The 487,375-nt window shown below is 44.5% G+C and overlaps 3 protein-coding genes and 1 long non-coding RNA gene across 11 annotated transcripts; 1 reads left to right on the top strand and 3 right to left on the bottom strand.

The window, feature by feature from the left end:
* Nucleotides 1-7,858: 7,858 nt before the first annotated feature.
* On the bottom strand, nt 7,859-427,081 carry ATPSCKMT (ATP synthase c subunit lysine N-methyltransferase). 8 transcript variants are annotated; one of them, XR_007133449.1, is made up of 8 exons: nt 426,695-426,786; nt 425,274-425,348; nt 422,428-422,732; nt 420,242-420,379; nt 418,291-418,341; nt 159,625-159,739; nt 71,282-71,422; nt 7,859-7,962 (listed from the first exon to the last, which is right to left on the bottom strand). XR_007133449.1 is itself a non-coding variant. In XM_047769461.1 (6 exons), exons 2-6 carry the CDS (start codon nt 425,287-425,289, stop codon nt 411,290-411,292), a joined length of 666 nt encoding a protein of 221 aa, XP_047625417.1. In that variant the 5' UTR covers nt 425,290-425,348; nt 426,695-426,786; the 3' UTR covers nt 410,395-411,289. The 8 variants fall into 8 exon arrangements, 6 of the variants coding, with proteins under 6 accessions (XP_047625417.1, XP_047625347.1, XP_047625303.1 ...); XR_007133391.1 differs by lacking the exons at nt 7,859-7,962; nt 71,282-71,422; nt 159,625-159,739 and adding exons at nt 409,311-409,546; nt 409,921-411,460; XM_047769461.1 differs by lacking the exons at nt 7,859-7,962; nt 71,282-71,422; nt 159,625-159,739 and adding an exon at nt 410,395-411,460 and having other exon boundaries at nt 422,443-422,732.
* On the bottom strand, nt 407,513-408,208 carry LOC125121466 (uncharacterized). The gene is made up of 2 exons (XR_007133477.1): nt 407,917-408,208; nt 407,513-407,678 (listed from the first exon to the last, which is right to left on the bottom strand). It is a non-coding gene; the product is annotated as an uncharacterized LOC125121466 (long non-coding RNA).
* On the top strand, nt 426,846-438,692 carry CCT5 (chaperonin containing TCP1 subunit 5). The gene is made up of 11 exons (XM_047769284.1): nt 426,846-427,347; nt 430,233-430,293; nt 431,075-431,239; nt 432,137-432,335; nt 432,783-432,975; nt 433,051-433,200; nt 435,445-435,564; nt 436,084-436,269; nt 436,875-437,012; nt 437,299-437,479; nt 438,355-438,692. Exons 1-11 carry the CDS (start codon nt 427,243-427,245, stop codon nt 438,480-438,482), a joined length of 1,626 nt encoding a protein of 541 aa, XP_047625240.1. The 5' UTR covers nt 426,846-427,242; the 3' UTR covers nt 438,483-438,692.
* A 7,361-nt stretch (nt 438,693-446,053) lies between these two features.
* On the bottom strand, nt 446,054-480,183 carry CMBL (carboxymethylenebutenolidase homolog). The gene is made up of 6 exons (XM_047769834.1): nt 480,020-480,183; nt 459,301-459,534; nt 456,866-456,973; nt 452,677-452,819; nt 449,547-449,638; nt 446,054-446,774 (listed from the first exon to the last, which is right to left on the bottom strand). Exons 2-6 carry the CDS (start codon nt 459,513-459,515, stop codon nt 446,595-446,597), a joined length of 738 nt encoding a protein of 245 aa, XP_047625790.1. The 5' UTR covers nt 459,516-459,534; nt 480,020-480,183; the 3' UTR covers nt 446,054-446,594.
* Between the last annotated feature and the right edge of the window lie 7,192 nt (nt 480,184-487,375).

Genomic DNA, 487,375 nt, shown 5'->3' on the forward strand with positions numbered 1-487,375 from the left:
AACAACCCAAATGTCCATCGACAGATGATTGGATTCGGAAGGTGTGGTATATATACACAATGGAATACTACTCAGCCATAAAAAAGAATGACATAATGCCATTTGCAGCAACATGGATGGAGCTAGAGAATCTCATACTGAGTGAAATGAGCCAGAAAGACAAAGACAAATACCATATGATATCACTTATAACTGGAATCTAATATCCAGCACAAATGAACATCTCCTCAGAAAAGAAAATCATGGACTTAGAGAATAGACTTGTGGCTGCCTGATGGGAGGGGGAGGGAGTGGGAGGGATCGGGAGCTTGGGCTTATCAGACACAACTTAGAATAGATTTACAAGGAGATCCTGCTGAATAGCATTGAGAACTATGTCTAGATACTCATGTTGCAACAGAAAAAAGGCTGGGGGAAAAATGTAATTGTAATGTATACATGTAAGGATAACCTGACCCCCTTGCTGTACAGTGGGGAAAAAAAATAAATAATTAAAAAAAAAAAGAAAGAAAATAGAAACAGCTTAAGTGCCCATCAACAGATGATCAACAGATGATTGGATTAGGAAGAAGTGGTATATATATATATATATATATACATACAATGGAATACAACTCGGACATAAAAAAGAACAAAATCATGCCATTTGCAGCAACATGGGTGGAACTAGAGACTCTCGTTCTGAGTGAAGTAAGTCATAAAGACAAATACCATATTATATCACTTATAACTGGAATCTGTTATACAACACAAAGGAATCTTTCCACAGAAAAGAAAATTATGGACTTGGAGAATAGACTTATGGTTGCCAAGGGGGAAGGGGAGGGAGTGAGAGGGACTGGGAGTTTGGGGTAAATAGATGCAGAATGTTGCTTTCAGGATAGATTAGCAATGGGATCCTGCTGTGTAGCACTGGGAACTCTGTCTAGTCACTTATGATGGAACACGTGATATGAGAAAAAAGAATATATACATGTATGTGTAACTGGGTCACCATGCTGAGCAGTAGAAAAAAATATATATAAACAAATTAAAAAAAAAAAAAAAAGGTTCCTGCCTCAAATCTATCTTCTGCACAAATGCTAGCCCAGTATTTAGTATGGAAACCATACTGAAAGAGGACAACCCATGATTCTTGCCTCCTGATATTCACAGCCTTGTGTAGTTCCTCCCACATTGTTCCAGGGTGGTATGGGCAGCCAACATTAGATGACACAAGTGACAGGATTTCACTTCTGAGGTTAGATTAAAAAAGGCACCATGGCTTCATCTTGGTCTCTCTCATCCCTCACTCTGGGGAAAGCCAGCTGCCCTGCCTTGATGATGCTCAGCAGCTCTATGGAGAGGTTCACACAGTGAGAACTGAGGCCTCCTGCCAACAGCCACATGAGTGGGCTTGGAAGTGGATCCTCAAGCCCTCAGCTGACACCTAGACTAACAACTCATGAGTAGCCCTAAGCCAGAACCATGTACCTAAGTTGCTTCCCAATTCCTGATCCTCCTGATTTGTGGAGACCGGGAGATAATAAATGTTAAGTCAGTAAGTCTGGAGATTATTCGTTATGATCATGAATTCAGTTAAAGTGAAATTTTCCTGCCTGAAAACTGAGTTGTCCTCACAACTTAGAGCAGAGGATCTAGCATTGCCGGCAGATGAGTTTTGGTCCGCAGGTTTAAATATTTTGCTTTTTGTTTCTTTTTATGGCTACCCTCAGCACATGGAAGTTCCTGGGCCAGGACTGAATGAGAGCTACAGATGTAACCTGAGCCAAAGCTGCAGCAATACCAGATCTTTTAACCCACGTGCCAGGCTGGGGATCAAACCTTCACCTCTGCAGCAACCCAAGCTGGTGCAGTCAGATTCTTAACCCACTGTTGCCATGGAGGGAACTCCCAGATTTAAATATATTGAACTGACATTTCAAATTAGGAGAGGTCATATAAATATCAGAGCATCTGGGTCACACTAGCTCCACATGTGCATAGAGCACCATGGGCTGAACCAGCAGGTCGGCCACTTCCTTTAAAAATTCAATGCAGGGGAGTTCCCACTGTGGCTCCCACTGTTATAAACCCAACTAGCATCCACGAGGATGAGTTTGAACCCTGGCCTTGCTCCGTGGGTTGGGTATCCGGCATTGCCTTGAGCTGTGGTGTAGGTTACAGATGTGGCTCGGATCCCTTGTTGCTGTGGCTCTGGTGTAGGCCAGCAGCTGCAGTTCCAATTTGACCCCTAGCTTGGGAATCTCCATATGCTGTGGGTACAGCCCTAAAAAGAAAAAAAAAAAAATTCAATGCAGTTCCAATTCACTATTATTCTTTCAACAGTGGTAAGAACACATGATAGCTGCAATTTTTTATTCCCCACTTGTATCATTATTTCAGGTATAACAGAGACATACTCTTGTGCACCTATGTACTTATCAAAAATGGGGAAAGTGGAATTCCCTGGTGGCTCAGTGGGTTAAGGATCCAGCATTGTCACTGTTGTGGCCTGGGTCACTGCTGTGGTGCAGATTTGATCCCTGGCCCAGGAACTTTCATATCCCATGGGAGCAACTAAAAAAAAAAAAAAAGGAAAAAAAATATAGACCAAAAGTACTTTGTTCAAAAAGCAATTGGGGTGGAGTTCCCACTGTGGTGCAGTGGGTTAAGGATCTAGCTTCAGCAACTTAGGTTGCTACAGAGGTGCAGGTACTATCCTCGGCCCAACTCAGTGGGTCAAAGGATCAGTATTACCGCAGCTGTAGCATAGGTCACAGCTGTGTCTTGGATTCAGTCCCTGGCCTGGAAACTTCCATATGCCATGGATGCGGCCATAAAAAAAATTTTAAAATTTAAAAAGCAAAACATTCTCTGACATCAACCTCATGAATATTTTCTCAGGTCATTCTCCCAAAGCAACAGCAATAAAAGCAAAAATAAACCAGTGGGACCTAATCAAACTGACAAGATTTTGCACAGCAAAGGAAACCAAAAAGAAACCAAAAAGACAACTTACAGAATGGGAGAAAATAGTTTCAAATGATGCAACTGACAAGGACTTAATTTCTAGAATATACAAGCAACTTATACTACTCAACAGCAAAAAAGCCAGCCATCCAATTGAAAAACGGGCAAAAGACCTGAATAGACGTTTTCCAAAGAAGATGTACAGATGGCCAACAAGCACATGAAACAATGCTCCACATCCCTGATTATTAGAGAAATGCAAGTCAAAACTGCCATGAGATACCACCTCACACCAGTCAGAATATATCAATATCTATATATAGATAGATAGATCAATCAATATCTATATCCATAGATACAATATATAGATATAGATGCACATATATATGTAGTTCTGTTTCTCTGGAAAATCCTGACTGCTGAATTGTGTCCGATACGTAACAAGGACCCACTGTATAGTACAGGGTAGTCTATTCCACGTTCTGGATAACCTACATGGGAAAAAAGAATGGCTATATGTATATGTATAACTGATTCACTTTGCTTTAAACCTGAAGCTAATACAGCATTGTAAATCAACTATACCCCAATAAATTGCTTTAAAAAAGAAAAAAAATGTGTCTCCCTCCAATTCATAGTGTTGAAGCACTAACCCCCACTGTGATGGTTTTTGGAGTTGGAGACTTTGTGAGGTAATGAGGGATACATCAGGACCACTGTGACGGGATGAGTGTCCTCATAAGAAGAAGAAGGGGGAGTTGCTGTTGTAGCACAGCAGAAACGAATCTGACTGGGATCCATGAGCATGCGGGTTTGACCCCTGGCTTTGCTCAGTGGGTTAAGGATCCAGTGTTGCCATGAGTTGTGGTGTAGGTCACAGATATATAGGCTCAGATCCTGCATTGCTGTGGCTGTGGTGTAGGCTGGCAGCTATAGCTCTGATTCAACCCCTAACTTGGGAATTTTCATGCTGTGGGTGTGGCCCTAAAAAGCAAAAAAAAAAAAAAAAAAGAGAGAGAGAGAGAAAGAGATTAATCTCCCTCTCTTTCTCTTTCTCTCTCACTCTCTCTCTCCCCAAAGACAGAGGAAATGCCATGTGAGCAGATGGTAAGGAGGCAACCTGCTACAACCCCAGAGGAGAGCCCTCACTAGACACCAAGGCTGACGGCACGTTGATGGTAAGTATCCAGCATCCAAAACTGTGAGGAAATAGATGTCTGTTGTTTGAGCCCTCCGGCCTGTAATTTGTGATGGTAGCCCAAGCAGAGTGAGACACCTACTTCCCACAGTCCTCATCCTTTCTCCTTCTATCCCTAGGTCGCTGGTCACGCCACCCGCTTCTACGCAGGATATCCTGCCCCACTCAACCTCACCATCTCCTGCCCCAAGACTCAGCTCGGCCATCACCTTTCCCAGGAAGCTTCCCGTGACCGTGCAGCCTGGAACACGCGGTCCTCCCTGATGCTGCTGGCTCTGCACCACCCTCTCTGTCTGTCCACATGGTCGATCGGAATACAATGATCCTTTTTATGTGGGTGACCAGAGTAGGAACCATCTCGTGTTCTGTCTAGTGAGTGAAAAAATGAATGGATGAATGGATGAATCCTAACATATTATTGCCGAGGAGGACAAACAGACAGAGGATAATTTTAGACAAAAGTAGTTTGATGGGATTAACATGTAAATCACTATAGAATAGAACGAATGCCTCATAATTTAGGGGGAAACAGAAGGATTTTCTGGGCTTTGGGCAGAGCTCTTTTCCTAACTAAATCATTTCATGCACAGCTTTTGCAGACTCGTCTTCTGCTGGTCATAATTAAGCGTCCCCCACCTCCCACTGTTTTGAATTACTTTGTGCTAACACCAAAATTGTTCCACAGAGAGTCAGATTTATTTGCTGAAATGTGATGAGGAGAAGTGGGATAAGAGACACACTTCACATGCAGCGCCCGTTGCTAGCACAGCTGTATTTCTGAGAAATATATTTTGGTCCTTTTGCTCCATTTCTTTTGTAATTTAATAACTGAAGTACAAAGCTCATGAAAACTGGGAATGTGTTGGAAGGTCAGTGAGGAAAAATGTGCGTGGCACAGTTAGGAGAAACGAGGGAGTTACAATAACAGAGGAAATTGATCTTTCTGACCGATGGTTTATGGCTAAATGTCTGTTTCAGCTAAAGACCAAACATTGGCTTCTGTCCTCAAAATGGTGGAGCAATGAACAAATTTAGAGTCAGAATTCTTTTTGCACTTCTATCATCAGTATAATTATTTAAGAATTATTTCATTTAAGGCCAATAGAGTAATATCATCATGTCAACATATAAAAGCAAAGGTAGGGCTGGTTCTGCTCCTTAAATGACAGACCTAGTCACTCAGATACTTTTTCTCTCCCAGCACTGAGCCTTGCATGAGCACATGCCACGTGCACAAATGCCTTTATGTCAAAAATCAACATTCACTGAGAAACTAGAAGTTTGACCAGGTCCCGAATGATGGGTTGGCTGGTTTTCCTCCTTGTTGGGGGGGGGGGGGGCGTAGTTTGCAGTCTTTACTTGATTTTGCACCTGTAAGTGGGATGTAGATGATATCTTGATTTTCAGGGAATCTGGTGTTATCCACACCAGCGTTCATGGTAACAAACCCCATGTCCCAACTGAACGTTTTAATCAGCACTTTCGGAATGAAGCCTGTTTTCCTTTAGCAGATGCATTTGATGCTATCGAACCATCTGATGCTGTGAGGAAGGACAGAACACAGGCTCTGCAATCAGACAGAGCTCCAGCCATATCCATCTTTGGCCTCCCCAGATGTGTGATCTTGGGCAGGACGTTTTGCCTCTAAGAACCCCAGTATCCTACTCTGTAAATGGAGGTAAATAAAAACCACCTTACGGGAACAACACGAAAATTAGTTCAAGCATTTGGAATAGGGATTGGCACATAAGACATGATCAAAACTGGCAAAAAGTGTTTGTAACAGAATCTGGTTGACACCATTCCCTTTGGTTCGGGATTCTGGCTGAGACTTCAAAAGAACAGGATGAAAGCCCCTTGTGTTCCAAAGCAAAGGACTTAACACATTCCTTCTGGACTTATTAAAAGACTGAAGAACTAGGCTAGTCACCAAACGATGTGTCTAGCATGATATATGCAATATGTGTGTGATGTGCAACTTCTATATCTATAGTACACGTACACATGTCATATATATATATGCTACATAGAATATTTACATAGAAAGATACATATATGAGAATTAATGAGTTCATTGACAGGGATGAGCCATAATAAGACTTGTCAACCAAGGAGGAGATTACTGTGGACTGTCTCTGCAGGAGAGCGGGAAGTAGGATGCTAGCCCGTCCTCTCAAGCTAAGGAAAAGGAGGCTCCAGGAAGAGACGTCAGAAGAAACTATACACACTTTAAGAGGGAGAGATTGGGATCTTACAGCCAATTCCCTAAATGCTAAGTGAAGCATCTAGGGGAGATCCTGGGAGGGCTAGATGTGTATTTCTTAGAATTAGAGGGTGTATGTAAGAAGAGCCTGTTGCTTGCTTTCCCCCTGGAGAATGTGGAAGAGGAGAGGCTAGCTGGAGCAGTGCAATGTAAGCCCTGGGAAGAGAGGACCCACTTGGGGCCCATCTTGCCTAGCAAGGGTGCTAGAGACGGTGACCAAGCCAGGCAGTTTGGAAGCACCCACCCAAGAGGGAAACCTACTGAGACAAGCGGTCCCATCACTAGGAAGCTCTGGGTGTATGGTCAGATCAAAGCAGAAGAAGGATTTTAAAAGGTCCTCCACAGAGTTCACAGATGTGTTTGCAGAGACCTCTGTGGGGCTGCCAGACAACCACGAGGGTGTCTCCCAACGAAGTGCCAGCTTTGGGGAGACAATCACATAGAGGGGCCAGTGGGCTACAACAGCATCAGCCTCTGGAGATGTGTTGCCTTTCTTCCATTCAGCGTGCCCCGCCGCTGTCCTGCAGAGATGGGAGCGGGAATGTGGCAGGAGGAGGAGCAATGGAGCGGGCACACCTCCCTTCCACTGCGGGACCTTTCGCTGAGGTTGGGGAGCAGCTCTGCGCCGAACGTAAGCTTAGCGCTTTTCATCTATACGTGTAATACCCAACAGTGAAGCTTCTCTAAAGATGAAGCATCGAGAAAGCTATATGCACCTGCCTAAGATGTCTTCAATGGGCAGGGACGGAGCTCCAACAGAGCAAGATTGACAACACGAGCTGGAGCAAAATGACGTCATTTCCTGTTTGTGTACTTCGGCGTTCAGAGGTCACAGTAAACCAGCTCCACACCAGCATGTTATCATGGCACCCCGAAATAGGGAGCCGCATACCCAATTTCACAGGTCACATACTTTTTATTGCCAAAAATCAGGACGGCGGCGGGGGCCATCCAGTGCCATTTATTTGTGAGTCATATTCATTTAAACACAGCCTAATTTAAAGTGCCTAAATTATTACAGTGGGACAAAGCCCCAGGGCCTACAATCAAATTAAGTCAAAGCCAGGTTTCCACCAAGTCTGTTTTGTAGTTTTTACTTGCACTTAACTTCTGTAACATTTTCCTCATTATCACCCAAACATGGACTAAATGCACTCCCTAATTTCTGCCCTCAAGATTTCCCTAACAAGCCTCTTTTGTGCAGAGGCACAGAATTTCTTCATCGGTTGAAAGGGTACCTTCTCTTTACTTCATAGTCAATGAAGAATGGGGGAAAAGACAACTTTTGGTTTGAAATTTACCTCCGGATTTGCCTAGATATCGAGCTTGTTAAAATACTGGGAGAACCATGATGGAAAGGTTCTGAACCTTGGCCTCCCTCCCAAACGGCCGTGAAATCAATAAGAAAAACAACTGAAACTAGAAAGGACTCAGGCCCCCCAAAACACTGCCAGAAGACAGAAAGCCACAACCTTTAGATTACCTGAGAGGAGAGAAAAACAGCCACAAATTCCAGCGGTGCTCCTCTGCCAACTCTGCCTCTGGGAGCCTGTGGACGCAGAGCAGAGAGGAAAGAGCTGTGAGAAAGAGCAGAGGGAACAGAGGGCTTAGAAGACGTACAGACAAAAATCACCCCCTGAAAGAGGAACTGAAATAGTAAAAGCAAAATTGCTCAACACCAGGCAGGAGTTGGAGACGCATAGCACTGCTATGGAAAAAGAGCTTGCAGCCTCAAAGAAGCTTTGCTTGTAGGAGAGAAACTGATATGCAGGAAGGACACGGTACCCGTTAGAGATGAGGCAGTGAAGGGAAAGAAGGAAATGACAAGGGAAATAAGCAGAATAATTGAACAATAAGAACAGCATCCCTGGTTCTTGGCTTAGATGTCTCAATGTTATCCAGATGTCAGTTCTCCCTAAGTTAATTTATAAATGCAGTGCGGTCCCAAATAACATTCTAAGGAGCTTCTTAATGGAGCTAGACAAGTCAGAAAAATAAACACACAAAAATAGCTAGGAAAACACTGACAAAGAGGAGCTTGGGGGTAGGGGGAGGCTAGAGGGAAGAAAAGGCCTACCAGATATTAAAATATAATATGAGTCCTGTACAATTAAAACAGTGTGGTACTGGTATATGACTAGACAGAACAGTGGAATATTACACAAAGTAAAGGAAAAAAATGCAAACAGTTATCTCAGATCACTGAGATAACAGCAATATTAATGATATTTATATATATGATGTTGGGACAGCTGGGTAGTCATTTGGAAAAAAATAAAAATAAGATCCATTTCTCAACAACACATAAAAAAATAAGTTCCCAGTAGATAAGGGATCTAAATGTAAAAAATAAAACTATGTGCATATACATACTAGAAGAAAACGGAAGTAAATTCTCCTATAACCTGAGTATTACAAAAGGCTTGACTTGACATTAAATGCCATAAACAATGATAAGTTTAACTATAAAAATAAATACTTCGAATGGCATAACTACAGCATATGCAAAGTAAAAAAATGACAAATGAAAAGATTATAATATTATATTACAGATAAAAGGATTAATACTACTAATTTATTTTAAAAATTGTTAAATTCAATTTAATCAAAAGCCTAATGGAAATTTTTACCGAAATAAAAAAAAAATCCTAAAATTTATAGAGAATCAGAAAAGACCCCAAATAGCCAAAGCAATTTTGAATAAGCTAGAGACATCACACTTCTATCTTGAAAATACATTACTAAGCTATAGTAATCAAAACAGTATAATACTGGCATCAAAACATACAGCCAATGTATGGACCAATGGAATAAAATAGGGCATCTAGAAATACACCCGCATATGTGTGGTCAACTAACCTTTGACAAGGATGCCAAGAATATACAATGGGGTAAGGGCAGTCTCCTTAATAAATGGTGTTGAGAAAACTGGATATCCACATGCAAAAGAATAAAATTAAATGCTTAACTTAAACCATCCACAAAATTAACTCAAAATAGATTAGACTTAAACATAAGAACTGAAACTGTAAAACTCCTAGAAAAAATATAAAGAAACAGTTTCTTGACATTGGCTTTCACAATGTATTTTTTTAATATGACACCAAAGCCTGGCAACAAATGCAAAAGTAGACGAGTGGAATTATACCAAACAAAAAAGCTTCTGCCCAGCCAGGGAAATAATCAACAAATGAAAAGGCAAACTATGGAATGAGAGAAACTATTTTTAAATCATATATGTGGTAAAGATTTAATATCCAAAATATATAAGAAACCCCTAAAGTTCAATAGCAATAAAACAAAGCAAAAACACACACCCTAAAACCTCTCAAATAACTCAATTAAAAAACAAGCAAAGAAATAAACTAAACAGACATTTCTTCGAAGAAGACATACAAGTGGCCAACAAGTAAAGTGCTCAACATCACTAGTCATCAGTGAAATGCAAATCAAAACCACGATAAGGTATTATCTCATTTCTGTTAGAATGGGTGTTACCAAAAAAGGAGGGAATGTGAATTGGTGCAACCACTGTGGAAAACAGTATGGAGAGTCCTCGGAAAACTAAAAATAGAATTACCATTTGATCCAGCAATCCCACTCCTGGGCATCTATCCAGAGAAAACCATGACTTGAAAAGATACATGTACCCCAACGTTCATTGCAGCTCTACATACAATAGCCAAGATGTGGAAACAACCTACATGGCCAGTGACAGAGGAGTGGATAAAGAAGATGTGGTACAGATACACAATGGAATACTACTCAGCCATAAAAAGGAAAGCAATAACGGCATCTGCAGCAACATGGATGGACCTAGAAATTATCATGCTAAGTGCAGTTAGTCAGACAGTGAGACACCAACATCATATGCTATCACTTACCTGTGGAATCTAAAAAAAGGATACAATGAACTTCTTTGAAGAAAGAGACTGACTCACAGACTTTGAAAAACATAACGTTTCCAAAGGAGATAGGTTGGAGGGGAAGGGAGATGGGCTGGGAGTTTGGGATGGAAATGCTATAAACTTGGGTTGTGATGATCCTTGTACAACTATAAAGGTAATAAAATTCATTGAGTTAAAATTTAAAAAAAAAGAGAAAAAAGTATTGGCAGGGTTGTGGCAAAAAGGGAACCCTTGCATCCCGTTGATGTAAATGTAAATTTATTCAGTCACTATGAAAAAAAAACATGGAGGGTCCTCAGAATATTTAAACTAGAACCATATTATGATGCAGCAATTCCACTCCCAGTATATATTGAAAGAAGTTGAAATCAGGGTCTCGAAGAGATATCTGCACCCCCATTTCATTGCGGCATTTTCCACAATAGTCAACACATGGAAGCAATCTAAATGTCCACTGAAAGATGAATAGAGAAAAAGAATGTATATATATGTATGACTGGGTTACTCTGCTGGGCAGCAGAAATTGACACAACACTGTAAATCCACCATACTTAAATAAAAATAAAATACTTTAAAAGATAGGTGAATAAAGAAAACGTTTTATGTACATAACAAAGGAATATTATTCAGCCTTACGAAAGAAGGAAATTTTGTCCTTTGTGACAACAGGAATAAATATAGAGGACATATGGTAAGTGAAATAAGCTAAATACAGAAAGACACAGGTTTTATTTATCATAGTGATAGGGAAAAAGAAAGTCTGACGCTACTTTAGATGTATTACAGGATTGAGCAACTTAGTAAATAATGCTAATATTTTGGGGAGTCAGCGTTCTCACCATGGAAGAAGGAACCTGTGTATATGGGAAGTGCAAATGGCAGGAGAGAATCTTACGAGAATGGATTGCAAGTGGAAGGATTAGTGTGAACAGCTGATGTTTTCCAAATGCGGTTGTGTACGTGTATATGCAGGCTTAACGTGCACGTGCTTATATGTATGTATGTATGTGTACGTATGCGTGTAAGTATATTTATATGTATTTGTAGACACATGCATTTATTTCTTGGTTCTGTCCTCTGAAAGTCAATAGTTTTCTGTGGTTAAAAAAGAAATATCCTGGAGTTCTTGTTGTGGCACAGCGGAAACGAAGCTGACTAGGAACCATGAGGTTGCGGGTTCCATCCCTGGCCTTGCTCAGTGGGATAAGGATCTGGCATTGCCGTGAGCTGTGGTGTAGGTTGCAGACACAGCTTGGATCCCACGTTGCTGTGCTGTGGTGTAGGCTGGCAGCTGTAGCTCTGATTAGAGCCGCAGCCTGGGAACCTACATGTGCACAGGTGCAGCCCTTAAAAAAAAAAATCCCTATTCTTAGGAAATACGCACTGAACTATTTAGGAGTAAAGAACCGTGATATATGTAACTTTGGCTCAAATGGTTCAGAAAAAAATTATGCATGTATGTATGTATGTGTACACAGAGAAAGACAGAATGATAAAGCAAATGGGATAAAAACAGGTGAATCTGGATAAAGGATATAAGATTGTTTGCACTATTTTTGTTTTTGCAGCTTTTGTAAATTTGAAATTATTTGCAAAGAAACATTTAGAAGCAATGACAGCCTCACTCTTTCCCAGCTCCCTCTCTCCCTTTCACTCTCTCTGCCTGAGCCTGGTCCTCCACTCCTCCGCTGAAATCAGGGAAAAGACCCCAAGATCCCTGAATGGAAAATCCACGGGGAATTCGTCAATTCCTTATCTCGCTTGGTGCTGAATGTGGGGGTAGCATTCTGCTCTTCTGCCCCTCACTTCTTAAAAATCGATATACTCCCTTGACTTCTCTCCATTTTTTCCTTCTCACCTTTACAATCACCCCGCTTGGGCCTTGCTTTTTTTTTTTTTTTTTCCTCCTCTGCTCAGCCCTAAAATGTGAGAATTTCCCAAGATTCTTTGCTTGGGTCTCTTTTCACTCAGCATGTTCTCCCTGAGAATATTCTTCCATTGTCAGGGCTCCAGATACCACAAACTGGATAATCAGTTCAATGGCTGATCATGGAAAGCTGGTTAACCTAGTATATCATCTAGCTCTCACTGTGTAACAAACACCTATACAACCTCTGAGGCATTCAAGGAGAAGCGTTTACCCTCATGGGTCTGTGGGTTGGCAGGGTTTGGCTGACTTTGGTGGAGATGTTTTTGGCCATGGCTCTATGCTGCGGGCTAGTCTGGGTCTGCTCTGCGGGTCCCTCACTCTCCCTGGAACAGGGAGCTGGATGACACGCACTCTAATTGCAACTGGGCCCGAGCCCAACCAGCACACAGATGGGGACTTGTGAACCCACACTCCAGAACTCGAACCCAGCCTAAACCCAGACTGGGACTTGAACCCACGGTTTTAAATTAGAATCACTCACCTGGGTGTCTGGACCTAACTGAGGTTCAGGTTCTTCATGCCTCAGCACAGAAGGCATTTAGCAAGAGACAAAGTGATAGGCAAGAAATAGATTTATTAAGACAGGACCCTTGCGAGGGACGCCAGCGGGCAGGGAAGGAGACTCTGCCCTGAGGTTCCGGTGGGCTCCTGTTTTACCCTCCAAGGGGAGCGGGGGTCGGAAAAGCCCGCCTCTTCCCTTCCTGGCTCCTCCTTGGTATCCGGTGGGGGTGGGGTGTGTATTCAAATCAGCGGAAGGGCGGTCCTCAAAGTCCTGCCTGTGGTCTGAACCTGAATGCAGGCCTCACCTCATCCCCCAGCCAACGACCTGAGGCAATTCTTGCACTTCCACTAGTCAAGCCAGCCTGCCTTGCTCTGATGGCGTTTTCTGAGCACTTATTAACCCACAGTGACCTCCCACAGTCCCCTGGATTTCCCTCCTATACTGATCTTTACTGCGACCTCTACAGCCCCCTGTGCCTACTCCGTCCCTATCACGGCAGCGGCAGAAGGGAAGAAGGCCAATAGAAACCTGTAACGTCTCTGGAGCCCTGGGTCCCGAACGGGCTCACTGCCGTTTCCACTCACATCCCACTTGCTAAAGAAAAGCCCGTGGTCGGACTCCGTCAAGGGTCAGAAAAGGAGAACAGCCCAGGCTCACTGGAAACAGCAAGGCCACCTAGGAGGGCCACTCTGGAACCTTCTGGAAGAAGAAGGTTTGAACCTTTTTTTGGAAAGTGTGTCAACGGGTTCTTGGTACGCGTACCTCCTCCAAGGTGGCCGCAGAATCATGCAAGCGTCTTGGAGCGGAGCCACTGGGGACTGACCAGTGTTCTTCACGGTGGGGACATGGCTCAGTGCAGATGTCAGGGAAGAGGCAGACGGAAGCTGTCCACCTGAAACACCCATTACCTGGAGGTTTGGAAAGAGCATTTTTTCTGCGATAGAAGACCAGATCTTCCATGGTCCAAGGTTTTTAGATTTCTTTCCCCACTGAGCATTTCTGGGGAACTGCAGGGGTGTCACGCTGACTGACCGTGGGGGTTGCTGTGCCCACTCCTCCTGGCACAGACATTTCCTGTTCCCTGGGGCATGCGCTGTTGCTGCTGGGCTGCCCTGGACCCTACAGGTGATGGGTGGCTCTGCTGTGGCCCCTGTGGCCCCCTGGCTGCCCGAGGCTACAGCTAAGAACCGGAAGTGTGTGGCATGTGTGGTTTCCCTTTCCCATGTGTGTAATCTGCTTACATTGATGGCTGAGAAAGCCTAATTTGGCAAACATTATCCCGCAGGCTGGGAGCAAAGTATATTCCCACAAAGAACAAAGGACCTTTCCAAATCATGGCTCCCTGGGGCTTCTTATGAGAATGGTATGTTCGATACCAAGGCTGCGTACACTTTTAGGTGCATTTGTTTTTTTTAAAAAAACATAGTCCAGAAGAAAACCGTATATGAAAGGACGTTCCAAACCCAGAAATATGGAGGGGCTTTGGAGCATAATGTTTAAAGCTACAGGCTCTGGAGTGGGGCTGCGTTATAACCCTGGTGCTGCTAACCAGCTGTCCTTTTAACTCCCCTAAGATCCCATTTCTTCATCCATAAAATACAGCTGATCCTAAACTCAGAGTTCTATAAGAATGAAACAAAAGACTATTAAAAGCCCTCAGTGTCCTAACAATAGGCACTGACAGAGTAAATAAAACTTTTACAAAAATGTCAAACGAAAACTATTATCACAGTCTTATTTTGAGGGTTGCTGAATTCTTTTTCTTTCTTGCGTATCCCTACAGATGTGTTACTCAATTCTGACAGATTGGGTTTTGAGTTCTTTTTAGCCTGTTTGTGTCACCTCCTTCCCTTGCGGGTGGGCTGGACACCACGTGCTTCTCAGGAGTGCAGGACACAGGCTGACGGTGTGTCACACCTGAGATTCGGGTGCACGAGCCCGAGTTTCTTCCTGCTTTCACTTCCTCTCTCTCTGGTTCTTCCGGCTTGTTCTGCTGAAACAAGCTGCCATCTGTGAACCCAAGGGCTAAGGAACGGGTGGCCACCTGTGGTCAGGAGCCAGGGAGGAGCCGAGGCCGCAGACCAACAGCCCAGAGGGAAGTTCAATGTAACTGCTTACGGTGCAGCAGTAGTTAACCGATACATCTACACGGTACTAAACACTACACGAAGGTTGAGGTTTAATCTCCAAGAGGCCAAAGGGCTGGATTTGCTGCTTTCTAGAGAAACTCAATGGACTGCTTTCCTGCCAGACTCTCTCTACCCTTGCCTTCTGAGCAAGGGCTGTTGTGGTGTTCTACCGAAAAATAAAAACAAACAGAAATGCGAAGGCTCATCATTGTGAGTTGACTACACATTTGCAAAGCAAAACTTTAAAGTCCCATATTCCTTTCACTTATATCTAGTACCTACGGTTCTGTCTTCTTCCTTTCTGTTGCTTATGCTATCTTCTGCAAAACAGATCCTTCACGCAACCGCCTAAGCTGACCACGGAGATGTACCACCTAGTGCTTAGAATGTGGAAAGCACATGGTGAGTGAACAGTCATAGTCGCAGCCCCTAGTGATGCCAAGGCTGAAAAACTGATGCTTGGACTAGAGCCGGCACCATCACTCCAGATGAGTCCTTAGCCAGCTGCTGCCAGCCCTGCCCTGCCCAGACTGCTTCCGCAGAGGTGGTCATTCAGGCTGGGAAGTGGCCCCACAGAGCAGCCCGCCACAGTGCTGTGTGGCAAGGACCTGCCCAGTGCTTGATGGGCAACCTGCCTCCGAAGCAGATGGGTGTGAGGGAAGGCAGGATGGCGATCGGGAGTGCACACAGAAGTATTTCAGTCTGGGGTCAAATGGGCTTTGGGGAGCTTGCCACCATCTGCTGTCCCCGGGTTCCAAGTCTGCTCATCCAGCTTGCAGATGGAGTGACATTTTAAAATTTCTTCCATCTTGGGAACTCTCTCAATGGTCCTCTTTGTGGCCATGAAGAGCATGTCTACTCGCTATCAAAAGGCTGCTGAGTTGGTAGCGCTAAGGCGCCAACATTTTACCATCTGATTACTGCGGGGAGAGTGCACTGCCACTGTGGACTCAGAGGCACAAAATCTTATTACCCATTTTTCCATTGGGTCACAGGGACCCTACAGCACATTTTTTTTATGAACAGAAGACAATCGAATTGCAGACATGAGGCCAACCTCAGCTCCACCACCCTTATTCCCTGTGGTCCAGCCATCGGTGATTCCTTACACACCGTCGCAACCACCGCCAATAGCAGTAACAAAACCACCAGCAGCACAACCACTAAAATGCAGCACAACCACCAGCAACAGCAAAATCAACAGCAACAAAACCACCAGGATGGCCGACACCAGTAAAACTGAACAGAGCCACCCCGCAGTCTCCTTCAGCAACAGCAAAGCCACCAGGATGGCCGACACCAGTAAAACTGAACAGAGCCACCCCGCAGTCTCCTTCAGCAACAACAAAACCACCAGGATGGCCGACACCAGTAAAACTGAACAGAGCCACCCGCAGTCTCCTTCAGCAACAGCAAAGCCACCATGGCCTCCATCCACCACCAGAGCCAATCACCACCGCGTCCCTACCAAAACCACAACCACCAGCAACAACAAAGTTACCCTCACCACAAATAACCAAACCCTCACCCTGCATTTATCAGACACCTCCTTTGTCAGGTACTGTACTAAGTGTGTAAGTATTTATGTGCATGATTGTACTTAATTCCTACTTACTAGGGTTCTGTGAATGGCTCATGCACTCTCAAGCCGTAGCACTTTTGCACACTTCCTGCCTCTGCTTAAAGCCCAGCCAATATCTCTATTATTTCACTCACCACCCTGCTGCCGACTCTTCGACAAACTCTTTCTACTCATCCCTTAAAACTTGACGTAAGCATTAGGGAGAAGCGGCTGCCTTTTGTCTAGTCTGTGAACACCTCTGTCACAGGAGTTATCAGGTTGGAAGGTAGCTGCTTATTCCCATGCGTTTCCTCCAACTGTGATTCAACTTCACGAAGGAGAGAGGTTGTGTCTCCACTGCATTTGTGTCTCCACTGCCAAGCACGCCGTTCACTGCAGGGAGTGGTAAAGCCATGTTGGAAGGGTGCAAAAGGGAAGGTAGAGCGCGTCTGAGCTAAATTTGTATTTATCATAATAGAAAATCCACAGTGAAAGTCTAATATTTACATATCAGTAATAAGTGAGAGAAGACATATTTTTAAAGATACAGACACACATACCAGAGGAAATAGCTCAAAGAGGTAAAATACTTTTCCGGGAAAGTGGGTCTGGATTGAGAAGAGGGGCAATGGGGAGATTTCTTGCTTTACACTATAAGTAGATAGAACTTGGAGAGCATATTTCCATATGAAAAGAAACGCTACTGTTCGCCAAATACCACACCTTTGTGTCTTGTCTTTGTCAATCGTTCTAACCCCTTAGACCTTCAAGTCACTAAGACCCCCAAGCTCCAGGTCTCCAGCAGGAGGCAGCAAGGAGCGTGTGTTTGAAGTTGGATCCAGGCACCTGTCCCAGTCAGCCATTTACCTGCTGTGTGATACTGGGAAAGCCATGAACCTCTGTGAACCTTAGTTTACATGTCTATACAGTGAGGATGACAAGTCCTACCTGACACGATGCTTGTGGGAACAAAATGAGGAGATAGATACAAACTACTCAGCTTAGAGTAGGGGTCCCCGCAAATGCACCGGCGCCAGTCCTGCCATACTGATGGATCACCTGGGCAAAGCCAGTGACACTCCACATGGGCTATGCACATCCGATTTGTCTTAAAGACCCACAGTGGCAGTTACTGAAGTGTGTAAATCTGTCTTTCCTTTCCATTGGCTCACGTGTGCGTGTGGTGCCAATTTCTTTGATAACAATTTTTTGCACTGGGGGGTCTCCGTGCCTCCTGCTGCTTTCCCTTTGTCATCGGCACAGTGTCCCTGCTTGAAGCCCCTCCACCTCCATGCCCGGCTCAGCTGTCTCTGTGCTTCCTTCTGGAGCAGAGTTTCCTTCTTTCTTTCTTTCGTTTGTTCACTCGTTCTTTTTCTTTTCTTTCTTTCTTCCTTTCTGTCTGTCTGTCTATTTTTCTTTCCTTTTTAAATTTTGTTGAAGTAGACTTGATTGGCAAGCTTGCGATCATTTCTGCTGTACAACAGATTCAACCAGTCCTACATGTACACACATCCATTCTCTCTCAGATTCTTTTCCCACATAGATGATCACAGGATATTGGGTAGAGGAATCTGTGCTATACAGCGGGTCCCCTTCAGTCGATCATTCCACATACCTCAGTGTGCACATGCCGGTCCCAAACCCCCAGTCCACCCCTCCCTCCCACGCCCCCAACCAGCCCCCTTTGGAAACCATGTTTTTCAAAGTCTGTGAGTTTGATTCTGTTCTGCAAATAAACTCATTTGTATCTTTTTTTTTTTTAAGATTCCACATATAGGTGATATCATATGAAGTTTGGCTCTCAATGTCGGACCAACTTCACTCAGTGTGATAGTTTCTAGGTCCATCCATGTTGCTGCAAATGGCATTATATCATTCATTTTTACGGCTGAGTAAAATTCCATTGTATGTATGTACCATGTCTTCTTTACCCACTCCTCTGTTGTTGGACCTTTAGGTGGCGTCCATGTCTTGGCTATTGTATATAGTGCTGCAAAGAACACTGGGGTGCATGTCTTTTTTCCGAATTATGGTTTTCTCTGGATAGAGGCCCAGGAGTGGGAGTGCAGAATGGAATGGTAGTTCTATTTTTAGTTTTTTGAGGAACCTCCATACTTTTTCCATAGTGGTTGCACCCATGTACATTCCCACCGACAGTGTAAGAAGGTACCCTTCTCTCCACACCCTCTCCAGCACTTATTTGTAGACTTTTTGACGATGGCCATTTTGGCTGTGTAAGGTGGTATGTTATAGTAGTTTTGATTTGGATTTCTCTAATGATTACTGATGTTGAGCATCTTTTCATGTGGTTTTTTTTGGGGGGGTGCATCTGTAGGTCTTCTTTGGGGAAATGTCTATTTAGATCTTCTGCCCATTTTTTGATTGAGTTGTTTGGTTTTTTTGGATATTGAGCTACAGGAGGTGTCTGTGTATTTTGGAGATGACTCCCTTGTTGGTTGCTTCATTTGCAAATATTTTCTCCCATTCTGTGGGTCTGTGTACTAGGGGCCTCATTTCACTTTCCTGGTTCTGTTAAAATGACTTCTCTTTAATAGAATACATATGAAAGGTGGAACTTTACAGTCCCTGCTTGTATATAAACTAACATCCCTTGCAATTATATTTGAAAAATAAGACACATTATTGAGGAGAAAAAAAAAGTGCTCCCCACTCTCGCGGTCTTAGGGGGGGCTTTTATACTGGATTCAGAGATAAAGAAAGAAAATGTAAAGTCCCAACACAGTACCACTGGGAAGAGGTTCACGGAAATAAAAAAGAGAGTGGCCTCTCTCTCGGCTTTCCTTCCTCCCTTTGGAATGAGCTCACCTCCCTTGACCTGTGGACACGCAGCACCTCTCAGACTGTCTCCCGCAGGCCTGTGATTGAAAACCACATTCACCCTTTGCAGAAAGCCTCCCCATGAAGACGGAAGGAAGAAATCGCTCCTCCCTCCGTGTCAGGAGTAGGTGTTTTTCTGACCCGTCTACCCCTTTTCAAAAATCAGCTCTGAGAGTGATTTCATTTGCATCTTCTTTTTAGCCTCTCTGGGCCCAGAATTAAATTTGTAATTCACCCCCTACTATGTGGAAGACTGTCTGACTTGCCAGGAGCCCTTACTGCCAGCTCTGTTTTAATTTCAGACCCCTTAATCTTTATTTGGCTTTCTGAAAATACTTCTCTTAGATATTCCTAAATTTTTTATTATGGTGAAATAGTGTATCTGTGTAAGCCATTTCCCATCTTCCTTTGCAAGGAGACAGAATATAAATAAATTACTCAACATGCAAAAAAACCTTTTTTTCCCAATTTTTATTTCCAAGGGGGGTGGGAAACCTGTTTAAATTCTGCTGCACCTCAAATGGACTACAAATGCAGTCTTTGTGTTGTTCCGAAGCAGATCTTTTGATAAGACATAGCGTGTTCTGGTGAGGCATGGAGTCAAATTATATTCTTGTGCAAAACGCAGGTAATACGTGCGACAAGTCCTGGATGTCATGGAGCCTGGCTGGGTACAAGAATGACCCCCTTTCTTCAGCATGACTTTTCCTTGAAGGAGTTTTATAAGCAGGTGTTCTCTGATGTATTGGCTTCAGGGCCAGATCCTAAGTGCGAACTAGTGCAGCCACCTGGCTAGGGGCTGGGCAAAGAGTTGAAAATGGTTCTGGGAGTTCCCATTGTGGCTCAGCGGGTTAAGAACCCGACCAGTATCGATGAGGATTCGGGTTCAATCCTTGGCCCCGCTCAGTGGGTTGAGGATCTGGCATTTCTACAAGCCACAGTGCAGGTTGCAGACAGGGCTCAGATCTGGTGTTGCTGTGGCTGTGGTGTAGGTGGGCAGATGTGGCCCTGATTTGACCCCTAGCCTGGGAACTTCCATATGCCTTGGATGTGGTGCAAGGAAAGAAAGGAAGGAAGGAAGGAAGGAAGGAAGGAAGGAAGGAAGGAAGGAAGGAAGGAAGGAAGGAAAATGGTTCTGGAGAAACTCCTCTCAGAGGACTTTACAAATTAGGAAAAAATAGTGATTGCAGTGTAATCTTCCAGAGCAGTGATAAGATCAATAAATTCAGATTTACAGAATCCCAAGAAAGTAATGCCTTAAGCCCTGGAGTTAGGAGGTATTTGGCCAGGCAGTCCATTTTGAACATGCCTGTGTGATTTAGCGATGGACAGCCAAGTGCTCCCTGGTCACTGAGCTGCCAAAAGGCGTGTATACGTAGTGATGAAGGGTGACTTCTAAAAGAATGGGGCGAACCTATTCATGGAATCCTAGAACCTGCTGGGTGTGATCTCTTGTAGATTTTCCCAGTTTAAAAGTAGGAATTCTAGGCATTGTCGCCATGGCGCATTAGGTTAAGAATCTGACGGCAGTGGCTTGGGTTGATGCGGAGGCATGGGTTCAAACCCCAGTGTGACATCAGTGGGTTAAAGGATCTGCTGGCATGGCTGCAGCTGTGGCTCAGATTCAATCCCTGGCCTGAAAACTTCCATACACCTCTGGTACGGCTATAAAATAAATAAATAAAGGAAAGTGGGACTTCTACACAGAGAGGCAAAACAGGAAGGCTTCATCAAGCAATTTTCCCCATGACACGAGAGTGTTCATCGGCACAATGCATCCTCCATGGAAGACCTGTTTTCAGCTGGTGTACCAGCCTGTGGCCGAAGTTCTCCATGGAAACCGTGAGCAGCTGAGCAACACAGTTTCAATGTTTAAAACAGGATCTGCAAATCGTCTTCCTCATCACTTTGGGAGGCTCGCCCACTGCTTCACATCCGTGGTAAAGCAGTAATTTCAAATTCTGGACACAGCGATTCCTGAGCCCCAGTGACATCCAAGAAACAAGACGGATGCTCCGGTAGCCCCAGATGATTTCACCTGCAAGACCACGGGGCTCCGTTTACACCCTATTATCAAGCTTTTTACACTGAGGCAGCACATGTTTTTCATTACTTTCCCAAATTGTTAGACCTTAAAGAGATGAGATATTGTCTCATATTCATCTATGCATCCTAAGCCCTTAGAACATTTCCATCAGAAGGCAGATAGTCTCTAAATGGTCATATAATTAATAGAGCTGATGAAAAAGAGAAACTATGTGTCTCTGATAATACCTTTTGTTATTAACTGACATGACCCATCCATATGTGCTTGGACTTTTTACCCTTTTGTTCTACTGGGGAGACCAGAAAGAGGAGAATTCATGAACTCACGTATGTAATGTCATAGCAGAAAGCAGTGAAAAAGCCTTGAAGTTTTACAAGTCTAGGTTCCAAATAAAAAAGTCTGTCCACTCTTGCCACCCTGGAAATATAAGCAGCCCCAGGCTGGAGGGAAAATGACCAGTGTGAAAGCAATGGGAGGTAAGATGCTGGGAGGGCTCTGAGCAAAGGAGGGCAGGCCAACTCTCCCCAGTCTGAGCCTCAGAGGTGCTGACAAGGATTCCAGGTGGTTGGGGGTTTGGGTCTAGCTCTAGGTAGAGGTTAAAGAAGCAGCAAGACCCAGAGTAGAAGGCCTTGTGTAGGGTGTCTTTCTGGAAGGCCTGCAGCTGCCTTGCAGAGTTCCCAGGACCCCAGCGAGGTGCAGGAAGGACTGAACATTCCACGCACACAAGTGTGGCATGAAAGTCACTGAACTCAGCCTCATGGGGTGGCTCTGGCCCAGTGCATGTGAAGGAAGAAGCAGAATGAATCCTGGGTACAGATGTAAGACCGTCAGATCTACAGATGTGTCCTGCAGAGATGGAGGATGCTGCAGAGACATGGGGTCCTGGAAAGCAAAGGCCAGAGACAATACAGGAGATGCTGAGAATTCTGGACATACAAGTGTCACATGTTATGAGATCTCTCCCACCTTCTCTTGCATTCCTCCCAGAACTTAAATATAACTCCAGAAATGGTGGGATAATCCTAATTTGGCAAACATTTCTAGCACCTCGATGCAATGGAGACATGAAGGTGAATTTTAGAGAAACAAAGAAACATCATTTCTTGCACACTGAGACAATGCAGACTGAGATCTACCCACGTGCTATGAACATCTCTACAAACGGAGGTAAAGGCAAGTCTGATTTTAGCACAACTCTCCCTGGTACCATAACTGGAACATCTAAAATAAATAAATAGATAAATAATAAGGGGGGAAGTGAACAAAGTTCCAACAACAACATTTTATTTACGTAGTGTTTTCACTGCCTAAAATCCAAATACTTGTAGACAAAATAGTCCAACCTTCCCTACACTGTCACTGCTGAAGAACGCCATGAGTATCCTGTGTTTTCAAATATTCAAGGGAGAAAACAGAACAGGACTCTTAAGAAGTCTGGTGGAAGTCAAGCTTTCACAAAAGTAGTTACTCCAACTTTCGAAAGCTTGTCTTACCCACGTGGCCCTTTCTGTATGGCTGTAAGTGGTGAACAGGAAGTGGGAGCTGCTGGGATGCAGATGCCGAAGGAATAGAGATGCCCATTCTCAGGTAAGCTCAGGCCAAGAAGAATGGAAGCAGAGGAAAGCTGACCCAGCCCTAAGTGGCAAGATCTGGGGGCTAAGAGTTTGAAAAACTCAACACACCAGCTTCTTGGAAGAAACCAGAGTCTTCCTGGAACCCAGAGAAGGAAGACTCTCACAGAGAAACTGAGGCTCAGACAGGCATGACTTCTTCTCTTGTTAAGGACCAAGGAGGGTGCCCTTCACACAAGCAGGGAGCAGGTCCCCAGACCAGGCTACCCTCTAGCTCGGGGAGGGAGAAAACAGCACCCACCTGTGCATACAGGTGCCTCCATCTCCACCTCTCTTGTCCTCCAATCTTCACCTTTCTGTCCTACCTTGTAAAAACCCACACTCAGGGCAAAGCCAGTATGGACCCAGGTCCGAACGACGCACGGATACAGCGCACCATGGGTGTGTGCATGTGTTTGGAGGGGTGACTGTTGGATGCTGCAGAAGAGAAGGTTTAGTGAAGGAGGGCTCGTCCCTCTGCAGGGGCAGCGCTCTCCCAGAGAGGCCCACAGTCTCTGACATCGCAGACGGGGTGCTCACTGAGGAGTAAATGTCCGTCCCAGGGGCCTGGCCTCTGCCTCCTGATCACATTGCAGCTCGGAGAAAAGATGCTACGGTCGGTCTTTCTGACACCGCTTTGCTCCTAGCGAAGGCGCCCGTTTATTCCTGGGAACACCCCCCTCGGACACATCAGCACCACCTTCCCTGTCAAGGATGTCTGGGAAGTTGTGAAGAAGCTTCCAGAAAACAAAAGCCAGTGAACGGTCTTTCCTTGAACCAGGATGGAGACAACTGGTGTAGCGTACGTGAATTAAACCAGAGACAGTATGGAGCATGTAGGCACATGCACTTCTTTGAATGCTGTTTTGGGGTTGGTAGATGCAAACTATTACGTTTAGAATTAAGAATACTCTTCTTTACTTACAGTCAAGGGTATTAATCACGTCAAACCTACAAAATGCCCTTCACAGCAGCACTTAGATAAGTATTTGACTAAATAACTGGGTAGTATAGTCCAGTCACATTGATAAAAATTGACCATCAGAGCTCCAAATAATTGCTATAGAAACCATTAGACTTCACTACTGATCTAACTCAAAGGCCAGCCAACTACAGTCAGGGGGCCATATCCTGCTCACTGCCTGCTGCTGTGAATCACATCTTTTGGAATATAGCCACACCTATTCATTCCGGCATTGTCCTCGGCTACTTTTGCGTGACAACTGCAGCCTTGACTGTGACAGAGACCAAATGGCTTACAAAGCAAAAATATTTACTCTTTGGCCCCTTACTGCAAGAAAATGTGTGGCGTTAAGGAAGGCCACTGGGACTGCTTGGTGGAAAAGATTCGGGGTTTGGATAGTCAGCAGTCTGAACTCAGGGAAGATCTAGGAGCACGTCAAAGAATAGTCAAGCATGACCTGGGGGGAGAAACCCCACGCATCAGCATTTGGCTTCGAAGCAGTGCACAGTCTGGCAGTGGGCACCTGTCACCTCACTGCTCAAAAATGGAAGCGTGGGGCCTCTGGATGTCAGGTGACCCCTGAGAAATCTCACAAGGGAGTGAGCACCTGAAAGGCAAACTCCAGCCAACGTGCTTGGTTTTGCAAGTTGCAATTGGCTCAGGTTTTCCTCTAATTTTTAAGCAGCTTATCATCACCATGAAAGGGAGGGAAAAGAACCTTCAAAAACTTGTCTTGCCTTTAAAATACGTTGTCTTATCCAGGAAAACTCTCCCCTCGCCCGCCCTCTCCTTTCTTTTTTTAGAACTTTGCTGAAATAAACTGACTCTAATATTTCAATTCATCACCCTGTATCTAAACCAAAATAATGTTTGTTGTGAACCTCCTTTAAGTACCAACTGAAAGAAAAATTGAGATTTTTTTTTTATTGCCAAGGGGTGGGAAAATACATAATAATATAGACATGTGATAAAATTAATTTTTACAAAAGGCAAAAAAAATCCTACAATGCATGATCAAATAAAATTAACTCTCATATTTTATCTACCATATATGGTACCCCTAGTATTTACCTGGTGCTGTGCCGTGTATTTAGCATATAAAATCCCCTATAATCCCTACAGCAATCCTGGGAAGTGCATACATTTTTATGTGGGGTTTATCAATGAGAAAGCAAGCAGGCCTGAAAGCCAGACCGACCTCTTTCCTCCCCAGCCCACACCCCAACCACCGCATGAAGTGCTGTCCCTAACGTCACAGAAATTGCTATTCCGAAATAATCAGTTCTATCCTTGCTTGTATTTCCCTTGACTGACCCGAATAATGTTTGTTTTTATTTAGGAATCCAGTTTCTTAAAGAATGCATGATTTTATTGAAGACCCTGCACAGGTCTCCCACGCAATGGAAAGAGGCCCGTCATTACGCTCTAGACAGAGAGCCGGAAACATGCGTCATCCCTCCAGGTGTGTTCCACGTCCTCGGATGGGTGACAGAGAAACGGAAGAGCTTAGCATCTGAGGGTCAGTTTTCTCTGTCACCCCTGCCAGTTCTCTATTCATCCACTTTGCAGACCTTATTCTTGTTTCCTGAAAATGCTTTATAAATCCTCTAGTGTTGTTTGCATTTTAACTAGTTTCTTCTGACTCTCAAGGTACACTTTCCTATCAAAGCACAGCAGAAAGTTCCACTGCTTGTCCCCACATGTCACACAGGTACTGCTGAAATGAGAACCCCTGCTATTGTCCCTCTTTCCCTTCCTCACCTGCTGGGGCAAAGTCAGAATTTACCCTGGAGAGACCCCAACCTTCTTGAAAAGACTTTCCTTTTTTTCCTGTTTTATTACTCAGATGAATTTATCACATCTGTAGTTGTATAATGATCATAACAATCTGATTTCACAGGATTTCCATCCCACAGCCCAGGCACATCCGCCCACCCCCCAAACTGTCTCCTCCAGAGACCTTAAGTTTTTCAATGTCTGTGAGTCAGCATCTGTTCTGCAAAGAAGTTCAGCCTGTCCTTTTTTCAGATGCCACATGTCAGTGAAAGCATTTGATGTTGGTGTCTCATTGTATGGCTGACTTCACTTAGCATGATAGTTTCTAGGTCCATCCATGTTGCAAAAAGTGCCTGTATTTTGTTCTTTTTAATGGTTGAGTAATATTCCATTGTGTATACATACCACCTCTTCTTGACCCATTCCTCTGTCGATGGACATTTAGGTTGTTTCCATGTCTTGGCTATTGTAAATAGTGCTGCAATGAACATCAGAGTACATGTGTCTTTGCGAGTCATGGTTTTCTCTGGATAGATGCCAGGTGTGGGATTGCTGGATCAAATGGTAGTTCTATGTTTAGTTTTCTGAGGAATCTCCATACTGCTTTCCACAGTGGTTGCACCAATTTACAATCCCACCAACGGTGTACTAGGGTTCCTTTTTCTCCACACCCTCTCCAGCACTTATTGTTTGTAGACTTTTGGATGATGGCATTCTGGCTGGTGTAAGGTGGTACCTCACAGTGGTTTTGATGTGCATTTCTCTGATAATGAGTGATGTTGAACATCTTTTCATGTGTTTCTTGGCCATCTGTATGTCTTCTTTGGAGAACTGTCTGTTTTGATCTTCTGCCCATTTTTGGATGGGGTTGTTTGTTTTTTTGGTATGGAGCTGCAGAAGGTGTTTATAAATTTTGGAGATGAATCCCTTGTCAGTCGATTCACTTGCAAATTTTTTCTCCCATTCTGTGGGTTGCCTTTTCATGTTGTTTAGGGTTTCCTTTGCTGTGCAAAAACTTCGAAGTTTGAGTAGGTCCCATTTGTTTATTTTTGTTTTTACTGTCAGTAGTCTAAGAGGTGGATCTGAGAAGATGTTGCTGTCGTTTATGTCAGAGAGTTTTCCTCTAAGAGTTTGATAGTGTTGAAAAGACTTTCCTGAAGCTTCTCTGGCTGGGGAACCAGAGGAAGACAGTGTTGTCTGGGTGTCACACGCCACCCACCCGCTCTGCTCGAACTCTGGTCCAGGGTCAGCCATGGGCCCCATCTGCTCTGCTGTGGAGGTGACCAGAAGTGTCCAGGAAGCCCTCAGAGATGCAGCTTCAGTGCAGATGTGTCTTCAGACAACCCTTGAGTATTCCCTGGAGACTCTCTCTCCCTGTGTGCACATACACTAAAGCTTGAGTTTAATTTTTTTTTCACACTGTGGACATAAGTTCATATAATTCCCACATCAAACTGCTGGAAAAGCCAGTCTAACATCACCCTATTTTTATGTTTTAACTCAGTTTGAAAAAAAAAATCACACACACACACACACACATTTTTTTCCAGTGCCTGCCTAGTTGTAGAAAAAGCTCACTGGAAACTAGAAACACAGAAGACTGCCTTTACTTCCTTAGTAATGGAACTTGGTCCCTTCCCTTCCCCAGACACTCGTCAATATTCCCTTACTCATAGAAGGCAAGCCCCCTCGCTCCTAGGGATTCACATCTGGGGGTCTTTCCCCTTTGGCACTTTTTCTCCTGAGGTGGGTGCTCTCACAGTGAACAGAGAATGTTCTGGCTCTTCTGGTCCAGTCCCCTCCTCCTGCTCTTGTCTGCCCTCTGCAGGTTGGGAGAGTCAACAGTGTCCCGAAGGGGAGGGGCTTGGCCCCACCTGTCCCAGGAGGGACTATATATTGGGCATTGGGGAACCCAAGCTAGATTCCAGGTTCACTCACTTGAAAATGAAATCAGTAAAGGTAAGGAGTAAAAAATAATGATATTTTAAAAACAGTTACAATTATAACTTGAGCCATGTAAACCCATAGTAGCATCAAAAAAAAAAAAAAGCTGGAATTCATTTTTATCCTTGGTGATACCCAGCCTTGTTATATCTTAGCTGAAGAGTCTGTAAAATGCAAGTACAATTCCCAACAATTCCTTAGAGTTATGGTGAAAGTTATTCATGCAAAAATCATTTTTAAGAGATTCAAGCATAAAGGTTTTTCCATGCTTATAAAATCTCTTTCTAACGCCCTTCTCATTGCCCTTCTTTCAAGGCCTGGTACCAAAGCATTCCAAATTGTAAATACATGAGTACTACTTGAATTTAGGAAAATTAAGATATCGCTAAATCAGGATGGGACTTATAACCCAAGCCATGTCCTAGTTTAACTAGCAGCATTTTTTTTTCTTAGAAGTACATAAAATAACGGTGCATTTTATAACCAGTGGAACTTTAGATTCTATGAAATATAGCAACTAAATGTGTCCCTCCAGAATTCAAGGTCTTTTAAAAAAGCAGGTTAACTTTGTTATTGGATTTAATTCATATCTCAGTAGCTTTTCTCAAAATTTGCAGAAATTGTACCTTGCAGACCTCCTCATGGAGCTGGGAGAGATGATAGAGGGGACCTGGCCCCTGTTCCTCAAGGGTGTTCCTTGGTCAGAGAATTTAACCCAAAAAGATTCCATTGTTTAGTAAGTTTGGGAGATGTTGCATCAAAATTTCTCAGACTCTTTGATACACTAGTATAAATTACAGGTGTTCTAGTGTTCAGGATTTCCCTCACTTATTTGACCACTAAATCTCTTTCCTAAAAGCAAGTTGTAGATGAATAGAAAGGCTGAGAAAATGAGACCCCAAGAGATTATACAAACTGCCCCCAAAGATATAGCCAATAAGTAAAATAACAAAGCCAGGAATACCACCTGGATCTCCATTCTGGTTCCCACGCGTCTACCTCTCAGCACTATTTCATGCCTCATTTTCCAGTGAAACTAGTGAGGCACCATGGTAAGGTTATTGCTTGCCTAACGCACTTCCTTAAGATTTCGTAACCAGCAAAGTAACAGAATCTAGTCACAGATTTCCACTGGCGAGCCACAGCTGTGGAATTTTTTAGTGCAGTGTGATGTCCACTGGAATTTGTCACCCAGTTGCCTTTTAACACCCAAGAGCAGATCTTTGGAGCTCCATTTCAGAGCAGGTTAAGAGTCAATCAAATACCTTATGATATCACTTATACGTGGAATCTAAAATATGGCACAAACGAATGGTCTATAGAACAGAACCAGACTCACAGACATGGAGAACAGATTTGTGGTTGCCAAGGGGGAGGGGGAGGGAGCGAGAGGGACTGGGAGCTTGGGGTTCGTAGATGCAAATACTACACTTAAAATGGATAAGCAATGAGGTCCTGTTGTATAGCACAGGGAAATACATCCAGTCTCTTGGGATAGAACAAGATGGAAGATAGAATGAGAAAAAGAATGTCTGTATATGCATGACCAGGTCACTTTGCTATATAGCAGAAACTGACGGACAGAACCTTGGAAATCAACTATGCTTTAATAAATTGTTTTTTAAATGAGACAAAGACACCTCTGTTATTACAGGTCCACTGGGCTTTAATCTGGTGAAACTCTTGAGCAGGTAATACTCACCAGAGGGTCCACCGCTTCTGGCTTTGTGACTCCCTCACTTCTGATTATGAAAATGTCCTTCCTACATGGCACTGCACCATCATCATTTGCATTTTTATTGTTTTGCCTCAAAAGCTCCTAAGTTGTTTAGATAAGCACTATTAAACGAAAATCTGAGTAATTCGTTCTTTTGATGCATCCTGGTGGCAGCAGAGAAACTCAAAGATGTTTATTAACAATACAACTGGTCTCAGGTGGGACTTACTATAAACCGAGCTTAGCCCCAGAGCAACCTCTTATGAAATTCTGAAGAAGAATTAGGAATTTCTCTCTTCCCACCTCATTCTTCATCAACCAGCTCCTGCCACTTGGGTAGGATCATTATATCTTTCCCTCCACTAAAACACCACAAATCCTGCTAATGTGGTGTCCCAGGCAATGACCAGAACACAACCACACACTCGGTCAACATCCACGGTCTCACAGGACTTTGAAATCAGAGGGAACCCAGAGCTCATCCACCTTACTTCCCTCACTGGATTCGCTAGGGACAGAGATTTGAGTACATTGAGATTCCCCAAAGGCCCACAGCTGGCAGCGTGACCCACATTTCCCACCTCTCACCCCAGGGAATTTTCTAGCATCCAACACTCCAAAGTGTCCCACTGACCAGCCCCTGAAAGTCACCAACAGATTCCATCTGTTCTAAGTTACTGATCTACAGCAAAACCCCCACACTTTCCCCAGAATGACAAATGTCATTCATGTCAAATAGTGACATGAAATGCATTAAAATAAGGACACTGATGGGATCTCAGAAAATGACCCAAGGAAAGATCTACATGAAGGAAAAAATGATTTTTTGTGTGTGTACATTGGGAAAGAGAACTGTGAGTTGATTGGCAGCTAGAGCAGATAGGGGACCTGTGGTCTTTTTGGTTCTTAACCAGTTTTAAGATACCCAGCACATGTTGGACCTGTTGGGGTCTCAGACTTGAATGCAGTGGGGTCAGGGGAAGGGGGAAGCTAGCCCCCAGCCCCTGAAAGCGCCTTCTGGCACCAGGAGCTCCTCTTCTACTCAGATGCCTTCCCTCAATCCCGGGTAGGAGTGAGCTCCAGTGTAAAAGTCCTTGTGAATGTGGCTTTCTCCCACGTGCCATGTAACACACAGCAGCGCAAACAAGAGTTCAAATAAAAGATTTCCTCTTAATCTCTCAACGTTTTGTTAATGCACAATCTCCAAGGAATAGACAGAGAAAGAGAGCATCTGCCTGCTTCTCTCACTTGCTGAGACTCACGCTCCTGAAAATGTTAGCCGGGTGCCAGGTGTCACAGAAATACACTTCTACCTGAGGCATCACATGAAACACCCGCTCTGAATCCTTAGCCAAACAACTGTACTCCCTCCAAAACATCTAGCCACCTAATCTGTGTCTCTAACATTATCTTTGCTATGTGCACATACAGGAAAACCCAAGTTTTGAGGGGCAAATATTTCGGATGGACAAAATATCTCTGAATTTGACCCTAACTTCCTAGTTTTTCTCACTTCTATAGCTAGGATCTGTGAAAAGCAGTACAATGTTTTTGGTATGGATTTTCTTAACAAGTGAAAATAGGTGTTTTTCTTTTTCCTATAGATGGGCTTTATTTTAACTCAAATTCCTGCTGTCACCATGTACCACATTAATAACTTCACACGCTGAGAAGATTTGAAATGGGAAGTGTCATCAGTTCCAAGAGGCTTGGGTGAATCTAATTTAGTGTCATTCACAGGAGAGGCTGAAAATCTTTATACCTGCCTGTGGCCCTAAATGGTTAGGGAGGAAGAAACCCAAAAGATAATGAACGATGCATGTCTAGATTAGACTTGAAAAGGAGAAGTTGATGAGTACAGAGTCGGAGAGGAGAGTGGTAAATTCAACTGTGAGGAATGACCCAGCAACCTTATTAGCATAAACAAGAGCCCACTGGGAACCAATCAGAAGAGCAAAGTCAAATTTGCTGACACGTGAGAAGTGACACATAATGCAGAAAAATGCCTCTGCTCATTTCTTTCCCATTCTCTCCAACCAGACATCCTACAAGAGAGATGGTACTTGCAAAAAGTTCCAGATTAACTTTACCAACTGTGTTGTTTGACTTTATTGTTAATTAGCGCCAGAAGCAACTCCCTTTTTCTCTCCTCTCTCCCAGGATTCCCCTCTGGATGCTAATAAAGTTGAGAGACTTCTAAGTTTCACAGCCTCCGTTGAGAAGTGCTGTTTTTCTCTATTGGCAATAGGGGGGAAAAATAAATTAACTTGGAGGATTTCTTATGGAAACAGTTTACAATCAAACACCCCACTGTTGACAAAATCATCATACTGTCACTTCGCTCCTCTCTGCCAACTGCATAATTAGTGCCATTACCAGTAAGTCATGGAAATATAAATGAATGTGGATTATACAACACAAAATTGCATAAATATGAATATTTCATGGAACCTAAGCAATATCACAAATTGTACATGACACACAATCGGCCCTTGCTTCCAGACGATCTTAAGATCTCTCACACAGACGAAGGAAACCCTTTTGATAGAATGTTAGAAAGATATTTCTGGGTGGGTATTCCTCAAGGCAAATGCTGAGAAGAGGAGGGGAAAGTGTTCTGTTTGGAACTGATTTTAAAATACACGAATTTGTTAGCACATTTTTTTTTTATGTTTGGGACATGCAATTTCATTTTTATATTTTCCTAAATGGAATGTAATTTCCAGAAGAGTTTCAATAAGAGTTCAAAGCCAAATGCATCTAATGTGGTATCACCTCCTATTTTGGATCATTCTTGTTTGAATCCTTTGGGAAAATGTTAGACCAGACCACTCTGCACCCAAATTGCCTGTGATCCTTCCAGTAGGAGCACCCTTCTTCCTTTTCTCTCTGCCCAAGACCAGCTCAAGACACATTGCTTCTACCCTTCTTTGAACTTAGTAAGTCTGGATCCTTGAAAGTATATCCTTTGACGTTTCTTAGATTCTCTAAGATATAACTCTTAGACTTTCTTTGCTCGTGTTAGTGACACCTTCAGAATTCCCATGCTTTTGCACACCCTCCCTTCTCAGTATCCAATACTGGGTTCAGAAGTCCTAGGCACTCCCTATGTATGTAAAGGAAATTATTAAATTAAGGAGCATGTTCTTTAGTTTCTATAGAAAATGAGATGGAAATGGGAAAATAGCAGAGGAAGCCCGGGTACCTTTGCATAGCAGTGAAATCTCAACCTTGAAAACCAAAAACATTCATATATATATATATTTAAAGTAGTGTGGTCTGGAATTTCTAGGTGGCTTAGTGGTTAAGGATACAGTGTTGTCACCTTTGTACCTCAGGTCTAATCCCCAGCCCAGGAACTTCCAAATAGCCAGAGAAAGAAACGGGAAATTCAGTGTTATGACAGCCAACAGGCCATTTCAAGACTGTGGATATATTCCAAGGTACCAAATGCTGCTGAGAGATGAAGCCAAATAGAAGGTGGGCACTGGATTTTCTAAGTCGGGCAACTTTAGGGACCAGAGTGAGAATATTTTTAGTGGAAAAGTGGGGACAGAGACCATTCTGAAGGCTGTTAAGGAGGGAAGAGTGCAAGACGAGGAAGAGGGAAAACAAGTCAAGAAGTAGGACTGAAAAAGAGGAGGAAGAAATTGAATGGTAGGGAATTGTGAGAGAACACCTTTTTTGAAATAGAGAGACGCTGATCTGAAGAGGGCAGTAGAGGAGATGAGGTTGATGATTTAGATTGACAAGGAGATAATGATTTTTAGGAGGTTCTTAGGAGCTTCCCTTAGGGGAAGGATCCAGATCAGAGAGGTGATGGTCTGAGACATGTCCTCTACTCTAGTGAGAAGGACTGAGGAAAGGATGGATGTAGGAGCTTGAAGGTCAGTTTTTAGATCTGATGAAGGAAAACTGATAAAGTTACCATCTGTTGGCTTTTTATTCTTTCGTTAAATAGGAGATTCGGTTATCTAAATGCTTAATTTTTAAAAAAGAGAAATTCTAGAATTTGAAACAAAAATTTTAGGACAAATAAATCCAAAGTTCTCAAGTGGTACCATCTTAGCATGGGTCTGAATTTTTAAAACCATAATCCAGTAGTTTGAAGTAATTTTAAAAGGGGTTGCAAACTTATTTGATGTTCACCATATGGAGAAGCTCATTCATAATACAAAGAAAAAACTCTCAAACCTCTTTTTTCTCCTCCTTGAATCTCTCAACACTACAGCTTCTCTAAAGTTTCTCAAACTTCAAACACCAGACATGTTTCTTCATACCCAGCCCATGACCACTTTCTTACCCTCTTCCCATTTCCTGCTCTCTGATTGTCTCTAATGAAGATAAATGGAAGCTCCTTTGTTAGATTCCTTTTTCATTTCTCCTACTTCTAAGGCTTTTTCTATCTATTCTCCAGACTCAAAGTTTTGTATCATGAAAGATCCGGGAGCAGTTCTGGAAAAAAAAAGTTTTCTTAGAAGGCTGGGAGGGAATGTAAAAAAGGAATAGAGGGAAAGAATTCACTCATCATGAAGTTGTAGGACAGCTATTTAAATACCACTAGAGTGGCTTTCATGGAATGTGAAGTGAACATTGGAGAATGATCCAGCATGACCATCGCATTGGAGTGTAGACCCAAGCACTCAAGGCTGGCTCAAAGAAGGGCAGAGGTTAAGTGGATAAAAGAATGGTCAATAACTGAAAAACTGACCATGGCACAGTACTGCGGTTGACACTGGACAAAATTTGAATTATTGACTGGCAATGTACATTGCATGCATATGCCAGGCATACTAATCCAGATGCTGAAAGAGCCAAAAGGAATGAAGAGCAATGTTGACTGCATGACTCACTGGACACTTGAGGTTAGGTTGGGTCATAGCAAAATCCCCTTTGGGGGCTTTGAATTTGATAATGAAGCTAGTAAATCCACAGGTGAACCAGGAGATGCATTTCACTCTTCCATCCAGCCATTGAAGTGATTATTATCTTTGACACAAACAAGAGGAATGCCCAAACTCCTCCTTTGCAAAGTGCCTATGTGCCTATTTTGGGAGGTTGTCTTAGTCAAGGACAAAGAAAAAAATCTTCCTGGCTTAACAGAACAGGATCATTTCTTGCTCATGCCAAGTCACTGGATCCACCAACCCTTCAGAATGGCTGAAGTATAGGGGTTGAGCCTTCCAGGCTGCTCTGAATCTGTGTCTCCTCCATTGTTCCCACTGCAAAGGAGAGAATGTTGACAGGTTCTGTACTGGATAGTTCCCTTGGCCCTTCCAGATCCCCTCGCCAGCGTTTCCAGCCTGCTCAGAGTCAGAAGGGTCTGATCCCTACGATCTTGTCCTCTGGTCCTCATTGCATTTGACCAATGTCGGGCAACACATGAGCAGATGCAGAGTGAGTTCAGGGCGTTTATTTCTGCACTCACTGACTGTGAGGTCACAATGGCCTGACTGCATTCCTCTACTGAGAATCAGGGCTGTCTCTCTCTCTCTCTCTTTTTCTGCATTCTGATAACTGTCTCCTTCTCTTGTCTTTCCAAGCCCAGGTGTTGCAATATCTCCCACTGTGACTATGCCCAGGGTGTAGCACCATTCCTTGCTATTCTCTTAAAATGTAGCCCACATCTTTGCAGACATTTTTGCAGAATTAAAATCCAATGCACTCCTTTAATAAACTCTTTTCATGGAGTTCCCATTGTGGCTCAGTGGTTAATGAATCCAACTAGGAAGCATGAGGTTGTAGGTTTGATCCCTGGCCTTGCTCAGTGGGTTAAGGATCTGGCGTTGCCGTGAGCTGTGGTGTAGGTGCCAAGACGCAGCTTGGATCCTGCGTTGCTGTGGCTGTGACGTAGGTTGTTGGCTATAGCTCCGATTCAACTCCTAGCTGGGAACCTCCATATGCCACAGGTTCGGCCCTAGAAAAAGACAAAAAACAAAAAACAAACAAACAAAAAAACCCAACTCTTTTCAATTACTCAGGTTTCAAATGCTTTGGTCTGAGAATGGCCCACATCACTTCCACCAGAAATCATTGACCAGAATTAGTTGCATGCCCTGCTTAACTACAAGGGGCCTGGGAAGTTTAACTTCCCCCACACCCCCAACCCCCTGTCAATTACCCAAGAGAAAGAAGACACCAGTATTGGTGAAGACCAGAATCACAGAGGGCCGGCAATCCGTGTAATATGATTTACGTTAACAATTAGAGACAAAATGGTCCCTTTGCCACTTTCATCATTAGAATCAGCAGGTAGCTCATGACAATTCCTTTTTGGTCTGATTGCAGACTGTTGGAGCACTTCCAAAGCAGTGATCAAATACAAAATTGTCAAATTAACCCCCAATTGGCAATCAGATTGAGATAGCTGCTGTCTCTCCGGTTAGAGAAGATGAACTATCAGCTCTAGAAGAATAAGCAAGGCAAGTCACAGACCTTAGGCAGTATTGGCTGGATGTGTCCTCACATACAAAATGCTGTAGAGTAGCTTTCAAAGATCTATTATACACTGTAATAGGAGGGGCAGAAATGCAACGCTATCTTCGAAATACTCTGCTGGTTGGTTAAGACAACTGGATAGAGGTAGACATACACTTCTATCCTGAACAGATGTGCCGAGGGCATGCAAGATGACAAGAATAGTATTAGAGTCAGGGGAGCCAGACCATGGTCTCCTAGTAACCAGCTAGGTGCCCCGGCCACATCCAGTCTGGCTTCCTATGTGTAAACTGAGGCAACTGCATCAAGAGCTTTTTAACTCGTGATACATGGATATGTCATAAGAGCTGCTCAGCTCAGCTGTTAAAAGGAACGAAATACCGGCATTTTTAGCAGCACGGATGGACCTAGAAATTATCATGCTAAGTGAAGTCAGTCAGACAATGAGACACCAACATCAAATGCTTTCACTGACATGTGGAATCTGAAAAAAGGACAGAATGAACATCTTTGCAGAGCAGATACTGACTCATAGACTTTGAAAAACTTATGGTCTCCAGAGGAGACAGTTCAGGGGTTGGGGAGATGCGCTGGGGTTGTGGGATGGAAATCCTATAAAATTGGATTGTGATGATCATTGTACAACTACAAATGTAATAAATTCATTGAGTAATAAAAAAAAGAGCTGCTAAAACTGTGCAAATTTTGGAATATATTTGTACCTGTGATTTTTTTTTTTTTATGGAAAGGATTCACAGGTTACGTAAGAGACCAAAACATCGTTTACCTCTCCCCTTAAGAAAAACGTTAGAACCAGTGGGCGAGATGATGTCCGATGATTCTTACAGACCTAACATATGATGATCCTGTGGGTCATTTCTGGTCAATACAGTGGTCAGACGAAGAGTATATAATACAGTCTCATAAAAATGAAATTGTAAGTGTGAAGTATGAAGATGGAGTATAGTTGATACTCAGTAGAGGTATGTAAATCTAAAACTGCATCTTATTTTTTAAAATTTCTGAATGTCATCTTCAGAAGGCCATAGAAACGTTTCTCACAAATGATGTTTTCTTTCTTTTTCCATTACCTTCTTGATAATGAGTCCCTCCCCTGCTTTACATTTGGTATTTTGACTTTACTCGGAGTCACTCTATGTAGAACAAGAGGTTGAGAATAATTTCCTCCAAATGAAGTAGGCACATTTTAGATCAACTACTCAACTTGAAGCCTAGATCCTAAAATACCCTATTTATTTTTCAAAATCCTACTGAAGTTTGCTGATGTACAATGTTGTGTTAATTTCTACTATATAGCAAAGTGACTCAGTTAACATATGTATTCTTTTTCATATTCTTTTCCATGATGTTGGAATATAGTTCCCTGTGCTACACAGTAAGACTTTGTTGTTTAACCAATCTATATCTGAGAGTTTGCCTCTGCTAATCCCAAACTCCTAATCCTTCCCCTCTCCCTTAGCAACTACAAGTGTGTTCTGTATATCTGAGAGTCTGTTTTTGCTCAAACACCTACTTAAATAACCAGCAACTGTTCTGGACAAACACTTGTCCAAAGGACAAACTTTAAAATGACTATGAGCAACTCTCAATGGACCAAATTTCTAACTTAAATGTCCTAAGGTAACTAAACTGCCGGCTCTCAGCTTCACTGCCCAGTTGCTTTAATTAACCACAGGTTCAGTTTTACTTACTCTCTAATTGGGTCCTTGACTAATAGTGCCTTAAATACTTGGCAGTGCATGACAGCTAATATTACAAAGACTTCATTTCTCCCAACTTCAGTTGGGAAGGTTTAGGATGTCAGTGTATTACTGTTGCTAGCTTCCCAAGGAAACAAAGGGAAGAGGAAGATTCAATATGACTCAAAAGCATGATCAGTACCTACAGGCATACATCAGAGACTGGAATCTTTTTTAAAACAAGACTTTGCGTCAGGAACACTTTCCATCCTAGCATTTTCAGAGTGTACTTGGGTGAGGCTGAATACATCTTCCGTCTTGAGAGGGGGGTTGAATGTGCAGATTCTCACAAGGACAATGAGTGTGCATCCTGTCATTCCATTCCTGTTGGCCAAGACTAGCTTTTGACAGTGGCAGAAATAAGTATGAGGGACTTCTCTATTTAGTTTTGGACGTCTCACTTAACACACACTGTTTTTGTGCTTAAACACACAACTCCCATTTAGGGATTCTTAGCTGTCAGTGTTAAATTCTTGTCCCCCATTTCCTTCCTATAATTTTCACTTCCATTTTAAAAAATTTTTTGATGAAACATGGGATTGGTCAGGCGGGTTCATTCCAAAGTTGATGGTTCATTACCCCAGTTCTGCATACCTCAAAAGCGGAATTATCAAGCCAGTGCTTCAAACATGGTGTCAGAAACAGTCTTCTCCAATCAGCTGCTTGGTGTTAGATGAACGAGATGAAGTGGACTGACTTCTAAAGGATGATTTTTCCAAAGGGATCATTTTCAAGTTCACAAAATCAAAATGGTGTACAATAGAAAAGGAGCATATGTCACTGGTTCAAAGGAGAATCTCAAGATCAGCTATATATATGTAGAACATCAAAAATGCTGAATTTGCTGATGTATGCAAAACTAAGCACAAAATGGAATCTTTGTAATGACGTTCGGATCAACTTTTCTACAGGGTAGAAATCAACTGTATCACTCTCAAAGTTCATCTGCATTTCTGCAGATAAAGGTCATTTGCATTTCCACCAGGTTTCTACAACTTACAGAGCTGCATACAGCCCAGACAATGGCAATCAAGGGTATATCCCGCTATCAAATTAATAACCCCGGAAGATCTGGTAGATAATTCCCAGCACTCTATTTAAAAGACAACCTTAAAAGCCTTTCAAAAACTTTCCCAACAAGCTTGCCCTGGGTATCATAAACACCATCTCCTACTATTATGGTTGATCACAACTGTGCTGGCCCCATTGGGTCTGGCTTTCTTATTTCTACAGAGGCTGCAAGAGTGCTAATTAACCATGTATTTGCTTTGGAAATTGAGCACCATGCATTTCTGAGCTACTACTGAATTAACTTCTGCCTGGAAGTTTTCATAAGGAGATTGAATTTTATTTTTTAAAGCCACTATCATTTGCTATCCAGAAGCTAGCAAACCAACGCAAAGAAGTTCTCTCCACAGATTTCCCTTGCTGTACCTGCAGAGTTGGGTGAATTCCTCCCTTCTCAATGTCCCCCCAAATTGCTGAGTTTCCTGTCCAGTCAGCAAGTGACCTTTCCCACTATCTGTAAGGCCAGGACCCTAAGTCAACTTAACCCGAAGAAATAAATTTTCTTCTTTAAAATATCTCATCACTCTTGATTAAGTAACAGTTCTTTTCAAATATGACACTTCTTGAATGGCTCTAATTTTATTCTGGTAAAAAAAAAAAAAGTGGATAGATTTACATTCAACTCTATGTAAATAACTATATTGCCAGGAAGAGACTCAGTAGGCATTGGCGATTTCTCAGGGATGAGTCAAAATCAGATATCATTTCAAAATGTTTTATTTCATTTTACAAAAGCAGAGTCTACCTAATTGTTAGTGATGATTCAGAAAGAAAGAGAACGGACCTCTTAAAATGAACGTGGAAAATATCAACAAAATTTCAAGCACCTAATCACACAAAATTCCTGTCACGAGTTCATTCATCTCTTCTGCTGGATTGTAGGTCGCTAGCCTGTTTCATGAAGCCATTGGCCTCCAGACGGAAAAGAGCTATGGATGTCCTGCCTCAGGACAGTGGTAGAATTTGACAGCCTTTAAATGAAGTCAGTTTAGAAATCTGTACGCAAGCATCTTGACTTGGAAGAATTAATAGATCGATGTACTTGCTACAGTCCTTTCCATGAGGGTCTAAGACTTGAAGGCAAAACTGTTCACCTGTAGTTTAGAGCCTTCGGCCAGCAGAACAAAACAAAATTACCTGTATTTGGCAAAGACTTAATGATTACCATCATCAATAACATCGGGAAAAAAAAAAAAAAAAGGAGTTCCTGTCGTGGCGCAGTGGTTAACGAATCCGACTAGGAACCATGAGGTTGTGGGTTCGGTCCCTGCCCTTGCTCAGTGGGTTAAGGATCCAGCGTTGCCGTGAGCTGTGGTGTAGGTTGCAGACGCAGCTCGGATCCCGCGTTGCTGTGGCTCTGGCATAGGCCGGTGGCTACAGCTCCGATTAGACCCCTAGCCTGGGAACCTCCATAGGCCGCGGGAGCGGCCCAAGAAATAGCAACAACAACAACAACAAAAGACAAAAGACAAAAAAAATAATAATAATAATATCGGACTGCAGGAGGATGAACTCCCTGTTGGAATACAGTTCATAATTATTTCGTAAGGGTTGGATCCATGCATCTCCCTGTGAGTAAGACAAACGTCCAGAGTCTTCTCAGGAGGCACAGACTGTCCAGAATATTTCTACTAATAGCATTGTCCCTCAACAAACTCAAGAGGAGGCTAAATGTCTCTTCTAATTTGATGACTTTTCCCATGTAACTCTTGCAGTAGCATTGAGCTAATTGAAGAGATATATAGCACGTTAGACAAACTTAATTATTTCTACTGTTTCTCTTTTTACAAGGTAAAAAATAAATCTTGGAGATTGCTCTGGGGCCTTTGTGAAATCTCAAACATAGTTCTGGATGCAAAAGGTATCCTGAAGTTTTTATTTTACTTTTTCTAAACATGGGATCCGATCTTGGTAAGGGAAAATCGCAACAGCTGTCAGAGGAGATTTGGGGCACTTGATTTTGATTGGATCATAGACGCCTGTATCATGGGATCATACATCACTTGATTTTAATTGGAGCACAGGGGCCTGGATCATAGGATCATAGGTCACCAACTGCAGGGTGACCTATTTAATCAAAGTGACAACAAGATATTTTGAAACACACATAAAAGGTAGTAAACTCTTAAAAAAACCTCAGCTTTTTCACAAGTGAGAAAATTTGTTCTTTGGGTTTTTTTTTCCTTTAAACAATCAAGGACATAATAAAGTCAACATAAAGCACAAAAAATTGTTTTGGTAGACAGTTTCTCTGCTATACAGACAGATTTTGCAAAGGTAAAGAATCATCTTTCATCTTGTAAACTATTCAGTAAACCAATGAAACCAACCCATCTAAAATAAGCAAACTTAGCTAAAATTTTATGCTTTCTGTTTATGACTTCTGTTATGCCTTCTGTTTTTAATTCAAAAAATTAAAAAAAAAAAATTCAATGGCTGCATTTGTGGCATATGTAAGTTCCCAGGCCATGGTTGAATCCAGCCTGCAGCTGTGACCTACTCCACAGCCATGGCAACACCACCAGATCCTTTAACCAACTGTGCTGGGCTAGGGACTGAACCCGTTCCTCCTCAGCCACTTAAGCGGCTGCAGTCAGGTTCTTAACCCACTGCACCTCAGTGGGAACTCCTATGCCTTCTTTTCAAATTATTATAGTTACCATAAACTAAATCAAAATTTAAGAAATGTTTTCAGGCCTCATTTTTTTCAAGTTCCTTCATATTCTGGAAGAAACTGACTCTTACATGAGAACAAAACCACTCCTTTTCCTTAGAAAATAAAGGCATGGAGTTCCCGTCGTGGCGCAGTGGTTAACGAATCCGACTAGGAACCATGAGGTTGTGGGTTCGGTCCCTGCCCCTGCTCAGTGGGTTAATGATCCGGCGTTGCCGTGAGCTGTGGTGTAGGTCGCAGATGCGGCTTGGATCCCGCGTTGCTGTGGCTCTGGCATAGGCCAATGGCTACAGCTCTGATTCGACCCCTAGCCTGGGAACCTCCATATGCCGCAGGAGCGGCCCAAAGAAATAGCAAAAAGACAAAAAAAAAAAAGAAAAGAAAAGAAAGGCATACGCACCCACTTGCATTTCTCCATTGTCACTGCTTGTAGAGGACTCTCAACCACATATGTTAATTGTAACTCCTGACCAAGGTGAAAATTTTCCATTACACAGAGAGAACTAGAGAATACATCACTGAGAGACGTCTGTCATTCTGCAGCTTTTTAGCAGAATAACGTAGCTGGTAAATACACTTAATTCAGCTTTCTACAGTAACACCTATTCTTTTTATGCCTACTTCAGTAACAGGACCTAAAGCTATGGACCCTTATGACTAATAGGAAGCTTAAAATTATGCTTAAACATTAATATTTCAGTATCCCATATCACTTAGAAAATATCTAGCTATCCAAGAGTTATCCATTAATTAGTTCAACTTAATATTAGTTTAAGGTTTTAAATTACATAAAGACCTTGGAAATTATGTTTAAGCTGACAAACTGAAAAACATAATTACTATTGATATAAAAAGTTTGTTGGACTAATGATTCAATTTAGTCGAGCACAAATTACTTTTCATAATCTTTAACACGGTGTAGGAGTATTATTAGCTTATTTGATCATGAAGCCAGCAGAATTTTAGGAAGTTCAGACTAATGATTCTCTTCATGAATGAGAAAATTGATGAAGTAAAATAACCCATATGCTTATATCAAGTTAACACTGATAAATCATACGAGACCTAGATTTATTTTGAAAACTGTAAGTATTAAACCAAACCAGTTTGCCAAATCTATATCTCAATTATGTAAACTTGGATTCTTAAAAAGTTTCTGATCTATCAGAATAATCTTTTAAGGACACCGCTCTTAAAGTATTAGAAATTAAATTTTGTCACATTGAGGGAGCTTTATAAGTATTTTATTCATATGTATATATTTACCTCCATAAATATTCAGAAGAGAGCGCCTTTAATTTAACTGACATAAAAATCTAATTAATTGGACTTCCCTTCATGGCGCAGTGGTTAATGAACCTGACTAGTATCCATGAGGACACAGGTTCAATCCCTGACCTTGCTCAGTGGGTTAAGGATCCAGCGTTGCAATGAGCTATGCTGTAGGTGGCAGACATAGCTCAGATCCTGCATTGCTGTGGCTGTGGCTGTGGCTGTGGCTGTGGTGTAGGTCAGCGGCTACAGCTCCTATTCAACCCCTAGCCTGGGAACCTCCATGTGCAGCAGGTAGGGCCCTAAAAAGAAAAAAAAATCTAATTAATATCCTCTGGAGATGGGGGAAAAAAACCCTACTAATACGATGAGAGGAGAATGCCTTTCTCAATTATATACATGGACACATAGACATAGAGACATGTAGCGAACTTATAGCTTCAGTTCCATAATATTAACCCCAGGTCAAAAGTAAACACAGACACACAAAAACCTCTGTGGCCCACATCTCAAAGAGCTATTCTGCCTCCTAGAATTTCTTAACTGATTACAGTTCAAAATAGACAGACAAAAAGGACCAAAAATATGAATTCTCTATTGTCTGTCATCCAAGAAAGAATTAATCATTATCCTCCATCTCTAGAAATTATTAAACCGTAGATGATAGAGCCACATTCTCTATTGTGGCTCCAATGGGAATTAAATTAGCTTCTATATGAAACATCTGTGTGAATGAGAAACAAAGACAAAATACAAAATCAGAGGAAAAGAAGAAAATGAAACAGAGCATCAATGATATCAGCATTCTATAGCCACTTAAACTCAGACTGGATGCCAAGAAAACAAACAAACAAACAAACAACCCACAGGTTTAAGTGGTCCAAGATGCATGCTTCTCCAGCAAGACAGCTTGTCAATGGTACCTCCAAATTCGTAAACAACAGTTGTAAATGGTAAAGTCATAACTCTCCTATGAACATAAAACGAACAAGTGTGAAAGACTGTGTTTTCCTCCTTAAGTAATGACGGAATCTGATGTGTAAGCAGCTGTGTCAAGAATGTCATCTGGTTGATAGACCACATCATTCTGCACAGCGTCCCCGAGAGGAGGGTACTGACCCTGCAGATGTCAAAGCAGAGAGTGGTGACCCTGTTCTCTAATCCTCTTGATGAGACATCATATCTGCTACATGTTCTTCGTAATTTCTAAAGTAGTAAATATGTTTAAGAATTAAAATTTTATTTTTATAATTGTTAAAATACATTCAAAGTTTAGTTGGCTAAATAAGTAGGGTAATCAAGCTGGGCCATCACCACCATTGCACAGGAGGCTGAAATTGTGGGCTGTTTCCAGCACAGGCACTGACTAGCTGCACTGCCCCCTTGAAAGTGCCAGTGTCTCATTCATAAAATGAGGGATCAGGAGGGACACGCTCTGAAGGTCAAAGGCAATATAGTGGAAGGTCAGCCAGATACTACATTGTACTCACCTGAGGGGCTTGTACCATTAATAATTTTCTGACATGTTATTTTTACTAATAAGTGACTTGGCCTAAAAGGCCTTTTATGTTTGCTTAAGATAATTTTTTTTCAATATCTGGAAGTCCAAATATTTCTGTCATAACTGTAAACAAACCTATCCTAAGTGTGTTATTCTTGGCTCTTCCATATGTGCATCTTTCAAGCCCTTAAAATCTGAAGGCTAATCCAAACTGGCATGATTTAGAAGATCCAAGTAGAAAAATGATTACTTTTAATGCAAGCCTTTTAAATTTTATGAAGATTTTGATGAGGAATAATAAGTATCAACAAAATTTTGAAAGTTCCTTTTTATAAAATATAAAATACTCAATATCTAAATCCAAGTTGGGCTTGGGAGATCTGTGGTTAACACTGGATGTTTTGTGTTTTATATTTATATTGTAATATTTAAAATGCAAGTATAACACTTAAATATTGGTCAACTTGCTTTTACAGAAATCCTAAATCACTAAGCTTTATTTGTTTATATGGTCTTTTTCAAATCACTGCAAGGAATTATTTACTGTATATTAAAAACTCCCTTAACAAACCCCTCTCAAAATAATAATAATTTTCTGACCCCTTCCAAAGATACACCAAGTAGATTTTGGGTGAGATACATAAATCTTCATTTTATATAATCTCCACATTATTTTACACAAACTGAAGTACAAAAATCATTAGTGGATGGAACTTTTTTCCTAAGGTATAAATAATGTTATGATTGAAAAATAGTTTAATGTCTCTGGTAAATGATACATTACTCAGTGTCTCCAAAGCAAAGGTCACCTATATTGAAAGTTTTCTGGAATGATGTAACTAGTTACTTAAGAAGTAACTAGATTGTCACTATTTTCTAAGTGATAGTTTATCATATTTAATTATACCTGGTGTAAGATTTAGAGTGTATTCTCGGTTTCACCAAAGAAAAGCTGTGAACAAATACAGTTCCCTTTACTCATTCCTCTTGCTTTCACTTCCTTCTTTCCTATAAGTGGTTTGAAGAAAATGGATGAAACCACAGCTGGATCTTTGAAAAGATCAGTAAACTCGATAAGACTCTCGTGATGCTAACTGACAGAAAAGAAGAAAGATACAAATCACCAATATCAGAAATAAAAGTCATCACTACTGACCACATGTGCATTAAAAGGTTAGCAAAAGAACATTGTGAATAATTCTATGTCTGCAAACTTTATAACTTAGATGAAATGGACGAAGTGAGCAAATTTTATTTTGAAAAATACAAACGACCAAAACTTATACAAGAATCTGTTAAAATAAATGTGTATTCATTGACAAAATTAAATTTACAATTTATAACTTTCCAAAATAGAAAGCACCAGATCCAGATGTGTTCACTGGTGAAATCTACCAAATACTTAAGGAAAAAATAATACCACAAAAGGCTGAAGAAGAGGGAATACTCCCAAAGACATTCTACGATGCCACCATCACCCTAATTCCACAACCAGACAAAGATACCACCAAAAAAGAAAATGATAGGCCAATATCTTTGATGAATATAGACACAAAAATTCTCAACAAAATTTTAGCTAACTGAATCCAGCAACATATCAAAAAGATAATACACCACGACCAGGTGGGATTCATCCCAGGTGCACAAGGATGGTTCAACATATGCAAATCAATCAACATCATACACCACATTAACAAAAGAAAAGTCAAAACCACATGATCATCTCAATAGATGCAGAAAGTCCATCTGACAAAGTCCAACATCCATTCATGATCAAAACTCTTACCAAAGTGGGAATAGAGGGAACATACCTTAACATAATTAAAGCCATTTACAACAAACCCACAGCAAACATAATACTCAATGGAAAAAGCTGAAAGCCTTCCCACTAAAATCTGGAACAAGACAAGGATGCCCACTCTCACCACTGTTATTCAACATAGTACTGGAAATCCTAGCCACAGCAATCAGACAAACAAAGGAAATAAAAGGCATCTAAATAGGAAGAGAAGAGGTAAAACTGTCACTGTATGCAGATGACATGATACAATATATAGAAAACCCCAAGGACTCAACCCAAAAATTTGATCAAGAAATTCAGCAAACTAGCAGGATATAAGATTAACATTCAGGAGTTCCCATCGTGGCTCAGTGGTTAACGAATCCAACTAGGAACCATGAGGTTGCGGGTTCGATCTCTGGCCTTGCTCAGTGGGTTGAGGAGCTGGTGTTGCTGTAAGCTGTGGTGTAAGTTGCAGATGTGGCTCAGATCCCACATTGCTGTGGCTCTGGTATAGGCCGGCGGCTACAGCTCTGATTAGACCCCTAGCCTGGGAACCTCCATATGCGGCAAAAGCAGCCCTAGAAAAGGCAGAAAGAAAAAAAAAAATTAACGTTCAGAAATCAGTCGCATTTCTGTATACTAACAATGAAATATTAGAAAAGGAATACAAAAATACAATACCTTTTAAAATTGTACCCCAAAAAATCAAATACCTGGGAACACGCCTGACCAAGGAGGTAAAATACTTATATGCTGAGAACTATAAAACATTAATCAAGGAAATTAAAGAAGATGTAAAGAGATGGAAAGATATTCCATGCTCCTGGGTTGGAAAAATGAATATTGTAAAAATGGCCATACTACAGATTCAATGCAATCCCTATCAAATTACCCATGACATTTTTCACAGAACTAGAACAAACAATCCAAAACTTTATATGGAACCACAAAAGACCCATAATTGCCAAAGCAACTCTGAGGAACAAAAACCAAGCAGGAGGCATAACCCTCCCAGACTTCAGGCAATATTACAAAGCTACAGTCATCAAGACAGGGTGGTACTGGTACGAAAACAGACATACAGACCAATGGAACAGAATAGAGAACCCAGAAAGAAACCCAGACACCTATGGTCAATTAATCTTTGACAAAGGAGGCAAGAACATAAAATGGGAAGAAATAAAAATCATTATATATATGTGGGGAAAAACAATAAATAATACCAGTTCTCTATAAAATCTTCTACAAGATAGAAGTAGAGGAAACAACATTCTAACTTATGCTGTGAGGGCAACATTTACCACAATGTCAAAACCATACAAAGATATTACAAGAAAGGAAAACTATAGACTAGTATCTCTCATGAACACAGCCAAAAGTCCTCAGAAAACAATTAGCAAATAATATCCAACAATGTGTAAAAATAAATATACATTACAATCAAGTGGGAAATGCTTTAGATATTATGCAAGTTTGTTTCAACATTCGAAAATCAATCATTGTAATTCATCATGTCAACAAGTTGAAGAAGATAAATCATATAATTACGTCAACTGATGCAGAAAATGCATTAAAAAATTCAGTATCCAGTCAGTCATGAAAAAAATTCTCAGCACACTATAAAAAGAGGGGAACTTTCTCAACTTCATTTAAAGATACCTCCAAAACCCAGCAGCTAACATCATAATTAGTGATGAGATATTAGATTCTTTCCTCTTAAGACTAGGGAAAATGTAAGATGTCCTGTCTTACCATCCCTATTAGATTCTGCCATACTAGAAATTCTAACTAGTGCAATAAGACAAGAAAAATAAATAAACTTTGTACAGATTGGAAAAGAAGAAATAAAACAATCTTTATTCATGTATGATATGATAGTCTCTACAAAAAATTCCAAGAATCTACAAAATAACTTCTGGAACTAATAAGAGCGTATAACAAAATCAAAGAATAGAAGGTTAACACACAAAAGGCAATTGCTTCCTTAAAATAGTTCTGAAAAAAAGTTAATCCAAATAAATGAACACTGCCACTCTGAGAAAATTGTGACTAAATTAAGGAGAAAATACACTTTCCCCTGAGGAATTAGTAATATTCTGAAAGAGTAACACAACTTATGCTTTTTAAATTACTTTATACTCATTTTGGATTTTCCTTAGAGTTGGATGAGGGAAAGGATTCTAAATAAGTCAGGTATTAAATGATAATAGACCTAAATGGAGAAGATGGTCTTGATGGCTATATTTTAACAACAGAAAGAAAAAAAATGTACAGTTTGATGAAGGAAAGTGGGAATTTATCCTTCCTTTATATACATGATAAAATGGACAACTTAAATCTCTATGCTAATTCAAGGGTTCATAAGGATAGAAAAAATTGTGTTAAAGCCTTTTCAAAAATAATTTTGACAATTTTCTTCTTTCCTATGCTCATTTAAACAAGAGCTATTTGTCATTTTCTTTAAACTCCATCTGCCTTTTGAAATGTTTTTATATAGAGGTTTAGTGCCTTTACTCAGTTATCCAGTGGGTTATGACTCTCTGTGCCTGCTCTCTCATGATGTGTGTGTGTCATCAAACATGAGGGTTAGAATAGTAATTGCTACTCTGTTACTGAGCAGCCCAGTAATAGCTGCAATAAAACCAGGCATAAATGTTCAGACCCCATCTTAATCCGGCTCCAGACAGTTTTCATTCATGAAGCCCACTTTACCCAGCTTTTTATGGAGCTCCACTGAACAGTTTTCCAGAACTCTGAAAACTAGCAAAATCCACACATCCTGGAGTTAGTGCCATGTGCTCCTCTGGAAAGATGCAGCAGTAGAAGGCTGGAAGACTTTAAGGGGCACTATCTTTAGGCTGGTTCATGTGGGTCCCCACAAGCTGGTACCAACCACCAGCATGTTCCTGAATGCCCAGAGCCTCGGAATAGCTAAAAGAGCTCACCAAAGCACCGCAACCCTCTTCCATTACGAAAATGTGGAGACCCTCCCTTCAGCCTCACTTTGCTAATGATAGGAGAACATCCTGTCTAAATTCTGTCCACCCTTATGGAGCAGGCTGAAGCTGTCAAGGGTGGATCTCTAGCCAACCCAGCACTCCTTTCACTATTCCCTCACCTACCAACACAAACCCCCAAATAAAAGAATCCTAAGAAGCAAAATACTTATTCGAAGGAATTTTTACACATAAAAGTGTGAACTGGAGTTTGGTACTTGCCATCAGCCTCTACATGGATTAAATCATGAGCCACTGCAGTGACCCTCAACACCTCCTGAGTGGGCTCAGAGTGGAGACCAGGAGTGAGGCACTCTGCGCTCTGGGAAAATTGGAAGAACGAGTCTTCAGATAGTGAGATATTTTTAAGAGAATATTTTATGAACTCACTTCTTGCAGCTCCTCATATCTAAAAAAAGCCACTAAAATCCTTCACGGTGATGTCTGCCCCTCATGACCAGTAGTCACCTTCATGAGACCAGCAGCAAGCTTTTGTGAAATGGGTGCATGCCTGTATACACCTCCCCCTTCATCTTTATCCTATTTATCCTGGATTCCCCCTCTCACCTCCTCCGAGTGGTGTCTCAAGGCTACCTGAGAGACTGTCTCCCAGGCTTAAGTCCTAATTTTGCCCCAAATAAAACATAACTCTCACTTTTCAGGTTGTGTTTTGTTTTGAGTCCACGAAGGCGCAAAACAAGATATTGTACATTTTATATCTTTCAGGAGAATCAAGGACCCCAATCTTAGATTATGACAATTACTAAAACCTAGCCTATATCATTAGCTTCACAGAGAATAAAAATATATTATGTCTAACTAAATTATATCTCTGATAATGCATCATTCCCCACACACAACAAAGACACCATTTGTTTTACTATGTGTATAAGTGTGTATGTCCCAACACAGAGCTGGTACGTTGTCCTGGGAACTTTCATTTTTCCAAAACGAGTTTCTATGCTCTGAGTCTTTTCCTTTCTTTCTTCATTTTTAAGAGAGCACAAAGTCTGCTCACAAAGCTAGGCTTGACACCTACTCGTTAGAATTCAGAAAGGAAAGGGTGACAAGATTCCCACCACTCAGAGAGAGGATCTCCTTCAAAAACACCCTTATGGCAATGGGGAGTGATGTGCAATTTGTCAGAATTCCTTGTCTCTAAGCTTATGCTGGAAATATTTCCTCTGGGACGAGAAGTTATGTCTAAATTGGAAACAGAAAGAATTCTCTTCAGGGAATTCCTATCAAAAAAGAAAGACAAAAAACCAAAAAACAAAAAACACGTCCCATCGCCATTTCTCAATGGAAATCTATCCTTTACAAATACACACTCAGATAACAAAAAATAATATTCTAAAAAGCTCTTTATATGTGGCCACCTCAGAGAAAAATATATAGGGATTTGGGAAAACAGAAGGTAACCACTGAAGTGCAAATATAAATTCATTTTTGCTCTTCCTCAATGATGTCCATATCAAAACCTTGTTTAAGCATAACCTCTGGAGAATTAGTTTTGTAGGAGTTAAAATAAACTGAAGAAGTAGAACCGAAAAAGTCACAAAGAGGGGAGCGTTAGATTTACATATGAGAGAAAACAGAGATGCCAGCCATCATTCCATGACTCCATGAATCCCAACAAAAACCTGGACAAGGAAACACTGACAAGTGATAGTCGGTACCCGGACTAGAGGCGCAGCCATGTCTGAAATCCTGCCCTGCCAAAGGGCAGAGTGGGGAGGAGAGTGAGCACCAGGAGAACATAGGCACGCACAGGAAGAGAGCGCGTACCTGGAGCCCCGTCGTGCGCAAAGAAGTAGAGCCATCCCAACCACTGCGATGGGCACTGGACTCCGCCAGGAACAAAGGAGGAGGAAATAAGCAGGAAACAGATGACTTTCAAACGAACTGCCTTGTGCTCCTGACCGTCTAGAGCAGCACTGCTTAGCTAGTAATGCAATACAGAAAATAAAAGTGAATGTTGGTAGAAGTTCAAAAAGGAACATGATGCAAGAATCTAATTACTTCAGAACTTAGGGAGCAAAAAAAAAAAAAATTATATATATATATATAATAAAAAAAGGAGTTCCCGTCTTGGTGCAGTGGTTAACGAATCCGACTAGGAACCATGAGGTTGCGGGTTCGGTCCCTGCCCTTGCTCAGAGGGTTAACGATCCAGCGTTGCCGTGAGCTGTGGTGTAGGTTGCAGACGCGGCTCGGATCCTGCGTTGCTGTGGCTCTGGCGTAGGCTGGCAACTACAGCTCCAATTCGACCCCTAGCCTGGGAACCTCCATATGCCGCGGGACCGGCCCAAGAAATAGCAAAAAGACAAAAATATATAAAAATATATATATATATAAAAGAACTTAGGGAGGAGAAGGTACACAAGAATGAAGGGAAGATTGCGATCACCTCCTAGCCTTTATTGCCCCTAGATTTCCAGAGGGATGCGACTCAAAAATAAGTTAAAAGGGGGAGTTCCCGACGTGGCGCAACGGAAATGAATCCGACTAGGAACCATGAGGTTGCAGGTTCGATCCCTGGCCTCCTTCAGTGGGTTAAGGATCTGGCGTTGCCATGAGCTGTGGTGTAGGTCGCAGAAGTGGCTTGGATCCCACATTGCTGTGGCTGTGGTGTAGGCCTGCAGCTGTAACTCTGATTCGACCCCTAGCCTAGGAACCTCTGTTTGCCACAGGTGTGGCCCTAAAAAGCAAAAAAAAAAAATTAATAATTAATTAAAAGGTCGGGTGTTTGATAGACAGAGTGCAGAAGAATGATAAAGGACTTTGGGAGCAGAGGGGTACTAGACAATCTATGGGGGACCAAGACAGGCTTTGAAAAATTAAATGCAAAATCCACGATTATTTTACCCTAATTCTGGGAAGGACTATAAATCACTTATGCATCCGAAATCGCCATAAAAATGTGTCAGTTTTGCAAGCATTTTCTGTCCCCTACAGAATTTACTTCTCATATTTGGCCCAACATTTTTCATTGCTTTTTAGGAAAACACTTTTTATAGAAATTTCAAAAATCGGCTTTGAAAGTCTCTTTCAGATTAAAATGCTCTGGTAGGATTGGGGCTTTTGAGATTAAAATAATTTCTGGCTAGCCTCTTTGAGCTGCTCCCAGCATCTTATTTAAATACCCGCGAAGACTACCTGGAAAGAGAAAACTCGCACTTCCAATGAAACTAAGACCCATGGTCAGCATATTGCTTAGGTCTAGGAAGAAGCTCTGCTAAGGAAAAGGCAAATTTAAGAAGAATTAGAGGGAGTTCCTGTCATTGCTCAGCAGAAATGAATCGAATTAGTTTCCATGAAGATGCAGGTTTGATCCCTGGCCTCACTCAGGGGGTTAAGGATCTGGCATTGCCGTGAGCTGTGGTGTAGGTCACAGAAGTGGCTTGGAGCTGGTGTTACTGTGGCTGTGGTGTAGGCCGGCAGCTGTAGCTCCGATTCGACTCCTTCTAGCCTGGGAACTTCCATAGGCCATGGGTGCGGCCCTAAAAAAAGCAAGAAAAAAAAAAAAAGAATTAGAGTATTTATTAAGATGTATATCCCCTACATGTATAAGCATACCTGCAAACACTGTTAACCTCAAGGAAGATACCTTGGCTGGATGGTCTTATAACTCCTGATAAGGCTGTGATGTAGGATCCACATCCAGCCTCCAGGTCATCCACCTGTCTGCATCCTATGTATGGAAAACATTTCCTCCCTATGTATTAAACAAGGGCAGATGGCACAGCAACCAGGGATCCCAGTTTTAGAAGCCAGATCTGAAGAAAGAGCCAGAGACTTTAACCGCGACTTTTGCATAAAATTGTTTATGGAATCTTTTAAAAATCCAGTGAAGAAACGGGCAACCCCCTGAACAGCCACCATCAAGGAAAAAGTTAAATAAATCAGGATAAAGCCATGAGACGTCTAGGGAAATTCTAATAACATGGGAACCAGCCTACCATAGAAGATTAAGTGATGAAAAGTAGAATATAAAGTTTATTTAGAGCACAAAACTAAACATGCTAAAATAACACACTCACCCTCCCTCCACCCGGACACCCCACATCTAGCAAATGCCTGAAAGTTAACATATAAATGAGTCCACAGTGGTTGCCTCCAGGTGGCAGAAACCCATCTTTAATTGTACTTTTTATACCATTAAATTTTCTCTATAATGAGTACGTGTAGCTTTTATAATAATAAACACAGTATATAATTAATTTAAATAAAAATAAATGAAGTGCCAGACACAAGGCTCTGAGCAGCCTTGAACTTGGGACTATCAGTTATTCTTATGTTAACACAGACAAATGTATGGCTTTTTTATGAATCTCAGATAATAATATATGCCCCCTGGGTTGAGATGGAATTAAATGGGATGACAATTAAAATAACATATTCAAATAAAATAACATAAAATAATAATAAGTGCCAAAACCAACTCTAGCACAAAGTGGGTAAGAATAAATGCCAGCCAATTCTGCACATGGACAATACAAGTAGTCAGCGATCTGTTGAAAAAAATAGCCCATTTCAGATGAGTATTCCAGCCGCTGCTTCTCCACAGCCACGGGACTATTACACCTGCACTGTTGATCTTCAGGGCCCCCACCACTTAGGAGGTGTTTCCAAACACAGGAAGCCACCCTTCCTCAGCTGAATGCCACAAGGCATGGAAAGCTTTGAAGATCCCCTTCACGACGACGGCAGAACATGACAGCAAGACAGATGGTGATGAAAATAATGGAAGACCTAATACAAGAATAAACGATCCAGTACCTAATTCTACAGCAAGTTCTCACATCAGTGCCCCTGGAATAAATTTAGAGCATATCGTTACAACTGTGTTTTCATGTCCCACAAGGACATAGACTAGATTACACTGAGACAAAAGCATCAATGTGTCAAATGCATGGAGAGGTGGCCTAAGGCAATGAGAAATATGTTCTCATTTCGTTCTATTAATATTTTATCTGAATTGCATTTCCTCTTTGGTGCTCTGTGATCGCATAGGGCCGAGTTATTCATAACCAGATTGCTACTTGCCCTTTCAGATTTATTCTTCATTCTCTCCAAATAAAATAGGATTTGTACAGGAATATAGCACAGAAAAGCCAAAGATATTTTTCTTCCATTTTTAATTTTTTCCCATTTTTCAAAGTCTTATTGAAGTATAGTTAATGTACAATTTTTTTATTTTTATTTTTTGCTGTTAGGACTATGCTTGTAGCATATGGAAGTTCCCAGGCTAGGGGTCAAATCAGAGCTACAGTTGCCAACCTACACCACAGTCACAGCAATGCGGGATCCAAGCCACGTCTGGACCTACACCACAGCTCACAGCAACGCCAGATCCCCGAGCCGCTCAGCAAGGCCAGGAGTTGAACCCACATCCTCATGGACACTAGTCGGATTCCTTTCCACTGTGCTACAGCAGGAACTCCTTGATCGACAAGGTCGTGAGCCTGTCTGCTGGACAACCAAGTGGTTCAGTTATACATGTACACTCATCCATTCTGCTTCAGATTCTTTTCCCATACAGACCATCACAGACGGTAGAGTTCTCTGTGCTATAGGGCAGATTCCTGTTCAAAAGCCAAAGATCTTAAACGCATTTTTTTTTCTTTTTTTTTTTTTTGGTCTTTTCAGACCCGCACCCATGGCATAAGGAGGTTCCCAGGCTAGGGGTCGAATCAGAGCTGCAGCTGCCGGCCTACACCACAGCCACAGCAAAGCCAGATCCAAGCCTCATTTCCGACATAGACCACAGCTTACGGCAACACTGGATCCTTAACCCACTGAGCGAGGCCAAGGCTGGAACCCGCATCCTCATGGATACTAGTCAGTTTCATTTCCACGGAGCCATGGGGACAGGTACTCCATAATGCGTTTTTTAGAGTAAATCATCATCCTCTAGAAAAGCAACATAATGGAATATTTCAATTTTGTCAACCTTCAACAAACCTAGATAATCCCATGTAGGTGTTTAATGTTTTTCGTGCAAAAAGATGTTAAATAAATGTTTACAGATGCTTGCTTTAGATTCAAAATCAGTTTCATGTGAAACCAAAATATGTAGGGAAGAGTGGTCAAGAATATTTTTTAGCGTTTGAAGCTGGCAGAGAGTCAAGAATAAGACAGACTTCAGACCTCCTCCTCGGGGATTTCCTCAGGGAAACAAAACAGAGGTGTTGACAGAAGGTGGGAGGCAGAACAATAATCATGAATAGCCCGGGATGCAGGACTTCCCATGGCAGATCTACCTGGGCCAGTTCTGAATCCCCCAGAGGGTCCAGGAGTCGCCTTGGCTGGATGGATCTCATAATCCCTGACAAGACTGTGGTCACGGAAACAGCCATCCTCCAGCCTGCGGTGTCCCCATACGCAGCTACCAGACCAATACAAGATCAGGGCGGTGCTCCCAAGGTGGGCTGGGCCATGCACCACTGTGTTGATGCCTTTGTCTGGGTGAACCTGGGTTTCTCTTCTGTCCCAGCAAACCCTATATCCTGGAGGGGTGACTTAGACCAAAGGTCACTCCTTGTCTCTTCCCCAATTTGGGAGATAGCCAGAGAAGTAGCACCATGGGCTGAAGAAGCACCCAATACCGGCAGAAGTTAAAGCACACAGAGAGAGGAGGGGTAGCACCCAGGGGTGGGGTGACTAGTTACAACCTTGGCAGAGCTGGGAGCTCAGAGAATCCTCTCCCTGCTTCCTTCCACTTCCCCGGCTGCCTCCTCTTAGTCTCTTACTGACACCCCCTCTTGTTGACACAGGTTGGTGTGCCCCAGACTCAGTCCTCATTTCTCTTGTCCTCTACCCCAAGTGCCTTCCTTCCCGTGGGTCTGAACACTATCTACATGTGGGCGACACCCCAAACTGCCTCTCCAGCCCAGCCTCTCCACAGCTTCAGTAAATGCACGGGACTCCCTACTACACAGATCCACAGAAGTTTCTGGAGGGCGTTCTTAACATATCATATTCAAAGCTTATTATTTTCTCCTCCAAATCTGCTTTTTTCATTGGACTTCCCATCACGGAAAATGATACCATCCACCCAGTGTCCCTGGACTCCTTTCTGTTCCTTATATGACATCTCCCACCTGCACAGAGGGCATCGGCACTTGTGGAAGGACCGTGTCATTTTGTGAATGTATCTTCTCCGTGCACTTATGCCTGTCTCTCTCCCGCATTAGAGCAGAAGCTCTGAGAGGAAAAGGACTTGTCTATCTCATTCAAGCATCTCAAACAGTCCACAGCTCGGGGAAGACAGCTTGTCTTAGTCCATTCAAGATGATAGGGCAAAATACCACAAACCATACTCTAAACCACCAAATTCTATTTCTCACCGTTCTGGAGACCAGATGTCCGAGATCAGGGCACCGGCCTGGTTAGGTGGGGGTCCCCTTCCAGGTCACAGACTTTTCCTTGTGCCCTCATGTGGTGGGAGAGATGGGGGCTCTCTCTAGAGCCTCTTTTATGAGGCATGAATCCCATAGTTAATTAATTAGCCCTTAAATATCTCCCAAAGTCCCCACCTCCTAATGTCATCCATCACCTTGGGAGTCAGGATTTCAATGTATAAATTTTAGGGAGACACAAACATTGAGCAGAGCTTCTCTAACTAATGAGGTCTTGAGAGATGAAGGGAGGCTGGTCCATGTGAGTTGTACTAACTCATCAGCCTCTTGCCCAGTTCAGTGGGCTGGGCTTTGCTGGTTTCTGGAAGATTTAGAAGTGAGCATTGTTGTTTTTTTTTTACTGAAATATAGTGTACTTACAAAGGTGTGTTAATTTCAGGTTTACAGTGAAGTAAATCAGTTATACATACTCATACATCCACTCCTTTTCAGATTCTTTTCCCATATAGGTTATCATGGAGTATCGAGTAGATTTCCCTGTGTTATACAGTACATCTCTGTTACTTGTCTATTTTACATAGTAGTATATGTATGTCAATCCCAACCTCCTAATTTACCCTTCCCTCCACCACTAATGTTTCCCCTTTGGTAACTATAAGTGGGGTTTCAAAATCTTTGAGTCTGTTTCTGTTTTGTAAGTTCTATTGTATCATTTTTTATTAGACGCCACATATTAGTGATCTCATGCGATATTCATATTTTTCTGACTTACTTGGTATGATAATTTCTAGGTACATCCATGTCGTTGCAAAGGCATTATTTCATGCCTTTTTATGGCTGAGTAATATTCCATTATATGTATGTACCACATCTCCTTGATCCAATCCACTACTGATGGACATTTAGGTTGCTTCCCTATCTTGTGAGCACTGTTTTTAACAACACAGTATCCAGTTTACTGATGCTACCCACTCGGCTCTTTCCCCTTCAAAACCAGGTGCTCATATTAAGCTGAATTCTCCTGGGCAGACATCCTGAAAGGGGGGGGGGGGTCCTCACCTACACAATATGTTCTGATCTTGCTGAGATTGACATGAACATCTGAGCCACAGAGCAAGTCAAAGCCAGGGGTCCCTTTAGAACCCTGGATCTATCAGCTGCTCCCTTGCCAGACACCAGGGACTGTCTTCCCATCAATCATGAGCCCAGGAACCAGAGGCTAAAAGGTATGTGGGTTAGAATCTGCATCTATCTCATCACTTATGATTTCAAAACACTTTTAAAGGCAATAGCTTTTTCTTTTCTTTCTTGTGCTGGAACTAAATGTTGCATTGTCAAGGAAAAGGATTCCTACTTATTAAGAAACATCCTTTGGGGAAAGGGGGAGGGATTCTTATCTGGAAACCAATGGGGCAAAGGGGCTAACATTTTACAAGCTGCAATAAAAACCAGGAAAATCCCAGAATGAGGACAGCTGGGGAGAACAGAAACTACTGAACAAGGACGAAGTCAGAGTCCTGGCTCTCAGGTGGGTGTCACTGGACGGACGGACAACAGACATTCTGCGGTTTGCAGATTCTGCCCCCCACCCCCCGACCTGGGGTGGCGGGGGTTGGGGGGCGGCTGCTGTATGAGGGGCTTGTCTCCGGCTGCTGCCATCAGTCCCTACAGCCTCGCTGCCTGCCCCTCTCTTCCCTCCATGGGCTTCTGAGTACTTCATTAACTTTTAAATCCAGCCGTTTAAGCGCTTGCATAGCCTAGTTCCCCTTCATGTAAAAGAGCCATTACAACCTCTGTCTCTCCTCGTATACTTGACTCATCTCATGCAGGTATCCAGAAAGATGGTCTCAATGATGCTACTTTAATTCCTTGGCAATTAAGAAAGGCAATAAAGTCAGCAGGCCAAACTGGCCCTCAAAACAGGAGGTGCTTCTAAAGAGCATCTGGTCCGCTTAGCTGATGCAAAGGTCTGGCTGGCCAGAGAGGGGCACCCCAGCCAGAGCCGTCCTCTGGGAACCAGATGGCCTCCAGAGCGTGTCCATCTGCACTCCATGGCGGGGAGGGCTTTGGGGGGGCTTCCAGCTAGTCGCCTTTGGGCTTGTCTCACCCACATGCGAAGTCCTTCCACAGGTCTGACTGGAATTCCTCAAGCCCATGTCCCCTTCTTTAAGCAATCACACTTCAAATTCCTGGGTAAGCTTTGGGTCTGATTTCCTCTAGAATAAAAGTATTTTATATCTTTTTAAAGGAAAAGGAATAACCTTATCATTATTATTACTATATTATTATTATTACTGTATTATTAGAAGTTATTCCTCATTCCTTTAATATATATATATATATATATATATATATATATATATGAATGACTAGGTCACTTGGCTATATAGCAGAAATTGGCACAACATTGTAAATCACCTATATTTTAATAATATAAAAAAGATTATTCCATGTTTTTTGGATTTTCCCCCCTCTTAGTTATTTCTAGAGCTTTAAAATGTGAGCACCAAAACCATGTTATCATCTCAGAAAGGCCACATTGTTGTCAAAAACACCGTAGCCAAGATGAGTCTCAGGTCAGAACTTTGTGTCTTGGAAGAAACTGTGCACAGCTGACAAGCTGATGAGCCTGAAGCCTTTAGAATGGGGACTAGCTTGCCACTGGGGCCCTGGGGATGTGTCATCTAGTGGTCACGATCCAGCCCCTGGGAGCCCAGCTGCCTAGGTTCAAATCCCAGCTCCTCTTATTAGCTCTGTGACCTGGCACAAGTGGCTTCCCCTCTCTGTGCTTTAGTTTTACATCAGTCAGATGAAGATAATAACAGTACCTGAAACTGAGTCTCTGTAAAACTGAGTTCCTCTGCTGAGTTTCTGATGAACCTCTCTGTCCTCAACTTGACTCCCTTTCTTTTCCTGAACCTGTTCCCCTCAAGATTGAGGAATATCAAAGAAAAGGGAGATTGCAGCCATATACAAGTGCCTCTGTCCCTTTCCTTTGAAGTAAAATATTTTTGCTTTGAAGTAAAATGCTTTTTGTCTTCCTTGAGTCTCAAGAAGCTGGCTCAAGAGTGAATGATTAGTAGACGTGAAGATGGAGCATCAAAGAACACTTGTTGGACTGGGCAACTGGTCACAATGTAGACTATAGACCAGCCACACAGCAGTCTCTGAACTCTCAGTTCCTTGAAAGGTAGAGACAAACGCCTCACACAAATCCCCAAGCTGTTTTTCCAGGAAGCAGACCCCCACCAGATGAAAACGGCTGACTATAACAACATAGACGCTAGACTGGTTGAAACCAGAAAGTTAATGATGCTTGAAACTTGACCTTGATGCTAGCCAATCTGAGAACTGTACAAGGGCTGATCATGTATCCTGCAGACCCCTCCCTCACATTGCTTTTAAAACCCCTTCCCTGAAAGCCGTAAGGGAGTTTGGGTCTTTTGAGCAGTAACTGCCCATTTTTCTTGCTTGGTGCCCTATGATAAATGCTGTGCTTTCCTTCACCACAACCCAGTGTCAGTAGATTGGCTTTGCTGCAAGTGGGTGAGTGGACCCAAGTCTGGTTCAGTAACATATCTAGGTCATGGGGAGGTGGTGAGGTTTAAATAAGTTGATAAATATAGAGAACATATACTGAACATTTTTGCCATGGAACAGTCTACTATGAACATTAGTTCTTAATTCTCCATAAATAGATATAATTTTGATTCTGACTCACTATCCAACCAGACTAGCAGGAACTTACTTCTGACCTTCAGGGGTTCCTCCAGACCTCTGCTTGGACCAGACTTGGACGTCGGCACTCTGCCTGAGTCTCCCAAGAGTCCACATGCCAGGACGTATTTCTCAGAAACTCTGACATGGGTGGTATCCCCAGAGCCTGAAGTGAGGTCTGGAGTGCCACCACTCAACATAGGCAAGGAGACATGAGAACAGACAGGCAGCAGGAACAGAGCAGAGGTCCAGCCTTCCACCTAAGCATCTGCGAAAAGGCTCCATCCCCTATCTCCAACCTGCCCTTGAGAAGCCAACTGGAGCAGAAAGGCTCACAGTTCACTTTATAAGGTCAATTTGCAGGATACAAAATGCAGCATACTTTCAGAGTAGAGATAAAATTTAATCTTGGATATTGCAGCCAAAACTTTAATGACATGGAAAGATATTCACAATATTTTGTTAAATAAAAAAGGTCAGGTTATAAAACAGAATCAAGGATTGTGTCTATATTAATTGTCCAGGGCTGCTGTAACAAAATGCCACAAACTTTGGGGCTGAAAACAAGAGAAATTTATTCTCTCAGAGTTTTGGAGGCCATAAGTCCAACATCGAGGTGTGGGTAGGGCCGTGCTCCCTGTGAGGTGAGAGGGGAGGACCCTTCCTCACTTCCTCTAGCTTCTGGTGGTTGCCAATCCTTGGTGCTCCTTTGTTGTGCCAGCATCATTCACGTGGTCCTTTCCCTGTGTGTCTGTCTTCACCTGGCCATCTTTGTATAAGGACAGCAGTCATATTGAAATAGGAACCCGCCTTCCAAATGACCTCATCTCCATCTAGCCAATTTACCGGCAATGACCCTAATGCCAAATAAGGTTATAATCTGAAGCTAGGGGTTCGGACATCAGTATATCTTTTTGGAGAGACATAATTCAGCCCATGACAGTCTCCCATGTTAAATTAAAGAACCTATATCTTTTTCAAAGAACCTATATCTTTTTCATCTCTTTATAAAGCCACACCTACACATACCTGAATGCCATTGACTCTATGTGCTGTTCTCACCACAGCTACCACCTCCTCTCCAGCTTCTCCCCTCCTCGCTCTCCCCTTGCCCCGCCCCCCCAGGTGAGCTCTGTTGACACCTGGATCCTTCCATATGCCTCTGTTTACTCAGAGGTTCCTGCTCAGACCTTGGGAGGCATACACCCATCATGTAAAGGTGCATGTTCGGGGGAGGGTTTGCCTGTGTTTTGGTTTGGTTCCGTTTGGTTTGGGCTGTGCCCATGGCATATGAAGTTCCTGGGCCAGAGATCGATCCAAGCTGCTGCAGTGACAACACAGATCCCTAGGCTGCTGTGCCACAAGAGAATCTTGTCAGTATTTTTTAATAGAATATTTTATGTGTATTTTCTGAATCTTGCTTTTCTCACACAATAACATCTAGTAGAACTCCCTTTAAGTCATCTAAGATAATTGCTCTAAATCTTTATTTTTCTTGATTGTGCAATATATTTTGTACTATGACATATACTCTAACATACTACATACATAATACATACTATAGTATATACAGATAATTTGGGGGCACCAGCCAGAAATTAAGTGATTGTCTTTTTTGTTTGTTTGTTTTTTGTTTTGTTTTTTGCTCTTTAGGGCTGCACCCACGGCATATGGAGGTTCCCAGGCTAGGGGTTGAATAGGAGCTATAGCTGCTGGCCCACGCCACAGCCACAGCCGCACAGGACCCAGCCATGTCTGTGACCTACACCACAGCTCATGGCAATGCCGGGTCCTTAACCCACTGAACAAAGCCAGGGATCAAACCTGCAACCTCATGGTTACCAATCGGATTTGCTTCCACTGCACCACAACAGGAACTCCAACAGTGATTGTCTTAAGATACTTGGGGACAGGGATGCTTTTCCGTTATCTCTGTTTATTCGAGCCTAGTACATCCCTGAGATATGATAGCTTTCCAATAAATATTTATGTCTTTGATTTGCAGCTGAAGAATTTTGCAAAAATTTCAACTCTTAACTCCAGTAGAATTGCTACCTACGTAATCTTATTTCTGCTTGAGAAAGACACTGACATTTTAGAGTCCTAGAAACTAATATTTAACATTCTACATAAACCATCACAATAGGTCATCCTGGCAGTGCAAGGGATTAAAGTGCACCTACAGATAAGGAAGGGGGACTCTGAGATGTGAACACTAAGTTGTGCAGACTAGTGGTTAGACAGAGGGGGTCACACCCTCATCTACTGACAACCCCCTTCCTAGACCATCACTCTGTGCCACTTAAGGGTCCATAAAAGAAACCTCATCTCATTTGCTAGAAGTGGTTCAGAAAAATTTAGATTTGGTTGTTCCCAACACCTCCACTGCAAAGTTTCATGACCATTGAAAATAAACAAAGCAATGAAGCAGACCAAAAAATTGTAAAGTTCTAGCAGTCCAGGACCCAGCCACTGTGCAGAGAACTGTTCTAACTCTTCTTTGCTTATTTCAAACCAGTGGCTTGACTTTAGAGCCAGATGTGTTAAAGCCAAAGGGTGTTTGGCTCTAAGGGCATGATAGAAAGAGTCACTCATTAGTCATTAGGCAGTGGTGAGAGAGGCAGAAACCTGGAGTTTCAGGCACTGAATTGAGGGAGCCCAGTGGTGACCTGTGAGATTTACCAGGACTAAGTTTGCTATGTGTGCCCACCATTTCTAGGAGGATATTTCCTAGGAAAATGTTTGAGAGCATTTGACAGAGAGGCTATTGGAAAGCTCCACTGCAGCATATTTTTCCTTTAATTACCTATAAATGGGTGTGTGATTTTGACAGATGCTGTAACCTTTGGTGTACAAAGTGACAAAGGACCACTGCAGTTAGGAAAAGATGTGAATTTCAAAGGGGAGTGTTGCCTAGAGTTTACCTCTCTTACCTTCCTTAAATAGCAGATTGCAATGTGGATCTCAACCTGGGATGAACATTGTAACCACTTAGAAGGCTTTAAAAGTACTGATGCCTGCATTCTAATTATTTGATATTAGATGCAGATGAGCATCAAGATTCTAGAACGCTCTTTGAATGACTCTACCGTGCCACAGAAATTGAGACCCACATCCCTAGAAGATTAAAGGATTAAATCTTTAAGACGTGGAAAGGATTAGGATTGTTAAAAAGCTAGAAGGGCTGCTTGTGAAATAAGATAAAATTAAGAGTGAGAAATAACCTCTTCATGTGGCAACGTAGCCTTCCATGATCCACTTCACAGCTTCGCCTTTGGCCTGACCTCCAATTTTTCCCTGCACTTTGTTGCGGCAGCTGAACTGAATTTTCTCCACATCAACCACACCATTTCTCTCCTCTGTGGCTTCATGACTGCTTACACTCTTCCAGGAATCTTTCCTTAAGTGAATTGGGATCGTTCTTGGCAACTCAACCCATGGTCTATCTCACTGAAGTTTCCATATGACCCCACATGAACTCACTGTGTTGCATTCAATGACCTGTTTTGGTTCAGGTTCTTCACTTGACACCAGTGAACATCCTAAAAGCAGGGATTCTTCCCATTCATTTGGGTTCCCATCACCTATACCAGTAGGTGACCCATCAAGGAATGACTATAAGATGAAGTCAGAAAGTAGGACAGCATTAGGAAGCATGTATCAGTTACTCATCAGTTGTAATATTGGGAAATGTATAGTCCTGACAGGTACACACATTTACGAGAAAAGTTGCTTTGTAGATGATAGCACCCAAAAGATTAAAAGAGAACATTTATGGAAAATGAGAGCAACACAGAGTTTGTTGCATCCTTATACCCAGAAAGAAATTACATTTCAAAAAGATACATGCACCTCTATGTTCACTGCAGCACTCTTCACAATAGCCAAGACAAGGAAATGGATTAAGAAGATGTGGTTCATATATACACTGGAATACTACCCAGCCATAAAAGAGAATCAAATAATGCCATTTGCAACAACATGGAGGCAACTAGAGATTCTCATACCAAATGAAGTAAGACAGAAAGAGAAAGACAGATACCATATGATATCCCTTGTATGTGGAATCTAAAATATGGCACAAGTGAACATATCTACAAAACAGTGACAGACTCACAGACACAGAGAACAGACCTGTGGTTGCCAAGGGGGAGGGGGAGCAAGTGGGATGGACTGGGACTTTGGGGTTAGTAGATACAAACCATTTAGAAAGGATAAGCAATGAGGTCCTACTGTACAGCACAGGGAACTATATCCAATCCCTTGGGACAGACCATGATGGAAGGTAATATAAGAAAGGGAAAGTATATACATATATGACTGGGTCACTTTGCTGTACAGCAGAAATTGGCACCACACTGTAAATCAACTGTACTTTAATTTTTAAAAATAAAGAATTAATTGCATCTCATACAGTATTTATAAATTTGTCTGCATTTCTCCCCTTGTCCTTATTTTTAAAAGCCAAGTAACGCTCTGCGGGGAAATCCTTTTGCAATGTGTACAGGTATCAAATCACGATACCTTTTAAATATCTTACAATTTTATATATCATTGTACCTCAATAAAGCTGACAAAAAATGTAAAACCAAGTAACATAAAAGTATCCTAGTAGCCAGGATTTTTTTTGAGCCTGAGGAAATACAAGGTACTCCATTTCTACAAGTGGCCCCACAGAAGAAAGGCCTTCCCTTGGGGAGATCGCAACGCCCTGAAACACAGCTGCAAACGTTTGCTGCCTCACCAATCATCTCTTGCACGCGGAGCGGCCAAATGGCACTGACACTTCAGAAATATCAGAAACTGGTCATTTATTCTTTGACTATCTTCCCAGACAATCAAACTCTGAACATCTCCTGTGTGCTAAGCAACCCCGGCTACTCCTTTCCAGCAACTTTGCAAGAGGCACTGTCAGAACTCCTTACAAACAATCAAGTCTGAAAGGTCTCTGGAGAGTGTCTGCACGTGAGCAAATGGTGCCGGAGCGGAAGCAAGGGCAGACGTCTCCTGCCAAGAGCAGTGCGTGTTGTGCAAGATGAAGTTCTTGTCCAGGGAGCCTCACAACTGTGTGGCACTCCGGATTAGGCGTTGCAGAATGACAGCGATTTGAGCCACGGCGCTTGGCTGGCAGAGGCTTTTACGTACGCTGTCAAGCTTAACGTTGGCATGCGCCGGGCGATTCTGTAGTGCTGGGTACACAGCGAGCCTGCTGAGGGCTGTCAGTGTCACACAGAGCGAGGATGGATCAGAATCCTGGGGTGGTCAGCATTCAAAGAGGGTCAAGAGACCTTCCTTCCTCTTGCAGATAACGAAGAGAGATCAGAGGCTTAGTGGTTCTTGCTGAAGAATCACACAGATAAATAGCAACATGCACACCCAATCCACATTTGCAGGCTTAAGCTGGGGTTCTCTGCTTCCATGCTCTGAATTGGCCCTTTGCACTGTCCAAATGCACCTGTTGTTTTTCAGCTGACTCTTGACCTTATAGGCAGCCTAAGGATGACTGTATCAACTCGGGCAAGTCGACTTGGGGCTGTGCCACGGCCTCTCCAGGCACTTCCACTGGGCATCCCTCACACGGCTCAAGTCATCTCCACTGGCATCCAATTATTATCACTATTATTAAAGTATAATTTATTTACAGTGTTGTGTCAATTTCTGCTGTACAGCATAGGGATCCCATTATTTTTCTGTCACTCACCACGTCTGGCTGACCTTATCTTTGACCTAAAAATCTTCAAGACTTAATTCCTCAAATTGAAAGGGTTTCCAACAGGTATTTGAGAGTAGAAGCACTTGTATTAAGTTCGTTGTCTCTTTCAAAAAAATAAATGAATAAAGGAGGCGATAGGAAGCCAAAAGGAAATATAATTATAGTTCTCTTTGCCTCGCCTTTCATCTCACAGAGAAATGTGAAGTCTTATGTAGCCTGTGGGTTGATTTCAGCTGAACAACACTCAACTCATTAGAAGCTATTAGACGGGGTATTTTGGAAAAGAGTACAGAGGGGAGGTTGTGAGTAAAAAAATTAAAATGTTTTGTATTCCAAAACAAGAATAAATTTTCTTCCAAACACAGAGATAAAATTAAGGGGAAAAAAATAGAAGTACAGGCTCAGATTAATTATTTTCTCCCCAGCCCATAAGTAAGGGCTATGCATTAGCAATGCGTGAGTTTACACACGCCCCTGTGTACCCCAAGTATCTATTATCTGCATCATGACTTCATAATGATAATGACTGTCGTCTCCTATTCGGAAGCAAACGCAGCAAAAATGAGTTGGCAGACACTCCTCTCCTGCCCTATTCCTCCCTCACCCCCAAATAACTTATCCATTGTTTTCAAAGAATTGCCATCAGATAAGAAAAAGGAGCATCAACCAGGACAGAGGAGAGCTGCCTCCCCAGCACTGGCTACAAAGTAACCACTTCAGAAGAGAAGAACCAGGGGAGGCTTTAGATCTTCCCTCCAGGAAGAGTTTGACATTTGCTTTTAAAAATGGCACAATCCCTTCCTTGTTTGGCATATATACAGAGGCATAGTCCATGTCTTCATTAAACTGCCATGAAGGGAACACATTCTTCGACAGATTTTTTTTTTTTTCTTCCCTTCTGGCTGTGCCCACAGTATACAGATGTTCCTGGGTCGGTATTGAACCCAGGCCACTGCAGTGACCCGAGCCGCAGCAGTGACAACACCGGATCCTTCACCCACTGAGCCACCAGGGGACTCCACTTTGACAAATTTTTGACTCAGAATGCTTGAGAAACGGACTCAAGTGATTCGGCATGAGCACAGGATGGGATCCTCCCCCAAAACATGGCACCCTAGAGGTGGGACCCTAGGGATGGGCCCATGGATTCTAAGACAGCGGGATTGGAAGACACTCTTCTATTTTTCAAATGACGGAGAGAAAGAAATTCTAAGTGAAGCTGCGGCAGGATGCCTTAGCGATGGCCTGCGAATAAGATGCAGCAATTGCAGGTCACACCCTCCAGTCCCCAGGTCGATTGCCTTTGTGCCACTCTCGGGGATTTGACCATTTCTCTTGCTTTGCGCTGCAGTGGTTGCTCTCCATGAGGCAATCCTTCTGCATTTATCTCAGCAGTAATGTATACGCACCGACTTCTTTTTTGAGGTCCCTGTATCAGCTTTTGCTCAGTTATGTTGTGGTAACAACCGGCACCCAGGAGCTTATGACCTCAAAGGTTTGGTTCTCCCCGGGTTCCGTGTTGGCTGAGCTCAGCTCCACAGGTCTTCATGCCAGGGATCAGGCTGAGGGATTGGCCCCTAGCAGGGCCTTGCCCCCACGTGGCGGAGAGAAAGAGGAGCAGAAGAGGGTGATGGCTCCTAAGTCTTCTGTTCGGGAATATGTGTATCACTTTGCTCACCCATCACTGACCAAAGGAAGTCACATGGGCAAGTGTGACATGACTGGGCATGAACTGAGCTCCTCCCACAAGTAGATGCAAGAAGGAGGGATCCTGTAGAGTAGAGCGGGGCAGTGAATGTAGAAGTTCCAGGGCAGGGATTGCACTCCCGCCACAGCATCCACCAGAGCTGTTGCAACGTCCACATCAGATCTTTAACCCACTGAGCCACAAGGGAACTCCCAACATCTTGAACAAATATTATAATCTGCTATTCAGCCTTTGGTGGTCACTTTGCAAGAAATAAAAGAACATGGCCATTCCACTAAAAGCCATATTTGCTCTACTAATAACACATTTATACCTTGATATGCCATTTTCATGCCTTTTTGTGTATTTAACAAGCTTTCTTTTAAATATCAAATTATATGTAACTTTCAGAGATACTTTAAGCATCAGTTAAACTCAACCATACAGTTACCAACCACACTCGTGACTCACTGAAGTGCCATCAATGTGGCAGCCTGGACCAAGTCTACCCAGACACAGGCAATGTCAGCTGGGTCAGCTGTTTCCTGGTTGGCAGCAAGCTCAGACATCATCATTTGGAAGACGCATTTCTACCGCACATTTGTTGAAACATGGGAAAAACTGAAATCTTACCATCAGTGAAATTCCTTATTTGTGTTTATAAAATAAGATTTGTGGTTTAGTCTTTAAATATTCTGCATCTGTGGAGTTTCTGCTGTGGCACAGCGGGTTTAGGATCCAGAGTTGTCTCTGCAGTGGCTCCAGTAGTTGCTGAGGTATGGGTTCGATCCCTGGCCCGGGAACATCCGTATGCCATAGATATGACCAAAACAGAAAACAACGACAACAAGTCTGCATCCTTGCTCCTCAAAATATGGTCTGAGGCTCAGAGCTATTGACATTCCCTGGCAGCTGGTTAGAAATGCAAAACCGCTGGACTTTAACCATCGCCTCAGATTAATAATGTCTGCAGGGGATCCCGTGCTCATTAAGGTGTGAGAAGTGGTATTATAAATGGCATTGGTCTCATAGCTAGAGCGAGTACACACACGTGCGTGGATCATGGGGACAACAGGATGACCTCTCCCCACTCCCCCTGCATCTGCACCCTCAGCACACGAGGCAAGAGGAAAGAGCATCAGAGGGTTGTCCCATTCACCAGAGTAAGTATGATGACAAGGACAGACTGGATAGCTCCGCCCCGGCTGCACAGTAAAATCACCTGGAGCCGTCTTTTTAAAAATACTGATGCCTTCCACCTCCCCCTGCCCTGCCCCCCCGCAGAGATTCATTTGGTTTGGGCATCCACATTTTGAAACACTTCCTCAAGTGATTATGGGTAGGGGCTTCCCATACAGCGGGGGATGGAAGGTCTTCTTGCAAAGTGAGCTATTTGTGAGCTGGGAGCAGAGCTCTCCTGCTCTCCCGTGAACATAAGAATCCTCCTTGTCACTCTCAGGACCACAGCATAAATGCATTCTAATTGAGGGGGCAGGAAAGAGAAAGAGGTTGGGTACTGTTTAGAGCCACCAGGAGCCAGGATCTGAGTAGCACAGATCCCAGATTTGGTTTGATTCTTCTTGAGCCTCAGTGCTCTGCTATGTTAAATGGGCTTAATTAAACCTAATAACTGTCACTTGCCATCCTCTGTCCACACTTCCTGGGATTCTGAGTTTACAAAGATGCTCTTTATGCGATGAAACTTACTAAGGTGCTATATAGATACAAACATGTGTTAATTTTTGTACACCTTTTAAAAATTATTCTTGGATTATTTTATCTTTCTAAAGACTTACCGATTATTTGTAATTAAGAGATTGCTTCCTACTTCATGTCATTTGAATCTGGGTAGACAAGCTAAAATCAAGAATTTTCAAAGTGGGTTCCTTGAGCCATGGGGATTTACTAAATTTGGGTTCCAAGGAGTATTTTTCAAGTACAACTAGGGTTTTTTTTTTGGTGATTCTATTTCTACCCTTTAAATTTATGAGAGAATATTTTATCTGAATTTAGTTTTTTCTTCTACTTCCAAATTATGTTTCTATATTATGATGACATCACATGGTTCTATGTAAGGGAAGCCTAAGATTACATCAGAGAATAAGCAGTAAAAGTATTGCCATTAATGAGCAGAATATTTAGAGTAATATTTAACTGTTTTGGAATTATTAATTTTTTTCTGAGTTAATCTAAGTATGTTTGCTATATGTACATACATATACACATAAAATTGGTAGCATGTGCTTTCACATGTAATTAAAGCAGTAGAATTTGAGAGTTTCATGTATGTACATGTATGCACATCTGTATGTAAGAAACATCCATATTCACGTATGGTAATTTTGAAGAGATGGTGAGCCTCTGTCATTTTAAAAGCCTCTTAAGTTGTCAAGGTCACAGAGATAGAGAATGAACCCATCTGTTCCAGCTGGAAGCCTGTAAATATAAAGACCTGGGATGGATGACATTATTACCGGAGCAAGAAGACTTCCTTCATGTCTTCTAACTTTGAAATGTCTAGCCATCTTGAGTTGGGTTTCAGATGCTGGCAGCAATCCACCAGACTTTTGAAGAGGAAAAATTACTTGCACTGAAGCTACTGACAACAGGCCTTTTATTCCGAAAGGATAAAAAATTCACAAGTGAGTGCGAATGTGGGCAATCCCATATTTCTTTGCTCAGGTGTCAATACTACATCTCCGGAAGGCTCCCAAATGACGACTCCTGCTTGACAGCTTAGGAAGAAATGTGGCAGTGATCATTAATCTCATGGGGAAAGTGGTGTGTGTAATGAGAAAAGATCTACATATGAATCTTTACTTTGGGAGATAAAAAACAGACATTGTTGGGAGGAAGAAGATGAAGCCCCCTCTATAATCTTTCTTCCTCCAACCAGTTCCACTTTTCATTCTTAGAATGGTGATACTCTGATCAAAATGTCCCTTTTACCTCAAATCCAAGTGTAGGCTCTTAGAAGTGAAGACAAGCTTACAATTAAAGCAAGAAGTCATTTATAATCTCTTTTAAAAACTTATTTGCAGAACGGAAACAAACGCGCAGACTTTGAAAAACTTATGCTTACTAAAGGGGGCAGGTGGTGGGGGGAGGGATGGACTGGGGGCTTGGGATTGCATATGCACACTGAGATACATGGAATGACTGGCCAGTGGGGACCTGCTGTGTGGCACAGAGAGCTCTACCCAGTATTCTGTGATCATCTATGTGGGCAAAGAATCTGAAAGAGAACGGATGTGTGTACATGCGTAACAGAATCATGTTGTACTGCAGATATTATCCCAACCTTGTAAATCAACTATACTGCAATAAAACTTTAAAAAATGAAGAAACAAACAAAATAAGTAAGTAAAAGCTAGAGGTCCAGCTCTCTTCCCTGTGCTGGTAGGGATAGCAGAGCATAAAAGACAGCACCTTCATGAAAGTGACTTTCCTTGGGCTGATCCTCAAATAGAGCAGGAAGACACCCAGGAGACTGCAAAGGCCCACATTCAACCAACTCAAGTCCCAGAAAGAAGAGCTCACCAGAGTAATGGAGGCATTTTTTTTTTCTTTTTTAGGTTTTTTTTTCTTCTTCTTCTTCTTCTTCTTTTTTTTTTTTTTTTTTGACAAATGGTACGGGATCCAGGGAGATAGAATATGTGTTGAGGTATATTCTAGAAATCAAGACTTCCATAAGGTAAGCAAAGATAAAAGGGGGTAAAACAGTCATGTTGGGAAGTTTTTGTTTTCAAAACAACTCAATGCTCCCCATGGTTTTAAGGTATAATCAGTAAAATAGGTGGTTCTTTCAACTCAAGTAACAAAGAGAAAACAAAGCTTTGATCTCTTCAAAGGAAACCAAATACCGCAAATGGGAAAACCTTAAGGACAGATGGAAAAGGACAGTCTTGGCTTGTGAGGGTGTAATAATAAAGCAGCCCTTGGAAGACACATTAAGATAAGCCCACATACCCTCTATGCATGCGTGGTGTAGATGTTCCTCGGCAGTATTCAGTTAAGGATGGCGAGGATGGCATCGAGCCATCTGGGGGTGACGAACCTTGTGGCTTTGGATGCAGAATGTCCTCAAACAGAAGAGAAACCAGATGCAACCTGCAGAGAGGTAGAGTCTTATCAGTTGAAGTGAAAGCATTAAAAGCTGTGCATTATTAGGTTGCGACTTTTTAAAAAGTTTTTAAGTTGAAGTATAGTTGATTGATAATGTTTTGTTAATTTCTGCTGTACAGTAAAGTGATTTGGTTATAACATACATATACATTCTTTTAAAATGTTCTTTTCCATTATGGTTTATCACAAGATAGCAATTATATTTTCCTGTGCTCTACAGTAGGACCTTGCTGCTTATCCATTCTGTAGACACTTGTTTGCATCTGCTAATCCCAAACTCCCAGTCCACCCCTCCCCTATCCCACTCCTCTTTGGTAGCCACAAGTCTGTTCTCTATGTCTGTGAGCCTGTTCTTGTTTCATAGATAGGTTCATTCGTGTCATATTTTAGACTCTGCGTATAAGTGATAACACATGGCATTTGTCTTTCTCTTTCTGACTTACTTTGCTTAGTATGATAACCTCTAGGTCATCCACCTTGCTGCAAATGGCATTATTTCATTCTTTATATGGCTGAGTAAATATTCCATTGTATCTATGTACCACATATTCTTTTTTTTTTTCAAAGATTATAGTTGATTTAGTGTTGTGTCAATTTTTAAAAAGTGGGTAGGGAGATATGCAACCTGAAAGTGAGGTTCTAATGAATTCTATAATTGTTGCCTTAAAAGTGCAATCATTCTTATATTTATACCAAAATTATTCAATTTATTAGTTGAAACAAAATTTGTCATTTTAATAGCTTAAGAAAAAAATTAATTTTCAACCTTAAAAACTGAGCACTGATTTAAGTAAAAATTATTCTAAGTAGTCTCTTTTGAGATAAAATCTTTATGAAAATGTCCTTTAAAAAATCTAAATTTGGGAGTTCCCATTGTGACTCAGTGGGTTACAAAACCAACTAGTATCCATGAGGATGTAGGTTAGATCCCTGACCTTGCTCAGTGGGTTAAGGATCGGTGTTGCTGTGGCTATGGCCTAGGCCGGCAGCTGCAGCTCCAATTTGACCCATAGCTGAGGAACTTCCATATGCTGCAGGTGTGACTTTGAAAAGCAAAAATATATATATATATATATATAAATTATTGTATATCTCAAATAGACTCAGAAAGGGGTCACATTTTTGCTCTGAATTATCAGTAAAGTTGTTTTGGTTTTTTAAATAGTCATTTGAAGAGTGATCCTAATATTGCAGCTAATCGTGAAGCCCCTACTGCATCAAAGATGGTCTTTTTTGTACAGTATCTATGTTGCAATCATTCAACTTCCACTCAGTAATAATATAATCATGATATTTTTAGCATTCTGGTTCTTAAAACACGTCCACTGGCATGTCTAATCAGCGTTTTCTAATAGTGACCAGAAGCAACTTATCATCTGGCTCGTATTTATATCCACTTGAAAACTAAAGGTGCGTGCACTCCACCAGCGTCATTGTCAAGTGTCCTCAGGCTTGACAGATAAAACTATTTCATTTCCCCCCTCTGGGGCTGGACAGAAAAGTAATGGCTTCAAAAGCTAAAAGCTCTTTAGCACAAAAAAGGGCTTTAGCACCACACCTATCACGTAGTGGGTGCTAAGGGGTCCCTCTATGATCAGCTCCCTGCATCAAGCCTCCATTGCCTTATTCCTCCAGGAGAAAAAGCAGCCAAGGCGGGAGGCAGACGTGAAGCAGAAGCCTTGGCGCCGGCGGCGGGCGGCGGGGTTCAGGCAGTGTTCTCAGGACTCAGAAGATGTGGTACATGAAGGCTTCGTGCTTCACCTGCCTTCCCCGTTACACTCAGCCCCTGGAGGACCCACCTGGGTAAGGTAGGGCCACTTTTCTTGAGCACAGTGCCTTTCTTCAAGTTTCTCCCCTCTAGTTTTTCCTGTGCTCTCAGGGGTCCCTCATATGGTACTCTGCCCATCTCATAGAGCCTTCGAGGTCTGGGTCAGAATCCTTATCCTGATTCCTGTTCCCAGGGGACCATGGATGGACCTCAGGGGGAGTCCTTGAACTTGTGTGTCCAAGGGGATCCATGCAAATTCTTATAGGGAGAGGCCTCATGGTGGCCATCCTGTTCTTTAAGGGTCCCGCACTCAGAAAGGGTAAGGTCACCACTCCAGGTATGTCCCAGCTCTGCCCACTGCCAAACATCCCAACCGCCATCCATTCCCGGGGATCCCTGTGAGCTGGCTCTGCAGGCAGGTAGATAACCAACCCAACAGAGATGCTGGGGGCTGCCAGGGGGCCTCAAGATTAGTCTTCAAGAGTCAGCATCAACTGCACAGCAAAGGGTCAACCATGGGGTGTGTTACCCACACAGATGGAGACATCAAAGGTGTTTGAAGACGACAGGTTAAATATTTAAACACCATAGGATGATTTGACTGGGACAAGAGCACAGAGTAGGCACCAAAACACTCGCTGTTCTGACGAGCCTTCTATCACCCTCTGCTCTGGACAAAGCTCTTCATGCTGACTCTGCTCACAGCCACTGCCCACCTGCCCGCCCATGTGCCGGCCACAGCAGGACTGCAAGAATGTGTCTCCTCATCCATGATCAGTGAGAAGAGCCTGCAGCTCAAGGTAGGAAAGGGCTCTTCAAAGTGAGAGGGCCAGCCAGAGTCACAAGTAGGAGATGCTGAGGCACGCTGAGCAAGGTGACCACCTGTCCTGGCATTAGCATCGCAAGTCCTGCATCCTGAGAAACCTGTCAGTCCCTTGAAATGGGGGTTGTTATTTGCCCTAGAAATGAAAAGCCCCCAGAGTTCCCATGGTGGCTCAGTGGTAACAAACCTGACTGGTATCCATGAGGATGCAGGTTTGATCTCTGGTCTCGCTCAGTGGGTTAAGGATCCAGGGTTGCTGTGAGCTGCCATGTAGGTCACAGATGCGGCTCAGATCTGGCATTGCTGTGGCTGTGGCTATGGTGTAGACTGGCAGCTACAGCTCTGATTCAACCCCTAGCCTGGGAACCTCCATATGTTGCCGGTGTGGCCCTAGAAATAAAGAAAAAAAAAAAAAGGAACGAAAAGCCCCAAACATGAAAAGCCAAAACAAGGGTGTGGCCCAGAAGTCTTTTAAAAGCGTGTCATTGGGAAATACGCAGGAAAACCTTCTGGGTGGAGAACTCTTGCAAAAGATCAAAGCATCCCTCTGCCAAGGACACGGAGCACCAGACCCTCACTAAGTGGTAGGCCTGGCCGTCTGGTGGGCAGCCGCTCTCTGACTCAAGCAACACTTGACTTCAAGACAGAGCTAAACAAAAAGTTATTTCCCCTTTAGGCTGTTGTGTTCTCATCCATGTGTTTCCTTTAATAACCTCCTCCAGCCCAAACACATTTCCCTTCACAGTGAAGCTGATGTCACTTGGTCATGGGGTTACACAGGTCCACTGACAGACCACACTGTCTCCCAGCCTTCAGTGCCCTCCTGGGACCCTCCAGGCACTGGGAGAGTCTTGGCTGGCTGGCCAATCCTCAGGCCCTCCAGAGGAAGAGCAGTGCAGGAAGTGACCTCCCATCCTATCCACCTCACCCCTGCTTCTGGTGGGATTTTGTGCCCCTCCCCTGGGGACACTGGACTCTATCGTCATCAATGGGAGGTTTACCACTGGCCTCCAGTGGGTAGTGGGCTGGGAAGCTGCTAACACACCCTGCAGTGTACCGGTCAGTCTCCCCCACCCCCGGCCCCCGCTGCAAAGAATCCAATGTCACGAGTTCTAGTTGTGGCTCAGAGGAAACACATCTATCACCCCCGAGGATGCAGGTTCAATCGCTGGCCTCGCTCAGTGAGTTAAGGATCCGGTATTGCCGTGAGCTGTGGTGTAGGTTGCAGACATGGCTTGGATCTGGCATTGCTGTGGCTGTGGCATAGGCTGGCAGCTACAGCTCCGAATTTACCACTGACCTGGGAACCTCCATATCCCAGGGAAGCAGTCCTAAAAAGACAAAAAAAAAAAAAAAAAAAGGGAATCCAGTGTCAGTAGTGCTGGGGGTAATGGTGGCTGGGAGGGGGCGTCTTGGGGGCTGGACTCCGGGCACTTAGAGGACTTGGAGGACCACACAGCCCAAAGCTTGCACATTTATCAGCTTGTCTGATGAAGATTCTCACTGTTTCTGAGAATGAGAAAAACATAGGGAGAGCAAAGAAGCATGAAGTAATAGCAAAAACTTCAAGTCTATAGAAAAAATGTGTCTCCTGCCCATCCCGGGTATTAGGAAGAATCAGAGCCTCATCAAGGCTGTTGCAAATGATCTAATGATGCTGGTGATGTCACTGATGGTTTTGCAGCTCCTCTCCCTGTTATAATTGTGTAATGATACCCTGTAATGAGGGGAGGGAGGAAAAAAAGACCATTGTATAGGGAGCCGTTTTGAGGGTGCTGCATAGGGTGCTGGCATTACATTGAACTCTCTCTGAAACACTTTGCAAATTCACTTAAAAATTTATTGATATGTCCACACAAAGACATGTGCACACAAAAAAGGAGTTCGTAGCAGCATTACTGGTAATAGGCAAAAATGGAAACCAATCCAAATGTCCATCAAGTGATGAATGGCTAAATAAGATGCGCTCTAGCCATATCCATACAAGGGAATACTGTTTGGTAATAAGAAGAGATGAGGTACTCATACAGGCTACAGTGTGGATGAACCTTAAAAACCTATGCTAAGTGAACAAAGCCGAACCTCAGACTGTTAAAATTCCAGTTAATATGAAATATTCTTACAAAAAAAAAAAAAGCAAATCTATATACATGGCAAACGGTTACAGCTGCCTAGAGTTGGGAGGGAGGACAGAAATGGATATTCCCCCAAAATTGGCCTTCGGGATCTTTTAGGGGTAGTAGAAATGTTCTAAAACTGAATTGTGGAGATAATGGCACAAGTGAGTAAAATTACGAAAAACCGTTGAATTACGCACTCAAAGCAGGTGAACTTTATGGTATGTAAATTATACCTTAATAAAGCTCTTAACAAAAAAATCGATCCGACTTGGAAGGATTTTTTTCCTCATCTTTGCTAGAGAGTGTCACAGGAAGAACACTTAATCGGAGAGAAAACAGCATCTATGTCCCCATTCCACCATAATTAGCTTTATTTCTGAAGGGAAGGCACTGATTTGCTCCTGGACTCTGTTCCCCAAACTGTAAAGTGACAAATAGCCCCTAAGGTACTGTCTGTCTCTCATGCGATGAGATTTGGTGGACTGGCTTCTCACATCGCAATCGGAAAAACATCCTCCTACAGCTTAACTCGTGGTCTGGTCATTATAACATTACATCACGTTTGGAGCCCACTTTGGCTTAGAGAGAGTGGGTGACGGTGCAGATAGAGGTCAGGTCCAGGGCCACATGGATGGCTGAGGCGCTCTCTCTCCAAACTGGCCCCATTAGCAGTCACGTTACCCTCGTCTCATACAGGGATGTCTGCTGTCAGACCAGAAAAAGACCGGCCTGGGTCTCCTCAGGCAGGTATGTCACACCCAGGGGGTTCCCTTCCCCCTCAGGCCGTGGTGACACTTCATCCACTTTGGACAAGAGATGGGGACCTGCAGCATTAACTCAGACCTCACTGCCTGAGGCAAGACAGCTGCCCCACCCTCACCAGGCTCATCCTGCTTGGGAGACAGTGGGTGAAGGTGACAAGCAGGATCGCCCTTGGCGGAGCTCTTGCCTCTTCAAAGGCTCCAGGACTACAAGCCCCTCACCACTGTTCTTTGCCTACTTTCCCAATGAGGAACTAGGAAATGGCCACCCCTCCTCCTTGGGGAATTCCCCAGGCAGAACTGTAATCCCACCAGGGAGCCTGGGACACCAGGAACTCCACAGGCAGTTGCCCAGGTTGTTGACTGCACATGGATACCCAGCCAAGAGGACTGGGGCAGAAGGTGAAACCCATCTGTGCTCTACTTCCTAAGATCAATACCCTCATGTAAAATAATGACCTTGACGAGAAGGAGCATCTTTTCCTAATTTGAAAACAAACAAACAAACAAACAAAAACACTGTAAGGCCAGAGGCAGCCCTGTACATCCTTGTACCACCATGCCCAAGGGACATCAGATCATCCCTGCTCAGTGTCTTCCGGGATCTCAGGAAGGGCTGCCCCTGCCCTCTGGCTGCAGCCTCCTCTCCAGCTCAGACATGGTCTATTGACCTAGAAGGACTCAGGCAGCTCCTGGCTGGTTGAGTTCCCAGCCCAATCTCCTATTTCCCACCATCCCATAACTGATGGTCCCAAACTCCCTCCTTCCCCTTCAGTCAAATAGAAAAATCTCCACCTAAGTTTTCAAATAAACCAATGCCTCTGAGTTGCAGCTGAGAGCTCTTCATGCTGCAGAGGTGACAAAGACGAGAGTCCTCGTGAGTTGAGGGCTGGGTGCAAGCCCTGTGCCAGGATCATAAGGGAGTCCCAGGACAGCTTACTCTCCATGTTTCACAGATGGGAAAACTGAGCCTCCGAAGGTTAAATAACTGGCCAAAGCCACAGACCCCAGTGCGGTGGCAAATCTATCTAACCACCTCTCTGGGTCTCTTTGATTCACTACATGCTCTAGAATTTGCTTTCCTCTCCTGCTTGTCTTTCAAAACCCACCCAAGCCCCATTCCCCACTCAGATGATGCCTCACCTGCAGTGACCTTCACAACAAAACCATGTCCAGGGGCCTCTCCTGCTAAGCTGCTTTCACACAGCCCTTTCGTCATGCAGGCCAGGCCCATTTTGTGCTTACTTTTCAGCATATGCATCTTTAAAATAATTTAAATGATGCCAAAGATGAAAACTTTTTTTTCTTCTTTTTAGAGCCACAACCATGACATATGGAAGCTCCCAGGCTAGGAGTCAAATCGGAGCTGCAGCTGCCAGCCTACGCCACAGCCACAGCAGCAAGGGATCCTTAACCCACAGAGCAAGGCCAGAGATCGAACCTGCATCCTCAAGGATACTAGTCAGATTCTTAACTTGCTGAGCCACAGTGGGAACTCCCCAAAGATGAAATATTTTCATGAGAAATTCTGAGAAACCCAATTGTATTTTCCCAGCCCCTAAGGATAAGCAACCAGGAAAGTTCCATATTTCTGAATTGTGCAAACACATGGAAAAACACCTTCTCACTGCAAAGGTGGAAAAGCGTTGGTCTTACCTTATATCTTTTTTAGGTCATTAAAAAAAAAAAATGGGAGGCCACCCTAACTCAAAGTATTTTCCAAAATACAGTCACTTTCATTACTGAATTCCCACTCATGTCATACAGAGTGTAAACTATTTAACCAAGCATCAGTGATAACCCCTTCTCCCCAGCTATCTAATGCGGTAATCTTTCAAGGAGAGTTCCCTTAGCAAGTACAGTAGAGGAAACTTAACCAGGATGTACGGAATTGGGGAAATTTGTTAAGAAGGCCAAAAACTGGGGGCACCATCAGACAGAGCGTCCACTCTTTACCCCAGCTGGCAACTGACAATACATAGCATCTTGTTTCCATGAGAACAATAAGAGATGTATGGCAGTCTGGAAATAACTCTTTTGCTAAAACAATCCAGCTGTGTCTTTTTACACTACGTTACTTTGTGAGTCCTCTGAAATAATTTGTGACTCCGTCATTGCATTACTAAATTAGGGGGCATAATTCTCCCAGTTAAGTATTTAAGTCAGAAAAAGAAGAGGAGAAAGAAAGAAATATCTCATGGCATCTTTTGCTCAACTTTAAAGAAACTGAAGACTTGTTCTTGCCAAAGAGTGAGTGCTAAACCCTGCGGGCTGTCACAGCTTCAAACGAGCTAACAGATGTTTGTTCTCAAGTGCGTTTTCCTCTCAATGGCATTTTGAGGGTACTGTAAACTTACTGACACAGTGTTTTGGTGGAAACTTTTTAAAAAGATTATTTTGTTATTAAAAAAAAATTTCAACAAATGTTTTTGAATACATGTTGACCCATAGGGAAGCATAGATGAGTTTAGAGACTTACGGAAAATGTAGAAACAGCAAAGGTGTTGCCATCACACACAAACTTGGCTGTGAACCTCAGAACAGGCCTGCTTTCTTTCCTCATTTGGCCCTCTTCGTCCTGAGTACCTCTCATGTAGACCAGGGTTCTGAGCTGATTTCAACCCCAGTGGGACATCTGGCAATGACTGAAGACATTTTGGTTGTCCCAACTGGCGATGCTACTGTCATCTAGTGAGTGGAGGCCAGGGACCCTGCTCCACAACATACAATGCACAGGACAGACCCCAATGACAGAATTATCCAGCCCCAAATATCAGTAGTGTGGAAGCTGAGAGATCCTGGGGTAGACAGAAGGTAATTTTATCTGGTTCAGGTTGTTGTAAACGAGACATATCTTCTGCCTGTGCTAAGCTTACAGTCTACGCAGGACAGGCACATAAACACACCTTCCCAATGTAATGTGGGAGAGCTCGCCAGTACAAGGAGTGCTGTGCTGGACTCCATCTTGTCAGGACCAGGGAAGAATGAACTTGACACAACCTAAGGCTAAGGACGGGCTTAGAGAATTCAGGAAGATGAGTGAGAACTGGCCAAACTGAGGAGAAGGGAAAGGAAAAGCAGATATGGGGCACCTCCAAGCAGCTCTTTCTTACCAGGTGGGAAGCAAGGGAAGGCAGTTCAGCTCCATGGTACCTTGGGTGGATACCAAACTGGAGCTTTGTCTGGTGGGTCATGGTTGTGAGGTCATGAGATGAAGGTCATCCACCAGGTACCTCTAGGGATATTTAAGAGAAAAGATTGGAGACAAGGAGACTGGTGTGAGGTTACCTCTGGGGAGAGAGGAACAGGGCATGGGAGGTGAGTATGGAGAGAATGGATCAGAAGCAAGAAACAGGAGGTAAAATCTTGATGAATTTGTGAGTAGGAAGTAAAGACAATGAAGGCTCTAGGATGACCTCCAATATCGGACTCAGATTACTCGTGTTCCTTCCAAATGATTCATCAAACTTCCTAGCCTCTTGGTCTGTTGACCTCCTCATCTCCAGTGACCTTTCTTCCCTCCACCTTGGCTACCTATACAAGAGTCATTCTTGTAATGACCAGAAATTCCAATTAGAACTCTCAATTTTGGTCAGCCATTCTTTGACTTTCTCCTCTTCTGCTTCTAGAATATTTGCTCAGCCCTCTTGGTGCACCAAGACACCTGGTCCCTCTCATGCCACCTCTTTCTCTCTATCTACTGACCCTGTACATGTTTCTGCATGCCCAGCTTAGAGTCCCTGATCCACTAATAAAAACCATCACCTCAATGACACTCTCCACCCCTTCCATCTCTCTCCTTACATTATCAGTGCCTATCAAGACCTTCAGCCTTACACGGGAGCATTCTGTATTTCTGCATGTGATTCTACAGTTGCCTCAAAACAAAAGGTTTAATTTAAAAAGCACACCTTAATCCTGAATGATGCCGACTCTCTGGCATGCTTACCAGCGTGCAACTAAAGTTACCACATTCACAATCAGGCTAATTCATCACCATAAACATTATGTGGAGTCTCTCCTCTTTGTCCTTTTTTTTCCTCCTTCACTCATCCCACCTTTTATTATTGATTCACATGTGTGTGAAACATATGTAGACCATAGGTCAATTTTGCTTTGGTCTCTGGGACAGAGCAAGCCCACTTTTAGCATGTGTGCTGGAGGAACTTATACCCTAGTCAATCTTCAAAGACCCCAATCTGTCTTCTGCTTCCACCGTTCAAGGAAACTTCTCTCAACAAGGTCACCAAAGTCTTCATCTCCCAAATCCAAAGGAAATGAGTGAGACGTTACTTGACCTTTTGTTAGAATTTGACACAATCCTTCCTCTGAAAACATTCTGCTTTCTTGGCTGCCATGAGTTCTCTGCATAAAGGTTTCAGCCTGTAGGAATACAGGAACTTAACCACTCTGTATTTTTCTGCTTATTTTGTGTGGCGTGTGACATCTCAGTCACCACCATTTTCCTAGCTTCCACCAAGACCTCCTGCCCAGACTCCTCTCCCTTGTCTCCCACATGGTTCAGAAATTTTAAACATGGAAGAGATGCTGGCAGAAATGGCAATGGAGACTCTTTATGCATTCTCTGACCCTGCAACATTCCAACAGAACTGGACGGAGCCTTCGGGGTGTCCATATGCACACCTGTTGTGAACTTTCATCAAAAGCTGAGGGTAGAGAGTGAGACTGACCCCTCATCAGGGCACGGAGGATGCTTGCATCTGTTGTCTATCATCAAAAAATGGGGGAAACCCCTTAGCTATTCGTCACCATGGTAAGTAGAGGCCATGATGACCTGTACCAAAGCATCATGGTCATTGCCCACAGACAGTTCATGGTTGGTGAAAGACAGTGGTTTGTTAGCAGAGACTATGCTTTCCAGTAGGTGCCTTTCTCTTCCATCTTACCTGGGCGTATAGCTGCCCAGGTGAGCTCCATTTCTCAGCCTCCCCTTGCAGTTTCTTGTGGACCCGGATGAAGGTTTAGTAACAGGATGTGAGCAGAAGCGAGGCCTACCATTGCAGATTGAATTGTGTCACCTCCCAAATTCATATGTTGAAGTCCCAGCATCTCAAAATGTGACCTTAATTGGAAAAAGGGTCTTTATGGAAGTAATTAAGTTAAAGTTAGGTCTTTTGGGTAAGTCCTTATCCAATAAGACTGATGTCTTGTAAAAGAGTACAATTGGACACTGAGAGATGCATAGAAGGAAAATGATATAAAGAGATAATAGGAGGAGTTCCCATGGCACAGTGGGTTAGAACCTGGCTGCAGCAGCTCAGGTCACTGCAGAGGTGCAGGTTTGATCCCTGGCCCGGCTTGGTGGGTTAAAGGATCCTGGCCTTGGAATTTCCACATGCTGTAGGCACAGCCATAAAATAAAGTAAAAAAGAGAGAGAGGGAGACGATGGACTTCTATAAGCAAGAAGAAAGGGCCTGGGATATATCTTTTTCTCGAAGTCCTAAGAAGGAACCAACCATGCCAATACTTTGATTTTGGACTCTTGGTCTCCAGAACTGAGAGACAATAAATGTCTGTTGTTTAAACCACAACAGAAGGTACTTTGTTACAACAGCCCCGGAAAAGGCAGACGCCACTCTCAGGTCGTGACCCTAGAAGGGGATACAGGTGAACTTTCCGGCTCACTTCCATCCCCACGGGCCTGCACACGGCTCAGTCTAGAGCAGACGTGGATGGTCCAGAGTAGAAACCACAGGCTGATTTGCCAGAACCACACTTCTGTTAACAGGGCGCCCCAGACTGCTCCCCTCCGAAATGTTACGGAAGATAGTCTATCCTTTCTAAGCCAAGAGGCTCAGGCTCCCATTGTTACAGCAGCTTAGCCTATATTCTAAATAAGTCTTACACACAGACCATGGCTAGCTGTAGACAGACTCACATGCGACTTCCAAAGAAAGCTTGAAAGTGAATTACACTTGACCTTTCATGCCTGTTATACATTATCCATCATATTCGTAGAATTTAAAGTGCCTGTCATATCCATTCCTGCCTCTTAAACCTCTGATGTCATCGCTCTCATCAACTAACTTGGTTTTCATTGCCAGCCTCACTTCTCTTTCCATTTGCAAATCACTCAGAACATCGCTTCCAAGGTTTTTGTTTCTTCTCATCTCCTTTGCCACAATATTCCCTTTATTTCACTCCGGTCTGGTTTTTGAGTTCAAAATACTTTCTGGAATACAAGCCTGCCACTGCATGGTTCTTTTCTTTTCAACCCAGGCACCACCGAATGTGACTCAGCCATCATCATTGCAGGTAGAGCACTTTCCCAAAATACGCGTCCACCTCTTCTCTTCTATCTTTTGCTTTGAAGTAAAATCCCCTTTGAAATTAAAGAGACTTCTTCCCATAATAGAATCCAGTAACAATAGGACTTGGCTGGACATTTTTGGCCTTTTAAAAATGTCGACATTAAAATGAAAATTTGCTGTTAATTGATACCTAAATGCCTGACTTTTCCTAATCATTAGAAGTATAAGAAAGAAAGGCTAAAAAACAACACTAGCACAAAATGCTAATTAAATTCTGTCTTACTCTAAGGTAACTCCATGGCAAGAATTTTATCTAAGCTGGAACATCTGGGATAAAAATTTTCAACATCAAATACAGGTTGCTTTAGGGTTTTCCTTACGCTGTGTCCTGTTGTTTTTCTTGTGCAGATATCCTAGGGAAGTTCAAATAGGGGATCTGTTTTACATTCCAGATAAAAATTAAAAATCACTGAAGCATTTGTCTACAAATGCAAACTAATCAGTCAGTCCTACTTCTGTTTCTCTCTAGAAAGGAGGGCACCATGGATACATTTAAATCATCCGGCAGTGACATAACTTACCTTCTCTGTGAGCCGTTTTTCACTTACAAAATTTTAGTGGTTCAATGCACTAAGCAGAAGGTAAAATATGGAAACATCGTATTTCTTTCCCTGCTTCTGTCAGAGAAAGAGCTGTGACCTTGGGAAAAGAAAATATCCTTCCTCTGACTTTGCTTCCTCATTTGCAAAGCAGGGAAATCAACGTCCCACTCATTTACTAATAAATTATCTCATTACTGAGTGTAAACACTGCGATTGTGTAGCATTTATTTCTGCAATCTGTCAGGACGTTTCGAAATTTCTGCATGAAATCTACAACTTAATGCAGTGTTTCTCTTTCTCCCTCTCCCATGGCGTGTCAGAGGAAGCAAGGCTGAATGGCGAACACATGGGCGGCGTAAATGGAATGCTATTGAATTTACTTCGAGATGGATAAAAGGAAATGTGATTAAGTTTCCTAAAAGCCTTCCAAATAAACTTCACTTAAAGACGCGATGGAAAAGGAGGTTTTAGCTGATCAAAGTAGAGCCTCAGATTCCTTGACACTGGAAACAAAGGGCAGATTGGGGTAAGCACCAGAGAATCGAAGCGGTGTAAGCCAAAGACTTTACAGGACAGAGAGGACCCCCCGGAAGTGTGGACGAGAGCAGCTCCTGTTGTGGCTCGGGGGTGGGGTGAGGACCTGACATCGTACCTGTGAGGATGCGGGTTCTTCCCTGGCCTTGCTCAGTGGGTTAAGGATCCAGGGTTGCCACAAGCTGCAATGTAGGTCACAGATGTGGCTCAGATCACAGATGTGGCTCAGGTGTTGCTGTGGCTGTAGCGTAGACCCCAGCGGCAGTTCTGATTCGACCCTTCGCCCAGGAACATCCATATGCTGCAGGTGCGGCCAAAAAAAGAAAAAAAGAAAAAGTATGGATGGGATGCTTGCGAGCACGGAGAAACAAGCTCCATGTCCGAAGCCTTGAGTTCAGATTGGCAACTGGTGTAAGTGAACTAATTCTTTCTGTCTGTCTCTCTCTCCTTAATGTAAGTACAATGAAACATATAGAAAAACCTATGTTTTTATTTAGTGGTGAAAAGCCATAATGTCTCACAAAAAGGAGAGAAACAGCCCTACAGATCTGCAGCCCCTTAGAGAAAGATTTCCTTCTGCGACGCACACAAGCTACCAAGGATCACAGAGGATCCACAGCAAGCAACCCCTCAAGAGGTCTGGGTTGTTCGTGGACTAAATTCTAGTCTCTGGCCAAAGAAAGAAAAAGAAAAAAGGGACCATAGTAAAAAAAGTACAAGCATAAATATGCTCAACAGCCCACATATACTTTTGGCTTATCTTCAGGATACATTCGCAAACTCATTCACAAACACCACAAAATGTGTACACTTTATATCTGTCCCCAACTTTTTCACCCTTCAGGAGACTCAAACTAAAGCAACATGATGTTTATTTCCCAGGACTCTGTAATTCCACTTCCTTTGGAATTACACATCTGGTAAGTGGTAACCCTCTCAGGGTCATTAATGTTCCTGAAATATATTGTCATAGAAACTGGCGTCTTTATCCTTTTTTAATACATCTGCCTGCCCCAACTTATCAATAACCTGAACACATGCAGGGACCCACTTTGCACTGAGTGGGAGATTACCGTTACATGCCAAAAGAGCCGAATTTATCAAGATGCAAGTCTCCTCTCTCAAGAATTGTGTGTCTTTATGGTAAAACCAAATCGTGAGTTTCCATTCAAGTGGATATTTTGCGATCTATAGTTTGTCAACAGTCACCTGCACTCCGTTTTGATGATTTTCTTTTCCCCTTTGCAACGTGGTCAATGATGTTATTGAGTCTTCCTCCATGAGCACATTATTTTTGAAAAGCCCAGTGTTAATCTGCCCATAAAATAACGTATTACCATGCGGGATAATCAATTCCAATGGATTATTTAGGCTCATTGTCTTTCACACAAAGACAGAAGATCTGAGACATTCTCTTGTTAAAAGAAGATTTGAAAAAACTGAAATAAACAGAAACAACGATCAGGAATGGAGCGAAATGGAAGCAGGACATCAAATCCCTGTAATCAAACAGCCTTTGAATCACGGATGAGCATAAACTGAAAAATCTCCTGCTTTTGTCTGTAGATATTCTTCGAGATAGTATGCCACGCTGCTCTTCACTGGAGATACTTAGAAGTTGCCAGAAGTAATTAATCTCAAGGAGAAACATTTCACTATGGGGTGTGATAAAAAGCGTTATTACTACAGAGGCATTCTAACCATCAAGTTCTCTCAGCCTACTGAAAGTTTTTAGTAAAAAGTGTACACACACACGTATGCATGTGAACCATGAAACACCAAAGCAGTTCATAATTGATAACCCATACATTTTAAATATAATTTTTGACCGGGCTCATCACAACTCTCAAAGCTTAAATTAAAACGTGAAAAATAAATGTTTAAATGAAACACACCAAGTTGATAACAGTGCCCAATATACAGTGGGTCTGATTAAGGGTGTTTTTTTATTTGTTTGTTTTATTCGCTGTCGTTTCTAAATTTTCTGCAATATAGAGTTAGGATTTTTATAATAAAATATTTCAATATTATATTCAATTTTTCCAAACCTACTAACATTTTCACTACCTACAAAGTGTCTCCTTATATAAGGCACTTTATGTGAGTCAAGGTCTTTAATAAGATTCTGAGGTCTACAAAAGCAAACAGAATACGATGAAAATTACTTTCAAACCCACACGCCACAAGCCAAAGGAATGTGTGGATGAACATTACTATCTGTAAAAACATCCTCTTCTCCTAGAAAAATATACCCTAAACTGAAAACAGCAGTTGTCTCCATGGAATTGGGACTGAGGGTGGCTTTTACTTTCTATTTTGCACATGCTCATTTTTAGTTTTTGCATTGTTTCTATTTCTGTGTTTCTTCTATTTGATAAAAAAAAAAAAACAACTTCCTGTTTCCCTTGAAAAAGTTTGACTTTTTAATGAAAATCCTGCTTGACTCATAAATGTACACATTTTCTGATTGCACGATAAGAACCAATATAGAAAAATTAGTCTTTGAGACACTGAAAACTGAAAAAAATGTTTAAGAAGTCACTGTGGGGGGACTGTGGGGTTTCTTTGGGGAGTGATGAAAATGCTATAGAATTAGATAGTTGCACCACCTTGTAAATAGACCACTGGACATTATACTCACAGAGTGAATTTTATTGTCTGTGAATTATAGCAGAAGAAGGAGGCGGAAGGGGAGAAGGAGAAGAAGAGGAAGAGGAGGAGGGGAGGAAGGAGGGGAGGGGACTAAGTCACCAGAGCACGTTCCCCCAAATCTCTGTGTCTCCTTCCCGCCCAAAAGTGGAAGATGAGGAGCAGACAGGGGAAGCTAGCGGAGGTAGCTAGCCGAGGCTGGAGAATTCTCAAGGCCGTCTTACTCGCAACAAACACCTCTTTTAAATCCAATGGCCTTGTACAGGCAGACACCTGGGCTGCACCAAGAAGAGACTCTCTGTGAAGACATTACACCTCGTCAGGACAGATATTATCCTCCCTCGCCCAGAGTTAGTGACTTTTGTGAGATGAGCCCTGCAGAGCGTGTGCCTTTGGTGTGGTCACCCTGAGCCTTTTCTCATGGTCTGTAGCCATGCTGATACCTCTGTCAGCTGGCTAGTGCTGAACAATGAACCGTCTCCAAATTTAGTGGCTGTATCCCCCACCAGTGTGTTCCCCTCCTGTTCCTTAAAGCTCCTCAGGCACAGTTTTAGGAAGATAGAAGGGAAGAAAGGCTGTAGCCCTTATGTTACCTTAGACGAGGCAGGTCTACGATGGTCAAGGTAGAGTCGGAGACATCTCACTGAGTCAAGGGAAGGCACTGAGTTTTTGCTATTTAAAACAAAGGACTCTTTAAGAGTTCCCGTCGTGGCTCAGTGGAAATGAACCTGACTAGCATCCATGAGGATGCGGGTTTGATCCCTGGCCTCACTCAGTGGATTAAGGATCCGGCGTTGCTGTGAGCTGTGGTGTAGGTCACAGACATGGCTCAGATGTGGCATTGCTGTGGCTGTGCTGTAGGCCAGCAGCTACAGCTCTGATTCAACCCCTAGCCTGGGAACCTCCACATGCCCCGGGTGCAGCTCAAAACAAAACAAAATAAAAAACCAAAACAAACAAACAAAAAAAACCCCATAAAACAAAGGACTATTTATATGCTTGAGTTCATCATTCCACTAAGATGAGACCATCAGGTCAAGTTGTATGTTCCCTAGATCCATTTCATGTGGCTTGATTTTATAGGGTGAGAACTAATAACTGGGAAAACAGCAATAATCTCAAAATAAAGAAGAATTGAGCAGAAGCACATGAGAATTTGTCAGTAAATTTATTTTTAAAAATGCTCCCTTTGGGGCTTTATTCTCAGACACTATGACTCTGAAAGTTTGGGGTTTAATGCCAAAAACTGTAATTTTAGCAAGTGTCCCAGTTAGGTCAAGTTCAGTTGTATTGTGTAAGAAAAGGGACTCATTGTATCTGCTCCATCGCATTTGAAGAGATGAACCAATAGGCGGGAATGGATGTAGCATGTTGATCTGAGGTGCATTTAAGCTGATTTATGAGCCAGGCTAATCATAGAGGGAAAAAAAATTTGCAATAGTCAAGCTTATATCAGGCACAGTTCTCCCTTACTTTCCAGGATCTCTATTTCCTTTTTCCATCTATCGATCGCTCATTAAAATCTAGAAGCTTCATGTTATCCCAGGTATCTTGTAGGATTGCATACAAATGCAAGTTACAATGACCTCCCAAATAATACCTAAGATAGAAAGAAATGCACTTATTGTGAGTAAGGAACCCAACAATGACCTGAACCCATGTGGACCACACTTTTCCCACCTCACCACGTTGCCGTCTCTCAACTTCATGGTGTAAAAGGTGGAACTGGGTCTCCAGCCATCACATCCCAGACAGAACACTGAAAGAACGAAAAGGAAGAAGCAGATATCCCTTTCCTTTAAAGAAACATTCTGGAGTTTGCACATTTCACTTCCACTCACATCTCATCGGAACTTGGAATGAGATGCCTGGAAAGGAAATCACTAGAAAGGAAGACTGGAAGAAAATATCTCTGTTCCAGACTAAGAGATGGGGGCGCAATTCCCAAGGAAGAAGGAGAAACGAACCATGTGACAAGAAGAAATCCCTGCTTTAATCAGGCTATGTCAGAACATCTACCTGCGTTCACAGCCGGTAAAAAGTTTTATGCCCAATGGTATTCATGGTAATTATTTATAATAATAGTAACTATTAGTAAACACATTACATGGTCAACAACAGGAAATCATTAAGTCAACTATGGTACATGAGTTTAATAAAGCAATATAGAATCATCAAAAAGGTTGGTTACCAAGATCATTTAATCATTTTCAGCTTGAAACAGTGTCTAGATTCACCCACATTTTCTTTTAAATACCCAAGAAGCACAAAAACTCAAAACATTAGAAACTAAGACTGAGAAATGGACTGATTCCTCATGCTTGGAGGAAATAACCACAGGCAGCACAATGTTTGATTAAGGTAAATCTACCCAGGCTTTGGTTCACGGAAACCTTGAACTCTATAAAACAAATTCCTTCTAAAAGTGAAAACAAAAGAACTAAAAGAAGAACACATTTTCCATCCCCCACGAACAGTGTCCCAAACACTATCACTCTGGCCCACCGTCCCAGGCCACCCTTAAGGCACTGGCAGATGAGTAGGCTTTACTTCCGACCAACATCGCTAAGCTTTCCTGCCATTTTCATCCTATATCTATGCAGAAATGCAAATCCCAGGAAACAGCTGGGCAGGAAGCAAAGCAGAAGATGCTAGCAGAATCCTGGTGCTTTCTGGCTGATGATGCCTCAGGGGTAAAGCTTTATAGATGGAGGCAGAGACAGAGAGTCTTGACAGCAGCAAGACAAGAATTGTCACTTTTCATATACTTCGCTGGGTCTGAGTATAAGAAACGACATAGGCAGGGTCTCTCCTGGGAGAACAGATGCAAATGGGGAGAGTCTCAGAGACTGGGAATCCAAGCAGGAGCCCTGCACATCAACAGCATCTTCTTCCAAACGGAGATTCAAGGAGGAGTCCATCCATTTCACAAGTTGGTAGATGCAAACTATTCCATTTAGAATGGGTAAGCAATGAGGTCCTGCTGAACAGCACAGGGAACTGTATCCAATCTCTTGAGATAAAACACAATGGAAAGCGCAGCAGAAATGAATCTGACTAATATCCATGAGAACGCAGGTTTGATCCCTGGCCTCACTCAGTGGGTTAAGGATCCAGCATTGCCTTGAGCTGTGGTGTAGGTTGCAGATGTGGCCCAGATCTGGCGTTGCTGTGGCTGTGGTTCAGGCCAGCAGCTATAGCTTCAATTCGACCTCTAGCCTGAGAATTCCGTATACCACTGGTGTGGCCCTAAAAACAACAACAACAATAACAACAACAACAAACAAATCGCAAAACATGATGGAAGGTAGTATGAGACAAAGAATATATATGTATGTATGACTGGGTCACTGTGCTGTACTGTAGAAAAGGGCACAACACTATAAGTCAACTATACTTTAATAAAAATAGTGAAAAAAAAGAGGACACCCCCACTTGCCTCTTTGCTTCACAAGCACTCTATTAGAAGTGATGTTTCCTTACTTAATGATGAGTATCAATGAATCACCACTTCGAATCTGAAAGATCAATGGAGGAACAAATTTTTGATGAATGTTATGCATTGAACAGATGAATTTTGCAGCCATTATTTGGTAATTTCAGAGGAAGGCAAGGTCTGGCTATTTGGAAACACTGGCAGAATAGCCATAAGGCAAAAATGAACTAAAATCAGAAAGTAAGAGCATGATAATAAGCAAGAGATGGTTGAATAGGACTGCAAAGAGATTCAAGATACTATGGCACAGTTAAAATTTGCAAGGGGGATAAATACTTCTGCTGCCATAGAAAGTAGACAATGATAAGTAGGCTAAAACTGCACTCCTCTCTCAAAATGAAAGCACCCCCTCCACCTCCTAAAAGTATCAGAACTTGGAAAAACAGAACAAAAAATGTACGGAACTCATGCTTTTCAAAAATTACTACAAAACATCACTACAAAAAGAAGAAAGAGCTGAACAAAGACAGGTTAGAAGATTTAATAATACGAAGGAAATGTCTCCCTCTGTTGGTAGGAGTGTAAACAACTTTTTTTTTTTTCATTTTTAAAGTTTTATTGAAGGGTCATTGATTTACAAGGTTGTGATAATATCTGCAGTACGACAACATGATTCAGTTATACATGTACACACATCCATTCTCTTTCAGATTCTTTGCCCACATAGATGATCACAGAATATTGGGTAGAGTTCCCTGTGCCATACAGCAGGTCCCCACTGGCCATCATTTCATGTACCTCAGTGTGCATATGCCAATCCCAAACCCCAATCTCTCCCTCCCCCACCACCTGTTCACTTTGGTAACCATAAGTTTTTCAAATTCTGTGAGTCTGTTTCTGTTCTGCAAATAAATTCATTTGTATCCTTTTTCAAGGATAAGTGATATCACAGGACGTTTGTCTTTCACTGTCTGGTTGATTTCACTTTGTATGATCATCTCTAGGTCCATCCATGTTGCTGCAGATGGCATTACAGGAGGCACTTTGAAAGTATATCCCTATGTTTCCCAACTCTTTTTCTTTTCTCTTCTTTCTTTTCTTTTTTTTTTTTTTTTTAAGGGCCGCAGCCACAGCATATGGAGGTTCCCCAGGCTAGGGATCTAATCAGAGCTACAGCTGCCAACCTACACCACAGTCACAGCAGTGCCAGATCTGAGCCGTGTCTGCAATCTACACCACAGCTCACAGCAACACCGGATCCTTAACACACTGAGCAAGGCCAGGGATCGAACCAGCAACCTCATGGTTCCTAGTTGGATTCGTTTCCACTGCGCCAGGGCAGGAACTCCCCCCAACTCTTTTTCTTTTCTCTCATCATCCACTCTTTAGACCTTTCCCCCCAGTCACCACCCCTCCCTGTTTGGACCCTACAGGTTTGCTGAATATGTGTTTATGTACTGTCTGTGTAACTGTTCTCTTCACATAGAAGAAAGTTTCTTTTCCCACCTCCTCCTACAAAAATATTGTTAGAGATGCATGGATTTTCACTATTCACTCTGAAGAAATCAACTAAAATCACTTTTATGCTCAAATAGTTATGATTTTGACCAACGGGAGCATTTTCTAGCTTAATTCTACGTCTGTTTTGTCAATTAATCTGAGAAACCTTCCTTGATTTCTGGCATAACAAGCTGTTCCAACCTCAACTTGTACCTGAAATAAGCAATTTCTCTAAGGAGTCATGATTCCTTATGGGGTGAATTGTATTAAAGGCCAAGATCTGATTGTTAGGGGTGCTCATTACAAGTGAGACGATACTGTTTCTAGGTCATATCAGTGGTCATAAACAGAAAATGTAATTTTTAAATGATGAATATACATTTTCAATTTAATTTTACCATTAATGTTCTTAGCTTTACCTTACAACATGCATAAAATAAATTTTAAATAATAATACTAATATTATAGCTACAAATAAAACCACTGAATGAAATTACAATTTTTATAACTCTTTTATCTTTAGATGCATTATATTAAAGATTTACATTTGGTACAACATATTAAGCCATTTGAAATAAATTCTTTCTCTGTTAGGTTAGCAATCTGATACACAACTATATCAGTTTCAAGTTGCTTTAAAACTGGCTGATAGCTATATGATTCAAAAGTTAATGTAGTTGTTGTAGAGATGGGATTAAAATGGTGGAATAGAAGGACTATTCTCAACTTCTCTCCTAAAAACAACAAAATTTACAACCAAATGCTGAGCAATTTTCAACCAAATGGACTGGAAACTTTCAAAAAGATATCCTACCCCAGAAGACAAAGAGGAGGCCACATCAAGAGGTAGGAGGGGCAATTACATGATATAAGCAACCTCATACCTCCCTGGTAGGAAGCCCCACAGACTGGAAAGTAACTGTTTCACAGAGACTCACCTACAGGAGTGAGAGTTCTAGGCCCCACATTAAACTCCCATGTGTGGGGATCTGGCACTGGGAGAAAGAGTCCCCAGAGCATCTGGCACTGAAGGTCAATGGAACTTGTGCACAGGAGCTCCATGGGACTAGGGGAAACGGAGACCCCATTCTTAGAAGGTGCACACAGACTATCACGTGTACTTGTTCCCAGGGGAAAGCATCAAGTCTCCATAGGAATCTGGGTCAAACCTGACTGCAGTTGTTGGAGGACCTCCTGGGAAAACAGGGGTGAATGTGGCTTGTTGTGGGGGAAGGACATTGGAAGCAAAGCTCTCGGGAATATTCAGCAGCATGCCTTTCTTTGGAGGTGGCCATTTTGGGAAAATCTGGCCCCACCCCTTGGTCAGCCTGAGAAGCCCCAGGGCAAACAACAATCCAGGTGGGATCATAGCCTCGCCCATCAACAAACAGCCTGCCTAAAGACCCCCCAGGCACATGCCTCTAATCTCACACAGAGACAAAGCTCCACCCACCAGAGGGATAGGAATCAGCTCCACCAAGCAGTGGACAAGCATCAGTCCCTCTCATCAGGAAGCCTACAGGAAGCCCCTGTGCCAACCTCAGCCGCAAGACGCCAGAAGTAAGAGAGGCTACAACTCTATTATCTGTAAAAAGGTTACCACACCAAAAACCTATAAAAATGAAAAGACAGAGAACTATAACTCAGATGAGGGAGAAAGGAAAAAACCCAGAAAATCAGCTAAGTGATCAGGAGATTATCAGCCTCCAGAAAAAAGACTTTAGACTGTTGATGCTGAAAATGATGCAAGACATTGGAAATAAACTGGAGGCAAAGATGGATAATTTACAGGAAACACTGACCAAAGAGATACAAGATATAAAACTTAAACAAGAAGAGATGCAAAATACAATAACTGAAATATAAAATTCATTAGAAGCAGCCAAAAGCAGAATGCAGAAGGCAGAAGAACGAATAAAGGAGGTGGAGGACAGATTAGTAGAAATTATAGATGCAGAACAGAAAAGAGAAAAAAGATTGAAAACAAATGAAGAGAGTCTCAGAGAACTCTGGGACAACGTTAAATGCACCAACATCATATTATAGGGGTGCCGGAAGGAGAAGAGAGAGAGAAGGGGACAGAAAAAATATTCCAAGAGATAATAGCCGAAAACTTCCCTAACATGGGAAAGGAACCACTCACTCAAATCCAGGAAGCACAACGAATTCCGTATAAAATAAACCCAAGGAGGAACACCCCAAGACACATATTAATCAAACTGACCAAAATTAAAGACAAAGAGAAAATATTGAAAGCAGCTAGGGAAAAGAAACAAATATCATACAAGGGAACCCTGATAAGGTTATCAGCAGATTTTTCAGCAGAAACTCTGCAGGCCAGAAGAGAGTGACATGATATACTCCAGGTGATAAAAGGAAAAAACCTCCAACCAAGATTACTTTACTCAGAAAGGCTCTCATTCAGAATTGAAGGAGAAATCAAAACCTTCACAGATAAGCAAAAGTTGAGAGAATTCAGCAACACTGAACCAGCTTTACAACAAACACTAAAGGAACTTCTCTAGACAGAAAAGAAAAGGCCACAACCAGAAACAAAAATACCACAAATGACAAGGCTCACCAGTAAAGGTATATATACAGTAAAGATACGAAATCATCCACCCACAATTATGCCACCAAAATCAGAAATCATGAGAAGAAAAGGGTACAAATGCAGGACACTGGAGATGCACTTGCAATTAAGAGACCAACAACTTAAAACAATCCTGTATATACATAGACTCTTATATCAAAACTTCAGAATAACTGCAAACCAAAAATCTACAACTGATACACAAACAAACAAGAAAAATCAACTCAAATTCAACACAAAAGATAGTCATCAAACCGCAAGAGACGAGAACAAGAGAAGAAGGGAAGAAAAAAGAGCAACAAAAACAAATCCAAAAAAAAAAAAAACCCAGAAAACAAAAACTGGCCTTTCATTAGCCGCCTGAGAGCTGTATGCCAGTGCACAGTGCTCTCAAGACCAGCTCAGAAGTGTCTGGTGAAAGGGCCAGGACCCTGTGCTGGTATGAAGCAACGGGTATTTGGTGACAGTCAGACAGTCACCAGCACTCAAAGCTTAGTCAGCACTGGGATGTGCAGTCCAGCATTCCAGCACCATGCCCCCAGACAGTGACGGAAAGCTGCAAGCCAGGGTGCTCTGAACAAACGGAGGGCAGAGACAACTGGAGTTTGTTTCCTATCATACTTCCTCAGCAGCAGATTAAGGAGCAGCTGAGGCCATACGCAGGCCTCAGACTACCTCTCCTCCTGGCATCCACTGCTTCTCAGGAGTGCCTTTCATTTCTGCTGAGCAAACAAATTCGGCATAAACCTGGCTGAACCTCCGTTAGGACCTTCTGGAAAACAGACTACTAAGGACAAAATAAGATCAGACATAATTTAAAAAGAAACTTGGTTTAAAAAAGGGAAAAGTTAATGTAAAAAGGAGCACACTGAAAGGTCTCAATAGGTATCTATGTCATTGGTTTCTCATTTATTCTTCCACTGATTGTTTTTACAAACATGTACATAATTGATAAAAATATATCTTACTTGCTCTTGCAGAGCTAACTTCACCAGTTTTTATTTAATATATATTATAGATAAGCTAGTATTTTAAAGAAACCTGCACAAGATATATTTATAGCCACACATGCTTCCCTTTTTTCAGTGACTGTGTGCTACATTTGACCTTAAAACATTAAAATTTCTTAAATTGAGGAACACATTTTAGCTTTAACCCTGCTTGTCTCCAAGGCAGCGTTTGGCTTTTTCCTGCTTTTGGAAACATTCTGTTTTTCATTTCCATGGAACATACCCCTTGATTTTCCTGCCACCAAATTGAAGTCTCCTCTTCTCATCATCTCTTACGTGTTAGTGTTCTTGGGGAACTTACTCATTTGATTCATATCCTCATTATTCTGTGCTTGAAGATGAAAAATATGTGAGTTCCTAACTTGTAGAGTCATGTAGAGATAGGGGAAGATAACTCATTCTGAATGACACAGTTAGAGTCCAGAGCATTATAAACAGCTGTCCATCCTTAATTAAATGCAGTAAATTATACTTTATCATATATTCATATTCCCAAACTGCTGTAAATCAGAAAGATGATGTGTTAACCTTGGAACATCACACTTAATCACAACAAGACCCCCAAATAAGGCATAGCCTCATATTATTTCAGGTTAGTAGAGAATAGTTTTATTTTATCTACTTCATGCATGGACCTTTCTCTGTAGGAATGAACATTCACTGTGAGGCTAAGATTATAGAAGTGCTATATCATGAATACAGGAAAAAAATGTGTTTCTACAGAGTGTGAGTGATAATTAGCCATTGACAGAGAACCTCAACTATGTCAAGAACTTGAAATAAATAGATTTATGTCAGAAGGGAAGCCAGCAAATGTAAGCTTACATACTGCTAGGGAGAAAAATGATTGAAAAGTAATAATTGTTTAGCCATAGGCCAAAATTTCTGCAAAAGCTCTGAAATAAAAATTTTGAATAATCAAAATTTTGAATAATCAAAATTTTGAATAATCAAAAATTTTGAATAATCATTAAGCCATAGGTCTGATAATTCTTACTAGAAACAAAATAATGCCATGCCATGGCAAGTGGGTAATAGAAAGAGAGATAAGAATCATAGACCAGAGAAGGGGTCCAGATATACCACTTGGTCATGCCTCTGAGAACATCTCAGGATGTTGAGACTTTATCCTCGCCTTGCAGTTATAGACAAGACATTTCTCACCCTCCAAAACCATTTATGCAATTCAAAATAAAAACCTCCTCTTGATGGCCAATTACTTTCACTGTAACTGTTGAAATTAGAATACAAATACATCTCTTTTTCTGCTTTTGCAAGAGAGAAAAATGACCCCTACTAATATCTGCCTCAGCACTCTGCTGGAAAGGCAGGACCTTTGGCTGCTAACCCCCAGCTGAGGGGTCAGGTCCTGGAGTGGCAGGCACTGTCCCTTCAGTTCTAGAACTGTCCAAGTAACCCAGACATGAAGACCCTTCAGCAATTAGGACAGAGAACTTTAGCCAAAGTTTAAGCCAAACTAGAGGCAGTACACCAGCAGAAACAGGGTGTTCAAAAAAGAAGGAGACAGAGATAGAGGAGAGTACCTGAGCAACAGGTGTGAGGCTACAAGGACCATTGTGTAGAATGCTTATAGCTTTGTCTGTGGAGGGAAGTAATAGCTCTTAAGAGGACTAGGCTTGCCCAAAGAGTCACTGAATAGAGACAAGAGCTAGGCAGAGAGATGGCTAGAGAGATAGATGGATAGATAGACAGAGGAGATAGAATAGATAGATAGGATGGATAGATAGATAGATAGATAGATAGATAGATAGATAATAAAAACAGACATCTGGGTATCAAATTGTCAACTTTTTCTTGGAAGTTCTCTTTGCTGGAATATTGCTGGAAGGGATCTTGAGGTATCTGATACCAGAACAAGGGCCACTGTTCTGGTATTTCCAACCAATAGAGTACTAAATCTGAGATCTCTTTACTCCTTCTTCTCCAGGAGTATGTGTGCATGGTCAGGAAGGTGATCTCATTTGATGCCTATTTAACAGAATTGCATGGCGATGTGGAGAAGCAAAGTGAGATGCATTCTCGAGATGTGGCATTTTCCCTGAGACTGTATTCACTCTGTCAACTTAAAAAATATGCACAACCTAGGAGTTCCCATCGTGGCGCAGTGGTTAACGAATCCGACTAGGAACCATGAGGTTGTGGGTTCGGTCCCTGCCCTTGCTCAGTGGGTTAACGATCCGGCGTTGCCGTGAGCTGTGGTGTAGGTTGCAGACGCGGCTCGGATCCCGCGTTGCTGTGGCTCTGGCGTAGGCCGGTGGCTACAGCTCCGATCCAACCCCTAGCCTGGGAACCTCCATATGCTGCGGGAGCGGCCCAAGAAATAGCAACAACAACAACAACAACAAAAAGACAAAAGACAAAAAAAAATATGCACAACCTAAACGCTGAGAGTTAAACTTTCTTTTGGGCAAAATGAGGACTATAGCTCAGAAGGCAGCATTTCAGGTAGCTCTGAAATATCACTCGAAAAAGGCAAGGTGAAGGTCAGTATATATGTGATTTTGGTGAAGGGAGGGGTACATGCAACCAAACACCCATTTTGCAGAAGATTGCTGATAGTCTCGTGAAGGTTACTGCCTGTTACAAGGAGCAGACATCACTGTAAAGGATTCTGTGCTTTTCTAGATATGAGGAGATGCAAGAATTGGCCTCATAAAATCTTCTGAAAATATCTATCTGAAAAAGGAAAAAAAAAAAAAAGGAAATATCTATCTGAAGCCCTGTTCTGCCAGTTTTCCCAGAGCACAGAGCGCACCACTCCTGCTCTCCACCCTGAGCTCCCTTTGGGGCATGTTGAGGATTGGCAACTACAGTGGCTCATGATTCAATCCATGTGGAGGCAGATGGCAGGTGCCCATCTCCAGTTCACAGCTCAGAGGTTTCAGTCTTTCCAATAAACTCTGATCCACTTGGATTTTTAAAAATCATCTCAAGCGCGCATGTCCTTGAGAAAATCTAAGTTCATCTGGTGACTGGTCAAAACCACTAAGACATCAACAAATAAATGGGAAAAGGTCAGGAAGAGACATTTACACAAAGAAGAGACAAACCTTGTTAACAAACTATGGACAAATATCCGTGTGTGTGAGAGAGACAGAGAATGAGAGACAGAGACAGAGAATTAAGCAAGTAATAGTTCTCTTTATCAAATTAGCCTCTAATAATAATTATGCAATTAAAATGATATAAAATTACATAACTAAAATATAATTGCGAGCGAGTACACTGCAGAGATGAAAGCACATTTCTTTTGGGAGCACAACTTGATAGAACTCTTCTGGAAGATAATTTAACAATATTATTCACAACCTCAAACTTGCTCATTTCCATGGATCCAGGAAGCTCAGGAGTCATGTCGCATTATGGAGAAAGGGTAAGAATCCAGAGTAAAGAGTTATGCAAGACTTTTCCTACTGGGTTATGATGAGAAGCAAAAAATTTTATGACAATACAAACAGTGACATAATTTCACAAAAGAATAATATGGAGCCATACAAACGTTCACAAAAAATAACATTTAGAGATACTCATTTCAATACAAATTGAAAATAACAAGATACTGACTTGTATAATATGCAACATTATGTAGACTTTTTTTCACCAGAGGAAATGCTAAAAGAAAATCCAATTTAAGGTTGAGTTTGAAAGATTAAAGGTGAGTTTGAGGGATGCAATTATGTTTTTGCTTTTGGGTGTGTGAATCTTTTGGCGATTTTATAGCTATCTTTAATGAGCATATTGCATTTTTTTTCAAAGCCTAACATACTAGCTTTTTAAAAAAAAAGCCAAGCTTCTTATTAGATTCATTTTTTTTTAGATTACTGTGTTATCTTAAAATTATTATCAACCTCTTGTCTTGTCTCTGCCAAGGCAAAATAATTTTTTCTTTTTAAACACTTTCTTCACAGGTTTTACCTACAAACTCTTTAATTATATTTGTTACTCTTTTCTGAAAAGGTCTCAAGGTCCTTCTTTAAGAACTTTCCAAAGAAAATTCTGACATATTAGGGAGCTCAGGGGACCACTAAGTTGTTAGTAGATTCTTAGAGTACTTTAGCCTTGATTTTTTTTTAATGATTTTTATTTTTTTCCATTTTAGCTGGTTTACAGTGTTCCATCAATTTTCTACTGTACAGCAAGGTGACCAGTCACACATTCATATATACATTCTTTTTTCTCACATTATCATGCTCCATCATGAGTGACTAGACGTAGTTCCCAGTGCTACACAGCAGGATTTTTTAAATAATAGTCAAAGATATTTATTGATGCAGTTACCGTAAATAGATATAAATGCATGTATATACAATAAATAATAAAGATACTATACATTTTTAAAAAATCTACAAGGTTGAGGTATTTATAATTATGTATATATTTAAGATTTTAGCATCACTATGGACTTACTGATTCTTTTTTTTTTTAATGATTTTTTATTTTTTCCATTATAGTTTGTTTATAGTATTCTGTCCATTTCTACCATAGGGCAAAGTGGCCCAATCACACATATATATGCATTCTTTTTCTCACATTATCCTCCATCATGTTCCACCATAATTCACTAGATCTAGTTCCCTGTGCTATAGAGCAGGATCTCATTGCCTATCCACTGCAAATGCAATAGTTTGCATCTATTAACCCCAGACTCTCAGTCCACCCCACTCCATCCCCCTCCCCCTTGGCAACCACAAGTCTGTTCTCCAAGTCCAGGAGTTCCTTTTCTGTGGAAAGGTTCATTTGTGCCCTATATTAGATTCCGTATATAAGTGATATCATATGGTATTTGTCTTTCTCTTTCTTACTTACTTCACTTAGTATGAAAGTTTCTAATTCCATCCATGTTACTGAAAATGGCATTATTTTGTTCTTTTTTATGGATGAGTAGTACTCCTAGATAGATGGATGGATGGATAGATAGATGGATGGATGGATGGATGGATGGATGGATAGATAGATAGATAGATAGATAGATAGATAGATAGATAGATAGATAATAGATAGATAGATAGATATCACATCTTCGTGATGTTTTTTAATGGAAAAAAACGGAGGCTAAGAGCAATGACATACCCTTCATGGTTTCACAGAGCCAATCAGCACCATGGCCAGGTTTTTCTTTTATTTATGTAAAGTAACTGAACTTGTTAACAAGTCCAATTCGCCCACAGGTTGAATTCTCATCTCTTTGATCTATAACCTACTCTGGGTCTCATTCTCATAGTTCTGTTATTGATTAAACATAAGAAGAAATGAAACGATGCATATTATTGACCTCTTCGCATCACATTAGTTCTCAATAAAATAAATGAGGAACGTTTTCCTTTACTCCCAGGCATTCTCATGCTGCCCTTATGCACATATAGAAAGGAGCAGAGATGAATTTTAGCAGAATCCAGGAGGCAACTCATCTAAAAGACACCTGTGTTGGAGTTCCCGTCGTGGCTCAGTGGTTAACAAATCTGACTGGGAACCATGAAGTTGCAGGTTCGATCCCTGGCCTCGCTCAGTGTGTGAAGGATCCGGCATTGCCGTGGGCTGTGATGTAGGTCACAGATGCAGCTCGGATTCCATGTTTCTGTGGCTGTGATGTAGGCCAGCAGCTGCAGCTGCAGCTCCGACTGGACCCCTAGCCTGGGAACTTCCATATCCCGAGGGTGTGGCCCTGGAAAAGAAAAAAAAAAAAAAAAAAAGGCACCTGTGCTAGTCCTGAAATATGATTGAAGGCCCATGATTCAAAATAGGTATGGATTAATGTTTGGAAACTTTATGAAAAAGATGAATTATGAAGTGAAGCAAAAGCAAAACTCTTAAGAAAGGAGAAGGCTGACCATTCTGCCAATGTCTGCTGCTTGCTCTGCAAGCAGATTCTCCCTATAGCTGCTCCTTGCTGGAAGAGTAGTTTTCTCTTGGCCCTAATCTGTGGGATGACTATGCATTCTTTGAAGCAGAGGAGAAAGGTAACCATGAAGATTCAAAGTTTCCCTCTAGGACACATCACCTACACCTAAACAGAGTAAAGGAAGCAAAAAAAGATCATGACATGTCAACGAAGCTGGAAAACTTTGAAATAAGATTAATTAAAAGAAAAGACCTAACAAGCCAAAATATTGATAACAGAATTGAAGGGCTCTAAAACTATTTCCCTATGATGTGTACTTCCTTCAACTTTTCCGGCATTTTTTGTTTGTTTAATTTTTAAAAATTTTTATTTATTATTTTTTTTAATTACTCAATGAATTTTGTTACATTTATAGTTGTACAATGATCATGGAAATGCTGTAAAATTGGGTTGTGATGACTGTTTTTCAGCATCATTGCTAAGAGTATTCTCTATATAGAAGACCCTTGTTGATAAGTTGTGACAACACTAATGTAAGGTAAAAATAACAAAAAAGGGTTAAAAATAATTAAAGGATAACCTAATGTTCATGGGTAAATGCAAACTAGAAGACAGCTGGGTGACAATTAACATCAGGAAAAAAGGAATGCTGTTATCCCACAGAGAGGAAGAGAACTATGATGAAGAAATATCTGTAAAAGAAGAAAAAGTGCTGGATGGCACAAAGGAAAATTCATCCCACCAAATCACCAAATCTGATTAAGGTTTGTTTCCTATGTATTTATAACTATAAATCCAAGCATATATATGGTGGCGTCATATGTAATTGCTGTCTTGATAGGTCAAGAACAGTTCAATAGGCATTTTGAAATGGTTTACAAATGAATTGCTATGTAAGATGCATATGCTTCCTCTGGAAGCGAGCATTGGGTTCCTGCAAGCCAATCTTTTTGTTATACCTCTAAACTCCTTAACTTAAAGAGGACCTTTAGGCATCAGTGTTGGTTGGCTCCCCCGGGTTCCCAAGTGAGTCAAACAAGAGGGTAGATCATCTTAAGTGAGTGATTCCTGTTGTGAGGGTGGGGGAATGGGCTGATGATTCCCTGGCTCAGAATGGAGCTTATTTGGCTCCCCACATCCTTCCCTCATCTCCACATTCACTTTCCAGGCCCCCATGGCCTGGAGCTCACAAGTTCCATAGCAGCACAAGATTCCCTCCCAAGTCAAGAAAGGGAAGCAAGCAGAACACAGTCCAGTTCAAGGTACTCAGAGTGTGGACTCAGGAACTAGACTGCGTGGGATCAAGTCTCAGCTATGCTACTTCCCAGCATTGCCTCAGCATCTTCCTTCCACTTCCTTCCTTGGAAAACCAAACCGAGACACAGAATGCCTATCTCAGAGGATTAAGAGCCCTGTGTTAGCAGGCACACACACATACCACAAAGGCAGAAGATCTAAACAGACAATTCTCCAAAGAGGACAAACAGATGGCCAAAAAACACATGAAAAGATGCTCAACATCACTAATTATTAGAGAAATGAAAATCAAAACTACTATGAGGTACCAGCAAGAATGGCCATCATAAAAAAGTCTACAAACAGTAAATGCTGGAGAAGGTGTGGAGAAAAAGGAACCCTCCTACACTGTTGGTGGGAATGTAAATTGGTGCAATAACTGTGGAAAACTATGGAGGTCCCTCGAAGACCTAAAAATAGAATTATTATACAATCCAGCAATCTCACTCCAGAGAAAACCATGACTTGAAAAGATACATGTCCACTGCAGCACTATATACGATAGCCAAGACATGGAAGCAACCAAATGTCCATCAATAGAGGAATGGATTAAGAAAATGTAGTACATATACACAATGGAATATTACTCAGCCATTAAAAAGGGTGAAATAATGGCATTTGTAGCAACACAGGATGGACCTGGAAATTATCACACTAAGTGAAGTTAGTCGGACAGTGAGGGACAAACATCAAATGATATCACTTACGTGGAATCTAAAAAAGGATACAAATGAACTTATTTGCAAAACAGAAACATACTCACAGATTTTGAAAAACTATATAGTTACCAAAGGGGACAGGTAGGGCGGGGAGGGAGGAGTGGGCAGGAGTTTGGGATGGAAATGTTCTAAAACTAGGTAGTGATGATGGTTGTACAATTATAAATGTAATAAAATTCACCGAATTGTTTTCCCAAAGTGCACAGCCTGTGAAGAAACTCAGTAACTATTAGCTATGGTGATTCTAATCTTTTGATGGACATGCACCATTCCGGAAAAGAAATCTGCATGCATAGACAAGCAAATATCAAAATGTACCCAAGCACAGAGTTTCTTTATGTTGAAGAATATGCCAATTCTTTACAGTAACTCACACCTATGGACAAAAAGTTCATAGCATGAAAAAAGTTATAAAGAGCAAACACAGTAAAGCAAGCACAGCAAATACTTGCATTTGTCTAGTTTCATCTCTATAGCCATTCTCCAGGGACGCGGAATCCCTCTCCCCTTGCCTCATAAAGATGACTGTCAAAATTAATCTGCAGTATTAAGGGCAGTGTTGACAGCCTCATCTCTATAAATGTTATTACCGTATTTTTTTTAACCCACAAACCCTGCCCATCTTTCTCCGTCCAGGCACTTGGAGGGCTCTGCTGGGAGAGAAGCACTTCTCATCGATAGAAATTCAATTTGCCACACAAGTTAAGATGCCGTAAACTCCTCTCCCCCTTGCTATACTGCTGCTTTTGCAATCATAAAACGAGCCTAATGTTTAAATGTTAGAAAGCACTTAATGTTTAATCGTTGGAGATTAAGTCTCTTTCATGATGCCTGAGCTGCCCGGCAATAGGTTAGAAATTGATTGCCGGCCTGCTCCAGGGGCTCTGCCACTGCTCAAAGAAACATCTGCCCAGCTTTCCAAGGCTCATAAATGCCAAAGGAAATGAAAAGTGCCCTTTCTCCAAGGCAGTCGTGAGTTTCGAGGAGCCAGGACAGGGCAGCCCTGGGCAGGACTGGGGCTGAGGATGCAGAGACATGCACACAGGAATTTGTGATGTGCTGGGACCCAAGAGTCTGGGCCCCAGGCCAGGGGCCTCCCAGAGCATCCTTCTGCTGTGGCAGGAGGAGCCCTCGGTCACCACACTCATGAATTGAAACAAGCAGGCAAGCCCTCTTGTGAGAAATGCCGGGACCTGGCCTGTTCCACACTCACTCCAAGTCACGTGACTCAAGCCATTCACTGCCATCCACTGGCACGTCTGCCTATAGAAATCTTATTCTTTTGTGCCTGTGAATAAGATCAGAGAACACAGGCAGAAGACAGAAAGGAATAATTGCTTGCTGTCACCCATTCAATCTCTAGCAGAGCCCACTTGGAAAGAAAAGAATTCAGCACCACTTGGCAGCAGGCTGTTGACACCATGAATGATGTCGCATAGCCAGACCTCAAGCAAACCAAGGCCTCGTGAACGAGGAGCTCTGCCAAATAAGGATCCCGTGATGCCCCAGCGACAGCTGTTTCCTGCTGAGTCGGGCCTTGGAAGCAGAGATTCAGAGTTCAAATCCCCACTCTGCCACTCAGGGACGCCCTGACCTTGGGCAAGAACCTCTCCACATCACTTTCCCCTTTTAAGAAGAGGCTCCTGATGTCTGGATCCCAGGGTGTCTGGGATTATTGTGCAGGAAGTCATTCAGGAGAAACCCAGTAGATGTTAGCTGACACTGAATCTATAAATTCATCATCAGAGCCCAGACACAATCAGGTTCTTGTGTGTTGTTTGGCGTTTCAGCATTAAATACATTCTATCTTGATGCAATCTGTTTCTATCTGGGTTTCCCAGCCTCGGCACTACTGCCTTTTGAGCCTGGATAGTTCAGCACTGTGAGGAGTGCTTCTGTGCACAGTAGGGTGTGGAGCAGCACCTCTAGCCTCCAGCCGCTAGATGCCAGTAGCATCTCCCCTCCTCAGTTGTAACAACAGACAAATGTCTCCAGACACTGTCCTACATCCCCTGGATGGGAAAATAACTCAGTCAAGTATCACTGCTCATTGCTGCATTCTGAACACATGGAGGTAACAGTCAGCAGCAGAATCAGGATGTTGCCTTTTCTTGCTTGTTAATAATAACCTTTTCATAAAATACACAAAGCAGCCACCGCTGGTGCCCTTGGACCCATAACTAGAGTCAGACTGCAGCATCCCTAGAGGCATAAACAAAATCTTACCAGAAGGAAATGACCTGTACTCAAAAAGAATTCCAATATTTTACCCATTTATATTACCATAAACCTGGGGAATGTACAGGAGGATGGAGCATAAAACGTAACATGGGGTTGGCCCTAATTTATCAATAAGGGGTTTTGATGAAGGGTTCTAGATTTGTTGATGTAGATGGAAGCAGCTCTAACAGTTTACTTGGTGGGTTGGTCGGCTGACTTGCTGGCTGGTTGGTTGGTTGGCTAGCTGATTGATTGGTTGGCTGGTTGGTTGGTTGGTTGGCTTGTTGGTTGATTGGTTGGTTGTTTGGTTGGTTGGTTGGTTCGTTGTCTGGTTGGTTGTCTGGTTTGTTGGCTGAGTGCAAGGTCCTCGAGAGCAGGGATCTTGCTATCTTGTTCACTGCTCTATCCCCAGCATCAAGAAAAGCACCTGGGCCACAGGTACACAGTAAGTAGGTACTGAAAGAACCACTAGACTATCTTCTTGCTGTTGAGTAAGACAGTGTGTGTGTCTCTCTGATGGGCTCCCCTTTTCTCTAATATCTTCGAGCCGAAGGCTTGCTTCCTCCATCTGATCAAACCACAGACCAAGCCTTGGCTATAGAGAGCATCTCCATCAAGTCCATGGGTGACAGGCAGGGGCAGCTGCCCCAGAGAAGTAGTTTTCAAACATAATGAGGATCAGTACAGGTTTGGGGAGCATTTGAAGAGCACAGACTCTGGGCACCGTCCCTGAAATTCTCTAGTCTGGAGCTGGCGTCTGGGAATCTGTAAAAGTGTCCAGGAAATTTGGGGTACTATGCTCTGTCCCACTCACACCCTGCATCCCTGTTCCATCCTTGCCTTTCTCCAGAAATGTCAGTGGGATCCTGGTTCTTCCTCAGAACCCAAGTCTGAGAACTTGGTGTAGGAACAAGACTACCTGAGAGTGTGCGGGAGCACAGGAGATTGGAGAGGGGAATAGAGTATCTCTCTGCAAAAGCAGAGGCCTTATCTAAGCAGCCTGAGGAGAGGTCCATCCATCATAAAAGCCAAGACATCTCCCAGCTGTATTTTTTCACTCCAGGTACACCAAGAAAAAGCAGCAAACAGGACTTGTGGGTGTGCCAGTTGTGCACAAATGATGTGAAGTGGCACGGCAAGACGCAGAGATCTTTCTTCCCCAGCAACTTGGGGTCATCTCTGACATTTGCCTCTGCTTTTAATGTCCACAGTTCGCAAGATGGAATCAATCAGAAGTTCTGAGAGCTTTCAATGCTAAACAGCACTCTTGTTCTGGAAGGGCAGCCCTCCTCGGCATCACACCACAGCAAGCTAAGGGAGAAGGATTTTTTGATATGAATGTTTTAGGAGGGGAGTAAGGCGCAATGATCTCATTGTGAAGAAAGCTCAGTCCCATAAGGTCACCTTCAGAGCTGGAAATGATTCACATTGAGAAAACTGACCTTCAGCGTTTTTCTCTGCTATGTGTTTAAACAGCAACCATGGCCTCAACCAGCAAACTAAAATGCCATGAGAGTGGGGAGGCTGGGAGGCTTGGGTTTCAGACCTGGACTAAATAGATATACACATGCAGGCTGGAGGGATTATTATAGAAGCCTGTGAGACTGCAATTCTTAACTCGGGACAATGACACAGCATCAGACAGGGCTCTGTCATCACTGCCGTGATGGAGCCTGAGCTGTGCAGACACAGGAGAACGAGGGCTCTGTGCTGGCCTGCGCGAATCCAAGGAGACAGACGTGCCACACAACCAAGTCTGTTACAGCAGCAGAGCAGGTGGGGGTGCAGATGGAGGAGAGGACGATGGGAACTCAGTGCACACATGCAGAAAGGAAAAATAATTTAGGTGGAACTCCCAGGTTTCTGACACTCAAGCTGCCGTGTGAAAAGCAAGAGGTAAGAATTCAAAATAATATCAGCAATAAAACAACATCGGTGCTTTAGAAAACAATGAAATACTCTAAAGGCAAGTCTTTTTTTTATAAAGCCAGCAGACCTCATATGTGAATGAAAATCAAGTCCATTAATTTTTTTTTCTTTAAACAAATAAAGAAGAGAAGCTCTCGGGGAAATGATAGAACTCCTTGAAAGTCTATCACAACACCCTTGACAATCTCAACATGGGAAAGGTGTTTTTCTCCACCCAAACATGAGAAATTGTGCTGGGAGAACTCAATAAGTGCCAAATGCCTCAAAGTGCAATTGTAGCTGTCAGTAAAGAATGAACGAGCAAAATTCTTCACAAACTTCGCACCAGAAGTATTGAGTGTTTCACAAGACTCAACACCAGATGGATACATTTTAATGTACAGTGTTCTCAGAGGCTGTAAAGATAAACACACCTGTGTAAAAAAAAATGTAGTCCATTATAGGAAAGTACATACTTAAAATTATAATTATTATTCTTGCTTTCCACTATTGAGCAGTTAAGTGCTTATGTCTTGGCTATCTTAATACAGAATGTTTAATGTGATATATTACTTGTTATGGCATTTTTAGGGGAAAAGGAACTTTCCACCCCTTATCGTACCAGACCCAGTTCTATTCGCCATTTCAAGACTTCTGTCCTCCTAGCAGTGTTCTCTATCCAACCACCAGCAAGTGAGATGACTGGGCATGTTGGAATCTTGTGCTTTTCACTTCCTTGCATTTCAGCTGCCTCAGGTTCCTTCCTGGGGATCTGCTGCCCAATCAATCTGTCACTTCACCGTAAGCAGCAGAGAAGGTGGGATACACTAAGGACTGACCTGCACAAGTAGGAGAGCCCTCACGCTTCTTCGATTTTAGCTGGAAAGCAGATGTTCCCCCCCTCCTCCCAATATTTTATCTCTGGCCTAGACATCTCTTCTGTGAGCCACATTAATTCATTCAACCATCAAAGTTACATCTCTGAAAACTCTTCCAGGAGTCACCATCTGAATGAATGACCCCCAAATTCATCTTGTTTTCATATTTTCCTATCTTTGTCCTGTTTTTAGTTATACATTATGATACTTTCCACTGGTAACTGAAGATCACAGCATTCACCCTTGATTTTTTAAAGTGTAACATGAATTAAGATTTTTGTCACTTTTCATATAACCTTACATAACATTAACTCCATTTACCCATGCATGTCTTTTGAAAAATCGTCATGCATTTTGTTTCTACATATTCTCATATATTTTAGACCCCAAAACTTTATTTTGTGCAGTTAATACTTATTAAGTATAAGTCCATTTGTACTTTCTGTTGCTCTCTATTTCTCACTAAATTTGTGTTTTTCCCATGGGGTTCTTTTTCTTTTACCTGAAGAAATCTCTTTAGATTTTTTTTTTTTTTTTTGGTGAAGGTCTGACAGTGGCAAAATCTCTCAGATTTCATTTATCTAAAAATGTCTTTATTTCACATTGACTTTTAGAAGACATTTTCACAAGGCATAGACATCTAGTTTGGTCTGTATTTTCTTTTGGCACTTTGAAGATGTCATTCTATCATCATCTGAATTCCATCATATTCATTGAGAAGTCAGTGTCTGCCTTATTTTCGCTCCTTTGAGAATAATGTGTTTATTTTCCTCTCTGGTTGCTTTCAAGCGTTTTCTCTTTGTCATTTGGTTTTTGCAACATTACTTTGAATTTACCTAGACTGAGAATCACATAGCTTCTTGAATGTGTTTGATCTCTCATTTTCTCTTGGAAGATTGCCTACACCCCTTTCGCTCTCTCTTCTTCTAGGACAACACTTACACATTAGTGCTTTTCACGGTAAGTCATGATTCTTACTTGATTCACATTCAACTTTCTGCCTTCCTGTGCATTGGCTTGGTATTTTCTGTTGGTTTGGTTGCTTGGTCTTCTGTTGATTACATGTGCTATTAAATTCATCTAATGAGTTTATAATTTTATTTATTGAACATTTTAGTTCTAGAGTTTCAAATTATTCTATTTTATAGATTTTAGTACTTGATAACATTCTCCACTCAGTTGTCTATATTCTGAAATGTCTTGAGAGAAGCAATCTCTTATGGGCTTTAAGTATCACTTCCTCTTCTTGCTAGAGATGCCAAGAATGAAAGGCTTGGGCCACCCTTTACCTGGACCATTTCTCAAGAGTGCATTTTCAGCCAGCAGTTTTGAGGAATAATGTAATATCTTTCTCCAGGACAAAGAGCAGGCTTTCTTACTGCTAGCAATAAAGCAGGGGATTCTCTAAGCTTAGTGTTCCTCAGCTGTAATGCAAACCCACTGCATATGGAGCATCCATCTGAGTTGTATCATTGCCCCTGTGGAACTTGAGAGGAAAGGAGCAAAGCAAATATGCCAATGCTCTGCTGCTTGCTGAGCCAAGAGCAATAAAGTCCTTTCTCTGACCCAGGAGACTCATGTCTTTTGCCAGCATTCACAAAACAGTAATAGATGAATGTGTTATTTTGAAAGTTAGGTAAAGTCAAATTCCAGCCCAGACAATCAAGCATAGTTTTTCTTTCTTTCTTTTTTTTTTCAATTCCAAATGACTTTATTTCTACTATGGCTGAGGATTCTGAAATTCATAGTCAATATGAATATGAATATGGCATAGTTTTTCTTTATTGAGATATAGTTGTTTTACAATATTAGTTTCAGGTATATAGCAGATTGATTCAATATTCTTATAATTATACTCCATCTAAAATTATTACAACACCAACATCAAATGCTTCACTGACACGTGGAATCTGAAAAAAGGACAGAATGAACTTCTTTGCAGAACAGATACTGACTCACAGACTTTGAAAAACTTATGGTTTCCAAAGGAGACAGTTCAGGGGTGGTGGTGCTGGGGTATGGGATGGAAATCCCATAAAACTGGATTGTGATGATCATTGTACAACTATAAATGTAATAAATTCATTGAGTAACAAAAACTTAAAAAATTCTGAAAAAAATAAAGCTATTACAAAATAATGGCTATCCTCCCTGTGCTGTAAAACATACCCTTGTAGCTTACTTATTTTATACATAGTAGTTTGTACCACCTAATTCCTTACCCCTGTCTTGCCCCTCCCTCCTTCCTTCTTCCCACTGAGAACCACTGGTTTGTTCTCTACTCCTGTGAGTCTGTTGTTATTTTGTTACATATGTTCATTTATTCTACTATTTTAGATTCCACATAAAAGTGATAACAGAGTATTTGTTTTTCTCCATCTGACTTCACTAAACATAACACTCTTTTAGTTCCACCCATGTTGTTGCAAATGGCAAAGTGTCATTGTTTCTTATGGCTGGTTAGTATTCCATTTTATGTATATCGCATCTTCATTATCCATTTCTCTACTGATGGACACGTAGGTTGGTTCCATATCTTGGCAATTGTAAATAATGCTGCTATGGACATTGGGGTGTAGGTATCTTTCTGAATTAGTATTTTTGGGTTTTGGGGATAAATACCCAGGAATGTAATTGCTGAATCATGTGGTAGACCCATTTACAGTTTTTGAGGAACCTCCACACTGTTTTCCATGGTAGCTGCAGCAGTTTAAATGGAGGCTGGTGGCGGGAAGTCTATCCTCACTGGTCAGCTGTGGATCCAACTTCTAATTAGCCATAGTTTTTTTCTATAACAAAACACTGTATAAATTCCCATGTACTCCTGGCAGTTACAGATTTCACACTTGTCTGCATTCCTCGCGAGAAAACAAAAGCTGGGTCTCACTCCTCAGCATGAAGATCTCTCTTGAGTGTCCGTAGTTAGCATGGAGCAGCCATGCTTGGGCAGGAAGCTACATTGCAATCACAGGAAGAGGAGGGAGAGAAAACCTTTATTTTGTGCAACTCGAATATTTGTAAAATAGCTGCCACCATCACCAGCTATGTATTTAACTCAATGACTGCAGTGAGCGTCATGCCTCGCTTGGAAAGTGGATGTATGTCTGTGTTTATCACGAAAGCTTACCAGCAGAAACCTTCCTCCCTTTGCTACAGACTTACCAAAACTTGTCAAGTCTTTTCAGGTTAGTAGTTTCTTTAAATACATAGTATTTTAGAAAAAAAATCAATAAAAAGTTCATCTTTAAAAAGTCAGGAAATTATAGTCATTTTAATGTACATGTGTGAAAACGCTATCATCAGCAAATCTGTTTCCATTGTCTTTTTCCTTTCTCTATCCTGTTTCTTGGTATGTCTGGTCATTTTTTTATTGAAAGGCAGGTCTTACCTATTAAAAACATAAAAAGCTCTAAGCACATTATCTTCATGCAGGAAAAGTTCACCCTACTTTCTAATAGGTAATCTATACTGAAACAGACCACCTTAATATAGTCAAAGCTTGAATCCCATGCTAAGCTGATTTGAGGCAAGGTTGCAGTTTTTGTAAGTCTCTGTCTATATCTGGTTCATTTCTGTTCCTAGGATCTAGTTTCCCATGGGTCCCAGTTGGAAGCCTGGGATATCTACTGTTTAACTGGTGTTTCTTCTTGGCAGGTCCTGATCTAAAACAACACAATTTATCATTTCAGTTTCCATGGGTCATAGATTCAGACGCAGCTTAGTCGTGTCCCCTGCTCAGGGCCTCACTGGGTTGCAGTACAGTTGTCAGCTGGGCTGTATTTTCATCTGAAGTCTTGGCTGGGTAAGAACCATTTTCTAGGATCATTCAAGTTGTCGTGGAATTGGTTTCCTTGCAGCTGTGTGACTGAGGGCTCCAGGTTTTTGCTGGCTGACCCCTAGAGCCACCTTGGGATCCTACAGGTCTCACTGAGTTCCTTGCCATGTGAACTTCCTCGACACACCTGCTCACTTCATCAAGCCAGGGGGATAACTTCACTCTAGCCCCCTGAGGCAGAGGCTTATACCAGGTAATGTTATCATGGGAGGGACAACCCATTGCCTTCCCCACGTGCTACGAGGTAGAAGAAGTCATGGGTTCTACCCACACTCCAGGAGAGGGGATTATATAGGGTGTATTACCAGGGGGCAGAAGTCTGATCATCTACACCAGCCTCCCCTGCAATGGCTTGTCCTGACTGCCAGGAAAAAAATTTCTTAGAGTGACTTGTAAAAAGAGCCACATGATCTGAACCCAAACTCTCCAAGTTCACCCCATGCTATGCCATCCCTTATGAGCTGTACCCCAGTCTTTACGTGTGCCCCACTCCTCCGGATCACTGGGACATCACACAGACACTTCCTCTACACAGGTTACTTTTTACTTAGGTAATGCCGATAGGGAACCAATTGCTTCTAATGCCTTTGTAAGAAGAGGAAGAGAGGTCTCTCTGTGTCCTTGCACTCGCACAGAGGAAAGGCCATGTGAGCACAAAGCAAGAAGGCAGTTGTCTTAAGCCAGGAAAGGGGCCCTCACCAGGAGATGAACCTGCTGGCACCTTCACGTTAGGCTTCCCACTTTCTACAACCTGAGAAATAAATTTCTGCTGTTCAAACTACCTGATCTATGGCATTTCGTTATAGCAGCCCCAGCTAAGACACATCTCTCTAAATCCCAGGCTCCTCTGGGCATTTTGCTGTTCCTCACACATAAATTGGTCTTTGTTATCAGCTCCACCAACTTGTGTCTAGGTCTTAGATTCTTTCTCATTATTAAACTCATACAGACCTACATCAATCCTTAAAGACTCAAGTATGTGAGGATGCTTGGGAAAGGATAAGTGAAGTAATAGCAATGGTAAAAACAGGGCAAATAAATACGATATTCTCCATGAATGTCACTACACTAAAGTATACAATACAGAAATAAAAATTAAAATAAACCGTCACTAGATATTCACAGTGGGGATTTTACATTTTACATGAAACCATGGGGTTTTCCCACTGTTACGCATGTAATAATATGTCTAGAATTCACAATAATAAATTATATTAATGTTTAATGACCAATATCTAATATTCCCTGGGACACATTTAAGCCCAGAGCCCACTCCTGTCACCAGAAGTTACGCCATTGCATTGAGTTTTCTTCCTGGAGGTCGGTCCAAGGCCCCCAAATTACGTCCACTGACCTCACTTCTTTTTCCTATTTCCACCCAGTCTTCATCTCAGGATATAAAGTGGTAAATGAAATCCAGTAGAAAGATGTGATCTTTCCTTATAGCTCTGGTTATACAAAACATGGGGTTCTTTTCTTTTTCCTTTTCTTTTTCAACTATTTACAACCATTCCTTACTGGAAACAAATAGTGAATTTCGAAAAATTTTAAGAAAATTCAAAATATTCTATTTGTAGTTTTTTCTGGCTCATATTCTGGTGTGATGGAGCTGGCTCGCACTGGCCCAGGAGAGTCGCATGTGTGCCTTTCTTCCCAACTTTGTGCTCAGGAAGAGCAGACTGATAGCCTGAAGTCAGCTATACTGGGAGTATTTACACCAAGGAGATGCACAAACTGCTATAACAGGAACTCCTTCTCCCACCCCCTAGAGAACCCACAGATGAACACTTACCAGCTACCACTGTCTGTTCTGAAATATAAAGGGGGCGGGTTCAGCTGACTTGAATGATCAGCAAACTAAAGTCCTCCTTCATCATTTGCTAAGAAACAGTCATTTCCGATGAATTCCATCAGTTCTTTTTCTCAACACTCCACTGTCACTGAATTTGTACACCTCATCGAGTCTCAATCCAGTGTTGCCTTGTACTGGGTATTATTATTATTTGGCTTTTTAGGGCTGCGCCCACAGCACATGGAGGTTCCCAAGCTAGGGGTTGAATCAGACCAACAGCTGCTGACCCTATGCCACCGCCACAGCAATGTCAGATCCGAGCCTCATCTGCAACCTACACCGCAGCTCAAAGCAAGGCCGGATACTTAACCCACTGAGCGTCCTCATGGATAAAAGTCAGGTTCGTTACCACTAAGCCACAATGGGAACTCCTGTACTGGGTATTATTGATAGAGTGTTTGTCTGACAGAGTCATATGTGCTATTAAATAAAAAGCTCAGTTCATTCTACTTTATCTCCCCCATAGAACCTGGGCTTGGGCTGTGCACTGAATGATATTTCTTGAATAAATTAGTTGCCAGTGAAATTAGTTTCTGCGTAAGCTCCTAATGGAAGGCTGAGGACATGTTAGTGCCCTCCAGGGCTGAGACAATCCTTCAGCCTGTCTTAGTTGTCAGGTTTGAAAAAGATGCAGGGCACCAAGTATGGTGCATTAATTCAAAGGAAACTGAGCCTTAAGTACTTCAGAAATGTGACAGACAAGAGCTGGGCATATCCCGAGAGCAAAAAAGAAGGAGGACCCATAGAATCTGAAGCCAAAGTAAAATGAGCCTTTTTGCAAATGCAGCCGAAACTAAGGACCAAATTGAGTGAAGAAATGAGGAAACCCTTGGAAAGTGTTCTGCAAGTGCTATGGATTTTTACTGCCATTCTTTTTAACTCGGTTTCCTGGTGGACCTAATGATTATTGATAAGAGAGTCAAGAAGATCCTGGAAACAAAAGAGTAATGTTCTGGGAAAACAATCCAAAAGAAGAACAAAAAAAAAAAAAAAAAAAAAAAACAGGAGAGGCAATGTCAAGTGCTAAATAAAACCTGAAAGAAGAAGCGAAAAAATATTATTCATATATTAGCATGAGCTTGAGGATAATGTTTCACTCTGGGACCAATTACTGCAAGGAAGGAGCTAGACAATGGAAGCAATAAACTATATTTTAAAAGAGTGAAAAAAAAGAAAAGACATAAATATAATTAGATGAGATTTATATGAACCAAGATTTCCTATGGAAGGCTAGAGAACAAAGAAGGTCTTTGGAGAAAATGGGAACTTCAAGGGGAAAAGAGCTGTATGTAAAAGTTTACTAGATCCCGAAACTTTGCACACGTATTGTGTTTCACTGTTTGTTTTTTGTCTTTTTAGGGCTGCATCTGCAGCATATGGAAGTTCCCAGGCTAGGGGTCGAATTGTTGCTGTAGCTGACAGCCTGTGTCCCAGCCACAGCAATGCCAGATCCAAGCGGTGTTGTGACATACACCACAGCTCACCACAACGCCGGATCCTTAACCCACTGAGCAGGGCCAGGGATCAAACCTGCGTCTTCATGGATACTAGGCAGATTTGCTTCCACTGAGCCACGGCGGGAACTCTCGAACACGTACTGATTAACATCTGTACATTGTTTCCCTTATAGGCCCCTGACTCTTGGCAACAGGAAAACAAGTCTGGAGGGAGCCGCCATGTCTCACCCATCCCGACTCCTCCTCAGAGTCTGGGGTAACGCCCTACCCACAATACGTGTCAGATAAACTTGGAGCCAGGTTGCCGGTGCCTCCCTGACACTCTGGTTCTAGGGATTTGCCTTTGTACACACCTTCCCCTTCTCTTGAAATAAGATAAAAGGGCCAGAATCAAGGCCATTTGAAATACTCTTCCCACATCTGCTCATCACTGTGTGCCTATCTCCTCTTTAAAAATGTTCAACGCTTACCTCCTCCGAATATACTTATTTAGTATTCTGAGAAAGCACATTTCGGTGAAAATGTTTGCTCCTGTCTAGACCAATCACTGAACACACACATAGAGACAAAAATGAACACGACTTGCAGAGTCTGAAACTTCTCAAGGGAGGGTTCGCATTATGGTTTAGTGGGTTAAGAACCCAACGCTGCCTCCATGAGGGTTCAGGTTTGATTCCTGCTGTGCTCAGTGGGTTAAGGATCCAGTGTGGCCACAAGCTGTGGCATAGGTTACAGATGCAGCTTGGATCTGGTGTTGCTATGGCTGTGCTGTAGGCCTCAGCTCTGATTCAACCCTTAGCCTGAGAACCTCCATATGTCGCATGTGCGGCTATAAGAATAAAATAAAATAAAATAAAGTAAAGTAAAATAAAATAAAATTTCTCAAGGGCTCAGAATTTCATCACATTAATATTTCAGCATGTGCCAAATAAAGTTAACCAATTGAAAATAAAACTATGCCCACACATTCCAGCCTCACTGATCCATTTTGGAATTCCATGTAGATTCTCCTTCACCTTATTTTTTTTCGAAGTCTGCTTTTCCCTCAGGTGTAACCGTGGGCAGCCTTGAAGTTTCTGTCCCAGGCCATCTGCTCTTTACTGCTCATGTCTCAGTGACCTCATTAACCCCCATGATCTAACTACAACGTGTGAAAATGATTCCCAAAGCCCTGACAACTCACCCTCTCTCAAGGCCTATATATGCAGGTGCCTACAGGAAACCTTTACCGACATCCCTAAAATATGTAAAAATCTCACAAGCTGAAATCCAAGTGGCTCTTCTCTCAAAATAGCCTTTCCCAGTTGCCCTTTATTACAGAAAGCTTTGTCTTATTCACAGACTTCAGGTTTCACCCACCTGGAAACCCCATACATCTTCTTTGCCCCAGGTCTAATCTTATATAAAATGGTATACGTGGTAAGTGGATCCATTTCAGCTCTTCTTTTTAAACAAAAGTTCTTTGGATTGTCCCATTTCTGGTTCTATGTCCTCAACACCTAATGTCTAAATCCTAAAACAGTCTACAAACAGGTTTCCTTGTTCAGGGCTCTCCCAGCTCTAGACCATCTGTCTTAAGTCAGTGTCACTAGAAGCAGAATCTGAGATAACGATTTCTTGATACCTGTGACTGACCAAGGATGCTCTTAGGAGAAGGGGAGTAGGGACAGCAGATACAGCAAGGGCAAGATGCTAACAAAACTGGGCTCTTGGCCAGAGATTAGCTTGAGTCAATGTCTCAGGGAAGCTTTGGATAATCCATGACATGACAGGGTTGATCCCATCTTGAGACCAGAGGACTGGCCATCTGTAAGCCTGTGATGGTCAGTGTACCTGTTGGGTGGGGTGCTTTAACTCCCAAAGGGGTCCATTAGCCAAGGGCAACTCCTCAGAGACAGGACAGCCATGAGGTGCTGCCATACTCAGAGCAGACGGAGATAGATGACGGCACCTGGGCAGGGCACCAACAGCATCCCCAGCACCAGTGGTTCTCAAAGGGCCGTCCCTAGACCAGCAGCAGCAGCATCGCCTGGAAACTTGTTTGGCATGCAAATTTCTGAGCTCTATCCAAGACCTACTGAATTAGAAACTCTGGGGTGGGACAAAACAATCTGTTTTTCACCTGTCCTCCAGGTAATTCTGCCACACACTAAAGTTTGCATCATCCAACAGAGCTTATGAATATTTCTAAGTCCTATATGAACATTTCTCCACTAATCAAGAGCCTACAGTAACCCTGACTCAAAAATAAACTGCCACGGTTAACAATAAATGCTTTCTACCACGTTATCTTCTCCTATTCTCCCAAAAGTCCATCTTGGCAACCCTTCTTTCTCTGTAGCTATTAGTTATCACAGAATACTGGAAGAAAACTTTGAGGTTAATTAATCTAGCTCCCTTTTTGTGGAACCCCAGAGGCTCCCAAACTGTAAGCATCTTAACAGGGATTATACAACTGGAACATGGGTCTCCTTATCTCGTTTAATGTTTTTTTTGGTCATACGCAATACCAACTTTACACCAAATTTAGAAAATCTGTGACAACACAGGCACAAGTTGCTCAGTTCTGCCTCTTTATACTTGTGGTTGTGTTTTCGCCTCTAGTTCACATATTTGCCCAACTTTTTTCAAGCTGTTTTTGTCACCTCTTCCTGGAAAGCTTTCGCGACAGATGTGGGATTTGTTATTCCTTATCAATACCCACTCCCCCCTCCATGGGGAGTACACCTCTCCCTGCCCCACTGATGACGGTCCTGTCCGTGGAATGTGAGGACGTGTGATGTATGCTGAGTAGGGAAGGTTGCTTGGCCTGGACCCCCGCACCACTGCTCTCTGCCCTGGGGCTCCTGGGATCTGGACCACGGAGACTGTGGATCAGACTTACACCAGACCGTCTGTCCGGGTCAACAAGTCAAACCCAACAGAGACATTCCCCAGCCCACAGACTCAGGGGAGAGAAAGGAATACCCTGTGAGACCATCCTGCTTGTGTGTTTCAGCACTGCTACAACAATAACAATAGTAACGTGTACGGGTCCGACCCTGGAAGATGATGGTGTTTCTATGCCCTGTTTCAACCCATTTATTTATTTTTAAAAACTTTTTGTTGATTTGTTTTTTTAGGGCCTCACCTGTGGCATATGGAAGTTCCCAGGCTAGGGATCTAATCAGAACTGTTGCTGCCGGCCTACGCCAGAGCCACAGCAACGCCAGATCCAAGCCACGTCTGCGACCTACACCACAGCTCACGGCCACGCCAGATCCTTAGCTCACTGAGCGAGGCCAGGGATCGAACCCGCAACCTTGTGGTTTCTAGTCGGACTCGTTTCTGCTGTGCCACGACAGGAGCTCCTAAGAGTTTTTAATTGCAGTAGAGTTGATCTGCACTGCTGTGTCAATTTCTGCTGTACAGCAAAGTGGCCCAGCCATGTATATGGGAACATGTACACATTCTTTTCCTCAGTCTAGCTTCCATCATGATCTGTCCCAGGAGACTGGATATAGTTCCCTGCGCTGTACAGCAGGGCCTCAGTGCTTAGCCACTCCAAATGTCATAGTTTTCATCTACCAATCCCAAACTCCCATTTATTTTTCACACCAACTCAATGAGATGGGTGCTATTTTTAGGCTCATTTTATAAATGAAGAAGCTGAGGCAAGAAAAGCTGATGTAACTTGCCCAATGCCAAACTGCTGGGACACACCCAGGACACCCAGCTCTGAAGGTTGTGCTGTCTCCTGCTCTATGGGTGACATTTCAGGCATTTGGCTGCTTCTGCATCCCTAGCTCCTTCTCTGGATACCCAAATTTCCACAGGAATTCCTGTAACTTTACCTTTTTCTCATTGAACTGAGTTGCAAAGATGTCCTGATTTCTCTCCCCACCTGGGAGATAAATGACGACGTGGCCACATAAGGAGCCTGTGGCAAGGAGCTCGGGAAGTGCTGGCTAAGTGACAAGCAATGAAGCCCTAACGTGGCTCTCAGCACTGAGGGTCAGCACTGCTGCTGTGGGCTCTTTGCCAAGCTCCCATCTGCCCCCTACCCCTCTCCCTGCACCCACGGGCAGCGTAACTCTGTCTTGACCAGCTCTCCAAGGCCAAACTCTCAAGCTGGTGTCTTGGCCTCCTGTGACCTGTCCTTAGACTCTTTTCTGCCTCTTTTCGCATCTCCCTGTGTTCGCTCCATGTTCCAGTCAAGTGCTCCACGCCCTCGCTCCTGCGTGAACACACAATTCTCTCCCTCCACCACAAGGGGTGCTTGCCTCCTGACCGCATGTGTACAGTCCCCATCCTGGTAGCCCAGGCCACACACTACTCCCCAGAGCACCCTCTTCCCTCCTCCAGGCTCTGATGGCACATCTCCGTGGCTCTGGTGCATATGTCTCTATGCTCATCATGTTCCTCTGCCATCAACCAACTCTCTACACGTGTCTGCCCCTGAAAGCTGGGATCCAGGTCAGACTCATCTAGATCACCCAGGAGCACCTCGCACAAAGACTTGCAAGTGGTAGGCACTCAATAAATGTTCCCACAAGTGATGTTCCTACAGGCTCACTTTCGTGAGGTGGGCACTGCTAGCTAGTTCCATGGGGAGCTGGGTGGGATGTGGGGGGACCAGCCACAGAGGGTACGACCCCACCAGCTCCCCATCGGCAGATGTTGGCCATCGCTGAACAGCATGCCACCCTGTTCGAAGCTGTTGCCAAACAGAAGGTTCTCTTGGCAGGAGTGTTGGCACACGCTGCCTTCTGCAGGCTATGCCCCTCAACCAGCTCCTCCACTGGCAAACGAGCCTCCTCAGAACTGGCTTGTTCCACCCTGCACAGGCCTCCTGCCACACAAACAGATGGGCCCCAATGTAAGTATTCTGGGGAGCAAGCGTGCACATCAGCTTGGAGCTCTCGATACAAGATTTGGCGCTCGTACACGGTGTCATCCCTCCAAACAGCAAAGGCACACTGCTGCGTGATGTGAGCTGCTGCAGAGGAACTGGTCTCATAGTCTAATGTGAGAAACCACTGATTAAAGAGTCCCAGACCTGGAGGAGGGACGGAAGATGAGAAATAGATGGAAGGAAACATTCTGTCTCCCTTTAAAGCTTGGGCTGGTGGCACCCGAGGAGCTAAAGAGAGATGCTTTTCTTTGTCTGGGTGGAATTCAGATTGAAGACACTTCAGGCAGCAGCCAAATCCAGGAGTGGGACGTCTAGGGCTGCCAGCGGGGCAGCAGGATGACAGACACTGCTCTCGGGGCCTGGTGTGCCTCCCCACACAGGGGTCAATAAAAGTTTAAAGTCTTCCCATCTGAGCCAAAATCTATAAACCATGTTCCAACAGCACAGGTTCAGAGAGAAGAATAATGGGCTCCACGTCCCGCCTTATTGATAACCTAGTTGCAGTCATGTCCCAACCCAGCCTAAAAACCTTTATTGACTCAGGGGTTATCGTAATCGTCTGATGGCCTGAGCTGGCTGGACCACACAGTCAGCGGTGGGAGCAGCCAATGCAGCCAATGTGGCCTTGGCGTATGTTACAATTTTAAAAGGCTGCAATTGACAAAGAAATAATACCACCTACAACTCTGAAGCACTTTAATTCTGGTCTTTTTTTTTTTTTTTTTTTTGAGACACTAAAGACAGATAGGTACTGCATTGATCTTGGGCGGCAGATCTCACAAGAAATTTCTTCCACTGGGACTTGTGTTTTTGCTTTCACTTTGCAAACTCGAATGCACCGAGGACTCACTTGGAATACATGAGGCACAGCTTGAACGTCCCAGGCACGCATCGGCAGAACGTGCCAAACGGCTCTCGGACCACGGGGCAGCCGCATGATGGAAAGCAGATCATCTGGCAAAACGGCCCAACGGCCAGCAGGTGACCCAACTGCTAGAGCAAGATGTGCCCAGCACTGGAAGATGCTCAGGCTCAGAAATGGGTTATAAATGTTCATTCTCTAATATTTGGAAGCTGAGAGACTTAAATACCCCAAGCTTTGCTGGTCACACTAGGGTGTCAGGTGCTTCTCTGCAGATAAAATCCATCTAGTCTGTTTATTGTCTGCCTTTTAAGTCATGTCTTGTTTCCAGACAGCTCCATTCAGAGACTTGACTAGGGATTAAGCATCCATCGTGAATGTGGCTCGGAGACATTGAAAAAGAATAAGAGAGAAGTTTATATATCTGCTGCAGAAGAGTTATCTTACTGTGACAGCTTGGAGTGTCATGTTTATTAAACAATGAATGGTAGCCTATAGCTCCATCACACATCGCAGTTGTGCCTGAAATATTGTTCTACAAGGAAAAAAGGAAATTTATTTTTAATAATGAGTCAAGCCCTCTGGAATATTTTATATCAAACGTTTTGAAGCAATTAACCTATAATTTTATTTACTGAGGTACACGCATTTTGAGAGCTTCAAAAGTATTCAGAGTCCACTGGTTTTTCAGTCAGAATGAGTCCAAGAGTTTGACTTTAGCATCTATGGATGACTTCATTGTAGATCATAAGTGTATCCAAACTCGTCTTCACTGCCCAGAAATTTTAGTTTTCATTCTCTCCTCTGGCAGGAAGTCACTACAATGTTCATTTGTCTGAGAGCGGGATGAATGGCTGACTCCTGGCATGAACAGGTTGAGGAAACTGTAATTTGTTCCCTGTTTCCCTTGAAGGTCACCGAATTTAACACTGTGATTGAAACCCAGTGCCTCCTATAAATTTCCAAAGAACTCTGTTTCCTAAGAAGGCAGATAATTCGGAGGTGGGATGTGTTGACCGGTGCACACGTTAAACAATTTTAAATTGTTTCCTTTCATCTGTCTCAGAAGTAATCTATAGCCAGACTCCGATATATAAATCCTCTCTAAAACGAGACAGTTAGAAAAGAGCCCGTGAGGACCGGTGGGTTCATCCACCACGCTGACACCCCAGTATGGCTTCCAGTGGTGACAGATGACACTGATTTTCAGCCTTGGCTTGACTTGAACGGGTCGCCTCTATCTCTGGCTTCCCTCTTGCAGGGAAAACATGTCTCATTTATCCCCTTGGCGTCATTCCTAGTCAGTGAATGAGGGTGACATTTCTCCCGGGTAACTATCTCAAAGTTTTCTCACTGAGCTAGTTAAGGTAGAAATGTTTTGGCATTGGAAAACACACGATAAAAATCATTCTTTCACCCTGTGCCTGGGAGGGAGGGTAGAACCTCTACCACAAAATACGCCTGCCTTTGCCTCTCCTAGTTCATGTAATCTCTGGTATCCCAGAATGGAAAATTGGTTTTATCCCTGGATACATATAAAACCATTGGAGGTCTCTGGGTCCTCTAACAGGGGATACCTAGGGGTACCTCTGTAGGAATGTAACTTCGTAGGGGTAGCAGTGGCTTCTGGCAAAATGGGAATGGGCAGCTAAAGGTATTTGAGTCCGAAGAATTGAGGCAGAGTGACTAATGATGGAGGCCACAGCAGGGAAAAGCATGCTTGAGAGTGATGAGAGGGTCTAAGATGCTGACAAATACTGAACCCAAAACACAGCTCCTTATAATTTCTATTGGTCTCAGTCGAAAGGATTCTCCCTGCTTTTAATAATCTTTTATTTCAATCTAACTCACACAATCCCCTGTATTAGTTTCCTAGGATGGCTGTAACAAAATAGCACAGACTGAGTGGCTTAAACAACACAATTTTACTGTCTTACAGTTCTGGAGGCCAGAAGTCCAGAAGCAAGGTGTCGGGAAGGTTGACTCCTGAGGCTGAGAGGGCCTCTGACCACGCCCCTCTCCTGGCTTTTGGAGGTCCGAGGGCTGGGATCTTTGGTGTCTTTGGCCAAAGAAACATCACCCTAATCTCTGTCTTCATATCCACGTGTCTTTCTTCCCATGCATGTGTGTCTTGGTGTATAATTTCCCTCTTCAACAAGGGAACTACTCATATTGTCTTAGTGACCCACCTTGCCTCAGTATGACGTCATCTTAACAAAATCCATCTGCAACAACCCCCTTTCCAAATGAGGCCACATTCCACGGTACAGGGAGTTAAGACTTCAACATCAAAATCCAACTCATAACACCCCCTACACAATATTTCTGTAACATTCTGCCTCCTCTTTCTCCTTAGACAGAGGGCTCAGGGCCTCACCAATCAGACTTATAATAAGGAACAGAGGCTGTTTGAGTCAATATAAAACCACAGAAGTAGAGACATGCTCAAACTGCAGAAGCCAAAGGAAAATCAGAAACCAATTAGAAAAAAAAAAAAAAGTCTTGTGTATGGTCAAACTAAAAGGACTAGAAGGACGTATCAAAGTTTAAGATAAGAACAGAGGAAGTCATTATATTGGATTCAACATAAATACAAAAAAAAGCAGGGATGGGTAAATAAAAGAGGTATAATTATCAAAACTAAAGTTCTGGTAAGTTTTTTCTCACTCCAAAGAACTAATCACCCTTCTGTGGAAAAACTTTCAGCCCAACTTAACCAGGAGTGAGAGTCCTCTATAAAAGGAGTGGAGAGCTTTTTTCTCAAATCATCGGACACTCTCCCTTCATAATGAGTCTGGCTGTACTGCATGGGATGCATGAGTAAGAAGTTAGTACATTCCATTCAAAGGATGCCTTCAAGTGTTAGGTCTTAATTCTTTCCCAGAACCCTGTTTAAGAAGTACTTAAGGATATTAATAGTACTACATTCTGATAGGTATCAAGACAAATTTTCCATTTTAAAAAATAACTACTTTCTAGCTTTCTATATGCTTATTTTTATAGAAAGAACTGAGTTTATATTTTATTTCTAGCAAAGCAGACAGTGACTTCTGTTTCCAACAATGGTTATTGCTGAAACAAACCTTCAGACAAAAGCAACTTGAGATTCTGGATAAAATATTAAATATAATCTTCCAGGAAAATTTAAACCTGAGAAGATGAAAAATTGTAATAACAACCTAAACAAAATCTAGGGGAAGCTGAAATCCGGAGAGCCAAGCACAGGATACTTAATCTACTTGGACCTGAAGGCAGCTGCCCATCCCAACAAGCTCCCCCTTTGGTTGTGCAGCACAAGGGACTTAGCCTCTGCCCTAAGGGAGGAATCTAATATGAGACCCTCCTCACACTTAGTTGGAGGCAAAGAAAAATATAACAGGGAGTTAAGTTATAAGTAAACTTTTTCTACACATCCATGCTAGAAACTGCAGCAGAGGTTGTCCTGGCCATGTTTGGAGCAGGTAGAAAAAGAAAGGAAAAAAATGCCCCTGAAATATTATAGCTATAGGATAACCTTTACATTAGCATTCCCTGGGAGATCCAAGTATCCTCAAGTTACAAACCTCCCAGACCTGAAGTATTTCTGGAACTTGACACTAGCAACTGTATATACTCTCTGGAGAAAATCACCTTTCTCCTAGCCCTCAAAACATTACCGTAATAAAATGCTGAAAGCAACAAACAGCACATCAACGACAAGCTCACAAGAAAAGAAATCACCACGAGAAAGTTAAGAAGATGCAATAGACAACAGAATTATACTCACAAGACTACAGTATTAAAATTGTCAGAAACAGCTTATAAAGTAATGATGATTACTCTATGTAGGGAAAAGGAATTTTTAAATTTTTATTTATTTGCGTATTTGTTCCTTTTTTGCGGGGGGGGGGGGGGGGCACACCCACGGCATATGGAAGTTCCCAGGCTTAGGAGTCAAATCAGAGCTGCACCTGCCGGCCTACACCACAGCCACTGCAACACCAAATTTGAGCCATGTCTGCCACCTACACCACAGCCCAGAGCAACACTGGATCCTTAACCTACTGAGCAAGACCAGGGATCAAACTCATGTCCTCATGGACACTAGTTGGGCTCATTACTGCTGAGCCACAATGGGAACTCTTGAATTTTTTTTAAGTGACCTAGTACACTTGAAAGAGAACCAAATAGAACTTCTAGAAATAAAATATATATATATGTAGGAAAGAAAATTTTAAATGAATGAATGAACATATTAGAAATAGACAAATGGAGACTTGATGATCTGGAGGATAGGCCAGAAGAAATTATCCATGATACAGCGCAGAGAGACTCAAATCAAAAAAAGGGTGGGGAGGAAAGGGAGAGAGAATGAAAAATGATGTGGTGGTTAGTGTGAGAAACACCCAATATCTGTTTAAACAGAATTGAAAAAAAAAATAGAGAATAGAGCAGAAGCAACATTTGAAAGTAAAATTACTGCAGATTTTCCAGAACTAGTAGAAGATTAAGGAAATCCAACAAATCCCAAGCAGGGAAATAAAAGAGAAATTCAACATAAAGATTTATCATAGTAAAACCAGATAAAAACAAAAACAAAATCTTAAAAGCAAACAGAAAGATAGAATATCATCAAAAAAGCAACAGTTAAATGCAGCTGATCTAGTAACAGCCATAACAAAAGCAAGACTACTGTGTAGAGGAAATAACTTTCAACCATCAAAATACTATCTAGGAAAGAAAATGAAACATGTTTTCACTAAATATAAGCTGAGCTAATTTACCACCAGCAAACTTTCACAAAAGAAATCTTGAAATGTGTAATTCAAGCAAAGGAAAGTAATGACAGAAGAAAAGTATGGAATTGAAAAAAAAAACAAATAAAAAAAGTTAGAGGGCAGATATAATTAAATATTGGCTGTATACAACAATAAGCATGCCTTGAGTGGATTTAAATAAAACAATAATGCTAATTCAAATACTGTTCTGTCCAAGAGAAGAGGAAAGAGTTGATTAAATTTAAAATGTGATTAAATTAAGTATGTAGGTTGTGATTCCACCCCCCTACCCCCCCACCCCCCGTTTTTAGGGCTGCAAAACAAATCAACTTTTCGTTGATTTGTTTTTTTAGGGCCTCACCTGTGGCATATGGAAGTTCCCCAGGCTAGGGATCTAATCAGAGCTGCAGCTGCCAACCTACACCACAGTCACTGCAACACCAGATCCGAGCCGCATCTGTGACCTACACCACAGCTCACGGCAATGTCAGATCCTTAACCCACTGAGCAAGGCCCGTGATCGAACCTGCAACCTCATGGATCCTAGTCGGATTTGTTTTCACTGAGCCATGATGGGAACTCCCTGTACGTTGTGATTTCTTTTCTTTTCCTTTTTTTAAATTTTATTTTATTTTTATTACTCAAATGAATTTATCACATCTGTAGCTACTAAAAAAGCTAGGGACAAACTATATCACTTCAAAATAAGAAGATGGAGAGTTCCCACTTTGGCACAGGTTGGTGTGGAGGTGCGGGTTCAATCCCTGCCTCAGCGCAGTGGGTTAAAGGATCCACAGCTCAGATTCAATCCCTGAGAAACTTCCATATGCCATGGGTGCAGCCATAAAAAACAAAACAAAACAAAAAGACCAAAAAAAAAAAACTCAAAAAACAAAAAAAGAAGATGGAAAAAATGGATTGATAAGAAATACTCAGCCTCACAAAAACAAAACAGGAGATGAAAAAGAAACATAAATAGGAAGAGGCAAATTGAAAGTCCAATAAAATTATGATACATTTAAATCATTGTATTAAATTTAAATCATTATATTAAATGGATTAAAGATTCCAGGTAAGAACACAGTCCAATAAATTTCTAAAAGACCAGCTGTGAGAGTTCCCTTGTGGCTCAGTGGGTTAAGGATCTGGCATTGTCACTGCTGTGGCTCTGGTTACAGCAGTGGCTTGGGTTCGATCCTTGGCCCTGGAACTTCTGTGTGTTGCAGGCGCAGCCAAAAAAAAAAGACCATCTGTATGCTGTGCATAATGGATACATTCCAAAAATAAGGACCCAGAGATGCTGGATAAAAGGATTTATATACGTATCTGTTATGTATGTATGTATGTATATGCCAATAACTGCTAACCAAAAGAGAAAAGCTATGGCTCTTTTAACATTGGATAAAATAGACTTTAAGGCAATAAATATTGCTAGAGATCAAGAGAGTCCTCTCATAGTTGTAAAGGATTTACTTCACCAGGAAGACATAAATATTTTAATTCATGTATGCCTGCAGTGGGCTGAATGGCTGCCCTCAAAAAGGCATTTCTCAATCCCAATGCCCAGAACCTGTGAATGCTGCCTTATTTATAAACTTCTCCTGAGGTTAATTAAAAATAAATAGATAAAAAACAAGATAACTCAAATGATAGTATCAAGAATTTGAAATCCTAACAAATATTAGTAAATTGATTAAACAATTCATTTTTTAAAATAAAGTACATAATATCCAAGAATAAATCACTAGGCTATTCTAGGAATTAAGCTTTGTGTGTGTGTGTGTGTGTGTTTGCCATTTCTAGGGCTCCTCCCGCGGCATATGGAAGTTCCCAGGCTAAGGGTCGAATCGGAGCTGTAGCCACCGGCCTATGCCAGAGCCACAGCAACGCGGGATCTGAGCCGCGTCTGCAACCTACACCACAGCTCACAGCAACGCCGGATCCTTAACCCACTGAGCGAGGCCAGGGATGGAACCCGCAACCTCATGCTTCCTAGTCGGATTCATTAACCACTGCTCCACGAAGGGAACTCCGAATTAAGCTTAATTTAATATTAAAAATGAAATCACTGTACCTTATTTCCAACAGATACAGGTTATCTCTGTGGAAAGTAACACAATGTCTTTTCTATCAAAGGAAATCTTGGTGACTCCATTTCGTTCCGGTTTTGGTTTGGGCGGAAATGCCCCTGCCACCCCTTCCCGTTTATCTCTTCTCCCAGCAACAATCTGTTTCAATTAGCCAACTGGGAAGAATGTGCGCCCTGACCTGACCAATGGGAAGGGGACAGCTAAATCACCTGCGTTAGGGACAAGTAGGGGAGGGTCCTTTGTTTGGGGCAGGGGCTTTTTGGAGTGCCTGCGCCCTTTTGCAGAAGGAAGGAGCCTTGTCAAGATTTCTCCTTGTCCACGTGTCTCACTTTCCGACACTGGCAACCCGAGCCAGAGTTACCTTAATTGCCAACATCTCAAGAGATCCTGCCAAACTGAAAAATTCAACATCTATTCATAAAATCATTTATACAAAATGTAGAAGATAATTTCCTAAATACGACAGAGGAACTCTAAACATCTCTTGATAATAAAATGACGAAAATTTTCTCTTGGTGGTCAGGAAAAGAACAACGCTTGTAAACACTAATTCTGCCTGAGGTTATGTTCTAGATGTTAAATCTAGCACAGTAATACTGTAAAGAGGGAGAGGATATATTTAAAAATTTAAAAGGGGGTATCAAAGATCCCTTCATCTTCAGACAATAGAGTTGTATGTTTAGAAAATCCAAAATAAACTAAAGATGCTAGTCAGAAATTTTGAGTTTAGTAAGTTTGCTCAAAAATGAGAGCAACAGGAGTTCCCGTCGTGGCACAGAGGTTAACGAATCTGACTAGGAAGCATGAGGTTGCGGGTTCGATCCCTGGCCTCGCTCAGTGGGTTAAGGATCCGGCGTTGCCGTGAGCTGTGGTGTAGGTGGCAGACGCGACTTGGATCCTGCATTGCTGTGGCTGTGGCATAGGCTGGTGGCTACAGCTTCGATTAGACCCCTAGCCTGGGAACCTCCATATGCCGAGGGAGTGGCCCTAGAAAAGGCAAAAAGACAAAAAAATAAAAATTAAAAAAAATGAGAGCAATATATAAAAAATCAATTGTACTACACAATTGTGCACTGTACTGCCATTGTGCAATTAGAAAATTAAAAAATATTTAATTCCACTTACAAAACTACAGTAACATCAAAAAAACCTAAAATATCGAGGGATACATATCACAAAGACATCGTGACCTATTCAACAAACACTACAGACATTGCCGAGAGAAATTACAGAAGAATTAAGCAAATGGAGAGACATGCCACATTCATAAACTGGAAAACCCAATATTGTTAACAGAGTCAAGACAGTTAAATGCCAGTTCTTTAAGATGAATGTAAAGATTCAATTAAGTGCAATCTCCGTCAAAATACCAGCAGGAGAATGCGTGTGTGGCCATGTGTGGAAACTGACAAGCTGATTCTAAAACATATAGAATAATGTAAAGGCTCGAGAGTGGCCAAGACCTGATGGAAATGCTATAAAATGGGATTGTGATGATCGCTGTACAACTATAAATGGAATAAAATTCAATGAATAATTAAAAAAACAAAGTGTGGCCAAGACGCTGATGGAGAACAGCAGGGTTCAGACTCGCCCCACCAGATATGGAGACTTGTTATAAATCGTTGCTGATGAAAACATGGTCTTGGGGAAGCAAAAGATTTGAGAAGGAAATGTGAAGGCTGCTATGTGTGTATCTTAAACTGTGTGGGGCTGTTACGGGGATGTCTGCTTTGCAAGTGTTCATTGAACAAACGGTTCATATAAACTGCAAGCACTTTTTGTCTGTGCTATATTTTAAAATATAACAAAGAGAAATAATTGACAAAAGAGAATGTCTTTAAGAAGTCTTAGACTTCAGAAATGAAACCAAGAATTAGTAGGTAGCAGGGAAGCCACAGGCAATCTTGCACAATTGGGTGTAAGAAGTGGAGTCGTTGGCCAGCTTTCCTGACCTCACCACTGAGAGGCAGGCAGGTTTAATAGCTGTGTTTAAAGTGTCAGATGTAAGAACAATAGCAGTCTTTCCTTAAATGATGTTCAACAAATTTCCTACCAGCTCAAGACTCTTTTCATTACAAGGGTTTTTTCCTGACTATCAAAGACAATTAAACTCCTACCTAGGAGCACCCTGTGTCTTAGGTCAGCCACTTCCTTTGGGCCCCCAAAAATAGACCTCCAATTCTATCTAACCTGGGCTAAAATCGCCACGTGGTCAAGGGAGGCAGGGGGAAAGACAGAAATCAAACAGAATGCAAGAAGATGTAAGCGCATAGAAAGACAAAGCATAAGGCACTCAAAACGACCACACGAACCCTCTGCCCGGCAGTGGGTATATTCCACTTAGAAACCACATTTTGTTTCTCGTAGGGTGGGTTCCTCCTCATTTAAGAACTGAACATTCAGCACGCTTTGTAAGGTGCATTTTCTTCAAGTTGATGAAGTGCCCCAGATGGTTTTGCTTAGCATGTCCCATTGACTGCTGTGTTCTGCTCCCTGCAGGACATAGAGCTTTGGGAACCTAACTGACTGTGGTGCATTTGCTGTTTTGGTTTCAAAGCCATTCTGTCCCAAGTCACACACTCGCCGGCAGAGCAACACTGAGGGACCGCATCAAAGCTGCCCATGACAAAAAATTAAAAAAAAAAATAAATAAAAGTTAAAAAAAAAAAAAGAAAAAGAAAAAAGAGTTCCCGCCGTGGTGCAGCGGAAATCCGACTGGGAACCATGAGGTTGCAGGTTCCATCCCTGGCCTCTCTCAGTGGGTTAAGGATCCAGCATTGCTTTGGCTGTGGTGTAGGCCGGAGGCTGTAGCTCCGATTGGACCCCTAGCCCGAGAACCTCTACATGCTGCAGGTGCAGCCCTAAAAACAAACAAAAGACAAAATAAATAAAAAATAAAAAAATAAAGTTGCCCATTAGAAACCTCAGTGACTATTTCTTCCACAGGATTGAATATATTACTCCAGCTTCTGTCAGCAAACACGCATCAGCAACAGTCTTTGCACCCCCTGGACAAAGGGCAGTGAGTACTGGAGTGAGTGGGTTCGAGTCTGAGTCACAATGATCACTGCAAGGACGATAATTCTTACCTCTCACAAGACTCAGTGAAAAACTGAGCCAATAAAAATAAATTGAAAACATCCATATAAAGGAGCAAAAAGTACCACCTGCATTGGTGGCCTCAGAGTAAATGTGGGCCTGGATAGGAGGAGGAGTGAAAAAAGCAGGCCATTGGTCAGTTATGCTTCCCACAGCAGTAGGGAGACCTAAGCAGCTGCTTCTCAAGCACTATGTTCCCTTATCTATTGGTCACTTGAAACTAAAAAGCTCATTTTTGTTGCTTAATTGAAAGTCCCAAACTGACTGCAAAGACAATAGAATCTGGCCAAGACAATTATTTTGGGTTTTTTGGTTTGTTTGTCTGTTTTTTTGATTTAGGGATTAAGCAATGTTTTAAACACTTTTGAGCTAGATACCAACATTTATGAAGCCAGAAATTTTGCATGTTAAAAATTAAAATTTCGGAGTTCCCGTCGTGGCGCAGTGGTTAACGAATCCGACTAGGAACCATGAGGTTGCGGGTTCGGTCCCCGCCCTTGCTCAGTGGGTTAATGATCCGGCGTTGCCGTGAACTGTGGTGTAGGTTGCAGACGCGGCTCGGATCCCGTGTTGCTGTGGCTCTGGCGTAGGCCGGTGGCTACAGCTCCGATTCAACCCCTAGCCTGGGAATCTCCATATGCCTCCGGAGCAGCCCAAGAAATAGCAACAACAACAACAACAAAAAGACAAAAAAAATTAAAAAAAAATAAAAATAAAATTTAAAAAAAATTAAAATTTCCAGGGTGTGTGTGTGTGTGTGTGTGTGTGTGTGTGTGTGTTTAGGGCCACACTTGAGGCATATGGAGGTTCCCAGGCCAGGGGTTGAATCGGAGCTATAGCCACAGGCCTACACAAGAGGCATAGCAATGCTGGATCCAAGCTGCAACCTCCACCACAGCTCACGGCAACACTGGGTCCTTAACACACAGAGCGAGGCCAGGGATCAAACCCCCAACCTCATGGTTCCTAGTCAGATTCATTTCCGTTGTGCCACGGTGGGAACTCCCCCCCTTTTTTTGAGATGGATGCAAAGGGCTAAACTTCCCTCATGCTGGCAGAAAAGCAGGTGCATTTTCCCTCTCTGCTTGGCCACAGTCCCCACCACTCCTTTATGCTGACACCAGCCCATACCAGTCATTACCGACTGGCCCCTCCCATCATTTGAGCTTTTGATTCACCTGCCCTCTTGCCTGTGTCACTGGTGGAATATAATCTCTCTGAGGGAAATGATTCTGCTCTTTGGATCACAGATGTAAATCAATGGTCTGGAACAATGTCAGGCAGAGAGTAGCGGCTAAATAAGTATTTGGCCAATGAAGTGGTGTACTGTCTTCACAGAGGGTTGGAAGACACTGTTTACATTGGCCATGGCAAAGAAAAAGAATTTGTTCTAAAGGGGCTAAACTTGCTCAGCTCACACAGAACCAAGTGGGCATCAGGAAAGAAAATGAGACTTCAGACAAAGCAGTAGAATGAATTTGTTCTCAGGAATGGATGGGAGCAAGGTGGATACTGAATGGAGCAGAATGGGTGTGCATCCAGCCACAGGCGCTCTACAATTGCACATCCTTAACTCTCATGCAGAGATTCTTTCTTTCTCTCCTACACTCAAAAGGTGAGAGTGGGTTTGCACAGGGAAACAGTGCTTATCTCAGTTCCTTCGCTGGGCCTAGAGCAGCCCAAAGCATTGCTACAAAATACTCTCCGGGAGTTCCCGTTGTGGCACAGCGGAAACAAATCCAACTAGGAACCGTGAGGTTGCAGGATGGATCCCTGGCCTTGCTCAGTGGGTTAAGGATCCGGCGTTGCTGTGAGCTGTGGTGTAGGTTAAAGGCACGGCTCGGATCTGGCTTTGCTGTGGCTGTGGTGTAGGCCGGCGGCTGTAGCTGCAATTCAGCCCCTAGCCTGGGAACCTCCATATGCCATGGGAATGGTCCTAAAAAGACAAAAGACCAAAAAAAAAAAAAAAAACCCAACTCTCTGGGCCATGTTCCAGGGCAGCCAGGCATGCGGGATCTTCACCCCGGAGCTAACACACACTTAGGCGTAATGGAAAGAATCAAGCTCGGTGATGATGTGATGTGCGTTCCTCAAATACATAAAAACGCACATGGACAAATGATGCAAATCAAACAGAGAGCTGCCTGCCAGAAGCAAGTCCCCCGTGGTGTCTCACTAGCTCCAAAAATGACTACCAGATGATAGAGGAGAGTGGGCCCCATGCACTCTGATTACCAGGAGAGACTGACAAATCCATTAGGTGCAAATAGGTCTCCTTCAAGTCCATTTTACTTGCTAAAAACAAGCAACGCTAAGTTTAAAAAATGAGTCAATTTTTCATCTCATTTCGCACTGTCTTACACGTGCTTCATCCATCTCCAGCTAAAAGACTAGAGAAGGTTTGTGTTTTGAAACCAAACTTGGTTGCTATTAAAACTCAAAGTTAGATCTAGACTGGGCACGAGGCAGAGAGATAGAACCTTCAGTTTGTGGGCAACGTGCTCTGTCAGACTCATCTGTAGAAATACGATTGGAGAGGAAGGGAGGTAACTCTGATAAACCATCTTCAATGCATCAGACCGCAAAGCCCTTTGCAAGTTTTGCCACTGAACTCTGTATCCCAAGGAATGAGGAGGTTTATAAAGAACCCACTAGAATGCAAAATGGGGCAGCCCTATTATGGAAAATAGTATGGAAGTGCCTCAAAAAGTGAAAAATGGAACTATCAAATAAACAATCCAGCAAATCCCTTGCTGGACATTTATCTTAATTTAAATGAATTTAAATCAAGATCTCAAAAACAACCCACTGAATGGAAGAAAATATTTGTAGACTCTATATCCAATAATGGGTTAATATCCAAGATTTATAAAGAACTCATATACAACACAATTACAACAGCAACCACAACAAACAGTCCAATTAAAATATGGGCAGAGGACCTGATAGACATTCCCCCAAAGGAGACATACAGATGGCCAATAAGAACTTGAAAAGATGCTCAACATCACTGACCATTGGGGAACTGCAAATCAAAACCACAGTGAGATGGCTCCTCACATCTGTTAGAATGGCCACTGCCAAAGAGACAAAAGATAGCAAGTGTTGTTGAGAATTAGAAGAGGGAATCCTTATGCACTGTTGGTGGGGATGTAAATTGGTGCAGTCACCATGGAAAACAGTATGGAGATTCCTCAACAAATTAAAAATTTAACTACCAGTGAATTCACTCCTGGGTACTGCAAACTGTTATATTTGGAATGGATGGGCAATGGGACCCTAATGTACAGCACAGGGAAATGTGTGTGATTGGGTCATTTTGTTGTACAACCAAACTTGACGAAACATTGTAAATCAACTGACTTTAATAATAATAAAAAAAGAAAATGAAAATACTAATTGGAAAAGATATAGGCATCCACAGGTTCATTACAGCATTATTTACAATAACTAAAACATGGAAACAACCTAAGGATCCATCAGTGGTTGATTGGATAAAAAAGTTGTGGTACATCTATGCAATGGAATACTTTTCAGCCATTAAAAAAAAGAAGGAAATGTTGCCGTTTGTGATAATATGGATGGACTTTGAGATCATTATGCTAAGTGAAATAAGTCAGCTAGAGAAAGACAAATACTATTATATCACTGATAGGTGAGATCTAAATCAAAAACAAACAAACCAATGGAGTTCCTATTGTGGCTCAGTGGCAACAAATCTGACTAGTATGAGGATGCAGATTCAGTCCCTGGCCTCGCTCAGTGGGCTAAGGATCTGGCATTGCTGTGAGCTGTGGTGTAGGTCACAGACATGGCTCAGATCTGGTGTTGCTGTGGCTGTGGTGTAGGCCAGCAGCTGCAGCTCTGATTCGACCCCTAGCCTGGGAACCTCCATATGCTGCAGGTGTGGCCCTAAAACAAACAAAAAACAACAAAAAAACCCAACTTAGTCACAGGTACAGAGAACAGATTTGTAATAGCCAGAAACAGGAGGTGGGTGATGGTCAAAATAGGTCAAGAAAGTCAAAGCATATAAACTGTCAATGATAAAATAAATATGTCATGGGGATGTAAAGCACAGCATTGTGACTATAGTTAACAAGTTGACTAGTAATTGCATATTCGAATGTTGCTAAGACAGTACATGTTAAAAGTCTTTATCGCAAGAAAAAAATTTTGTAACCATGTATGCTGACAGGCATTAACTAGATTTATTGTGGTGACCCTTTCACAATATATACAAATATTGAATCACATACTGTACACCTGAAACTACTATAATGTTAAATGTCAATTATACTTCAATTAAAAGAATAAAATATCTCAAAGAGCTATCAGCACTCCTATGTCCACTGGAGCATTATTCACAATAGCCAAGATATGGAAACAGCCTCAATGTCCATCAACAGATGAATGGATAAAGAGACTGTGGTATACACATACAATGGAATACTATTCAGTCTTTAAAAAGAAAGAAATTCTGCAATGTTTAATATGGATGAAATAAGAGGACATTATACTAAGTGAAACAAGCTGGTCATAGGAAAACAGACTACATGATTCCACTTTTATGAGGTATCTGAAATAGTCAAGTCCATTGAATCAAAGAATTGAATGATGGTTTCCACAAGCTGGGGGTAGGAGAAATGAGGAATTACTAATCAGTAGCCATAAAGTTTCAGTTAAGCAAGATGAATAAGTTCTAGAGATCTGCTGTACAACATTATACCTATGGCCAACAATACTTCATTGTAGACTTGAAATTTGTTAAGAGATCTAATGTTAAGTGTTCTTTCTAAAATTAAATAAAAAATTAAATTAATAAACAAAAAAGGATCCACTTTATTGGGGAAAGGTTTTAATCAGCTGTGTTGTCCATCTTTCTCCTAGACTTATTTAAAAATTACTTTTTGGAGTTCTCTGGTGACCTAGTCATTAAGAATCTAGCATTGCCAGTACTGTGGCTCAGGTTCAATCCCTGACTCAGGAACTTCATAGTTCACAGGTACAGCCAAAAAAGAAAGAAACAAACAAACAAAAAACTGCTACATTTTAATAAGTACAAAAATTATGCATGCCCTAAAAAGAGGCTCACATGTCTCCCAGCTCTCAAGAGTCTTGTTGGGAGGCTCACATGTCTCCTACCTCTCAAGAGTCTTGTTGCTCTATATGCCCAGCGGCCAACAGATTTATTATTCTATATTTTATACAGTATGTAATGGAAATAATAGAAGCAAGCTTAGTGAGAGGAGGAGGGGTGTGTAGAGGTCTCTGAGCCCCAATGGTTAAGAACAATTTCAGTAGACATAAGGGTTTTAGACCAGAGAAGAAATGAGTGAAACATGGGTGGAGGAATGAAGAAAAGGACACAGACCCAGGAGACCAGTAGGATGTAAAATCAACAAACAAGGTCATGGATTGTGAATGGTTGTGTTTTCCACTGTGCCTATGGGTTCATAATGCAATGAAGTGGACTTAAAATACTTTACCTTATTTTGCATAGGTTAACTTCATTTTTATTTACAGATGGTTATATAAAATATAAAGAAAATCTATTCATGTTTGTGTACTTAGAATGTACATAGCCACTTTGAAAATTTCCCTTAAGAGACCTACGAAAATCTATTCATGTTTGTGTACTTAGAATGTACATAGCCACTTTGAAAATTTCCCTTAAGAGACCTACGCCTTTAAGATTTCTTAGGTTTCAGTTTCTATTTAAAAATATGGATAATTTTACTCTTCCAAGGTCAGTACTGATTATTTAAAGTTATTTTCTTTTTTTAATGATTATTTTATTTTTTCCATAAAGTTCTTTTCTTATTGTATTTGCTAGCATGTATTTTTTAAGTTAACTAATAATAGTCAAAGTGTACTTATTGTTTACAAGTGAAAATTATTTATCCTTATCTTTTTTTAAGATAGGATATTCTAATAAAATTTCTTTTCTATCTTATTTTAGTCAAGGTTTATTAAAAACATCTGCTAAATTTCATCAAATATCTTTCAGCATCTAGGGCTATATTCATTTGATTTTCTCCATTAACATCATGTCATCATAAAATGGGTTAAATTTTCCAAATTTGTATTCACTCCCTTACTCCTAGAATTCTACCTGTGAATATCTCAGTACTAAATTTTAATTGACAATATTTAATTTGCATCTATATTTCAACTATCATTGAGCTACATTTTTGTTCTCTGTGTATTCTTTACCGTGTTTGATATTAATTAATATCTAGATTTATGTAATCTAGAAGCTTTCTCCCATTTGTTTATGGTTTATAATTTAAATAAATTGGAATTATCTGTTCTCTAAAAAAAAACAAACAAAAAAACACTTCAGCTCCATTTGCTCACCTCCCAAAAATTGCGCTTTTCTTCCCATGTTTGTAATTAACACATATTGTTAAACATCTTGATATACTATTTTTGTTATTTTTATAATCAATTACATTTCCATTTTCTGTTGATCTTCCTTTCAGCATTCTGTGTCTGCTTGTAGGGTCATTTTCCTCCTGACCGAAGAGCTCCCTTCATGTGCTCCTAGAAAGTACTCTTAATTTTTGCGTCTCTGAAAGTGTTTTTATTTCACCTTCATTTTTAAAGACTATTTTGCTGATTAAAGAATTCGAGGTTCACAGTCACTTTCATCACTTTGAGGGGATTGTTCAATCGCCTTGTGACTCCCATTGTCTCTCATCAGAAGTCACTTGTAAGTCTTGCTCTTTCAAAGTCCTCTGCCTCTTCAACACCATTGACTGCTTCTAATATTTCCCTTTCTTTGGTATTCAGAACTTACAGTGATGTGTTTAAAGCTGGATATTCTTTATTTGATTCTGTTAGGGCTCATAGGCTTTGGTTTTGAAGATTTCTGTCTTTCCTAAGTTTTGAAAAATATTTGGCCTTTATTTCTTCAAGTATTGCTTCTGTCCATTCTCTTTCTTCTTTTTCAGGAACCTCAATTTATCTTTTCATTATGTCCATATATCTCTTATTTTCTTTTCCTTATATTTAGTCATTTTTACTTCTGTGCTTCAGTCTGGATATATTCTAAAGCTTATTTCCAGTTCACTCAACTATGATGTTACACTCATCAACTGAGTTCTTCCTTTTACTTGTTTTTATTTTTCCATTATAGGATTTCTTTTTTATTATTATTGTAATCCATTATGGGATTTCTATTTTAATCTTTTTATGGTTTCTACTTCTCTACTGATATCCCTCATCTTGCAGTTTTATTTTTGAACATATTAATTATAGGTATTTAGTGTTCATGTACAATAACTCCAATTTCTTGATTACCTATAGGTATGTTTATATTACCTGTTTTTCTCTAGTTTTGGGGTCCAGTCTTATCTTTATGTATCCCTGGTTTTTTTAAAATAGAGTGCCAAATGCTGTGTATGAAAAATTGTGGAGACAATTCAAGGCTTTGGATAAGGTTATCACTTTCCCAAGTGTATTTAATTTTTATCCTGGCAGATCATCTTTTTCTTATCTAGGATTAAGATAGTTGGGAGTTGGCTTTTTGAGTTACAGGATGTTTTAAGTTCAGCCTTACTCTGAGGGTGTAAGCCTGCAGTGTAATAACCAAAATCCTAGAGAAAATAATAAGACTTCTTCTTAAAAGATCCTTCACTACAATTTTTGACTTTCCAGCCTTGTGATATTACCAAAAGCTTTGCTCAGAATCTTAACTTGTCACATTTTTTTTTATTTTGCATTTGCTTTGTGGGCATTAGCATGCCCATATGCCAGACACCTCTTTTTACATCTCATTTTTTTTCTGTATCTTAGGTCCAGAAATTCTCACAGTCTTTGTAGCTCTTTGAAACCTTCAAACATGTATCTGCGTGCATATGTATTAGAAATTTTCTCTCTATTCCTCATGGATCCAAAATCAGCTAAAAGCAGAGTCAGCACTGTTTAGCACAGTCAGCTAAAAGCAGAAAGTGGCTTAGAATGATGCTTAGGTTTCTGACTTGCTTAATCAAATTGGTGATAGTATCATTCACCAAGATGGGGCTTCTAGAAAAAGACTCTGTGAAAAAAGGAGTTAACACAGCAAGCCTACCTGTTATCCAAGCCTGGTCCTTGACTTGAATCTGAGAACTTGATTTCAGGAGGGTTTCTGCCATTAACTGGTAAGAGTTGCTTGCTGCACCAAAACATTTTGTAATAATGTTTATGCTGAACATCTGCTTTTCTTCTGGGAGTCTTAAATTTCAATACATTTTAGACAGGGGGTACCAATGTGATCAGCCCCCAACAAAAACTGGATAATAAAGCTCTATTTGTTTCTTTGGTTGGCAACATTTCACATGTGTTGTCATAACTCATTTCTAGGGGGAATTAAGTGCATCCTGTGTTAATCTTCTGGAAGAGGACTCTTGAAAATTTGCATCTCATTTCCTTCAGACTTTTCTCCATATGCCTTTTCTTTTGCTACTTGTGACCAGGATCCTTTTTCTCCATAATTAATCATAACCATGAATGTGACTATATGCTGAGTCCTGTCTATCTTTTTAGTGAATCACCAAACCCTGGCTATGTGTGAAGACTTCTCAACACAGACCAATTGAATTAGGAACAAAAATGACTTCAGATTTGGATGGGTTGAGTTTGAAGTACTCTTTATCTTACTTGATCTGTTATTTATCCATTTCTTTGGTTCTCATTTGATCTTTCAATAGCACTAATGTTGACCATCCATTGCCTGGACACATGACTGGCTTTGCTTTTTATTGCACATTTGTCACCAGGTTTAGTTCTTATTCTCTCCTTCTGGCAAACTTGTAAGCACATGATTTGAGATTCCTGGGCCCTCTTCTTTCTTCGCAATATCCTCCCTACCTAGACATCCACTCTTATCCACATCTACAACTTCAATTACCTCCTATGTACAGTGGACTCACACATTTATAGCTTTGGCCTCTATCTTCCTCTCAGGCTCTAAAATTGGATGCTAAACAGGCTGCTTCTCTCAGGTAAATCAGAACTACCCCAAATGCTGGGTGACTCCAACATTCCTATTAAGTGCCTCACAGCACTTCCTCTTCACCTACACACTTTTTCACATTTTTTTCTCTTTAGTCTTAGTTAGCACATGGTGTGTCTTCTCTGTCCATGATTCATTTGAATCCTGGGTTCAGACAATAAGGCTTTACAACATACATCCTACTAGGCACTAGGAATATGAAGCTAGTTAACACATGGACCCAGTCTTCAAGGGCTTTATTAGCTAATTAATTATTGCAGACACGGAAATAAATAAGTATGATAAAGAAGGATAAATGTGAATAGAACAAAGTCAGGACATGTGATCAGCTCTCAAAAGAGGAAGCAATCAGATCTCCCATAAGATGGAGGAGAGGCTGCTTAAGCTGCATCATGAAAGCTCAATGGGTGTTCTCCATAAAGACAGAATGGATGAGAAGATGAAACACTCACTGCAGGGAGAGAGGGACATGTCAAAGTCACTATGCCTGTGAAACACCACAACAGAAAATGTCACAGGAACCAAACCAATTTAAAATGCAGGGTATTAATTTTCCTAAAACATCATTCATTTGAAAACCTAACTACCAGGAGAATCTAAGGAAATAAAAGAACTATTGTTTCTAGAGTTTTGCTGACTGAAGCAGGGTTTGAATGATGAAGTCTCTAGACAAGTCTGTCTCCATTAGCTCTCCTGAGAGCAGCTAGTACACACCCTTTCTTTCATGAGAGCAAGAGACCAGAGCCAGATTCAAGTTCCAGGAGACATGAGGGGAATGAGAGCAAAAAGGATTGTCAGGGAAATTCTTAAAAAGGAGGGAATTAGGATAAGGAAGCCAGTCAACGATCCCAATAGACAGGGAAAAATCTCTTCCCCAGATAAATCTGGGTGATTACTGAGTGGATGGAGGAGAGGCACTTGGGGAGTGTGTGCTTGACCACGTGCTTTTCAAGGTTGTCCAGAGGACAGTTAGCAGTTGCCATTTCAGGTGTTGGCTGCAACCATATCAGCATCAAGTCTTCCCAGAGTGAACGCCACAGTTACTACTCCAGGAAGTGTGGGTGGAGAATGACTGTCTGCTCATAGCATGGCATAGCACAGGGTCCACTCTACCTGGACCGGTGCATCCTTGCGCACAGACCAAGGACCGCCGCAGAGCAATCACAGAGATCCCCATCATCACCTCCACCACTGCTCAGGCTTGGCCATGTATTCACAGGAGGAATTTTAACCCAGGACTTTTTCTTCATGTGCAAAAAGGGGCCACCTGGAATTCTCCCTCTGCCCCAAAGGGTACCCAGACAGTCAAGTGGTAACAGATGTTCAGTGTAACAACTGTCAAGCATTTTCTATGGGTCAGTGGCTGCAGTAGTTACCACTGAGCATTTTAATGTTTACAAGACATGTTCCTTGCCCATCACAGAATACACACATCTTGGGAAATGGGCAATTTAACCAAAGTGTCATAATTAGCCTACTGTTAACAAACACAATGATCAAAGAGGAAATCTCCAATATGGATGTACACTCAGGGCAGAAAAAAGAAAATCAATAGGAATAAAGTGGTGGCAAATACGCTTGCCGAAGTCACTGATGACTTCAAAAGTGTAGATCTTATTGCATGATAAAGTTATATATATATATATATATATATAAATACAGTAATATAACATACAGTCTTTTTCTCCAGCCAATAAAAGTAGCTTTATTTATACACACTTACCTTTGTTTCCAGCCTTATAAATACTTTTTATGGTGTTGTGGCCTTAAAAAAACAAGAAAGAAAATATTTCCTGCAATTTCCCCAAAAGGTTCCATGTAAGGAAGGGAACTCAAGGAAGACAGAGTAATAGGAAATTAGACATGGAACTGCAGTTCACACCCAGCTGTTTAGCTTTTACTTTCTAGGCTATCACCATTATCTGCATTAGAGGATGATTTATCCAAAGTAGTTTAGACTAGCAAAGAGAGAACGACATCTATGGCCACAGGATTTTTTTGTTTTGGGTTTTTTATTTTTTATTTTTTATTTTTTGCTTTTTTAGGACCATACCCGTGGCATATGGAGGTTCCCAGCCTAGGGGTTGAATCAGAGCTGTAGCTGCTGGCCTACGCCACAGCCACAGTAATGCCAGATCCAAGCCGCATCTGCAACCTACACCACAGCTCACGGCAGTGCCAGATCCTTAACCCACTAAGTGAGGCCAGGGATTGAACCTGCATCCTCATGAATCTTAGATTCGTTTCCGCTGCACCACAATGGGGACTCCCGCAAGTTCTAATTTTTATAATTTCCCCACTTCAAAAAAGCCCATTGTTCAAAAAAAAATTAGTAATAATAATTCAAAAATCAAAACCCTTCTAATTTCTCTCCACCCATTGGTCTGGGTAGCAGAATGAGCAGGCTGGAATTAGATAAGTATTTCCAAATGGCCTTCACACTTGCTATTTTCCAAGACCCTTATGATAACTTTGGGATTTTCTATCTAAAATTGAAATATGAGGAGTTCCCATCATGGTGCAGTGGAAACGAATCCAACTAGGAATCATGAGGTTGCAGGTTCGATCATTGGCCTCACTCAGTGGGTTAAGAATCTGGTGTTGCCGTGAGCTGTGGTGTAGGCCAGCAGCTGCAACTCCGATTAGACCCCTAGCCTGGGAAACTCCATATGCCACAGGTGCGGCCCTAAAAAGACAAAAGCTCAAAATAATTATAATCATAAAATAAAATAAAATTGAAATATGATATGTGAATGCAGATAAATACCAATATGTCCAGAAATTAAATTTCACCTGTAAATTTATCCCACCCCTGTGCCACTTATCAAAGATTATTTAATTAAATAGTTTAATTCCAGTGCTTGAAGAAATGACTTGTTAATTAAGCTGGGGAAAATAATATATGCGGGCAACAGAAGATAATCAGACTGTCCGTCGGGCACAAATACATTGACTTGAAGAAACAGCACATTTAATCCTAAAATCACCAGTGCCCTGTTATCATTAGATTGTTCATTAATTCCATCAGCCATTAATCTGTCAGACAACACTCTGGCCTAGTAATAACCGCAACTATCTTTTGAGGGTTTATGCCACGTCAAGAGTGGCCCCAAGAACTTCAAAGGTATCACTCCTCAGATAATCTTCACAGCAACCCAATGGGATGGAACTATTCTGATTTCCACTTTATGTACAAGGAAACAGAGAATTCAGGAGGTTGAGCAACCTGTCCTGAGCTTGAAACTAACAAGTGGAGGTCCTGACGTCAACCTGGGCACCAGCCTCTGAGCCCCAAGCCCCGTCTGCTGTATCAGATTTGTGCCATCTGCTGGGCCCTGGTATCACTCTCTGGTAGGTTCTTTGTGATGGACCCTGGAGGCCCAGATTGGCAATTCTAAAAGGCCCCCCAGGAGCCCTAAGCATCTGGCCTGCTTTCTCCCTGCCCTGCACAGGGAGAGGGAGAGAAACCACTAGAAGAAAGAGATCAATTTTGGAGTTCCTGTCGTGGCTCAGTGGAAATGAATCTGGCCAGTACCCATAAGGACACAGGCACTATCCCTGGCCTCACTCAGCGGGTTAAGGATCAGGCATTGCTGTGGCTGTGGCGAAGGCCAGAAGCTACCGCTCTGATTCGACCACTAGCCTTGGAACCTCCGTATGCCGTGGGTGTGACCCTAAAAAGACCAAAAAAAAAAAAAAGAGAGAGAGAGAGAGAGAATGAGAGGCCATTTTTAACTTCCTCTCAGACTGCACAGTGTATTACAAATATGTAAAACATTATCAAACTCCATACCAACCCAATTCTCAGCATCAGCTGTGATAAAAACAAAGCATCACATGGAACAAGTTGGGTATTTAAGAGTCACTTTATTTCACAGCATCAAATACATCTTCCCAAACTGACAAAATTATTCTAAAAGCAAAATATAAAACATAATGATTTAATGCATTTTCTGCATTTGATATTTCAAATGATATCCTTTATTTTTCTTACACTATTGGTATAAATTTGCCAACTATTTTTAAGTCCTTCATTTTATAAAATTACAGCGATAATAGATGGTATGAGTTTTAATTTTATTTTCAGTATCCTATATGGCACAGTAAGATGTTGGCAACTTTAGGTGGATCACGAAAAGCAACTGTCGTAGTTGTCTTTAAACAAATCTGCAAAATCTGAAAGCCTAAAAAATGACTTAGTTTCGCTTCTGACTCCCCAGCAGCCGTCGCTCAGGTGGAGACTCTGAGGTCTCATTGCATGCTTTGGGTCAGACCTTTAAGGCCAGAGTGGAATCGCAAAGTCTTATTAAGACCTCAGCTCTGCCACCTTCTCGAAGCTGCAGGACGTATTGCCATAGGATTTTTCTCCTCTTCCTTTCTTTCTTTGAAATTGTTTTTATTCCTGGTCCAAAGTTTAGCTGGATGCATCGAAGTTCCCACACGAAAGGACTTTTCTTCTTCTTTTAATTGAAATACAGTTGATTTACTGTATTTCACCAGTTTCGGGTGTATAGCATACAGTGATTCAGTAAACGTACAGATTTCCTCCACTTAAAGTTATTACAAAATAATGACTGTATTTCCCTGGGCTGTACAGTATGCCTTTGTACCTTATCTATGTTGTATACGGCAGTTTGTATCTCTTGGTCCCCTTCCCCTTCTGGCCCCTCCCCCTTCCTTCTCCCCGCTGGTACCACTAGTTTGTTCTCCACACCCGTGAGTCTATTTCTGTTTTGTTATACATATTTTATGGTTTAGATTTCACATATAAGTGATAACACAGGGTATTTGTCTTTGTCTGACTTATTTCACTAAGCATGATATTCTCTAGGTCCCTCCGCATTGTTGCAAATTACAGAATTTTAGGGCTGAGTAATATTCCATTGTGTGTGTGAGTGTGTGTAATGTGTGTGTGTCTGTGTGTGTGTGTATACACATCACATCTTCTTTATCCATTCATCTGCTGATGGACACAGAGGTTGCTTCCATGTCGCGGCTATTGTAAATAATGCTACTATTAACATTGGGGTGCATGTATCTTTTCAAATTAGTGTTTTTTGTTTTCTTCAGATATATACTCAGGAGTGGAATTACTGAATCATATGTTTGTTCTTTTTTAGTTTTTTGAGGAACCTCCATACTGTTTTCCACCTTGGCTACACAAATTCACACTCCCACCAACAGCGTATAAGGGTCTCCTTTTCTCCATCCTTGCCAGCATTTGTTATTTGTGGTCTTTTTGAAGATAGCCATTCTGACAGGTGTGAAATGATATCTCATTACAGCAGTGCTTTTTGGATCTATCTCTCAAGGCAAAAGAAATAAAATCAAAAATAAATACATGGGACCTAATTAAACTTAAAGGCTTTTTTGCACAGCAAAGGAAGCCATCAGCAAAACAAAAAGGCAACCTACTGAATGAGGGGAAATACTTGCCAATGATATGACCAATAAGGGCTTAATATCCATAATATATAAACACCTCATACAGTCCAATATCAAAAAACAAAGCAACCAGATTAAAGCTTGGCAGAAGACCTGAAGAGTCATTTTTCAAAAAAAAAAAAAGACATATAGACGGCCCACAGGCTCATGAAAAGAGCTCAGTATCACTAGAGGATTTTTTTGTGAGAGAGGTAAAAATCCCCAACTTGGAGTCAAGAGATCTGGGCATAGATGCCAATCCACTCTGCCTGAGCCTCATTCAATCTCCCTCAACTTCTCACTTTCCATTTCTAAGTCAAAGTCTAAGATCTCTAAAGGCGATGCATTGATATTACCTTATATGTGACTCCATCAATTTCTCACATTCAAGTCAAATTAATCAATTTCAAGCAGAAGAACCTTATCCTTTGGACCTGAGTTTATTGGCACTTGCACAGTAATAGCACTTCCAAACATCTCCTTGTGTGTTAAAAGAGACAATATTTTGGGGGATGTGGCTCCTCTCTGATGCTATAAAGTCCGAAAAAGGGCATGAAGACTTACGTGTATAATGATGATTTTCTTTTTTTTTTTTTTTATGGCCACACCCATAGCATAGGAAGTTCCCAGGGAAGGGACTGACTCCTAAACCGCAACTGCAGCAATGCCAGATCCTTTACCCACTGCACCTGGCCAGGAATTGAACCTGCACCCTGCAGTGACCCAAGCTTTTGCAGTTAGATTCTTAACCTGCTGCACCACAGTGGGAACTCCTAACAATGCTTTTACAGACTTCAAGAAAGAGGAGATGTTTTGAAAATTAGGAGGCAGTTAGGCATCCTTTCCCTCCTCCTTTAGATCACAAATTCATGTGACTTCAGAAGTTAACGGGGCAGGTCAAATCAAGGTGGGAGAGGGCAGAAGCCAACAGGGAATGGTAAGGACCACAGTAAAGTGGAAAGGGGACGTCTTACTGAGAGGCACTCAAATTCAGATATCTTCTTTTTTTTTTCCCTAGGGCCACACCTGTGGCATATGGAAGTTCCCAGGCTAGGGGTCCAATCGGAGCTGCAGCGCCGGCCTACACCACAGCCACAGCAACACAGGATCCGAGCCACGTCTGCGACCTACACCTCAGCTAAAGGCAATGCCAGATCCTTAACCCACTGAGCGAGGCCAGGGATCAAACCCGCAACCTCATGGTTCCTAGTCAGGCTCGTTAACCACTGAGCCACAACGGGAACTCCCAAATTCAGATATCTTTACAATACTGTGCCAGCCAAACTGAATGAAGCTGTCACCTGAATTTAGTCCCTGTGCTGCCAGCTTGCAACTTCCAATCTGAAGAGATTGGTCCTTGAGAAAGGGTGTTGGTCCTTGGGAGACCCACCTGTGAGTTCGGCCCAACTGTCAGATAGGAAAGGCACAGCATGCAGGCACCCACAGAGGTGTGGGAGCCACAGAGGGTCTGTATTCTCACTGGTCCATCATCGAGTGTGAAGTCCCAGAGCCTTCCCCCACATCTGTTTCAGGCTTCATGGGGAGGAGGGTGACTGAGCACCATGGGTCAGCACTGACCATTCTGCTGACACTCCAAGGTGCCAGCCAGGACGCAATGTCTCAGGCATGAGGACTGCTCAGACAGCAGAAGGATGCATGCAAAAGGGGGGAGTGTGTGTGTGACGATTCCCCAAAAGTGAGTAGAAGTTCCCTTGAGATAGATTAGAAAAAAAGAGATTTTTTTTTTTATTAGAGTATAGTTGATTTCCAGTGTTGGGTCAATTTCCTACCATACAGCATAGTGACCCATCGTGGTCTGCTTAACAAGGGACACGCTGGAAAGAGTAGCAGGTAAGTCTTGTGGGAGAGAGTTTATGATGAACTTTCTGGAAAGGGTTTCCCCCCTTAACTGCTTTCTAGTAGACCTCGGGAGGCTGTCCTACTCACACCTAGGCATGTCCTTTCCATTCCTGCATGTTGGAATTCCCATCTTCAGTTACCCCATCGCCTCAGCAAGGATATGTGTACAGCCAGGTGTGGTGGCAACTCGGGGGGCTTGAGACACCAGGTTGGAAAAAAGAAGTGTCCGTGTCCCCCTCCCTGCTGCCGTCCCTCTGCTGAGCCCATAGGGAAAGCACCTGCACCCTATGCATCCGGGGCTGAGTGGGAACTCAGCCTCTCGGGAAGGGCAGACACGAGCAGGGAAGGACCCTTTCCTGCCTAGACAACTCTAGGAGGACAAGGACCTGGGTGTCAGGGAGCCAGCCATCTGCTGGAGGAAGTTGGCCTCTGAGAACCGTAGGAGGGAAAAGATGACCAGCCGAAAGATGCAGAGCAGGTTCAAATATGCATTAAATGTCCTGAAAGGGGGACCCAGTGGGGCTGCCGAGTAGAGAAGACATGGCGAGGTGTAGCTTAGAATAACAGATTTTCTTGCATTTGTGTCTTTATATGATTGCTAAAATGAGAACTCCAGATCTGTCTGTCTCCTTTTTCTGTAGTTATAACTGTTGAAGTCCATAAAAACTGTTCCCTCGCACATTTGGCTAGGAAACCCAGGCTTCACAGGAGCCGCACGGAACATTCCATCTCGTCCTAAAGCAAAACCTGTCACATCCCAACAGCACAGTCTTTCTCTCCTTCTATTTGTAATAAGTGTTGCCTTTCCTGGTGGGTTTTTAAAAATATTATTAAATAAAACCTTGCCAAATTTACTTTGCAGAAGTATCTTTTATGGAAAGCAGATGGAAAAAGCTAACTTAAAATGCAAATCATAACATTATAATGACTTCTTAATTTTAAAAGTTATAGCTACAACTTCCCAGGAGGGACTGGAAGAGACGGTGACAACAGCTGTGGAAGAAGCATCAGAAGTGGGAGGTGCCTGGAAAACAAAGAAAGGCTGCAGAGTGGCACAGATCACGAAGAATATTCCTTGTTCTTAGATGTGGCGGCCTGAGCACTCACGCATGTTCAATTCTGCAGCGTTTTTTCAGGGGAAGGAAAGGAACAGAGACACCCCCGACCTTCAGGAGACAGATTACTCCCCAACGTGTCTACACATGCCACGAGGTGTACAGAGTTCTAGAAAAACACATCTAATGTCCTCCCTCTGCACTTTCCACCAGCTCCTCAGACAGGAATATGAAACCACCATTCTCAGGTTCTCCAGATTCTAATGTATTTACTCAGATGTTAAACGCCTGAAATGAGTATTTAACAAAGAGGTTTCGTGCTATTCCCATAACCAGCATCTGCTGAAACCCACCATTCAAGAGGGGTGAACTCCTTTTTTTTTTTTTTTTCTTTTTTAGGGCCATACCTGCGGCATATGGAAGTTCTCAGGCAAAGGGTCTAATTGGAGCTTCAGCTGCCCGTCTACACCACAGCCACAGTCATCCCGGATCCAAACTGCAGCTGCGACCTACACCACAGCTCACAGCAGAGCCGGATCCTTAACCTACTGAGCGGGGCCAGGGATTGAACCTGTGTCCTCATGAATCCTAGTCGGGTTCTTACCCACTGAGCCACACTGCGAACACCCAAGGGTTGAACTCTTAAGCAGGTGCTTATTTTTGTAGAAAGTGATGGGGTTTTCTCCCCCAACTGTGTTTCCTACTATTAATGACCCCCTCCCCTTCCATCTTTCCTGGGATAGAAGAGATTTTAGAAATATTTTCAACTTACTGGTAAATTTTAATACTGCCCTTGTGAATAAAATTCAATATGTATGCAAATATATATCTTTCTCCCCTACGATTCTTTGTACTTTTTGAATAGCACGTCACCCCAGGTATTAAAATACACGCATCCAGGAACAGATCCTGTCATCAGTGGCGTCACATCTCCCACATGCTCTCAGGGCTGCCTGGCCTGTGTCACAGCATTAACTGCTGTCCTCTGGGTGAACGGCTGACACGCATTTGCTCTGAGCAGCCCTGGTCTCTATAGAGCCGACTGAAATTAAACAGCTGGAAGTATTTTCAGATTTCTGTCTGGGGACTGCTTAATATATCAGAACTCAGCATGAATTTCCCACTGAGATAAAAGTATAGAAGTTGTTTTTCCTTTTTCCTCTTTTTTTTTAAGGCCCCTCCATTCTCCCCCCAACACAGAACATCAATAGACTCCCATGTCTTTCAAGTTCTTATCATAGGTTAGAGAAAAGAAAAGGAGTCCTAAGCTCAGCTGTCCTTCTCCTCCAAATGGAAAGATGGATCAAAATCTCCCTGGGGGCAGAAAGCCGAGGAGGAGGGCATGCAATAGCTGCAGCCGCTCTTTCCTGCCCCCAGAGTTAGACACAGTGCCTTAAAAGGGCTCCACTGAAAGCCAGTGACGGGAGGCACTTTGACTGTCATGTGTGGGGAACACGAGCCCTTGGAGGCCCTCAGTCAACCCTTAGTTTCAGAAAACAAACACAGTCATTGCCACATCCTACCGTTCAGCAGAGAGTAGGATGTGACATGCAATGTTTCATCTTGAACCACATCCAGGGCATGAAGTTGCTGGAACACTGAGCACTTCCTTGCTATTTCTCCACTTTGGTGGACTTCCTACCAGATACCCCACCCCACCCCCAGCACCTCCCTGCACAAGACCCTGCCACGAAGTGTGATTCTAGGAACACCGATCAGGATCATCAGGTGGATTTCTCTCATTAGAGCCTTGAGCTACTTCAGCAGACTCAACATGCTTAAGCATCCAAACGGAACTGGAACATCTAACGGATAGACTCCAACAGCATTTGCATCTAGCCGACTCCAAAAACATTTGGACATGAACCAGGAAGCCTTGCAACCAAGCAGCACTGTCTGATGACTTAGACAATACAAGTCTTTCAAATCTATCTATCTGTCTTTAGTTTTGAGTCGTTTTTACTTAGGCCACATGGCTACATCATCTTTCTTGGTGTTAGTTACAGTGGGTTCTAGACACAGTAACTGCGTAAAGGGGAGGGACCCGAAGAGAAACTGAGGGTCCTGTGGATGCATTTTTACAGAAATCTTTGGAAACTAGAGATGCTCATCAACATCTTTCACAAAGAATAAAATTGAGCAAAACCTTGGAATGTTCTAGTGCCCCTGACCTGTGTCAACTAAGCTAAGCTAAAAGCACATTTCCCAGTGCTCCCATCCCTGTGTGGTCCTGGTAGTGCTGGCCACGAGGGGTATCTTGCATGAGATTTGGAGCGCAGAAGTGAAGTGGTGGCTTTGTCTTTTTTATGCTCTGAAGGTCCGTGAAGGGCTCGGCGCATGGGGACAGCTCACACACCTTGTCACTGCCTCGCTCACTCACCTTGATGATAACCACAGCCCCTCCAGTCTTCAGAAAACACAGTCATCACCACATCCCACCATTCAGCAGAGAGTAGGGCGAGATAGAAAATGTCTCTTCTTGAACCGCATCCAGGGCGTGAAGTTGCTGGAACATTGACTGCTTCCTCACTATTTCTCCACTCCTGTAGCCCCTCCAGGATCCACCAGCAGGAAGAGACGGGGATAAAGTGAGTGAGGCACTTGCCTTGGGACACTCAATTTAAGGTGACATCAAAAAGTCAATAATCAAGATAGTGTATTAATGTGCTTTTTAAAAAAAATGAATGCAGAAAAAGATATGGTGAACAAATTATCACAATATTAAACAGAAGGAGGGGTCACAGTGTGGGAATGAGCCATATTTCAGTATGAGGCAAAAGGAAACATCAGAAATACTGATCTTGGAGTTCCCGTCGTGGCGCAGTGGTTAATGAATCCGACTAGGAACCATGAGGTTGCGGGTTTGGTCTCTGCCCTTGCTCAGTGGGTTAATGATCCGGCGTTGCCATGAGCTGTGGTGTAGGTTGCAGACGCGGCTCGGATCCTACGTTGCTGTGGCTCTGGTGTAGGCCGGAGACTACAGCTCCGATTCGACCCCTAGCTTGGGAACCTCCATATGCCGTGGGAGAGGCCCAAGAAATAGCAAAAAGACCAAAAAAAAAAGAAAAGAAAAGAAAAGAAAAGAAATACTGATCTCGCAAGCCGTGAGGTCTCCTACAGCTTGTTCAAAGCCTGGGTCCAGCACACGAACACCTGTGTAGCAGAGGGCATCTCCATTCATGGCATTGATGGAAACAGGTGGTAACATCTGCAAATTCCACCTTACCCCCCATTTGTCCAGATCTTCATCCTTGGGTGTCCCAGTCTGTCAATACTCCCTTCAATATCCAGATGTCATTCTGCTGGACCCAGAGAAACTTCATGCTCAGCCCTCAATGCATAAACCAGATACTATGGCAACGAGCCGCACAGAGGCTCTAGCAACAGCCCCATACTCTGCATCGCTGTTGTGGTTCCGCTTCTTTGACTGATAAAGGCATGAATACTGTATACGAACTAGATTATGTCAACTAGGAATACAACACAAGTTCCAGGTGTGGTGAAGTCAAATTTTACAGAGAAACATCTACAGCTTTTTCTTGGTTGGTACAAGCCATCTCTTAGACCTGGTCAAGATGTTGTCTGGTGCGTTCTTTTGCTAAATGACCAAAGGCTTCTTATCAATGGAGCCTACTGGTTATATCCCTTAGAAAATAGAAAACTCAGATGTCCCTGTGTCTCTACCAGGACAGAAGTATTCCTCTTCCAGCTTAGTTTGGTTTTTTCTTTATCAGCAATAAAGACAAAGCCATAGTCCTTGGAAGAAGGCATAGAACATGGTTAATAAACTCAAATTCCACAAACCTGAACCCCCTTGGAGGAAGGTATTGTTATGTTGCAAAGTTCAGTTATACTTAAAATACAATTAAAAGAGAAAATTGTTTATCTTCTTTAAGGATTTTTGTGAGGGTTCCAAGCTATGAAACCATGGATCCATCTCTGAGTAATCCTGACATTGTTATGAGTCTTAGAGCTGGTTAAGGAGGACAGACTAGGCTCATGATCATGAAAAAACTCTCACACAATCTTTGGGGAAGACACCAGATTTTTTAATGGAATTTGGACTCAGCTGGATAAACTACAGTTGATGCAAATCCTTGCTCCTAAGATTTGCTATGAGAAGAACCAGGACACAAAGAGGCAGACACCCAAAGACAGCTGTTGAAGCTTAGAGACTTCACTGTCAAGGGAACCATTCTCGACACATCTAGACCAGGGTTTCTCCATCTCAGCACGATTGATATCTTTGTGGGAGAGCTCTTAGGCGGGTGGGGGCTCTTCTACACACTGTAGGATATTGAGCAGTACCCCTAGCTTCCACCAGCCCCACCTTCCCCAGTGATGCAACCAAATGTAACTCTAGACATTGCCGAATGTCTGGACAAAACTGCCCTCGATAGAACCACTGGTGTAGATGACAATACCGTCTCCTAGCTACCAGGGCCGATGCTGGGGTAGCAAAGCCAGAAATGAAGACCAGCCCAAGGGTGGATATGGAGAGTTCAGAGGCAGATATGGATGAAGGCTGCCTACAGAATAAAGGCAGATTGGAGACAAGGAGGGGCTGACACCAAGTCCATCACCAGGATACCATTTGCCAGAGAAGAGTCAAGTCAAGCTCAAAGGAGGGACAAACCAGAACCTGGCACCATATTTCACGCTGATGTGGTAGACACTGCGTACTTGGTAACAGATTGAAGAGACTGAGTTCTTGAGAACATAGTACTAATATCTAAGGCCAAAGTTTCTCAGCCCTTACAAGTAAAATCGATTGAGTCAGCTAGCTATTGTTTTGTAACAAGCTACACAAAAAGTATTTTTATTTCCCTTGAGTCTGTGCGTCACCTGGGGGTTAGTCCTTCTGGTCCTGGCTCGCCAGTTCCGAGGCTCTTAGGCTTTTCATGCTTGGGAAAAACATAGTGGCATACCTAATGTGATACCTTTTAATCTTAATTGTTTCACTATGTAACATAAATCACTATTATGGATTACTCAGGTATCATTCCAGAGGAATCATAATGGCCAGATTCTATTTGTCTTGTCACCCCCAACCATTATTATGCTGTCAGCCTGGCAATCAATAATAGTCACTCTCGCCAGCTCTAATTTCTCTGTCTCAGCTAATAACCCTTATTTAAACGTTAGCTCCAAATAACTTTGACCTTTTTCCAGGAAGTAGCTGGATGTTAAAAAAAAAAAAAAAAATTTGGATGTCCAAGAAAAAAAAAATCCTTTCTTTTTCCACATTCCCTTTCACTCAAATTGTGCTTTTTGTTGTGATAAAACATGGGCCCTTCTACACACACACACACACACACACACACACACACACACACACACAAACAGCTTTGCTTTTTAAAACTGACATTCACCCTCAGTCCTAAATAGTAGTTCACCAGTTGTAACACCAGTGAACAATGGCAACAAAACAACTAGCATATATTGAGTACCTACTGTGTACCAGGCACAGAGACTATACATGGATAATTCTTTTCATCTTCACAATGACTATTTTTTACAAAAAAAGAAACTAAGGTACCAAAAGGATAAATGCTTCACCAAAGTTTGCTCCACTGATATGAGGGCTGAGACTCAAATCTCATCAGTCCCATCCTGAGCCCGTGATTCTATCCTTACTCTGCTGCCTCTCCAATGTTGAATAAATTATAAACATTCAATGGAATTTTTATTTGTTTTTTATGGCCGCACCCATGGCATATGGAAGTTCCTAGATCAAGGACTGAATCCAAGCCACAGCTGTGACCTATGCCACAGCTGTGGAGATGCTGGCTCCTTAACCCACTGCACCAGATGGCGGATCAAACCCGCCCCTCCACAGTGACCAAAGCCACTGCAGTTGGTTCAACCCACTGTGCCACACCAGAAACTCCAAAATTTTAATTTTTTGACAATAATTATGAAGTTACCATTTCTCTTTTTTAAGAAAAGCTAAATATAAGTGCAGTCATTTGCTTAAAAATACAAGATTTGCAATGACTTTGATATTCCAAGACTGCTGACTTGGCTAACTGGAGAATATTAATTCTTTCATTTGCTTTATGTAGATATCACTGTAGGGGACGCACAGATTATTTAGTGTAATGGAATCCAATCTCCTGCTATAATACACCATAACTTTGTTTCTGCAACATTGCTCTGACTCTGAGCAAACATTTTTCAGTTATGTGGTGCTGTTAAATTTGGATGCGTGAAGAAATGGAACTAGAAAGGGTATAAGTCAGGGGGACAAAGAAGCTAAAGTATGAGAAGGAGCAGTTTCATCAATAGTTGTATACAGCATCCAATTAATGTAAATGCACCCTTTAAGAGAAAAAGAAGGATTAATCAACTAAAAATGAATGTGGGAGAAGAACATGTGTCACTAAGTCAGAACAGCTGGGGTGGGGGAGGGGTGACGTGGCAGCAAACTGGTCTTGGGAGGAAGGGACTCACTGGTACGATAAGTGCATATAAAATATAAAACAGGGAGTTCCCACTGTGGCACAGCGGTAATGTACCCGACTAGGATCCATGAGGATGAATGGATGCTGACCTCGCTCATTGGGTTAAGGATGCAGCATTGCCGTGAGTTGTGGTGTAGGTCCCAGATGCGGCTAAGATCTGGCGTTGCTGTGGCTGTGGTGTAGGCTGGCAGCTGCAGCTCTGATTCAGCCCCTAGCCTGGGAACTTCTATATACTGTGGGGCAGCCCTAAAAAGACAAAAATAAAAAATAAAATAATACATAAAATACAAAGTCAAACTCTTTTTAACAAAACTAGCAAAGTGGTCGTTTGACAATCCATTTGCAAATAAAGATAGTACTTTGGGCAAGAAACATTAATAAAATTATTAGCAATATCAAAGAACTGGTTTCTCATAGAGAAATCATATTAGGGAAACTGAGGATGGTACACTTTTTTTTTTACTAACTTAAATATATAGCATTACTTACATTTTTGAAATAAGTTATTGCAGTTGAACACACAGATGGAGGCCCTATGTGTGCATTTCGACGATTACCAAGAAGTAAAACATCCATATAACCATCACCTAGGTCAAGAAATAGAACACTTCCGCACCCCAGAAGCCCCTTTAAGCCTCCTCCCAATTACCACCTCTCAATTTTCCCCCAAATGCAACAATTCTCCTCGCCATTAACACCAAAGTTTCTCTTTTTCTTAAGCTTTACGCAATGTGGTGAATCTCACTGCCCAATATCCTTTTCTAACTTCTTTCTTTTCACATTATGTTTGTGAGGTTTAGCCATGTTGTTTCATTCTGCAGTTTTTCACTGATTTTCATGGCTATGTTGAAGTTTATTGCATTGTTGCATTGCATTGTTGAATTTACCAAAATCTATCCATTCCACTATTAATGGACATTAGGGTGGCTGCCTGTTTAGGACAATTATGTCCAATGCCACTGGGGACTTTCTCACACACGTGTGCATGACTGTTGGGGTGAAATTGCTGGCGCATAAAGTATATGTGTGTTCACCTGAGTAGAACGGTTTTGCAAAGTAATGGAAACAATTTAGACTCTATCAGTAGGAAGGGGAGTTTCTGTTGTCCATATCTAGCATCGCTTTTATTTTAACGGAAAGGTAACTTGGTCACACCATGTACTAATGGTCACAAGCAGTGGTTTAAGTCCCAGCAAACCTAATCTTGTCTTTCCCAGTTTCAAAAGCACAAAGAAATTCAAATCCCTTTCTCTCCGCTTCCCCTACCACAGTGGGTCACTCCACAGACGCTGATCATACACATGCTGCCTTTGTCATCCCCCACACTCGTCACATAAGGCTTGTCCAGCACCTGCACATCAGCGGTGGTGGCCCTACTCCTCCCTGGATCACCTGTCATCATTTACTCACTTGCTCCAAATAACAATCGTTTATGCAGCATTGACTGTGTGCTTGTCACTGAGCTCGCACTAGGGATAAAAGGTGATTAAGACCTGGACTCTGTCCTGAAGAGCTCACAGTCCAGCAGGGAAAAGAGGTATGAAAATGAACAAATGTTATAAACTGTAACAAGCATAACTAAGGAAATAGAAAAATTTACGGTCCTAACACTGGCATCAAAAGAAAGGAAGAAGGAGGAGGAGGAGGGGGAAGAAGAGGAGGAAGGAAGGAAGGAAGGAAGGAAGGAAGGAAGGAAGGAAGGAAGGAAGGAAGGTAGGTTGGTTGGTTTGCCTGAAAAGAAAAGACAATGGATCAAACTTTGGGCAGAACTTTGAAAAACTAATTAGGAGTGCTCCAGGATAGGGGTTAGGATTCAAGCTATCTAGCCAGGATGCAGGAGTAGAAGCTGAAGAAAGGAAACGGCCCACCACCCTCGACCTATCCTAAGTAGATCAGCATAGCTGGGGCTTAGACAAAGCTGGATGGTCCAGAGAGACTCAGAGACGTGACCCATAACGTCTGAGTCTCCCACTCTCCACTCCTACAGTGACCTCGATCCACCCAGAACGCCCTTCCTTCTCCAGTGGCCCTTCCTCCTTCCCCTCTTCCCACCGGGGGCAGCCTCTTCCACCTGCTGCAGGTGTGGATGCATGATGCTGAGATCCCCCCATGGTCTTCCTTTTCTCCCTCTTTCTCTAGATCTACTGACAAAGGGTAAACAGTAACTGAAAAATGGATTTAAAATCTCCCAAAAAAGGATTCAATTTTGCCTGCATTTCCTCTACTGAGTCGCTTCCCCAAAGCCCAGAGGATTCTTAGTGCTCTGTCAGTTCTAAAGCACCTGAGCAATAGCAACAGGCTGCTGCTGTCCTAAACCTTCCACATTCACGATGGATTATTTTGAAAATGAATCAATGCACAATGTGTGCGTGGAGAGCCTCGTGTGCAAGGCATGCAAGTTGCTGGACAAACACTTCACAGGGAGGACCTGGCGTGACACGCAGGTGCTGAGAGGACTCGCTGCCACCTCCCCCGCAATGGTCCCAGATCTCACCAGCCTACGGTCTGATTGAGGAAATGACAAGACTCAGAGTGGCAGGAATGAACCCCAAATTACACCCGATACAAATGCACCAAGGAAACATCCATGGTGCTCACCGTATGCAACAGGAAGGACCTGGAAGGGATACAGGGAGCCTCTTCTGAGGTCACAGAGCCTGACTCCACTGAAAGAAGAACATCCATCTTCAACTAGGTGGAGCTGAGGGAAGGGAGAGGCACGTGGATCGTGGGAAAGAAAGCAGGGGCCACGCCAACGTGGCGGCGGGAGGGCGGCACCTCCGAGGACGTGAACACAGACAGGTGCGGCCAAAGGGAAGAGGCGCTGGGGGAATGCTTCTGGGATGAAGAGGGAGGAGCCCATGAAAGACCAGCTACGCAGAAGCTTGAAGCTCAGCTGGAGAATTTTCGACCTGAGTTTGCACCTCTGATAATGGCTCAGTAGCTCCTATGGGGTCAACCTCCCCTCAAATTATAAAAAAAACTCCCTTGGACTTTGAAAAAAAAATAATAAAACCTCCAAACTTGAGACCCGAAGGTGCTGGAGATGACTCAGGCAGGCAGATACCAGAGGGGCAGTGGTACTTGAAAAAGGGACAGGAGCTGGGTCAGTTTCTTGCTTGTGTCCTTTGCCCCGAGGACAGGCCAAGCAGATGAAACTCTGCAGTCTGACTGGACTGAAGACAGAAGGACAGAAACGGAGCGACCCCAGCAGCTGGAAACCAAGGGTGGTTATCTGGCAGGACAGAGCCCTAAATTCTATGCATGAACTGCCTGCATCTCTGGCTGACTCAGGACCATTCAGGCCCAGCTACAGCTCCAAGAACCAGACTCAGAGTTCTGGGCTCTGCCAGGAAATCAGTCTCCACTCTGAGTTAAGGCGCTAGGCTTACAGCTTGAATTAAATCATGACAGTGGGTCTTCTGGGTCACAGCTTTTTGGTAGGAGGGTGGCCTGCATGACCATTTGGTATTCTTGCATTTTCCAGGGGTGATTCTGATTTCATTGTGTGGAACAGACTGTGTTGGGGCAACAGTGGAGGCAAAGAGGCCTTAGGAGGCAGCTGCCGAGAGTCTCCACGAGAGGGGATGGTGCCTCGGGCGGGACAGGAGGAGGTGCGGGGTCTGAGAAGTGGACATGGGGTCACCAGAATGCTGGATGGAGTTACACAAGGCTGAGGCCGCCTGAGGGCAGAAGGCCTCCGAGGTTAGACTAGACAGTCAGCAGTGATGTTCACGGCAACACACAAGGCAGGAAGAAGACAGACTTGGGGAGGAGTCTGACAGGTGCTTTCAGACACGTGGAGTATGAGGGATAGCTGAGCTGTCCAGCAGAAACGCCAACTTGGCTGTTTAATATGGGAGCCAGAGAAAAGTCAGAGCTTAAGATGGAAATTTGTGAGACAAGTGGGTTTCGGGATAACGAAGCCGCGGGTACAGGCGAGACTTCTAAAGGATAGACTATGGGGTAGGGGAGTTCCCGTCGTGGCGCAGTGGTTAACGAATCCGACTAGGAACCATGAGGTTGCGGGTTCGGTCCCTGCCCTTGCTCAGTGGGTTAATGATCCGGCGTTGCCGTGAGCTGTGGTGTAGGTTGCAGACGCGGCTCGGATCTCGCGTTGCTGTGGCTCTGGCGTAGGCCGGTGGCTGCAGCTCCGATTAGACCCCTAGCCTGGGAACCTCCATATGCCGCAGGAGCGGCCCAAGAAATAGCAACAACAACAACAACAACAACAACAAAAAGAATATGGGGTAGAAAGCAAAAGGGACCTGAGATCCAGTCTTCAGAAATCCCACAGTTTCATGGCCAAGTTGAGCTGGATATGCTTGCAGAGGATTTGGAGACAGCAAAGCCAAAAGAAACAGAAGTTCTGCTCGAAAGGCAGTTCCAAGGTGGCTAAGGGCGCAAAACCCCTAACCCACTAGTATCCCCATAAACTCGCCCCGGCCTGTTCTAAGATTTGACCCTCAAATGCACCTCCAAACCTAATCTTCCTGGGCTCTGAGGAACCCATGCCCTCCTGACATCCAAGAGCCCGTGACTTCAGTACATCCTGCCGTGTTCTCACCCTCCGTCCATTCCTACCTGGTGTCTGTTCAGAGCCGCGTCCTCCTCCCGCAGGGCTCACGCTGTCAGCCCAAGATGATAAAGAGTATCACACTGTCACCTGGAAGCCTTATTTGAGAGTCTGATCTGTTCCCTTAAAAGAGACATAAAGAAAAAAAAAATGTTTGGCGTGAACAAGACTGAGAGTCTGAAAAATTTAACATTTAAACATGTGAGAGTCCACAAGAAAGAATTGTTTTTAGTTGGCTTTGCTTTACTGAGTTTTTTGTGGTTTTTGTTTTTGAGGGTTTTTTTTCCTTTGACCAATTCAAGTTTATTTTATTTTATTCTCTTTACGTCCACACCTGAGGCCTATGGAAGTTCCCAGGTAAGGGGTTGAATGCAAGCTGCGCTGCCGCCCTACGCCACAGCCACAGCAACACTGGATCCGAGCTGCACCTGTGACCTATGCCACAGCTTGTGGCAGTGCCGGATCCTTAACCCACTGAGTGAGGCCAGGGATCGAACCTGCGTCCTCACAGACATGATGTCAGGTTCTTAACCCACTGAGCTACAACAGGAACTCGTGAACAATTCAAAGTTTAAATGACTGACCTGGTAAAATTGCCTGTCTGGTTTTGAGGGCCACTGTGACCTACATGTAACCACCTATAAGCCTCAACACAGGATTCCAAAAATAAGAAACAACCGCACATGGAGAGAAGAAACACAGAGGTGCAAAATCGTAACCAAAAGTCAATTATACAGGGTTTGCCTGGAACCTGGCTCTTCCCCGTCAACGTCCCTTCTGGGGCATCAGCTGTGGCTCCTCCCATGACCTCAACCACCCTCCGAATGTCATCCAAGCATCTCTTGAGGCCCCATGACGCTCTCAAGGGGCCACGAAGTCAAAGCTATTTCTCTACCAGTATTAAGTCAATATTTGACTTTTCGTGCCCTTTTTTTTAAATGCCTTTTTTTTTTTAATGCCTTCGCTAGTCTTTAGTGGAGTTTTGATGCAGTGTCAAAGAACAGCCACAGTTATCTGGTGGGGGAAAACAACATTAAAACCCCTCCTTTCTCCAGTGACATATCTGAAAAACAACCAATTGCCAAGACTGAACACAGAAGCAGATGTGAGAAGGCAGCTGTCTTCCATCAAAGAGATGGAAAAAGAATGTAAAGCAATGCCAATCTCTCACCAAATTTCTTTTGTTTTGGAGCCTATTGTTATTTTTCATAGAAATATGGTATGTACGTGGTCATGTAACAGAGGTATCATTAATATCTTTAATGAGTTATTAAGTAAATATTTTAAAAATTAATTTTGAAAACAGTACACTTTGCTAGATATAACACACACAGATAAGCTCTCTGGGGGCAGGGCCAGGGGAACTCTGGCCCCACCCACAGGTACGGGTCCAGAAGGGACTGGAGAGGCTCAGCTTGGGCCCTGCTGCCACTAGGCCCCAGTCACTCTCCAAGTGCACTTATTTCTGTGTGGCTGCTGTCTTTGCAGAATCCAAGAGCCAAACTGGGCAAGAGCCCACACCCCATGGTGTCACCACCGGCTCATCTAGAACGCTAACACGCACCTCTTCCCCTGCAGATAGGAACCTGGAAAACAGATAGTAGACCAAGGCTCACATTCAGCCCGGACCCACCAGCACAGCTGGACCAATTACTAAAATATGAAAGCAACTCCTTGTGGCTCAGGAGTTCCCATTGTGGCTCAGTGGTAACGAACCCAACTAGTATCCATAAGGATGAGAGTTCAATTCCTGGACTCACTCAGTAGGTTAAGGATCCCACACTTCTGTGGCTGTGGCTGGCAGCTGTAGCTCCGATTCGATCCCTGGCCTGGGAACTTCCAAATGACACAGATGCAGCCCTAAAAAGAAAAGAAAAAAAATATTAAAGAATGTCCATAACCCAACATCCAGAGCATTCCTCCCCAAGAGCCCCACAGGCAGAGCACTAGCATCTGCCAACAAAAAAGGGAGAACCTGGAGAGCCAGCTCCAGCATATCCCACCTCACCCCCTGTGGCTTCCCCAGGACCCCGAGGTCTGCCTACCCTCCTAGTCCACCCCATGGTGGCCTGGTTGTTCCACCTGGAGGACCACCGCCCATCAGAACCCATGTGGTCCCAACACGCACACTCCTTCTCCATCTTCTCCCTCAGTCCTTCTCCCCACAAAACTCCGACCCAGCGGAGTCAGCTTTCCGGATTTTCCTTCCTCTCCGTCATCTCACCTGCCTCCTCCAAGGCAACCAGCCTCTTGACCTAGATTTCAAAGCAGGAGGGCCATCCTCGTAGACAGGCTGTGGAAGGCGCCCTGATCTGGGTGCCCCAGCCGTGGTCTTTGAAATGCTACATGAATTTGAATGTGCCGAAGGCTCCAAATGACTCTTCTTCCCCTACCAAGACCCAACAGCCTCATTGCTTGTTTCTCAAGCTTTGGAGAACTCTTGCTTGCAATACTTGCCAGACATTGCCATGTTTTTCTTCCCACTCCTTTCTTTCCAATTGCATCACTGATAAGCCAGTGGGTTTTAGACTTCACTGAATATTAGAGTCACTGGGGGAAACTGGAGAAAATGCTGGTGCCCAGGGTGAGCCTCATACATATGTGCCAACCTCAGGGAGATACCCAGGTATTGGCAGTGTTTAAAGCTTCCCAGAGATGCCAATATACAGCTAAGACAGGGAACCAGTGGTCTAGGCTAGAAATCTACTGCCTATCTTCTCCCTGACTCCCTGCCCTGGGCACCCCACCACCACTCCATATCTAGAAGTGCCTGGGAAAGTGTCTTCTTTACCCTTTCTTTCCATTGGAAGCGCCCCTCCCTGGTGGCTGGGCCAGTGGGAGCAGGGTTTGGGCAAGACCAGAGTCTTACCTTCAAGACAGACCTTCTCCAGAAGACTAAAGCTCTTTTCTATTCCCTTCTCTCTTTAGATGATAAGGAATAAACTGATCAAGGAGCCCTGCATCCACTTATCCTGTGGTCAATCCCAGGAGTGTGCAGGGCAGGCCTGATCACGGATTGTGCACCAGCCAAGGTCGTGTGACCCACATCGGAATCACCTAGGCATTTTTTTATCTATTAATTTATTTTAATTTTATGGCCGCACCTGAGGCACATGGAAGTTCCCAGACCAGGGATTAAATCCGAGCCACAGCTGGGACCTTCATCCCAGCTGTGGCAATACTAGATCCTTTAACCCACTGAGTCAGGCCAAGGATCAAATCTGCACCTCTGCAGCAAGCGCCCTGAACCGCTGCAGTAGGATTCTTAACCCACTGCACCACGGTGGCAACGCCACCGAGGCATCTTTTAGGAAAGCTGGTCTCTGCACCTCTACCCAGACAAGGTCCATCAGACTCTCTGGAATGGGGCCCAGGGAGCAGTATTTTTAACGTCCTCCAGCCAAACCTGATGAGCAGCCAGAGGCAAGAACTGTTCGGCCTCATGGAAGGAAGGGCTATGGGCTGATTTGCACTCTCCCAAAATTCATATGTTGACATACCAAAACCCAGTACCCTAATGGAGCTATATTTGTTGACGAGGTCTTTAAAGAGGTAATTAAGGTAAAATGAGGTCTTCTGCACAGGCCCTACCACAATCTGATTGGTGTCCTGATTCGAAGACAAAATTTGGACCCACACAAAGGGACAGGAGAGGAAGGTCTATGTGAGGGCAAGGTGAGAAGGAGGCTCTCTCAAGCCAAGGAGAGAAGCCTCAGAAGAAACCAAACCCTTGACACCCGCATCTTGGATTTGAGCCTCCAGGACTGTGAGAAATGTACATCTGCTGTTTAAGCCCCCCGGTTTGTCATGTTTTAGTACAGCAGCCCGAGCAGACTGATGCAAGTCCATGACCTTCATTCCACTCTGGTCAACTACAGATATTAAAACAGACTAGAGAGTTCCCATTGTGGCTCAATGGGTTAAGAATCTGACTAGTATCCATGAGGATGTGGGCTCAATTTTTGGCCTGGCTCAGTGGGTTAAGGATCTGGTGTTGCTGGGAGCTGCAGTGTAGGCCTGCAACTGCAACTCTGATTTGACCCCTAGGGCTGGGAACTTCCATATGCTTTGGGTGTGGCCCTAATAAGATTAAAAAAAAAAAATGAAAGCAGGAGTTCCTGTCATGATTCAGAGGAAAGAAATCTGACTAGTAACCATGAGGATGCAGGTTCAATCCCTGGCCTTGCTCAGTGGGTTAAGGATCCGGCATTGAGGTGTGGTGTAGGTTGTAGACATGGCTCAGAGCTAGCGTTGCTGTGGCTGTGGTGTAGGCCAGCAGCTGCAGCTCTGATTTGACCCCTAGCCTGGGAACTTCCATATGCTGTGGGTGTGGCCCTAAAAAATAAAATAAAATAAAATAAAATAAAATAAACAGGCTAGAAACAGAGTTACTAGATACTGGAAACTCCTAAAATGATGCTGTCAGCCTCCATGCTAGGAAGCCCTCCCAGGAGATTTGCTGGTGTGATTCAGTGAATACATTTTTAGCCAAGATAGCAAAGCAAATCTTCCTTATACGTTCTTCTAAAATTTAAAACACAAATGCCAAAAAGTAGTCCCCATAAACAGCTAACATAAATCGGCCATGTAATGGTAGGGATTTTTCTTGAGGAGCGGTAGTGTGGCTAAGACTGAGGAAGAATGTTCTGAGTAGTTCTGGACACGTTGAGCTCACTCTGCACCTTTAGACTAAAGCCTGCTGCCTCCCCACGCCTAAGCCTGCGTGATGGACTGCGTGGGGGAGAGACAGGGGGTGGGTGTGAGAGCTCAATGGCTCCTGCAGAAGAGCTGGGGCTGCAAAGTGAGTGTCTTCTGGTGGAAACCTAACTCACGAGGCAGAAGCCCATGGTTTCCTCCCTGCTTTGAAAGTGGACCTGGCTTTGATCAATAAGCTATTATAAATATGACGCACAGTTGCGAGAGAAAATAACTTCTGTTTCAGAGGAAGTGATACAGATGAAGGCGCCGCCATAGCCTTTGAAAGTCAATACCCCCTGCAGTGAGTAGAGGCTGCAGGCCACGGGCAGCATTGCGGGTTATCGGGGCAGCGGGCAGCCTGGCTGATTACTGGAAGAGCGCTGCCTGCCTTGAAAAGCTTGCAGGAGATAAGGTTTTCTTTGGCATCAGTGCAATGGTCAACTTAGTTGTGTTTTTTTGTTTGTTTTTTGTTTTTTTCTTTTGCCAAAACTCTTAGAGGTGAACAATAAATATTCCAGACCTGTTCTCTTGCAAATCCAATACAGGCAGCCTGCCCTTCCGGGCACTCTCTAACAGGTCTGCCCCAGCCCACCGACCTTTTATTACACTGTCTGGAATGCTCCTAAAAATATTTTATCAGAGCCAGTGTGATGCTGTGTGGGTGCCAATTCACTGAAAGGACAACTCTAGAGGCGGCAGTTGCCCTAATAAAAAAGTGGAGCATTCAGCAGTGGTCTGAGGGGTTCCAGCCAAGAAGCCAGCATTCCAGAACTGCTTTGAGGGTGTTTGTTACCTGGATCTCAATCACCACCCTGGGCTGTGCATAGTAGCATACTCAGTGCCAGAGATGGGTTTTTAGGAGTAAAAATGGTGGCTTCTAAAAATTCTATGATGGGGAGTTCCCTGAGGCTCAGTGGGCTAAGGATCTGGCACTGTCACTGCAGAGGCTCGGGTGGCTGCTGTGGCTCGAGTTCAATGCCTGGCCAGGGCGTGGCCAAGAAAATTCTTAAAATAAATAAATAACAATTCTGTGATGAATGTCAAAAATGGGTTCTCATTGGCAAAATTAAAGGTAGTCAAGACAGGTGCATTGGCAAAATTGTTTCAGAGATACCCCCTCCCCCATCTAGAGTACAGGAACCCAAAGAAACCTATTGTTTCCTCTTAGGACCGGATCCCTCCCTCAGCATCCTAGGTTTAGCCATCGGCGGGGGGTGGGGGTAGGGGGTTCTGGTTGCGAGAGAGCAATTGCAGAGATAGCAGTTCTGAAAGGTTGTCTCTCGCTAGCAACACTGAAATTACGTTAGGCACAGAGACCTGGGACATCACGGGTCTTACAGAGCAGGCTGGATCTCCTGTGTCTTTTGCTGATAGGCATTTGTTTAGCAAATGAAGATACAGGGGCATCTGGGCTGAGACTTGCCTTCATTAGAAGCTGGTACTGACGCTGAAAGAGAACAGCTAACCTGCAGCCACCTCTAAGGGTACATGTCGAAGGCTACATTATCTACCACAAAGAACCAAGTTGCCAGAGTTCCTGTTGTGGCGCAGTGGTTAACAAATCCAACTAGGAACCATGAGGTTGCGGGTTCGATCCCTGGCCTTGCTCAGTGGGTTAAGGATCCGGCATTGCTGTGAGCTGTGGTGTAGGTCACAGACACGGCTCGGATCCTGCGTTGCTATAGCTGTGGCGTAGGCCGATGTCTACAGCTCCAATTAGACCCCTAGGCTGGGAACCTCCATATGCCATGAGTGTGGCCCTAGAAAAAAGACAAAAAAAAAAAAAGGAACCAAGTTGCCCCAGGTGGTTTTCTCCAAACTGGTGGGCTCTCTCCAAGTCCTGTTGTTGTTACCTGCCCTCCCTCCTCCAAGCACCAGTTCAGATCTAGACTCTCCTCAACCACCGCCTTCCACAGAGTCTTCTTTGTCTAAGGTCTTTGCACCCAGAAAACAAGGGCTAAACAAACTATCCTAGATTCTCTCGCTGTCTTGCTGTGACCTTTTTGGCAATGTTTTCCATGTCTAGGTGTTTCAAGCCGATGTCCTAAGACCTCATTTTCTATGCTTGGGAAATATTTTGTATGTCTTTAAGCAAAGAGCCCAGTCCCATGAACACAGAACTTCTTGCGAAGTTCATCCACCATTTTTGTGCCTACTCTGCGTCTGACTAACTTCAGGGCTCAGAGGAGAGACCAGAGCTTGGCTCCCGTCCCCCAGAAATAATGCAGGAAGAGAGCATGGACACCCTGATTCAAAAGGTAGGTCTCCTGGTGAGCCTTTGCTTTCATACATTTTACAGGGAAAACGTCTGCAGTATTAAATTTCTAGAACACTAAGAAAGGTGGCCGCTTCCCCAGAAGGCTAAGGATGATCTCACTTTTTCCTCCAGTTAATGCTTTAAAGAGAGGCAGTGTGGTTTTTTTCCTCAAGAAAACTGGATTTGCTATATATGGGTTCAAGGGGACAGTCCACTACTGCAAACCTAACATTAGACAATATATTTAATTTCTTTGAGCCCCCAGACACTCATACATAAAATGGGAAATACTGTTTATCCAACAGGGTCATTGGGAGGATTGAATCAGTAAAGTGCTCTGTAAACTCTAAAATGTTCTACAAATGCAAGTCTTCATTATTTTCAAGCATTCACTTTTTTTTTGACACCAAAATAATCTTGAAAGTACCATTTCAGTCTGAAAAGTCCACTGAACTTACACAAATAACCTACTAGAACCTTTAAGTAAAAAGAAAAACTCTTTTTAAAAATTCCTTCTTGAGTTAAAAATGCTGCATTTCAGAAAGCCTTTTGTTTTTATTAGAACAGATGGTAAACACGGCATTTCTCGCAGACTTGCCATCTTACATCTGGGACGTTTTCATTTCTTCGCAAGGTAGAGACAGAAGTCATAAATTAGCAGCAAGACGGCTGACTTCCGCTGGCGGCACAGGTGATTCTAAAGGACAGGGTACAGCTCTAAAGCGAGCGTGTTGACCTCAGCCAACTTGCAGAAGACCCGCCACTGCTCATGCTGCTCATTTTGTCTGGTAAGACGCAAACAGCACTTTCACCCCCAGAACCTGGAGAGACACTTGCTGTTTCCGAGTGCAATAACTCTCTGGGAATGACAAAGTAGGCACGTATCTCCGCCTAAAGTCAAGTTTTATGAGACCATCCCTTCCCCTTCTTAGGAGGGTTCATTTTTTACCACATTAACATTAGGAAGAAGTCATCTGGCTTTATTAAGCATGTTTCTTCCACTTTAGTAGACTAAGCCGTTCAAAATGTGCCAGGAAGATGATGAAAGCAACAAAACCATTTATCTGAAGGGAAAGAAAGATAAAATCACTGGAAGCCTGCAGCTTAAAGAACCCATTTTCTGTTTTAGATTGATATATACACGCAACACTTGGAGACAAAACACAGGTGAAGGACGTATCTTCAATGTTCTCCCTCCAATTTTAACTTTAATTAATTCTCTGTATTTCATAACAATGTATTTTCTAATTACACAGGGGCTTGCTCCAGCATTCTAAGCAGGACCGTTACCGTTCACAAGTCGTCCTTGTGTTTCTAATGACTCCGTTTTAAACTATTAATACATATCTCATCTTAGGTTAATGAAATAGGCTAATTTTCCTTGCCTAATAATTGCTATAATAATCTGATATTTTTCAAGCTCTACAATAACCATCTGGAAAATATACATCCTTGACTTTAGTTTGTATCTGTGTTAGTACTCTCCAGAGAGATAGAACCAGTAGGAGGTACCTCGACATTTATACACCAGGAGATTTATTACAGGAATTGGCTCGAGCAGTTATGGAGGCCGAGTGGACCCTCCAGTTGTCATGTGCAAGCTGGAGAACAGGAGAGCCGGTGATCTACTTCAGCCCAAGTTCAGAGGTCTGAGAACTAGGGGAGGGGGAGGGGGGTTGGTAAATGTCCTACAGTCTGAAGGCCTGAGTATCAGGCACCCCAACATCTGAGAACAGGGAAAAAAAATGGATGTCTCAGCTCAAGACGAAAGACAGAATTTGCCCCTGCTCCCACCTTTTTGTTCATTTGGGTTTTCAATGGAATGGGTGATGCCCATTAGCAAGGACCCTCTTCCCAAGTTTACTGATTCAAATTCTAATCTCTTCCAAAACCACTGCACAGACACACCCAGAGATAACATTGTACCAGCTCTCTAGTCATCCCTTAGCCCAGCGCAGTGGACACGTAAAATTAACCATCACAGTATCTATCCCATTATTACCAATGGGAAAGATGTGAACGTAGATGACGAAGACACAGTTGCCAGGCACAGAGGGTCCCAGATTTCAAAGTCCCTCCCCATTTGCGGCACAATGACCTTATCCTTGGCTCTTGGCTCTGGGATAAGAGGGAATTCTTTCAGCAAACACAACAAGGTAAAAACAGTATGTGCGTGGGGGTGGGGGGGGGGTCCTTTTTAGGGCTGCACCTGCAGCATACGTAAGTTCTCAGGCTAGGGATCCAATTGGAGCTACAGCTCTGCCCTACAGCACAGAAAGATGGGATCTGAGCCGTGTCTGAGACCTACACCGCAGTTCACAGCAACGCGGATCCTTAACCCACTGAGCAAGACCACGATTGAACCTGCATCTTCATGGATACTGGTTGGGTTCATTTCCACTGCACCACAATGGGAACTCCATGGGTGTGGTTTTGACAATCCTCCTAAGCTAAGCTTGCCCTTGCCAGTAGATGCTGGTGGTCTCTAGAGATGAGAAAGGGCAAACAAGGCCCCTTCCCCAGGGCCTTGCTGCCCAGACAGCACATCACCAGACAATCAGGTTTCAGACACAATTCTTTCACACACATATTTCATGTTTCTTGGCAAACAGGCCTGAAACAGACTATTCCTGGAAGCTTGATGGAGTCCCAGCTCTCAGCCACTTTGGCACTCCTGGGGTATCTTGTGTGATCTGGACACAGAATTTTCAGTTAAAAGACCAGAAGTGAAATGCAACAGAGCCTTACATCGAGAGCAACACTCTAAAGGGGTACAGGGCCTGCTGGGCCCCCTGGTTCCTGCACCCTGTCCATGGGAGGGCGGAAGGACCTACGGTTTAACCAAACCACATATGCCGATTATTCCATGGACTCCCCATAGCCCTCAATAAGAATCATCTCCTTACACGAATTAACTGATCCCCAGGGCAGAGATTTGCAGACGAAGATGGTTGAAGATTTGAGGCAGAGGATACTGGCCTATGTTCTTCCATTCAGCATCTTTAAATGTGCCTGTCAGAGGACTGTGCATTCCTCCTCAGGTCACGCAAATGCAAACTAACCACCTCCAGGGTAGGGTAAAACTAACTAGCCCCCGCACTGTCCATGCTAAAGCATTTTGCAGGAAGATCACGCGTGTGTGACCAAGGCACTTGGAGTGACGGCCAACAGAAAAATGCAGAGGGCCTGGTGAGACCATTTTCTTCATTTCTCTGGTCCACCCCCTTTCCCCAGCCCAGGTTTTCTGAACCGAGGGACTGGGAGGGATGTTCCCCTCTCGGTTTGAACACAAGGTAAAAAATAGCTAGAAAGGAAAAAAAAAATCTTCCTTTCTTTTTTCTTTTTAGGGCCAAACCTGCTGCATATGGAAATTCCTAGGCTGGGATGGAATTGGAGCTGCAGCTGCCGGGCTACACCATAACCACAGCCACTTGGAATCCAAGCCTCATCTGCAACCTACGCTGCAGCTCAGGGCAATACCGGCTCCTTAACCCACTAAGCGAAGCCAGGGATCGAACCCACATCCTCACAGAGACTACACAGGTCTCTTTCTTTTCTTTTTCTTTTCTTTTCTTTTCTTTTCTTTCTTTCTTTCTCTCTTTCTCTCTCTCTTTCTTTCCTTCCTTCCTTCTTTCACTTTTTAGGGCTGCACCCACAGCATATGTAGGTTCCCAGGCTAGGGGCTGAATTGGAGCTACAGCTGCCAGCCTACACCACAGCCACAGCAACGCAGGATTTGATCCACATCTGCAACCTACACCACAGTTTACGGCAACACGGGATCCTCCACCCACCAAGTGAGGCCAGAGATCCAACCCGCATCCTCATGGACACTAGTCAGATTCATTTCTGATGTGCCGCAAGAGGAACTCCCAAGACTACATTGGGTTCTTAACCCACTGAGCCACAATGGGAACTCTGAGATGAAAATTTTAAATAAGCGGGCCCCTCACAAAAGATGAAAACTGGGGTCAACGCAAACAGACATAGAAAACAATGTCCATCATGAGTGCTTTCTGCTGATAAATGTTCCAGAAAAGATTTACATGGTCCCTTTACAATCTTACAGGGCTTTTATCTGAGGAGTAACCAAAGGTGAGATGAGTCCAGGGAGCTCAGCTGGTCAGGATGCTGCGGGAAGGTGGCTCATGGACCAGAGTCCAGCTCCCAAATAGATTGAGGATTCCGCTCTGTTCAGTTTCAAATGCAACACCTCATCCCAGAACGCTCCAACACACAGCCCACCCTCAGGGAAGAACACAGCCGACTGACACAAGATGAAGATCTGTGTTTCATTCCGTACAGGTTATCGCTCTCTATTTTAAGATACACTTGCTCAAAGGGATTTAACCCGTGTGGGAAAGAAAAATGCCAGGTGTGCTCAGCCCCAGCAGAACTGTTTATCAGGGACGGATGCTGGTGGAGGAGCGTGTCTCTAAAACTCAGTTTTCCCACTTGGAAGGTGAGGCACCTGAACTCAGATTCATGGCTGCTCTGCTCCGTACGGTCTGGTTCATCATAGTTGCTGAGAGCCTCCCCGTACGGAATGGGGGCAGACCTGAGAAGACACCAAGGAAAGGGAGGACTTGGTTCCAGATCTCAAAGAGTTTTGGCTCTGAACTTGCTTTCCAAGTCAGAACCAATGGCTGCAAATGGTGGTGAGTAACTCAGGACAAAAGAACGTCACAGTCCAGAGATGATGTAGGAGCCAAGACAGATCATGAGAAAAACTCCCCTGTTTCTCGCTTTTTCTCTAGTACCACCCTTCACTCTGACACCTGCTGTGTGGGGGTTTTTCCACACATCATTCACTCAGACAGGAATCAGAGTTAGTCCAGCTCCATCCCACGAGGCTGCCCTCCACCTCCAATGCCAATGGCAAGCAGTGGGTCCCCAGGTTCCCCCCAACTTCAGTCCGACTCGGCTACCATCAGAGGTTCTCACAACCCCTCCGTGAATTAATTCGTTTGCTCGCACAGCTCACAAAACCCAGGGAAACACCTTGTTTTTATGTAATAAAGGATATGATAAAGGATACAGAGGAGGAGCTCCCGTTGTGGCTCAGTGGAAACAAATCTGACTAGCATCCATGAGCATGCAGGTTCAGTCCCTGGCCTTGCTTAGTGGGTTGAGGAGCCGGCGTTGCCATGAGCTGTCGTGTGAGTCACGGATGTGGCTCGGATCTGCCATTGCCATGGCCGTGGCGTAGGCCAACAGCTACAGCTCCAATTTGACCCCTAGCCTGGGAACCTCCATGTGCCGCAGGTGCAGCCCTAAAATAGACAAAAATAAATAAATAAAACTAAAAAGATACAGATGAACAGCCAAAGGAAGAGATTAGGTCTAGGAGGGTTCCAAGTGTGGGAGCATCTGTACCACGGAGTTGAGGTTCATCGGGTGTGTGGGGAGGCGCACCAACCTGGCACGATCTATTATTAACTCCATTTCCAGCTGTTCACCCCCCCCTTGGAGGATGGAGGGAGGAGCTGAAAGTTCCAAGCTTCTAATCATGGCTTGGTGTCTCTGGCAACCAGCCCCCACTAAGAGTCAGCTTATTAGAACAGAAGATTCCATCACCCAGGATCTTTCAAGAGATATAGGAGCTCAGTGTCAGACGCTCCTGTTACTCAGGAAATTGCAAAGGTCTTAGGAGCTCTGTGCCAGAAACCAGGTTCAAAGACTAACTATTAGAGCAAAAGAGTCCCTCGGCACCTCTATTTCCAAGGATTTTAGGAGCCCTCTGTCAAGAACTGGGGGCAGAGACCAATACATACATATTTGTTATTATCTCACAGAGACAGTGGAAATTGAAGTGACAAAAAGAAAAAAGAAAAAAGAAAAGAAAAAGAAAACAAGCTTGTTAGAGAGGTTGATTCTGGAAGGAAATGATGATGGTATGGAATCTGGGCCGAGGTGAGAGACTCCACCAGGGGAAAGAGAAGGCACAGGCAAAAGACAGCCATGGAGAAGGACATTTGGTCTTCTGGAAAACAGCATGGCCAGAAGTGAAGACAGGCACCAGTAAATAATAAGAAAAATGATTGATAAGGCTATTGTCTGAACACAGAAGTTCTAGTGTATTGGGTAAAGTTTACACTTTGTCCTGAAGGCAATGGGGGCATTACTTTGTGGGTATTGACAGACTGATTTTTAAAAGGAATTACACAAGATTAATAGGGTATTTTTGGACATACACTTTCCTGCAGTAAGAATGCATTAGAAGGGAGAAAGACGGAAGGCAGGACGAGCTGTGGAAAAACACCTTCAGTTATACAAGCCTGAAGTACTGCGGCTCTAGGCCAGAGTGAAGCAGCGAAACTGGAAAGAAAACTGTTCTGCTCATTTTTGGTAGGAAAAACAGAAATAAAAGCACGACTGCCCTAGGAAAATAGCTTGGCAGGTGCCCCATATAATAGATCATCCTTTACTTATGTCACCCGTGTTTTGTTTTTGTTTTTGTTTTTTTGCTTTCACTGACCACCAAATAATTGCTTCAGCACCAGCCTATTTATCTTCCTCCCAAGTCCAGTCCAGCAGACCCGAATAGAATGAAAGGATTTCAGAAGTGGTGGACTCACTGGACTGCAAGACCTCATTCCTATTGATTTTCCATTACTGCTTGATATAATATCTGTCTCCCAGATATCACAAGCCAGGTGCCAAAGGAGCACAGCTGACGCCTGGGGCAAGCCAGGTTTTTACCCCCAACATAGTCGTACAGCTCTTAAACTGGGCACATCATTGAATACCATGCGGTACCACTGAGCCTCGCTAAGGGTCTGTGAAGCTGTAACAGCTCTATTATAATTTTTTAACTATTTTTTTCTTTCCACAGCCCCACCCGTGGCATATGGACGTTCCCAGGTTGAGCGCTTGAATCAGAGCGGCAGGCCTATGCCACAGCCATGGCAACACCAGATCCGAGCCACATCTGCAACCGACACCACAGCTTGCGGCAACACCAGATTCTTAATCCACTGAATGAGCCCACGGATCAACCCTGCATTCTCAGAGAGACAGTGTCGTGTCCTTAACCAACTGAGCCACAATGAAAACTCCTAATATAAAGTTTTTAAATCATAATTGAATGCTACCTGTGCAGATATGAACTGAATGCAGCAACTGCTGTCTCCAGGGTGTGCACTAGACATGCAAGAGTGCTTTTGGTTTCTCCCCCAAATCCAAAAGCACAGTTGATCACAACCTTGTAAATCAACTATATTTCAATAAAACTTAAAAAAATAAACTGAAAAAAAAAAAGACAAAAGCACAGAAACCTGCTCCTACCCATTCTATGGAATTACCACTATCCTAATACCAAAACCAGATTAAGAAAAAAAGACAAAATAATATCTTTCATGAACACAGATGCAAAAATTATTAACAAAATATTAGCCCATTGGATTTCCCACTGTGGCTTAATGGCATCAGCAGCATCTCTGAAGTGTGGGGACAAAGTTTGATCCCCAGCCCAACACGGTGGGTTAATGATCTGGGATTGCCACAGTTGTGGCATAAGTCACAAGTGCAGCTATCTGATCCCTGGCCTAGGAACTGCATATGCCATGGGGTGGGCAAAAAAAGGGGGAAAAATATTAGCAAATCAAATTCAACAGTGTATAAAAAGAATTAAACATCATGACAAAATGGGATTTATCCCAGGTATATAAGAGTTGTTCAACATTTGAAAATCAGGAGCTCCTATCATGGCTCAGCGGTAATGAACCTGACTAGTATCCACGAGGACGAGGGTTCAATTTCTGGCCTTGTTCAGTGGGTCAAGGATCCATTGTTGCTATGCGTTGTGGTGCAGGTCACAGATGCGGCTCGGATCCTGCGTTGCTGTGGCTGTGGTGTAGGCCAGCAGCTAGAGCTCCAGTTCAACCCCTAGCCTGGGAATTTCCATATCCTGCAGGTGTGGGCCTAAAAAAACAAATAGACAGAAAAAAAAAGACAAAAAAAAATTTGAAAATCAATTAGTGTAATCCATCATATGAAAAAGCTAAAGAAAAAAACTATATGATTTTATCAATAGATAGAGGAATATCATATAAAATCCAACATATTCATGATAAAAATTCTCAGTAAACGAGGAATAGAGGGGAAATTCCTCAACTACATAAAGAACATCTACAAAAAACCTACAGCTAATATCATATTTAACAGTGTGAAACTAGAAGTGTTGCCACGTGGTCATGAAAAAGGCAGGTATGTGCCCTCCCATCATTCCTTTTCAACATCATAGTGCCAGTACTAGCTAATGCAATGAGACAAACAAACAATCAAAGGGAACTAAAATGTATATGGATGGGGAAAGAAGAAATAAAACTGTCTTTATTTGAAGATGACAAAATTGTCTATGTAGGAAATCAGAAGAACCAGCGAAAACCTCTGGCAGTAGTAAGTGATCATAGCAAGTTTGCAGGATGCAAGATTAACACCAAAAAGTCAATCATTTTCCTATATACAAGCAGTGAACAAATGAAATTTGAAATAAAAAATACAATACCATTTTACAGTAGAACCACCCCAAATGAAATACTTAGATATAAATCCAATAAAATATGATTTACTAGGTTTTTAAAATAAAATCTAATAAAAGATCTCTGTGAGGAAAACAGTAAGACTCATAACATATCAAAGAAGAACTAGTTGAATGGAGATATTTTCCTTGTTTATGAATAGTAAGACTCACTATTGTCAAGATATTGATTTTTCCCAACTTGATCTATAGATGCAAAATCCCAGCAACCGATTTTGTGGATGATTGACAAATGGACTCTAAAGTTTGCATGGAAAGTCAAAAGACCTAGAATGGTCCACACACTACTGCTGGACAGCCAGGTCAGAGAAGTGACCACACCTAACTTCAAGCCTTAATACAGAGCTACAGCGATCAAGACAGTGTGGAGTTAGTGAAAGAAGAGACCAAATACATTGATGGGACAGAATAGAGAACTCAGAAATAGACCCACATAGGAGTTCCCATCGTGATGCAGCGGAAACAAATCTGACTGGGAACCATAAGGTTTCGGGTTTGATCCCTGGCCTCGCTCAGTGGGTTAAGAATCCCGTGTTGCCGAGAGCTGTGGTGTAGGTCACAGACATGGCTCGGATCTGGCATTGCTGTGGCTCTGGCGTAGGCCAGCAGCAACAGCTCCGATTAGACCCCTAGCCTGGGAACCTCTGTATGCCGTGGGTGTGGCCCTCAAAAAGACAAAAGACAGGAGTTCCCATTGTGGCGCAGTGGTTAACGAATCTGACTAGGAACCATGAGATTGCGGGTTCGGTCCCTGCCCTTGCTCAGTGGGTTAACGATCCGGCGTTGCCGTGAGCTGTGGTGTAGGTTGCAGACGCGGCTCGGATCCCGCGTTGCTGTGGCTCTGGCGTAGGCCGGTGGCTACAGCTCCGATTAGACCCCTAGCCTGGGAACCTCCATATGCCGCAGGAGCGGCCCAAGAAATAGCAAAAAGACAAAAAAAAAAAAAAGACAAAAGACAAAAAAAGAAGAAGAAGAAAAGAAATAGAGCCACATAAATACGGCCAACTGATCTTTGACAAAAGAATAAAGGCAATACAGTGAAGTAAAGATAATTTTTTCAACAAATGATGCTTGAACACCAGACATCCACATGCCCCCCCCCAAAAAAAACAAAAATAAAAACAAAACAGAATCTGGACACAGACGTGTTCTTCACAAAAATTAACTCAGAATGAATCATAGACCCATTTGTAAAACACAAAACGATAAAACTCCTGGAAAGTAACATAAGATGAAATGCAGGTGACCTTGTGCACAGTGGGACTTCTTAGATGCAACACCGCAGGGTGGATTTCTGTTTCTTAGGACCTAAAGAGCCATACTTAGAACAGATTGAAACCTTCTTGCATCTCATGGCAAATGGGTTGGAAGACATGCAGAGTTAGCTTTGAGTCTTGATCCCACAACTCCTCAATGAGGTGAAACAGCACCTCATGAAGAGTAAGCCTCGGGGTTTATTTGGCTTTTTTTCCCTGTAAAATTAGAATGAAATATCTCCTGTGCAGTAGACACTTTTTTCAAATGATATATGGTATAAAAGCATACTTTCTTGGAATATCTGGAGGCTCAGCAGGTTAAGGATCCAGCATTGTTACTGCTCTAGCATGAGTTCAGTCCCTGGTCCAGGCAGGTCGGCATGCTTCAGATGCAGCCAGAAAGAAAAAAGAAAACATATCCTTTCTTGTTTTATCCATTCTTCTTTTGTTCACTTTTTTCTTCCCACATAATATTGCCTTAGTTTTCTAGGGCTGCTATAGCAAAGTGCCACAAATAGGGTGACTTGAACAACAGAAATTTATTGTCCCAGAGTTCTGGAGGCTGAAGTCTGACATCCCAGTGTCAGCAGGGTTGGTCCTTTCTGAGGCTGGGAGGGAGAATCTGCTCCATTCCTCCTTCCTTGGCTTGTCCTCAGGTTCATACAGCCGTTCGGATGGCTGTCTTCAGGCTCACACGGCCTTCTCCCTGTATGTGTCTCTGTGTCCAAATTTCCCCTTCAATAAGGACACTGGTCACATTGGATTAGGGCCCACCCTCATGTCCTCTTCCTAATCAATTCCATCTCCAATGAGTGTAGTTCCAAATAAGGTCACATTCTAAGGTAAATGAAATTTTCAGTTCATTGACAATCATGACACAATTCAAGCCTTAACGAATGTGTAAAACACAGACTCTATTAGACTATTCTCCTAATACATCTATTCAATTCTGCAAATGTAAGGGTCTCACCTAACTTCTCATCTAAACACACAGCTGTACATGATGGCTTCTCAGGAGTGACAGCAGCTCTTAGCTAACCGTCACGGGGGCTGGCTATGTGACCAGCACTGTTAAATGAATTCACTCATAAGAGAAAAAGTATTTTCTCTTAGCATCTGATTCTGAGAAGAAAAAATGAAGAGTAATAGAGCAAGTAAAAGATCTGCACATGGAGGGAAGTGGGAGATCTGGAAGGCATGCGAGACGTGCACAGGCGTTTGCGGAGTCTCTTTGCACTGGTCGCTTTTCCAGAGGATAAGCAGTGAAGTCTAGCATCTCTGACAGCGCATCTTAGCATTCCTGTAGTTGCACACAGGAGGATATATTGAATCAGACACTATTCTTCTAAGCCACTGAGCCACAGATGAGGGGACTTAGGAGGGAGGCTGGGAAGACAAGAGGGGGAAATGCCTCTGTGGTCTCCATACTGCAAGGAACTGCTGTAGCCTGTTATGCAGTAGATCTATATCCTAAATCGGCTCACATTCTGGCGTGGGCTGATGAGCTAGGTGGGGAACTTCCTATGGGGCTGCACCTACCACGTCATCTCCTGTTCAAAGACAAGGGACACAGCACAGGATAGGGGCGAACACATAGGCATTGAGAGAATATGAAGAGGCCTGGACAAAGACCAAAGATGAAGGCAGTGACGAGAGAGAGTCAGGGTCCCCCTGAGACCAAACTACAGGAGACTGATCGCCAGGATTGGAGAGGATCATGGCCTCTACCCATGACTTCTTCGCTGGTTCTGCATTTTAGAAATTTATCCTTTAGTTTTGATGACTTGGTCTGAGCTGAGATTGCATTGTGATTTCCATTCTCCAACATAATTCTGTTTCCTTATCTCAGTTGGAGAATCGAAGAGCATATTAATATAATGTATTATGCTAGATTTCACCTAGAGCACACAGTACAAGCTATTTCCCAACATTTTCAGCCTGAGCCCAAATAACGTTAATCAAATTTAATATGTCATTAATAAAAGTTGGTCTATGAACCAATTGTTATTTGGGGGTGGGGGTTGGGGGAATAGTTTGAAGGATAATTTAAAGGTCGTTTTGATTTAAGATGAGTTCAAGTTTAGCAATGCAATTTCACTGCATTTACTATACATCTCTGTGATGAATGTAAGGCAGGAAAACCAACCTTTATGTTTTCCATCTATAATTAATGAGTGGCTTCTAGCATGGTTGGGGAGAGGAGAGAATTGTGATTACAAAAGACCAAATCAACTGAGCAGTGTCGAATCTTCTAGAGGCCAATTTAAACCAGCTCAGGTGTCAGCTTTCTCGCTTTTGCATCATGAGGTTTTGGTCTTTCTTTAAAGTCGTGATTAGATGAAACATGATTAGAAAAGAGACAGGAGAAACTAATGATCAGACAATGGTTTAAATTATTAAAGTTGATTTCAGGACCTGAATGCCACCAGTCACAGTATGGTGGGTTTTCTAAGGAAGTAGTGGGGAGCAGGAGTGACCTCAGCCCTTCTCTGGCTCTGAGAGAGAGAGAGTTCCCCAGTGACCTCTGTCTGCAGATCAAGTCCACCCCAAAGGGGACACAACAGTTGGAAATTCCAAGAAGAATCCTTAGCCTCACTGGGCCTCCAGGATTTGATTTCTCTTCCAATCAGATGAAGCCCAGGGTCTGGGGCTGCGGGCTCCTGGGCATCTCTCCCTCTCCTCCCTGTCACTTGCGAGTTCCCTTCCGAAGAACTGGAGGGATCTGCGATTCCATCCACACTTGGTGGGGAAAGTGCCGTGTGGCATGGAAAGTGGGAGGCACCCACACTGCAGTCTCTCATCCTCACCATGACACCACCCTTCCCAAATCCAGCTTACCAGAAGGCCATGCCTAGCCTTCTGGCCAAAACAGTTCTGCTTCTGCACCTCCATCCACTGACAAGGCCCTCACTTAGAGAGCACAGACTGGCGGAACTACAATCCAACCTGGCCAAGCATTGTCCACCAGGTGGCCTTTCCTAACTAGCTTGCCACACCTCTCAGAATGGATGCCATCACTCCCTGTGACCCACATCCCAGGCAAAGGTGTGTCTCCCCCATTCCTGATCTCTCCTTCACAGTGGACACCACACAACCTGTGTGACCCAATCCTTTAATAAAAGAATCCTAACATAGCACAGTTTTATTTCATTGAGGATAAATTTTTTTTCAGCACCTTGGTCAGTGGCTGTTGGGTCTAACTGTGTACCTGAAACTGTTTTTTGGGTTTTTTTTGTTTTTGTTTTAGTTTTTTTTTTTTTTGGCGGGGAGAGGAGGGAGTGGGGAGTGTTTTGTTTTGTCTTTTTACTGCTGATGCCTAGGACTCACTTCCTGAAGATTATGATATAATTGGTCTTCAGGAGGCCAAAGCATTGGCATTTTTGCTGTGAACTACAGCCAGGGGCAAGAATGTGAGCAGTGACTTTAGGAGTTCAAACTCTGGTCACCACACAGCTCTCGCATGAGAAGGACCCTTTGGCACCCCTCTGGTCTCTTAATCCTAAATGACGAGCTTATGTGGTAAGGATCCTTCTGGCCTGTTCCCAAAGTGAAGCAATGTGATTGTGGGGAGGAAAAAATACGAATGAAGCCATTACAGTGCTCCTATGGAAATGTCTGACCAGATTACTGGAGCAATCAGAATGACCAAACTAATGTTTCAGGGTGATGCCTTATGGCAGGGAAATTACGCTAAGAAATTCATGATGCTTGAAAGGGGTCTTGTGAGGCCCTTTTGTCTGTGGCCATTCTGCATGGATGGAGAGAAACCTCTTTGCTGACTCCCAAAGGAAGGCACTGCAAAAGAATTCGTCCAACTGGCTCCAGAGCAGAGCACTGCCACTACCTAGAAACTCCTTCAGCTGGGTCCCGCTCCAGAGACTGCAGGGCTAGTTTCCTGCTGAGAGGGAGAGAGAGGAGCCCAGTCACATAGCAAACAGCAATATACCTGAGTTGGACAAATAGCATCTTACTTCAGTTTTGTCGTATTAACAAAATATTAACACCTTAAAAAGTCTGCCCCACTATGATGCAGCATTTCAAGGCTTTATGCCGGGAAATGGCAAGAGCCAATACAATACGTGATAACACCCAGAAACAACAACAACAAAAATAAAGCACAAAAAAAAAAAAACACCGAGAAACAAGAGTCCAAAGACTCTCACATTTGATCTTTTATTTTCTACTATTGCCAGCCACTTCAAATCAAAGATCTGCTCATAAGATGAGGGAATAAAATGATGAAAACACAGAAAGGTGCCACCTATAGCCAAACATGTTATGAACTTCATGAGAATTAATCATGTAATCATCTTCCAAGAAATTTTGCACCTCTTTCTTGTTTGAACATATATGTGAACCACAGTGGAAACAAAATTCATAAACTTTCAAGTTTATGAAAAGTAATATGACCTCAATTAAAACTAAAAGAACCTCCAATATTGGTTTCCTGGTTTTGATATTGTACTAGAGCTGTGTCAGACGTTACCATGCGGGGAAACTCATGGGAATAGCCATAGCAATGGATGTAGTTGTAGTGATTTTACTAGTAGCAGTACCAGCACCACTAGGAGTACTAGTAGTACGAGGCAGTAATAGCAGTCGACAGGAAGCGTTTACATCCCATGACAATGGGGCACAGTGAAGAAAGAGCCCAGTTAAGGTAGAGGGGAAACATCTTTAAATTTAAATCTATGGTAAGATCTGTCTCTTGTTATTTACTGAGAGAGAGCTAGAAACTTCCCAAAATAATTCAACCCCAAACTGTATGTTTCTCACTCAAGTTCCCAGAAATGCAATCTTTAATTTGAAAGCTTGTGAAGAGCTCAAGGCATGTGAAGTAGTGCCTTGTCCATTAAACCTACAGATGTGTTTAACATAGGACACATGTGGAATATGTTTATTTAACGTACAAATTAATTCCTCAGCCTGGTACTACTCGCCCCATCCTGTATAAACGGTGAGTTCCTCTAGTATTCAGGAAGCATCACACCCTCTGGGACTGACTTAGCCTTCTCCTTACAGGCCAGCTTGAAAATGAATAAGTACTCTAGCAGACTCAAGCCTAAACACAACTCAAAGTTTGCTTCTTTGTGAAGAGTCTTCCGCTGTTGCTCCAGTTGAGAGACAGGGTCACGGGTCTGGGCCCTGGAGGTGTTCGGGGTGTAAAGCGCCTGCTACGCACAGATGCCCCTCTAGACACAGAAGACTCAGCAATGAGCAGGACAGCCATGGTCTTTCCTGTTCTTAAGGAAGAACAGCCATAAGCACACAATCCAACAGATAAAAACCACTTCAGGCAGGGTGGAAAACGATGAAGAGGAGTTCCCACTGTGGCTCAGTGGGTTACGAACATGGCTAGTATCCATGAGGATGCGGGATCGATCCCTGGCCTCACTGAGTGAGTTAAGGATCCAGCGTTGCCTCAAGCTGCTGTGTAGGTTGCAGATGTGGCTCGGATCCCGTGTTGCTGTGGCTGTGGCATAGGCTGGCAGCTGCAGCTCCAATTCGACCCCTAACCTGGGAACTTTCATATGCCACTGTGTGGCCCTAAAAAGCAAATAAGAAAGAAAGAAAAATAAATCTATGACGAAAAAAGAACGCAGAGGATGTGACAGAAAAGAGTGGTTTGCAGGGGCCCTGGGTCAGGGAAGGTCCCTCCAGAGATGACATTTGAGCTGAGATTTGAGAAACAAGTAGGCCAAGGGGAAGGAAAGAATTTCCTGGAGTAGAGAAAGCAAAGCCCCTAAAGTGAAAATCCATCTGGTCTTTGCGACAAACAGAAGTGGCCAGAAGGATAAAAGCTGAGTCAGAGGATCCTGGGAGCCCAAGGCCTGGTAGGATGGCAGTGCTCTGTCACAGGGAAACTGTCACACATGTCCCTGAGCCTTCTCTGCATGGCACATAGGAATCACTGAGAAGGACGAAGAGCTGAGACACGGCTGGGTTTACAGAACCTGCAGGGTGACCTCTGCTCAAACGCTTCCTGTGGATGGCAAACTTGATTTGAGACCAGCTTCCTACAAACCAGTAGGCACATTTGGGAGGCATCGCTAAACTGCCACAACCTCTCACTGTGACCGGATATTTCTGACTCAGCTGCTGCACAGAGGGCCTTTGGGGTTAAGCCTTGGTGCTGTCCCTGTGGATCAGAACAGGTTTTTGAAGAAACTCTCCAAACTCCAAAGCACTTTGCAGAGTCGAGGGACTCAAACCTTTACATCTGTCTCCCTCAACATCTGCACAGATGTGAACCTTGTAGTGGCTCAAAAGAAGTCCTATTTTCTCACTGACAAACTTCATTTAAAAAGAGTAGGTATGGGAGGAGGAGTTCCCGTCGCGGCTCAGCGGCTATCATTTTCTAGTGAAGAGCATGTCAGAGCTGCAGAGGGCGCAGCTGGCCCAGGGCGATGCTCAACTGTGAGACTGAGGGGCGGCCCACGATGTGCCAAGTCAGGGGCCCCGAGATGGGTCCCAGGAGCAACTCCCCTTTCAAAGCGGGCTCCCCTCCTGTTGTCAATGGTCTGGCGGCCTCATGAGCTGGGCAAGACCAGCAGTATGACCTGGACAAGCACCAATGCCACCATTTCCAAGAGGAGAAGGAGAAATCTGGCTGCCACCAACCTCTGAGGGCCCAGGTTACAGCGCAGGAGTGCACGGCCCAAGGACAATCCCATTGTCCACCTCTGGTCTCCGGGCCTGGGCTCTCCTACCTGGATGAGAGTCCTAGGAAAAGGCCATTGCGAAAGGCAGCACACATCCTCCAGATCGCTGCACCGGGGGTCCCCAAGGAGGACAACCACAGACCTCTAGGGTTTGCAAAGTAAGACTATGCACTGGCCTGTGGGGGGAAAATGCCACAAGCTCACAGAGGGGAGTCCTGTGGGCTTCACTGGAGAGAGGAGCTGTGAGCGTCCGTGGAAACAGTGACTGATGCACAGACTACAAGAGGAGAACACGCAGGAGCTTACCTGGAGCGAGGGCACACAGGCTGGCAGGAAGGGAGTGTATGCAGGCACATGAGCAAAGGGAGAAACTGTCGTATTTCCCACGGCTCCCAAGACTCCTGCCTAGAGCATGTTTGCAAATGATTCAAAGGTGATGGAAAACGACATGACGATGGAATCTGTCATCTTCCTGACAAGCTGTCGCAAGATCAAACGCACTCCACGACGGTGGTCTTCAAGCTCACTCCGCGCTTGGACGGTTGTGTCAACACCCGCGCGATCTGGGACGGAGCTAAGTCCAGGGCGTCTGTTTCTATTGCAAGCATCTGTAGTGGGTCTTCCGTAAACATTCGCTGGGCTGCAGGATTCCTCCCAGGGGTGCCCACATCGGTGATAAAGAGCCTGAGTGAGAAGTTACCACCAGCTGGTCCTTGGAGGACACCCTGGCAAGGGCCCGAGTGGAAGGTGTAAACCTGGCTACTCAGGCAGGTCCCATTTCCCACAGTGTCAAATGGACGTTTAACACAGGCCACTTTGTCAAAGTGGCCATGGTGCCCATCAAGAAACTGCTGCCCTTGAATGGCCAGGAAGCAATATGATCCTTTCTGTGAGTTTTAAATCACGTCGAAGGATAAGCCACTACCCAAATGGCCAACACTTGTTAAAGCAGAACCCCCATCCCATCTTTGTGAGACCTCCATGCTGAGACAGAGGAAGTCTCCAGACCTTAGAAACTCCCTACAGGGTCAGCCTTTGTGTACTTTGCCCCTCCCCCCACCACACACATGCCATCCACACAGAAAAAAAGCCTCTACCCACAACAGCCTCTTTAATAAAGAACGCATCATGGAAAAGGGAGCCAGAAATTGTTATCTTATTATTCTGCCCGCACCCAAGTGACAGGAGAAAATATTTCCCAGCCTTCACATCCCTGAGATGCTGAAACTTGATTTGCAATTAGTTTGGTGCTGAACACAAGCGCCTAACGAAAAGGCATTGTAGCAGGACCATGATGCCACGGTGCAAAACCATTCAGAGTGCACTTGTTAAAGACGAGGGCTTGTCTTTAACTTTTTTAAAACTTGTTAAAGACAAGTTGAATGCAGAACAAAAGGGACCTTGGAAATAACCATCAGGCTAACGAAACCACATTCCTGAGTGTCGAGGCCTGAATTTAATGAAATGATGTGAAGTATGCTGGAAGTATTTAAAGGGTTTGAAATGTACTCCCTAGTTCTCTTTAGAATGGTTTGGGTTTGCATTGCTAATTAATACAAATTCTCGGTGAGATCGTGTGTGTGTGTGTGTGTGTGTGTTGGGGGGGGTAATAGCAAATACCTACACCAAACACACAATGCCAGAAACTGCATTTCTCTGGAAAGGAACACCGTTAAACTTTAGCAACTGCACACAGAATTTGAATATATGCAGGAGGCTGCTTTAGGGACCAGGATGGTCAGGATTCCATAATGATCACTTTCTTTCCACCACTGCCAGCCTCTGCATGCAGAATTGTCTAATGGAAGTCCACAGAGAATCATCTGGAAGCTAGCAGGCCACAGGGACCTCAGCACACAAGCATTAAGACATACAAACAAACTCGGCAAATGCTGAAAGAAAATTAAATTACCTTTAAAAGGATTATGAAGCCAGCTAGGAATGCTAAGGACATTCACAGAAGCCTATTGCCGGCTGTCTTTGCTCCTAGAATCTTAATTCCAAATGATATTGATGGGTATGCAAGCCAAATCCTTAAAACCACACAGATTCCTATCACACAGGGATGAGAGCTGGATGAGGAATCAATATACAAATCTCACATGAGATGGAAGAAGACTTCAGGAAAGACACAAGTTAACAGACTAAGAGACGATAGCTTAAATTTGATTTGGAGAGAACCTCGGAAATTGTTTGCACAGACGTGAAGTTATGTACACGATAATTTCATGCTTCTCAGCACATAGAAGAAAATAAAACTTGTTAGATGACATAATGGGGCCATTAATTCTATTAATGGATCAAGAGTTGTTTCTAGAACTTTTCCGTGGCTTCATCATCTTGATATAATTGGCAATAGTGCTGCATCTGCCTTTCATCCCTCACTGGGAAAGGCGTCAGAGAGAAAACGAGTTTGCTAGCTTGTCCAGAAATATAATGTTTACTAGTGTCAAAACGTTTGAGGCACTTAGGTTCATCAGTCTGGAATGACCCCTTAGCCAAAGTATTGAAAAAAAATGTTTTAGGACTAAAAAGCTTCCCACTCACTGAAAAAAATAGAATGAAGCGATTTGTCTACAATGCTTATTTCAGAAAACACCGAAGAAATAAGCAAAGCTCAGTCACAAAACCACTAAGCTTCTTCAAGGTGATGTTGCCACTGTTTCCTCAAACTCAGCTGAATCAGCTCTACTCCAGTGGCAAAGCTCTGAAGCAGAAAAAAAAAAAAAAAGATAGATTACAGTTGTGGCAAAAGCTCCATTTCAAAAGCACAGGAAGATCGCTCTTCCCCATGCACCCACATTTCATCACTTACGGGCAATTTCCATGGAGTTCTCTACAAACGGGAAAGATGAGGAAGAGGCCATGGGATAGATGCAGATTCAAGAGATCTGAGACTCACCCTTCACCCTGAAAAATAGTCCACGTTGTCAATCCATAAATGGAATTATAGCCCCACCAACAACCAGCGCTGATGCAAAAGTGCCTGGGTGAAAAAAAACTAAATGCCTATGAAAAATGGTTCTCTGCCCACCGGCATCTATCTGTTCTGGCCCTCTCTGCTTTTCCCATTTGTCTTTATTTTCATTTAGAGCCGTGCAGTATGCTGCCTTTCACTCCAGGCACAGTCCCGCACAGCCCTGCGGGTGTAGGCATTGTCCTTGTCACTTCTGGAGCAACATGGGGGAAAGAAATTACTTATTGATTTTCCTTCCTGTAGAAGGGTGTCTCTGGAAGAGTTTCTTGAACCAGGTCAGGTATGCCTACATCTCCGGCGGTAAGAACCTAGACCCTGCTGTGCCGGGGGCGTCCTGTTCACCCACGAGCCCCTCCCAGGAGCACCAGCTCTGGGCTCTTTTAGTGAGACAAAGAAAAAAAGAATGCACTTCAGAAGTTGAAAGAATGAACCAAAAATGGTGTTTTTCCATCTGAATGGTCGGAACAGTGTGGCGTGAGCTTTGCTGTACTCCTTTATTCTAAGAGAGGTTGGGGACAGCCCGTTCTGAAATGAGGGTGCAGCTTAGATGTGCAGGGAAAACAGAAAAGGGCAGACGCGCACATGGAGGGGCCAGTGCTGCTGGATCAGGATCCAGCACATGGAGGGGCCAGTGCTACAAGTCACCGTGGAGCAAAAAACCGAGTCGGAACTAAGAGAGGGAAAATCCTTCACAGCAGGCTGAGGTGTTTGTGCTTTATCCAGGGAGTGGCAAACTGCAGTCTGTGTACCATGTCTGGACTACTGCCTGCACGTTTTTTGTGTAGTTTTTGTTCTGTTCTGTTTTGTTTTGAGGTATCATTGATTCACAACATGTAAGTTTCACACATTGCAACATCATGTTTCTACTTGTATACCCTGCCCAGTGCTCGCTCACCACCCTAAAAATTTAGTTTCAAATAAACTTTTATTGGATCAGCTAAGTGAATCCAAAGTGGCCCAAGCCGTGGCCCAGGTAGACCTGTCCCTCTGTAGGGACGACAGCTATGTATGTGGCAGGGGGACAATGAATCAGATGGCAGCTGGCACACACCAGCCCCAGGCCCCGGCCCACAACTGAGCAGGACCCCACAGGGCCTTCTAGGGACAACACCCACCCCCAACCTCAGGTTCTCTGCCTGCCTCTTATCTGCAGAAAAACTTTAGCCAAAGAATACATTTTATCAGAGAAGTGTGAAAATGCCAAAGCAAGAGGAAACAGTCAGTAAGACACAATAATGATAGTTCAGTCATTAAGCAAAGTCAAAGATCTTTAGCTCCTCCTTAAGGGCTAGAGAGAATATTCTGAGCCCCGTCCTTTAGGCTGTTTTACAGATACTGAAAGTCCTTCCAGGTGGAAGACATTAAATATATGATGAACAGACTAGTAGCCATGACAGAAGCTGCTCCATCTTGCACAATTCCAAGAACTTGCTTCTAGGAAATGGGAACAAACCGACCCTGGAACTGAAAACTGTGCTTAAACCAATCAAGATGCGGCTGGTCAGAGCACAGCATGACAAATTTCAAGACACCTGTCAGAGCTGACTGTGCTGTTCTGCCTGTAGCCCCCATCCCTTCACCTATGCACCTGCAAATTCCACTTTGAGAGCTCTGGTTTTCTGGAGCTCTCGCTGTGGCACAGTGGGTGAAGAATCCAAATGCAGCAGCTGGGGTCACTGCAGAAGCAGGAGTTCCATCCGTGGCTCATTTCCTTGTGTTAAACGATCCAGCATTGCTACAGCTGCGGCACTGGGTTGCATCTGCAGCTCGAATTCAATCCCTGGACAGGGAACTTCCATGTGCCTCTGGTGTGGCCATTAAAAAATTTTTTTTTTTAATTCTGGCCCCCTGATCACCAGTTGGAAGTTGGTTCTTGGACATGAGTCCACCTTCTCCCCAGGTTGCCAGGATCCTGAATAAAGAAAACTGGCCTTTCCTACCAACACTTGTCTCTCAAGTATTGGCTTGCGAGTGGTGAGCAGGCAAACCTGAGTTTGGGAACACAGCCCTGGCATTCTCTGTCTTTGCCCCCACCCTGGCTCCATCCCAGTGCCCCTGAGGTGACCCCACTGGCCCTCAAAAGGGAGCCTCAGCCTTCTCATCAGTCTGACAAATCCTCTTCCTGCTGCCATGACTCTCCCAACCCCAGCTTCCTGCCATCGGCTCAGAACACTCTGGAGGTTCCGGAGGGTGGGGTGGTGATATATATATATTTTTTAATGATTGTAATAAAAGAAACCTCTTTTTCCAAACCATCCTTTAATTTTTTTCACATGGTCTGCTCTCCGTAAGAGAAACAATAACCTTTGAAGAAGACAGTTTTTAAAAGTAATCTGACTACCCTATCCTTACATAGTAAGCTTCTGCTGCAGCTTATTGAAGAAATAAACAAGTGTCTTATGCAAATAAGGTTATGCTTTGTTTTAGTGAAAGAAGATAAATTGCTAAGGGGAATGAGTCATGAACTCTTCTAAAAACAAAATTACATAGATGCAGATAGAGATATATGGATATATACTTCCTATTGGTTCTGATTCTCTAGAGAAAGAACCCTGGTGAATATAGGCATATATAGTGGGATCTCGTTTTGTTAATTATTACCACTGTGCAGATTTACTTGTGGTGAATTGATTGCAGTATGTCCCCAATTCGTTCATGTCTCCTTGTTTCCTAGCTTTTGATTGTCCCTTTCACACTGACTCTAGGCTGAGGCACTTAACTTGACCTTTACCAAGGAGACAGTGGGAAATGCGATCTAAGCAAAGACTTGAAAAGTGTCCGTGTGTTAGAGCGTACCATTCTTTTTTTTTTTTTTTTAATCTTTTATTGTTGTTGTTATTGTTGTTGTTGTTGTTGCTATTTCTTGGGCCGCTCCCGCGGCATATGGAGGTTCCCAGGCTAGGGGTTGAATCGGAGCTGTAGCCACCGGCCTACGCCAGAGCCACAGCAACTCGGGATCCGAGCCGCGTCTGCAACCTACACCACAGCTCACGGCAACGCCGGATCGTTAACCCACTGAGCGAGGGCAGGGACCAACCCCGCAACCTCATGCTTCCTAGTCGGATTCGTTAACCACTGCGCCACGACGGGAACTCCAGAGCTTACCATTCTGCTGCTCTTGAAACCTGAGGTTGCCATGTGAACCATCCTAGGGTAGGCTGTCGAGGGAGCAGAAGCCACTGCCAAAAGACCCCGGGTGTCCCACCCGTGCTTGTCAAGGCTGATCCACCAGCTGACTGCAAGCAAATAGCAAGCCCAGGTGAGGTCACCTGTGACTTGCCTGGGCCAGAATGCCCAGCTGAACCTGGCCCAAACTGCCAACCTGCAGAATCATGAGTTAAATAAATGATTAGTCTTTCCAATGACTAAGTTTTGGGATGGTTTCCTATAAAGCAAATAGTAACGAACACATTAGAAGAGAACAATAAAGCCTAGCAGTCTACATCCTAAAAAATCAGTAGCAGTAATTTCACGCAAAGGTTATAGATGACTTTTCACTTAATCTTCTCGGCATCTTTTTACAGTGTTAATAATGAGCATGTGTTATGTCTTTGAGTACAATAAATAAATAAATAAAAGCACATTTTCTTTTTTTTTTTTTTTTGCCATTTCTTGGGCCGCTACCTGGAGTTTCCCAGGCTAGGGGTCTAATTGGAGCTGTAGCTGCCAGCCTATGCCAGAGCCACAGCAACGCGGGATCCGAGCCGCATCTGCAACCTACACCACAGCTCACGGCAATGTTAACCCACTGAGCAAGGGCAGGGATCGAACCCGCAACCTCATGGTTCCTAGTCGGATTCGTTAACCACTGTGCCACGACGGGAACTCCCACATTTTCATTTTGAAAAATTAATTTTAAGTGATCTCTCTCTTCTCAGATTTTCTGCAGTAATTACTGTTTGCACAACTAATTCTCCAATTAATCATGAAGTGTTTTGATGTCTTGAACTGATATTTAGGACTTTCATTGCTATTTGGCTATGTAAGCAGAACAAGGAGTAGTGCCTATTTGTATGTGTATTTCCCATAGTTCTTAACCTATAACTGGCATAGAGCATAGACTCATAAATGATTGGCTTTACTTTGATTTGAAATCACTTTTTTTTTTTTTTTGGTCTTTTGTCTTTTTAGGGCCATACTTGCAGCATATGGAGGTTCCCAGGCTAGGGGTCAAATTGGAGCTGAAGCTGCCGGCCTACACCTCAGCCACAGCAACTCGGGATCCGATCCGCGTCTGTGACCTATACCACAGCTCACAGCAACGCCGTATCCTCAACCCAGTGAGCTAGGCCAGGGATCGAACTCGAAGCCTCATGGTTCCTAGTCGGATTCGTCTCCACTGCGCCACAACGGGAACTCCAAAATCACTATTTTGCATTAACAAGTCAGGCAAGGTGGGGAACAGAATATTTGCAAGAAAAGCAGAGTCGCTGGCTATGGCAGTGTCCAAAATTAGTGAGTTGCCTTAAAACCCAGTTCTCACACATTTAGGGTCATTTGGATTTGCCTGAGTCCAGTGTAAACTGGGGGCGTTTCTTTGTTTACACAATTCCCTGCTTCCACTTCCAATTTCAAGCTTAACTCAGATTGATTTAAGCAATAAATATACATACAAACCTGTACATTAACAAATCATGGAAGTTTAGAGAAGTCAAGTTCTGTTAGAGAGCTAGCCTGGAAAGAGAATAGTTTTTAAAGACAAGTTAAACAAGTAACATGGAAAAAGTCACATAAGGTGAAAGAGTTCAAATGCAGATGAGATCATCTGCAGCTAGTTTTCCAGAATTTAATTTTTAGATAATATAGCCAAGAAGCCAACAATTCCCCACCTTCAATCAAGTTAATAAAGAAGTACAAAGAAAGCAGCTGTCGTGGAGTTCCCTGGTGGCCTAGCAGTTAAGGATCTGGCCTTGTCACTGCAGCGGCACAGGTTCGATCCCTGACCGGGGAACTTCCACATCCTGAGAGCACGGCCTAAACAACAGCAACAACAACAACGAAGAAAGCAGGCATTGTTCAGCCTTCTTTGATTTTTCAAGAAGACTCCCTGTCAACTTTTAAGAGGGAGATGATACCGAGCAAGATAGCAGATGATTAAAAACAAGGCAAATTGCTAGATGAGAAACGAAGCAAGACTGTCACTGCCTTCAACTTCAAGAGGGTCACTTGGGTGCTTTGAGAACTGAAGTGGATCATAAAACCGAGTGGCTCTGACACAGATCGGAACACTGGGGCTCTAAAATCTGCCGACACTAAAGAGGGAGGTGGAGAGAAGAATGAGGAGTGGTGTGACCGGGATTAAGAGGTTGAATCATTTAGGTAATTGGGCCAGCAGATGGCAAATGCAGTTCATTCTGAAAGACTGTGAAATAATTAGTCCAGGAGAGAGAAGCTAATCTAGTAGTAACGACCCTCCGTCTATGTAGCCTCTTCTTTACAAAGCGCCTTTCCCCAAGAGCTTCCCACAATACCTCTGCAATGGCCCTGCGCAGCGCGCTAAGATGTTAGCAGCGACGGAAGAGCCCTCTCCAGGAGACGGATAAGCCACAAGACCAGGGCCGGAGGAGAAGGCAAGGCTCAAAGGAGAAGCAGGGAAAGTCCAAGGTGAGGCGCAAATAGAAATGTCTTTTGGACACCCAGTGGAGAGAACTAAATCAGCAGCATGATTGCTCGATTCTGAATGACGACTCATGAGGGATTAGCGTGTTATCGCTTTGGGGTATATATATATACATATACACAATCAGATTTTGAGGTTTTTCTCTAAGTAAAATTTAAAGAGTTTACCTTTATCTTCCTAAAAATGGTGAAACACACACACCTTTCAATTGGCCAAAAGAAACTTTTCAAAGTTTTGTAAATGATCCTGAGGATCAAACAAGTGATTCAGTGAGTGGAGGTCTCGGGGACTGTTTTTTTTTTTACAGCCGCACCTGCAGCATATGGAGGTCCGTCCCCAGGCTAGGGGTTGAATGGGAACTGTAGCCGCTGGCCTACTCCACAGCAATGCCAGATCTGAGCTGCATCTTCAACCTACACCACAGCTCACAGCAACGCCCAATCCATTGAGTAAAGCAGAGGATCAAACCCATAGCCTCATGGACACTAGTGGGGTTCATTTCCGCTGAGCCACAACAGGAACTCCTTTCCTTTCTTTTCTTTTTTCTTTTCTTTTTTTTTCTCCAGTTTCTCTAGCTCTTAGTGGAGCAGAGGGTGTGATGGGACATGGTTAGACTTTAGTGCAATAAAGAACCAGCTGTCCAGTCCTTCTCGCAACCCCTCCACCCAGACACCTCAAGTAAATAAACATGAGCCTCTGGAACATTTTAAAAGCTTGAATTTTCTTTTTTTTTTTTTTGTCTTTTGTCTTTTTTGTTGTTGTTGTTGTTGCTATTTCTTGGGTCGCTCCCGCGGCATATGGAGGTTCCCAGGCTAGGGGTCCAATCGGAGCTGTAGCCACCGGCCTACGCCAGAGCCACAGCAACGCGGGATCCGAGCCGCGTCTGCAAGCTACACCACAGCTCACGGCAACGCCGGATCGTTAACCCACTGAGCAAGGGCAGGGACCGAACCCGCAACCTCATGCTTCCTAGTCGGATTCGTTAACCACTGCGCCACGACGGGAACTCCTAAAAGCTTGAATTTTCTATTCGTCTAAAACAAATTGACATCCCTTCTAGATTATGCATGGCTTAGGCTGAGTAGGTTTATGGGGAATTGTTGAGCCATCGAAAGACCAGAAAACAGAGAAGATGGCACTTGCCCTGCACAGCTTTGGAGGACTCGAAGTTAAAAACACAGCACCTCTTGTTTATGTGACTGGAGCAATTATTTACATGAATCATCTCTCCCAGGGAGTTGGTGGGGGAGGGTCCGCTTGAGTCTACAAGTCAGATCACTGTAAGAATTGAGGAGAAATGGAGGCCTGCAGATACACAGAAGGAAGTATGAGTAATGTAAGTGAGCTAGCGCCCTGGGGGGGGCGCCTGGGCACACAAGCCTTTCCGTGTCCCCCATTGCTTGTTTTTAGGGAATAAGCCTCAGCCTCCATGACCTTCCCTGAGTTCCAAAGGGCAGGTGCTGATCCGGGAAGGGAGGGGATGCAGAGACCAGGGAGGAGCAGCCAAGAGACAACACAGCAGCCTCGGGGCAGGTCCTGGCTCCTCCTCAAGGAACACACAGAACAAGAGCTTTGAGCCTTTCTGCAGAATAAAACCCCCAACAAACGGAAGAACCACTTGATGAAGCACCTTCATTCCGGGAAGAAGGAGGACCACCAGAACCAGTCCTAGGGCCATGAAACACCGGCTTTGAAAGACCACACAAGCTTGCCTCTACCCGGATCCTTATCTTCTGCCCTATTTCCTGCTCCTCAAACTATAAAACAAGCTCCTAATCCCTTCCAAAGGGGGCACAGTCTTTAAGGCGTTCGTCTGCTGTGGCCACCTTTGCCTGGCAGAGCAATAAAGCTATCTTTTCCCCTTCACCCCAAACTCCGTCTCCTCATTTCAATTCGGCACTGCAGACAGAGGCCAAATTTCAGCAACAGTAACAGGGCCAAGGGGACCGGATCCTTGTGTGAACTGAAGTCTGGCACTTGCCCTCGGCCTCTACATGGAATGAATCATGAGCCTCTGCAGCTGCTGACCTGCAGCATCCCGAGCAGAGCTCAGGGTGGAGACCGGGAGTGAGGCACTCTGCGCTCTGGGGGAACCGGAAGAACAGGGCTTCGGATAGTTAGATATCTTCAGGAGATTTTGATAGCATCACAGTTTCCTCTTCCCGGTCTCACTGTAACAAAGCACTGGAACAGCGGATGTTTTACAAATTTATTAACGTGAAAGTACATTTTCAGAGAGAGAGAGGGGACTGATATTCATGCAGGTTAAAAAGAGGGCCGGACTCACTTTGCAATAGTCTTTATATCCCGCTGAGATGAGATCTCAGTGGAGACCCAAACTGATCTTCTGATTGGTCTTGGGCAGGATACCTTCTGTGCACAAGGAGCAAGTTAGACGGTGGCCGTGTGAGGAATGGGCGACACTCCCTCTCTAGCAGGGAGAGAGCAGCCCAGGCTGGTCAAAGCAGGGGAAGGGGCATGACAAGGAGACATGGCCAGAGGCTTTGGGGTTTCATCCCCTCGAAGGGGACTTGACGCCTATAACAATGTTATGAGCCCACTTCTTGCATCTCCGCACATCTAGAAAAACACTAAAACCCCTCAGGGATGACTGATGTGTGACGAGCAGTCACCTTCGTGAGACCAGCAGCGACCTTCTGGAAGATGTGCGCCTGGCTGCAGGTGCCTCCCGCTCACCTTTCTGCGACGTCGGTCACGATGTTCCCTTGGTGATGGTCCCCTCCTCCTGCTGCCCAATTTCAGAGCCGTCGGAAGTACTCCCTCCTGGGCTGCGGTTAGGTGGGCCAGACAAAAGATGTCGCGGTCGGTCGTCAGGTCCTCGGTGAGAACAGCCACTCCCGAGGGCAGGCCGCTGAGCCCTGGGGGGACTCAGGAGGGAGACAAAGACTGGCCCCCAGCTGAGGTGCACAGCGAAGGGGTGATTCCTGGGAGCCCGGACCTTTGCATCTTCCCGTGGAAACGGGGTTTCTGTTCATCTTTTCCATAAATCTGGTTATCTGTAAACCTTTAGTTCCTACTACCTTCCCTTTGTTGCAAAAGCTCATCTCCTCGGAGCAGTTTCTCAGGGCTACCTGAGATGCTGTCTCCTGGGCTTAAGTCCTAATTTTACCCCAAATAAAACTTGACTCTAAACTTTCAGACTGGAGTTCCTGTTGTGGCACGTGGAAAACAAATCCCACTAGGAACCATGAGGTTGCAGGTTCGATCCTGGCCTCGCTCAGCGGGTTAAGGATCTGGCATTGCCCTGAGCCGTGGTGCAGGTCGCAGAGGAGGCTCAGATCCCGCGCTGCTGTGGCTATGGTGTAGGCCATCAGCTACAGCTCCGATTGGATCCCTAGCCTGGGACCCTCCAAAGGCTGTGGGTTCGGGCCTAAAAAGCAAAAGGAGAAAAAAAAAATTTTTTAAATAAACTTTCAGGTTGTGTAATTTTTTAAGCCGACAGTTGCTTCCATCTCCCGAATGCCTTTCTGTTGGCAGGGGGTCAGATCCAAGTCAGACCTCAGCCCACCTCCCGGTCAAGTTGCCCTGGAAAGACTGGGAACTCCTGGTGTTAGATGCAGAGCAGCTCAGCCTGTGCCGTGTGGATTCCAGTGCCTGGGACAATTTCCTGCCCTGAGAACCTTCTCAGCTATGTTCAGACATCACAGCAATTCCAGGCACCATAATTCAAGAGAGACATTGACAAACGGATGTTTGATCCCTGGGGTGACAGGCTTGGTGAGCCCTCTGGAAGCAGACCATTTAAAGAGTAATTGCTGGAATGATGTTCATTTTTTAAACGGCGGATCTTAAAATGTTTTAAAGGGTGATCATGCATAAGAGAGGTTCAACTTAATCTGTTTACATAAAACTCTGAGCAGCACCGTCCAGTAGAAAAATAACGTGAAGCACATGTGTAACTTAAGCGTTCCAGCTCCAATTTAAAAAGCAAAGAGAAATTGGTGAAAGTCATTTTTATTTACGTTACCATCTCACTATTTTGAGAAATAACTGACATCGAACATCACACGAGTTTCAGGTGAACGGCATAATGCTCTGACGTTTGTACGCATTGCGGAATGATGGCCACAGTGAGCCTTCCTAACATCCGTCGCCACACACAGTCACAACGCTTTTTTCTTGTGATGAGAGAACTTTTAAGATCTGCTCTCTTAGCAACTTTCAAATATTCAATACAGTATTAACTATCGTCACCACGCTGTACATTAGACCCTATGACCTATTTATTTTATAACTAGAAATGTGTGGTGAAATTAATTTTAATGATGTACTTTATTAACCCAATATAACCTACATAGTATCATTATGGCATATAATCAATATTTTTTAAAATTATTGAGATAATTTAATAGGCTCTTTTCTCACTAGGTCTTTGAAATCCAAAGTATATTTGACAAAATTCCCACCAGCCACATTTCAAGGACTCACCGGACACACGTTGCCAGTGGCTGCCGTATTGATCAGAGCAGCTCTAGAACCTAAATTGGGCCACAGTGTCCCAGAAAGAAATATCAGGGCTCTGTCTTCAATGCCCTGGTGACCTGAGGCCCCTGCTCTAAATCATTATGAGCTATAAATGCTTCCTGCTAATGGTAATTTCTCAGTTGGAAAAATATCCACAGCTCTTGTCTCTTTTCAACTCATGCTAACAAAGAAGCACCTTTCCCGAGGTCCCCTTCTCGCCATCCTGATCCATGCCTTCCTCCTACTTGTGCAAACGCCTGCATCTCCTCAGCCCTGCTGTCCTCCACGCCCTCTCACATTCTGCAGTGGCACACGGCCTCTGCCTCTGGTGCACACCACATCTCTCACCTCATTTTCACTACCTAGTGCCCATGAACTGAATTTCGGTGGCACATTACTGCAAACCACAGGCAGCTCTACACACCATCGGCAGCTGCCAGTGAGGCAGTCCAAGCGGGGCGTTCTCACAGCGATAGGGCTCCAGTGTTACCTCAGTGTCCTTGGAGTTTCTCATCTGCCTTGTGTTTGTGGTTGTTTGGGGGTTTAACAGACACGAGATATAAGAACTATTGTGAAAAGTATGTCCTCCAAGACCTGCCTGTCTGGTGTCTAATCTGGAGGCGTAAAAAGTGTTCTTAGCAAAAATTTTATTCTAGAAAAGCCTCAGAGGGTGTACCCCACCCACCCAGGAGAAATCCACAGCGGGTGGTATCTGGCCAAAGTCAGCACCTAAGGCTGATAGAGGTATCTGGAGTGTCTTGGGGTTGAAGACATTTGGCCTGTGGCCCCTCCATAGATCCTTTACCATATGGCCATTTTCCAATACTTTACACTATATCAAGAAGCTAGTAGATGGGGGGGTGTCCCCTTCCCCTTCTCTTCTGACATCAGAAGAAAGAAGTCTTGGTGCTTTCCAGTTGCGTCCTCTCACTGTTCTTGGCACCAGAAGATGCCAGCGAGTAAAAGTTGCTACGCGTCACTTTTAGAAAGAAAATAAGATGCACATGTTAGGTCTTAGTGTGACTTAAGCCAAGTGCCAAGTTCAATGTTTTTTAAATATCCTCACCATAGGGATGGGAGGGAAAAGACGTGTCAGAATGATCTGTGAACCCAAATGCTTTTTAATTGGGAAGCTGACTGTGGTTTCCATCTGCTGGTTTAGCAAAACTTTTGCACGCCGAGGAAGAATATGCACGTTAGTGGGTATGACCCCCGCCAGCCGTCTCCACGGGTGCTGGGAGGGGGGCTTCAGAGTGCAGATTCTTTTAACACATGATTTAAGGTTCTCCTCAACTGTCCACACCACATATTGATTTTCTGTCACAGCTCTGTGTCTGGAGGGGTGGTACTCGCCATTGATCCACAGAGAGCATTTTTAGAGCATCAAAGAGGTACAGAAGGTGAGACTCAGAGGGAAAGACGGAAGCCGTGCTTTTAGGGCTGGATACAGCTAAGCAGTGTAAAAGTCACATCAAATATTAAGCCAAACCTGAGGGTTTTTAAAAATGTTCTGAGACCTGTTGACATATGAAATTTAACGGGACACACAAAAAGGGAAAGGATGATGACCTCTTCTGATGGAAAACTTCCCTCTGATAGAATGGAAAGAAGCCGTAGGACCCGATAAACTGAATTCTGCATTTACCTTTTCTTAGAGGGCTTCCGTCTGTAAATCCCAAGCGTCTAGATTGCAAAGTTCAATCAATCCAGAAGAGATGTTAATAGGTCAAAGTCAGAGTTCATCCGGGGACAAGCTGTTAGCTTAGCTCCAGCGTCAAAGGCTGTCCCGGGAACTCTGATGGTGGAATCCATGCAGTCACCCAGAGCAGGAAGTGGCTGACTTCATGGACATTACTACGACAAAGAGCAAAACTGTTCTGGAACACAGCTGCCCACCTCCCAGGCCAGAATGCCCACTGGCCATGGAAAACCTGCATGCACCCAAAGATTACACTTGGGCCCACTTTATTAGTCAAATGAGGCAGCCAGAACAAAATTCCACAGACCAGGGGTGGGGGGGTGGAAGGGAGGGAGGGAGGGCTTAAACCGCAGAAATTTACTGCTCATCATTCTGGAGGCTGGAAGTCTGAGATCAGGGTATCAGCATAATCTGGTTCTGATGCTAACTCTTTTCTGGGCTTGGAGATGGCCACATTCTCACTGTGTGTTCATTTGGCCTCTCTTGGGTTCAGGCACACAGAGAAAGCAAGACATCTCTGGTGTCTCTTCCTCTTCTTATAAAACCACCAATCTTATGAGATGAAGACGCTACTCTTTGACTTCACATAACTTTACCTCCTAAAAGCCTTACCTTCAAATACAGTCACGTTAGAAGTTAGGGTGCCAACCTGTGAATTAAGAGGCGGGTGAGGACACAATTCACTTCATAACACCTTCCTTACCCAGCCTTCTTTCACTTTCCTAAGCAGACTTAGTCTTCACTTAAAAAAAAAAAAAAAAAAGAAAAAAGAGGAGTTCCCGTCGTGGCGCAGTGGTTAACGAATCCGACTAGGAACCATGAGGTTGCGGGTTCGATCCCTGCCCTTGCTCAGTGGGTTAAGGATCCGGCTTTGCCGTGAGCTGTGGTGTAGGTTGCAGACGCGGCTCGGATCCCGCATTGCTGTGGCTCTGGTGTAGGCCGGTGGCTACAGCTCCGATTCAACCCCTAGCCTGGGAATCTCCATATGCTGCGGGAGCGGCCCAAAGAAATAGCAAAAAAAAATATATATATATATATATGTATATAAAGGATATCTTTTCTCCTTTGAGTAACAGTTTAGAGTTTAGACCTGTTTTACCCCAATTTTTTAGGCTACTAATAGAGTTGAACACGTAAATGAGCAATAAAGAGATAATCTACTCACAGCCAAGTGGATAACTAACTCAACTCATGAAGGCCGTGAAGACAAAAAGTAAGCTAAAAGGAAGACAATTATGAATCTGCAAACTTGAGTTTCCTGCATGATGACTTGCATGGTTCCTGGTACTAAATAAACCCTCAGTGTCAAATGAATGAATGAATGAATATTTTCCAACAATGAAAAGAGACTGATATGAATTAAAATCAAAGCCAGAAATGGCCCCATTCATCTGGGCTTATTCAAGGCTAAAGTTGACCTAAAATGACTGCCTTTTTAAAATCAGGATTTCAAAATATAAAACTGTAACATTTCAAACATAGATAATTACATTTCTTATCAAGTGCACTGGTTCTGGTAGAACAATTCAGTTTAATATATATCCAGTTTAATTAAAATTTATAAGTGGTTGTGGACCAAACCAAGTGTATCTTAATTAAATCTGAACATGGCTCACAGATGTTAAGGTCAACCCCAATTTTAATAAATGAGAAGCAAATACAATCATCAGAGAGTTGGCTGAGGAATTTCGGTCAGGTGGAAAGCAAGATGAATGGGAGGGAAGACAGTCCGTTCTACTTGAGGCTCAAAGGTAAATGACCCGCCACCCAGAGCCCACGGACGAAAGGACGGCCCTGCCCAAGAAGCTGCTGAAATGGAAAGAGGAGCTAATGGAAGACGCCTCCAGTCAATCACCCAGGAGCAAACTTACACCTGCTGCGGAAGAAGGGGGCACCTCCTCTGACAGCTCACACGTCTTGGAAGGCCCCAGTCCGTTCTGCCACTAGTCAAACTAATCATAAATGGAGACAGACCGTCTCAGCAGAGCCTGTGCTCAAGGCCGTGGGTCTGCTTGAGTAAGGTTACCAGGTGAAATATAGGGCATCCAGTTAGATTAGAATTTCAGATGAATAACAAATCAACCTTTGCTATAAGGACAGAACTGTGCTGTTGATCACATATGAAATAAAGCCCCACAGTACCACTGCCCTCCAGGAACCACTCCGGGTAGAGTAAGAAACTGAGGCCCGGAGTTCCCATCATGGCCCAGCAGACACAAATCTCACTAGGAACCATGAGATTGCAGGTGGGTTAAGGATCTGGCACGGCCCTGAGCCGTGGTATAGGTGGCAGATGCGGCTCAGATCCCATGTTGCTGTGGCTGTGGTGTAGGCCGGCAGCAACAGCTCCAACTCAACTCCTAGCATGGGAACTTACATATGGCAAGGGTGCAGCCCTAAAAAAAAGAAATATCTCTGAGCGCCTCCACAAGTGGAGAGGAAATGAGGCTAGTGGACCCGCACGGGCGAGGTCAAAGGCCACGCTGGGCACGGTTAACAGGACGGAGCTTGTGGGGAGGGCAGAGGTGGCTCAAGGGTGTCTAAGGCTCTGGCACCTTTAATACCGGAGGATTCAGATCAGCTCCCTCCTGGGCTGATATGAATTAAAATCAGATCAGCTCCATCCCTGGGTGCCTTCTCAGTGTTGTACTCAACTTAATTATCCAAAAATAAGTGAACAACCACCACACCCGGGGTAGGTGCAGCTATTCCAGTAATTATGTGCCCAGCAATGAACCTGCACCAGAGCCAGAAGGATTCAAGGAAAAGAGATGTCTGGCTTTCACCATGGTACATAAACAGCCAGAAGGATGGACCCCTGCTGTGCAGCAACATGTCAAAATATTTTAAAATCATATATTCCTTATCTACTCCCAATCTGGGGGACGAGCACACTCAGGTATATTTTCCTTAGCTTTGTAAAATGGTGGCTTAATTTCCTCTTGGAAATTCTCCTTAAAAGGGTATTGCTGCCTAAAGCAGGGTACCACAGTTGGCTCCCAGAACTCACCCACCCAGTTTTCAATCAGATGCTTCTTCAAAACACCCCTGGGAATAGACTGTTTGGACCTGGGGTGTGTTATCTCAGTGAGCGGCACGATAAACAGGGCTAGAGTTCTGGGTCAGCCCTTCCAGCCATTACCTTAGAGTCTAATTAGCAGTGTTTTGAGATGTGACAACTTTGCAATTAAAAGGGGGGGAAAAAAAGGAAAGACTCCTGTTCTGGTAGTGTTACTAAAACATCAAAACTCTCAGGAAGAAGAGGAATGTGCTGTTAGGTCTCCTGGCTTGCGGGTGCAGAAAGCCTGGCTTGAGGAGCCTGACTGGTGAGGAGGGGGAGCTTCTGCAGGGACCCCAAGGCCCAGCAGGGGGCGATGCCTGACCTTTCATCCCCAGTTTCACCTTGAGAGAGGCTTGGGTCCCCCTGACACATCAGAGGATTCTAATGGATTTGCCAGTCTTGTTCTTACTGTTTGTTGTTGTTTTGTTGATTGTTTTGTTTTTTGTTGTTGTTTGGTTGGTTTGGGGGGGTTGGGTTTGTTTGGGGTTTTTTTGCTTTTTGATTTGGCTCACCAAGAAAATTAAGAAAGAGAGTGGGAAAAAATACTCTTCAGGTGACTGAGCAAAATTATAGAGAAAGGCATGGGGGAGTTCCCCCTGTGGCTCAGTGGAAAGGATTCGGACTAGCATCCATGAAGACGCAAGTTCCATCCCTGGCCTCGCTCAGTGGGTTAAGGATCTGGCACTGCCTTGAGCTTGATGTAGGTTGCAGACGAGGCTTGGGTAGCATTGCCGTGGCTGTGGTGTAGGTCTGTGGCTACAGCTCCGATATGACCCCTAGCCAGGGAACTTCCATATGCTCTGGGTGTGGCCCTAAAAATACAAAGAAAAAAAGAAAAAAAGAGGTATTGGGGGAGGTGCCAGGTAGGTGGGCATGCAGATCTGAGAGATGTGAAAGGTAGAAGTCAAGAAAATGGTGAGCCGCAGGCAATGGGAAGTGGGCAGAAGGCTAGAGAGATGTGCAGGAGGTGCCTTGCAGGTTAGCAAGCCCTTCCCTACATTTCATCCCTACACCTCAGCCTCCTAGCCCTCTGGCTTGAACAGGTGTCCATACCTGGCAGCCAGTGCGGAGAAGGAGGGAGCAGGCAGAGTGGCTCTGGTCTATGCTGGGGGTACGCGCCTCTGGAATTGCAGGGAAGGACCATGTGACAGGAAGGTGGCTGCTGGGAGGCTGGTTCCATGCATCGCTGCCTGATGATGATGATCCAAGGGGCTCTGCCTTCCCTAAGGCCACCGTTGTCCAGGCTCCACCTTCCATTGGCAGGATGGAGGTGTTTGTGAGCATCCTGGGCCATCAGAAAGGGAGGTGGAACACACAGGACAATGCAGATGGGACTAAACAAATCTCAGGGCTCAGGATGACCTGGTCACCCAGAACCCTCAGGCGACTTCAAGGATGATCGATAAAACGGCAAGGACCACAGTGCCCTGAAGTGCCTACCAATGCGACCCACGCAGATGCGGACGGGAGAGTCTGCATGGGCTGGTTCATCTCCCAGGGGTCTGGGCAGATCAAGCAGGACTGGGCGGACTCCTGCTTGCCCTACACATGTCCCCTGGACCCTGGTCCGTGCTCCTTGGACCACAGACCTCTCTCCTCCCATCCATTCCTGGCCCCCAGCCCGCACCTCCACAAAGCACAGAATCTTATCTAGTAGGGTGACAAGGCGCTCTGGCTCTTCCTCCATCTGCCCCAACCCATTCTCTACAGTACAAACATAGTACGTCTACACACAGGGACTTTTTTAGATTTTGAGAGCCACAGACAAGGCAATCACTCTCAAACACGTTTATCTTCTTCAAAAGGTCCACTTCCTGCAAATCAATAAAGAGCCTTGAATCCCAAGACTATCACCTCTTTGTAAATTCTAAAAACCAGCTAGGAAACTCCAGTAGCAAGATATGATTTCTCCATTATCTACTCATGACCTTCCTGGGACAAGAACATGGCAGTCCCCACCCCAGGAACCTGAGATTGGGGAAAAGTAGGTGTGAAAAGCACCCAAAATTGTGTGTTTGCAGGTATATTACACTGGTTAATAAATCAAAATATGTTCCCATACTGGCAGTTGGATAACTGCTGTAAAAAAAAAAAAAAAAGGTATATGCTTGTAAACAGGTTGGTCCTAGTTGTGGATATCCGTGTGTCCACAAAGTGGGGAGCACTGCCTTTGAATAGTAGATGACTGGATTCTGACTAGCTGATGGAATTCTGAATTATTCAGATGTTCTGTCCTGAAGTAGTATTGTGATCATAGTTAGAAATAAATAATAGACTTTTTTTTTGCTGCACCTGCCGTATGTGGTTGAATCCAAGCTGTAGCTGAGACCTACACCACAGCTGGGGCTACTCCAGATCCTTAATCCATTGCACCACAGCTGGAATTCTAAATAGACTTTTAAAAAAATGAATGAACAATTAACAGTAAAATAAAATTGTTAAAATAAAAGCTTTGCACATGTTGGGTGGTTTTGAGTTCTGCAAGTGAGGGAACTGGCACGAAGGGTCTTGCCTGCAAGTGTAATGGGTCAGGGACCAGCCAGGCCTTCACGCCCCTCGTCCTGTTGTCTCCAGGGATCAGAGCATGGGGCAGAGGGCACCTAGCATTTGGAGATCTTTCTGGATCTTTCCAGAATGGATTCCTGAGGACTTTTGCTAGCCCAGGGCTTTTAGCCCTTTTCTCGGTGCTCTGGTGGATGGGAAATTGGGGCAGGAGGGAGAAACGAGGGGGTTAGGACTAACATATACACACAACTGTATATAAAATAGATGGGTAACAAGGACCTATTGCACAGAACAGGGAAATCTACTCAATACTGTGTAATAACTTGTATGGGAAAAGAATCTGAAAAGGAACGGATGTAAGTATATATATAAAACTGATTTACTTTGCTGTACATCTGAAACTAATACAGCTTTCTAAGTCAACCACACTCCCCTAAAAATTTATTTTAAAAAATAAAAATTTTTATAAAATTGAATTAAGTTAAATGTAAAAAAAAAAAAAAAGATACTCTGAGAATCCCACTGCAACTTCAGAGGCTCAGAGTGTCATCCAACATCCAGCTGCAAACAGAAGATTTCAGAAAATCTGCTCGACAGATCGATCCAGAGGAAAAGGGGCCACTTCCAGCCTTGGTCAAGTCAGGGAGTTAGGTTCATTCAGAACCACACCCCAGACTGAGAACTGCCTGGTGTACTAGCTGAATCCTGGGCCCAACGATGTCCGCATACCTGTCCCCAGACTGTGTGACTATGTTACCTTATATGTCAAAAGAACACTGTGGATGTGACTAAGGATCTGGAGATGGGACAGTTATCCAGGAGGGCCCGTGTTTATAAGCCGACTGGAGTGATGCAGCCAAGGAATGAGCAGCCTTAGGAGCTAGAAGACAATCTCCCCCTGGAGCCTCCCCGTCCACACCTTGAGTTTAGCCCAAGAGACACACTGCAGATGTCTGTAACCTCCAGAACTGCAGCAGAGTAAATGTGTGTTATTTTAACCCACAAAGTTCATGATCATTTGCCACAGCAGCTAAAGGGAAAAAATGCCCCTTGCTTAAAGCCAGAGAGAGGCTCCTCCTTTCCACGTCCCTGTCCTGTGGGATAATTGCCATCACAAGGCTGCAGGGCTGCCCCCAGGGTTCATGGTCCTGGTTCTTCAAGTTGCAAGGCCAGCACAGGTGTCTGCAGGGAGGGGCAGGATCAACCAAAGGGTCCAAGCGAAAAGCCCAGACTCTGTCTGCCTTTGATCTCACTTGCTTCTAGGGCAGGAATACCAATGTGGAAATCCCATCATCACTATAAAGTAGTCAGGTGTAAATCATGTTGGTGACAAGAATCAGCCACTGATGGCTACTATCTTCTCCATCAGAGGCAGCAGACTGAAATTCAAAAGGCGGCTGGGAAAAACATCACCAGGGAAGCTGGGCTTGGAAGTCACAGGCCTGGGTTCCAGCCCTGGCTATCTAAGGACCTATCCTGTGTCCTACAGGGCAGCCTTTAAATATTTTGCATTGGCAGCTTTTCATCTGTAAGATCAGGATTAATTACACTTTCTCTCCAGAAATGGAGCAAAATCCGATAAATTAAATATGTACTAATTTTCACACTGTTTGTAACTAGCCTGTGTGACTTGAACACAGTCTGATAGATGGAAGTTTTAAGCACCTTTGAGCCAGGTGAGAGACTGGTATCATTGTTATAACTTTCTGAAACTTATACATTTGAACAAATCAAAACTACTATGAGGTACCACCTCATACCAGCCAGAATGGCCATCATCAAAAAAATCTACAAATAGTAAAAGCTGGAGACGGTGTGGACAAAAGGGGACCCTCTTATACTGTTGGTAGGAATGTACATTAGTGCAACCACTGTGGAAAACAGTATGGAGGTTCCTCAAAAAACCAAAAATAGAACTATCATTCCTGGGCATCTATCCAGAGAAAACCATAATTCAAAAATATACATGCACCGCAATGTTCACTGCAGCACTATTCAAAATAGCCAAGATGTAGAAACAACCTAAATGTCCATCAACAGAGGAATGGATAAAGAAGATGTGGTACATATATACAATGGAATATTACTTGGCCATAAAAAAGAATGAAATAATGCCATTTGCAGCAACATGGATGGACTTAGAAACTATCATATTAATGAAGTTAGACAAAGAGAGACAAACACCATAGGATATCACCTGTATGTGGACTCTTTTAAAAATAAGAATACAAATAAACTTATTTGCGGAACAGAAACAGGCTCACAGACTTTGAAAAACTTACGGTTTCCAAGGGGACAGGTAGGGGGAGGGATGAACACGGGGTTTGGGATGGGCACACGCACACTGAGGTGTCTGGAATGATTGGCCAACAGGCACCTGCTGTATAGCGCAGAGAACTCTATCCAATATTCTGTGATAACCTATGTGGGAAAATAATCTGAGAGAGAATGGATGTGTGTATATGTATGACTGGGTCGCTTTCTTGTACAGCAGAAATTATCACAACCTTGGAGTTCCCGTCGTGGCTCAGTGGTTAACAAATCCGACTAGGAACCATGAGGTTGCAGGTTCGATCCCTGGCCTTGCTCAGTGGGTTGAGGATCCGGTGTTGCTATGAGCTGTGGGGTAGGTCGAAGACTTGGCTTGGATCCCACGTTGCTGTGGCTCTGGTGCAGGCCGGTGGCTATGGCTCCGATTAGACCCCTAGTCTGGGAATCTCCATTTGCCACGGGAGCAGCCTTAGAAAAGGCAAAAAGACAAAAAAAAAAAAGAAAAGAAAAGAAATTATCACAACCTTTTAAGTTAACTATACTTCAATAAAACTTAAAAAATAAATACATAAATAAAAACATACATATTTGACACATTGGGGGGTGGGGAGGTGGAGGATGGAGCAGAAGATAGGAACACAAGACTGTTCTGGAAAAGAAAGATTCTGTAGTCACTGGCCAGGTAACTCCCCACCCCCAGGCCCAAGAATGTTTTGCAATGTTTTCACAATGTTTAGCTAAAAGAAATTTTCCTCAAAGTGAAATACAGGTAGAGAAGCTCAATGTGTAAAACTGTAAGTGGGGCATGACTCGGACTGACACAGGGAACAGACTTCAGTGGCAGCCAGGTGCCCTGTGACTGCCCCAGACCCTCTGAAAAAAACTTTGTGGGGCCCAGGGGCTTAGCTCCAAAACCACTGCTCCAATCTCTCCCCGTGGATGTTAACAGGGGCCTGTTGGCTCTTGAATGTTTTTTAATGAAAATGGGGGCCTTTCACATGAAAAAAAGAGAGGCCTAGAATTATTGTCTCATCAGGCAAATGTCAGGCCAGTAGCAGAGTGTGAATTATGGAGCAGGAGGCAACTCCAAGGATCCTATAAATTGGCTCCTTGTTTCACATCTCCAGGGGTCGCCTGACTTTCAGCCCTGTGCTGTTTATATTAAACCACATGGCCTCTCACACCTTCTCACACTATTTCATGTTTTCCTCTCTCTGCAGTTCTGATTTGCCCCTTTAGAGGTGAACCCCTTCTCGTCTTCTATTTTTCTTTCCAAATAAGGTTCACTGAGCCATATATGCCTAAAAGAAATCTCTTACTCCTAGATGTGCTTTCCTGTCAGTTCTCCTAATTACGGGTAGTAGAAAATAAACGTTGGTTTATCCCAAATGCAATCCCACTCGTTAACTAAGGAAAGACCCAAGAAACATAACACAGTTTCTAAAATGCCTCGGCTGTATACACAAGTATCTTTTAATGTTTGCAGATTTAAAGAATGGCATTTTTTTGTTTGTTTTCTGTTTTCCTTCTTTCTTTCTTTTTCTTTCTATATAATGATTTTTATTTTTTCCCATTATAGCTGGTTTACAGTGTTCTGTCAATTTTCTACTGTTCAGCATGGTGACCCAGTTACACATACATGTGTGTATTCTTTTTTCTCACATGATCATGCTCCATCATAAGTGACCAGACATAGTTCCCAGTGCTACACAGCAGGATCTCACTGCTAATCCAGTCCAAAGGCAATAGTCTGCATCTATCAACCCCAAGCACCCCATCCATCCCACTCCCTCCTCCTCCCTCTTGGCAACCACAAGTCTATTCTCCAAGTTCATGATTTTCTTTTCTGTGGAAAAGTTCATTTGTGCCGTATATTAAAGTCCAGATATAAGTGATATCATATAGTATAGGGCTGCACCCGAGGCATATGGAGGTTCCCAGTTTAGGGGGTGAATCCGAGCTGCAGCTGCCAGCCTACAACACAGCCGTCGCAATGCCAGATCCAAGCCACATCTGTGACCTACACCACAGCTTGTAGCAATACCAGATCCTTAACCCACTGAACAAAGCCAGGGATTGAAACCCATGTGAAGATGAAGGCAGAGAACGGAGGGATGTGGCCACCATCCAAGGAATGCCTGGGGCCCCTCCCTGGGAGCAGGAAGAGGCGGGAAGGATTTTTCTTTGCAGGGTCTTCAGAGGGATTAGGATTTGAGCGAGGTCCTGCTGACACCTTGATTTAGCACTTCTGGCCTCCAGAATTGTTAGAGAACAAATTTCTGCTGTTTTAAGCTTCTACGTTTGTGGTAATTTTTTATGGCAGCCCTGGCACAGGGGTTTCTGTATCCATGGGCATTATAACCCTCCCCTCCCAGCCTGCTTTGTCTAAGGGAAGAGATATAGGGAAAAGGATGTTTCTTTTTCTGGGTTTTTTTTGGGGGGGTTGGGGGAGGGGATCCCAGTCAAGTCTGCGACCTACACCACAGCTCACAGCAAGGCCAGATCCTTAACCAACTGAGCGAGGCCAGGGATTGAACTCCCATCCTCATGGATACTGGTCAGTTTCATTATCACTGAGCCATGATGGGAACTCCAAAAAAACGTTTCTTGTATTGGTTCAAACAATCAAAATATTCAGAAGAAAATTGAAAAATTCAAAATTTGGATGTTCCAAAGTACCTTTCTATTTCACAGCATGAAGATAAATATCTAGATTGGTTCTGATTTCCCAGATCTTTGGCTTTTGGTAGATAACAGGCTTTTTTTGGGCATGAGGCCCAGGTCTCTGAGGGTGTTATCTGTGCTTTTCTTTAAATATACACAGCAGCTAGTTGTCACCTATATGAGTGATTAACAGATATAGTAGAAGAACTTGTTCACAGCACCTGAGTAACAGGTGTGACAGGCCGTACATAATTTGTTACCTGAGGCACTGTAGCCAATTTTAGCATATTTAGGATTTGACGCTTTATCCCATCTTTACACTGTCTCGCTGGCCCTGGAGTACTTCTTGCCCTCTTTTACTCATGCACCTGGTCACTTCATTTATTTCGGAAGTAAATAAATGTGTCTACATTGCATTTCTTTCCCAAGTAGAACCCCCAATTGTTCAAATCCTGTACTTATTACCACTGCTCCTAATGATTGACCCAAATAGTCTTTTTTTTTTTTTCACTTTACAAGGCTATGTTTTTTTAGCAGTGTCCTTATTTTCAAAGAGCAGAGTTTAGAGATGTGATTGATACACAGAACACATGCTCTTGGGATCTCACAGCAGGGAGCATCCTGCTGTGATCAGCCCGTGCCAACTGAGAAGGCTCAGCCACACAGTGTCACTGCAGGCGGGCAAAGTCACATCCATGTAGAGAAAACATTTTGGAGGGAGTTCCCATTGTTGCTCAACAGTAATGAACCAGACTAGTATCCATGAGGATGGGGGTTCAATCCCTGGCCCCGCTCAGTGAGTTAAAGGACCTGGCATTGCCATGAGCTGTGATGTAGGTTGCAAATGAGGCCCAGATCTGGCGTTGCTATGGCTGTGGCTTACACCAGCAGCTATAGCTCTGATTCCACCCCTTGCCTGGGAACATCCATATGCTGTGGGTTCGGCAGCCCTAAAAAGACAAAAAAAAAAAATTTAGAGAATAAAGTGTTACATGGAAGTGCAGGGAAGTCAGGGGTTCAGTTTCTTTCAACCCATATTTGTAGCAAGGTATTGACCCCTGCACCCAGGAGGGCTTCTCCAGATAAGGACCTGCCCCTTGGCCACTAATCGTACGTATCGGGCTCCCCTCTGTGCTATTTGAGCATCTCCCTTTTGCCTCCCTGTGGAGAATAGAAGGAAGAAGAAAGGATGCTCTCTAGCAGCTCTCGGCTCCGAAATGGAAGTGACAGGCTGATGAAGTCACCTCGTCACCCACAAACTTGCAAGGAACGTCTCTGTATCTCCAAATCAAATGTCGAATGTATGTCACAAACTTTTGAAATGTGCATTTCCTAGAACCGCACTTCTAGAAATCAATCCTAAGGAAATATCAGAAAAGTGCAGAAGGACACAAGTCAAGGATATTAATCAAAGTGGTGTTTACTCTAGTAAGAAGAAAAAAAAACCCTAAATGTGCACCATAGGAGATCAGTATATAAATTATGGCACAGCTTTATCATGGAAAACCACGGCTGTCATTTAAAACGAGACTAAAGAATGTGTCTGTGGACATGGAAACATTTATTACATATTTTGAGTGAAACTTAGTTTTAGTTTCCTATTCCTGTGGTAACAACTGACCACAGACTTAGTGGTTTAAAACAACACAAATGCATTATATTGCAGTTCTGGAGGTCAGGACTTAAACTGGGTCTCACTGAGCTATCAAGATGTCAGCAGGGTTGCGATTCTTCCAAAAGATGGAGGGGAGAATCTTTTTTTTTTTTTCCTCCGATTTAAACAGCTTCTAGAGGCCACCTGCATCCCTAGACAAATGGTCCCTTCCTCCATCTTCAGCTCTCTCCCTGACTTTGACCCCTGCTTCTGTCATTGCATCACTTTCTGACTCTGATCCTGCTGCCTCCTGCTTGACAAGGATGCTTGAGATGCCACTGGGCTCATGTGGGCAATCCAGATAATCGCCTATACCAAAATCTTTAACTTAATCACATCCGCCAAGTCCCTTTCACCATTTAAGGTCACAGATTTATAAATTCCAGGGATGGAGTTCCTGTCATGGCTCAGTGGAAACAAATCTGACTAGCATCCATGAAGATGCAGGTTCGATCCTTGGCCTTGCTCAATGCTGGTTAAGGGTCTGTCGTTGCCATGAGCTGTGGTGTAGGTCACAGATGCGGCTCAGGTCTGGCGTTGCTGTGGCTGTAGCCAGCAGCTATAGCTCTGAATCGACCCCTAGCCTGGGGACTTCCATATGCTGCTGGTGCAGCCCTAAAAAGACAAAAGATAAATAAATAAATAAATAAATAAATAAATAAATAAATAAATAAATAAATAAATTCCAGGGACTAGGACGTGGCCATCTTTGGGGGGATTATTCTGCCTGTTGCAAAAGTTCTAATTGCAAAATAATGATATACATAGGTAAGTGTGATCCCATTTGGGGAGCTTTTGATGGAAATGATATGTAAATATTAGCCACTAAGAGACTGTAACAAGAGAATGTTAGGGGATTTAGGGTTTGCGCTTGTACACATATTCACGTGAGCACACAGCCCCAAGGTTGAAATGTGCATTTCCTGGAGCCCACCTACTCCTCCCAATTCTTGGAAGCCCCTCCTGATCTGACCAGCTCCCTCACCAGCACTTTTCCTGCCCCATCTGCGCTGCTTAGCATCTTGGGTTCAGTGGACTGCCGCTGCCTACATCAGAGTCCAGGGAATTCCACTGGGTCCCAAGGGACAGTTAGTGAGCTCTAAGCATTGCTCTCAGGTGGCATGGGGCTTCTCTGCTCTCAGGTCATACAAAACCATCTGACGTGTCTGCCTTTGATGGCCCTCTACTGCACCACTCTGACTTCAGAGGCCAGCCACCAATTTTGGGGGCCACCCGCACTTCTGACTGATGGATATAAATTCAGGGGTCCCCCACGACCTCCTCAGTTTTGATAATTCACTACAACAAGCCCTAACCTCATGAGACTGCAGTTCTTACTATCATTGTTTTATTATAAAAGAGGTAACTCAGGAAGAGCCGGATGTGAGAGATGCTGCGTCTGGGAGGGTCTCCGAAGCAGAGCTCCCACACCTTATGCCCGTGGAGTCAGGAGGCATCACCCACCTGGCACATCAGTGTGTTCACCAAACAGGAAGCTCTTCCAGCTTTACTGAGGTCTAGTGTGTGATTGGCCACGTAACCAGACCCCTTCTCTAAGGGCCCACCCTGAGTCACCGCATTAGCATAAACCCAGTTGTGGTTGAAAGGGCTCATTACAAATGGCAAAATAACCCTCCTGTCACTCAGGGAGCTCCGAGGGTTTGAAGTCCAGTGCTAGAAACAGGGTCCTCATTGATACCAGTCGGGTTTGTTAACCACTGAGCCACGATGGGATCTCCTTTTTTTTTTTTTTTTCCTTTCAGATTTTTTAGGGTTTTTTTTTTTTTTTTTGGTTTCACTAATACAGTCCCAATTGCAAATATTCTATTCTCTTGTCTCCATAAACTCTCAATGTCTCTCAGAAAATCTGCTATTTTGGTAACTGAGTCACATGTTCAGATTCCCTTTAGTACAAAAGTATCCCCAAGTTTTTACTGTATCAGACCAAGATCCTTTGGATCCAAAAATATTGTTACCAAATCTGTAAGATATCTCTGTATGCTTACAAAGTTGGTTAATTAACCACTTCCCTAAAGCTTCTATCCATTGTAAATTTTAACACAGTGACAGTGATCACACAAGTAAGCTCTTTTCATTTAGGCAAAAAACCATTTGGAAACCTCAACCTGGAGACATAATTCTATTCTGGCCAAGAACAGACTCCTCTGAGATGACCATCAGCACCCCCGCCCTGCGCCATTTTTCTGTAGTCAACCTTGATTAAATAATGGGAAACACTTGCACATAATGAGTGGCCTGAAATTGTCAACAGCCAAAGAACTTTACCCCTAGGTCCCTTTTGCAAGATGGCAGGTTGCCCTAGACCAGAGTGATTAATTCAGAGGTCTGGAGCTCATCTATAACCAAGTTCCAAGAGAAACATGTCAGTACTGCTTGTCACAAGCAGAAAAGGATGGAGCATACTGAAACGGTTACTAATCAACTTTCGTAATCAAAAAGCAGTGTACTCTATTGGCCAAAACATTAGTCATGGGATTAGAATCTAGCCTCCCCTGAATAGCCTAATCCTCTTAAAATGGCTCAGAGTAATCAGGTTAGCTTCACCGTAAATTTCAGTAAACCCATCATTCTTATAAAGGAGTTTCAGCAAACCAAAGATCAAATAGTTTCTTAAATCCTTGATGCTGCTGAAACACTGGGCAAAATAAAGGTCTTACGGAGCACTTATATAATTGATTTAAGCTAAAATATACTAATAGAAACACATTTGCCATCATGAATAGATTTGTATTCTAGAGGCTTCCACAGTGGCAACAAATTTTGAGTGCTGGTTTTCTAAATAATATGACAGTAACAAGAAAAAGCACCAGGAAACCTCTCACTGCAGTTTTTTTGTTTTTTTGGTTTTTTTTGCCATTTCTTGGGCCACTCCCGCAGCATATGGAGGTTCCCAGGCTAGGGGTCCAATCGGAGCCGCAGCCGCTAGCCTACACCAGAGCCACTGCAACGCAGGATCCAAGCCCCGTCTGCAACCTACACCACAGCTCACGGCAACACTGGATCCTTAACCCACTGAGCAAGGCCAGGGATTGAACCTGCAACCTCATGCTTCCTAGTCGGGTTCATTAATCACTGAGCCACGATGGGAACTCCACTACTTTCTAACAATTGCCACATGGAAGCCACTTTGAACAATGCCACTTAAACACGTAATGACTAAACAGAGGGGCTAGTTGTCTTGTGACCTTTTGGTAAGCAGAGTACCCTCTCCTGGGAGGCGATGCCAACCTGACAAGTGAACTCAACTCAAGCTTTTCAACCCATCAAGCTGGCCTTGGCAAAATCACCAAATCCATGCCCCCTTCAAGTCTCCTAAGTCTTTTTTACACATACCACGTGACTAAGCCACAGCCCCATCTTCCTACAGTTTGCAGAAGTGCTTAAGATGCCAAGAATAGGATCACAGTGTGGTCCTGTAAGTTTCCACTTAGATTCAGTTCCTTATTCGAATCTCGCCCCTCCCCACATCATCCTGGATTCTTAGTTCCAGGTCTTACCTTATCCACTGTCCAATCCTGATTCATACAATTGTAATAATCACACCTGCCTGTCTTATTTAAGCTACATATAAAAATGTTGAAGGTTTCAGATTCTAGAACAATGTCCATTTTCAAGTTCCAATTGACATAAGAAGACATCATCACCCGGGGGATCTTTCCTTCCAATAAGCGTCCTTGTATTGACCCCAAAGTTTCCTGCAGGCTCACCTGAAGCTGGACCTACACACAAACGCAAACACAGAGGTACAGGGCTCAAGAACATGCACTGAGTGCAGTCACTCAGGCAGGTTCCAAGATTCATGCTCCTTCCCAACTGCCTAGAAGGGAACAACTCCCCACGATTCCACCCCACCTACATATGGGCTCCTGGACAGCCCCATTTTCACCACGTCTGCAGGAGAAGCCGACGCTCCTGACAAAAGTGAAAAAGCTGCTGCCAACATAATTCCAACTGAAATGCTTTCACTCTTGGAGAGTATCGGTGGATGGTTAATTTTATGTATCAATTTGGCTGGGCCATGGTGCCTGGACATGGGATCCAATATTATTCCGAATATCTCTGTGGAGGGATCTCTGGGATGAGACTGACATTTGAGTTGGTGGACTATGAATAAAGCAGACGGCCTTTTGTGGGGCATCCTGTTCATCCCATCAGCTGAGGCAAAAGACTGACCTCCCCAGAAAAGAGGGAGTTGTGCCACCAGACAGCCTTCAGCCGTGAACTGCAATGTCAGCTCTTATCCAGCAGTAGGATAGTCTTTGGACTTGAACTGCAACATAGGATCTTCCTTGGGTCTCTAGCCTGATGGGCTTCAGAAAGGAACTGCAGATTTTGGACTTGCCAGAATACAGATTATGTATTATATTATTAGTATTTTATATCATATGTTGTATATATGATATACATTATACATAGGTACATCCTGGAAAATTTTAACACAATTTCATCATATTTTAATATGAAAAGTACAAAAATGTAATAAAAAATTGCACAAAGACACTCTTAAACCCATAATCTTCCAAATTAATCACTGAGGACCATTGTAAATCCTCTTTAATTTTAAACATTTTTAAAAAATTATTAATTATATCCTAATAGCCTCTTCGTTCTCTTTAAGTGACTCATGTCCATTGTTTTCTGGGTCTCTTTCGGGACGTATTCACCTTCCTATTCGTCCTTGAAATCTCAGGTGGAAGAAAGTACACAACCATGGCCATCTCAGTTTCCCACTCTTTTCAAGCTATGTACTGAATCATAGGTCAGAGATAGAGCTACTCTGGTGCCGATGTCATAAGAACATTATTAACTCCTACAGGATTTATGAGTCAGGCTTATTGAACAAAAAAAAATTACATTCAGTGCACAAGACCCCCTCAAAGCAAATGAGAAAGGAAGCTTGATGGAGAGTGATGGCAGCTGAGCGTCCTCAGGGAAAGAGACTCCTGTGCTCAAGCCTCCCGGGAGAAGAAGAGAAAGGCCACGTGGGTATAGGCGCTGCCAGCAACAGCCATGCCACACACACGCACGCACGCACGCACACACACACACACACAGGCTAAAACAATGATTTTTTTTTTGGCTGTGCCCCTAGGATACAGAAGTTCCTAGGCTAGGGATGGAACCCACACCACAGCCACGGCACTGGCAACACCAGATCTTTAGCCACTAGGCCACCAGGGAACCCCGACGATGATTTTTTTAATGACAAGTGACTTCTGAGTCTCAGTCTAAGGAGATGCCACCACAAAGTAACAAAACCACCAAAGACTACAGAAACACAGAATAGATAACACTATTTCAAACTGCCAACATATCTGCTCATTTCAATTACTTGGAAGAGGAGACACAGAATATGGGTAATAAAAAGCCAAGAGTAATCCACAAATCTAATTTTAGAAAATGGTTCCAAGTCTTCCTACAAGATCCTTCACAAAAAGAATTGGCAAGTGTTACATTTGCAGGCAAGAGAGCTTCAGCAGCTGCCTGAGAAGACCTGTTAGAATCCGGTCTCCCAGGACAGCAGGGCGGGGCAAAGTCACGTGGTCCTCAGCTCTGCCAGGGACCCCGAGGTCTCCCAGGGATGGGCTCCAGGTGAGTCTGGAGATGAAGGTCCTGAGAGAGCTGAACACATGAAGCCCAAAGACATAGAAATCTCCAAACACCCAAGGAGTCACTGGCGGGGTCAGGAATGTGCAGGAGTAAGTGTGAAGTCATGTCCACTTGAGAATTAAAGAAAACGTGATTTCACTTCCCACCGGCAGGCAGATAACGTATGGACACCAAGTTACCATTCTGAAGCAGGGGTTTTTTTGGTGAAGGTACTTCACTGTACTTTTCCACCCACTAAAAGGAGCTCCAACAACCAGGTTGTAGAAAATACTCATCCTTTCTTAGCTCCAACATCTCCTACTTGTGAAATACATCCTTATTCTCGGGGGCCGTGGGGGGGGGGTGGCGGCTGGGGAGGGTGGTACGTACAGACCAAGTGCCAATTACAGAGACCATAACTCTTCTGTTGACTTTCCCTCATCTTGCCCATTTACGACTTAAAAGATGTGTTATGTGTGTGTGTTTACAGTTTATATTGAAAGGTATTATAGGAAAAATGCACTGTACAAACTTTTTTTTTGGGCAATTTCATATAACAAATGAAAAGTTACTGCTTTACGATTTTTAAAGTCTTAAATTTGTTTGACAAAAATTAATGAACGAGTGGAAGAACAGCATAAACACTTGGAATTATTACCCAGAACATCTCGTACTTATCAATTTGTGCAGGAAGACCAGCTCCCTCAGAACAACTCATTAAAGTTGAGAACTGGACTTTTGGCCCATAATTATTTCTGGAAGACCAATCCTAGATGTCACTGACTAATTGGGCTAATTGGAAGAGAAAAATTGCACAAAATGTTCTTTCAACATATACATTAATTTGCTTTTATTTTCAGCTAAGGCTTTCGTATCTAATTGTTTTGATTTGTAGCTCCGAATAAATGAAGAATCCCAAGGGAAAAACATTTATAAAGGGCAATTCTAAAAGAAAATAAAGATGAAGAAGAAGAAGGTCAAAAGTGCCATAAAACCTAAAATATTATTCTTTTGACAATTTGCTTTAAGATACTATAGCCACTTAAAACTCACTAAAAATATCATCTTGAATACTCTTAGGAACTGAGAACTGTGCGTCCCAAATAATTGTCAACATGACATAGAGCTTTTGCTCCACTGTAAGGCAGTTCCCAGCTGACAAATGGGTTGTGCTCAAAAAGTTCTTTTGAAGTTAATTGTTCAGAACTCAGGCCAACTCAAGAGAAAATTAACCCTGAATGCACCTGGTTTTAGTTCTTCGTGCTCCCACATGAAGTCCCACAAACTGGGCAGCCTAAACACAGAAACTGATTGCCTCAGTTTTGGAAGCTGGAAGCCCAAGATGGAGGTGGTGTTGGCAGGGCTGGTTCCTTTCGAGGGCTGGGAGGGAGCGTCTCTCCCAGGCTCCCGGAGCTTGCTGGCAGTCTTTTGCATTCTGTCTCTGCCTCCACCCTCACACCGCATTCTCCCAGGGTGCAGGTCTGTGTCCAGATTTCCCTTCATATACGACAAGGGTCATGCTAAATGAGGGACACACCTTGTTCCAGTATGACCTCCTCTTGACCAATTACAGCTGCAATGATCACATCTCCAAAGCTGGTCACTTTCTGAGGCAATGGGACGCGGGGGGGGCGGGTAGGGAACACAGGTAAACCCACAACCCTCCCCAAGTGCCCTCTGAGCAAAGAGAGCCCTGCTTCTCTGGGCTGACGGCTCTTCCACACTTGGAATGGGGGGCGAGGGGAGAGCAGGGCTGAACCTTCAGCACCAGGAAATTGGGAGTCTGCTGAGGGCACCAGAACACTGCCCAGGAGAGGAGCTTGAGTCCCTTCTGAAGGCACCTGGCTCCACAGCAGTGTGTGTTCTCCAACTTGGGAACACACACTGCTGGGCCCACGGCCCCTCCTGATCCAACAGGTCTGCACAGGGCTCCAGACACTGCACTTCTAGCAAGTTCCCTGGGGAGACCCTTGCTGCTGGTCCTGGGCCACAGTTTGAGAACCACTGCCCTGAGGGATACATTATTGAAAAGACTTGCTTTTCAAGAAAATAATTGTAAGGGAGATAAAATTCATCTCCTTGGGAAATACCTCCACAGGAAGAGGGGCTGCAATGGTTTGGATGGTGGTCTCCCTAAAAGTCCTTCCACTGCATGGTTTTTATGTCTCTCAATAAATAAAAACATGTGCAACCACGTATATCATAAATAACAGTATAGATTATGTAGATACATTATTAACATTGTATTATATGTGTATTAGTACAGTGTATAACATTAACGTACTACACACTGAATATATTATATATGATAATACATATTACATATCTATGCATTAGGTGCCTATTATATAGCACAGATGTTACATTTTATAATGTCATTCCATATTCTATCTCATAAATTGTTGATTTATTTATATCTACACCTATCAATCCATATCTACCTATCTCATTCCAGAATGCAAACCCAATTGTTTTTTCGTTTCTTTTTTTTCTTTTCCTAGGGCCACACCCACGGCATAAGGATGTTCCCAGGCTTGGGGTCAAATCAGAGCTCAGCTACATGAACATTAGATCCGAGCCATATCTGTGATCTACACCATAGCTCATGGCAACACCAGATCCTTAACCCACTGAGCAAGGCCAGGGATCAAACCCAAATCCTCATGGATACTAGTCAGGTTTTTACTCTGCTGAGCCACAATGGAACTCCCAAACCCAGTTGTTTTCAACACACCTTCATAAAGTTCTGTATGGCAGATACTGCCCAGCTGCTGCTGATGGAGGTTCTGAGCCTGCCTGGCAGGTGCCTTGTAACCTGGGTGTGTCATGTGACTCACTACTCTGTGCTACAAACAGGAGAGAGGCCCTTGTGGCTTCAGTGGCCATTTCTGAGTTGGCGGTTCCTATGTCCCCTTTGGTGGGAGTCCAGAGAAGTCAGCTAGAGGTCAAGAGAGCCCTGCTCACGCTGCCTGGTTTCCAAATGGGTGTCTCCAACCCTTCATCCCACCAACCTTTTTCTCTTGCTCCAGTTCAGACAAGCTCAGGGAGTAAGATAAGCTTGGTGCCCCCTCATTGCCTCAGAAGGACTTGTCTTCCTGATATACTGCCTCCAGGCAACGGGGGACAAAGGGTAACGGGATGTCCCAGTGGAGCAATTAGACTGCTGCCTGCTTTCATCCTGGGGTCATCTGACGTCCTCTGTTCCCATCCTAGCCCTCCAGCCCACGTGACCATACTTTCTAAGCCCCACTGCAGCTACTGGGTCTAAACCCATTTCCAACGGAATAACAGAGAACAAGATCAAAGGCCCCTGTGTCAATACAAACAATGTCATGGCTAGCTTAACCCTCTAAGTGAAGAGTTTTTACTTGTCTAGCACAGGGGACTATATTCAAGATCTTGTAATAACCTACGATGGGAAGAAATCTGAAATATATATGCATATAACTGAAAACACATATATATAGAAATTTCAAGAGAATGATTTTTCCTATCTCTATGACTGAGTTCCAATAGCTGTTTTTCTTGCACATCTCTTTTCCAAGTAATTAAAAATAATAGCACAGTATGTAAATGGCCTGAAGTCTCAGTGATAGAGAGAATGCTTGTGTTTCCTGTCTAGTAAATGCCATCAGAGTTTCCTGGCACCAAGAAACTCAATTTACTAAAACCAGCAGAAAGCGCTTCTGTGATAAACCTACTGTACCATTTTCCCTTGGAAACATTTGTAATCTACTGTATCAGGGATGGAGAGTTTCTATTAAAAATATATCAACACCTCATAAGGACCATTTTCCCCATACAATTTATTCTGAGTAATAACATCCAAGCCACTAACTTGTTGGCAATCAATTTTTGCTTCTCCGCTCACTTTGATTGAAGAGCATCTGTTTCTTAATAACAGAATGGCTCAAACACAAGATAACATTCAATTACCTGGTGCAATGACACTGCAAACCCCAAGATGCTTCCCCTTTGGTGGTGACATAGCCACGTCTCAGCCACTGGCCCTAAGGGTTTGTGGTTCTGTTTACATTTCAGTTCTCAAACATGAACTGAGATGTTAATTGACTCCAAACATGAGTAATATAAATACTGAACCTCGGCTAAACCACGAATATCTCCCGGGTATAGATACGTAAAAGAGTCACTTAGACGCTGATGAGGGCATCCCCTTGATCATGTTTCTCATCAGAAAATAGTGAAAGGCAGGAAAGTGAGTCTGGTGGCTTGAGTACTTAAAGGCAGTGTCTCCAGCTTCCTCTGGGAGGTGGCTGGGGCGGGCTGCTGTAAATGGAGTTTTTATTCTCCCACTTTCCCCTCCCTCCCCTTCTTCCAGAAACAGAACCCCTTAGGGGAACTCCTTCCAGCAGACAAATTTGGGGCTGACCTCTTCCACTGCCTGGGGGGAGGGAGCAGGGCTCAGGTTTGGTCCACCAGAGAAACTCAAGCCCCTGGCCAGAGCGATTGCTTCAGCGACGGACATCCACTGGGGCCAGGCAGGCAGACCCTTTCCCCACAGGACTTGTCTGGAATCATCAGAAAAGACACACTCTCTGGGGATGGCTGGCTTCATCATTGGGAGCACGGATGCTCAGGTGTGCTGGCAGCCACTTCTGCCACCGCACAGAAACTTCGTTGAGAATGAAGCAACTCAGGGGGGCAGTGGATTCAAAAGGCAGAGAGGGAGCTTCCTGGTGTCACTGCATGTGCCCCTGAAGCCTAGGCACCCTCGGACTTCCCTGATACAGAAAACCTATGTTACATTAAATCAGGCTTCCGTCCAACTGCAGCTAAAAATATCCTAATACAGACACTGAGGAGAGGAAAAGCATCACCTACATCTAGACTAGGACAAAAGCCTTGTCTCTTCTACTCACAATACTTCTGACACCAAATGTGTGGATTTTCTGCACCAAGCAGTTCTCACGCTAAGTACCCAGAGTCAACACAGACCTTGTCACAGGTTAAGGGCGCAGTCCTGCAAGACTACCCCTCGCTACAGATGCCAATCGCAAGTCTGGGACTCTGGGACTTTTGACCAACCAATTGCCTGAAAATGAAGGATCCCGATGACCTCTTTTTCAGATTCGATAAAAGAGCTCACAGAACTCAGGAAAACACTTTGCTCACTATTACTGGGTTTCGGATAAAGGATACAACTTAGGAACAGCCAAACGGCAGAGATGCGTAAGGCAGGGTATGAGGGGGAGGCAGGGAAAGAGACTTCCATGCTCCCTCTGGGTGCACAACCCTCCCGGCGCCCAGATGTGTTCATCAACCCAGAGACTTTCTCACCCTGGTGTCTTGGGGCTTGAGGCGGTTCCATTAGGTTGGCATTTAGCCAGTAGTAATTACCTCAATCTTTAGCCCCTTTAGAGGCCAGGGGGTGGGATATAGCTATACAGTGGAATATTATGTAACCATAAAAAGAACAAAATCATGCCATCTGCAGCAACATGGTGGAACAAGAGATTCTCTAACTAAGTGAAGTTAGTCAGAAAGAGAAAAGCAAATACCATACGATATCACATATGTGGAATCTAAAATATGGCACAAATGAACCTATCTACAGAACAAAAATGGATTCACAGACATGGACAGAAGATTGTGGTTGCTGAGGGGGAGGGGGAGGGAGTGGGATGGAAGGGGAGTTCAGGGTTAATAGATGCAAACTGTCGTATTAAGAATGGATAGACAATGAGGTCTGCTGTGTAGCACAAGGAACCATGCCCAATCCCTTGTGATGGAACATGATTAACAGATAACAGGAAAAAGAGAGGGTGTATAGATGTATGAATGGGTCACTTTGCTGTACAGCAGAAATTGACAGAACAATGTAAATGAGTTATAATAAACAATTTTTTTGAAAGAAAAAAATCCAAACCCTATAGTCACAGACTGGCTCCCCTGACCACCAGCTCCCATCTTCCTCCCAGAGTCCCCTTCTTGGTAAAAGAAACTAAGAGGAATCAAATGTTGTGGGATCGGTCCATTCAACACATGTGGATTCAGTGTCTCTTTTGAGAAAAGCATTACTCTGGGGAGGGTGGGAGAGAAGAAGAGACAGAAGAATGAGCCATCACTCTAACCCCACTGAGTCTGCAGTCTAGCTGGAGATGGAGGACAGAGATCAGGCAAGGAAGATAAGATAATCACACATATCTAAAAAAGAGAGCAAAAATTCGCCATATGATAAACGACAAGGTCCTACTGTATAGCACAGGGAATTATATCCAATCTCCTAGAATAGACCATGATGGAAAAAGAATATGTTTTAAATATATATATATATATATATATATATATATATATATACACATACACACACGCCTGTATCTATCTATATACACATACATATATATATACACACACACACACAGTCACATACATATAACTGGCTCACTTTGCTGTACAGCAGAAATTGGCACATTGGAAATCAACTATACTTTAACAAAAAAAAATATGCCATAAGACATGAAGACATTAAAAAACTGATAAGGTAGCATTTAATAGGCAGAAGGTATAGATTTTTCTTAAAGGCTGATCTCCATTAGTAAGGTAGCTGCTTGAGATGCATTTAGATAAGCATTTCCCAAAGTTTGTCCTATGAAACACTAGTCCTATGAGATGCACCTTGGAAAAAACGGTTCCATGGGGGATGTATTTAATAACTGGTGATTTCCATTCCATTTCCATTACCTCAGCTTAGAAATTCATAGCTTACCTTAGTTTACTAAAGGCTCTGATTAGTGCTGCTGTAAAGGAACCTATTTAACTTTAACCCAATATTTCACAAAGTTAGCTGACCACAGTCTCAGGTGAATTTTCTATGGACAACACTCTGAAACATGATTTTATATATATATATATATATATATATATATATATATATATATATCACCTAAGGAAAGAGCTGTGGTTTCATTGCACAAATCCAGACATTCTTCAAAATCCCCAGGTCATTGCCTCAATTATTGGCTTCAGAGTATTTAGTATTTAACTAAATACTCATTAACTTGTTGCCCACTGTGAATGATCCACCTGCTTTGTTCTACCAGAAAAAAAGAAAAAAGACAAAGAAGACAAAAAGTGTCAAACTTTCCAAAGAGAAAGTACATATTCTACTAAAATTTCAGAAGTATTTAAAATTTGGCATGAACTGTAAAGAGTGGAGGGTGGCTGTCTTCAAATTTCTGTTTAAAAAAGGATTGTGTATGTGTGTGTGTGTGTATTTTTATATGCATTCCCAAGTATTTATATATGTATGTACAAATATATACATGCATATACATAAACATGTATGTATACACACATATATGCATACATATATACACACATATATTTATATCTGCATGCCTATATATATATACATGCATATATACATATATATACATAAATCTCCTTTATATACTCAAATCTGATCATTAATAAGTACTTTCAGATTTATGTAGTTTAAAAAATATATTAAGATACAGCTTAACCTGTGCCCACTGTGAATGATCCACCTCTCATTTAAAAAGAAAAGAAAGGTAGATGCAAAGGAAAGAGAGGGGACGGGATCCAATGGGGGAGGTCGGGATCATTAGGAACCCAGCCTGGGCCGATATCGAGAACCAGAGGAAGAACCCAACACTGATGGGGCCTGGAAGAATGTGTTTACCATCATGTGGCAATTGCTCTACACCTGTCTGATGGTGCCAGTTCTCACTTCTGAGCCTTCTCTTACTCTTGGTTCTGCCCTAGTCCCCCTTGGTGTCCGTGCTCACTTAAGCTTTTCCCAGGGTGCTGTCTTCAGCAGAGACCTCTCGCCTATCACATGACCTGGAGGTGGGCTTGCTCGGAACAACCAAGTGTGGATGCTGGGCCATGGGGATCCCCACTAATTTACCCATAATTTGGAGTGTGGGATGGGGCAGGGGTTCTAAGATACAATCCTTCTCACCTGTAGGTTATAAGCAGAGGGGAAATGAGCACAAGGAGCTAATGACTGAAAAGAATCAAGGACCACCAGCCTCTCACTTGGGCCAGGGCTTCCCCATAAAGCAGGATGAGCGAACACAGCTTGGGCTGAAGCTGGGTAGAGCTTTTCCTTTTCTGCTTCTAGATCTTGAGATGGTCCAGAGAGATACAGGACCACAGGCCTACCACGGACTCTCATCACTGCACAGAAAGAATACAAGGGTGAGAAAGGAAGCCCTGAGCTGGAGGTTAATTGATTAGAAAGGAAAAGTAGGACAGCTGGTACCAGCCACTGCGCCAGGGCCAGAGAACTTTCTAGACTCAAGCGGAGCCCTTGAACCTTGGTCAGCATAAACACATGTAACCTGTATCCTGCAGAATTCTGTGTTTAAAGGGAACATCGTAATGGCTACAAGCAGACTCTATCACCGAGGCTCGATCTTAATTTGCAGATCAGGAAGCCCTGCTCTTTGCGAGGCTCTCAGTTGTGGGACAGGTAGCTTCTCTGCCTTCCAGTCTGGGTCCCTGGGTCACCTCATTCTGAGAGGGAGCCACGAGGCAGTGGCATCTGACATAGCTCCATCTAACTGGCAAGAGAATAATTCTTTGGGTATCTTTCATTTGGAGATGACCAGATGCATGGACCGGGGTTACTTATCAAGAATTATGTCTCTGTAGTCTTTGCACTAATTTTCCCCCCAAGGTAAACATTAAGAAGATGGCTTTTTAGTGGAAGCACCCAGAGGGCAGTGTTTCTACCCAGTCTTGTAAGACACACAACAGTATTTGCATATGAAATGCAATGCAATGCATTTGTGAGGTCAAGAAATGTGGGGAGTTTCTGTTGTGGGTGCAGCAGGTTAAGAACCCAACTAATATCCGTGAGGATGTGGATTTGATCCCTGGCCTCACTCAGTGGGTTAAGGAGTAGGCTGGCAGCTACAGCTCCAATTCAACCCCTAGCCTGGGAACGTCCGTATGCCTTGGGTGCAGCCACCACCCCCCCAAAAAAGAAAGAAATTGTGATAGAGTCTCTTTAGTTAAACAATCTGATGTTTGACTTATCTGATACCCCTTACATTGTGTCCCTTTTCAAGTGAGCAGGTGTTCTTTTCCCTGTAGGCTTTTTCTTTCTTTCTTTCTTTCTTTTTTTTTTTTTTTTCTGTCTCTAAATGATTCCTCTTTTTTCTGGGTGACTTCAGATCAGGTATTGGAGACTCATTCTTCTCACTGTAAACAATTAAGCTTCACTCCTAGGCCTCATGGGATTCATACAGAGTATATACAAAACATGACAGGTGGGCTTTAACTTTCTCTGGACAATTTTAAAGGAAGACAATGAATGACAATTAACTGGAACTAATACTTGATTGATGAACTGAGGTGATAAACAAGAATAAAGCCAGAGCACAGCCCAGAAGTCTGTGCTAAGAGAAACCTAAAACTATTGATAAAACAGATGGAAAATTTTCAATATTTTTAATCAATACTGACTTCGGCATATGAATAAATGTTTGACTAATGCATATTACTACTTATAATTCAGTTTTGCACTGCCATAAGATATAAGACCATCTGAGAGGACGGTGAGGAAAAAAAGTCTAAATCAAAAAAAATCATCATTTTTATGGCATTTGTACTAGAATTATTTCTAGAATAATGCAGCTTCACAGCTATAATTCAAACTAAGTTTTAGTCTATTGGTTTAACTGCAGCATATCTAAAATTTAGAAGTTTTTATAACCCTCAATCCCACATAATGGTGGCTAAAAACCTTAGAGAAAATTCAATTACAGTAGAAGGGAGTTTTGTTCCTTTTTTTTTTTTTTCCTTCTTAAAAATGGACGTAAGAAAATTTCCTGTTTGGCTCAGCAGTAACTAACCTGACTAGGGTCCACAAGGATGTGGGTTTGATCCCTGGCCTCGCTCAGTGGGTTAGGGATCTGGCATTGCTATGAGCTGTGGCATAGGTCACAGACGCAGCTTGGATCCTACGTTGCTGTGACTGTGGCATAGGCCTGCAGCTGCAGCTCCGATTGGACCCCTAGACTTCCACATGCTGCAGGTGTGGCCCTAAAAATCCAAAAAAGAAAGGAAAAAAGAAAAAGATTTCATTTGGAGACCTGCTAAATATATAGCAGCTTTAAAATTTCCAAGCCAATGTCTACAAAAATGAGTGGATTACTAATCCAGAGATGCTGTAGAGGGAAACACAGGCTATTAAATATGGCACAGGAAATTTTAAAAATGAATTTAATTCTCTAAGAGAGTAATTCTTGCTCAAGTAAAATATATCTGTAAAGATTTTAATATATTACATGAAATAATTGCACAAATTTCTTTAAGTACATATGGCATCAGAAAGAATCCAGAAATGGCCCAGTAATGCTGAGGGCTAGAGGTCTCACCGTTTATCTTCAAGAAACTAGAAAAGGGAAGAAGCACTAAGCCTCCAGGATGTCGGCATCATCTACCAAGGAGTTCCTCGGCAGGTGTTCTAAGGGCACTGGCTGCGCTAGGGAAGGGAAGCTGGCTGCACGGTGAATTAGTCCCCTCTTGCCTTCCTCTCCATGCCCGTAAACCAGGGCCATTCTTCAGGCTGTAACTTTCTCTTGGAGAGAAGCAAGGTAGGAAATGGGGTAGGAAGTGAAGTAGGGGGTGGGGTTCTGATGAAGATTTGCTTTTTTTTTTTTTTTTTTTTTTTTTAGTGGCCATACCTGCACCTGCATTGCAGCATATGAAGTTCCCAGGCTAGTGGTCGTATCGGAGCTGCAGTTGCCAACCTGCACTACAGCCACGGCAATGCCAGATTCAGATCCAACCCACCGAGCCACAAAAGGAACTCCAAGGTTAGAGATTATTTCACTCAAATATCTCAGTTTGGTTCAAGAGAATGAGGCCCAAGGAAATTCAATGGCTTTTGCCCAAGGTCAGAAAGTCACGGTGGGCCCACTTAGAATCCAGCCTGCAGATTTTGAGTCTCTGGGGGCTGCTCCCACATGGGAGCCCAGCACACCTTTCTCTCCTGGGATAAGCATCTCCTTATCATGAACTCCTCTCCTCCAGGCAGTAGATGTCTTTGGGTGGCTGAATTGACTTGAGTCACAAAATGACCTGGCCATGATATCTGAAGAGTGACATTGGGCTCTCTGGCTGGGTTTACACTCAGTTGTGGAATAAATCTTTATTTGCAGGATTACACTGAAAGCAAGTTCAAGTGTTTTGCCTTTATTAATATCTGGCTTGGAGCCCCTGCACATAGTGCTGCATCAATACACATGCATTATGCAGCATGCCTGGTCTGCAAGCTGGTGTGCAGAGAAGTACCAAGGGCTGCAAGCGTCTCAGTCACTGTGAAGCCCCCTGGCAACGACCTGTAGCCTCTAACTACAGTGTGTCGTTCCTACAGTGGAACAGAATTAAATGGATTACCTTTCAAAATCAAATATTTAAGAAAGGACACAGCAAACATGAAATATACAATAGATTTGTTTACTCCATTAACAAAGCCAACTTTCCTTTTTGGAGTTAAGATTGAAGGGGGAAATTGCACATTTATGCCTATTAGCATTGTGCCAAGAGCCTTGATTTGTTTAAAACCATCAAGAATCCATTACTCTAAGCAAATTTTAGAGATTTTCTTGAAGAAAATCATTTGTTTGCTATTCTATTTGAATGATGCTTTCTCTCCTGCATGTGTATGCTTCAGTTTTCTAGCTTCTCATCCCCATTATTTATTTTTATTAGCTTAGTTTCATATGTATTCAAGGAGATTGGCCAAGTGAGTCAAATCCATTTTTATTTTTAAGGGTGCTCTATTTTTTCAGAATTAAATAATGTATTTTTAAATGAATGTTTAAAATATACACTAGAAATAATAGGACCAGTTTAAAGAGGAGACTAACTATAACAGAAATTTGTTTGCCTTCCATTGAAATCATGTGTGTGAAAGGAACTGTAGCCCGCCAAGGCTCTCCGGCAGATGCTGTGGGACAGAGCAGTAGGGAAGAGCTACCTGTGGTCCTCAGAGATTCTACTGGCCTTCTCGTGATCCCCCAATACTGCCAGGTGTCCTTCCAAATTCTGAGACCCTCCTGGAGGACCCAGCAGGGTTATGACTGCCACCAGAAACAGATCCAGTTGCCACCCCTGTTGTGCTCACTCACAGCTGCAGAACCTAAACCACGCCTCTTTCAATTCCCAACAGGCTGCTTTCTCCTGGGTCAGACCATTTTGTCCGTGACAGGTCAGGACCTTGGGCTCTCCCCTTTTTAGATCCTTAGTGAGCACTGCTCCCTAGTTGTTGGGATCAGGGAACTGAGGAATTCACTTTGGAAAATTACTGGTTATAAAATATCTGGAGGAGTTCCTGTCGTGGCTCAGTGGTTAATGAATCCGACTAGGAAGGATGAGGTTGCGGGTTCAATCCCTGGCCTTGCTCAGTGGGTCAAGGATCCAGCAGTGCCGTGAGCTGTGGTGTAGGTTGCAGACACGGCTCAGATCCCGCGTTGCTGGGGCTCTGACATAGGCCGGTGGCTACAGCTCCAATTCGACCCCTAGCCTGGGAACCTCCATATGCTGCTGCGGGAACAGCCCAAGAAATGGCAAAAAGACCAAAAAAAAAAAAAAAAGAAATCTGGAAATCTGGCAATAGTGGTAACAGGATGACCAACCCATCAGACTAGTCCTCCTAGGAGGACAGGATTTCATAAAGACAATATTAGGCAATTGACTTTGTCTTTTGTTTTTGACTCCTAATCAGAGAAGGCTAAAATTTTGCTGCTGGACACAGTGCATGATGCACTGAATTAATGACTCAAACTACATGTTTTTATTAAGCATCTTCTGAGCACAACAAATTCTCCAAAGAATAGCATGTGGCAGATATGGAGGCAACCTAAGTGTTCAGCAGCAGATGAATGGATAAAGATGATGTGGTGTAGGTATACAATGGAACACTACTCAGCCATTAAAAGGAATGAAATTTTGCCATTTGCAAGCAACATGGATGGACTTGAAGGGTATATGCTAAGTAAAATAAGACAGAGAAAGACAAATGCTGATTACCACTTATATGTGGAATCTGAAAAATACAACAAACTACTGAATACAATGAAAAAGAAGCAGACTCACAGATACAGAGAACAAACTAGTGGTTACCAGTGGGAAGAGGGAAGGGGAGAAGGACAATATAAGGGTAGGAGATTAAAAGGTATAAAATATTAGGCATAAAATAAGCTGCAAGGACATATCGTACAACATGGGGAATAGAGTCAATATTTCGTAACTATAAATAGAGTATAACCTTTAAAAATTGTGAATCTCTGTATTGTAACTTACACGATATTGAACAACTGTACTTCAATGAAAAAAACAAAAGAAAGAAAACAAAAGAACAGTGTTATCACAAAGATAACATTGATATCTGCTAGAAGATTTCCATGGAGTTTCTGCTGTGGCATAAGAGGATTGGCGGTGTCTCTGCAGCACCAGGGCACAGGTTCGACGCCCAGCCCAGTGCAGTGGGTAAAAGGTCGCAATGCAGCTTGGATCTGATCCCTGGCCTAGGAACTCCCTATGTCTCAGGACAGCCAAAAAAGAAAAGAGGAGGAGGAGAAGAAGATTTCCAAAATATTCTGGATAGAATCTGTACCTTGTATGATGAAGTCCTGTGCTTTAGGAGCCTTTTCTAATCAAAACGCTTCCTGGTTGCTAAGTGGCTGCCCCCTCCCCAGCTCTTTCTCTCACCCTCCCTGTCAGAGGATTGAGGAGGAAAAGACCACCTCTACATCCTGGAGGAAAACAGCTCTGAGCCTAAGTTGACTAGGACAGGTTGTCATTTTGTACCATTGCTACAGCGTTACTAAGCAAATATTACAAAACAGAAAGGGGGGAACATCCATTTCACTTCAACAAAGGAAAACAAAAAAATTAGCTCCTTGCATCTGAGAAATAAAGGAAAGTGGGGGAGTTATCCTCTCTCTGTTTGTTTTCTAAATAGGGTTTGAGTCCCTTTGCCTTTTTTGGTTTGGTTTGCTTTTGCTTTTGCTTCAAATGAGAAAAAACAAAAAACAAAAACCAGGAGGTCTGATCAAGAAGGAAGGCATGGAACACCCAGTGTCCTGGTTTTCCTCTGCTAACTCTCCAAGGCGGAGGTAGAGGCTTGAGGCAGCAAGGAAGCCACAATGGGCTGAATCTCACACCAACAACTCTCCCTGGTTTCATAGTAAGAAAAAGAGGTTGGGGAGTTCCCATTGTGGCTCAGCAGGTTAAGAACCTGACATAGTGTCCACAAGAATGCACTGGCCTTGCTCAGTGGGTTGAGGATCTGGTGTTGCCACAAGCTGCAGCACAGTTCTAGGATTTTGTGTTGCTATGGCTGTGGTGTAGGCCTGCAGCTGCAACTCCGATTCAACCCCTAGCCTGGGAACTTCCACGTGCCGTAGGTGTAGCCCTAAAAAGAAGAAAAAAGAAGTCAGGTTCTCTCTCAACAATAATACAAGATGAAAGATATCATATCACTGAGATTTGAGGTATGCTGGGAAAGACATGAGAAGAAACAGATTTGACCTCTAACTGGGGAAATTTTTCATCTGGTCTGATACACACATAAGTTATTCCCCACAGGAAAGGGTGTGTGTGTGTGTGTGTGTGTGTGTGTGTGTGTGTGTGTGTGTGTGTGTGTGTGTGTGTGTGTGTGTATAATTTTTTTTTTTGTCTTTTTTAGGGCTGCACCTGGCACATGGTGGTTCCCAGACCAGGAGTCAAATCAGAGCTGTAGCTGCCAGACTACATCACAGCCACAGCAAAGCAAGATCCAAGTTGAGTCTGCGACCTACACTACAGCTCACGGCAACGCCAGATCCTTAACCCAGTGAGGGAGGCCAGGGATAGAACCTGAAACCTCATGGTTCCTAGTTGGATTCATTTCCGCTGTGCCACAACGGGGACTCCATCCCCACAGGTAAGGAAGGCAAGGACAAAGGTAGAAATACGCCAAGTTTGCCACGAGGGCGCTCAGTGCAGGAGGCATGGGATGACCTTCTCTTTCGTGTCCTCTGCTATGATTCATGTTCCTGAAATTCTTAGCCCCATCTCCGACCTCTCCATTGGACTTGTGTATTTAACTGCTTCTTCAACACCTCCCTGGTATATTGGTAGGAATATCAGACTTTCCTCCCTAGACCTGTTCCTCCACCGTCTTCCCCATCTTAGCACTGATTCTTCCCCTTACCTAGTATCTCAATTCAAAAGCCCAGGAATCACCTCTGAGGCCTTCCATTTTTTCCCACCCCACATCTGGTCCATCAAACTCTCCTGGCTCTACCTCCCAAGCTTAGCCTGAATCCATCCATCCCTGGCCACAGCCACACCACCACCGTGTCAGGCCTTCACAACAGCGCTGGCCTCCTCTGCTTACTCCTGATCCTCTGTGGTCTGTTATCCATAAAATAGCCGGAGGTCATTTTCCATCCCTCTCTTGGGGCCTTGGCAGGAATGTTTCCTGGCCAAGAATGCACTCCTCCCAGACCTGCCCCCGCAGGCCCCACTCTCACCCTCCAGGAGCCCTCACCTCCCCGTGGTCCATCCCGATCTCTGGATCTGAGGACCACTCGGTCATGCTCTGTCCCTCCACCCAGTTCTGTTGAAGAATGTGACTGCAAACAGTGGTGTTATCGTTGGTTTGTGTTGACGGCCTGGCTTCCCTTCAAGAACCAAGCTCCAGAGAGAAGAGACTGGACCCTCTAGTTTGTTGCTATGTATCCAGGAGCCAGAATAATGCCTGGTACCCAGTAAGAACTTGATAAATGATGATGGAACAAGTAAGCAGGTAAATGACTGAGGGTCTCAGTCCTCTCCATCGAAGCCAATCAACACAGCAACACGAAAGAATGAAGACCCCCAAAGCAGGTAGCCAAGACCCCCTCGCCCTCTCACAAGTTCCTATCTGCTCCCGGACCACAGCCTCCAGCTGTCATTTATGAACCTGCTCCTGCCCTTTGGGTTGGGTTGTCACGAGGCCCACTAATTCCCGCCTCCGCTCATTCTAGAGCACCAGGGGGCCCATAGGGTGTAGGACCCTCTAGAACCCACAGCCCACCCCACAGGCCCCCACACTTGAACTAATCTCTCCGCCCTCCCTTGCAGGAGGGGCTTCAGAGAAAGTCACAAGATGGCACCATAGACATCACCACTTCTATGGCCTTGGCAAAAACAGTTCTGAGAATCTGTTGACTGGAATGGGCTATAAGAAAGGAGAGCTTCCTGGAGAAGCCTGAATGTGAGCTGGGCCTCAGGACCTGGTGAGCAAAATGACCTCATTAACATAGATCAGTGTCCTCAGCTTTTCTTTCATCATCATCTGTCCCCAACAAGGAGCCTTTTTAGGCTTTTCCTAACCACCTCTTCCCATGAAATTTTAATGGCACTATCTGCTTCTGCGCTATGACACTTTAGAGGTCCACGGATCGTTGTAATATCTAAGATTCTTTTTTACACACCCCTTCCCCGAGAACCAACTTCTGCCTCCTTGGGGGAAATACCACTCTGCAGAAAAGGCATGTCACAAGCATTTTTCTCCTGTACAAGTGATGCTCTGGTATCTTCCCCTCCTGTCGAGAAACAAGTTTATCCTGTAAGAAAGATCCTTCCCAGCATGGATTACTTAAGGAATATTTAGATCTTCTTGGGGGAAAATTGAACCCCTCAAAAAAAGAGGGGGGCTATGCAGGCAGAAGAGGAAACACTTCATCTCTCCTGTGGCTTTGCTCTTTGGCTCTAGATTTCAAGAAATCCAGATGTCTTAGAAGGTGGCCCCTGAGTCATAAGGAGAAGCCAGACATTGGGAAGGCCACCTTTTTTGAAGCAGACATTACCTAGAGATTAGAAAGAATGTTTGATGAGCTGGATTATTTTCTCACATCACTCTACGTTTATATACCTTTGCTATATCTGTGACTTTGTGAGGCAACAAGAGTGGGAAAGAAAGATGGGAAGGAGGACGGGAGGAGTTCCCACCGTGGCTCAGCAGAAACGAATCTGACTGCGATCCATGAGGGCACAGGTTCGATCCCTGGCCTCACTCAGTGAGTTAAGGATCTGGCATTGCCATGAGCTGCGGTGTAGGTCACAGACTTGGCTTGGATCCTGTATTGCTGTGGCTGTGGTATAGGCCAGTAGCTATAGCTCTGATTCATCCCTTAGCCTGGGAACCTCCATATGCCACAGGTGCAACCCCCCCCCCAAAAAAAAGACAAAAAAAAAAGGAAGATGGGATAGTGAACATGTAGTGGAATGTTTTGTGGGGTCAGTGAGGACCATGGACTCCTTTTCCTAAAGGTTTACACCTTTGGGACAGCTTCATAAAAGAGATGAAAACCAAACACTGCCTATGTTTCAGTTTTGCAGAAAAGTCTTGAGCTTGACTGAACGAAACTGGCCCCCCTCCTTCCTCCCGTCACTCATTCTTTCAACAAATTCTTGAGCATCAAGTGTTTGTGAATGCTCTAAAAATGAAAAGGTCAAGATTGAATATATATATATATACGACTGGGTCACTTTGCTGTACAGCAGAAATTGGCAGAATATTGTAAATGAACTATAATACAATTTTTTTTTAATTGATCAACTTTTTCCCACAGAGAGCCTACAGCCCACTAGGGAATCACACAGGTGATGAGATGAGTGGCACGACGGTCACGTTCCCCAGGGTGTGTGCTCCGGGCTCCACATGGTGACCCACAGAGGACATTCTCTTCAAGGAGGAACTCGCCCTTTCGGAACTTCATCTCGCTCGTACTTCCAAATTCAGTGTTTGTGAGGAGCCTAATCAAGTGGCATAATGTCAAACTGCTACCTAAATGAAGGTTTCTTCTCTCATTTCCCTCTTCCCACAAAATCAGTGATTACAATCAGAGAAACAATTACCTTTGTTTAGCAAGATCTGCTTTTAATTAACCCATGTTTGTCCCCCCATTAAAAATACCTCTAGTTAGCGTACATCTAATGAGTCCTGCTGCTCTGGTACCTGGAGGAATAGACAGGCAATAAACCAGTGGCTTGATGGCCCCACAGCTGCTTTATTCACAAGAACTTAAATCTCAGGGGAGTCCAATCTGTACATGGGATCCTGTGAACTGGGGCTTGTTCTGGATGGCTTTTGCACACTTGGCACACAGGGTTGTCCAGAGAACAAGAAGGGGAGACTGGTCCCCAAAGATGAAAGGGCTTCTGTGAGAGGGTCTGAGCCTTTTTTCCCTGGCTAGTTCTTCGAGGGATTATGTCAGCTTCATGAGGTGTTGCTATGACATTCTCCCCATCTACTGACCTTTTCGCATCATTAGGACCAACCTGGGTCCGCAGATCTCCTTGACCACCAGAAGCTCTCACAGCCAAACCCAGCCACGCAGCCACTGTGCAAAAGCCTGCTGAATCTGCTTGCTCTTTAGAAGTTGCAGAGGCTAATAGAGAGGCCAGACTGCCGAATGATTCCTTGGGAAACCCAATTCTGAAACTGCATTTCTTATCATACCTTGAGCTTACCTGCTAAGCCTGCTCTGTGGTCAACCTCTCCCTCCAGCAGGAGACCTGAGACCTAACAGTTATGCTAAAACTCTCCCCGTCATAGCCTCCTCTCAACGGCCATCACCACATCTCAATCCTCTCTTGAAGAATTGCTGCAAACGTCCTTATCTCATCCATAGCAGAGCAGAAATGTGGAGGACAGGGAGACTTGGGGCTGCGTTTTAACAGCACAGATCTCAAGTCTGAGATCCCTGTGCTTCCATATTGAAGGCAACTCTGGCAGGTAAATTACCCTGAAGACGCACCAGGAACTCTCTTTAACCTTGGTTGATCTAACACTGTCTGTCAATCTGGCTTATAACACGGGAGATGAACTTGATCTCCAAGCATGAAGAGAAAATTCCTTTGGAACATGATGAATTCCCACCTCCTAACTCAGCTGCTAAGTTTGAGAAGAACTTGAGGACTTTGAGGCTGTTCCACAATTTCGAAGCCCTTCTGGCTACCGGCTCTCTACTTTCTGGGCACTTGGTGCTTTCCTCCACTGACTCACAAGTAGGGCATTGCCGTGGTAAGAGAAAATAACTAACTAAAAAATCTCTTTCGTTAGTCTCTTTAGGAAAGTTCCAGAATTCCATCAGACAACCGCCCCCCCACCCCTAATTCCATCAGTTCAAACTAAAAAACTCCCATGCATCAACATGTAAATGAATCACTTCACAAAAACATGATACAGATTGACTGCTTTTCTCTGATAAATTTCCCCATCATCTGATAGTTTCCAAAGATGAGCAAAAAGCCTCCATTCCATTTCTTCCCTTGCTTTATTTAATTTGAGCTCAAATTTAAATGCAGTGCTTCCTTTAGAAACTACTGCAGCCTGAGAATTTTATGGCCAGTTTCTAGCTACAAACTCAAGCTTACCTATGAATGAAAGTTTTAAAATAATATGGAAATAGAACTTAAAAACTGAGATTCCAATATTTTGTTAAGAAGGACTTATTAGTAAAGAAATGAAAAAGCTAAGGAAATAAAGTTGGTATACGAAACTGAGTATGCTGTTTCATAAAAGCCATACCTCTGCAACGTGTTATGTAAGTAGCTGAACCTGCTGATGCCTTTTGAAATTTGCTGAGAGTAAATTTGAAATCACATTTCCATGGAAGTAATTGCCTATCCTCTAGAGCAACGGTGCCTAACTTTTTCAAAGATCCTTTTTGAGGACCAAGAAATTTAGTGAGAACTCTCACGTGCTTGGGAAAATGTAGAACATGTGCAGAGAGCTCTCTGCATTAATTCCACCTTCCCGCAAGAGTCTGGGTCCCACCTGCTGGTTGCCACTGATCCTTTGCTGGGAGAGCCATAAAATTATCCGGAAACGATGGTCCCTATGCAAACATCCTAGAACACTCTCACTGCTCACATTAAACTTCAGAGATTACTGTGTCTACACCAGATTTGCCTGTGTCAGACAACAAGTATCCTCCATTTTAAAACTTAAAAAAAATAAAAAAATAAAGAACACTCTGGTACCCTCCTAAAAAAAAAACAAAAAAATCCTCCATTTTTTCTTTTAGTCTTAATACGTTGCCTACTATTGATGTTTTATACCCATCCCATTTACCTTTCTGGTAGTCTCTAATTAAATCTAAAAACTGTTCACCTTCTTCTCAAATGTAGGGACAAGATGTGAGAACCCAGAGAATTCATGAAGGACCTTTCTGTATGCAAATAATGAATGTGATAACTTATTATTTCCACCATTGGAATGATTAGGCACATAAATCTTAACCGTGCCGTTGAGAGCTGCATTAAATCATCCCCCTGCTCCACTGCATTATGGGTGATAAGCCAACATTTTTACATATTTAACCCTATTGCACTTTCATGGGATTCACAACCCAGTCTGTCCACAAGAACCTCAGAAAGAAATCCAGGCAAAAAATGATGCATGCCAACCCTCGCCTACTTCATGGCCATAAGAATGCATTGTCATGCTGCTCCCCAATCCCTTCTCACGCAAGACTATCCTCCACAATGAACGCTTTGCTCTTTTGAGAGGGATTTTCTAATTTCCACTCTCTAGGAGACCTTCCTATTGACAGATCAAGAATACTCTGGGCTTTTGTTTAGAAATTCTTCTTTCCCAGCCTCTGGCATGCTTCCCAACCTAGATATCATGATGCATCTGCCTTTGGGCCATAGACTCATAGACGTTATTGGGGTGGTATGAATTCAAGGGGTCTATAAACTTGGATGGGAAAAAAATTACATCTTTATTTTCCTCTCGCTGAAATTTAGCATTTCCTTCAAATGTGAATGCAAGCAGCAAATCATGGCCATCTCGGAGACTTTATCACCAAGAGAAATCACAGGTATTTTCACATCATGCTAAGATTGTGCAGATATCTGAAAATATTTACTCTCATCACTATTTCAAACTCTAGGTAGCTGTTAGAAGCGCCATGAAAGCCTGAGCTTGCTATTTAATGCAGTAAAAAAGAAGCCCATATATCACTAAATCACCAAATATAGACTTATACCAATTATACATATGTAATTTTATATATATTTGATGATTATTTTTAACGTAATTGGTTTTCTTCATAATCCTATTTTAAGTATTTAAAAGCATTTTTTGGGGAGTTCCCTTTGTGTCTCAACATGTTAAGAATTCCGGCCTCACTCAGTGGGTTAAGGATCTGGCATTGCAGCAAACTGTGGCAAACTGTGGCAGAGATGTGGCTCGGATCCCACGTTGCTGTGGCTGTGGTGTAGGCCAGCAGCTGCCGCTCCCATTTCACCCCTGGCCCAGGAAATTTCACATGCTGCAGGTGCAGCCCTAAAAAGAAAAAAAATAATAATTTTTTACCAGGTCACTTCGCTGTACAGCAGAAATTGACAGAATATTATAAATCAACTATAATTTAAAATTTTTAAAAATAAATAAAAAATGAAAGCATTATTTGGAAGAGGTTGCCCATGGGCTTCCTCAGGTTGTCAAAGGGGTCCAGGGGACAGAGAAAGTTAATAATTCTTGCCTTAAAGGCATGTGTCTCTTGAACTGGCAATGCTTCTGCCACATCCTTGAAGACCCTGAACTTGGCTCCATTGCTTTCAGTATCCCACTCCAAGGAGTCCCGGGTTACAACTTGTGAACCCCATGCTTGCTTACATGGGGCCAGTCCTGCCTGGCCTCCACAGTCTGGGCAGAAGGCCTGTCCAGGTGGGCTGATCTTGGTAAGTCACCCTTTGTGGCTTCTTTTCCAACCTCTCACTCAGAGAGGAACTGGCATGAACTTCAGGCAGCGCAAAAACATGTCCTGGCCCCTCATTCATTCCCACTGGCACCACAGGGGCCCTTGGAGAACATTTCACCTGCCTCTTAACTCCACAGTCAAGTCTATAGAATCAAAGAGCAAAATGACTTGCCGTAAACCCCATAGCTAGTTAATGGCCCTGACCCTAGGAAAGCTCTCTTCTATACATTGCGCAAGGACACACAGTAACAACTAGTGTTTACATTCTGCTCATTACACACTGGTTCAGGTGCTTTTAATATGTTAATTTCTTTAATTATCACAATGACCTTATTAGGTTAAGTTCTGTGATTAGCCTCATTTTACAGATGGGAAAACTGAGGCCAGGAGTGGGTAAGGGGCTTATTTACTAAGTTACACAACCAGCAAATGGAGGGCCAAGATTTAGATCTGGCCAGCTGACCAAAAGCCCTTTGACTATCCTGCCTCTCCAGCACACTGCCTTTAGGCAGTGTGGAAGCTAATGACAAAACTCCAAGTCAAACTGAAATAATCTCACAAAGCTCCAGTTTCCTCTCCCATCAATAGGGACAGAAAGACCTTCTTTGCAGGGCTGGTCTGAAAATTAGTTTAAACATAAACATCAAGTGCCAAGTGTGTCTAGTGCACAAGCTTCTGAAAATGGTATCTCATTTTTGCTATTACTTTTACCAAGGCGGGCACAAATAATTGCAGACAAAGATGAAGCAGATGGTGAAAACTAAACTTTTAAGAGTGCGGGAATGAGCAGAAAAACATGACCCAGGTGGAACAGAGGTCCAGCAACCCAGCCCACATTTACAGCAACCTATGAGGCTCTGCCAAATTCATATGGTTTAAAACTCTGGTGTTTCTGTTGTGGCTCAGCAGCTTAAGGATCCAGTGTTGTTCCTGTGAGGATGTCAGTTCAATCCCTGGCCTTGCTCAGTGGGTTAAGGATCTGGCATCTCTGGAGGCTGGGGTGTAGGTTGCAGATGTGTCTCGGATCCAGTGTTGCAGTGGCTGAGGTAGGCCTCAGCTGCATCTCCAACTGAACCCTAGCCCCAAAATTTCCATATGCGGCAGTTGTGGCCATAAAAAGAGACAAACAAACAAACAAAAACTGCTGTCTCTTTTTCCTAAAATTTGTTCCTGTGTTCCCTTAGTTGGCCAAAGTTGCTATGTTCAACTTCAACTTCCTTCACCTTTTTTCTTGCTCCACTCCTCCCATCCCACCTACACACCCTGCCAACATGCCCCAGAAATATCTCTTACGGTTCAAAATATGATTTAAACACTGAACTTCATCCTTTCTCAAAATTAGTGTCAGATGACAAAGAAAATCTACATCAATGCTGGCAAACTGGTAAGGTTGAAAACGACCTTCAAGTGATAGTCAAGGATTTTCCACACAATATAGTGAAGTAAACTCAACCAGAGAACAGGCTACTCTGGCCCACAACTGCCAGATGCAAGGGGACACCCAAAAGGAAACAAGTCACTGCAAAGGCAGAGAGCCCATCAGCCACTCCCAGCTTGGAGAGCATGTATGTTTGCTTTACCTACCTGACCCCTCTCTTTGGGGGACCTTACCCCCCTACTGTGTGCCCCAAGCACAGGACCTGCCACACCCTAACCCCAGAGTGACCACCCAAATCCAACAGACTTTTCTTCCTGGGAGTTCAACCTTGAGGGAGACACATAGGAGAGAAGGGAGTTGGAGTTGAATCATTGGATTGACAGACACACACCAAAGAGGTGACCCAGAAGCTCTTGTTTCCAAGACCCCCCAGAAGAGCAGCACATCCCATCCTCAGTGGCTGCATCTTCCCTTGATTCCATAAGGGATTTCAGTGTCCTGGATGCTTATTGTATTATGATGCTTCATAATACACACATACACTGTATATGTTCTTCTACCTGGATCAATACTTCATAATCAATGTTAAAGAATAAAACAGCAAAAAAAAAAAAAAAAGAATTTCTAAACAAGATTCACTGCAAGGAGTGGAGTGAGATTCACTGCAAACTCAAATGAATGGAAAGAATTATGGGTTTATTCTGCTAAGGAGAATGGAAACCATTAAGATTAAGTGAGGTAAAGCCAGGAAGATTGATTCCTCCATTTTCATTTTTCTTTTTCAATATTGCTTTGGCTATTCAGGGTATCTTGTGTTTCCATACAAATTTTAAAATATTCTGTTCTAGTTCTGTGAAGAATGTCTTTGGTAATTTGATAGGGATTGCATTGAATCTGTAGATTGCCTTGGGTAGTATAGTCATTTTGACAATACTGATTCTTCCAGTCCAAGAACATGGTATATCTTTCCATCTGTTTGTGTCGTCTTTGATTTCTTTCATCAATATTTTATAGTTTTCAGAATATAGGTCTTTTGTCTATTTAGGTATGTTTATTCCTAGTATTTTATTCTTTTTTATGTGATTGTAAATGGGATAGTTTCTCTGATTTCTCTTTCTGATCTTTCATTATTAGTATAAAGAAATGCAATTGATTTCTGTGTATTAATTTTGTAGCCTGAAATTTTGCCCGATTGATGAGTTCTAATAGTTTTCCAGTGCTGTCTTTAAGGTTTTCTAAGCATAGTATCATGTCATCTGCAGACAGTGGTAGTTTTACTTCTTTTCCAATTTGGATTCCTTTTCTTTTTCTTCTCTGATTGCTGTGGCTAGGGCTTCCAAAACTATGTTGAATAATAGTGGTGGAAAGTGGACATCCTTGTCTTGTTCCTGACCTTAGTGAGAATGTTTTCAATTTTTCAGCATTCAGAATGATGTTAGCTGTGGGGTTTTCATATTTTTCTTACTATGTTGAGATAGGTTCCCCCTGTCCCACTCTCTGGAGAGTTTTTATCAGAAATGGGGGTTGAATTGTGTCAAACGCCTGACTTTAGGCAAAATTGCAAAGCTACAGTCATCAAAAAAAAATATGGTACTGGCACAGAAACAGAAATATAGACCAATGCAACAAGGTATAAAGCCCAGATATAAACCCAAATACCTATGGGCAACTAATCTATGACAAAGGAGGACAGATCATACAGTGGAAGAAAGATAGCCTCTTCAATAAATGGCACTAGAAAAACTGTAAAGCTACATGTAAAAGAATGAATGTAGAACACTACCTAATACCATATACAAAAATAAACTCAAAATGGATTAAAGACCTAAACATAAGGCCAGACACTATAAAACTAGAGGAAAACATAGGCAGTACACTCTTTGACATAAATCACAGCAACATCTTGATCCACCTCCTAGAATAATGACAATAAAGACACAAATAAACCAATGGACCTAATCAAACTCAAAAGCTTTTGCACAGGAAAAAAAAACCATTTAAAAAATGAAAAGACAACCCACAGAATGGGAGAAAATCTTCACCAATGATGCAACAGACAAGGGCCTAATCTCCAAAATATACAAACAACTCACGCAACTCAACAACAAAAATACAAACAACCCAATTGAAAAATGAGCAGAAGACCTAAATAGACATATCTCCAAAGAAGACATATGGATGGTCAATAGGCATATGAAAAAATGGTCGGTATCACTAATTATTAGAGAAATGCAAATCAAAACTACAGTAAGGTACCACCTCACACCAGTCAGAATGGCCATCATTAACAAATCAACAAATAACAAATGCTGGAGAGGGTGTAAAGAAAAAGGTACCTCCTCCACTGTTGGGAATATAAATTGGTAAAACCACTATGGAAAACAGTATGGAGGTACTTCAGGAAACTAAATATAGAGCTACCATATGATCCAGCAATTCCACTGCTGGGCATATATCCAGACAAAACTTTCATTGAAAAAGATAGGTGCACCCCTATGTTCATAGCAGCACTATTCACAATAGCCAAGACATGGAAACAAACTAAATGTCCATAGACAGATGAATGGATTAAGAAAATATGGTACATATATACATAAATGGAATATTAGCCATAAAAAAGACAAACTAATGCCATTTGCAGCAACATAGATAGATCTAGAGACTCTCATACTAAGTGAAGTAAGCCAGAAAGAAAAAGACAAATACCATATGATATCACTTATTTGTGGAATCTAAAAAATAACAAACAAACAGATCACAGCCAAGTAAAGCACTCTTGGCGTCCCTGGGATGGGGAAAGGGGAGGGTGTACGATAGATGGGCATTTTGGGGATTTGGTGGAAGCAAACTGTTACATTTGGAACGGATGGTCAATGGGATCTTATGGCACAGCTCAGGGAAATGTGTGTGATTGGGTTGGGTCACTTTGTTGTACAGCAGAACTTGACAAAAATCAACTATACTTTAATAATAATACTATACTTTAATCATCATCATCATCATAATAATATGGCTAATGGGCATATAATAAAAGATTAAGAGAGCTAAAGAAATGTAAAATCTAACCAAGTTGGGGAGGCAGTTAGTGCAATCTCAATGAGATTGAAGCCTTCACTCAATTCACAGTTAATTCAGTGCCTGGTAAGAGTTAACTTGAACCCAGAGGGCATGGGCTGCAAGGCCATCCTATTAGACCAGTGTGGAGGGATGACTATTAAAAGGCTCCGCATCTATCGGAAGTGAAACTGACAGCACTTATGACTTGAACCCAGTCAGAAGACAGACTGGAACATGAACCCATGGTTTTTAAATTAGAATCACTCACCTCATATCTGGACTTACTGAGGTTCAGGTTCTTTGTGCCTCAGCACAGAAGAGATTCAGCGAGAGACAAAGTGATAGTCAAGAAATAGATTAGTTAGGATAGGATACTTGGGAGAGACGCAAGCGGGCAGGCACAGAGGCTCTGCCCCAGGATTAGGTGGGCTACAGTTTTACAGTCCAAAGGGTGGGAAAAGACTGCCTCTTCCTCTTTCTGGGAGCTCCTCCCTGGTATGCAGTAAGAGAGTATTTGACCCTATAAGGTCCAACTAGGACTGTCATGATGCTTACTCAAATCAGCAGAAGGGTGATCCTTAAACTCCTGCCCTTTGTCTGAATCTGAATGCAGGCCTCACCCCATCCCCCACCCAGTGTCCTGAGGCATATCTCCTGTCTCCATTAGTCAAGCAAGCCTGCCTCGTTCTGATGGCTTTCTAGAGTATTTATTAACTTACAGTGATCTCTCAAAGTTCCCTAGGTTTCCCTATCTATGGTCCCTTTTGGGACTTCTACAACTACCTGTGTAATTGTCCTACTCCATCCCTATCAGAAGCATAAGAAGACCTGGGCATCCAGGGCATGGATCCCAGACAAATTTCTCCTCAAGAGAAGAAGCATCTTTCTGCTTAGGATGAAAACCCCCATTTTCCCGGAATGGTATATTAGTCAGCTCAGCTCTCATGAGGAAATAACAGGAATTTATTTCTCACAGTTCTGGAGGATAGAAGTTCCAGGCCAGGTGCCCACACAGGCAGACCCTCTTCCTGGCTTGCAGATGGTGCTTTTCCTTTTTGGCCGTGCTTACAGCATGCAGAGGTTTTCTGGCCAGGAATCGGACCCATGCCACAGCAGTGGTCTGTGCCACAGCAGTGACAACATTTGATCCTTAACCTCTAGGCCAGCACGGAACTCCTGCAGACAGTGCCTTTGTCCTCACATGGGGAAGAGGGGAGAGAGCAGGCTCTCCGCCATCTCTTCTTATTTTTTATTGTTTCTGCTTTTTTAGGGCCGCACCCATGGCACATGGAGGTTCCCAGGCCAGGAGTCTAATGGGAGATACTGCTGCCAGCACAGCAACACCAGATCTTCAATACACTGAGCGAGGCCACAGATCAAACACAACTTCATGGTTCCTAGTTGGACTCGTTTTCACTGCACCATGATGGGAATTCCTGTTTTTGCTTTTTTTAGGGCCACACCTGTGGCATATGGAAGTTCCCAGGCTAGGGATCGAATTGGAGTTGCACCTGCCAGCCTGCACCATAGCTCACAGCAACACCAGATCCCTGACCCACTGATTGAGGCCAGGGATCAAATCTGCATCCTCATGGATACCAGTCAGATTTGTCTCCGCTGCACCAAGACGGGAACTCCTGCTATCTCTTTTTATAAAGACACTAGTCCAATCTTGAGGGCTCTACCCTCCTGACCTCATCTAAACTTAATGACTTCCCCAAAGCTCCATCTCCTTGCCATGACATTGGTGATTAAGCCTTCAATTATGAATTTGAGGGTGGGGTCTGACAAAACTCAGTTCATAACAAATTCTAAATCATCTTCTTCAGTGAGTATCATTTACATTTGGAAGGTGTTAAGATGTGTATAATCACTCTTAAAACCCTTTGCATAGACAGTGCTATGTATCAGTTGTACCATAGGTCAGTAGTCTTATGGAGAAGCCCAGCAAGCACACTGTACACCAAGGCAGCTACACCGAGCACTTCAGCTGCCCAGATCCCCATCGCAACCCAAAAATTTTCTCATTAATATAGAAAGGGACTAAAACGGATTTTTTTTGGGGGGGGGGTCTTTTTGTCTTTTTTAGGGCCACACCTGCAGCATATGGAGGTTCCCAGGCTAGGGATAGAACTGGAGCTGTTCCTGCTGGCCTAAGCCACAGCCACGGCAACTCAGGATCCGAGCCGCATCTTCCACCTACACCACAACTCACAGCAACGCCAGATCCCTAACCCACTGAGCAAGGCCACAAATCGAGCCCACAACCTCATGGTTTCTGGTCAGATTCGTTTCTGCTATGCCACGATGGGAACTCCTGAAAGGGGTTTTTGTTGGTGAAGTTAATAATACACAAGTTATGTGATTAAGTAAATTTTTTTTTTTTTTGGTCTTTTTACAGCCACACCCTCAGCATAAGGAATTTCCCAGGTTAGGGGTCAAATCGGAGCTGTAGCCAGCAGCCTGTGCCACAGGTACAACAACGTGGATCTGAGCCATCTGCAACCTACGCCACAGCTCACGACAACGCTGGATCCTTAACCCACTGAGTGAGGCCAGGGATCAAACCCGAGTCCTCATGGATACTAGCTAGCGTCGTTAACCGCCGAGCCACGACGGGAACTCCCACATGGACATTTACTGAACCACCTCCTATGACCTGGCTGAACCACAACAACCAGTTAAAAAAACCTGAGCGCTTCTGACAATCAGAAAACTAGCCAGCTGCTCTCAAGAGAAAGTTAGAATATATACGATTTTGTTACACTGAGGAATAACCTGTGTGTTTGGTATTTAAAGTGTTCGGGGATAATTTTCTCTATCAGAACCAACAAATTCTCTTGGTGATCCCATTAAAATGTGCCTCTTATTTCAAACTTGAGATTTTAAGCTGAAAGGTTTAAGAGAATCTGGCTAGGTTTCTATACAGCAGTGGAATGCTTAAGAGAAGTTAAGATTTACTGTATCCATAAGTTTAATTTATTACATTAACTACAGAGGAGAAATCAAATATATTATATTTATAAATGCAGTAAAAATGTTTCAAGGAATTTAATTAACCAAGTTGTAAACAGGTCTGATTATTTAAGGTAGCCTGTCCAACTGGAACACTAATAAAAGCACCCTTGAATAGGACTGCTGAAATACACTGGATTTATTAAAAAAAAAAAATAAGATCTATAAGTGGGGTTCGCAGGCTTAAGGAGAACAAAACTTGCACATTTTTTAAAAAACTTTGAATAAACTGAATGTTAACCTAAAACCCCAAATAAATGTTAAGTCATCACTTTCAGGGGAAAAAGACACCTTAAAGGCCAAAAGAAAACCTCATATCAACAAATGAGAACTTAGAAAAATGAGAACTTAGGAATCATTGTTTTGTTTTGTTTTGTTTTTCCTTTTTAGGGCCACACCCACAACCTATAGAAGTTCCCAGGCCAGGGGTCAAATCAGAGCTAAAGCTGCCAGCCTACACCACAACCATAGCAATGCCAAATCTGAGCCAAATCTGCAAGCTACACCGTAAGCTTGAGGCAATGCTGGATCCTTAACCTACTGCTCGAGGCCAGGGATGGAACCCAAGTCCTCGTGGATACCAGTCAGATTCACTTCCACTGCGCCACAACAGGAACTTCCAGGCGTCATTGTTGATGGAGACGTTGCCATTATTCTCTCACAAATTGGGGTGGCTTTCAAGCACAGTTGCTACCCAGCTTTTTGATTATGCACCCTTCATAGTAAAATACTACTGAGAATGCATCTTTAACATACATCTACTTATTGGCACACTGTGGTGGGCGATGCGAGGCAGGGCCAGGAGACCCCTTAGACAAAGGATTTGATGTCCAGCTACCTGAGAGCTGGAGGCAGACAGCCCTTGGTGACCAGTCCTTTCAGGGACGTCTCAGGGATGTCTTCACTGCACAGAGCCTCCTGGCTGATGGCATGTCCTCCCCTCAGAACAGCTCCCGTCCAGAGACATTTCTAGCAGGTGTATAAAGGCCTGGCCAGCCAGGTCCAGCTCTGGACAATTTCAAAGGGCCATCTAGCATTGAAGCTCCACACAGGGTCAACTGAGGCCACCAAAGCCTAACCTCTCCCTCTGACCCGTCCTACTTCCTTCGGCTCTTCCCACAGAAGCCAATACCCAGGACACCCCCAAATAAATACTCTGCAGGCTCCGATGCTTCTGGGAAACTCAAACTGTAAAACAAACTATGTGCGCCCCCCTCCCAATGGCTCTGTTAAACGTTAGCCAAGGTTAATGCCCTTCTGAGGTTAATACATCCAGAGTGAGAAATAGAGTGAGGAGACCAGAAGCCTGTGAGCCTCTAAGTGTGGCTAACTGGGAGACTGCCTGCTGTGCGGGCCATAACCTACAGGAAGACACTATCACAGCCTAGGTGATATCCGGTGTAGCATTCTGAGACTTCCTTTCACCTCTCACCGTCTCTGACTTAGCTCCCTGCTAGGCGATTCTGTCCTTATGTCATTGCCATTGACGGCACAGGAGCAAACATCAAAGTGCCAGCTTCCAAACCTGCAGGGCAGACTTTGACTTCCAAAAGGGGAATACATGTGCTTGTCCCCAGTTCCTTGCACTAAGTACAACTGAAAACCCTGGACATTATATTTGAAACAAATGGAAGGAGACTCTCAAGGGTGAAGGGAAGAAGGCAAACAAATTGGATGAATCTCCGGAGAATTAGGCTGAGTGAAAAAAGCCCCACCTTAGTTCCTGCTGTGGGGTAAGAATCTGACTGCAGTGGCGGGGTCACTGCAGAGGTGCAGGTTCTATCCCCAGCCCCTGGCAGCGCGCTGAAGGATCTGCTGTTGTCACAGCTGTGGCGTAGTTCCTGGGATTCAATCTCTGGCCCAGCAACTTCCATGTGCAGCCATTAAAAAAAAAAAAAAAGTCCCACCTTAAAAAAGGTTACATACTCTATGGTCCATTACATACTTTGTAACATATGTAACATAGACTTACATATGTAACATATGTAACAGGTCCTCCCTAGTCCACTGGGGGTGTGTTCTGAGCCCCCCAGTGGGTGCCTGAAATGGCAGATGATACCAAATCCATATAGACTGTGTTCTCCTCCTCTGCTAATGAGTAGCTAGCAAATACAGCGTGGACACACTGGACAAAGAGTTCAGGATGCAATAGGTCAACGAGAAATTTCATCCTGCCACTCAGGAGGGCACATAATTGAAAACTTATGAACTGTTTATTTCTGGAATTTTCTCCCCTTTTTTTGGGCCACACCCTCACCATGTGGAAATTTCCAGGCCAAGGATTGAACCTGTGCCACAGCAGTGACAACACCAGATCCTTAACCATTAGGCCACTGGGGAAGCCCTGGAATTTTGATGCTTTCAGACCATGGTTGACCGAGGGAAGCTGCAACCACAGAAAGTAAAACCATGGAGAAGGGGGGCTACTGCATACAACATTCTCGAAATGTCAAAATTTTGGAAATGGAGAACAGATCAGTGGTTGCCAGGGATTAAGGAGAGGATGGGGATGGGAGGGAAGTGGGTGTGACTATAGAAGGAGGACAGGAGGGACCCTGACGGTGACAGATGTTTTCTGTGTCGTGACTGTATCTGTGTCCATATCCTGGTTGTAATGTTGTACCGCTGTTTTCCAAGATGCTCTCATTGGGAGAAACTGAGTCAAGAGGGAACAGGGTCTTTCCATGTTATTTCCTACAACTGCATGTGAATCTACTTATCTTAAAACAAAAGGTTTAAATGAAAAAAAAAAAAGACTTTTAATTGGAAAAAAACCTTTCAGTTTAGATGTTAGCAATTTTGAAAAAAATTCTGCAGATGACATAGGATACTTTTTTTTTTTTTCTTTTTTGGCCACCCTGCAGCATGTGGAGTTCCCAGGCCAGGGATCAGATCCAAGCCCTAGTTGAGACCTAAGCCACAGCTGCAGCAGTGCTAGATACTTAACCCACTGTGCTGGGCTGGGGATTGAACCTGCATCCCAGCGCTCCCAAGAGGCCACCAATCCCATCGCGCCACAGCAGGAACTCCGATGTAGACTACTCTTTAACCCCAAATGTCTGTAGGGAGGGGTTGGAGAATGGTAAATCAGATGTGTTTGGGAATTTTCCCATAGTTGGCATCAAAAAGTAAGCTAGGGAATTCCCTGGTGTCCTGTTACAGACTCGGCATTGTCACGACTGGCTTGAGTTCAATCCCTGGCCTAGGAACATGTGTATGCTGTGGGTGCAGCCAAATGAAAGAAAGAAAGGAAGGAAAGAAGGAAGGAAGAAAGAAAGAAATGGAGTTCCCTGGCGGCCTAGTAGTTAAGGATTCAGTGCTGTCACTGCTGTTGCCCAGGTTCAATCCCAGGCCCAGGAACTTCCTCATGCTGCCAGAGTAGCCAAAAGGAGAGAGAGAGAGAGAGAGAGAGAGAGAGAGAGAGAGAGAGAGAGAGAGAGAGAGAGAGAGAAGCCCCAAGAGTAATAGGTTAGTTCTCAGAGAGGGATTTCCCATGAAACTAATAAAATGTAAGCTTCTGGGCCCTTCGCTTTCATGGGACCCTGTGATGCACCCTAAGAGTGTAACTGCCTGAGTTAAACCTGCAAAGGTACAACATTCAAACAATATCGGGGAAAACCATGGTCTCCTTATACTCTGCCTTGTCCCCGTCTCCATTCTGCTCATTCTGGGGAGGGGCCTTGTTAAGGGGAAACTTAGCAAAAGAAACAGGTCGTTTTGTTGGTAGTTGAGGTTGGATGAGCTTGGCATGTCTCACAATCACTTGGAAGTTTAGTAAGTCCTCTCTAGCCAACTCATCATAGGAATGCACCCAGGTTTTTCCACCACCCACTCTGTCGCCTCACCCAGCATCTGGCACAAAGGTGTAGGGCCAGAAGTGGCCCCTTTTATGAACTAAATTGTGTCTCCCCTAAATTCATAGACTGCAGCCCTAGCCCTCAGTGTAACTACACCTGGGCCTATAAAGGTGATTAAGGTTAAATGAGGTCACGAGGACGGGGCCCTCCTCTGATAGGACTGTGTCCTTATAGGAAGAGACACCAGGGACATCTGTGCCAAAAGAAAAGGCCATTGAGGACACAACCAGAAGACAGTGGCCTACAAGCCAAGGAGAGAAGTCACAGAAGAAACCAAACCTACAGACACCTTGACCTTGGACTCTCCGTGTCCAGAACTTTGAGAAAATACATTTCTGTTGTTTCAGCTGCCATGTTTGCGGTGTTTTGTTATGGCAGCTGAAGCTGCGTAACATGGCTCAACAATTCAAGCATGGGGGTAGTGAAGGGAAAGGACGGTTAGAAATGCACAGAGCCAAAAGCTAGTCTGTGCAAATTTCTTCCAGCCATCAGAGGTCAACCCAAATCCACATGGAAGTGCTCGTCTACAGACCAACTCAAAGAAAGGTGTACACCTGCAAACAAACCACAGCTTTGGGCGAAAATCGCCCAACTTATTACTCTGCTTTAAGAGGACGAACACGAAATGGTGCTGCAAGCTGCACACACCAGAGACATCTCTGTGGGTGCAGTTTTATACATTCCAATACATGAGATGGCTTTTTAGGGTAATGACAGCATCTTGTCCTGATGGAATCTGGCAGTTTCATGTGAAATGGCATGAAAAATCGACCCAGTGCAGTGAAATGGTCTGAAGAATTGAGTGTTCCAATGACAAAAACTGCTTCTCATACTGAAGTCAATTTGATAACTATTATGAAGCTCAACATAACAGAGATTGCTGAGTATGCAGCCCAAAAAAATGCAGGGAAAAGAGTATCGCAGAGGCGGATCAAGCAGTCAATTAATGACAGTATTTATGAGAGGGCTTTGTTTGGGGAATTTTTTTGTTGGAATTTTGGACTGTTTCTAGTATTTGACAACTTTTGATTGCAAATCTGACTTCCCAAATTTGTAATATTTTATAATATTTATTTTTCTCATTCTAAATAAATAATCATGCTCATACCTAATTTTGTATTTGTGATTTTATGTCCTTTGTGTTTTATTTTGAAAGCCTCCTTCCCCAAAGTTTATAAACTTCTGTCCCCACATGGCCTAGAAACATCTGTGCTGGTTCTACCCAATGACAGAACCAGGTAAAAGCCACCACCCATGGCTTTATTTATCCTAAGAAAAGCTGCATCATCATCACTGACCTTGACAGCAAAAAGAACAGCACAAGGTTTAAAAAAAGAAGACGACTTTCTTAGTCAAAAAAAGGATTTCAAATAGTCAAATGTTGGATAGGAAAACATTTTTAGGAAAACTGTAAGCAACTCCTCATACACTTTTTTCCTTCTTCATCAACATACGATAAAAATCTAAGTTTAATCTAAAAGGTTCTCTTAGGAACTCCCGCCGTGGCACTACAGCATTGGCAGCATCTCTGGAGCACTGGGATGCAAGTTCCATCCCTGGCCTGGCACTGTGGGTTAAGGATCTGGCATTGCTTTAGCAAAGCATCGGTTGCAATTGGCCCAGGAATTCCATGTGCCACGGGGTGGCCAAAAAAAATAAAATAAGTTTCTTTTAACAAATGTAAAATAAAATGTTAAAGTGATTAAGAAGCATTGCTTCAGTTTTGTTGGTAATATTTTTTTCAGAGTGATAGATAAAATAGAGGCACATCTTACAAGTGATGGCATCTTAGATTCAGTAAAATACCCAAGTGTGCATGAAGCGGTTTTAATCTACAATCCAGAAGCCATTTGCCAACATTTTAAATAACCTAGTCATGAATCTACACTCCAGGGGCAGTTCCTTCATATTTGAAAGTCCCCTTTCAGAAGCCCACAGTGCAGAGCCTTCAACTATTACACTCTATCAAAGGGTTGGTTAATGAGCACAAAGAGTGTTAGAAAAAAATTTTCTCTTGGTGAAGTGAACAGTGCTCAAGATATGTGAATTGGGAGCTAGATGTATTTTCCAGGCACCTCTGTCCAGGTCTGAGCAAGGTCAGAGGGTCTGGCCAGCAGGCTGATACCACATCTACCTGTTAGGGCTTGGATTCCATGAAATTGCTATGAATACTGCTGTGTGGTCTTACCTTCAGGGAGGCTAAGGACAGACATCTGAGCCTTCCCTGAGCTTCCAAGGACAGGTTTCATGCTCTTTGCTAAACAAAGTGGTTTGGTGGCTCAATGCATTCATTCTGAGGCTTGCTTTCATTGGCAACCCTTGGTAATGAGGTTACGGAGGACAAGAGCTAGAATCTTCACCTGTCTCTACTCTTTGGAGGCAACTTGTGTCCATAAAAAGCGCCAGATAACCTGCAGACCCAACTGACCATCTGCATTGGGGAACCCCTGCCCCCCCAATTCCTGACCTTCCTTCACCATCATCATCATCACCTTCCCAAACCAAAGCCACTTCTCTGAGCCACTGAGTGTACAACTGACTCAAGAGCCATTACCCAAGTCTTGAAGCTTTGTAATCATGAAAATCTCTCTCCTTGGCATAATTACGTGAATAAAATGACACGGGCATAGGTTCAGCTTTTGGAAATTCATTTAATTTTGCCCCGGGTAATTAGTTTATTTGTTCTCTGAACATGGCCCAAAACTTACCCATATGGCGTCTCTGTTATTAACAGACATATAGGAGTTGCTTAGCAACACCACGCATTGTTATTTCTTCATCTAATTTAAAATTCTCAATTCGAAGAAAAGGTCTTTGGAGAAAAGTTATTGTTCAGGGTGGGCCAAATACCATTTTTCACTGGAGCCCATTCAATTTAGAAAAGAAAGTACAGCGCACAGTTTAATCAACATAAAATGATTTGTACAAAACATTTAACATCTTCTTGAAATGTAGCTGTCTCCTCTCACTAATCAGATCTACTTAATTTACACTCAGCTTTCCCAAGATTTCCTTTCTCCTTCCATCCTTGCTCCGTTTTCTAGGCCAACATTTACAGTGATTTATAGATACCCTTTAGATGATAACTGGGAGGTCTGGGAAGGAAGATGTGAAAATATAAAATAAATAAATATATATATATAATATAAAATAAAAAAATACTATCCTTTTATTTTATTATCCTATAATTAGTCATGGAAAGGAGCCTCAGCCATCATTCTAGTGAGTCACTAACTAACCCCAAATTCCAACTTCATTAGGAGACACATTTAATATGGAATTTTCCTGAAATGAAATGCAGCAAAATTAATCAACTGTTTGCTCTAATAGTCTGGTTTACCTTCAAGTACTAGAAGAAAATACTGTTGAAGCACCCTCCCAAAGGACAGCACATCACATTTTTTCATTCGCCAAAACAATATTTCTTGACATTAAGATTAACTTCTTGGCAAAACACATTGAAAAGGACTCATTTTCACAAAACAGGCAGAGGCGTGTCTGCAGAGTGATCCTCTCATTGTATGCTGAGTGAAATGAAAAGTCAAGTGAATCCAAATGGATTAAAAAAGACTTGATTATCATGATGGCTTAGAATCGAGAATGATCCATAATAAAAGCTCTCAAATTTAGGCCAAGGGAGGAGGAAGGAGCCATACAAGTGAATAAACAGGCCAAAATAAATGGAACATTTTAAAAGAAATGTAATTTTGTTACGACAACAATATGGAGAGAATCTAATTTTCATAACAGTGAAACCTCTCCTAGGACGGACAAGATTGATTTTTGTTGGCTTAAAACCTTATTAAGGTTCGTGAGAGTGTGTGTGTGTGTGTGTGTGTGTGTGTGTGTGTGTGTGTGTGTGTGTGTGTGTGTGTGGACAGTCCCCAGAGAGGATGCTTACACTGGAATAAAATCGATGGTCCATAAGTCACTGGAGTGGGGGTCAATTTAATCTTGCTTTGGGATTGGCTTTCATCATGGAGGCTGTGGTTTGGGGGCTAAGCGTAGGGACTGCTAGCAACACCAGAAGGGACTGGAGGAAGGGGCCAGCCATCTCACCAAGGAGGGGCCTTACTAAAGCTTTGTCGCCTGTGCAGAGCTGGCACTCCTCTCCCTGGCACTGCTTCAGGGCTCAAATTGAGACCCAGGATACTCTCATTCCAATCTCAGCTGTGCTTTTAACCTGTGACCTTACACTGATCACACTTAACCTTCTGGACCTCAGCATTCCCATCTGTAAAATGGGGCAGTAATTCCTCAACATGTTATGAGCACTGAAGAGTTAATACACAACACGCAGGCTTGTGACCTGAGCAGACACACAGACCCACCCCCACCCCCTTTCCCTTCAATGCATAGAAGGGCCCCTGGGCTGGCTTTAATGCTCTACTGTCACCGTCCTGAAATTCCCAGTCATTTCTGAACCACGGGCCCAGTATTTTCATTTTGATTTGAAGCCCCACAAATTCTGTCTCAGGGCCCTAAACTAACGTTAAATATTTAGAACAAGTCCTGGCCCGTAGTCATGGCTGGCTGTTCTCTTTATTCCCCTTCTCCCACAGAAAAGTATCTAGGAAAATTCCCAAGACTCAGACACAGTAATGAAGCTGGAAGTTGGAGGGGAAGCAGGAACAGGAAGTTGTCAGGGGAGCCGGCCTGGTGCCTAAAGTACTAATTTCCACAGTGTCCCACCAGTGGGGCAGGATGAGAACAGAAGCTGCCCAAGGGGATCCAGTCTGTTTTATTTGGGACTCTTTTACTGTCAGGTCTGGATGGAAACTATATGGGCTGGTGAAACATGTATTGGCAAGGAGGTCTTCAAGAGTCCAGTTTAGTCACTAGCCGATAGCACTTGTGAGAAGCCCTTCGATTGTTTACATGAACACAGTTGACAAAAAATGCGAAAGATCGAAAGATCGTTCGAAGATCCTTTACCCTTTTAAGAATTTTGACTAGCATCACCCATGCCCCCCGCCACCATCATTCTCGGGGCCCAAGGCCAAAATACAGTGGCGATCTGTGTGCCTTTTGTCTGAATACGTGCAAGTGTTTCATCAAGCAACAAACTTTTAAGTAAGTTATTTTCTATTCTACTACCTTATCAGATACACCTTCAAGTGACCTGAAAGGCCAAGTTCAAGTCTAAATTCCCTTCATTTCTTTGTGTGTGTGTTAAAATTCTTTCTTTCTTATTATTAAAGTACAGTTGATTTACTATATTTCTTCCATTTCTGTTGTACAGCAAAGTGACCCAATCACACCCAGTTCCCTGCGCTGCACAGTAGGAGACCATCCATTCCAAACATAAGAGTTTCTATCCCAAAACACGAAACTACCCGTCCGTCCTACTCCCTCCCCCCACAAGGCTGCTCTCCATGGCCATGATCTGTGTCTGCTTTGTAGACAGGATCACCTGTGCCATATTTCAGATCGCACATGTAAGTGGTATCATACATATAAAGAACTCATACAACTCAACAACAAAAAACAAACAACCCAATTGAAAAATGGTCAGAAGATCTAAACAGATTTCCCTGAAGAAGACATACAGATGGCCAACAGGCACAAGAAAAAAATGCTCAACATCACTAATTACTAGAGAAATGCAAGTCAAAACGACTACGAGGTAGCACCTCACACTGGTCAGAAGGGCCATCATTCGCAAGTCAACAAAGAACAACTGCTGGAGAGGGTGTGGAGCAAAGAGACCCTCCTACGCTGTTGGTGGGAACGTAAATTGGTACAACCACTATGGAAAACAGTATGGAGGTTCCTCAGAAGACCAAATATAGAGCTACCATATGATCCTTTCATTTCTTTTTTTTATTAATTTTTTTAATTACCCAATGAATTTTGTTACATTTATAGCTGTACAACGATCATCACAACCAAATTTTATAGAACTTTCCTTGCATTTCTTAAAGTTGTTCACGGGTGTGTGCGTGGACACCCCTGTCCTCACGTCCGAGCGCCAACCACCCCTTATGGGTGAAACCATGCAAACCTCTGCCATCCTGAGGACCTGGGGACAGCTGCACCAGTGGGTGGGCCACTCTCCACAGGACAAACTTGAGGAAGACACCAGCACAGGGGTGGACAGTGGGGTCAGGGGTGTTTGGACTGGGAATTCCAGGCCCTGACACCCAGCACAAGGTCTCAGAAGTAGAGTAGGGGCTAAAGGTGGCCACTATATTCTTGCCCACAGACTCTTCAGTTGGTGAGGAGGGGCATGGCTGGAAGGGGGTCCAAACAAGGCCCTCTAAGCAGAGGTTGAGAATGGACCCTGAAATCCTGATTAGCTTCAAGTCTGTGAAGGTAATCAAAGTGTCAACTCAAACAAAACTGTGCTCCACCTTGCTGCACCACACGTTCACAAATTCTAAATTATTATGGCTTTCGGTATGTAGAATTCTGGGAGTTCCCATTGTGGCTCAGTGGGTTAAGAACCCGACCAGTATCCAGGAGAATGCGGGTTCAATCCCTGGTCTCGCTCAGTGGGTTAAAGATCTGGTGTTGCCCTGAGCTGTGGTGTAGACTGCAGATGTGGCTCGGATCCCACATTGCTGTAGCTGTGGTGTAGGCTGGCAGCTACAGCTAAGATTCTACCCCTAGCCTGGAAATTTGCAAGTGCCTCAGGTGTGGCACTAAAAAAAAAAAAAAAGAAAAAAAAAATTCAGTGTAGAGAATTCTAAAAGTTCAGGGGTTAAAGTCATATCCCTACTTGTGCAATTGTGCTCCCAGTCACCCCCATACTGCTCCCTCGCAGCCCTTCCTTGATACCTTTACTCGGCCCTGGCCAGCAATCTCCAACCCCCCACCCCCACCCCACCCACCAGCTCTGTTCCTCTGGGGCTCCCCTCAAACTCTTCAGAGGAGCTGTATATGCTGCACATGTGTTCACGCCCCATAATGAAATCCCAGGACCTTATTCAGGAATGAATGGCCTAACTGATATTGCTGTGCTGCTAACTAAGGTAAAAATATTGGAAACACATCTATTATAAATATGAAGGTCGCCGTAAAGAGAGAGAGAGAGATTTCTCACAGCACAGGGAGCCTCTGAGTATTCTAAGCAGAGCCTTGGTCAGGGCTTGCGCTGGCAGTTGAGGGACCTTTTAGAAAATTGTTTTTCTCATGTTGCCCTTTGTATCTGACAAATATTGATTTAAATTGCGTTTTTGAATAACAATGAAAAGAAGGTTTCAGATAGGAGTTTACTCTTAAACTATGGAACACCTTTGAAAATTGAAAGAACCCAGGACTTCTAATATTGAGGCTGGGGTCTAATTTTTCATAACTGTGTGAGTCAGGGCATACCCCTCAACCACCCCACTCTGTGTGTGTCCCCCTCTGTGTGTCTCTCTGTCTCTCTCTCTCTCTCTCTCCCACGTTGTACAGAATCAATAGAAGTTTGGAATCCTCTTAGATAATCAAGTCTAATCCCCAAAATTCACACTTGAGAAAACTGATAAGGTGCCAGTGTCCCAGAGATGACTACAGAAAGGCCAACATAAACCCCTGTAGGTGGTGTGGGTGAAGCCACCTCTCCAGGCCCTTCTAGGTCTCTGTGGAGCCACAGAGATAACCCTGGATCCCTAACCCGCTGCACCACAACAGAAACTCTGGGAAAAATATATATTTTAATGAAGACTATCTGATCAAACACTAACAGACCAGAAGCATGAAACAGCATCTTAGCCCACATTTCCAATACACGAGGCTGACACTGTAACATGGGAAACAGCTTGGATGTGTTCCTCACAAACCCTTTCTAAAACCTAGCCTTTCAGGAGTTCCCGTTGTGGCTCTGCAGGTTTAGAACCTGACCTAGTGTTGGTGAGGATGTGGGTTCAATCATTGGCCTTGCTCAGAGGGTTAAGGATCTGGTGCTGCCACAAGCCACAGTGTAGGTCACAGCTGCAGCTCCAATTCGACCCCTAGCCCGGAAACTTCCATATGCCTCAGGTGTGCCCATAATGAAAAAACAAAACAAAACAAAAAACAACCTAGCTTTTCAGAAAGAAATCTTTAGCAAGTCCCTGCTAATGGTTTTTTAAATTCCTGTTAGCATGCGCCTCAGATATCATCTGAAGAATCTGTTTAATTAAGAGTGGTTCATAAGGAGTTTCTGTCGTGGCTCAGAGGTTAATGAATCCAACTAGGAACCATGAGGTTGTGGGTTTGATCCCTGGCCTTTCTCAGTGGGTTTTCCGGTGTGGCCGTGAGCTGTGGTGTAGGTCGCAGATGCAGCTCAGATCCTGCATTGCTGTGGCTCTGGCGTAGGCTGGCAGCTACAGCTCCGATTTGACCCCTAGCCTGGGAACTTCCATATGCCTCGGGTATGGCCCTAGAAAAAACAAAAATAAAATAAAATAAAGAGTGGTTCATAATATTTAGGACAGCCTAGCATCAGGGTAAAAACTGGTCCTTGTTACATTAGCATGAATTGTAGGTAATAAAACAAAACATCTCTGCAGTTGTGTCTATTAGCCACTGAGCCCCAAATGCCCGTGTGTCTCTAACACTGCCCTTCTGTCTGGAGCATGTCCCCTCTTGCCCTTTCACCTGACCCCAGCTGGTGCACTCCTACTCACCCACAGGGTCCCACTGAAAGCCTCACCCTCTCTGGGAAGCCTGCCGAGACTGCACCTCTCCATCATTCTCTTCTCTGCTGGACTGTTTGCCTGTGCATCTTTCCCATCAGACTGTAGCAGGTCTCCCTATGGCAAGAGCTGTGTCTTGTTTACCATTTCACCCCCAGGGCACAGCAGAGGACCTTGCACAGGGAGAGGCCAGGAACACTTGTTGGATGAGCGCATAGTGTAGTCGCAATTCTGGTACAAGCATGAAGAGGCACCACCCCCACCTTTTCCTTTCCAGTAAAGGAGTAGACACCTCCACTACCTCATTTAAGGGTATTTACAGATAAAAGAAGGTTCAGCAAGACTCTTCAGGAATCATAGCTTGGAACAAGAAAATGAGGATTACGGTAGCTTTTCCTCCTGTTCTTGTTTCTCATCCTTTCTCTCTGTGCATGCTCCATCCCCCTGCTCCCCACTGCAGACAAGCCTCCTCCTCTTCCTCTCCAGCCCAGTGCCACACGACCTTCGGTTCTAGCCCTTTACGGTTCTGATGTAGAGCATGTAGCTGTCCCAAGGCTACCGACCTTAAAGTCCAGCATGCAAGGCTGTAGGAGAAGGCAGCGACGAGCCTTGGTGAAACGTTCCTCCGGGCAGCCCAGTGACAGAGAATCAGTTACACCCTTGACAAGGTGCTCCCAACCGATGCTGGTGTCCCCCTCCCCAAATTCCTATATGGGAGCCCAACCCCCACGGTGATGGTATCTGGAGGAGGGACCTTTGGGAAGTAATCGGGTTTAGAGGAGGTCACGAGGGTGGATTATTTCAGCCATAGAAAAGAATGAAATGATGCCATTCACAGCAACGTGGATGGACCTAGAGATTCCCATTGCAAGTGAAGTAAGTTAGAAAGAGAAAGGCAAATAGCATATGATATCACTTACATGTGGAACCTGAACTATGACACAAATGAAGTTATCTTTGAAAGAGAAGCAGACTCACAGCCATAGAGAACAGACTTGCGGTTGCCAGGGAGGAGAAGGCGGGGGACAGAAGGATGGGGAGTTTGGGATTAGCAGATGCAAACTGGCATAAACAGGGTGGATAAACAACAAGGTCCTACTGTATATACAGCACAGGGAACTGTATTCAATACCCTGTGATACACCATAATGGACAAGAACATAAAGAAGAATATGCATGTGTTTGTATAAAACTATACTTCAATAAAATAAATTTAAAGAAAAAGAAAGCAATATCTGCAAACCAGGAAAAGAGCTCTCACCAGAAGCTGACCACACTGGCCCTCTGATCTCAGACCTCCCGGTGTCCAGAACTGTGAGAGGTTAAGTTTCTGCTGCTTCAGCCACACTGTCTGTGGCATTTAGTTGTAGCAGCATGTACTAAGACACATGACACCTGCCGCCAGTGCCCTTCCTTTTTACAGATGGAAGACCTCGGTACTGGGTTCCCTCCCTTGCCTCAGCCTTGACCCAGCCTGCAAAGAACCACAGCTGGCTCTGCACCTCTGTTCCATGCAGCTCCCACCCCAACCCTCAGGAAAGAGGGGGATACAGCTCCAGGGCAACAATCAACACAACCAACGTTTGGTGGCCAGGCCTGCCAGAACATGTGAACAGGGAGTGGGACTGATGAAGGACTCAGTCTCCCAGAAGGACTCAGACCTTCTGATGGATGGTGTTAAGAATCAGAATACTGGATCTACTAACAGGTTTCCAGATCCACAGCCCAATGACAGCCTCTGCATCATCCAGTTACAATTATGAAAAAGAGAATCTGATTGGTTACTCCTCAGCCACTGGGATTACCTCTCTTTGGACCAATCTGCATCATCCAGCGATATAGGGTTGCTGGATTGAAAAAAAGGCTACCTCAGTATACCTTCTGTGAAGGTGGCATGGACTCATTTGGCAACCTGAGTAGGACTGTCAAGCACTTACTCACATATCCAAAACTAGGCAGCTCCCTGGGCAGGATTCTCGGGCAAACCAGTGATGCCCTGGAGGGCCAGCTGGTATTCCAGTCCGAGGGGAGGATTCTTTAAACACTAAATGTTGCTAAATGGGCAGGTCGTTGATGCTCTTTACATCCATCCCTGGAGGACATCACTGCCACCATTATCCCATTCTCTTCCCACTCCGGCCCTTGGAAGATTGCACATCTCAGGCCCGTGTGTTTGGGGGCTGTGGGACCATGAGCTTCTGCCCAATAGGTTGAATGAGGCAGCAAAGAGCCCCCATCTCTATTCTCTTACTGCTGCCTTCTTGAAGTCCAGGTGTTCCAGATGGCACAGGCAAAAGATGGCAGAGCCTCCATCATCCCAGGGACCCTAACAATTGTGTGGGTACAGCCATCTACACATTGTGTTGGATATGGAGTGTGAGTGAGAATACAGTCTTGCATTATTCCACTGAGCTATTAGGGTTGTTTCTTACTGCAGCAAAGCCCAGCCTACTTCAACTAATACACTCAATCTGCTCCATGAAGTTTCAGATGAATCTAACTCACACTCAAGTCAACAAAAAAGGCTTGTATATTTAGAGCCACCTTTCATAATCAGCAGGATTTCTGGTTTTTTCATAAGTGCAAAAGTATCATGTGAAGGTTAAGATTATGGAAACAGAATTCAAAGGGAGTTGAATGTACAAGTGCACTTGAGACCCTGCTAATTAACTCAGGACCAGATGAACCAGCCACGACTGATCAACCGAAAGCATGCCAACCGCTGCCTCAGACCTCCACGTGAAGCATCGCTGCAGTCAGAGCAGTGGTCCGTGCAGCCCAATAGTATGTCTCCGACGATGAAGAAAATTGTGCCTTCAACTCCACATGGTTTCAACCTAATTTCCTATCATTTTGTTTCTTGTCACTTTTTACCCTCAAACAGCCTTATAATTGTGATAATTAGGAGCAGTAGAGCAGACAGGAGTTTGTAAGGGGAAATTAGATCTGTTCAGGGTCTTGCCCTACCCAGTTAAGGTAATTATCTTAAAATTCAAATGCCACAATCAGAATTCAAAACATCTTACTCCTAACCAAGTCACGCCCAGTCACATCCACAGTGCTGCCTGCTACTAATAACTGTCATCACAGAAACGAACACGCTGCCTCATCAGGCGCGGCAGGAGAAATGACAGGGCTCTCTTTACTTCTTATGCACATGGACATGCTGACCTGGATGGCTCAGAATTCAGCAGTCGTCTTAGTCAATCTCTCTGCTATACTTGACCTTGACGACTCTCCTTGAAACTCTCTACTCCTTTGTCCCAATAACAGGACTGGCTCGTGGCCCTCCTCTAACCACCCCTTAGTGGACCCTGACTCTTCCACTTCCCCTTAATTGCTCTTAGTCACCGTGTTTCTTGTCATCTATGCTCCTCTTAGAAAAAGCTTACTTACTTACTCTCATCTACCACACATAGACCATGACACCCAACTCCTCTCCTGAGCTCTCGACTCCTATAACTTCTGCACATTCCCACCAGTGTACCCCACAGGCACGTCTACACGCCCCAAACTAAAACCTGTCACTCTCTCCCAAACTCCTTCCTCCTTGGTGTTCTCTATTTTGTTCAAAAGGCACAGTGGGTTGAATGGTATACCCCCCAAAAGACACATCCAACTTGAACATAAGAATGTAATCTTATCTGGAATAAGAGTCTTTGAAGATGTAATTAAGTTAGGAACCTCGAGATGGGATTATCCAGAATTCAGGGTGGGCCCTACATCTAAGGACAGGTGTCTTTCTAACAGAAAGACAGACCTACGGTGGGAAGGTCACATGAAAACAGAGGCAGAGATCAGGGGATGTGTCTGCCAGCCAAGGAACACCAAGAATTCCAGCAACACTGGAAATGGTGAAAGGAAAACCCATGGAAGGTATTCTCCCTCAGCCTCCAGAAAGAACCAGTCCTGCTGACATTCTGATTGTGGATTTCTGGCCTCCAGAATTACAGCACCATAAATTAAGGCACAGCCTGTAGTCATTTGTTACCTGGCCCCCAAAGACGCTAATACAGATGGCATGCCTCCTGCCATCTAATACCTGGCAGTGACTACCCTCTCGTACTTCCACTGCCTAACTCTGCTGGCTCTTCCTCCAAAATATCCCCCAAAATCTTCCCTGATCTTGTCTCTAGTCCAGCCTTCACCAGACATGGAAGTACCATTCTAGAACCCAAAGGAGAGACTCCAAAAGCCCTAAGATGGTGTTCACAGCCCTTTCTTGCCCACGTCATTCCACTCCTGGCTTCCCACTGCCCAAGCCGCAACCGCTTCAGTTCCCTGGACTCCCCGGGGTGTTTCTCACCTCCTTGCATTTGCCCAGTCTCTCCCTTTATCTGGAACATTCGTCTTCACTTGACTCCTACCAAGTTAGTCACTCTTTAATATTCCAGCAGGTGTCAATGGTCCTCCCTTGGCTGGGGAACCATACACATACCCAGGAGTGATTCTTAAAATACTTAATAACTAGGCACTGGTCAAGAAGTATGGATGCTGGCCATAGAACTGGGCCAGGGTCCATGAGAAAACCCCCAGCCCCCTGCTCCTATAACAGATCTGCCCCATAAATACTTAATTATGGGGGACAGAACCGCTGGAACAGCATACTGGTTGTCTATCAGCCTGGTCCCTGTTGGTAACGTAACACCTACAATATCGTATTGCAATTGCTTCTGTGTCTCTCACCCCACTAGGTTATAAACTTCTCTAGGGCAAGTGTCCGCATCTTAATTCATTTTGGTATCTCTAATGGACAGTAGGATGTCTGTCCTAAGTAGATGTTCTGTGAGGTTTATCGAAGCACATGAATAAATGAACAAATTGATGAATGAATGGATGAATGCATGGGAAATAACAAGAAATTCTTAGTACCCCTAGAATTTGAATTAAGGAGTATATGCTGTAGTAGAAAGATTCTGCATTGATTCGAAAGAATGTTCTGGCAATATAAGACACGTCCCGCGACACAAGCCGGGAGAAAGCTTATAAATGAGATTCTATGTGGATTGTTGACCTCTAGTCCCAGAAAGTATAAAGGCAGCCACTCCCCACCCCCCGAAGAGGCCACGGGCTATTGCGTGGGAGAAGCAGACGAGAGCCCTCCCAGCCTTGTTTCCTGGTTCGGGCTGTGATCCAGGCATGTGTTAGAAGGAGGCAGGGGTAACACCCTAGGGGTTTTGCTAAACTTGTCTCCTGGCGCTGGAGGATCATTTTGACCTCCTGGGGCAGCACATCTATCACGATCCAGCTCTGGGTGCTTATAACTTGGCCTCCTGCCCAAACATGTCATGTGGAGAAACTTCTGGAAAATGTTAGAAAGCGGGAAAAAGCCAACATATCTGAAATGGTTCCACTGAAACTGTGAACTAGACAACCTCCTGGCATTCTGCGATGCCAGGGCCGTCCTCCCACAGGTGAGCGCCTTTAGCAACAGGGATGGAGTTTAGCAGATTTTGTTTGCATCTAGTTGGGTAACCACCCTTTTAATTACTTCCTAGACGAGATGTGCTAGATGTCTTGGAATGGGACTTGGCTCTCAGCAACCTGAAGAACCAGGCACATCTGAAGAGGTGTGGACTTAGAGATCACCTGTGAGAGCAAAGAGCAGGCCCCAGCTCAGGGCAGCTGACGGTCCAGAATGTCAGAAGGCCACAGGGTCCACAGGGAGATGTACTAAAACACCTTGCAATGAACTGTGTGATGTGGTCACACAAATTTATATGCTGATCCATACTCAGGATTAAGCACTGCTTAATTAGCATGTCAAATATCCTTAGGAAAAGCAACACCAGAGTTTAGTAATCAGAATTGGAAGCTGTTAAGAATTTTTTAATTGGGATAAAAAAGTATATAGCATACAATTTACCATTTTAACCCTTTTAGGTGTCCATTAAGTATGCTCAAACTGCTGTGCAGCCACCACCACCATCCGCCCCTAGAACTTCTCTCCTCTTACAAAACTGAGACTCTGTACCCATCAGACACTAACTCCTAGTCCTCCCCAGGCTCTGGCAACCACCACTTTACTTTCTGTCTGTGTGAATTTGACTACACGAAGCACCTCAGCAAATGGAATCATACAGTATTTGTCCTTGTGACTGGCTTGTTTCACTTTAGCAAAATGCCCTCAAGGTCCGTCCATGGGGGACAGGATTTGCTGGGCAGGTCCCTCTCACTTAGCGTCACTCTGTCCTCCTCCTCCTCTTCTTTCACTTTTAAGGACCCTTGTACTAACACTGGGCCCACCCAGCTAATCCCGGATCAGCTCCCCCATCTGCCCATTAGCAAGTTTAATTCCATCTACAACCATCATTTTCCCTTTCCATGTAACCTGACATTCGTACAGGTTCTGGGGATTCAGACCTGGCCATCTTTTGGGGGGGAACACATGATCTGGGGAGGGTAATACTGAGAGATGAAGGGGGAACTCAGTCAGCCTTAGGAGGAAGGGCAGAACAAACTGCCAGGGAGAAGTTTAAGACTCTAGAACAGCCTTCCAAGAGCTAAGCAGGGCATCGGACATGGAAGACTGGGATTAATGGTGTGTTATCACAGTAAAAACGGGGGCCTAGCAGGAAAAGCAAGGGCTGGTTGGTGAGACCGGGGTGCAAGTGGGAACCCAGCCTCAGAACAAGGGGAAGGTATGTTCACCGTCACGCGGCAGAGTCACAGCAGCCCTGCCAACAGGGCTGATGGAAGGTGGAGTCTTCTGAGAATTTAACCAGTTCTCACGGGATCTGTGCGTCCCCCTGACTTTGTAGCAAGGCAGGTCGCATTTGCAGTTAGAAAGCGAGGGTTGAAAGGAAACAGCCAGGGCATCCTGGATCGACCCCCACGGTCAAAAGGCTGAGGAGTTCCTGTTGTGATGCAATGGGACCTGCAGCATCTCTGCAGCACCAGGATGTTAGTTCCATCCAGGGCCAGGCACCTTGGGTTAAGGATTCCTTGGTGCCACAGCTTTGGTGTATATTACAACTGTGGCTCAGATCTGATCCCTGGCCTGGGAACTCCGTATGTCACGGGACAGCCAAAGAAGAAAAAAAGATAAAAAAAAAAAAGGTTGAATGCAGGGGAGTTCCCATTGTGGCGACGTGGAAGTGAATCCGACTAGGAACCATGAGGTTGTGGGTTCAATTCATGGCCTCGCTCATTAGGTTAAGGATCCAGCGTTGCCGTGTGCTGTGCTGTAGGTCACAGATGCGGCTGGGATCCCGCGTTGCTATGGCTGTGGTGCAAGCTGGCAGCTGTAGCTCCGATTCCACCCCTAGCCTGGGAACCTCCATATGCCAAGAGTGCGGCCCTAAAAAACAAACAAACAAACAAACGAAAAAGTTGGATGCTGTTGGAGTGTGAAACCCAGGCAGCAGGATGAGGGGAGGAGGAGGTCTTCCATTCGGGACACAGACTCAGCCAAACGAGGCGATGGACCTGGACCCAGGGGCGAGCCGGGGAACAGAAACAGATGGCAGGGCCCAGCTCCCCTGCTGCAGCTCTGCTGAGTGAGCCGTGAGCCGGCAGGCTGCCAGCCAAAGCCAACTGGATCCAGAACATAGAGGGGCACTTCCAAGGGTGCGCTGGGACTGGAAGGCAAAGAAGAACGTTGGTGGGGATCGGAGCTGTCGATCGGGAATTTGGTTCCATCTCTGCCGTGCAGCCGGTGACCTGAGTCATCTTTCTGAGAAAGATTTTGCAGAGAAGGGAAAGCCAGGTATCCACCCCATCAAAGCCTAGTCGAATCTGATGCGTTGTGGGGACGCTTAGAAACACCAAGCCCTGCCGGAAGGCATTGAGGTTGTGAACACAGTTGCCCCACAGGTCCTGTGTCACCGAAGGAAGACATTATAGGGAATACCTCAGTCCCGCAACAGAATTCTCACTTCAGAAGTCAAATAAGCACAAGGCATAAAAAGGGCCTCTCCCCGAGTTGATTTCTCTCTCTGCTCTTAGATTCTACTTGATTTCCTAGGAGACCTTAAGGCATTGCTTTGTTTAAGATGCTGAAAGCCCAGCGGTCCTGTCTTGTAATTAGTTTTAGCCATCAGCAGAAAGCACCTTTGTCTTATTTCTCGAAAGTCAAAGCCAATCAATACACACTTTCCACCTCCCCCGCTAATCAGAAGGTCAACTGGCAAGAAATTCTCAGCTCCAGGGATGGCAGAAATCCTTAGGACCATGAAAAGAGCAAACTCGCACAGCCTCCCCACCTTCCTCTGAGAAGTTATCCAAGGTGAGCCCAAGGACGCTGGCCAAGCAGGGCAATGAGGTGCCAGGTTAACCTCAAAACACAGTCGCTAGGACCTGGTCGGAACTCACACGTGCATTTCTGAGTTACTGCCTTTTCCTAGCCTGGGGCCCCACTATTAAAAGTGAATATATTAATTGGATCACAGCCAGCACTTTTAACCGAGTTTCCGATTTGCAATTTAATAAACTCCTGCCACAGTGGCTAGTTAATGAAAACTAGAGCATTAAGATGCCATTCAAACCCCTCCTTGCCAGCCTTGTAGGGCTGGTTATCGATAGCATCCAATTTTCAACGTCAAGCCTTTCATTTCAGAAAGCCTCACGATCACACGTGGAATGCCAGGCAAGAGTTATTACTACAGAACGATTTTAGGTCTGCTTAAAAGGTACAGCCCTGTTTAAGACCAGAATGGAATATTATTTTCATAGGACTCTTTCTGGAGGAATGTCTCAGCACCCAGGCATGTCCCATCAAATAAAACAAAAGCCCAGGAGTTCTCATTGTGGCTCAGTGGGTTAAGAACCTGACATCATGTCCGTGAAGATATGGGTTCGATCCCTGGCCTCGCTCAGTGGGTTAAGGATCCAGCATTGGCGTGAGCTGCGGTGTAGGTCACAGATGCAGTTCAGATCCACGTTGCTGTGGCTGTGATGTAGGCTGGTAGCTGCAGCTCCAATTTGACCCCTAGCCTGGGAACTTCCATATACTGCAGGTGCAGCTGAAAAAAAGAAAGGATATAAAAAAAAAAAAAAAAGCCCAAGGTGAGGTGATTTAAAAGCAGAGCAGGCCGTTAGGGGGCTGTTGGGGGCGTGTGAGGAAATTTCTCTTTCCGCCACTTTTGTGATATCACCATGAAAGAGAACGAAGGTAGATAAGAGAAGCAGGTCACACCCAGGCATTCATTCCAGGAAACTGAACACAGGCTTCGGTCTCCAGGTAGTGGCCACTCCTCTTTTGTTGGAGGAGGGAAGGTCAACGTCCAGCCCAGAACCATCCTGGGCAAGTCCTAAGGGCTTGGAGCTGTTCAGTGGCAAAGCCGTCCCTGTGGAATCACTGCCCCTGGTGAGCGGGCAGTATCATATTCCTCCCTAGCTGTTACCCCAAGCCTGACCACCTCCCACAGTGTGTGCTTGGAACCCAGTGAACTGAGGCCTGCAGATTCGGCCGGCAGGGATTCATGCTAATACTTCTTGGGTGACTGACCATGGCCAGGCTGCTATGACTTAAGAGGGCTGATGAACGACCGCGCCTTCCAATTCGTCTGGAAGCCCTTCACCTGACTTTCAAGGCTCAGCCACAGAGCCAAGCTCTCACGCATGCTCCATGGTTCCTTTCCCCTGGGTATCCCAGAGCAGAGCCTGGGGAAACTGCATTTTCATGGCCTCTTCATCAGGGGCTCAAAGCTCCAAATCAAGAACCCTCCCCTGGGAGTTCCTGCCATAGCTCAGCAGTAATGAACCCAACTGGTATCCATGAGGATGCAGGTTCAAGCCCGGGCCTCACCCAGTGGTTTAAGGATCCGGTATTGTTATGGCTATGGTACAGGCTGACAGCTGCAGCTCCCGTTCAGCCCCTAGCCTGGGAACTTCTATATGCCACAAGGGCAGCCCTAAAAATATATTTGTATATTTATATATATATCAATTATATTTATATAGTTCTTAATTATGTACATGATATATATATATAGATCTATGTACCTGGTCTAAGGTTCATCATATATATATGTATGTATATGATGTGTGTGTGTGTGTGTGTGTGTGCATGTATGAGATATGTGTGCATATGACGTACCTTAGACCCAGAAATAAAGATTTCATGGCGTAATAGATAGAAATGTTACTTCTAATACTTTCCACCCATGCCCAGTCCGATGACCCTGGGTGCACAGAACCATTCCCTTGGCAGGAGGTGAGAGATGCTCAACCATCCCTCACCTGTTTTCCACTATCACCAAATCCAGTACTTAGGAGGTATGATCCATGCCCACAAGTTCCTCAAAACCTGGTGAGGAACCTGATACCAAAAATGTCAAGATAACGCAGATGAAAAGTGCTAGAACACCAGCAACAACACACGGCGGCATCATAGAGAAGAGAGCGAACAAGTGTTCCTGTGAGAGACAGAGAGGCATCACCGAGACGGTGTGAGTAGGTGGGTGATGCCAGGCTGCAAAGAGGAGGAATGACTCTTGGTCAAAAGGAGCCCACACTTCCTGTCCTTTGAAGTCACATGGGAACTTGTTTCAAACTGTCCCAACTCCTCCTCCCAGAGTCCAAGTCAGTAGCTCTGGGGCAGGGAGGACCCGGGTTTTGCACAGCGCTCCCATCCCCTCCCTTCTGCACCCCCACAATGAGAGAGCAGAGAGCCTGTCAGTGCACCTGCAGCGTCAAACTACACAGAGACTAAAACAGCCAAGATTCTCAGAGCACAGGATGAGCAGATGTATAGGAGCCAGCAAGTCACTCATGCAGAGTGTTGTTTTGTTTGTGTTTGTTTTTTATTGATGTAGTTCAGCCTTGCACCACTTAGACTCGGTGGAAAAAGGCTTCATACCCCCAAATGCTGTTCAGCCAGATATCCTTTGTAGACACTGTTCATCCTTTCTCCATTTTCCAGCCATACCTCCTTCTTCCTCCTTTTGGGAAATCTCTCATACCTTCTGGGCTTCTCACTCTGGCTCCAGGATGGAGGCTGTGGCCAAGCCCAAGGGAATCATCAGCATATGGCAACCATCAAGCTATAGCAATTGATTTTAGGGGTAAAATCCACACAGAAAATTAGCACTAAGGAGGAATAAAGAAACCTTGGCTGGGATTGTTTATGGAGAGACACAAGCTCTTTCCCTCCCCATCCCCACCTGAGCCTGGGGGGACAGACCCTCAGCCGTCTAACCACCATGGGGTAGGGGAGGGGCCGTTCAGAGAAAGAATTCACACAAAGGAAGCAGAGCTCGCCCCGGGAGAAAGAAACCAGGTCACAGTAACAGCGTGGGAGCCCTGGCACACCTTCCCATTATACCAACAAAAACTCACTCCTTTTTTGGAGGCCAGTTAGAGTAGCATTTTTTATTACTTGCAACTGCCAGGGTCCAACTAATACATCTTCTGCCTCCTAGACACACTGTAAGGTGAGTGGACGTCTCAAACTTCTACACACAGGGAAGGCACTTGGTAAATTTTTATTGACCATGTGAACAGGCAGTTCTTTTCCAAAGCAGAAAAAACACAAGTTACAACAGAAAACGTTCTTTTTCCAAAGAGCAATTTTGAACATGACTCTCCTATACCCTACATGATCATATATCAAAATAAAGCCAATTTCCTAAATATCTAAAAGAGAAACTATAAAACACAAATGGCCAAAATTCATTTGACCCGAATTATACACTATGCGTGATACACGGTGGCTATAAGATGTTCCCCTGATCCTTAAAAATCTGACTCTATAATTTTCTAAGATTCTCTTCCAAAACCCAAATGTAAAATTAAGATTAAAGGAGCATTACCACTGATTTAAGTGCCACTAAACATGCATCCATTCAACAGCAGATCAATTAAAAGGGGCAGCCTGTCTCTATGTACCACCAGACTTGAGATGCTTTTTAAGCTATGATGAAACAGCCTGATAATTATAGAAGAGTGACATATGCCAGGTTGTTCCATGCATCTTATAGAAAGGAATTCTGTCCTAGCTGCAAGATTAGCTTTTGGATCCTCTAAGATCCTTTCCAACCAAAACTCTAAATACTATTAAAGATTTGTCTGCTCTTTATTTTTATAAGTTTTATAAGACTGGGAAAGGAGTTTCTGTCGTGGCTCAGTGGTTAACGAATCTGACTAGGAACCATGAGGTTGCAGGTTCGACCCCTGGCCTTGCTCAGTGGGTTAAGGATGAGGCATTGCCATGAGCTGTGGTGTGGGTCGCAGACGAGGCTCGGATCCCGCGTTGCTGTGCCTGTGGTGTAGGCTGGCGGCTGCAGCTCTGATTCAACCCTTAGCCTGGGAAGCTCCACATGCTGCAGGTGGGGCCCTAGAAAAGACAAAAAAAAAAAAAAAGACTGGGAAAAATTGTAACTAAAAAGATTGCAAGTTGTAAACTTCTGCCTTGTCCAGGGGCAAACATATTGTATTAGGATTCTTTGCTTTTCATTGACAGAAACCCAGTTAGAAAAGCATGACTATCCACTGGCTCACGTTAAGTGTGCTGTCCTTGCCAAAGGTGGGAAGAAACAGAACCAAGAACTCAAATGGTTTTGAGACTTTGTTTCTAGCTCACTCTCTCCAAGTAGGCTTTATTATTTCAGATGAGCTTTGACTCTGGACTGAAAGCAGAGCTGCCAACTACTCCGCACTTACATCTTCACCATTTTGTGGCCAGAAAGAGAAAGACTATTTCCGGGCCAAATCTCCCAGGGAAGCACTCTGATTGGCCAGTTTAGATGTCTGATGATCAACCATCCCAGTCTGCCTGGGACAGAGGAGGTTCCAAGGACATGGGACATTTCAATTGTGGAACTGGGGAGGTCTGAGCCTGTATAACCCTAGTAACGCCACCGTCAGACCAGTTATTGTAATTAGCGTGGTGAGTTACCAACACTCTAATGTAGATGAAGTGCCTGCCCTTCAATGGATCACTACTGGACCCACACAGGACCCACACAGACCTCAAGGCGGGACAATGGGAAAGAGCGACTTCCAACAAGAAGGATGGCTTAGAAATGACCACTAAGAGATGACTATAAGGTGGGCGTCTGCCCCAATCTGTTTCTATCATAAATAGCTAATAATCTGGTTAAGTTATTCCTGAAACCATCCCAATCAAAGAAACTTACCTTGGAATTTTAATTCTCTAAACTCACTAGAATGAGTCTTATTCCATTACTGCTTCAATTTGATAAATTGCTTCAATTTGATAAGTGATGAACTGAAACAGTTAATACACACCTTCAACTCCTTCCATTGCCAAGAAAGCCAATTCATTTCTTAGAAACTATCCCACTAAGTGCTCCATTAATCACTTGTCTTGTCTTTAAAACTAGTATGCTCTGTCAAAACATGTACTACAGTTTGATGTTAAACAGTCTGAAGCATTTGTAACAACATAATGTACGCACACTGTCAAATTGCATGTCTCACCTGCTAGCAATTTTCTTTTCTTGAGAACTAGTTTCCCCTCCATGTGCTTTAGAATTTCTTGAATTCTTTGGTTCATTCTTTCAGGAAACGGAATTAATATTTAAAAGCAGTAACATTGTAATTTCAAGAATGTTTCAGTAATATCCAGAGTTCCCATAACATAAATTATCCTCTCTTTTTAATAGTCTTATTTCCTTTACCAGGTCACACCATCAAGCTAAGCTGGAGGGGAAAAGATTTGAATTACATTCCATCTCCCAGGAAGACTTAGGCTTGTTGAACCAAGATGCATGGTCAACGAATACAAAGACACAGACATGCCCTGGGCTGCCTTCAGGTGCTTGCGCTTTTAAGAAAATAGATTAAGTTCCACATGTTCACAACAGCACAACATAAAGAATCATCCTGGGTGATGAAAACACAAAAAGTCACAACTGTCCCCAACCGGCCCCCTCTCAGAATTGCTTCTCACTACCTTTGTCCCAGAAGTCAACAGACTATTCAAGTTTTCCAGCTGGAAGGTGATCCCTCTGGGACCACATATGGTCCCTAAGGACATCCTGACCTCTCAAGCATGAAGGATCTTTTCGCTCCTTGATTCATCTGGTTCAAGTTGGATATTTCTCCAAAGGATATTTAATGGAAAAATCAGGGCAAATAAAGCATAGAAAATACCAAAGGACAGGCATGGATATGTTTGCAGAGCAAAAGTGCTTTGTCCTGAGGTTACTGAAATAAGATAGGTCTTGTTCCTCCTGAGCAAAAGCAGGACCTCCTTGTCCTCAGCTCTAGAGGACACAGAAAGTGAACAAAATGTTTGCATCCTAGTAGCACAACTGAATTCCATAAATTCCCTAATCCAGTCTCGTCTCACCCTAATCCTCTTTGCAAAAATTACACAAGGTTAGCTACAGAGGAAGCTAGAAGAGAGATGGGGGCAGGGAGTTCAACCTGGAGAATGGATAGAAAGTTTCAGAAGGAAGGAGAAAGTTCTAGAAAGGAAGTAAAGGGGAGGTGACAGCATGAAGGGGAGCAGAACAAAGACATCTTAGTGAGCACATTGTGCAGCGTGTGACTGAGCTAGTGCCCTGTGGACTCCTGGGCACACAAGCCTTTCCGTGTCCTCCATTGCTTGTTTTTAGGGAGCAAGCCTCAGCCTCCATGACCTTCCCTGAGTTCCAAAGGGCAGGTGCTGATCAGGGAAGGGAGGAGATGCAGAGACCAGGGAGGAGCAGCCAAGAGACAACACAGCAGCCTCGGGGCAGGTCCTGGTTCCTCCTCAAGGAACACACAGAACAAGAGCTTTGAGCCTTTCTGCAGAATAAAACCCCCAACAAATGGAAGAACCACTTGATGAAGCATCTTCATTCCGGGAAGAAGGAGGACCACCAGAACCAGTCCTGGGACCATGAAACACCACCTCTGAAGGACAATGCAAGCTTGCCTCTACCTGGATCCTTTTCTACAGCTCTATTTTCCATTCTTCAAACTATAAAACCACCTCTTAACCCCTTCCGAGGGGGGCACAGTCCTCATGGCATTAACCTGCTGTGGCCCCCTTTGCCTGGCAAAGCAATAAAGCTATCTTTTTCTCCATTACCTAAAACGCTGTCTCTGTGTTTCAATTTAGCATTGCAGACAGAGGCTGAATTTCGGCAACAAGCAGGGAACAAAGGAGCACCCCCCCCCCCCGCCCCCACAGCTGTGTAGGGGTGGGGCATCTGCTGAGTCCAGGACAGAGAGGTTCTGTCTCGTACCCCAGACCCAGCTGCCCTCAACATGATTTTGCCCCCCATCCCAGTTAAGGAACTGATGAAAGTCACCTTGAATCAAAAAATACATAGTTTTAAAGTGACTAAATTTTTTTTGAATCCTTGAAATTGAAGGGAAACTGAGACAAACAAACCCAAACACAGCGAAAGGATTCTGCTGAAGTGAGCTTGCAACATGGCGCTTTCTTTGAATGCACGTCCTTAGATGTTTAATTCTAGGGACCTCCAAAAATGACATATTAAAGTTAAACCTCACTTTGTACTTATAGAGTGTGTGCTAATGTGTGCACAGACATCTTAAAGCTGCTCATTTTGTACTGAATGATCAAGTGATGATAAAGATTGCTGTAGGTTAAATAATGGCCCTCCAAGAGAGAACTTAATCCCTGAACCTATAAATGTTACCTTAAAAGAGAAAAAAAATTATCTTGCAAAGCTGTTGGAGCTAGGGATCTTGAGAAGAGGAGAGTAGCCTATGTTACTCAGGTGGCTCCTAAACGTGATCACACATGTCCATATAAGAGGGAGACAGGAGATCTGAGGCAGACACAGAGGAGAGGGCGATGCCATCTCAGAGGCAGAGGCTGAGAGATACAATCCTGAGCCAGGAAGTCCCCAGCCACCCAACACTGGGGAAGCCAGGAACAGACTCGCCCCCTCAAACCTCCCAAGGGAGCTCTGCTGACACCTGGGTTTCAGCCCATTGTTACTGATTGTGGACATCTGGCTTCCAGAATAAGTGAGAGAATGAATTTCTATTGTTTTATGTTACCAAGTTATGATCATTTGTTACAGCAGCCACTGGAAACTCATACAATGCTGTTAGGAGTCTGTTTACAGGGTAAGAGGAAAGATGTACAATTATGAAGATCAAAGAAACTAATGTACATACTATTTTTTAAATTAAGTTGAAACTATCAATATGAACTCATGTTTTTTGTTTTGTTTTGTTTTTTTGTCTTTTGTCTTTTTTGTTGTTGTTGTTGTTGTTGCTATTTCTTGGGCTGCTCCCGCGGCATTTGGAGGTTCCCAGGCAAGGGGTCCAATCGGAGCTGTAGCCACCGGCCTACGCCAGAGCCACAGCAACGCGGGATCCGAGCCGCGTCTGCAACCTACACCACAGCTCATGGCAACGCCGGATCCTTAACCCACTGAGCAAGGGCAGGGACCAAACCCGCAACCTCATGGTTCCTAGTCGGATTCATTAACCACTGCGCCACGACGGGAACTCCAAACTCATGTTTTTTTAATTGAGGTATAAGTGATATACAAAACTATATCCGTTTCAGAGATACGACACAATGATTCGATATTTGTGTACATCGTCAAATGATCACCACAAGGGGTCTAGTTCTATCCATCACCTTACACAGTTATAGAATTTTTTTCTTGTGATGAAAAATTTTAAGACCTGCTCTTGGCAGCTTTCAAGTATGCAGCACAGTATTGATAACTATAGTCACCATGTTGTACCTTACACTTTAAAATAGGATATTGAGCGTTCTCACTGTGGTGCTTCGAGTTAAGAACCCAGATTTGCCACAGCAGCAGCTGGGAGTCAATCGGATTCAATCACTGGCCCGGGAACTTCCAGATGGCATGGGTACAGCCAAAAAAAAAAAAAAAATAGGATATTGCATTGAATCTAAGATTCAATTTTTGTTACATTGTAACATCTCTAAAATCAAGATTTATCTTATAATTAATAATTCACACAAGAATTGCTTGTGATCTATTTTTTCAATGTTACCTAAAGTAATGATGCAATACACAATGACTGGAGCCTTAGGTTTTTTTTGTTTTTTCTTTTTATTACAGTTGATTTACAGTGTTCTATCAATGCTGCTATATAGCAAAGTGACCCAGTCATACATATATATACATTCTTTTTCTCATATTATCTTCCATCATGTTCCATCACAAGCTTTGATGAAATGTAGAAAACACTTCCTAGTGTTGACATAGCCTAGAGGCTCCCACTATCCAAATTCAGGACAATTTGAGCAATAACAACAACAACAAAAATATCAATTATAGATTGAAATGCAATGAATCAGTGAAAATAGTTGAGGCTATAATGACACTAAAAAAGAGAGAGATCAAGAAAAATTTCTTAGGTCACCATCTGCTGTAACTTACTTTAAAAGTTGGTCTAAAAATGAAAGAATTAAGCTTTTTTCAAGCCTTCCCAGTAAAAATAGTATTTCAGAGAAATCAATTATCTAGTGGATGAAGGAAAATTCTGCTTTATGGAAAATGCTAGATAAGTGAAAAGGAATAATAGAATTGAAAAATCAGCATGCTTCAAAACCTTTATGAAGCCATTGGCCCAGGCAAGTTTATTCAAATGATGTTAAAACTATTGGGTATGACTGACAGAAACTGGATATCATACAGCACCCAAGTAGCAACACACAGATTATTTTCTCATGTCAAAGAGAAAAATCAGTAATTTTACCATGAAGGAATCAAGCCATTATTATAATCTAGTGGCCAAACTCACTAATGGTATCATAAGATATGATGTGTCCCAATGCAAAATGAGGTCACAAAATCACCTACAATGGTTTTTAATCAAAAATGTGTGGGGAGTTCCCCTTATGGCTCAGCGGGTTACGAACCCAACTAGTATCCATGAGGATGTGGGTTTGATCCCTGGCCTTGCTCAGTGGGTAAAGGATCTGGCATTGCTATGAACTGTGGTGTAGGTCACAGACACGGCTCAGATCCCAAGTTGCTGTGGCGGTGGAGTAGGACAGCAAGTGCAGCTCCAATTCAGCTAGTAGCCTGGGAACTTACATATGGCGAGGGTGCAGCCCTAAAAAAAAGAAAAAAAATGTGTGAACTGAATCCATGAATCCTACAAAACCAATGCCTCTTTTATAGGAAATAGAGGGGAGAAAGAGTAAATTCAAGGGAACCGTGAGAGATAAATCCCGAAAGTGGATTTTTCTTGCAGGAAAGACGCCTGGCCTGCTCAACAAGTCCAGGTCACGAAAACACAGAGGGAAGTTGTGTCAGAGTAAAGGAGACTTGGGGATTCAGCAGCCAGGTTCAGGGAGTGATCCTGAGTTGGGACTGAGTTTGAACAAACCAACTGAGCTGGATATTCAGGCACAATTGGGAAAACCTGAATAGGCACTGTGTATAGGATAAAATTAAAATATATGGACATGAAAATGTGGATGTTACTAACTGGAAAAGCACCTTACAGCTTAGCATGATCTTACTTTGGCTTTAAAATGCATTCAAGATATATACACATGGAACAATACGCCCTAAGGGATTCAAAGTGACCATCTCTGAATGACAGGAATAAGGTGTTTTTATTTTCTTATTCTTATTTCCCTGTATTTTCTAGCTTCCTAGGATATTCATTTACTGCATTTGCAATAATGAAAATTATATTTTAAATAGAAAACAAAATCTATTCAGGACTTCCATTTTGGTCAATATAAAAGTCTAGATACCCTGCTCGACTCTCACTGACACAACTAAAAATCCCAGATAAACATAAAGACATCTTTTAAATGTATTAATGCGATAGCAAAAAAGTAAAGACTGCTCCGAAGGGGGTGGGGAGAGAAGGACCCAGAGAATTAACTTGAGTGTGCAAGTTAGAATTTCAAAGATAGGCACTAAAAAAAGAATTGAAAAATAGTGCAGAACTTCTAAGCTATTAGTGAGGATATGGAATGAGGGAAAAGAAGGTAGAAAAAAGGAAAAACAAATAACAGGAACAAAAGCTTATGGTAAATGGTAACCTAAATATATGTTATGACAAAAATGTAAATGGATTAAATGTTCCATTTTAAAGACAAAGAGATTCAATTACATTAAAACACCCAACTGCATATAGTTTACAAAAGGTTTATATACAGTGAAAGGACATATGAAGGCTCAAAAAAAAATGATATGAGAAGATAGACCAGGAAAATAGTAACAAAAGAGAGCTGGTGTCACTCTGCTAGGTGTTCCATAGATACATACGAAGATAGATATGTAGATAGACAGGTAGATAGATAGATAGATAGATAGAGATACTGTAGATGCATAGATATGTAAATATATATGTAGATAGACCAATAGATAGATGGATAAATGGATAGAAAGAATGATGCATAGATATATATATATACATATATACATATAGTTAGACATATGAATTTATATAATTACATATTTACGCCTTAAGGCAGAAAGCATTTCTAAACATGGAGTTTAAATTAAAATTTTAATTTACCAGGGAGATATAATCATTTGAAACTTGCATGCAACTCATAAATAGACTCCAAATAGGCAAAGAGAAAGTGACAGAACTATGGAAGAAAAATTCAAATCAATAATCATATGGGCAATGTTCACACACTCCTTTTAGCAACTGATAGGTCAAATTAATTTGCTTAATTAGACAAATGACTAGCCTAATTAAGGCTATAATATAATTAAGGCTATAACAGACTTGACTGTAATCACTAAGACTTATTTAAGATACTATAAGGACATAAAAAAGAATGAAATAATGCCATTTGCAGCAACATGGATGGAACTAGAGACTCTCATACTGAGTGAAGTAAGTCAGAAAGAGAAAGACAAATACCATATGATATCACTCATACCTGGTATCTAATATACAGCACAAATGAACCTTTCCACAGAAAAGAAAATCATGGACTTGGAGAATAGACTTGTAGTTGCCTGAGGGGAGGGGGAAGGAGTGGGAGGGATTGGGAGCTTGAGGTTAACTATTGCTTTTGGAATGGATTAACAATGAGATCCTGCTGTGTAGCACTGAGAACTGTCTGGATACTTACAACACACCACGACAATGGGAGAAAAAACTATGTATACATGTATGTGTAACTGGGTCCCCATGCTGTACAGTGGGAAAATAAAAAAGTGTGTTGGGGGAAATAATAAAAAATAAGTTAAAAAAAACCCAAGATAGTATAAGGAACAGTGCATCCAAAAAATGGGAAATACAGATTATTCTCTAGCATAAAAAACATACACAAAAATAGACCATATATTGGCCTACAAAGCAAGTTTGAACATATTTTAAAGGATTTGGGTTGTATAGAACACTATGCAATTATTAGACATTAATAGCAGGAATTCCCACTGTGGTTCAGTAGTTAAAGAACCCTACTAATATCCATGAGGATGCAAATTCTACCCTTGGCTTCACTCAGTGGGTGGGGGATCCAGCATTGTGGTGAGCTCAGGTACTGGTGGCAGACTCAGCTTGGATCCTGCATTGCCTTGGCTGCGGCGTAGGCCAGCAGCTGCAGCTCCCATTCATCCCCTAGCCTGGGAACTTCCATATGCCACAGGTGTGGCCATAATAAGCAAAAAAGAAGCAGAATGAAAGAAATCAATAACAGATATAAGAAAAAATATTTGTATAACCATCGAGTTACAACAAACTTGGTTATAGCAAAATACTGGGCCTGATAGGGTGAGCTGGCCTTCAGGATTCTACCAAACGAATGTGAATGAATAAGCACCAATTGTCCAGGGATGAAATTAATGTTTACATCTGTGCGTAAGCGGCTAATGTGGACGTAATGGGATCTTTTCTTCTTTAGAATGTGGAAAATAATTTGTCTCTAAGCATTTCACAGGGTTTCCTGCTTCAGCCCTTTGGCTTTTCCAAGCCAAAACCTTCCTTCCCACAGCCCAGCAAGACAGAGTACTCAGAACAGCTGGATTTTAAAAACACCCTTGTGAATTGGGTCTTTATTAGGATAAGCATGCGCGCACACACACACACACACACACACACACATCACTAAGCTTGGATCTTCTTTCATATTTTATATTCCCAGTATCAAGTTCTAAGTACTTACATCAGGAAACAAATGACACATGGACACTGCATGTCTAATTCAGGCTAAAAAGAGGGAACTGATAGGCCAAACTGCCATCAAACTTCCTGATAAAAGCCAAGAACTGCTCTGTGGTAATTTTATGTTTAATGTGATCTGTAGTTTTCTCTGCTTATATTTGAAAGATACTCTGGAGCTTAGAAAAAGATGAATGTGAATTGAATCAATGATAATAGGAAAATTCCAAAGTGCCATTTGAATGCTGCAGACCCAAATATTGTAACCAGAACCTTGAATCATCATTCTGGGTCCAGTGGGGTTTCAGATCCGTGTCTATCGTGTATTCTACATGCAACACTACACGAGAGATCACGAACTCAGAGATCTGGTCTCCCTTGAACAGCTTCGCCTCCCAGTGAAAACAGATCAGAATCCCAGGCAATTGTTAAAAGACCTCACAGTGAAATACTGAGGCAAAGGAAGATGTGCATCAAAGACATGGTGGCAGGACGACAGAAAAGTAAGGGAGAAGATAGTGAATTTCAAAGTGATTTCAAGGGCAGCTGTATGTACGTTATGTGGCTTCACGGCTACAGGCAGATGGCAAGCTATCCAGTGGATAATTAAGACTCTGAAAAGTCTTTTTGTTTCTGGTCTTATCTGCTCCCTCCCTCCCCAGCCTCCATCATTCTTGCAGCATCAGTGCAGCAGCTTCCTAACCTGGTCTCCCCACTTCCACTTTCATCCCCTCCCTTCTTCAACAGTCTATTTTTAGCACCGTGGTCCAGGTTATCCCTGTAAAAAACCAATTGAAATCACATCCCTTTTTGCTTATCTTCTACTGATGTCCCATCTCGCCCCCAGCAAAGGTCAAAGTCCAGCCACGGCCCAATAAGGCCTCCTACGGTCTGGTTCCCATGGTACCGTTCTGACCTCACAGCCCAATCTTTAATCTCATCCCCTGCATGCTTCCACCCAGAGTTTTGGCACCTGTTGCTCCCTCTACATAAAACATCCTTTCCCCACATGGCTGCCTCCCCCACCTGCCTTGGGGCCCACCTTCTCGTGGAGACCTTCCCTGACTGTTCCACACAGAGCCGCAGCACTCATGCCCATCCTGACCCCTAGCCCCTAGCCTTCTCTGTAGCACCTAGCCTCTCCTGACTTCTACACATTTTGCATCCTGTTTACTGTGTAATTCCCCACACTCAGTGGTAACGGTTATAAGACAGAAATTCTATCTCCCCACAGCACTGAGAAAAGGGTTTCAGTGGGGCGGTCTCTTGATGAATAGTTACCGTATGATTGAAGGAATGATGTTTCTCAGCATCCACGACCTCCTGCTCAGACCTGAAGAAATAGCTCTCCAGCTGTCACCAGGACACCAACACAGTCTGACCCTGGGGGGGGGGGGGAGGAGGCTACCTGAGAGGGGAGGAATCATGGCCAGGGCAGAAACAGAAATGTTGCCTGGACCAGCCTTATCGACTAGAGGCCAGGAAAGTATGGTTTAACGGGAAATATCCAAGAGTTTTGGTAAGATAGCCAAATAAGGAGGAAAAAAGAGAAAGACAATCACCCATGAAATGACCTATGAAAATGAAAGAGAAAAATAGGATCAGAGAAGAAAAAACCTATATGAAGGATGGGTTTGAATGTGTGGGGTTCCTAGACACACCGGGTTCATACAGCAGATTTAAAAAGAGCGCTATGGCAATTTTGCTATAACTTCTAAAAGAACTATAATGTCTTTATCATCCATATGATTATTTCACTGTATTGAAGAATAGAGAATGAACAGGGAACTTGCAGAATACGTTAATAGGCAATTCAAAACAGAAATGGCAAAAAACCAATCGACATCATTTTTGTTGAAAAAGTATGTTTAACCTCACAAGTCATCAATGAAGCACACATTCGAACAATAACAAAACCATTTTCTTATACGCTGGGTGGGATTACTAAAAGACAAATCTGATGAATTTCAGAACAAGCATGATGGGAGTATGAAATGGCATAACCTTTCTAGAGGAAAAGTTGGCATTGTTATGTCAAAGAGTTTTTTAAATTCATATTCTACTACTCAATGACAGCAGAAATAATTGACTCTAATTCACCCATAATGCTTTCTCTGTACTTAAAAAACCATTGCTCCCAGGAAATGTCAGAGCTGGCCTTGGAATTCAGATCTTCCAGCTCGAATGCCCAGGAACCTACCAGGCTCTCAGCCTCCCGAGAGAAGGAAAGTGAGTCTGCAGAACTAAAAGTAGAGAACTGAGATGCAGAACTACTTTCTGTCTCTCAGTCTATCAGCAAATGGGATGGAAAATGTGTAAGTGGTTTAAGTCACATTTTGACCTGCAGAATATACCAGAATCCAGATCATTCCCAGCCAAACTAAACAGTACACTGTGTTTATAAACCCAAGCGCAGATGACTTCTGACTGTAGGAACCCATTACCTGCTCACATCACAATGATGCGCTTAGGAAGGTTATCTTAACAAGAAATTTCCTGACACTCACATGAATAAATGCATGTACACATCTGAATGGATTTAAGATGCTCACTCTAGAACTCTTTGCTAAAAAGAGGTTTAACTTGAGATTCAAAACACCAATTACTTTGCAGGCTCAAGCTTAAGCAATTTAGCATGATTTTGAAGCCCTTGTCATAAGAGCAGACAAAAGACAAGCCAGGCTTTGCAGCATCCTGGCCAGCCTCTAGTTAACCCACCGCCATGGGATTTTGCAAGGTTCGTTGCAAACGTGAACAAGACAACCCCAAGCGAGCTGTTCTCTCAGAATGGACACACTTTGAAGTCAAGAGCCAGGCAAGTGGCAATGCTAATCAAGCAAGTGACAGCATTAATCTCCTTTGGCTCAGCTTAAAATAGGCTTTGCCACAGGTGACCCGGAGTCCTTCCCTCCCCTTCTCAAGCCATTAGCTGAACATCATATTTCTTCCTGGTGCCAGTGCTGGCGCCACCCGGAGCACGATTCAAACAGGGGGGAAAGAACACACACACTGGAGGAAAGGAGCTTATTATTCCGTCTGGAAATCTCTATGTTCACCTAGGGCTGGTTCCAGGGAATTCACCTAATTTGCCAAAAGTAATGAGAAGACAGCCCACACCAGTTATCCTCTACGTGGTACAGGAGGATGAGCCACTAAGAACATTAGGATTTAAATTTAAATTGAGTGTAACAATGACCAGAGAGAGGTTTAGGTGGCAGGAAACTTCAGGAAGGGATTGAAACAGAGATGAATTCTCAGAAAGAACAGAAGTGCCGCTCTTCCACTGCAGGGTCTCAATCCTGATAAGGGGCCAAGAGTGAGCTAGATCCAAAGTATGGAAAGGCATCTGAAGTCCTGGAGCTTGCCCAGGCTCTGCCCCGAAAGGATGGCTTAAAGAACAAACCAGACAGGAATGTATAAATCATTCTCCATAAACAAAGGTTCTATAGAGAAACTAGCAAACCAAATTCAAGTTCTGTAATCATCTCTACAAGTGGAGAAATGCCCTTGACTCTAAATTCCATTCCTTAAATTCCAAATGCCCCTGAATTTAAAGGCCAAATGGCTTGTAAGTTCCCTTTAAAAAAATTTAACTGTTTTAGTCATAAACCCGTGTGTCCTTCTCTCCAGGTTTCTTGGGATCCAGAATTCTTCCCCTGTGCCCTTTCCTGCAGTCAGCTACAGAGAAGAGGATGCTGGTGCCAGCTTTCAGCTCTTGTCCAGCACAGAGCCTGCATCTTCACAGCTGGATTTCTAGACCCCGACTGCATCCTTAGTTGTCTTCCCCTTCCTGGAGCACGTGATTTTCAGGATGATGAGATGTCCCTCTCTACTGAACTGCAGATGCGAACAGAGGTGTCCAGGTCCCTCGGGAGAAGGAAATTAGGGAAGAAACCACCTTGAAGGCATTTTCTCGCGCCCTCCGCTGTGAATACCTCCATCCAGCCAGTGAGGACCTGGCCCAAGGACAGCCAGTCTGCAGGCTGGCAAGTAACCTGAGACACGAGCTCAGTGGCAGGGGACTTGGGGAGGATGTGTAGTTTGATAAAGGTCAGTAAGATGCAATTTAGAGTTGGAAAACATATAACTGAAAAAAGTAACACCTGCTGTTTTCATAGTACCCGCTAATAGAATGTAACGCTGAACAAGATTTTCTGGGCCTGTGGAGGAACACAGGAGCTAGGGATGTGAGACTTCAAAGGTGGATTTTTTTTTCTTTTTATAGCTGCACCTGTGGCATACGGAAGTTCCTGGGCTACACGGCGAATTGGAACTGCAGCTGCAGCCTACGCCACCGCCACAGCAGTGCTGGATCTGAACCACAGCTGTGACCTACTTTGCAGCTTGTGGCAACACTGGATCCTTAATCCACTGAGCAAGGCCAAGGATCAAACCCACATCTCCCCACAGACACTGTTCTTAACCTGCTGAGCCACAATGGGAACTTCCAAAGCTGGACTATTGAAAACCCCCAAAGATAGTGAGAATGGCTTCCTGAGTGGAAGAGAGAGAGCAGAAGAAGCCTGCTCACTGCTGGAGTCTAGGGTGGACTTCCCAAGGCCCCAGTGTACATGTGCTACCAGGAAATCCTAAATACTTGAAGTAACACAAGTGGGTCACTCTTCTTAAAGCCAAAGAGCCTGAAGAGGATATTAATTAAATGACATTTAAAATAACAACTAAGAGTTAAAGGGGTGTTGAGATTAATCTGTGGCTGAAATATCATTACAAAATTATGTGTACATTAGTAACTTAAACTACTTTCCCTTTAAGAAAATTCCCAATTTAAAAATGTCGAATAATGATGATTATCATTTATATATAGTGATACTCCCTGAACATGCAATTCCAGGCACAGGACTCATTCCCACTGTTAAGAGAGTAACCAGCTTAGAAACTGTATGTGAACTTCTGCTGACTGAATTCCACCGAAGCCAGGTCTCAAACGGTCTGATGAGAAAACGGAAGATAACGGCGCTTAACTGCCTTTTAATAAAGTTAACTGACACAGCTAGTGCTGACGATTGCTCTGGAGAGACTGAGTGTATCAATGGACAGTGGCCAGATCATGTACGAAAACAGAGCTCTGACCCACAACCTGCAGCAACCAGGAAACCAGCCTCTCCTTTGCAGAAACCTGCCCCTGAAGCCAGTCTGCTCTTCAGGTCACTTCGTAGGAAGTCCAACAAACCACTGTAGGGACTGATCTCAGAAACCAGACAATGACCCCCTGTAACAACCGACCAAAAAGGGCCAGGACTTGGTTAATAACTGAGAGCTTCCCTCATTTTTGTCCTTAATTCTAATTTAGAACCAACCAGGGGAAGTCAACTGTACCCCCTAACCAGTCACATGAGATGCCCTTTGTCTAGTGAGCCCTCCTCCAGGCTCCCCGGGACTATAGCCTCCCTTGGGGTCCCCCTGAGGCCGTCCCTTTTTCCCTGTAAAACTTTCCCAACCCTCTGCCTGCCTTGGAGTGTCTGCTAAACACAGTGAAGGTGACAGGCTCCCTCTCTGGAGTAAGTGAGGAATAAGCAGCCTGTGTTGCTGTCATTTGGTTGGTCTTCATCTATTTCCACACTGACATGGCCATTTCTAAAAAGCATCCTTATAAAAGCAAGCAAGACAAGTACAGCCGGGAAGGTACAGGTGGGGTGACCTGTGACTACAGCACCTGGGGGCAGGAATCTTGAGCGCTTTGGTGTCACCTTGTTTGAAACAATGACCTGAGTCCAAACCCATTCTGTACATGGATACATTTATGAGTCTGTAAAGCACTGTTTCCACAGTGTGTACATTTCATGGTCAAAACAAGAGTACTTTCTCAACAGGCTCCTGAAGGATACGGTGAAAATATTTATAAAAGGAAGCTGGGCCAATATAGAGCTCCCCAAGCCATCACAAAAATTAGAAGTAGAAGAGGAGAGAAGACATCCTTAATTTTGTTAAAAGTCTATTAAGGGAGTTCCTTGATCTCTTAGGAGGTTAAGGTTCTGGTGCTGTCACTGCTATGGTGTGAGTTCGATCCCTGGCTCGGGAACTTCCTCATGTTGTGGGCATGGCCCCAAAAAATATCTATTAAGAAAAATGATTTGGGATAGACCATGATGGAAGATAATAGAAGAAAGGGAATGTACATATATGTATGACTGGGTCACTTTGCTGCACAGCAGAAATTGGCACAGCATCATAAATCAACTATTCTTCAATTTAAAAAAAAAACTGCAAAAAAAGAAAAATGAAACTAATAATCTGATGAAAGAACTAAAAAGAAAAGCCAGAAGCCAGATGTCCACAACTCTCCATTTCTCACTGAACCTCAAGCCATGTGTCCTCTGACCCCCACAGTGGGGTTTGAAGTTCTTCACCCAATACATGCCCAGAGGAGACAGCACCCCTGGAAACTGGGGGAAAGTGACGGACAGTCTCAACAGAGAACAAGTTCTAAAGCAGCAAAAGCAAAGTGATCCCCTCCCAACAGGCATGACTCATGGAAGGACTGATTCTCTGTCCTTGACTACACAGAAACTCGGACTCAGAAACGAGTGAAACAAACAAAAAGGCCCACCAAGGGGAAATGAGGAGGAAGCAGGTGCAGAGCGGATCTCTGCGCCATGTAAATAGTGACCCAGGGAGCATACTGAGTTCAAGTCCAAGCACACTCCCCACCTTTCTCTGGGATCCGGTTCTGCTGAAAAACGTGCTTTCCCAATAGGCCTCAAACCTGTCTGTAGTAATTACCTGAGAAGCAGAAAGGTAGCATTTTAAATTTTAGTGACAAATTAATGAACAAGGTAATACTCTTGACAGATACCGAGAAAGACACCCTAGGAAGCTAAGCTAACAGCTCCTCAGATCAAAACACACGCCGTGTAACCGGCCCTGGCAGCCCCGTCGGCCATCAGAGCCACACCACAGGTAACTGTGTCCCCTTCTGACACCTGGCAGCCATTGACGTATTTACTGCCCTGATTGTCGAGGGCAGCCTTTGGCAGATATCTCGTCTCAGAAGACTCAAGCCTTTGTCTTGGAGTCAAAGGTTAACAGGATCCCTTAATTACAGTATCAGTTATAACAAAGTCCTGCCTTTTTAAAAGCAATGATTCTTTTGAGTTCCCTGGTGGCACAGTGGGTTAAGGACCTGGCATTTTCACTGTTGTGGCTTGGCTCACTGCCATGGTCCAAGGAACTTCAGCATGCTGTGGGTAGGGTAAATGAAAAAAAGAAAGAAAGAGGGAGGGAGGGAAGGAGAGAGGAGGGAGGTAGTAGGGATAGAGGGAGGGAGAGGGGAAGGAAGAAAGAAAGGAAGAAAGAGGAAAGAAGGGAGGGAGGGAGGGAGGGAGGCAGGAAGGAAGGGAAAGAGAAAGAGGGAGGGAGAGAGAGAGGGAGGAAGGAAGGAGGGAGGGAGAGAAAGAGAGAGAGAGGGAGGAAGGAAGGAAGAAGAAAGCAGGCAAGCAAGCAAGCGAGAGAGAGGAAGGAAGAAGGAAAGAAAGAACAGCAGTGGTTAACGAATCCGACTAGGAACCATGAGGTTGCGGGTTCGGTCCCTGCCCTTGCTCAGTGGGTTGACGATCCGGCGTTGCCCTGAGCTGTGGTGTAGGTTGCAGACGCGGCTCAGATCCAGTGTTGCTGTGGCTCTGGCGTAGGCTGGTGGCTGCAGCTCCGATTCGACCCCTAACCTGGGAACCTCCATATGCCACGGGAACAGCCCAAGAAATAGCAAAAAGCCAAAAAAAAAGAAAAAGAATTGAATGTCCTGGACTCTAACATTTTCTGGACTTAAGGCCATTGGTGTGTAAAGCCTTCTAATTAAGGAATCAAAGGAAGAACTACAGAGAACAAGAAAGAGAGAGAAAAAGGAAGGGAATTCTAAACAGTTGCTCTCTTCATGTGTCTAATCCTTATTAAAGTGAAAAGTTAAACTGCTATCTGTTGATGGTTGTTCTCAAATCCAAGATGGTAGATCTCAGAGAGGGCTCCCCACCGAGCAGCATCAATAGCAAATCTCTGGCCCCACCCCAGACCTATTACATCACTTCCTGGGTTGGAATACATCTTCCAGGGGCTTCTGATGACAAATAAAATATGAGAACCAGGGGTTCCCGTTGTGGCTCAGTGGTTACCGAATCCGACTAGGAACCACGAGGTTACAGGTTCAATCCCTGGCCTTGCTCAATGGGTTGAGGATAGGGCGTTGCCGTGAGCTGTGGTGTGGGTTGCTGTGGCTCTGGCATAGGTGGGCGGCTACAGCTCTGATTAGACCCCTGGCCTGGGAACCTCCATGTGCCTCAGAAGTGACCATAGAACCCTCCTACACTGTTGGTGGGAATGTAAACTGGTACAGCCACTATAGAGAACAGTTTGGAGATACCTTAGAAATCTATACATAGAACTTCCATATGACCCCGCAATCCCACTCTTGGGCATCTATCCGGACAAAACTCTACTTAAAAGAGATACGTGCACCCGCATGTTCATTGCAGCACTATTCACAATAGCCAAGACATGGAAACAACCCAAATGTCCATCAACAGATGATTGGATTCGGAAGAAGTGGTATATATACACAATGGAATACTACTCAGCCATAAAAAAGAATGACATAATGCCATTTGCAGCAACATGGATGGAGCTAGAGAATCTCATACTGAGTGAAATGAGCCAGAAAGACAAAGACAAATACCATATGATATCACTTATAACTGGAATCTAATATCCAGCACAAATGAACATCTCCTTAGAAAAGAAAATCATGGACTTGGAGAAGAGACTTGTGGCTGCCTGATGGGAGGGGGAGGGAGTGGGAGGGATCGGGAGCTTGGGCTTATCAGACATAACTTAGAATAGATTTACAAGGAGATCCTGCTGAATAGCATTGAGAACTATGTCTAGATACTCATGTTGCAACAGAAGAAAGGCTGGGGGAAAAATGTAATTGTAATGTATACATGTAAGGATAACCTGACCCCCTTGCTGTACAGTGGGAAAATAAAAAATAAAAAAAAGAAGTGACCATAGAAAAGGCAAAACGACCCAAAAAAAAAAAAAGTGTGAGAATGATGCTTACTGTTTCAGAGCCAGGAGGCAAGTTGGTTCCTTCTGATTGCAAATTCATTTGGGAGTGAGCACCCAAGAGCACTGCATTCAGAAGGATTCTCAAGCACACTCTGAGCTCTGATTTTTTATTTTATTTTTATAATGATTTTTATTTTTCCCATTACAGCTGATTTACAGCGTTCTGTCAATTTTCTACTGCACGGCAAGGTGATCCAGTCACACATACATGTATACATTCTTTTTTCTCACATTATCATGCTCCATCACAAGCGACCAGACATAGTTCCCAGTGCTACACAGCAGGATCCCATTGCTTTTCCAAAAATGAGGAATTTCAAGGAAACAGCAGCTAGTAAGCTGCTTAACAACCATCCCATGCATTTCAGACTCATAAGCCACCCACTAAATCTTTCTTCACTATGCTTCTAAATAAAAAATGTCCCAAACTTCTGAAGCGACTTGAACCCTAAGTATCCTGACATAAAAATGAAAAGAAGAAATAAAAAGCTTGCTCTCTGCTTTGAGGCAAAACTCAAAATAAAATAAGTACTTGATGGCATTGCTCTACTACTTAAATATTTACTTTCCCCATTCTCTCCCCACACCTTTCTTCTCTGTCAGCAAGGCAGTACTCTGGGGGTAGGATCAAAGAACAGCAGTTGTATGTCACTTAGTTCAGGAAAAGACGCAAGATACGAAATCTGAACTTGTAAGATAATTGAATCTGGAAGTTACTGTTTTCACTGCATTTACATGATAAAGGCTTCTCTTCATTTTAAGAGGATTTACAAAAGAGTTCTTCAGAAGGTTGTTTTCCTCTGAGATATTTCATATCTGATTTGATTTATTTTCAAAATCACCTACAGCTTCCTGGTGCCTTCAAACTTCAACTCCTGGGTATCGGGGACAGTGGCCTGAGTGGGCTACCTGGCCAACCTCTCTCCTCTCCCGCTCCTCCCCAGGGTCAGAAGGAGCCATTTATCCCTCTATTTTCTCCCGAAGGGCTCTCCTCTGTTGGGGGCCTCCCCTGTTGCCATGGATACCTTGCCCTCCTCACACCCAGGTCACCTCCTCCCCTCCTTTGAACCACTGCTCTGGCCCCTTTGCCTCCTTGCAGCCTTCCTTGTCCGACGCAGACTGGGGTGCCTCTTCTCTCCCTAGAGTCACGTGCTTCGTCTTACGGTGCTTGCACAGTCCACCCTTCCCCAGCCATTTCCACCCACCTCCCACAGCTGCAGTGCAATGACAGCATAGATTCACTACATGAATTGATTCCGTGCTAGGAGACCCCAGCGAGCTCCTGCTTCTTCAGGGAAGCGTTTCTGCCTATCATGGGCTCCAAATGGAATGACTGGATTTGTTACCTCTTAAGGGCTGCTCTTGGGCCCAGGGAAGTGCTCGGAGTGATCAGGCTGCCAGATAACCTAGGGAACAGTTGGCGAGGTTGTGGGACAGACATAGACTAGAAAACCAGGAAATCCTTCTTTCGCTAATGAAGTGTGTGGCCTGGGGCATTGTGTCTCTGGCCCAGCCTTTGGCCCAAGGACCTCTTTTGTTCATTCTTAAGAGTAATTCACATGAGGATCAGCTAAAATGGCTTAAAGCATCAGCCAACCTCAGCACCATCTGAAGAGATTACTCCTTTGCCCTGACCTCCTAAGATAGTCCTCTAATCCTTATATTTTCTAGTACAATGACAGAAGGCATCTTTATCTTATTTATAGCTCTAAATAAATTGGTATGAGCATCAACCAAACATATTTATTTTATTTCCCAAGAAATATACCCCCAGAAAATGTCAAGGAAATGATCTTTGAAAAATGCACATCCGAATGCAGTATAAAATATTTAAGGGAATGGCTGTGCTCTTGGTTTCCACTTTCCGTTAGATTATCCCGCAGCCTCCGTAAAAGTCCGTACTTTTAAAGGTGGAAAATGGCCACGAGTTAAGGAAAGCCTTCCAAGCCCCAGGGTTCTTCCTGATTTCATTTTTCACTCTCCGCATTCTGCCTTGAATGAGCGGCCTCAAATAACTTAGATATTCAAAAACTGATGGACAGTACTTAGCAAAGTAAAGCTCAAATAAGGATGGTGAGAACTAAGCCAGGCACCAGTGGCTTCAATATCCTCAACTGCATTTAGTGCTTCCCGATGAGGCATCTCTTTGTGCCACTTTCGGTGAGTCCTTCCCATCCATCCACCTTCCCCCCAACCCTCCACCATTAAGGAATATTTCCCATATTCGCCAGCAGTGTCAAACCAGCAAACTATGCAGTCAAAAAATAAAAAGAGCTCCAGAAAAGAAGATTATCACTTAAATCCCACCACCAATCCATTTCATTGAGTTGGCTGGGGAGCGCACACTCACACGGATTAGTTCATCTAATCTGCCAACCGCTCTGTGAGGCACATACCACTTTATCCCCATTCTAAAGAAACATAAGATAAAGAAACAGAAGTACAGAGATGACAAATCAATTGTGCAACAGTTGCACAACCAGGAAGTAGCCAAGCCAGAGTTTGAGCCTCCCAGCCCCAGAGTCAGGGTGCTCAGCCACCATGCCTCATGCCCAGACCACTGCAGTCATTCGGTGTGTGCTGTTCGTCTCAGAGATGACAAGTTAAATGAAAAATTTTAATGAACTAAAGTTCATCAAAGTCATCAGTAAATGGCATCAGTACAAATGGCTGCTCCAGGGAAGAAAAGTGAAGCCCATAAAAAATGAAGACTTCCTCAGCATCTATGCAAGTGATTCAAGGAGGACGAGTGCCGCCAAGGGGACAGGTCAAGTCCGACTCCTATGGGCCAGGCAGACATGGAAGATCCCAGGGCTCAGGAAAATACACTGCACACAGCTCCTGGATGGCGGGTCCATGGTGGGGCTCATGAGGTGGGGGGCATGAGTTTGGACCACAGGGTTGAGCAGCTGGAAGATGACCTAAATCCACCCCTCACCTACCCACCTGAACAGCCCCTCTTTAGATCCTGGCTCGTTAAGGAGGGCAGCATTTCCCTCCACGGTCTTGGCACCTGCCTCAAGGCTCTTCTCCCCCCAGTGGAAATCCGAGCATCTAAGGGGCAGGGAGCTGATACTTCCTAAGCTCACACAGAACAGGTTGAGGAGCACTGACGGGGGTGGGGGGAGGTGGACCATTAAGGCTTCTTCAATAAATGTCTTATGTATGGCTGGAGCTGGTTTGAGAGCTGCTCTCATAAATGACCGAGGAGCAAAAAATTAAAAAAAAAAAAAATCGGTTCTAACCTGCCTCAGATGGAACAAAACGAGCCCAGGAGGTGTGTGTGACCAAACTGGCTCAGGTCGCCTGTCACAGTGCCTGTGCCTACGCTTCGCGGGAGAAAATCCAGGGCACATGTCCTTGGCTCTGGGGAAGCCACTCAAGGCAAAAGCAGCTGCAGCCACCCCCGTGGAGTCAGCGGGGAAACCCACCAAAGCCAAGACCATGTCCAAGGTCACACAACAAGGGGATGAGCTGGGCAGTTTCAATAAGGAAGTGCTCTCCCTGTTGTTCCTATATGTTAAGCAGACAGCTACAAATCAAAGCTCCTTTCCTCTCCCCTCAGGAGGGGTATAACCCCAAACCCCCACTAAAGGCCAAGAGGAGTCTGGGAATTCTGGGTTCCCAAACTGGGGAAGGAGAAGAGTGGATGGTCATCAAACTCAGCCCCAGGATCTCCTGCACTTCCAGGACGTCTGTCCCCTGGGCAGACCATTTATATCATAGAACATGCCTGATGCTCCATCCTGACCTGCTTTCGCTCTACTGAGAAATGTGCACATAAGCAGAGCACTTCAGTAAAAAAGGCAAAGGGCACTTGTAACCAAAGGGGATCATCGAGGGCGCACAGGAGACATGAGCTGCTTTTATGCTGAGCTTCTACAAAGCGCCCAGCACGGCCACAGGAGTGCTGAAGCCCAGGTCACAGGGGACACAGGCGGGGACATCATGGTCACTCATGAAGATTTCCAAAGTCTTGAGCTGCACTAAGGAGCTGAATGTGGGAGTTGGTCGATCACAGGGAAATGCACGTGTCCTGTTTAGATCCCCTAAAAAGACCTTGAAAGGGAGGAGCTTCGTTAGTGCTGAGCGATGCCGCACAAGAAAACCCAGACCCTCTGGGGCAGCGGAACGTCATGAAGACCGTCTTGCTCCTGGAGTCTGGGTGAGTCGGCAGTGTTCCCCCCTTGCAGCTGTGTGTGCCATCGGGGGATGGCCACAGCCAGGGCAGAGGACCAGAAGGGCACACAGGATGGTTGAATGGCTTCTGCCTACACCTCTTGCTAGTCCCAGGGCCCACCCTGCCTACAGGGAAACCTAGGTAAGTGGGGCCAGTCGCTGTCCTGGGAAGGAAGAGCTCTGGGTGTGATATGTGTCTTGCACAAAGCCCATGTCTCCACCCTTACTCCCTATCCCCATGTGCACACCTGAATCCCCGGATTCCTTCTTTGCAGGATTACACATTACACGTGCTTTAGAGTTCATGACACTCCTGCTGGACTACACATACCACCCAAAAGGAATGAAACATTTTTTTTATCATGAATGCCCTTTTGAGGCACCGACATGTGAGAAGCAAATATAAAAATCTAGAAATCAGAGTTAGCATTGTGGCTCAATGAGTTAAGAACTGCACTAGTATCCATGAGGATGCAGGTTTGATCCCTGGTCTCACTCAGTGGATTAAGGATCTGGCGTTGCCATGAGCTGTGTGGTGTAGGTGGAAGATGTGGCTCAAAGCCAGCATTGCTGTGGCTGTGGTGTAGGCCAGCAGCTGCAGCTCTGATGCGACCCCTAGCTTGGGAGCTTCCATACGCTGCAGCTGCAGCCATAAAAAAAAAAATCTAGAAATCATTCCTAGCCAAGGTCAGGGGCCAGGAGGTACAGGTGAGACGTGACAGTCAAGAAGAGGTAGAATGAAGTTAGAAAATGAATATGAGCCCATGTCGGGGTCAGGACAGAAAATGACCTGCTAAACCTGCAGCGGGGGCAGGGGGCAAGAGGCTGCGTGAGTGCAGGGGAGTGAGGGGAGTCAGCGAAGCAGCAGCAGGAGGGGCTGGAGATGGGAGAAGACAGGGGTGCCTCTCCCTGAGCAGAGGTTCTCAACATCACTGCTTAGGACCAGATGCGGGGAGAAGGTGGCTTACTCATGCTTCTGACCAGAAACGTGGGCGCTTCAATGATGCGAGTTGGTCTCTGACTACTCCAACCCCCAGCACCCTGAGCCCGGCCATCAGACCTACCCCCGAGCCTTCCCACAAGTCCCCACCTGAACTGGCCTCCAGGAATTTGGCCCTTTGCCCAAAAGGAAAGACATAACCTGCCAGCACCTTTCCTCTTAGCTGCTTCCTGGGTTCCTGGTTCTGGTTCATCCACAAGCTGACCTGGCAATGAGATTTATCTTATTTTTTTACCTGCTTAAAGTGTGGGTCTTAACTTGACCTTTCAAAAGAGTTCCTTTCTTCAATCTAAGATCTTGAATTTTTCTTAAACCACTTCAAGAAAGTGTTCTGCTTCCTGTCCTTCCTACACTACTATAGATATATCCGATAAAACCCTGATTCTCAGCAGGAGAACATTTATCCCAACAGGTCACTTTTTGAAAAAGGTTAAAGCAATTGAAAGAAGACTTTTCCTTGATATCAAAGCCGTAGACTTAAATAATTTTTTAGGCCAAGAGAAAACCACTGCAAAAAAAAAAAAAAAAAAAGGCATTTCCTAAAAAGAAAAATGCCTGCTGCTTTTTCTAAGCCCAGAAAATTATTAGTTCACAAGGTGAATCTCTCCATGAATAAACCCAATATGGATGGGGAAATAAATCATCTGACTGTCTACATTTTTTCTTTTGACAGTCATCTTGTTGAAAAAGGCCATTATTTTTTGTGCTAATGGAAGTGTCTTGCCAGCTAAGGCTTTTATGTTACCGAAAATGTATAGAAAGCTTCATCTTTTCAGTGCATTTTATTCTCGTTAGCTAATAACTTTCTGCAGAAGTGTTACAAGTTACGCTACAGGTATAAATGTCTGCGTTTCAGAGGTGTGACTATGGAGAAACCTTACTTGCGGTCACTTTCAAGTGACCTTGACTTTATCTTGGACGGTCACTCCTTCGTACACTATACCAAATTAATCAATGCACTGCCATCCTTCCAGGATGGACCATTTCTTAACCAGGTTGATGGGCTGGGGTGATGTTCCAGAGTTTCCAACTTTTTTGCCAGACTCTCTGTCTAAACCAGCTCTTCTCTTTTTATTCAGAAAGTATGTTCATCGGGACCACAACCAGATCTGGGAACAGTCAGATGCTATGGTTCTATGCCAGCCTGCAGCCATTCTGACGGTCAGTGCACATGCTACACCAGTTGTTAAATAGCTTTAATAGTCCCCAGGCTATAGGTCATCTATCACCCATTTCAGTAGATGCTCTCTGCTCCCTTCTCCTTGATCCACGCCAGCCTGACTTCCTTCTGCAATGCTGCAGCTGGACTGCTCTTTCAAGATCATTAGGGACTCCATGTTCCCAAAGGCATGGATGGTTTGAGCAACAGTCAGAAATGAGACAGCATTTATCATTTCTCCTGGATGCTCTTTTTTATTTTCTCCAACACCACGCTCCTCTGGTCTTGCTTCTATGATTCTGATCCCTTGTGAGGGAGACAAGCTCCTTATCTTCCACTTGTTCCTCAGAGTACTTTTCTTCTGTTCTCACTCCACACAGTCTCATTAACCATTTGACTCTAACTGATGAGCTCCAGCCCAGATTTCTCTGGGCCAATCAGCATATCTAGTACAACATCACTCAGGAAGCTCAAACTCTACATACCTAAAACTAGACTCTACATTATAACTCACATTACTCCAACTACTACCGAAGGAGAAGGCACCCTCTCCAGTGCACCCTAGAAATGGTCCCTCAAAATATCTGCCTTTCCCCTCCAGATATGTGGATATCTTCCTTAATTCCTCCCATTACTTCCATCAAGTGCCCATTATTCTACCTCTTCAATACTCTCAAGTTGGTCCACTTCTGCCATTCCCATCATCACCATCTTCTGATCCTACATCCTCTCTTGCCCACCCCAGCCCACCGACCTTGATGGCATGCTTGCACCATCAAGCTCTCCTCTACTCTCACCTTCACATTATACCTAGAGCAAATGTTCTAAAACTTAAATCTGATCCCATCACTCCATTGCTTTAAGTCTGTAAAAGTCTTTAATATTTTCCTTTGCCTTTATTTAGGATGACACCTAAACTCTTGACATGACCCAAGGTGCTCTCAGACAGAAGTTCTCCTGCATCTCTAGCTTCATCTTCCTGCTGCTCTCTTTGCACCTCCAATAAGTGGTTTGCAGAACCACTTATATGCCACCCTCTTGCCCACCTGCAAACATTTGCACGAGCTGCCCCTTCTGCCTCAGACAACACCCCCTCCCTACCCTCCAACTCCTCATACACACCCACTCACATCTTATTCATGTGACTAGCTCCTGCTTACCTTTCTCACTGTGCTTTAAAGGATACTTCTCTTTGGAAGGATTTTCCCAACCTTTTAACTAAGATGTGTCTCTTCGTGATGGGTTCCCTCTACACACTGTACTCTCCATCACAATAATCATCATATGTGATTTTCATTTTTTTCTAAATTTTTACCCTTTAAACTGAAGACCCATGCCCACAGAACTACTTTGGTTATTCCCTATCATATCCCTGGGACAAAATTGGCACCGCAAAATAGTACAGACTGAATATATATTGAACAAATATGAGAATGAATGAAAGAAAAAGTAAATCAACGTCACCTCCTCCATGAAGCCTAAGACCAGGGTTTGTCCAACTTTGTGCTATTGCTATTTTGAGCCTTATTATGGGGGGCTTCCCTGTACACTGGAGAATGTTTAACAGCATCTTTAAATACCTTAAATAGCACAAATGCCCATTTGTGACCATCAAAAATGTCTTCAGACATTGAGATAGGCAACACGAGAACCACAGACCCACATTGGCTCCTGTCCCTTCTCATAACAGCTTCACTGCACTTGTTATCATCTAATTGTTCTTCACCTGAGTCATGTGTATTACTCTTGTCACCCTAAAAGGACTGAAAACTTCTGGGAAGCAGGGCCCTTGTTCTCTAGTGTCCCCATGGCATCTTATCCAGGACTGAATGTAACAAATGGAATCCACATATGTGTTCATCAATGGAAAGGCAGAGAAAGCCAAGACTGCCACTCCCTCTGGCAGGTAGAATTCTGACTCTCCATTCCAGCAGTATCCTACCTGCCCAAACATTTCAATGCTGGAAAATTCAGCACTATCAGAAAGCCTTTACTGAACTCTTAATCGTGTACAGACCTTGTGATTGTTAATTTTAGGTGTCAACTTGACCAGGGTAACCAGACACTTATCGAACATTGTTCTGGATGTGTCTGAAAGGGTGCTACCAAATGAGATTAACGTTTGAATTGGGAGATTGACTGAAGCAGATTGCCCTCCCTAACATGGGTGGGTCTCAGCCAATCAGTTGAAGGTCTGAATAGGGGAAAAAAGCTGAACTTCCTTCAAGTGAGAGAAACCCCTCTTGCCTGATTGCCTTTGAGCTGAGACATCAATCTTTTCCTACCTTCACACTCAAGCTGAAACATCTGCTCTCTTTTGGTCCCAAGTGTGCCAGCCCTCAGAACTACACTAGCCACTCCCCTGGGTCCCCAGCTCACCAACCGCAGACCTTGGAACCTGTTCAATTCCATAATCATGTGAGCCAATTCCTTATATTAAATCTCTATATATACATCCATCCTGTTGGCTCTACTGCTCCCAAGAACCCAAAATACAGAGGTGTTCCACATGCTCTGTAAAGAAGATTTAAAACATTGCAGAGGTCAGAATCTGTTTCTGAAATTCATTAAACTCTCCTTTTCTAAAACTTGGACAAAGTCAACTGGAGCACAGGCAGCTGCTGTGGGTTCAGTGGTCACTTCCGTGGAAGGTTTCCTTCTCTGGATAACTCAGGTCTACATACCTGCTGGCACATTCAGACCAAAGCCAGAGGGAATGGAGCCAGCTTGCCCTTGACCTTCTCTAGGGACATTTGACTTCTCCTAAACCATTCTAGATGTCTCCAGTGCTCTTTAAATAAATAACAATGATAACTAGTATCAGCCAAAAGTCAATGGTTAAAATAAACCACTTATATTAAATATTTAGCAAATGTTTATGTGTGATTTGAACACTGTGATAGTCCTACTTAAAAAGAACCCCAATATGCCATTTCCTAAGACTAGAAAAACACACTATTCTATTTAGGAAATCACCTCGATTAATACATGTTTGTATAGTAAAACCAATTTTTAAAAATTGCATCTTTCCCTTATTATGTGCTTTCGCTCAAATATACAATAAATAGGCAGGTCAAACCAAAGCACCTTCTTTGAGTTCAGCCATGTGATATCATGGGAAGAACTGTTATGAAAGTCCCCCCTCCATGTTCTGAGCCTGGTTCTGCCAACAGTCACCCCATGAACTTAGGAGTATTTCCATGTTTATCTCATTGCCCCTCAGTTTACTCATCTTTAAAATGGGAACAAAGACAGTTTCTACTTGATGGCCAAGGTCCCTTCTGGAGCTAAAATTTCAGTTTTGAGTATGTCCATGACATAATTCTTTAATCTGAAGATGATTTTTCTATCCTCTTTTAATTGGTAAATGACAAGTAAAATTGATAAAATAGCATTTACATTGCCCTGGAATGAAATAGAACAAGAGAGAAAAAAAAAAAACATGATTTGGGCATCGGGACACTTTTCCTGTATTCAGAAGTTAGCAGTGAGAGGCTTAGACAGAAATATTCATGGGGCAGAAAAGCTCCAGATAAACTGGCTTAAAAGAAGGTAGACACTCAAGGCTAAAAAGAGAGACAGAAGGTTTCAAGAGGGACGGAATCAGCAACAATGAAACTCAGGGAAAAACCCCAAGAAATTCCCCAGAACATCACCATTCTTTCTCTCTCTTTTTTGCTTTTTAGGGCCACACCTGCGGCATATGGAAGCTGCTCCCAGGCTAGGGGTTGAATCGGAGCTATAGCGGCCAGCCTACACCACAGCCACAACAATGCCAGAGCTGCGCCTCATCTGTGACCTACACCACAGCTCACAGCAACACCAGATCACCAACCAACTGGGCCAGGCCAGGGATAGAACCCACATCCTCGTGGATACTAGTCGGATTCATTTCCACTGTGCCACGACAGGAACTTCTGGGAACATTGCCCTTCTCTCTGATATAACTGTTTCAGGTTCGGGTCACTTTGGCAAAAGTTTTCTTCGTGGGCTTCCTCCCATTCCCAAATTCTCCAATGAGCAGGGCAAATGACCACAGACAAATGTTAGCTGTACACAGATGCCACAAGTAGAAAATCCACTAATGAGCCCGCCTTTGGATCGAGCACACACTTCTACAGTCGTTACAGCTGCCACATCGGACAGTGCTCATTTACAGGGAACAGAAACCGCTGTGGTTATTTCGAGCAGAACACGACTTAATTTAAGGAAGTACCTATAAACCTGTCAGAAGGGTTGCAAGATGGAGTTGGGCCTCCAGGAAAAACTCCCAGAGCAAGATGCCAACCAGAATCACTGCACTGCACACCTGAAACCACCGCGACCTGGGAAATCAACTAAATTTCAATTAAAAATATAACAAACAAAACCCACCAATTTTAAAATAGCTGTGAAACTTATGGTTACCAAAGAGGAAAGGGGAGGGGACGGTAAATTAGGAGTTTGGGATTAACATGTAAAAGCTACTATATACAAAATAAATAAGCAACAAAGAGCCCCTGTGTAGCACAGGGAACTTCACTCCGTGTCTTGCGATAACTTAAAAGGGAAAAGACTCTCAAAAAGAAGAGATATATACATATACGTATGTATGACTGAGCCACTCTGCTGTACAACGGAAATTAACATAACATTGTAAATCAACTATATTTCAATAAAATTTTTTGATAAAATATTTTTTAAAAGATGCCAACCGGCCCCTGGGGGAACCGTTGCCCCTGCCACACTGCAAGTCCAGCCTGGTCACCTAACTTTGGGGAACAGCGGCTCCACTTGCTCCAGGCTAAGGACACACACACTGGGACGCTCAGAGCCCCCACCTTCAAAACAGGATGCCTGAAGACTGAGCCGTGATGAGCGCCCACCCCCGAGAAGCCAGCGGCCGCACCTGAAATGTTCCTGCGGCCACTCCCTATGCTTGCTCTGCTCTCCAGGAGCCTTACTGACCGCAGCAGACAGAGGGGCCTCTGCTCCTGCACTTCCCAAGCTCAGCCAGCAGCCTCTGAGGGCGGGAACCCAGCTCATGTTCACAATCTGAGCAACGTGGCTTTTAGCGTCTAGACTCTGTGGTACCGGAAGGCACGTTCCAGAAAGAAGGGGGAATGGCTGCTAAGAGCCAGTCCACCACACCCATTGCAGGTGGGATGGAGACACAGGTAACATAGGGACTGATAAAGCATGCTGCCTAACAAATCATGGCTGAACGAAAACACACGACGTCTCTCATCTGATTTCTTATCATGTGTTTAGATGAAGACACAACTTTTGGGGGGAGGTCAAGATTTTATAGATTTGTATATAGTACAAAGCCTCAGGTCTTATATACTGCCCACAAAATTTTTTAAAAATTATTTTCCATAAGAAAAAGCATTGACAAAATAGAGGGACACTGGTGGCTTCATTCATTCACTTAAATGTTTTCTAAGTTCCTACCAGGTGTCAGGCATAGGATAAGCCATGAAAATGCCAAGACAAAGGGAAGGCTTTAGCATGAAGCCAAGTCCAGTTTGAGTCCCATCTCTGCTGCTTTCTAGTTATGTGGCCTGAGGCAAGTTCCTTACCTTTTCCGTGACTCACTTTATCTGCTTATTAAATGGGAATGATAACACCCACCCAAGGAGGCTATCTCGAGGGCAAAGGAGAGAATACACGTATTGCCTGTAACACAGTGCTTGATCCATGAGTTAGTCTGGATCTCCAGAGAAAGAGACTGATTTCAAGGAAGCGGCTTAGTTGATTAGGGGGCTGGAGAGTCCCAGATCTGCAGGGCAGGCTGGCAGGCAGGCTGGAGACCCAGAGAAGAGCTGACCTTACAGCTTGAGTCCAAAGGCAGCCTGGAGGCAGAATTCTGTTTTGCTGGGAGGGAGTGGGATGGACGGGGAGTTAGGGGTAGGTGTATGCAAACTTGCATTTGGAATGGATGGGCAATGGGGCCCTACTGTGCGCAGGGAACTGTGAGTGATTGGGTCATTTTGCTCTATAACAGAAATTGAAGAAACACTGTAAATCAATTATACTTTAAAAAAAAAAAAAAGAATTCCCTCTTCCTTAGGGAAATCAGTCTTGTCTCTCAAGACTGACGGGTTGGACAAGGCCCACCCACACTGTGGAGGGTAATCCACTTTCCTCAAAGTCTACTGATTTAAGTATGAATCTCATGTAAAAATACTTCCGCAGCAACATCTTTCCAGATGTGTCTGACCAAACATCTGGGTACCATGGCCCAGCAAAGCTGACAAAATTAACCATCATGATCGATTAAGAACATTCAGTAAATGAAAGCTGTTATTAAGCTAGAATTGCTGGCTTTTTTTTTTTTCTTTCTTTCTTTTTAGGGGCTCACTTGAGGCATATGGAAGTTCCCAGGCTAGGGGTCGAACTGGAGTTGCAGCTGCCAACCGACACCACAGCCACAGCAATGCCAGATTCAAGCTGCATCTGTGACCTACACCACAGTTCACAGCAACACCAGATCCTTAACCTACTGAGCGAGGCCAGGGATTGAACCCGCATCCTCATGGATGGGTTCGTTACTGCTGAGCCATAATGGGAACTCCCATAATTGCTGACTTGAAGCAGCTTACATACAGTGATGAAGACACACAACTACAATACAGTGGGATCTGTTCCTGAACTGATACCCCGAGTGTCGATAATGGGGAGTGTGTGCGAAGCAAAGATGCAAGGAGGTTCTGAGATGTAGGAAAGAATACAGGGGTTACAGCCTCCTGCACAAGAACCACTTCTGGACACACGAAAGATCCAAGATTTCCAGCTGTCCCTCACCAGACGTGGGCACATGAGGGTCTAGTGAGAACACCTCCATGGATCAGGAGGGTCCCCGGCTGGTCAGGTGGAGGTGGGGGTGGCGAGGCAGCCAATGGCAGCAGAGATACGGATAAGGTTAGTGTCATTTTTAGGAGGGGGTGAGTCATGGTCAGGAAAATGGACCAAGCATGAAGCCCAAGGGAAAGTATGGAAACAAGAGAGAAAGCTCCCCCGCCAGGTCAGAGGCAGAAAAGAATGAGGAGTGGGAACGGATAGGAAAAGGGTTCAGACCTCAAGCTGCAAGTGGCAAACTTGGGCTATAACACACACCAGCCTGCTACGCACATTTATCCCTCAGAGAGTGTTCCCCGGGTAGTGCTGTTACTGTAAGACCACATAGAAATGACAAGTAGAATTATGGGTCCCCAGAACCAAATGCTGAGGGCCATCGCGGGTACTACGGAACTGTGACCAGTGAAAGAACTCGTTCCTCTAATGCGACATCGTGGCCCACGAGTCCAGAAGCCAACAACATTGCCACGTCTCTCCCCGACTGCCCTGTGTAAAGACCCACCCCAGCCCAGTGTGTCGCAGATGTCCTTAATCATTCGTCATTTCCCCCAGCCTAGTCCATGTCCAATAAGGTTAAGATTCTTTTTTTTTTCTTGCTATGTCCACACCTGCGGCATATGCAAGTTCCCAGACGAGGGGTCGAATCAAAGCGGCAGCTGCCGGCCTACACCACAGCCACAGTAACATGGGATCCTTAACCCAGTGGGTGAAGCCAGGGATTGAACTCGCATCTTTAGAGACACTATATCAGGTTCTTAGCCCACACACTCAGGATGTTTGGGTGCTAGAGATTTGGCCCAAATCCCCAAAGACATCCTCTGGAGTGGAAATCCTAATGGGTTTTGAGGGAGTGAACATCACTTGGCAACAACCTGAAACTTGACCATGTCAGTATCTCCATCTCTGACAGCAAGAAACACAGAGAGACAAGGGGGATCTTTTTTTTTTTTTTTTTTTTGGCTGCATGTGAAGTGGTTTGATGTGGGATCTCAGTTTCTAGACAAAGGACTGAGCCAGAGCCACAGCAGTGAAAGCACCAAATCCTAACCACTAGACCACCAGGGAGCTCCAAGGGGGATTTATCTTGAATGGGATGTGGTGAAGATGGTGCACAGCCTCCCATTCCTCGTAGAGCTCCAGGTGCTAGAAATTGTAAACGGGGAGAAGAGCAAGCAGCCAAAGCTCTTTTGAGCTTGTTTTTCAAAATAAACAGATAAAAAGCCCAGTGGGCACTGATGTCAGAAAAGAATGAAGATAGTTAAACCTAAAAGAAGAGTCTAATGCAGCCTATTTTACCCAAAGTCTCCTGTATTTTTACCTTTCTGCAAATTTGGGTGGATATGTAAATTGTTTAAAGTCATTTCTGCCTCTTCTCTCTAAACTTCCAATTATACCACCTGCAATACCAAATGGAGGGGGAATTGTAATCAATGTCTTAAATAAATTCATGTAAAATAAATTTAGACCCACAGGATCCAAACAACAAAGCCGTTTCATTCAACCAGGAAATCAGATTTTGACAGTCAAGGCTTTTTAAAAAATTGAAAGTCTTTTCCAGAGAATTTATTCAAGTGCTCACTGCCAGCAGGCACTGTAACAGAACCATAACCAACCCAATAGTCCCATATGGAACTTATTTGTAATTTAAGAACATATTAGATAGATGGGTGACACAGATTTTGTCCCAGCTTGATCACCAGGAAGCCAAAGACTTTAAAGAAGTCGCTTTATCTCTCAGCCTTTGTTTCAGTATTTGTAAAAAGGGGGTACAGTAGTTGATGCCCTAAGAGCCTAATTCTTCACCTCTCTTGTATATTCACCCTTTTCCAAGTAACTTGGTAATACCCTCCTAGTCTGACCCTAGATTTGGCCATTGACCTTGGTCAACAGAATGCAATAGAAAGACATGCATAGGTTCCAAGCCTAGGGCAAGTGGCCTTGCATGTTTCCGCCTGCTTTCTTAAGCTTCTGCCATCGCCATGGGAAGAACACACCTGGACTCTAGTCCCCTCAGGAGCGGAGACACATGTGGAGAAGGGCCACATGTGCCAGCCACATCTATCCTTCCAAGTTAAGCTGACTCCCACTCCCTAGGAGCAAATGTAACCGAGATGAGCAGAGCCATCCATGAGAATAAATAACTCAGAGTGTGTGTTACACAGCAAGAGCTACCAATTCGGGGACATCACCTGCCCCACCTACCTTACTGGCATATCGGGAAGGTCAATTGCAATCATGTCTATAAAGCCCTCGAAAGACTGTGAAGCTACCTCCCACCCATGGGTAGGACCATGTGCTCTGTGCCCACTGTGCTCCATCCTGTAGCCCGGGCAGACTCTTCAGGTAGACACTCCATTCTGAACCTGGTTTTCCTAGCCCGGTGACCCAATTTCTATACCACGCCTCATGCCTATCTTCTGCCTTTTTATCCAGTCCCTTTAGATTCTGGCAGACGGTGTGCTTATGCGTTACTCTAATTCCCATCTCCGTCTCCCAAAGGAAAGTTTTCTGTAACATCTCCCTTGGCTCCATGTTCTGCAGAATCCAGAGCTGGACTTTCCCTTCCCCTCGACCCACCCTGTTTCTCATGCCCCATCTGACATTCCCTAGTCATGGCTTAATCTGAAAGGGAATCAAACATATGGCATAGCATTACTAAAAAGCATCATGGCAAAATTAACTTTGTCCCAGAAAAACTGTTTATTCTACTCATTGTCACTTAGATGGCTTGCTGAATACTGGGTAGGTTGGTAGACAAACCTTTTCCCAAGGATACTTAAGAGTATGTTTCTTCTTGTTTTTGTGCTAAAGTGAACATAACCATAGTGAAAAGAATACAGCTTCTCTCAGGTCAAACTAAAGACATTTTTGGAATGCTACCTTCCCCAACACTCAACTTGGAGACAGGCAAGGGCAGGTCACCGGCCATCCTGGGACAAACATGCATTTCATCGGTAAACAGTGGGAGTCCATGCCATGCCTAGGGAGGGACATGTGAAGAAAATTGTGTATCTAAGGGCATGTCACCAGGATGGAGCCACAAATGTGGGATTAGAGAAAGAGAGAAGGTGGCAATTCTTATCATGATTAGTGATCCCAGCCTGATCTGTCCCCGACTGATGCATGGAAGAAAGGCTATATCCAAGCACAACCACGCACAGGTCACCTCTGGACTCTGCCCACCAACAGGACATCAGAGGCAGATGGAGCTGCGGTCTACAGGCAGCCTGAACAAGAGGCGCCCTCTGTCTGAGCACCTCAGTGTAGGGCAGGACCCTTGACTGCTAGAGCCGACTCCTGACCACTCCAAAGGCAGATGCTCAGGCCACCTAAAAGAAGCTCAGTGATGCCTGTGAAAAGTCTGGGGCCATCAGAAGATAAGGATACTGGGTGATGGATCCAGGAAGGAATCAAAAAGAAACAGTTGAGAAACTTGTGACCAAAAACCCAGCACCTAACAAGAAAGGCAGCGCTCCCCAGAGCAAAGGAAAATGCCTGCGGTCCTTAGACTAGTCTTGTCAGGTACCCATTAGCATTTAACATTTAACATTTCTAAGGGCCTGTTACAGGTCTGTTACGAGGGCCATGAGAGATAAAAGGAAAAATCAAGATGTTTTATCTGCCTACAGAGGATGACATAACCAGTTTAGAATTCACTGCTAAAACATAAGGAACAATAGTCAAGAATAACACTAAAAAACAGAATTGAGTGCTGACATGTTATATACCAGTTCTTAAATTCCAGTGGTAGAGTTCCCATTGTGGTGTAGCAGAAACAAATCCAACTAGTATCCGTGAGGATTCGGGGTTCGATCCCTGGCCTCTCTTGGTGGGTGTTGCCATGAGCTGTGGTGTAGGTTGTAAACATGGCTTGGATTCTGTGTTGCTGTGGCTGTGGTATAGGCCAGCAGCTGTAGCTCTGGTTCGACCCCTAGCCTGGGAACCTCTATAAGCTGCAGGTGCAGCCCAAAAACGCAAATAAATAAAAGCATTTTTTAAAAATTCCAGTGGACTTCAGCATCTCCCAGGAGGCTTGTTTAAAAAAGATGGAAGCCCAAATCTATTCCAGATACATCAGGATGGACAGGAGAGGGTCCAGGTGACTGCAGGGCATATCTGGTTGGAGACACTGGGACACACATGAGTGCCCTAAGAAGTCAGAGGAGATGGGCTCAGAAGCATCCTGGACCACTGAACATAGCTGCTGCCCTCCACCTAGAGGAGCCCAACTCCCAAATCAGGCAAAGAAACGCTGAATCATGGGCCTAGCACGCTCAGTGTTACTTTTTAAGATCATGTTAAAAATACTTAACTCCTGCTTTTTCAGATTGGCCTTGAGCCGTTCTGAAGAGGCTGTTTGCTCAATTCAACCATGACTCAAACCGCCAAGAAGGAAGTGATCTTAAAAACTCCTTATCGGTTCTGGAAGAACTACCTATCCTAAAACTCTTCAACCATTTCAAATCCTGGCTAAGACAGGCTGGTGGACTGTGTGTGAGCGAGTTCCCATCCACCTCGAATAGAAAGCTTCCCCAAATATACTTCTATTTTAGCAAATTATCAACAGGCAAGACCTGAGCAGCTTGATATCTCTCTGCCTTCACACAGTCACCATAAGGAAGCTCAACTTAAAAAAGGAGCCAGGTGTATACTGGCCAATACCCTGGATCCTGTGGTGGGCAGCTTGGGCTGCCATGACAAAATGCCACGCACTGGGAGGCTTAACTGCAAATTTACTTTCTCATAGCTCTGGAGGCTGGAAGTCTAAGAAAAGGATGCCGTCAGGGTTGGTGTCTGGTGAGCCTCCCTTTCTGGCTTGCAGACGGCCGCCCTCCTGCTGTCTCACCTGGCCTACTGGATTAGGGCTCCACCCTTACAATCTCATTTAATCTTAATTACCTCTCCAAAGGCTCTGTCCCCAAACACAGTCACCTCGAGGATCAGGACTTCAGCATATTAATTGGAGGAGAAGGAGAAGGGACACAATTCTGTCCAAAACAGATCCCAAAGGGGTACTCAGACAACTCAGGTAAAATCAATACTTTTCTGCCCTAAAGAAGGCAATTCACTGAGTTTTAATGGATTTTTTAAAAGCATGCTTTTATTTACCAATCTTATGCTACATGTCCACCTCTGGTAAGCTCTGTGCAAGGTGCAGGGGATCAACGGTAAGAAAACCAGATGCCAGCCCACCCTCTGAGATCTTACCATCTGCTCCTCACCCAAGTACTGACTGAGGATGGGGGTGGAAGCGGGCAGATGGCGTGACAGTGATCCCACAGCGCTAGATCTCTCCAATCCCAAACGCATTCATCACTCTGCTCCGTCTACGCGCATCTCATTCCCTCCTCCCCCGTAACCTACCAAATAGCTGTCCCCACCTATAACTCAACAGCAGGCTACAAAGAGCTCCCCACATTCGGGTCAATACTTGGCGTTTTCCAACTCCACTGGTTTTTAACAGTTGGATGGATATCTTGGTTTAATATGATTTTCTCTGATTGCTAGCAAGATCGCTAACAAGCCTTTAGTTTTTTCTTGTCTGAATTGCCTTTTCTTGCCCTTTGCCATATTTTTACTGGTTTCCTGCCTTTCTGTGGTTGATTTACGGGTGTTCCTTAAGTACTCCATGAACAAGTCATTCGTTGATGGTGTGTTTCACACGTGTCTTCCCTCAGCCCCTTAACACTGGCTGGGAAGTTGGGGAGGGTACTCGTCACCCCTTCCCCATGGGAATTACACATGCCTGACCCATTGATAACAAGCTGGGCCACATGACTTCCTTTGGCTGATAAAATGTGAACAGAGGTGACACATAATCTTTTCAAGCAAGAGCTTTAAGATGCATGGGATGACACCGCCATACAATTTCCTCTTTGAGAGGGACTGCACTTTTGGTCTGGATCCTGAAATGAAGAAAACCATGGGCAAACCCCCCCGCCAGGCACAATCCCCTCTGCAGACATAAACCTACTCTTTTTTTTTTGGTCTTCTGTCCTTACAGGGCCACACCCAGGGCATACGGAGGTTCCCAGGCTAGGAGTTGAATCGGAGCTACAGCTTCCAGCCTAGGCCACAGCCACAGCAACACCAGATCCAAGCCGCATCTGTGACCTAAACCACAGCTCACGGCAACGCTGGATCCTTAACCCACTGAGCGAGGCCAGGGATCGAACCCCCAACCTCATGGAGGACTCGTTTCCACTGCACCACAATGGGAACTCCATAAACCTGTTCTTTTAAGCCACAAGTTTCATTGTTTGGTTTTGGCGTTGATTGTTATGTCAGAAGTGCTGAACAATTCAGAGATTGATATGAAGTTAAGTGGCACTGTAACAAACACAAAATGTGCATGGGCCTCAGGGCAGAGCGGCAGGTGACAAAAAAAAATGATATTAAAGGCCTTTTATGCAGTGGTGAAAAACTTGATAAAACTATCATCTGAGGAGTTCCCGTCATGCAGAGGAAACGAATCTGACTAGCATCCATGAGGATTCAGGTTCGATCCCTGGCCTTGCTCAGTGGGTTAAGGATCTGGCGTTGCAGTGAGCTGTGTGTAGGTTGCAGACACGGCTCGGATCCTTCCTGGCCATGGCTATGGCGTAAGTCGGCAGCTATAGCTCCAACTGGACCCCTAGCCTGGGAACCTCCATATGCTGCAGGTGCGCCCCCCCCCCAAAAAAAAAAAACTATCACTTGAGATTATCTAGAAGGCAGAGAGTGTCAAACCATGAACTTGTGGTTTTGGTGGGAAAGCAGAATATTGTTGGTAACATGGGGGTATTGGCTAATGGCTGTTTTTGACAAGGCATCATAAGAAAGAAATAAGCTCATAGAAGAAAGGGCCATTTTGCAAGCAGGATGGAAAGAGAGTTTGGAGAGGCCATAAATTCTAGGATTTTCAGGTTAGAAAATAGAACTGTTTCTCATCGCCAACCATTAAAAGATAAAACTGAGACAGCCTGGAGCAACAAAACCCAGGTAATTCTCATCCTTGGGGCAAAGGGGAAATCAGGTAGCCTGCTACCCAGCCCACTGCTCAAACTCTAAGGGAGGAGGGATGGGGAGAGGGGATCACGTGTTATAAGTGAACTACTCTTGGAGCTCCCGTCACGGCTCAGCGGCAACAAACCAGACTAGTGCTCATGAAGACATAGGTTTGATCCCTGGTCTCACTCAGTGGGTTAAGGATACAGAGTTGCCATGAGCTGTGGTGTAAGTCGCAGATGCAGCTTGGATCCCGAGTTCCTGTGGCTGTGGTGCAGACCAGCAGCTGTAGCTCCAATTTGACCCCCAGCCTGGGAACCTCCATATGTCTCCGGTAAGGCCCTAAAGAGAAAAAAAAAGTGAACTACTCTTGAACCATCAGAGAAAGAAGAAATATACGATGCCAAAAACGGGAGTTCTCCTGTAGTACAGCAGGTTAAAGACCCGACATTGACACTGCAGTGGCTCAGGTCGCTGCTGTAGTGTAGGTTTGATCCCTGGCGCAGGAATGCCCACATATCGTGACCAGAAAAACAAGCAAATAAATAAATAAATAAGCCAACACTTTAAAAAAGAAGAAATATATGATGCCAAAAATTAACAACCCCATAAATAGCAACAAAAGCATATTTAGAAATACAGAGATGTGGAGTTCTTGTCATGGCGCAGTGGTTGACGAATCCAACTAGGAACCATGAGGTTGAGGGTTCGGTCCCTGCCCTTGCTCAGTGGGTTAACGATCCGGCGTTGCCGTGAGCTCTGGTGTAGGTTGCAGACGCAGCTCGGATCCTGCGTTGCTGTGGCTCTGGCGTAGGCCGGCTGCTACAGCTCCGATTAGACCCCTAGGCCGGGAATCTCCATATGCCGCGGGAGCGGCCCAAGAAAAGGCAAAAAGACAAAAAAAAAAGAAAGAAATACAGAGATGTAATTGCTTTCTATTTCTGCATAACAAGTACCACAAACCTGGCTGCTTAAAACAACACACGCTTACTATCTCACAATATACAAGAATCTTGGCGTGGCTTAGCTGAGATCTATGCTCAGGCTCACATCAAGCTAAATTAAGGTGTCAGCCAGGGCTGCGATCTCATCTGAGGCTGGGGGGCTGCTCCAAACTTACTGGTGGCTGATGCCAGAATTGAGCTGCTTGTGGTTACATGACTGAGCCCCTCGGCTCTCAGAAACTACCCACCATAGACTTCAGGTTGCACGTATCACCAAAAACAAAGGTGAAGGCAACTATATGAGGAGATGATACGGTAATCACTGTAGTTTTCATTTCACTATGTATATGTATATAAAATCATCATATCGTACAACTTAGATATATAGAAAAATATATAATAATAAAAAAAGAAAGCCTGGGAATATATCTGGAAAAGACAAAGACTAATTCAAAGAGATATGTGCACCCCAATGTGCATTGCAGCTCTATTCACAATAGCCAAGACATGGAAACAACCTAAATATCCACTGACAGATGAATGGATTAAGATGATGTGGGACGTATACAAAATGGAATATTAGTCACCCATTAAAAAGAATAAAATAATGCTATTGGCAGCAACAAGGATGAACCTGGACATTATCATACTAATAAAGTAAATCAAACCAAGAAAGATAAATATCATATGAAATCCCTTACATGCGAAATTTAAAAAAAAAATGATGCAAATGAACCTATTTACAAAACAGAAACAACCACACAGAAAATAAACTTATAGTTACCAAAGGGGAAAGGAGCAGGGGGAGAGGTAAATTAGAAATTTGAGATTAACATATATGCACTACTATACATAAAATAGATAACCAGTAAGAACATGCTATGTAAAACAGAGAACTATATTCAATAGCTTGTAATAACCTATAACGGAAAAGAATCTGAAAAGAGTACATATTTGTATGTAATATATATGTTTATAAAACTGAATCCCTTTGCTGTAATCTGAAGTGTTGTCAATCAACTATACTTCAATTTAAAAAAAAAAAAAGAAGAAAGCAAAGCAGACAATATGGTTAAAATAGAATACATGGGTAGATTTATCATTGGACAATGAGAGTTACTTTATATTAAAGGAAGGCAAAATGCACAGGGAACATATTAGTCTTTGCTATGTAGCCAATCATGCCGGTACTAGTAGCCTAAAGCAACAATCATTTACTCGGCTCAGTATTCTGTGAGCTGATGATCTGGCTTGGGCTCAGCTGGGCAGTTCTTCCGATGGTCTCAGCTGGGCTCATTCTGCATTGCCCATCAGCTGCCATGGTCTGCCACTGGGCTTGGCGGACTGTTAGCAGGGCTAACCAGAGCAACAGTGGGGATGGGGCCATGTGTACCTCCTGGCCCAGAAGGCTAGCTAGGGACTGTCATGTGGCAGTGGTACCAGGAGTCCGCAGAGCAAAAAAAGGGCAAGCTCCAGCGGGCTGGTGTTTCGCAGTCTGGACTTCTGCCACGTGTGCACCTCTGCATGTTTATTAATAACTTAGCATCAAAATAAGCCAAACTAGAACTATCGGAAACGTAAGAAACAAAAAACACAACCATAGATTTACCTTGAGTTCTGAATCTTTATGTAGACAAAAGAATTGTATAAACAAACAAATAGTATAATGAATCAGGTCACCGAATACCAAGTTTTGTTTCTATAGAGGATATGCATTCTTTTTCAATGTCTTTGGAACATTTACAAAACTTGGAGATATTTTAGGCCCTAAAAGAAATCTCAGTAGATCTAAAATAAAGAAAAGAAAAAGGAAGACGTTGTATAGGCAATTTTCTCTGGCCAAATGCAATAAAACTAGAAATTAACAAAGCTATAAACAAGAGAATTCAAACCACATGGAAATTAAGACACTTTCCTAGATAACTTGTGGGACCTATAATTACAGATGATTTAGAAAATAAAAATAATGACAAAGTGACATATCAACAACCATGGAATGCTTTATGTTAGGGGTCAGCAAACCTTTTCTGTAAAGGGCCACAGCACAAATATTTTAGGTTTTGTGGGCCATAGGTCTCTCCACAACTACTCAGTTCTGTCATGGGGTGCAGAACAGCCATACACAACACACAAGTTACGGATGCAGATGTGTTCCAGTAAAACTCTATTTACTAAAACAGGCAGCAGGCTGGACTGGTTTTCCTTGGTTTACCAGCCCCTGCTTTATATTAATTAAATATTAAGCACTTAGCGAGGAACTCCTAACTTTCCATGTTTTTATGGCTAAACAAGAAAGAATAGAATACAATGAGATAAGTAATGTACTCTAGAAAAACAACAACAGCCAAACAGAGAACGAGAGGATAAAAAATATGACACTAAAAACGGAAATGAATGAAATAGAAAACAGAAAAACAATAGCATTGACAAATAAATCCAATATCTGAGAAGATTCATAAAAAAACAAAGCTAATCAAAAGAAATGCGGGCATGAACACAAACATACATTAAGAATTAGATGGAACCAAACCACAGATGTGGAAAATGCTTTTTAAAAATCATAAGCAAATGCTATGAACGATTGTATGGTAATAAATGTTTAACCCTCAATGAAATGGTTAATCGTCTACACATAGTCTATTTACTAAATTGACTCTTTAGAGGAGAGCAAATCTGAACAGATCAAGAACAAGAAAACAACTAATGTGTACCCAGCATTTGCTGCTATCAGATACTCTTCTTCGGCTGTCTCCTTGTGTAATGTCTCGATTTTAGGATGTAGGTCCTGTTCTCGATCTTAGGATGTAAGTCCTGTCATTATGCCGTTTGTTCAGATGAAGGCAGAGAACCTGAGAAAAATCAGGAAGCTCTCACCCTTAGTAACTGGAATTGGAACACCTCAACTCCGGTGGTTTGACGGCTGCTACCACTTTTACCTTTGCAGCGAGGATACTGAACAAACATCATGGCCAAGAGCAGCCCCCAAAGACACGGGGGCAACAGGATTTCCCCAGAAGGCTACTTCAAACCCTTGAGCAACTGATAATGTCTATAGAATTTGACTGTTTCAGAAAATGGCAAAGAAAAGAAGTGTTCCATTTTATTTGAAGAAGCTTGAACCACCTTAAGTCAAAACATGAAAAAGATAATGGTAAACTAAATCTCACAAATACAGATGCAAAAATCCTATTATAGCAAATCTAGAAATATATGAAAATAATAATACCCCCTGAACACACATCATTTCTAATAGGAATTACATATAGAAGGTTCATAGTGAGAATTAAATTCTAGACATAATAGATTATATTAACAGGTCAAGGGAGGAAAATGATTCTTCTCAATAGATGCTAAATTTAATACCATTTCTGATTTTTTTTAATTTAGAAAAATAGGAGTAGACTAACACTTCTTTAATATTTTAAATGACTTCTTTTAACCAACAGCCAGTATGACGTTTATTAGTAAAATACTACAGCAGCATTTCTCAAAATGCTCTATACAATATTAGCTTCAAAAGAGAGAAATTCTTATTATACCACTGAAAGAATCCCATATTTCAATGAACACAGAATATAAAACATATTGTATCCTCATTTTTGAGATTCAAAATATACCTTACTGGATTAAATCTAGAAAAAAATAGCTAAAATAGCAAATAAATTCTAAAAAGGTAGACACAAAAAGCTGGTTATAAATATTCAATATTAAAATATTGTGGCAATAGTAACTGAAGGAACAAACATAATAACACATTCCAAAAAGAGAATAAATATAAGATTATAGCATAGATAAATATACCACAAAACAAGAAACAAAAATAAGATTTTTCAATAAAAGATACTACGACATGGAGTTCCCATCATGGCTCAGTGGCAATGAACCCGACTAGTATCCATGAGGATGCAGGTTCAATCTCTGGCTTCACTCAGTGGGTTAAGGATCCAGCATTGCCTTGAGCTGTGGTGTAGGTTGCAGATGTGACTCAGATCTAGCGTTGCTGTGGCTATGATGTAGGCCAACAGGTGCAGCTCCAATATTACCTCTAACCTGGGAATTTCCAAATGCCACACATGAGGCCCTAAAAAACAAACAAACAAAAAATTAGGACAACTAGAAAAAATATATATCAGACCTTAAGCTCATATTTTACCAGAAAAAAAAAAAAAAAAGGAATGCCTGATGGCTTAGTTCTACACAAAAATGAAATGAAATCATAAAGATTTGTTTAAGATGAATTTTCAGAGAAAGTCTGCTTTGTGCAAATATGGCTTTCTGTGTGATGCTTTATAGTAACCCTGCCCCTCTGCTTCTTTCAACAAATAGGATCAAGGAGAGCTTTTGCCACTGGCTCAGCCCACCTTCCATCTTTCACAACTACAACTGTCTCTGAAAATTCATATTAGCCTCAATATCCAGTCCCCAAACAGGAACCACTTACCAGCTGGTCAAAGAAAGTATGATCAGTCGGTAACAAGTAATGAAAAAGGAATTAGCACAGCATTAATACAAAGATAACCTAGGAGATAACTGGAGAGAGCGATAAACTGTATCAGAGATGAAGAATGCTCACCAGAAAAATGCTGCCACAGAGCAGATAAAAATTTTAACTAAGTATCTCACCATGAATTTTAAAATATTCACTTGGTCTTTGTCTCTACAAAGGAAGATCAGAAACACAAGAATCTAGAAAAGATGGGACTATTCGACAGAAAGAAATAAGACATGAGCTGGTATGCTCCAAGAAAGAATAAACGAATAAATATCTGAAGGGGCAGAAATGAGCCTAGATACTCTGGGAAACAAAGAATAAGAAACAAAGAGTAACAGTGAGAAGAAACATGAATGTTATAAAACAAAGTTATAGAAAAGATTTTTTTGTTGTTAGTAGAAAGAAAAGGATAGATCTGGAGGAGAGGTAAAGGCGATTTGACACATACATAATTGGATTCCTGACAAAACCCAAAGCAATGTAACAAAGCAAATATTTAATGGCATAATCCATGAAATATGCATTAAATTAAAAAAAGAATAATCTTCACAATTGGAAGGATACACTGTGTACCAGGATAAAAAGTTCACCTAGGATGGTTTGTGTCAAAACCTAAACATAGTTAAATTTCTAGACTTAAAAAAAAAAAAGAAAAAAAATGGAGTTCCCGTTGTGGCTCAGCAGTTAAGAATAGCATCCGTGAGGATGTAGGTTCAATCCCTGGCCTTGCTAAGTGGGTTAAGATCAGGTGTTGCTGCAAGCTGCAGTATAGATCACAGATGTGGCTCAGATCTGGTGTTGGGATGGCTGTGGTATAGGCCTGCAGCTGCAGTTCTGATTCCATCCCTCATCAGGGAACTTCCATGTGCCACAGGTGCAGACATAAAAAGGAAAAAAAAAAAGAAAGGGAATTCTCATCGTGGCACAGCAGAAATGAATCTGACTAGGAACCATGAGGTTGTGGGTTCAATCCCTGGCCTTGCTCTGTGGGTTAAGGATCTGGTGTTGCTGTGAGCTGTGGTGTAGGTCACAGATGTGGCTCAGATCTGGTGTTGCTAAGGCTGTGGCATAGGCTGGCAGCTGTAGCTCCAATTAGACCCCTAGCCTGGGAATCTCCATATGCTGTGGGTACGCCCCCCCACCACCACCGAAAAAAAAGAAAGAAAAAATTCTAGACTAAGAAATTTATCCTGCTTCTGACTTATCCATTGTTAAAACTAAAAGATCGTGGAGCAGCATTTATGAGGTATTCATGGGGAAAACTGACCTGTCCTCGAGTATAAAGGGTATGTTTATTTTGAATTGCAAGAAGTTAGGGAGTGTTGTTGTCATGAGTCTTTCTTGAGAAAGCTGTGAGGACAAACTTCTGCCAATCATAAGGGATCAGGAAAACCACAAACAAACTACCTGGTGGTAAGCACTGAACATATTTAATTATAAAAAAGACCAAAATAAATGTATAGAATAGGGTCACAGAGCAGAATTAAATGCTACATGCCACCACAATGTAGAAATAATTCAAAAACAAAACCAAGCAGAAGTGGATGATAAGGCAAAAGAGTAAATTCATCAATCGCCTAGTTTAAAAGAGCTGAAAGATAACAAAAGTCATTCCAGCTGAAAAATCAAGTGATAAAAGTGTCAGCATAGCTACCTTACAAGAACAGGAGTTCCCATTGTGGCTCAGTGGTTAACAAACCCAACTAGTATCCATGAGGACATGGGTTTGATCCCTGGCCTCGCTCAGTGGGTTAAGGATCCCACATAGTGGTGGGCTGTGGTGTAGGTTACAGACACGGCTTGGATACCACGTTGCTGTGGTTGTGGCCCAGGCTGGCAGCTACAGCTCCAATTCAACCCCTAGCCTGGGAACCTCCATATGCCATGAGTGTGGCCCTCAAAAGACAAAAGACAAAAAAAAAGGAATAAATAATAAATGTAAGCATACTAATTTATTGTTAGTCTGCCCTCTGTATTGGCAGGTCTTGATTCCTCAGGTTCGACCAACCTTAGATGGATACCGATGTCAAAGCAGCAGATACAGAGACCAACTGTGTTCCGAGTATCCAGCCGTTTTACATAAGAGACTTGAGCATGGACAGATTTGGGTATCTTTCAAGGCTCCTGGAGCCAAGATCCCCAGGGATACCGAGGGACAGCTTTGCTTTCAGAGTAACAAACACATACGGTGTGAAAAAATAGAGGACCAAGGATGTTAATTTTTTTTTTTTTGGTCTTTTTTTGTGTGTGTGTGTCTTTTCTTGGGCGGCACCTGCAGCATATGGAGGTTCCCAGGCTAGGGGTTGAATTGGAGCTGTAGTGGCCGGCCTATGCCAGAGCCACCACAACACGGGATCTGAGCCACATCTGTGACCTACACCACAGCCCACGGCAATGCCAGATCCTTAACCCACTGGGCGAGGCCAGGGATCAAACCCACAACCTCATGGTTCCTAGTCAGATTCCCAAACCACGACGGGAACTCCAAGGATGTTAATTTTAAACAAAATCATAAAAGTAACCATTAGAATAAAATTACAAATTTCCCTAAATCTCAGGAAGATTTTCAAAAAAAAAAAAAACAGACCACCTACTGGATTACTTTATATAAAGGCATAAAAGTTGAAAACAATATAAAATCAGATGAAAACTGAGATCAAATCCATCTACCATGAATAGAGGTAAAGGAGCTTAACTCATCTATGATGAAAACAAGGGATGGAGGGAGGGAAGAAAGCAGATGGCAAAGGCAAAACCCAATTCTTAAGTTGTAAACAAGAGCCACTCCAAAAACAAAATTTTTCATTAAGACTGAAAAGTCTTTTGATTTTTGGATAAAAGATTTTCAAAACTCAAGGACAAAGAAAAAAGAGCAAGGGTTGTGATCTTAATATCACTCAAGACAGACTGAAGAGCACAGAGCACTTTTAAAAAGACAGAAATGAACACTTCATTAAATTATATGTTTCAGTTTCAAAATAAAGATATAACAGCTCTAAACATCTATGCAAATCCAGCTGCATTTGATACATAAAGTAGGAAAATAAATAAATTACAGGAGACCAAAACAGCAAAATTAGTAAAGTCATTAAATAAATAATATCTAAAACAAGTCTGGCTTACACATACACAAATACATTCCCACATATACCTTGAAAGTAATGAAAATACCCTCAGCTCATATGCTCATGAAATCATCATAAAAACTGGACTCAGGTCAAAAAGAAAATCTCCATAAAGGAAAAACAGGGCAGAAAAAAAATTTCTAGGATCACGATGCAAGAAAACCAGAAACTGAAAATCAAATTGAACCCCCCCCCCTACACACACACACCCCAAAACAAAACAAAACAAAACCTCTTCATCTATAAGGGGAAAAAAATGCTCTTCAATTCTCCTTAAGTCAAAGAGAATGGACAAACAGAAATACATAACATCTGGAGTTCCCGTCATGTGCAGCAGAAATGAATCCAACTAGAAACCATGAGGTTATGGGTTTGATCCCTGGCCTTGCTCAGTGGGTTAAAGATCTGGCATTGCCATGGGCTGTGGTGTAGGTCACAGTTGAGGCTCAGATCTGGTGTTGCAATGGCTCTGGTGTAGGCCGGCAGCTACAGCTCCAATTAGTCCCCTAGCCTAGGAACCTCCATATGCCATGGGTGCAGCCCTAAAAAAAAGAAAGGACAAAAGACAAAAAGAAAAAAAAGAGAAATACATAACATCTGGAATAACAATAATGAAATGGTCACAGGTAAGAACCCATAGGAAAGAGCTAAGCAAATCTCGGTAGAAAACACTTGAATTTTATCCATTTAAAAAAGAAGAAAAACTCTTACCAAAGTCCATATAGCAGGAACACATCTCAACATAATAAAACCCATTTATGATAAACCCATAGCCAATATAATACTCAATGAAGAAAAGCTGAAAGACTTCCCACTAAAATCTGGAACAAGACAAGAATGCCCATTCTCACCACTTTTATTCGACATAGTATTAGAAGTCCTAACCACAGCAATCAGACAAGCAAAAGAAATAAACTATCCAATTTGGAAGAGAAGAGGTAAAATTATCACTGTATGTAGATGATATGATACTATATGGGAAAAAACCCTATGGACTCCACATAAAAACTACTCAAACTGATCAACAAATTCAGCAGGATACAAGAATAGCATTCAGAAATCGGCTGCATTTCTGTATGCTAACAATGAAATATTAGAAAAGGAATATAAAAAAATACTTTTTAAAATCACACCCCACAAAAATTAAATACCTAGGAATAAACCTGACCAAGGAAATGAAAGACTTATATGCTGAGAACTATAAAACATTAATCAAGGAAATTAAAGAGGATTCAAAGAAACAGAAAGACAACCCCTGCTCCTGGATTGGAAGAAATAATATTGTAAAAATGGCTGTACTACGCAAAGAAATCTACAGATTTAATGCAATCCCTATAAAATTACCTATGACATTTTCCACAGAACTAGAACAAACAATCCAAAAATTTATATGGAACTATAAAAGACCCAGAATTTGCCAAAGCAATCCTCAGGAACAAAAAACAAACAGGAGGCATAACTCTCCCAGACTTTAGACAATATTACAAATCTATAGTAATCAAAACATTGTGGTGTTGATACAAAAACAGACATACAGATCAATAGAACAGAATAGAAAGCCCAGAAATAAATCCACACACCTACAGTCAGGTAATCTTTGACAAAGGAGGCAAGAATGGAAAATGGAAAAATATAGTCTCTTCAGCAAGTGGTACTGGGTAAACTGGATAGCTGTGTGTAATTCAGTGAAACTAGAACACACCCTCACACCATGCACAAAAGTAAACTCAGAATGGCTTAAAGACTTAAACTTAAGATAAGACACCATAAAACTCCTAGAAGAGAACATAGGCAAAACATTCTCTGACAGCAACCATACAAATGTTTTCTTGGGCCAGTCGCCCAAGGCAATAGAAAGAGAAACAAAAATAAATGAATGAAACATAATCAAACTTAGAAGTTTTTGCACAGCAAAGGAAAGCTTAAAAAAAAACTGAAAAAAAATCTACAGAATGAGATAAAATTGTTGCAAGCAATGCAACTAAAAAGTTCTTATAGGCTCCAAAATATACAAACAACTCATACAACTCAACAGCAAAACAACACAATCGAAAAATTGGTATAAGATCTAAATGGACAGTTCTCAAAAAAAGACATACAGATGGCCAGCAGGCACATTAAAAAATGCTCAAAATCACTAGTTATTAGAGAAATGTGAAGCAAAACTTCACTGAGGTACCACGGTCAGAATGGCCGTCATTAATAAGTCTACAAATAACAAATGCTAGAGAGCGTGTGGAGAAAAGGAGACTCTTCTACACTGTTGGTGGGAATATAAACTGGTACACCATTATGGAAAACAGTATGGAGGTTCCTCAGAAAACTGAATATATAACTACCATATGATCTAGCAATCCCACTCCCTGGCATATATCCGGACAAAACTTTCATTCAAAAACATACATGCACCTGTATGTTCATAGAAGCACTATCCATAATAGCCAAGACATGGAAACAACCTAAAAGTCCATTGAGAGCAGAATGGATTAAGAAGATGTGGTACATATACACAATAGAATACTACTCAGCTCTAAAAAGGAAGAAAATAATGCCATTTGTAGCAATATGGATAGAAATAGAAGTCAGATGGAGAAAGACAAATACCATAAGATATCACTTACATGTGGAATCTAGTAAAACTGATACAAGAGAACTTATAAAACAGAAACAGACTCACAGATTTCAAAATAAAACCTATGGTTACCAAAGGGGAAACATAGAGGGGGGGAATAAATTAGGAATTTGGGATTAACATGTACACACTACTATATATAAAATAGCTAACTAACAAGGACCTACTTATAGTGCAAGGAACTGTACTCAATATTCTATAATAATCTATATGGGAAAAAAATCTGAAAAAGAATGGATATAGATATATAGATATGTATGTACATACACATGCATATGTATACATACTGTGATTCACTCTGCTGTACACTAAAATTAAAACAGCATTGTAAGTCAACTCTACTCCAGTAAAAATTGTATAAATAAATAAAATGAGGGGACTTGGGGGGACCCTCAGATGAGAGGTGAGCATTCTGAAGAGGAGAGGAAACAGGAAATATGAGACAGGGAGAAAAAGAGACAGAGACAGAAGGAGATGGAGACAGAGAGGGAGAGACAGAGCAATAACAGCACAAGGAGAGGGCTGGGGAAGGTTAAGCCTCTGGGTGGCGCCACCTTCTCCTAAGCTGCTCTCCCACTTTGCTGCCTGCTTGCTTGTTACTCTTGGTGTGCACCCTTTAGTAACTCCTAACAGGGGAAAGTACACTGTGTTTCTGCATGTCTGGAAATGCCTCCAAGTGTGGCTCAACCGTGATGGATATTTCTGGCGTAGAATTCCACTGTGATCCTAGCACAAAGTCACTTTCCCTTGGGACGTTCAAGGCACTGCCCTGTTTGTCTTCATAACCTGCATGGAGCAGTTAGAAAGATAGCAACAGATCGATATGTACTAAAATGGAGAGCTCTCCAAGGTACCATGTTGAATGAAAACTACAAGTCTCTGAGTAATTTAGAAGGTGTGACACCTTTTATATCAAAAGAATCTGGAAGGGATCCACAAGTGACTCTACTGGAGGTGGGAGAGAGGCACTGGGATGCTAGAACCACCATCAAGGTGGGCACTAGCCTATGTATTGCCTGTGTATTTTTCAATATATCTTACATTTACTATTTCCTCACTAATCCAAAAAGAAAGTTTGAACAAAAATAAGAAAATAATGTTCTAGAGCGCTTTAAACCAATGCTAATTTTAAGAAAGTCTGAACAGGAGTTCCCGTCGTGGCGCAGTGGTTAATGAATCCGACTAGGAACCATGAGGTTGCGGGTTCGGTTCCTGCCCTTGCTCAGTGGGTTAACGACCCTGCGTTGCTGTGGCTCTGGCGTAGGCCGGTGGCTACAGCTCCGATTCAACCCCTAGCCTGGGAACCTCCATATGCCGTGGGAGCGGCCCAAGAAATAGCAACAACAACAACAAAAAAAAAAAAAAAAAAGAAAGTCTGAACAAAAAACTTCTTCCCACCAGGAGCTCAGCAAGTACACAATACTATTTTCTTACAGCTCACCACTTTTATCATTTTTTCATTTGATTTTTTTAGTACAAGTGGAATTTACTTAGTTGTATGATAGGAGTTGGTGTCCTATGGAGATATTTTTCTATTTCATTACCAATTTTTCCCATACTGTTTACTGAATATTCTTTGCCTTTCCTACTGATTTAAAGTGCCTCCTTAAGGCATGTAACAAATTGAAAAATATGTAATAGAGAACCCAGGTTTTCTGGTTCCCAGCCTGATGATCATTCCATTAACTCAAGTTGTTATTTTCTTGCTTGCTTGCTTGCTTGCTTGCTTGCTTTTTAGGGCCACAGGTATGGCATATGGAGGTTCCCAGGCTGGGGGTTGAATCAGAGCTACAGCTGCCGGCCTACACCACAGCAACACCAGATCCTTAACCCACTTTGTGAGGCCAGGGATCAAATCCACATCCTCATAGATACTAGCCAGGTTCATTTCCACTGAGCCACAACAAGAACTCCTAAATTACATTTTATTTAGATACTGCCTTTTTCTCAAGCTTTAAATGTTTCACATTTCTGACAGTCAAATTTTTTTCTTGGATTAGAATCTAGTTAGACTTCTTAGCCCCTGTTTTGAGGGATGTTTTTCCAGGGTGCGGACAAGAGGTGGAGAAGAGCTTTGGTTTATGCGTTTGTTCTTTCGGCAAACTTTCCTTGAGCCCTGGCATGTCCCAAGCACGCTTCCCAAAGCTGGGGATGTTAGGGAATGAGATCAAGGGGCTGCCTCCTACTTTCTTAATTTGCCTTTCATTTTATTTCAAAGTATGTAGCCTTTCCCCAAGTCTTTGCCATTTTATTGTTCACTCCTCCTACCCTACGGCCATCTGAGGATGCCTGCTCCTTGGTTTGGGAGGCTGGGTAGTTTTGACACTTAGTGACTATTCCATTGGTCCCCCTATTTCTCCAGTAATCTACCTTTATCCAAGATTTACACAGACCAAAGCCCGTGCTGCTCCCAGGATGTATCTCACTTTGTAGAAGTTGGGGTACATAGTGTCGGCACCTGACTCCCCATCCTTTTCTGCCTCTACCTTCACTGAAAAGAAAAGGGATTGCTGAGATCTACCGTGCCCTTTCCAAAGAGGAAGCGTTCTCTGCAGTGTAGACAAAAGTCCAGGCAGAGCACTCTGAAATCTTTTCTAGTTAGTTCTGATTTATTACACAAACTTCAGGCCTCCCGGGTCACATGGTGTTCTGGATCTATAAACCAATGAATAGATATCACATCTAACCACGGGAACATCTCCACATGTGTGGTGAGTGTAGCATGGGCAACATTCTTCATTTAAGGAGCTATTTAGACACAATAAGTGGCTCAAGCAAGAACTGAGGCGCTCTTCATCATAGGTTAACTCTCGCATAGAAGAACCAAACTCGGTGGAAATTAAAGCCATAGGGGCTTTTGTGTTTGTATTCATGACAAACCTAAAAAATTAACATGAAACGTTGTGTGTAGTCATTACACTTCTTTGAGCAAGCAGGTTTTCATTTTCCTTAATGATAATGACTTTTCCCTTAAGGATACATGTTTTGCATACATTACTGTCATATCAATAAATAATGTTGGTACTGGGATGCAGATTTTCTTAATAAAGATAAGGATTTTGAACCTGAAACAGCCCTTGAAAAGAGAGCTTCCCAAGTGAGACACCATAGCTCAGTGGCATTTGGCAAATGGGTTAAAGGTGGTAGTGGGTCTGATCCCTTCATTCCCAGAAGACCCAGAGCCCAGAACCCTCCCCTCTGGCAAGGGGCAGTTGCCTCTAATTAACCCAGTGTCTGTTCCAATGCAGTCAGGCTCTGCACATGCGCTATGTAGGGGGTATGCTGCACTGTAATTTAACCAAGGAAATCCCTATGTAACATTTATAGGAAATAGAAATAAGCAAATTGTCAAAGCTTGGGATAGTCCCAACGTGCAATGGATTTCCTTATTTTTTCCTCCTTTTAGTAGGTACGTTAAGAAGACTCTCCCATCTTAGACAGTCCAGGGCCTGGAGCTACAGTCAGATGGCCACCACCCACAGGCTAGACACTCATCGCTTTGTCTTCCCATTGGCTAGACACTCATCGCTTTGTCTTCCCATTGGCTGGACACGCATCGCTTTGTCTTCCCATTAGCTAGACACTCATCGCTTTGTCTTCCCATTGGCTGGACACTCATCGCTTTATCTTCCCATTGCTCCAACATGGGTCCACTGAGAAAGTGCTTCCTTTATTCAGGAGACAGTTTCCCCCTCACTCTAACCACGTGTTTCCAGCAGGGGGATGTCGACTGCCTGCAGACCCTACCTCCTGTCTGTGCTGACGGGTCCCCAGAGAGCACCTAACCCCCAATGGCAAATCTAGCGCTTTCCTCACTGGTCCCAGAGGGGCATAAACGTGGAAGGCAGACACGTGACAAGGGAAGCAGGGGCTGTAGGAAGGGCCCCAGCACATGACAGCATCAGTGTGAGAGATGGAAGCTGGAGGCTGGAAGAAGCAAAGAGAAAGTTAAATAGGCAGTCAAACCTGGCAGCCCTGCTGCAACTTGCTCTTCTCCAGTGACCTGAGGTTGCCAATGATTTTTGCTGGTTTCCAAGTCTTTGCTACTCAAAGGGTGGTCCTTAGTGTGTCAGCACCAGCACCTCCTGGGAGTTTGTTAGAGATGCAGAATCTCTGGAGTTCTTGTTGGGGCTCAGTAGGTTAAGAACCTGACTAGTATCCCTGAGGTTGTGGGTTCAACCCCTGACCCCACTCAGTGAGTTAAGGATCAGGCGTTGCCAGAAGCTGTGGTGTAGATGCATAGCAACTTGGATCCCACATTGCTGTGGCTGTGGTGTAGGCCGGCAGTTGCAGCTCCAATTCAACCCCTAGCCTGGGAACTTCCATATGCTGTGGGTGCAACCCTAAAAAGACCAAAAAAAAAAAAAAAAACCCTGCAGAATTTCAGCCTGACCCCAGACCCAGTGGACCAAATGCTGCATTCTAACAAGATCCCAAGTGGCCGGGCCATGTTAAAGTTCAAGAAGCCCCATCCTCCCTGTCACTAGGAGACCGGGCTGGTGCACCCTGACACCCAGAGACTTTGAGTGTTTAAACCCTGCAGGTGCCTGAACAGCCACATAGGAAATTAAAAAGAACTTCTCCCAAGCCATGAAAGGGTTCTTGGGACTCACCTCCATCACTGACAACAGCCCTTCAGTGGAGAGAAGAGGCCTGACCAGCAGCATGATGGGGGCCAGGACTAGGGCAAGGAAAGTGAGGCATCAGAGGCCGAGGTTTAAGGAGGTGCTCACTCTTGGGTCTTTCAAGTGCAGAGCTGGAACCTGCCTGACCTTGAGAGTAAATGCCTCCTTAAAAGTGAGGGCCTGTGCATTGCTGGTGGGAGTGTGAAATGGGACCACCCCTGTGGGAAAGAGTTCAGTGGTTCCTCAAAAAGTTAAATGTGGGAGTTCCCGCCATGGTGCAGTGGGTTAAGAATCCGACTGCAGTGGCTCAGGTCTCTTCAGAGCTTCGGATTCGATCCCCTGCCTGGCACAGTGGGTTAAAAGGATCGGCGTTGCTACAGTTGCAGCATAGGTTGCAGCTGTGGCTCAGATTCAACCCCTGGAGAAACTTTTTGGGAAAAACTTCCATATGCCCCAGATGCAGCCACAAAATAACTTTAATTTAAAAAAAAAAAAGCTAAGTGTAAAATTACCATATGACCCATAAATTCCACTTCTAGGTGTATCCCCCAAATTGAACGCTGTCACTCAAATAAACGCCTGTCCACACACAGATATTCACAGCAATGGTAGTCACAACAGCAAAAAGGTGGGAACAGATTCCATCATGGGATAAACAGATAAAGAGAATGTGGTATAGACATACCATGGAATCGTTTTCAGCCATAAATAGGCATGACCGACAGGCATACCCTGTATTATTGCCTTTCACTTTTAGCCATTTTTGCACTTTGCAGACACGGCGTTTCTTACGCAGTGCAGGTTGGTGGCAGCCCTGCATTGAGCGAATCTGTTCTCGAGATCTTCCCGACAGCATTTACTCACTTTGTGTCTCTGTGTCACATTCTGGTAATTCCCACATCATTTCAAATTCTTCCTATTATCACGTGTGCAATGGTGATCTCCGAGCAGTGCTCTTTGATGCTACCACTATGATGCCCAGGAGGCTCAGATGACGGTTGGCATTTTGTAGCAATGAGCATTTTTTAATTAAAGCATATACTTTGCTTTTTAGTCTACTGCACACTTAATAGATTACAGTGTAGTGTAAACACAACCTTTATAGGCACTGAGACTCCACAAAAATTCACGTGACTCGCTTTATCGCGACATTCACGTTATCCCAATGGCCTGGAACCTGTACTATGTCTGCGGGTCACCTGGGCTGACACAGGTTACAACGCGGATGAACCTCAAAAATGTTATGCTAAGAGAAAGAAGACCAACACAAAAGGCTGTATGATTCCAATGACATGAGACGCCCAGAACAGGTAAGACCGTAAAGAAAGCAAGCAGACTGGTGGTGCTGGCGGTCCCATCTGGGAGGGGGGGGTGGGAACCAAAACTTAACAGACCAGGCTCCCTTCTGGGGTGTTGACATTGTTTTGGAATTGGAGATGATGGCTGCACAACAGTGTAAATATGCTAAATGCCACAGAATTGTCCACTTTAAAATGGTTAACTTTAAGTGACGTGAATTTTGCATCAATGTTTACCAAGGGAAATATGAAAGAACTGCAAACAACAGCAGCAACAAAAATTAAGTGAGGCACCTGGCCCTGAGCATAATACCAGTGGAAGAGTAACACCCACGCAGGACCCAGCCCACACAGTTCAAGTTTGTCTTTCCCCACCTCTGCCCCTTGCCTTGACTATGCGAGCTTTGCAGTCTGCTTTCTGCAAAATATCACAACTTATGTGCCTACAACGCTGCTTCACTCCTTGTCACCTCTGAGGGGCTAATGCTATAGTAAATGTGTCCTCAAAGAGAAAGCTGAGGAGGAAAAATAAACTAAGATCCTACTTCTACACAGAGAAGGTCACGCTCATGTTTGACCAAAAAAAAAGGAAAAAAGAAAAGAAAAAGAAATTTAAAGATAAAGCCTGTTTGTTGTCAAATATTCAGAAACTCCAGTGGAAAGAAAGCGTTGCAGCCAGAAGATAACTGCCAGACTCGTGGGGCCCACCATTTGTCATTTCTGGATAATTTACATTTCCAGCCTGCTTCACCATCGTTTATGTGCCGCTTGAACCTGGACACGACAGTGGATAATTTATTACTTTGAGAAGGAAACGAAGGCACGAAAAGGTCAGTGTGACTTGTTGAAACAACAGACCAAGAATTAGAACTCAGAACTCTGAGCGGCAAGGTTCTGGGCCTGTTTGCATTTCAGCAGCCTGGACTGTCTTGTTGTTGATGTGTTCCAGAGCTGGCCGAACTCTGTCCCAGCACGGAACTGGGGGACATCAGCGGTCCACGTGGGCTTCGCCTTCTCCCTGTCTGCAGCTTCCCCTTCATCTGACCCATCCTGCAAACGGAGGCTAAGACAGTTCATCAGCACCTCCTCCAGCGTGTCAACTGCCTACAGGGCCCACCCCACCCAGGCCCTCTGCCCTCCCCCACCGTCCTGGCCTCCCCGAGACCATGGTATGTCCCCTCTTCTAGGAAGTGTGATTTTTCCCTGGGTCTGCCCACACAAATGACTATCACCTGAGTGGCTGGAGACAACAGAGATTTTTTTTTTTTTCTCACAGTTCCAGAGGCCAAAAGCCCAAAATAAAGGTGTCAGCAGGGTCGTGTGCCAGCTAGAGGGTCTGGAGAGAATCTTTCTTTGCCTCTTCCTGGCATCTGATGGTGCTGAGGGCAGTCCTTCGCATCCCCCGGCTTAGAGACGCAGCCAGCAGTGTCTGGCCCTGACCTCACAGGACCTTCCCCCCGGCGTGTTCCGGCCTCTGCCTTCTCATCTCATGAGGACCCCGGCAAGCTTCCTCCAGCCCTACTCCAGGATAACCGCGTCAGGACTAAAGACCCTATTTCCAAATAAAGTCACCTTCTGAGGCTCCAGGTGGATGTGAACGTGGTGGGGAGACACTATTCAACCCCATACAGAGAAAGTCAGGGGGAGGGAAAAAGGGTCTGGAATTAGGATTGACAGAAGGGCGATGCCAGGGTCTATAACCCCACTGCCTCAGCGGATGGGAGCCCCAGAGGAGGGGCCCTGAAATCTCACATGACATCCCAGCCTTGGCTGTACCATCCCTCCGTTCTTCGTCGTCCATGGATGAGCGGCCTTGGGTCACTGGCTTCCTTCTCCATCCTGCAGGAATCCCCCAGCCCTGCCTCCCTCACTGAGTGTTCAGTTTGCAGAGACAGATATTAAATCAGATGTTTACCTGGTTCGGTACATTCTGATGATTTGGGCTGCTTGGACTTTCAACTGGAAAGAAACTATTCTGATCCAGCAACGCCCTCGGACAGCTCCGGGATGAGGCCCCTCGGCGCATCTGGGAGCTGTGGGGTGTGAGTGTGCGACTGACATGTCACCTAAAAGCCCTCTAGCTGACTTGCCGGCTGACCCAACAGGAGGTGAAGTTGTGTATGGAAGAGTTTTCACCAGAATTCTGGTATAAAATGAAAGGCCTCAAAGGAAAGAAAGCCTTTCAATAACCGTGTTATCCCCACCCCTGATTCAGCGCAGTCTGCTTTAAGGCAAAGCTTCCTAACAGGCAAGAGGGAACACAGTGTCATCACGTGCAGGCCACTGACTTTCCCAAGTGACTCAAGGTGAGGGCTTTGGCTGGGCTGACCCATGATGTTTCAGAGGCTGTGGCTCTTTTTTTTTTTTTCTTTTTTGGCACTAGTTGTTGTTCTTCTTTTTTTCTTTTTAGGACCATACCTGAAGCATATGGAAGTTCCCAGGCTAGGGGTCAAACTGGAGCTGCAGCTGCTGGCCTACACCACAGCCACAGCCACGTGGATCTGATCTGAGTCTGCGACCTATGCCACAGCTCATGGCAATGACAGATCCTTAACCCACTGAGCGAGGCCAAGGATCAAACCCTCATCCTCAAGGATACTAGTTGGGTTCTTAACCCACTGAGCCACAATGGGAACTCCACTGGCCACTGCCTCTTTCAGTCTGTGGACTCTTCTGGAGCATACCTGCCCCTCCGCGGACATGATGCTGATCGGCACACACCTTGTCCCTAGTCCCCCATTCTTTTTATGCCTGATGCTGTTCCAGGTCTGATTCCCTTTTTGTCTGTCACAGGCCTTAACAGAAATCCTGCCGTGGTGCCTTGCTCCCAGCAGGGGTTCAGCAAATGGGGAGCAGTGAACAGAAGGAATATGATGTGGCGGTGGAATTGTATTCACAAACAGAAAACTATCTTCAGCATACACTGTATTCACAAGGAGTAACAAGTGATGGCTGCTAGGCAGCAGTGAGGATGCTGAGAAGAGTGAGATGCCATTGAGATGCAGGCTCTGTCTCTCTCTCCTGACTCTGGCCACCAGCTGAGCTGTGCAGCTCTCAGCTCTTTCTCAGCCTGCAGGGCCTCCTTACCAGTGGTTCTGGGGGTGACTACTCAAATTGGATGCCTGCTGAGAGCCAAGAGAACAAGCCCCAAGTGAAGCTGCCAATGTGAGCAGAGATGGACTAAAAGCAAGCTGAGATATGCAGCCAAAAGAGATGGAGTCCAGGCTCAGGGCTCAAAGCAGGTGGGAGGTGAGCCTGGAAGAACTCGGCAACTGCTCAGCAGACAGACCTCTGCTGCTATGGATGGAGTTGTGCCAATTCCCCTCCAACTCATACGTTAGAGTCCCAACCCCCTGGATCGCAGAATGTGGTCTTATTTGGAGACAGAGTCTTTACAGAGGTAATCAAGTTCAAGGGGTGTCGTTAGGGTGGTACTAATCCAATGTGATGGATGTCCCTATAAAAAGGGGAAAGTGGGACAAAGAAACCCAGAGGAGAGATGATGGGAATAGACAGGGAGGAGACGGCCATCTACGAGCCCAAGGGAGAGGCCCAGATCCTTCCCTCACAGTCCCTGGAAAGAGCCAGCCCTGAGGACACCTTGATTTCAGAGTCTGGCCTCACCATTAATGGAGCTGCAGACTGCCGGAATGCCTGAACCAGCACCCCAGTGTCCCACGTGACATCAACCAGGGGACAGTTAAAATAAAGGAAGTGACTCAATGACATTATGCCTAGAGGATTCCCTGGGTTTACCTACTGCCCAGAAGCAGTTGTCTTGACAGATGATATGGGATGGTCTCCTCAAAGCCCAATTACGGTACCAGCTGGAAGCAAATATCCTATAAGGTCACAGGGTAGAGTGTCTGCTTTGAAGTTGAAGGATTAATCCAGTGATCAACACATGGTGCCATCCTCCCTCCCCCAGAGCCAGGAGCACAGGCCAGAGAAACAAGGGGCGGAGGCACAGGTGTTTACTATTCTAGCTCTTAACACACTAGAAGTTATGTTCCCCCATGCCCAGGGCCTTGGGTTTGGTAGATCTGGAGGTCCAGGACCAAAGCAGAAAGCAATCATGGTTCTGATCAACCAGAAGCTGAGCTACCGTTCCCCACCTCCACCTCCCATGAGATTGGTTTGGCCTCTTTAGGCCAATGAAACAACAGCCTGAGTCAGGCTCCTGTGGAAAATGGGGGAATCAAGTACTTTGAAGCCTGGAGGATTTGCTGGGGGCAGCTCTTTGCTCTCCTCTGCCCCGCATTCCTGGCCAAGAAAGAACTGCAGCAAAGTCACCAAGATCTCATATCCTGCAAGAATGAAGGTGTGTGTGTGGGGGTCACCCCACCAGTAAAGAACCCATCCAGCAGGGGGCTTGCACATGGCAAAGAGACTAAAGAAGGGGTGATGGGAAAAGACGTCTCATCGAGTCAGAGCAGCTACCAAGCTGGGAAGTGTGGCCGCTGGGTAATAAACCCAGCGGCTGAGCACTGCCCCGCGTCTGTGTCCTTAAATGAAGGACACGGGCTTGGCTAACAATTTAGATTTCACATGGAAATGCGGGCAAGTTAACACCACTTCGCAATGAGAGTAGCTGGTGGGACTTCAACACGTCATCTTCAGGGGGACATGAGCGCTTCATCCAGAAGGACAGGAATGGATGCTGAGGGCAAAGGGGTTGCCTGATCCAGATGCTTCCATCTGCTTTCCTGGGTCTGTCCCTACCCTTCTCCACCCTGGTCCCTGCTCCAGGACTCTGGACTGAAAACACTCTACAAGAGGTCTTCCAGCTGGGTTCAGCCAGTGAGAGCTTCCTCAGGAGAAGGAGGGAGGGAGGAAAACTAATTAGGATGGGGAGTTCCCACTGTGGTGCAGTTGGTTAAGAATCTGACTGCAGTGGCTCAGGTCATTATGGAGGTACGGGTTCAATCCCTGGCCTGGTGAGTGGCCTAAAGAATCTGATGTTGCCACGTCTGTGGCTTGGATTCAGTCCCTACCCTGGGAACTTCCATATGCCAGGGGAGCAGCCATGGAGAAAAAAAAGAATCAGGGTGTTTATTCTCTGGTTCCTCCCCTGAGGTCATCTCGGGCTAGTGAGTGACAGACTGTCACTTCCTCTCAAGCCACTCTCCCCTTCTGGGTTTCAGTGACCTCTCCCTTCCCTTTTGCTAGCGTGGCACCCACACCTCCATCCTCATCCTGGGTCCTGCACTTCATGTGCCATGGTTCCCCAATACCTGCCATACCTTTGTAATGAGCTCTTTTAGAAATCAAACTTCCTCAATTTATCCTAACAGAACATGTCATCTGTTACCCCTGGGGACTCTAACCGACACACAAACTTAAATACCACGCCCAGGATCATGGGTCTGGAAGATGGTAGGGAGTTGCAGTGACTTAGAACCAGACTCCGCTATAGCTCTGAAGGAAGTGAGCTTGGATCCCGTCCCAGCCCCTCCTCCCTCCAGAACTGAGAGGTAATACATGCTGAGTTTGTGGCAACATGTTCTGGCAACAAAAGAACACATAAGCTGACACGAATCTCTCTCTCATGCACCCTTTTTTAGAAAACTGCCCAAGGATGTGCTCCAGCAAAAAGAGGGAATAAACAAAGAAAGGAGAATGCAGGGGCTGGAAATAGTTTTCTACCAAGGACAGTGGGGAGGGAAGGACCCTGGGACAGCTGGTGGCACACCTGGAGAGGAAGGCAAGGTGGAGCAGCAGATGGGAGCCTCCAGGAGAGCAACAGGCAGGGGAAGCCGAGCCAGCTGCCAGCCAGGGAACCATAAGCCATGAGTCCTGGGCAGCCAGAAACACAGGACCCACCCAAAGCCAGGGAGTGTCTGGAGAGGAGCCCCTGAGAGTGGAATAAAATGGAATGGAACAAGGCCCCAGAATACCAAGCTAGAAGGAATACCCCAGGGAAGACAGAGGCTACCTGCCTATGACACCTGGCGACCTGGGTGCCTCTGCTGTAAATCTCAGAGGAAGAAGTGACACTCGGCAGAGGCCCTCCTAGAGGAGTGTGTACATAAATGGTTCTAAATCCTCCTTTTGAATTGGGATAATGAAACATCTGTGGGGAGAGAGAGAAAGGGAGGAAGAGATGGTGGGTGGCTTTCTCAAGCTGAAGTAACAAGAATTAGATGTGTGAATGTGTTATTTAGAGTTACACAGTTAAACAAGGTGAGGGAAATAAGCAACTCGGCTCTTGGGTGGGGAAGGCGGGGGAGGCTGTGGGCTGAATCCTCCTCTCTCAGCAGGAAGCCCACAGAGGGTGTTGGGAGTTGATAAATCTGGAGAGTGCTGGGTGAGTGCTGTGTTTAGAGACCCAGAGGAAACCGCCAGAAGACTGAAGCCCAGAATTGAAAGCAGTTCTGTTTAAAGAACTCAACTGGGGTGAGAAGGGGCAGAACAAAGGGCTGTCCCTTTTCACTGCATGGCCTCTGACGATTTGGTTTCCTAATCCTGGGCTTGAAGCCCTTTTCTATACATCAAAGGAGACAGGGGTGGGGGGCCAAGGGAGGGATGGAGGGAGGGAAGGTAGACCAACTTGGGTCCCCAGCCTGCTGTCAATCACTTACCGAGTCAGGAGACAGAGACACGCGTGGGAGTTGGGGTGGGGGTCAGCCCCCTCTCCCTAAACACAGAAGCAGAGAGTGGGAGCCAGTGCGGTTCCCAAGGGAAACTTGAGATGCTGTTTCTAAAGAATGGAGGAGGATGCCTGGCCAGGAAAAAGCACCCTGTCTGCCCTGCCCGGGGTGTCACAGGACGTCGAGGCAGGACTCACCTCCACTCACTGGGGCCCAGCCAGCTTCCAGGCACCACCAGCCACACACCAACTACAGGACATGCTTGGTCTCAGACACCAACACACACACACACACACTGGAACAGCCCAGCCCTACGTTTGACAAGCCATGTGGGTGTGACACTTCAGCCAAAAGGACGGTGAGAACAATGAACCAATTTTGTCATGAATGTAACCTGAATGTTTGTGGGCTGAGTGACCCATGAGCTCACTTTTTCTTTAACGTGTAAATAGAATGGTTTAAGCCCTTTCACCCCCAAACTGGGCAGCCCCACCCCCATACATCTGTGGGTTCTCTGGGGCCCAGGTCATCCAGTCCCCTTTCCCTCTTTCTTCCTTCACAGACTCTGTCACCTCTGTGCAGATACCCATGGACTTGAACCCTCCAGCTCCCTTGCTGTAAATTACCCATGAAACACGGATCTTTTCCGTTATTTCTCCAAAGACAGCTCTCTCAAGGTAGCAGACTTTTACTAAACACTCAGGGCGGTGGTGAGGAGTTACACTGCAGAAGATGAACTAAATAGGAGACATTTCTGGTTTTAAAAGAAGGGCCATTCTTATTTGAGGAAACAAACCAAATTTCTTCCCAGATCCCCAGGCCTCCCATTGCAATTCTGTCCCTATCTCTTTTGAAACCCTTTCCTGTCACTACTGCTATGCAACAAACCACCCCAAACTAAAAGGTGTTCCCTCTGTACAACTATCAGAAAAGCCCAAACCCAGAACCGACAGTAGCAAAGGCTGGTGAGAATGCAGAGCAACAGGAACCCTCGTTTACTGCTGGTGGGAGTGCAAAATGGTGCAGCCGTGCTGGAAGACAGTTTGATGGGTTCTTAAAAAGTTAAACATAATCTTACTATACAGATCAGCAATCATGCTCCTTGGTATTTGCCCAGAGGTGCTGAAAATGTACGTCCACACGAAAGCTTGCACACAGATATTTAAAGGAGCCTTATTCGTAATTGCTAAAATTTGGAAGCAACTACGATGCCCTTCAGTAGCTGAATGGATAAATAAACCCGTGGTTCATCCAGACAATAGAATTATCATACAGCACTAAAAAGAAATCAGCTATCAAGCCATGAAAAGACATAGAGGAATCTTAAAGGCATACTGCTAAGTGAAAGAAGCCAATGTGAAAAGGCTACACACTGTATGATTCCGACTATACGACATTCTGCAAAAGGCAAATAAAAAGGGGTTGCCAGGGGGTGGAGAGGTGGGTAGGAAGGGATGAGTGAGTAGAACACAGTGGAATTTGAGGGCAGTGAAAATACGGGATTGCTTTACCGACCTCTCAGTTTTGTTGTGAACCTAGAACTGCTCTTTTTAGGGAGTTCCCATTGTGGCTCAGTGGTTTAAGAACCCCACTAGTATCCATGAGGATGCAGGTTCCATCCCTGGCCCCACTCAGTGGGTTAAGGATCTGGCGTTGCCATGAGCTGTGGTGTAGACAGCAGACATGGCTTGGATCCCACGTTGCTGTTACTGTGGCTGTGGTGTAGGCTGGCAGCTGCAGCTCTGATTTGACCCCTAGCCTGGGAACTTCCATATGCCATGGGTGCAGCCCTGGGGGAAAAAAAAGCAAAAAAATAGATTAATTTTTTTAAGTAAAAAATAAATAAAAGTCTTTAGGAGTTCCTGTTGTAGCTGTGTAGCTCAGCAGGTTCCTGTTGTAGCTCCAACATAGTGTCCATGAGGATGTGGCTTTGATCCCTGGCCTCACTCAGTGGGTTAAGGGTCACAGATGCAGCTCAGATCCTGCGTTGCTGTGGTTGTGGCATAGGCTGGCATCTGGAGCTCTGATTCAACCCTAGCCTGGGAACGTCCATATGCGGGAGGTGCAGCCCTAAAAAGAAAAAAAAAAAAAAAAAGGTCTTTAAAAATACTTTAACATATTATTCTGACAGAGTCTGGGGATCAGGAATCAGACAGGGCACAAGAGCGACAATTTCTGTCTGCTCCATGATTTCCGGGATCTTCTCTGGGAGGACTAAAAGGCTGGGTGTGACTTAACAGCTGGGGACTGAGATTTTATTGACACATCGTCGCTCACCTGTCTGGTGGTCAAGGCCCACTGCTGGCTGAGAACCTGAGCACGCTGTTGACCATAGCACTTACACGTGTGGTCTCTGCACCCGGGCTCCTTTGAGCTTTCTCACAACATGGCCACCAGGTGAGAAGAGCAAGCGTCCCAGGAGAACAGAGCAGCAGTTCACAGCACTTTCCTGACCTAATCTTGGGAGTCACATGCTGATGCTTCTGCTGTGCTCCAATGACTGAGGCAGTCACAAAGCAGCCCCGCCCCCGCCACACCTCCAGGGTCCCCCGGAAGAGGACATGGCCTCCACTTCTTGACAGAAGAGCCTGTGTGATGGGAGATCTTTACATAAATGGGAGATCTTCCATAAACCTCCTCACATTTCCCATACCCTCTCCTCTATCCTTCTTAGGCTCTCAGAAACCTCACAATCTCTCTAACCTGATTACACAAAGCAAGTCATTGCTCCCTTTGTCTCCCCTGGCTACGTGCTGGGACACTTCCCTTTTCACACCAGAGTGTTTTCCTAAATATCAGAATACTTTCCTAGATAGCACTATTTAACAGCATGCAGGGGCTCCAGTTTTGGTATCATCATGAACTACCTAGCCAAAAAGAATATCTTCCATAAGATGGATTGTGTGCTAGTCAGGCACAGAGAAACTGATTCACCACAATGTGTGAAAGCCACATTTGCAAAGCTGTATTACTACTGTGCCCATAGTAGGGGGGCAAAAATATTTAGTGAGTGAACGGATAAGTAAATGAATGAATCAAATATGGACTATCAGCCACGACATGGAAATAACCTCATTACTTAGAATTGAGTATTTTAATGTTATTCATTAAAATAGATTCTGTCTGTATTTGTGATCTATGTGTGCTTAAAATTCATGGAGAAAATGAGCATTTTAATTACCAAATGCTGAAATCATTAATAATTTAAAGATCATCATTCAGCATCTCTCTCTATGTAACCAAGTCTATTAAGCCCTTATGGACAAGCCAGACAAGTACAAGGGCACAGCTAAAGGACAGGTGCAAGAGGATGGAGGAAGGGGCTCGGCCAACTGCCCCCTACTCTTGGACACAGAAGACTTTAACCCGACCTACCAAAATGCAAGAGGCCCAGGAATACTGTGCCACCAGGGGTGGCATGGGGACCATGACACCTGGGTGATTTGAGCCTCTGCTAAGAGACCCAGGCCACATACACCCCGCCCCCACTGCAACGCCCAGTCTAGACAGCCTTCTCTACTATCGGCCCCAATCTAGACAGCCTCCCCCACTGCAACCCCGAGTCTGGACACCCTCCCCGCCCCACTGCCAAAGGCAGCCTGCCTCCTTGACTCCTTCATCTGCTTTGCCTCCACTACCAGGAAAGCGCCTCTCCTCAATTCCTACCAGCTAAATCAAAACCCACCCTGTGAACCTAGTCAAATGCCACAACCCCCAAGAAGTAAAAGGGCCCCCCTCACCCGGCCCGGTACTGATGTCACATCCTCTGTGCTCCCTGGTCTGCACTCTCTGCTGCTGTGCCTACCTCATTCTCCTGTCTCTAAAGAATCACGCAGGCCCACCATTCAGGTGCTTCTACTTGGTGACTCTCTCCTTATTGGCTCCATTTCATCCACTCAGCTGCCCCCAAAAGCACTGTGACCGGCTGTCCTCATTACACAGAACTGGAGCCAGAGAGCAAGCGACTTGCTCAAGGCCACATGACCAGTTTGAAACACAGAGGAACCCTGGGTGCCTACTGGGTCCAGGTGACAAGCAATCCCAAGGTCATCCAGAGTAATGGGGTGGGGCAGACACAGCGGGGAGGTCACGGGGGTGGCCCCACATCAGGGTTCCTGTTCAGGGTCTGGTGGTACAACTCAGTCCCATCTACCCCGTGAGAGATGGGCAGGTTACGCTCCTCCAAAGAGCAGAATATGCCATAAAATGAGGGACCACGAGCACCTCTTGCTCCTCACAGAGCTTTATTAGCAAAGGCCAGATGCTTCTAACAGTTGTCAAACATAAAGAGGTTAGTTACACGTTTCTTAAAAAAAAAAAAAAAAAAAAAGGCTTTCCAAATTGGCTTGACTTCTTAAAAAAATGATTAGCAAGTATTCCACTATATAACAAATACTTTTGAAAAACCAGACCCTCTCCATCTGTCCTTTCTAAGTAACATTTTAAATTGAGTATGAAAGAGTAATGTTATAAAGAGAGCTTCTGAATAGAGATGTATGGAAGTGTATCCATTGCTATATGACGCTGCTGCCCCAAACAAGACACTAGGTCATCTATTAAATTCTCCTATCTACGCATTTATTTATTTATTTATTTTGTCTTTTTGCCATTTCTAGGGCCACTCCCGCCACATATGGAGGTTCCCAGGCTAGGAGTCTAACCGGAGCTGTAGCCGCTGGCCTACGCCAGAGCCACAGCAACTTGGGATCCGAGCCTCATCTGTGACCCACAACACAGCTCACAGCAACGCCAGATCCTTAACCCACTGAGCAAGGCCAGCGATCTAACCTGCAACCTCATGGTTCCTCGTCGTATTTGTTAACCACTGAGCAACAACGGGAACTCCCTATCTACGCATTTAAAACAGAATTTTCTAATCTGTTTAAAAGACTTCCAAAGGAGTGATTTGAATGGATTTTGAATCCATATGCTTTAAATTGCATAACTGGTAGATAGGATTTTAAAAATCAGTTTCATCAAAGATGAACTCAATTTCTGGACTTTATTGGAAAATGGGAGTTTTACGAATCTTTGCCAAACTTATCCATTAACATCTTAAACGGGACTTTTCCTTCTTTGTATGATTAAATGATAAAGAGGTATTCTTCAACTATAAATGAAAATGGATTAACAAAACTGGCTATATTGTGAATTTCATATACATGTGACAAGATCAAAATCTGAAAAAGTCATTGGCAAATTTGCAGAAGTTATGGCTTAAGAACAGAAAATTTAATAGTACTATTTGCCACTGGAAAATAAAACTAGTATGTACCTATAAGTTCTCTTTTTCCTAGAAATATGTTAATGGAATTTTGAAAATATGAATCTATAACTTTTTATTATAATTTTTATTTTTAATTTTTTAAAAATTTGGCTGGCATGATTAAATAGACAAAATTCAATAAAGGAAATTTTTCACTATTGAGAAAAAAATGAACTTCATGGTTTAGTAATAATAGCACAGTCATCTGGATCTACATGTATTTGTGAAGTTTCACTCTCAGCTAGGACAATATTAAAACCCATTTCAAAATAAACTGAATTTAGACTCTAGCCTTCAGATCACGGTATCACAATAAAGTAAATAAGGTTTTTTGGGGTTGTTTTTTTTTTCCTTTTTTAGGGCCATACCTGTGGCATGTGGAAGTTCCCAGGTAAGGAGTTGAAACAGAGCTGCAGGTGCAGGCCTACACCACAGCCACACCAACTCAGAATCTGAGCTCTGTCTGCGACCTATACCACAGCTCACAGCCACGCCAGATCCTTAATCCACTGACAGAGGCCAGGGATCAAACCTGCATCTTCATTTATACTAGTCAGGTTCTTAACCTGCTGAGCCACAGCGGGAACTCCAATAAGATTGTTTTAATAACACACATTTGTTCACTATTATTAAAAGTTCTTAATGTACTTCAATGAGAACACAAAATGGTATAGACAGTGTCCGTGCCATTAATAAACAGAAATAAGTTATTTTTAAATATTACAGTGTAAATGTCTGTTTCATACATTTTACATATGTGTATTTCCAGTGCCCTCCAGCCAAAGCCACCAGAACTATACTTGCAGGTGAACAAGCTGCGTTTATTACTCATTGCAAGGAGAGAGACCACACACCATGGGAACTGGGGAAGGAGGCTCAGTGAGAGGGTTAGAACCGACCATAGGATTTGGGCTTTGATTTGGTGATTTGGACACGAATCTAAAGGAGAGATTCTCTCTACATTGGATGCTGTCAGGGTCAAGCCTGGGATGGGGTATTCCAGTACATCTCATCAGTGGGGACAGCCAGCCGGAGTGAAGATGAACTTGGATTTGTTAAAGAGTGATCACTCGTGTTGGCCAGGGCACGGTAGTTATTCTGCACGTGGTACAGTGATCTTGTTCTTGTCTATGCTTAGACAAATTTGTAAAGGGGGCTTGCTTGATCTCACTTTATCACGGGCTCAGAGTAACCCTGTCTGAGGTTGGTGCTCTGTGAGATTGTGTTAAGTCCAACAGGAGAATAACACACCCCTGCTGGATAGGTCAGGTCAGGGCTGCACTTTCTGCTTTCCTGGTACTTTACAAAACACAGACCTAAGAGACATAGCAGGCTCAATTTCAGACCACCGAAATAAAGGAAAAGTTGCAATAAAGCAAGTCACATGAATTTTTTGGCTTCCCAATACATATAAACATTATGTTTATACCATACAGGAAAGTGTGCAATAGCACTGTATCTAAAAAAAGCAATATACATATCTTACTTAAGAAAAAACTTGACATTCCCACCAAGAGTGTAGGAGGGGTCCCTTTTCTCCACACTCTCTAGCATTTGTTATTTGCAGACTTATTTATTAATGATGGCCATTCTGACTGGTTTGAGTACCTCACTGTAGTTTTGATTTGCATATCTCTAATAATTAGTAATGTTGAGCATCTTTTCATGTGCCTGGCCCTCTGTCATTGGAGAAATGTCTATTTAGGTCTTCTGCCCAATTACTGATTGGATTGGATTTTTTTAATATGGAGCTATATTAGCTGTTTGTATATTTTAGAAATTAATCCCTTGCCAATCGCATCATTTGCAAATATTTTCTCCCATTCTGTAGTTTGTCTTTTCTTTTTTTATGGTTTCTTTTTCCGTGCAAAAGCCTATAAGTTTAATTAGGTCCCAGTGTAGAGGTTCCTTAAAAAACTAAAAATAGAGTTACCATATGATCCCAGCAATACCACTCCTGGGCATATATCCAGAAAAGACAAAAACTCTAATTCAAAAAGATACCTGCACCCTAATGTTCATAACGGCACTGTTTACAATAGCCAAGACATGGATGCAACCAAAAGTCCACTGACAGATGAATGCATAAAGAAGATGTGATGTGTGTGTGTACAATGAAATATTAATTAGCTATAAAAAGAGTGAAATAATGCCATTTGCCATTTTGGATGGACCTATAAATCATCATACTAAGTGAAGTAAGTCAGAGAGAAAAAGGCAAATATCATGTAATATCACTTATATGTAGAATCTAAAAAAAAAAAAAGACACAAATGAACTTATTTACAAAATAGACTCACAAAACATAGAAAACAAACTTATAGTTACAAAAGGGTAAAAGGGGGAGTGAGAGATAAATTAGGAATTTGGGATTAACACTCTATATAAAATAAACAGTAAGTTCCTACTACACAGCACAAGGAACTATATGCAACAGCTTGTAACATAACCTATAATGGAAAAGAGTCTGAAGAAGAATATATACATATATATATGTATGCAAAACTGAATCACTCTGCTGAACACCTGAAATGTTGTAAATCAACTACATTTCAGTTTTTTAAAAAAGAAATACTTTGTTGCTTAAAAAATTCTCTGAGTTCCCTTTGTGGCACAGCAGAAACATATCCAACTAGTATCCATGAGGATGTAGGTTCAATCCCTGGCCTTGCTCAGTGAGTCGGGGATCTGGTGTTGCCATGAGCTGTGGTGTAGGTTGCAGACTCTGATGGGATCCTGTGTTACTATGGCTGTGGTGTAGGCTAGTAGCTGTAGCTCCAATTTGACCCCTAGCCTGGGAACCTCCATATGCTGTGGGTGCGGCCCTAAAAAGCAAAAAATTAAAAAAATAAAAATAAAAAAATGCTAACCATCATCCAACAATGCAGCAGTGCCATGCATGAACCTTCAGTTTGTTTTTTTAAAAAGCAGTATTTGGGAGTTCTCTTGTGGCGCAGCAGGTTAAGGATCTGGTGTTGTAATTGCTGCGGCTCTGGGTAGCCACTGTAGCACAGGAACTTCCACATGCTGTGTGTGTGGCCAAAAAAAAAAAAAAAGAAAAAAGAAAAGCAGTATCTGTGAAGCTCAATAAAGCAAAGTGCAATAAAACCAGGCATGCCTGTCTACTGCACAGTAGTACTGCAGTTCACATTTCACCACCCCAAAAAGAACCTGCACCCCATTAGCTGTCACTCCCCACCCCCCTTCTCTCCCTAGCCCAAGGTAATCACTCAAAATTTGCCAGTTCTGGACATTTCATGTGAGTAGGTGTGATAGTTAATTTTATGTGTCAGCTTGGGTAGGTCATGGTACCCAGATATTTGGTCAAACATTCTAGATGTTTGCGCAAAAGATTTTTTTTTAATAGGGCTGCTCTTGCAGGATATGGAGATTCCCAGGCTGGGGGTCAAACCGGAGCTGTAGCCGCTGGCCTACACTACAGCCACAGCAATGCAGGATCTGTGTCTGCAACCTACACCACAGCTCACGGCAACAGCAGATCCTTAACCCACTGAGCGAGGCCAGGGATCGAACCTGCAACCTCATCGTTCCTAGTCGGATTCATTTCCACTGAACCATGAAGGGGAACTCCAAAAGTATCTTTTAGATGAGATTAACATTTAAACCAGTAGACTTTGAATAAAGCAGTTTGCTCTCCATCTTGTGCACGGGCTTCATCCAATCAGTTAAAGCCCTTAATAGGAAAAAGACCAACCTCCCCAAGCAAGAAGGAACTCCCCCAGCAGATGGCCTTCAGACTCAAAGAGCAGCTCTTTCCTGGACCTCAACCCTGCCAGCCCACCATGCCAATTTTGGACTTGCAGAGACTCTACACTTTTGTATGCCAAATCCTTAGTAAATAAATTTACATGTATACAGTTGACCCTTGAACCATGCAAGAGTTAGGGGTGCTGACCCTCCACACAGTCCAAAATCCAAATATAACTTAAGAGTTGGCCCTTGCTACACACACAGTTCCTCCATATCCTTGGCTTCACGTCTTCAGATTCGACCAAACTTGGACCCAGACCCAGAGAATACTGTAGTAGTTTCCATTGAAAAAAAATGCATGTATAAGTGGACTTGCACAGTTCAAACCTGTGTTATTCAAGAGTCAGCCGTGTACATATCTGTGTGTGTACCACACACACTCACAGCCCATTGGTCTGTCCCTCCGGAGAACCCAACACAATGCTAGTGGGTATTCTAGAATATGTGTGCTTCTGTGACTGACTCCTTTCACTAACCATTTTTATGGTCTTTTATTTAATCCTCAAATCCCACCATGCAAGAAGCATCCACATTGGAGGTAAAGTGGAGAGGAGTCTTCTAGCCAGAATGACCACAGCGAGAAAAGGCACAGATGCAACTCTGGCTTCATGTCAGCCACCTAACATTCACAATGCAGTTCGGATGCTTGAGAAGCCCTCCTGCAAATCCAGTGGAGAGGGTCCCTCTTCCAGAAAGCCTTCCTGGATCTGTCCTCCACTCTGGGCCAGAGTCTCTCCAACACATCCCTCTGCTCTGCTAGTCACACTGCACTCTGCTGTTCTGTGAACTGCAATGACTTCTTGCTAAGACCGAAAACTTTCCATGCTAAAGCCTCTGTCTCATCCACCACCAAATTCCCATCCCCCAGCTCAGTGACTAGTTTACAGAATGTTCTATACAGACCTGTGGAAAGGCCTAGAGAAGCCTCACTCTAGAGCCCACCTCTCCTCTGTCCCCATGGGACGGTCCTGCTTCCAGCCCCCTCAGCCCCACCAGAAACTCTGGCCTCACTGAATCCACGGACTATTGCAACCCAGTGAGCTTCACCTGCAACCTGCAGCCAGGCCTGGCTCTGACTCTCAGCACCTTACTTTTCAGTTAAATAAGATGAGTTCTAAGTACACAAGCTTCTGTAGTGTCCAACTGTTAGTGGGCAGGCCTGCCAGCAGCAGGAAGGAGGGCCAAGCCCTTCCAGAATCTTCCCTCCAGAAGCTTGCTTGGCACCCCCCCCCCATTTTTCCCCTTCTGCTCTGTGATAGGGACTCCCTTCCCCACCCCCAAACCTCCCCCACCCACCCACACACACCTAGAGGCTAAACTTAGCTCTGAGTATCTTTTAGTAAAACTTTCAGAATTCCTGTAGGGTAAATTGGCAATTTTGCTTTGAACCGAAATCCACTGTCTATCGTGAACATGGCCCCAGCAGCCCATAAATAATGGGAATTTGTCAGTAATACCCCCAAAATGACCCACCCTTCCCTCAGTTTTACACATGAGTGTCAGTGATGGGCCCTTACAACACCAAAGAATGAGGCAAACGTTGGCTCTCTCTTATCTCGGCTTGACTTTGAGCTCACCCCTTGGGCAAATGGCAGGAAGCTTCCTGGTACCTCGACACAGGGCAAGGCCATCTGTTCAGCTCCACGGAGAGCAGCCCGGTGCCAGAGCCCAGCTGCAGAAGAGAGTGAGCACAGTTCCCTGCAGCTCCCAGCCCTCCAGGGAGCGGGCTGCAGCTGTGACAGCCGGGCATCATCATGCTGGCTGGAAAGACTCGGATTCGCTCAAAATCAGGGGAGGAACTCGCAGTCGAGGTTGAACTGCACCCCCTCAAAAAGATCCCTCAGGTTCTAATCCCTGCGCCTGTCTTAGGGCCGCCCCCCACCCCGACCGAAACCGCCCACCTTGGCCAAGGACGACAATAGCCACTCGCAGGAGTTGTCTCCCAACAGGAAGCCCTGATAAGGAACATGGCCCTGCCCTAAAGACTAACCAGGAGTTGGGAGGGTGAGACAGGAGGGAGGAGATGAGCAACCTCCCAGCATCCCTGGCGCTGGAATCTATCTTGGCTAAGAGGTGCGCGTGCCACCAGGAAGGACGCAGAACCAGACTAACTACTGACCAAGCAAAATGATCAGCCAGAGACAACCCGGAAACTAACCCCATTCCCATAAGACCTGAGACTGTGAGCCACGCAGCAGAGCAGCTCTCCTGGGTTCCCTCGCCCTGCTGCTCTCCGCCCCGGTGCCCCTTCCCAATAAAGTCTTGCTTTGTCAGCTCACGTGTCTCCTTGGACCATTCATTTCCTGGTGTTAGACAAGAGCCCATGCTCGGGTCTGGAAGGGGTCTCCCTTCCTGCAACACCCGTGAAGGCGACCTTCTATGAAAATCGGGTCCTTGCAGATGATCAAGTTAAGGAGGTCATCAGGGTGGGCCCTAGTCCAGTAGGACTGTGTCTTTACCTAAAGGGGAAAGTCGGACAGAGACACGTCACGTGCAGAGAGAAGACGATGTGAAGGAGGCCATGTGATGACAGAGACAGAGATGGGGGCGGTGGAGCTGCAAGCCAAGGACTCCAAGGACTGTGGGCCCCCCAGAGCCTGGAAGAGGCCAGGAAGAGTCCTCCCGAGTCTCAGAGGGAGGTGGCCCTGCCGACACCTGATTCCCGACTTCTAGCCTCCAGCACCACGGACAATATCCACTTGCTATTTTCACTGTCCAGCGTGTGGTGCTTCGCTGCAGCCGCCCAGGAGATCAACACACTCACCTCAACGTAGAAGCGTTCTACCTCTTCGTTACTGGGTTGGCAATTGCTAGGTCGCTACCCATCAAGAAGACTTTCCTAGACACCCAGTCATATGCAGGACATAGATAACGAACAAAGGAATATGTAGGGAAATGGGAGTGCCATTCCGAGAATTATTATGGAGCGTGCAGGGGCTGCACTGGGTGGTCCGTGTCCCTGAGGAAGGGACCTGAGAGGGTAAGCAAAGCCCTGAAGTAGAATCGTAGGCAGCACTTCTGAGGAGCAGAGGGGACAAGTCAAGGCCAGAGAGAGGGGGCAGAACTGAAATCAGGGTGTCCTGACCCTGAAAGTCTTGTGTGCCGGGCCATTTCCCAACACTGCTGTGTTAGCTGCTTGCAGCTGCGGTAACAAAGCCTCCCTTGCTACCAAGAGATTTATATGTGCAGTTCAAGACTCTGGGTGTCCAAAGTCAAGGTGTCTGCAGGGCTGGTTCCTTCTAGAGACTCTGAAGGAGAGTCTGTTCCCTCCTCTCCTGGCTTCTGGTGGCAGCTGGCACTCTTTGGTGTTCTTTGTCTTGTAGACGCAGGACTCCAATCTCTGTCTCCATCTTCGTGTGTCCAAATTTCCTTCTTACATGGACACCAGTCATTGGGTTAAGGTCCACCCTCATCCCAGTAGAACTTCAACTTAACTCAGTTACATCTTCAAAGACCCTCTTTCCAAAAAAGGTCACTGGGCTGACCGAGTGGGTCTAGATGGGATCTGGTCTGTCCATGGTTAACCAGGTGATTACGAGATCTCCCCGGCACACTTCAGCCAATGGCAGGAGTGAGAAAGGGGAGCCCAAGAAGGAAATCTGTGCAGTGTGAGCTTCACTGCCCCCAGGGGAGACCGTGGCCTCTGAGCTAAGGTGGCAATGGCCTTCAGCAGGTACGTGGTCCATCACACTCTACGGCTGGAAGTCTACCAGGTGCATTACGACAACCACAATCTTCTCTTTTCCCACTGACTTGTGAGGCTGCCTCTGTCACCGAAATCCATACGTGCACTAGTCTGTTCTTCCTCTCCCCCTCTGCCGGCACCTGACTGCTTTAACAGCTAAGGCTTTATAATATGCCTTTGGATTCTGTAAGGCAAACAGCCTTGATTGTCCTTCTTCTGTGATATGGTCATCTTGGCTTTTCTTTCATGTTTACTCATACATGTGACCTTTAGAGTTAGCGTGTCAATCCCCTTGAAAAAAATCTTGTAGAGGTTTTGACTGGAAGGAGACTCATTGAAGTGGTAAGTTCATTCGGGAAAAGGTAGCCTCTTTATCATATGGAATCTTCCCATTTGTGAACATGGTACAGCTCTTCCCTTATTTAGGCTTCCTCTGCTGTTCTACTATGAAATTTTACAGCTTTCTTCACTTAGGTTTTAATATTTCTCTGTTCGGTTTTGCATCGGTTAGAGACATGTTCCCTAATGAGCTACAGAAAATCTAAACAAGGTTCTCCTCTCTTCCTCCCTCTTCCTCGCCCTGCCTCCTATCCCTCCTTTCCCCTCTCTCTCTATGAAGCCCAAGGCAAGGTAGTCCAGTGCCAGGGCTCTGCTCCGGGAGATCATCAGGGAACAGAGTATCTTCCCCCATGTCTTCCACCATCCCCAGCAGGAAGCTTTCATACTGTGGTCACAAGAAGGCTGCTGTATCTCCCTGCATCTTGTCTGTATTCCAGGGAGGAAGAAGGTGACATTCTCTTCTCATCTGGTGAGGAATGCTGCCCCATGAAATTCTGCTTAGGTTTCTTGGAGCATGTGACCTTCATCACATGGCCAACTCTCGCTGCAAAGGATGCTGGGAGATCAAGTGGTTTGGGGTAAGTATATTGCCAACACAAACACAATTTGAGGGGTTTTTTAGTAAAAAAGGAAGGAGGGTGGCTATGCCCCTGATATGGCAGACACAGATTTATTCTCATGTACCTAACAGATTTTGTTGCTATTATGAAGGGGATCAATTTTTTCTATTGCAAACTCTAATTAGTTATTGCTAGCCGAAGAAAAATTACAGAGCTTTACATGTTCAACTTAGATTTGGTGCCCCTGCTACCTAATGTATTGCTTCTAATTGTTCATCGGGTAATTCCTTTGGCTGTTCAAATTGAACAATCATAATATCTGAACATAACAATGTTTTCTCTTCCTTTAACTTTTTTATTTCTTTTCTTGAATTGTGGCCGAGATATATAACATAAGAATAGTGACTAGACTTTAATTTTGTTGCATCGTTAATTAAGGCAGCCTCTATAGTTTTCTGGTATATAGTCTTTATTAGTTCAAGGAGCTTCCCTCTGTTCAGTTTTTTCAATGCTTATGTGGTGAATGAACAGTTATGGGGAGGAGGTGAGCATCTATTAAGAAAATCATGGAGGTTTAAGGTTATTGTTTAGTTTTTTTTTTTTTTTAATCTCACGCAGTTAACCACACTGATAGATATTCTTTGCTGTAGCAATCCTAACTAGCTCAAGATATACTATCCTATTAATAAACTGTAAAATTCAATTTGCTAATATTTTCTTTATAGTTTTTGCATGCACATTCATAAGCCTTTGGATTTTTTTTTTTTATTCTTTCCTTGCATTTGCTTTGTTTTGTTTTTGTTTGTTCATTTGTTTCTTCATTTGTTTTTTTGGCTGTACCTGAGGCATGAGGAAGTTCCCAGGCCAGGAATTGAACCTGGGCCACAGCAGTGACACTAGATTCGTAACATGCTGAGCCACCAGGGAACTCCATGTGTGGTTTTGATAATACGTTTTTTACTAATTTCATAAAGTGGGTTGGTTGACAGTCTATCTTCTTCTATGCTCTAGAATGGTTTCACCAAATCTAGGTCATCTTCTCCTTGATTATTTGGTAGAACTCACCTCTTAAACTGTATGGGCTTGGTGCCTCTTGCCTATTAATCTTTGTCCTTCATTTCCATTTATTCTATGATTACTTCTCTACTTGTTCTTGGGTTGATCTTGATTATTACTACTATCTTAGGAGTTGCTTTGTTGCTTTCTTAATGTATTAGTGTAAAAATATTTAATTCTTTACAAATTTTAAAGGTCAAATATAGCTCCAGCTATAGGCCCTTTTTTGTTTCCTTGTGATATTTATTTATGCTTTCTTTCTTTTTGATTATACCTGCCCAAAGCTTGACGATTTTATTAACCACTTTAAAGATCTTGCTTTTGTTTCACTGATTAACTCTACTGGAGCTTCTGGTTTTCTATTTTTATTAATTTCTGCTCTAATCTTTATTATTTCCTTCCTTACATTTTCTTCTGATTTTGCTCTGGGTTTTTTTATAGTTTTTTTTTATAGCTAAGAAAGCTTAGCTAATTTCTTTTCAATCTTTCTTGTTTTCCAATAAATGCATTTATAGCTCTAAATTCCCCTGCGAGTAACACTATGGCTTTATCTCAAAACTTTATATGCACAACTTTTACAGTCATTTAGTTTTAAGTACTACAACTTCTATTTTGATTTTCTTGTTAAAACATGAATTATTTAAAAGGTATTTTCTAATCTCCCAATGCACGTGGGGGATATTCTACCTTTTTGTTGGTGATTGCAGTTTTTATTGCCCTGCTCCCAAAGAATAAGGACTGAATAACTTCAACCTTGGGAAACTGTACATTTTCCTTTGTAGCCTAGAACATGGTTAATTTTTTTTTTTTCTTTTTACAGCCTCAACTGCCATATATGGAAGTTCCCAGGCTAGTGGTCAAATTGGAGCTGCAGCTGCAGGCCTACACCACAGGCACAGCAATGTCAGTTACGAGCCGCATCTGTGACCTATCCCACAGCTTGTGGCAATGCTGGATCCTTAATCCACTGAGCGAGGCCAGGGATCAAACCCAAATCCTCACAGAGACTACGTCACATCAGGTCCTTAATCCGATAAGCCCTTACAGGAACTCTGGACTAATTAACTCTGGTTAATTTTAACAAATTTTCCTATATATTTTTTAAATGAGCATACTTGGATGTAGAGTTAGTTAAATTTTTCAAGTCTCTGATATTCTTTTGTGTGTGTGTGTGTGTCTTTTTAGTGCTGCACTCCCGACATATGGAAGTTCCCAGGCTAGGGGTTGAATCGGAGCTGTAGCTAGCTGCCAGCCTACACCACAGCCACAGCAATGCAGGATCCTTAACCTACTGAGCAAGGCCAGGGATCAAAGCTGTGTCCTCATGGATGCTAGTCAGATTTGTTTCTGCTGAACCACTGTGGGAACTCCAAGTCCCTGATATTCTTTTTAAAAAATTTTTATAAACCCTTGTGTCAAAATCCTTGATATTCTTTATTATTCTTTTACTTGCTCTGTTCGTTTTTTGAGAATTGCATTTGTTTCCTGTAGCTGCCATAACAAATTACCACAAATTCAGTGGCTTAAAACAAGAGAAATGTATTCTCTCACAGTTCTGGAGATGGGAAGTCCAAAAGCAAGGTCTCCCTCCTGAGAACCTAAGAGAGAAGCCGTTCTCTGCCTCTTCTTGCTCCTGGTGGCTGCTCACACTCCTTGGCTGGAGGTTACCTCACTCCAAGCTCTACCCCCATCTTCATACGGCCTCCTGTGTGTGTGTCTAATCTCCTTCTGCTGCTTCTCTACAATCACGACACTTGCGATGGCGTTTAGAGCCCACCTGGATAATCCAGGATGATTGTATCTCAAGATTCTTAATTATATTTGCAAAGACTCTTTACAAGCAAGGTAATAATTACAAGTTCTAGGGATTAGTATGTTGACATACTTTAGGGCCACAGCTCAGCCCAATACCAGAGGGATGTGTTAAAACCTCTTCCATTCTGGCTGTCAATTTCTCCTTAAAACGCAAAGAAATGTAGCTATAAATATGTGAAAGATGAGGCATATAGTGTCAAAGCTGGTATATCTCCTTGGTGCATGTTCATTTTTATTAACATGAAATATCTGTCTCAGTTCTTCTCATTTTGAGTTCCAGTTTATCTGCATGGCTATTGCTACATTATCTTTTTAATTAGTTTTAAAACTTTTGGAGTCATTTTGTTTCGGTCTGATTTTTATTTCCTCTTTATATCATCACAGCTGATAAAGTTGGGCTTATCTCTCTCATTACAGCATATTTTTCCTCTTCCCCTTGCTTTCTCTAGGTTCCTTTTGACCCGATCTTCCCCAAAGCTGCCTTCTATGTACCCCTCTGCGGAGCTGAAACCACAGCCTTGGGTGTTTTCAAGTTCCATTACAACTCCCAGGGTAGATTAAGTTCCATGAGGAATGCTGCAACTGCCCCCAAAACACACAAGGTGTGCTTCCTTCAAGCATAAGTTCTGAGAACTGTGAGTGACCATTTTTTTCCTATTTTGCCAGAACCACCATTATTTCCACGGCCCCAGCAACAAAACCTCTTGGTTGATAAGATACTTCAACAGTGCCTCTGGTCATACTGCTCTTTTGTTGAAAAATAAGAATATGTTTCAAAGCATCCTGTAGACACAGCCAGAGAAGGTACTCTGAGAGTCTGCTGGGTGGGGGCTTGGTTTTGACGGAGGTAATGAAAGCCCAACAAGCCTGGTGATGTGGAATTGTTTTGTCATCCACTCACTTTTTTTTAACCAAGCTCGGGGAGGGTTGATTCTGCAAAGGACAGAGTTACAGAAGGGCAGCAGCACACTGGAGAGAGCAGGGACGGGGGCTAGGGAGAGCACTCCTTCGCCACCCGGAGCAAATATTCTTGGCTTGATTCAGCTGCAGCTGCTGAGCTAGTAAAACCCAAGAAAAGAAGGAACACACAGTGAATAAAGGAGACAGACATGAAAGAAGAAAGTGCAGCCAAGAGAATCTCCAGATAAGGCAGAGGCATTAGAGAGAAAAGGAATTTATAACCCAGAGAACACACTTAGCTGAGGCTTCTCACATTTCTACTATCTGTGTTAGAGTCATCGGGGTTCAAATAAAGGAATGTACTCTCCTAGTCATCATTCATGTTTCTTTTTAAGGCTCAAATTCCAGCATAGGCAATTTCGGTGGGAACTGAACTATTTATTTACTGCAGTCTTGCTTACGACTGTTGTAGCCAGGCAGGAGAAAAGATGCGTCTCACACAGAAAGGGGGGCTGCCTTCCTCTCTCCTATGAGTCCGGAGGGGGCTCTGCCAGACCCAAAATGAGAGCCGGTTATAAAGTCTCAGCAAAGCCAAGGGCAGCACTGCTCAGAGAGGGAAGCCGTAAACCAGGTGGAAAGACAGCCTCAGCCCACACTTTCCCAGGTCTGGGGTTTAAATCACGCTATGAACCAGGTTCCCTGTCTGTAAACAGGTGACTGAGCATCTGTGACTTCAGAACTGCTGGGAGGAGTAACCAGGAAGGTGATTAGAACCTCCAAAGCGTCCTACACCCAGAGGCCGGGTGCCTCTGCGGGGGATGAGTAAGGGCCTCGGGGAAGAGGATGGGGCCTGGGAGGTCTTGGGTCCCCACCTGTCACCCCACCTCCCTGAATAGACAGGAAGAACCTTTCTCAGGATCAGGATTCCCAGCTGTGAGACCAAGGGGGAGCCCACCTGTGTCACCTGAGCACAAGAAACACAGCAGGTGCTTCTTGCAATGGACAGTCCATCTTACCCCAGAAACTCTCAGCAAGGGACAGAAGGGGAACCGGATAAGGGCCTCTATCCACTTCCATCTTCAAGGAGCAAGGAGCTAAAAGCCACTGATCCCTCCAGTGCACAGCGTCCTTCCAGCATGTTCTCCAACCCTCCACGGGAAGCAAGGCTATCTCCGGGGTCTCCCATTATTTCTACACATCCACACCTTCCTCCTCCCTAACCCCCAGGCAGTCAGGACTCAGGTGTTGTCTTGGCTGCGCCCAGGCTCCTCCGTGGTACCCCCTGGCTCTGCCTCTCCAGGGAAGCCACGCCCTCACCCAGACCTCAAAGAATTTACCATCCACCTCCTTCCACCCAGACTCACATCCTGGGCTCCTCGAATAGACGTCTGTTGTTTGAACCAGCTAGACATCAATCCCCATTCTAACAGAACCCAGGTCTCCTTCTCAGGAATGGCCTTTCCCACCCAGAGCCCCTTTGTGCAGTCGTGGTGGGATAGCAAACACTGGTGCTGCGGGTCCCTGCACCTCCTTTCAAGAGAGCACCCTCCAGGGCTCTGGGACACGGAGGAGGGCAAGGGGCTTCGTTCTCATCAACTTCCTGGGTGTTAAGAGGCCCATCTCCATCCCTGTGCCCTGTCCCCAACCCCCATCCAAATGCAGAGGCAGCCACAGCCTTAGGCTCCACCAAGGGAGACGCCTGGGTCCTGGACATTGCCTGGCAGCCAGGACGCCCTTGCTGGATTTTTACCAGAAAGCAGATTCCATCAGGTCCAGCCACTGAAACGTGGGGTTTTTTTGTTACCTGAGCTAAAGCTTCCCTAGGGATCTAAGGCAAACAGCAAAGACCCTGACAGATGACACCCAGCAAAGGGGTGGTCCCAGAGGAGAGGACTTGTCTGGAGTCATGTTCTGTTTTGCTCTGAGTGTCCACCCTGATCCCACTCCCAGGTCTGGTGGGATCTCCATCCAGTGCCCCTGCCCCCACCCTGAACCCCAGTCCTGGTTTTATTTGAAGTTACAAACCCATGACCGTGTCCTGCCATTTTGGTTTCAAAGGTTCGCATGACACCAGGTTGTCAGAATGGTGCTGACATGATGATTTTGGAGATTCTCACTTATGTCAGACTCCGGACAAGTTCAGGGCTCTGAGCTCCCGAAGGATCATGGCAACTCTTGGACAGGTGTATGAATCTGTGGACTGGCTCTGTGTTCCACCCACAGTGCTGCCTCTGGTCCATAGCACCCAGGAGCAGCTGGGGTGGTGGCCAGACCCTGGCATGCAGGGGGGTCACCCCAACTCTTCTGTAGTCTCCATGCCACATGGGTGACTACACCCATATCCTCTGAGAGCTTTCCAGACCATTGCCCCATAACAGTGTGAGGCTTTTTAAACCACCCTCTCCCACTCAGTCAACGTGGTGACATCACACTCTTCCAGCCAGTCCTTTTGTTTGTCTTTCCTGTTAAACAGTTTGGGGTTTTTTTTGTTTGTTTTTTGTTTTTAAGCTGTTTTAGGTTCACAGTAAAATGGAGCTAAAAGTACAGAGTGTTCCCACATACTCCCTGCCCCCCAACACACACAGCCTATTCTACATCAACACCCCTTTCACAAAGGAAAAATAAAATCAGCACCAAAGTACACTTCACAAACGGGTGCAGAAAATTATGAAAACCACTCGGCACTTACAACTGTTGACATACACACACATGCACAATGGCTGGGACATCCAGGACACTATTTTTATTTGTCAAGGTTCCCAGTTATCTCAGCAGACCTGATGGATTGTTTCTGGGATAACTCAAGAAGACGGTCTGCAAACCTTTAGGTTGGCATTTTTTCTAGAAATAGCAGTAAATCCAGTAGGAATCCTGTCTAGGATCATCCAGGTGTCACTGCATTCTCTGGGAAGGGGTGCATTTGTAATTATCATCAACAAAGCACAGTAACACCTCTGAGATTATCCCTGGAGGCCAGTGTTCCTGAACCACTTGAGGGAGGTACCATAGTAGAGCCAGCCCTCAGTAAGTGGACCGGGGAAGCCTCAAAGGCAAGATGAGCTGTATTGTTTTGATACAAACAGGTTCCAAAGAGTCATGTGTCCTGGGTGACAACGGTGGGCAGGGGTGTAGAATTACCAAGGACGGGTGCTTTTGGCAATAAACACAATGAGGAGATGGCTCCTAGACTTGGACGGGAAGAGGTGGTGTCTGGAGAGAAGGAGGTGCTTCACAAGCACGGACGGGAGAAGAAATAAGTACATAAGTATCTCTTCTACCCATGATTCTAAATCTTCACTGATAAATCAATGCATCTCAGTGGGCCCATGCATTTTTTAACACGTGTTTCAATCAAATTGTTAACAGGGACAGAGGCCCCACAAAAGAATACTTGCCCAGGATCCCGCACAACCTAGGGGAGGCCCTGGTAAATACCACAGCAAATACTGCTGGTTGGGCCTAAGGAAAAGAAATGACTGGCCTCAAAGGTGAGAGCTGGGAGAGGCCTCACAGAAAAATGGAGAATGCTGTAATAGGAATGAGATTTTTTTGATAAAGATTTGATGTGATGTTTTGCATTTAAGAATAGTTATGTTGTCCCTGTGTTTTATATTTTGGACAGAGGAGAAGAAAATCAGCCCTCTATCTTGTCAGAAAAGAAATACACTGAGATTTTAGAAAGCACGCACAGGGCTGGGACATTTTCTTTTCCAGTAATATACCACTGACCTAGCCAACACAACTAATAGAGACATTAATTTAGGTTTAAACAAGTGTATTTCCTAGGCAGATCCTTAAATTCCTTTAATTCTACATTAGGATATAAAATCACTCATTCTAATGGGTTAGTAAATGCATGTGTAGTCCTTCAGAAGCCCCATTGACAAAAATACAACACAGGCAGAGAGAAATAGACTGTTATTTCTACTCTGGCTGTATTTCCATTTCCTAATAACAGTAATGAACTTGAAGCACTGTATCTGCATACAGATTGGTCTAGATTCCTGTTTTGCTGTGGCTATACAGTTAAGCATGTCACCGATGTGCACTTCCCAGGCTCAAAACACAATTTAAAGACCACTTTATGGAGCACTGAATTATAGTAACATGCTTAAAACATTGAGGCTGTGGCTTTTCCCAGAACTGTTGACAATGGGGCAAGGTTCTATGGCACATAAAAGTCAATCACAAAGTTCTGAGCTGTTACAGCTCATGGATTCTAGCTGTTCTTTATCTTTCTTAATGCCTGCCCCCAATCCATGGCATGCTGCTTCCTGTTTTATTTCCCAGGCCTGGCCACTGTCCCTTCCTCTGCCACCCCCCACCCCCCGCTTCCTTGTGCAATGACCGCTGGGGCCATGCACAGAGTCAAGCACTGGTGCAAATACAGTAAGGCACAGGGCCTACCCTCCAGCAACTCAGAGTCTACCTAGGCTGCCTGGGAGACAAGTAAGTGCAATACAAGGTGAGTATCAGCGCATTCCTGTCACCATGAAACACAGAGAAAGGAATGTCTGCCACTGCTCCTTTGAACCAAGCCTTTGTGAACAAGAGTCAACAAGCAAACAACGGGACAAGGTATGCAAAACAGCATCCGTAGCAGGCATAAAAGCTCAGAGGTGCATTTAAAAACAAACTCACAAATGCAGAGCTTTCTCGGGAAATAGGGGCACAGTGGCAGGTAGGTGGCTGAACTGTAAGACGGAGAAGGGGCTGGAAAGTTAGGGCTAAATGATGAACATCCTGTAACATGAATCCAGGAGTCCACCCTGCAGGCACTGAGAGCCACCAAAGGGGTTTTATCGGTTTTGTTGGTTAGTTGGTGGTGGCTGTTGTTGTTTCCCTTCATAGCAGAAGAGATCCTGGCTCTGGAACTCCCACGTGCCATGGGTGTGGCCAGAAAAATAAATAAATAATAGAGACTGATAAACATCACAATAAAGAAGTCGTATAGAATCAACTATACTTCAATGTGAGAGAAAAATTAAAATAAGTAAAATAATTATTTTTTAAAAAGAAGTGTAGTTTACAGAGCAGCAATGTGGAGCGTGGCTGGGAGGGGGTAGGAGAATGGGAAGAAGAGGCAAAGGAGAGCAGCTAAAGGCCATCCCTGTGCTTGCGTGGCACCAACCCCAGGTTCTGAGTGGCAGTGACAGCAGAGAGGACAGAGAGCTGGAGCTGTGAGTGATATTTAAGAGGAGGATTTACCAAAGGCTGGATGTGAGGAAGAAGCAGAGGGTGAAAAATAACTGCAAGTATCTACTTTGAATAAATAGATAAAAGCTAATGTCATTTTTTGAAATCCAAGAGTGTCAAAGAAAAAACAGATTTGAGGGGTCCAGAATAGTTTTGACTTTGGCCATGACTTTTGGACATGAACATGGAGATGTCCAAAGGTCAAGCTGAGGCAAAATGGGCCGCAGGTGTGGAACTTGCTTGGGTCCCAGGGGAGGGGTGGGGAGGATGCAACACTGGGGCAGGGGTCTCACCAAAGGAAGCCAAAGCTGAGACCCCGCCCACAGGGAGAGACTGGGTTAAAGACCTAAAGGAAGCCTGGAGATAAAGCCTGCGAAGGTCAAGTACTGTCAGCCAAGAGCTGAAGCCAGGAGAAAGCATCGGGGCACATGGGCCTTGGCCCAAGTGGACTTTCTGCCAGGTCACAGAGCAAGGTCACCAGGGAAGAGAGGACGTGCACATGGGCATGAAGGGCCTGGGCTTGGCTCTGTCAAGCTGGGTGCTGAGTGGGATGAAGATGCCATCAACAGGATGGAGCCTTAAAGCACAGTGGAAACACGGGTCTAGAATTCCGAGGAAAAGCCGGAGGAGCAGGGGTGCCTCCAGGAGGTCCTAGAGCAACCGAAGCAAAGGCACAATGTGCTGCTTGGCCCCCAAAGCCCGTGGGGGGCATTTACTTTGGCAGACTCTCTACCATCTGGGGCAAGCCTCGGGCCGAGCATTCCAGAAGCTTGATCTGTGTAGAGCGCCAGGGGTGTGGGGCTGGGAGGCTGGCTCCTGCTAACAAAGCAGGGGTGTCTCACCTGTGCACCAGGAGTACAGCTGGCAGGTGGCCGAAAGCCCCTGTTTAGTGTGGTCACCTCATTTTCTGTCTATGAGGGAACTGGGGAGAAAACTTATGAGGGGTTAAGTGGTAAGCTGAGAGTCAGGCTCTACAAGCCACGTGGTCTCCAGTGTGGTGGGAACAGGCTGGTGGTCTGATGGGCCCCCAGCCTTCAGGTCACACCCGTCTGCCCCACCCCCACCCCACCTGCGCGTGCCTGATGGGCCCCCGGAGCATTTGTCTCCTTTCCTTTTGTCCCCCTCCTGACAAGGTCTCTGTTCTCTCTCCATCAAATCACTCCCTAAATCTACCCTATCGCTCCAGTCTCAAGGATCTTCCATGCTCCCTAGTACCCACAGGAGGAAGCCCAAATGCTGTCATGAGGCTGTCTGGATGGGGCCACCTCCTGCCCCCTCGTTCCCACCTCCTCCTGCAGGACGGCCGCACACGTCCGATTCTCTACACAAGGTGCTCAGTGGTTGCAGTGCTGTCTCCTGCCCACTCCCAGAGCACTGAGTCCTCAGCTCGGAGGTACCAGGGAGGACTGTCTGCTCCAGCTGAGCCCCTTCTCTGCTCCCGGCACTGTGCTAAGGGCTGTTGAATACCTGCTGATGCATCTAGCCCTCAAGCCTGGGAGATCGTGCGAGCCTTTGAACCCAGCCCTGAGGCCGGAGTCGACACTCTCAGAGTCCTGCGCAAGTAACTGCCTTCCCAAGGCACTTATGTGGTCCACACAGCATGCTGTTTAATCGATACGCAAATGGTTTCCGTTTGTACAATGAAAAATCATAGATTAGAATCATGAAAGTAAGACCTTGAATATTATATGCTTTATTATTTTACAAACCAAATATTTTCCTTTACAGTAAAATGAGATTGTCAAGACTGTTTCCTAACCTGGAAACCCTTATTTAATTGACTCTACACACATCTCTTTGGAGGTGTAAGGTTGCATTTCCTTTTAAACATTCTGTCATTCAGACTGTTCCTCCCCCAGATCCCCAAAGTAGTCTGAGTTGATGAGGTTTTACTATGAAGTGATTCAGCTGTGATACAGGAGTTAAGTGTCCTGACCTCAGAGTTTGCCTTCTTCAGTGTAAAATTGCTGGGTGATCTTAGGCAAGTTAATTAACCTCTCTGACCCACATTTCTACATCTGTCCAATGGGAGTGATCACCGTGGCCCATCCACCCTTCACTGATGAGGTCCAGAGATAACCTAAGTATGGGATGGCACAGGGTGAACACAATAAATACCAGCAATTACTATTCTACACTATGTTTTAAGGACGTAGTTAGTATATTTTATTTATTTATTTATTTTAATTTGGCCGGACCCACCTCATGCAGAAGTTCCCAGGCCAGGACTGATCCCGTACAATAACAGTGACCCACGCCACAGCAGTGACAATGCCAGATCCTTAACCACTAGGCCACCAGAGAATTCCACGAATATTTTATTTGTATTTTTTAATGGGATGTAATGCTGTCTTTGCTCATTTCCATTCAAGAAACTCTTGGGGAAAATGTAAAAAAATTAATAAAGTAAAACAAAATCACATGTGCTTTGAACGGACGGCCAGTCGCTGTGTTTTCTCCCGCGTGGTTCTCTTGGAAGAAGGGAGCCCCAAGCACCTGTCCGTGATCAGCAGCACCGACTCACTGCTAAAAGAGAGGAAAGCTCTGGACTCTAAATCCTGACTCTTTCAGACAGTCCCATCACTTTCCAAACACTGCACCAACATCATGAAATACTTAAAAATCAATAAAAAATAGATTCGGCAGCAGAAGGTGATTATTCATACATTATCTGAAAACCATAACGTAAAATATACTTTCCATTCAACTTTCAAGATCACAGGTGAGTATTTATTTTGCACTAACTTTCCTCCCTTTCTCTCTTTTGGCTCCAGTTGTTCATTTCAGAGGGTCAGAGAGAGTTCAGTTGTATAGAGAAAGTACTAAGGACTGAATGGGTCTGTCAGGCTCCTGTATTTAAGGAGACAGAATTGCATATTACAAGAAAACGATTGTTCAGCTACCTTTTCATTAACAATTTGTCTAAAAGGAGACAGACTTAACTGCTTCTATTGAAGTTGGGAAGCAACAAATTGAATGTGTTCCATGAGGATTATGTCATACTTCAAACATATGGTAAGCTACAAATGCCAAGATAGTGAGTTTGGAAATAGTGGTAGAGTCCCTGTTGTTTGGCAGCTATTTAATTGAGCAGCCGTAAATATTACTTAAAAAAAGAAAAAAGGAACTTGTTATCTTCACAATCTCAAGTGAAATATTGCAATGATTTTCTTTCATATATATTTTTGGTCCCTGACACATCACAGAAAAGTGTCCTGAAGCTTATGAAAGAAACATTAGCTACAGAAGGTATCCCAGGTCAGTCCTTGGAATGAGTTTCCAGGTTAGAGCACAGAGCAGAAAACCACAGGTAAGGCAGGGAAAACTTCCGAATGAGCCCAGGGTTAATGCACAAAAGGCTTTACCAAGTGTGCCCCCGAGATTGAGGCCTTGGGGCAAACAGTCCGGGCAAGTTGCTTCTGCATCTGGCTGCAGAAGAGAAAGGGCAGTTACTCCCTCCCCCCTCACCCCAGAGTGCTCTAAATGAAATACCCTACCTTTTCAACATCCAAATAACATTAACATGCACTGTCATGACGTACATGGCCAATGAGTATACAACAGGTGAAAACCCCAAAACCCAAGGAAAGGTTCCTCCCAGCAAAGTCATCTCAGGACAAAATTCAGCTCTCATGTTTCAATTTCTTTGACACTCAATTTATGCACTCCTCACACAAGTTCCTCTCATGGAGTTTCATTTCACTCTGGTCTCTTGAAAATAAAATGTTTCAGCCTCAAAAGAGCAAAGCACTCAAGGCAGAACGGATGTGCTGTTAGACCAGTGAAGGAACCATCGTTGGTCTTCCTGATGATCCCCAAATAAAACCCCGCCTAGAGACACCCATTCCACCAACACCTGGCAACACTCCTGGACGGAGCCCAAGGGTCCACCCATTTTCCCTTTGCGATTGGCATCTCCCATCCTGCTTTGTGAGACTGTGCGGCTGCCTAGAGGCTGAACAAAACCGCCGCAGCTGCAGGGTCCCAACCAGACCCTGCAGATTCCTCTAGCCCACAGCATCTGAGGGTGTCTAGAGGAAAGGGAAACAAAGGGCCTACTGAGGAGTTACGCCAAGGAGAAAACTACACTCAAACTCCAGCCAGACCCTGCAGGTTCCTCTAGCCCACAGCATCTGAGGGTGTCTAGAGGAAAGAGAAACAAAGGGCCTACTGAGGAGTTACGCCAAGGAGAAAACTACACTCAAACTCCAGCCAGACCCTGCAGGTTCCTCTAGCCCACAGCATCTGAGGGTGTCTAGAGGAAAGAGAAACAAAGGGCCTACTGAGGAGTTACGCCAAGGAGAAAACTACACTCAAACTCCAGCCAGACCCTGCAGGTTCCTCTGGCCCACAGCATCTGAGGGTGTCTAGAGGAAAGGGAAACAAAGGGCCTACTGAGGAGTTACGCCAAGGAGAAAACTACACTCAAACTCCAGCCAGACCCTGCTAAGCATCTTACCCATGTGCCCTACACAGAAGGAGAGGGACGATGGTCTCCCTCCCAGGGCTAAGCCCTGGTAAGCAGGCTCTTTAGAGGGTCTAATGCCAGTCAGTTCTCCCTGCACTCGTGCATTTAGTATACATGTATTGCACAATGATGCATGCTGCTGTAAACACTAATTACAAAAATGAGATCCAGTCCCTGTGCCCAAGCAGTTCCAATTCAGGGTGCTGATGCTGTAACAGAGATAAATAAATACAGCATCTTCTAGAATACTAGGGGTAGGGCAGGGATAGGGGTTGGCAGGAGGCAGAGAAAACTGCAAATAAAATGCCTGAGATCCTGCAATGATTGGGGCAAATGGGTTTCATATGCCTGGATGACATTAAAAACTGGAAGCAAGTTTTGTGTCTAGACAAAGTCTGCTGAGTCTAGGAACCTATTTGATATGCAATTTTCTACTTAGCAGAGCAGGTACACGGAATTCAATTTGGGGGTGATCTGTATTCTATTCAGTTTCCACAATAGCATTCATATGTAGGCAGGGCAGGGGAATTTATCTTCCTGCAAATTCACTCCCTAGGGGTCTGCTGGCTCACAGCGGGTTTCAGTGCTAGCTAGGTGGGCGGCAGAACAGACAACAGCAAGAAATTACAGCCACAAATCGCCCTGCGGGTGCCGTAGTACCAGAGCCTCTGGCTTCAGCCCGCTCCTGTAATTGCAGACCCAAAACCACTGCCGGAAAAGGGATAACTAAGCTGAAGAAGAAAAAGAAAAAAGCCTCTCCAGCTACCTAAGGAGGTGGTCCTGCTCTAGACTAGAGCAGAAAATCTTCTTTTCTTACACATTTCCTTGAGCTAAAATATTACCATTTCATCACATTTTATCATTTCTCAGATTTAGAATGTGTTTTGCAGTCAAATTGCACATTTTAAACAGTCAATATTTTGTTCTCATCTTTAACAAAAATACAGTTAATAAGATGTTACTGACAAGGGATTGATTTCCAAAATATACAAATAGTTCATGCAGCTTAACACCAAAAAACCAAACAACCTAATCAAATAATGGGCAGAAGACCTCAATAGACATTTCTCTAAAGACATACAGACAGCTAATAGGCACATGAAAAAAAAAATGCTCAACATCATAATTATTAGAGAAACGCAAATCAAAACTACAATGAGGTATCACCTCACACCAGTCAGAATGGCCATCATTAATAAATCTACAAATAACAGCTGCTGGTGAGGATGTGGAAAAAAAGGAACCCTCCTACACTGTCGGTGAGAACTGAAATTGATGCTGCCACTGTGGAGAATAGTATGGAGGTTCCTTAAGAAAACTAAAAGTAGTTACCATATGATCCAGCAATCCCGCTCCTGGGCATATATCCATAGAAAACGATAATTCAAAAAATACATGCAGAGTTCCTGTCGTGGCTCATTGGAAATGAATCTGACTGGTATCCATGGGGATGCAGGTTGGATCCCTGGCCTTGCTCAGTGAGTTGAGGATCCAGTGTTGCCGTGAGCTGTGGTGTAGGTTGCAGTCATGGCTTGGATACGTGGCGGTGGCTGTGGTGTAGGCCAGCAGCTACAGCTCCAATTCGACCCCTAACATGGGAACCTCCATATGCCTCAAGTGCAACCCTAAAAAGACAAAACAAAAAGATACAAGATACATGCACCCCCATGTTCATAGCAGTACAATTCTTTTTCTTTTTACAGCTGCAACTGTGGCATATGGAAGTTCCCATGTCAGGAGCTGAACTGGAGCTGCAGCTGTGACATACACCATAACCATGGCAGATCTGAGCCGCATCTGCAACCTACACCACAGCTTGCAGCAATGCTGGATTTTTAACCCCCTGAGCGAGACAATGTGGAGTCGTTAACCTGCTGAGCCACAACAGGAACTCCCACAGCAGCTCTGCTTATAATAGCCAAGACATGGAAGCTATCTAAATGTCCACTGACAAATGAATGGATAAATAAGATGTGGAAAATATGTACAATGGAATATTAGCCTTAAAAAGAATGAAATAATTCCACTTGTATTAACATGGATGGACCTAGAGATTATCATACCAACTGAAATAAGCCAGAAAAAGACAAATATCATATGATATCACATATCACTTATATGTGGAACCTAAAAAACATGATACAAATGAACTTATTTACAAAAGAAAGAGACCATAGAAGACAAACTTACAGTTACCAGAGGGTAAAGGGGGGTATAAATTAGGAGTTTGAGATTAACATATATACACCACTGTATATACAGATGACCAACAAGGACCTACTGTATAGCACAGGGAACTATATTCAATATTTTATAATGACCAATATGGGAACCATATCTGAAAAAGAATGGATATATGGATATGCGCAACTGAATCACTTTGTTGTACACCAGAAACACATTCTAAATCAAGAATACTTCAATTTTTAAAAATAATGTTATTAAATTGATAATGTCTTACTATCAGTGATATTTTAAAATCTAAGAAATTCAGTAGTTACTATGATTTAAGAAGTATCTCACAGAACAACTAGAAACATAATCCATGTCATCAAATGTCTTTTGTTTGCATCTGCAACCCAGCAGCTCAACCTTTAGAATCTCCATGGAGATATAAGAACTACCTTACACCTGATATATGTTATGTTATGCTCTGTACTTTTTTGTATGTCTTAATTATTTTATAATAAATATTTTTGAAATGTCTTTAAACAAAAAAAAAAAAAGAAGAACTACCTTACACCTAAGCCCCTGCCAGGTGGGCCTCCTAGCCAAGCTCTCCCTAGCCAGGAGAGCCGTCTGGCTCTCATCAGTCTCAGAGCACACTCAGAGACCAAGCTGAGACAGAGGGATGGAGTTAAGCCTCTGAGCTCAGCCCATGTTGAATCCTCGATTTTAAGGAAAGGAGTGGAGTTTGCGCTGTGGCACAACGGGATTGGCAGCGTCTCTGGAGTGCTGGAATGCAGGTTCAATCTTTTAACCAAGCATTGCCACAGCTGGATCCAGCAAAGGTCGCAACTGCAGCTAAGACCTGACCCCTGGCCTGGGAACTCCACATGCAGAGGCATAGCCAAAAAAGAAAAAAGAAAGGAGTGCCCAGGGCCACCACTGCCTTCTGGTGGGGCCAGGGAGCAGGAGTGAGTCAGATCTGCCAGGGTCCTTGTTGGTTCTAGCGTCCCTCTGGGGCTGCAGAAAGCTCAGCCACCCCCTCATTCACCAGCCAAGCTTCGTGAACGACCAGGCAAAATGGTACACTTCTTGGAAGCAAGTGACTGATGATGACAGTCTCAGGGAAAAGGTCTCCAGAAAGTAAGGGTGACGCTGACCTGGCCCCGGGAGGGTAGACCGAACCGGCGGGCATCTCTCGCTCCGCGATGGGGTTACCTTTAACCTTTCATCCGCTTGCTCATTCATCCTCCGTGGCTATGAAATCTCAGGCCCCTCATCCTGGGTCCCAGAGCAACTCACTAAGAAAGAATCCGTCACAATACACTATAGACATTTCTTTTCAAAGTCTTGATCTCAGAACTAGGGAGAACTTTTTTCCCTAACCAATTCAGGATTTTCATGAGAAGCAGATAATGTGGAACAAGTTTCAGAGAACTTTAAGAAGTGCTAGAAACACCCTACCTGTGGCCGACAAACTTGAAAAGGCCAGTAGTGACTTGAAAGCTGAATCCATTTAAGGAGCTGTTCATACCCTGAGCCTAACACAGAAGAGCCAAGAAATATCCCTTCTCTTTGGGAGCTTGTTTGAGCCAAGCATCTGTCACAACACCTACAAAAGCAACCCTTAAGGTGGGAAATGAGGGGAGCAATAAAAAAAAAAAACCACATTGTCAAGAAATGCAGTTTTACTGGAAAAAAGGGAAAGGAAAATATAAGACTAATATTTGAGAGTGAAAAATATATTGCTTCCCTGCCATTTTTTTGGAAGTAAAAAACTGGGCAACAAAAATAAACCTACATTAAGTTTTACAAACTTTGGTTTAAATGCTGTTAATGGCCTAGCTTATGAAGACAATATTAAAGTATACCCACCATACACACTATCTATGACATGGGAAAAGACGGGTCCAGGGTAATGAAAGGCATGGGTTTGGGCGGCAGCCAGCTGGGAGCTGGGTTCCACGGTCTCAGAGAATAGCGGACTCAGAAGGCAGAAGGGGTCAGGGAACAAAAGCCACCCACCACGTGGGAACCCCGAGTTGGGCTGTCCCACGAGTGAGAAACAAATGCCTGAGATTTAGAGGCTGCTTGTTTAGCAACCAGCGTGACCCTGATGAACCCACAGCTCTAACCCCACTAGGCACAATCTTGACATTTCCTAAGTTCTCTGGGCCTCAGTGTCCACACCTGCAAAATGGAAATATTAATACCGCTTTACAGGTTTGTGGGGCAATTAAGTTAGGACAGGGATGGAATATGAACCTGGAACATGATAAAGCTTCAATACAAGCTTGGATGTTTTTCCTCAAGAGAAAAAAATAGACACAAAGAATGACCAAGAACTCCAATGAGCTAAATAAAATTTAACAGCATCACTAATAACAAAGAAATAGCTTCTTAGAAAGAGATATAAAGATTTTTAAATATGGCCTTGTTCTATGTAACAGGATGCGTTGTGTTCTTTTGAGTAGTTCGTAGCGTCGGGACAATTTGGAAATGCAAAGTGTAGGATGTGAGAGAGAAACATTAGTGCTTCAGATCTATTCTTCCTCTGCTTTTGATTCACAGGCTGAGCTTCCCCATTAAACTGAGCATGTCCTGATAGGGCAGACAGGAACTTTCTGGAAGAAAGGAATGTGGGCAGAAGTGGTAACTGCTATTTCCAAGGCTGGTCCGGAACCCTGCCTGTTTCCCATCCCCACCTACATCCTTTCCCCTCTCCCTGCTGCCTGGAGAGCCAAGGGTGAGGCTGACCTTGAAAGCCAGGTGTTGAAAACTGCAGAGCCCACTGTCAGCCCTAGTCCCTGAATGACCTCATGGAGCAGGGCCTCCTGCCAACCTGCAGGGCGCTCCTCAGAACTCTTACAAATGCCTGATGCATTCAGCTTCTCTGGGTTGAGGTCTTTGGTTACAGCAGCTAGTGTTACCCCAATTTATAGAGACTTTCCCTGCTTTGTATCCCCAGTGCCTACAGGAGATCATGGCTCGGTTATTAACTGAATAACCCAAATGCGATATCTATACCCGTGGAGCAGATCTAGCCAGAATTTCCCCCATTTCTCAGAAAAACAAAAGAAAACTTTTACTTCCCACTATGAAGTAAAAGGTCATAAAGAAATGAAAACACTGATGCCTGCAAGAATCTGCTCTGGCCATCTGAAGAGTACATTCAGTCTAGAAAATACCCAGGCATGTCTTCTCCAGGCACCATTCCCCTTTATTCACGGCACAGAATCCCCAAAGTCTCTACATGCCTCCCCATCACTCAGCTCTGGGGCTGAGAGACCAATTCCACCCTCCCTGCCCCAGCCCACTTAAGGTTCGTGCCTGACCTCCTAAAGTCAGATAGATTATTCCAGCCCCCAGCCATGGAGACTGATTTGGGCATGGCTTTGGGAGCTGGGCCAGACCACAGAGCCTAGCCAGGGAATTAAGTCTGACTGGAATTGAAAACGTGAATTCAGTCCCCTTCAGTAAACTACTGAGTCAGCCAACAGTACAAAAGCTATGCCTGAGATAAGGTTCAATGTGTGAGAACAAAACACTCTATGGCTTCCTATATGTTAAAAAAGCAGGTCCAGGAGTTCCCGTGGTGGCTCAGTGGGTTAAGAATCCGACTAGTATCCATGAGGATGTGGGTTCGATCCCTGCTCTCGCTCAGTGGGTTAAGGATATGGCATTTCCACACGCTGAGACACAGGTCACAGATACAGCTCAGATTTGGCGTGGCTGTGGCTGTGGCGGGCAGCCATAGCTCCGATTCAACCCCTAGCCTGGGAACTTCCATGTGCTGCAGATTTGGCCCCAAAAAGAAAAATAAAAGGCAGGTCCAAAATGTAATAGTCAGCACAGCCTCATGGAGTGAACAATCCACCAGGTCAGAGAAGCTTGGAGCCTGGAATTCATTATCTCATACCATGTGGCTGGGGTGGGGGCACAACAGCAGACAAGGGTCTGAGCAGTGCCATGTAAGGAAAGTACAGCTACAGTTCCATATTCCACGTCCCATGTCCTCAGAGTTACCGAGGCGGCAGGAGTCCTGACTGTGACCCCCGTGACCTGCCCCCCTCTGGGGATGCTGGTGGACAACTCCTGCTGCTCGCCACGTCGAGTTACTCCCAGTGAAGCCAGCGAGTGTTACCAGGACACAGCAGGGCACTACAAAAACAACACTAATAATATAACCTCAAGCTAAACATGTACGTCAGAGTATAAACCCCGGCTTTGAGCAAATAAACGATGCAAATCCACCAGTAAGCATTTCACTCCTGTGCCTTTTGGAGGATGAGAACTTCACTTACGGGGTTGTAGTTATGTGGCTTGACTTGGAAGACTGTTGTCTGAGTTTTCCTAGTCAAACTTCTCTCAGTAGACCCACTTTCCAGGAGCTCCTGTTATGGCTCAGCGGGTTAAGAACCCAACATGGTGTCCGTGAGGATACAAGTTAGATCCCTGGCCTTGCTCAGTGGGTTAGGGATCCGGCGTTGCCACAAGTTACAACATAGGTAGCAGATGTGGTACAGATCCTGCATTGCTGTGGCTGTGGCTGTGGCCAACAGCTGCAGTTCCAATTCAACCCCTAGCCTGGGAACTTCCATATGCCACAGGTGTAGGTACAGCCCTAAAAAAAAAAAGAAAAGAAAAAGAACCCACTTTCCAAAGGGTGTTCTTTGGAAACCCATGGAGGCTGCAGAAGTTCTAAGATGATGAGGCCTGGGCTCAGCAGTATGTACCAGGAGCAGTGGGCTCAAGCCCACTTGGCTAGGCCAAAGCCTCCTGAGGCCTGAGCTGGTGGACATCGCTGGAGTCAACCCCATGACAATAAGTCTACCAGAAGAAGTCTTCTCTGTGACCCTCCCTCTCTCTGCCATCCAGAGTAGTGGGTGGATGGCATACCCCAGAACTCACGTCTACCTCAGAACTCAGAGTTTATTTGGAAAGGGGGGTTTTTGCAGATGTAGTTAGTTAAGGATGTCAAGATGAGATCATCCTGGACTTGGAGCAATCCCTAAATCCACTGACCAGTGGCCTTACACAAAGACAAGAGGACACAGAGCAAAACACAAGGAAAAGACCATGTGAAGATGGAGGCAGAGACTGGAGAGATGCAGCCACAGGCCAAGGACCACCTGGAGACACCACCTTAGCCTGCAAAAGAAGCCCGGCCCTATTTCACACACCTTGGTTTCAGACTTCTAGCCTCCAGAGAATATATTTCTGCTGTTTTTTGTTTGCTTGTTTGTCTTTTTGCCTTTTCCTGGGCCGCTCCCTCGGCATATGGAGGTTCCCAGGCTAGGGGTCGAATCGGATTTGCAGCCACTGGCCTACGCCAGAGCCACAGCAACACAGGATCTGAGCCGCGTCTGTGACCCACACCACAGGTCATGGCAACGCCGGATCCTTAACCCACTGAGCAAGGGCAGGGATCGAACCCGCAACCTCATTGTTCCTAGTCGGATTCATCAACCACTGCACCACGACAGGAACTCCCATTTCTGCTGTTTTTTAAGCCGCAGAGTTTGAGGTACACTGTTATGGGAGCCCTAGGAAACTAAACCCAGTCCACGTTCCCAGATGACCTTCCCTACACTGGCTCCCATCTCTACTGCCTCCTGTCTACAATGACTCCCATCCACACTGCCTTTCTGCACTCCCTCCCATCTACACTGCCTCTCATCTGCACTTCCTCCTATCTACACAGCCTTCCGTCTACACTGTCTCCCGTCTAGCTCCTCATTTCAGAGAAACCTTTGTCAACACTTATTACTGACTGTTCAGCATGCTTGACTTCCTCTGCCCAAATTGGCCACAACCAGGTTTATGGCCACCCTGGCAGAACCGAAGCCCTTGGATCTAACTCCTGGCTTTCTCAGGTGGGAGCTGCACATGGGGGAGAGGCAGAGCCAGTCCCGAGGCAGCCCTGTGAGTGATCCTCTTCATGCTGGGCACATGCTCTCCCCTTAGGCTGAGTCCTGAGATTTGCAGCCCTCCAGGAGGAGCACAGCCTCTGCCACCATCTCCAGGGTTCATGCGCATGCGCCTTCAGCAGACAGGTCTGCAGGCTCCAACCAGCAAGTGGGGACATCTTGCTGGAGCCCACAGTGCAGTCTGGGCTGGGGCAGACCCCCAGTGTCCTCACAGAGACTACCATATGATCTAGCAATTCTACTCCTGGGCATATATCTGGAGAAAACCATAACTCAAAAAGATACATGCACCCCTATGTTCACTGAAGCCCTATTCACAATAGCCAAGACATGGAAACAACCTAAATGTCCATTAAGAGAAGAATGGATTAAGAATGTATGGTACATATATACAATGGAATACTACTCAGCCATAAAAAAAATAATGCCATTTGCAGCAACATGAATGGACCTAGAGACTATGATACTAAGCACAGCAAGTCAGAAAGACAAATACCAAATGATCTCACTTACATGTGGAATTTTAAATATGACACAAATGAATTTACCTATGAAACAGAAGCAGACTCACAGACATAGAGAACAGACTTGTGGTTGCCAAGGAGGAGTGGGAAGGGGGAAGGATGGGCCGAGAGTTTGGGAGTATCAGATGCAAACTATTTATATAGAAGGGATTAACAAGGTCCTACTGCATAGCACAGGGAACTATATACAATATCCTGTGATAAACCATCATGGAAAAGAATATTTTTTAAAAGCAATGTATATGCGTGCACACACATACATATATACAACTGAATCACTTTGAAATACAGCAAAAATTAACATACTGTAAATCAACTATACTTCAATTTTTTTAAAAAATGGAAAGCTGCCAAAATTTGCCCCAAGAAAAAAGTCTCAAGTAATAGGTGGCTGTGTATTCCACAGAGCTTTCTATACCTATATAAATATATGCAAGTATTTTGTAAAAATATTAAAAATATAAATTTATGTAAAAGTCATATAAATATATATATATATATATATATGATTTTCCTAGTCAACTAGTCAAATGATGGTTATGTCTTAAGGTTCCAGCAGCACTATGGGCTTATTGAAAACACAGGTTAATTATTACGATCCACATGAGGGTGGGTTGACTTCTAATGATAGTGTCCTGGCTCCTGATATTTTCCCCATAGTTTTTCCTCTCCAACCTCCCTCCACGCAGAGCAGTATTCTCCCTGTTCCCTGACTTCTGTGCATAGAGGTAACACCTCTGGATAAGGCGGTTGGATGACACAGATGAGGCAGGGCCCACCGCCCCCCCGAAGGACAGGTGTGTCTTCTGAATGCTGGGATGTCGCTCGCCTGGGTGCTTAGCAACCCGGCAGTCATGGTACCTTCCGGTGGATGACGGCTGATGATGATGCTGGTTCCAGAGAACAGATCTTACCGTCTAGGGGTGAGAGAGGGGAGGTCCTATAGTCCACCAGTTCCAGAAGTCTCTCCTTCCTCTACTAAAAGAGTGTACAAAGCCATGGGGCCATATACCATGATGTCCAAAGGCCCAGCTTGGAATTGGGAATCGAGTGCCTGTACTGGACACTGGGGATCTGACAGGCAGCTCAGGGAGACACCACAGTGCCACGGGCAGGCAGGTCTCACTCGGTAAGCCTCACACCCTCCCCTGTGCTGAAACAACTGCAGTTTCCAGCCAGGGGCCCAATTCCAGCCACCACTAGTTGACCGCATGAATATAAACTCTCTTCTAGAAAATATACTCTACACTTTTTTTCTTTTTAATTTCATGCCACATTTAACTGAACCTGGAGTCCAGTGTGTGCTGGAGAGATGAGAATGCAGAATGTATGGATTCCAGTACCAACTCCATCACGTATTAGCTATAACTATGGTTGGGGCACCTAACTTCTGCTCTGAAGTTTCCTCACCTGGAAAGTGGGAATAAAATTCTTCTCTCAAGAGTTTTTATTAGTCAAAGGAGGAAGAATACATTTTTTAAAATACAGGGAGAAAAAATAAAATAAAACCACAGGTAAAGCTGAAGAGGTGCTCAGTAAATGGAAGCTACTTCCAAAATGAAAGCTGTTTCCAGGAAGGCCAGGCACAGGCTCGGGAGTAGGAACGTGGAGCAACGGGTCACAGATCCTCCAGAGGAGGCAGCCACTCGAGAAGGGAGACGCCTAGTGGCCTGAGGTGAGGGTGGCCTCCTGCTCTGACCAGTCCCGGGGCCAAGTCCCGGCTCTACTGCTTAGCCACTCAGTAGCTGTGCAACCATCCGCCAGTGACTGGGCCTCCCCAAGCCTCAGTGTCTTCATCTATAAAAGGAACACGAAGAGTAGCTACCCCTCGGGTAGCCGTGGCAATTACATCAGGCCATACATTCCAACGGCTAAGAACAATTAGCAAACTCGGATGAAGATGGAAACCAAGCGATAAGCACACGGAGAACCATTTTACTGCTTTCCTTACTTCGTATACATCTGCAACTTATCCATGATAATTTCTTAAGCAAGTGCTTAGGAGAGTCTTTGCACATAGTCATACACATTATTATCATCAATGTGCTTCCTACCCACTAGCCCTTTTGAAATAGTCAAAATAATTTCTAAAACAATCTTTGGTGGAGTTCCTGCTGTGACTCAGCAGGTTAAGAACCTGACATAGTGTCCGTGAGCATGCAGGTTTGAGCCATGGCCTTGATCAGTGGGTTAAGGATCTGCGTTGCCACAAGCTGTGGCATTGGTCACAGGCACAGCTTGGATCCCATGTTGCTGCGTCTGTAGCATAGGCCAGCACCTGCAGCTCTGATTTGACCCCTGGCCCTGGGAACTTCCATATGCTGCAGGTGTGGCCCTAAAAAAAATAAAATTAAATAGTCGTTTGTAAAAGATAGAAGTTATTGGCGTTCCTGTCGTGGCTCAGCAGTTAACAAACCTGACTGGTATCCATGAGGAAAAGGGTTCAATCCCTGGCCTTGCTCAATGGGTTAAGGATCCGGCATTGCCATGAGCTGTGGTGTAGGTTACAGAAGCGGCTCAGATCCCGAGCTGCTGTGGCTGTGGTGTGTGGTGTAGGCCAGCAGCTGTGGCTCTGATTCAACCCCTAGCCTAGGAACTTCCACATGCCACAGGTGAGGCCCTAAAAAGCAAAAAAAAAAAAAAAAGAAGAAGAAGCTATTGGAGTTCCCCAGTGGTCCAGCAGTTAAGAAGTCAGATTGTCACTGCTGTGGCTTGGGTTCAGTCCCTGGCCCAGGAACTTCCACATGCCCTGGGTGCACCCAAAACAAGAGAGCGCAAGAGAGAAGTTGTCACATGCCATTCTTGGCATTTGGAAGATCACGGACTCCTTTAAGATGTGATGAAAGAATCAGACCCAGTTCCCATCCAGCCCATGCCCTGGCCTCGTACACAAGCCAACCCAGGGAACCTGGGACCCCAGGTCAAGAGCCGCTGCCCTTCCATCACGGGGAAAGAACAGACCTGCAGGGACTGGCTGCCATCCCGCACAGCTCTCTGACCCCCTGCGTGTGGAGGGCACTGCGGGAAAGCCCTAAAGGAAGAGGGACCCACATGACGGACCCGCTCTTGGGAGAACACCCCATCCAACACAGATAGCAAGCAAGACCTGCTCTACCCATTTGCTTGGTATTTCTTTTTCTACCTCAGGACATTTATCTGAACATATTTTCCTTTTCATTTCTAGTCAGCACAGGAAAGGAGTTTTAGTGTCATAATTTTAGATGTTTGAAAATTCAATATAACTGTATTAGCCATCGTGTTCTTGGGTTGAATCTTCTTCGTCGCAATAAATCTCAGAAAACAATAAAAGTAAGATGATGCAGTATATCAATTCTGATTCCAATACTATTCCTGGTTTAACATATGGCTTTTATGTCTTTGTTAACATTTTTATCTAGCTTTGTGAAAATAGATGAAAAAAATATTTAACATGGTACAAAATGTAACCGTGAAATAAAAGCTCTAGATAAAGCCATAAGCAAGAAAAATCAGCTACAAAAACACCTCTCCAGTTGAAAAAAATAGTTAAAGTTTCAGCTGAACTATCAATTTTGAATACAATTACAGCCCAGTAGTTAGCAGATCATTGAGAAATAGATATTTCAGTGTTCTAGTTTTCAAATTGCAATGTGGAACTTCGAGCAATAAAGGGCAGTTTGAAGAAGTGAAAAGTCATAAAATGGGAAATGTAGCATATCTGGCATGAGCAAAGGGAAAGGGACGTGTATGGAGCATTAAATGGGACGGATATCACTGTAAAAGTCTGCGAACAGCAATACCACTGATCTGAAAGTACCAAGAGGGTGTATAATAAGGAAGGCTGGATGAGTTAAGTTTAAAAGAAATAAAGTACTCTGACATAAATGTTGAGGGAAAAATATAGACAATGTCTTCTAAAATTAGAGTCAGTGTTGTTAAATGGAATTATCAATGCTAAATTGCCATGACAACAAATGCAACTCCAGGATTAACTGCATTACCACGTAAAATGTGATTAAATACTCCAGCAAAGTTTATCAAAGTGATTATTTACTTACATTTGGTAAACTTCCTGTCTAAGCAAAAAAATAAAAGGCAAAGCTGGGCTCAAAATATCTTCCACAGGAGTTCCCATTGTGGGACAGCAGATACAAATCTAACTAACATCCATGAGGATTAGCGTTCGATCCCTGGCCTCACTCAGTGGGTCAGGGATCCAGCATTGCCATAAACTGGTGTAGGTCGCAGATGCCGCTCAGATCCCGAGTTGCCGTGGCTGTGGTGTAGACCGGCAGCTGTAGCTCCAATCCCACCCCTAGCCTGAGAACTTTCATATGCCGAATGTGGCCGAATTGGAGTTGCAGCTGCCAGCCTACACCACAGCTGAAGCAACGTGGGATCCTTAACCCACTGAGCGAGGCCACGGATAGAACCTGCATCCTCATGGATACTAGTTGGGTTCTTAACCCACTGAGCCACAATGGGAACTGCACCCTCATGTTCATTGCAGCATACTAAAGATACAGAAACTACCTCAGTGTCCACCTGTGGATGAGTGGATAAAGAAGATGCGAGAGAGAGATATACACACACGATGGAATGTTATTCATTCATAAAAAAGAAGAAAATCCTGCCTTTTGCAATAAAATTAATGGATGAATGAATGGATTGACCTTGAGGGCATTATGCTAAATGAAACCTCGGACTGAGAAAGGCAAATACTGTATGATCTCATTTATATGCGGATCTAAAAAAGCTGAACGCACAGAAACAGAGAGTAGAGTGGGGTTTCTAGGGGCTGGGATGGGGGAAATGCAGAGATGTTGATCAAAGGATACAGATTTCCAGTTATGAGAAGACTAAGTTCTGAGGCCCTAACTACTACATCATGAGTATAGTCAACTACGGCTGATATTATATACTTGCAATTTGCTAACAAAGTAGATCTTAAACACTCTCACCACAAAAAGATGGCAATTATGTGAGGTGCCCAATGAACCCTCTTGTGGTCATCATTTCACGTGGATACACATAAGTGTGTCGAATCATCACGTACACCTTACACTTACCCAATGTGATAGGTCAGTTATAACTCAATAAAGCTGGAAAAAAACACAAAATCTCAGTAGCTTATCCAAACAAACATCTGGCAGGTTATGAGAGAGGCTTGGCTTTGTAGAAAATTGGAAAAAAGAGCTGGTTGAGAGTGTGGAAAGATAATGTCAGAGAGATGAAGACAGACAGAAAGGGAGAAGAAGAAAACAATTCCCAATAAAAAGAATCAAAAATAATGCCCAGGAAATGAAATATAATCAATAAAACATAATGTGTCTCATTTGTGAACAAGATTTACAGAGCTTAAATAATACACATGCAAACCTCTCCATCCCTGGGTGTGGGGAAAGGGGAATTACACACACACACACATTATCTATCTATTCTAATCCACCCATCTATCTATCTATCTATCTATGTATATCTCTTCAGCCTTCGAGGGGAGATGTGAGAAAGGGAAAGCTGTGGGAGGGTTATGTATTAGTGCAACACAACTATATCCTGATTTTTCAAAAGGTAAATTCAAAGGTAATAAAACTGTAATCTAAAACTGAAAGTCAAGAAATAGCAGTATAAGCCTCATATTTAGAGTTACGGAGGGAAATAAAGGAGAAAGCAAGAATACCAACAACAAAAGGGTGGAAAGCGTTTGATGACGGAAGTGGGGAAGGATAGGGAAAAGGCTGTAACTTTCATTATACACGCTGATGGGTGGTTTCATGGATCGCCCTGACTGGGCTAAGGGATGCCCAGGGAGCCAGGAAAACGTAACTTCTGAGTGTCTGTGAGGATGTCTCTGGAAGACAGAAGCATCTGAATCTGTGGACAGAATCAAGACCGTCGCCCTCACCACGGCAGGGGGGTGACAGTCCTGAGTGAAAAGGAAAGGTGGGTTCCCTCTCTCTGCCTGAGCCGGGACGTCCACCTTCTCCTGCCCTGGGACAACGACACTCTGGGTCTTGGGCTTTCAGACTCGGATTGGGAGCACACCAGCACACCAGCACCAGCTCTCTGGCCTTCCGACTCAGTCTGAATTACACCAACAGCTTTCCTGGTTTCCCAGTTTGCACAGGCAGAGACTGTGGGAGTTCGCAGCCTTCGCGGCCATAAGAGCCAACTCCTAGGATAAATTTCCTCTTCTATCTCAATATACATATCCTATCCTACTGGTTCTATTTCTTTGAAGAACTCTGACTGATAGAGCAAGCAAAACACTCTCACATTTTCTACACCCCATTGGTCAAAGAGAGTCACCTGGCCCATCCCAGCCTCAGAGTGGGAGAAGTCTAAAAAGTTACAGGGCTTTGGCGGGGGAGCCATTCATTGGCTCATTGACGGGCTCAACCTAACCCATTATTCTGCTTTCTGAGGCTGTTACAAGAACTGAATGAAGCCACATAATGGCAAGATGGAAAAAGCAGATGCTCGGGAAGGACTGAGGAATCTATAGTGGGAATCTAACTGCAGCATCCAAGGGCACAGCCAGCCTGCTCTGGCCTCCTCTCTCCATGTCTTTTGTCCCCCGGAACAGTGCCTCTGCACTGCTTTAATATTCTTCAATGCCTTTTATCATAGAGAATTTTCACTCTTGGATGTTCTGTGCTCAGAGCCGGAATGCTGACAACTTATGTAAGGTTAGATTGTGACAAACACTGGTCTAAGCCCAGGGATTTTGAACATTGCTCTGCAGGACCCTAGGGGGAGAGGGAAGGTGGGTGAGAGGAAGGGGGTGCGGCAGTTGAAACATCTCTGCCTCAACAAGCACAGGTTTATGTTTGATCTCCTGGCCTTCTGCAAATGACTTACCACGAGCCATGTTCAAAACCCACTCACCTAAGTGCTACGGTGCCAGGCTGTCAGGAGAAACGGGACACCAGGTACCACATAGTACAAGATGTGAAGCGCCCCAAGGAGACGGGCTCACAGCATCCCGGAGGAGAAACAACTGCCAGTTTGGAGCAAAGGTCCTAGTGGTGAGCTTGGTTCTCCCATTTCTCTCAGTCATGGCTCTGCGGCTTTAATTATGGGCTGTGGATCGTTACAGCAAGCACAAGCACAGAAAGGTTACGGAGGTGGCTGCGCAAAGCTGCAGGGCGGCGACCTACAGAAATCCTTACCGAATTTGCTCCTTGCACCTGGGCCTCCGACAGCTCATCATCTACCCTTGAGATAACTGGAGGACGTAACTGGAGGTCAATAAAGTGTTCCTTCCCAAGTTTCTACAAGTGTCCCTTAGCATTATTTCAGGCAGGAACATGTACATAATTTGTGAGGCCCAGCACAAAATGAGGATGCAAGCTTCCTTGTTCAAAAACGATTAAGAGGGAGTTCCCATTATGGCTCAGCAATAATGAACCCGATTAGTATCCATGAGGATGCAGGTTCGATCCCTGGCCCCACTCAGTGGATTAAGGTTCCAGCATTGCTGTGAGCTGCAGTGCAGATCACGGAGACGGCTGGGATCTGGTGTTGATGTGGCTATGGTGTAGGCCGGTAGCTGTATCTCTGATCTGACCCCTAGCCTGGGAACTTTCATATCCCTCAGGTGTGGCCCTAAAAAGCAAAAAAAAATAAAAAATAAAAATAAATAAATTAATAATTTTAAGGAATTCCCTGGTGGCCTAGAGGGTTAAGGATCCAGCTCTGGCATTGTCACTGCTGTGGCGTGGGTTCAATCTCCCTGGCCCAGGAACTTCCACATGCCATGGGTGCAGCAAAAAATAAAATAAAAAAAGAATTTTAAGACAGCAACAGAGTAGCATTACACCAAGCACAGAGCCCTTCTAAGCAGGGCACTCTGCACAACTGCCCAGGTGGTGGCCCTGTAGCCAGCCCTGATTTACAGGCTGCAGTGAGCCCACTGCCAGCCAAAGGGGTGTCATATTCTGCTGAGAAAGTGCTTAGACGGTTCGTTCCCTCCCTTTCTTACAAATGTAGTCAATCCTATAACTTTGGTTTTCTTATCAAATAACTGCACAAAAATAGAAAGTGAATGTGAAGGATAAACATGACTTTAAAGCCACCTTTTCTCCCCCTGTATTCCAGGAAAAAAAAAAAAAAAAAATCTCTGATTCATGTGCTCTGCAGAGAACGTGAAGGGCCCAGAGGAACAAAGGCAGCCCAGCCTTCAGCCTAAACCTTCTCTCTCAGGAAAGCCCTTGTCTCCTTTTTGAAGGACCTCAGGTGTCTGGGAGAAACGGGGACAGGCAATTGGGAGGTGAGGGATGTTCTCCCCAAAGAAGTTCCTAAGGCTTAGGTAGGCACTTACCTGCTCAGAGAGGAATGTATGCCAACAATTAGAGTGACTTTCTTGTACATCCCAGTGTCTGGGTACGTTTTAAATTATAATGGAACAATTTACATATGAACATCAATCTTTGCGCTTTGCTCATAACTAACAGCAGACCTGAGTCGTAACTTCAGAGCAGTTGAGAGCTCAGTTCTGGAGTCAGAAATACTCTTCTCAAGCCCAGAGCCACATTTTCAATCCCTGTGACCTTGAGGAAGCTGAGCCTCAGTTTCCTAATCTATAAAATGGGGAGGTAGTATGGGAGGGTTAAATGAGATGACTGGAGTTCGCTTTGTGGCTCAGCGGGTTGAGAACCCAGCTAGTATCCATGAGGATTTGGGTTCAGTCCCTGGCCTCCCTCGGTGGGCTAAGGATCTGGTGTTGCCACAGCCTGCGGCACTTGGATCCCTAGTTGCTGTGCCTGTGGTGTAGGCAGCCAGCTGCAGCTCTGATTCAATCCCTAGCCCAGGAACTTCCGTATGTCACCAGTGCGGCCCTGAAAAAGAAAAAAAAAAAAATTTTTAATAAAAGGTGAATGAGACGAGAGGTGAAAAGCTGCAACCTGACACAGCATAAACTCCTCAGCAAACGTTGACTCGTCTTTGAGTCATGGATCCCACAGGGACGCTCCGTCTGAGGTGACATTCTCAGGGGTGGCATGAGGAGCAGAAGTGGAACCCCAGTCTCCAGGCCTCCCGGGGGTGACCCCCTCTGACTCCAGGGGTGTTCCTGAGAGTCGTGGTGTGCAACTTGCCTCTCGTCTGTAGGCAGCTCCTCTGCCCAGCTGCCCACTCAGTCCTGAGGAAGGAGCCCCAAGTTGGCTCAGCCCAGGCTGGGACAGTGCCTCCGCTCAGGCTGCCCTGCTGTGGCATCCACCCGCCCAACGCCTGGACCAGGCCAGACCCCCCAAAACGCCACGACTGCAGTTCTCTGCTCACAGCCCTGACCCCTATCACCTCAGCCTGATGCTGAGATGCATCCAGAGCGCAGCTCCACCAGATGGACCCACCTTATCTCTCCTCTTCTCCACACCACCCGCCACATCCCGGCTACGAACGCGCCCAGCTTGCTCCAGGTCTGCCCCACCCTGAAAGGTCTTCCCAGGCCCCCTGCCTGCCCAACCTGACCTGGGGCTGCTCGAACCTCCAGGTGGGATGTCTGCAACCTATAATGTCTAGAAGGAACACGCTCTAAGCTAGAATTCTCTGCTCCCCTTGATTTCATGTGGAAAACATTAAGCTGGATCCCTACCACACTCGTCACACCAAAATAAATCATAAGTGGGTCAAACATTTAAATGTTTAAAAATCCATAAATAGTGTTGAAGAAAATACAGGCAAATCCCCTTATGTTCGCAAAGTAGGAAAGGACTTTTATGTATGTCACAAAATCCAAAAGCTGTAAATAGAAAAATTTTTAAATCTGAGTAAATAACATTAAAATTTTATGCACGGAAAAAAAAAAAAAAAAAGACCAGTACTGGTATATGTTTGTAGCACTATGACAAAGAGCTCCTGTAAATCACTAAGAAAAAGGGCAGCAATGTAATATAAAACTGGGCAAAGGATATGAACAGACTAGTCACAGGGGGGAAAAAACAGCTTTTAAAACTATAAAAAAATACTCAGTCTCGTCATTTAAAAGACACAAATTAGAAACTACAACAGAATTATTATTTTCCATTATCAGTTTAGCAAAGTTAATTTTTTTCTAATCCATTGTGTTGGCAAGAGTGTAAGGAAAGAGGCATTCTTATAAATACTCACTTACACTCTTGGCTGGAGATGTAAATTGTACAGCCTCTCCAAGCAGCAGTTAGGCAGTAGCAATTAAAATTTAAAGTTCGCATACCCATCAACCCAGCACTTCCCTACACATTGCTTGCACAGGATTGTCTGTGGTCAGCTCTTCACCATCCACCCACTTCTAAAAGCTCTGAATCCTAATAGAAAAGGGTGTCGCTACAGTTGCCAGAAGGCCCATCCAGGTTGGTTCTGAGTTAGTCCGCCAATCAGAAGCCCTTGCAGATGAGAAACGGGGGAGGAGCCACCACTGTTTTGCATACACAGGTGGAGCCAGGCTCAGGAGGCACTTATTTATTCAGGGAGAATTTATCCTGTAGGTTTACTCACATATGTATGAAATCATATATATATATATCAAAAAATTTTATGATCTCTAATAGCAAAAGATTGTAAGCAACATAAGCATATCAATGGTAGATAATTAAAAATATCATGATACTTTTCACAGCCACATATGAAGCATATGGAAGTTCCCAGGGGTTGGAATCAGCTGCAGCACACACTGGCTACTAAGCTACAGCTTGTAGCAATGCCAGATCCTTAACCCACTGAGTGAGGCCAGGGATTGAACCCACATACTCACAGAGACAACTTTGGAGCCTCAATCGGCTGAGCCACAACAGAAATTCCAAAAATATCATGATACCTCTATATGATAGATTTTCCCATTTTACAAAAAAGCACAGTGCTTCATGGGTCCATACGTATGATCCTCGATGAAAAGCATTTTTAGTTTAAATTGTGTACTACCATTTGTATAATAAAGACCAAGAAAAGTGCCAGGTGTAATATAAGAAACCAGCGATCGAGAGCACCTCTGAGGAAAGATTAAAGAATCAGGAGTGGGAGGTGGAGGCACCTCGCCCCTCAAGCTTTTTACTCTTGAATATTCTATCATGTGCACATATTTTTTAAAAAAGAAACTACTAATTATTTAATCAGATGGCATAATCATCATGAAATGCCAGTGAGGCATCAATAAGCAGGACAGCATGCTTTCTTCCTTTTTCTTCTCTTTCTGTTTTTTTATTTTTTCCTGAAATTTAAAGCAAATTGAAGGTAGGGAATTTGAACTTCTTGCTAGAGTATTTTGGAATAATGTCCATTTGCTTTTTTTGGAAATTAATTTTCTACATCCATTCACACTAACTAATGCTCTCTCCTCATGCTCCAAAGATGAGGTCGAAACTGCATTGAGATTTGCTCCCATGTCTCATTCTAATCTAGGATTAGTACTTATGTTTCAAATCCATGCTGTTTACCTTACTGAGCTGAAATGCCTACTGTCTTTTGGTTGATCAATTCAAGAGACTGATTTGACTGTTCTCATATCTTACCTCTAATCAAAACGAATCAACAAAAAAGAGGTACCTTGATAAGTTGGGAATAAAAATTCACATTCTTAAATTTTGCCACCACTCTCATCCTTGTCTAGAAATTGGAAGACTAAATGGATGCCCCCCACTGAATGGTGATTATTTGAATTCCAACAATACTACTGAAAACTTGGGGCTCAAATAACGAACCCTAAAAATTCCCACAATTTACAATCCCAAACCTGTGATAAATATCTAAGGTGATGCATTAAACAAATATAGCTGGTATTTTAACTCAGCCATGAAACTTTTCCTATCTTTTCCCGTTAAAAAAGCTTTCTCTTTCTTTAGACCCCTGTAATATGGTGTATAACTTAAGCAATCATTTAGTTTAAAAATTGGCCATTTGGAGCTCCTGTTGTGGCTCAGTGGTAACAAACCCAAATAGTATCCATGAGTACGCAGGTTCAATTCCTGGCCCCACTGAGTGGGTTAAGGATACGGCATTGTGGTGACCTGTGGTGTAGGTCACAGATGTGGCTCAGATCTCTTGTTGCTGTGGCTGGGGTGTGGGCTGGCAGCTGCAGCTCTGATTCTATCCCTAGCCTAGAAATTTCCATATGCCCGCAGCAGGTGTGGCCCTAAAAAGGCAAACAAACAAACAAACAAATAAATAAATAAAATTGGCCACTCACCAATTTATTCAAATATAGTAGGGTGCTCATTTTTTTAAATATTATTATTGCTATTTCTAATTTCTAGGCATAACAAGACATTTCTTGGCTCTTCTTGATATTTCCACAGAAAAGAGCAATGGTTATGTTTTATTTTGCTTCATACATAATATCTTCAGTCTTCCCAGCTACATGTGCTAGGAATTCCATCTCTCCTTATGCAGTTTTTAACTGGGCTTCTCTCTCTTCCAAAGGCAAGAGTCCCAACAGTTCTAATCCTGTCTCTCCTCCTCTGTTGAACCGACAGATACACAGCCTCACAAACCTCTCTTTTGAGTCATTCTAGTAATTCAGCTCCTAATGAAATATGCCCTCCCAACACCGGCTCATCCTTCCCTAATTCACTTCAGTTTTCCTTCCCTCACATTCACTCAGCCTTCAGATCTTCAAGTTCAGCCCAAGGTACCCTCCCTGCATATCCCAGTGAAAGAGCATGAGACAGAGATCATTTCCAGGAAGCTTAAGGAAAAAGATATATTACAAGGTGTTATGGGTGGAATTATGTCGCCCCTCCCCTTAGAACTGTGTCCAAGTCTTCGCCCCAGCACTGGTAAATGTGACCTGATTTGGAAACACGGTCTTGGCAGATGTGATCAAGTTAAGATGAGGTCACTAGGGGGGCTCACATCCAATAAGACCGGCATCCTTATCAAGAGAGGAGAAGGGACATAGAGACAGACACACAGAGAGAAAGCAATGGGAAGAGACACAGACAGCATTCGTGTAACAGCAGAGGAAGAGGGTGGAGCGAAGCATCTTCATATCAAGGAATGCCAGGAATTGCCGACCATGACCAGAAGCTGGAAAGGAGCTGGACACCTTCCCTCCCTCAGGGCCCTCAAAGGGAACCAACTGTGCCAACAACTTGACCTGGGTCTTCTGCTTGGAGAGAATAAATTTCTTTGGTTTAAAGCTGCCTTGTCTGTAGTACGTTGTTACAGTAGCCACAGGAAACTAATACACAAGGATGCTGGATTGTCTTGGGCTAGTCAAGGACAGAACCAGATGAAGCCAGGCACTTGAATCTGCCAGTTTAGTCTTCAGCCAGCCCCCTCAACAACCTGCTTTGTTCTTCCCTCTCACCACAGACTTTCCCAAGGGGTAGGACCACTCTGTCAGCAACCCCAAGCTTTGTTTCTTACAACTTCTGCCATTAGGGTTATTCTAAGTCCTCAGTCAGGGAAGTATGGGTCAAAGGCCCCCTTGGGCAATCAGCTGTGGGCAGGAGAGGAAAGGCCACACTTCTCAGAGTGACAGCTTAAGCAAACGTGGCCAAAGACAGCTTCTAGAAGAAAGGAGGCTAAAATTCCATCTCCTCTCATATGCAATCTTTCCCCAGTTTCCTCTCCAAGATTCCTTCCACCTCACCCCCTCCTTGAGATTCTCTGCTTTCCGAAGCACTGTTACAGAACAAACATACAACCATACGACAACCATGCATTCTATCCCATAGAAGGTTTTAAGCTAGTCTTAACTCCTTATTGTAACAACTTCCAGACCACATTCTTAAGATTTAATCAATGAGTTGTTGGCATTGCATGTGGCAAAACTCTCTTGCAAACTCATTATTCACAAAGATATACAACACATACTCCTCAGGTCGCTACACCTTGATCTTACAAACGCTGGCAATCTGGGGGTGGCTATTCCTTGTTCCTGGTTTGGGTTTACACTGAAGCTAAACTGACCAGAAGATTCACTGATGATTCTGCTTCGTTATTGTCAACTCTTCGTGCTCATTTATTACTGATGTTGTGGGATTGAGGCCCAGACTGGCTCTGATCAATGATTACCTATAACCATCACCTTCTGAGAGGCAGCTGAGTGGAGGAGAATGAACAGTTTTAAGAGAATCCATTACCACAACTGACAAATTAACCTAAAACATGTTCTTCCAACAACAATTCAACAACACGACCTTTGAATGCAAAGGACAATGTAGTGATTGATGGCATCTTCTGACATCACCTCTATTTCTTTATCCAATGAAGGACAAACTCCAATAAGTTGAATTAATCATCCTACACAATCAAATTTTCTATGAAAATTTTGTAAATTTTCCCTATCTGGATTATTGGTTAGATCAATCTAGATAACTAGGTTAAGCCACAATAACAGACAGTCCCCAAAATCTCAATGGCTATAAACATTATTTCTCACCCTGCTCAGGACCACTGTACATTGGCTGGGACTCTGCTCCATGTCACCTGCATTCAGGGACACAGGTTGACAGACACTCTACCATCTGGAACAGCACAGATGCTGTGGCAGAGGGAAGGAGAGATGGCAAATTGTGTATTATCTCTTAAGGGATTCTGCCTAGGCTGAACACCTGTCACTTCTGCTCGCATTTCATTGGCCAAGGGAGCCACATGGCCACGCCGATCTTCCAGGGTCATGGAAATACTATCTTAGTAGCTGAAGAGCCCTTCTCTAGTGGCCAGTCAGCTCAGTTTTCTTCCTTTCAACAAAATTCACTTTTTCTCTTCCCAAGAAAGACAACTTAAAAATCCCATCCAGTCATTGATCCAGCACCTCTGAGTACCACACGTCAGTCCCTTCATCCAGATGTGTATTAGTCTCCTCGGGCTGGAATAACAAAGTGCCACAGACTGCGAGACTTCAACAACAGAAGTTTACGTCACAGTCTGGAGGCTGGAAGTCCAAGACCAAGGTGGCAGCAGAGCTGGTTTCCCCTGAGACCTCACATAACCTTCATCTCCTCTTTAAACCTCCTGTCTCCAAATACAGTTTCTTAAGGAATTAGGCCTTGAACATTTGATTTGGGGACACAATTCAGTCCAAAACAGGAGGTAATAACACACAGTGACTAAACTGGTCCTGCATGTGGCTTTTCTTGTTCTAGAGATTTAGGAAATAAAAAGACAAGCTACATAACCCCCAGACACCCAATTTACAAAGATGAAAGAGGGAACAGACAACTCAAACAAACAGTTCTGTTTGGAAAGAGGGAAAATAGGAGATTCGAACATGTTCTTCTGACAATGATTCAACTGCCTCCCCTTTGAATATAAAGGAGACTGGTCTTCAGTAATTCTGAAATCCCCTGGACAAATACCATGAGGTCTACCCTGGGTGTGGGCGGTACTGGTCTCTGAATATGCTCCCTGCAAGAAGCCGTATTACCCATTGTCCTCCACAGCTCCTGGCTTCCTTTTAGGTGATGCTCCTTGACACTTCAGAAGTAGGCATCAGAGCATAATGCTCAGCTTGAGGGCTGCATGGCTTGCTCAACCCACTTCCTGACCTAAATGTTTGGGGCCCAAGGGTCATTTTAGGTCTTTAAGAGTTTAATCATTCTAACAGTTTAATAGTTTTAGTCCAGCCTGGTGATTCTTTTGGAAGTATGCCTCATAACAATTTAATCAGTCTTCTGTCTACCTGACCCCAGAAAACCCCATCTACCAATGGACACAACCACAGTTGCCTTCAAGACCTATCTTATTTGTATCTTCACTCTGGTACACCCTAGGCCTTACAGAGGTTTTAATAATGATATGATAGCCAAGGAAATATAATCAGCTGAAGGGTTTTTAACAGGCAGCAAAGAGGTCGACTCACCCTTCACTGCAAGACTCAGATTTAATAACATTTTATCACTAAAAGGTCCTCTCAATTTTATCTTCTGCTGTTTGGAATCTAAAACCAGTCAGCCTTTCCAACATTGCAAAACCTCAAGTCTTTCATGAACTCCTGCTTGGAATCCAGCTAATTCTTTCCTGACCTTGTCTCCTATAATACTTTGTCAAGTGCAGCCAATGGAAGCCCACATGCTACAAGTACAGGTGACCCTTGAACAATATGAGTTTGAACTGCGCAGGGCCACTTATACTCAGATTTTCTTTCAATAGCAAATACTACAGTACTGCAAAGATCCATGGTTGTTCAAGATTGCTGTATTCTGTTTTCCTGCCTCTTTCTCTAGAGCTGCAAATTCATTAGGTATATAGTCTACCTTCCAAATAACTGTGGGCAACAGCTTCTACAAAATATTTTCCATTGCCTGACAAGGATGGTCATTGTTCCAGGCTTTATCACTGTTTTCTTCACTGCCTACGACTTGTCCTTCAAGCCAATGACAAACTATAATTTTCTTGCTATGTTAGCACCCAACTCCTGGTAGCAATTTCTCTACCAGTCAGAATAAGGTAAATTATGCTGCAGTAAGTAACAATCCCACAATTTCCATGGCTAGAAAAAAATAAATAATTATTTCTCTCACATTACATGTTCTTTATGCATCAGCCAGCAGCAGACAAGGACCAGCCTCTGCTCCCCGTCATCTTCACTAGGGGGTAGAGCCTGACAAAGCCTCCACCATCCAAACTATCATGGCAGGAAGACGTGGGAATAGTAATTGATACGCTAAGTCATAAAGATTCTGTTCACAGTAGGTCACATGACCACATCTAACCTCAAGGAGCTGGAATTCCGATCCTACTATGTGCCTAGAAAGCAGAACGCCAAAATAACAGTCCACAGTGCTTAGACTGACACGCTTGGTTTTTTAGGTCAAGATCCCTAAGAATAAGCTCCAGTAAACTTTCCAAAAGACTGCATGCAAAAAGAAGACACTATCTTTGTCTGTGTTTCTATAGACAAGAGAATTCCTTAGGCCATCTCCCAGATGAATCTTTAAAATGCAGGTTCCACTGGAGTGTGTGTGTGTGTGTGTGTGTGTGTGTGTGTGTGTGTGTGTGTCTTTTTGTCTTTTAGGGCCACACCCACAGCAGATGGAGGTTCCCAGGCTAAGGGTCCAATCAGAGCTGAAGCCGATGGCCTATGCCACAGCCACAAGCAACTTGGGATCCAAGCCGAGGCTGCAACCTACACCACAGCTCATGACAACGCTGGATCCTTAACCCACTGAGCAAGGCCAGGGATCAAACCCGAGTTCTTATGGATACTAGTTGGGTTCGTTAACTGCTGAGCCACAATGGGAACTCCCTCCATGGGATTTTTAAGAGATGCTATGTGAATTAAAAGAACTGTGTTTTCCAATAAAGTTGAAAAAAATGGATAAAAAGTTAAACAGGTTTCTACACTGCAGAACTTCTCAGGAGAAACTCGTGGAAAGAGGGTACCCTGAAATACATTCAGGGGAAAATGGCTTTCATTCCTAAGAATATAATTCAGCAAGGGAATTGCTTCTGTGTTGTGTTTAAGGTTTTGTTCCTCAGTTGAATTCTAATTCTAATTCTAATTCTAGGTTTGGTTAGTTTCAAGGATATGAGCCATGGATTCCAAAAAATTTCCTCTAACTAGAGATGGCTATCTCTGTGTTATGGAACCAGCTCTGCCATGCCAGAGTTTCATATTCTGTACGTCCATGATTTCAGAAGCTTCTGCCAGCCAGTACGGAAAGAAGATGTTTTCATGTAGATAATTCTCCTATCATGGATTCTCTTTGCTCTCTACTCCTGACCATTAATCAGGCAAAGCGATGGGGTAGGTCCTCTTCTCTTCTTGGGTTGCCCTCCTTAGGATTCCCCCCCATAAAGACTATCATGTCATCCATATTAATGCAATTTTCCTTACTTAACAGGAGAAGAAAGCTTCACCTAGATTCTACAGCCTCCATGGGCCTGATCTAAACTCACTTGTGTGGCTTCACTGATTCCAACCTGATTCCATACATCTCACCCAACCACTACCAGAGGGCTTTTTGCTTTCAACCACAGTGTAATTTCCATGCCCTGTTTTTCTGTTTGGAGTGCAAGGAGGCTGGGTACCTGTTTATATCATACCATGGCATTTCCAACTTTAGAAATGCAAGACTGGTTTATCTCCTGATACTAAACTGCAATTTAATGTTTGATACACTCTCAAGAGTTTCCTCTCGTGCTATTTTCTTGCCTTATTACTTCAAGAACATGGGGAGCCTGTTCAAGAAAGGCTGATGCTCTGTGGTTACGCGTCTTCTCTGGGAGTTGCAAACACGCCTCCATCAGCCTGCCAAGCATATGCACGGGTGTTCCAATGTGAAACAGAAGCTTCGCTGATCAGTGAACAGAACAAACCCCAGCTGCTAGGTTAGCTCCGGCTCCAATAAGAAGTTACGACTTCTGCCATCTCCAAGGGCTGGTTAAAGCTCTGATTCATGCATGACCTACCCAGTCCATATGGGGTGGGCAACTCAGCTCGAGCTGCAACTTTCTATTAGAATTTTATAGCGTTCAGGAAAATAATGCTTCTGATACCAGTCCATTGCCATTTTCTGATCATTACTTGAATAGTGTCATTTAAAGTCACACACTTTTAATTTCTAATGATACAATCCATCTTGCTCATAGGAAAATTTGTGGAGAGCTGCTAAAAGTTCATCCTCCCAACCAAAGTGCCATCTCCACCTCTTTAAATGAAGGCATTCGTCTCTGGAAGTCTCCTCTCCTTGCATTGACCTGCCCTTGAGAAGAACTCATTAAGCCAATGTTTCTTTTCCTTTTTTTTTTCTTTTCTTTTTTTTGGGGGGGGGTCTTTTTGTCTTTTTAGGGCCGCACCCGCGACATATGGAGGTTCCCAGGCTAGGTGTCCAAGAGCTGAAGTGGCTGGCCTACGCCAGAGTCACAGCAACGCTGGATCCAAGCCGCATCTGCAACCTGCACCACAGCTCGAGGCAACGCTGGATCCTTAACCCACTGAGTGAGGCTGGGGATCAAACCCACGTCCTCATGGATGCTAGTCGGGTTCACTAACCACTGAGCCACGGCGGGAACTCCAAGCCAATATTTCTTAAATTTCCCCACCAAGGTAAGCCTAACAGAAGCTGTCTGGAAGGGAATACAGAAGGCATTTCTCAAGAGGTGTCAAATTCCTTTGAAGAAGTTCCTGTTTTGTCTTTTAAACATAAATAAATTCTGTGCTCTACTCCATAGATGTTTATGATTATTTTAATATAATTGTAAATACGGAAGTGCTTATATCAGCCTGGTCAGGAAACAGAAACCATGCCCATTGTTTTAACCACGTGTTTAACATAAAAAATGGATAACCAAGTACTGATGACCTAAAAAATGCAAATAGGGAACACGGAGGTTCACAAAGGTGGTAATGCAGAAAGCAGAACCTCCGGGCTGAGAAATAAAAGGAAAAGGCTGGAAGTTTTACATCCTAGAAGCAGAGAGGCAGAGACCCACGTGGCATGGAGGTCTCAGCGGGAGGTAGCAGGAACAGCAGTGTGGGTATTTCCAAGGGGACCAATGAGACCCGATCTGTGCACCTGGGAAAAACTGCAACCGTTGCTACTGGAACATCAGATGCCACAAGGTAAGGAACTATCACCAGGCAGTCCGTCACTGGGTCACTAATAGGAAACAGGAAGAAGGAGGTCCCTTTTTTCTCCTCCAGCTTGGCAGCACCCTCTAGCGACCCCTTTGGCAGAGCCTAAAAAGGAGCAGCTACAAATGGTAACTGTGTTTGCCCCACAGCACTCCCCTGAACACGGAAAGGGAGGGGGCACAGAGGTACAATAGCTTAATCAACACAGTACTTAGGGTTTTTTCCAATATCAGTTCTGTTGAATTGAGGCTCCAAGAAGATGTACCATGTTGATTTTTATCAATGGCTTTATATACTTTCGAAAAACACTTCAGAGACTTGACAATGCACCAGCAGTAGCTTTTACCAGCCTGGTGTGAATTAACTCATCAGGCATTTAGCAAAGTCCAAGGACACAGGGTTCCCATCCCAGTCCAGCCACTTCTTGTGTGACCTGAGGCACATCACCTTCTCAGCTACCTCTCTTCTAACCTGAAGGAGTTTGATTAAATTTTCTTCAAGTGCCTTCCAATTTTATATTATTGGAGATTATTACAGGAAAGCTCATAAGCACCATTTTTTGGAGTGGAAAACAGTGAGATTTCTAAGACTCAATTGGGCACTGTGGACAAAGAATATTGCCTCTGTTTTCAGTAAACCGTCAAGTCACCAGCCATTGCAGCCGCCCGCCAGTGCACCCCAAGGGGAATTCAGGAAGAGAAAAATGAGCTACTGGCCCTAGAGAGGTAAGGTGCACAGCAAAGCAATAATTTCAATGAGCCCAGACTCTTGCATCTTCCCATATACAGAAAATCATTACCTTGAGACGTCTGTTTTTCGTGACTAGCAGTAATCTTTTGAGGTTCAGCTATATGGTGTGGTTTTTTGTTTGGTTTGGTTTTGTTGGTTTGGGGTTTGTTTTTGCTGTTGTTGTTCCAGCAGAAGACCCTAACATCCTGGCTCCTCCCCTACCTCTTTGGAGCAGTTCTACGGAGCTGAGAGCCTGTCTCCTGGGCTCTTCTCGTCAGTAAGCTCCCAGAATAAAACTTAACTGGCAACTTTTAGACTGTGTGTTTGTGTCCAGTCGACAGCACCTAGAAGTAACTTATGGGTACTGGGAGGAGGAGAGCCTTGAGGAGATGAGAGAGAAGGAAGTAAAACAGGAATGGAAGGTGTTCCCGCTGTGGCACAATGGGATCAGCAGCATCTCTGCCAGGTCGCAGGTTCGAACTCAGGCCCGGCACAGTGGGTTAAGGATCTGGCATTGCCATAGCTGTGGTGTTGGTCACAACTGCAGCTTGGATCTCATCCCTGGCCCAGGAATTCCACATGCTGCTGCGCAGCCAGGAAAACAAAAAAAAGAATGGAAGATGGAAGAGTGCTGATGAGAAATCCTTGAGAATAGTAAGGTGAGACCAGACACTCAGAGCAGGAGAGAGCATCTGACGTTTCTGTGATTCTGATGACTTGAATGTTGCTCCGTGGCCCATCTCATGCTTTCTGGTGGTTGTGAAATGTAACTGTTGTGTGCGCCATAATCCTGGTGGAAACAGGAGGGGATGGACACAAGTGCTCTTAGGGGAAAGCCAGCCTTTCCTCTGCAGTAGGGATTTAGAGGTCTAGGCTGGACACTTAATCCTCTCTTCCCTTCACGACTGTGAAAACAGAGGGTGGGGGACCTGTGCGTATTGCCATCTGCCACAAAGATTCCCTTCATAGAGATGAAATGCTCTGAGTTTCTGGGTAGAATGGTGTTATTTCAACGCATCGTACGCGTAGAGGTAAGTACCAAAGGAGAAACAATGTTTGTGCTAGGCTTTGTGTGTGTGTGTGTGTGTGTGTGTGTGTGTGTGTGTGGTATTGATGTCAAGTTGCTTGCAATTCCCCTACAACTCCTGTGAATCTGGTTACAAATCACTTGGTAATGAAAAACCCTCTCCGAGATATCATGGCTGATTTAATGAGGGCCAAAACCTACCATAACAGACTGTTAATCTGAGCTGGTGGGGCTTTTTTCCCTTTGTTTCATTTTCAAAGATTTTTATTATGGTTAGATATTTGATAATATTCTTTATTAGACTGATAAGTTTTGAATTGCTTTTCATTTTATTATCACATTAGTTCCTTCTTAATGGTTTTACTAGAACGCAGAAGCCTCCAGAGTTTTAATAACCTCTTTTTTCAGGACTTATAGTCATGGAATTAATTACATAAAAGCATGATCCTTCACTGAATGTGTCACCAGGCCAGAAGAAGAAAATTCAGTAGGAAGAATTAGACCTTGAAGAGTGATTGACGATTCATCTCACTACATATTTTTCACTTTGAGACTTTCATTTGCTTTGCTGTAGCACAATTTCCTTTTTTTCCGCCTCTAAGAATATCCTTCAGACTGAGGAATGCTTTGGAATTCTCTGAACTGGGAGTGATTAAAATTAAACTTTTTAGACATGAGTTGATTTTTTTAAGTATATGAAAGGACATGTTTTTGTTTGCATATTTTCCTTGTACTGACTTTGTTTAAAGGAAAGGCAAAGAGAAGGTGAACTGTAAGAAATTATCAAATTAGAAATTAGCAAATTTTCTCAGGATCTTATTTTCATGTTTATCTTCCTTGATTCATAGTGGCAGCAATTCTCTTAAAAACAAATTGTCTATTAATTAAAGTCCTGAGGCCAAATCTCCCTTAAAGAACAAAATGTTAGATATAACAGGCTCAGAGAGAACAGAAATTTTAAATCATTTTTTTTAATCTTAGATCTTGACAACCAATGAGGCTATCAAGTGGAAGTCAGTGGCCAGGTTTTCAAAAGGGAATAATTAAATGCCCAATAATGAGATGAAGAGTTGGGCAAATGAGAATCACAGTTTTTAAAAAATTAATTATCAAATGAACAATTATTTGGGGTGGTCAGAAACTTCCACTTTTCCCAGAGAACAGTACATTATGTACACCACCACTAAACTCTCTCCAGCAACAGCAAATTAGAACATTATCTCCATGTCAAAGTCTCTCTGCTAACATATAACAGGTGTGCAATAAACATCAACTGAATAAGGGGCTTTGTTCAATTAATGGTTTTAATCAGATAAAAGAAAACTAAGTCCATCCAACATAACTTCCTGATCGAAGATGTAAAATTGGCAACTAATCAATTATTGATGGATTTGATTTTTTTTGTCTTTTTTTTTTTTTTTTTTTTTTTTTTGCTATTTCTTGGGCCACTCCCGAGGCATATGGAGATTCCCAGGCTAGGGGTTGAATCGGAGCTGTAGCCACCGGCCTACACCAGAGCCACAGCAACAAGGGATCCGAGCCGTGTCTGCAACCTACACCACAGCTCACGGCAACGCCGGATCCTTAAACCACTGAGCAAGGGCAGGGATCGAACCCGCAACCTCATGGTTCCTAGTCGGATTCGTTAACCACTGCACCACGTCGGGAACTCCGGATTTGATTTTTTAACAATTCGTTTGGGGAGATGAGTTATTAAGGTGATAACCAAACTATGATACAAACTATTAACACACTGGTTCTTGATGTATGTAAAACTAAATACAGTATTTATGCAAAAATAAACATAGATTTTTATTTTCTTCAAAAGCATCAGGTAACCATATAACTTCACTGGTGAATTCTACCAAATGTTTAAAGAAAAATTAACAACAATCCTTCACAAACTTTACAAAAAAAATAGAAGAGGAGGAAACATTTTCCCAACACATTCTACGAGTCTAGAATTATCCTGATAATGAAACCAGATGAAGACATTACAAGAAACACACACGCACACACACCCCATTCCTTCTGACTCTAGGCACAAAAATCCTCAAGAAGATACTAACAAACTGAATCCAGAAACATACTTTAAAAAATCATTCACCATAACCAAGTGAGATTTACCCCAGGCATGCAAGGTTGATTCAATATATGAAAATCAATCAGTGTAATACATTATATGATAGAACTAAAAACGGAGACCACATGGTCATCTCAATAGGTAAATAAAAAGTACTTGACAAAACCTAACATCTTTCATCATAACACTCAGTTAACTAGAAATAGAAAGAAATCTTCTAATTCCAACAAAGGATATCTACCCAAAAAGCCCACAGATAAAATTTTATGTAATGCTGAAAGACTGAGAAACTTCCCCCAAGACCTTGGACACCACAAGGATGTCCACTCTCACCACTTCTGTTTAACAGTGTCCTGGATGTTCTAACCGGTGCAATTAAACAAGAAAAAGAAATAAAAATATTCAGATTAGACGGTACGATCTTGTGCAGAGAAAATCCTAAATGATTCACAAATATACTAGCAAAGCTAATAGATGAGTTCAGAAAGGTTGCAAGGTACGAGATCAATATACTAGAATCAAATGCATTTCTATACACTAGCAATGAACAATCTGAGAAGGAAATTAAGAAGATGACTCCATTTACAATAGCTTAGAAAAGAATAAAATATTTAGGAATACTCTTAAAAGAAGTGCAAGATTTGAACACGGCAAAATATAAAACATTGTTGAAAGAAAATAAGATCTAAATAAATTGAGTGACATCCCATTTTTATTCAGGATAACTTAATATTGTTAAGATGCCAACAGGAGTTCCCATTGTGGCTCAGCAGTTAATGAACCTGACTAGCACCCATGGGGACTCGGGTTCAATCCCTGGCCTCACTCAGTGGGTTAAGGATCCTGCATTGCCACACGCTGTGGTGTAGGTCACAGACGTGGCTTGGATCCCGAGCTGCGGTGTTATAGGCCAGCAGCTACAGTTCCTATTGGACGCCTAGCCTGGGAATCTCCATATGCCATGGGTGCAGCCCTAAAAAGACGAAAAAAAAAAAAAAAAAGATAGCAATATTCCACAAAATGGTATTCAGACTCAATGATAATCTATCAAAATCCAAGCTGATCTTTTTTTAAACAGAAATTGACAAGCTGATCCTAAAATTCATGTAAAAATGCAAGGGACGTTGAAATGCCGAAACAGTCTTATAAAAGAAGAAAGTTGCAAGACTCAAATTTCTCCATTTCAGAACTTAACTGCAAAGCAACATCAATCAAGACTATGTGGTACTGGCATAAGAACAGACTTACATACCAATGAAACAGACTGAGAGTCCAGAGATTAAACCATTTATGCACAGTCAACTGAGTTTGGACAAAGGTGCCATGACACTTCAATAGGAGGAGAATAAGTCTTTTCACCAAATGGTACTGGAACAACTGGATATTCACATACAAAAGAATGAAGTTGCAACTCTATCTCATACCACATATAAAAATTAACTCCAAATGAATCAAAGACCCAAGTGTAAAAACTAAAATTATTAAAGTTCTAGAAGAAAATATAAATGTAAATATTCATAGTAAGTTATCTATTTATTTATTTATTTTTAGGGCTGCACCATGGCATATGGAAGTTCCCAGGCTAGGAGTCAAATCGGCCTATATCATGGCCACAGCAACACGGTATCCAAGCCACGTTTTCAACCTATACCACAGCTCATGGCTATTCTGGATCCTTTAATCCACTGAGCAAGGCCAAGGATCAAATCTGTGTCCTTATGGATACTAGTCAGGTTCTTTACTGCTGAGCAACAGGAACTCAAGAAATTATTTCTTAGATATGACACAACACAATAAAAGGTAAATTAGACTTCATCAAAGCTAAAATGTTTGTGCTTCAAAGGATACTATCAAGAAAGTGAAAAGACAACCAACAGAATGAGATAAAAATATTTACAAATCATGTATTTGATAAAAGTCTAGCATCCAGAATAATTAAAGAACTCATCATGATTCACTAATAAAAAGGTGAATAATCTATTAAATGGGCAAGTGATTTGAATGGACATTTCTCCAAAGAATGTATGTATGCACATGAAAAGATACTCAACATCATTCATCACCATCAAAGCCACCATGAGATACCATTTAATACTCATTAGGATGGCTATAAATTTTTTTTTTGTCTTTTTGCCTTTTTCTAGGGCCGCTCCTGCGGCATATGGAGGTTCCCAGGCTAGGGGTCGAATTGGAGCTGTAGCTGCCGGCCTACACCAGAGCCACAGCAACAAGGGATCCGAGCCGCGTCTGCGACCTACACCACAGCTCACGGCAATGCCAGATCCTTAACCCACTGAGCAAGGCCAGGGATCGAACCCACAACCTCATGGTTCCTAGTCGGATTCGTTAACCACTGCGCCACGAAGGGAACTCCCCATGGATGGCTATAATTTTTTTTAAAAAGGACAATAACAAGTATTGATAGGATGAAGAGAAATTAGGACCCTCATACATCATTGCTGAGGATGTAAAGTGGTGTGACCACTTTGAAATATCATTTGGCACTTCCTCAAAATGTTAAACACAGAATTACCATATGACCCAGCAAGAGAACTGAAAACAAACATTCTCACAAAAACTTGTATGCAGATGTTCATAACAGCATCATTCATAAGAGCCAGAAAGTGGAAACAATCCAAATGTCCATCGACTGATGAATGGATAATAAAATTCAGCATATACACACAGTAGAGTATTATTCAACCATAAAAAGTAATGAAGTACTATTACTTGCTACAACATGGATGAAAATTGAAAACATTATGCTAAGTGAAAGAAGCCAGGTACAAAAGACCACATATTGTATGATTCCATTTAGATGAAATTTCTAGAAAAGACAAATTCATGGAGACAGAAAATAGATTAATGACTTCCAAAAACTGGAGAAGTAGAGGACAAGGATTACTGCTAGTGGGTTCAGGGTTTATTTCTGGGGTGCGGGATATGTTCTGACATTAGATAGTGGCAATGATTGCACAACTTTGTGAATATACCAATAAAAATCACTGAATTGAACACTTTAAAAAAAATCAATGCCTTAACAGTAAATAACTAGTTCCTTGTTTTAAAAAAAGCATCAGATAAAATACTAAGATATGTAAGAATCTGATTATGTCCAAAATTACATAAAATCTTTGGTCCAAGAAATTATATAAAAAGTTATTGCAAATAAGATGAAAATGAAAACACTAATAATCACATTTTTCTTTGTCACATCTATTTTCCTTAAATAGAAAAGTAACTTTGTCATTATTCTTCTGTACCGTATCATGTAGATGTAAAACCATGCCACATCAAAGCTACGTGTCTAGAGGATAATGGCTAGGAAAATGACCAAAAATCACTCAGTCCATCTTTTATTGGAATTATCATAAAATATTCTGCAATGATCATTTTTCAGTGGGAGGCAAATCACATGCACCTTCTCCCTTTCCTCAACATGTTTACCACTTCACTGGCAAAACATTTGGTCCATGAAGTTTACTAAAGCATAGCCATAGCTAAGGCTGGTACTACTCACCACTGAGGTAGAATCTCCAGCTTGGGTGCTATGCATTTACTCTTCATTGATTTATCAAAAATTTCATCACTGTCCCTTTCGAAATACAATGTGTGTATGCATGTTTGTAATTTTAGAAAATAAATGGCAACCAGACCAAGGAAATTAACCATAATCTCATGCTCATTAAAAACAAGGATCACTTTTCAAAAAATAATTATGAAAATATGACAATTATCTCATAACCTTAGATGACAGAAATTGACCTACAAATCCAAAGATCTGTTATTCTTTATAAAACGGCAATGTAGAAGACTAGAGAGGCTCTTGAAGGGTTAAAACCCTGGAGGGTAAAATTTCCATTATGTTTAACATCATTCTAGCACTGATACTTGGACTTGCAATAGATTTTAGACGGCACGGATCACACAGGATTTGAATCATAATTATCAAATATATCACTTGCTATCTTAATAGATTTCTTAACTAAAGTACATTACAATTATAATGGTATAAAACCTATCTTATGAGAAAGTCTGCTTTTCAGAATTCTCTCATTAATCCATGAAAAAGGGAGAAATCAGAAATTAATATCTCCATTTCATGTTTTTAATAAGATAAAACGAGAAATGCAATCAACAAGGTTATGTACATTAAAAATCCCAAAGAATAGGAGTTCCCATTGTGGCTCAGCAGGTTATGAATCTGACTAGTATCCATAAAGATATGGGTTCAATCCCCGGACTCACTCAGTGGGTTAAGGATCCCGCATTGCCATAAGCTTCGGCTTAGGTTGCAGACGCGACTTGGATCTGGCATTGCTGTCTGTGGCTGTGGTGTAGGCCAACAGCTGCAGCTACAATTTGACCCCTAGCCTGGGAACTTCCATATGCTGCAGGAAAGATAAAACAAAACAAAAACAAAATCCCAAAGGATCTACAAAGGAGCTACAAGGACTAATAAGTGGATTTAGCAAATTCAAGGTCCACGTATAAAAATCAGTTGTACTTCTATATTTTTCAGGAATAAAAAAAAATGGAAAATGACATTTTTAAAGTACTACTTACAACACTACCCGAAAACATGAAATATTTAGGTACAAAGCCAACAAAATATGTGCAAGATCTGTACACTGGAAAATGCAAAATACTGGTGAAATTAAACACTTAAGTACACATGAGGTATACTGTGTTCATGGATTGGAAGACTCAATATGGCTATATTTGGAGGGATCAATTCTCCCAAAACAATCTACAGATTTAATGCAAACCCCTTCAAAATCTCAGTAAAGGTTTTTTTTAGAAATTGGCAACCTTGGAGTTCCCTTAATGGCTCAGCCGTTAACGAACTGGACTAGGATCCATGAGGATTTGGGTTCGATCCCTGGCCTCACTCAGTGGGTTAAGGATTCGGTGTTGCCATGAGCTGTGGTGTAGGTCGCAGACACCACTCGGATTCTACGATGCTGTGGCTGTGGCTGTGGCTGGCACCTGTAACTCCGATTTGACCCCAGCCTGGGAACTTCCATATGCCACAGGTTTGGCCCTAAAAAGCAAAAAAAAAAGAAAGAAAGAAATTGGCAAACTTACTCTAAAATTTACATGGAAAGAAAAAGGAACTGTAACAGCCAAAACAATGTTCATAATGAGCAAAGTTGAGTCTTACCGTAAAGCCGTAGTAATTAAGACTGTAAGGAACTACAGAAAGGACTGGCACGTGGATCAGCAGAACAAACTATGCAGTCCAGAAGGGGACTCAACACATACTCTGTCAAGTGATTTTCAACACATAGGCAAAGGCAATTCAAAAAAGAAAGAACAGGAAGTTCCCGTCGTGGTGCAGAGGAAACAAATCCAGTTAGTATCCATGAGGGTGCAGGTTCCATCCCTGGCCTCGCTCAGCGCGTCAGCAATCTGGCGTTGCCATGAGCTGTGGTATAAGTTGCAGACACGGCCCGAATCCCCCATTGCTGTGGCTGTGGTGTAGGCCTGCAGCTACAGCTCCAATTTGACCCCTAGCCTGGGAACCTCCATATGCTGCAGATGCACCCCTAAAAAGCAAAAAAAGAGAGAGCGAGCGAGAAAGAACAGTGTTTTGAACAGATGCTGCTGGAACAACTGGATGGCCATATGCAAAGAAATAAACTTTAATTCATACCTCACCCCATAAAATGTAATCCCAAACGGATCATAGACCTTAACGTAAAACATAAAACTACAACATATCTAAAAGAAAACATAGGAGAAAATCTTTATGACTTTGTCAAAGAGTTGTTCAATATGGCATCAAAGTACAACTCATAAAAGATTGATAAGTTGTAGTTCATCAAATTTAAAAACTTCTGCTTTGTGGAGTTCCCGTTGTGGCTCAGCTGTAAGAAATCCAACTAGTATCCATGAGGATGCGGGTTCAATCCCTGGCCTCACTCAGGGGGTTAGGGATCTGGCATTGCTGTGAGCTGTGGTGTAGATCATAGACAATGTGTGGATCCTGCATTGCTGTGGGTGTGGTGTAGGTGGGCAGCTGTAGCTCCAACTCAACACCTACACCAGGAACTGCCACATGCCCAGGGCGAGGCCCTAAAAAGCAAAAAAAAAAAAAAAGAAGAAGAAGAAGTGATTTGCAAATGGGATTATGAAAAGATGCTCCCCATTACGGCCTTAGGAAAATGCAAAATGATGCCCTAATAAGACACCAGACGAATGCGTTAGAAAGAGAGGAGAAAACTCAGAAAACCAAGTGCTGATGAGGAGGCCGAGCAACGGAAACTCTCCTCCACTGCTAGTGGAATGTCCAAAATATAGGTACACTCTCATGGTTTCTTATAACAGTAACATCCACCCAGCAGTTCTATTTCTGGGTATTTACCCAACTTGAAAAGCACCTGTGTTCAAAAAAAATTATGCAAATGTTTACAGCGACTTTATTCACAATCATCAAGCACTGCGAAAAAATCCAATTTTTTTTTACTGGTGAGTGAAAAAGTCAGGTGTCAGACACCCACTCAGCAATAAAGAATAATAAACACACAACATAGGTGAAACTCAAATGCATTATGATAAGCGAAAAGAAGCCAGACTCAAAGGCTTACATTCTGTATGATTCCATCTATAGAATATTCAGGAAAATTCAGGGACAGGAGATAGATCAGCAGCTGCCAGGGAGTGGGAACTGGGAGAGGGTCTGACCACAAAGGTGCACAAGGGAATTTTCTGGGTAGTGGGATTATTCTACATCTCACTATCTATGTGACTGCATGCATTTGTCAAAACTCACAGCCCTGTAAACTAAAAATAGTTGTATTTTCATGAATGTAAACTATATCTCAATTTTTTAAGTATATAGCTTTCAGATTTTACTATTAAAACCTTAAAACAATAGGTGAAAACATTCTACACAGTACTTACACATGGTACCATTATCAGCCCACACTTGGAAAACACTACCATTTTTTTAGGCCATACTACCGTTTTTTCTGAATAAAGGATTGAAAACCAAAAAAAGAACATATTACATCCACTTTGAAACTCTGAAACTTTCTCCTGCTGTGGGGAAAAACAACTGGAAGTAGCAAATCACTGTCCATTATCATTCCCTTCCTTGTAAAACGGAGCAGTGAGATTCTCTTTCTGGTTTTAATTCCGGCAACAGCTCATTTGCTTCTGGGACAGAATTCATCATAATCGGTCTGAATCATTTTCATGTTTGCTAGCAGTTTGCGGGACATGACCAATAGTCATACGGGTAATTTGAAATATTTGCTTGTTTGTATTAATTTTTTTTTTTTTTTTTGGTCTTTCTGTTGATTCTAGAGCCACACCCATGGCATATGGAGGTTTCAGGCTAGGGGTCTAATGGGAGCTGTAGGCACCACCCCATACCACAGCCACAGCAACACGGGATCCGAGCTTCATCTACGACCTACACCACAGCTGACAGCAATGCCAGATCCTTAACCCACTGAGCAAGGCCAGGGATCGAACCCGCAACCTCATGGTTCCTATCGGATTCACTAACCACTGAGCCACAATGGGAACTCCCAAAGTAACTCTTTATGCTTTGAAAAAAAAAAAAATCAGAACCTTCTGTTTTAATGGAAACTCTATACAGGATCAAAATTCATATTTTAAAAACCTTAACAAATAAGTTCTAAACTACTGAAGATACAAAACACCAACCTGTGAACCAAACAGTGGAACAGAATAAAATGTAAATCCATCACATACTTATCTCAGAGAAGTGCTGAGCACTCGGCCCTTTTTTTCTTCTTTTTGCTTAACTACTCAGTGGGTGGAAATGTCTTCCTTTCATTTACTAGAAACAAAAGTGATGCTGCATCAGCAGATATGCTACGAAATAAAATATAAAAAACAAGATGACGCCTAGCAAAACATGAAGGAAACAAAATGAAGACGGTCTTTGTTAAGGCATGAATTTTGTGATCAAAAATTGGATTCAGAAAAATTAAAATGTGGAAGGAAACGGCCCATCAAGGACAGAAAGAGTATAAGGCACATGCTGGGACCCAAAGCGCAAGAGAGACAGGAGGGAAAATAAGATGAAGGTGAGTGCTCATGGGAAGAGGAGAGAAGTCTGATGGACAGGAGGAAAAAAAAAACGATACAGGAAAATGATTTGTAAATTGTAAATAAAAGCAGAAACACGTGGTAGATGTGAAATCCACTGTTCTATCTTTGGAACGCACCACCCGCCCATCTGCTTAGATTTTCATGGAGAAAATATAAATGAAAAGTTGTTAGTGGAGACAAGTGTTACCCCAATTAGTGATTATGAGAAGAAAAACTTTCTCCTTAGAGATCTCAAATTTAGACTCATTTACACAGGAAGAAGCCAGCACTGTGAGAATTTCACAGTCATCAAAAGCAAAAGAAAGTTTTAAAAAACAGAATGGACAGCAACAGGTATTCCAACGTGGGCATTTTTAATCTACAGAGAGTCAAGTCACTTAACTGCTCTTAATGAATCCATGTTAGAATAAAATACTATGTGAAATGTGAGAAGTTGTGTAAATGAGACCAGCCAGATTATTACCGGGGATGCTGGATAAATCATGTCAACCAGAGAGATGCCAGAGAGCTCTTGGTGATGTGCTGAAGAGGGGAGGAAGGTCGACTCTGGGAACCGTGGGCTAAGGAGAGCTGGACTTCAGGAAAGAGGTGTGGTGTGACCTACACCACAGCTCACAGCAACGCCAGATCCTGAACCCCCTGAGCAAGGCCTGGGATCGAAGCCGCAACCTCACGGTTCCTAGTCGCATTCGCTAACCACTGAGCCACGACAGGAACTCCTGTGATAACCAATAAAGGGAAAAAAGAATCTGAAAAAAAATGGAGATGTGTATATGCATAACTGATTGACTTTGCTGTACACCTGAAACTAACACAACACTAAGTCAACCATGTTCCAATAAACTTTCTTAAAAATAATAAGGAAAACAAAAAAGTAGCGACTACAGACAGTGTGGACGGCTAGGAATGAATCGCAGCAGGGTAGCGAGTTTACTAACTAGAGAGAGCCAGCACCACTGGGCGCGGGATGAAGGAAGACAGCGCGGCTGGGCTTCAGGAGGACGTGGGACCTCTCCCCTGACACCCTTCATTCGCCCATTTATTCAACAAACACCTACAGACCAACTGCCAAAGACACGCAGACACTGTCTTCTGAGCTGGGAGACAGTGACACAGTCCACGTGGAAGTGACACTCTGGCGACACAGTCGAGACAGAGAAAAGGGAGCTGTAAGAGAACCTAGTAAACAACAAGCCCTAAGAGCACGGCCAGGAGAGCAAAGAGATGCCTTTCGGGGTGGGGAGCTCTCAGGGCTCCACTTCATTCAAAGGTTGGGGCTGCTTCCTTCAAACTAGGTGGATGAGAACACGGATGGCCTGGTTGTCACAGGTGTAGGTGGCACAGGGGCACAGCAGAGGAAGAGGTGATGAAATTAGGATCCAGCATTCTGGGAGTTCCTGTTATGGTGCAGGGGAAACGAATCTGACTAGGAACCATGAGGTTGCGGGTTCGATCCCTGGCCTTGCTCAGTGGGTTCAGGATCTGGCGTTGCCGTGGGAGCTGTGGTATAGGTCACAGATGCAGCTCGGATCTGGCGTTGCTGTGGCTCTAGTGTAGGCTCCAATTAGACCCCTAGCCTGGGAACCTCCATAAGCCACAGGTGTGGCCCTAAAAGGACAAAAGACAAAAAAAAAAAGGATCCAGCATTCCTTTGAAACCCCGACAGTGGGGCAAATTGAACATGATAAAATTTCACATGGAAGGCATTTAAGGTTCTTCATCTGCTTCAAAAACCTAAAACCCAGTTAGGGGTTTAAAAAAAAAAAAAAAAAAAGGCCCTGCCTGCACCAATATGGTTTATATAATATTACAGGCATACGTAAAAACTCCATGTAAGAGTGTCACATGTCCGTCTAATCTGAAGATACAGGAGGGGGTCGCCCTGTCTCCTCTGTGCTGGTCAGGCCACCTCTGGAGTCGTGTCTGGGTCCAGGAGCCACCCTTCAGAAAGATCCCACAAAATCCAGCTTCTTCAGAGGAGAGTTACCAGCCTAAGGAGTTAGTTTATGTGAACAACTGAGAACAGAAGATGCTCGGGGCCTTCTTGCTCAAAGATATGAGAGTCCCTCAGATCTCTGAAGCATCAGATTGGTTCAGAGTAGCCCCTAGGGGGTAAAATTAGACCAGGGGGTAAGAGGTGATAGGGAGCCAGGGGTCAGGCCAGTTTACAGAAGCATTTCTAACAGGGGAGCCCAAGGTAAACGGCGGCCTGAAGGGTTGGGAGTCAATTGCCAGTCCTGGGAAGGAACTCCCGAGCCACAAAGGAAATGTTTCAGACGGAAATTATGGTTATTTAGAATCAATACCCTAAAGGCTGCATTCAGACTGTCTGCACATGTCACCGGTTCATCTACCCAGGATGTCCTTTTTCAGACAGTACACAAAGCAAAAGCGAAAGCATCATGGATTTTAACTTGCTGTCAAAAGTTGTTGGCAGGCATAATCAGTTCTAAAAATCAGCAGCAATCTCCCAGAGGAGGCAGGAGGGGACGGTGAGGGTGAAGGGAAGGGGGAGGGGCTCCATGGTGGCGGTGGCACAAAAGAGGAGGGTGGAGGGGAAGGTCTCCCCCAGGGAAGGGATGCTCTGCCCAGGGCCACCCTCTCACTCTTCCCCCACCTCCTGTCCTCCAGTCTCTGACTTTGGGGACTGCTGACCTAAATCTCACAAAGCACGTGTTTCTCGCTTTCATTTTATGATAAGGACGTTTATCAGAGGGGAAAGAGGGAAAGACCTGAAGGTGAAAAAATTCACACACAATATTTAACCAACACACATCACTGGCATTTTGTTTCTCCATTCACAAAAGCTTTGGGTTTGCCCTGAAACGCCCAGCTCTCAGATTTTCTGCTATTATTTACCAGCATACAAGAACCCCACATCGTCACTGAGCAGTTTTGTCTCAGATGTGCTTTCAAAAGTGGCATGTCCTACGTGAATCAGAGCTAATCTTCTATCTGTGCATGCAAATTTGTAAAAAGTAACTTTCCATTGAAAACTCATGTGCATGGTAAAAAAAAAAAAAAAAATTTAAATATGTAACGAAAGATGTCTTCCTCTCACCTTTAAGTCCCAAACACCACCCACCCTCCTGGGACGCAAAAGCTATTACCACTTTCTCAAATATACATTGATTATTTGGGGCAGTGTGTGTGTGTGAGAAAGAGAGAGAGAGAGAAAGAAAGAGGGAGAGAGAGAGGGAGGGAGGGAGAGAAACACGCATATGTGAGCTCCTGATGCCCCTCGATGACATAAATAGAAGCAAACATCGCTGCTCCGCCCCTTGCTCTTTACACGCGACAAGAGTCTGCCTGCAGCAACACCTGCTGCTGTAACACCAATTAGCTCCCACATCATTGATGCAGAGGAGAGAAAAACCTGGAAGTCTTATTAAGTCATGTGTGATTTTTCCTGCAAAGGAGCTTGGCTTTGAATGAGGAGGGCAAGACTGGAAGTTTCAGCTGGAAGGGAAGTGTCTCCACCAGGAACCCTTTCCTCTGTACTTTTAAGAAAATATGAAAGGAGCATCTGTACTGCCGGAGGGGGCACCCCTGGCTGCTGCAGTCCCAAGCTGGGTGCAGGCGTGAGCCCTCCGGGGTTCATGGTCACTGTGTGGTTCCCCAAAGCCAGTATTCCCGTGCTATTTGTATAGATTATTATCCCCTGGGACAGTCTCCAGTGCCGCTGAGCTGCCTGTCTGGACGGTCCAGGTAATCTCGCCAGGAACCAGTGATTCTGTCAATGCTCTGACCTCAAGGCTGCACCCGTTCTGAGCAGTCCTGCTAACCCTACTTTTCCAGAAGGCAATTGCGCTTAATGTGCATCATTGCATAGAGCACAAGACCCTCTCTGGAAATCACATGTGCATTGGTACCTATCACTCTGCTGGGGTCTCTCTCTCCGCGGCTCCAGGCACATATACCAAAAAGTAATTAACCAGTCTCCTACTGATGCTGTTTTGGCTGGGACCAGTTATTTACTTACAAAATGAAGCTAACATTAACTTGTCAGTTTTTATGGACTGAACTGTGGTCTCCCTAGATTCATATGTTAAAGCCCTAATCCCCAAACTTCAGATTTCAACTATACTGGGAGCCAGGGCCTCTAAAGAGGTGAGTACGTTAAAATGAGGCTGAAGGGTGGGGCCCGAATCTGGTAGGACTGGTGGTCCCTATAAGAGAAGGAAAACACAGCAGGGAGGCAGGTGTAGAAAAAGGAAAGGTCATGTGAGGATGCAGTGAGAAGGCGGCCATCTGCAAGCCAAGGAGAGAGGTCCCAGGAGAAACTACACCTGCCCACACTCTGATCTGGGACTCCCAGACTCCAAACCATGAGACATACATTTCTGTTGTTGCAAACTACCTATTCAGTGCCATTTTGTTATGGCAGCCTGAGCAAACTAATACAGATGGGAACTCTCACCCGGTTTATTTTGCAACATAAGTGGAATGTCTGCACTAAGCCACCTGTAGCTGGGCAGTCTAACAGGAAGGTGGGAATTCAATTCTGCTTAGAAGATATTATTGCTCAAGGGCCACCCTGAGCCATTACCCTCTGATAGAATGTCATGGAACCCAAGCTTTAGAATCATTCAAATGTTGCTAGTACCCAAGCTAGGCGGGTAGGTTGGATGATTCTGGAGCAGCAGAGCCATCGCCACGCCCTGGCCAGGCTGTGAAATAGGGAAAATGGCACAGTTTTTGTATCAGGTGAATCTGGTTCAAATACCAGCTCCACTCCTTGCTTATGAGTGCTTGGGCCTTAGCCAATGAATTATGTTTTAAATGCCTCAGTTTATCCCACTAAGAGATATCATATCTAGGAACTCCTGCTGTGATGCAATGGGATCAGGGGTGTCTTAGGAGTGCTGGACGTGAGTTTAATCCCCAGCCCGGCACAGTGGATTAAAGATCCAGCGTTGCCACAGCTGCAGCATAGGTCTTAGCTGCGGCTTGGATCTGATCCCTGGTCCAGGAGCTCCATGTGCCTCGCGGTGGCCAAAAATGAAAAATGAAAAAAAAAAAAAGAGGGAAAAGAAATATATCTAGACGGCAGAGTTAACATGAGAACTAAAAATAGTGTACATAAAAGGCCCACAACACGGGAGACATCAATATACATGCACTATTGCGCTATCCTTACAGTCACAGCTCCTGGACTACAAATTTCCATTCTTTTTTTTTTTTTTTTTTTTTTTTTGCTTTTTAGAGCTGCACTCGCAGCATATGGAGGTTCCTAGGCCAGGGGTCTAATTGGAGATACAGCTGCCGGTCTACACCACAGCCACAGCAATGGGAGATCTGAGCCACGTCTTTGACCTACACCACAGCTCACAGCAATGCCAGATCCCCGACCCACTGAGCAAGGCCAGGGATAGAACCCACATCCTTATGGCTTCTAGTCGGGCCTGTTTCCGCTGTGCCACGAAAGGAACTCCCCAAATTTCCATTGACAATGAACATTTCCGGGCACGAGAATCTTCTGGCGACCACAGTTTGCCTTTCTGAGCTGTCCCAGGTATGCCAGCTGGGCAGTGTGCTCTGGGGTCAGGGTAGTGGAAGCAAAGGAATCTGACACTTATCCATTTCAAATCCATCTCCTTCAGTCTTACTGAACTTCAAACACATATTAACACACTCCTCGACAAGATGCAACTGCCTCTGAAAATGTCCCACTTCAAGATTAGAAAGAGTTCCCTGGTGTCTCAGTGGGTTAAGGATCTGGCATTGTTACTGCTGTGACAAGGATCGGGCTGCTGCTGTGACAGAGGTCTGACCCCGGCCCTGGAATTCCCACGTGCGAGATGTGAAGAAAGGGCTGTGTGCTGGAAAGGCAAAGGGTAAGAGCAGAGGGTGCAGGAGGAGCTAAGGGACCATCACTGGGACAGCAGCAGCTTCATTTGCTGGACGACTTGCTGACTACCAGCTCTTCGGTGCCAGCATTTCCCCTGGTATCTGGTGACACATCATCCCTTCAGCATCACGTCCCCCAGGAACAACACTGCAAAGCTATATTTACGGCAAACCCTACAAGTCCTTGCTTGGCGAATGTACCCAGCAAGGTTGGGATATAGATGGAGTTTAGTGAAATTCTTCCAACATTTGGATTCATTCTTAGGAAAAAAACCATTCCGCTGCCCAATGGTTCATCCTAAAATATTAGAAGAAAACTAACTGGGTTCCTCCCTCACATCCTTGAATTCAATCTAGGGATCGATAAGCTACTGTTTTATCAATTCTTCTTGGACAATGTTCACGCCGTAATATTAAATTAGAAGTAAGACTTGGAATCTCCCTCACCTATAAAAGGCATGGGGTTTTTTTTGTTCATGTTCAATTTGCATTGGTCCATTGGGTCACAGATGTGCCGATACCAATTCATCCGTAACATGCCGTTACTACGGGAACACGTCACTCTGAAGGGGAAAGGAGTTCGGCCTCAGAGGACCCCGATGACTGAAGTTTCCTATCTGCGCAAGAAACGTCATTGTGCTATTTAGATGGAGATTTCCTTATATTCATAAAAATATCCTTTTTCCCATTTAAGTATATGGCCTGCCTCATCTTTGGGGAAAATGGGCCCCTCACGTTTCATACCTGCCATGACAAGCAGTATTTTCTACTTTTTTTTTCCCCCTTGTTTTTGGCCACCCCACAGCATATGGAGTTCCCCCACCAGGGATCAGATCCAAGCCACAGCTGCAACCTATGCCACAGACGTGGCAACACCGGATCCTTTAACCCACTGTGCCTGGCCAGGGATCCAGCCTGTGTCCTGGCGCAGCAGAGACACTGCCAATCGTCCCATTGCACCACAGCGGCGATTAGTATTTTCATTCATCCCAAAACAACCTAGTTCCTAAATGGAGTTCTTGAAGGAACAGGACACTCAAGCAAACCCAATGAGGAGGTGGCTGAGATGTTCCAGGGACGTGACAGCTCCTCCTGTCGCCCGGTGGGCAGGGGCAGGCGCCAGCGCCTGGCAGGTGACCCCCCTCCCTGCCCAGGACGGAGGCTTGCTCCCCGCACTGAAACCCTGACCCAGAGAAAAACCTGTCTCTCCGGTCTCTCCCAGCCCTCCAAGTTCCTCTGGCCTCAACTTTATGACCTTAACTTGTACTTAGTTGTGCCTGATCCTTCTGTCCCCCAATTAGAATTCTCAACATGGATCCAGGAGCTCATCTCCTGTCTATTTGCCAGTCGCTTTGGATGCCCAACTCTGGTCCCACGAACTGGAGGAGGGTCAAGGGGTTCTGGTCCCTGTGAGGCTGCTCCCAGGACAAGGTGAAGGGTGAAGTGCCATTTCCACCAGAGGCTTCAGCCCAGCCCCCGGTTTAATCGGTAGCTGATGAACTCGGTGTATTCTCTCCAGCCAAGCCCCCTGGGGTCTTAAGATTCCAGCTTCCTTGTGTGAGCATCCATATCCTCAGCTCGGGTCCTCATCCATTTCTCTTCATTCATCAGCCCCCCAATATGTCATGTCCTCTGTTCTGTAAAGCACAGCTTCCTCGAGTTTGAGTTCCAGAGATACGTGACCCGCCTTCACTGATGAAAACCGTTTCGTAGCTTCACAGACCCCTGAGGTGGGCTGAGATGCAGGCAACCCTGCTAAGACTAGAAAACTCACTTTAGGTCAGCTTCGGACTCAGCCTGCTCTTGGCTTGGATTCCTTCTGCAACATCCCCACCAAGTGGCTGTCCAGGCTCTGCTCCGACATCTGCAGTGAAGGGGACTCACTGGGTCCAGAGGCAACACATTCTGACTTTAAATAACTTTATTAGGACAGTTCCTTATCCTGAGCGTGAACTCCACACCCCTCAAGCACACACCCAGTGACCCGAGTTCACAGCCCAGAGCCACGGAACACCTCCAACTGCAGGGAGGCAGCTGAGTGTAGTAAGGTCCTGTGCCCCCGTGTCGGGTGGCAAGTGAGCAAGTTACTGAAGACTCCCCTTGGTTAAAAAAGAGGAAATAATTAAGGATAGTGCTCCCCCCCCCCCCAAGGATGAGATCAGGTCGCTTCCAGCCCAAGGACACCTGGACACACGGTGGTCTTACCACGTTCCCTTCCGCTGCTGCGTGGCAACCCTTCACACTTTGAAAGATCCCTCTTAGGATGTTTTCAAGACCCTTTACCATCCAGAATTCACACTGCTCATCAGTGTGGTTTCTTCTGTTCCTTTTTCTCTTTCCAGTTTTTTCTCACCCATGTTGGTTTAGGGACAGACTATCACATGCTTCCTGTGTGAGCCAGGAGGGGAGGTCTCTTTTGGGAGGGTGGCGCCACCCAGCGGCACATCTGGAGCCTCTTCAGCCCCGACCATCAGGTCAGCCGGATGGTTTCCCATCCTTGCAGCCCGGGCATGTAGGAGAATCCTCCTGAACTTTGGCTCCCTTTAACTTCCTTTCCTGGTTGGGGCCAAGGAAATGCTGGCTGGAGCCCAGCCAAGTCTGGGTGGCGCCAGGCTTAGCTCTTCTATGTCACCAGCCCATCTTAGCTGAGCTGCTGTAACGGAATACCACGGGGGGTGGGGGTGGGGGGTTGCTTCAGTGGAGGCCTGCTTCCTGGCTCACGGACAGCCCCAGCTTAACGCTCTGTGCTCACTAGGTGGGAGGGGCAAGGGAGCTCTCTGGGTCTCTCTTATTAGGGCACTAATCCCGGTGATGAGGGTTCCACCCTCGTGACCTGAAGCAAAAGCCCCACCTCCAGACACCATCACATTAGGGGTTAGGATTTCGACACGGGAATTCTGCAGGACATCAACGTGCAGCCTGTAACACAGCGCCTCTACTTGGCAACCCTACCTGCCAAGGGCGGTCTGAGGGATTCCGTCCCTTCCTTTTCCTAACTCCTTTTCAATCCTGAGGAATTGCCTCTCCTCTGTAGGACTGGGTGCAGGGATAGGGCTGAGGCTCTGCTATTACTCACCCCTGTACCCATGTCCCCAAGATCATGATGCGTTCCTGGGACATCAGCTGTGAAGTCTGGTCCAAGTTCATAGCCCCCCGACTTGGCACAATTCCCAAACACCACTCTGGGAGCTACTCTGGGTTCCCTGCTCCCCGGAGCTCTCCATCCTTCAGACACACCTTCCAGCCTTTCGAGAAAGTGCTGCTTCCTCTGTCTCTGCCCCCAATGGGGGGAGCGGGCTCACGGTGCCTGCCATTCACACTACCAGGCACCCCTCTCCCCAGGCCTGTCTCAATGCTCCTGTCTCTGTCAGGCCGCTGCAGGTGCAAATAACACAACACCCAGTAGAAACCCCTGAAGAACACGGGTTTATTACTTCACTTGACAAGATGTCCCTAAGTCGGAGGCTCCAGGCCACTTCAGCAGTCTGGAGCATCATCAAAGATGCAGCGGCGGTCCTTCTTTTCACTTCTCCAGCCTCAGCATCTTGGGTTTCATCTTCATATTTCCCCTGGTGGTTGCAAAACGCCTGGTACAACTTCAGGTATTACTGCAGCCAAAGCCTTCCCAAAGTTCCCAGCAGACATCATTCCAACCTCAGCAGTGGGAACTGGATAAATCCCATCCTGACACCCAAGGGATGGGATCACACCACCAGGGCCCACTGTCCCTGACACCTGAAGAACTGGGGGAGTCTATCACCAAGGAAGAGGAAGGCAGCTGTTGGACAGGAGGGGCAGTCTACACACCTCCTTGGTTGGCCCCCTGCTGCCGGTGTGAGGAACACTTCACCATGGCCCAGATGACTCCAACGTCTTAATAAAGGCCCCAGTAGACAAGACACCACACAACCAAGGGATGTGATTCTTCTCTGTCCGTCAAGTCTTAAGTAGACTCCTATAGTACGTTCTGCAGTAACTTCAAAGGCTTTTCTGCAATGCCCTTGGCCAGTGCTAAGCCAGGAAACACACATAACAGCACAAGCTTAGAAGACTCCTGGGAGTTCCCATCATGGCACAGTGGAAACGAACCTGACTAGGAATCACGAGGCTGCAGGTTCGATCCCTGGCCTTGCTCAGTGGCTTAAGGATCCGGCACTACTGTGAGCTGTGGTGTAGGTCACAGATGTGGCTCAAATCCCAAGTTGCTGTGGCTGTGGCATAGGCCAGCTGCTGTAGTTCAGGCCAGCAGCTGTAGCTCCGATTAGACCCCTAGCCTGGGAATTTCCATATGCCATGGATGCAGCCCTAAAAAGACAAAAAAAAAAAAAAAAAAAAAAACGACGACGACTCCTGGATTTGGGAACATTGACTTCACAGCAATTACTTCACTTGTAATTTTGGCCATCAGGGAAAGTGCTTTGGGTAGTATCCAGCTGCATGGATGGAATATCAGGAATCTTGCATCTTTCCCACTCTGGTTTTGACGTGTGCTGGTGTACACTGTCTCCCAGCAACACCGAGGAGTATGTGGAAGGCAGTCTCATTTTTGACCTCGTCTCAACTTGGTTTCACGTGCACTTGGGGGAGCTAAGCATTTCGAGAAGTCCGAATGCCAGATTTGTCCAAGGGTCTGATGAGGTGCCCCCAGCACACCTGGGAATGCAAGGACTGCGATCCTGAGTGCGTGCTCCTGGAGAAAGATGCATTCAGACAGGAATGTGCTCGAGTTGCTGACCTGAGTGCCGATGGAACCTCCAGGTCCTTTCACAGAGGCTCCTGGCAGACTACATCACCCTTAAGTGGTGTTTCTATTCTTCATTTATTTACTTTACTTTAAATTTTATCCATGAGGCATTTGCCTCTGATTTCAACCTGTACAGACTTTTGTTTTTCTTTTTGCAGCTGCACCCACGGCATATGAAAGTCCCTGCGAGGGTCTGAATCGGAGCTGCAGCTGAGGCCTGTGCCACAGCCACAGCCATGCTGGATCTGAGCCACACTTGTGACCTACACCACAACTTGCAGCAATGCCGGATTCTTAACCCACTAAGCCATGGTGGGAACACCCCATACAAACATTTTTGAACCCAATTTTTGACATCAAACATAGTAGCTCTCATTCCCTGCCCTGTGCTATTTGCAAATTTGATCAATGTCCTTAACCTGATAACGGATAAAAATTCAAACAAGCCAGTCAGAGAGAAGCCAGAGCAACCTCTACAAGAAAATTCATATTGCACCGTTTACTTAAAGCCACAATTTTAAAAGTCAATTACAGACTGTGCAGACTCTGAATCACAACACTTTAATGAAACAGTTCATTCTTCTTGGAGATTGCAGGACCAAGCATCACCTAATTCTCAGGAAGCTAAAGGAGAAAACACCCCAAACTGCAAGCAGTATGCCTGATGCCTCTGCAAATCCAGCACGACTGTGTCTAGGAAATGAGGGAAAAACCTTCAAGATTCCATAAATCCGGCCTCTGCACCAACCCCCTCCCTGCCCACCCCCATCTCCCACCCCACCCCACCCTGGTGGCAGGGAGCTATTGAAGGGTCCCGCTGCAAACTTGCCTGGCCAAGTTACAGTGCTGGCTGGGGTGGGAGGTGGCAGCAAGAAGTGGACACGGGAACTACACACAATGGGAAAGAATTCACTCATCCTAAGGAAATCGGGGACTAATGCGAAAGGATGGGTGGCAGGAGCTGAAAACCTGACATATGTCCCCAGCATCCCACCCCGACCCCAGACATGCACAGCCCCACTGTTTGCCTCTTCCAGAGAACTCCACACACAGTAACGTTCACTCACCTGTTTGTTCATCTCTCTTCCAGAGTATAAGTCCCGTAAGATTTGGGGCCTTGCATGTCACTCACCATTGAATGGGAAAAGCTTATTACACAGCAGACACTCAGTATTTACTGAATGAATGAATGGCGTCCCCAGTTGCTTCTCATTTAAATGAAGATCATCAAATGGACCGTTTTTCAAATCAGTTGAGCTAAAGATGCAAATTATCTCACGTCGTCAAATTTCTGTTAAGATGGTCTGGTATGTATGTTTCAGGTGGATGACGGGCAGTTTAATTATTTTCTGTGATATGCAGGGATTATTCGAGCCACCCATTCAATGTTAATTTTTCAGATATATGAAGCTGGTCAGAGGTTTGCCTTAACTTCTCTTAAACTAAACCAGTCAAGCCTCTTCTCATAACGGAGAAATATTAAACAAACAGCTGCTTTCCTAAAATAAAGAAGTGATGAGGAGGAGTAATCTGCAACTTCAGTGAATAGGTCTTCCTTTAGTGTCTAAAATAATAAACGCCACTTACAGACCACAGACTCCGTGCCGCGGGTTTTACAGATCAGTCCCCAGGCCCCTGTTCAGTGTATCGTTATCCCAGAGGCGGGGGCTCAGGAACCCAAGAGCTCCGGGAAGGTGTGTCGCTGGTCCAAGGCCCCTGCCGGTGACCAGGTGGGGATCGGAACCTAGCACCTCACCTAGCGTGACGCTGCCGATCAGTTATAAGGCGCCCTCAACTGGAAGGTACAGGGCAACTCAGAAGTGTTCAAATGTGTACAAATACACACTTTTACACACACGTACATCGTAGAGTCAACAAAGTACAGTCATCCACTGGTCTTGGAACAAATTACTCCTAAGAAATGTTATAAATATAAATGCCTCTCTAAAACCTTTAGAAAACTGACTTTGCCATGAAGTACAGAAAAGAAAGGGATACTCTTGGGTAGGAATAAAATGACAGGAAACTGCGAAGGTAAACACCCACACCCTCTTTTGAAAACTGCTCCTCCTCACCTGCGGCGTTAAATCACACTCTTGAGCACGCGCAGAGCTGCTGCCGGCTCACCCACCCTTTGGACGACCATCACCCGGTCACACGTTCACGTACCGGGGGCGTGGGAAGCAGCGAGCGCGGGCGTTAGAATGCACCGTGAGAGGGGCTGCACATCGACCTGCTGCTCTAAACTTGTTTATTTTTCTCCACAGGTTAAGAAAAGCAATCGTCATTTCTCAGTCCACAGCAAGGAAAAACATCCTCTTGGCTGAAGGAAGACCGGCCTACGTCTCTATAGAATCAAAGACCCCACACGCTAGAAACCTCTCTCTCGATGAGGCTGGTATCTGAATGACCGCCCGGAAACGCACGCGCGGATCTTCAGGGCCTCCGGCCGCCTCCTCTGAAGGCGCTCGCGTCGTAGGCCCACACGGTGTCCACTCCCTCCCCCGTGACCTGGGCCGGGGTCCAGTGAGGGAAAGGGAACCGGCAGGCAATGACCCTAGCATCGTCCTCAAGTTCAAGCTCGAGCTTCTTCTCCAACTGCGGCATCTGTGGAGAATGACAGCCATTCATTCAGGGATCGGGATACAGAAGAAATGATTCCTCGGTGTCCTTTTGTATCTGATCCCTGAAAACACCTGTGCAAGATTATTGCTTATAAAAAAGATCACACCGGCGCATAAATACACCATCAAACAATCCATTAAAATACAGAAGTCACATGAACAGTTATGAGAATACCTTCCAATATCAATTATAAAATTTGCCCTTTTTAGCAGATGTGAATCACAGATTTTTACTTTTCCGACTAAAATCATGATGTGGGAGTAATTAAAGTGAGAAGCAGCTTTAAATTGTTTACCTACCTAAACATTTCAATCTACCCTGTCTCAATGACTGCACATTATTTTTCCACATTTTTAACATCTCTGAAATCAGGGTACATCTTACAATCGACACTGTTCTTGAATTACAACTGGCAATATTTTCTTTTCTTTCTCAACAGCAATGGTACATCTTAAAATCAATAGCATCTAGAATCAATTAAATATGGTATAATTAGACCATGAAAAAACATACACATTCTACCAACTTGAAATATGATGAAATATTTCAGAATTTTTTCTAAAATGCACCTGTAATAGGAGTTCTTGTTATGGCTCAGTGATAATGAACCCAACTAGTAACCATGAGGATGCAGGTTCAGTCTCTGGTCTTGCTCAGTGGGTTAAAGATCCGGCATTTTTGTGAGCTGTGGCATAGGTCGCAGACATGGCTCTGATCCTGCGTTGCTATGGCTGTGGTGTAGGCTGACAGCTGCAGCCCTGATTTGACCCCTAGCCTGGGAACTTTCATATGCCACAGGTGCAGCCCTAAAAAGAAATAAAATAATATAAAAGAAACCCATAATACAATGATAATTAATTTTGCAATAGCCAACATAACCCACAAAAAGTAAAATCCTCATCACTTTTGCATCATTTTATTACTAATTGCTATTTGCTAAAAGTATTAACACTGTGATTACATTAGCAAATTAACAGCCACTTAAAATTTTATCTTCAGGTCCTAAAAATATATTACCACCTTCACTTCCTAAAAATATTTTTTCCACTTTATTGATTTGTTATTTTGGAATAAGTTCAAACTGACAGAAAAGTTACAAGACTAGAGCAAAGACCTCCTGGATTCCTTTACCCCGGTTCACCAATTTTTAAGTCTGTCGTATCTGCTTGATCTGACTTGCTCTATTCCCCTCTCTCCGAACACGTTTTCTCCATCAGTTGAGAATGGACTATATACCATACGATACGCCCCTTTAAGCCTTGGCACTTCAGGGTTTTCTAAGAGCCCTAAAGCAGTTATCAAATTCAGGAAATTAACCATTCAACTCCAACTGCATGCCAGTTTTGTCAAATGTCCCCGTGATGTCCTTTACATCTTCCCCCAGTCCAGGATCTCACAGTGCACTGTGAGTAACGTTTCCTCGGCCTCCTTTAACATGGAACAGGTTCTTGATCTTTCTCTGTCTCTTACGGCAGTAACATCCTTTAAGAATACAGACCAGTCATGGACGGACCTCTAGTCCCCCACCCCACTTAATATAATGTTCTTTTTGGGTGTGTGGGTGTGTGTGTGGGGGTGTGTGTGTGTGTGTAGGTTCCAGGGCCAGGAACCCACACCACAGCAGCTACCCAGGAGCAACCACGCCAGATCCTTAATCTACTGAGCTGCCAGGGAACTCCTCATTGTAGCATCTTTATGTTTCTGCCTGAGTCAGTTAGTCCTAAAAGGGTTAAAGGTAGCAATTTGCTAGTTCCATCCTTCGTTCTAGACTGAGTCAGCATTCAACTTCAAGGAAAAGCTTTCCCTTCTCTCTCTCTCTCCATCACTGTAAGTATGAACTCCTGGATTCTATTTCATTCAGTGGGTTATAATCCACTCTTGTCCTTGTCCATTCCAACACTCAAGATGCCCAGTCTGGCCACTGGGAGTCCCCTCGAGGTGGCTCCTCTTCCATGGCTGCCCCATCACACACTCTGAGCACTTCCTTACATCAGGGCTCAACAAAACATGCCAGGCTTCTTTTGTATCTTCCCTTCCTTAGCCCTGGGATCGGCCATTTCTCAAACATTCCTGGTTCAGAAACGAGTATCTGAGCAAAACCTACTCCCTTTAAAAGTAACCAATTAAATCAAAATGAACAAATCAACAGTGCTTCTATGAAAATTTTATTCCCCACTTGTATCTTTAAAAAGTGGTTTGTAAAAACTCTACATGACCTATGGATGAAGTGAGCCAAATTCTGATTCTTCATTAGAATCAATAGCAAGATAACAAAGAATAAATTCCATTAAGGATGGAATATTTCCGCTTTTTTTTTTTTACAGCTAGTAAAAGATTGCTTTAGAAAAAAAAAAGGCAAAGTTTTATTCCTTGAGGGAAAAACCAAATAAGCAAAGAATGAGGCAATATGTGTTTTTCCAAAACATTACAGGTTTCTTACGGTAATTTTGTTCATGAAAAGGGTAATAGTAAACTTATTCATATTACCATTCTTTTCTCCTTTACAGTTTCTTTTATTTCCAAATGACTGTCATACGCTAAGTCAAGATAAACCTACAGTGAAAGGTACTATTTCAATCATGAGAAATTAACTGACTAAATTACACATAAATATGCAACAAACCTGGGTCTTGATATTATACACAAAGCGAAGTGGTGATGTGTCATGTCTGCCTAATGAAACTCAAAATTATTCATACAATTATATGTTTCAAAGTGACATGAACTCATCACATCTAATCACATCTTCAAAACTTTAAACTAAGTTAAAGCCAGCTCAAGGGCATAAGACAAATTCGCCACGGCCATAGAGGCACTGGGCCACCAGAGCACTCCCTCCTCCCTGGAACACTGGCTTCACTCAGCTTCTGGGGTGACCCCACACACACCCCATCTCTCCTCCTCCTCTCAAGTTCTTCCCCTGGGCCCCTCACTTGTTGGAGGCCAGGGCCCAGGACCTGCGGGGTGACAGCATGATGTCAGCCACTCCTCAGTTTCAGCTCCTGGGCGCTGATGCCCCACCCACCCACCTCCATCCCCTCCACGACCCCCACCCCAGACGCCCAGCCCAGCATCCTCCACCAGCAGCCAACACGCCCACTCGCATCTAAGACTGCTCGGGCCCAGGGAACTCATCTCCCAGCACAGCCCTGCCTGCACCTTTCCCACAGCTCAGGCCAAACAACTCTGGATGCCCCTGGCTTCCCTCTCTCCCATGACCCCCACTGGATCTGCCGGCTCATCCTGTTGGTGGTACCTTCCCAATGCATCCAAAATCTGACCAGCTTCTCCACCGAGTCCAAGCCGCCCCCACCGACAGCCCAGGCACCCGCAGGAGCTCCCGTCCCAGCTCCAGCATCTACCCCGGGACTCTCCCCCGCAGCGGTGATCCTTCCCCGCCAGGCAGCCCCTCCATTGTCCTGTGTCGACCAGCAAGAGTCCGGCCTCATGAGGACAGTGTCCTTCTGGCGGCCCCTCTCTCCTCCCTGACCTCGCCAGCTTCCACCACACCCGCCTCCTTGCTGCTCCTGGAACAGGAGCCCCTCTGCACCTTGGCCTTCGCAGTGGCTGTTCCTTTGGACCACTCTTCCCAGCAGAGTCTCTGACTCCCCTCCGCCCCCTTCACATCCAGGGTCCCTTTTTCTTTATCAGAACAGAACGGTAATGTTTGCATTTATCGATCCATTACAGGATTCGTAACTAAAATTACATCAGTCATTTTCGAAGTTAGGAAACTTAATAGCCCAGAGTGTACTTAATGGGTACGTTTATACCATATTCACTGACTCATTAACAAACGTGACCCTGGGAATCCCTCTGTGCTGGCTGCTGGCAGCACAGGTCTGGCAGCAAAGACGACAGGTCTGCCCTGGTCTTGAGCTCAGAGTGTGGAGCCCGCGGCCGATACCACCAAAGCCTTCACGGAAGGACACGTGCAGTCGCTCATCCATGGAGGGGCCGCACTCTGTCCAAGTGGACGTGGGGGCTGTTGGAGCTCGTCTCACAGGGCCATCAGGGAGGGCTTCTCGGAGGAAAGGACATCTGACCTGCGAGAGGGCGGCGGGTGTGCACTAACCAGGCCCAGAGCCGGGCTGAGGCCGGAAGCCGGAGGGAAGGACAGGGCCCCGCACAGTGTAGCCCGGGGGCCGAGAGAAGGACAGAGCTGGAGCCAGAGAGCTGAGGGGAGCCGGTCGCAGGGGCCTTAGCCTCACCACTCTGAAGAAGCAAAAGTCACAAAAGGTTTCAAAAAGGCCACAACCCATCCGTCCCCCATTCTGAAAAGCCACCCTCGGGGCATGAGCTCGTGTTAAGTGTGGATCCTAACCATCCTAGCACCGGCCTGCCAGGTCCCAGTGGGCTTCCTGTTCCTGCTTCGCTAGACACAGACCCATGATGGAAGGTTAGGGCCGCTCTGACCCGAGGTCCCGCAGCACAGGGCTGTTAGGAACCGTGAGGCAGGTATCAGACCAGAGTGAGTGACTCCAGGGTCTCCACCTCTGATGCTCCCTAAGCATCCTCGGCTCTCTCCGAAAACGTTTCCCGCCACGCTGGCCTTGTCTAGCCACTGAGCTGCTGCCAGACCACCAGCCAAAGCTTGGAGAAAGGAATGTATTTTAACAGAAGATGGCATAATGGGGCCCAGACAGGGCCCAGAGCGTTCCAGGGCTCATGCAACTCGCTGAGAGCAGACCCAGCCCCCTGACTTCCCGGGCAGTGCCCTCCCTCCCCTCATGCCTCCACACAGGCTTGACGGGGTGGAAAGCAGGGGCCCTCCACCCATGAAACCAGACCTTCCAGAGAAACAGGCCACCTGGCCTCCACAGCACGATCAAGCCCCCTGCGTGGAAAACTCCAAGCTGGCTGAACCCCTCTCATTCCAGGGAATGTGTATTTCAGCAGCTCCCCTTTCTCCTGGGAACACTGAAATGCTGCAAGTTCCTTACTTAAGATTTCTCTGTGTACAGAAGAACAGACAATAATCGCAAAAGCATTTATTGAAATAACAGGATTCTTATTTCCCTTGAGTGAACAGCTCCCAAAACTGACTACACTTCAAATGTGGTTAGAAGCACCAGGAACCAGGAACCCAGCAAAGGCTGCTGCTGCCCCCCGCTGGAACAGAGCTGCCCGTGGCCACCCCAGGCCTCTCAGGACAGCACAGCATGGAACAGATAACAGCTTTCTACTTTTTTTTTTTTTTTTTTTTTTTTTTGCTATTTCTTGGGCCGCTCCCATGGCATATGGAGGTTCCCAGGCTAGGGGTTGAATCGGAGCTGCTGCCACTGGCCTACGCCAGAGCCACAGCAACGCTGGATCCGAGCCGCATCTGCAACCTACACCACAGCTCACAGCAACGCCAGATCCTTAACCCACTGAGCGAGGGCAGGGACCGAACCCGCAACCTCATGGTTCCTAGTCGGATTCGTTAACCACTGCGCCACGACGGGAACTCCAGCTTTCTACTTTTAGAGTCAAATTGAAGTGACTTGCCCCCAAATGTTGATTATTCCAAAAGAATGCCCAAACTTCATAGTAAGTAGTAAACAAACACCAAATTCCATAGCAATTCTATGACCCCAGAGAGGTTTTTTTTAATGACCAAGGACCATGCTTTCTACTTTTCATTTCTTTGAACAAAAGTGTCGGCACCTGGGTTTCATCTTAATTTTAGGCTCACTGAGAACTATTGAGAACATACAGAATCTGTCACTTTCGAGACTGTCTGACAGTGGGGAGGCAAGGACTGGGGGGTCGAGGATGGCAGAGGCACACTTTTGCACACGGAACGGATGATCAGTGGGGACCTGGTGTACAGCACAGGGATATCCACTCAGCGTTCCGTGACCACCTACACGGGAATGGACGTGTGTATACGCATGGCTGCCTCACCCCGCTGTGCAGCAGAAAGTAGCACAACACTGTAAATCAACTCTACTTCAATAAAAGTAAAGAACAGCTAACAAAAGTACTTCTAAAGAAACTTTTTTTAAAAAAAAGAAAATGGTATTTCACTAAAAGTCCTAACAGTGAGAATAAATTCCTCAAGCATTGAGACACCTTAAATGAAAAGTAAGATATGAATAAGAAAGCATAAAAACAAAAAAGTAAATTTTTTGAAAATTAAAAACCACATCGGCTATGTAGCGGCATTTCAGCAAACATCCGATTTTGCCGAGATGATTATGGCTACGATGACAGACTTTGAAAAGTGAATGGGGACCTCGTTCTATGGTCTGTAAACCCACCACAGGGAAAGCATCCCATTCGGGTCATCTTTCCAAAGCCTAGATTAGGACCATCTTCAGTACGACGCTGAGGCACCTTCACTTTTGAAAATACACAACGTTCAATACACAGCAGTCAGCTGGGGTCAGCTGAAACTAGTCAACACTCACTCACCCTAACACTCATCTCACTGCATAACCCAAGGAATGATCAACTCGAAAAGAACATGGCATGAACCTCCCAAGTGACTTTAGAGGGAGGAAAATGAGCGACCATGAAAATGTCCAACCATGTTAAACTCCAGGAGCTCATAAAGCAGTTTTCAGACTGGAATCTTCAGGGCTGGGGTAGAGAATTGAGACTTTATCTGAAGCAAAAGTTGTAAACTACGACCAAATCTTTGATTAAACTTTCAAGGCTCTGAAGTGTTCTGTTAAACCTATCATTTGAAATCCAAGCTTCCCTTAGAATCTCCAGGAGGTTGCCATTTTGCACATGGTGAGCAGGCAAAGGGGGAAGCTTTTCAGGCCGGAAGCCCCTCATAACCTAGCAGCAAACACACAGGGGACAGGAGAGCATGTACTCACCATCTGGGGTACCCCGAAAATGACAACGTTTGAGTACTGAGAAAAAGTGACCTGTGGGAAGGGGAAGAAAACAATTCATAGATTAATTTTTGAAAGCCCGGCATTAGCTTAGCTTTTATTTCAAAATGAGCAGCAATTTCCCATTTCCCCCAATAGTGGGTTTTCACAAAGAGTGGCCCTTTTTAAGATTTCCCAAGGAAAGGAACACCACCTTCACACTCTCACCCATGCTAATTCGTCTGTTATAGTTTTCAAAGTTTCTCCATAAGTCATCTCACAGCCAGTCCATGAAGGGTTCCCCAGGGTCAACTGGCAGTAATGCATCCAATGTCCGGCTGGTGGTCCAGCCTGTTGGCCCTGGACCACTTTCTACTCAGCTACACAGCAAACAAGCTTATGAGCAAGAGCTGGAGGGATTTCAGAATCACCCGTGTTTTCTGTTGAGCCATCCTTAAAATTCTAGCCACCCCCCGTCTAAAATACTAGGTAAAAGTTGCAATAAAATGGTCTTTAGCTGGAAAACTGGAGGAAAAGTGCTTTGCCAGTCAAAATTCTTATTGCCCAATAAAAGTCTTATTCACTCTATAGAGAGACCGTTTGTATATACATGGAATAAAAAGCAAGCAAAACTCAAGCGAATTTTTATAAGCTACTGATGACAATATTACAATGGGAAATTCTTATTTAAAAAAAAAGAATTTTATGGAACATCCCTAAAGCAAAATTACAAGGCATTTTTTAAAGAACAAATAAACTTGGAAGAACCTCATACTTTATGAAGGCACAAAAGAACCATGACGGCATGACTGGTGGGTGCTCTCTTTTCTCTGCACCCACCTGTGTCTCTCTAGATATGTATACACTCACGCACACTCACACACATACACACACAATCCTCACATACATATACACATATTCACATACACACACACACACAAAAGCCTACTAATGTTAAAAATGACATTAACAAGTTAATGCCTATATTGCAGTGTACAACACTTCCAAATGAGCTAAAAATCTCAACACTGCATGATAAATAGAAGTGAGACCTTTTTTTTTCTTTTTTTTTTGTCTTTTCAGGACCACAGCTGTAGCACATGGAAGTTCCCAGGCTAGGGGTCGAATCGGAGCTGTAGCTGCCAGCCTAAGCCACAGCCACATCTTTGACCTACACCACAGCTCATGTTAACACTTGATCCTTCAACCCGAGTAAGGCCAGGGATTGAGCCCATGTCCTAATGGATACTAGTTGGTTTCGTTACCACTAAGCCACAACAGGAACTCCCAGAAGTGAGAATTTTTTAATTGAGTAAATAAATCCTTAGAATTCACATGACCTATAGATTATAAACCTTAACTGTCTACCCTAAAGTAGGGCCATCTGGCTTCCTCCCGTAGTACAGGGGTTAAGGATCCAGTGTTGTCAACTGTGACGCAGGTTCAGTCCCTGGCCCAGGACCTTCCATATGCTGTGGGCATGGCCAAAAAATAAAAATAGGAGTTCTCGTCGAGGCACAGTGGAAACAAATCTGACTAGGAACCATGAGGTTGTGGGTTTGAACCTTGTCCTCGCTCAGCGGGTCAAGGATCCAGCACTGCCAGGAGCTGTCGTGTAGGTCACAGACGCGGCTCAGATCTGGCACCGCTATGGCTGTGATGCAGGCCAGCAGCTACAGCTCCGATTAGACCCCTAGCCTGGGAACCTCCATATGCCGTGGGTGTGGCCCCAAAAAGACGAAAAAATAAAATAATAAAATTAAAATTAAAAAATTAAGTAGGTCTGATTTATAAAATCCATCCATTTAAAAGCTGTGCTCATTTCATCATTCTGAGATATACGCTTGTATTTAATTCCTTTTCTTGTAGCATGTTTTTCGGTTTTCGGCCACCCTGATCATGAACAATGAGGTCTGGGGTGGAGTCTTCCAGCACCGTCCTGTGCCCTGCGTACCTTCCACAGGTCTGAGATGTAAAAGGTGGCGGATCCCTGCACACCTTCTCGCCAGGCGCGGTACCTTGAGTACCAGACGAGCCAGGGGTTCAATTCATAACCCACAGCTGTGAACCCTTCCTTTGCGGCGGCTATCACCTGCGGGGGGAGACCACAGCCGAAATGAGAAATACACCAAACATGGTCAAATGATATGAAAACTTCCCACTTATGGTCTCTAGTCCTAAAACAACCGACCAAAAGGTGTTTGTTCAAGACACCATTTAAGGGTGGGCTCTAAAGGGACACAGCTTTGTGGGCAAGTCCATTTAAACTCAGTTTTCTTGTTTCTTTGTTTGTTTAGTCACCTTCAGCATCAGAACAGATGGTTGGGTTTGCTTTTAACAACTGCATGATTAATGCTGGACTGGCCAACCCCAGGGAGGCTGACAAAAAGTTTCTGAAATCTGCCTTCTCCCTCTACCAGTGACGGCTCAGCAGCGGGTGAAGTGAGTGTGCCCGGAGAATGTTCAGTGAACCAGTTGTGATAGGCACTAAAAACAACCAGCCAGGAGTTCCCATTACGGCGCAGCAGATGAATCAAACTAGGAACTATGAGGTTGCAGGTTCGCTCCTCATCCTCGCTCAGTGGGTTAAGGAGCTGGCATTGCTGTGAGCTGCGGTGTGGGTCGCAGACGCAGCTCGGATCGCACGTTGCTGTGGCTGTGGTGTAGGCTGGCAGCTGTAGCTCTGATTGGACCCCTAGCCAGGAACCTCCATATGTTGCAGGTGCGGCCCTAAAAAACAAAAACCAAAAAAAACACCTGCCAATGAAAAACCTGCAATTAATTACATAACTCCTTAGTATTTAAGATGGTTCACTCAAAATCAACAGTACGTACAAGTAAAATGGAATGAGTCAGAATAACATCAATGCCAAATGCCACCGGCTTCCAAAGGTGAGAAGGATGGTGAGTTGGGCTGGAATCTCACCACTCTTGTTCAAGGGGGCACCTGAAGGAACTATCCCATGTACAGCCATCTCCCAAGTAACTATAGGGTCGCCCCTTTGAGAAGGAAACCATAACAATCGGGAGCTGTACGGCATGCAAATCTGGGGTTTTTGTTTGTTTTTGTTTTGTTTTGTTTATAGAGCCACACCCGAGGCATAGGGAGGCTCCCAGTCCAGGGGCTGAATCAGAGCTGTAGCTGCTGGCCTACACCACAGACACAGCAACTCAGGATCTGAGCCACGTCTGTGACCTACACCACAGCTCACGGCAATGCCAGATCCTTAACCCACCGAGCAAGGCCAGGGATCCAACCTGCGTCCTCATGTTTGCTAGTCAGATTCGTTAACCACTGAGCCACGGCAGGAACTCCCGCATCTGGGTTTTAAAACTTCCTGCTCATTAATCTACTCCTCTCCTGATTTTTTAAAAACAAGTCACTTTGTGACCTCTTCCTGCATGTGGTCCCCACTGTGAAACTGCAGGGTCCACGTCTCCAGGGGCTGGAGAAAGGTGCTGTGCTCACTGGTTTCCACACTAAATGTTTCCAGAACTCAGCGTTTACTACTGTCATTCTGACTTTTCATTCCTCTCTCAGGTGGAGGCCTAAGGATGGTGTCAACTGGCCCAGGGAGGAAGGTGGTCTGGGACACTGGCCTGTCAGTGACCTTGAGTCTTTATTATAGGTTCCCGGCTGGGATCAAAGTGAGCTGAGGACACCAAGAGTCTGATCTCTGGATAAGTGGGGGTTAAGGCACGGGCTCTTCCTTCTCTATTTTAACTCTGTATTACTGCACAGCAATTATTATACTTACATAAATATAGGTTAAGTGTAGAAGCAAACATTTATGGTGCAAAAAATGTAAAATAGTCAAATGACATGACTTAACATGTTTCCTCTGGCTTTGCCAACTCTATTGGCCAAAATTTTTAATGAACAATTTCATAATTACCAATTAATTGTTCCTTTTTACCTGGCAGATCTACAGAGCACTTTTCCATTTAAGAAAAACTGAATCTGAGAAAAACAAATTTCAAAGTCCTGCTGGAGGGCTTGAGAGTTCAGCCAAACAGACCCAAAATTAAATGACTACTTTATTAAACTGTTGCATTTAGCAGTCTTTGCATAAACCTCAGAAGAAATGTGAAAGAGAAATTCTAAAGCTTAGGACTTAAAAAACGTAAACCTTAGGACACCTTGGTGTAACTCACAATGCGTCCGTCGCCGCTACCAATATCTACCAGGGGTCCTCTCCTGCATCGCAGCATCTTCACAACATTTTCCACCTGCTTCGTTGTTGCAGGTACAAAAGGCAAGCAAATTTTTCGGAGGGCTGGTGTTATAAAGGGTGTGGCCACGGCGTACAGGGCCACCAGTGTCCCACCAACAACACCAGTAGGTAAGAAGCCCCAACTGCTCTTCTTCAAACGGCTGGCTTCAGGACCTGCAGGATGGGAACCGCCTGGCTGCCTTTCCTCCTCAAGAGTTTCTGGCGGTGGACCTGGATTGAAAGCAAGCAGAAAACATCCGTGTGGCACCAAATCAGAAACCCAAGGTAGGGTCATTCTTATTGATGAGTAAACTCATGCTTTTGAGAGGGTAATTTTGCTCAATACTATCTAAATTACAAACACAGAATTCCACAATGAGCTCTAGATTCTACCAACTGAAGTGTCTTACAGAAAACTATTCCATGTTAATGGAAGACTAAAATCTTTTTTTTCCAACATATTTTTTTTCTCTAGGAGTCATCCCTTGGAAAACGATGTGTTTAAATCTATTTGCTATTTTATGAATTAGTAACAATTAATACAAATATTAATCATGAACACCATATTTTTATGGTCCATAAACAAATAAGCATGAAAATACCTAATTATTACCCTATCTCAAATAGGATCAAAGTATTTTGCATCAAAATTGGTCAGGGTGGAGTTCCCGTCCTGGCGCAGTGGAAACGAATCTGACTAGGAACCATGAGGTTGTGGGTTCGATCCCCGGCCTCACTCAGTGGGTTGAGGATTCAGTGTTGCCATGAGCTGTGGTGTAGGTCACAGATGCAGCTCAGATCTGACAGTGCTGTGATATGGGCCAGCAGCTATAGCTCTGATTTGATCCATAGCCTGGGAACCTCCATATGCTGCAGGAGCAGCCCTGAAAAGACAAAAGGACCAAAAAAAAAAAAAAAAATTGGTCAGGCATTGATAATCGCAGTTGCCTAAATTCAATCCTGAAGTAATAGAAGAGATAAAATTTAGGTTTTACTAAATATCTTAAATAGGTATTGCAATAAGGAGATTTTCAAAGCAGATCCACAAAAAACAAAAAATAATCATTTCAGAGATGGACTGGGAGTTTGGAGTTAGTAGACGCAAACTATTACATTGAGAATGGAAAAGCAATGAGGTCCTACTGTACAGCACAGGGAACTATATCCAGTCTCCTGGGATAGACTATGATGGAAAATAATATAAGAAAACAATATATATAAGAAAATAAAATAAGAAAAAGAAGATATATATATATATATATATATATATGACTGGGTCACTTTGCTATACAGCAGAAATTGGCACAACATTGTAAATCGACTATAATAAAAAAAATTCAAGGCTCAGTTTCCTCACTTGTAAGATTTTAAAATAATACTATCCTCTCAGGGTTACTGGGACAGTTAAATAAACAGTGCATATAAAGCCCTTGGCACAACCTGACAGAGTAAGTGATGACTATCAGGCACTATTATTAGCCTCAATGCTATCAAAGGCAGAGAAAACCATAATTCAAAAAGATACATGCACCCCAATGTTCACAGCCGAACCATTTACAATAACCAAGACATGGAAGCAACTTAAATGTCCATCAACAGGCAAATGGATAAAGAAGATGTGGTACACAGCTATAATGGAATATTACTCAGCCAAAAAAAGAATGAAATGCCATTTGCAGCAACATAGATGGACCTAGAGATTATCATATTGAGTGAAGTCATATAGAGAAAGACAAATATCATGTGATATCACTTATATGTGGCATCTAATAAAAGTGACACAATTTATTTATAAAACAGAAACAAACTCACAAATTTCAAAACCAAACCTATGGTTACGATAGGTGAAACCACTGGGGGGGAGGGAAGAATTGGGAGGGTGGGAATAACATATACACACGATTGTGTAAAAATAGATGATTAAGGAGAACCTACTTTACAGCAGAGGGAAATCTACTCGATAGTTTGTAATAATCAACGTGGGGGGAAAAATGGATATATTTATATGCATGACTGATTCACTTTGCTGTATACCTGAAACTAACACAACACGGTAAGTTAACTATACTCCAATAAAATTAAATTTAAAATATAATAGGAGTTCCCATCGTGGCGCAGTGGTTAACGAATCCGACTAGGAACCACGAGTTTTCGGGTTCCATCACTGCCCTTGCTCAGTGGGTTAACGATCTGACGTTGCCGTGAGCTGTGGTGTAGGTTGCTGACGCGGCTCGGATCCCATGTTGCTGTGGCTCTGGAGTAAGCTGGCAGCTACAGCTCTGATTGGACCCCTAGCCTGGGAACCTCCATATGCCGCAGGAGCGGCCCAAGAAATAGCAAAAAGACAAAAAACATAAATAAATAAAGTCACTAGGAAGAATCTGTACATAGTTAAAAAAAAAAGAAAAGAAAAATCCTCTTTGGATTTCTTTCAGTTTGGGAAAATAAGTACTAAAAAAGGTCATTTGTAAAAGCAAAGTGGTATAAAGTGAACTTTCAAAAAGCAGGAGACTGAGTTCCTGTTGTGGCTCAGCCTGTTAAGGACCCAACATTGTCTCTGTGAGGATGTGGGTTTGATCCCTGGCCTCAGTCAGAGGGTTAAGGATCCAGCGTTGCCGTGAGCTGTAGTGCAGGTCACAGGTATGGCTCAGATCAGGTGTTGCCTTGACTGCGGTGCATAGGAGCAGCTGCAGCTCCAATTCAAGCCCTAGCCTGGGAACTTCCATAAGCAGCAGGTGTGGCCCTAAAAAAAAAAAAAAAAAAAAGACGTACCATCTCCATCCGACATGTTCTTTTGAAGGCGGCAGCATTCCTTTAAAAGAAAGCCATGGGGACCACCAGCTGTTCCTGCTAAGCCCAGGAACAAGTCAGTCCTTGTAAGTAAAAGACCCAAAGAAGTGAACTTCCGCTGTCTACAGGCTTGCCTGGTTACTGACTTCTGATAGTGACTGAAAAATCTCAATTTTCAGTGACAGATGTGGGCCAGCTAAAGCTAGAGGCAGCAACAGAAGCCCACAAAGGTTTAGGGGTCTTTATCCAAGTTTGAGCCAAAGGAAAAAGGCCAGGAAGAAACAAAAGGCCTATATGGAACTGTGACCTGCCCCACGAATTTACACTGGGGGTTTATGATTGAACGTCATAGTATCTTCGAGCTGTTCATCGTGTACTTGCATATACACAGAATACATTAACAGGAAAACCCTTTTTTCCCCATGCTTTAAAGAAAAACTGCATAGCGGGCATCATTACACATTTCCTACACTTCATAACTATCTAATGAGCCAAATGGATTACAGGATTTGTTATTCTGAATAAGGAAACACTGAACTGGCCAAGCTAAAGTGAATTGAGATGTGGCTCCAAAAGCCGAAATGGCCTTGGAGCATCACTGTAAGCTACAGAGTAAGTGGGCCAGGTATCAGGAGGGGTTAAATGATCAACCATCTGGTGAAAAAGTCAATTCCTCACTTTCAGGCCACAGGTTAAATGTTATAATCCATGCATCCATTTCCACATTTGAGTATCCAATAAAAGCTAGGAATAATACGAGTCAAGTCTCCACGCTATGTCAGATGGAGGTCAGGAAGGCACGAAACCCACAACAAATAAATCTAAACCCAGAAAACATTACGTCGTGATTTGTGCTCCAAAGAAAAAGCAGCAGAGGATCTGGTACTTTTTAGACAAGTTGCTAAGAGAGATCTTTCGGAGGCACCATAACGTAGGGCTTCAGAGTGGGACTCAGAGCAAGACTGGGCAATTTTGCTTCTTCCTAGCTAACTTTGGGCAAGTTACTGGAGTATTTGTGCAAAACAGCTATCTCTTTAACAAACACTTGAACAGAGCTTGTTAAGGACCAGGCACTGTTTCCCCTGAATCCGTAGGGCAGCGGTAAAGGGAGAAGCTATTGCTACCACTGCCATTTTTGCAGACAAATCACCTTCCCAAAGACACAGCTGGTAAGTGGCAGAGCTGTGACCGCCACCCCGACAGTGTGAGTCCAATACACATCGCATAAGACCTCGCCGAACTAAGGGACTTATTCGCCTCCAAACGCTAGGAACCGGTCCCGGCGGCCAGATCCCAGTACCAGCGCACGCGCCCGAAGCGGGCACAAGCCCTGAGCCGCAAACGCCAGCCTCGAGCCGAGGCAGCGGCCCGCAACTTCCCGTCCCCCTGCGCCCGACACGCACCCGCTGCACCACAGACTCAACGGACGACTACGAGCCCTACGCCGCGCCCGAACCCAGGACCGCGGCCCAAACTACGCGCCGCGCGGGGCGCACCTCACCTCTTCCTCCCTCCATCGCGAGATTTCCAGCAGGTTTTTCAAAAAAAAGCGGACTCTACCATCTTCGCGAAGCCAGGGTGGGAAGGAGGGAGAAAATAATGCTCTGAGTCAATGACCTCATCGTTGGGAGCACTATCGAGAAACATCAGATTTTACAGATTTAATAAGTGTCTAAATCCTATCTACTACCGGCTTGTGGATTCTAAAGTTCGCGTTCGTATCTTCAAACTGCCCCCCCCACAGCTTCCCGGATGATAGAAGTTGCCGAAGGCCGCTGATTCCAGAAGGTACTGTCTGGCGTTAAACTAGTCTCAGGTGAGAAATAAGTCTCGGGAGGCCTGTGCTGCGCACGCGCGAGCTCTTGGCGTCCTCCCGCGAGAGGAAAGTACTCTCTCGGTTCCGGAGTGGTCACCGCCGGTTGCGGGAGAGAACTCCTGCTGCTGCCGCACCATGGCGTCCGTGGGGACCCTCGCCTTCGACGAATATGGCCGCCCTTTTCTCATCATCAAAGATCAAGACCGCAAGTCTCGTCTTATGGGACTCGAGGCCCTCAAGGTAACGGGATTGGGACGCCCTGGATGAGCGGAGGACCCCGAACCCCTGGCTCCGCGCGTGCGCACATTTAAGAGCGGTTCTGCCATGTGCTCTCGGGGAAGGTCGGGGAGCCCCTCATTGGTCTCCAGTCCTGCCCCCACGCTTTGGGCCTGGGAAAGACCAACATAGAAGCCTTTAGTCCCAGTTTGAGGGTTTGGGTGTCCCTCAAGCGCTCTCCAGAGCTGGGTGGGGCAGCCTCAATTCACAGGCGGAGAACGCGCGTCCCCGCTGGCTTCTCCAGCGTGCTGTCGTTCCGACGGCGTATTTATCAGTAAGCTGCAGAGGAGGTATTTCTCGGGTCCCCTGGCCGATTAGGACCCTGCTTCTTTACCTTCAGTCGGTATACCTGCAACAGCCCCAAAGGAAAAGAGGTTCATATTCTTTGTTGCTTCCTTAAAGGCTTAGTCATTGACAGCGCATTTCATTTTTGAGTTCTTTTATGCACGGCGTAATCCTGGATGTGGTATTATAAAAACTGAGAACGTACACCTTTCAGGAAGAAAATACTACTACAAGAGTGAAAAGTGGGAGTTCCCGTCGTGGCTCAGTGGGTTAAGGATCTGGCGTTGCCGTGAGCTGTGGTGTAGGTTGCAGACACAGCTCAGATCCTACGTTGCTGTGGCTCTGGCGTAGGCCGGTGGCTACAGCTCCGATTCGACCCCTAGCCTGGGAACCTCCATATGCCGTGGGAGCAGCCCAAGAAATGGCAAAAAGACCAAAAAAAAAAAGAGTGAAAAGTGGTCGCCAATAACTATGACATAAGGCAGTGTGTGACCAGAACCACCGGTTATGGGAGGCAGTGCAGGGAAAAGCTGGAGGGGAGCCTTCAGACGGTCAATGGAGGGGTTTTGAGCAGAATCAACAAGTACAACTATGCCAGAGGAAGTAGGCTTTGAGATGGAACGCATGACGTTGGTGTGTATAGACCATGTCGCCAGGCCTAAGGTGTCCCTGTTTGCTAAGTGTCTTGGGGTTTTATTTAAGAAGCAGTGCAGTTCTTTCTCCCCTGAACTGTTTGACTTAAAACAAGTTAACACCGCCTCTCTGAACCTCCTTTCCCAGCAGGAGCAGCACACCTCTTTCAGGCTCGGGAGGGAGTTAAATGGGATAACTTATCCAATCTTTGACCCATGGTAGGTAGGCGAGCCACTTGTGTTACATATTTAATTCCATTTTTCATTGAAAGGACCATTAGAGAAAGTGCCGCTCAATGCATGCACACCAAAAACAGAAGCTACAGGTGATTTTGTGTCAGCCACATCTCATGTAATTCTCACACTCTGAGACAGGTATTATTTTATATAATTGGAAACTTGGCCCCAGAGCAGGTAAATGATTGCTTGCGGTCCCAGCGCTGGTAAAGATCAGGTTCCATGGTTCAAGCCCAGCTCTGTCTGATTCTGCAGTCAGTGGTCTGAGGCCTACGTCTCAGTCTTGGCACTATTGATATTTGGGGCTGGATCATTCTTTGTTGTGGCATCTGTCCTGTTCTGATGTTTAGCAGCATCCCTGGCCTCTACCCCCTATGGTTCCCTTCCTAATTGTGACAACCAAAGATGTCCCCAGACATTGCCTGGAGGTCTCCTCAGGGGCGAACCACCCCTGATTAAGAACCACCTCCCCATGTTAGTGTCCTTTAGAAATTCCGTTGTACAGACATCAGAGTGTATTTTAATGGCTGCCAATATCTCTGCAAACCTAGTGAACTTTGTGTCTTTTGTTACCTGCTAAATGGGGTGGCACGGGAAGCCTTCACAGAACACGTGCTTTTGAACTGCTGAGGAAGTTGTCGGGATCTTGGGGTGGAGGGCCTTCTGTGCATCAGTGCTTCGGGGATCAGGCCATATTGGGGGAACAGACTGTCCTCAGTGAAGGGAAGCCAGGCTCCAACTGGAGGGCTTTGAACAAAGAGGCTTGAGGTACTGGGGAGCTGTTTAAGGTCTGGGGATTGATAAGCAACATGTTTGAGAAGAATGGATGGCTCAGCTGGCCGGAGGGTGACTGAAGGATGGCATAAGAGACCCTGGACATTTGTAAGGTGCTGTGGATCTGGGCTAATGATGTTGGTGACAGCAAGAATAGGGAGACAGGGGACTTCCTATTATGGCTCAGTGGTTAATGAACCCATCTAGCATCCATGAGGACGCGGGTTCAATTCCTGGCCTCACTCATTGGGTTGAGGATCCGGCATTGCCATGAGCTGTGGTGTAGGTCACAGACGCAGCTCGGATCCCACGTTGCTGTGGCTGTGGTGTAGGCCTGCGGCTACAGCTCCCATTGGACCCGTAGGCTGGGAACTTCATATGGTGCAGGTGCGGCCCTAAAATGACAAAAGACAAAAAAAGAAGAATAGGGAGACAGGAAAGCAGACATTCAGAAGGAAAATGAGTGTAATTGTGCAGGAGGAAAGGATGCATTCAGGCTCCCGTTATTTCCAGCATTGACCCCCCTCGGTGGGTGACTCTTGGTTGTGGATTATGTACTGGCTGGACCATTTGAGAGAGGAGAGTGGATGAGGTTAGTGTCTCACGGTGGACCTGCAAGGCCTGTCACATCAGACCATCTATGCTCTTGGCTGTAAAATGGGCCCTGAGAACCTACCTGCCTCATAGATGGGCTGAGGATTAAAGAGAGAACGCGGAGAGCATTTGGTTCTGTCTGTGTATGTGGGAATTCTCTCCTAACACCACCAGTTGTGGAGTTGTCACAGTTAGGTAAGGACCTGTCTGCTGCCTCTTCTAGAGAATGCAAACTATGTCGTAAGTGATTTTATAACCATCAGTTATATGCTCTTAACTCTTAAAATTATACATAACTTGAATATTGGTTGTTTCTGTTTCGTTTAGTCTCACATAATGGCAGCAAAGGCTGTAGCGAATACAATGAAAACATCACTTGGACCAAATGGTAAGAGACACAACATCCTGTGTTTTGTAAAACAAGTTTAAATCATAAAATAGTCAGTACAACCTCTTTACAGAAAGTTAGGAATTGAAGGAATGCATCCTCCCCCAATATGGGCAAACATTTGGTGTGATCCAGACCTTAAACGTGGTTGTGGGCATGATGTGCTTACAGTTTTAGGTCAGGGTTTTTCCCAACTTAATGTAACTTTTGTTTGTTTGTTTTTTCTAGGGCCGCACCCGTGGCATATGGAGGGTCCCAGGCTAGGGGTCTAATCACAGCTATAGCCACAGGCCTACGCCACAGCCACAGCAACGCCAGATCCAAGCCGCGTCTTTGACCCACACCACAGCTCGCAGCAACGCCGGATCCTTAACCCACTGAGCAAGGCCAGGGATCGAACCCGCAACCTCGTGGTTCTTAGTTGGATTCACTAACCACTGAGTCCCGACGGGAACTCCTCAGTTTAACATAACTTCATTAGCGTTTTCCAGATCGTAGAAAGATCATCATCTTTTGTGACAACATTACACTTTGTGATGAATGTTCTATTTAGTGATGCTCTGTAATTTTTTTTGCTGTTTCTCTAGTTGTAGCCATTTTAAATTGCTTAAGATTAGCCAATCTAAAGCAGTCTTCATGGAGATATTCCTTTATGTTGAGTTTTTGTTTATAATAAATTCCTAGATAGGAACTGGGTCAAGAGGTCAAGGTAACTTTGTTTTTTAGTTGTTATAGATTGCCCCCCCCCCAGAGCCGTCTCAGAAGTTGGTGTGTCTTTCAGGGCTGGATAAGATGATGGTGGATAAGGATGGCGACGTGACTGTGACCAATGACGGTGCCACCATTTTAAGCATGATGGACGTGGACCATCAGATCGCCAAGCTCATGGTTGAACTGTCCAAATCACAGGATGACGAGATTGGGGATGGAACCACAGGAGTGGTTGGTAAGAAAGGGCACGATGTTTTTTCTCATTTAAGGACATGGTATAAAACAGGTGGCCCAGACTCTTCAAAACCGTTGCTGTCATGAAAGAACAGGAAGGGTTGGGGAGTAGAGCGAGGCAGCTGTAAGCTGTGAGGGATGTTTGGTCATGGGGGTAACTTGTGGGTCCTGTGTTAGAGGGGTGCCTTACTGATGTGAAGGTCCCTGAGTGTGAAGTTTGTTACATGATGTAAGAGAGTCCCCTTGTCCCTAGGCGCTGCCTGGTAAAATGTTTAAGGGTGACATGTCTGATTTCGGCAACGAATTTTCCGATAGTTGAGCAGAAAAAGTGTGCATATGTAGAGAAAATAAATGTGGCAAAAAGTTTGGAAGGATTGATTAGATGAGTGTCTTTAATGTTTCTTTATTTTTGTGGAGATGAAATTTGAATTAGTTTAGCAAATATTTGTTGGGTACCAAACACTGTTCTGGGTGAGCTTGGAGTGGAATAGTATTAAAACAAACTGCTCATCTTTAGATGCTGAAGTGAGAGGGGAAGGTGGGGGAGAGGTGTGAATAATTAACAAATTATTTAATCCTATTATCACCAACATAAATTTTACTGAATTGAAATCCCTGGCCCATGAAACGTAAGTTGTTTTCCCCTTAGTAAAAAAAAAAAATTATATTCTTTAGACATTCCATGTATCACTGAGAGTTGAACATCCATCTATAAGGGATTCTTGTTAGAACATGGCTACAATGGAAACAAGAAACTCTCTTTTTTAAAATAGGTTAGATGGCTCCTCAGCTTCTAAGACACTTGCAGCTTAATCCTGGAGCCTTCATAGTTCCAGGGCAGCGTCTAATTTGAGTCGTAGCGATTTCCTCAGCCAGGTGTGTGCTGTCTCGTCCGCAGTCCTGGCCGGTGCCCTGTTGGAAGAAGCTGAGCAGCTGCTGGACCGAGGCATTCACCCGATCCGGATTGCAGACGGCTACGAGCAGGCTGCCCGCATCGCCATCGAGCACCTGGACAAGATCAGCGACAGTGTCCTTGTGGACATGAAGGACACCGAGCCCCTGATCCAGACCGCCAAGACCACCCTGGGCTCCAAAGTGTGCGTGTGCAGTACAGGGTTGCCGGGCGTTTGGGGTGGCGGGGTGCCATGCCTAAGCACGGCTCAGAACTCCCGGGGGTTTTGTATGGGTTTGACGAGCTGCTTTCTGTGGTCGATGTTCCTCTGGTTTAACTTGTCTTTTCTCCAGAGGTTGACACGCATCTTGTGTTTTAGTCAGGAGCTGAATTTCCAGGTTTGGTTTTTAAGTCTTTGAAAATAGTAAATTTCAGTTATTGTTAGTGAAAATAAAGATGTAATTTTTTTTCCCATCCTGATTCATGATTCCTTTTGAGCTCCCTGATACGAATCCCTGTCCCAGACTGTTGAGAGTGCAGGTCGTGGTGGCGTTCTTTGCTGGGGACCCTGAATGTGGGCGAGTTCCCTAAGATAGCTCTGAGTCACAGTACATTGTGCTGTGCTTGAGCCACCGCGTCGCGACTCCCGCAGGGTTAACAGCTGTCACCGACAAATGGCCGAGATTGCCGTGAATGCCGTCCTCACCGTGGCTGACATGCAGCGCAGAGACGTTGACTTTGAGCTCATCAAGGTAGAAGGCAAGGTGGGCGGGAGGCTGGAGGACACCAAGCTGATCAAGGGCGTGATCGTCGACAAGGACTTCAGCCACCCGCAGATGCCAAAAGTGAGTCCGGGTCCTCCGCCGCTTCGGGCTCTTCACGCTTCTGCCGCCAGCTCACGCGTCTGTCTTTCTCCACAGCAAGTGGAAGATGCAAAGATTGCAATTCTCACGTGTCCATTTGAGCCGCCGAAACCAAAGACAAAGCATAAGCTGGATGTGACCTCTGTAGAAGATTACAAAGCCCTTCAGAAGTACGAAAAGGAGAAGTTTGAGGAGATGATTCGGCAGGTCGGTCTTAGCGTGACTCGCGGTGAGAGTTGAACCTTCAGGGGACGCGGTTCGCTTAGTGGTGAACACGCGTGGCGCTGGCCTTTGTCACCTTGGTGCTTTACGTGGCTACAAATACGGTATTCGCAGCGTAGGCTCTCTTCCTTCACTTTCAAGTTACGACGTTGGTGGGCACTCGGAGTGGGTAAAAGTCAGATGGCACAGAAAGGCGTGAGGGGAGCCTCTTAGGATGGCAGCCTGTCTGGGGCGCCTTGAGTGGTCTGGGTGCCTGGAGCCGTGCTTTAGTTACGCACACTTTCATCCACGTCTGCACATGTACATCCAAGGTCTGAACCACTGTAACGGGGCCTCTAGCACATGGTTGAGACGTGTGAGTGTAGCGTTTATAGACAGTTATTGAGCGACTGAAATCAGACTAGAGTGCGGACATAGTCGTCCCAGGTCTTTGCTGAAACAAGTCAGGGGTGTTACTCTGTCTATCCTGAACTCTCTCTGGCCGTTGATTTTTTTGTGTGCCTGCTCTCCGGGGGAGCAGGTCCTCGTGGGGCCCCCGTCCTGGGAATTGAGAACACAAGCACTCGGGTGCGTGCACACAGATCTCTCGGGTAGAAGGTCATCTTAGCGAACAGACCAGGCGCTGTTTCGGTGTTTGGAGCAGGAGGGTCAGTGGAGTTAGTTTACGTTTTCATGGTGCCTTCCTCTGCCTGATGGGTACCAGCAGTGTTGAGGGCACTGGACATGTGGCAGTGAGCAAAACATTTTGTGCTTGCTCTTGGGCTGCGGAGTCGGGGGAAAGCGGGTGGGATCTGGGTTACAGACACAGGTCAAGGGCCTCTCTAAGGAGACCTCGGGGAAGTGAGAGCAGCGTGTCTGGGTGAGGAGTGTTCCAGGCTGCCAGGGGGTGCGGGCAGCGTGTATGGAGGAGGCCCTGAGGCCGGGGTCAGCAAGCCGGAGGGCTTGGGGAGCTGGCAGAGGGTTATAAGCAAAAGGTGGTTTTCTGGGCTATAGGGTGGCCGACGTGCCCAAGAGGAAAAGGTGACAGGAACTAAGATGCCGAGGGTGTGCGTGGATCACGTTGATAGATGTGCGGGTGGCTGGGAATGGTGACAGGGATTCTGAGGAACCCAGAGAGGGACGCTGGGGGCTGCAGGAGCGGGAGGGGCCCCTGCTAGTGTGAGCATGTGGCAGGAAAAGAGCCATTTGAGAACGCTGGGGCACGTGTGTGTTTCAAGGGACAGGTAGTGTTCACGGCAAGGATATAAAGGAGATGTCTTCCAGAAGGAGTTCAGTAACGCACCGATTCCAGAGGTGCAGGGGTAGAGCGCCCGGTGTGGTGAGAAGAGACAGGTGAAATGCTGGTTGTGGGATACGGTGTGGTTACGGCAGCTGATCCCTGCGGGAGGGGTTGACGGTTCTGATCACTGCCGCCTTCCTGGGACAAGTCACTTAGCCACTTGCTGAGGTGGGGGGGTTTCTTAACAGAAGCAGGATCATCCCGTCTGCCCCATAATTAGTCTGTATCTTGATATCCACAGGGGAAGAGTGGGAAAAGCAAGTTGCAGGAAGGTGTGACATAAAGTGGAGGGTTTGTTAAGCATGCGTATGCGTCAGCTGCTTCATGGGGGTTTGTGCCGGGACAGAGCTGCCGACTTTGGTTTCTCAGCTCCCAGTTGTGGGGGCGGGTTGCCATGCTGTCCTGTGTTGCTTCACTGGCAATGAGCGTGAATTACTACTGTTCAAAGCCTTGCTTACAAACGACATGATTCCAGAGTTCCCTGTGGCTCAGCCGGTTAAGGATCCCACGTGGTGGCTGCAGTGGCTAAGGTCACTGCTATGGCGCAGGCTCAATCCCTGGTCCGGGAACTTCCACGTGCTACGGTGCGTGTCCAAAAAAAATAAATAAATGAGGTGATTCCCCTTGATACATACATGTTCATTGTTTAGAGTTTGGAGCAGACAGGAAGACATTTATTTTCTTCGTCATGGTCTTCTCGGTGCTTTGTCTTATTTTTTCCTTGTGGGTTCATTCATTTGTTGGATTACACTCAGTGTTTGACGTGTGATAATAAATCCATCTGTGCCCTGCTGCCATCGTGTGTGAGATGGCAGATGAGGCCAGCGCTGTGTTTTGTTTGAATGCACCCATCTTACACACTGTTATGTTTCTCACCTGTTTTCAGTGTTTTCCTACATTAGAGGACAAAGAATACTGTGTTTTTAACGTGGTGATGTATCTTTTCCCAGATTAAGGAAACTGGCGCTAACCTAGCTATCTGCCAGTGGGGATTTGACGATGAAGCAAATCATTTACTTCTTCAGAATAACTTGCCTGCGGTTCGCTGGGTTGGAGGCCCTGAAATCGAGGTAGGAAGCTCCCTGTGCAGAGTGGGACGGGGTCGAGCTTAGGATGCACATGCATTTGAGGCGCTGTACCCGTGCTGGCCGTCAGGCACCACCTTGTGCCACGGCTCTACTGTTTTATATGTCTTTGGTGGTTTATGGCATTTTGAAATGCTTTCCTGTGTCGCCTCAGTGGCTGTCTGAGGCAGGAAGACTGGTTGACCACTTCTGGGTCAGCCAGATAAATACTAAGAGCCACTCCAGACACGGTCTGTACCCCCAGCCCACGGGGGTTCAGGCGTGTGTGGCCCCATTCAGAGGTGCGGTCCGCTGTGTGCTCTGTGCTGGAACCTGACCAGGGCCAGGCCCATCTCTTCAAAACCTTGACCCTTCAGCAAGGCTTTGGGGCTGGACTTTGACTTGGGGGCTCGAGTGGGCCAGCAGTTCTGGTGAACAGTGACCGTGGGTCCGGTTGGGCTCTTTTACGAGCTGGTTTTGAGAGGCCCCGCTCAGCAGCCGACTTCCTCCCCTGCCCACGGTCAGTTGATCGCCATCGCCACCGGGGGGCGCATCGTGCCGCGGTTCTCGGAGCTCACACCGGAGAAGCTGGGCTTCGCGGGGCTGGTGAAGGAGATCTCGTTCGGGACGACCAAGGACAAGATGCTGGTCATCGAGCAGTGTAAGAACTCCAGAGCCGTCACCATCTTCATCAGAGGAGGAAATAAGATGGTGAGAACTCACATCTCTGTTCTTTGCTGATGCTGAAACGTGATTTGGCTTTTGGCATACGGAGTTAACTGAGGCAGTTTCCGTAAGAAAGAAAAGGTCGTCTTTGTTGGAGACGCAGTGACATGACCTGTCGTCAGACCCCTGGAGACTGTTCCACTCTCAGGTCTATGAGGGACACTTCCTTTCTTCAGTCCCTTAAGCGGAAACAGGAACCCAATCCCTAACCGTTGGCGCTGTCTCCATGCTCCAGGCGTGGATGCCAGTGCGCCGTGGTGAATGAGGCTCATTATGAGGCTTTCTTTACCAGTTTTATTTTGCTCGGCCCCTTGACTTGGTCGTGAGTCCTGGAAATGAGTCCCTGGCTGCCTCTCCCTGTTTTTAAAACAACTGCATCCTAGGAAAAGTAAGATGAAGGTGGGAACCATCCGAGGGTGGGCGGTATTCCGGCGGTGTACCCTCCGTTTGTTCTTAGCCAGGCGCCCTCCTGGGGACGGGCCGGGCCGTTTCCAGGACCAGCAAGCGCTGAGGTTAAACCAGGTGCACAATATTGGGCTCTGAATGATGAGATCACAGTCACATTGACCGACACGAAACCGTCTCCCCAGATCATCGAGGAGGCCAAACGATCCCTTCACGACGCTCTGTGTGTCATCCGGAACCTCATCCGCGACAACCGCGTGGTCTACGGCGGCGGCGCTGCTGAGATAGCCTGCGCCCTGGCGGTCAGCCAGGAGGCAGACAAGGTGAAGCACGCGGGGACCGCGGCAGGCGAGGCGGGGTGCTGGGCTCCGGGTGTTCCATCCTGGTTGGTTCTCCTGCCCATGTGGGAACACGTCTGTCACTGGACATAAAGCAGCGGGACCTTCTGCAGCCTTAGGCTGTAGTGACGTTTTCATGGGTCAGCCTGTTCTTAGAATTCTTCTTGAGTTAGGCTTTCAGAGGAGGAAAACTGATTGTTGCCAGAGAGCTGCAGCTTGGTGTGTTGGTTTTTCTACCAAGTGCTCTGACAGTTGCCTTGTGCCCCTCCAGTGCCCGACCTTGGAGCAGTACGCCATGCGGGCCTTCGCCGACGCGCTGGAGGTCATCCCCATGGCCCTGGCCGAGAACAGCGGCATGAACCCCATCCAGACGATGACCGAGGTCCGGGCCAGACAAGTGAAGGAGATGAACCCAGCCCTCGGGATTGACTGTCTGCACAAGGGCACGAATGGTGAGCTCAGGCCGCTGCCGCGCCGGGGGTCACGGCTGTGAGACGTGCGCAGGAGCCTGTCCTGTCTTTATTTAGATACCTTCGCACCCTCTGGTGTTCAGGTCCTGAATTGAAGAAGGTCGGTGTTAATGACCTTGGGGATGGTCAGACTGCGGGTCTTCGCTGTAGGCAGCTGAACTGGCCCTAGTAACCAAAACTCCTGTGCGACACTTACTCCCGGGGGACTTGCATTTTAGTCTCTGGCTTTAGAAAAGAAGTCCCGCCTTTTTTTACTCCTGTGTCCGTCAGTGTGGGTTCTGTATGTCATATAAACAGCTACTTCTGTGGTCATGTCCATAAGTTGGGGTGTTTTTATAAAAATGGGCTGTAAGGTCACTCCTCTCAGACGGGCCGCGGTCGTCTGCTGTGAAGAGGTACAGCTTTGTGCATCCCAGGGACCCCCATACCCACCGGACCCGGGCCGTGCCTGGGGTCCTGCAGTCCGTTCTGACCGCACAGAACCGTGGGTGTGTTCCGGGTTTTAGGTTAACAGCCCAAGGATTTTAGTAACAGCACCAACTGTCAGGTATTTAAATTTCTTTACTTCACTGCCTGCATCGTCTTTAGGTCTTTAACATCCTAGGTACAGTCAGCTTCCACTGAGCTCAGGTTATTGAGTGACGGTTTGGGTGCTCTGTGGGATGAGAGGTTGACGACAGGGGAGTCGTGCCCCTCAGAATGTCCCGGGAAGTCATGCAGTTATATTCCTCTGAAAATATAACCTGGACTAGTAGCTTTCAGATTTGTATTTCTTAGGTCTTACTGTAATCCCGTAAATCGGAGCAAGGTGTTAATAGTAGCTGTGCTGTTTGAGAATGACGACTTCGTGTTTTCAGATATGAAGCAACAACACGTCATAGAAACCTTGATTGGCAAAAAGCAGCAGCTGTCCCTCGCAACGCAGATGGTGAGAATGATTCTGAAGATCGACGACGTCCGTAAGCCTGGAGAATCCGAGGAGTAGAGCAAATTCAGAGTCCCACGTAGGCCTGAGATGCACTACTGTGATTAAAGAAATGGCTGTTATTTATTGTCACGTCCTTTTTCAGACAGTGTAGGAGCTATACAGCAGCTGTTTGGTAACCATGGTTTCACTTGTTTGGACATAAAATTGTAGAGATGCGGTCTCAGCAGGTTTTTGTATCCATTATATTAAAGCTAACTCTTGAAACAACTTTTATTTCTGCTCTTAAAATCTAAGAAACGTTGACTGTAACATTCATCCAAGGCCTTAAATGAATGCGTTTGAGTTCTTGTGTTTTTGTTTTTTTAAATGAGCTGAGGAACTTTTTAGCAGTTTTAAATGTTGAGTTTGTTCTCTAGGTTTACTTTAACATTGAGAGGAAGGCGGGCTTGGTCCTATTGAATGCATTTAACTGCTGTGTCTGAGTGGGAGGATCTTTGATCGTAGGGACCAGCAGAGCTGAGTGTTTGCTCCACGCGACTGTGGGATGTCCCTGTGCCGTCGGTCACGCCGACGTACGTAGGGAGTTCTTAGAGCGCTCTGGAGACCAGAGTGTGACCTTCTCGTGGGCCGCTTGCATGTTCTGGTCCTGGTCCACCCTAAGGGCCGGCCAGCTTGTGTGCAGAGGCCAGAGTGGGCACGCCTGCACCCCCTGCAGCTGCTTAGAAGGGCATCTCATTGCCCACTTGGGGTTTTCTTTTCAGAAAACAAAGCAAGTGGGGATTAGAGGGAAATGTAGAAAAATGGATTCAGTGGGAGGAACTACCCTGTGATTACCAGTTGGGGGTAGATGGGTATTGAACTAACTCTGCTTAACTAGTACTGGCTAACAGTGATGTGGGCCTTAGCACAAGCCAGGGTGTGTTGTGAGAGCTGTACCTGGAGTGTCCCGGTTCCCCAGCCTGTAAAGGAGGTGCGTTGCTTACTGTTCGCATCTTACAGGTGAGGTGGAAGCATTTGCCAGCATCTTCTGCCCTTACGTGGGAGGGCTGGTCAAACCCTGGCAACGGGATGCAAGAGCCCCCTCTCCCTGTGCCCCCATTTGCTTGTATTTGGTCCTCTAGATTTTCTGAAAGGATGAAAGTTCACTTATGCACCCCTAGGGAGAGAGGATATAGACTGGTCAAGTTCCGTAGAATTAACCTGTTTCCTGGCACTGCAGGATCAGGAGGGTGTGGGGTATGGTCATAACACAATAATAAATAATTGAACTACTTGTAGGCACAGAGAAGTGTAGATGCTTCTTGGAGGAGGCCTTGCAAGAGGAGGACATTTGAAGCCTCAGAAAAAAGGGCACCAAAGTCAGATGGCTCATTAGGAAATGTGTTGAAGGTAGAGTTCCCCTCGTGGCTCAGTGGTTAAGGAATCCGACTAGGAACCATGGGGTTACGAGTTTGATCCCTGGCCTCGCTCAGTGGGTTAGGGATCCGGCCTTGCCACAAGCTGTGGTGTAGGTCGCAGACGCAGCTCGAATCCTGCATTGCTGTGGCTCTGGTGTAGGCCAGCAGCTACAGCTTGGGAACCTCCCATATGCCATGGGAGCAGCCCTAGAAAAGGCAAACAGACAAAAAAGAAAAAAAAAAGTTGAAAGGCAGGGGAGGAGGAATGTGGCAGCAAAGGCACATGGAACGTGTGTTGTGTCCTGACTGCTATTGTGTTTTCGTAGATAATAACGTTCTCAAGGGGCCTTGAGGTCAGAGTAGCTCTGATTTGCCTTTTTCCCTGTGTTGATAGTTGCACCAATGGTGGAAAAGCAGTTATGGTAAAACTCAACTGAGCGTGGATCGGGGCAGTATTGTCACCATCGCACACTTGGCCTTTTTCTTTCTTTTTTCAGGGCTGCCCCTGTGGCATATGGAGGTTGGAGGCTAGGGGTGGAACCAGAGCTAGCTGCTGGCCTACACCACAGCTCATGGCAACACTTGTTTCCTTAACCCACAAGCAAGGCCAGGGATTGAACCCGCATCCTCATGGATATCAGTCGGGTTGTTTCCACTGCGCCACAACAGGAACTCCATCATCCCACACTTTAAAGCCGCTTTCACTGAAGGGTGGCTTTGCAGCAGGTTACTGTCATTTGATCTCAGCTCCTGAGTACACGGCTTTCCAGGTCTCTGACCCAGTTAAGTGTGTAAATGGCTCAAAGTCCTTGTCTTCTCAGCAGCACCTGATAGAATTTGTGCATAGCTCAGTACACAGGTATCTTCCAGTGTCATGGAAAATGTCACAGTCTCACATGTGGGTAAAAAGATCTGCGTGTGAGATGGACCAATGTAGAGAAGGAAAGCGTAGTGAGTGGAACGACCTCCTGTTGAGTTTTGCGATAGATTAAAAAGAATGGAATGTCTGCGGTTTGGTGGAAGGCAGTACATCCGCTTCTCGCAACTGCTGTGTGTGCCAGCGTGGCTGGAGTCTCAGCATGCTTCAGCTAAAGCCACGTGTGTCGACTGCGTTAGGAGGTGTGAGACTCCACTGCCCTCTGTTAAGACAGACACTGAGGAGATTCGCAAGGGTGGAAAACAGTGCCCCTCTTTGTTTTGGAAAATACAGAAAATCATTATTTACATTAATGTGCAGCATGTTTTTTTTTTCCTTCCTGTTTTGGCCGCCCTTCAGCGTATGGAGTTATCAGGCCAGGGATTAGATCTGAGCTGCCGTTGAGACCACTACTGCGGCAGTACCGGTTCCTTGAGCTGGCTATGCCAGGGCTGGGATCAAACCTGTGTCCTGGCACTGCGGAGACCGCCACTGATCCCTTTGCACCACAGCGGGAACTCCTAATTTAAAGTAGATACTTGCTTTAAGTTGTTAACACATTGAATGCCAGTGAGTGTAACCAACATAAACCAGCTGGAGAGGATCCTCAGGGAGCTTTTAGTGTACAGGGCCCCTGAGATCAAAGCAGTTGGGAACAGCAGTGTGAGCACCTTCAATCTTCATGATAATCCTGGCCATTGTCCAATAGTTTGCACCATTCACCCTTTGAAATAAGTTCAAGTTCATAGAGTACATAGTTTGAACATAAGCGCTGGAAATCCACTTGCCAGGACTGGTCATACTTATGCATGATCTTGATGCCTGTTTCAAAGATGACAGAAGCCGATGGTGTGAACTCCCGGTCTGTGCTCCCACCTGTGGTCCCCACAGCCCATCCGTGTCCCTTCCTTGGAGGCAGGATTTTGAAGCCGCCCCCCACCGCAGGGTTGAGTCTGGTCCCGCAGTCGTTCAGTCACACACTAACCTTGGTGCTGCTGTGAAGGGACTCCGATGGAACGAAGTACCAGCCGGCCGACCTTGGAGATGACCGTGGCCAGGGTCATTCCAGGAGAAGGGAGGCAATGCAGGACGGCGTGCGGGCACGGAGACGGGCTCTGGGGACTGAGGGCAGCCGAGGCTGGCAGGAAGGAGCAGGGACCTGGCTCCTCAACTGCAGGGGACAACTGCCCGGAACGGCCATACAGTGGCCCTTGAACAACGCAGGGGTCAGGGCCGCCAACCGTCTGTGTGGTTGAAAATCCTGGAATAATTTACAGCCAGTCCTCCGTATACATGACCCCCATACGCTCGGTTCTGAATCTGGGGGTTCAACCCGAGGATCCTGTAGGGCTGTGGCGTTCACTACTGGGAAGTAACTGCGTATATGTGGACCGCCGTTCAAACCTGCTCAAGGGACAAGTGTACGTGGAAGCGGGTTCTTCCCAGAGCCTCGTGAAGGGAGCCTAGCCCGCCAACCCCTTCCTGTGGCCTCCTAAGACCCAGGGCAGAGAAACCAGCTAAGCCACAACTGTGGGTAATAAATGTCTTTGAACCACCAAGTTTGCGATCATTTGTCACAGCGGAACTGAGAAACACACTGTCTTGCCTCACGTGTGTGGGTGTGTGAGAAAGAGATTGGGGTGCGGGGGATCCCCCTGCCCAAGATGGTCTCCCCCGAGTGCCCTGAGATCCCTCTCTCGAGCTGCCTCAGCTCCGCATCCGGGGTAATCCTGAGCAGCCCTCGCCCACCAGGAGGACGCACGTCCTGGTCCTAGTGGTCGGTGGGGCCAGGTGGTGAGCTCAGACCAGTCGGCAAGAGAAGCAGCATCTCCAGGCCGGAGCACTGGCCCACCTGTGCAGGGCCCTCTGGAGTGCTCTCCCCCAGGCTCAGCAAGGGCGCTGTTCCAGGGCAGTGGCTCCAGCCTGTCCCCTAGAGGTGACGGTGACTGGAGCCCCGCCCCCAGCAGCCGTGGCACTGAACAGGATCGAGTCAGAGCCCCAGCCTGACAGAAACTCTCGCTGCATCCTGATCCCTTGGTGCCTCCCACCAAGTTCTACTGCCACCACCAGCCCTCCGCTACCCCTGCAGTGCTCTGCAATGGAGTCTGTCCACACCCACCCTGGACTGTAACCTTTTATGTTTTGTTTTTTTGGTTTTTGGTTTTTTCTTTTTAGGGCCACACCTGCGGCAGCATATGGAGGTTCCCAGGCTAAGGGTAGGATCAGCTACAGCTGCCGGCCTATACCACAGGAACACGGAATCCAAGCCGTGTCTGTGACCTACACCATAGCTCACACCATCACCAGTTCCTTAACCCACTGAATGAGGCCAGGGATCAAACCCACAACTTCATGGTTCCCAGTTGGATTTGCTTCCACTGCACGACGGGAACTCCTTTTTTCTTTTTACATTCACACCTGCAGCATATAGATGTTCCCAGCTACAGCTGCCGGCCTACACCACAGCTCATGGCAATGCCAGATCCTTAACCCACTCTGGGAGGCCAGGGATCAAGCCCACAACCTCATGGATACTAATCAGGTTCTTAACAACTGAGCCACAACAGGAACTCCTATTTTCATCTTCCCAACTTTCCTGAAAGTTCCGTCTCATCTTGCACCCCTGGCTCCTCCACCTCACCCCCCACCCACCTCCCCTGAGGTTGACATACACTCAGAAGCAGCTACAACTGGGCCCCCACCATTACCCAGAAGCAAAGTGCACTAGTGACATGCCCACATGGCACAGTTCATTCTGCCCAACTACAAAATAATGTCCTTTTCTTCATTTTGAAGATTTCATCTTGAGGATAACTGAGACGTTGGGTAAGTTCTCCAAAGACCCAGGAGCTCAACCTCCAGGAGCCTGGACACTCGGAACTCTGCCCTCCACCTCCCACGTCCTCTCCTCATCCCCCCCCCCCCCCCCCGACACACGTACACCCCGCCCACTCGGGCCACGGCAGCCTCCCAGGGGTCCATGAGGCCTAGCTGCGCGCCAGGCCCCACTTCCCCCCGGGCCAGGCCTGAGTCAAGCTCTGATCAGTGGCCACAAACCACCTTCGAAGAATGCTCACTTGGCCTCCTTCAAGAAACCAGCGGGGGGCTTCTGGGGAGTTCCTCCCTAACAGAAACAGAGGAACTAGAAGAGAGCCTAGCCCCTCTTCCTGCGTGGCTGGTGTTTTGTGAGGCCAAGGCCTAGAGCCGTGTCCAGGGAGGGGAGGGCCCTGAAGGCCAGGCACCTATGACGTCCTGGCATCAGTAAGACCTAACCGACTGCCAACCCATGGAAGCGTGCTCAGGAGAGGGTCCAATGTTATTCTCTTAGACACTAGTTACTGGTTGGGCTTTCTGCTGTTTGCAGCCCCGGAAAACCTGATATTCCAGGCTGGACCAAAACCACACTCAGCTCCCTACAGCCCTGCTTCTCTTCCGGTTTTCCCGTCCCTGGAGCATCTCTAAGGGAATTCAGTCACTTTGTCCCCCCAGCTCTCTTCTAAATGCTCTGGGGGAGGGGGGGTTCCCACTGTGGCTCAGTGGGTTGAGAACACAGCTAGGATCCATGAGGATGCAGGTTCGCTCCCTGGCCCTGTTCAGTGAGTTAAGGATCTGGCGTAGCTGTGGTAGTTGTGACTGTGGTGTAGGCCAGCAGCTGCAGCTCTGATTAGGGAACCCTAGCCTGGGAAGCGCCATATGCCTCGAGTGTGGCCCTAAAAAGAAAAACGTTCTGCTCCCTGTCCCCACGGGGGCCAGGCCCACAGCGTGACCCTCCAGCTCCCCTGCTCCCTCCACCTCCAGAGGGGCCCCTCCCGGGCCTCCCACTGCTCTCCCAAGAAGAACTAGAACCAGGCCCCCTCCCCTGACCCGGCACTGGAAGAAGGGGGCTCTCTGAGGCGGCAGAGATCTCCTGCTCCCCATCTTCCAGAAGACACATATCCTGACCACCTTCCCGAAGCCCCAGCACTGACAAGAAATGGCCTCCAGTTGGCCAGGCACAGTGGGCGGCAAGCCCACCCTCAACGCAGGACCCAAGCAGCCCCTCCCGTATCACCACCCGGAGGAGGGAGCCTCCTGCAGGGCCCGGGCCTGGGTGGGGAGACCAAGCATCGTGTCCGCAGACCCCGAGGGGCCAGTGGGAGAGACCACTTACCAGTCTAGGGTGAGGAGGGGGCGAAGTGAAATTCTCCAGGCTGCAACTGAGGAAGCCGAGCCACGGCTGTCACATGAGGTGGGGGTAGGGGGATAACAGGATTCACAAGAGTCAACAGGATGCAGCTGGAGGATGCTAAGTGGCTTCAGCAGAACAGACCTGAATGGCCATTGCGGTTCCCACTGGCTGCCCATGGCTACTGAGAGCTTGACTCCTCGAGGGCTACTGAGGAGCAAGGCTTTAGTTTGATCTAACTTTGATTAAAATCTAAAAACTGGGATTTCCCTAATGGTTCGGTAGGTTAAGGATCTGACGTTGTCACTGCTGTGGCTTGGGTTCGATTCCCAGCCCAGGAACTTCTACATGCCTCAGGCCCAGCCAAAAAATAGAAAAATAAAAAGCCAAGGTTTTTTTTTTTTTTTTTTTTTTTTTTAAAAAAAAGGGAGTTCCCGTCGTGGCGCAGTGGTTAACGAATCCGACTAGGAACCATGAGGTTGCGGGTTCGGTCCCTGCCCTTGCTCAGTGGGTTAAGGATCCGGCGTTGCCGTGAGCTGTGGTGTAGGTTGCAGACGAGGCTCGGATCCCACGTTGCTGTGGCTCTGGCGTAGGCCAGTGGCTACAGCTCCGATTAGACCCCTAGCCTGGGAACCTCCATATGCCGAGGGAGCAGCCCAAGAAATAGCAACAACAACAACAACAAAAGACAAAAGACAAAAGAGAAAAACAAAAAAAAATCTAAAAACTGAACCTTTATTCTTTTTTTCTTTCTCTTTTTTTATGGCTACATATAGAAATTCCTGGGCTGGGGTGGAATCAGAGCTGCAGCTGCCAGCCTACACCACAGCCGCAGCCAACACCAGATCCGAGCCTTATCTGCAATCTACACCACAGCTTGCAGCAACGCCAGATCTTCAACCCACTGAGGGAGGCCAGAGATCGAACCTGCATCCTCGTGGACACTACGCTGGGTTATTAACCCACTGAGCCACAACGGGAACTCCTGAAACTTTACTCATGACACCACCCGAACAGAGGAGAGAATTTTGATACAGGCCCAGCCTGGGGCCCTGAAAATATCAGTGTTTGAAAAAATACACTGCCCAGGGGACAGCTGGATGGCAACTCTCATCCATCGTGTTTTATTAGCTTTCCAAAAAGCCACAAATTCAAAAACTCAAAAATCAAATTTATTAGCTTGATATAATTAGGTCAATGGAACCCTATTTTAATCCCAATATTTCTCATAATGCAATATAGGAACATGACAAATTCATCCATATTAAGACAGATAAATGTCTAATTAGGGTGGCCTTATTCTGCTGAGTTTACATTTCATGCTTTTCACAGTTTTGCCTAATTAGCCATTTTAAAAGGATGGGCGCAATTCAAGGCCAGGAAGGCCATAGCCGAGCTGTCAGCTGGTCCCCAGATAGTCCTGAGTTTTTACGAAGAGTTAGAATATATACCATTCAAATCCTTCAGGTACTGACCTGTTGGTAATTTTTTTTTATTTAGGCACATGTGAAAAATTAAGGTATTTCATACATTACAATTTTTCCACTGAATTTGTGTTTCCGATGATGTAATGAATTCCAGGATTCCTTGATTTATTTTCTGTCAGGTGAAAATGAAATCAAATGATCTAAGGATTTCAAAGTCAATTTCCGGATGAGAGCTTTTCTGGAGAAGTCTGCACTCGGCTGGGGCTACAGGTACTTGTGCAGCCACTCGAGTAAATTCCTTCTGGCCTCGTCAATGTAGGGCTTGTCCTCAGGCGAACAGTCTTCTCTCTTGCGGTGCACAAACCCATGCGTTTGCCCAGAAAACGTTTTGATCTGATATTGCACTTTGCAGTGTTCTTTCAACTTCTGAGTCAGCAGAGAGACCTGGTGTGCAAAAGACTTCATGAGGATGTGATTTTAACCCTCGAGCAATAGTTTCCACTCTCCATGTCTTCCTTGAATGCTTATCAAAGAGCTGGAACATCAGGAGTTCCCGTCGTGGCTCATCGGTTAACGAACCCAACTAGTATCCATGAGGACATGGGTTTGATCCCTGGCCTTGCTCAGTGGGTTGGGGATCTGGTGCTGCCATGAGCTGTGGTGTAGGTGGCAGACTCGGCTCAGACCCTGAGTTGCTGTGGGTGTGGCATAGGCCAGCAGCTATAGCTCTGATTCGGTGCTTAGCCTGGGAAACTCCATATGCTGCAGGTGTGGCCCTAAAAAGACAAAAAAAAAAAGCGCTGGAACAACAGTGCTTTAAATTCAGTTTCATAGCTATAATGAACTTTTCACCTTTAATTCTGTCATGGACACAGTCCTTACCTCTGGCAAAAGAGAGAATTCAGAGCAATATAAAAATGATACATCAGTTATTTGAAATTGTATTAATGTGTATATATTATTCAACATACACTTTAATCTACTCAAATATCGAATAGTCAATGTATTCAATATGTAATTCAATAGATGTTGTTTGAAAGTTCTATGAATATAATGTATTGGTTATAAATAACAATAGTAATTTCTTCTTTTCCTTTTTTTTTTTTTTGCTTTTTAGGGCCACACCCACGGCATATGGAAGTTCCCAGGCTAGGGGTTGAATCCGAGCTACAGCTGCCTGCCTACGCCACAGCCTTGCCAAATCTGAGCTGCTTCTCAACATACACCACAGCTCACGGCAATGCCGGATCCTTAACCCACTGAGTGAGGCCAGGGATCAAACCTGCATCCTCATGGATCCTGGTCGGGTTTGTTAACCGCTGAGCCATGAAGGGAACTCCCAACAAGAGTAATTTCTAAATGATTGCTTTTGAACCACAGCTTCCTTTTGCTTTTTCCCTATCAACGTACTAGAGTTAACCAAGCTGTGTCTTTAAGGACAGAGACCTTATGATAACTCATGGGTTACACATGGGTTGGGGGGAGAGGAGGCAGGGAGGCAGGGAGGCAGGGTCTGCTTCTATGCCCAGCAACCAGCTATGGCGGGAGTACTTTGGGGGTTACTTTCTCATCAAATAAAACCCACCTTTAAGACTTTAATGTTGATAAAGAACAGACTTGCGGTTGCCAAGGAGGAGGAGGAAGGGAGTGGGATGGACGGGGAGCTTGGAGTTAGTAGATGCAAACTATTACATTTAGAATGGATAAGCATGGAGTTCCCGTCGTGGCGCAGTGGTGAACGAATCCGACTAGGAACCATGAGGTTGTGGGTTCGATCCCTGGCCTCTCTCAGTGGGTTAAGGATCTGGTGTTGCCGTGAGCTGTGGTGTAGGTCGCAGAGGCCGCTCGGATCCTGTGTGGCTGTGGCTGTGGCGTAGGCCAGCAGCTACAGCTCCGATTAGACCCCTAGTCTGGGAACCTCCATACACTGCGGGTATGGCCCTAGAAAAGGCAAAAAGACAAAGGAAAAAAAAATAGAATGGATAAGCAATGAGGTCCTCGCTATAGCACAGGGAACAATGTCCAATCCCTTGTGAAGACAACATGAGAAAAAGAATGCAGCTATATGTGCGACTGGGTCACTTAGCTGGTACAGCAGAAATTGACACAATATTGTAAATCAACCATACCTTAAATAAAAAATTTTTCTTTAATAACGAATAATGAGGTATAGAACAGGGAACTGTATCCAACCTCCTGGGATAGACCATGATGAAAAATGATATAAAAAAGAATGTGTAGGAGTTCCCGTCGTGGCGCAGTGGTGAACGAATCCGACTAGGAACCATGAGGTTGTGGGTTCGGTCCCTGCCCTTGCTCAGTGGGTTAACGATCCGGTGTTGCTGTGAGCTGTGGTGTAGGTTGCAGACGTGGCTCGGATCCCGCATTGCTGTGGCTCTGGCGTAGGCCGGTGGCTACAACTCTGATTCGACCGCTAGCCTGGGAACCTCCATATGCCGAGGGAGCGGCCCAAGACATTGCAAAAAAAAAAAAAAAAAAAAAAGACAAAAGAGAATGTGTATATCTGCAATATCAAATACAAAGACTGAGTATGTATGACTGAGTTACTTTGCTGTACAGCAGAAATTGGAACATTGTTCATCAACTATATTTTTTAAAAAGCCTTCAATGTTGAAAACTATTTGGGGAGTTTTTGATGTGGCGCAGCAGGTTAAGGATCTGGCACTGTCTCTGTGACCCCATGGGTTTGATCCCTACACAGTGAATTCAAAGGATCAGGAATTACTGCAGCTCTGGTATAGGTCACAGCTGCAGCTGGGACTCAGTCCCTGGCCCGGGAACCTCTACATGCCTCAGGTGGGCCTCCCAAAAAAGAGAAAAATATTAGGAACAACAAATGAATCCTGGAGTTGCCTTGGTGGCTCAGCGGTTAATGAACCCAACAAGGATCCATGAGGATGCAGGTTCGATCCCTGACCTTGATCAGGGGGTTAAGGATCCGGCGTTGCGGTGAGCTGTGGTGTATACATTGCTGATGCAGCTCAGATTTGGCATTGCTGCGGCTGTGGTGCAGGCCGGCAGCTATAGCTCCGATTCGACCCTTAGCCTGGGAAGCCTCCATAGGCCTCGGGTGCAGCCGTAAAAAGACCAAAAAAAAGAAAGAAAAAAAGAAATGAGTCCTTTAGGGCGTTTTCCCGGAAACGTCAAGTCATGTTATTAAACATCGAGACAAGGAGAAGAAAGACACCAACGTACCTGCTCAAGAGGAATCACTGCATCATTTTCAGCAAAAATGAACAAGGTGGGGTTCTTTAAATCATACACATCTTCGGCGTCCCTGATGATGCCTGGAGAATGGGGACAGGGACACAAGGTATGACTCCCAAACACGTGCAGCAGAAAACAGCCGGAGTTTGATTTCTCAGCATAAAACATATGCTTTGGGGGCCCTGTTTCCTTCCGTTGTAGACATGCCATGGAAGTGGCCTGGCCTATAAAACTGGGGTGGTTTAGAAGGTTATTGATTCGAATCTCCCTCCTCTCCACCTCACCCGCCAGGAATCAGGCCATGCAATGATGGCTTTGACCTTGCTTGGCAGGTCAAGACAGGGTGCAGCCTGAACAAGCTCCCTCTTGGAAGGTGCTTTCGTTTACCAAGAGGTGATAACTTTCAAATCTGGACGATCTGACCAGCACTGAGGGGTTTTTTTTTGGTCTTTTTTTTTTGCCTTTTTTGTCTTTTCTAGGGTTGCTCCCGCGGCATATGAAGGTTCCCAGGCTAGGAGTCGAATCGGAGCTGTAGCCGCCAGCCTACGCCACAGCCACAGCAAATGCCCGAACCGAGCCACTGAGATCCTACACCACAGGTCACAGCAACGCTGGATCCTTAAGCCACTGAGCCAGGCGAGGGATCGAATCCGAGTCTTCATGGATATGAGTCAGGTTCTTTAACCACTGAGCCAAGAAAGGAACTCAGCATTTTAGGGATCATTTAGTCCAAAGCATATTCAGCCTTGAGGATTCAGACAACTGTTGGGTGTGCCCAGTTCTGTGGGAAAATAAGTAAAAGTTTGAAATCCACTGTCATTTTGAGATGAAAGGTGTGCTAAAGATGAGATTATTCTGGCACTTGTTAAGACAGTAAGAAAGATGTTCTGGGGGGACGGGGGGCGGTGGGGGTGCGTTGCAGTTGGGGAGAAGACCACACTCAACCCCAAATACAAAGACAAGTGGAGATTTACAGATTTACGACCAAGGAGCAGGGTGGGGGCCGATGGATGGAAAATCGCTGAGGAACCATCAGGGTGTGGAGGTTCTGGCCAGATGACTTCACAGGGCTTTGCTGAAGGCAGGCCAGGGCGGGACATTTGATCACATATCAAGGGTGGGGGATTCCCACTAAACTGACCTCCCCAGGGGCTGAGGACAGAGTCCAAGGTTCCTGCGACCTACCCAGAAAGAGGACTCACGGAGAAGCCTGCCTCAAGCATGGTCACGGAGAATCCTAGTCCATGGGGAGAAGAAATCGTTTTCCATTTCCCGCTGCCAGTACAACAAAGCGAAGTAACCCGTAGGGCCTCGCCTTAGCTGTAACTCCTTTCTAGAAGGCAGGCAGCCACAGGAAAGGTGGACACGCTCCCTGCCCTATTCTGTTCAGGCCACATCAAGGGACTGGACAGCAGTTTGAAGCTCAGGGGCTGAGCGCCCGGCCCAGCTCTGCCGCCGTGCACTGCACAGCTGCTGCCACGAGGGGGCGCAAGCGAGCGGGCCACGTAGGAGCCCTTTTTGCTAACTGACATAAAGGTGCCTCTGCCTGAGCCCAGAACCCCATTGTGCAGCTGGTCCCTTATGATTTCCTCTGTGTAAGTAAATAGTTAAAAGGTTTGCTGTTGTCGTTGTTGTTTTTAATGCTACAAGTAAGTGAAAGTACCAGAGTGAGGATCCATTAAACCAGATAAGAATCATGCATTAGTATCACTGTGGGACATACTATCATGAATTAAAGCCAAGGTCAAATGCTGCTGTATCATAACTTGGTTTGTCTGGCTGAAATGTTTATGGAACTACTTTCATTTTCGAGTGGGTTTTCCCTTTCTTTCCCTCTTTACTGTGTTGTGTGTGTGTGCACACATGCATGAGTGCTTGAGAATAACTCGTATCTTGGAAAAAATCTTTTCATAGCTGTTGCTCATAAAAATATTGCTCCGTATTAGCCATTATCACAAAGAGAAATGTTATCCCCTTCATCCTAGGTGAAGAAAGTGAGACCTCGGGTTAGGGAATTTTCCCAGGTTCCCTGTGGAACCTCTGCCTCTACCTTTATTTTAAAAATCAATTCCGGAGTTCCTATCGTGGCGCAGTGGTTAACGAATCCGACTAGGAACCATGAGGTTGCGGGTTTGGTCCCTGCCCTTGCTCAGTGGGTTAACGATCCGGCATTGCTGTGAGCTGTGGTGTAGGTCACAGACGCAGCTCGGATCCCCCGTTGCTGTGGCTCTGGCGTAAGCCAGTGGCTACAGCTCCGATCCGACCCCTAGCCTGGGAACTTCCATATGCCACGGGAGCGGCCCAAAGAAATAGCAAAAAAAAAGACAAATAAATAAATAAATAAAAATTAAAAATTAAAAAAAAAATAAAAATCAATTCCTACGGAGTTCCCATCATGGCTCAGTGGTTAGCCAATCCGACTAGGAACCATGAGGTTGCAGGTTCAATCCCTGGCCTTGCTCAGTGGGTTAAGGATCCAGCATTGCCGTGAGCTGTGGTGTAGGTCGCTGATGCGGCTCGGATCCCACGTTGCTGTGGCTGTGGTGTAGGCCATTGGCTACAGCTCTGATTAGACCCCTAGCCTGGGAACCTCCATATGCCAGAGGTTCGGCCCTAGAAAAGACAAAAAAAAAAAAAAAAGTCAATTCCTAATTGCACAACACTGTAAATCGACTGACTATAATTAAATATTTCTTAAAAATAAAAATAAAGGAGTTCCCATTGTGGCACAGTGGAAACGAATCTGACTAGTAACCATGAGGTTGGGGGTTTAATCCCTGGCCTCGGTCAGTAAGTCAAGGATCCGGTGTTGCTGTGACCTGTGGTGTAGGTCACAGATGTGGCTTGGATCCTGTGTGGCTGTAGCTGTGGCACAGGCCGGCAGCTGTAGCTCCATTCAACCCCTAGCCTGGGAACCTTCATATGCCACAAGTGCGGCCCTAAAAAGCAAAAAGTAAAACAAAAATGAAAAGTAAAACCAATTCCTTAAGGTGGGTCATCTCTGCACAATCAGTTTTTGTGTTCCACCCAGGACCTTAAGCTTGGAAAGAGGCTCGTGGCCATTGTCACTCAATCCCTCCTCCAGTTTTCATTGTGGAAAATGCACAAGCAGATTTACCGTAGACAGACACCCCCGCCCTGAACTCTGGGTATTTCAGCATCAGGTGATGCACAGCAACTCCTCCCCAGCAGAATCCCACGATGCCAATTCTCGTGGCGTGACACTGTTGTTTCATATACCTCAAGACGGCATCAACCTCTCTAGAACAGAAAGAAAAGTTATTCCAGAATCAAGAGCTGGAGTTCCCATTGCGGAGCAGTGGTAATGCACCTGACTAGCATCAATGAGGATGCGAGATCGATTCCTTGCCTCACTCAGTGGGTTAAGGATCAGGCGTTGCTGAGAGATGTGGTATAGGTTGCATTGCTGTGTCTGTGTCTGTGGCATAGGCCAGCAGCTGTAGCCCCATTCGACCCCAAGCCTGGGAATCTCCATATGCCACAGGTGAGACCCTAAAAGGCAAAAAAACAAAAAACAAAAAACAAAAAAACCCAAAGAAAATCAAGAAGCATTCTGTAGCACCTTGACAGCGCACTGGGCAGCAAGTGCCAACGGTGACAGGGCCTCCTCAGCAGCTGTCCCATGAGGCTCGGAGATTCCTACCTTCAGAGCTCTGTCCCCACCGTGTCCTGCCCAGGTGACAGTGACAGGTGACATATCTCCCCTGCAGGTTCCCCTGCCAAGCCCAGGTTCCTTCAACCACCTGACAGGGCTGCACAAAGCATACCTGGAGAAACAGCCCTCCCCAGCCTCAGGATAAAGGCCAAAGGCCACGGCATGGCTGTAGGACCTGATCCTAAGATCTGCCCCAGCAAGCAGCCCTGTCTCCTCTCCGTCCCCTCAAAGGGGACCAGCCACTACCAGGCAGCTGTCCACTTGGCACAGTCACTCTGCCTGCCTAACACCCTAACTCTGCATCCCCTGTCCCTTCTCCTACCCAAAGAGCAGGGCGGCATTTGGAAAGCCACCAGGACGATGCAAGCCACGAGGGGACCAAGAACAGTGGCCCTGTCTCACAAATGGTTCATTTGCAAAGTGGTTATTTGGAACTCAGAAAGCTTTTTCAACCAGAAGCAAGATGCCAAATGGAGCTAGGACTGCAAGGCTGGCCCAGAAGTCCTGTTTCACCTGAGAAGGAAGAGATGCTGTTTGCAATTTTTAAGAAAAACAGAAAAAGCAATTCTATCGCATTTTCTTGCAATCATAAGACATCTTTGAGCACATTTAAACATGTGCATCATACATTCTGTGTGCAAATAGTTATTTTCATAATCTCAGAAGAGTGGTAATTAAGTAATTCTGCAAAACACAATAGAATAAGCAATAGTTTTTGTCATTTTGGCTTTCCAATTTTTCCCAAAGGCTTTGCTTTTAAGACTAACCGCCTTAATTGGAAGGGACAAGAAGGATGAGGGCATTTCTATAAAAAGTCTTTCAAAGACTCGAGTGAACCTATCTTTGCTTTTGTTGCAGAGTCTGGGCCCCACTTTTCTGGGAACACCAGGATTTAGCTTTGGATGAACCATCCTTCCCCATGCTTGGTCCATATACTTTAGGGGGCTTGGTTCTAGGAGTAGAGTATGTGGCTCAGGCCTGGCCAATCAGAGCATGACACTCTGGCCATGATGACTGGTTCAAGGATAGACCTGTGACCCGGTCATAACGATCAGGACAAAATGAGAATTTTGCTGGGTTTCTGGAGCTGCTGCAGCCATCTTGCCACCCAGAGGCAAACACTGCCTGAGAATGGGGCTAGCATCAGACAAGACAACTGAGAGATGTTGAGAGGTCAAATCCTGGGGATACCTCTGGGCTACAGACCAACTTTTGCTTAAAGACAGAAACTACCTCTTTTCAGTTCCAGAAGTCAATAAATCCCATGACTGCTTAAGCAGTAAGCACAAAAAAAAAGGAGTTTTTCAAACAAAAGACACCTGACACAAGGACTTCAGTCTATTTTTCCAAGTTAGTATTTCCATTTGTCTCATTTTGATTTAAAAGGTGTGGCTCTCAAAAAAATAAAATAAAATAAAATAAATAAAACATGTGGCTCTCCTCATCCCTGGTGGAGGGGGACCACAGGCTGCTCGAATCTTTCCCAGAAATGACCACCCTGATTTGTGTTGCAAATGGAAAGGCGGCCACACAAGGCTTTTCCTCCAAACATCCTAACCACTCCCCCCTGCCACATGTATCTCCCCTGCAGGTTCCCCTGCCAAGCCCAGGTTCCTTCAACCACCTGACAGGCAAAGCTGAAGTTCACATTCACATGACAGGTTCTCTGGTTCCCTTGTATTTCTACTTCTAATTTATTCTTGACTTCTTGCCTTATTTTGCCTCTCTTGGGCTTGCAGCTTGAGTGTCTGGGAGGGAGGCATGGAAATGGATAAGCATGCAGGATGCTGGGTCCCCACGAATCCCAGAGGCAACCCTGGGGACGGGGAGGAGGAGGCAGGACAGAGAAGCAGAGCTGGGGTGCGGTCTCCACAAAAGCTTCTCACAGCTCCTGGGGGAACTCGGAGCTGGGGTGGCCCTTGAGGGTTCCCAACCAGGGGTGAAGGAGCCGGGCCACCGTACCCCTACACTGAGACTCCCCGGGATGGGACAGACTTAAGACAAGCCGGGCCGCCATACCCTTGCATCCTAGGGACAATGCCAAAGAGGGCCACTGGCTCTGGTCTCCCGCCAACCCTGAGGTTACACAGAGTCCCAGGTGCTCGGCAAGCCGGAAGCACCCAGGGCTGCTTGGAGCATCTCTCTGGACTGAGGAACTGCACAGAGACCCTGGCCTGAGCCAAAAGCACTGCTGCTCTGCACAAGACCCAGAGAGAAGATGGCCAGGACACAAGAGAGTCGGGTCCCCAGAGAGTATGGAGAGTGAGGCGGGCCGAGGAGCCAGGGAGCCACACCGAGCAGGAGCAGAGGCCCCCATGGGCTGTGAGCAGAGGTCTGCCCGGGGTCCGGCAGCCCAGAAGCCAGAGGGCCATCAGCCCGGAGTCTACCCTGGAGGAGCAGAGTTCCAGGGACCAAGTGGCCATGGGCAGGGGGCCACGTTACCGGCACCTGCCCCAGCCTCGGCTTGGGGAGCAGCTTATCAAACACCTGAGGCTCACAGGTGAGGTGGGACAAAGTCAGAGGATGGGAGAGAAGTGTCTGAGTTAGGGTTAGGGTATCAGGGGAGTTAGGGGCTGGTATCAGGGGAACCCTTTGTCCTGGGCTCAGGTTTTCCTGCTCAGGAAAACCTCTTTCCTGATTCCTCATTCCTGCCTCTTTCCCACTCCATCCTAATCCTCCAGATAAAGAAGAGGGGATCTGGGAGTTCTCGCTGTGGCTCAGTGTAACAAACCCGACTAGTATTCATGAGGACTTGGGTTCAATCCCTGGCCCTGCTAAGCGGGTTAAGAATCTAGCATTGCTGTGAGCTGCAGTGTACACTGAAGACGCGGCTCGGATCTGGCACTGCAGTGAGCTGTGGTGTGGTGTAGCTTGGATCTCCAATTGCTGTGGCTGTGGCGTAGGCCAGCAGCTGCAGCTCTGATTCAACCCCCAGCCTGGGAACCTCCATATGCCACAGGTGCGGCCCTAAAAAACAAAAACAAAAACAAAAGAGGGGATCTGAGTGGCAGCTGAGTGTCGCCTTGCTTCTGGACTGGGTGAAGCCAATTTAACAAAGGCTGCCATCCTGTGGGATCCCCGCTTTTCTTCCCACTGCTTCTCGGACCCTGTCAAGACAGCAGTCCTGGTCTGCTGGGGCTGCTCTAAAGACCCAAAGTTTCCCTGGAGGAGGGGTGGCCCTTGGGGCCTTGGATTAAAAGCCTCCGCTCCAATCAGCTGAGCACAAGTAGGCCCTTTTCTCTAGTCTCTCTGCTTGTTTCAACTGGTTCTCAGCCAGGAGGAGAGAATAGTGATCTCTGAACCCCCAGAGCCCAACTGTCAAGGAAAATCAGGCCCAAAGAACGTTCCAGAGAGAGAGGAAAGCAAGCTTGCTGGCCAGCAGGGTGCTTGCTGGTTGCTAACCTTCCACTGTGTAAACTGTGCTACATGAAACCGGTTCCTTTTGTGCCTCAGGAAGGGCTCTGTTGGCTGTGGCCTCTGAGGTTCATTGATGGGGAAGGGGGGAGATGGGGGGGGGGGATCTGAATGATGATCCCAGACCCTCCTCTGTCCCCTCAGTCCTCCACTCCCCGGCAGCCCTGGGGGCGCCAGGAACACAGCCACACCGGCTGGTAAAGTCCTCGTAACTCACCTGTTGATCTTTCTGGCATCTCTCGTCTTCAACCACTCAGGGAAGGTGGACCAGTCCCCAGAGGGGTGCCACGGCTCCTGTCCTACAAAGAAGTCTGGAACGATGGTTCTGGAAAAAAGGGACATTCGGCGAGTGTAGCGTCAGAGCTGCGGGGACTCCGTATTTGCTCACATTCATTAAGAAACGTGCCAGGTTGCTGGTTCCAGACCACGGGAGAAGAAAAGTAGTGGCCTCAAGGGCCAATTGTGATCGCAGCAAAGACGCCAACTGGTTCCAGGCCAGAATATCTCAGATTTCACAAAGCCAAGGTGCCCGGGCGCTGGCAGCCTGCCCAGAGCCCAGCCCACCTGGCGTGCCAAGGCCTTGGCTGGGCACATGCCCCTTAGATGTGATGCCCCAGGACAAAGGCTCCCGGCAGCAGCACTGGGGAGGGCCTGGGCGGACAGAGCTCCCTTCCTGCCCCTGAGACCTATGCCTCTCCGCTGGCCTTTCGTGTCAGCCTCAGGCCAGGAGGGCACACTTGGTGAGTGATCCAGTCACCGTGACCAAGCGCTTTCCCAGCCTCCGGCCCGGATGCCAACAGGACATCAGGTCCTGCCCAGAGGGTATGGTCTCATGCAGGGTCCAAAAGGGGCCACGGAGGAGGTCCTGTTGTGGCTCAGCAGGTTAAGAACCTGATGAGTATCCATGAGGATACAGGTTCGATCCCTGGTCTCGCTCAGTGGGTTAAGGATCCAACATTGCTATAGCTGTGAGCTAGGCTGGCATCTGTAGCTCGGATTTGACCCCTAGCCTGGGAACCTCCATATGCTGCAGCTGCGGCCCTAAAAAAATAAATAATAATAAATAAAGGGTCCATTCAACCTCCAAGTGTGTCAACCCCAGGGGGAATGGGGCCACATGGCTCCAGACAAGAGACCCCGTTCCTAATACATGTCACAGCCACAGATGGAGGAAGCCAGCTTCTCCTGCAGGGGTCCCAAGAAGACTGAAATCTGGGTCAGAAGAATCAGGTCCCAGAACTGCCCCATTCTGCCCTGAAACCTGAACAAGCTATTTAATCACTTTTGGCCTCTTTTTCTTGATCTGATAGAGACAGCCCAGTGAAACCTCAGAGGATTATTTTGAAGGCAAAATAGGTAAGTGTGACTGGGATTTGTAAGTCTTAGGCAACTTTACTCACTTTTTTTTTTTATGGCCACATCTGCGGATGGAAGTTCCCGGGCTAGGGGTTGAATCAGAGCTACAGCTGCCGGCCTATGCCACAGCCACAGCAATGCCAGATCCAAGCCATGTCTGCAAACTACACCACAGCTCATGGCAACGCTGGATCCCTAACCCACTGAGCAAGGCCAGAGATCGAACCCCCGTCCTCACGGATACTAGTCAGATTTGTTTCCACTGAGCCATGACAGGAACTTCTCAGTACCTCATTTCGAGAAGACAAAGGGAACAGGGGTGCCCCACACCCAGGGCTTGCTGAAGGTGGACAGGAAGGAATGGTCCTTCCTCTCTCTCCTCCATGCTTTATTGAACCTGCTACTGACACCAGGGCACTGAGAAGCAAAGAGGTGACAGCATTCACCAAAGGGCTGTGGCCACACAATGTGACAATGAGATGACCTTTGGGAGATGAGTGAGGCCTCACTATGCCAGTTGTGGAAGCCAGTCTAATTCAGAGCAGGATAACCATGGGTGCCCTGAGTGTGAAAGCTGACCCCAGGCAGACATGCTTCAAGGCCAAGTAATGGGTCCATTTTAGAGCTGGCAAGTCCTGCCCCAGGTGTCCTGTACTGGTATCTGGGCAGGGCCCACAGCGGGAAATAATTCTTTCAACAAGTCTACGGGGCCAGCCACCCCGGGCACAACCTGAAGCCCAAGGCTTGTGTTGGAAGCAGTTGGCTTCCATTGGACACTGGATGTCATATGCCATTCCCCACTTACCTACAGCCCAGCAAGATAAAAAAAATAGCTCACATAAATCAGAATAGAGGCAGGGTCTCTTGGCTTTGTTTCCTTCGAAGGGAACAAAATAGATCATGGAAATTTACATGAATCCAAGAAAAGAAGAAGAATTTTATACAGGGAGTTCCCTTCGTGGCTCAGAAGTTAAAGAACCCGACTGGGATCCATGAGGATGCAGGTTCCATCCCTGGCCTCCTTCGGTGGGTTAGGGATCTGGCGTTGCCATGAGCTGTGGTGTAGGTCACAGATGCGGCTCAGATCTAGCATTGCTATGGCTGTGGCACAGGCTGACAGCTGAAGCTCTGATTTGACCCCTAGCCTGGGAACTTCCATGTACCACGGGTGCAACCTTAAAAGAAAAAAAAAAGGAAGGAAGGAAGGAAGGAAGGAAGGAAGGAAGGAAAGAAGGAAAGAAAGAAAGAAAGAAAGAAAAAGAAAGAAGGAAAGAAAGAAAAGAACTGTGTACGTACGTGTATCCATTTCCTGCAATCATGTCAGCCATGTATCTGGTATTGGGCAACTGCCAGCCAAATATATCTTGAATGACAATCACTGCTTTGCCCGCGTCCACAGGGGACTTAGTGAGATAAGCCTTGATATGCTCGACTTGAACTTCATGCCCCAACCCTCCGTACTCTATCCTATGGCCAATGTCGCACGGGCAAGGATGAGCTTCGTTAGCCATTGGAGATTTTTAGGTCAGGCTATGGAGAGAGACACATGCATTATACCCTTGAGTGATGCAAATCCTAAGATCTTAAACAAAAAGTAAACCAAAATAATTTGGAAAAATTCATTTTAGGAAGTTCCCATTGTGGCGTATCAGAAACAAATCCGACTAGGAACCGTAAGGTTGCAGGTTTGATCCCTGGCCTCGCTTAGTGGGTTAAGGATCCGGCATTGCCATGAGCTGTGGTGTAGGTTGCAGACATAGCTCAGATCTAGCATTGCTGTGGCTGTGGTGTAGAATGGCAGCTGTAGCTCCAATTAGACCCCTAGCCTGGGAACCTCCATGTGCCAAAAGTGCAGCCCTAAAAAGAAAAAAAAAAAAAGAAAGAAAGAAAAAGAAAAATTCAACTATACTCAGTATATTCATGCACAAAATCAATGATAACTTCTGGTTCTGGCTGATATGATTAAGGCTACTAAGAATCTATTCTGGATTAAGATGTGGTACATCTATACAATGGAACACTACTCAGCCATGAAAAAGAACAAAGTAATGCCATTTGCAGCAACACGGATGGGGCTAGAGATTATCAAACTAAGTGAAGTAAGTCAGAAGGAGAAAGACAAATACCATATGCTACGACTTATATGTGGAATCTAAAATAGGGCACAAATGATCCTCCTTACAAAACAGAAACAGACTCATGGACTCAGAGAACAGACCTGTGGTTGCCAAGTGGGAGTGGGGAGGAAGCGGAATGGACGGGAGTTTGAGGTTAGTAGATGTAAACTAATTTTTTTTTTTTTGGTCTTTTTAGGGCCACATCCGCAGCATATGGAAGTTCCTAGGTCGAATAGGAGCTGTAGCCACTAGCCTATGCCACAGCCACAGCCACACCAGATCCTTAACCCACTGAGCAAGGCCAGATATCAAACCTGAGTCCTCATGAATACTAGTTCGGTTCGTTACTGCTGAACCACAGTGGAATTCCAGATGCAAACTATTACATTTAGAATGGATAAGCAATGAGGTCCTGCTGTATAGCACAGGGAACTTATAGCTAATCACTTGTGATAGACCATGTTGGAAGATAATATAAGAAAGGGAATGTATGTATAATATGATCGGGTCATTCTGTTGTACAGCACACATTGGCACAACATTGTAAATCAACTATACTTTTAAAAAAAATCCATTACAAATGCTAGAAATACCTGAGTGAATGTAACCAACAAATAAAAACAGGAGTTCCCATCGTGGCGCAGTGGTTAACGAATCCGACCAAGAACCATGAGGTTGCGGGTTCGATCCCTGGCCTTGCTCAGTGGGTTAAGGATCTGGCGTTGCCATGAGCTGTGGTGTAGGTTGCAGACGCGGCTCTGATCCTGCGTTGCTGTGGCTCTGGCATAGGCCGGTGGCTACAGCTCCGATTAGACCCCTAGCCTGGGAACCTCCATATGCTGAGGGAGTGGCCCAAGAAATGGCAAAAAGACAAAAAACAAACAAACAAACAAAAAAAACAAATAAAAACTAAAATGATGGAGTGCAGAAGAAGGAGGGGGCAACCCCCCAAGCTGGACCAAAGAGGAAACTGAAAACCAGGGCCAGGATGGCAGGAGCAGCTGAGAAGGAGCCAGGATGCCAGCGGTAACAGGGCCAGACCCAGAGACAGGCGCTCGCACAACTGCTGCTCAGGGTCCGTATCCAGTGAGGCCCTAGGACCCCATGAGACACACTATGTCTGAGTCCTCAACAGTTCATGGTTAGTGAAGAAAATAAAAAACCAACAACAAAAAGAAAAAAAGAAAAACTCTGCCCACCAGATCTAGGACTATGGCAAGGAAGCCCAGGAAAGGAAAAAGAAACCACAAAAAATTAAATAAAATAATAAAACTGGATAATAAATGAATGTAAAATCTTCAACAACAACAACAAAACCAGTTCAAATTGGCAGCATCCTTTTGTTTTGTTTGGCTGCGCCCACAGCATGTGGAAGTTCCCAGGCCAGGGACCGAACACGCATGACAGCAGTGACAATAAAGGATCCAGGGAACTCCTCCTGCACCCTCCTTTTTTTTGGTCTTTTCTGTCTTCTTTTTGGCCGTACCCGTGGCAAAAGTTTCTGGGTCAAGGATCGAAACCAAGCCGCAGTTGCAGCAATGCTGGATCCTTAAACAGCTGCTCCACCAGGGAACTCCTGCACCACCCTTTTGAAGTAGGAATGCCTAGGCTGAGAAACCCACACAGCAGTGGGACCCTGGACAGTGACATCCCTGGGCACCTGGCAGAGACAAATGCACATCTACTTTAGAGCAAGACGTTCACAACCCAGGCTGGAAAAACACTTCCCACTGAGGACATGCTCACCCAAAAGAGCCTGCCAGGAGGAAGCGGCCCAAACAAACACGCAGCAGCAGAGCTGAGGGTGGGAACAGAAAGGAGGAAGAGACCCAAACAGGCTTGACCACACAAACAGAAGGCAGGAATGGAGGAGGGAAAGAACACGGACATCCTTCCAACCAGAAAGCACGAAATCGTGTGGCCGAAATAAATCCCAACAAATGCAAATAAATAAATTCATTCTGAGACAGAGTCTCAAACCTTTTAAATCCTTTTTTTTTTTTTTTTTTGCTTTTTTGCTTTTTAGGACCACACCCCAAAAGGGAAGTTCCCAGGCTAGGGGTCAAATCAGAGCTGCAGCTGCCGGCCTACACCACAGCCACAGCCACTTGGGATTCGAGCCGTGTCTGTGACCTGCACCACGGCTCACGGAAACGCTGGATCCTTAACCCACTGAGCAAGGCCAGGGATCGAACCCTCGTCCTCATGGATAGTAGTCAGGTTCGTAATCCACTGAGCCACAACAGGAGCTCCCTCGAATGAGATCTTTTAAAAAAATTCAAGAAGGTTCCCTCGAAAAGGAAAAAGTGGGAAGGTTGAACCTCAAGACAGAGATGTCTTCATTTGCAGTTAGAGAATATGCAGTCTTTTCAAGTAGATGTGAACAGCCTCCAAAACTGCAACAAGTTTTCGTTTGTTTGTTTGTCTTTTTTGTCTATTTAGGGCCAAACCCTTGGCACATGGAGGGTCCCAGGCTAGGGGTCAAGTCAGAGCTGTAGCTGCTGGACGACACCACAGCCACAGCCATGCTGGATCAGAGCTACGTCTGCAACCTACACCACAGCTCAAGGCAACACCGTATCCTTAATCCACTGGATCGAGGCCAGGGATCGAACCGGCAACCTCATGGTTCCCAGTCAGATTTGTGGACCGCTGAGCCTCAACGGGAACTCCAAAACTGCCACATGTTAACCCACCCTACAAGTCAACACAAAGATTTTATATAAAACGTGTTATATTCGTACAATAAAGAAATGATAAAAATTCAAAAGGTTGGTTATTGTTGTTTTTTTCTTTTGGCTGCACCCTCGGCATGTGGAAGGTCCTAAGCCAGGGATCGAACCCACACCACAGCAGTGACAACACTAGATCCTTAACCCACTAGGCCACCAGGCAACTCCAAATTCAAAAGGTTTAGAACTGAATTACAATGAAAACACTGTGGAGCCAAAGTTGAAATGCACTGGTGCTGAGAGAAATACCGGTATCCTGGACTGTGTCAGGGAGGAAAACACTGTCTTCCTACCCTCTTAGGTGTAGCACCTGCGGGCCTGTGAATGTAACTAACAAAAGTCAAATTAACAGGAGAAAACACTTACACAGGTAATTCATATTTTCAACTTTAAGTACACAAGGACTTTGTAGAAAAGAACTGAAAAGCCAGGAAGCAGCTAGGGAGTTCCCGTCGTGGCTCAGTGGTTAACAGATCCGACCAGAAACCATGGGGTTGTGGATTTGATTACTGGTCTCGATCCAGTGGATTAAGGAGACAGATGCCCTAATTTTAGGCAGAAAGGGGGAGGGGAAAAAAAAAACTCTGCACCTGCTATTTCTCAATTGCCTTCAGCTCAAAATAATCAATACGTCAAAGTGCCATATTTTGAGTGACATTTTCTGGTCCTCTTTAATGACATGTATTAGATAAGAACAAAGATTGGAAATAAGTAAGAATCCAATTTAAGAAGTGAGGGGGGACAAACAGAATAAACTCAAAAGGAGAAAACAATGAGATGAAAATTAACTGGAAAAAATAGAAAAAGGTTGAAATCTGATTTTTTAAAGTTATAACATAGACATAACTCTAGCAAACCCAAATGTAACAAAGGAAAGAATGATAAAGACAGACATAACAACAACAAAATAACATTATGTGGAAAAGGGAGTTCCCTTTGTGGCTCAGAGGGTTAAGAATCCAACTAGTATCCATGAGGATGTGGGTTCGTTCAGTGGGTTACAGATCTAGGGTTGCTGCAAAGTGCAGCATAGACTAAAGGTAAGGCTCAGATCTGGTGTTGCTGTGGCTGTGGTGTAGGCCAGCAGGGGTGGCTCTGATTCCACCCCTAGCCCAGGAACTTCCATGTGCAGCAGGCGTGGCCCTAAAAAGACAAAAAAAAAAAAAAAAAGTAGAATGAAAAAGGTAACTTCAGTACAGATTTTTCCCTTTAAAAACTATAAAAAATTGGGGGTTCCTGTTGTGGCTCAGTGGTTAATGAATCCGACTAGGAACAATGAGGTTGTGGGTTCGATCCCTAGCCTTGCTCAGTGGGTTAAGGATCCAGTGTTGCCATGAGCTGTGGTGTAGGTCGCAGATGCGGCTCAGATCCCGCATTGCTGTGGCTCTGGCATAGGCTTGGCAGCTACAGCTCCAATTCAACCCCTAGCCTGGGGAACTTCCATATGCCACGGGAGCGGTCCTAGAAAAGGCAAAAAGACAGAAAAAAAAAAACTATAAAAAATTAGTATGAACAACTTAATGCTAATGAATTTGCAAACAGAAAAAAAAACTGACAAATATGAAGCATAAAAGGGAGGGAAACATTCCTAACTTAAAAAATCAATGTACAAGGGGAAAAAAGTGACGATATAGCTCAAGATTAAAGAATTTTTTTTTTTTTTTCCTTTTCTAGGGCCGCTCCCGCGGCATATGGAGGTTCCCAAGCTAGGGGTCTAATCGGAGCTGTAGCTGCCGGCCTACACCACAGCCACAGCAACGTGGGATCTGAGCCGCATCTGCAACCTACACCACAGCTCACAGCAACGCCGGATCCTTAACCCACTGAGCAAGGCCAGGGATCGAACCCGCAACCTCATGGTTCCTGGTCGGATTCGTTAACCACTGCGCCACGACGGGAACTCCAAGATTAAAGGAAATTAAAGGGAAAAAAAAACCCCAAAAGCACCACATGAATCTTGATTACATCTTGGCTCCAAATTAGGAGCAGCTATAAGAGACATTTGGGGAGCAACTGAGGAAGTGGATAGGGATGAGGTTGATATTATGAATTACTACTAATTTTCTAAAGCGTGATGATAGTAGTCACGTAGGAGAATATTCTTATTTCAAGAAGCTGTGTGCTCAGGTAGAGGAGAGACTATCAGGATGCGCAATTTACCCTCAAATCATTCACGAAACACACGCGCAGACACACACGTGGAACCGTAAAGCAGTCACAGCAAATTCGAGACAATTGTTTGGTTTGGTTTTTAATTTTAGGGCCTCACCGGCGGCATATGGAGGTTCCCAGGCTAGGGGCTAAATTGGAGCTGTAGCTGCCGGCCTACACCTCAGCCACAGCAACACCAGCTCTGAGCTGTGTCTGGGACCTACACCACAGCTCACGGCAACAGCGGATCCTTAACCCACTGAGCAAGGCCAGGGATCAAACCTGTGTCCTCATGGATGCTAGTCAGGTTCGTTTCCACTGAGCCCCAACAGGACCTCCGACAATTGTTGAATCTAGGTGATCAGTATACAAGTGTCTGCTTTCTTTCAGTTTGTGAGGAACAAGGAAGAGTGTAGTTGGAGCCCCAAATCCAGGAGAGTCGTGGGGAGCATTTCCTCTTCCCAGAATCCTGCAAAAGCTTCCATCTCATACAGAGGGAAAAGCCAAGATCTTGCAGAGAAATGATAATGAGGAAAAGCACAAGAAAAGCCAGGGTCTGGTTGCTTTTGCAGGTGCACCGAACTGGTTTTGCTGACAGATGGCACATGTAGGTTATCGGACAAAAAGGCATCTGTGATGACTAGGTCTTTTGCTTGAAAAGGATGGAAAGTCTAAATGAAATGGGTGTGCTGTGGGTGGGGCCCTAAAAAACAAACAAACAAACAAAAAAGGCATTCCTGTTCTGGCACAGCAGAAACGAATCCGACTAAGAACCACAAGGTTGCGGGTTCAAACCCTGGCCTTGCTCCAGTGGGTTAAGGATCCGGCGTTGCCGTGGGCTGTGGTGTAGGTCGCAGATGCGGCTCGGATCCTGCATCGCTGTGACTATGGTGTAGGCTGGCAGCTGTAGCTCTGATTTGACTCCTAGCCTGGGAACCTCCATGTGCCGAGGATGCGGCCCTAAAAGGCAAAAGATAAATAAATAAATGAAAAGGGGAGATGGCCAGGAGAGCAGGGTGAGGAGACAGGACTTCAGTCTGGGGCATAAGAAATTTGCAATGTCAATTAGACACACTAAGGGGACAGCTGGACAACAACACTCAAACTCAGGGCAGGGGTCCCACCGGAAGATTATGCATTTGAAGGTGATCAGCATATAAGTATAATAAAATAAAACTTAAAGAAAAGAAAGTTTAAAAAAGTGATCGGCATATATAAATGAACCTCATTTTTTGCATACTCTGTGTTCACGGATTTGCCTACTTGCTACATTGATTTATAACTCCAAAATCAATACTCGCTTGCTTTTGCATCATCCGTGGATCTGCGAGGAGCAACGACAAATCCAAGTCACTGACACAGGTCGAACAAGGCTGTGCTCTGCCTTCCTGCTCCAGCTCTCAAGCTGTAAACAAGTGTCCTTCTCATGGTCTATTTGGCGCCACTTCTTCTGCCATTTTCATCTTTTTGGTGGTGATTTCAAGGGCAGTGCCATCTAGTGTTCTAAGCCTTACGGAAGGAACTCGTGTGTCAGGTGTGAGTTACCAGTGTTGGCTGTGAGTTCAACATTAATGAATCAGCAATATATAGTAATTATATATTGTGTTTCTTCAAACAGAAACACTCATAAAACACGGCCAAGTATGGATCAGTTGATGGCTGCGTGACCAGAGGCTGGCAGGAACCAAGTGCATTTCCCTGAAGGGCGGTGGTCCAGTAGCCTCTAGTTCAGTGTTCACAGTGACTTGACAGAAAATACCTTCTGGGAATAATGAGAATCAGCTGAACATAGTATTTATGACCTTGACAGTGAACGGCATCACTCGGGGAATAACAATGACGAAGAGAGGTAGCCAGATGGAGCCCTGGGTCCTTTACCACTGAAGACTTCAGTGGGGAGCGAAGAAGGGACCAGTGAGAACATCAGGGAAGGAGCGGCCGCTGAGACAGTGAAACGGAGCTAGTGACCTGTGGGGCTCCTGCACACAGCCTGTGTCCCCCATTTCTTGTTTTTAGGGAATAAGCTTCCGCCTCTGTGACCTTCCCTGAGTTCCAAAGGGCAGATTCAAACAGATACTAATCAGGAAGGGAGGGGATGCAGAGACCAAGGAGGCAAAGTCCTGGTTCCTTCTCAAGGAATCTGAGTTTTTCTGCAGAACCAGAACCCCCAACAAAAGATAACCTGAGAGTACCACCACCAGTCCTGGGGCCACAAAACACCCACTTTGAAGCGTGCATCTGCCCTGATCCTTATCTGTGGCTCTACTTTCTTCTCCCAAACCATAAAGCCACCTCCTAATCTCTCCCAAAGGAGGGCACGGTCTCTAGGGAATTAGCCTGCTGGGGCCTCCTTTGCCTGGCAAAGTAATAAAGCAAATTTTTTTCTCCCTCGCCCAAAACACTTCGAGGAGTTTCTATTCGGCACCCGTGGACAGAGGCCGACTTACAGCAACAGCGGGAGGAGACCCCAGGTGTGGCATCCATGAGCCCAGGAAAGGAAGGGCTTCAAGAAGAGGAGGGTGCAATATACATCGAATCCCTCTGCTGCGCACCTGAAACTAACATACTACATTGCAAATCAACTAGACCTTAATTTAAATAAATAAATAAATAAATAAAAGGAGAATCCAACTGCAGTGGCTCAGGTCGCTGCAGAGGCTCAGGTTCGATCCCTGTTCCAGGAAATTCCATATGCTGTAAGAGCAAGCATAAAAAAAGAAGACATAAGAAAAAATTGTATGCACCCCCCCTATTTTCTATAATGATTTTTATTTTTCCCATTATAGCCGATTTACAGTATTCTGTCACTTTTCTACTGCACAGCAAGGTGACTCAGTCACACATACATATATAGATTCTTTTTTCTCACATTATCATGCTCCATCATAAGTGACCAGAGTTCCAAGTGCTATACAGCAGGATCCCATTGCTCATCCATTCCAAAGGCAATAGTTTGCATCTATTAACCCCAAATTCCCAGTCCCTCCCACTCTCTCCCACTCCCTCTTGGCAACCACAAGTCTGTTCTCCTTGTCCATGATTTTCTTTTCTGAGGAAAGGTTCATTTGTGCCCTATATTAGATTCCAGATATAAGTGAAATCATATGGTATTTGTCTTTCTCTTTCTGACTTCACTTAGTATGACAGTCTCTAGGTCCATGTTGTTGCAAATGGCATTATTTTGTTCATTTTTATGGCTGAGTAGTATTCCATTGTGTATATATACCACATCTTCTTAATCCAATCATCTGTCAATGGACATTCGGGTTGTTTCCATGTCTTTTTTTTCATTTTTTTTATTACTCAAATGAATTTATCACATCTGTAGCTGTATAATGATCGTAACAATCTGATTTCACAGGATTTCCATCCCACAGCCCAGGCACATCCCCCCACCCCCCAAACTGACTCCTCCGGAGACCGTAAGTTTTTCAATGTCTGTGAGTCAGCATCTGTTCTGCAAAGAAGTTCCGTCTGCCCTTTTTTCAGATTCCACTTGTCAGTGAAAGCATTTGATGTTGGTGTCTCATTGTATGGCTGACTTCCCTTAGCATGATAGTTTCTAGGTCCATCCATGTTGCTAAAAATGCTGGTGTTTCGTTCTTTTTGATGGCTGAGTAATATTCCATTGTGTATATGTACCACATCTTCGGGATCCACTCCTCTGTCGATGGACATTTAGGTTGTTGCCATGTCTTGGCTATTGTGAATAGTGCAGCAATGAACATGCAGGTGCATGTGTCTTTTTCAAGGCAAGTTTTGTCTGGATATACGCCCAAGAGTAGGATTGTTGGGTTACATGGTAGTTCTATACATCGTTTTCTGAGGTACTTCCATACTGTTTTCCATAGTGTGCACCCCCAAAATTAATGAATGAATTTTTTTAAGGGGCAGGTATATATTTGTATACGTATAACTGAATCACTGTTGTAGCACAGAAATGATCACAACATGGTAAATCAACTCTATTTCAATAAAATTAAAAAAATAAAAAAGAGGGCAGGTGTAGACCAGACAACATTCTGCAGGAAGAGCTGAGGATGCTGACAAGGTTGCCCACAGGGCTCCAGTGGGAATCAGGCTGAGGGCAGCCAGAGAGGGGTTTGGGCAGGACTGTCTGGGGCTGAAAGAGAAAAAAGACCCACAAGATAGGAAATATATAAAACTTTCTCCAGACTGTGGCCTGTCTTAAAAAAGAGAGTGGGTCAAAGATAGGGTGAAGATATGGAAACGAGTTCTTCTTTTTTTTTTTCCTTTTGTTCTTTTTGCCTTTTCTAGGGCCACTCCTGCAGCACATAGAGGTTCCCAGGCTAGGGGGTCTCATCGGAGCTGTAGCCACCAGCTTACGCCAGAGCCACAGCAACAAGGGATCCGAGCCGCTGCATCTGCGACCTACACTGCAGCTCACAGCAACGCTGGATCCCTAACCCACTGAGCAAGGCCGGAGATTGAACCCACAACCTCACGGTTCCCAGTTGGATTCGTTAACCGCTGAGCCATGACAGGAACTCCATGAGTCCTCCTTTTAAATGAAAGAAATGTCAGCATTTTGGCCTGTGGATGAGGATGGTACCAAAAAAGAGAAACCAAACCAAAGTGTGTGTGGGGAGGGGAGTAGGGGTGGGGTCAGCACAGCAGAGGAAGCCCCTGGGCAGGTCCTCCATATCCCCAGCAGGGAAGACAGAGGGTGTGGACACAAGCACAGGTGGGTGGTGATGCCAGGCAGAGGGTTGTGTTGTGTAGGCTCCTAGCTGCACCTGTTCAGAGAACTACACGGCAGCGCCCACAAATCAGGGCAGATGGAGCACGAAGAGGCTGGAGGGGAGAAAAGTGGAAAATGATGGCCAGGGACACGTGCAGGGTCAGCGAGACCAGGTCCCCAGCCAGGCCCAGGTGCAGCATGCAGGCAGGGGGTGGGATGGACACCAAGCAACCCAGGTGAGAAAACCAATCACGGTGCATCACTGCCTAACACACACACACACAAACACACAGACACAGACACATCCAGACACACACAGAGAGACACATATAGAGACACACACACAGACACACCTGATCCTGTCAAGTGGTTAGAAGCTTAAGACTAAAAAGTAAAACTAAACTGTTAGAAGAACACAGAAAACTGTTCGAGGTTTTCTTGAACTTTGGAGTAAGGCGGAGTTTCTTCCATCAGACCCGAAACATATGAACCTAAAGGAAAGGCTGAATAAATTGCCTTTCATTGAATGTGTAGTAGGAGTCTGCTCCGGCTGCCGTAACAAAATACAACAGAAATGTTTTCCCCCAGTTCTGGAGGCTTGGAAGTCTGTGATCAGGGTGTCAGCAAGGTCAGGTTCTGACGAGGACTCCTCCTCAACAGACACGAGACAGTGGTTGTGGTTCCCACAGACAGTGGCTTGAGAGAAAGAGAGAGAGCGAGAGAACAAGCTCTCAAGCTTCTTTTAAAGGCATGAATCAGAGTTCCCATCCTGGCTCAGTGGAAACAAATCTGACTAGCATCCATGAGGACACAGGTTCAATCCCCGGCCTCGCCCAGTGAGTTAAGGATCCAGCACAGCCGTGAGCTGTGGTGTAGGTTGCAGATATGGCTCGGATCCCGTGTTCCTGTGGTTTTGGTGTAGGCCAGTAGCGGCATCTCCAATTCAACTCCTAGCCTGGGAACCTCCATATGCTGCAGGTGTGGCCCTAAAAAGACAAATACATAAATAGATAAAGGCACTAATCCCATGGTGAGGCCCCACCCTCACGACCTCCTGTTAACCTAACTACCTTCCAAAGGCTTCACCTCCTCATACCATCACACTGAGGTTAGTGCTTCAACATGTAAATTTTTTTGGCCCTGCCTTTCGCATGCAGAAATTGCTGGACCAGAGATCAAACCTGGGCCACGGTGGTGACCTGAACCACAGCAGTGACCCAGTAACGGAGCTAGTGCCCTGTGGGGTTCCTAGGCATGTGAACTGAAGCCTGGCACTTGCCCTCGGCCTCTACATGGAGTAAAACAGGAGCCACTGCAGCTGCTGACCTGCAGCATCCCGAGCAGAGCTCAGGGTGGAGACCAGGAGTGAGGCACTCTGCGCTCTGGGGGAACCGGAAGATTTCCCCAAGGGCTTCGGATAGATTTTTTTTTTTTTTTTTGCCATTTCTTGGTCCGCTCCCGCGGCATATGGAGGTTCCCAGACTAGGGGTCTAATCAGAGCTGTAGCTGCCAGCCTACACCAGAGCCACAGCAACACGGGATCCGAGCTGCGTCTGCAACCTACACCACAGCTCATGGCAACGCCGGATCCTTAACCCACTGAGCAAGGCCAGGGATCGAACCTGCAACCTCATGGTTCCTAGTCGGATTCGTTAACCACTGTGCCCCGACGGGAACTCCCGGATAGATATTTTTAGGAGATTTTATGAGCCCACATCTTGCATCTCCTCACGTCTAGAAAAACATGAAAGTCCTTCAATGGTGACAGATGTCTGTGACTCATAGTCACCTTCACGAGACCAGCAGCAAACATCTGCATACTGTGTGCCTGGCTGCGTGCTCCTCCTCCTTCACCTCTATGACCTCTCTTGATGGTCCCCCTTTCCTCTGGGGGCAGTATTTCAGATCGCTCCTGGGCTGAAGTTAGGGGGCAAAACAAAAGATGTCACCGTCACCTGTGAGAACAGCCACTCCCGAGGGTGGGCCAATGAGCCCTGGGGGAACTCAGGAAAGCCTATCCTTTGATAAGCAGGGATTCCAGTGAGCCCAGACCTCTACATTTTCCCATACAAACATTTTTCTATAAATCTTCTGTAAATCTGGTTATCTATAAACCTCTTGTTGCTACTTCCTGCTCTTTGTTGCAAAAACTCACATACCCTAGCTTCCCCCTACCTCCTCGGAGCAGTTTCTCGGGGCTCCCCGAGATGCCGTCTTGAGGGCTTAAGTCCTAATTTCATCCCAAATAAAACTTCAGGTTGTATTTTTTTAGTTGACAGGTACAATAGCCTTTCTGTGTCCCTCATTTCTTGCTTTTATGGAGTAAGTTCCAGCCTCCATGACCTTCCCTGAGTTCCAAAGGGCAGGTGCTGATCAGGGAAGGGAGGGGATGCAGAGACCAGGGAGGAGCAGCCAAGAGACACTGGCGCAGCCTTGGAGCAGGTCCTGGTTCCTCCTCAAGGAAGGCACAGAACAAGAGCTTTGAGCCCATTCCGCAGAACCAAAACCCCCAACAAATGGAAGAACTATTTGATGAAGCATCTTCATTCCGGGAAGAAGGAGGACCACAAGAACCAGTCCTGGGGCCACTGAACACCAGCTTTGAAAGACAAGGCAAGCTTGCCTCTCCCCGGATCCTTATCTGTGGCCCTATTTTCCACTCCCCAAACTATAAGACCACCTCCTAACCCCTTCCAAAGGGGCACAGTCTTTAAGGCCTGCTGTGGCCCCCTCTGCCTGGCAAAGCAATAAAGCTATCTTTTTCTCCTTTACCCAAAACTCTGTCTCTGTGCTTCAATTCAGCGCCAGCAGACAGAAGCTGAATTTCAGCAACAACTTGAACCACAGCAGTGACCAAACCAGATCCTTAACCCTCTGAGCCATTAGGGAACTCTTAAACATATAAATTTTATGGGACACATTTCAGTTCACAGCAGTAGCCAATTGTAAAAAAAAAAAAAAGAAAAGAAAAGAAAAAGAAAAAACTTATAAAAAAATTGTTTACAAGTGGGGAAAATTGAACTGACTCGATATTTGATGACACACAGTCATTGCTAATGCGGGGGTGGCAGAGGAGGAGGAATAATATTATTGCAGTGATTTTTTTTTTCAGTTCTTATCTTTTGTAGCTACCTGTTGATGTACATACAGGAAAAATGACCAGATGTCTGAGCCTTTCCCAGTGGATGTTGGAGGTGGGAAGAAGTGTCCACGTGTTGGCAGTGTTGGAACTCAGTGGTTTAGGAGTGTCTTTTGTACCAATCTCTTGACTTTTATACATGTTTGGGGTTTTAAAAGCTCTCAAACCTTTATTAAAATCTTAAGCACTACAAGATAAACGGTTCCCTTTAAAAAGTGAGACAATAAGATACAGACTAAAAGTTATTACTTTCAAAGCAGGGCTGTAGTAGCTAGATAAAATAGAGGAAGAGTTCTTAGAAATGAACAGGAAAAAGACAACCCCAGTAGAGAAATCCTCCAAAGACATAAACAGGCAATTCACAAAAGGGTATACCTGAACAGCTCACCAACATATGAGAAGATACTCAACCTCACTGGTATTTAAGGAAATTATACTAAGAACAACGATGAGATACAATTGTACCTCTTGTGGTTTGGCAACAAGTCTATTAACACCAAGAGATGGTGCCCATGTAGGGAAACGGAAGGGAATGTAAAGGGATAGACACTCTGGGAAGCAGTCCAGCAAAGGCAGTAATGAACACACCCTGCTGCCCAGAAATCCCACCACTGGGTATACGCCCTTGAAAAACTCACATCCGTGTGTGTGTGTGTGTGTGTGTGTGTGTGTGTGTGTGTGTGTGTGTGTGTGTGTGTTTGCATACACATGGGTATGGAAGGCTGTTCTTGCCAAAAAGATGTGGCAACAACTGCAAGCAATCTAGCCGACGCTTAGGAGGTAAACAGGATACACTGTCCTTCATTTGCTGTCATGGGTTGAACTGTGGCCCCTAAAAAGATACTTGTCAAATCCTAACCCACAGAGCCTGTGAGTGTGGCCTTATTCGGAAACAGAATCTCTGCAGGGGTAATCAGGTTAAGAAGAGGCCATCCTGGATGAGGGCTGGTACTAATTTGATGAATGACTAGTGTCTTTAGTGTGGGACTTTAAGGCCTCTCCAAGGAGATCAACTCAAAAAGCCACTCTGAGGCTTTTTCTCTCTGGCCAGGATAAAAATGACCAGACCCTTATCTCCCTTTCTGTCCCACTGCAATTGTTACAGAGTTCTTAAGCCCCTCCTCAGCAACCTGCCCTATACCTTTCTGCCTCTTCTAGGAAAGATACTTAACCCACCGCTATAGGGGCAATGTTCACCCCCAACCAACCAGCAAGTGCATCCTGGGACCTCTCCTCTCTCCTCTGTCCCTGGGCACTTGGGGTCAGCTCTCTCTGCTTATCAGGAAGCCGTCCCACTGTGCTAGCAGTGTTTCTTATCTCAATCAATCAATCAATCAATCTTTCTTTCTTTCTTTCTTTCTTTCTTTCTTTCTTTCTTTCCTTCCTTCCTTCCAACCTTCCTTCCATCCTTCCTTCCTTCATTTCTTTTTTTGCCTTTTTAGGACAACACCTGTAGCACATGGAAGTTCCCAGGCTAGAGGTCAAATTGGAGCTATAGCTGCCAGCCTACACCACAGCCCCAGCAACGCCAGATCCAAGACACATCTGCAGCTTACACCACAGTTCACAGCAACACCGGATCCTTAACCCACTGAGCGAGGCCAGGGATTGAACCAGTATCCTCATGGATACTAGTCAAATTCATTACCACTGAGCCACAATGGGAGTTCCCATAAACTCTTCTTTCTTTCCACCTGCTATGAGTCTGAAAATTCTTTTCCAACCCAAGCACAGACCACAACACTTAGAAGGAGAGAGAAATTTAGAAAAGGCACAGACACACAGGAAGACAGCCATGGGAAGACACGGGCAGATGCTGGAGAGGTGCTTCTACAAGCCAAGGAATGCTGAGGACTGACAGCAACCACGAGAAGTCCCAAGAAGAACTAGGACAGACTCTCCTCCACAGGTTTCAGGAAGAGCATGGCCCTGCCAACACCTGCATTTCAGATTCCTGGCTCCAGAAGGTAAGAAAATAAGTTCTTATTGTCTTAAGTCACCCAGTTCGTGATGATTTGTTACAGCAGCCACAGAAATCTAATACATTCCTTAAAAGAACATTGCATAGCAATTCAAGGAACAAACTAGATACATATTTATCAATATGATAAAGCTCAAACACATAATGCTATATAAAAAGACAATGGCTTTCTGATGCTAAGGAAAGACTAAACCCCCCCAATAATACATCTTTTATTAATGAATACATTGTAGTAAAGTATAATGCATGGGAATAAAACATGCCACCATTAGACAGGTTCCTGGCAGGGGAAAGGGATGGACCCTGCTGGCTTTAATTGCAGTTGCTACATTTTGTTTCCTTAAACAGTTTTGATTTAAAGTACATAGGACAAAATGTTAGTATCTTTTAAATCTGGGTCATGTGACTATCAGTAGCTATTCCATTACACTCGGTACTTTCCAGAAAACTCTAAATGTTCGTAACTAAAGGATCCGGCATTTGTCACTGCAGTGGCTCAGGTTGCTGCTATGGCTTGGATTCAATCCCTGGACCAGGAACTTCCACATGCTGTGGGTGCAGCCAAAAAAGGGAAAAAAAAAAAAGGAAAAAAATGTTAGTAACCAGAAATAAAATAACCAAATTTTAAGGGAAGAGAAATTAAGAGCCAGTCATTTGATAAAAGAAAATTTTGACTCTTTTACCATGGTTGTTTCTACAAGCTACATTATAGAACTATTATTAGTAAGAGAAGTCAGAACAGTTCAGTATTAATAGCGGTCCATTTTATGTCCAACTGCACAGTATTCGCTGAGCACTGATTCCTTAGGCTGATTTCTTACGTGGGCTGTCCTATGAGGATGCGAGACCACAGAACACAAGCAGCCTTAAATCAAAATCTTTCTACCTTAACTTCAATTGCTATCCATGTTCCAGAAGGAATGTTTACAGACAAAACAGCCACTCTCTGGACTGATCAGGAGAGGTTTTGCTCCTGCAGAAAGAGGTGGTGGCCAGGGGAGGTCTCAGTGTGCCACATCTGAAAGCTGGCCTCCTGCCCAGCCCTTCACGTGGCACAGCAGCCAAGCCCAGCCTGTGTCCTGGGCCAAGGCCATGGTTGGCAGGGCTGACAGTCTCTCCAAACTTAACTCTCTTGTGGGCAAGAGCCTTGGGAAACACACCCTTGACGCTCTACTGACTGTACTACTCATACATTTTCTGTGTATACATTTCAGGATTTGGGCTCTTTGCCCCTCTAAATCACACATTTGTTAAAACACAATTTTCAGGGAAAAAAAAGTAAAACTATGACTCCAGTATAGTTATAAAAATGAATTTGGAAGTTCCCTGGTGTTCTAGCAGGTTAAGGATCTGGTTGTGGGGCAGGTTCGATCCCTGGCTTGGGGAACTTCTGCATGCCTTGGGTGCGGTCTGAACGAAAAGAAATGAATTCATGTTAAGGATTGTATTTTACTCATATGCTAGGAGGAAATAAGGCAGATGTTACAACTGGATCTAAGGAAAAAAAGAACAGAGCAACAAATTGATCTGGAGTAGGGGGATGTTGAAATGAATATTAAAAGGAGACAAAACCAAGTTTTCCACAGTAGAGGAGGACGCAAATTAATTCTCTACCAGATAGGACAGAATTTACAAATCTGTCAAGAGCTGCAAAGCAGTTCAAACGCAATGAACAGGGCTAGAATCAGCCAGCCCAGGAGGGTGTGCTACAGTCGATGGATGCTTTCCCACTGAAACACACTCTCCTATGACAAGTGATAAGGTTTCCTCCTGTAAGAGGATGCGACTGTGGGTCTGACATGAAAGGTGGGGTCCTCAGAAAAGGTACCAAGAAGGGCTTTTCTATGTCATGGCAGGTGGGTTTGGCAACACATTCCAGCCACTCTGAGGTCAGATCTGTGGTTCTCTTCCTGTCACCAGGGATGGCCAGGACATGCTCCAGCAGAAGAGACACTGATGGGCAAATTCTTTAGCAATGCCACCCCGAATGCAGCATGAAACACATGATTCCATCGTAATTTTTTCTTTTCCTTTTTTTTTTTTTTTTGGTCTTTTTAGAGCTGCTCTTGTAGCATATGGAAGTTCCCAGGCTACAGGTTGAGTCAGAGCTACAGCTGCTGGCCACAGCCACGGCCACGGCAATGACAGATCTGAGCCACTTCTGTGACCTATATACGACCACTCACGGCAACACCAGATCCTTAACCCACTGAGCAAGGTTAGGGATCGAACCTGCGTCCTCATGGGTGCTAGTCAGAGTCGTTTCTGCTGAGCCACGATGGGAACTCCCACCATAATTTTCATGCATGATCCCACATAATCATGCATGCGAGCTAGACCCATCCCCTACAGACTGAATTTTGGGGCCCCTTGTCAGCAACTTCCTCCTTGAGGGAACTCCAGTCAGGATGCTCTGAACTCTCTTCTCAGCTGGGCCCTGACTGTTGGGCTTCATCCAGTTTTAGTCAAAATCCTGCCAAGTCGGTTTAGCACAATCCACCACCCCCATATCTGATTCAGTTCTTCATCCTCCCCCACCCCCTGAGTGATATCTGATCACCCTGGCTTGTCTTCTGCAACCATCTGTTAAGTCAGGTTAACCGGAATCCCTACTTCCATCCACCGACCCCTACTCTGCTCCTAGGCTAGAAATTCCCACTTTTCCTTGTTGTATTCGGAATTGAGCCCAAGGTATCTCTCCCATTACAAAATCCCATTGGAGTGGTCCCTGCACCTATCGCGATATAGGTGATAACACAGGTCTTGAGTAAGATCTAACTTGCCATTTTTTGGTGTGGTTTTTTTCGTTTGCTTGTTTTTTCCTTTTTTATGGCCACGTCTTCAGCATATCGAAGTTCCTCGGCTAAGAGTGGTATCAGAGTTGTAGCTGCAGGCCTATACCACAGCCACAGCAACCCTGGATCTGAGCCACATCTGTGACCTGTGAAGCAGCTTGCAGCAACGATGGATCCTTAACCCACTGAGTGAGGCCAGGGATCAAGCCCACATCCTCACAGACACTCTGTTGGGTTCTTAACCCTCTGAGCCACAACGGGAACACCTGACTTACCATTTCTTAACAAGAGTCACGGATGAATAATTTTTAATATCCTCCAGCCCTGCTTCACACAGCAAATGCCTTTACAAAATTATAACTCAAGACCCATGGGGATCAAGGATGCATGTTAGATCTGCAAATTCCAAGGGGCTGTTACGCTCTCCCTTCTCTCCTAAGAAGTCCCTTCCAGTGGCAACCCTCTACCCCATACGAATTTGTGCTGCTGCTTCTTTGAACCAGTTCTAACATCTGCCTGGTTCCCTCTTTAATGAATAAAATAGTGTCTTTAACACGTGCCCATTTTTATATCTGTAGCAGTGTCACGATTTTGCCTTGCACTGATAATTATCTTTTTTTTTTGTCTTTTTTTTTTTTATTTATTTTAGGGCCACACCCGCGGCATATGGAAGTACCCAGGCAAGGGATCTAATAGCAGCTTCTTTGACCTACACCACAGCTCATGGCAACACCAGACCCTTAATTCACTGAGCAAGGCCAGGGATCGAACCTGAGTCCTCATGGATGCTAATCAGGTTTGTTACCACTGAGCCACGGGAAAATTATCTTTTTAAGCGTGTAGTTGAACGATGCTACCCTTTTCTCACTAGAGCTCAGAAGGCAGGAAACGGGTGGTAAAGAACAGGTGAGCTAGCATGGTTTCCTACTTTCATGCCCCCAAAGATTTAATTAACTCAGAAATCACACTTCCCAACGCAATGCAGATCTCCAAGAGAAATAGCGAAAACAGAGATACAGATTTTTTTTTTTTTTTGGTCTTTTTTTCGCCTTTTCTTGGGCCGCTCCGGCGGCATATGGAGGTTCCCAGGCTAGGGGTCCAGTCGGAACTGCAGCCACCTGCCTACACCAGAGCCACAGCAACGCAGGATCCGAGCCGCGTCTGCGACCTACACCACAGCTCATGGCAACGCCGGATCATTAACCCACTGAGCAAGGGCAGGGACCGAACCCGCAACCTCATGGCTCCTAGTCGGATTCGTTAACCACTGCACCACGACGGGAACTCCAGAGATAGAGATTTTGAGGAGCAAGAGGGATTGGCGTTGATGGGATTGCAACAAGCAAAGAAACCTAGGGCTAAAGCCTGGCAGCAATTTAGAAATGCTAACACCTGTAAGGGCATCAGAAGCAACAATGAGAGATAATACAGGACAGAAGGTGGCCACGGGAAGGCTGGGTGCTTTTCATTTCCTGGGTAAACACTGTCGTTGGCACAGCAATTGACCTTCAATCTTGCATCAGAGAAGGCAAGACCCTCCTTATCCTTAGATGGGTCTAGGAACATCGGCTCCTCAGATTATTTTTATTTTTCAGTAGTCATGGTTGTGTTCTCCTCAGGGTATGGGGCCTTGACAGCAGTAATTAGAACGCCAGATGGGATGAAGTTAGATTGGCCCAAGAACTTGCCAATCACTCGGCTGCCTTCGGCCTTTTCTTGGACTGTTGGGCTCGCTTCTGACCACCTTACTTTAAATGGGCTTTGAAAACAACAGGTGGCATTTCCATCAGCAAGTAACCCTAAATCCCAATGCCCCGTGTTAGCAAGGCCCGTGGAGGCCACAGCTTCGCCTCCTGACCCACATGGCTGAGTGGGAAACTTACAGTCTTTCCTGGCAATGAGTACGCCTCATCCAGGACACCACACCCCTAGACCCAGCACCTCTTCTCCTAATAGCCATCCTTAATACATGCTGCAAAGCGTGGAGAACTATCTGGATGCGGATATGCTCATTCCCCCCCCCTTACTTTTATGTTAGTAGTAAGAACTACACAACCAAAATGTTCAACTCTAAGAAAATAGTTACCCAAAAGCAGTGCCCCAGAGGAAAGGCTGGTGACATTGTGTTAGGTGAAAAAAAGGAATACAGGTTTATATACCGTATGATTTAAACGCTGTTCTTAAAATGCATTGCTCAACAGTACAGGAGACGATGCCAAAGGGGGGGTGGCAGGGATGACAATGTACTGTTTTGAGAAAAGCAGGTGTTGAAAATGGATTTTGGCAGGTCCATTATCTGTGCACATGGCAAAGACTTCCTTTGCCTCCTGCAACCGCCCGCGCAAGTTAAACCAGAGCGGACCTGCAGCGCGGTCCTGGGCGGGCGAATCGCACGTACCTCTTCCCGCCGCCTGAAGACCGCTGTCCACTCGCGCGGAGGAGGCCGGACCGGAGGCGACAGCGCTGCAACCCCGCGGGACCCAGGGGTGACGGTCAGGGGCGAGCCGAGGGGGAGGCACCTCCTTCCGGGGCGGAAGTGGACGCGGTGACGGAGGGCGGCAGGATCTCGGCGGGCCAGTGGCCGTCCTGGATTCCCAGCAACGCCTCCCCCCCCCCCCCGGCCCCCGCCGCCAGGGGCGGGGCGGGGGGGGAAGGCTGGAACTAGAGTGGAGGGGCGGGGAGGGGAGGCCGGGAGGGAGTGGGAGGGTGGAGAGGGGGAGAGAAGAAGGGAGAGGGAGAGGGGAGGGGAGGGGAGGGAGAGGGGAGGGGAGGGGAGGGGAAGGGAGGGGAGGGGAGGGGAAGGGAGGGGAGGGGAGGGGAAGGGAGGGGAGGGGAGGGGAAGGGAGGGGAGGGAGTGGGAGGGAGGGGCCAGGAGGATCAAGACAGCCAGCGGGGAGATTTACGTGTCCGCCTAACTCCTGAGACCTCTGGAACTTTTTTTTTTCTCTCTCTCTCTCTTTTTTTTCTCTCTCTCTCTCTCTTTCTTTTTTTTTTTTTTTTGTCTTTTTGCCTTTTCTAGGGCCGCTCCCGCGGCATATGGAAGTTCCCAAGCTAGGGGTCGAATCGGAGCTGTATACCCTGGCCTATGCCAGAGCCACGGCAATGCTAGATCCGAGGTGCGTCTGCGACCTACACCACAGCTCACGGCAACACCAGATCCTTAACCCACTGAGCAAGGACAGGGATCGAACCGCAACCTCATGATTCCTAGTGAGATTCGTTAACCACTGCGCCACTACGGGAACTCCTGGAACTTCTTTACTGTACATCAAAACCAGGCTTTTTAAAAAATAAATGATTACATATTCGTACTTGACCTCCCCCCCACTAACGCACGCTCCATGTTTTGTCTGGTCACCTGACAAAGATTGGGATAACCGGTTCACTGGCCACCGAGGAAGGCTGAGAAAGTAAACAGGAAGAAGCGTTGATTGGAAAAATCAGTAACGGTGGGAAAACAGCCACTTCCTGATACCACAAGAATTTAATTCAAAATCTTAGGACCCAAGAGCTAGAGCCTTGTAAATTAAGATCCTTCTGATTGGAAAAGGTGTGATTTCAGATTGAGGATGACTTTTTTTTTTTGTCTTTTTGCCTTTTCTTGGGCCGCTCCCACGGCATATGGAGGTTTCCAGGCTAGGGGTCGAGTCGGAGCTGTAGCCACCGGCCTATGCCACAGCCACAGCAAGGAGGGATCCGAGCTGCGTCTGCAACCTACACCCCAGCTCACGGCAACGCCGGATCCTTAACCCACTGAGCAAGGCCAGGGATCGAACCCACAACCTCATGGTTCCTAATCGGATTCGTTAACCACTGCGCCACAATGGAACTCTGACCTTTTTCTTAAGAGGTCTTTTCTGCAGAGAGATGACAATAAGATAAAAAGACTAGGGCGGAGTTCCCATTGTGGCGCAGTGGTTAACGAACCCGTCTAGTATACATGAGGACACAGGTTTGATCCCTGGCCTCGCTCAGTGGGTCAAGGATCTGGAGAGAGCAGTGAGCTTTGGTGTACGTCACAGATGCAGCTGGGACCCCACATTGCTGAGGCTGTGGTGTAGGCTGGCAGCTACAGCTCCTAATCAATCCATAGCCTGGAAACCTCCACATGCCATAGGTACGACCCTAAAAAGACAAAAAAAAAAAGGAAAAAGACTAGGCTACAGTAAGGTTTGTGAGACAATCTGATTTGCTACAATGTAATTTTCAGGAAAAGTTAAAATCTTGATGCGCACACAGGTGTGAAAATGACATGTGTTGAAAGTTATATAATACTCATTAATTACTGAGAAAACCAGGCAGATGTTAAAACTAGTTCAAAAGAACGTTTTAAAAAGTGTATACATGGGAGTTCCCATCGTGGCTCAGCGGAAACGAATCTGACTAGTATCCATGAGGATGCAGTTTCAATCCCTGGCCTCCCTCAGTGTGTTAAGGCGTTGCAGTGAGCTGTGGTGTAGGTCACAGAGGCGGCTAGGATCTTGTGTTCCTGTGGCATAGGCTTGCGGCTACAGCTCCAATTCGACTCCTAGCCTGAAAACCTCCATGTGCTGCAGGTACAGCCCTAAAAAAAAAGACCAAAAAAAAAGGGCACATGTGTATGGAGTAAAGGAATGTTGAAAGGAAAATGCAGACACACAAACTGGTTTTTTTCCCCACAGGATTGGGAAGGAGGGCAATTCAACCTCATCAGACAGGACAGAATTTTCCTGTCTATCACTTACCTACAACTTACAGAATTGTAAAATAGTTCCCAGATATTGAAAGACAAGTATCAGATAGTCTGCAGGGTGAACCTCTAGACAAGCATAGGTTTCCATGGAAACATGAAATTGTTTCCGTGAGACTGTTTTTAAGCATCTTCTAGCACTTTGGTATCACTATTTACATGGAAAGACTAGATGTGACTAATTATACATCCTTTCTCTCTATTTGCTAAATTTAGCGCTCCAAGCATCATTACTAACTCCTTTATTAACATATTAATATGAGAGATTTCATGCTTGCAGCTGTATGTCTTGCCAAAATGTGCCAGCCCAGTGTTAAGTATATGCATGCACTTAAAAGTATTTTTTTTTGTCTTTTTGCTATTTCTTGGGTAGCTCCTACAGCATATGGAGGTTCCCAGACTAGGGGTCTAATCGGAGCTGTAGCCACTGGCCTACGCCAGAGCCACAGCAACACAGGATCCGAGCCACATCTGCAACCTACGCCACAGCTCATGGCAATGACAGATCCTTAACCCGCTGAGCAAGGCCAGAGATCGAACCTGCAACCTCATGGTTTTTAGTCGGATTTGTTAACCACTGCGCCACGACGGGAAGTCCCAAAAGTAATTTTTTTTTTTTTGTCTTTTTAGGGTCACACCCACAGCATATGGAAGTTCCCAGGCTAGGGGTCAAATCAGAGCTATAGGTGCTGGCCTGCACCACATCCACAGCAACGTGGGATCTGAGCCTAGTCTGCACCCTGCACCACACTCACAGCATCTCTGGATCCTTAACCCACTGAGCGAGGCCAGGGATCAAACCCACATCCTCATGGATACTAGTCGGTTTGATTACTGCTGAGCCACAACGGGAACTCCAAAGATTTTTTTTTTAAGTTACCTCCAGATTAGTCTCTCTCTCTCTCTCTTTTTTTTTTTTTTTTGGCCGCACCTGTAGCATGCAGAAGTTCCCTGGCCAGGGTTCGAACCCATGCCACAGCAGTAATCAGAGCCACAGCAGTGACAATTCCAAATCCTTAACCCACTGAACTACCAGGGAACTCCTGGATCAGTCTCAACTGGCAAAGTTGTGCAGTTGATTCAAATTTTACGAGACAGCTCTGTATTATGAAATATACTTCTGCCACAACATTCAAAAACAAATTATGGAGTTCCCGTCGTGGCTCAGGAGTTAACGAATCCGACCAGGAACCGTGAGGTTGCAGGTTTGATCCCTGGCCTCACTCCCTGGATTAAGGATCCGGCGTTGCCATGAGCTGTGGTGTAGGTCGCAGACGAGGCTCAGATCCCGAGTTGCTGTGGCTGTGGTGTAGGCTGGCAGCTGAAGCTCTGATTAGACCTCTAGCATGGGAACTTCCATATGCCACGAGTGCAGTCCTAAAAAGACAAAAAGACAAAAAAAAAGCAAAAACAAGTTATACCTACTGTTTTCTCATTTTTCTAAAACTATCTCTCAGACCCCTTCTCTGTGTCGTAACTTGCACTGTCCACTGGAGTCTGGCGAGACTCCTCCTTGTCCTGCCCCTTCCTCCCAGTGGGTTTCCCTCTTTGGGGAGAGGGCCACCTCTCTCTTTTCATTTATGCAAATCCTTTGCCGCTGTTAGATTTTTTCTCCCTGAAGCTGGCTTAAGTGCTGCAACTCTTTTGATTGTCCCTAATCTGCACTCCTAAAAACAATTCCTTTGGCATTTGGTACTGTGAACTGGGTCACTGGATCATGGAGCATCTTCTCATTGATGAAAACCTTGCTCTCACAAGTGTAGTGACCTGAGGTTCCTCAAGATGTAGGCTGTGAGCTTTCGTCCCTTAAAACCTCTGAGCAAGGGAGTTTCCTGGTAGCACAGCAGTTAAGGACTTGTCACCTCTGTGGCTCAGGTTACTACTGTGGCACGGGTTTGATCTTTGGTCCAGCATGAACTTCCACATGCTGCAGGAGCGGCCAAAAAAAAAAAAAAAAAAAAAAAAACCAAAACAAGCAAAAACACCTGTGCACAATGAGTGGCCTCCTATTCCCCATCTCCTTGCATTAAACCGAAGATGAATCTCTTTTCTTTTTCTCCTTCTTTTTCTTTTTTTTTTCCATTTTTGGCTGCCCCTGGGCATATGGATTTTCCAAGCCAGGGATCCGATCTGAGCCACAGTTGCAAGCTAGGCCACAGCTGCGGCAATGCCGCATGCCTTAGCTCACTGTGCTGCTGGGCTGGGCTGGGATCGAACATGTGTCCCAGCGCTCCCAAGAGGCCGCCAATCCCATTGCACCACAGCAGGAACTCTGCATCTCTTTTCTCTAGACTCGGTTTCCTTAACTATAAAACGACGGATGAAACTAGATCTGGTTCTCAAAACTTAGCACCCATCAGAATCCCTGGAGTGTTTGTTAAACTGCAGAGTGCTGGACTCCAAACACAGAGCCTCTCATTCAGGAGGTTCAGGGGGGTGGACCACAGGAATCTGCAGGTCCAACAAGATTCTGGGTGATGACGCTGGAGCTCTTGGTCCAAGGACCACGCTTTGAGAATTACAATGACCAGCAAACCCACTTGGCTGACCATCACAATCACTCAGGGGGAGTTTCCCTTGTGGCTCCATGGGCTAAGGACCCAATGTTGCCTCTGAGAATGAGGGTTCAATCCCTGGCCTTGCTCAGTGGTTTGGTTAGGGATTTGGTATTGCCACTAGCCGAGGCATAGTTCACAGAGGAGGATTGGATCCACTGTTGCCTATAGGCCTACAGCTGCATCTCCAATTCAACCCCAGCCCAGGAACTGGTGAAGCCATAGAAAGAAAAACACACACGAGCACACACACCCCTAGGGAACATGTAAAATACAGATGTTCTGGATTCAGACCTAATGAACCAGACAGAATCTTCCAGGGTGGCACTGGGGAAACTCTTTTTCAAAAAACTCCCAGGGTGACTCTTAGGATGGATCAACTTTAGGACCTAAGTGAACTAGATAATCTGTACAGGCCACATTGGTGTCAGTCTTCCATAACTTTCTGTTATAGGTTCAGCTAGAAAAAGCCTGGCTGGAGGAGACCAGGTGCAACTCTCAGGTTAAACTATCTTATACTCAGGGGAGTTCCCGTCGTGGCTCAGCAGTAACAAATCTGACTAGCATCCATGAGGATGCAGGTTCGATCCCTGGCCTCCCTCAGTGGGTTAAGGATCTAGTGTTGCCTTGAGCTGTGGGTGTAGGTCACAGACACAGCTTGGATCCAGCATTGCTGTGGCTGTGGCGTAGGCCAGCAGCTATAGCTTCGACCCCTAGCCTGGGGACCTCCAAAAGAGGATGTGGCCCTAAAAAGCAAAATATATATATCTCCTATACTTAGGGCTCAATCAAACTGGAAACAGGAGTTACCGTCATGGCTCAGTGGTAACAAACCCAACTAGTATCCCTGAGGATGCAAGTTCCATCCCTGGCCTCGCTCAGTGGGTTAAGGATCTGGTATTGCCTGAGCTGAGGTCTAGGTCACAGACATGGCTTAGATCCCGCGTTGCTGTGGCTGTGGCGTAGGCCAGCAGCTGTAGCTCTGATTAGACCTCTAGCCTGGGGTCCTCCATATGTCGGGGAGTACAGCCCTAAAAAAAGAAAAGCAAGAAAAAAAAAAAACCTGCAATTAGATTATTTCACTGCCTTAGGTTTTCTCCAAATAAAGTGTAGGTATTTTTAAAAATATCTGTATAAGTCAAAGAGGTCACCAAAATATTATCACCCAGGGGTTCCCATCCTGGCTCAGCAGTTAACGAGCCCCACTAGGATACAGGAGGATGCAGGTTTGATCCCCGGCCTTGCTTAGTGGGTTAGGGATCTGGCGTTGCCGTGAGTTGTAGGCCGGCAGCTGTAGCTCTGATTGGACCCCTAGCCTGGGAACTTCCATATGCCACAGGTGCAGCCCTAAAAAGCAAAAAAATATATATATATTATCACCCAGAACATAAATTCTTGCTTCTATCTTAAATGTGCAAGTGATTGCAACACTCAAAATGGCAGTTTTTCAATTTCACCAATTTTAGATCCAAACTCCTCTGGAGAACTCATCACACAAGTTAATATTTAACCCAGGCTCTAACAAAAAGAAATAAAATAAAAATTTCCATCCTTAAAGAAACTCTTTGCGTAAGCGAGCACTAGGATTTCACAGGGTTCCTTAATAAATTAAAGAGCTGTGACTCAGCAGTCACAGCTGGTTATCTCTCCACTGTTGTTTTATTTTTTATTATGAAATAAGGAGCAAATTGCAGGGACTGAGTGACCCCATGTTAAACTAACAAACAGGGCAAGGGCAAAGTTAAACAAGACTGCTGACTCTGCTAAAGCCAGGTGATTCGCACTGACCTTGAAGACAAGGTCAGGAAAACTATTTCATGGAGCTGCTCTTCTCAAGAAATTTTGGAATAAAATCAGAAAGAGTGCTGGTGCGTTTGAGAACATCTCTCAGTAATACCTGGCAGGGAACATACTGCAATTCGTCTGTTCCCATTTATGGGGCCGCGTTGCTGAATCAGCCCCCACAGCCTGAACGCAGCTGCAGGTAGCCAGCTGTGCGAGCTCTGAGCCCTGTGTGCAGGGCAGGCATTAGCCGCTGAAGGCAGGTCAGAAGGCTGGGTGGAAAAGGAAGCTGGTTTCTAGAAGATTCCTGAGCCAGTAAGCCACCAGGCAGAAAGCCTAAATTAGCTTTTTTTTTCACCTTTTATTATGAAAGTGTACAAATATATAGAAAAGTAGAAAGAAAAGCTCAATGAACTCCCACACACCCCCAACCAAGATATAATTATTAACTATTTGGTAAGTTTGCGTCATTCATTTCTCTTCTTATGCTGAAATAAACAAATTATAGACAACATGGCATGTCGCCTCTAAATAACTGTCAGCCTCTAAGATGAACCGTAATGCTCCTACCAATGGAATTTCACATCCTTTTATTTTTTATCTTTTTATTATATTTTTAGGGCCGCACCTGCAGCATATGGAGGTTCACAGCAACGCCGGCTCCTTAATCCACTGAGCAAGGCAAGGG

This window comes from Phacochoerus africanus, chromosome 1 (genome assembly GCF_016906955.1).
Source record: "Phacochoerus africanus isolate WHEZ1 chromosome 1, ROS_Pafr_v1, whole genome shotgun sequence".
In the NCBI taxonomy this organism is placed as follows: domain Eukaryota; kingdom Metazoa; phylum Chordata; class Mammalia; order Artiodactyla; family Suidae; genus Phacochoerus; species Phacochoerus africanus.

Coding starts and splice junctions, on each gene's coding strand:
- ATPSCKMT (XM_047769347.1), bottom strand. Junction 420,380..422,427: donor GCATTGTGAGTTACACCAAG/GTGTCCTAAGGT, acceptor CTCCCCCCGCAG/GTGATAGCCGCCGCAAAGGA. Junction 418,342..420,241: donor ACATCTCAGACCTGTGGAAG/GTACGCAGGGCA, acceptor CCCTTCCCACAG/GTCACTTTTTCTCAGTACTC.
- CCT5 (XM_047769284.1), top strand. CDS start 427,243: ATGGCGTCCGTGGGGACCCTCGCCTTCGACGAATATGGCCGCCCTTTT. Junction 433,201..435,444: donor TTGAGGAGATGATTCGGCAG/GTCGGTCTTAGC, acceptor ATCTTTTCCCAG/ATTAAGGAAACTGGCGCTAA. Junction 437,013..437,298: donor TCAGCCAGGAGGCAGACAAG/GTGAAGCACGCG, acceptor GTGCCCCTCCAG/TGCCCGACCTTGGAGCAGTA.
- CMBL (XM_047769834.1), bottom strand. CDS start 459,515: ATGGCTAACGAAGCTCATCCTTGCCCGTGCGACATTGGCCATAGGATA. Junction 449,639..452,676: donor GGCGGGGGTGTCTGTCTACG/GTAAATCTGCTT, acceptor CCCATTCTCCAG/GCATCATCAGGGACGCCGAA. Junction 446,775..449,546: donor CAGTGATTCCTCTTGAGCAG/GTACGTTGGTGT, acceptor TTTGCACACCAG/GTCTCTCTGCTGACTCAGAA.